The sequence below is a fragment of the Sciurus vulgaris genome (genome assembly GCF_902686455.1).
Source record: "Sciurus vulgaris genome assembly, chromosome: 2".
In the NCBI taxonomy this organism is placed as follows: Eukaryota; Metazoa; Chordata; class Mammalia; order Rodentia; family Sciuridae; genus Sciurus; species Sciurus vulgaris.
Genome location: NC_136462.1, coordinates 186,218,358 through 186,681,308, shown reverse-complemented (window position 1 = coordinate 186,681,308; position 462,951 = coordinate 186,218,358). Strand labels below are relative to the sequence as shown.

The 462,951-nt window shown below is 44.2% G+C and overlaps 5 protein-coding genes, 1 long non-coding RNA gene and 5 pseudogenes across 25 annotated transcripts; 4 read left to right on the top strand and 7 right to left on the bottom strand.

Annotated features, from left to right (window-relative positions):
* The first annotated feature begins 27,831 nt into the window (after positions 1-27,831).
* Positions 27,832-34,419, top strand: EMILIN3 (elastin microfibril interfacer 3). The gene is made up of 4 exons (XM_079128601.1): positions 27,832-28,029; positions 29,130-29,252; positions 30,363-30,586; positions 30,816-34,419. The coding sequence occupies exons 1-4, from the start codon at positions 27,863-27,865 to the stop codon at positions 32,600-32,602; spliced, it is 2,301 nt and encodes a 766-aa protein (XP_078984727.1). The 5' UTR covers positions 27,832-27,862; the 3' UTR covers positions 32,603-34,419.
* LPIN3 (lipin 3) lies at positions 34,420-49,603 on the bottom strand. 3 transcript variants are annotated; one of them, XM_079128600.1, is made up of 20 exons: positions 49,471-49,603; positions 45,606-46,024; positions 44,453-44,548; positions 43,256-43,523; positions 42,981-43,062; positions 42,111-42,231; positions 41,599-41,947; positions 40,798-40,897; positions 40,499-40,659; positions 40,049-40,142; positions 39,887-39,956; positions 38,230-38,322; positions 38,113-38,156; positions 37,330-37,468; positions 36,163-36,311; positions 35,877-35,963; positions 35,283-35,435; positions 34,987-35,101; positions 34,789-34,892; positions 34,420-34,625 (listed from the first exon to the last, which is right to left on the bottom strand). In XM_079128600.1, exons 2-20 carry the CDS (start codon positions 45,795-45,797, stop codon positions 34,481-34,483), a joined length of 2,562 nt encoding a protein of 853 aa, XP_078984726.1. In that variant the 5' UTR covers positions 45,798-46,024; positions 49,471-49,603; the 3' UTR covers positions 34,420-34,480. The 3 variants fall into 3 exon arrangements, 1 of the variants encoding a protein (XP_078984726.1); XR_013762042.1 differs by lacking the exon at positions 34,420-34,625 and having other exon boundaries at positions 34,858-34,892; positions 34,987-35,435; positions 36,198-36,311; XR_013762043.1 differs by lacking the exons at positions 34,420-34,625; positions 34,789-34,892 and having other exon boundaries at positions 36,198-36,311.
* Positions 34,578-39,608, top strand: LOC306654736. 3 transcript variants are annotated; one of them, XR_013762045.1, is made up of 4 exons: positions 34,622-34,861; positions 36,219-36,321; positions 38,533-38,731; positions 39,035-39,608. It is a non-coding gene; the product is annotated as an uncharacterized lncRNA (long non-coding RNA). The 3 variants fall into 3 exon arrangements; XR_013762044.1 differs by having other exon boundaries at positions 34,578-34,716; positions 38,533-39,608; XR_013762046.1 differs by having other exon boundaries at positions 38,533-39,608.
* A 16,332-nt stretch (positions 49,604-65,935) lies between the features above and the next one.
* On the top strand, positions 65,936-192,123 carry ZHX3 (zinc fingers and homeoboxes 3). 10 transcript variants are annotated; one of them, XM_079126903.1, is made up of 6 exons: positions 94,874-97,204; positions 102,904-103,017; positions 109,453-109,566; positions 175,768-175,827; positions 186,094-189,090; positions 192,008-192,123. In XM_079126903.1, exons 5-6 carry the CDS (start codon positions 186,231-186,233, stop codon positions 192,016-192,018), a joined length of 2,871 nt encoding a protein of 956 aa, XP_078983029.1. In that variant the 5' UTR covers positions 94,874-97,204; positions 102,904-103,017; positions 109,453-109,566; positions 175,768-175,827; positions 186,094-186,230; the 3' UTR covers positions 192,019-192,123. The 10 variants fall into 10 exon arrangements, with proteins under 10 accessions (XP_078983032.1, XP_078983034.1, XP_078983036.1 ...); XM_079126904.1 differs by lacking the exons at positions 94,874-97,204; positions 175,768-175,827 and adding an exon at positions 83,377-83,621; XM_079126902.1 differs by lacking the exon at positions 175,768-175,827.
* Positions 146,983-149,438, top strand: LOC306653838 (protein arginine N-methyltransferase 1-like; annotated as a pseudogene). The gene has a single exon. The product of its transcript is annotated as a protein arginine N-methyltransferase 1-like (transcript).
* Positions 161,269-162,671, bottom strand: LOC306655382 (peptidyl-prolyl cis-trans isomerase FKBP1A-like; annotated as a pseudogene). The gene has a single exon. The product of its transcript is annotated as a peptidyl-prolyl cis-trans isomerase FKBP1A-like (transcript).
* A 4,481-nt stretch (positions 192,124-196,604) lies between the features above and the next one.
* Positions 196,605-233,094, bottom strand: PLCG1 (phospholipase C gamma 1). The gene is made up of 33 exons (XM_079126900.1): positions 232,991-233,094; positions 232,213-232,523; positions 215,177-215,329; positions 214,970-215,063; positions 214,766-214,813; positions 212,695-212,779; positions 212,521-212,604; positions 212,271-212,305; positions 212,040-212,112; positions 211,845-211,946; positions 211,570-211,688; positions 211,399-211,484; positions 211,204-211,324; positions 210,088-210,256; positions 209,829-209,951; positions 209,619-209,720; positions 209,344-209,531; positions 208,844-209,044; positions 208,652-208,771; positions 208,375-208,555; positions 207,498-207,575; positions 206,923-207,026; positions 206,595-206,691; positions 206,345-206,414; positions 205,686-205,843; positions 204,120-204,216; positions 203,758-203,982; positions 203,532-203,680; positions 202,314-202,428; positions 202,048-202,209; positions 201,852-201,940; positions 201,578-201,762; positions 196,605-201,387 (listed from the first exon to the last, which is right to left on the bottom strand). Exons 2-33 carry the CDS (start codon positions 232,427-232,429, stop codon positions 201,345-201,347), a joined length of 3,873 nt encoding a protein of 1,290 aa, XP_078983026.1. The 5' UTR covers positions 232,430-232,523; positions 232,991-233,094; the 3' UTR covers positions 196,605-201,344.
* A 4,699-nt stretch (positions 233,095-237,793) lies between these two features.
* On the bottom strand, positions 237,794-321,041 carry TOP1 (DNA topoisomerase I). Of its 2 annotated transcripts, XM_079126912.1 has the most exons (21): positions 320,776-321,041; positions 320,445-320,469; positions 294,140-294,242; positions 282,193-282,316; positions 281,186-281,241; positions 278,647-278,742; positions 277,543-277,618; positions 274,434-274,540; positions 267,953-268,068; positions 263,799-263,920; positions 262,979-263,101; positions 258,458-258,645; positions 258,115-258,259; positions 252,108-252,251; positions 251,175-251,360; positions 250,278-250,346; positions 249,584-249,698; positions 248,069-248,196; positions 244,374-244,468; positions 243,868-244,017; positions 237,794-242,806 (listed from the first exon to the last, which is right to left on the bottom strand). In XM_079126912.1, exons 1-21 carry the CDS (start codon positions 320,806-320,808, stop codon positions 242,704-242,706), a joined length of 2,304 nt encoding a protein of 767 aa, XP_078983038.1. In that variant the 5' UTR covers positions 320,809-321,041; the 3' UTR covers positions 237,794-242,703. The 2 variants fall into 2 exon arrangements, with proteins under 2 accessions (XP_078983038.1, XP_078983039.1); XM_079126913.1 differs by lacking the exons at positions 267,953-268,068; positions 274,434-274,540; positions 277,543-277,618; ... (4 more) ...; positions 320,445-320,469; positions 320,776-321,041 and adding an exon at positions 264,122-264,413.
* Positions 258,655-261,641, bottom strand: LOC306653858 (poly(A) polymerase alpha-like; annotated as a pseudogene). The gene has a single exon. The product of its transcript is annotated as a poly(A) polymerase alpha-like (transcript).
* Positions 321,042-427,750: 106,709 nt separating the features above from the next.
* On the bottom strand, positions 427,751-431,720 carry LOC306653850 (eukaryotic translation initiation factor 3 subunit L-like; annotated as a pseudogene). The gene has a single exon. The product of its transcript is annotated as a eukaryotic translation initiation factor 3 subunit L-like (transcript).
* A 25,494-nt stretch (positions 431,721-457,214) lies between these two features.
* On the bottom strand, positions 457,215-458,653 carry LOC306651817 (B-cell receptor-associated protein 31-like; annotated as a pseudogene). Its single transcript has one exon. The product of its transcript is annotated as a B-cell receptor-associated protein 31-like (transcript).
* Positions 458,654-462,951: the final 4,298 nt, after the last annotated feature.

Genomic DNA, 462,951 nt, shown 5'->3' with positions numbered 1-462,951 from the left:
AGATTTACTTCTTAGGTCAGACTGGAACTCACCCAGCCCAGTGATAGGATTATGGTTCTCGCTCTGTCTTCACTGCTCCTGTAACCCAGTCCCTAAGCTCCAGGAACTCATGCTGCAGTGGCCACCATGTTCACAAGGTACCTGTGGGATGAGATGGGAAATGAGGGAAGGGTCAGTTGGGCACTGGCTCCTACCAAGATATTCCATGATGTCAGTATGGAAATGGAATCAGGATGGCTTGACAGGTTGGTACTGCTCAAAGAGCCTCCACGGGTTAAGTTCTGGCTCAGCCCTACCCCAAGCCCAGGAGGGCAAAGAGAAGCTAGGATGAGGAGAAGGAAGGGGGAGCAGAGGCTGCGCAGAGACAGCTGCCCAGGAGAAGAGGGAACAATACCCCTACCTCCTTCCAAGCTTGTTTCCTAAATGGGGATCTTTATAATTGGCACCTAATGGGTTGTTGGTGGTGTCGATTGAAATGGTTAATGTCAAATGCTTAACACCGCCTGTTCTATTTCAAGTCTTTTTACTGCTGTTGAATGAGGGAGGAATACCGGCCCCACTGGATGGAAAGAGAGAAGGCTTTCTGGAACTCAAATGAAAACCAGGTATTTTGTATTCTCTATGGTGACTGTACATATTGACTAAGCACTTTCTGTGCATGGGTTTTGTTTAAAGGGCTTTATGGCTGTCTTCCCCATTCGCCCCCCACAATGACTCTTTCATGTTACTGCCATATGTATGGGAGAGCTGAGGCTCAGAGAGGCTAAACAACTTGCCCAGTCATCCACCTGGTCGGTGAGAGAGCTGGGCTCTGAGCACTTGGGACTGATTCCAGAGTCATTAACTGACCAATGGAAGCCAGAGTGGGGACAGGCTGCCCTCCACACTGTAGGAATAGAAAGTAGCTTTAAATTTATAGGTGGCATGTCCTCACCCATGCTGCCAGCCCCGAGGCAAGAGGACACCAACTAACTGGGCAAAAGTGCTTCTTGCCCATCCCTGCTGTGCTGCCCTTGTGAAGCCTCTTGGTTAGCCTGGGCACATTTTGAAAAGGGATGTGCCCTATCTCACCCTTCCATACCCGAAGGGGACCCTGTCCCACCACGGGCAACTGAGCCACATACACACTACAGGTTGCCAGAACCCTACCTGGTTGGTGCCTACTCTGCAGGTCACTCAGGCCTCCACTAACATGAGCTCATCCCAACAGATTCCCCAGATAAGGACCCAGCTCAAGTAGGTGGCCACCTGCCTTCGGTGGCACAGTAGTGAGTAGAAAGGCAAGAATCCAGAGACAGTTTTAATCACAAGGCGTAGTGTCCTTGTTCTGACCTTGGTTTTGTACACAATACCAGAGACCCTGCACACTAGAGTAGAACCAGCAGACTGGGACCCACAAGCTAAGAATGGACTTCACATTTATAAATTAGGGGAAAATCAAAAGAAGAGTATTTTATGAACAGGAAAAGGATAGCAAGTATAAATTTCAGTGACCAGAAACCTTTATTGGCACACAGCCACATTCATTCCTCTGTGGATCATCTGTGGCTTTTGTGCTACAACAGCAGTTATCACAGAGGCCTGTGACCTGCAAAGCCTAAAATATTTACCACCTGGCCCCTCACAGGGAGTTTGCTGACCTCTGTCCCACAGCATGGATTTTATTCATAGATTCAGCAAAAACTAAATCATCTAAAATAATTTTACATTAACTCAAACATGGTTTTGTAGAAACATGAAGTTATACAGAGGAAAGTAAGATTCACATCTACTTTGAAGACAAAACAGACTTTAAAAAGCATTGCTGGACCTAGGCAGGTTTCTTGAAGGCCTGCCCGCAGGGCACCCTTGCACTTTGGAGGGAAAATTGGAGCAGGAATGACCTGCCGTGCCCTCTCCACCTCAGTCCTGTTTGTGAGCCACAAGAAGGGAGCCATAGGACAGATCTGAAGATGCTGGCAAGAGAAAGGAAGTTTAGAGGAAAGTCAGGAGGACACAGGGAGGAGACCAGCAGGCAAATTCCCTCATGACTTGGGAAGGAGGACCAGAGAGAGTCCTCAGAGTGGATGTAGGCTGGAGCACCTGCAGTGTAGGCCACGGGGAGACCCTGCAGGAAGACAGGCCTGGTGGATGAACCTGATGTTGGCCATATTGCCAGCTGGAGCTCAGGCAGCAGGAAGGCCAGACGAGGGAACCAAGTCCAAGAAAGCAGTGGACCCAAGCCCACATCAGGTGCCCTGGCTCAGGCTGACTGGAAGCCACATCCAAAGCAGCAGAGCTCAGAGAAACCCGGAGAGCACAAGTGAGAGTCTGTGCAGAGGTAAGAGTGGGCCCATCTCACCCCTCCCACCCCTGTGGCCAAGGACAGCGAGCTCTAAGAGCAGCGAAGAGAGCAGCTCTTGGTATTTTTCATAGTGAGGGACAAAATGAAGAGTTATGGGCATTTTTCCCTGCCTGGATGGCTGCACCCAAAGGCAGATAAGAAACTGATCTGTGACCATCTGGGGAGACCTCCGTGACTCAGGGCCCTTGTCTTAAGACAGAGCAGAGTTTTTAAATGCAAATGACTACTGGAAGAGACAGGTAACACACTTGGGTGACATGGTCCAGATTTAAGGCAGTAGAAGGTAGCAGGGACTAAAAACTCGACTCCCCTTGCCCTGACTACAAAGAATAGCTGCAAGAGTGTCTGGGTTGCCTTATGTTTCATTCAGGGGAGGATGGAAATTCAGAAAGTTATGCAAAACCCATCATTTTTAAATGTGTGCCATAAAGTTTTTCTTTAAAGCCCATTAGGCAGACACATACCCGTTCCACAGACGGGTCCAGGGCTCAGAACACATATGCGCTACTTGAACAGTTGCGGAGTCACGGGCTCCTGATAGAGCTAGCAGGTGATGTGGGAATACAGAAGCAGGTGCATTTAGGAGGAGGTGGGCTCTCCTGTCCCTCACTGGGATGCCAACTGGGTCTCAAAAGCAGGCTCTGGGAAGGGTTCAGGAGTCCAGGCCGTGCAGCACAGAGCCAGACTCAAGCAGCCTTGTAATGTACCCTTGATCTAATGCATCATGAGGCCCCACAGCTCAGTGGTCCATGCTGGGATGCATGGCCGGGGCACCACCCTCTCAGGATGACCACTGGGCTCTCATCCTCCTCTGTCCCCAGCACATTTGGGCTCCAGAATCCTCAGGGACTTCCAAAGACTGAGGGACCTCACTACAGTTCCTCTACAGGTCTGAGGACAAAGAAGACGGGCCCTGGGAGGGGTCCAGGCTACGCCCCAGCACTACTGAGGTGTTAAGCCTCTTTCCTGGCTCTGACCAAGAGAGGCCAGCCCAGGACAATTCCAGCTGCCTAGACTTAGCTCCCACCCACCCCATCCCCCATCCTCACTGACTCTGACCCAGGCTTTTTCATTTGCAGATCCCAGACTTTCCAGGCTACCCAGCCAAAGGCTAAGGCCAGGGGAGAGCCTTGAGCAGAAGGGGAGGAGAAAGGAAGTGATTGGTAGGGGTAAGTGGGGATCCGACCAAAGGAACCTGCGTCTTTGAAAGCACCCTGTCCATTTCCAGCATCCAGGAACCTCCTGTCCCAAGTCCAGGCTGCAGTCTTCTGAGCTCCTCTTTGTGGGCTACCCCATGAGCCTCTCTTCCTTCATGTCTGCAGTGCCTCCTCCAAGTGCAGCCCACGTGCCTCCTGGGGCCAGGCCAGTGAGAAGTGCTGCCACTCAGGATTAGTTCTTATCCCACTGGACAGTCTGCCTCTCAATACCAAGGGTACCCAAAAGACCTCTGTGCCAACAGACAGGGGAGCCCCAGATAGCAGTGGAGGGAGCAGTGGGGAAAGCCCTTCCCCTGTGCCTCAGTGAGGCTGCAAGAAGTGAGCCAGAGACTCCCTACATCCAAGTCAGGACCCACTCTGCTCAAACACAGACTTTTTTCAGTTTGGAGTTGGAGACCTTGGGCTCCCTGCAGGTCAAGGGAAGGCAGCCAGGCCTCAGCGCCCACCACCGTAAGGCCATGGGAGACTGGCAGAAGTACCCACCTGCCTACAGGTGTGGCAGGCCCTGGGTTTTTCTGGAAGCTCACCAGGCCAAGGCCTACAGCTTGCCAAGGTGGGGCCTGACTCCTGCGTGGTCTGGGGCGTCTCTCTGGGCCTCTCTGCCCGTCTGCTCAGTGGAGGTTGAGCTGCCTGAGCCCTGAGTCCATCTCAGCTCTGCTGTCCAGAGCATGAAACCCTGAGTTGCTTAGGAATGGAAGGTCCTAAGACTAAGCTTGGCCTCAGACTACCGGGCCCCTTCTATGGCTGAGGCTTAGCAGTGTTCCTATTCAATCTTGTAACTTGAAGCGGGGGTCCTAAGCCTCCCAGGCAGGGTCCCACCTTCCTGTTAGACTGTTCCCCATGAGCTTTCATAAAGAGTTTGACTGGGATCCAGGGAACTTTTGGAAAGTGTATGGGCCAAGCCAAGCTGTACAAACCTGCCTTCCTCCCTGAGCTGAAAAAGTCCAGGTTGTTCCCAAATGCAGAAGTGGGAGCAGGAGAGGGAAGGAGGAAGGGAGCTATTTTAGGAGGGCTTGCACTCTGCAGAGCCCCAGCAGCAGCTCAGGGTGGGGGAAGATAGGCAGGTACTGCTGTACCTGGTACCAGGTGTGCCCTGTAGACACACATGAAGCATTCACACACCCCAGGAGCACATGACTGCACAGTTCCCAGAGCATGTAAGTATGTGCAAACACATGTTGATTTGTACAGAAGGACGCACACATACCTATACCTCAGCAGTCACCCTAGCTGCAGAGACATGCGCAAACACGCCCACACATACAGACACAGACACAGGTACACATGCATAGACAACTTTGATGTGCACAAAGATGCACACTGCAGATTGAATAATGCCAAGCCAGCCAGGTGCAGTGGCGTGTGCCTATAATCCCAGCAGCATAGGAGGCTGAGACAGGAGGATTGCAAGTTCAAAGTCAGCCTCAGCAACTTAGCAAGGCCCTAAGCAACTTAATGAGACCCTGTCTCTAAAAAATATATTAAAAAGAACTGGGGATGTGGCTCCATGGTTAAGCACCCCTGGGTTCAATTCCCAGTACCAAAAGGAAAAAAAAGAAAAATGCCGAGTCAAACCCAGGAGACGGGGAAAGGGCTTGAACTCCCTGTTGACCCTGCTCTCTTGTGTGTTTCTCTCTCTCTCTCTCTCTCTCTCTCTCTCTCTCTCTCTCTCTCTCTCTCTCTCTCTCTCTCTCTCTTTCTCTTCTCTTCTCTTCTCTTCTCTTCTCTCTCTTCCTCTCTCTCTCTCTCTCTCTCTCTCTCTCTCTCTCTCCCCCCCCCCCCCGCACCCCCTTTTCTCTCTCGGAAGGGAACTGCTTCCTTCATGGGAGCTTTTGGATCCAGGGCTACATGCAATTGAGATCTTGTGCCAGGAAAGAAAGCGCCTTTGTCTGCTGGGACCAGGGCCATGGGAGCAGCTGCAGCCTCCTCCAGGATAAGGGCCAGGCCAGTTCCTTGCCCCAGGGAGGAAGGTCAGGTCAGGCCTGGGATGGGGCAGCGGGTGGGCAGAGAGCTGGCAGCTCTGACAGGCCCTGACACCAATCCCAGGACACAGTATCTGGCTGATGGCATGAAGTCTAGAAAGCCAGTAGTCCCAGCCCTGGTTGCTCTGAACTCTGGCCCTGATCTAACCATGGTCCCAGAACAACAGTGGTGCTGACCCCAGCCCTGATTCTACACTGACCTGATGGGCCTGCCCTGGCCTGGTCACCATACCTGCCATGAGACTGGCGTCACTATTTTTAGCAGTGTGAAAAAGTTCAGTCTCTGTAATTAGATATGAAATTGAGTCCTGGTTTTGTTGCTCTGTAGCTGGGTGAGAACACACCTAGCACTTTTGAGCCCTAAATTTGAGCTTCTGTTACTTTGCCTAATACATGGTCAGTGCTCAAAATATGGAGATAAGTCCTCTATATTCACCCAAGATTGCTTGCCGGCCTTCTCTCGGGCCTGGGAAGCTGGCCTAGCCCTTTTAGCCCAACACCCTCAGGGACCCTGCGGTCTTTCCTGCTTCCCCACCCCATCTCCAGGCTGCCAACTCTGAAGCTCCCCTCTTCCCTTTTGACCTTTCCCACCCCCGGGGCCTACCATGGAGCTGTAGGGTGCTCTGTACCCCATCATGTTCTGAAGGCACCTTCCCTGCCCCAGACCTAGCCTGACGTCTGGTCCCTTGAAGCTGAGTACCCCAAAGGCTAAAACTTCATTGAGAACAACCCCATTTTTCTAACTTGAGAAAAGTGCTATGGTTTGGAAGGGGTTCAGTCCCTTGAAAACCAACATTGGAATCTGGTTCCCAAGGTAACTATGTTGAGAAGTGTTGGGGGGCTGGGGAGATAGCTCAGCTGGTAGAGTGCTTGCCTCGCAAGCACAAGGCCCTGAGTTTGATTCCCGGTACCGCAAAAAAAAAAAGAGAGAGAGGTGTTGGGGTCATGGAATACCTGTCCTCATGGACAGATTGACACTGTTCTCAGCCCACAGGACTGGGTCCTTGCAAGAGTGGGCTGTCATAGAATAGAGTGACCCCTATGTTTTCTCTCTTTGACTCGTACTTTCCCCTCTGCTTTTCCACATCCTGAGACACAGTATACGGCCCTCACCAGATGCTGCTGCCCAGTCTTGGACTTTCAGTTTCTAGAACTATGAACTAAAAAAAATTATCTTTATAAGTTATCCAACCTCAGGTGTTCTATTACAGCAACAGAAAATGAACTAAGACAGAAAATGTTTTAGACCTTCCTGGGGTAACAAATATCATCTCCAGACATGGTTCTAGAACTCAGTCTACTCATTTATACAACAAGGGCCTACTATGCTATTCTAGATGCTGAAATTCAGCAGTGAACAAATAGGCAAAATGTCTGTCCTTATGGGATTACATTCTGGTCCCCAACACCAGTGTGCATGAGACTTCAGCATCTGCTCATGAGCTGTAATCCCTTTGCAAGCACAGACCACACTTCTTTCTTTGTGATGCCACCAAACTTTGGAATGTCACCATCATAGCTAGCATCTCCATGTAGACTGTGGGCATCTGGAGGTTAGGGACAAGCCTGGCCCACAGCCTGCTGTGAATCTCTTGTTGTCTGAATTGGCAATGGCTTTCAATAATACAAGTGTGTTCAGGTACCGATAACCCTTGATGTGTTTCTTTCTATGGATCTTATTGGAAGTTGGCACCTTTTTTTAACCACTATGAAGTCTTGATAAATAATTTAATCATAGTTAAATAACTTGTGTCTTTCTTTTTAGCGAAATCATACTGTTTCAGAAAATGGACTGACCCCGAAACTCAGCCAGTCGTGCATGAGAAGAGTCAGTCAATCACTCTGCTCTGTCACCCTGGGTATGATTAATTTGTTCACATAATATTGACTCCACACATGTCCAGTGCCAGACCTGGAGAGGGGCGGAGAGTTCATGGAAACCCTTGTCTAGACCCATGTCTAGCAGAAGGACCTGCCCTGTGTCTTTTCTGTTGCTATAACTGAGCAGAGATTGGGTGATTTATCAAGAATAAAGATTTATTTAGCTCATGGTTCTGGAGGGCTGACACGCCCAAGGGCAAAGCACTGACATCTGGGGAGGGTCTTTTTGCTGCATCAAAACATGGCAGAGGGATCATGTGGTGAGACAGAGCAAGAGGGTACCGGCTCCGTCTCCTCATGGGGACCCCGCTCTGATGACTTTATCTAGTCCTAATCAGCTCCCAAAGGCTCCACCTCTAAATATCATCAGCGTATGAATTTGAAGGTGTAAGTTTCAACATCAGTTTCGGGGGGACATTCAATCCATGGCAGGGACCCAAGCAGGTGAGCAGAGAATGACAAACCAGTGTGGCAAGTGCCAGCTAGAATAAGGGCCGATGCTGCAGGAATCCAAAGGGAGCTTGAATCCAAGGGGGGTTGCAAGACAGGGTGGATCAAAGAGGGTTTTGCAGTGCAGAGGATATTTGAGCCTTGAAGTCACCACTGGATTTTTTTTTCCCCCCAGGCAGGGATAAGAGAGAGAGAGAGAGCTAGGCAGAGGGACCCGCATTTACAAAAGTCATGGAAGCAGGGACCTGAGGACTGGGAAGGAATGGAGACGTGTTAGGTGTCCTGGGCAGAGTGGGAGGAGCGCTAAGGCTGAGCCCGGCAGGCAGCTGGCGCCAGATGGGAAGCGACTGCCAGGGAGGCCGGGGAAGCCCTGCCACATGGAAGGCACCCAGCCCCGGCCCTGGCACTGCCCTCTGACCGTCTGCCTCCCTTCTGCCTGGCTCACCCTCCAAACCTGCTTCCGGGGGAACTGGCTTCATTGTAGTCAAACCCCCTTAGGAAAAAAATGTGTGAGGCAGGAATTCTTAGGAGAGCTCCCTACACATTAAAAGTCTTGATCCTCTGATAAGTTTTGTCTTTTGTTTTTCAATCTGACTTTTTTTTTTTTTTTTAATGGAAAGAAGCCCCATGTTGTTATGTGGTAAAATGTATCAATCTGTACATATGTCCTTTGTCCTGAAATTATGTATTTAGTTCTTTTAGGGTTTAGTGTCTAACTTTTTTTCCCCCTAACATTTTAAACCTTTAAGCCATCTGTGGTTTATTTTGGTGTAAGGTAGGAATCTAACTTTATTTTTTTCCAAATTGTTAGCCAGTTATCCCGTCCCACTTCTGAGTAATCCATCATTTCTGCACCAGTTTGTTTATATTTTTTCCAATTTTCATTCCCCCTTCTCCTTGGTTTTTAAAAGTATACTTCTACCTAGAAACAAGAAGAAGAATGGGGAGGAGGAGGAGAAAAAGAAATATGGAGATGCCATGGAAACCTATGACTTAGAAAGCAAAAGCACCCCCCTCTCTGGCAGTGTTGGGAATTGAACTCAGGGTCTCACAGACATTAGGCAAGCACTTTCTACCACTGAGCTACATTTCCAGCCCCAAACCCTCCCTTCCCACCACCCCAAGATGACACCCATTGACAGTTGGTTGTATTATATTTTTATTATTATGTTATAATATTCATCAGGTTTCTCTTTAATACAGAACTACATGGAAGAGAAAATTCAAAAGGGATCATCATCTCTAGATAACATATATTGACTTAAAATATGTTGGTTTTTCAAAAGAGCAACACATATGATTGTTGAAAACACTGAACAATCTGAAAGGTACAAAATGAAAACTAAATGCTTCTTTCTCATTCAGTATTGTCCCATACCAAGACCCTCTCTCCAAAGGTAATCATGGTTAAAATTTCCTATTTACACAGGGCACCATGGCCCATGCCAGTAATCTCAGCAACTCAGGAGGTTAAGGCAGGAGGATTGCAATTTTGAGGCCAGCCTCAACAACTTAGGAAGACTCTCAGCAACTTAGCAAGACCCTGTCTTATAATAAAAAATTACAAGAGCTGGGTATGTAGCTCAGTGGTAAAGCACTCCTGAGTTCAATCCTCAGTACCAAAAAAAAAAAAAAAGCCCCTATTTGTTTTAGTTAGAAGTGCACTTCTCTGCAATGATTCACATTTTTGCCCATAGACCAGCTATTCCTGGACTCTCGTTTTCTGTGCCACTTCTCTCTCTGTTCTTCTGGTGCTAGTAACATACTGTTTTAATAATTTGAGTTTTACCATATGTTCTGGCAGCTGGAAGGGCAAGTCCTGCCTTCCTGTTCTTCATCTGCACAAGCACAGTGACTGGTCCACAGTGACTGTCCTCATCCACTTCATATTGCCCAGTCTGTGCGACTGGCACTTGGATGGACTTACATTGTTTTTATAGATTCGTTAGGAGAGGACTGTTTTCCTTAGGCAGTGAGTGTCCCCCTTTGATATCTCTTTCCTGTGACTGCATTCTGATTTTGTGACTTTTCTTATTTGGGATCTTGAACAACCTTCCTTAGCGAACCTTAATCTTAGTCTGTGTGATAGATATTACAGCCACAGCCAACCCGGAGGAACAAGATGGGAGACCTGGTATCTGTCTTCCTGCGCCCAAGGAGGAGACTGCTCAGCAAACTCCAGAGAGCAAAACCGGACCGGCCGAGGGTCACCCAGAGGCCACCTTTGGCTCAGCAAATGGAAGAATGTTCTATCTGTTGGAGCTGCCGGGCCGTGGGACAAGCGGCTGGGGAAGGAAGGCGGTGTGCTCTCCGCCACTGGCTCTTCTCCAGCATTCCAGGGAAAATGTAGCCTGTGCTACCCAAGAGCTTCCTAGATGCTGACAGGCATGGGGGGCAGGGTGCTGTCGAGAAAGGCCCCTGTTCTTCCCACCGGGCCCCAGGGGAAAGGCCTGTCCAGCCACACTCTGCGGAGCACCTCGGTTCCCTCTCTGCCATGATCCCACCAGGTAGGGTACCAATGAGTCCTGGCAAGCTGGGTGACTTAGCCAAGGTCACCCAGCTAGCCCTGGCACACCGTCCACAGGCTGCCCTTCTGTGATTGTCTCCTAGGAGACCCTGCCCAGAGCCAGAGCAGACAGAGAGGAAGCTGGAACACCCTCCCTGCCTTTCAGTCCAGGGAGCCCCTGGGCAGGTGAGTGGCCCAGCCGGCAGTGACAGGGCACCTCTGACTGTCTCCCATTCCTGGTTCTGCACGTATGGCTGTGTCTCTGCCCTGGGCAGTTCTCAGCTTGGCTCACAATGTCCTCAAGGGACCAATGGGCTTCTTGATTCCAGGCTGCACATCTGGAAGTTGACGCTATTAAAATAAACCCCATTATATAACAAACGGACATCTGGAACCCGTTAGCACTGAGTTTTTAGAAAAAGAAATTGTTTTGGATGTGCTCTTTCCTAAGAATGTGGCAAAGCGCCCTCCCTCTGGCTGTCCAGGAACCCAGGGACCAGCATCCTCTTTTGGGCTCACTTCTTGAAGTATCTCGGGCCAGGCCAGAGGTGGACTGTGTAGCTGCCAGGACAGAGACCCCCCTCTCCTGCCCCCAACAAGCAGCTTCATTGTCTCCTGCTGGCTGTATCTCTACAACCCTCCTTTCCAATTTCATTTAAATAGTTATTCACCAAACACTTACATGCCTAGTATGTGCTGCAAACTCCATACCATTCACACGCCCACCCCGGATACCCACACTGAACCTCCATTACTACTTAAGAAAAAAGAACGCAGCCAGGTGTGTGGCATGTCCCAGCTGCACTGGAGGCTGAGGAGGGAGGATCACTGGAGCCCACACGTTTGAAATCAGCCAGGCCGGGAGACCTCATCTCAAAGAAGAAAGGAAGGGAGAGATTGAGGGAGGGGCAAAAGGCCATGGACTGTCCTGGATCCTAAACAGCAGAGTTTCTGGACCTGTTTCCTCAGGCGCCAGGCCTGAACGCCAGTCTGGTCCCTAGAACCTCCTCAGGCCCCTCCTACACTTTCTCCCTGGACACAGGTATACTGGGGCCAAAACCTCGGTGGAGCCACCGAGACACAAACGAATGGGGCATGCAGTGGTTCTCTCTGAGTGGGCTTCAACTTGGTAACGAAGAGGCTCTAGGAGAAATGTCTGGCTCACATTCTCAAATGGAAATTTTATTTTTTAAAACAATGTCCCCCCAACAGTTTATAATGAAAATGTTCACATGGAGAGAAGTGAAAAGAATCATACAATGAGCACCCACACACACCCAGCACCTGGGTGGCGCAGCTGGAGATATGGTGCTGAATTTGCAATTTTGCCTATTTATCCCACCCATCAACTCAAAGCAAGTTGCAGCCATCAGTAATGCTTTGCTGCTTAGCACTCGGCGCGCATGTCATCAACTAGAGTTTAGTATTTGTTTCTGGTGTTTTTTGAGGAAGATTGATAATGAAATGCACGAGTCTTAAGATGTCAGGGAGTTTGGCAAATGGAGACGCCTGCACACCCGGAACCCCTATCGGCCCACACAGTTCATCACCAACCCCAGCAACCTCCCGTGCCCCGCCCTAGCACATCACCAGCTCCCACGCGTCCCATAAGTGGTCACTGTTCAGATGAGGGATGATGGGCTTTGAACTGAGATCTCCCAAAACTGGTATGTTGAAGTCCAGAACCTCAGAAATGGGACCGTTTGAAGACAGGGTCTTTAAAGAGGTGCTCAAGTTAAAATGAGGTCATTGGGGTGGGTCTGCATCTAATATGACTGGTGTCCTTATAGAAAGAGGAAATTGGGACATAGATATATTCAGAGAGAAGACCATGCAAAGACACAGGGAGATGATGACCATTTATAAACCAGAGGCCTCAGGAGCTGCCAACCCTGCCACCAGCTTGATGGCCCACTTCCAGCCTCCAGAATTGAGAACACTCGTTTCTGTTGTTTAAAGCACCTGGTCTGTGATACTTGGTTTTGGTAGACCTCGCAAACTAATATACTAGGTTTGCCTTTTATTGAATTTCATACAAATAAAATCAAATATTAAGTACTCTTTCTCGTCTGGCTTTGTTTTGCTATTGAGATTCAGCCATGTTCCATGTGAACCAGAACTTTGCTACTTTCCATTGCTGAGTAGTATTCCGTTATATGAATATTCAAGTTTGTTTTTTTAAGGTCAGGGCTGTTTATTTTCTAATAACTGAAGAATTGTTTGATAACAGTTCACTTGAAAGTATGTCCTTATAGCAACCCAACAATAGAGTGGATACTTTATTCTGTAGAGAGCTTCAGAACTGTACACAAATGTTTGTTCATCCTGATAAAACACATCATGCTTCCTGAGATGAGACATTCTTAGAGATGAGATTCAATTGGTAGCACAACCTTTTACACTGTGCAAATGCAGACAAATCCATGATGTCACAGGGGCCTCAGAACATTATCTCCTCAGTTACAAATAACAGTGATTACAATCAGGCAGTTATGGATTTGAATCTTACTTGCTTTGTGACCTCAAGCAAGTCACTTCACTTCTCTGAGCCTCACATTCCTTCCCTGAGAAAGAAGGCTAATAATTCCTTCCTCTAAGGTATCTGAAGATTGAATGAACTAACCAGCTCCGGGTGGAAAAGGCAATGTTGAGATCTGTCTCACTTAGCAACCCTCTGGGCTAGAACCTCTCATTGCAGAGGGCAGCAAAAGTGGATTTCAGGACTGCTAAGAGTAGAAAATGAGCTTTCCGCACTGTCACATATAATAACTGGAGACCAAGGAGAAGGGTGGTAAAGACTGTGTCACGTCACCAAGCTGCCAAGATCAGTTGAGCTACTGCATTCATACAGAAGTGGTCTTTTCAGAGTTTCATAAAACACATTCTCAGTTCCAGTGTGCCCCAGGTCTGCACACGTTTGACTATTTCTGTGTATTCTTTTGTCCAGTCTGAATGGGGAGGTTCAGAATTTTTCTTTTTCGGTACTTGGGATTGAACCCAGGGGGGCGTGCTTTACCACTGAGCTATGTGCCCAGCCCTTTTTAATTTTTAAGACAGACTCTTGCTGAATTGCAGAGACTGGCCTGGAACTTGCAAACCTCCTGTCTCAGCCTCCCAAGTCTCTGGGATTCCAGGCAAGCACTAGGGTGATCAGCCAGAAATTTGTTTCACTTTGTCACGACCATTCCTAGCAAAGTGTAAATTTAGATTTGATAATCTATGAACCCATCCTTTATAATCCATATTCATTCAGTGCTTTTCTTCTGACCAAGTAGGAGAAATGCATAATGTGAATTGCCATCATTTGTTTTATCTCAGAAATTCTTTTCTTCTACAAGAAAGGTTTTTCAACTTTGAAGTCCTTAGGAATTGCCTTTTGGCATAATTTATCCACGCTGTCCCAAGTGGCCTTGAAAAGCTCATAATTTCTCTCCGATGCTGATCTTTTTTGGCTTTCAAAGACAAAATGTCTATAGTTTCACTTTGAAGCTCATTAGGAAAAAAAAATTTTTTTTTTCTGGGACACTTATCATGGGGCTAAAAAATTTAAAACAAAAGATAAATTCAGATTTGGAAACAGTGACAGCAATTGGATACTCCGGTCACCTGCAGGATGTGAAGTCATTTGCTACAACTTCCTGTGGTCTAGTGGCATCTGAAGTTGTTCATTCGCAGCTGAATGTGCCCCAAGAGGCCCCAGTCCGATGTGCTGGAAAGAATTCACCCTGGCTCCTCACACTTCATCTTCACCCGCTTCCAAAGGTTTGGAAAAGTGTTTTGGTAGGTGCGGCATGTGCCAAGAACAGAACTGAGAGCATTTAAGGTTCTTTCCTTTCCCTCCCCAAACGTCATCACCACCAGGACCAAAGTGCAGGATTTCCCTCAAACCTCCTTCCACACCCTCAATCCTCTCTGCGTGCTAGGTGCGCTGTCGTGGGCCTGGCAGAGGGATTTGTTCAAATCAAATCAATTCCACATTGCCGTGGTTCTTTCCTTGTTGCTGGGATGGACCCCGGGGCCTCTCACATGCGAAGCACGGGCTCAGCGGCTGCGTTGTGCGCCCAGCCACTGTCCTTTCAGATCCCCATGCTAGACGACTATCTCCCCAACATCCATGCAAACCGAGAACCTCTCCTCGGTTAAACCTCTCCGAAGATGGCATCTGACAGTCCCACTGCCCTCCTTTCCTAATGTGCTGCTGCAAAAGAGCTCTAGAATGGGCCAGCAGCCAGGCCCGGGAGGGCTGGACAGCGACTCTGGGCTGAGACGGCTGGCTCCCGACTGGGTCTCCCTCTGGGCCAGACCCAGACAGTAGGGACCGGCAGCAGAGGAAGTCTTGGGTGAGAATCAGATCTCCAGGGTTGCAGGAGAGAGCTTGGCGCAGGGATCCACCCAAAGACAGGCAGAGCCAGCACCCTGGGTGGTCCCGAGAGGACCCGCGGCATCCTCCCCGGCTGGGCAGGGAGAGGGAGAAGAAGAGCGCCCCCTCGTGGAGCACAGCGAGGCGCAGCCGGTCGTCAGCTAGATGGGTCTCAGCGCTGATGAGAGCGGTGAGAAGACGACCGGAAGACGGCACCAGAGGGAATCCAGCAGCCAGGGAGGGTCTGCTGGGCTCAGAGCTGCAGAAGACCAACCAACCACAACCCACAACAGGAAAAGGAGAACAGAAGAGCGCTTTGAAAAATCAGATGCGACAAAAAAAATCACTAAACTAGGAAGTACGGTTGTAAATTTAAAATGAATTGGAGGAGGGATAAAAATCTGGGGAAACCAAGTGAAAGCGACAGTGCAACACCCAAAACAAAAATGTAAAAGAAATGGTGTAGAGAAGAGCAAGCCTGGTAGGATAGGGATCCCGGAGACGTCATTCGTGGGTAAAAAAAATAAGTATGAAAATCCTAGAAGGAAAAAAAGAACAGATGGAAGAGAAGCAATCATTTTTTAAAATGAGAAGGGAAATTTTCCGTGGTTTGAAGAATGCCTTGGGTTTGCAGATTGGAAGGCTCCTTGAGGTCCAGGCAGGAATGATGGAAAAAGATGCACAACCAGGCAGAGCCTGGGAAGATTCCGAAATTCCATGATTAAAGGGAAAGCTCACACAAGCTTCCGCAAGGAAAGAACAAGTTGCATAGAACTAAGAATCAGACTGAAATCGAACTTCTCATCTGCAGTGCTAGAAACCAGTATCCATCAGCTCCAGCCCACTGACAGAAAGTCATTTGGGCTGGCCACACTGCCACTCCCCCAACCAGAAAGGAATAAATGCAAGATCCAGAGCATTTCCCCACTGGAGGAAAATAAGGAAAAAAAAAAAATCTAATCAGGCAGTCATAAATCAGATTGGAGATGAGGGAGACGAAGAAAAGAGGAAGCCATGGTGAGCCAGGAACCCACTGATCCCTGTATGCTTAGCTCCAAATAGATAAGGAGGAGATGGTGCATGGCTTGAGTGCCGCTCAAGAAGTCAGGTTGAAATTTAATTGACACTGTGACAATATTAAGAGGTGATTAGGTTGTGAATGGATTAAGGCCCTTATCACAGGAGTGGATGGGTTATTCTCTCTCTCTCTCTCTCTTGCTCTCTGTAATACCTTCTGCTATATTAGAAGGCCCTCATCTGAATGCAGCCCTTTAAATCTTGAACTTCCTGGCCTCCAGAACTGTGATCTAAATATACTTCTATATTTATAATTTATCCAGCCTGGAGCATTCTCTTACGGCAGCAGAAAGTGGACTTAGATGGGATTTGTGATGTAAGCGCTTAATAAGTACTTTTTTAAACACAGAGATGCGATACGAAGTATGGCTAGCCTACATCTAAACATGCTGGATGATCTTGCAGAATGCAGGAGCCGGGGAGGAGAGAGGGGGCCAGCAAAAGTGTTTTTAAATATGACTGAGGAGGAAGAATAGGGAAGAGAGCCCCTTGGTGGGAGGAATTAATCGGTGCCTAGTTGCCATGGAAGTTCCTTCATTATGAAAACCAGAAAAAGCAAGGTGAGCCCTGGAGGGAAACAGCACATAGTAGCACTTTCAAAATAAGAGGCAAAAAGAGGACACCGGTGGGGTGGTGTTTTGTCAGTTGTTCCATCTCCTCCCCATTTTTTTTATTATAAAAACCTCATATATGAAACCTTCTAAATATATGCCACACAGAGGAAATAGCACGATGAACCTCCACACACCCAGCACTAGGGTCCAAAGACTGGTTTTTTAAAAGCTGGGGACACACTGATCATCACAAAACCCTGTAACATTTCAAGTTTCATCTTTTTCTGTCTGTATTTTATTTTGGTTGGCTGACTGGTTTTCTTGTTTGTTTTTTGCAGTACTGGGTTGAACCTGGGGCGCTCTATCACTAAGCTACATCTCCAACCCTTTTTATTGCTTGAGACAGGGTCTCACTATGTGCTAAGGCTGGCCTCAAACTTGAACTTGGGATCCTCTTGCCTCAGCCTCCTGAGTTGCTGGGATTACAGGTGTGAGCCATTGAACCTGGCTCTCAGTATTTTTCCTAGCAATTTCATTTGGAATTTGCGAAAATCAGCCTTATCATTGATCAAAATATTTCTTTTTCTTTAGTTTTTATTCCAGTCTCCAACAACTCCAAATGTTTGCCCTCATAAAAAAAAAAAAAAAAAAAAAAAAAAAAAAATCTTGTAAGCCTGTTCTTTGTGTGGTAAACATTATTTTAGCTTTTCTGTGGCTCTTTGATGGATTGATTTATTTTTTTCCAGTACTGGGAATCGAATGCTAGGGCTTCAGGCATGCCAGGCAAGCACTCTACCACTAAGCTATAGCCCCAGCAAACACGGATGATTTTTTTAATGGCAGACAACTGACAGAAGTCACAAAATGCTAAATCCTGATTACAAAGACTCTTATAAATCCTATCATTGGCACAGAAACTTTTTGTGCTTTTTAATGGGCAAGATCAACCAGTGTTTATATAACACTCAGTAAGGGACACCTGGCTTGGAATGGTATCATTCACTCTCTGCCTTTATCTTGGTGCCAGGCATTGATGATTCTGGAAAACTATACCATCACTTGACTCCCCATGAGTTCCTGGGGGAAAATGACAACAGACTGTTCTTAACTAAGCACTATTTCTAATAAAGAAATCATAGCCAACCTTGGCCAAGACATCAAAAAGTGAAAAAGAATAGGAAATAACTTGTAAGCACAGGGATAAACAAGCCAGGCTGGTGGGCAAGCGAACCCCAACCACAGAGAGAAGGCACACAAGGATGCCAGCATTAGCCAAGTTGTTCCCAAACATTCATATGTTCCTTTAGCATTTTCTTCTTTCTCAGTGAAAATTTGTGACTTTTTGGGGCTGGGGAGGTAGCTCAGTCAGTAGAGTGCTTGCTTTGTAAGCACAAGGCCCTGGATTCAATCCCCAGCACTCCCCGCCCCCCCCCCCCCAAAAAAAAAGAAAGAAAGAAAAGAAAATTTGTGACTTTTTTCTATTGCCATTCTCTTGGTCTGGTTTCTGATGCTATAACAGAGTACCTGAGACTGGATCACTTACAAAGTAGAGGTTTATTTTGGTTCACAATTATGCTCTTAAGTCCAAGAGCATGGTGCTGGCATCTGCTTCTGGCAAGAGCCATGTGCTTCATGCATGGTGGAAAAGAAGAGGGGACAAAGGAAAACTCTTTTTCATTCCCAAGAGAAAAAAATCCAGCCTTGAAAGAAGGCATTAACTCCTCTTCAAGGCCCAATCTCCAGAGGCTGGGGATGTAGCTTAGTGGCAGAGTGCTTGTCTCGCATGTGTGAGGTACTGGGTTTGAGCCCTGCACTGAAAGAAAAAGAGTGGGGGCACCTCCAGCACCATTATATTGGCAACCAAATTTGAACATGAGTTTTGGTGAAGGTACCAACATCCAAACCTCAGCAGCCACAAGGCAAAGAGGTGAGTCATGTTTTATAATTTGCATACCTGGTTTTAGGCATTTTTGGAAGGCCCTGTCATGTTTTTGCTGATTCTAAGTTGATCTCCCCCTGGAAACCTGCTCAGGAGAGACCCTTACTCCTGCCAGGCTCGCCCCTCCCCCCGCAGATCTGCCCTTACAGCCCTGGAGATAGGGTGTCAGCCCTTTTTGGTCTCCACCCTCGAGCTGCAGAGGGCAGTGGGCAGTCACTGGGACAGTTTGCAGCCACTGCAAACTGTCACTTCTCCGGGGCCCCATCTCCTCCATCCTGGGGTCCCCAAACCCCAGGAGAAAACCTCACTTCCCACTGAACACAAGGCAGAGGCCATTTCCACTTCCTGCCTCTCCCTCAGCCCCAAGGGCACCTGCACCTCCTCCACCCTCCTCCTCCTCCAGGCTCCTTCCTGGAGCCTGGTCTGTCCCTTTTAAGGTCTTGCCTGACCCTCTCGGGCTCCTTCCCGCGCCCAGCTCAGCTCTTCTGCCTCAGCCTCCCCACACTCCTCTGGCCCTGCTCGTTCCCATTCACCTGCATTTGATTTGGCTCATCCTCCGTCCCCTCCAAACCACTGGCTCCCCTCCTTGACCCCTGCACCCTCCTTCACCCTGACTCAGCCCACATCTGTCTCCCTCCCTTGCTCTCATGCTCCCTGCCCCTCTCTGTCATCCTTCTTCTTTTCAAGATACTAGGGATTGAACCAGGGCACAACACCCTCAGCCCTTTTTTCTTTTTATTTTGAGATCGGTTCTCACTAAGTTGCTGAGGCTGGGCTCAAATTTGTGATCCTCCTGCCTCAGCCTCCCAAGTCACTGGGGTTACAGGTGTACGCCACTGTGCCTGGTCCCAGCTTTCTTCTCATACCACACAAACTCTGGTGATCTCTTGGTTCCCCTGGTCTTGACTTTTGCCAATAAGTTAACTCCTTTCAGAAAGGAGATGGGCAGGTTTTAAACACTGGTTTCTGTTATGAAAAAAAAATTTTTTTTTTGTCTCTGCCTTCCACTGCATTAGAAGTCACAGAGCCCAATCTTCTGAGGAGGAAGACCCTCCCCACGGTAAAACAGAGGCCTCTCCCTCTCTGCCCCGAAATGCCAGCCTGAAAGACCCTTGAGGGGCTAAAGTCAGATTCCTCTGGTGGGTAAAACAGTTTCTCTGTTGCTCACAACTGGGCACCAAAAATAACGGGCAAAGTTGTTTCTGATTTTGGAAGAAGGAAAATGAGGTTTGGGGAGGAGACCAGAGAGAGTCAGGAGAGAGACTGGGCGGAAGGGAGAGGTAGAGGGACACCCCAGGGACCCAGGGTGTGCTGGCAGGTTGCTACCTGGGAGGGGCCCGGCCGGTGGAGCAGGGAGACAGTCTCAGGGGCACCAACCCGTTGCCTATGCCCAGCAGACACTTCCTACCCTCTGACCAGCTGTCTGGGAGGAGGGAGCTCACCAGGACCACCAGCTACACATGTCTCTGTGGTTCAAATAGGAGCCCTGGGCACCAGTGGGGTGGTACGTGGGGTGGTCCTCCTGACTTTGGAGTGCCATGCCAAGCACCCCCAACGTCCCCAACGTCCCCAAGCTGGGAAGAGACAAAGGGGACCCCTGACTATGGATGCCCTAGACATCCTTCCCCTTCAAGAGACCCGTAGGCACTACTCACTCAACCTGGCTTCCCTCCAGACTCGGGCCACCTCTCTTTCCTTGTTTCAGCAAAAGGGTCCCCCAGGCCAGAATCGTGGAATGCCTCCCACGTCGCCAGCCTCTGTGCTGCTCCATCTTTCTGGGTGCTTCTGCTCCCTCCATTCTCTCGGACATGCCCACATTCCAGCCTGGGCACCTGCCCCTTGGGCCCCAGCATGGCCTCCTGGCCAACACGGCTGCTGATTTCCTCGTTCCTTTCGCTGCAGACACTGCTGGATCCCATGGTGGGCAGCTAGGGTGGCTATGGAGCCCCATGTGAAAGCAGAGACTATGGAGGAGGAAGAAGAGAAGGGACGGGAAGAGTGACTGGAGGGGCAGTGGGGCCATGTGGGCAGGAATGAGACCCAGTCAGGGAGGGAGACGCCTGAATCCAGCGTGGCCCCCGGGGTGGGGGAGGGAAGGGAAGGACAGTTCCACTCATAAGAGCCTCCTGTCCACTCTTTCCCAAAGAAACTGGCCGCTGGCCAATGCCAGCAAGGTTAGGAATGTGGGGACCCTCTTGCACTCAACTTGCGGAAGGCTCAGGGTCACATGAAGGTGGAAAGAGCAGGTGGGTGGGAACTGGGCAAAAGGAGAGAGTCAGGCTGGAGTGGGGACCGAGCGGGGCCAGGGGGTGGAGTGGTCAGCTCCTGGCAGGGAACCCTTTTGAACAGATGCCAAATGCATCACCTAAGCATGACACAGAGGCCGGCCCCACCAGGATGGCGGCCAGTGACTCTGACCCATCTCCAGGCAGATCACAGAAGCCTGCCAGTCTCCCTCCAGAATAGCTGCCCTCTGTCTCCAGCATTTCTTTCCTGAAATGCAGGACCAGCCTGCCTAGTGTCCCCACCTCATGGCTCCAGAAGGACCCATCTAAAACTCACAGTCCCTGGGTGCAGGGGCGGTAGGTGTAACCCCAGCTGCTCTGGAGGCTGATGGCAAGCGTAAGGTCAGCTGGGGAAACGGAGCGAGACCCTGTAGCAGAATGAAAGAAAAGCGGCTGGGAGGCCGCTGGGTGGCAGAGCACCTTGGCCTTCTATCCCTGGTATAAATAAATAATAAACAAGTAAATGAAAATCAAACCCACTCTTCATTCATCCCGCAATTATGGGCAGGAGATGGCCCCCCATCCAGGACAGACCGGGAGGGAGCTCGAGGTGTGGCAGAGGGGACAGAGGGGTGTAGGAAGCCGTCTCAGGTGGATTCACAGGGGCTGGAGACCAAGCGGCCTCTGCACCCTCCCAGCCTCCCCAGTGGCAGCCTGTGTAGCCTCCAGCAGCGCTTCCTCTGACTGACAGCACCCGCTCCACGCCCAGCCCCCACCCCAGCCGGGCCCCTTCCGATCCACACCCCCCCCCCAGACTTCTCCCAACTCTCATCCACCTCTGTCCCTCCCAGTCGTGGGTGCCTTGAGCACAGAGCCTGGGGCCAGCCTGTCTGCTTCCTGTACCAAGCGGATGCCCAGCAAATGTCCCAAAGAATTAAGGAGTCACATCAGAGCAGGTCTGCGATAAGGACAGTGTCTGGGTGAAGGTCAGTTTCTGCCTATCCAAGCATGAGTTTTCCATGGCAATGACTCGCCCTCCCCTCCCATTAGAAGCAAGCCCCCTCCCCCACTGCTGTCGCCTCTCTGCAGCCGCCATCAAATGCCCACTGCCTCTGTCACCAGGGGTAATCCTGTGTGGTTTTTACTCCAGTGCCTGTGAATAGAAGAGTCAGAGGAGAGCAGGCGGGGAGTCCTTCCCAGGGACTTGCACCCCCGCCTCAGTGCCTGGCGGCTCTGCTCCCCTCCAGCTTCCCCCATGCCTGTCCTAGACAGTCCCAGACGCTGGCCCCTCTGGCGGGGAGCAGCTCCAGCCCCCTCTGGAATCCCGCCAGCTGTGCCACACACACTCGCCAGCAGCTGCCTTCCCAAGGCCTGCGGCTCAAGGCCCAGCCTGGTTCTGGGGTAGTGGGCACAGAAAGCACAGACCCCAGCCCCTGCCCCTGCACTTGAAAGCAGGGGCCACATGACCCCGTTTCTGACTCCTTGCCGCACCCACAGCCCCACTTCAGCCACCAAGGCCAGGAGCTCTTTGCCCTGAACGCCTCTGGAATCCAGCCCTGCTCTCCCCCTAGCTCCCTGTAGGAGGGGTGGCTCCCCTGTTGGTGCCTCAGCTCCTGCACCTGCTCCACGCAGTGGCAGTCACAGGACACTTCCCAGGACAGTCCTGTAGGCATCATTCCCAGCTGCAAGCCCAGACTCTTCACTGGGGTGGTCAAGTCCCCTGCTGTCTGGCCCCTGCCAACCTCTCTTGGTCCCTGGGCCACCCAGAGCTCTGCAGGGCCCCCAAACACACCAGGCTCCCTCCTGCCTTCAGGCCACATGCCATGCCCAGTGCCAGGGCCACTTTCCACTAGCGTGAACTCCAGTGTGCTTGTCTTATGGGACACCTTCTCTTTCCCCAGGCACCCAGCCACTTCACCCTCTGTGGTCCCTGACTACACTGCGTCTTATGTCCTCAGACCCCTTTGCTTGAAGAGCTGTCTCCCGAGGTTGGGTTTCCCATGGGCAGGGCCTGAGGAGCGATCTAGGATCAGGTGATATAAGGGTGTGGGGTGAGGGGGCAGGTTCTCAGGATAAACGCTGGAGGAAGGGAAGCAGGAGAGGAAAGGGACTTGGAAACAGGTAATCATGTAGAGTTCAGGCTGGGCTTGATCCAGGGGCTTTCCAGCTGTCCCCTTATGACCAGGAGGCTGTGTGTCCCTGGAGCAGCCAGTCATTGGTTTTGGGGTGGGAGGTCCACCTCCCAGGGGAGGTGGCTCTCACCAGCCAGGGAGCATCAGCCGCCATCACATCTAGAGCAGGGACCCTTGGAGGCACATAGCAGGGCTGGCCCAGGTACCCGCGGCGCCCCATGGATTCGGACCTCGGCAGATTTCTGAATGAGTGAGAGGTATCTGGGTTCCTGTCTCTCCCAACGCGAGCATTCCCAGCTCACAACTTGGAAGAAATTCCTGCCCATAGCTCCAGGGACACAATCACCACCGCAGGGACTGGAAATGAGCCCAGGCATCCAATCCCCAGGGAAGGACTCTATTGTGAGCCCTGTCCCCCTCACTGAGTCTGTCCCCCTCGCTGAGTCTGTCCCACTCACTACATGCACACAGGAGCTTCAGCCCAAGTTCTCATCTCTTCCTCATAATACCATTTTACAGATGGGAAAACAGAGGCTCTGAGGAATGACAGGACTCCAGGGAGGTCATGCAACTGACGAATGGAATGGAAGAGCTGGGATTCAGACACAGGTCTGAGCGGCTCCCTGCCTGGTTCCTTCCTGCAGTGTGGTAGATGACCTGGGAGTGCAGGCCTTCCTACCCACCATAAGAAGCTGGCGAGCTAGGATTATCGCTCTGCTCCACAAGAGGGCTCAACTAAATTCAGAGTCCCCAAGGGTCACATCTGGCATTTGTAATAGTCAGGAGGCCCACACATGTATTTTGCATATAATTTGCATAATGGTTGCATCTGGTTTGCATGTGTCTGTGTTGAGAAGCCATCAGCACTGCACAATTTTAAAGTTGCTTCTAAGTCACCCTCAATGGAGGCCCATCTGGGCTTTAGGGAGTCCAGTTTCTTTGGTTTCTGGAGTCTCAGCCCTCACCTCCGGCTACACATTTATCTACCTACTCCACGGTTATGGACAAACCATGCTTTTGCCCTACTGGAAACGCTCACTGCAACATGAGCCCCGGAAACTCATGTGCGTTTGACATTCACCTTTTTGATGAGGTAGGGGTCACTGAAATGCTGACTGGGCTTTGATCATGCTCATGCTGATGTCAAGGAGAGAATGAGGCTAGACAGGGGCTGGCTACCCGAACTTCCAAAGGTGGCCCCATTCCCTGGGGAGCACAGCTGTGCATTCTCAGAAAAAGGAGAGTGGGCAGGGCCGGTGGGGTGGGACAAAGGGCTGGGCAGAGTCCAGAGCCTGTACCTTACTTGCAGGTGCTATGGCTGGGGTAGAACAGGGGCGGTGCTGCTCTGAGAAGCCCAGCTCATCTGCAGCAGGAAGGGCTCCTTCTAGAAAGCTGGCAGATTCTGAGCTTTCTATTTCTGTCCTTTTAGGAGAGCTACATTCCACAGAACTTTGTGTGGCTTTCAGTGAGCTTATGTGATGAGCCCTGGATGAAAGAGAGACACAGGGCTGAGGATGTAGCTGAGTGGGAGATTGCTTGCCTAGCATGCTGAAGGCCCTGGGCTCCTCCCCGGTACTACTAAGAAGAAAACAAGAAAAGAATAAAGGAAAGAATACAAGGAGGGTCACCTTCCTGGAGCAGAAGGAGCTTGGAAAGAGTTGGGCACGGAGGCAGGGAAGGTGTATGCCAAGCACGAGGGACTCCACACACTAGGACACCGTGCTCACTCACCATCTGATGAGTTTATGTCTCTGCACCTGAATCTCTGCACCTGTCATTCCTGAATCTTCTCTGCACCTAGGAGCCAATTCTTTCCTTCAGCCCCAAGAGGTCCACAGAGGAAAGAGGGAAGCTCAAGTGTCCAGTAGAGGTTCCCACTCATGTCCTCCCACTGGGTCAGTGATGGACCAATGATGGATTCTAAAATCAAGACTTTATTCTTGTGCCTGTCCAGGATGATCTTGTCCTCCAAGGGTATCTATCCTCCAGTCTTCCTGAGGAGGGAGTGCTGCATCTGTTGCCAGGAGCTGTGAAGGTAGGGTGTGTGTGGTGTATGTGTGTGTGTGTGTATACATGAGTGACAGTGGAGTTGGGGGTGGGCCAAGTGTGTCTGGCTGCAGTAGTCATGGTCCTGCATATGGCCCTAGCCTGTCTCCATCCAGGTGGAGAAGCTCTGGTCTGAATCAGGGAGAACATGACCGTGTGCCTCCCTCCCCTGCCTCTGGCCTCCCTAGGTTTCCTGTCTGGCAGACACAAGTGGTCTCATCATCTATAGGGAGACCCCAGCCTCTGGCTGCATCCAGCCAAGACCCTGAGCATCTCCCTGTGCTGACGTCCTCTGCCTCAACTGGGAAGGAACCCAGGCTGTTGCAACCCAAACCAGTCCAATTAAAGGCAAGCATGGTTTTTGATGTCAGCCACCTGGGAAATGGGGATGTGGGGTCCAGCTGTCTTTCCAGCCCCCTGTTATGTGGACATTTCCAAGTTCAAACAAGGTCTAGCCTCCTTCCTGTGAGTTGTGGGCCCCACATCTGGGACTGGGGAAGGGAGTGAAAGGAAGGGGTGGGACCCCTTGGAAAAAGATCACAGCTTTTGGGGTGGGGGAGTCTTCTCCCAGAGCCAGCTGGGCGGCGCTGCCAAGCACTCAGAGCCCAGCCTCTGGTGAGGAGCTGAGCTCTGGTCCTTCTCCCTCAGATGTCTCTCGCTTTCTGAAAAGCGGGAAGTCAGTGGTCCCAAGATCAAGAGCATGTAATGGATACTATGTACTTGCCCCCAGGAAAATGGCTTAAGATCTTTCTGTTAAAGTTAGAGAATAGAATGTTCGAGGCATTTCTGGGGCGAATGCAAGGCTGTCTTAGGTATCATGTAGTTCCCTAACTCATTTCAGTGAGCTCAGACGCTGGTTACTGGAAGCAGACAGGGGACGCCATGGCTCATCACCAAATAGCTAGTCCCCATATTTCTCCATGAATACCACAGCCCCTGGCCTTTGCCCTACTCTCCCCTGCCAGCCTTCCTCCTGTTGCCTGAAACTCCTGTAGAGCTATGGCTACAGCATGATAGTGTGTCCTCTTACCACCCCTCAAAGGAACCTCAGTAGGCTGAATAGAGCCCTCTGCCTAAAATGCATGTCCACTGGAACCCCAGTGTTTGGAAGGAGGGCCTCCATGATATAATTACTTAAGATGAAGTATCCCAAGCACATGGGACTCCACACACCAGGTGATGTTGGGCCCTAAATTCTTAAGAGGAGAGGACTCAAGACAGAGGACTAGGGTACTTGAAGATAAGAGAGAAAACCACATGAAGACAAAAGCAGAGACTGAAGGGATGCAACTATAAACCAAACAATGCCAAGGACTGTCAAGAGCCACCAGAAGTTGGAAGAGGCCAGAAAGGACTCTTCTCAGTGCTGGGGGCATTGGTGCAAGCAACTCAGGAGGCTGAGGCAGGAGGATCTCAAGTTTGAGACCAGCCTCAGCAATTTAGTGAGGTCCTAAGCAACTTAGCAAAACTCTGTATCGAAATAAAAAATAATTTTTAAAAAGGGCTGAGGATGAGGCTCAGTAGTTAAGAAATTTAAAAAAAAAATTGTTCTTTTTTTTCCTCTAGACCCTTCAGAGAAAATATACCTTGATACTGATACCTTGATTCTGGACTTTGAGCCTTCAGAAGTGAAGAAAATTTATATATTTTTTTGTACTGGGGATTGAACCCACGGGCATTTTTACCAGTGAGCTATATCCCAGCCCTTTTTATTTTTTATTTTGAGACAGGACATGTTCTCCCTAAATTACTTAGGGCCTCCCATACTTGCTGAATCTGACCATGACTTTGTGATCCTTCTGCCTCAGCCTCCTTTGTTTTACCATGGCCCCAGGAAAAGTTTCTGTTGTCTTAAGGCATTGAGTTTGAGGTTATTTGTTACAGCAAGAAGCTAACTGGCCAATCCCTGAAGCTGGATGCCCTTCAGCCCCTGTTTTTCAATTCCAAGGCCCAGAAGAAAGAATAATCAAGTCAAAGAGGTCTCTCCAGGCAGGCCCTGGAGTCTGTGTCTTCACCACACCTAACAGAAGACACAGGTGGCTGTAGTCCCCTGAATGGATAAGATGAAGACAGAAAAAAAGTGCAGCTACGTTGGGTGATAGAATCAGGATTTAAAGAATCTTTGTAGGTTAGAAAGTTAATAAAACCATGATGTGAATGAGGACGTCTGTAAAGGCCGACATGTGTGGGTTCCAAGAATCCATTTCACAAGCAAACTATGGAGGAAGCCTGGCTTAACTCAGCCCCTTGTGAGAAAGACCCAAAGGTTTTCTTTGACCAGATTGTAATAACTACCCAGAGCACAAGCTCACAAAGAATCACAGCATTCTCGTCTGTGCTGGAGAGGTGACAGGCATTGGGGGCTCAGAGCAGCCCATACCTAAGAGAGACACAGACAACACTGACCAGAGCAGAGAACCAGAGAAGCATCCTGGCCCTCAAACTGGGTTGCATAGGTTAGTGGGGAGAGGAGTCCCCATAGTTATAGATCTTCCTGACACTGATGAGTTTGGAGGCACGGCTAGCCGACAGGGACAGTCTGGGGCCTATTCCACAAAAATGGCTGGGAGGTAGTGTCGATGCGCCCCAAAACACCACCATCTCCGCTCCAGATCCCTGGACCGCGGTCCCGGTGCACACGGGCTTTTAAGAGCAGCGCGTCTCCTGCGGATGCGGCTCCTGGAGAGCCCCGCGCCCGGGCCAGCCACAGGGGTCGGCCTTTCTGCTTCTCGCCGCGTGCCCCGAGCGACGGTAGTAGCTGGGAGTGTTTAGAGGGGCTCCCAGGGCGCGGCGGCCTGCCCCGCCACCCGGGAGCTGCTCCCTTTTGAACCTCCTGCTAGCAGTGGCCCCTCGGGCGTCAGCTCGGAGCTGGGGCGGGGGGCCGGCGGCGGAGGAGGGGGCTGGCGGAGCCAAGTTTATGCTAATCCGCGCAGAGCCCGCCCCCCGCCTCCCCTCCGCGGCCCCAGCCACGAGCAGCGCCGGTCACTCCGCGGGACGCAGCCGCCGCTAAGCGCCAGGCGGCCAAGGGAGAGGGCTGCGGGGGCCGCGAGTGGCGGAGGGACCCGGGCGGCCGGAGCAGGGGCGGCGCGGCGGGCGGGCACAACCCGCGGCGGGCAGCGCGCGGGACCAGGTGGAGACACGGGGCCGCGATGGGCCGCCGTCGCCTGCCGGTCTGGCTGTGCGCCGTCGCGGCGCTGCTCTCGGGGACGCAGGCCAAGGGCACCCCGCTCCTCGCACGGCCCGCGCCGCCCGGTGCCCCCCGCTACAGCCTCTACACGACGGGATGGCGCCCGCGGCTGCGCCCGGGGCCGCACAAGTAAGCGCGGGCGAGCGGCGGCGGGAACCGGGAGGGATGGGCCCGCGCAGCGCGCCGCCGCTCCCACCTGCCCCGACCCGCGCGGGGGCGTCGAGGCCCGGGCACCCGAGGCCGCCGCGCGAAGCGGGCGGCGCCCCCGGCCAAAGCCTTGCGGGGAGGGCGCTCCACGCTCCGGGAGGCTGCCGGGCTGGCGAAGAAAAGTAAGCCGAGGGGGCCTGGCGAGGCGACTGGGATCCTGGCAGTGCCCGCGGAAACCTTTCCAGCGAAGTAACATTTTCCAGCTGCGCTGTGTGCAAACTCCTGGGCGCAGCGGACCAGGTGGAAGGAGCTGAGGAAGGGCGGTCCGCGCAGGGAGCGCCGGGTTTTCCCCTCGCGTGGCCTCCCATGTCTCCCCTGCCGGCGCTGCTCCCTCTCCTGCAGTCAGCTCCCAGGAACCCCTTGGGAGCCTCGACGTGACGGGCCACAGAGGTGCTGGGGACTCCGGGGTTCGTGTTCTGCTAGAGGGGAGCGTCCACAATGGTCAGCTCATGTCTGAATCTGAACGCTAGTTAAATTTGAGAGAATCTTATACGAGAGTGGCCAGGCCATAGCCAACACTCAGTGGGCCTGGGCACATCAGAGCAGGCTTCCTGGAGGAGATGGCACAAGACCTGGTCTGAGCGAGGAAATGAGCAAAGGCAGGGGCTGGAGAGCTGCGCCAGGGGAGGAAGGAGAAACCTGGGTCCCAAAGGAGCCACAAAATTGGGATCGCCAAGCCTCCGAGGAGATAAACAGTTTGAAGGAGTTGGAGGGTGGGAGATGTGGCAAGGCACTTGAAGAATATGGGCTACGTCTGTCCTCGGGTCAGAGAGGGCGGCCACACCAAGTTCCTGGTTCTGTATAGTGCTTAGCCAGTGGCCAGCCATCCAGGACATAGGTACCAGAGAGACCAGTGGGACTGGGACCAACCCAGAATATCTTGGCTCCCAGGCAAGGGGCAGGGAGAATAGACAAGGTTTCGGGGTCTGGTCTTTTGCTGAGACCGAAAGGTAGGAGTAAGAGGGAAGGTCTTTTGGCCTGGTTCTGGCCAGATATTCTAGGGAGGGCATTTTCCCCCGTAGGGCCCTCTGTGCCTACGTGGTGCGCAGAAACGTGACCTGCGTCCTACAGGAAGGAGTGGAGAGCTACGTGAAGGCGGAGTACCGACAGTGTGGATGGGGTCCCAAGTGTCCTGGGACAGTAATGTGAGTTCACCCTGGCCCACCCTCTCCAGAGCTCTGGGTACCAGCCTCAGTTCTGCCTTCAGCTGAGAGCAGAGCTGCCTCCACAAGGGGCTGCAGCTCTTTAGACTCAAGAGAGCCCACCTGAGTTCCCACACAGGTTAGAGTGGTCGGGTACCAGAGGAGGGGTCAGGGAGGACCCAAAGATTTTGAACCTGTGGCAGGATATCACCCATGGAGACTGGAGCAGGGTAGAGCCCTGAAACCACAGAGGAACAGGGGAAGGGTGCCCAGGAGAGAAGCAATGGGAGGCTAGAAGGAAGTGACAGAGGCAGAGGGTGAGGGGAGGAAGAGAACAGGGTCATTCAGGTAACGGATGATGCCACAAGGGGCCTGGGCCACCATGGGAAGGCAGGCCAGAGACGAGGGTGGAAGCCTTCAGGCTCGGCTTAGGCCCGACAGGCTTCGGGGGAGGGCCCACGATGGTGCAGCTGTGATGCACAGGTCTCCTCTTGGAGTTCAGGGGTGCACCTGGAAACACCTGTGCGCCAGTGTGTCAGAGGGTGAACAGGAGGAGGGGCCCCATATCCTTCAGCCTTCCCCTCCTTGCCCAGAAGGTACCCTCCCACCAGCCTCTGTGACCAGAGCTGAGTTCATGGAGTGGGCTGGGGAGGAGTGGAAAGAACCAGTAAGAGCTGGTGGGAGCCAGGAGTGGCCCCAGGGCAGTGAGAGGGGCTGCTGGCCCGAAATCCAAGGCACACACCTCCAGGGAGGGCTGGGGTTTTGTCAGAGTTCTCTGAGAGACCTTCGAAGACTGAGAGGGCTTTCTGTGGCAGCATGAGCCAGAGGGTCCACATGGTCTTGGGGAGGCTGGGGCTAAGTCCTTGCTAGGTTTCTTCCCACGCAAATGGGAGCAGAGGCTTCTATCTGTATTCTCCACTCAAGGAGCTCAGAGCTGCCCCTCCATGCCAGCTTTGGGGTTACCTTAAGTACCAAAAAGGGAAAACCCTCAGGGTGGCATGGAGGTAAGGAGAGATCCAAACTATGCAAGTGTCCAAGGGTGGCCCTAAATGCCAACTCGGGGCAGGAATCTCAGCTCACAGGTACAGGACCCTCTTACTCTCCCTGGCCCAGGTATCGCACAGTGCTCAGACCCAGATACAAGGTTGGCTACAAGACGGTGACAGACCTTGCCTGGCGTTGCTGTCCTGGCCTCACTGGAGAAGGCTGTCCTGAGCATCTCACGGACCATGGGGCTCATCCACCACATCTGGATTCTGAAACCCAGATTCCCTCGGGGCAGCTGGGCCCAGGCCCCAGGCCCCCTTCTTACAGCAGAGCAGCCCCCAGCCCTAATGGTGAGTCTGCCTCTGGACATCTTCCAAGGTGATCAGGTTTACTGGGCACGGTGGCAGGGCAGGCTTGCTGAGCTCTGGCAGGCCTGGGGAGGGTACATCTCATATTTGACGTGAAAATGAGCCCTCCAGCCCCACCCCTAACCCCTACCTCAGAAGTGACGCCTGGCCTGAAAGCTTCTTGGGTGACCAGGTCAGTGATGCCCCTGGGGTCTCTCCTCCTCTTTCCCAGGAAGAAAAGGCCCAGGGCTGTTTGGTGAGAGGCTGGAACGCCTGGAGGGTGATGTCCAGCGCCTGGCACAAGCGTACGGTACTCTCAGTGGCCTGGTGGCTAGCCATGAGGACCCTCACAGGATGACTGGTGGCCCCAGGGCTCCTGCTGCCCCCATAGGCTTTGGGGTCATCCCCGAGGGGCTTGTGGACTCAGGAGACAGACCTGGAGGATCGCTCACTCCTCCCCTGAGCGAGGTCCTGAGCAAGGTGACAGAGGTGAGCAACACACTGCAGACCAAGCTGCAACTGCTGGACGAGGTGCGTGGGCTGGCCCTCGGCCACGAGGCCCACCTGCAGCGGCTGCGGGAAGCCCCACCAAGCCCACTGACCTCACTGGCACTCCTGGAGGAATACGTGGACCAGCGGCTACAGCAACTCTGGGGTGGTCTGCTGGATGGCTTCGAGCAGAAGCTGCAAGGCGTCCAGAGTGAGTGTGACCTGCGTGTGCAGGAGGTCCGGCGGCAGTGTGAGGAGGGCCAGGCAGCCAGCCAGCGGCTGCACCAAAGCCTTGACGGCCGGGAGCTGGCCCTGCGCCGGGAGCTCTCACAGCTGGGCACTAGGCTGCAGGGCCTGAACACAGCTGGCATGGGCAGCTGCTGTGGCCAGTTGGCCTTGATCAGTGCCCGTGTGGACAGCCTCGAGAGTAACCTGCAGGCAGTCACCAAGGCCCAAACGGGCCCTGGCACCCCTGCCGGGGATGAGCTTGCACACCTCTCTGCCGCCATGCTTGAGGGAGGTGTGGATGGGCTGCTTGAGGGTCTGGAGACCCTCAATGGGACAGAGAACGGAATGAAGGGCTGCTGTCTGAGGATGGAGGCTGGGGGCTGGGGCGTGAGTGGCTTCGGGTCCATGCTAGAAGAGCGCGTGCAGAGCCTAGAGGAGCGCCTGGCCACACTGACCGGAGAGCTCGGCCGTGATAACACCCCGCCAGGCAGGTCGGCACGGCCCCTGGTACAGACAGAGCTGGCGGTGCTGGAACAGCGGCTGGTCTCACTGGAGACCTCATGTACCCCCAGTACCACCTCAGCCATCCTGGACAACCTCATGGCAGAGGTGAAGGCCTGGCAGAGCCGGAGTGAGGCCCTCCTACGCCAGGTGGCCAGCCATACAGCTTTGCTCCAGCAGCTCAATGGCACTGTGGCTGAAGTCCAGGGACAGCTGGCAGAAGGGACTGGCAGCTCACTCCAAGGTGAGATCACTCTGCTGAAGGTCAACCTGAACTCAGTGAGCAAATCACTCACAGGCCTCAGTGACTCGGTCAACCAGTACTCTGATGCCTTCTTGGCTGCCAACACATCCCTGGATGAGCGGGAACGCAAGGTGGAAGCTGAAGTCCATGCCATCCAGGAACAGGTCAGCAGCCAGGGCTCAAGACTTCAGGCTGGTCACAGGCAGGTCCTGAACCTGCGAGGAGAACTGGAGCAACTCAAGGCTGGTGTGGCTACAGTGGCTGGGGGCCTGAGCCGCTGCCAGGACACAGCCCAGGAACTCCAGCATGCCGTGGGTCACTTTGACCAGCGGGTAGCACAGGTGGAGGGTGCGTGTGGGAGGCTGGGCCTGCTGGCTTCTAGCCTGGACAGCTTGCCCACTGAGCTGCTTAGGTCCAGGGAGGGCCTGTGGGGCCACGTAGACCAGCTGAATCGCACGCTGGCCCAGCACACCCAAGACATCGCTCGCCTCCGGGATGACCTGTTGGACTGCCGGGCCCAGCTGGCTGAGCAGGTGAGGCCAGGGCCAGCCAATTAGGCAGGCTGGACAGGATCTAAGCCCAGATCTCACCAACTCTGGGAATACCATCCCAGAACCCTGCCTTACCCAGCAGCACCTCCCAGCCTCCATGCCACTTGAGGGGCCACTGAATGAATGGTCTTGGTTCAGCTCTGCACAGCTGTCCCAGCCATTAAAAGCCAGTGCTGCACAAACTGGACAGTTCAGGATAGTGGTCAAGGCAAGGCCATCAGGCCTCACAGCCAGGCTCACAGCACACATTCCACAGTCTGCAGCTTGTTCTTCTGCAGAGTTAGCAACTGTGCGACATTGGGCCCATTCTCAGACAGGGCCTGTCCACAGTTCCCTCTGCCTGCCAGGGGCAGTTGCAGCTCTTGGGGGCTTCTGTCACTAGTTGTCTTCCTCGGGAAGGCGATGCCCATTGGAACCGTGTCACAGCTGGTAGATTCACAGCAGCTGTTTCTGAACCAAGGACTGGAGGCTATCAGGAATTTCCAACTCCCCACGTCCTTCAGGAAAGAACAGCCACACAGAGATGTGACCTAGCGTTTTCTTTATTACTTTTGCTTCTTCCTTAAGGTGAGGCACAGGCAGCTGTAGACTCCCAGAGGGAAGAATTGGATCCAGGAAATCTCTTTGGAGACCATATCCCAATTTATCCTTTCCTTCCCCCAAAGAAGCTTCTAGAGCACTATGGTGCCCATAGGGTCCTCTTCCTTCCAGCTGGTGGAAAAATTTTCCCCCAGGTCAGTACCTCTCAGCCTAGAGTGGCCTTCATATATGTCAGGGCCTGAGGGAAGCCAGACCCTGAGAGGCAGGCCATAGCTGGAGGACAAGGGGTCCAGGCCAGCCCCCCATCCTGCCAAATGTTCTGAAGTGGTGAGAAATTCAAAGGACAATTGGAAAAAGCAAGTGGCCCTTGGGCCTGTATACTTCCCAGAGACTCTGGTGCCTGTCTGTTGAGGTGCCTGGACTCAGTTTCCCCCACAGTAGCATGGGCCTGTGCTGTTTGCAGGTCCCCACAGCCCTGCCTTCTGGTTTCTGGACATTCAGTGTTATGCCCTCCTCTCTGGCACTGCTGGAAGAGGGCAGATTCTGAATTAAAGCTTTTAGCCAGTGTAAGGTGCTTTCTTCCAAGACTGTGAGCCTCGCATCCCACAGCACATCAGGCAAGGGCTCACTCAGCAGCTGTGCTCTGAACTGACCCAGGGAGGCCAGGGCATGGTGGTCAGCAAACTCCATCTCCCATGGCCTCAGGAAAATGGCTAAGAGGATCAGGGCCATGCAGGAGGTGGGCGTGGGGCAAGCAGGAGCCATGCTCCCTCGGCCCTTCCGTAGCCCCTGAATCCCCTTTCCCTGACTTCAGAGGCACCGGGGAGCATCCGGGCCTGGGACTGAGATACCGGGTACCAGTGAGGGGAAGCACTGATACCTGGCTCAAGAGCTGTGGGCAGGAGCAGCGTCGTGTAAAAGTCTGGGTTTGGAGGGTCCAGTCTAGGCCCCTGGAAGGGGCTGGAGGAGCCCTGTGCTCTTTCCAGATGCCACTCAGCCACCCCCTGCTACTGCTGACCCCCCCCCCCTTCCATGTGCATACAGGCCTCAAGTCTCATTGGGGCCTCTTCTCTCTGTCCTATCAGGAGTTGAGGCAAGGTCTAAGGGTAGCAGGAAGAGGCACATCAAGGGCACAGAGAAGACAGGAAAGGCCTAGGTGAGAAACATCTGACTGCCCCAGGTCAGGGCCGTGCTGAAGGCTGAGCAGCTGCCCCACCCCCTGCAGCTCAGAGAGGAGGCAGGGCCTCTGGTTGCCAGTCCACGTGCAGCCCTCTTCTCCCCCACACCCCCAGATACCCTGTCAGTCCTGGGCCGGGCCAGGGAGGTGGGGCCTCCAGAGCAGGTTCAGGCCAGGGTGTCAAGGTCCACGGCAGGCAGAGGCTCCCGCCAGTAGCAGAAGCTGCTGTACTCAGGTTTGGCCAGGTCTGCGCGGTCACCGCGAGCCACGGGCGGGAAGAGGAGCTCCACCACCTCGCTGAGCCGCTCATACCTGTGGGCAGGACAGGGTGGGCGTTGTGCTGAGCTGGGCGGGCCTCAGCAGTGGGGCTCAGCGTCCCGCCCAGGGTCCCACTGGGGAGGAGGTAAAATTGGGGCCAAGGGAGAGGCCAAGGCCCCGAAGGTGGCAGGAGAGGGGCGTGTTAGCGGGGGCTCACGTGGACTTGTGGTTCTTCATGAGCTCCTGGATGAGCTCTCCCCGCGGGTTGACTGTGAAGATGCGGGAATCAGGTAGGCCCACCTGCCGGTAGGCAAAAACGTCCTGTGGAAGACGAGGAGGACGAGGAGGACGAGGGCAGTGGAGCTGAGGCCCCTGGGGCTCGGGGTGGGGCTCGCCCTGGGAGGGACACACTCACATTGGGCCTGTTCCCAAAGGCAGCATAGAAGGGTTGTCCGTGGGGCAGAAACAGCTGCTGGACGTCACTCAGGCAGGCGACCTTGAACACCTCTGGCTTCTTCTCGATTACCTCCCTGGGACAGCCATGTCCACAGGCAGGGAAGGAGGCCCAGGAGGGGCAGACACCGGAGGGGCAGGAGCAGGTGATGTGGGGTCTGACCCAGCCCCAGCCAACACCCATGACTAAATGCTGGCCCGGGTTGCACCTTCCCCTCCCCGAAAGGCTGTGGGCTTGCTTTGGGTCGGGGTGGTTACCTGTGGAGGGCCGAGAAGAGGCTGCTGGGAGATAGCAGGATGGGGCCCCGAGGGAGGCCACGGCCGCCCTCGCTCACCCACTGCAGGTAGCCCTTGGTAAGGTCAGCCATGCCGATGGCCCGTGCTGAGCAATACAGGAATTTGTACCCATTTCTGGGGGGTGGAGGACAAGGTAGCACAGAGCCATCAGAAACTAGCCACTCCTATCAGTCCTATTGGCCTCAGCCAGTCCAGCCCAGCCCGACCCTGGGGCTCAGGCCTGCACACCCAGAGACCTCTGGCAGAGGCTGGTGGGAGGACTTAGGGAGAATGGCTACTAGGCCAGGGCTGAGAGAAGTGGCCTCAGCAGCTGTCCTAGCTAGAAAGGACATGGACATAGTCCTCAGGCCCAGTGGAACAGGATGGAGGGCTTACCTCCAGCCTGAGGCCAGCAAGTAGACAGCTCACCCAGAGGAAGTTCTCAGTGCTCCATAGACCTGCCAATCTGCCTCCCTTGTGGGCCCCGTTGATCCCCACACCTGGCTTCCCGGGGCAGAGGTCAGGATGGCCTAGGACATCCTTTCACTCCTGCCTTAGCCCCAACCCGGCACTCACAGGTGGATTTTGTGGTAGAGACTGGTGATGCCCTGATGTGTCCAGTCTTTCCCCAGCTGGGGCAGAATGTGGCCCAGAGCATCTGACCTACAGCCAGAGAAGAAGGGTCACTGAGGCTGTCCCACATGGCCCTCCTCTTCCAGGGATATAACCCAGTGGGCCCAGCCCCCAGCCTCAGGATGGCCTACCAGGAAAAGAGGGCCTCCCACACTGTCCCCACCCACTGCACAGACCCCGCTGAGTCCCCACGCCCTCCCTCCCCACCCCCTGGCCAGCTGGGCCTCACTTGGTGATGGTGCCATCAATGTCAGATATGACCACCTTGTCGTCCCATTTCCACAGGTAGATGGTGGCCTTGCAGCGGCAAGTGCCCTGGTACTGGGTGGTCACGCTGAAGACCACATCATTGGCACCTTCGTGAAGGTTCAGGCGCCGCTAGGGTCAGGTAAAGGGGGTACATTGTGATCCAACACAGCCAGGCACTGTCCACCCCTCTCCCCATGGGCTGCTCATTCTCCTCTTCCTCCCAGCTCAGAGACCCTTCCTGAAGACCACCACACACAGACATATGCACACGGGCAGGGGATGCTCATGCTGGCGAGGGCCCTGCCCCGTGCTGACCTCCCTTTACTCTCCGAGATGAATTTCAGACAAGTCATCCCCAGGTCAAGGGTCAGCCCAAGTTGGGACTGCTTTTGGCAGGGAGAAACCCCAATCCATAGATGGGGTCCTGTGGGGATCTTCACAGGAAGCCTAATGTACCTAACTCAAGATTCCCCTAAAGAGAGATGCAGGCCAGCCAGGCACACTCCTGTAATCCCAGCCACCCTGGAGGCTGAGTCAGGAGGACCACAAGGTCAAAGCCAGCCTCAGCAACTTAGCGAGGCCCTAAGCAACTTAGTGAGGCCCTGTCTCCAAATAAAAAAAAAAAAGCCCCAGGCCTATATGTGATCCTCTGAGAAAAATGGAGGCAGCTGTTCACCAAAGCCAGTTGGCTGACCCTGAGAGCCTGTGAGCCCACACAAGGCTGGTCAGATGCTCCTAGATACCTCCTGACCATGGAGCCACACACACAGAAAAACATGTCCCTGCTACTGGAGCCACCACTTACGAGCTCAGGGACCATGTGACTTGAAGGACTGGTGTTGCCAGAATCCCAAGGGCTTTTATCAGCATCTGATTCCATTAATGTGGCTTCCAAAGGCAAACCCAGAACCAGCCAGGTCACTGCAGGTAGATAGCTCAGGAGGACACAGGACTTTTCCAATCAGAGCATCCCATAGAAAAATGGGCTGGCATGGAAGAAGTGAGTTCCTGCCTCTGGCCTTTAGGAAGGCTGCCCAGCAGGTGGATTCTGGCCTTCGGTGACCAGTCTCAGCTCAGCTGTGAGACTCCGGGACAGAATTAGCTCAGCCCTGCTCCTGCTAAGAACACAGGACGTGCACCTACTTACCAGCTGATCGGAAGAGAGGCGGAGGGATTTCTTGTAGGTGAGCATGCAGGCTGGAGTGGAGGGTGGTGGAGAGGGCACCTCGAGGATCACAGGGCTGTCTGGGGCATCGTCCTCACTGCTCAGGACTCCAGTCTTCTCCCTGCAGGCAGCGCGGGCACTCAGGCCACCTCCCTCATGCAGAGGTGCTTCCCTAAGTAGGTGCTCACTCTTGGCCCAGGCCACGAGCAGCCTGGAACCTGTCCCTGTCACTCCTGAGGCTGCACCTCCTCTAGGTGTCACCTGTGTGGGGTGGTGACAGACACCTGGGTGATGACTGGCAGTGTCCACCCTAGCCGGGGAGCAGAGCTGGGCCCAGCCTCAGTGCGTCTCCCCTGCCAGGATGCAGGGCCTGTTCTGGAGAAGCTTACATGCACCTAGTGTGTCTTGGGCTTATTCCGAGGCCCCCTTCTTTGGCTTCAGCCAGCCCAACCTCAGGGGGCTGAGTCCCATCAGAGGTGAAAAAAGGAGGCCAGACCAGCCAGCCCCTGTGGGCTAGGGGAGAGAGGGGCTTCACCCCTCTTTAATATCACAGTCCCTTGTCTGAGCCCTGTTCCAGTCCTCCCACTTCCTGGCTGAGGGATATTTGATGTGTCTCAAGGTCCCAGTTTTCCCATCTGTGAAGTGGGAGCATGTCTCAGGAAAAAGAAGTGCTTGGGGAGGGACAACCACAGCCAGGGAGGGGCACTGCCCCCACCCCCGCAGGCCCCAGCCCCAGCTGCACAGCCACCAGCAGGTCCAACTCACCCCTGCTGCTCCCTGGCTGTGGTTTTCTCCCTCTGGGCACTGCGCTGTGGGAAGAGCATCCATCAGTGAAGCCTCCTGCCCTGTGCTGGCCCCGCCTCCTGAACCATGACCACCTACCTCCTCCGCTGGGAAGTCCCTGCGGCGCCAGGAAAACCACCACCGCCCACCCTTCCGGGGCATCTTCTCCTTCTCCAGCTTGTCCACTGTACTCTGTGGGCAGATAAAAACCATGGCAGTTCTTCCTGTACCCCACAAACCTTCCTTACATTGCCCTTGGGATCCCCGCGAGCCCAGAGCCTGGGCCACCTCTTAAGCAAGGTGCTGTCAACATCTGGAGGCCGAAGAACCGTGTTCTCCCTCTGGAGAAGCCATGACTCACGGAGCTATGTGTAGGAAACTAAGGGCCATTTCTATCCCCAGCCTGGATCCAGCCCAACCTCGGCCTGTCCTCCAAATCTTGTGAGTCAGTCCCCTTAGGAGAGTATCAGAAGGGAGAGCTGCTTTGGGAGCTTCTCAAAACTGGCACTTCACAGATGATGCTACCAAGTGGCAGCAGGAAGGGCAGTCTATAGCCGGGACACCCTTCCACTTCCAAGATGGTCACAGGTGACCTCCTGAGGTCAGTGGTCCTATCCCATGAATATCCTCCTTATCTCTCTCTTCCCATCACTGTCTAATTGGGAGAAAAATGACCTGGCTAGATCTGTGCTAGGTCTGTGGGCCCAGACCTAGGCCCACCAGACACATTAGCATCTCACAGATGCAGAACAGGGAACCCAATGAGGAGGACATGTTGGACCAACTACAGTACCCCTTCCACTGGGAACAGGCTCATGGTGGCAGTGGTGGGGTATTTCAGGGGCATCTGTCTGGGTAAGGCAAAGAGAACCAATTTAGGGAGTGACTCTCTTCCTTCTCATAGACTCTGGGTGCTAGCTCAGCCCCGGAGCCAGCCCAAGGATGGAGCTGAGTGTCACCAAAGGGAAGTATCAGCTATCGACATCTGGTTGGAAATGCTCTTTGGATGAGCCTAACTGAACCAAGAACAATCCCAGACGGGCAGAGGTACAGGTGCTCGCTGGACTGCTCAGGAGGGAATGTCCTCTGACAGCAAGGGCAGGTGGCCCAGGAGGCTGGAGGTTCTGGGAAGGAATGAAGAGGCTGGGTCCCTTCTGAACTCCAGGCATCTGTACCTGCTGTTCCCTCCCCAACCTGCCTGAGCCCCACTCATCCTCCAGTCTGCCCGGGTGTGCCTGCTCAGCAGCCCTGCGTTGGAGTACCCTGGGCCTCTCCTTTCCAGCACTCAGTTGAATTTTATATCCATCTGGTGATTGTTTTATGCACTCCATCTTCCTAGAGGATGGGGACAGTTCCTACTTGATTCATGATGATGCCCAGTCCAGGCCTGGTCCCCCTAGGTACTCAACACATGTGCTAATCCAGTCCAGCTTGGAGGGGAAGATGAAAAGGGGGATCCCCATCACCCAAACCTCATCTTTCAGATTCCAAGTCCTCCTGTCCAAGGCAAGTCCCAGTTGAGGTATCCTCTGGTTTGCCCTGAGCGCCTCTGAAGTAACGTCCAAACCCAGTGGGATCCAGCCTTGCTCAGGAACTGGGAAGGTGGGGCAAGGCCTGGGGGACCTCTGTCTCCTCTCTCAGAGGGGGTCTTGCAGTCAGTAGCCACAGGCTCCCAGGTCCATCCCTGCTCACCCTCCACTTCCTTGCCAGGGCTTCCTGTCCCCAAGCTATGGTTCCACTGTGTCCTAACCATTACCTCAGGCAAGTTCTTCTGAAAGGCTTGCAGGGAAAGGATCATGGGGGCAGCCACGGCCCAATTATAGTGCCTGGAGAGACAGAATGGGTGTTGAGGCTGCAGCAGTCTCGGGGTCATGGAAAGTGGAGCCTCGGGCCACCAGAAGCATCCCCTGCCACTTACTTCCCATTGATTTTCACCACTAGGTTCGGGTCATCCAGGAGTCCGGGATTTTTAGTGAGGTCCTGGTAGGAGACCACATGCTGGTTGAACTTCTCTGGGCACAGAGGTGGAGAGTGAGGGGTGAGGCTGGCACATGCCATGTGCCCCGCTGCCCACATGACTCCCCGTGCCCTACCGCATACCTCCCACCAGTCGGCTCTGACCTGTAGGGCTCCTCCCCACCTACGGGGTTTCCCGCACCTGACCCCACCCCGGGAATCAAGAGAGAAGTCAGGGCTCGGCGTCCAGCCTCTGCCTCACAGGCCTTGGGAGCACCCAGCCCCTGCTGGTCAGGGCACAGCCTGACCCAGTCTCACACGTCTGCTGCCCCACCCAAGGGCTCTTCTGCCCTCTCCTGTCCTCTGGGATCTGTGCTAATCCGCAGGAGGGTCAGGTTGTGGGTGAACATACCCAGGGGGATATCCCGACTATCAGCGAGTCCACCACAGAGGGACAGCGTCACTGCGTCCACGGAGTCCAGAGTGGATTCTGGCACATGTTTGGGGTTAGAGTTCCCCAGGAGCTTCTGGTTGCTGGGTTCACTCCACCTCCTGGCTCCCAGCCCACAGTCACTGGGGGTGAAGGGTCAGTAGTGACATAAATACAAGGAAGGGTGACGTGGGTTCCCATACCTCCCGGGCTATTGACAGTAGATCTGTGGCCCCACAGGTCCCAGTCCCAAGACACCCTGGCACCCAGCTCCCAGGCACCTATGGGGGAAGTATAGGGCTGCATTCTCAGAGTTCAGGGAGGGCAAGTCTTCCAGGTAGATGTCACTGGGGCCCAGATGCTGGCTTCTCTTCAGGGAGCCTGAGGGCGCAGAGGAGGGACCCTGAACATGGCTCAGTAATGAGTAGCGTGCGCCCCTTGCCTGTGACCGGCCTAAGAACTTTCCGTGATGGCAGAACTGTCCCACATTTGTACTGTCCAATATGGTGGCCCCTAGCCAGGCACATGTGGCTGCTGAGTACACTTTAAGATGGGGCTAGCGTGACAGACAAACAGAAGTTTAGATTTTGTTTAATTTTAATTTAAAGTAAAAAAGCCATTTATAAGCCAGTGGCTACTGATTTGGACAGTGCAGGCTGAGTGTCCTCCTGCCACTCCCGGTAAGTCCCAGCTTGGGAGCAGAGACTGGTCGGGCTCTTCTTGTCCCCTAGCCCACCCTCTCCCCCAGCTTGCTCAAAGCTCCAGCTGTCCTTGCTCCCAACGCGAAACCTCTCTCCTGCCTCAGCCCCAGATCCAGCCTGTTCCTCTGTCTAGAACTCTCCTCCCCTGCTCCTCACGTGGGTGGGGCTTGATCTCCAGCGGCTCCAGAGTCACCAGCTCAGAGAGGTCCTCCGTGCCCTGGTTCCCACCAGTGCCCTGCTGGGTAGCCCACTCACCCTTCCTTCTGTGTGTGCATCCACCTCCCCCACTGCACAGTAAGCCCCGGGACAGAAAGTCCCTGCGGTCCCAGAGCCCACCTGGGGTAACATGGGGCCAGTGCTAGGGGTCCCGCCAGCACCCACCTTTCCCTCCGGAGGCCTCTGGCTGCCCCGTGGGAACAGAACCCTCCAGGGTGGCCCAGCTCCAGGATCTGGAGGCAGGAGGGAGGCCTGCTTCCCTGGAGCTCTGGGTCTTGGGATCCTCGCTCTCTGGGGTGGGGAGAGAGGGAGCCACCGGAGCCCCTGTCCACGGGGACTCCACATCAGGCTGAAGCAGGCCAGCCCCGGCCCCCGTTTGCAGGATTGGGGATGCAGAAGGGTCCACGGCAGCCACGGAAGGGCAGGAGGTGCTGGGTACTTCCTGAAGAGGAGGGGTTGCCGCAGCACCACCTGGAGGGACCACTGAGGACTCGGGCCACCCAGCTTTGGCCACCTTGAGGCAAACAAACATGGGAAGATATGGGCTGGTGCAGGGCCTGCCTTTCATGCCCCAGAAAGCCTGGGGGACGTGGCCCGAATCTGTCATCCCAATCCCACTCCACAGGGCCAAGGAGCCCCTGAAAGGCAGGGAGTGGGGGCGACATGGAAGAACTTACCTTAGGCAACCGCCCCCAGGCCCACTGCATGTGGGACTCAGCCCTCAGGGGACTAGGCTCTGGGGCCCGCAGCTCCAGCTCAGAGTCACTCTTGGGGGACGCTGACCCATCTGGTAAGAGGCTGCAGGAAACAAGCACTCAGAGACCCGCGCCCCCATCAGTCTGCCACCCTGTCACCCAGTCTAGCCCCAAGAAAAGTATCCGCAACACACTTGTGCCTCTGTTGAATCCAGAAGATATGAAGAAATGTCAAGTCTAAGTCATCCCAATCCTACACGTAGATAAAGAACTCCTACAAATCAATCAGAAGGAATTTCAGTTTTTGTTCTTGTGGTGCTGGGGACTGAACCCAGGGCGTGCTAGGCAGGCACTCCCTCGCCGAGCTCCAGCCTCAGCCCTGTTTTCTTACATTTGATTTTGCTAAGTTGCCCTGCTGGGCCTCAAACTCACAGTCTTTCTGCCTCAGAGTAGCTGGGATTTCAGGCACGTGCCACTGCACCTGGCTAGAAACCCAATTTTAAAAAAAAGCAAAATACCAGAAGGGCAAGATGTGAGTGTTTACTGGGTACTGGGTTTCCTGTCGTGGTGATAAAAAGTTCTAGAACTAGGCAGTAGTGACAATCGTGCAGCATTGCAGATGGACTTACTGCACTGAGCTGTGTACTCTGGATTGATGAAAATGGTAAATTTTATGTTATTGTATTTTACCATGATTTTTTAAGCTGGCGAAAGACTTGGACAATTTGACAGAGAAATACAAATGCCCATTAAACACACGAAATGGATTCTGTGTCTTTAGTCATCATAAAAGGTATAAATTGAAACCTCTGGGCCTAGAATCCCAACCTGCAGCCCAGTCAAGACACTTACTTAGCCTGTGGGGAGAACTCGCCATCAGAGTAGGGGTAGAAGTCTTTGGGTTGTGGTGAGGACTCCCCTTCCAACTGAACGCTGCGGAGGGACAACAGAGAAATGTTGCCTGAGAGAGTAGGACACCCCAGGCAGGGCATGAAAGCCTGGACTTCAGGGTGCCCAGAGAGGTCAAGGAACTTAGCCAGAGTCACACAGCATCAGCAGAGGTAAAAAGCATTTGAACCCCAGGTTGGTGTCCCCACACCCACAGCTTGCCCTGGTCCCTACCACCCCTGGGGGCTCTGGCCTTGGCTTTTCCAGCAGGGACAGCTCACTCTCAGTGCCTGCCTCTAGTTCCTCAGAACTAGAATCTGCTGCCACTGCATCCTCCTTCCGCCTGGGTTTCCTCCTGCGACGCCTCTTCTTCCGCCCGGCAGAGGCTGTGCTCACAATGACAAGGTCCTTGGGCTCATTCGCTGTGCCATGCAGGGGGTTGGAGGGTAAACCCGACAGGCCCCCCCAAGGGATGGGTGAGGTACACAGGCGGGGAGGCACGTCTTCCTGTGGAGCAGAGCAGGGGCAGAGCTGAGGGGGCTTGAGCTAGGTGGGAGTGTCCTCACCACCCCTCATCCGGAGCCCTGCCTGGGGCCCTGGCCCTGCAGGTGGAGATGGCAGCAGCCACGGCTGACCACAAAGTTTGGTGGTAGAGGTAGAGCGGCCCCAATCCCAGCAGACCAGGAAGAGAGCTGGGTCTTAGCCTCTCACCTGTGCCAAGTCTGTTACAGTGGACACCTACTGCTCCTTTAGGACTCGGCCGGAAACCATCTCCTCCAGGAAGCCTGCCTTGACTACCCTCAACCCCAGTTCCAACCCCCTTCACTGGAGTGACCACACAGCCCCAGCATTGCTTTATGTGTCTCCCACACTAGTCTGGAACTTTCTTTCAGGGCAGGGGTCATCCCTTGTCTGAGTCTGCTGCACAGTGACTGGTATACAGTAGGAGCTCAACTAAAGTTTGTCCAGTTCTCACAGTTTAGCCTCCTCCCTGGGCTGTGCTGGGCCCCACCCCCTCATGCAAATGCCCCTCTTGTTTCCTCCACCCAGTCTCCTGTGTCCAGCTGCCCAGCGCCAGCACCAGACCCAGAACAAGCGGGACCTGTGCTTTCTGGGCCCCCAGCTGTTCTCCAGTGCCCTCCTCTCCTGCTGGCCAGAGGAGGCCTTGTCTGCGTCCCTCAGGAGCCCAGCTCAGAGGACCCTCTCCTGAGACCTTCTCCAACTTCCTGGGAATGAGAGTCAGCCCAGCTGGCCCCTCTCTCTGGGCTCTGACAGCGTATCACCAGGGCCCCAGGCCAGCCTCAGGGGATGCCCCTGCATCAGACCTCAGCCAATGGGGAGCTCCCAAGGGCGGGGTCAGTGATGGGTCCCAGGGCTCCACACAGAGGGGCACCACCAAGGTACAAGGCAGGAACCAGGAGAAAGGGGGCTCTCACCTCATCACTGTCCAGCTCCTGGACAAAGAAGGCCTCCCCGCTGTCCCCCAGCTTCATGTGCAAGTCCACTGGCTCCCCGTTGATCTCGATGTCCACCTGTAATGGGGTGTGATGGGCCAGGGATGCCCGGTCCACACTGTAGGCCCTTGTGCCCACACTCTGGTCCACAGGGGACGTGACTCCTTGCTGCCCGAGCTCTGCACAGGCAGGAGCTCTCCCCACCCCCTGACCTTGGTATGCCTAGATGCTGTTTATCACTTGGTTTTCATGTTCCTCTCTCTCCCACACCCCGCAAGTACAGGGTGGCAGTGTCCCAGCCCCCAGGTTGTTGACTGCACAAACAATGATGAGAATTCCCACCCGCTGGGCCTTCCCATGGTGTTTTGTGAAGATCTCACTAATTGTCACAACAAACCCTGGCAGGAGCTCCTATCATTACCTCCACTTTATGGATGAGGAAACTGAGGCTTAGGGGTTTAAGTAATTTGTGAGGAAGTGGCCTCCCAGCCAGTGAGTCTAGAAACCCAAATACTCTGCGTCCACAACCCGGCTTCTGAACCTCTGAGGTGCACTGTCCCCCACGGGTCACAATTCCTGGTCAACATTCTATAAAGTTCATGGCTGGCACATCAAGAAGGGGATTTGGGTCCTCTGGGTGCTAACTCAACTTTCTACCAAGTTCTCCTGAGCCCTGTGAAGAACGTGGGTTTACTCAGGTGCAGGAACTAACCTCTGAGAGTAGCCATATACCTGGCCCCGAGAAAGCATTTTCACTTCCTGTTTACTCTCCCAAGCCATCACCAGGCAGATAAGATCATGTACATGTGTACTGGCGAGAGACGGGGCTGGGAGACAGAGATGATTTAGCAAGAACACAAGTGAGTTCTTTGCAAGCTAGAGGCAGGCCTGATGGTGGGCTGCAAGATCACGGTCTGCCTCGCTGAGCTTCTTCCATAAGAAAAATCATCCCAGACCAAAATCCCCCAAGCCAACCCCAAAAGCTTCGATGAAAACACAGAGAAGGGAAGTCTGTCCAGAGGCTGGATCCCCACCTAAGGGATGCCTGGGTCCTCTCCTGGGCCTGCAGTGGCTGCCCCATCTTAAAACCACCCTCCCTACCACAGCGGCCACCTTGGTGGCACAGAGCGCTCACCACCTTCTCCCGGGACCGCAGGACACCCAGCTTGCCAAATCGCACGTGGAAGGGTGAGCACCGCAAGGAGCCGTCCAGCTGCTTCACCACCAGCACGTCGATGCTCCCGCTCAGCGTGGCGGGATTCAGGCCGCGATAGAGCTCCTTCATTGTCCCAAACACCGTCCCGGCCACCTGCCCCACGTAGTTCATGGCTGGTGCTGGCAGAGAGGCAGTGCTGTGGACAAAGGGCCCCTCGGTGGGGAAGCTCCTGCAGCTGACCGCCCAGATGCCCAGGCCTAGTGGTGTCCTGCCTGAGAGCCGGCACACCTCTGCACAGACACGACAGTGGGCGATGGGAGACGCTCCTTGGCGGGTCCAGCAACCTGCTGTGGGATCCCTGGACAGCTGGCTCCTCTCTCAACTGCCGAGCTCCGCATCTGTTAAAAACAAGGGCACGGGGTAAGACAATACGGGGTGCCAGGGCCTCTAAATGCCGTGACTCATGATAATGGCCACGCGGCTCAATAGGCATGGCTCATTTAGTCTTCATGACAACCCTGAGTGGCTGGCAGAGCGGGTGTTATTATTCCTGTTTATGGATGAGCCACACGAGGATCAGAGAGGTGGAGTGACCTGTCCAGGGTCTCACACCTATTAAGGAAAGGACCTGGGTTTGAGCCTTGTCATGAACCACAGGGATGGTCCAACCATGAAAACAGGGCAGGGTGGGAACGGGGCCTCAGAGTAAATCAGGACCAGGCCCTACTGGGTGATGACAACTGTCTCAAAGCAAGTGGGAAGGAGGGGGTCTCTCTTTATCTGTCTGAGAAATGGGTTCATCTGTCTTGCTGCCTTCTCATCCTAGGCGTTGGAAGGGGCATTTTTTGGCCATTGTGACTGCCTTATGGGGGACCAGGGGTAGGAACACTTCAGGTTCCTGAGACTCTTCTTAGCCTTATTTCTGGAGCCAGGTACCCAAGGCAGGGTTTCCCCTATAGCTGAGGCCTTAAGGCTATAAATTTCAAATTCCTTCCCACTTCCCTGGTGGGATGCCCATCCATAGTCCACCCTGCAGTTCGGGCCCAAGCCTGACCCCAGAGTGTCCAGATCGTAGTTCTCGGCCCCCAGCTCCAAACCAGGACTTGGCTAGATAGGCCCTCAGATCTAAGGCTCTGGGCCAAAGCTGCTCCTTCTCCCAGCCAGACTGGTCCCTCCAGCTCTCCCACATCAGGCTGGGCTGGGTGAAGCAGGAGCAGGAGGCTGTAGCAACAGTGGAGAAAAGCCAGGGCTATAATGAGAGCCATCTCCAGGCTGGCATGCTGTCCACCCTAGCAGTGTCAGCTGAGCAGCCCTGCCTTGCTGCTCAGGCCAGTGACCTGCTGCCCACCTCTGGATGTCAGGACCCAGACTGTCTCACCTCCACAGGCACCTGCCTCTCTTAGACCCTGCACCAGAACCTCAGCCACACAAGACCACCCCTCAAAAAAGCTAAGTGACTGGTCTTAGCTCTATTAAGCCAATAGGGCATAAATTGTGTGTGTGTGTGTGTGTGTGTGTGTGTGTGTGTGTGTGTGGTGTGAGAGTGATGACTCATATCCAGATCTAACTCCATACCATGGGCTCCTTTCCAGTCCTTGGTCCCAACACGACACTGTAGTTGTCTGGGGAGGTGACCCAGCCCATGGCTACCTTTGCATAGTCTGTAATGCCCTGTACTCAAAATGTGGTCCACGGACCAGCAGCCTCAGCATCACCTGGGCATGTTAGAAATGTAAAAACCTGGACCAGCTCATCCCTCCTAAGTTCCCGTTTGCATTTTAACAAGATCCCCAGGCAGTGCCTGTACCCTTTAGTGTTGGAGAACTACTTAGTACCCACGGTCCACGGCCTACTCTTGGAAGAGCCTGAACGACAGGACCCTGCCTGACAGCATGGCTCGGGTAACGCTGCTGTCCTGCCTGTCCTGGGTTGGCAGACCAAGCTGTGGATTCCCTCAGTCTATGTCAGAGCTTCGCAAACATGAGGCCCAGTTGGAACTGCTTAAGCCGAAATGGGGTAAAAATGAAACTCTCTGGATCCCTAACATGTCATTTAAATTCAATAACTATTTTATCTGCAAGGCACCTGCCCTGTGGTAGGTGAAAAGTTCCACACTGATTTCTTCCTAACACTAAACTCTGTGACTCTAGGTCTGGGGAGAGAGACAGATTGACGAGGACAGATATCTATCTGATGACAGGGCTCTAGACCAATGAGCCCCGGAAGTCCTAACAGGGAAGACTCAGAAGCTTGCAGAAGTAAAGAGAAAGCATGGAAGGGCCAGGGCAGGGTTGGGGACAAAGGTCTGGCCAGCTGGAGGCCCATGCCTGAGCTATCCTTGTCCTGCGGAAGACAAAAGAGCTGGAATGGGAAAGGAGGTGGCAGTTCAGCTTATTCTAGAAGTTTCTCAACTTCAGCAAGACTGCCATTTGGGGCCAGGAATTCTTTGTTGCAGGGAATTCCTGTGCATTGTAGGATATTGAGCAGCATCCCCAGCCTCTACCTGTTAGATACTAGTATCATCTCCTCTCCCCAGCTCCAGGTGTGACAACCAAATTCTCTCCAGAAGAGAATCTGGGGTTCAGGCCCAATTGTTCGATGTCTCCTGGGAGAGAAAAATCACCCCACGGAGAAGAACTGATATAGTAGAAAAGAGCTGAAAGGCATAAATGGACCCCGGGAGACACCTGGATACTCCTTGGATCCGCTCATGGAGTATTCTCAGGCAATTACTTGCTGGCCTCAGTTTCCCTTCTGTGAAATAGGCCTCAATTCAGATCCCTCTCAGTTTGAATGTCATGGGTATCTAGAATTCTCTCCACTGTTTTCCCCCATCCCACCAGAGGATACTCCCCACATCTGCCTGTTTGGTATCTTGGGGGCCTCCTGTGAGCCAAGCCCTTGTTCCTCCTTTCTGCCTATATTCATCATGAAGGTACCTTCTTTCCATAGGGCCCAGCTCTGCCTCCACGGTCTTCTCCAGACAAGGAGCTCTGCTTGGCTCCCCTATTAACTAACATGTCTAAAATCAACCGCCTCATCCTCGTTCCCTGGAAGCCTGGTCGGCTGAGTGCCTTTCAGGGCTCATTGATACTCCTCTGGTCCAAGTCCTCTGAATCCTATCCCCAGGAGGTCCTGTTCATCCAGTCCCCCTTCCTTCTCCTGCTGTCCTAGGCCAAGGCTTTATTACCAGACGTCCTGATCATGGACATTATGGTGAGGGACCCTACTGCCTGGGTTCTAATCTCCATTCTGGCACTCATTAGCTGTGGCTTTGGGCAAGTCACTTCGTTTTCTGAGTCTCAGTTTCGGCCTTTGAAATGCGGATAACATCAGGTATATGTGAGTACTTGATAGGTAATTTGTGTAAAGCTCTGTTGCACAATAAATGCCCACACATGTCACCTAGCAGAAGCAGAAGCATCTTTTTTTGGCATCATGACAGTCCCACTCACCCAGGCTAGTCCTGGGGGCACTGTAGGAGGTCAGTCTCTGATGCACTGCTTGCAGTGAAAAGCTGTGATATATTAACTTGTTATTCAAGACCCCACTATTTGTAAAAGGAGCAGGTGGGCCCAAAGCAGGCCTCACAGGGTGACTTAACCAAGCCTAAGGTCCCACTCTGGGCATATCAACAGGCCTTGCCGGCTGTTCTAGTTATTTAAGGAGCCCTTCCAGCGGGAGGGAAGAAGTGAGGCCTGATCCTCCACCCCTGCGCTCCCATCCAGGGACTAGAAGTGGACTACAGGTCGCAAACATAAAGGAAGAAGGTCGGATGGCAGAGGAGAAGGACAGTGTGGGAGGGGAGAGGGACATCTCTTTCCCGGCCCAGATTGGGCCCTACCTGGGAAGCTGCTCACTAGACCTGCTGGACCCGGAGCCGTCGCCTCTACCTGTGTGCACAGGTTCAACAGGTAAGTGTCCTCTGTCGGTATTCAATTGGCGCTTCCGCCTCCTCCAGGACAGGAGATCCCGGCTCCACCCCTTCCACCAACCGGGTGCGGCCTTGCCCAGGCTCCGCCCCGTCTCCCCGCCCCAGGGCGCCCTTTCTCCAGAAGAGGCTGGGGCGGGGCCAGACGTCGGGATCCGCGCCACTCGGACTGCGCCGCGCGGCCCCGCCCCACGCCCTGGAGTTACTGGCTGGAGAGTCCCTGGGGTCAGCCACTTGCACAACCGCCGGGAGCGGCGCAAAAGCGGGAACTTTGGAATCGAGCTGACCTAGGTAGTTCTGGCTTTTCTTTCAGCTCGCTCTGTGACCTTAGGCAAATTCTTTCCCCAGTCTGAGCCCGTTTCCTGCTTTGTCGAAGCGAAAAGTCACCTTGCAGGATTTTCGAGATTACAAGAAATGACTTTGTGAGATGCCTGGCTGCCTGGAGCTCAAATTTCCCGTGCTGGGGCAGCTTCCCCTGACTGCTCCCCACCCCCCACACCCTCAGTTTAGACAGGGCCCTACTGTCATATGCTTATATAGGCCACAATTGTAAAATTTCATATTGGCTTGAATGACTATTTGATTAATGTCAGGTGTGTATATGTGTGTGTGTGTGTGTGTGTGTGTGTGTGTGCGCGCGCGCGCGTGTGTGTGTGCACAGCGCGCGGTGCTGGGGCTTGCTCTCTAGGCCAGCGCTCTGTCACTAATCTTCACTCTCAGCCTCGAATGTCTGCCTCTCTATTTAAATCTGAAATTCATGAGAGCTTGCCACGTTCATACTTACACCCCAACAATCAGTACAGTTCCTGATATACAGGCAATGCCTGCTGCTGCTTTTCCATTCATTCCGTACACCCGTCCAAGGGCAGTGGGCTCAATACCGCCACTGGCCAGCAGAGGGCAGACGGCGATCGGCCTTCTCAGCAGCCGAACTCGCTTTCCCCTTGCAGGCGCCGCTTGAGGTAGACAGGTGAGCCCAGATGAGAGCCCACCTGGGCTCAGGTCCAGATGATCTGCCGGTTCTTGCCCCACCCGCGAAGTCCGGGACAGGGAACCGCTTAATCCTTCCACACCTGTGTTTCGTGGGCTTGCCTGAATCAAAGACCTCTAGGACAACTTGTGAATATGTATGACCCTTGCAAAGAAAATGCCCTGAAAAATGTCAGGTGGCGAAGGACTTTAAAGAGCAAGAGCACTGAGGAAAAACTTAGAGGGGTGGGACCTAGATGGCAAAAAGGCAGGTGTAGAAAAGTACTGCGCGGTGAGAAGTGCAAGGCTGAAGCCACTATTCTGTGACCTAAGGTGACAACTTATTTGAAAGTTGACTTCATTTTATTTAATATCAGCCCTGAACCCAGGCAGTGTCTGGCTACTATCTCAGAAGAGCCCTTTCGGGAGCAGAGCAACCTCAAGGTGGCCAGAGAGACATGTCACGCCTTAAAGATGTCCCTGGCAGCATTATACATAATCATTGTATATGACAGAAAAACCTTGGTCACATCAGGAATTTCTCAAAGGAATCTGAGAAAGAAAAAGGAAGGAAAGTTTACAGTTTGGGGCTACAGATGCTAATCTACCTTTCTTTGCTAATCCACTTTTTTTGAGCCTCCATTTCATCTCCAAATCGTATAAAACTTACCTTGCGGAAAATTTTAAAATATCTTTTTAGATGTTGATAGATCTTTATTTTACTCATTTATTTATATGTGGTTCCAAGAATCAGACCCAGTGCCTCACACATGCTAGGCAAGTGCTCTACCACTGAGCCACAACCCCAGCTCCGCCTTGCAAAATGTTCTTGTGAGAATTTACAGGGTACACGAAATCAGTGGTTCTTGATCTTGACTGTACTTTGGAATCACTGTGCCCTTGTAAAAGAAGGATGCACAGGCTCCTGGGATTTTAAAAACTCACAGGTGGTTGTATGTACAGCCAAGACAACCACTGAACTAACTAAAGTGCTGAACATAGTACAGGGCACACAGTACCCTGTACTATGTAGTATGTGTATCATGTTTGAAAAAAAATCTTTCAGAGGCAAGGTTTCATTGAGTTGCCCAGTCTGGCCTAGGCTCAGGTAGGCCACATTGCCACTATAGGTTTGATTTGTTTTTGTTTTCCTTTTTCATGACTGGAATTTGAACTCAGGAATTCTCTACCACTGAGCTATACCCCCAGCCCTTTTAACATTTTATTTTGAGACAGGGTCTTGCCAAATTGCTCAGGCTGACCTTGAACTTGCCATTCTTTTGTCTCAGCCTTCCCAGTAGCTGGGAGTACAGGCATGCACCGTCACACCTGGCTGCTCACATTTTTAAAGATGGAGCAAAATTTTCATTGTTCTTTGTTGGAGAAAAAAAAAAAAGTTGCTATAAAAGTTGTTGCAGAAATTGGATTTCCGACAGGCTTGTTTTCGGAACTGTGAATCATCTGGGATTTGGTAATTATGAAGGGAGGGTGAGGGGTACAGAGAGGCAGCCTCTGGTAGTATGACTTGTCCTAACGCCCAGCTGAACTGAAGGAGGTAGTGACTGTCCTGTTCTAGCTTGCAGTTTATATCACCGTCTCTGAGCGTGTGTCATGGGTGCTGTGTTTGCTCATTTCTGGGGTTAAGGGTAGAGAACATTCCACCCCCTCCCTGGGTACACATACTAGGTCAGCCTGTACCACCAGTAGTTTCTAGTTTCTTATTAATCCTAGAGCAGAGTGGCACATCCTTCTTTATGGAATTTGGTAGCCTGTGTTCATTCATGGATCAGGGATTATTTACTGTGCCCTGCTACTTTTTTTCTGGGTGACCCCGGCACGAGGTGAGTGGACCCACTCACCCAGGCCTGCAGCTGTAAGACTGGCTGCAGGGGAGCTCCTCAGCACCTCCTGGTGGCCTCATTAAAGGTAGGAATAGACACAATGGAACATGGGTTGGTTCTCCCTAGCAAGGAGGCTTGGGCGCTAGGGGATAGTCAACTGGCACTGGGCCAGGATAGTCAGATTTAGCAAATAAAAACAAAGGATACCAGTTAACTTTGAATTTCAGATACATGACAAATATTTTTCAGTATAAGTATGTCCCATGTAGTATCTGGGACATACTGATACTAACTGATTAGGTTATTCATCTGAAATTCAACTGGATAACTGACATTTAACTGGATATTTTTTATTTTTTATTTGTTAAAATGGGCAACCCTATGTCTGGTCAAACAGCCAACTCTCCAGCACATGGAACTTGCTGCTGGGAATGGCTTCTTGCCCACTGTCACCACATTTGGTTTCCATCTGTCACTGCCCAGCTCCAGAACTATACATGGCTCCCAGCTGCTTCCACAGTACAGCTGGGACTCTGTGGCTGCTTGCTGGGCCTCAGCCCAGCTGACCTGCTTGGACCCTTTCCCCCTCTTCTCCTTGTGCGTGTTTTCCCTACCTGGCATGTCTCCTGTCCACTCCCAGGAGCAATGGCTAATGCTAACTGAGCACCTATTGGGTGCAGGCACCACGCCGAGTTCGTCATCTGCCTTGTCTCATTGAATTCTCACCACAGAGGAGGTAGTAATTAGCTCGTTCTACCAATGAAAAGACAGATACTCTAAAAGAAGTGATTTATTTTATTTTTTGCAGTGCTGGGGATCAAACGCAGGCCTCACGAATGATAGGTGAGTGCTCTATCACTGAGCTGCATTCCTAACCTTGATAGTGTGGTCCCTGGACCAGCAGCAGAGCACCTAGGACCTAGTTAGGAATGCAAATTCTCAGGCCCCACCTCCCACCTCGGGGCATCAGAAACCCTGGAGGCAGGGCCAGCAGTCTGTATTTTCATAAGCCCCCTCCAGTCCTTCCCCAGCACCCTCAGGTGATTCTGAGGCTCACTCTGGTTTGAGAACTGCTGCTCTAAGAGATGAAGGGACTTTGAGTCTCCCACTGGAACAGAGGTAAAGAGCACAGCAGAGGCAGTCAGGTAGGTGGTTTATGGTTTTACCGATTCTACGTCCGCGCCAGGCACTGGACAGGCTGGACGTGCCCAAGGGACCCCACACTCTTGGTAACTGGGAAGAAGGAGAAAAACAGATGCCAATCAGACAGTTGTGATGCAAGACGATGAGGACTGAGGTGGAGTCAAATCCAGGAGCCCACAGGTTTTCCCAAGTAGAGATCTAAGCCTGAAATTTTTTAGTTGGAACAAAGACAGGTGGGGACAGTGCTGCAGGTGTAGGGACCAGTTTGTGGGAAGGAAGTGCCAAGCCATCTGGAAGTAGTTCAGTAATGGAGAGGGCAGTGAAGACAGGTGGGGGAAGGTTAAGTTCCCTGACCTCAGAGCAAAGGAAGAAGCCTAGTGGGTACTGGAGAAAAAGCCCTCTGGCTTCCAGATGAAGCAAGTCCTTGGGGAGATAGAGGGTGGGGGGTGAGGAAAGACCCACAGGGTGCCAGGCCTTCCTTCTCCCTAAAATCAGAAGAGCATCGGCCCTCAGGCATCTGCAGAGAATCGACCCCACTTGCACCCGTGTGCAGCTGAGCGTGTTCTGAGGCTGGAACCGCAGGGTGGAAACGGGCACCTCCCCGCTAGAGGAGCGTTGGAGCTGCAGCAGCAGTCTGGTCCTGGGTCCCCTGTTCAAAAGTCCGGCCCTGGGCTTCTGGCCTGTTTGCTTTTGCTATAGCAGTCCTCTTCTCCCACAGTGACCTGCCCTCCAGTCAGGCGATGTGCTTTTAGGGACTGGCCCTGATGTGATCAGGGATCTCCTGGCTGGAGGGCGGGAGACTTCTGTTGCCATCCCCCATTCCAACAAAGCCTTTGGTGCTGGGAGAGCTCTAACTCACCCTGGTCAGGTTGCCTGGCAGTGTGGGCTTGGACTGGGCAGTTCCAGACTCCAAAAGACCCTTCCATCCTTCTCAGAAAGACATCAGATTGCTGAGTCTTTTGGGAACTTGTTTGTGCCTTCTAGTCTAGAAAGGAATACTGAAAGATCATTAACCACCGTATAAAGAGCATTCTGTGTCCTGAAGATTCCTTCGGGACTTACCACATGCCCCATGGATTGTCCCTCAGCAAGGGGACTTCCTATTATTATTCCCCATGTGTGGACCATGTTTCATTATGCTTTACAACTCAACGAGGGCCTAGCATGGTGTCCTCCACTTGCATAGATGTGCAAAAATGTTGTTAGGGAAGATCCATTTATGCTGGGCTGTGTACTATTGTAGCCAGGGTTTGCACAGGAGGGAGACAGGCAGGGCCGGTGGGTAGAAGTGGTCAGTGAAGGCATGGTGCTGGGGAGAGAAAATGAATGCAAAGAGAGAGATCTCTCTGGCCTTGAATGTGGGGCACAGCCTTGGCCACTGGGAAAAAACACAGACAGGAATCAATGCTTTGGGAGCAGAGTATAAATCGCATGATCGCATGGCATCATATCCTTCATGCTGCCTTGCATTTTTTGAAAGGCACAACTATCTTTCCCAAAATACTTCTGGGCTCCTTTGATTTTTCCCAAAGTCTTCTCTTAACTCTTATTTAAATTGTTCTGAAACTCCTGCCCTGTCACCGTCCTTTTCCAGCCTCATATTGCCAGATCTCATCTGTCAATGCTTTGTGCAATTCTAGCTGTTCTCCAATGTCACTTTCATTGGCTTCATAAAATTCTACCTCTCTGGCAAGATTTGCAGTTTTATTTTACACTCTACTTGCATTGTATAGTTAGAGGTCAAAGCCATCTGACAGCAGGATGCTATTAAAACCCAAGTCAGTTCCCATTATGTCTCTGCTCAAGACCCTCCAGTGGCTCCCAGGTGCCCCTCTCACAGCCCCCACTTCCCATCCTTCTCTCCAGCTGGGCCCCCTCATGTGCTCTGCAGCCAGGCTCACCTGCCTCCTCTGTACTGGTGATCCTCCCCCAGGACGGCCTTTCCCCAGACACCCTGGTGGCTGGCTCCTGGCCCACCTTCTCCGTGCAGTCTACCCTGCCTACTCCTGGCCACCTTGCCCTGCTCTGGTCTTTTCCAGCAGCACTTGACACTTCCTCACTTGCTGTCTGATTTACTTCTTGATGATGTCTGGTGTGTGTCTGTCTCCCCCACCAGAATGCAGGCCCATGAGGAGTAGGTGCTTGATCTGTCCTCACTGACCTATCCCAAGACCCGTGTCTGGCGCACAATAAGTCTCCAGTAAAGATTAGTCAATGGATAGTCACATCTTGGATGACCTGGCCTCCACCTTGAAGTCTCTGTCCCTTGCTGCTGCCACTGGCCTCTTTCCCCAGGACTCTAGACCCTACTCTAGGGGGGTAGGATTTGTTGCCCCCGTGTCTGCCTGACTCAGGAGGGCCTTCCTAGGATGCCAGTGTTGTGGCCTTGTTGTGTCCTTACTAAGTCACCAGCATTCTGTGTATGAAATACTGAATTCTAGACTTTTTCTTTTTTTAAGGCAAGAGTTAAAGAGGAAGGAGTCAGAATAAGGGAGATGATGAGAGAAGCAATGGTCAGGGTGGACGAGTGGAGAGAAAATAGAGTCACAGCTTTTCCTGGGGTCCCCACCCTGTCAGCTTTCTAAGCCACTCTGAGCAGCAGCCAGCAGCGAGCCAGGGCTGTGTGCCACACATCCTGAGCCACAAGCCACGTGGCAGAAACAGACCCGTTGAGTCATGGGGCGCCCAGCAACACGGCTTTGTAGAGTTTGGTGTGTAGAGAGTATTTTTGTTTTTTACAGTCCAGCTGTCTGTGTAATGACTTCCTTCCCATGGCCTTGTTCACCGAGGTGTCCCTGAGTGACCAGCTGAGTCACCGCATTCCATGCTGCTTAAGACACTGGCCCAAGCACCAAGGACCAGTTCCTTCATTAGGTGGGACCCTAGAAGGCTGCCAAAGCGTGCCCAGGAAGACTGAAGGCAGCGCTCCCACCTCCAACCTGCACCCCCTCCCCAAAAACACAATTTTAAAGAACAAGCAAATATAGACACGAAATTCCATCTGTTAAGTCACTAGGCAACGGCCACAGCCTGAAGAATTATTTGTCAGCAACCATGAGGTCAATACCAAATTAAAATGAGGGAAGAACACCAGGAACCAAGGGCCATCTTTCTGTCTTTTTGCAGAGTGAATTTGTTTTTCAGAAACCCAATGAAAAGACTGGGAACTCTCAGCCCAGGTGGTGAGAATATCAACTTGCTGCTCTTGTGTAAAATAAGCAGGTAGTTCTTAGTAAAACAGTGTGCACAGGGCTCAGTGAGTGTCACACTCCTGAGAAAGTTTGCTCGGATGCCTAAAAGGATAAGCAGGAGGTTATTTATTATAGTGTTGTCTTGTGTGTAGGGGAGCTGGAGGCTAAGGAGACCTGGGGAATGAGTTAGTAAAACATTGTGGACGTTATTCTTGGAATCTTCGTAGTAGTGAGAAGCCATGATTTAGATGTACTTACAACATTCTAGTGTTAAGTGGGGAAAATAGTAAGAGAGATTAAAAATAATTTTCCAGCTTTATTGAGGTATAGTTGATATAAATAAACAACACACATTTTTCCATATTTTTCTAGGCGCATTACAGTTATACACAATAGTGGGATTTGTTGTTATATATTCATACATGCACACAACACAATGATATAATTTGGCTTATATCATTTCTCCGTATTTTTCCTTTCCCTCCTTTCCTCCCACCCCCTGGTCCCTTTCCTCTCAACTGATCTCGCTCTAATTTTCATTAAATCTCCCACTACCTGTCTTTTTTTTTTCCTCTCTAACTTTCACATATGAGAGAAAACATATGACACTTGACTTTCAGAGTTTGGCTTATTTCACTTAACATAATGTTCTCAATTTCCATCCATTTTCCTGACATAATATTATTCCTTTCTGTGACTGATTAAAACTCCATTGGGTATATATGCCACATTTTTTATCCGTTCATCTGTTGATGGACACCAATGCTGGTTCCATAGTTTAGTTATTGTGAATCGTGCTGCTGTAAATGTGGTAAGCCACACATGTTTAAAGTACATACACATATCAAAACTTACCATCTGAGTTTTGATATGTGTATGTACCTGCGAAACAAGCACCATAAGATAATGAATATATCTATCATCTCCCAAAGTATGAAGTACATCTACATGTATTAAAATGGACAGATGTTTAACACCTGTTAAAAATTTCAGTGGCATGCATACTATAATCCCACATGTACACAAATAAATAAGGTTTAGATACTCTGAAAAAATCTTGAGAAATATATACAAAACTTAATTATGAGCTGGATGTGGTGGCACACACCTGTAATCCCAGTGACTTGGGAGGCTGAGGCAGAAGGATTGAAGGTTCAAAACTAGCTTCAGCAACTTAAGAGCTGAGCAACTTAGTGAGACCCCCCAATACCAAAAAAACAAAAACAAAAACAACCCACAAACTTAATTATGTTCATTATTGGGAATCTTTCCAAAACTGCCTGGTTTGTATGTGTCTCCTATCTGGGCATGAATTTTGCTAATGTCCCTTGTACCTAAGAACTTGCGTGTGCCTACTGTCCCATGTGCCTGACTCTATTGTTCTCTGCCTTTGCAACAGAGAGCTATGTTGATAACTTCCTTGAGTTCGTTCATCTCCAGAACCAATTTCTGCCTTTATCTTTCCAACTAGGAGATATTTCAGTATGGGGTGGTTTTCTGCGAATGGATACAGAATGGTGATTCCCCAACTTGTTATTATGAGATCTTTTATTACCACTCTTCCTGTGTTCATAAGTAAAGGGGTGGTGGAGGATTGTGGGGACGGGGGTATGTTTAATTTTGTCTGGTCATAAAGTATGTATTCTTTCATGTCTAGCTTCTTTGGCTTCACAATCTTTATAAGATTCTCCCATGTTGTTGTGTGCAGCTGAAATTCACTCACTCTTGCTGTATAAGAGCTTTCCCTTGAGTGAATATACCACAATTTAGTTATTCTTTTTCTGAGCATTTGGGTTGTTTCCAAGTTGGGGCTATTATAAATAATGCTGTTATGAACATTCTTGTATATGTCTATACAAGTGCATCTGGCCACGCATTTCTCATGGGTGTATATTTCAGAGTAGAATTTCTGGATTATGAGATATGCCTATGCTTAATGATACAAAATACAACAAGCTATTTCCCAAAATGATTACACAAGTACACTCCGCTCAGCAATGTATAAGAGCTTCCTTTATACATTCACCAATAGTTCTCACCAATACATGGTACTGTCAGGCTTGGACGGTCTGGTAGGTCTGTAGTAGTTGCTCACTGTAGTTCACTTTCTTGACTAATGAGGCTAAGCTATTTATAATTGTGGCTGTTTGGATTTGTGTGTGTGTCAAGAGCTTCTTCTTGCCCATTTTTTTTTATTGGTTCATCTTTTAATTTTTATATGCAGATTATTTATAGTCCTTTTAAAAATGTATTCTGGATGCCAACCCTTTGTTGTATTGCAAATATTTCTCCTCTGTGGCTTACCTTGGCACTGTCTTTTTTTTAAACATTTTTTTTTGATTGACAATGGACCTTTATTTCTTTCATTCATTCATTCATTCATTTATATGTGGTACTGAGGAGCAAACCCAGGATCTCACACATGCCAGGCAAACACTCTATCACTGACCCACAACCCCAGCCCCTCGTCACTGTCTTAATGATGTCTCCTAATGGACAGAAGCTCTTAATTGTGAAAATGTCCAATTTATAAACCTTTCCTATGGTTAGTGCTTTTTCTGTCTTAAGGGAACTTTTCCAACCTGGAGATCATGATCATGTTATCTTCTAAAGTTTTACTATATACTTTTCATGTTTAAGTCCAACAGAAATTGGTTTTGTTGTTCACAGATCAATGAAGTTAAATTGAAACAAGATATCCTATGTGTACACTTACTCATTCAAGAAATAGTATCTTTTTTGTGTCAGACTGTGTATATAAAGCTTCACTTTGAGTATTTAGGTTCATAGTTCAACAAAAGTTTCTTTTTGAGTATGATTTGAGATAGGGTTCCAATGTCATTTTTCCCATGTGGATATTCAATTGACTCAATGCTGTTTATTCAAAAAAGAATTTCTGTGCACTGTTCTGCAAAGCTATTTTTGTCATTAATGCTTGGGGGTTCTGCCTTTTGTTCACTGCTTTTTGCCTGATCTTGTACCAATATACTGTCTTAATAATTAGAACTTTGTTATAAATCTTATTAGTTAATAGAGAAAGCCTTCACACTTTGTACTTACCCAAGAGTACTTCGACTGTTCTCTGTCTTCTAAAGTTTCATACAGATATTATAGTGGAATCACCTTGGCAAGTTCCATATGAACATCAACTAGGGTTGTTTTGATTGGAGAGAATGATAGCTTTAAAATATTGAGTCTTTCAATCTATTAATGTAGTGTTTGGCTCCATTATTTATTCTTTAATATCTATGAAAATGTTCCTGGCTTCCTCCATAGAGGTCTTTCTTGTCTTTGTCAGATCCATTCATTGTTACCTGGCTTTTTGTTGATGTTAGTTTTTGCTATTTCAAAAAGCATCCTTTAAAAATTATTTTGTGACTTTACTGGAATACAGAAATAAGGTTGATTTCGATGTATTTTGTATCAAGTAATCTTTAACATTCCAATTTTTACCTAGGTTCATTTATATGTAGGGAAAACTACATATAAATTAATGTCTACAAATGGCCGTTGTTATTTTCCAATCCATTTTGTTGTTTTATTTATTTTTCTTCTTTTATTGTACCAATCCAGAGCTCCTGTACAATGTGGCATAGAAGGTGAGGATAATGGATATTTTTGTCTCATTTTCAATTTTGAGGGATAACTTTAATATTTCACCACTGATTATGGTGTTTCTCATTATTTTGGAGTGTTTACTCTTTTTAGTCTAAGAAGTTCCTTTTTCATTAATGGAAGTTGTATTTGGTCAAATGTTATATTTGTGTGATCATATGATTTTTTTTTTTTTCTAATTAGCTAATGTAGTGAATTACTTTTTGGGTAATCAGTGTTTGCTTTTCTGGAATAAATGCAACGCTGGACTTGGTTTATTCTCATTTTTTTGCATATATATGCATGAATGGCACAGGTCTTAAATTGTTCTACTTCATCTTGTTCTTGTCAGCTGTTTCACAAACTTGCTAACACTTATTAGTTTTTTTCGGCAGTGCTGGGGATTGAACCCAGGGCCTTGTGCTTGTGAGGTAGCACTCTACCAACTGAGGTATAATCCCAGCCCTTGTTATTAGTTTTTAACAAATTTTCAGAGCAGTTGATTTTTTTAAATGTTAAGCCAACTTGTATTCTTGGGATAAGCCATACTTGCTTGTGTTTTGTTATTTATTTTATTTATTGCTGAATTTGATTTGTTAACTTTTTGTTTAGGATTGTTACTTATATGGTCATAAGATAACTTGATCTGTGATATTTTTTTCTTACCATTTCTTGACAGGATACAGAATCCAGATTGCACTGAATTATAAATGAGTTGGGAATTATTTCCTCTTTATGTTTTGAGAGAATTTGTATAGGATAGGTATCATTTTTAAGTATTAGTTAGAATGTTTCCATTTTACCTTTTTAACCTTTTGAAGTGTGTCCCTTATAAACATCAAATAGTTGAGTCTTGGGTTTTTTCCTTTGTTTAAATTCAGCATGTCTTTTTATTGAACTATTTAGTCCATTCAAATTTACTGTTGTTACAGATATGAGTCCAATTTATTAGTTTTTTTAAAGCATCTCACTTTTTTAAAAAAAATTTTTTTAGATGTTGATGGACCTTCGTTTTATTCATTTATTTATATGCAGTGCTGAGGATCAAACCCAGTGCCTCACACGTACTAGGCAAGCGCTCTACCGCTGAGCCACAAACCCAGCCCCATATGAGTCCCATTTATGTTCATAATCTATTTATTATCTATTGGTTCTACCTGTTTCTCCCAGTTTTTCTTTTTCTTTCCTCTTTTAGATCAGCTATTTTTCACTATTCCATTTAATCTTCTCCATTGGATTGTTTTTCAGTAAAATACGTGTAAAAAAATTTATTATATTTCTTTTTTTTAAGCAATAGGGATTGAACCCAGGAGTGAGGTACCACTGAGCTACATCCCAACCCTTTTTCATTGTTTGAGACAAGGTCCTGCTAAGTTCCTGAGACTGGCCTCAAACTTGCAATCCTCCTGCCTCAGCCTCCCAAGCCACTGAGATTACAGATGTGCACCACCATGCCCTGCTCATACTCACCATTTTTTAGTGTACTATTCACGAGTGTTAAGTATCATATTGTTGTGCAACCAATCTCCAGAATGCTTTTCATCTTACAGAACTGAAACTCAATACCCATTAAACAACAAATTCCCATCTTCCTTCCCCCAAGTTTGGGGGAACTATCACTCATTTTCTGACTCTGTGAAGTGGTCTATTCTAGGTACTTTATATAAATGGAATCATACAGTATTTGCTTTTTTTCGGTACCAGGGATTGAATTCAAAGGGGAGTTAACCACTGAGCAACATTCCCAGCCCTTTTTTGTATTTTATTTAGAGACAGGGTCTCGCTGAGTTGCTTAAGGGCCTCGCTGAGTCTAGTTTTGAACTTGAGATCCTCCTGCCTCAGCCACCTGAGCCATTGGGATAACAGTTGTTATTTGCTTTTTTTTTTTTTTTTTCCCTGTTTATTTAGCTTAGCATAATGCCCTCAAAGTCCATCTATGTTGTAGCATGTCAAAATTTCATTCCTTTTCAAGACCACTGTTTAAGTGAGCTTTTTTGCTGCCATGAGTAAAGAATTTGACCAGAACAATTTTAGGAAAGAAAAAATTATTTGAGGGATCACAGTTTCAGAGGTCTTAGCCCACAGAAGGTTGGTTCCATTTCTTGGGGCTTGAGGTGAGGCAGAACATCATGGTGGAAGACTGGCAGAGGAACAGCTCATGTGGTGATCAGGAAGCAGAGAGAGAGAGATTCCACCTGCCAGATACAAATATGTACTCCAAAGTCATGCTTCAATTCCCACCTCCTCCAGCCATAACCTATCACTTCAGTTACCACTCAGTTAATCCCAATCAGGGGATAATTCACTAATTAAGTTAAGGATATAACCCAATAATTTCTCCTCCAAAACTTCTGGCATTGTTTCACGAGTTTTTGGGGGATACCTCACATCTAAACCACAACAGCTACCCAATATTGTGGTAGGTATACACCTTTCCACTCATCTGTCAGTGGACATTTGGGCTGTTTCCACCTTTTGGCTATAGTGAACAATACTGCTATGAACACGGCTATGCAAGTGTCTCACTGAGATCCCGCTTTGGGTCTGGGAGTGATGTACTTCTATTCACACTCCACTGGACAAAGCATGTCACACAGTCCCTTCTACTTCCAAACTGTAAGGGAGTAAAAATTCTATCATGTGCCTACAATGGCATATGGCAACCACCCCCACTTTTTGCCCACTTTTGTTTGGAAAAAAGACAACTTCCTATATTATTGTAACTTAAAAAAGGGCTTCCTTTTGCATAAATTAGGAACTCAATAATAATGCCCTGTGTCACTATCAAATGTCTTCCAGAAATGTTGCCACTAAGTGGAACCAATGGTTTTGTGAAGGACTTCTATTAAGATACTTCCTCAACCAGAAACAATTTCCCTTTTTTCTGATGATTGTCCACTCCTCGATCCAGAGAGATGGGTTCCAGTAAACTTTGTGAACTGCAAACCGGCCATGATGGTTCTAGGGGGAGGGCATCCAACTCAAGTTGGATCAATTAGACTCTCTTTTCTGGAACTTTGGGATGGAGTGGTTGGGAAGTTTTAGACTCTCCCCATGTAGCTGGAGTTGTACCATATAGTTGGGTGTAGACACATTTCCATTATGTTACCTGGAAGCAGAAAAAACAGGCTTGGAGGGAGAGTCCCAGTATCTCTTCTTGCTCTGCTTCCAACCCATACAGAAGCCCAGCTGGGTTTTTACCCTGGGCCTCTGAGAGACACCCACCCCCGCAAACAAAACAAAACAAAACAAACCCTAAAGTCTCCTTTAATTTTTCTTAAATTCACCTGGTAGATTACTATATCTTTCAGCCAGCATGCTCCTAACAAATGTGTGTTCTTTGCCTTTGGACCCTGACGCAAGAAGTTTATAGGTATAGCCCATTCCAGTAAAATAAAAGTCAGGTTGTGATTATATTGCATCAACTATACTTCTGGCAGTTTCTTCCCTGCTTGAGAAAGCTGATCAGAATGTGAGTGTAAGTGACATTATTATAGGGATCATCTGGAATTTGCTTAGTTTTTTAAAGAAAAATTTGCCAACTAGGGTAAACAATATTTAGGAAATCCATCCACTCCAACACTGGTCTTAAATGCATGCTATTCCCTCTGTCTGAAGCTCCCTTTCTCATCGACTCTTCCGATTCAGCTCCAATGTCACCTCCTTTGGGAAATGTTTCCACACTCCTGTAAACTATTAGGTTTGCCCTCCATTCTACCTCCACAGCTAACTAGTGTGAAATACTCTTTCCAGAAGTATTTCCTTACATGTCTATGTCCCCTGTAATACTGAGTTTCTCAGGGTTTGGGAGAGTGCCTGGTTTATCTCTATATCCCCCAGTGTGCCTGCATGGAAACAGGTGCTTGGGAAATTTTGTTAAATAAATGAAGATAAATTAAAGAAACATATTGTATATATGGTCTCATTTGTTCAAAAAATATTTATTGAGTACCTGATCATACCCTGTTCTAGATGTCAGAGAAGAGCAAAACAACACTTTTATCCTCAGGGACATCATATTTATGTCATACGGTGGTAGGAGGAAAAGTAAAGCAGGGTGAAAGGACAGAGTGATGGGGGATGGGACTTGGCATTTTAGTGGTCTAGGAAAGTCTGGGGAAGTGACTTTTGAGTAGAACTTTGGAGTGAGTCTTCTGAAATCTGCAAGTAGAAATAACAAGAGCAAAGGTCCTGAGGTAGTAGTGAGCCTCCATGTTCTGAAAGGAGAAGAAAGGAGGCTGAGGAATGGAGAGTAGAATGGAAGGAGATGCAGGGAAAGGAGTGAGAAGGGTTAAGTGGGAAAAGCAGATCACACAGAATCTTGGAGGTCCTGGAATAAAGGATTTTGGCTTTTTCTCTTAGTGATATGGGGAATCACTAGTTTCTTTGGTGGGTTGTCGGGGGAGAAACATGTTTTAACCTAGGTTTTAACAAGATCCCTCAGGCTGCCGTGTTGAGAGCAAGGTGGAATCAGGGAGAACAGGTAGGAGGCTATTGCAACACCTCATGGAAGAGAAGAAAAGAGAATTCTACTGGTAGAGCTGACATCTGTGCTAATGGATTATGTGTGGATGATAGAGAGAAGTCAAGGATGACCACAATGAGTCACTACAAGGCTGGAGTTGACTTAACTGAGGTAGGGAAGACTGTATAAGGAGCAAGTTTGAGCATTTGACTCTGGACATGTTAAAGTCTGACACATTGCTGTTTCGAGTAGATTTGCTGGTTTTCTGGATCTGACGTTCTAATGCAATCTCAATTTAAAATCAGATGTATTTATTGAACACTAGGGTACTGTGTGGAAAGCTTTATATATGCTGTCATTTAATCTTTTCATTCATCCTATCTTTTAGTTACTAATATTGTCCTTTTATGGATGAGAGATTAACATGTCCAAAGTCACTCAGCCAATTATTAACCAGCCAGATTAATGCAGAGCCGGGATTCCGAGTGGAATCCCATGTCACACTGAAGGGTTCTGCTATTAACCACAGGCTTCTAAAGGTGGGGACTAACCTTTTGAGCAAATTTTGCTCAAACTTGGGTTCCATAACAAACAACGTGCTGGCACATGTGTCAAGAGTTCAGAGAAGGGCCCACCGTCATCCCAGACTACCAGGCACTCAGAAGCTGGGAAGGAAGGGCAGCACTGGAGCCCACGAAGCTGACGCTTGGAAGCTCAAGTATCTGAAGATTTAATAATGTTAAGGAAGCGGTGATCTGGGTTTGTCTTGGCTAGTACTACTTTTAAGAAAAAGAAGATATTAAAAACTGCAGTGAAGCCTTGGTGGGGTAAAAGGAAGACCAACTCCCAGGAGACGTTTGTTGGGAAACACTGCACTGGAAAACGCCAGGGCGGACGTGGTCTGGGGCCCCTGCCCAGTCCACATCCTTTTTTGAAAGCCTAGCCTCGCTTGGCCTTCCTTAGGTGGTCCTCTAGAAAGACCAGGATATGGAGCACAAAAGCCGGGAACCTCTGAGTCCCGGGCATCCGCCCCCGCCCCCTCCTCCCGCGTCTCCCGCCTCCCGGGCCTCCACGCGGCCAAAAGCCGGGCGGGCGTCCGCGCATGCGCCCGGGGTAAGGTCCGCTTCCCGCGACGTCAGGGGGCTCGCGCCCGCTCGAAAGCCCCACCCACTTGACGCCTGAGGCGACCTGGGCGGGGGGCACCGGGCCACGCCCCCAGCCGAGTCGAGCGGGGCCGAGCGGAGCCGAGCGCCTCCGAGGGCCGCCGAGCCGAGCCGAGCCGAGAGGCCCGGAGTCGGTTGGTGCAGCTGCGTCCCCGCCGCTCAGCAGTCCGCGGCTCCGGCGTCGCCGCCGCCGCCTCCGCGGGGCCTGCGGCGGCCGCCCGCCCGCCTGCCGGGAGGGAGGGAGGCCCGCAGCGCCGGGAGTGCGGCCCGGCCGCTGCCGCCGCCGCCGCCGCTGCCAGGTGAGCGTCCGCCGTGGCCCGCCGACCCCGTGTGCCCCCGCGACTGTCAGTCCCCAGTGTCTGTGTGTCTCTCTGCCTGTCAGCCTCTGTGTCCGCTCGAGCTCCTTCCCGCCGGGCCCGGCCCCAGCCCGGCCCGAGGCTCGGTCAGCCCCCTCCGCCCGCTGCCCCCGGTCTTTCTGTCAGCCGCCAGCACCCCCATGCGGGGAGGCTCCGCCCCTTCCCCCCGAAGCCCCGCCCTCGCCCATCTGTCATCACCCCCAGCTTCAGGCTCGGCGCCCTGGGGTCCCCGGGGTCAGTGTGGTCCCAAGGGCCACACAGTTGCGAAAGGAGCAGAAGCGGGTGGTGGCGGGTAAGGTGGGGTGTCCGCGGAGGCGCGCCCGGCGGTGTGAGTGCGCGTCTGAGCACCGCTGGCTTCCACTCGGCGGGTCGCGCCCGCTGCTGGGCTGGGCAGCCCATGCCTCTGGTGTAAAGAGCATCAGCTCCGCCAAGGAAGGCAGCTGAGCCGGGACACGAACCACGCGGGGTACGGTAGAATCCTGAATCCTGAATCCTGGAGTCGTTGTTTCTCATGTGAAAACACTACACGTGGATCCCAGGTTCCCGGATGGCTTGACTGGCATGTGAGCAGAGTTTGGGACTTGTTAAGTCTATTGAGTTTGGGATTTTCATTCAGAGAAACCTGTTGGAAGTGATTGAGGAGTGGGTGGGATGTGGGGCTCAGGTGGAAAGTGAGCGCGTAAGTCATTTTGAGTTGCATGGTTTGCATTTCTGAGCAGTGACTGCCCAAGGGCTTGTGCCTTGCAAAAAACTGTTATGGACTGGGCGGCGGGGCGGGGTTGGGGGGGAATACTCCTTTCTGTTTTTATTTATGTCATGTGAACGCGTAGTATATATTTGTAAATGTTTATTCATGAGCCTTACACACATTTTCAATTTAAAAATGGATTATGGCAGTTTCCATTTATATACGTGTTCGTGTATGTTGTTATCTTGATGTTCTTTATTTGTGGTAACTTAGTATTGCAGTATTTCAAAACTAAGAGAAAATGCGTCCCAAAACAATTGGTATTTTGCCGGATATTCTCAGCTACGAAGAAAGAGCCAAAAGCGCACTTCATTAGCTGGAACAACTTATTTGGGCTAAATTTGTTTCTAAGAGACATACAGTGGAAAAATCCAGAAACAGCAAAATAGTATCAAAGCGACTTAGAAAATGAATGAAAAGGGCCCTTTTGTTGCTGTCTTGGAAAGATGATATCAAAGTTGTTTTAGGGGACAGAGCTACTATGTAAAGATAAACATTAACCAACTTGGTTTTGTGACCTTGATACATTGAGCTACTCTTGATTTGTGCAGTGGTTCATGACTGGCAAACATTGCATGGGAAGTGTGGTAATTTTTGGAAAAAAATGTTCCCTGTGTTGTTTTTGGTTTTGTTTTTTATATATTGAAGTAAGATTTCAGACAGTCTCATGGTGGAGTAGGTTGTTTGTAATTTTTTCTGTTATCTTTTTTAAAAAAGTAATTTATATTTAAGACAGAAAACTTGAAAAGCAAAAATGTAAGAAAAACCCCTGAACCTCACAAACCGCAATATTTATCTTTTTTGTATTTATCTTTTTAGTTTTGTTCCCATGTGTACGTATTCTTTTCTTGCAAAAAATGCTATCAGTCTGTAAGACTTTTATTGTATGTTTTCCTCCCTTTCACTTATAAATAGATTATGAGAGTTGGGTCTTGGTTTTATGAGTAGGAACTTGTGTTCCCTTTTAAAAAGTAAGTCAGGTTGTGCCAGTTCTCTGCTTAGAGCCCTCTAACAGCTTATCATCTTAAAATCTGAAGTCCTTTCTATTGCCTACCAGCCTCCTCAACTCTAGGTCCTGACTTCCAGCCTTGCTAGACTGATCTTTCTGCCATTCCTTAAACACTTCAAGCCTGTCCCAGAGTCTTTGCATTTGCCTTTGCATTTGCTTTTCCTTTTGCTGAGGACTTTGGTCCCTGGATATTATCATGATTGGCTCCCTTACTTCTTCAGGTCTTTGCTCAAATGTAATCTTGTCTAGTCTTTTCCTGTTCTATAAAATATCTCTCACCGCCCCCCGACCCGCCCCATCCTCTTGCCTACTTTACCTACCACCACTTGTTTGTTGGTTTATTGTAGTTCCCCCTCATCAACCCAGAAAAGTGAGATTTTTTTTTTTCACTGATCTATTTTCAGGGCCCAGTCCTATACTTGGCCTTTTGTAGGTACTTAATATTTGCTGAATGAATGAATGGTCATTATCCATCCATTCACATGACCTTGCTGCAAGTCTAGATAGCTATATCATTAGGTAAAACAACAGTCTCTTAAAAGTCACAACATTTCCCTCTTTTCCATATTTGAGAATTATCTTACAAAGTGAGGCTTATGATCTTAAAAAGAGTTATAGTCTTGGTTTAACTTAAACAGTTAAGGGAAGGAACATTTTTGGCAAATGTGACTGGGCTTCTTTCTTATGCATTATCCTTATGTCACATTTGGAATCTTTGGAAAGTATAAAGTGTCCCAGTTATGTTTACAGCTGTGATTTCAATTTGGTAGTTCTAAGTAATAGTATAAACCTCAAAAGCTGAGTGGGCTTTTTGCGTCAGCAGATGCCCAGAGATATCATTATAGCTTTAATGTGTTTTCATTGGGGAATAGCTGTTATATTTACTATTTTATTGGCAGTTCTATCCTTTTCATCTCCCTGCTTATCAGTTTTTGGATGGCCTAGCAGGTACACTTACTTTTTTTTTTATTTAACTTTTAAAAATAAATCCTTGACCTTTTGAGCATTTTACATCTCATGTGACTTTTGAACTGTCTGAAAGTACCATTTCATATTCCAGGATGAAACAACATCTGTAGTAAAACATACAATTGAATTTTTAATTATAAGGGTGGGGAAAATTGCATCTTGGGGCAGAATTTTTACAGAGAAGATATAATGTGAGTATAAGCTTTTTCGGGGTGAGGGAGGTAGAATCCTAAGTGAAATTTTCTTCTTTTTAAAGGCCTAAAGGGACTGTGCTAAGAACTTTTCTCTTGTTCCGTAGGCATTTGCTGAGCCTGTTTGGGGGCAGTTCTGTATGCTGTGTGGCTTGCTTGCTGGTATTCAGTTTAGACCGCCAGCCTGCTTCTTTACCTCTTTTCTCAGTCCCTTCACTTCTCCCGTCACAGTCACTCAGATCTCATCGGTCCCCTGGATGCAGATGGCTCCCTCTGCTTTGCCTCCTGCCCTTTCTCTGGTTCCAGACTTGCATTTTCAGCTGCCAGGCCTTCTTGCTGTCTGCTTGCTGCCTCACAGTGATCTCAAACGTCATGTGCTCAATATTGATCTCTTAATCTCTCTCTCAAACTTCCAAGTTTGTATTCATCATTCCCGATCACTCATTTCTGTCCACCCACCGGCCTTCCCTGTCTCACTGTCATTTCTGTCTATTCCTTGTTAAGGTCAGGTACCTGAAAGTTGTCCTTACTTCTTTTTTTCCCCTATTTTTCCATGTTTTTTATTGGTACATTATAGTTGTACGTGATGGTGGGATTTGTTCTATATTTGTACATGCACACAATATAAAAACATAATCTGGCTATTCCTCTCTCTTTCCGATTTTCCTTCTCTCCTCCATCCTACTGGTCCCTTTCCTCTACTCTACTGATCTCCCTTCGATTTTCATGAGATCCCTCCATCCCACCTTTCTCCTCATTTTTTTCTCTTTGGCTTCAACAGATGAGAGAAAACATATGATCCTTGACTTTCCGAGTTTGGCGTATTTCATTTAACATAATGTTCCCAAGTTTCATCCATTTTCCTGAAAATGACTCAATTTCATTTTTAAAAAATATTTTTTAGTTATCAATGGACTTTAGTTTTTTATATGTGGTGCTGAGAATTGAGCCCAGTGCCTCACACGTTAGGCAAGTGCTCTACCACCGAGCCATAATTTCATTTTTTATGGTTGAATAAAACTCCATTGTGTTTATATAGTACGTATGTCATACATTGATGTAGTTGTCATTCTTTCTTCCTCTTTTCCTCACCCCATGTCCAGTCCAGCAGCATGACCCAGCAGCCTAGCCTCCAGAATACTTCAGATCCTTCATTCCTCTACTTACTAATCTAGCCACCCTCTTCTTTTAGCTGGATAAGGCCATCACCTCCTAGTTGGTTTCCCAGCTTCACTTTTGCCTTCTTTCTAGCACATTCTCCCCACAGCAGCCAGAGTAATCCTACTAAAAAGTAAGATCATGCCACTTCCCTGCATAGTGGCTTCTTACTTCCCTTAGAGTCATATCCACACTTACTCTGAGGCACCACACCCTGCCTCCCTCTCTAATCCCTGCTCACTGTCACCATGCTTGTCAGGTTGAGTACTGTCCATTTGTCAAATGTGGCAAATTCTCTTCCTTTTTTGTGTAGATCCTTCCCTCTGCCTGGCACTCTTCTCTCATCCTTCTCATAGAAAGACCCTTTTCAAACCTCCATTCAGCTAAAGTGTCTAACTCCTCAGAGTAGCCTTCCCTGATTATCCCTTCTGTAGTAGCTTTCTCCCCATTATCCATTAGTACATGTGCAATTCCTGCTTGGAAGTTCATAAAAATTCCAAATATTTCATTCATATGTTTGTTGCTTTCCTTAAGGTTAACTCTCCCCAGACTTCGAGATCTGTAAGTGCAGGGACCTCCTTACCTTTGTTATGGCACAGGCCTGGCACCCACTGCTGTGCCTAGAATCCAGTAGGTGCAGGTGCTCAGACTTTTTGAATAATAATTGTTATAAGAGCTAACCATTTTTTTGAGACTTACTATGTGCCAGATCCACTACTAAATGCATTCACATATTATGTCTAAACCTTTGGGAGAACTCAGAAGGTAGTGATGATAATTACATTACCATTTCTATTTTTGAGTTGAGAAAATGGAGTTTAGAGTAGTTAAGACATTTTTAAAGTTGCATAACTAAGAATGTAGTAGAGTTAGGATTTTAATCCACAAGACCTGAGTTTTGGCCTATCCGTCTTATCCATCACTGCCTTCTGATATGAATATAGCATGAATGAATGAGATATGCTATGATATTAAGGGGTTCTCATGTTTGTTTCTAAGTATATATGGGGGCTTTTGAAAAACAAGAATGCTTGCATTAGAGAGTTATGTACTTATGGGAAGTTTTTCTTTTTTCTTTTCTTTTTTTTTCTTTTTTTGGTGCTGGGGATTGAACCCAGGGCCTTGTGCATGTGAGGCAAGCACTATACCAACTGAGCTATTTCCCCAGCCCGGAAGTTTTTCTTAATAACCACTATGTCAAAGCACATAGATTAGTTTGCTTTCAGGTTTGTTTTAATTTTACTTGCCACTTTCTGTTAGTTCTTGGGAAAAATTTGTCTGTTTTTTTTTCAACTGTAAATTGAAAAAAAAGTTTTTATCAAGGTCATTGTAAGGAGCAGAATTATACACAAAAATTATAAGGAATTATAAAAAAGGAAACTTCAGAAAATATTTATAGCATCATCAATTCATTAGGGTTTGGTTGAGTGCATGACAGTATTTTGTATTTTTGCACTGACCCTGGTTTTGAATATATAAAATTTGCCAGGGAATTGAGTGTTTGGTTTGGGATGTATGATTATTCTATTGATATATGGCAACTTTATGTTTGGATTTAAACTTTTGACATGTTGACAAGGAAAATAGCTTTCTTCTTTTCTTCCTTTAAAATCGCCATCTTTTGGATTCCCAGGGTAGAGAGATCTTTCAAGAGACTGGACATACTATTTTATTTTTCTTCCACTAGAAAGATACCACCATCATACTGTTCACTTCAGGAATGCTTACCACCAGGGAGCTTACGAAAGATAACCATGTGAACAGGGACCCAGTTCAGACATGACAGACTTGGCAGTCCTCGTGATAGAATATCAGCACAGTTGAATTTTCTGGTGGGATGGGTTATGAGCAAGTGCCAGTCTGGTGGCTTCTGTCATCTCTGTGAAATAGAGGGTGAGATTGTCTGCTAAAAATAAGTGGCAAGAGGTCAGAGGAAAAATGAGAAATTTTGATGAACCATTGAGGTCAGGAAGAGGGAGACAGTGTCCCTAATCTCCGGGCAATATACAGGACTCTATTGGGAGATCATGGACTGAGTGGAACACCTGGTTTTAGGAGCAAAAAAGGCATATATTTGGATTGAACCAAGTTGGGGATGCTAAGGATGAGTGGCAAAAGGACAGTGGATCAGGAAATCAGTATTTTTCAGGGAGCGATTAACATGATAGATGTTAATCTAGACTAGTTAGTTAACAATCTAGACTGTTAGTCTAGACTGGATGAGAAGAGGACCAGAGGTGTTGCTGAAGTCAAGAAATGGGTATATTGGAGTGATGGAGTAATAGGAGGGTATGGTTAGAGAGGGATATGTGAGTGGAAGATTTCAGAATTGGAGCAGGTAATTACTGGACATGGAAGACTCCTATGTTTCACCACTGAAGTGAAATGAACTCAGTGAAGATGACTAAATTGATGAAGTCAAGTAACTGAGTGACTTGAGTGGTGTTTGGGTCATCTTTGTGGTCAGAAAAGCCATCAGAAGGATGGCAAGATGTTTGGGGTAAAGAAAAAGAAGGTGGGCTAGTTCTTTGGTGAATTAGGCAGGGTCAGAGGTCCCAGCAATGGAAAGAGGTATTACAACCAGTCTCTAAGATTCTCAAAGGATTGGGGATTTTGCCTGAAGGAAATGGAAAAGCATGACCTGTAAGATTTATGGTTGCCAGATCTGTCTGGAAGAAGTTGACCTTGGCCCAGTTTCATTAAGCTTCTGAAGGAATCCCAATTCAAGTGGGCAGTATTGGTGGCAAGGAAAACTGTTTCTAAACTGTGATGAAAGTCATCTGAGGATGTGTTAAAAATAAAGATTCCAGGCGCTATCTCAGGCCCACTGAACTAGAATCTAAGAGAGGAGTCTGAGAATATATATTTAACACCCTCCTCCACATGCACTCATTTGGTACTTCTTTTATAATTATGCAAGTTTGGGGAGTGTGTCTGGAGTGATTAAGAACATAGGATCTGGAAGTCAACTGCCTGGGTTTGAAGGAGGTGAGATTGGTAGGAGTAGACCTTTGCTCATCACTCTTAGTAGCTTGGCTCTCCAGGTCCATCTGGTATCAGAAGGAATGACTTGTTCTTTAGTGTTTAACAGTGAGGATACGTTCTGAGAAATGAGTTGTTAGGTGATTTGTCATTGTATGAACATGTGTGCTTACATAAATCTAGATGGTACAACCTACTACACACATAGTCTATTGCTTGCAGGCTACAAACCTGTCTCACATATTACTGTACTGAATATTGTAGGCACTTATAAAACAGTGATAAATATTTGGTTCATAAATATCTAAACATAAAAAAGTACAGTAAAAATACTAGGTGAGAAGAATTTTTCAGTTCCATTATAATCTTATAGGACTGTCATCATATAATGTGATCCATTTTTTGATTAAAACATCAGTATTCAGTATGTGACTGTACAGTGATGTGGTAAACAGAAAACCAGAATGATAATGGAATGTATGTAGTCTGGAGATGAGGTCTCAAAATTGAGGGAATATGGGGTTCCAAGAGATGTGAGGCTTTCATGGGAAAGCAGTAGTCTGCCAAGTTAGTAGGCCTATTGAATACTCAACCATCTCATTGCTGAGCACCTTTGTCAGGGATGTTGGTGATATGGGCACGAGAGCTCTTTGGATAAAGTAAAGGACACAAGCTGCTGCTTAGTCTCTCTTGCCCTAGGATGGCTAAGCACAGAGAAATTTTCAGAAAGCCTATGAAGCCATGCTCAGAGTAGCTCTTCCTGCTCCAGGCCTCTGTGTGCCTGGTTCCTGAGCATGCCCTGCTGCTTCAAAGCTGTATCTTCTTCCACAGAGTGAATTCTTTCTCACTGATATATTCTTCTGGGTAAGTCCTCATGCTCTTGGCCGGCCCATTTCTTGCCATTGTAGGTTACCAATAACTAGACCATTAACCTTGCAAACGGTCATCATTAAGCCTGAGACTTTGCATTCAGCTTTTCCTTTCCCGTGATAAGACTCTGTTTTCACTTTCACCTACCCATTCAATTCTTCAATTTTTCCAGGAAGCTGAAAACACACTACATGTTGCTTTTTGTGCTGATATGGGGCCTGGCCCATATTTCTGATTTCCTTGAAAATCAATATAAATGGTTTAGAAAAAATGACATTTCATTTATTCCTGATAATATCAACATTCATTTGAAAAACCAAGATATTTGGTAATGTTACATATCCCATTTTACCATACCAGGGACTAAAGCCCCTCCAAGAGAATGAATTCAATAATTCACCAAATGCTATGCTTCTTGTGTGCCTACTGTGTATCAGGGATTATGCTAAATATCAATAGAAAGCAAATCAGATGTGGTCCTTCTCTGGCCTGATGGCACAGTCTGTTGACCCATAGCTAGGGAGCCATGGTAGTTTTATTGAGTGACTGTAGGTCTGGGGGCAGAAAGCCTTGGTGTCTCTGCATACTTTTGCCTTTTTTCAATTATATGAACTTAGACATTTGCCTCTCTTTCCTGTCACCTGAAATGAGAAGGATTTTTCCTGATTTATAACATTTTTATGATACTTAGATGAGACTGCATACAAAAGAACTTTGAAAAGGTCAAGTTCTTATATATGCAAATATAGTTGAGGATCGTCAACCTTACCTTCTTTTGCAGGAATGGCTAATGGAGAGTTTCCACTACTGTGTAGCTAATACCATAGTGTCTTCATGTACAATATTTGGACTAAATACTATTAATATTTTACTACTTCTAATGCTTATTGATACTAAATAAGAAAACCAGATAGTTTTGGGGTGCCTAGCGGTACTTAGTCATTGCTAAAGAATTGTAAATATGACACATAACTGTTCGTATTTAACAAAACAATGCTTCTGAATACATAGAATATAACCAGAAATTTATTACAAAAGTTGATATATTCTAATAATCTAACACATGCTTTTATATTATAGTACGAATACTAATGTGGACAATAATAGTAGTAAAAGAAAATGTATTCTTTGTAAATAGAAGGTGAATATTTTTTACAGTTTTTGAACTATAAGATTCTTTCTGTTTTTGACCTTTTGTTGTTTTTTACGGTTCCTCTTTCCTGCCTGTCATTGAAGAACTAAGGTATTTCATTGTAGGTGTTTTCTGTAGCAATCAAGACAAGAACCTTAATCCTTTTGAATCTCAGTTAACTTGTAAAATATGAGCTTTTCTTTGCCATGTCAACTTCACAGGGTTGTTGAGACATTCAAAGAAAGTATTGGAACAGATGTGCTTCTATTTGTGTGGTGGTCCTCTGTTATAGGTATAGTGGTCATGTAAATCTGGCAAGGGTGTTTCTTGATTTATAACATAATTCTTGGTCAAGTCCTAATTCTTCCCTATCATGATTTAGTGCCTTGTCCATCCTATTATCCCATATTTCATTTGAGAGCATCTCATTTTATACCATGATGGCCATAAACCAATACTGATTGAGCATCTGTGGTATATCATGCCTTATCTGTGCAAGATGCTGGGGCTCTAGAGGTCAGAGGGTGAGACCCTGTCTCCAAGGGTGTCTGTTCAGGTAGGAGATGAGTCCAAGACTATAACCTCAATTCTTGCCTGAATTTACAGCTACTGACCTGCCCTATAAATTTCAGATTTGTCAGCCCCTACATTTCATGAGTCATTTCCTTAACATAAACTTCTTTGTGTGTATATATATGTGTGTGTATGTATTTGTTCACACACACAATGACAAACACACATACACATATTGGTGTGTTTCATATTGGTTTTGTTTCTCTGGAGAATGCTGACTGAAACAGTACTCAGTCAGTGTTTTTATTATCACTGTATAAAGGATAGTGAATAAACTGCTCATTGTGGTTTTGGCCATGATGAACTTGAGGTACCCATGGAATCCAGGTTGAAATACCAGCAGGGAAATATTACCAGGATATGGAGGGCTTACATGAGTGGTCTGGACTGGAGATACATCACTGAGTTGCCAGTGTGTAGCTGCCAGTTGAAGCTATGTTTGTGCATATTTCAAACAGAGACTGAGTATATAAGGTAAGAGGAGATACAAGAATGAAATCTCAGGATACACCAGTATGTAGTGGGGAGGTGGAAGAAGCAGTCTTTAAAGGAAACCCAGAAGGCGTAGAAACAGGAGGAAGGTCAGGAGAGTGGGGCATGGAAATCAAGGCAGAGGAGTATTTCTAGGAGGAGGGGGTACCAGCAGTGTCAGGTGCCATAAAAAGTGAGATAAATGTTCAAAATTATCCAGTAAATTTAGTTCCTAGGAGGTGTTGTTGGAGGTGACTCTTTCGGTGTCCACATGATAGTATGGAAGAGAACTGTGGTGAAGTATAACTGCTGCTGCTGCTTGAAGGAGCTCAGCCAGGAAGTGTGAGGATAAGAAGGGGCTGTGGGCTTCCCGAGGAAGAGATGAGAGGCGTTATGACCTGTTTAGAGACCAAGAAAAGGAAGGTCCAAAATAAAGGAAAGCACATTTTTTTTCCCCTAGCACTGGAAAAAAAAAAAAAAGTGGCAGAGATTCAAGGACAAATGATTGAGCAGAGTCTCTGCCATGGCTGAGGTGACGTGCATAGGGGATGGCCAAGCATTGCCAGAGGAGGTATGTCTTTTCCCTTTGATGGGGTGGGAAGAGGGAAGGCTACCTGGGGACATAGAACTCTATAGAAGATAGGGAGTTGGAAGCTTTGCCCTCCAAAAAACTTCTGTTTTCTTTGTGAAGTGGACCTTTGGCACCAACTGATAGCTGGTGGAGTGGTATATCACGGTCTTTGAAGACAGTGGAAAAGGTATCAATTACTGCTGTGGAGCTAGGAAATGGGAGTCAATTATTGCTCCCCATTATCTACTGAATGAAAATTATATTCCACAGTCTGGTGTTGATAAAGACCTCCACAGTCTTTTTATCAGCTCTCCCAAACTACCTATCCTTCTAGTTTCATTCTAGCACTTTGTACTTCAGGCAAGAGTATCTCTGATGTAGCACTGGAATGTGATTTTGAGAGACCAGATGCTGTAGCAAAAATACCACAGACTAAGTCAGGAGTCCTGTGGCCCAGTCTTGGCTTCTCCATTTAGTAGCAGCTTATATCTCTAAGTCTGTTTCTTCATTTGTAAATCATTTATAGTAATAACCATCAGTAAGTGGTGATGAAGAGTGTTAAATGAGAAAACATATTTTAGTATTCTTTGAAGAGGATAAGTAATATATAAACAGAGGTGTTGTAAGCCATGCCTAGTCCTAGCTCCAGGCATGTGTGTGTGTGTGTGTGTGTGTGTGTGTGTGTTTGGTACTGGGGATTGAACCCTGAGGCACTTTGCCATGGAGCTACATCCCTAGTCCTGAGTCTGGCATCAAACTTGTGATTCTTCTGCCTCAGCCTCCTGAGTTACTGGGATTATAGGCTTGTGCCACTGTGCCCAGCATTTCCTACCTCTTCTCTTCTGCTATCTAAATTCAGCCTGAATTGCGTAGAGAAACACTAGCTACTATAATAGACAAACCCTGCTGAAATCTAAGAGGCCTAAAATAGCAGATACTTCTGTGCTCATTTATAATCAAATCAGCTGGGGTAGAGGAGACAGTCTGATGGATCTCTGCTGTCTGCAAACTATGGTTTCTAAGGTTGCTCTGAGTATCAGTGGTTGGCAGTAAGATGAGGTAAGAGATTGAGACTGGATGGTTGTCTGGGAGTCTTTTATACACCAGACCTAGAAAGGGAGCTAGTGAGCTAGTGAATAAGGCCACAGGATAGATGGTTAAGAGGCATTTACTGGATGGGAGATGGATTTGGGTACGTGTGGGTATTTGCACAGAGCAGTGGAATTGGATCTAGGAAGCATGAAGCAGGACCTGTGCAGCTTCAGGATGAACTGGAGAGGCCACTCCTTCTGCCTTGAGGAACAGGGATTGGGAAGGGCCTAGGACTGGTGAAGGCAAGTGATGCCTGAGGTGGAAGAGAGGTCCCAGGTCAGGGGAGATGTGGATGAGAAGTGGGGTCTTCACCTCCCTTCTGAGGTGAGCTTCCTAACAGATGTGGAGGTAGACACTGTTTACCTATTTTAAGACAAGAAAACTGATGAGGTGGTGCCTTGACAAAGGCCATATAACTAACAGGCAGTAAAAAAATGATCTAGGGCCTAGGTGTTTGGACCTCAAAGTCCCTTATCTGGAGGACTGGAAAACCTGGACTCTGAAGGAGTTGGTGGGAAGTGAACCCTTGGGCATCAGGTGAAAGAGGACCTTTGTGGTGACCTGCTTCTTTGTAGGAAATTATCCTTTGGCTGCTTGAATGGGACAGCAAGAAAGGAGCATTTCTAGGCAGAGGGAGCAGCCTGAGCAAGGATCCTAAGGCAGAAATATGCTTAGAGGGTTTGAGGATTGAAAGAAGGCCAAGTTGGTACATGATAAGCAGCAGGGAGAGGCGATGAGAAGATGCAAAAGAGTGAAGCAGGACCTAGATCATCCAAGAACTTAGAGACCATGGCAGGGCTTGAGATTTTATCCTGAGGGCAGCAGGAAGCTATTGTGCATTTTGGGTGGGAGGTAAAATGGTCTGATTTAAAATTTTAAAAGGAGGACCTGTTGTATAAAGAGTGGGTGGAGGCTGGAGTGTAAATTGAATGTAGTGGGTGAGGCAAAAGGAAGAATTCAAGAGGATATGAGAGTCTGGAGCTCAGAGCAGAGGTTCAGACTGGAAAATAAAATTCGATCCTGTGTTTCCTGTTAGCTCACTCCCTGTTCTAAGCCAAGCTTTCTGTGAGTAGCCTTATCCATAGTTTCTACTTCCTCACCTCTTGCAGTTCAACCTTCTGTGCTTTGGCCTCTGTCATTGCCACTTCCCTGAAATGTCTTGGGCAGAGGGCATCCAAGGTCCTTTGCGGTTAGCTAAGACTAGGCCTTTCACTCTTGCCTGACTTGACTTGCATCCATTCACCCTGTGAGCCATTCCAGCCTTGAAATACTTTACTCCTTAGCTCTTCTGTCCCTTTGGCCCCTTATCCTGTGGCTCTTTTCTGGTCTTCAAGTCCTCAGGCCAGCCCTGAAATGACAACATTCTCCAGGATTCTTACCTTAGTCCTCCCGAGTTTCCTCTGTATCTCTCTGCAAATGAATCCTCTGTGTTCATTAAGCCAACACCCACTTGCTTTTCCAGTGTCATCGCAGGTGCCCCCTCCTCCAGAAAGCCCCCTGACCCCTCAGACTGTGAGAGATGCCACTTCTCCTCCTTTTCCCCTTCTCCTGAAGCATAAATGGACACCTCTGTGATAGCACTTAACACCCTGTTTACGTATTTGTCTCCCTAGCTAATGGTTTGCTCCCTAGCTTGAAGGATAGAGTTACAACAAAACATTTGGTAACGTAGGACAAAGAGTGCTTTCTGCAGTTTAGGTGAAAGCCACACTTTATCTCGAAAGCATCTATACCTGATTGTATGTCTCTTAACAGAGCATTCATTTCTCACAGGTCTGAAGGCTGGAATTCAGGTATAATGTCTTCTGTGAACAGAAGTTAATTTAACTCAAAATAATCAGTAATCGTCTTCATCTTCTGAAAGGAAATAAAATGGTTTTAAGCATCTGAATCACTTCACAAGACCTTCTAAAGGCCTGCCTTTCTCATCTGGTAATTTGGGTCTCTGCTCCCTCGCTCCCATTCCAAAGCCTGTAACATGTGTCTCATATTTAGTGATTTCACAATTCTGGGTTTAACTTTACAATTGTCTCCATGGTGAAGAGCACTGAAGTTCTGTGCTGCATTGTGGAGGGCAGTGCAGAGGCTGAAGGAAAGATGAGCTTCTGCTTTTATCTCCTTCCCTCCTGCTGACCAGCTCACAGTGGTGAAGGAAAAGGAAGAGAAGGGTAGAGACGGTGCAGTGTACACTTAGGGACACGAGTTACACATTTGAAATTTCAGCAAGGTTTGAGATGGTTAATACCACTAAACTCTCATGCTTGTCTTTCAGCTCTTTTTGTACTCTTTTGAATTCTTTCTTTCAGTCTTTCAGTTCCAAACCTAGTCTATCTTTTTTGGCAGGTGGAACCAAGAAAATAAAATGTTGAATCATGTTCTTCTCAGTGGCTACGATATTTAGAATTTTTTTTTAATGTTTAGTTTTCTGAGCTTGACAGTAAAAAGTAATGACACCTTTGACAAAATGAAACTCTAAGCATCATTACTCAGTGTTACAGATTGTGCTTGTGCACTTTTAATTCAGTATTGGGCTGATTATTTTTAAGAAAAAATTGTTGATTATTTGTAACTAGAATACCTCTCAATGGAATAAGAAGGTCTGTGTATATGTAATAGTGGACTAAATTTGAGCCTTCCTATTACTCTTGGAGGGTTTACTGCTATCACATGAGGAATACTGTGAGCCTGATTCTGTTGATTCCCCCTTATGTTTATTTCTGGTGTCCAAACAAGACATTAGGATTGCAGATACTCAACTAGGAAATGAGCACAAACTTTCCAGTGTGCCCACTGGTGGATGCCACTACTCTCATATGGAGGACTTTTTTATAAGATCAAGAACATTTTTTCTCAAAGGAAACTACAATCTTTAGCTTCAGAGTTTTTTTCTGGTGGCTCAGTCCCTTGTTGAATTTACTCTTGATTGAAACCCATCCTCATTGAACTCCCCTTAGTAGATTTTCAAATGTCTATTTAATAGAATATTTTTATCAGAATTTTTCTAGTCTAGTGATCCTGTTATGTTTTGTTGCATTTGGTAATACTGTAATATACTTCCAAACAAAGGTTTTTAAGCCCCGGGGGTGCCAAAAATGGCAGTAAAGCCCTAAAATTTGATTTCCTGCTAGAGTAGACTTAGCCAGCTTCAGTTGGATCTGATGACAAGAGCAATCATTCTCACAGCAAGCCAGATACTGGGCCAAGGATGGTTACACACGTCATTTAGTGTCATACAACCACCCTGTGTTATAATAATAATTAATGGTAGTATAATTGGCTCCAATTTAATGGGGAAGAAATGGAGACTTAGAATGGTTCAGACTTATTCTCATTTTGTACAGCATGAGCTCTTCATATTGCTGCTTCACTGCTTTTTTCTTATATCTGTCTTCTGGGTAAAACTGTACAACTCCCTTCTCTTGTGATATACTCTCTGGCTTTCTTAATTAAAACATAAATTTAAAAAAATCAAATTGGGTGATTCTTTTTAATTTACCAGGACACCTAGAAGAGCACTCTGTACATGGTGGTTAGTGACAGAGCTGAGGTCTTTAGCTCTCCCTCTTTAGCAAAAAAAAAAAAAAAAAAAAAAAAAAAAAAAAAAAAAAAGGCTTAAGTCTGTTGGGTTCTTTGGTTCTGGGACACCCCAGACCTTGTAAGTCCATCTTACACCAGAAGAAGTCTGCAACATCTTGGTGGGGGAGATTAAACTGGGAAGAATGTTCCCTTTAACTTGGTTTTTGGAAACTTTGAGCTCAAAATGGGAGAGTATGGCTGTTGTAGTTCAAGTTGAATTGACAGCCAGAGGCCTGTATTCAGTTCCAGCTCTTCTACATTTGTTCTCTGTGGGCCTCAGTTTCCTCACTTCCTCTGGGAGTTGGGAGGAAGGGCAAGATATGGGGGTTGGTTACTCTGCATTCTTTTGCACTCTGTCAGAGGTTAAAAAAGAGAGTCTTGTGCCATTTCCCAACACCTCACTTCAAACAGTTGGCATGGTTGGATGATGGGGCATTTGGGAGGCTTCTAAGTTTCCCTTTCCCAATTCCTAAGAAGTTGTGCATTGAGCACCATTTTAACTTGAGAGAAAGCTGGGTCTTGTTGACTGAAACTGGACTAAGATTTAAAATATGGGGATGGCCCTGAGAGTTTAGAAAAAGGTGGGGAATTCATCTGGAAAATATTAGACATAAGAGCCTTGCAGTTTCATAAGGGCAGAGCGTGTGTGTGTGTGTGTGTGTGTGTGTGTGTGTGTAGATTATTTTCATATTATGGATGTGGAGAACTCGAACCCAGAGCTTTTGGTCCTGAGTCAACTCAGTCCCAGGGATCTTGCTGGTAGCAGAGAGTAGTTAGATATTACTTAATCTTTCACTGTAACCCATTGCCAGAAAGCTACATTTCATAGGATTGTTGGGAGAACAGGGGAGGACTGTAACAGAGCTGCAGTATATTTTTTTTCTTCACATCTATGAACTTGTGAAGAAGGAAAAAGTAGAGGGAAAAAAACTCAACTTGGCATGAGTGATGTGAAGTGAGATCAAATAAGGTGAAAAGCAAAATAGAATCCAGAAATTTAGTTTTCCTTTTCCCCAAAGTTCATGGGCGGCTGCTATACAAAGTCCTTTTTAGTTTCCACAAATGTTAAGTACTTTTTATAACATGAATCTTATTATCTTTACTTTTGGTTGTTTGTGAACTTAAAGAGCTTTATAAAAGACAAAGAACCAGTTGAAAATAAAATCAAACTCTGTCACCTTTGCCATTTCATTTCATTTTAGTGCTTAAAATGAGTTGTAATTATTTTGGTTCCTGATACATTCATTATAAAAGTATTTATTGAATAGTCAATAGCAAAATAGAAATTTTAAATAAAAATGAATCCTAGTATACTAGAAAAAAAACTTTAAATTTTTCTTTTTTTTCATAATTTATGTTTACATGCATGATTTTTGTTTTTATTTTATTTCTTTCTTGTGGTGCTGGGATGGAACCCAGGACCTCATACATGCAAGGCATGCATCTGCCACTAAGCTACATTCCCAACTCTTGTTTTGTTTTGCTTTGTTTTTTGGAGACAGTGTCTCGTTAAGTTGCCTAGGCTGGTCCTGAACTTGAAATCCTGCCTCAGCATCCTGAATAGCTGGGTTCACAGGTGTGCATCACCATGCCTGACTCACATGCATGGTTTTTACATGTTTGTACAGGTTTGTGAGTTTTTTTTAACTTGTCATTTTAAGTATTTTTCCTTGTTGCTGTATAACCTGAATAATTATTTATAATAGCTTATCAGTTGACATTAAACATTCTTCTACTTATTGGATATTATTTTTTATTATTACTCTTCTGCCTCATTCCATAAAAAGGATTGATTGTTTTGTTGAACATCATGGTTTTTATACCATGTGTCTTTATAAATATTGTTTATTTGCATATTCAGACATCTAGTTCCCCTACCCTTTTCTTTCATGTTCTTTCTGGATGTTGGAAGGGAATTGTTATTTTTTTTTTTTTTTTAGGGATGATGAACAACTCTGAAGCTACATCAAGGAACTTGAAAATAGTAGCTTTAAGAGGGGGTAAGTGTACAAGTGAAATGAGTCATTTGGCAGAGTTGCTTAAAATGTTAATATGGATTTTTATTCAATCTTAGGTTTTAAAAACTGTTACTAAAAGGGAAATTAGACGTCATTTACATTTGTATACAAAATGTAGCGGATACTCTTTAAGTTGTGGTTCAGTTTAAAAAATGTTTTCTAAGCTAAATTAAATGTAGTATAATTCTAAATAAATCATCTATTAATGATGTTGGTCCTAATTGTTCTCTAACTCTGGAGAATTAGCATTAGCCTGCTAGTCCCCTGGGCTAGTCTCCTGGGATACTCCCCTCTCTTAACCCATCCTTTCTAGCCCAGGGAGCTTTGTGTCCTTAGCTCCTGGCATAGTGCTTGGCACATAGCAGATGCTCAGAAACACATTTGTAGAATGAAATGTCTTGAAAGAGTCCTTCAGATGTGTGAACACTATCATAATGTTCCCCACTTAATTTCTACTTCTTCTGGTTTAATGTCCTCCAGTTCAGCTCTTCCCAGTGATAGAATCTCCTGATCCCTTTCCCTCCCTGTCTCTCCCCATTGCTTGTGGCCACAGTTTGCTGTGTTTCTTTTAGAACATATATCTAGATATATAGTCATTTCTTCAGAAGTTGTCTAATTTGCAGTAATATATTCAAGTCTGCATTACTTTTTCTTTAGTAAATCCCTAGTTGCTTGTATTTTTTTACATGACCTTTTGTCAAGCTAAGTCCCTTCCAAGAGGTGTTTGTGCAGTTGTTTCCTTCTAGATTAGTGTAACTTGGGATTTGATGATGGCTTTTAAATATACTCATGTGAATTGAGTGTTAAAAATGAGGAACAGGAGAGTCCCAAGGAGAAGCACTGTAGAAACCTTCCAATTTGACAGTCTTTTCCTAATTCATGCTTTTCAAATGGTGATGTGCCTACAGATTACCTGGGAATTTGGTTATTAAGACAGATTCTGATCCAGTAAGTCTGGATGCCACCTGAGATTCTACTCTTTTGACAAGTTCTCTCTAAAGTTATGTTAATGATGTGGGTCTCCTGAATCGTCTTTTAAGTAACAATGCAGAGTTTGAGAGTAAAGGTGTTCCTTCAGTGCGTTAATACCTATGCTGGACTCATCAGAGCTCTCAGCCCATAGCCTCTGATGCAGGTCCTTGCTCATATTCCAGCATTCATCTCCCACCTCACTACTGAAATGGAAACAAGAGCGGTGCTGTTTTACTAGCTTTTAAGTGGTCATGCACCTCTCTGCGCATGGTCAGTTGGACCTTTGATTCTAGCCAGACTAGCTGTTACTCAATGTATTTGTTATCTTTTCAGGTTGCTTGTCATTTGGACATTGGGTCAAGTGCTCATTCAAGTTATTAATCTGGTTTACTTTCATATACCAGAAAGTTATCCAAAGAGACACTAATTGCATATTTTTTTAAACATTGGTTATAAAGTATATTGTTACCAATAAAATTCTTTTAAAAGAACTGTAATGGAGTATCCAGATATTTTTAATCTATTGGAATTTGGATAAAATGGATGCATTGTTAAAATTACATTCTTGAACTGATAGTCATGCAGCTGGCAACCTTTGACTAGATTAGTGAATGAGTTCTGTAGAACACAGGATAAGGGCAGAAGCACCTGATGCCCCCTTTCTGTAGGCTTTTAATCTTTTAGCTTGGGGAAGAAGTGTTTTTCTTTTGCTCTTTTATACAGGCAGATAACACTGTAACCAAGACTTTTTTGGATCATTTCAAAGAATAATTGTTGTCAAGATTCAGATAAAGCAATTATACTTGCTTATTTTGTAGAGCTCATTGTGACTTGATTAATCGGGCATCTTTCTACATTAAAGATTCCTTACTTTGTGAGATGACGTCTTATTTCCTCAAAGCCTTAGGATGAGTAGGAAGTATTGGAAGAGAAGTTTTGCTTTGAGTCATTTTCTAGCCTTAGGGGCAGGGCCTTCTGAGTTTAAAGTCTGTATTTAGAAGTTGACTAGCATTGCTTCTTCCCAAACTGGACCTTTGGGGTGCAGTGTTCTTGGGGAAGGGTGGGGTGGATTTAGTCACTCTCAAAATACACCCTTCTTAATGTCCTTGTTTGGCAATTTATAGCTGGATTGTTGCAATTATGACACATACACAGTCACATAAATTTTACCTGTGTAGGCCACCTTTTCTTTTTGTGTTGGATGTAATAGCTGTGGCCACCACCCTGGAAGCTCTTCTGGTCACTGAATGTTAAAAAAGCCTTACTCCCTGTCCCCTCATAGTCCATAAGCCCTGAATTCCTTATTTGAAGATAGGGACAGGTAAGGAATGACATTACTGCTGTAGTTTGCTCATTCATTTCCTCCCTTTCCATAATGATTGTTTTTCATGGTCACCTACATATCTGTCTCTCTGTTTTTTAGGCTGTTCACATGCACGATCAGCTGCAGCAGCAATCATGCTATCCCTTTAATAGCTTCTTTATTATAGTAATTTTCAGATATGAATTATGAACCTCCATGAACTCACCATGTAACTTCAGCAATCTCAATATCTAACTTAGCTTGTTTCATTTACTCCCTACTCGGCTTTTTTCCTTTTCCTCAACTGCTATCATGCATGCCTGCCCTCTCACCCTGTCTCCTGGAGTCTTTTGAAGCAAAATCTCCGATAGTCCATCATTTCATCCACAATACTTCATTAAGTAAGGTAACAGAAAATATTTTAAAATTATTTTGCATTGAAGTACAATAAATAAAAATGAACATAAGCATAGAACCTGATGAATTTTCATAATTCAAGTGAACTGATATAAGCAACACCCAGATCAAGAAGCAGGACAGGGACTTGGGTTGTGACTCAGGGGTAGAGCACTTGCCTAGCTAGCATGTGTGAGGCACTGGGTTCAATTCTCAGCACCGCATATAAATAAATAAAATAAAGGTCCATTGACAACAACAACAACAACAACAACAAAAAAGCAGGACAGTCTAAGAGTACTAAGTGGAGCTGGGGATGGGGATGTAGCTCAGTGGTAGAGCACTTGCCTAGCATGTATAAGGCCCCTGGTTCAATTCCCAGCACTGCCAAAAAAAAAAAAAAAAAAAAATGGAAAAGACTGGTACTAAGTCTATACTTAGTCTATACTCTAGATGAATTCAATGTTAATCTCCCTGTACTAAATATTTTAAATCTCTGATGAATTATTGAAACTTTTACATTACATTTACAATTTAATTAGACAAACATAAGTAAATTTTTATTTCAGATTTATAAAATAGCTTTACTGTAACCCTGTTTAAAATAAATTCTCAACAAATTCCAAAATATTAGTTTCATTGAGTTGATTATTTCACTGCTGTTGATTAATATGTTCATATAATTCTAACTCCTAAATCCTAGATAGTGTCTTTCAAAACATATCACAAAAGTTGAATCCTATAACTAGACCTTAGGAAATCCCAGGGTAGAAAGACAGCAACCACAGAAACAAAGCCTCAACACTAATAATAATGTGGCTGCTCTATTTACAGTGAAAAATAAGCAGTGATGCCCACAATCCAAGTTGAAAATGAATGACTTTAATGTATTGAAAATGATTGAATTACAGAACTTTTAAAAGCCAACTATAGTGAAATAGCAGTTGTTCTTTGACAGTATCTAATGCTCAGTCTACATTAATTTTCTCCATTGCTCATTTTTTAGATGCATGCCTTACTTTTTTCTTTTGTGGTACTGGGGATTGAACCCAGGGGCTTGTTACTACTGAGCTACATCCTGAGCCGTTTTTAATTTTTTATTCTGATATAGAGTCTCACTTGTGATCCTCCTGCCTCAGCCTTCTGAGTAGCTAGATAACAGGCGTGTGCCACCACTCCTGACGTTATGCTTTACTTTTAATTGATAACCTATATAAAAATTATTGTTGGATTTAGAAGATTTGTTTCAAATCCATCAGTACTCTTAACATTTTTATGTTACCAATGCTTTCACATGATACTTATCCTCTGTACTTGCTAAGTTATTAACAAAGAAAACTACATATCATTTCTATCATAATTATTGCATCTTTGATAGAAGAAGGTATTTGAAAAAGTAATTCAATCACCCTTTCTAAACCTGTACTAACTTGGCTTAATTCAATCCCTACTCAGACACTATTGTAATCCTACTTCTGAAAGTCATTCGTATCATTCTGGATTTGCCATTCTCTGGCAGACTTCTATTTATTTCCACATATTCTTAAAATTTGATTTGGCTTCTGTTCTATGATCTTTCCTATCTTTGTAGATTACTGACTTTGAGGTTATGTGACTCTTCTTTCAGAAGTGATAGGAGCACTCAGGGATGCAAGGTTGGTTCAACATCAGGAAATCAATAAACGTAATTGGCACCATATTAATAGACTTAAAGTCAAGAATCACATGATTATTTCAATAGATGCAGAAAAAGCATTTGATAAAATACAGCACCCCTTCATGCTCAAAACACTAGAAAAAATAGGGATAGTGGGAACATTCCTTAACATTGTAAAGGCCATTTATGCTAAGCCCATGGCTAATATCATTCTAAATGGTGAAAAACTGAAAGCATTCCCCCTAAAAACTGGAACAAGGCAGGGATGCCCTCTTTCACCACTTCTATTCAACATTGTTCTTGAGACTCTGGCCAGAGCAATTAGACAAACCAAAGAAATTAAAGGGATACGAATTGGAAAAGAAGAACTCAAACTATCCCTGTTCGCTGATGACATGATTATATATTTAGAGGAACCTGGAAATTCCACCAGAAAACTCTTAGAACTCATAAGTGAATTCAGTAAAGTAGCAGGTTACAAGATCAATGCCCATAAATCCAACGCATTTTTATACATAAGTGATGAATCTTCAGAAAGAGAAATTAGGAAAACTACCCCATTCACAATAGCCTCGAAAAAAATATAATACTTGGGAATCAATCTCACAAAAGAGGTGAAAGACCTCTACAATGAGAACTATACAACACTAAAGAAAGAAATTAAAGAACACCTTAGAAGATGGAAAGATCTTCCATGTTCTTGGATAGGAAGAATTAATATTGTCAAAATGGCCATACTACCTAAAGTGCTATACAAATTCAATGCAATTTCAATTAAAATCCCAATGACGTACCTTACAGAAATAGAGCAAGCAATTATGAAATTCATCTGGAAGAATAAGAAACCCAGAATAGCTAAAGCAATCCTTAGCAGGAAGAGTGAAACAGGGGGTATTGCAATACCAGATCTTCAACTCTACTACAAAGCAATAGTAACAAAAACGGCATGGTATTGGTACCAAAATAGAAAGGTAGATCAATGGTACAGAATAGAGGACACGGACACAAACCCAAATAAATACAATTTTCTCATACTAGACAAAGGGGCCAAAAATATGCAATGGAGAAAAGATAGCCTCTTCAACAAATGGTGCTGGGAGAATTGGAAATCCATATGCAACAGAATGAAACTAAATCCATATCTCTCACCATGCACGAAACTAAACTCAAAATGGATTAAGGACCTCGGAATCAGACCAGAGACCCTGCAGATTATAGAAGAAAAAGTAGGTCCAAATCTTCACCTTGTTGGTCTAGGATCAGACTTCCTTAACAGGACTCCCATAGCACAAGAAATAAAAGCTAGAATCAACCACTGGGATAGATTCAAACTAAAAAGCTTTCTCTCAGCAAAGGAAACTATCAGCAATGCGAAGAAAGAGCCTACAGAATGGGAGAATATCTTTGCCAATCATACTTCAGATAGAGCACTAATCTCCAGAATCTATAAAGAACTCAAAAAACTCTACTCCAAGAATTCAAATAATCCAGTTGACAAATGGGCTAAGGAAATGAATAGACACTTCACAGAAGAAGATCTACAAGCAATCAACAAACATATGGAAAAATGTTCAACATCTCTAGTAATAAGAGAAATGCAAATCAAAACCACCCTAAGATTCCATCTCACCCCAATTAGAATGGCGATTATCAAGAATACGAGCAACAACAGGTGTTGGCGAGGATGTGGGGAGAAAGGTACACTCATACACTGCTGGTGGGGCTGCAAATTAGTGCAGCCACTCTGGAAAGCAGTGTGGAGATTCCTTAGAAAACTTGGAATGGACCCGCCATTTGACCCAGCTATCCCACTCCTTGGCCTATACCCAAAGGACTTAAAATCAGCATACTACAGAGATGCAGCCACATCAATGTTCATAGCTGCTCAATTCACAATAGCCAGACTGTGGAACCAACCTAGATGCCCTTCAATTGATGAGTGGATAAAGAAACTGTGGTATATATATACAATGGAATATTACTCAGCCATAAAGAATGATAAAATTATGGCATTTGCAGGCAAATGGATGAAATTGGAGAATATCATGCTAAGTGAGATAAGCCAGTCTCAAAAAGCCAAAGGACGAATGATATCGCTAATAAGTGGAGGATGACACATAATGGGGGGGGGGAGGGAAGGGTTAGTGTTAGGGTTAGAGTTAGGGTTAGGGAGGGGGGCAAGTATAGAGGAAGGAAGTACTGTATAGAGGGTAAAGAGGGGTGGGAGGGGTGGGGGGAAGGGAAAAAATAACAGAATGAATCAAACAACATTACTCTATGTAAATTTATGATTACACAAATGGTATGCCTTTACGCCATGTACAAACAGAGAAACAACATGTATCCCATTTGTTTACAATAAAAAAAAAATAGAGAAAAAAAAAAAAAAGAAGTGATAGGAGCACTATATGGAAAAAATAGTCTGGGTTTAAATCTCCACTTCACCATTGATAGCTGTACAACCAGAGACAGTATATTTAATTTCTCTAGTTACTTTGTAATTGATAAACATGTTTTATTTTTTTAGTAGCCTGCAGCAAATACTACCACAGATGGTTTAAAATATACTAAAGCTCCCCAAACTTACAAGTTGGGAGGAAACAAATTATTGAGTCATTGCTTACCATCCCCAACTACAACTTAGCATTGCCTAAGGAGCCAGGATGGGAGACCTCCGGGTAAAAAATCAGGGGGGAAGAGACACAAGAAGGGAGATAACTAATATTTGCTGAGTGCCTTTCTAATGTCCCACATGTTCTCTTGGATCTCCTAGCTGCCCTGAAGATTTTATGATTGGAGAAACTCACTCTGCCTGTGTAGCCAAGTGGTTAAGAGCAATACCCTGCATTGAAATCCCTGCCCTCCCACTGCATACTAATAGCTGCGTGACCACCGCTCTGTGTCTGTTTCTTCATCAGACTCAGAGGTACAAGCATCTGCTTCTTAGCGTGTTTGTGAGGATTAGATGAAATAAGTATGTGAAACGTCAAGCACAGTATCTGACACATAATCACCATTCAGTACAGCAAACTGTTATTCATTCTTTAGTTCTTTAGTTTTTTATGGTCAGTTAGTACCCCTACCCCCCCCCCTTTTCTTTTTTTTTGAGACAGCATCTTCCTGTGTTGCCTAGATTGATCTTGAACTCCTAAACTTGAGGGACCCACGTCAGCCTTTGGAGTGCTGGGTCTACAAGTACATGCCACCCCTCCTAGCTGTAGACTTAGTTTGTTTGTTTGTTTGTTTTTTACAACTAGGCTATGGAGTTTTTGTAGACTTTATTAACATTCACAAGTTGTGATTATAGATGAAGCAGGTGTATTATTTTTTATTATTTATTTATTTTGGGTACTAGGAATTTAATCCAGAGGCACCTACCACTGTTCTCCAGCCCTTTTTATTTTTAATTTTGAGACAGGGTCTCACTAAGTTGCTGAGACCAACCTCAAACCTTCAATTCTCCTGCCTCAGCCTCCAGAGTCACAAGGATTACAGGCACATGTCACTGTACCCAGCTAAAGCAAGTTTTTCAATGGCCATAGTAGACTTTTGTCAAACATTTGCATGCTTTCCTTTCATATTGGTCATCTTGAAAAACCTCATACTTATTCTGTGTTGTACCAGTTGCTCAAAATATGTATGGCCTTGTGATTATTTTTACAATCTGTAGATATTTTTGTTAAAACTGGAACTAGTATAGAGGTGAATACCTATATAATTAAAATTAATTATAAACATTTATTAAACACATTTTCATTGACCACTTATTACTTACTAGGCGCATTGCTAGGCACTTAGAATATAGCAGTGAACAAGTAAGACAGGGTCATTTCTCCATGGTATTTGTAATCTAGGGGGCAAAAAGTTCTCATCAGCCCCTTAGACTGTTTAAATAATGTGGTCCTAACTAAATACTGGTAAAACTGCGAAAGGAAAAAGGCAAATTTTGGAGTATTTGGTAGACATATCCAAACCTTCTATTGGTTCAATAAGATTACATTCTTGGCATGTTACCCAAAAGGAAAACAGGTGCTTTATTTATGAATAAAAAAGAGATTCTACTGAGGGAGATACCTACTCTGTACCTAGTGTGATGGCAAAACCAGCCCTTTTTTAAAAAAAAAAAATATTTTTAATTTTTTTTGGTACTTTTTGAACCCAGGGGCACTTGACTACTGAGCCACATCCTCAGCCCTATTCAGGGTCTTACTGAGTTGCTTAGTTCTTCACTTTTTTTTTTTTTTAATTTTTACAGACTGCATTTTGATTCATTGTACACAAATGGGGTACAACTTTTCATTTCTATGGTTGTATACAATAGTGCCTTACTTTTGCTGAGGCTGGCTCTGAACTCTTGATCCTCCTGTCTCAGCCTCCAAGTCACTGGGATTATAGGTCTGCGCCACTGCAACCAGCCAGCCCTTTTTTTTTTAATTTTTATTTTTGTATAGTTACAAGTTTTATTACTGTATGTATTATAATTATGAAACTGACAAAATATATATTGAGCTTAAGTCATTTAAATATTTAGCTGCCAGAAGTAATGTATAAATATATTTCTGAAGAGGCACTGAAAATTTTTCATAAGATTTTCTAATAATCTTTTTATCCTTATAAAACCAGCTCTTTAAATTTGAATTTGAATTAAAACAGAATTTCCTTTATTTTCTCTGTATGACTGTGACTTTGGAGCCTCTCATTCATGAGCTTGAAATTAGAGGCAGAGTTACATTAAACAACACAATTGAAAATGAGAAATTATTGAAAATGGTTATACATTAAAAATATTTGTTAGGGTTCATGTCTATAAAGTGTACTGATTTCTTCTAAAAAGTTTTGAAATATATGTATCTGTTCAATTTAACCTCTTAGTGTTAAATAATTGAAAATACATACAATTAAATAAATGAAATTATAGAGCCCTGAAATTCAAAAGAGCTTTAAAAATAATTTAGGATAGTCACCCTTCCAAAGTGAAAATGCCCTCAGCTGATCTTCTGACACTTCTGGTGATGGAGAATGTCTAACTGAAGACCAAGGGCCACAGGAATATAATATAAATGCAGAAATTTGTCATAAGATAGGAATGGTTGTACCTATGGCAAATTGTACTCAATATAAATTGTTTTCCCTAAATATCACTCTGACCAGCTAAAACTTTTCTTCTTCAAGCCAGTTTCTGCCTATGAATCTCTGGGGTTCCCCTTCCTATAAATTTTGGCACTGGATAGAGAAATATCCTTAGGTCTTTTAGTTTTCCAAATTTGTAATCAGTATGACAGCATATATTTTTAACTGTATTTATTTAGGAAGTATATATCAAGTGACTATTGTGTGCCAGTTACTTTACGAGGTTAAAGGAATGATAGCATTGAACAAAAGTCATTACCATCATGGAGACTTCAAGGTCATGAAGGAGCGTCTCAAGATACCACAGTCAAACATCAGGAAGAAGAGTAAAATTATGGCATTTGCTGGTAAATGTATGGAGTTGGAGATCATGCTCAGTGAAATAAGCAACGCCCTAAAAACCAAAGGCTGAACGTTTTCTGTGATAAGTGGATGATAATACATAACGGGATGAGGTGGTCGGGGTGGGGGGCAAGAGAAGAATGGAGGAACTTTGGATGGTGTAGAGGAAAATGGGGTGGGAGGGTTTGGGGGAAGGAAAGATAGTAGACTGAGACAGAGTTTTACCCTATGTACATGTATGATTACATGAATGGTGTGAATCTCCATTGTGTACAACCATAGAAATGAAAAGTTGTACCCCATTTGTGTACAATGAATCAAAATGCAGTCTGTAAAACTAAAAATTAAAAAAAAGTCCTTGCTTTTTTAAAATTTGAATTTAAAGGGCCATATACATCATCATAGTGGTTACAGAGTAGGTGTCTCCTTACATTGCATGATATTTTGTGCTTTATTTTACACATGAAGATTCTAAATTATCTAGTTCTGCATAATAAATTATCCTGGAAGTCAGCATCTTAAAACAGCAAACACTTAGTATCTAACAAAAACGGGCTAGGAATCTAGGCGGGGCCTCACAGGTCTCTCATGAGATAGCAGTCTAGCTATAGGCTGGGGATGCAGTCTGGTCCTGAAGTATTGACTTGGGAGAGGGAGGAACTGCCTCCAAGCTCACTCATGTGGTTGCTACCAGGCCTTCATCCTTTACTACTGTGCTCATCTTCAAGGTTAATGTTGGCTTCTCCTAGGAGAAGAAGTAGAGAAAGTACCCAAGATGGAAGCTGTGACTCTATGTAGCCTAATCTTGGGAGTGACGTTCTGTCACATCTGCCGTATTTTATTTGTTAGAAATGAGTCAGTAAGCTCAGCCCACATTCCAGGAGAGGAGGTTACACGAGGGTATGAATGCCAGGAAGCAGAGATCATTGAGGACTGTCTTAGAGGCTGTCTAACATGGAAGGTGAAGACACAACATAAATAAAAATAACATGTCAGATGGCAGTAAGTTCTGTGAAGAAATTGCCAACTGAGCCATCATTCAAGAACATGGGTGAAGTATTTTTTTTTTTTTTCAAATACTGAGAAGTTTATCATCCACTGCTCACTGCTAAAGAATCCCTAAGGAAGTAGGAAAATGAGTGCAGAAGGAAGGAGTGGGATGCAAGAAACAAGTCACAATCTGTAAATTCAAAATAGCTGTCTTTCTAAATGTTTTTTAATGTTTTCAGTTATAAGTGATGAATTTTGGGCAATGGAAATGATTGTTTTCTATTTTTTTATACTTTTTTGCATTTTTAATTTAAAGAGAATTTATAAGTATGCAAAGAAAGTACATTCTCTGATGCTCTTATAAATTTTTCTGGTCTTTGTCCATGCAAGAACTCTATTAATAGTTTAAAGTTGTAACAATAGTTAGCATCGATTTTTTACTCTGCTAAGCATTTTACATGTGTTATTTAATCCTCAGTAATTCTGTGAGAATTTATTAGTTCTATTTTGCAAATGAAAAAAATTAATGCTATGAAAGCTGAATAACTCTTTGATTATAACACTATTAAGTCGCACAACCAGGATAACATCAGTCATTGAGCAGCACAGTCAAAATAAAAACCCAGGGAGGGTTCTGAGAGGAGAGCTCAGCTTTTAATTGCTACACTGTTCTTCCTCTTCCTGTACCTAGTTTTGATTATTTTATTTTTGTAAAATTATTAAAGTGCTAGGGTTTCTCTTGAAAATAATTTGATGACGGTGTCTTACTGAATTTAGTATTTATAGAATTTTAGAAATGGAAGGGGTGTTAAAGAGCTAGTTCAGCTCTTTCATTTTATAAGGAAATGAAGACCCAGACAGTTTAACTGACGTGTCCAAGGTTATGTAGGTGATGACGGCAACATCCAGAAAACGAGTGGTCTGACTCCAATGTTAGTATTATTTCCTCTAGAATCTTACTGTTTATCCTCAGAAAACGTCGAGTTCTATTTGGAATGGCTTAAGAAAATTGTGTTTTGTCCAGAGATATTTATTCTGTAAACTGGCACTTAAATAACCATTATTTCTGATGTAAATACCTTCCATGGAAAAGAACAGCAGATATGAAGTCATTTGTAATATAATGTGGATGCAGAAGAGTGAAAGGAAATTATAATTCACCATGTTAGGTTCTATGAGAGGGGTGGAAACAGAATGATCAGCAGGACAGCCCACTTAGTATTTGGAAGAGGAGAAGTAGGGGTCATTAGAGGAAGTATCTTGGAGAAAGAAGTGTCTAAGTGAAGCCCAAATGACATTGAGACGGGTGGCATTGGAGTTGGATCAAGTCTGAGGAAAAGGATAATTCTGGTTTGGGGCATGTGGAGTTTGGGAAGTTGTGGGTCATCCAAGAGCAGATGTTCAGTGGGTGGCTGGCCCTGTGGCAAGAAAGCTGGCTGTGGGGATAGTTGGTATGTGAGGCGGGGCTTGAAGCAAATGAAACAGAGATCAGCACAGGACAGTGACTAGTCTGAGAGTTGGAGGGTTTAGGATAGCATGCAGCTTGGTGCCTTATAAATACTAAATGTGTATAAGTTCATTTATTTGATCAGCAACTATATTTCTTTCAAAATAATTGCATAATAAGCATTCCTTATTTGGTGATCAAAACATTATGAAGCAAGTACAGTTTTTTCATTATTCTGGGAGGCTTTTCTATTAAAAAGATTGGGAAGTGGAAGTGTTTGTATAATAGTCTTTCCTTTTTTTGTTCCTTTAAAAAGTTGTGTAAGTAACACACACACTTGTCATATCCAAAAATATGAAAGCATAGAGGATGCTTTTTTACTTTTCTCCTTACTCTCTTTCCACCACAGACCTTTGTAAAATGTCTTTCTATTTGGTGTTCCTAAGAGAAGCAGAGTTCTAAACAGTCTGATTCCTCGTGTTTGTCTTCGGCTCACAGTGGTTAATGTTGAGTGACTGCTCCCCGGGAGACGTACTTGCCTTAGTATGTCAACCTTAGTGGTGGGCAACCTTGATTTTATAGGAAGTTATTCAGCTTCCTATGTAATGAAAAGCTGAAGTCCTCCATTATGAACTTCAGATGCAGGAAAGGGTTGTCATTTTTAGGGTGTAGGAAATCACTGGCATGTGAATGCCTGTGTGTGTGTGTGTGTGTGTGTGTGTGTGTGCACGTGCGTGCACATGTACCCATGCACACACACATACAATGTAATGTCTCTGAAATGTCTTTGGTGATGCACTGACTTTTTAAGTCTGCAGCTTCTCACAATAATTAATCTTCAGGGAATGTTAGTGAGAAGAAGTCCTGTATCATTGCCTATTTTATTAGATTGATTATTTGCCCAGTTTTACTGCATACTATGAACTTAGGTTTCTAGAGTTGATATTTGGTCATAATTTAGAGGCAGACCTCATTAGAAGTATCAAAAGCCTAATTGTGTCTAATGGGCCTCTGAGGCATTTACCCATGTTAAATATGGGTAAAAATATGTACTTGAGGAAGATTGCTACTTGGTAGAGAGGATGAAAAGAAAAATCACATAATTGCTTTTTGTTTTGTTTTGTTTTTAGTTGCAGATGGACACAATATCTTTATTTTATTTATTTATGTGGTGCTGAGATTCAAACCCAGTGCCTCACGCATGCCAGGCAAGTGCTGTACCATAGAGCTACGACCCCAGCCCAACATGATTGCTTTTGATGTTTACAGCATACCACAGAATCTAGAGTTTCAATGAAAAATTAGACCAGAGCAAAATCACTGCAAAGGTATTTAGTGTTTCTTTGATTCTGATCTCATCCATCTTGGTAAAATGATAACCTTCATGGAATTAGTTGTAGAGTCAGAAACCTGGGAATCATCTTTAATTCTGTCCCTCATGTGCAATTCACCAGAGGGCCTGCTGATTTTACTTCCAACATGTACAGAAAACTCATCTCCACTGCTAACATCCTAATGCAGGACTAATGCAGGACTAATGCAGGACTTCTGTAGTAGCTTGCTGCTTTCTTTCTGCTACTACTCTTGCTTCACTCCCATCCATTCTACACTTTGAGTGTTCTTTCTGGAAACGTAAGTCAACTATGTTAGTTCCCTGCTTAAAACTCTTAAATGGCTTCCTACTACACTGAGCTTAAGTGTTTAAATCTTCTAAATCTGTTTTCAAGGCTATGTGCGGCATGGCCTTGCACTCATTAATCTCATCCTGTGCCCTCTCACTTCTGTTAAGTATCATCCATCTACTGCCTAGAGATCATAATTTTGTGGAGTATGTGTGTGTATTACTGGGCTTTGAACCCAGAGTCTTGCACATGGTAGGCAGATGGTCTACCACTGAGCTATATCTCCATTCCTCTTACATTATTTTGAGATGGAATCTGGCTAAATTGCCCAGGCTGGCCTAGAACTTGTGATCCTTCCACCTCAGCCTCTTGAATAGCTGAGATAACTGGTGTGTGCCAATATGCCTGGCTCATCTCTTCATTTGAACTAACTTTCTCTGTAGGCGTCCAAACTTAGACAGCTTCTGTATGTCCTCTCTGAACAAGTCTACATCTGCTTCTTTTTTTCCTATTCCTTTGGTTCCCAGATTTCTTTTGAAGTTTGATTTTTTTCTACATTATCTCTTGTTTATGGAATTCTTATTAGCAGTTAAATTTCACCTCACATCTATTTTATCGATAATGGCGGATTTTAGTTTTATTTCTTTGTTTAGCACTGCTCCTTGTATCCCAAGTCATCTTTTATTTCATGGCGTTTAATTTAACTTGGTATGGTACGACTTGTAGTCTCTCCCTCCTACCCCAGAATTCATGGTGGTAAAAATTCATGGAGCTCTTGCATACTCCCCAAATAAATTTATTTCGCCTTACTATGTCATAGTTTTAGGGGGATTTGGGATCCTACCTTTAAACTTATTTTTCCTTTTAAACTCAGGAGAAATTGCTTCAAAAAATTTGTGTTTTTGAATCTGATAGTGTAGTGAGAAATTTGTTGTAAATCTAATTTTCCATTTGTTATAGTTAGGACTCCTCTTCCTCCAACCTTAGACTGCAGAATTTTAATTCTTTATTTTTGATTTAAAAATTTCATCAGGTTGTATTTAGATGTTTCCTTTTCAGTATTGTTATAAGTCACGTGGCAGACATTCAACCTAACACCCTTAATGTGAGTGGTCCCTACAGCTGATCCCACATTTTATTATAGAGAACTCTTTTTCACAGCTTTGTGTTTCTGAGAACATTGGAAGATGCAGCTGTTCCCCTAGAACTTTATTTTCCTGACAATCACTGGCTCACTTTATTTAAAAATATTTTTTTAGTTGTAGATGACAAAATACCTTTATTTTATTTATTTTTACGTGGTGCTGAGGATCAAACCCAGTGCCTCATGCATGCAAATGCTCTACCTCTGAACTACAACTCCAGCCCCTCACTGGCTCACTTTTACTTCCACATCTAACTTCTACTATCTGTGAATTTAGGTTTGTTTCCTCCTGGGGTTCTGTGGGCACACTCACAATTTTAGAGGTCTTCCCAACTTTTTTGTTTTTGTACCAGGGATTGACCCCAAGGGCGCTTAACCACTGAGTCACATCCCCAGCCCTTTTTATTTTTTATTTTGAGGTGGGGTCTCACTAAGTTGCTTAGGGCCTCGATAAGTTGCTGAGGCTGGCTCAAATTTGTGATCCTCCCTCCTTAGCTTCCCGAATTGCTGGAATCACAGGCACATATCACCACACCTGGCTGTGGAGATCCCTTCTTCTGCATGGTTCAAATTGGAGCTTCTTTACAACAATCAGCATTGCCAACAATCAGTCCTAATGGCTTTTTTTTTTTGATAGACGTTGTCATGCTGTTCTTCTGATGGCATCTTTTCTGTTTATCCTGTGCTTCTGTGAACTTTTATATGTTTATGATATATATTCTTATGTTTATAATAAATTGCCTTTTATATTGGTCTTTTTTTTTGGGTGCTGGGGATTGAATCCAGGGCCTTTTCTTTCCGAGGCAAGCCCTCTATCAACTGAGTTATATCCCCAGCCCTATATTGGTCATTTTAAGAGACGAGAGAGGTACATTCTAATGTTCCATTATTTATGATGAACAGAAATCCCCAAATGCTTTTTAGTTACCTCTGAAAAGTATCAGACATCCAAGGAATTTAACAAACTATTCACAGAAGAGGAACTATAGGAGGCTTAACCAAATGGAAAAAACTTCTTCATTCTATGAAATTAGCAAATGTGTGTGTGTATGTGTGTGTATGTGTAAAGGGGGTTATGATCAGGAGTATATGGGGAGAGTATGTGAGAGAGAAAGAGAATTGAATGTTAGCAAGGTGTAGAAGTACACTTTTGTGGAATGCAGAGTGGCATAACCCTCAGTGCAGTTTGGCAATATAGGCCTTTAAAATGTCCATATTCTTTGATCCTTTATCCCAAGGAAATAATTAAGGATGAAGACAATTTTTATATAAAAAATGATATAAAGTGAATAAAAATATGTTCAGATACCTGATAGTAGGTTAATTTTTAAATTATGACAACTCTATGCAATTAACAAAATTCAGCAAATGAAATAAAACTAACAAAAATGAATGTTTAAAAAGATGTTAATGGCAGGGAAATTGTTCATGTAACAATACTAAGTGAGAAAACTTGCTCTAAAAACAGATTTATCTTTTTTAAATATTTTTAGAATACTATTTTATTTATAAGACTTCTATTTACATAGAAGTATAAAAATATTTTTTAATTCATTTTTATTGTAAACAAATAGGATACGTCTTGTTTCTCTGTACATGAAGTAAAGGCATACCATTTGTGTAATCATTACCTTTACCTAGGGTAATAGTTTTTGATTCATTCTGTTATTTTTTTTCTTCCCCCTTCCACCCCTCTTATCCTTCTATACAGTCCCTCCTTCCTCCATTCTTGCCCCCCTCCCACCCCCCATTATGTGTCATCATCCGCTTATCAGCGAGATCATTCGTCTTTTGGTTTTTTCAGATTGGCTTATCTCACTTAGCATGATAGTCTCCAGTTTCATCCATTTGCCTGCAAATGCCATAATTTTATCATTTTTTATGGCTGAGTAATATTCCATCATGTGTAAAGAAACTGTATCACAGTTTCTTTATCCATTCATCAATTGAAGGGCATCGAGGTTGGTTCCACAGTCTGGCTATTGTGAATTGAGCGGCTATGAACATTGTTGTGGCTGTATCTCTGTAGTATGCTGATGTTAAGTCCTTTGGGTATAGGCTGAGGAGTGGGATAGCTGGGTCAAATGGTGGTTCCATACCAAGTTTTCTAAGGAATCTCCACACTGCTTTCCAGAGTGGCTGCACTAATTTGCAGCTCCACCAGCAATGTATGAGTGTACCTTTTTCTCCACGTCCTCGCCAACACCTATTGTTGCTTGTATTCTTGATAATCACCATTCTAATTGGGGTGAGATGGAATCTTAGCATAGTTTTGATTTGCATTTCTCTTATTACTAAAGATTTGAGCATTTTTTCATATATCTGTGGATTGCTTATACATCTTCTGTGAAGTGTCTGTTCATTTCCTTAGCCCATTTGTTGATTGGGTTATTTGTATTCTTGGTGTAGAGTTTTTTGAGTTCTTAATATATTCTGGAAATTAGTGCTCTATCTGAAGTATGAGTGGCAAAGATTTTCTCCCACTCTGTAGGTTCTCTTTTCACATTGCTGATAGTTTCCTTTGCTGAGAGAAAGCTATTTAGTTTGAATCTATCCCAGTTATTGATTCTTGCTTTTATTTCTTGTGCTATGGGAGTCCTGTTAAGGAAGTCTGATCCTAAGCCAACATGTTGAAGATTTGGACCTACTTTTTCTTCTATAAGATGCAGGATCTCTGGTCTGATTCCAACGTCCTTGATCCATTTTGAGTTGATTTTTGTGCAGGGTGAGATATAGGGGTTTAGTTTCATTCTGTTGCATATGGATTTCCAGTTTTCCCAGCACCATTTGTTGAGGAGGCTATCTTTTCTCCATTGCATATTTTTGGCACCTTTGTCTAGTATGAGAAAATTGTATTTATTTGGGTTTGTGTCCGTGTCCTCTATTCTGTACCATTGATCTACCTGTCTATTTTGGTGCCAAAAAAACAGATTTATCCAGATTATAATTTAAAAAATATTTTTTTGTAGATGGGACATAATATCTTTATTTTTTTAATGTGGTGCGGAGGATTGAACCCAGTGCCTCACACGTGCAAGGCAAGCACTCTACCACTGAGCCACAACCCTAGTTCATATTCACATTATAATTTCTCTAAGAAAACATGCAAATAAAAATAAAAATTAGCAGTTACAATTGTTACGATTTGAATTCTGTAATTTTTTGTCCTATAGTCATATACTCGTCTGTATTTTTTACTTTTCTATACAAAATATAATCAGGAGTGAAAAATCAGCAGTATTTTTAAAATTGCCAATCTGCCCTATAGAGAAATGTGAATGACCAATAATCATATGAAAATGTTTAATTGCAGTAGTATAATAAATAAAAGAATGAGCCAGATGCATACCTGTAATCCCAGCTACTCAAGAGACTGAGGCAGGAATGTTGCCAGTTCAAGGCCAGCCTGGGCAATTTAGTGAAACCCTGTCTCCTAATAACAAAAAGAACTGGGGATGTGTAAAGTATCCCTGAGTTCAATCTTCAGTACTGAAAACAAATAAATAAAAATGAAAAGAATACACAATAGCATGAGAAGTATTTGTTACATATATTTAAGTGAAAAATAGTACCAATATATTCAGTATGATCCCATTTGGGTTAAACTTATTTGTATAAAAAAATGTTGACAGTGCTTATTCTGGATAGTGGATGTTTTGGAGGTCACTTTAAATTTTCTTCTTTATGTTTATTTTGATTGTATGAATCCCCTTCTCCTACAGTCTTATGTACACTTCTGTATTTTCTAATTTCCCTATATTGAATGTATATAATTCTTATAATTGAGGACTTTTTCCCACAAATTAAAAAACAAATTAATCTTTCTGTCCTCTACCATGTATTTTCATCTTTTAAAACATACTTAACATATTTAACATGGACGTTAGATTAAGAGAACTTTAAAGTGATTTATTTCTCTTTTGTTTAAAGTGGTAGACTGGAATGTATCAAAGATCTCTCTTTTGTAGAATGTTGATCACATAATTGCAAAGTGATGGAAAACTGCCTTTGTGTCATTTAAAAAAAAAGATTTTTGAACTTTTCATTTTAAAAAGTTGAGATATATATATATGTATATATATATAAATATACATATTTTAAATATATAGTTCAATCAGTTTTGACAAATGTTTATAATGATATAAACACCATCCCAAGCATATGTAGAACATTTTTGTCACCCTGGCAAAGTTCCTTCATGTACCTGTTAGTCAGTCTTCATCATTCTGATTTTTACTACAATAAATTTTCTCTTTTCTAGAACTCCATAAAGCAGAATCATATAATTGTTCTTTGTGTCTATCTTCATTTGCTCAACATGATTTTGAGAACTATCTATGATATGTGTATTAGATAAATATTTTTCTTTTTATTGGTAAGTAGTATTCCACTCTATGAATACCACAATTTGTTTATCCATTCTTATGTTGACAGACATGTGTCCAGATTTTGGTTCTTTTAAAATTGAGTCTGGTTAGTTTGCAGCTGTGTCATAAACTTAAGCATTCCATCTGCTTCCCTTTTCCTGTCTAGCAGAGCTTGCAAACCAGGCTTTTGCCCTGCAATTAAGGCTGGTTTCCAAGAGCTTGTAGCTAGGACCACCAGAGAGAGAGCAGAGAACAAAGCTGAAGCAGGCCTGTCAGGTCCCAGACAGATGCCTCAGTATTTCAGCTTTGGGACATAGAATGGCATCCTGAAAACTCAAGGGAACTGAGTGCAACTAGAACTGAGGAAATGTGGAGGGAGAAGTACAGTCATTCAGTTAGCTTATTGAAAACACTTGAAGGGTGGGGAATTGTAAGGGCCCTGAAGACAGGACCTCCTTAGGCAGTAAGCAGGACCAAAGAAACAGCCCTTTCTACCTGCCATGTTAGAAGAGCTTTCTGGTTATGGAAGGATTTATGGCAAAACTCATGGCATGAGAGTGAGTCTACCATGGATGGTATGTGGACCTGTGCTAAAGGAATCTTCTGGCTGTTTGGTGTTGGACTTGGTCAGCAAGCAGTCCATTCCACGTACATCATAACGCAGCTCTTCCCCTCCTGGGACTATTGTCCAGCTCTTGCCTCACTGTGTCAGGTTCTTACCTGATTATTCTGGCCCCTCTTTTTCCTTTTCAACTTCAAGTTTCTGGTAAAGACAAAACAAAACAAAAACTCAATAATGACTCAGAACTTCTAACTTTACATTGGCTAGCATTTCCTGCCAAAACACTGACCCTAAGAACCTGCCAGAAGATATTTTTATTACCTTTAGTTTCATTATAGATGACAAAATAGATGGAATTGAATATCTGTTTCCCAGAATGTGGTTGATAGCTGTTTATTTCAACACCAGATAGTATTTTCTGATTAAAGTTATTTATAGGGCAATTTGATTCTTAAAGCCCTTTCTGATTTTGCTGGATCACCTCAGACCATGAATCTCACACGGTTTGTGTATTGAGAGGCGGTGAAAACCGAAACTTGGAAAAGTTGGTGCCAGACACAGACTCTGAAGCAGTCACGGTCCCTCAGACTCAATCCACAGTCTCTGTGACGTTTACTTTTGTAGAATATGCGATTGTCACGAAATGGCTAGTCTCACAGAGCCCCATAGATTTTTTTCCTACATTACTAGGTTGTCTTCAATTCTAATTTTGATGTGAGAGCATAGAATAGATTGTGTCTTGCCAAAGGAATATTTATAATATCAAGTAATTATTCTCTCAGTTGATCAAGTGACAAATTTTAGCCAAAAATTTTTAAAGATTTTTTTTCAACGTCTTTCTCTTTAACCTCCCACCAAATTACAGTTGACACCTTAACTTCTGACTAACCAAGCTTCTTTTCAGAAGACTCATTGGCAAAGTAGCTAGTGTTTCATAACAAATTGGGGAAGGGGGAATTTGACCTATATTCTGCAAAGTCTTTTTTAAACAACTTAAGAATCAGCAAACATATAGAGTTCTTGTATATCAACTCCTTTACTAGGAACTGATGATGATGAAAATTAATTACAATTCAAAGAAATGAAAACCCTTGAGTTTGAACCTTTCTTATAGACAGAGCAAACAATTAGACCTTGAACAATTGACCCATTCTCTGGAACATGAGTATTGTATTCTCCATGGCAAATGTAAACTTCATATTTGTGAATTAATTCAGGTGTTAGAAAATTACCACAGAGATACAGACAATTAGAGGAAGTTAGTGTACTACTTTATCAAAGATGTTTTCAGATAACATCAAAATTATATCATCAAATGAAAAGGGTTGGAGTCTTAATATTATAAAGATGGCGATACTAACCAAAGCAATCTAAAGATGCAATGAGTCTCTACCAAAATCTTAGTGACATTTTTTGCAGAAATGGAAAAAGTGATCCTCAAATTCATATGGGATTGCAACAGACCCTGAATAGTCAAAATAATCCTGAAAAAAATTGAAGTTTGAAGACTCAGATGTCTCAATTTCAAATTTTTCTACAAAGCTATAATAACCAAAACAGTGTGGTACTATCAATATGAAGACATATAGATCAGTAGAATAAAATTGAGAGTCTGGAAGTAAACCCATCTCTGTGGTCATTTTGTGGGGGGAGGGGAACTGGGGGTTGAATCCCAGGGGTGTTTTGAACTTTATTCCCAGCCCTTTTTATTTTTAATTTTGAGACTGGGTCTTGCTAAATTGCTTAGGGCCTCGCTAAGTTGCTGAGACTGTCCTTGAACCTGTGATCTTCTTCCCTCAGCCTCCTAAATTGCTGGAATTACAGGCACGCGCCACCATCCCTGGCATGGTCAATTGCTTTTTGAGAAGAATGTGAAGACCATTTGATAGGGAAAGAACAATCTTTTCAACAAATGGTATAGGGACAATTGGATGTTCATATGCAATAGAATGAAGTTGGACCCCAACTTCATACCATATACTAAAGTTAATTCAAAATGTGTTAAAGATTGAATTTTAAGGCCCCAAACTACAAATTCTTAGAAGAAAACATATGGGTAAATGTTCATGACCTTGGATTTGATCATGGATTCTTACTGATGACTCAAAAGCACAAGCAATGAAGTCGGGCATAGTTGCACTTATCTGTAATCCAAGTTACTTCAGAGGCCCAGGCAGGAGGATTTTTTTTTTTTTTTTTTTCTTTTTTGTGGTGCTAGAGATTGAGCCCAGGGCCTTGTCCTTACGAGGCAAGCCCTCTACCAACTGAGCTATATCCCCAGCCCAAGGCAGGAGGATTTTAAGTTTAAGCCAGCCCTAACAATTTAGCAAGGCCCTGTCACAGACTTGAAAAATAAATAATTAAAAAGACTGGCAATGTAACTCAGTGGTAAAGGGTTCCTGGGTTCAATCCCCAGTACCACAAATCAAACAAACAAAAATCCCCACTGTGTAATGAAAGAAAAAAGTAGATTTGGCTACTTCAGAATTTAATTGTTCATCAAAGGACACCATCCTGTAAGTTGAAAGAAAACTTACAGACGAAGGGGGAAATCATTTGCAAATCTGAAAAGGGACTGGTATCCATCATCTTACAACTCAACGACAAAGAGACAAACCAATTAAAATATGGGCAAAGGGCTTAAATAGACATTTCTCCAAAGGAGATGTACATGAAAAAATACTCCATCCCTTTAGTCATTAAAGAAATGCCAGTCAAAACCATAATGAGATAACTCTTGATAACTACTAAGATGACTATAATTTTAAAACAAAACACCAGGAAATTACAAACATTGGTGAGGATGTGGAGAAATTAGAATTCTTGAACTTTGCTGGTGGGACTGTAAACTAATGCAACTACTAGTGCTTATGGGTCTGAAAACAGTTTGGCACTTTCTCAAAAAGTTGAATATAAAGTCACAATATTATCTAGCAATTGCTCTTTTAAGTATATGTCCAAAATAATTGAAAACATGTATTCAAGCAAATATTTGTTCACTTATGTTCATAGCAGCACTATTAATAGTAGCCAAAAGGTGGAAATAACCCAAATGTCCATCAGTGACTGACTCAGTGGGCAAAATGTGATATATTTGATAATGGAATACTTTCAAGCCATAAAAATGATTCAAGTAGGGACACATACTACAATATAGGTGAAACCTGAAACATTGTGCCAAATGCAAGAAGGTCAACACAAAGAATTACTATATGATTGCATTTGGATGAGATACCCAAAAGAATCAAATTTGTGGAAACATAAAGGATAATAGTGGTGTCAGGGGCTAGAAGAGGTGGAATGGAGGTGGCTGCTTAATGATTACTGAGTTTCATTTTGAATTGAAAATATTTGGGGACTAGGTAGAGGTAATGCTTGACAGCATTGTGAATGTTCTGAATGCCACTAGATTGTACATTTTAAAATGGTTTATCATATGTGAATTTTGCCTCAGTGTAAAAAATTACATCATATGGTTTCTGTGATCTCACAAGTATCTGTGACTTTGCTGTCATAGTTACCTTGTGACTGTTGGAACCTTATACTTTGTAGCATTAGTAATTAGGAAGTTCTTTCCAGCTGTGGGCAGGAAATCTTGAAGACAGACAATCCCAAATGGGTTTCTCCTATAATAACAATTAAGGAATGTAGTTTTGCTCTTTCATTTTTATTTGTTGAATCTGGAAAAACTTCTACCTTGAATGGGTCATTGGTTATTTTAAAATCTAAACTGATATTGGTTGGTTTCTTCATTTAATTTGAAAAACAGGTTTAAAATAACTTCATATTATTTAGAAATGAAGTCGTTTTGGGTCTTATGAAAATATATAGTAATTTTTAAAAAATCTTAGAAATATTTATGGATTTACGGTTATATATTTCTGGAGGTTTTCTATGTTGCACTACTAGGAATTTTTGTGACACTTTCTAAAACCTTTGCAAATGCTTTTTCTTGTCAGAATTGATGTCAGGAAAAGGAAAATTCTGTTTTCAGATCAGTCAAGCAGAGTTTGTATAAAACTAAAAACATTTTTAAAAACCTTATGTCACTCTTGATTTTTTGAAATAGGAGCCTTAAATTATATTCTGGCAAAAGATCTGAGCTTGAGGAGAGCTTTCTATTCAGAAAAACAGGAGTGCTTTGCTATTGATCTAGAAACTTTTCTTTATGAATGAGGCTGATGATGTTTGTTCCATAGTCAGTGCTGTGTTTTACTGCCACTTGTTTCTCTGGAAAATGTATTCAAGGATAGTTTTGTTGCACACACTAACCTGATTACTGGCATGATAAGCTATTGTTTAGCTGTGAACTAAACAATGTTAAGTGTCTATAGTAGATTGAACCCACAGCTTTTGACATTATTAGCATCATGTTCTAATAGATTATGGAGTAGAAGAATTGCCTTGCTTGAGGAAGGGCTTTAAGATTTTAAAGTTGGAAGGGATCTGGTAAGCCCAGCAAAATATCTGAAATAAATGTAATTAGCTGAAGTAGCGTGTATATATGAGTAGTCAGCTTTAAAAAATTATTACTTTTGATTTCCTCCAAATTAAAAAGATTTCTTTTTTTCTGATATTCATAGGATAATTTCTTAAATGAGAAAAGGCCAGCTTTTAAATTGTAGAGAATTAGAAGTTAGGTTTTTCAATAAATTATGAATCAGGAAAAATTTTCAACAAGAGCTAATTTAACTAGAAATGAAGCTACTTTAATTAGACATACCAGGAAAGCAGTAAAAGAAAGTGAAATAGGTGGATGAGACTTTATCTTACTGTGAAATTATATTTATTCAGAGACTCCTGCCTACAAAAAGCAGGATAGCACATAGTGCATTTCCTTGAGTAATTAATGTAACTAACCTTTCTATGCCTCATTTTCCTTATCTGGGTGATTAGAATAATAGAATCTACCTGCTAGGGTCATTATAAGGATTGAATCAGTTAATGAGGTTAAAGCTTTTTAGTTCAGTGCTTGATGCATAATGTAAAAGATAAGTGTGTTTTAAAGATCTAAGAAGGCTGGTGATAACTGTTAACACTTTGGTGGGTATGCTTTTTTGAAGGGCAAAGCTGTTTGTGTTCACAGATGCTCGTAGTCCAGACCCTCTGTAATGTACCAAGGTCTGGATATCTGTCTGGAGTTCTGACACCTTCCAATATACTCACACTGGGGATGTTTTACTACTGAAGGGGTATTTTAACCAAAGAGAATGCTTTGGGAAAAAAAGAAAGAACTCAAGAGCAATGGTTTTTTTAAGTGTTTCCCAAGTAATTTTAAGATTCCATGAAGCATCTCTGGTGGTTTGTTGGAAATCCATTTATTGTTTCATTCATTCACCAAGGATTATTGTGTGCAGAATGGGACAACATAGGGATAAGGGTCAGAGACAAAAATAGAGAGAACAGAGTATATTAGCCTGGAATTCACAGTATGAGCCAATTTTGTGACTTATACCAGGAAGCCCCCAGGACTTTGAATATAAAAACATGAGAAAGTAGTAGTACATCCTTAAAGGTGTGCATCCTTAAAGTTTAAGGCCACATCTCAGTTAATATTAATATTTCTGCCAAGCCACCTCAAACTTAGCTCGGAAAGAGGGATGAAAACTCACTGATGGGAAAAACGTAAAAATTACAGGTTTTAATGGATCATCTTATTCTGATTTGTTTTCAGACAGAATCGAGTTTACCTTACTTCCATTTATGTTCTAGTTTCTATTAGCATTTTAATAGTTTTAAATTACTAGTTTGTATTTTGATAACTTTTAAAATTCTATTTGTATATAGTTATGAAAATGAATTAGGAAGTGAAATTGGATAACTCAGATTCCTAGAATGTGCCTTATCTCCTTGTGAAGTGATGATGGTCATTCTTTTATAGAACTGAATTGTACCTGCCAAAGCAACAAGTGACCCTTTAAAGATGCATATGGGACTGCATAAAGTGAAGGGACTGGAAAAAAACAATGAAGTAAGGGAAAAGTATGCTTTTCAGGTAAGTTATGTGCTTCTGAATTTTAACTAAATTCTTGCTATATCAATTACTGTAACTTTGTAATACCTACGTTATTACAACCATATTTAGTCTTTGAATTGCTATTAAACATTCTTTATTTTGTCTTCCCTCAGTTTTTATCCCTGAACTCTTTGATCAAATTATTACTTTTGGGATTAATCTAAAAATCTGAATTGAAAGTATAACTAGGCGATTTCTTTTTTTTTTTTTTTTTTTGGGTACTGGGGATCGAACCCAGGGCCTTGTGCTTGCAAGGCAAGCACTCTACTGACTGAGCTATCTTCCCAGCCCCGCAATTTCTTAGATTGCTTGTTATATTGTAGGTTTATCATTGAATATCATAAAAGTAGAGTTGTGTGTTGTATCTCTGTGATATGCAGGTTTAGGCCAAGTGTCAACTTTTAGTCTGAATGCAAAACTTATGCTTTGAAAACAAGTTTGAATACCAATTATTCAAGCCATATTCTCTAACTATGATATGTGTGGCACTCTGAATAGGAAACATTTTTAATAATTTAATATAGAAGATAAAGACAATCAGGCATGATGGTGTACACCTGTAATCCCAGCAACTCAGAAAACTGAGACAGTAGGATCACAAGTTCAAAGCCAGTCTGAGCAACTTAGCGAGACCCTAAGCAACTTAGTGAGACCCTGTCTATAATGAAAAATGGGCTGGAGATGTGACTAAGTGGTTAAATATTCCTGTGTTCAGTCCCTGGAAACAAAAACAAAAACAAGACTAACAGTATAAATAGATATAGACTATATATGATGAAACAGATATACCTTAGTACAACTTTTTAAATAAAAGGAAATTTTTTACATTGTTTTCCTTTATGAAGTTTTGATGGTATAGGATGCTGGGAGCTATATACTACAGCATCCTTAACACAACTCCGTGGCAACATCATTCCTCCACAAACCTGTGGTAATTTCCCCATAGTTGTAACCTCTGGAATTTTCTTCCTCATGATGGTAGGGGTGGGGAGTTGTCTTCCCTGTGCTTCAGTAATGAATTGCAGCAGGGCTTCTCTTGGATATATAATATCTTCCAGCCTGATCATTCTTTAACTCTGAGGTTTTTTTTTTTTTTTTCCCACATAAAAGAGTTTATTAAGCAAACAGAATGTCTCCCTGCAGGGTAAGAGAGAAAATGAGAGGACGAGAGAGAGTGAGTGCGCATGCAAGAGAGAGTGAAATGGAGGAGAGAGAAAGTGAGGAGGAGAGAGAGAGTTTAACTCTGAGTTTTAAAAATGAGTAAAACTCTTTCATGGCATTGTTTATAGACCCTCTAACCTGATATAGGACAAGTTTCTTGTACACACATTTTCTAATGCTTACCCTCACCCTGACTCTGCCCCGTTTGTGTTTCAGTTAGTCCAGAAATGCTCCTGCTTCCAGACCATTGTACTTGTTTCTCTGCCTGGAATCCTCGCCTGTCTTCTTCGGGTTTCTGCCCCATTACCTTATCAGTGATGCCTTCCATGACACCATCAATTGAAAAAGACACATTACCACACCCTGGAATCACTCTATCCATTTTAATTTTCTCCACGTCATTTACCAACATTTGACTGTTTGATGGGCTGTCTCCCTTCCCTCCCTCCACACCCATACATTTTGACTGCCTGAGCTCCCCAAGGGCAAGAACTTTATCTCCAGGATCTAAAACAGTGCTGGAGAATAGATGCTTAGTAGGTATTTATTTAGTGAATGAATGAAGTGTTAGGAAGAAGAAGTAAACATGGAGATCGTGTGATTGAATTGAAAATGATGAACAGAAAAACATCATGGAGGAAGCATCTTAAATTACATATTTAAAGTCTAATAAACAAGAGGGCTTAAATGCCATTATCAAAAATAGCTCTTTGATATAGAAAGTAATTTCTATTCCACTTCAGGAGTATAAGTGGCAGATCAGGTATTTATACCAGAAACAGACATGGAATATTATTTAAACAGAAATGACTAGGAAAGCTTTCGATAGTAAAAAATAGAGAGTTAAGAAAAAAGAGAGTGGTCCCAGTGGGAGGGAACTTGAAAGAATTCAGTGGTCAGGACAAAGGATATCAGATAGGCCATAGCAATGCCTGTTGGGTTAGGGGTCTGGTAGGATGGTGACATTGGGTATGATTACCAGAGTTTGACATAGGGGGATGTAGGTGACAAGAGTAAAGTCATGTTGGAATCACCAGAAATTTTGTTTGATATCCATCTCTGTACCTACTGCCTGGTAACACTGAGCCATTTTGCCTAACATCAGCTTACTAGGTCTCTCCCACACCACTCCTACCTTTATGGCCAATTAATTTCCCCCTCTTTTTGCTTAACATGTTCCTGGTAGGCAAAGAGGTCCTAGAAGATGGATATTCCTACCTATTATATCTAAAACTTTTAACAGCATTTCTAAGTCCCATGATCAAATCTCCCAAAGTCCACAATCCAATGTCTTTGTCCGATTACAAGCAAGTCTCTATTAAAGTCCAAATTCTTTCTACATTTTCAATTGTGCTCCTCAGAGTGTTAGCTGAAATACAACCCGCATGCAGTTCCCTGCCTAGTTTTTCCCAAGAATTAAGTGATTCTTTTTCAGAAAACCATGGACAGACTTCTTGAATCGCCTCTAAGAATTGAGCAAGATGAGCTCGTTTTACAGATTTTCCTGTTTTTCGATAGTTTTCAAGATAGCTAAGTAAATTTCCCTCTCTGTAGAGAGCAAATTCCACATGCTTAACATCACACCATGAAAGATTCCTCTCTCTTCCTCTCAATAAGCTATTCACATGCTCGTGTTTTCCACGAGAGAGGGCCGTTACCCACCTGTAATCTGCCTCTTCTGTATTCCTCTTGAACAGTCTGTTCTAGGTGCCAGTTATCTCTGTACATCCCTCGTGGGCGAGGAAAAGGGTTCCTTTCAGAGGGATGGGCTGGCTGTAAACTAATTGCTAAGAAATATATCATCAAGAAAAATGGAGACAATTATCTTTAGAATGGGACATGACGAATTGAGCCATTTATAAGGGTCTGGATCTAACAGATATTTTGATATTGTACACATCATGCTTTTTCTATGTCATATTTAAGATCTTTTAAAATAAATCTCTCACTTTTAAAGGTGAATACCATTTGACTCAGTAATTGCATTTGTAGGAATCTATCTTGCATATAGCCTCATACAGGTATGCAGGTAATCATAGATCACCTCAGCCTCTGTCAAACTCTCATGCATGCTTCCCATTTCAACAGCACTTGGACAGAGACTAATGACCTCTCATTTCCATCAGTCTGTTGAGGCCATGGGTCATGTCTCCCTCCACTGACTTGGTATTAACTCCCTATTTCTGTGTCTAAACTGCAGTGGGCTGGAGACATTTGCATAGAAGCTAACTATATTTCTGGTCAGGTTTCCTCTTCTGAACTCCAGCAACTTTTTTCTTCCCATTTGCAAATATGAATGGTTACACATTTGGCATTGCCTTTTGAAGCTCTTTCAATAATTGAATATACAGTTGTAGGTATCTCCATTTGGCTGCACATTAAAATCACCTCAGAAGCCTTATACAATATTAATGTCTGGTCCCACCCCTAGAGATTCTGAGGCAGTTTGTCTGGGGTGAGTCAGAGTATTGACAATTTTTAAAAGCTTCCTGAGTGATTTTCACTTGTATTCAAGTTTGAAAATCAGGAATATTAATGATTTTTTCTATGTTGGTGATGACTCTGATCACTTTAAACTCATCACAACCATTTAAATGATTTCTTTAGGTTTTATAATTATACAATGGTGTTGAATGTAAAAGTATTTTTGTCTTTGCCTTTATTCATAGCTCTCATTCATTTTTATCTTGCTTTGTATTGTACTATATATAGTCTCAGAAGTTCCAACTCTATTTATTCTTTTTAAGGTATTGGGTATCAAACCCTAGACCTTGTGCATGCTAGGCAAGAGCTCTACCACTATGCTGTGTTTCAGCCCCTAATACTATATTAATTAACAGTGATATGATAGAATGCTTCTTTATTTTTGTGCCTATATTTTATGACTGCATAGCTTGTTTTTTTCCTTAAATTATAATATCGACATTTGGTTTTAAATAGGTACTTCAAACAGGGTAAAAAAATATACCTTTATTTTTAGTTTTAGAATCCTTACATTAAAAATAGCTGTTGAATGTTTTGTTTTCTTGTTTTTATTTGTTTTGGTACCAGGGATTGAACCCAGAGGTGCTTAACCACTGAGCCACATCCCCAGCCCTTTTTTGTATTTTATTTAGAGAGGGGGTCTCAGTGAGTTGCTTATGGCCTCGCTAAATTGCTGAGGCTGGCTTTGAACTCACAGTCCTGCCTTGGCCTCCCAAGCTGCTGGGATTATAGGTGTGCATCACCAGGTCTGCCTCTTTTTCCATTTTCTTTAGCCAGTTTTAGGATCAGGTTAGTAGACTAGACTAGATAACCTATATTTTGACCTATTTTAGGCATGATTTCTACAACATGAATTATTTCTGAAGAGTTTGAAAAGATTCACTAATAAGGTATCAGAGACTAGCTTCTTTGAGAGAATATACTTGTCTGAATTTATTAAAAAGATGTTGGGTATTTTGTTTTTGTCAGTATTAGAATTATACGTTTTTATTAGAAAATCTGTCCAGTTTTATCCAAATGTATCAGCACATATATATTATTATTTTATTGTTTTGTTGCTTTTTGTGTCCTGTTTTTCTGATTTTGTATTCTGTAATTACATTTGCCGGTAGCATTTTCACTTTTCATATATTCACAGGAATTTTTAGTTGAAATATAAGACTTTAAAAGATACAAAAGGATGTAGTAAAAAGGCAGTTTCCCATTCATTCCTATTCCTTAGGCAAACAGTTCCCTCTTAGGCAGCAACTCTTGCCAATTTGTTAATGAATCCTTCCAAAGCATTTTGTTTTTGGCTTCAAAATAACTCATTTCAAAATAACTCATTTCTTTCTTTTAGAAAATTGCTCTGGATTCTTTTTTTCTCTCCCCTAAAGATTTTTAGCAGTTTATTTAGTTTTTATTCTTGTTTTTGTATAATACTCGTTTTAACAATATTTCTTAATTTTCATAATTCTTAATTATCTTTTTTTCATTATCCCTTCTATTATGGAATATTCTTTGCTTCCTTTTAGCTTTTAAACAAATTTCCAAGGTGAACAATCTTTGAATTTCCCTAGTGTTAAAAAAAAAAAAATGTTTCCATATTTACTTACTATCATCAAAGTAGAAACAGGAACTTTCTTTCATATTAGGAAATTCAGTTTCTTCCTTTTTTGGAATTCTCTCTTCCTATTCCTTATCTGACCTTCTGCCCACCAGTTATTTTTCCTTTCACCTTTTCCACTTATTCTATGATATATGGTCTACTGAATTTCCGCCTTCTACTCATTAGTATTTTGCTCTTTTTGATTCATTCAGTTAGCTAATAACCACTGAGGCCTCAGTTGGAGCTGATAGACACTGAGCTAGGGGCAGTATACACAAAGATAAGGGCAGATCTGTCCCTGTCTTCAAGGTCTGTTTTTTGGTTGAGGAAGTGGCATGTCAGGGGCAAAAGATGTGATATATCAGGTATATTGACAACACAGAGGAAGGAGGGAGTCACAGTTGATTAGTGGGCAAAGGCATCCGGGAGCTGATAATTATTTTTTGTACCAGCATGGCTTTGTGAGAGAGGATAAAGTGAGAGGGCGGGGCCTGAGGGTCCACCAGTGCATCCATCCCTTCCTGGGACCGAGTGGCTGGAGAAGAGACTGTTCAGAGGGATGTTGGAGCCAAATAGACACACCTTGAATGCCTGACCAACAGGTTTCCATTTGTAAACTATGGGCTGACAAAGGTTTTAAAGCATGGAAGACCATGCGTAAGTTCATTCTTCGAAAGCTAACTTTGCACAATGAAGCACAGATTTAAAGGAGGAAAGGCAATTAAGCAGTTTTGGTGGTCATCCAGGTGAGAGTTGACTACATCTCAAAAAAGGAATAACAGTGAGGATGGAGAAGAGAAGATGAGGTGTTTTGAGGCAGAATCCAAAACGCTGGTGCCTGATATGAGATTGAGAATTAGGGGGTGCCTCCAAGAGGTTTCTGTTAGTTTTAGGGAAGGTGTTGATAGAAGATGGAACTATTGACCAATTTAAGCAATAGGGTCAAAGTTGTATGTATGGGGAGTACAGAGACTAATTTGAAGAGAGGCAGAGGAGAATTTATTTTAGGACTTGTTGAATTTAAGAAGTCTTCAAGATGTCTAGAAAAACATCTAGAAGTAGATAGAAATATAGGTCAGAAGGAGTTGGAGATAAGATGTGAAACTCATATCTTATATTGCCTTGCCTCTGGACTTCTGGACTTTTTTTTTTTTTTTACTGGGGGGAGTAACTGCTCAATTCCCTTTCCTGTAATCTACTGGTTGAACTTGTTTACTGGTGTTCTTTTTTCTGTTTTCCTTCTACACATTGTTTTTAGATGAGTCCAGGCTGTAGAAACCCTGTAGTGCCTCTCTCTGATTGTTAATTATGTTTGAGACCCTGGGAACTCCTTCTGGTTTCTTCTCTCAGATCTTTCCATTCTGAAAATGGTTTTCTTGTCATTTAAATTTTTCGTTCAAGTCAGTTTCCTCCAAAACTCACAGGTTGTCTCTCTCCTCCAAATGTCACTTTGCTCAGCATTCTCTGACAGTAAGGAGGATGTGGTGCGAAGAGCCTGGACTCCTGAACAAGGCTGCCTGGGTTCAAATTCTGTTTCTGCCTGTGGCTAGCTGATTGATCTTGGGCAAGTTATTAGCTTGTGTCTCAGTTTCCTCATCCATAAACTGGAGGCAACAGTAGTATCTACCACTAAGGGTTGTGGTGATGGAATGAGCATATGAAGTGTTTAAAATGAATGGTGTCCATTGTGTGTCATGTTGGTAGCTACTTTTGTTGTTATTATTATCCCAGGGGGAAACAGTATGAGAGATGGCCTCTTTCTGATTGTCATTTGGTTCATGCAAATAAGTGATAAACTTAGACTATTGGAATATTATTTGATGAACTATGTGTAGGTAAATCCGGGAAGCAGGTCATATGCCTTCAAGTTTTTAAGAAGTTTAGCAAAAATGAATTTTGACCTTAGTCCAGATGTGGCATCTGGAGTTGCAGATGTCCACTGTGTGACCTCACTCTCCCCATAGCAGTGTTCAACTGATATTTCTTAAAAACAAGGCCATAAAATTTTAATTTCCACCTTACAGAAGAGCTCTTCCAAAATTTTTAAAATGTTTGCTGTCATAACTGTTCAGTCATCTCATCTGTAAGCAACACTTTTCATTTTTAATGCAGTCTTTGTGCTTGTCTTACTTTAGCTGTCTTTACCACATTAGTCAGAACTTCAAAAAATATTCAAGGTGACCATGCTAGAGGATATCCCCTTTTTTGACATTTGGCTTCGAAGAGTGAAGTATATTTTCTCGTCTTATCTGTGTGCTCGTTGTTCTCTTTTGCTATTAGTGTTTCTGTAGAAATGAATGTTATTAAATGATTGTTTAATATCCATTGAAAGATTCTTTAGGTCTTTCTCATTTAAATTTTTGATTTTGTGTCATATTTATCTTGAATTGTCATTCCATTCTGGGCTAAATCCTTATCAGTTTGGTTGTTCTTAATTCACTTAATTATTTTTGTCAGTTGCTAAAAATGTTTAAATCTATATTCATTAAGAGTTAGTATCTGTGACAGGATTCGCTTGATTTTATTGGGATTATTTAAGTAACATGTCCTTGTAAAAAATTCAAATGATGCAATATTTATAGATTAAAGAATAAAAGTCATCTGATAATCATCTTCACAGAGTAATTAATGGATTTATGATGAAATTTCCAGATTTCTCTCCCCTCTCTCTGTCTTTGAAAACACACACACACACACAGTTTTCCCTCTCATTCTCTCTCTTTTCCCTCTCTCCTGCCTTCTTCCTCCATATCTAACTTGCTCTCTTTCTTACCAAAAATGGAACCATACAAAGTCCTAAAACTTTTTCATTTAATAGTATATCATGGGCATCTTGTTATGTCTGTGCACATACATCTGTTTCATTCTATGTACTTAATACTTTGTAACATCAGTAGGGTATCCATAGTGTGGAGTGATTCTAATGTATTTAGCTAGTCCCATGGATGGATGTTTACCTTATTTCTAATTTTTTGCTAACACTGCATGAAACATCTTGATACATGTTTATATATATATATTCTCTATATATTCTCTATATATATTCTATATATAGTCTCTATATATTCTATATATATATTATTATATTATATATATATTCTATACTATATAGTATAGAATAGATTACTAAAAATGGAATTGTGGATCCAAGATGATAAATAGAATTAAGGTCCTTAGTCTGTAAGTCCATATAGTTGTTTGCAAAATGTGATGTGTATGATATACTATACATATTCCTAAAGTAAGAATCTATAGGTCAAATTCACAAAAAAGTAACTGGCCTTAAAAAAAAAAAAAAAATGGAAAAACTTCCCACCACACAAAAGTAACTTGCACAAACTCCATGGTAGGATGAGATTTAAGTGCATAGTATCTGATTCCAGTGGTATTTTTTTAAAACTTTTTTTAGTTGTTGATGGACCTTTATTTTATGTGGTGCTGAGGATCAAACCCAGTGCCTCACACATGCTAGGCCAGCACTCCACCACTGAGCCACAACCCCAACCCTCTAGTGGTATTGAACAAGGAAAAAAAAAAGGTTCAGATGGAACATACATCAAACCTTCCTAGTGCCAACCTCTAAAGAGGGATTATGAAAGGTCCATAACATTGTTGTTTTTTTTTTTTATACAGTGACATGTGTATTTTTATAAATAGAAGAAAAGTAAAATGAAACAAATAAAATAATAACTTTATATGACAGAAATGATAAGGGGAAATCTTATAAACCATTCTCCTTAAGGAGAGTGAACAGGTTGTGGATGATAGAGCCAGTAGTTCTTTAAGAAATCTTTGATGGGGCTAGCACAGTGGTGCACACCTGTAATCCCAGCAGCTCAGGAGACTGAGGTAGCAGGATCACAAGTTCAAAGCCAGCCTCAACAACTTAGTGAGTCCCTAACCAACTCAGTCTCTAAACAAAATATTAAAAAGGGTTGAGGATGTGGCTCAGTGGTTCAATTCCCCATACAAAAAAAAAAAAAAAAAATCTTAGAAATCTTTGGAGCTGGGCACTGTAGTGTACACCTGAGATCCCAGTGGCTTGGGAGGCTGAGGCAGGAGCCTCAGCAACTTAGTGAGACCCAGTCTCGAAATAAAAAATAAAAAGGGTGGGGATGTAGCTCAGAATTTTCATAGTCTCAAATAAACTACTTCAACATATTTGTTTACTATAAAGGAAAAGGTGGTAACTCTTGGTGGAAAAACCACCTTAACCAAAAGATCAAGAGCAATATCACCAGCAAATAAAACATATCAACATATTGAACCCTGTGCTGCTAAGAAGAATATAGCATCATTTCTGTGGTATTTTTACTAAAAATACATAACCTCAGTGTAATCAGAAGAAAACATCAGGAAACTCCAATCAAGGAACAGTAAACAAAACACCAATTAATACTCTTAAAATATGTCAAGGACACAACTCATAAGGAAATACTGAGGAATTGCAGCACACTAAGGAGAATGACAACTAAATATACCAATGATCCTGGGTAGGAGTCTGCAACAGAAAAGTGACATTGGCGAAAACACTGGTGTAATTTTTTTTTTTTTTTTTTTTTGTGGTGCTGGGGATTGAACCCAGGGCCCTGTGCTTGTAAGTCAAGCACTTTACCAACTGAGCTATCTCCCCAGCCCCACTGGTGTAATTTGAATAATGTTTTGGTTTAGTTAATAGCATTTATCTGTGTTCATGTCCTGGTTTTCTTAAATACACTATGGTTATGTAAGATGCTAACTAACATCAGGGGAAGCTGAATCAGGGATATATGGAAATTTTCTGGACTATTTTTGTAACTTTTCTAAAAGTCTAAAATTAGCTTAAAAAAAAAAAAACTCAACAAGATTCCTTATAAAATTTGCCCATTCTCTCTAATTTTTCTTTCAAATAAAAAGCCATTGTGGGGTTAGAGAAACTATTGGTTCTTGGTAGAAACTGGCTCAAGAATATAAAAGAAAGCTTAAGTTAAATCCTCTTCTCTGATTGGTAAACGCTAGCAATGACCTTCCACAGTGTTGTCTCTAGGCTCATTTTCTAATTAATTGTCTAGACTTTTTAAAAAGATACAGTATTGAAAATCCATGCTGATGGGAGATTTTCCTAAAAATTTTGTGAGGTCAATGAGTAGAAAATTAGTTAATACAGCACTTAAGGAAAAACATTGTAAACGAATCTTAGATGTGGGTCCTAAGATAACATTTAGTACCATGGAGTTCGAAGACATTGCCTCAGTGTTTGCTGCTGAGGTGAAAATCACCTGAAAATTGGTGCATATCCACGTAGGTGACCAGTCCCAAACTGTCTCTGAAGGCATGTATAGATGAAGGTCTCTCCATTGTCATTGGGAAATGCCAAACTAAAGCACTGTAGGCAGAAAAATCTTAAAAGCTAGGAGTTATAACATACTTAGATGATGAATGGTGCACAGAGATAATAGACTGGGAGTCTGCATGGAATCTAGGGGATTTGAAGGGTGAGGCTCTGTCAGAGAACATCTGGCTCTCTACAGGAGGGGAGATGCCACATTGTCCTCGCACAGATATTCTGGTTTCTGCACAGCTGGGCATGCTAGATATGTAAGTTGAAGACCTCCTAAGGAGCTCTAAATTTGTTCCTCAGGCAGCAGTCAGATTAGGGGTTCTGTTTCTCAGATGCTCTGATATTAGGAAGACAGCTCTGGATGAATGACAAGAACAGCAAGGCTCCTGGAAAGTTATACTCCTTCTAAAAATGAGAGGGAAATCTAGTTTGTCTTCATTGAGTGTGTTTGGTATCTGGTCAGTTTTACCTGACTCAATTAAGGACTGAATAATCTCTTAGTGAACTATGAAGGTCAGGTTTATGAATTTACAATGCTGGGAACTAGACTTATTCCATCAGCAAGTATTTTGTGAGAAACCATTACATGCCAGACACTGGATTAGGCCCTGAGAATACAGCAACGAGCAACACAGTCATGGCCCTTGCCCTCATGGAGCTCAGAGACCAGGAGTTGTTACTCTTAGCCTGAATCAGCCAGCTCACCTGCCTCACTCAAAGATGCCTCCACTAAAAAGCTTGATTTATGTAAAAAAGTGCCTTTAATTTGTTATTAAATTTTAATTTAGTTTTATTGGTGCATTATAATTACATATAATATAGTGGGATTCATTTTGCCATATTTGTACATGCACATAACATACTTTGATCAGTGTCATTCCCTAGTTCCTTCCCTTTCTCTTCCCTCCTCCCTCCCTGATCCACTTGCTCAACTCTACTGATTTCTATTATTTTTATTATTTTAATTAGTATGTTATAACCATATATTATAACCATATATACATATACATGATTCATTTTGGCATATTCATACATGGACATAGCATAATTTGGTAGATTGCATTCCCCAGTACTTCCCCATGCTCTTTTCTCCCTCCCTTTCCATCCCCTTCCTCTATTCTATCACTGTTCCTTCTTAAAATACAATTTTAAAAATAAATTATTATTACTACTTCAGTTTCCTTCCAGTAGTGTTGAAATGTTTTCAAGTGTATTTCATATGTTTAATTTACATAATTTTCAAGCAGCACTTTATGCCTGTAGTCATAAAACCTGTCCCTGGCCTGATTGCTCATCTCAGGCTGCGATGTGGAGACACTGTAGTAAGGCTTAGTGGGTTTGCTCAGTGTGATGGCAATCAGAAATGTGTTTACCAAGGTAGTGTGACCAGCTGGCAGCATCCACAGGGAACCAACTTTTCTTTGCTGCTGCATGGACATTTCTCCCTTCCTGAATTTAATCTCTTGGGTCAGATTCCAAGTTGTAGCCTCAAAGCAGTGAACCAACTAAAGTATTGTTAACTAACCCAATTTCATAACACTTAGTAACCCCTTTCCTAGCCTTCTTTCAGAGACTCTGTGCCTTTTTATTATTAGAGATACATCCTCATGCCTTAAGCAGATGAAATGGCTTTGAATTCCTAGTTTTCTATGTATACAGTACAATAGATAAATAACAATATTACTAGAAGAATCAAGAATAAGTTATTAGCTGACATAATTAACTTACAAGATCAGCTCTACAAATCCATGGAATATATGAATAGGAATCAATTTTTCAGCCTCCCAAGCCACTGGGATTACAGGCATGCACCACCACGCCCAGCTTGCCTTTTCTTAAATTTTAATAGGCTATACTTTGTCCTTCCACATTACTAAGGTTATTTCCCCTTTTCTGCTCCAAATCCCAATTTATCAAATGCCACTCTCCCCTTGAAAAGCTGCCTTTTGCCTTCTTCAGTCAAGTATCCCAAGTCCATTGTCCTGCCTCCTTTAGCATATATCACAGTTTGCCTTGTGCTGGCTGCCTTCCCGCTCCTGAATTATGAACTCCTCGAAAAGGACTTCCACATTCATCTTTATGTCCTCTGAGAACCCAGCACAGTTTGTTAACTTTGAATGCTTACACTATTCCAGTCATTCTCTAAGCACGTTATATACATATATATATGTATACGTGTATATATACACACATATGTATATAATCATTACACTTTATATTAATATATTTTATTACATTTACTTGCCACAATAACCCCATAAAAATGATACTTATCCCTGCTTTACAGATGAGGAAACTGAAGCACAGAAAGTTTAAAGATTTTACCCAAAGCTACACTGGTAATAACTGGTGGAGCTGGAGTTTGAAGCCAGGCAGTCAGTCAGTAGTCAGGGCTTCCAACCACTACTAACACTGGAATCATATACTATAATGCACGTGCTCTTACTGTATGTTAAACTGACGCATCAGCAGCTAACATTTATTGAACACCAGCTGTGGGGCAGGTACTGAGCTAGGTCTTAGGTATTATCTCATTCCTCACAAAATCTCAAGGTGCATGCAGTTGTTATTCCACAGAGGAAAAAAATAAGATACAGAGGGGTTGGGGTTAAGCAACTTATACTAGGGAATACTATAATATGGGCCTAGTAAGTATTATAGGAAATACATTAGTAACTATAGGAGAGGAGGGTTCAAGAAGAGAAGTAATGTGAAAATTTCAAACTCTACAAAGTTTAAAGAATATTATAGCAAGGTACCATACACCCACTGCCTGGTTTCAGCCATTAGTAGTTTACTGTATGTACATCTCATCCCTCTGTCCAACCATCTACTCATTGTGTTTTTGAGGAGTTGTCCCCTCCATATTTCAGCATGCATATCACTAGACAGAGGTTGCTATTTGTTTAAAGATTTATCTTTTTGAGGTAAGATTTGTGTGTTTTGTTGCTAAATTTTAACTGTATATTTGCCTGATTTTGATGAATGTGTACTCATGTGTAATCCAGATTCCTACCAAATATTATCATTATCCAGAAAGGTACCTCCCTGGTCAGTGCCCCACCCCTACTTCCAGAGAAGTATCCTGTATTTTTATGTTATATACAGTTAAATTCTGTCATGTTCTAAAAGAATTTGAGATGACTCACTCAGGTGTAAAAAATAAAGCAAGAAAACAAATGAGAAGGAAGTAGAATAAAAGAAACTAAGGAGGAATACTAAATGGTATCAGGAGAGTACCTATAATATTCCAGGAATTTTGCAAGTAATATATTACTCATCCTCATAAGAGGTATGCATAATTATTTGTTTTATAGGTAGAAAGTCTAGCTAATAGGTAATAAGGACATGTTGACTCCAGAGTCTGTATTTTTCCCACCTTAGCCTCTAGGCTATATGAGGCTGGCTTTGAACTTGTGATCTTCCTGCTTCAGCCTCCTGAGTCACTGGCATTACAGGTGTGTGTCACTGTGCCTGGCTGCTGAAATCTTATTTTGAATGTTAAAATGGTTCCAAATATATGTGCTCAAATATTTGTAAAATTGTGTTACCTCATTTTGTTGGTAGTTTGGCCATGGGAGATGGCTAGGGTGGTGGCACTAAGATAGTCCTATAGTCCTTGCAGAGTACCTTAAAGTTAAGGTTGATTTTGAGTTATCCTATGTGACTCGACATAAGGGATTACATGTTCTCAGCTGGAGAAAAAGGCAAGTTTTCTAGGACTGGTGATTAGGAGAGGTCTTGATGTGGTTCTAGTGACTGTTAAATCACTGGTAACATCAACAAGGAAACATATGGGAAAAAATCTTGGTCAAACTTTTACTTTGGGGGCTGGAGTTATGGCTCAGTGGTGGAGCGCTTGCCTATAATGTGTGAGGCACTGGGTTTGCTTCTCAGCACTGCATATAAATAAATGAATAAAAATAAAGGTTCACCAACAACTAAAAAAAATATATATATAAATAATTTAAAATAAAATAAATAATATAAATATTGTGTAGAAAAACTTTCATTTTTTACTTTAATAGTATTTTTTAATTGTGTTAAGAAAGTGAAAGAATTATAAATTTCTAAGGGGGAACTTAGAAATCAGCTATCTTCTGCATTCAGTGTTGCATCTCCTTTATAATCATAGATTGGATATATAAAGAGAGAATGCTGAAGAATTGAGGATTACTTTATGGTTTCTCAAGTTTCTTACTTGAAGTGCCAGAAAAAGGTTTGGACCTGTTATAAATTAGAAAGGTGGTCACAGGGCCCTTGGATAAAGTTAAGGAGAAACTGAAAAAGAAAGGAAGATGAACATGTTAAATTGATAATTATGCAGCAATATAAAACTGAAGAATTTCTCCTGGACTGAGGCTCTCAGTGTGGTAGGATGATACCTGTGTTTGACTCTGTTAGGCTGGGGTCACCAAGACATACTAGTGTGGTCTTGGATAATGGAGTGAGGAAACATGAGAACTAACGCAGGGGCCAGATCTGTGGAGACCTAGAGCAGTGACTCTGGAGATCACTAGAAACGAGACAAGTGTCCATCAGACTGACTCTACTGCCTGTACTCTCTCCCCACTCCCATCTTTGTGCTTCTCCATTCCACTTGCCACTCCCTCTCCCCTAACTCCTGGATCCCATACTTAAAGCTTGCAAAAAGGATATTTCTCTTCCGCCTGTGTGTCTAGTCCTCGTAGGGCAGGGGATGAGTAGACAGTCAACTCACCAGAAGATCCATGTCAGTGATGCTACCAGTTCTTTCCTGCTAGGCAGCAGCACAATTGTCATTAACAGACTGCCTTAATTAAAGAAAAAACTTTATAATAACATTATTTTCTGACAATGAAAGCCATTATTTTTTATGATAGATAATCTGAAAAGCATAGGAAATCATAATGAAGATAATTGAGGTTCTTTTAGTAATAACTTGATAGTATTTCTTTTGGCCATTTATTTAGAATTCCTTAGATGAAGTGGGAAGCCATGCTCTATATATTTTGTATCTTGCCTTTAGAGTGTTTACTGATTTATCATTTCTTATTAAATATAATATTCTAAATTTCCTATATCATTAAAAATATTCATAAGCATCATTTAAAATATACATTGATAGACTGTTGTATGTAGCTTACCTATTTTGTTGAATTTGAAGTGGGTTTCTTGTGAACAGCATGTATAATTGGGTTGTATTTTTATCCACTTTGACAGTCTCTGCCTTTTGATTAGAGTATTTAGGCCATTTACATTTAACGTGCTTATTCTTGTATTAGAGCTTTAATTTTTCATCTTATAATTTGTTTTGTTTCCTGTTTTTCATTCTTCTGTTTCTCTTTTATTGTCTTTCTCTGGGTTACTTGAACTTTTTTTAGGATTTTATTTTGACTTTTTACAGTGTTTCTTGGTATCTCTGTCTCATTTTCTTAGTGCTTGCTCTGCATATTGTAGTATACATATGTAACTTATTGTAGAACACTGCTATCAACATTTTACCACTTTGAGTAAAACATGAAAACTTCACTTTCATCTTGGTTCCTTTACCTTTCTTCTTTTAAGTATAACTAACTGTCTTGGCTACCTGATTATGTTATTATTTTGGGTTTAGTCAACAAATCTGATTTATAAAACTCATGAGAATGATAGTCTATTGTCCGTACCCATAGTTTTGCTTTTTCTTTTGTTCTTTATTCCTTCCTGATGCTCCAGTGTTTCTTCCTTTTTTTATGTTTTGTTTGAACAATTTTCTTTAACCATTATTTTAAGATAGGTTTTCTAATGGCACTTTGGTTTTAGTGCCTTTCCTTTTCTTTTCCCTCCAATATTGAAGTATAGTTCCACTATATTTGGAATTCATGGTTCATAATTCTTTCAGCACTTCCTTCTGGCCTCCATGATGTCAGATAGGAAAACCTGTTGTCATTTGAATTGTATTCCCTTATAAGTAACATTGTATTTATTTGCTTTCAAAAGTTTTTGTTTTTAATTTTCAGAAATTTTATTATGAGGCTGGGGTAGTGGCTTAACGATAGAGTGTTTGCCTAGCATGTGTGAGGCCCTGGGTTTGATCCTCAGCACCACATTAAAAAAAATAATAAAGTTATTTAAAAAAAAAAAGAAGGAAAGAAAGAAAGAAATTTCATTATGATGTGTCCTAGTATAAATTTGTTTGACTTTATCCTATTTGGGGTTTGTTCACCTTCTTGAAATAGTAGGTTTATATCAAATAGGGGAAATTTTAGTCATTTTTCCTTTTTGAATACTCTTTCCATCCTTTTTTTCTCCCTCAGGACTCAGATGATATGAATATTGGATCTTTTGTATTACCTCACAAGTACCCAAGGCTCTGTTCATTTGTTTTTGGCCTCTTTTCTCTCTTTTGTTTGAATTAGGTAAATTCTGTTGATCCATCCTCAAGTTCACTGATTCTGTTCTCTCTGCTGTATTGTTGAACCTGTCTAGTAAGTTTTGTTTACATTTCTGTTATTATATCTTTCTGTTCTATAAATTACATTTGGTTCTTTTTTATAACTTCTGTTTCTTTGATGAGATTTAATTTTTTTTTCATTCACTTCAGGAGAACTTACAATTGCTTTTTGAAGCATTTAAAAATCCTCGTAAGTTGATTTCAACATCAGATTCATTTTGGTGTTGGCATCAGTTGTCTTTTCTAATTTAAGGGCTGATTTTCCTGGTTCTTGGTATGACCATTGATTTTTAATTCTACTTTAGATAATTTGCCTATTAGGAGACTCCAGTTTCTATTTAAATTTTCTACTTTATCAGCCAGTTACTCTGCTTTGGTTTAATCCTTGGGTTAGTATCTACTTTTGTGGTTCCAATGACAATGTACTTTTCAGAGCCTTCATAATAGTCTTTTGGTCTACTTGGTTATCTGGTGCTCCCACTGGCCCCTTAGTGCTGTCTGAGGTGAGTAAGGAGCTTCCCCATGTCATACTGCCTGATGCCTCTAGGTGTGGGAGGGACTCATCTTGCTGGGATGAAGAATACTTCCTGGGGTCCCTGCAGGGAAGGGGAGAGAATTCCCCAGACCACTCTATTGCCAGTGGGGTTGCTGGCAGCTGGTCTGGTATTGTCCATGGAACTTCCATTTAGTCCCAGGCTCTCTTCTATGGCTAAGTTATGGGGTTGGGAAGTATTGAGCCTACACCTTTGGTTGAGCCGAGAAAGGGAATCACAAGATGTCTTGCTATTGTGTTATTCTTCCAGTCCTGGGGTCCCTAACTAGTTCATCTTCCTTTTACCATTTTTCAGACTTCTATTTCTTTTTGCATCTTACAGGATAGTTGGGGGAGAAATGAGCTTATGTCAGATTGTCTGGACCCTGACAGTGTCTATTTAACCATTCATCTTTTGGATAATACGATTGTTTTGAATGGTGAATACTTTAAATATCATGAAGTGAAAGGGGTAGAGGTTGGAGGAGGACTCCTCTCAAAACCTTGAAATCGAAAAGGCTCACTCACTGCACAGACCCATGGGCCTTGGCCTGGTTAGCCGCCCAGTACAGGCTGTTACTCATCTGTCTTCTACTTGCTTGGCTGGTGATGTCAGTTCTTCATGTTTGCTTTAAAGGCAGGCTTTTCTTCTTTTTCTTATGCTTGTTGAATAATGCAGTAGTTTGCCATACTTCTAGCACTTTTAAAATATACTGTCACCTTTGTAGGGCCTTTTCTTAGCTTTTATTTTTGGTCATTATTGTCTCCCTTTTGGTAAAGATTTCATTTTCAATTCATCTATATAAGCTGTATTTGTGACTTAACTAAGGCATTTAATTTTTAAAAGTTTTTTATTGGTGCATCATATATAATGGTAGACTCATAATTAAATATTTGTATGTAAACTCAACATAATTTGGAAGATATTTGATTTTTTGTGAATTTTTATTTCAGGACTGCAAAGTAATGACCAACTTTTTTCCCCATAAATTAGTGTGAAAAAAGTTTTGACATTTTCATTTGACTTGTGAGTGAGGAATTTGAGGTCATCTCAGTTCTTCCACAGTAAATGTCCCTTTAAAAAAAAAAATGTGAAATCCTTTATGTTGAAAGGCATGGGTCATTTTGTATAGTTTGCAATAGTAGTTCTGTACAAATAATTTCAGGTTAAAATTGCATACTGTTTATTCCCACCCATTTCCTTTATTGGCTGTGACACACAGGAATTACGCCCATTGCTTGACTAACCTTTTTGACCTTTTGTTACTTGGCTATAAATTGACTTGGGTCTTTTGCAAAAACACTGTCGGGGGAGGGGGGAATCTTTTTGTTAGAACTCAGCCAATTTCTACTTCAGTGCAGAACAGTTTGTTCTCCTGAAGAAATGAGCCAGTTCAGTGAACAGAAAAACATAGCCATAAACTGGCATCGCCAAAAACTGCAGAAACCATTGCCCAGGTTCATTCCACAGAGCAGGGAACTTGTAATAGAATGAGGCTTTTTGAAGAGAAATAGTTTTGAACTCCATCAGATTTAGGTACATGTAATCAGCTCTTTAGAGTGAGTTGGAACCACATAAAAGGCGTTTCTTTTCCTGAGCTCTGGCAGTCACCAACATTTTTAACATTTTAAGTGGGAACAAAGTAGAATTCTCCTTCTGCCTGCATCCACAGTCCTCTCTGGCCATATTGAAGTTCGTATGCCCTGTGTTTTATCTTATCTACCCACTAGGCTGGAAGCAGCTTCCGTTCAACAATACAAATACTTCCCAAGTGGCCTCTCTGTGCAAGGCTGAATGTTGGTCCATCCTCCAAAGAAGACATTTATAGTGGTCAGTTAATTATAAGAAAACATGAAAAAGCATTCCATGGTAGCAGGGCAAATGCATAATAGAAAGACACAGTGTTTAACAGACTAGATCACAGAGTGAGTCATTTGAGTGAGGTTTGGAGACTGGCTAGGAGTTTGCCAATTGAATGAGAAAAGAGTATTCTGGACAAAGAGCAGATATAAGTTGGGGAGTGATGAAGTAGCATGGAGTTTCAGGTACTAGAAGTAGAATGATACTTGGATATAGTGTAAGAGGAGGGAAGAGAGTGAAACTGGAGAGGGTCGGGGCTAGACACCATGCATCTCAAATGTCCAGTGAAATAGCTTGGAATTTCTCCTGTAGGCCATAAGAGCTATGGAAATCTCGAAGCTGGAGAATGAGTAACCCAGAAAGGGTCGAGGTGTGAAGATATGGGTTTTCAAAGAGCCTTGAGCTCAGAAAGGACAGGTGGCACCAGACTAAGAAAGGGTTATGAGGAGCTGGGGTTGTAGCTCAGCAGTAGAGCACTTGCCTAACATGAATGAGGCACTGGGTTCCATCCTCAGCACCACATACAAAATAAATAAGTAAATAAATAAATAAATACACCTGTTGTGTCCATCTACAACTTTAAAAAAATTAAAAAAAGAAAGGATTATGACACTAGCCTGAGTAGGTTCCTGCAGGAAGTCACTGAAGACAGTGATCTGTGTTCTAGCAAATATGATTGTGTTTTTAGGACTATGTGGGAATGGCAGGGTACAGGAAAGTTAGGTTACTACAGCAGTCCAAGGGCAGGAGGAAAGGGACAGTGCTCGGGGCCACCATGGCTTTGGGTAGTAGAAGCAGAAAGGAGGGAGGCAAGAAGCTCAGAACCTTTACTGAACTCTGAACATGTCTCTCAAAGGCACTTTCACATACACTGCCTCGTTTAATTTTCATAGTGAACCCTGTCCTCTTTGCACTCAAATGAGAAATGAAGTTTGGGAGTTTCAGTACTTCATCCAAGACCCAACTGACTGCACTAGGAAGTAGCCAAGTCAGGGTTGGATCCCAGGTTTATCCAAACAGTGTTGTGCCACCATGGAATAGTACCTGCTATAACTGAGTCACCCAGTGTTAAGCAAGCTTCAAAATGTAAACACTCTTTGAGTTCACAAATATAAATAATTTCACCACTAATACTTAGGTATTAGTCAATGCTAATATAATAAATATGTCAAAAGCCTATTTTTCTTCTTAACCAGTTATCCTATAAAAACCTCAGATATGTGATTTCATTTCTTAAAATCTCACCAATGTGGAAGAATTGGTTTAGAGGAAGACCCAACCAAATTGGTCAAAAGTGTAGATGAGTACATATGCTTAAATGTTCAAGGGTGTATGTGTAACAGTTTATGTTAGAAATAAGCTATGGCTTTTAGAACTAACATGAATTGATGTAATTTTTAGTAAATGTGTGCTTTAAAAGGTTTCAGAAAACATTTTCAAGTAACTATATCCAAAGAAGGGCTTTACTCAGCAAAAATCACCATTAGTCAAGCCCCAGGACAAATGAATGGTTGTCTCTGTGCAGCATTCATTCTTCAGTCGTGAGGTCATGGATTCCAGGACAGGTCCCAGGAGATAGACAGGAAAGGCCAAAACTAAACCTAGTCTACTCTGTACTGATCACTAGATGTCCCTCTCTTGAGTTGCAAGCACTAAGGGCTGGGATAATGGAATGCTGCCAGCTGTCTCTTCAGCAGCCATTTTTGCCCTTCACTTGTTTCTCAAAGTAGAACCAGAAATAATAATGAATGTTTTTGAGATAGAAAAATGCAGAAATGTGGGGAAAGTATCTAAATCTTAAGTATCTTAATCTTAAATCTATATTGTTTTACAGCATCACTGGTAAAAAAAAAAATTGCTAGGTTTTTAGGGAAAAAAAATCAATATCTAACATGACAGAGCTGCAAAGCTGTAGCATGTTCCCCTGCCCAAACGTAGTCAGTATTATATAAAGCTCAGGAATAGAAAGCTAGCTAGCTGTGCTTTCCTCTAGTGGCTGTGGAGCAGAGTGGGAGAAGTGGTTATGTAACTGAGTGTGCTCATTAGTTCTGCTGTAAATTCACACAGCTGGGCCTCCACCGTCCTTTGTTCACCTCGGTGTTAACTCTTGCTTCCTTGGTAGCTTTGGGCCCTGTGCCTGGCACATAAGAAAATGCGAGAGACATGAAACTCAAAACACAGAGCCTGGCAGTCCACTGGAGCAGACAGACCAGTAGGCAAGTGGCAGCATCTCCCTGTGCAGCAAGAGGCTGTGGGTTGTGGGAGCTGTGAGGAGACACAGCATAGAGGAACCCACAAACTAAACCTGGGGCTCTGGTCACACTGGTAAGCCCCTTAGTCTGTGAACTTACCTCCTTACCTCACTTCTCTCCTCTATGAAAAGATTGTATGCCCGCTCCATACCTAGGTGTTATGTGAGGTTGGAAACACGAACGTGGTAACTCATGCAGTGCACCTTGCCCCAAATCGGCACTCAGTGAGCATTTTGGAAATTATCATTTCTTTGCTGCTTTCCTTTCTACAATTCCCCTGCCCTACCTCTATCATGTTTTTTTTTTTTTTATACTGTGAAACACAGTCCTTTTTATGAACTCTCTCAGCAGATCTCTTGAACCTCAAAATTCTCTCATCTTCACTTTCCCCTTCTCTGTTTCCTTCCTTCCTCCCAGGAATATGCAGCCCAAGGTAGAGAGGTGAGGGGATGGGAGATGGCCTGAGAAGATAAGGATGGCGTTGTTGTCACAGACACATCACAGCATGGCATTTCTCCTAATCCAGGTCCCCTCAAATCTTCCAGATAGGTTTGAGTATTCCCGGCAATTGACTGCCCTGCATCTTCCTCCCTTGCTTCAACTTACCAAAAGGAGGAGAGAGGGTTTGGATTTTCCAAGTTGCCTCAGTCTAGAATCCGTTCTCTTCTCCTATTGACATTCTACAGCTGGGAATTCTTCAGAGAGCCCCCATCGTTGGTTCTCTTTGGGCTCCATTTGTCTTGCTTAATGTAGTCAGAGTTCACATCTGAGGAGGTTGATAAGCAGTCACTCAGAGCCTGCTCCTCCTCCTCTTCCTTCTTGGGTTCATGGTCTCCACTTCTTACTTTGCTCCTCCCCCAGTCAGTCATTCCCATTTCTGACATCTTTATCTAATGTGGTGGTTCTCAGCCAGGGACAGTTATGCCCCCCAGGGGATGTTTGGCAAAGTCTCAAGACTTTTCTCGTTTGTCACAACCTTCAGGCAGTGGTGGTGGGTATATGCTACTGATGTCTGGTGAGTAAAGGTAAGGGATGTTGCTAAATATCCTACAATGCACAGGACAGCATCCAGAACATAGAAGTCTCTGTGAACAAGGCTGAGAAGCTCTGATCTAAGGGTTTCTTGGGTAAACACTCTTCTGTGTGTGCCTGCCTCTGTCTGTGCCATGGAACTTTTGCTGAACTCAGAAACTCCTCCCTTTTGTGGCTTTCCCGTAAGTCTTCCTCCATCCCTCACACCAGTCAGAGCTGATCCTCTCCCTCGGGTTCTTAACCTGCCCTGATGGTTCATTGCAGCTCTTACCACCCTTTGCCCTTTAAAGTAACTTGTTTTTTTCTCCTAAGAAAGCAGAATACAAGCGTGATTTTAATGAGGAGAGCCATCAAAATCTCATATATTATTATCATCTAAGAATATTCCATGGGCCAAACTTTGACTCTAGGAGTCAGAGGCACATAGTAGAGCAGGCAAGGACTTGGTGTCTGGAGATTCGATCTGGTGCCCAACTATGATTTTCTAGTTCTATGGCAATAGATAGCTTTCCTGAGCTTCAGGTTCCATCTAGATAAGATAGGTATAATGTCCATTTACTGAGATCGTTTGAGTCTATGAAGAGATGTTAACATGGAACCTGGTATATGAATCTGGAAAATGAAACCAAGGTTCAAGATGTGATCCTGATATTGAATTGATAAGAATAAATACTACACTTGGTCTTAGCCAAGTGAGACTTTTTCCTAACTCCATGGAAACAGATGGAAACCTCATACACTTATGACTTCTAGCTGTTTTGTGGAGGATGTATTTCCCTCTCTCTTGAACACTGGGACCCTAGAAGACATACACTGAAAGTTGGGAGGTCTGCTCTGACCTGAGGTAGCCACAGTCAGCTACTTTGTAAAGAGACTGCTGAGGCATGAGGAGGACATTTTATTCATTTACTCCCACAAATTTCTGGTACATGGAGACCAGCACAGAGGAAGTGGTATTACATTATGTTCAGACATTTATAATACATTTACTGTTTCCCACAGCGCAAGGAGGATAGTGACAATTGATCTCATGACCATTTTCATATATGCTTAGGGTAAGGGTTATAACAGTCATATAAATCTTCAAATACTGTCTATTATTTGTTCAGAGAATTTCACACTCTCCTTAGGCCTGGCCTGGCTCTAGAACAGAGAGGAAGTCTGCACATTAGAGAAAGTAATTGATTCCATCCATAAACAGAGCATGGAAAGGCTGTAAGCATACAGAAATGTATTTCTGTCATAGGCTAAAGAATGAAGACATAATACTTGAGTAGGACGTGGGTCAGAAGTCAGAGACAGAGGTGTCTCATCAGTTAGGTGTCAGCGTGGACAGGACTCATGTAGCTACCAGCAGCATGTGTGGCACCTCTTAACACTGTTTGCCTTCTTTGACTTCTCCTAAGAATCCTAAGGTACTTTGTTCTACATCTCAGAACTTAGCTCTTCACTCAGATATACTCTCCTATGCTATTCACTCTTATAGCTTGTGTTTGTTTTCTTGCTGGCCAGAAGTGCTGTGGGTTAAAAATCAGGAATTGCCTGGCTTTGAGTCGAGCTGATGCCTATAGCTTACAGACCTGAGTCTAGTTACTTAGGTATTTAAGCCTTGGTTTCTCAATATGGAAAATCAGGTTGGTATTTGACTCATGGTGTTCTGCGGATCAAATTAAGTGAGAAAATACATGTAAAGTAATTGTAAAATACACATAAAGTCTGACATATGGTCATTTTATTCAGTTGTTGGTGATGGTTGTACTGCTTGAGAACAGATACTCTATAAGCACTCAAATTTTTTTATTTGAAGTAACAGATACACACATGTACATACAAATGCACACTCAGAGGATAATCTGAAAATTTGAAATACTCCAGAGGTCAGAGATTTTTAAAAAGTGTTTGAGCCCATTTTCAGAAATTTGAATATAAGAAGGAGTCTTAGCTACTCCAGTCTCTACTCTTTGCAGTAAGTTGGATCATTTGAAGGGGAGGTACCTATACCATACCATTTTAGCCCTGCGCTGAAAGAACTCTCCAGACTTTTTATCAGATCCCCTGCCTTCTGGAGGGTCCATGTAAGAATGGATATGCTTCATTGTACCTTTCCAAATTGAGCCTGTAGGCCTCACCTTTACCTTTTCTCCTTACAGTTCCAAGAAATGGTTCCCTATGAATTTCCCTCCAAAGTAATTTGTCCCTTTCTAAGCATAAATGTTCTTTTTCTTTAATTGATAAAAATAGTATCACTCAAAATACATTTCCCTTGATACTGGAACTCTCAGGGTCAAGTTCAGTGCTAGGAGAGGATGAAGGATATTCTAATTATCTCCCCCACTCTCCCTATCCACCACCTCCCCAATCCCTTCCACAGCAAATAGACAATGTTTATTTTTGTTTTCTGATAGAGATGAGATTGGTCCTACCCCAGCTCCAGGGGTGGGTCTTGATTCTTTAACCCAATCAGGAAGCCCCACATGTGTTGCCACAGTGACAAAGTGGTAGTCAGTGCCAAGGGAGTTAGTTAGTTCAGGGGTGGGTATGTGACACATTTCAGACCATCAAAATGTTTGCTGAGGACTTTGGGTAAAAGGCTTCCCAGTCTTCTGACAGGCTTCCTCAAAGCCAGATTTGTTTCTGTCCTGGATGTTGTAGGGACATGAAGCATGGGATGCCATGACTAGGGAAACTACTCTAAGGATGTGGCTAAAATAGTAGAAAGAAAATAGACCCTTGTTTTTGTCATAGTCACTTAACATCTGAACTTTGCACTTGCGTGTGCCAGTAAACTATTACGCAAGCCATTTTGAATTGGGTTTCTTACTTACACCTTAGAATCCAAATGGCACTTGGTATGTATATTTCCTTCTATTTTTTTGTATATTAGTGATTCCAAACTTTGGCCCAAGATCTGTGAAGAAAGGGGAACAAGGCATTATTTGTGTATGTGAACACATTTCTGCAAATTAATGTCTTGCCTATATATGCACTAAATATTTTCAAATTTATCTTGCTGTTTTGATTAATGAAATAAAGATTTTAGGTTAATACTGAACTTGTAGGTTTTATCATATATATGAACAGAGATGTTAAAAGCATCATGTAAATTTCTACCAGAACTTGTTCATTCTGAAACGTGTGACAAAACCCTACAAGTTCAGTAGTTTTACCTAAATTTGTACTTCATTAAATCTTTTTGGCAGAAATTTTTGACATAAGAAACAATTGTTTAGATAGAAGTTTCCGCCTTCTCTTTCTCTGAAACCTTTATCATTCTGCTTGCTTCTGTTTAGTCTTAGAGTTACCCAGACTGTTAGAGATAGTTGAGATATTAATTCTAATTAATTTTATTTAGATGGCTACATTAAGGTTCAGCTGAACTTTTCAGGCCCTGCATCTGAGTTCTACATATATGCAAACAAACATTGAAATACTTTAATATCAAGGGACCTAAACTGAAGACCAGTCCCTGTACAACAAATTGGATGTTGGATGGGAACATTTGTACTTATTGACCACCATTTTTGCCAGTAAGCAAGGAACTGCAGGTTAACTCCTGTAGTTGATACATTTAATGTGTGTTTACTATGTGCACTTCACCATTGGTGTAATCGAGTGGTCTGGTCCTGAGCCCTTTTCTTGAGATCTTACAGTTTATTGCAGAGAAGAGATATGAACACCAGGGCTGTTTTGGAAGGGAATACATCAGTTTATCATTCTGGAACTTCTTTCTTAGATTTACTCTGCCAGAAGAGCACTCTGATACCTTTTGCATGATAAATGTTGATCACTGCTATTATGAAATAGACTTGTTAATAAAATATAATACTCTCAAATGCCCTTCTCTTTACCTTTATTATTCTACCACTATTCACAATCAGCAATTCTCAGTCTTTTTTTTTTTTTTTTTTTTTTTTTTTTTTTTTTGAGCAATACATAGCAGGTTTTGGCTACAGATCCTAAATTTTTATATCCCCAGCTGGGTACACACATGCCTGCATGTACACATACACAAGCACACATTAATTTGCTGCAAGTAGACCATTACAGTAATTCAAAATTATAACTTTCTCATGGAACAGAGGCTGCCTGCTGGTTCTGCATGGTTATAAGTAAGTTAGTTGAACTCTATTCACTTCTCTTCTACTATAAACTATAGCTGAAGCAAGTGAGAGAGACTTATAGGACAGCCTTGAACTGTCTCCCAGTTTGTTCAAAACAAAACAAAAAACCTGGTTTTTCACATCAGAGATGACAAAGGCTCACTGAACTCTTCAGTAGAGTGCTGGCCCTGTGTTCTGCTTCTAGAATGCCAGCTGGAAGGCCAGGCCAGCTGGCCTTGGGGCCCTTATTCTAAGATTGTGCTGCCACTTTCTTGTGACACTGGCGTCAGAAGCAGAAGGGGCTTGCTGCCCAAAAGGCTGTATTCAAGCAGTGACCTATTTTTACACTGTAATCAGATTGGGTTTCTCTTTTTCCCTCGCGAGGCAGTAATCTCACATTCTTTTCAGTGCTTGAGAAGCCAGTACCCTGTTACCTCTTGAGCTTGGTTGCTTTTCAGTTTGACATAGGTCACTCTTACCTGAGGACAGTGATGTTTGTTCCTTTTCTTCACTTGGAGGGTGGAAATTGACTTATATTTGTCATTTTTTCCCACTTGGAGGTTGGGGATTGAGTATAAAATAGAGCTAAAGGAGAGCATGTGCCAAATGAGGGTAGAGGGCTTCTAAGGAAGAGCAAAACCAGGTGAATGGATAGAAAGAAGGTGTTGGGAATTTTAAGTCCTGGGTTCTTTTTTTTAAAATTCTCATCATGCACAACAGCTAATGACTTAGCTTAGTCATCAAATTTTGCTTGAGCACGGTATGTGCTAGGTGATAGAAGTGTAATAAAAAGGTGTAGCTCTTGCCCAGCTGAGTCTTGTAGGGGAAGAAGCTTGTACACAAACACAGTGCAGCATCAGCAGTGATAAAGGAGGTGGGCCTGAAGCCACTGCTGGGGAGGGGGCACTGAGAAGGGTGTCCAGAGTTCCTTTTGTGCTTCCCAGCCAGACTCCTTGCTGCCCACTGCTTCCTGCTCCTGCCTGTCCCACCTCAACTGTGTTGTGTCTTTTTTCTTATTGTTTGTTCTATTTAGTTATACATGATGGAAGAATACATTTTGATTCATTGTACACATGGTTTGCTTATACATTGTCAATTGTTTGTTTGTTGTCATTTAGATAGGTACTTTGTGTTACATGCAGAGGTCAGGTGCATTTCTTGTGTCTCTTCAAGGAGGAAAGTATTCCACATCATTCCATTCTTCTAAGGTGACATATCTGGGGCTGTGCTTTTTCAGGCCTTGGGGCCCTTACACTTACTACTTTCTCCTCTACCTGTGAAACTTCTCATCCTTTAAGACTCACTTTTAGTGTAAGACCTGTTCTCACAGACTGACCTGAAGGACACCCAGTAGTTTCTATTGCCTTTTCCTTTCACTTGGAACCTTGAGCTTCTTACACCTGCATCTGTCTGTCTACCCCTCTGGACTAAATCGCAGTCATAGGGCCTGTTTTGTATTCATCGAGAACACACCAAATGCCTTGTATGGTGAGTCACATGAAGCAAGTATTTGTGTGTGTCACATAAATTAAATTCCTGTCCAGCACCAAAATGACTAAAAATATGGAGAGTACTGCAAAAGATTCTTGTCAGGCTTTTTGAGCTGGTAGAACGTCTTTTGTACTTAAAAATGAAAGGACATGGGAAAAGCTTTGGAGTATGTAGCGTAGGAGGATGTGACAAGTAGCCTGTAGGCACTCAGGAGAGATAGTAAGGAAGGGCTGTATATACCTCAACAGAGCAGCAAACATGTCAAACATATCATTCAGAGCTTCCCTAACTTTCGTACATAATAAACTCCTGAAGGTGGGACAAATTTATATCAGCTGATAGCATCATATCTCGGCATAGAATTTCATTTGCCAACTGATGTATCAAAACCTGCATTCAGCATTCAAAAGGTGATTGGGCTGGGTGTGGTGTTGCATGCCTGTAATCCCAGCAGTGGGAGGTTGAGGCAGGAGGATTGCGAGTTCAAAGCCCGCCTCAGCAAAAGTGAGGCACTAAGCAACTCAGTGAGACCCTGTCTCTAAATAAAATACAAAATAGGGCTGGGGACATGGCTTAGTGGTTGAGTGCCCTGAGTTCAATCCCTGGTAAAAAAGAGAAGAAAAAAAAAAAAAGGTGATTGGGAGGTATCCACGTTTGCTAATAATGGAAGTTGAAGTTGCCTTCCTGGTGCTTGCTGGTACCAAAGGAAGAAGTGCATAGTAGGTGCTTGATAGAAATGGATGTAGTGATTAAATGAACACTAAGGTCAGCCTTGTATATGTTTCAGTTTTATCATGGTTTGGACCTTATATTTTAAGAAATACCATTGATCGATCAATCTGTCAACTAAGAATCTTCCTTGATTGAAAGACAGTTATGTACACCAGAGGGGGCTATGTTTCAATTTTCACATCTTTATTTCTTTTTTGTTCTTATGGTTGTATGCTATGTGATTCATTTGAGGACCATCCAGTTGAGAATTTGCCCTCAACAAAGGATTGTTGAAAACACACCCTACTCTTTGCTGCTTTCCAGCATAATAAAAGAGTTCAGAAATGGCTACACCACATACTTCCTGGGTCTGCTTTGCTGTATACTATTAACTGTTGAGTTCTTTGTTAAAACTAGACAACTTTTTTATGCTGCAGCTTAAGAACATTTTCAATATTCTTTCTTCGGTGGAAATGGAGACCATCTGGTCACTGTCATCTGTGTAATAACAATGATTGAAAATGGTTATTAAGTCACCCTTCGGCCTTTTCTCTTGTCTAGGCAAAATTGTCTCTGTTCCTGTGGCCATTCCCCATAAATATCGTTTTCCAAACCTTTAATCATCTTGGTGGCTTTCCTTGGAAACTACATCAAAGGCTGTTTCAGTGCCTCTATTCTGGTGGGGTCTGGGCCGTCAACATTTAATGAATATGGAATGTGGTTGTTTTAACCATCTGGTTTCCATAGCTAGTCCCCACATTTCCAAATCAGTCCCAATCCACTGACCATTGGGAGCAGTTTTACCATTTGTTCATTATGGCACACTTTATAAATATTTTTGATTAAAGTGTTGATTTGACTAAAATACAAATTATAGTTTGTGAATAATTCTAGCTGTTGATTGATAGAATTTTGCAGCCTGGTCTGTTGTTTGAGGCCCTTTTCTTTACAATTGTAAGTGGATATGTTATCTGTTTTCAGAGGATAATCCAAATTTTCCTGTCTTATTCATTTTTGACTTAATTTCTGCAAGTAGCCACTGTGTGTTGGACTCAGTGCTAGGGATTAAAGACCCAAATATGAACAAAACATGGGACCTAGCTTCAAGAAACTCATAATGTGGAGGGGAAGTCAGACATATACTCAAAACAATGATCACTTAATGTAGTATGTGCTGAAAAAGATGTTTTAAGTGTAGCAGAAGATTATAAAGCCTTCATCAAATATGTCATGCTTGAATTGGGTCTGAGCATGAATTAATCTTCAGGTTAAAAAAGACTCTAGTGCAGGTGACGGCAAGGAGGCTGGCATGTTCAGGGTGCAATGAATAAGGTGTGGCAGAGAGGCAGGCAGATGCCAGACTGCAAAAATGTCCATGGCAAACCAAGAAGAATCCAACAGAAACATAATATCAGCTGCATGTCATCTAAAATGCTTGAGTAGCCACATTTTAAGAAGTAAAAATAAACAAGTTACAAAATGAGCTGTGAAGCCATGAGAAGACAAGGAGGGATGTTGAATGAAGCCAATCCAAAAAGCCTGCATACTACATGATTCCCATGACATTCTAGAAAAGACAAAACTGGCCACAGTGAGAAAAGCAGATTGTGGGGGGCGGGGGAGGAGGAAGGAACAGGCAGAGCACAAAAGATTTTTAGGGCAGTGAAACCATTCTGTATTATACTATAACAGTGGATACATGTCAGTTTGTCCAAACCTATAGAGTGTACAACACCAAGAACAAAAGCTAATGTGAACTGTGGACTCTGGCTGATGATACGTTAATGTGGGTTCATCATTTATAACAAAAGTATCGTTCTGGTGGCAGATGATGATGGCGGAGGCTATGCATGTGTTGTCAGGGGCTATATGGGGTAATTCTTCTAATTATGTTATGAGCCTAAAACTTCTCTAAAAATAAAGCCTAAAGTAAGTCAAATTAATGTTAATAGCATATATTTATTTAATCTGTTAAGATAATAATTTCAAATGTAATTGATATAAGAGTTATCAGTGAGATTATTTTACTTTTTGTAGTAAGTCTTTGGAATCTGGGCTATATTTTATACTTATAGTACATATCTCAATTCACACAAGCCCCATTTCAAGTACCCATTAGGCACCTGAGTACCTGAGGCTAGCGGCTGTGTTGGACAGAGCAGGTCTTAAAACCTGGGCTTGCCCAACACAAGCCTTGATTCTCAACCATCCTGTTCTTCTGCTTCCTTAAATACTAAAATGATAAACACAAGAGGGAAGGATCATCTGTTGCTTGGCACACTACCTAGTGGCTACAATTTGGAGCAGTGCTGTCCAATAGAAATAAAATGGGAGCCATTTGTATGATTTTAAATGTGTCTAGTAACTACACTGATAAAGTAAAAAGAAATAGGCAAACTTAATTTTAAGAATGTAGGTAACCTAATATGCCCCGAATTTTATTTCAACATGTATTCAATGGTAAAATTTATTAATGAAGATGTTTATACCAATGGAATAGAATAGAGAGTCCTCACGCGTATGGTCAAATGATTTTTAACAAATGTGCTGAGTCTTTTCAATGGAAAAGGGATAGTCTTTCCAACAAATGGTTCTGGGAAAACTAGATATCCACATCAAAAGAATAAGGCTGGACCTTTACCTTATACCATCTATAAAAATGAACTCAACATGGATCAAAGACCTAAAGAAAGGAGCTAAGACTATAAAATGCTTAGAAGAAATCACATGAGAAAATCTGCATGACACTGGATTAGGTAATGATTTCTTAAGTGTGACACCAAAAGCACAGGAAAAAAAATAAATTGGACAGCATTGAAATTTTGATCTTCTGTGCATCAAAGGACGTATTCAGCAGTGAAAAGGCAGCCATGGAAAGAAAATGTCTACGACTCATTTATCTAGTATGGTGTAATAAGAGGTGACAGACGTTGCTTCAGAGAAGATATATAAGTGGCTAATAAGCACATCTGAAAAAAACAAAAAGCTCATTCTTGTTATCGTTAGGGAAATAGAAATCAAAACCATCATGTTTTGCAACATGAAAAGAGTTCTGGAGATGGATGATGGTGATGTTTGCCCAATAACGTAAATATACTTAATGCCACTGAACTGTTCACTTAAAAATGATTAAGATGGTTCATGTATAATGCACCCACTAAATAAATAAATAAGAGGATGACCAATAGAATAGAGGAAGGGAACCAGGGAGAGGAGGAGGGAAGGGGAAGGGAAGGGAAGGTACTGGGGCATGAAATGAAGCAAGTTATGTGCATACTTGAGTATGTCACAATGAGCCCAACTAGTATGTGTAATCATGATGTACTAAAAATAATAAAAATCATTACAGTGGTAAAAATCTTCAATTAATGAGACCATTAATATTTGAAATCATAAAAGAGAAAAAATGGAAATGTGAATAAAAGGGGCTAGGAGAAATAAGAAAATACAAAAATATATAAGCATATTGATTCAAAAAGGTAATGTAAAGATAGTTTAAAAAGCACTAGATGATGGGACTGAGTCATAGCTCACTGGTAGAGTGCTTGCCTGGCATGTGTGAGGCACTGGGTTCGAGCCTCAGTACCACATAGATAAATAAAAGCATTGTGTCCATCTACAACTAGAAATATTAAACAAAAAACACTAAATGAGCATTTATCTGTCTCTGCTTTAACTAATGAACTGTATTCTATAAAGAAACTATTGAGCTAGTTTACATTCCTTTTCATATTAAGTCTTCAGATCCAGTGTGTATTTTACCCTTATATCACATCTCAATTTGGACAAACAATTGTGGCTGGTAGTCACAGAATTGGACAATGTAGGTGTAGAATATTCTAATTAGTAGTAAGAAGCCAGCAGAAATTCCTTAAACCAAGAAGTGACATGAAGAGATTGGAAATTTTGGGATGTTAACTTGGTGGCAAAATGAGAAGTAGAATGAAGCGGAGAAAGAAGTGAGGAGCTGGGGGCTTAGAAAGTTGTGTGGAGTCCCAAGCCAACAGAGAAGGGACTGGATTTTGGGGAAGGGCACAAGGATGATGCCACTGGCCATCCTTTGTGGTGCACTTGCTGTGTGTGGGACACAGTGTTGAGCCACTGGTGCCCCATCTTAATTCTTGCAGCACTCCTGAGGTCGAGGCTGCTATTTCCATTTGTGATTTAGAAGGCACAAGCACTTTGCCCAGGATTCCAGAGCTCTTAGGCAGCAGAATTAGAACATTAACCAAGCCAGTTCTAGCTCTAGAGCTAAAATCTTTAATGATTGATGGACTGCTACTCACAAGGATAGAGACAGAAGATAGATTTGAAAGACTATTCTTATGTTTATAGAGTTTGATGGCAGGCAGATAAGGGAAAGGAGGGGAGAGGACTGTGTAAATGATGCCAAAATGATCTGATCTCGAGATCCCTACTAGAAATCTGGATGGATGGTACTATAGTCTGAGTGTTTGTATCCCCCTAAGTTCATACATTGAAATCCTGATCCCCAGAGTGTCAGGATTGGGAGGCAATTAGATCCTGGGGACAGAGTTCTAGTGAATGGGATCAGTGCCCAATAAAAGGCCCCAGAGCCGCCGCCTCCTCTTCAGCCACTGTAAGGACAGGGTGGGAATACAGTTGACTGTGAGAAAGCAGGCCCTCCTCGCTGTCTGCCTGCAACTTGATCTTGAACTTCCTAGTTTCCAAAACTGTGAGAAATAAAATTCTATTGTTTATAAGCCACCTAGTATATGGTATTTTTTGTTAACAGCTTCCCAGACCAACCGAAACAGGTGGTGAGCAGTGAGATGAAGGTCTAGGACTTAGAACATGGTGGCTGGAGTTTTTAAAAATTTACTTGTTTTGTTTGGTTTTTTGGAGGGTTGAGTGCCAAGGTCACAGGCAGAAACTGTGTGTAAGCTTGTTAAAGCCTGCGGAGATCAATGGCAGTTGTAACTGATGGATTTGGAGCTTGGCAGATAGGTCAAGATTGGCAAAAATGTTTTGGAAGTTGCTTGGGTACAGGAGATTGCAAAGTCCTGGGCATGAGTGAGCTTATTCTTTTGTGGAGAGGTTGTAGAAGAATAGGTCTACAAAGCTCCACTCTCCTTGGGTCCTGAGGGTCCTCCTCAATGGCCTTGAGACTCAGACCAAAGCTGCCAAGGAGGAGTTGTTGGAAAGAGCCACTTGACTGGTGACCTTGGGGCAAGTATTTTGAGCAGAATGTGAGGAGGGAATGGAGCCTGCGTTGCGCCAAGACTGACTAAGGAGTTGAGTAAGTGGGACTGCGCCTGCTGGTTGGCTGGTCTCTAGGAGTGGGGAGGACGGGAGAAGGCAAATTAAGGGGATAGTTTTTATTTTTTATGAGAGCTAAGTGGTATTTTAAGTAAAGTCAATGAATTTTTATTGTCCAGGGTTATCGTAGAAACAACAAACCAACACATAATATTAAAGTAATCCTTTTGTTTTAAAATAGATAAATACAACTTTTACCAAATTTATGATGGCAGGAATGTCACATTAGTTTTCAAAATATGGCATCAAAAGACATTCTTAGAAACATTTGAATTAGGCTCCTAAAATCTCATGGAAGGGAAATTAAAATGTCCTGTTCTGCTGTGGAAGTTAACTTACCCCAAACACTCTTGTGTCTCACTGGTAAGTTTGTGTGTGTTCATGTACATGTAGGAAGAGAGTTGAGATGGGGATAGAGAGGTTTGTTTACTTCACTCCTGATTTGCAGATGATTGTGAATAGTTGGAATTTTATCTTGTGTACCATCACAATCTTACATTTGTGATCTGTGAATGACTTTACTGCATTATAGCCTAGAAGAGACTCAGGTGCTGAGGCCTATTTCTCCTCCTTCCCCTGGGACATCTGAGCGCTATAAGGTTCCTCAAAGACACAAACAAACGCCCCCAGAAACCTCCCTAAGTGCTTTCAACTGTCAGCACCTTGGTCTGCATGACCCTCCCCCAGCAATGTGAAATTGACTGTGATCCCGAAAAGTTCTGGGAAAATATGAAACTGTTGATCACATCCAGTTTTTCCAATTAGTTGGGCATTATAATATTGGAAGTATATTTGTGTAGAAATAGCTTGGTTCTTAAGTCATAAAACTGATCAGCCAAATCAGCAGTACTTAATCTCAGCTATCAATAGAAACGGGTGACTTCCTGATGAAATAGTAACAGCATTTAAAATATTGCCATAAAGTGAACTTTATTAGAACTGCCAACTGAGGCAGAGCCACAGCCCTTGCTGCTCCAGGTGACTGGGCCTTGGGCTTCTGCTCTGCTCTGCTCAGGCCTGTGGCAGTGCTCTCCTCTGAATGAAGGACCTCTAGCTTTTCCAACTTTTTGAAAGTGAAATAAATTTAAAATTTGACCTGTTGAGTTCCCTGAAAAATAGTGAAATCCAGAGGGCATCAGAAAGGACTAAGAAGCAAGCTTGAGAGGGAGATAATTTAGTGACAAGAGTGAAAAGGTGAAGGCAAACTGAAGACTGCTATAGCTGTGTTGCTCTGCCAGCATCATAGAACTATGGAGTCCAAGGAAGAAAAGAGGTGTGTAACCCAAAGAAGTGACAGTAAGATCTTGAAGAGATATTTGAACTCCCAGGTTTATAGCAGCATCGGTCTAAATGTCTATTGAGAGATAAATGGATAAAGAAAATGTGACATATACATACAGCAGAATATTATTTGGCCTTAAAAAGGAATAAACTTCTGACACATGCTGAAACAGATGAACCTTGAGGGTATGCATGATCCTAAGTGAAATATGCCAGGCAAAAACACAACTGCTTTTTGTGCTGGATAGATATCTGGTAGTATTGGCAGTGAGAGCAGGATAATGAAACACAGCTTCCACTTCATTCTCTTCTAGCTAGGATGCGTCTTGAATATGATTTCACATGTATGAGATATCTTAGCTAGCCAGACTCTTAAAAAGTAGGATGGTGGCTGCCCCTGGCTGCAGGAGGTAGTAGGGAGGCAGGAGTGTTACTCAGTGGAGAAAGAGTTTTACTTTGCAAGATGAAAAATTTCCAGAGGTCTCTTGACAACAATATACATGTTATTAATACTACTAAACTTTATACTTAAAAATGTCTGAGATGGTAAGTTTCATGTCAGGATTTTTATCACAGTTTTTAAAATAGAGGGGGGAAATGGGCCAGATGAAACAGCTAATATACCTTTAGCTAAAACAGTTCAATGTCATCCTCCAGCACCAGCTTTTGAGTGAGAGGTAGTGGTAATTGGAACAACTACACAGTACAGTAGCTACAGTAATTATGATTTATTGAGTATTTACTGTGTGCTAGGTAGCATGATAAAGCCTTTCGTATACTTCTTATCAATTCATTTAATATCATGTCAGCTCTGTGAGGTAGGTATTACTATCTCCTCATTTTACCAATGAGGAAACAGATTATGAGGAATTAAGTCATTTGCCCAGGAACACACAATTCATAATGGCAGGGGCCTGGGACACAGACTAACTCTGATGTTAGAGTTTTTAACTCCATTCTCAGATCCCATTTATTCATGTATTCATTAACTGAAAATCATCATTATGTGCTAGATGCTGAGGATCCAATAGATACAGGCCTTGATCTTACAGAACTTAGGGCTTAGCCAAGGTGAGAGACAGTGAGCAGGAAAAGAAGTGAGTAAAGATCCAATGACAAATTTTGATAAATTTTATTAAGGAAGCAATTAGGATGCTGTGATCAAGAACAATTCAGTATGGAGTTGGGGGACTACTTAGACATTTAGGTAGGGTGTTCAGAGAACTTCACATTCATTATTGAGATGAGAAAGTAGAATGAAGAGGCAAAGGTAAAGAAAGTCCAGAAGTTCTGTATCAGAATTGTAATTCTGATACAGCACCTTGGAAGGCTGAGGCAGGAGTATCACAAGTTCAAGGTCAGCCTGGGTTACTTTGTGAGACCTTATCTCAAAATAAGAAATAAATATGGTTCGGGGTATAGCTTAGTCATAGAGCACCTCTGGGTTTGATCCCCAGTACCATGAAAAAGAAAAAGCAAACACTGCTTCCATTTAAATCTCTTCTGGGGCTGGCTCTATAGCCCGTCTCGGAGAGTGCCTGAATCTCATGCTGGAGGCCCGGGTTCGAGTCCCCAGCAATCTGGGACTTTGGAAAGAACAAACAAACGAACCCAACTCTTCATCGTAAATCTCTTCTGCTGGACTACATCTTTTTTTTTTTTTTTTTGGTGGTACTGGGAATCAAATTCAAGGCCTTGTGCTTGTGAGGCAAGCACTCTACCAGCTGAGCTATCTCCCCAGTCCTGGGCTACGTTTTGACTACTTCATTTACTCCTATTCACCACATTTTTGAGAGGGACAGGGACAAATTAGAAAGTTCAAAGAACTGGTCCCTAGAGAAAATATGGAATTAATTTAGGATGCTTATACTGTAGAGGTGACTACAATCCAATATGTAGAAAAGAGAGTTGACTCACCACATAATACAAAGAGTTGAACTATTTTGTGCCCAAAAAGCAGATCTAAAACTTGGGAACCAGGATCAACTAAGAAAAATAATTTTGTAATAAACTGTTATAGTAAAAATTAACTCTTAGGCCTTGGTGATACTCAGAGACTGGATAACAGGTTTCTGTAGGATGTTTTTATTGGGGAACAGAGTGGAATGCATATGATGTCCCATTCCTCCATCTTGGAAGTTTCCAAGTTGTTTTAGAACCATGGCTTTAAGCTGGAGGCAAATGGGTGTATTTCTTTTCAGCTATTATATTTAGTTGTAGGTGAAGCCCATTTGCAGCATAACAGAAGTTAAACCAAAAGCTCATTTGTAGCTCTTACAAGTTTAAAATATAAAGGAGGAAGAGGAGGAGTTGTGCTGAAGATGGTGGCAGCCAAAACTGTAAACTGCATCATGGAGGTTTCCTGTGGTTGGGCAGAAAGCAGTGAGAAGCCCAATGCTGAGGACATGACATTCAAAGACTACTACTTTGACTCCTAAGCCCATTTTGGCATCCACGAGGAGATGCTGAAGGATGAGGTGTGCACCCTCATATATCACAACTCCATGTTCACAACTGGCACCTCTTCAAGGACAAGGTAGTCCTGGATGTGGGCTCGGGCACAGGAATCCTCTGAATGTTTGCTGCCAAACCTGGGGCCTGAAAGGTCATTGGGATTGAGTGTTCCAGTATCTCTGATTATGCTGTGAAGATTGTCAAAGCCAACAAGTTAGACCATCATCAAGGGGAAGGTGGAGGAGGTGGAGCTGCCCATGGAGAAGGTGGACATCATCATCAGCCAGTGGATGGGCTACTGCCTCTTCTACGAGCTCAACACTGTGCTCTATGCCTGTGGCAAGTGGCTGGTGCCGGATGGCCTCATCTTCCCAGACCGGACCACATTGTATGTGACGGCCATCGAGGACCGGCAGTATAAAGACTATAAGATCCACTGGTGGAGAACATGTATGGCTTTGACATGTCCTGCATCAAAGTATGGCCATCAAGGAGCCCGTAGTGGACGTAGTGGACCCTAAGCAGCTGGTCACCAATGCCTGTCTCATAAAGGAGATGGACATCTACCCTGTGAAGGTGGAGGACCTGGCCTTCACCTTCCCCTTCTGTCTGTAAGTGAAGCGGAACGTCTGTGCACACACCCTGGTGGCCTGCTTCAACATCGAGTTTACCCACTGCCACAAGAGGACTGGTTTCTCCACCAGCCCCGAGTCCCGATGCATGCACTGGAAGTAGACTGTTCTACATGGAGGACTACCTGATGGTGAAGACGGGGGAGGAGATCTTTGGCACCATTGGCATGCAGCCCAATGCCAAGAACAACCATGACCTGGACTTCACCATTGACCTGGACTTTAAGGGCCAGCTGTGTGAACTGTCCTGCTCCACCCACTACTGGATGTGCTGAGGTGACACTGGCCTTCTCCTGCCCTTGCTGGGCCAGCCCTGCACAGGCCCAAGGGCTGCGGCATTCTTAGACAATTTTGGGGTCCTCCTTCCTCTCCCTTCCTCTTGCAGAAGAGGGTTTTAGGGGCCTGGACTTGGGGGATGGGGAGGGCACATTGTGACTGTGTTTTTTCATAACAAGTTTTTATATGGTTGCGTTTATGCCAATAAATCTACAGCTGGGAAAAAAAATATAAAGGAGCTCTGCCTGGTTTTGACCCTCAGCACCCCATATTCTGTAAGGATCTCTACACCACTTTCTTACTTGGTATTTGTAACAAACAACCTATACACTTTGGGAAATGTGCAACATTTTCCATTTTTGTATTTATTCAAATTTTAATTTTTTATTTTGAATACATAGCACATTCATATTGTTTAGAATTTAGAAGGGTTCACAGGGGAAAGTTTCCCTTGACTCCATCTCCCTCTCCTCCTACCCAAGAAAAAAACACCATAACTAGTGTTTTCTTGTATACTTTTCTAAGGGTATTTTAATATATCTTACACAAATACATATTTTTCCTGCATTTTGCTTTAAAAAATGCATATCAAGATAAAAGGTATGTATTTTCCATGGTATAGATGTAACATAATTTATTTGACAGTCTCTTGTTGGTGAGAACTTAAATAATTTCCAGTCATTTGCTATTGCAATGCTAATAGTGGATTACCTTATATTACTACATACGGACACACACACACACACACACACACACACATCTGCAGTCTACATTCTTAAATGCAGAATTACTGAATGAAAGGATCAAAGGCAAAGAACATTTACAATTTTTTAGATACTGTTTAAACAATTTTCAGTGGAGGTTTTACCAGTTTTCATTCCTGCAAGTATTGGGTAGGAGGTGCCTGTTTCTGCAAACCCTTGCTGACTCAGCATTTTATCAATGTTTCAAGCTTTTCCCAAGTAAGTGAAAGAAAGCAAATCAGACCAGTTTTTAAAAATATATATATTTATTTTTACACACTGGGATACAACTTTTCTATGGTTGTATATGATGTAGATTCACACCATTTGTGTAATCATTCATGTACATAGGATAATGATATTGTCTCATTCCACTATCTTTAAGAGTAGTTTTAATTTGTATCTTCCTTGCTGTGGATGCAAATCGGGCATCTTGTGTTTTAAGATCTTGCTGGATTTTTGTAGTGGGATCTTTGAAGGAATTCATCGATGTAGACTAAGCCTGGAGGGAGGAGGAAGAACATCATATCCTCAGGGTGAGCCAGAGAGTTTTTTTTGTGTGTGTGTGTGTGTAATCTTGAGAAGTTCCAGTAAGCTCACCAGCCTGCAAGCTATTTAGCCTGTAAACTCTCTGGCCCACACTGGAAGAATTCAATTAAAACAAAACAAATGTAATTTCAGAGGGGAAACCACATAGAGAACAAACCATTCATGTTGCTTTTTAAATTTTTCAGTTTTAAATTTAATAAAGTAATTTACTTTTGTACTTGGAACAAAATGTAAGATGCAAAGGCATTTTAAAATAACACATTTAACTTTGAAAGGCACTGTCTCACACCTCCAAGGGTACAGTTTCTGACCCCTGGCATCTTACTGTATCCTAGGTTGCTCCCAGCTACCCTACACCTCACCCTTCTCCCTCTTTCCCTCCGCTTTCTATAGTTTCTCTGTGAGTTTGAGCAGGTTTTGGCAAAAGCCAGGGTCTTTTCATTGGGAACATTGGCATTACACAGCTTCCCTTCTCATTAGCAGTCTGACCCATTAATTCCCTGAAACACTGTGACCAAACCAGCTAAATCTAGTTTTTCCCCTAGAAAGGGACTTTCCATTCTTAGCAGTACAGATTTGCTTTTGCTTTTCACATGAAGCTTACTAGGTTTAAACCTGACTTGGCTAATGGCAACACCATCCTCCCAATTGCTTAGGTTAAAAATCTTTAAGAGTCATCCTAGACTCCCATGGATACAGCGTTCACATCCTCCATCCAGCCCTTTAGGAAGTCTCATCTGCTCTACTTTGAAAATGTATCCAGAATCCAGCCACTTAGTATTACTCCATCTCTAGTGTTCTGATCCAAGTAACTGTCTTTCCTGCCTGGATTGCTGCCACAACCTCCTGATGGATTTCCTTTTGTCTCCACTGGCTTTTCCTACAGTCTGTTCTCAACACAGCCAGCAGAACCACATTGTAAGACATGAGTTGGATCATGTCAACCCTCTGCTCAACGTCCTCCCTTGGCGCTGCCTGTCTCAGAGAAACTTAAACCATTGAAGTAGCCCTGCATGGATACCCACCCCCACCTCTTTGACCATATCTCACTGCCTTTTCTCAAGTGTTGCCACCAGCCCTATTGAACATACTAGGCACATTTCCATCTCAAGATCCTAGCACCAACTGGTGCCTCTGCCTAGAATGTGCTTTCCCAGTGTATCTCTGTGGCTCACTCTGTACTTCCAAGTCTCTGCTCTGTGGTGCATTCTCAGCAAGGCCTCTTCTGATCACCATATCTAAAATTACAATCTCGCCCTTTCCCCACCCACCACACTCCTCTGTCCTTCCCTGCTTTGTTTTTCTCCACTGCACTTACCACTACCTAAGATATGATTTCATTTACTGATTTATTTGTGTATTGTCTCTCTCCCTTCAAAGTAGGCTAGAAACTCTGGGAAAATGGAAATTTTTGTCTTTCTTTTTTGTCTTTCCTATATTTTAGCAGCTGGAGTGGTGCCTGGCACAGGTTAGCTACCTAGTAAACATTTGTTAAAATTAATCAACTTTTTCTTCACTGCACTTATTCCTCAAATTCTGCCAAACCTAAGCTGAAACAAACAGGTGTGTTATGATACTAGTGATAAGCGCTGATCCATATTTTTCTGGGGAATCTCATAAGTAATGTGGCATCATTTGGGTAGTAATGTTTATGAAAAATTAAATATGGTAAAAGAAACTCCAAAAAGGAGTTAATAACACTTAGCACCAACTTGTGATCTTTCTGCCTGAGCCTCCTGAGTCATTGGGATTACAGGCATGTCGTTACACTCAGACTACATCTGGGGAATGAGATTTAGATTTGGGTGTCACTCTGGTGAGGATGATGGACAAATGAAATGATATCCAAGGAGAGCAGTGGAACTGGTACAGTCATCCAATCCTGGATGATTGACTTGGGGGAAAAGAGACTCTTTCAAATATTGAAAAAGCTGTCATGTAGAAAGCCAAATATTTTCTCAGTATATCTAGAATCATCTCATTTCTCTCCACCTAATTGAAAGCAGATTCAGCTTTTATGGAACTTGATTATTTGAATGGAAGGGCCTTCTAAGAAAAAGATATAAATATGCATAATACAAGCAGAAAATTATGAAACAAAGATAGGCTGTGTAGATGTAGATAGATAGATACATACATATATACATACATAGATATCAATACAGGCTTTGAAAGATACCTGTGCAACTCGGAGGCCCTGATGCTTCATCTGCACAATAAAAGCACTTTATTCAGACAACATATGCCTTGTAGCTCTTCAGACACATTTTCTTCTTCCCACTGGCTTGACACAAAGTATCCCTTTGCCTAAAACACCGTTTTCCCAACTTACCTACTTGGCAGTTTCTACTCATTCTTTGAGTTTGAATTCAAAGGTTGCCACCTCAGTGAAGTCTTACCCAAGTTTCTCAGAAGACTTAAGGGGTAATGGCACGGCTTTTTCTGTGCCCCTACTGACCTGGGCATGCTTTTGCTGTAACACGTGGCTTGCTGTTTGATTTTCTTTTTTCCCCCCGCCAGTACTGGGGATCAAGCCCAGGGGCATTTTATCACTGAATTACATCCTCAGTTCTTTTTATTTATTTATTTATTTTGAGACAGGGCCTCAGTGAGTTGCTTAGGGCCTTGCCAAGTTGCTGAGGCTGGCCTCAAACTTATGATCTTCCTGACTCAGTGCTTCTCATATGCTAGGTAAGGGCTGTGCTACTGAGCTACATCCCGCTCCTTGTTTTCCCCTTAGGTAAAGAGAGTAGCTACCACCTGGGGCAGTGCTAATTGCCAGGCTGGAGAAGAAATAATGAGACGGAGCACATACTTCCTCCTGAACCTTTCCCCTTGCTGTTAACACATTTGCTGCATTTCATACAGTGCACTTAATATCAGGCAGTTAGGAGAACCCAAGGTGCTCTGACAAGGAGCAAGCCCCAGAGAGTACTTTTCAAAGTACTGGTGAATAGCTTAATAACCACAATAGTCTGTTAGCTCCTTAAGTCCAGAGATGGCATAAATTTGGAAAATAAAACCAACAGGAAGGTAATTTTGCATGTGCACTTACTGCCAGTCACCATTTTTCAAACATCTTTTCTGTGTCAGTGGATATTGAGCTTACTGTCTCTGGAGGTGTCCTAACCACCTGGTAGTGATTCTTTCATGGAAATTCATGCAAAGGCGAGTAGTTGAAATATATAGTCTTAATTCTGAGACCTCTTTATTTATGTCATAATAACTTTTCTGAACTTGAAAAAATAAATTATTGTTCATTTTAGAGAAATATTATCATTGATGAGAGCAGGCTACTTTGTTGGTGACTTGACAAATAAGAATTGTTGGAGTGGGGGGACACAAGGCAAAGCTGTAGCCCTGAGCCCTCAAGCTGAATGGTAATTATTAAGTGTAGAAAGGATTGTGACCCTTAAGTATCCACAGGGCAAAACTAGACCAGCTGTAGGCTTGACATTGCTTTAACACTTGAGGATCTGGGATTGGGAAAAGACGTTAATTCTTGGTAGCTCCTTCCTTTGTTTTCACCAGAAATCTGACTGTTCTAACCAGCAGATCTCCACTGTACTGCCAAGGTCCTGCCCACACACATTCCTGAAGAGGGACGGTTTTCTCTGTGTTCTTTTTAAAAATTTTTTCAGTTGTCAGTGGACCTTTATTATATTATATGCAGTGCTGAAAAGTGAATCCAGTGCTTCACACGTGCTAGGCAAGTGCTCTTCCACTAAGGCGCAAACCCAGCCCCCTATGTGTTCTTTTCCTTGTGAACTCCTACTGACAAACCTTGATCTAATCACTCAGCTTCATTGTAGCAGATTCTCTATTCAGACAGAAGAGTAAATAATACAGCCCCTTTTCTGACAGTGTAAAAATATTAAAAATATTAAGGATCATAATAGCTCTGACATACCTTTTTAATTAAAAGATGATAAAGAAAAAGAAAAAAGGAAAAAAAACAACACTGGAATAATTCATCTTGTAAAATCTTCAAGACCTCTGTAAGAAAGACATGTAAAAATAAAGGGAAAGGATTTATTATTCAGTAGATATTCAGGGTGAATGCAGTCTGAAAGAAAACATAGGATTTAGAGTCAATATCTGGCTGTGTCATAGATCTGCTGTATGGCCTTCATATAGCCTCCCCCCCCCCTTTTTTTTTTTTTTTTGTGCTGGAGATTGAACCCAGGGCCTTGTGCTTGCAAGAACAAGCACTCTACCAACTGAGCTATATCCCCAGGTCTCATTTCACCTCCCCTTTCTTGCTCAATAGCCCATGAAAGCTAAATGGGGGGAGGGGCAATAAGAAACAACTTGGGAGATATGGGAATGGATGAGAGGGATGTGAAGTGCTTTGCAGGCTCTGATACACTTTGAGGAATGGAATTGAAGTGAATTTAGTTTTCTGGTTGGTTAGGGAAATATCTCAGAAAGCCAGCCAATTTATTTAGGGTTGGTTTGGGCAACCTTGGGTGACTGAATCTGGTTGTCCTGGTCAAAGTGCTTTCCAAAGAAGGAAAGAGAAACATTTAAAATAAAACACGTTTTAGAAATATAAATTTAAGCTTCATTTACAGTGCAAGCTTTCATTTTTATATAAGCCTGAGATATTTTTATTCTTTTTTTTATAATGAAAATGTGAACTACATACATAGACTTAAAGAGAATGAACCATCGTATCCTGATCTGGTCAATTTCGTTTCATCTATTCCCACTCAAACCTCCCCCACTTATGGGTTGCTTTTTGTTTCTCTCCAGTAAATCCGATGTGACAAATTATGTTACCCATAAATACTTCCGTGTATTTCACCAACCAGTTAGGACTTTTGTAACATAACTGAAACACCATTATCACACATAGCAATATTAACAGTAATTTTTTTTTTTTATACTTGAGATTGAACTCAGGGACATTTGACCACTGAGACACATCCCCAACCCTATTTTGTATTTTATTTAGGGACAGGGTCTCACTGAGTTGCTTAGCACCTCACTTTTGCTGAGGCGGGCTTTGAACTCACGATCCTCCTACCTCAGCTTCCCAAGCCTCTGGGATTAAAGATGTGCGCCACTGTGCCTGGCAGCAGTAATTCTTTAATGTCATTTAATACCTAGTTGTAGCAGATGGGCTCCAAAATGACCATGATCAATTCTGTTACTCCTTGTGTGGGCATCTAGCTTCTCCATGAGAAGAGAGAGTCTGTTTTCCCTCCACTTTAATCAGAACTGATCTTGTAGCTTGTTTTGACCAGTTGATAAAAAGTCAAAAGTGGCACTGCTAATTCCTGGCCTAGCTTTTAAGATGACAGGTAGTTTCTGCTTCTCTTGGAACTTATTCATCATGTAAGAAGTTGGTTTACTCTTAACAACCATGCTGTGAGAAAACCCAAGTTGCCATGTAGAGAGAATCCTGAACAGACCCCACCTGACCTAGCCATCCCAGCCCAGGTGTCAGACGTGTGAATGAAGAAGCCATCTTAGACATTCCAGCTCCAGCAGGTACCACAAAAAGCAGAAGAATCTCGCAGCTGACCTCCACTCAGAATCAGGAGATATACACTACTCTTCTATAAACCATGAAGTTCTGAGTGTTTTTTTTAAACACGGGAGAAATAAACTAAAATATCAGCATGTGTTCATGTTTCCCTGGTTGTCTAAAAAATGACTTTTTGCTTTTGGTTTGTTAGAATTAGAATCTGAACAAGGCATGACTCATGTTTGCAAGTGAAATTTTTATTTATATTGAACATAGCACTTACTCTTAACATCCTGAGCAGGATTTTGTACCCCTGTTAGATTTCTCTTGTTTTCCTTTTTTTTTTTTTTTTTTTTTTAATTGGTACCAGGAATTGAACCCAGGGTGCTTAACCACTGAACTGGATTCCCAGCCCTTTTTTATATGTTTTATTTAGAGACAGGGTCTTGCTGAGTTGCTGAGGGCCTCACTAAGTTGCTGAGACTGGCTTTTAACTCATGATTCTCCTACCTCAGCCTCTGGAGTCACTGGGTTTAAAGGTGGGCACCACTGTGTCCAGCATTTTTTGCCATTTTTAATCTACCATATTTAACAAAATCAACTTGATCTCAATTTCAGAAATTTAAAAATTTTAAATTCTGTTGGTCAACTGAATGTGCTAATAAAAATTTAACAATGACCTTTATTGAATTCTTGACTTTTGTTTTCATACTAATATGATAAATCTTGTCTGTTCCCAATATTATTAACTGAAAGACCAGTGACTGGATAAAAAACTGATGTGGAGCCTTGGAATTGTGATTAGAGTTAGTGCTGGATAAGCTAATGTTGCTAAGAGTGGAAGCTGCTTTCTCTCTTCTAGGCTGTCATTGAGGTTCATAAAGGCAAAGACTCTCTTACACTGTTATTTGCCAACATATGGAGACTCAATTTACAAAGTTAATAAAAGTAGAATGAAATACACCAGAACCAAAGATACATAAAATCAGCGAAGCATGGATTTTCATGTCTGGTCCTGAAATATGAATATATGGTCCTTTCAGAGATTCTTGAACTTTACCCTTTTGTTTTCACATTCTGGTCTCATCCTCTTTGAACAAGGTCACTAAAACAAATTTGTTCACTAACTTAAAATATAACTATCAAAGGAATTTAAATCTACAATTGTAAAATTTCATGGTAATAAAGATAAGAACAATTACATACTTAACAGATTTTTGCCATAGCTTTTATTAAATATTGTTCAAAATACAAGCTACAGTTGTTTATCATTACTTTCATTTCAATTAGGTCTGATCTTTGATATGTAAAAGTAATGGAAATTCTTCTGTTATCTCAAATGTCAGCAGAATCTCCAGCCTCTCATTTTCTAGTTGAAAGAACTATGATTAAGCACATTAGAAATTCTTAAGCTTCCATTGTTTTAAAGGCCATTTGAATTTTGATTATTGACTCATATTTCAGTCAGCCACTGTTTTATCACATCTTTGTCATTAGAGAATCCAGGGCTAAATTAATAAATTCATTATCCGTTGTCACTGATAGATTTTTGTTTGTGAGAGTTTTGACTTGTTAGCATCCCTACATAAAGAGGTACAAATGTCACATCATTGCAGTTGAGATGGTTGCTCATTTCTTCCTTTTCTTGAATAGTAGTTGTTTTCCTAAGAAGAAATTAATTTCATTTTTCAATGTGCTTTGTATGAATTGGAATGTTTTCTTATAAAAGCACATAACGTCTCTTTGGATATTACTGTGTTCATCTTTGATCTTTGAATAGATACATTGAATTTATTTTAGGTGTTAAAATGAATATGTTAAGTACAGTAGAGAAAGAATACTGTGTTTTTGTTTTTTTTAAAATTTTTATTAGTTGTACTGTACACAATACCTTTATTTATTTATTTTTATTTAGTGCCGAGGATCAAACCCAGTGCCTCAAGGCAAGCATACTGCCACTGAGTTACAACCCCAACCCTAAATGCTGTATTTTTGAGGACCTAATTTCAATTGTTTGGTTGAGAAGGAAGCATCTTAACATGAGCACAAGGGCCCTTAGCTCTAAGAAAAAGAAAAACTGAATGCTTGGAAACAATGTCTACAGAAGAAGGTACAAGGAACAGTGATTTAGAGTAGGTTCTCACATGTTTACAGCTCACACAAATACCCAGAGCTGATATTCTTCCGTTCTAAAGGCAGGCAAAGTCAGGAACATGACAATTCAGCAGGCAATGAGGGATCATGATTTGAGGTTCATGAACAATTGAACTTGCCTTTCTAGTGTAGCTATAGCACCGTCAATGCAAATTGATCCACTCGTGTGTAATGTTATCTTATGCCTCAGAAGACACTTGAGATGAACTTCACTGATTTTGTTGGGAGTTTATAGCATTGGTTATCGTATCAGCCATGGACACCATTGGGATCCCTTGACTCATGCCAAATAACCATTTTCAGAGGTTCTCTTTCATTTTATAACTTGTAGCCCAGGCTGAATTCTAGAACAGCTGACATGATTTCAGGGGAGAATCAACAGATTCTCACCCCTCCCCACACGTATCTGGCCTCAATATGACTTTTAACATTCCAGTACATGGGGTTTATTCTTTTTTTTAATTAAATAATGTAATTTCATAAATAAGCAGTTTTTAGAATGATTGTAACTAGAGCTATTTTATTAAAGTGTAAAAATGGCACATTTCATGGGGATTCTGCTTCAATCAATTGTGCCTTTATGAATTTCAGGGTGTCAAGGGCCTTTGACTATGGAATGGTTAAATTCATTTATTGTTTTGGAATTGATATTTGAGAACAATGAGTGTCCAGATTCCATTCACTTCCCTAGTATGGGTAAGTTCATGGCATTTATGGTTAATTTTTCCATTTAGTACTTCAACAAGGTGAGGTTGCCAAGAAGGGCTCCAATCTGACAAAGCCTTGGCATCTGTGGTGGCTCTCAGGACCCCTGCTCATACAATCACTGTTCCTGTTACACTGAAACTGCTCAACACTGAAGGAACAGGTACTCATGCCACTCCACTGCTGGCCACCTTGTTTGTAGGGTATACTAATGGACAGTCCCCTCTTCTGCAAACAGTGATGTGGATTCTCTGCCTCTCTCCCCCCCTTCCCTCCCTTTCTCTCTCTTTCTCTCCCTCCCTCCCCCTTCCCTCTCTCTCTTTCTCAGTTCTAGGGATGGAACCCAGATTCTCACACATTCTAGGGACACACTCTACTACTGAGCCACACCTCCAGCCTTTTTTATTTGAAACAGGGTCTCACTGAGTTACCCAAGCTGACCTCAAATTTACAATCCTCCTGCTATGGTCTCCCAAGTAGTGGGATAACAGGGTATGCACCACTGTGCCTAGATGTCCCATTTTTAAAAAAATATTTTTTTGGACTTTTATTTTACTTATTTTTGTGTGGTGCTGAGAATTGAACCCAGTGCCTCACACAAGATAGGCAAACGCTCTACCACTAAGCTACAACCCCAGCCCTGTCCCATTATTTTTTAGTGAACATTTCTCATGTTTCTTTTTTTAATCAACTATTCCACTGTCTCATATTCTCACTACAGTGTTGACTAGTGATTGTAGAAATTCTGTCTTGTTACTCAAATGTTTTATTATTAGGTCTAATGTTTGCTGTGGTTTTTGATAGGAAATTTTTATCAAAGGACATTTTCTTCCCGTTTTTTTTGTGATGCTGGGACTACAGCTTACGAGGCAAGCACTCTGCCAACTGAGCTATATCCCCAGCCCCAAAGGACATTTTCTTTATTTGCTGAATCATCTCAAGAACAAGATATTAGACTTTAATAACAGTAGATTAATAACAGTAGATTATATGACCTACAGACATATACAAAACACTGTACAGCAGACAACAGCAGAATACATATTCTAAGTCCATGTGGAACATTCTTCAGGACAGATCACATGCTAGCCCATAGAACAAGTCACAAAAAAATTTAAAAAGAATGAAATCATATCAAGTATCTTTTTTTGATCACGGTATTGAAACTAGAAATTAATAGTAAAAGGAAAACTGGAAAATTCACATATGCAAAAATTAACATACTTTTAAACAACCAGTGAGTCAAAGAATAAATTATAAGTAAATTAGAAAACATCTTAAGACAAATGAAGACCAAACCACAAACTTATAGGATACAGAAAAAACAGAACTGAGAGGGAATTTTATAGCTATAAATGTGTACATTAAAAAAAAATTAAGGGGCTGGAGTTTTGGCTCAGTGGGTAGAGTTCTTGCCTAGCATGTGTGAGACAACAAGTTTGATCCTCAGCACCACATATAAATAAATAAAGATCCTTGCACAACTAAAAAATAAATTTAAAAAATTAAGATGCAAATCAAAACCTAACTTTAGTGAGGTGCAGTGGCACACGCCTGTAATCCCAGTGGCTCGAGTTCAAAGCCAGCCTCAACAAAAGTAAGGTGCTAAGCAACTCAGTGAGACCCTGTCTCTAAATAAAATGGAAAATGGGGCTGGGGATGTGGTGGGATGTGGCTTAGTGGTTGAGTGCCCCTGGGTTCAATCCCCAGTACCAAACAAAATAAAGCAAAACAACAAAACCTAACTTCTCACTTTACAGACCTAAAAAAAGAACAACAAACTAAACCCAAAATTAAAAATCAGAATAGGAATAAACAAATTAGAGAACAGAAAAAAATTAGTGGAACTAGGGTTTTAGAAAAGATTTTTTGAGCTGAGTTTTACATTTTGTTTTATCATCATTACCACCATCATCATCATCATTTTGCAGCACTGGGGAGTGAACCCAGGGGTGCTCTACCACCACTGAGCTACATCCCAAGCTCCCCCCTTTTTTCATTTTTTAAATTGGTGCATTACAGTTGTAATGATGATGGGATTTGTTGTTACATGTTTGTACATCGACACAATATAACAATATAATTTGGCCAGTGTCACTCCCCAGCATTTCCCCTTCCCCTCTCCTGGTCTCTCCCCCTGGTCCCTTTCTTCTATTCAGCTGATTTCCCTTCTATTGTCATGAGATCCCCCTGCCACCCTGCTTCCTTTTCCTTTTTCTGCTCCAGGTTCCACATAGGAGAGAAAACATGACCCTTGACTTTCTGTGTTTGGCTTATTTTGCTTAAGATAATGGTCTCAAGTTCCATCCATTTTCCTACAAATAACATAATTTCATTGTTCTTTATGACTGAATAAAACTCCATTGTGTATATATGCCACATTTTATTTATTCGCTCATTCGTTGACAAGTTAGTTCTGTGGTTTGTTTTTATAAACTATGATGTGGTAAGCGTGGGTTTGTGCATATGGCTACAGTATGCTGACTTTCATTCTTTAGAATAAATATTGAGGAGGGGTATAGCTGGGTGTGTATGGTGGTTCCATGCCTACTCTTTTGAGGAACCAATATATTGTTTTCCATAATGATTGTAATAGTCTACAATCCCATTAACAGTGTAAAAGTGATCCTTTTTCTTTATATCCTCTCTGGCATTTATTATTGTTTGTATTTTTGTTTTTTTTTTTTTTTTTTTTTTTTGGTGGCGCTTGGGATTGAACCCAAGGCTTTATGCATGCAAGACACACTGAGATATATCCTTGGCCCTCTTGTTTGTATTCTTTTTTTTTTTTTTAAATACTTTTTAGATGTGATACACCTTTATTTTATTCATTTATTTTGATGTGGTGCAGAGAATTGAACCCAGTAGCTCACACGTCCTAGGCAAGCGCCCTACCATTGAGCCACAAACCCAGCCCTATCTGTATTCTTTTTTTTTTTTTTTTTTTTTTTTTTGAGAAAAGCTAGCATAAAGCACTTTTATTGCAGTAGTAAAACTTGAAACTCATATGTGGTGCGGGGGAAGCAGGGAACAAAGAAATAATTTCTCTCACCAAATCACTACATAGGACAGCGAAGGGTAAGAAGGGGCTGAGGGACAAAAAGCCAGGAAACTTTGAGATCAGCAGAGAGCCAAGCATCAAAACACAGGCGATGCCGAAGCTGCGATGGCCAGCAGCATTTTCTGAGAGAACACTCAAGGATGTGTCATGGTGGCCCGGCTTTCATTGGGTGTTGAAGTCTACAAACAGCACCTTCAATTTAAACTTTCAACTAAAGTTCTTAAAATTTACGAAGTGGAACTTGGATAGCTTTGATGTTACAAAAGTTCTGAAAATCCATTAGAAAAACCACAAGATGGAGGAAAGAAAGGAAATTAAGGAAAACAAAACAAAACCAAAATCAGCCAGGTCACAAAGAAGGCTTCAGAGGTCCCTGCTGGCCCAGGGACAGATACCTGTAGTGTCCAACATCGCAGTGAAAGTGATCTGCTTTCAAAAGGCAGAGGGATTCAGGGGGGGTAGGCGGGGCTGGCAGAGGCAAAGGCTCTTCCCGACCCCACTTCAGTTTTGGGTTGGGCTTTTAATTTAACCCAAGGACATTTCTCACATTGGAGAATAATTCAGCCCTCAACAGCGTCTCAAATCTGCTATGGCTTTGCAGCACAGCAGCAAGAATGTTCAATATATAATAGATAAAAATTTTATCCAAAAAAATAAAGATTCTTGCAAACCCCACCCCCCAACACCAATTCCTATTCTAAAGTTAACCCATCACTTGTGCTGTTAATACCTGTCAAGATTCTTAAATGGAAACCTAGATCCAAAAGACTGAAACTGAATCTTCACCCCAAAATGAAAACAAAACGACTAACTTGAGGTTTATGGCATATAGTTTAGGTAAACACACATACAGAGAGAAGGGGGAAGAGGAAATGGAGGTGTCAGAAGCAAAGCTGAGTGACAGAACACATTCAGTCAGGGTAGATGTTTATACAGAGTGTGGTGGACGCCAGGAAAAGCTCCGCGTGGACTCATGTGCACGCGTCTGGAGGCACCGGATCCCTCCATGGCAGATCCAAGAACAGGGAGCTGAGGGAGGAGCCACTCCTCTTGTCATTCCAGTTTTAGAAGCTCCACATGGAAGACGAGAGTGGCGTGTGGTGGGATGATGCCCGGGTGCCCAGTGGCACCATAGGCATCGTCGGGGATAGTCAGTTTGGCTCTCTGGCCCACGCTCACCTGGGCCACCCCTTCTTCCCAGCCTCGGATCACCTCCTGCTTACCTAGCATAAACTTAAAGGGCTTGTTTCTGTCCCGGGAAGAATCAAATTTCCATCTTCAAGCCTCCCGGTGTAGTGCACCACGCAGGTCTGGCCGCGCTTCGGGAAGGTCCGCCCGTCCCCTGGGGAGATGGTCTCCACCTGCACTCCCAGGGCGGCGGCGGACGCTGGGCGGGCGGCGCCACGGGCGGCGTGGACGGTGAGCCGACCTGGCGGCGGTTCCGCGGCTCTGCCTCGTCCCTCCGCGCCCCCGCACCCTATTTGTATTCTTGATGGCTGCCTTTCTAACTGGAGTGAGATGATTTGCATTTTCTAATTGTTAGTGATGTTGAACATTTTTTCATATGTTTGTTGGCCATTTGTATTTCTTCTTTTGAGAGGTATCTGCTTAGTTTATTTGCCCATTTATTAATTTGGTTTGCTTTTCTTTTAATGTTGTTTTTTGAGTTCTTTATATATTCTACATGTTACTCTTCTGTCAGAGAGTAGCTAGGAAAGATCTTTCTCCATTCGGTAGATTCTCTCTTCACATTCCTACTTGTTTCCTTTCCTGTGCAGAAGCTTTTAATTTTGATGCTATCCCATACTGTCACCGCAGTGCCACCCAGAAAGCTTATCATTACTACACAGTCACAACAGAGCGCAAGGAAGTTCATTTACCCATACCCCAAATTGGATTTGCCAATACTGTAACCTAAACAAATTTCACAGAAAAGATAACACTGAATTTTTTTTGTTTGTTTGAATTTCGTTGACTATAAACCTTGGTCCAAAGCCAGTAACACACAGATTTACAATTCAAGTGGCAGAGGATGCACAGGGAAAGCAAACTCAATAGAGATAACACAACAAACGTTTTCTTAAAACAAACTGGACTGAGATGAAGCAGACAAGGCAAACAGCAGGATGCCCGTGCCCATCTTCAAGTGGCGCCAAGTCGCACCCTTCAGTTGACTTTTGTACAGGGTAAAATATAAGGATCTACTCTCTTGCTTCTACATATGGATAACCAGTTTTCCCATCACCATTTGTTAGAGACGGTCTTTTCTCCAATGTATGCTATGGGCACCTTTGTCAAGGATCAGATGCCTGTAGATGTGTGGGTATGTCTCTGTGTCTTCTACTCTGTACCACTGATCTATGTGTCTGTTTTTGTGCCAGTACCAGGCAGTTTTTGTTGCTTTAGCTCATTAATATAATTTGAAGTCAGGTATCTTGATACCTCTACCACTACTTTTTAGCTTAGAATTGCTTTGCTATTCTGGATCTTTTATTCTTACAAATGAATTTTAGGACTTTATTTTTTTCCCCTGGTTCTGTGAAGAATAGCATTGGTATTTTGATGGGGATTGTACTGAATCTGTATATTGCTTTTAGTATTATGGTCATTTAAAAAAATATTGATTCTGCCTATCCATGAACATGGGTGATCTTTCTATGTTTTTGTTTTCAGTTTCTTTCTTCAGTATTCTATAGTTTTCATTGCAGAGGTCTTTTTGCCTCCTGGTTAGCTTTATTCCTAGAATTTTTTTTTTGTAACCTGCTACTTTGTTCATTTATTTATTAGCTCGCAGTCTTCTGGTGAAGTTTTATTGAATATTTTAATTACAGAATTATGTCATCTATGAATAGTGATAATTCAACTTCTTACGTTTTTTAAAAAAAATTATTCTTTTCAAGGCTTTTTTAAAAATTTCTTTTTATTGTAAACAAATGGGATACATGTTGTTTGTGTTTGTACATGAAATAAAGGCATACCATTTGTGTAATCGTACATTTACATAGGGTAATGGTGTTTGATTCATTGTTATTTTTTCCTCCCCCCCACCACTCCCACCCCTCTTTTCCCTCTATACAGTCCCTCCTTCCTCCATTCTTGCCCCGCTCCAACGCCCCATTATGTGTCATCATCTGCTTATCAGTGAGATCATTTGTCCTTTGGTTTTTTGAGATTGGCTTATCTCACTTAGCATGATATTCTCCAATTTCATCCATTTGCCTGCAAATGCCATAATTTTACTATTCTTTATAGCTGGGTAATATTCCATTGTATATATATACCACAGTTTCTTTATCCACTCATCAATTGAAGGACATCTAGGTTGGTTCCACAATCTGGATATTGTGAATTGAGAAGCTATGAACATTGATGTGGCTGTATCTCTGTAGTATGCTGATGTTAAGTCCTTTGGGTATTGGCCGAGGAGTGGGATAGCTGGGTCAAATGATGGTTCCATTCCAAGCTTTCTAAGGAATCTCCACACTGCTTTCAGAGTGGCTGCACTGATTTGCAACCCCACCAGCAATGTATGAGTGTACCTTTTACCCACATCCTCACCAACACCTATTGCTGCTTGTATTCTTGATAATTGCCATTCTAATTGGGGTGAGAATGGAATCTTAGTGTAGTTTTGATTTGCATTTCTCTTATTACTAGAGATGTTGAACATTTTTTCATATATCTGTTGATTGCTTGTAGGTCTTCTTCTGTGAAGTGTCTGTTCATTTCCTTAGTCCATTTGTTGATTGGGTTATTTGTATTCTTGGTGTAGAGTTTTTTGAGTTCTTTGTATATTCTGGAAATTAGTGTTTTATCTGAAGTATGAGTGGCAAAGATTTTCTCCCACTCTGTAGGTTCTCTTTTCATATTGCTGATAGTTTCCTTTGCTGAGAGAAAGCTTTTCAGTTTGAATTTATCCCAGTTATTGATTCTTGCTTTTATTTCTTGTGCTATGGGAGTCTTGTTAAGGAAGTCTGATCCTAAGCTGACATGTTGAAGATTTGGACCTACTTTTTCTTCTATAAGATGCAGGGTCTCTGGTCTGATTCTGAGGTCCTTGATCCATTTTGAGTTAAGTTTTGTGGAGGGTAAGAGATGGGGGTTTAGTTTCATTCTGTTGCATATGAATTTCTAGTTTTCCCAGCACCATTTGTTGAAGAAGCTATCTTTTCTCCATTGCATATTTTTGGCACCTTTGTCTGGTATTAGAAAATTGTATTTATTTGGGTTTGTGTCCATGTCCTCTATTCTGTACCATTGATCTACCTGTCTGTTTTGGTACCAATACCATGCCGTTTTTGTTACTATTGCTTTGTAGTATAGTTGAATTTCTGGTATTGTGATACCCCCTGTTTCATTCTTCCTGCTAAGGATTGCTTTAGCTATTCTGGGTTTCTTATTCTTCCAGATGAATTTCATGATTGCTTGCTCTATTTCTGTAAGGTATATCATTGGGATTTTAATTGGAATTGCATTGAATCTGTATAGCACTTTTGGTAGTATGGCCATTTTGACAATATTAATTCTGCCTATCCAAGAACATGAGAGATCTTTCCATCTTCTAAGATCTTCCTCAATTTCTTTCTTCAATGTTTTGTAGTTTTCATTGTAGAGATCTTTTACGTGCTTGGTTAGATTGATTCCCAAGTATTTTTTTTTCTTTGAGGCTATTGCAAATGGAATTGTTTTCCTCATCTTCCTTTCAGATGTTTCATCACTTGTGTATAAAAATGCTTTAGATTTATGCATGTTGATTTTATAGCCTGCTATTTTGCTGAATTCATTGATGAGGTTGAGAAGTTTTCTGGAGGAGTTTTTTGGATCCTCTAAATGTAGAATCATGTCATCAGCAAATAGGGATAGTTTGAGTTCCTCTTGTCCTATTCATATCCCTTTAATTTCTTTAGTCTGTCTAATTGCTCTGGACAGAGTTTTGAGGACAATTTTGAATAGAAGTGGTGAAAGAGGACATCCCTGTCTTGTTCCTGTTTTTAAAGGGAATGCTTTCAGTTTTTCCCCATTAAGAATGATGTTGGCCATGGGCTTAGCATAAATAGCCTTTACAATGTTCAGGTATATTCCTACTATGCCTATTTTTTCTAGTGTTTTGAGCATGAAGGGGTGCTGTATTTTGTCGAACGCTTTTTCTGCGTCAATTGAAATAACCATATGATTCTTATCCTTAAGTCTATTGACATGATGGATTACATTTATTGATTTACGGATGTTAAACCATCCTTGCATTCCAGGGATGAACCCCACTTGATCGTGGTGCACGATTTTCTTAATATGTTTTTGGATACAGTTTGCCAATATTTTGTTAAGGATCTTAGCATCTATATTCATCAAGGATATTGGTCTAAAATTTTCTTTCCTTGATGTGTCTTTGCCTGGTTTGGGTATGAGGGTGATATTAGCTTCATAGAATGAGTTTGGTAGGGTACCCTCCTTTTCTATTTCCTGGAATACTTTGAGAAGTATTGGAATGAGTTCTTCTTTGAAGGTCTTGTAGAACTCGGCTGAGGATCCGTCTGGCCCTGGGCTTTTCTTGGATGGTAGGTTTTTTTTTTTTTTTTTTTTTTTTTTTTTTTTGCAGTGCTGGGGATTAAACCCAGGGCCAAGCACTCTACCAACTGAGCTATATCCCCAGCCCCGGTTGGTAGGTTTTTAATGGCTTCTTCTATTTCATTGCTTGATATTGATCTGTTTAAATTGTGTATGTCCTCCTGGTTCAGATTGGGAGGAGCATATGTCTCTAGAAATTTGTCAATATCTTCAGTAGTTTCTATTTTGTTGGAATACAGATTTTTTCAAAGTAGTTTCTCATTATGTTATGTATCTCAGTGGTGTCTGTCTTGATGTTTCCTTTTTCATCACAAAGTTTAGTAATTTGAGTTTTTCCTTCTCTTTGTTAGTGTGGCTAAGGGTTTGTCTATTTTGTTTACTTTTCAAAGAACCAACTTTTTGTTTTGTCAATTTTTTGAATTGTTTCTTTTGTTTCAATTTCATTGATTTCAGCCCCGATTTTAATTATTTCCTATCTTCTACTACTTTTGCTGTTTTTCTGTTCTTCTTTTTCTAGGGCTTTGAGCTGTAATGTTAGGTCATTTAGTTGTTGACTTTTCGTTCTTTTCTGGAATGCACTCCATGCAGTGAATTTTCTTTCCTCTTAGTACTGCTTTCATAGTGTCCCAGAGATTTTGGTATGTTGTATCGTCGTTCTCATTGACCTCTAAGAATTTTTTTATCTCCTCCCTGATGTTTTCTGTTATCCATGTTTCATTCAATAACATATTATTTAGTCTCCAGGTGTTGGGGTAATTTCTGTTTTTTATTTTGTCATTGATTTCTACTCTCAGTCCATTATGATCTGATAGAACACAAGGCAGTATCTCTATTTTTTGCATTTCCTAAGGGCTGCTTTATGACATAACATGTGGTCTATTTTCGAGAAGGTTCCGTGTGCTGCTGAGAAGAAAGTGAAACCGCTTGTTGATGGCTGGAATATTCTATATATATCTATTAAGTCTAGGTTATTGATTGTGTTATTGAGTTCTATGGTTTCTTTGGTTGGTTTTTGTTTGGAAGATCCATCTAGTGGTGACAGCGGTATGTTAAAGTCACCCAGAATTATTGTGTTGTGGTCTCTATGATTCCTGAAATTGAGAAGGATTTGTTTGATGTACAGGGATGCACATTTTTTGGGGCATAAATATTTACTATCATTATGTCTTCCTGATTTATGGTTCCCTTAAGCAGTATGAAATGTCCTTCTTTATCCCTTCTGACTAACTTTGGCTTGAAGTCCACTTTATCTGATATAAGGATGGAAACCCCCGCTTTTTTACTGAGTCCATGTGCATGGTAGGTTTTTCCCATCCTTTCACTTTTAGTCTGTGGATGTCTTTTTCTATGAGATGAGTCTCTTGCAGGCAGCATATTGTTGGGTCTTTCTTTTTAATCCATTCTGCCAGTCTATGTCTTTTGATTGATGAGTTTAGGCCATTAACGTTCAGGGTTATTATTGAGATATGATTTGTATTCCCAGTCATTTGGCTTATTTTTTGTTTTTAAGTTGGCGTGGTTTCTCCTTTGAGTGGTTTTTCTCTAAGGTAGTTCCTCCCTTTGCTGACCTCCATTGTTGTTTTTCATTTCCTCCTCATGGAATATTTTGTTGAGAACATTCTGTAGCTCAGGCTTTCTATTTGTAAATTCTTTTAACTTTTGTTTATCATGGAAGGATTTTATTTCATCTTCAAATCTGAAGGTTAGTTTTGCTGGGTATAGGATTCTTGGTTGGCAACCATGTTCTTTCAGAGCTTGAAATATGTTGTTCCAGGCCCTTCTAGCTTTTAGAGTCTGGGTTGAGAAGTCTGCTGCTATCCATATTGGTTTCCCCCTATATGTAATCTGATGCTTTTCTCTTGCGGCCTTCAAAATCCTATCTTTATTTTGAATGTTAGGCATTTTCATTGCGTTGGTGTGGATCTGCTGTGATTTTGTGCATTTGGTGTTCTGTAAGCCTCTTGTATTTGATTTTCCATTTTATTCTTCAGGTTTGGGAAATTTTCTGATATTATCTCATTGAATAGGTTGTTCATTCCTTTGGTTTGTATCTCTGTGCCTTCCTCAATCCTGATAATTTTTGAATTTGATCTTTCCATGATGTCCCATAATTCTTGGAGGTTCTGCTTATGATTTCTTACCATCTTCTCTGTTTGGGCAACTTTATTTTCAAGATTAAATATTTTGTGTTCATTGTCTGAGGTTCTGTCTTCCAAGTGGTCTAGTCTTTTGGTGATGCTTTCCATTGAGTTTTTTATTTGGTTTATTGTTTCCTTTATTTCAAGGATTTCTGTTTGTTTTTTGTTTTTTGTTTTTTTTTTTTTTTTTTGGAGAATCTCTATCTCTTTGTTGAAATGAACTTTTGCTTCCTGCAGTTGCTCTTTCAGCTTATTGGTATTATCATTCATTGCCTGCATTTGCTCTCTTATCTCATCCTTTGCTTCACAAATCATCTTAATCATGTATAATCTGAAGTCCTCTTCTGACATTTCTTCTAACATACTGTCATTGGATTCTATTACTATAGAATCTAGATTTGTTTGGATCATTTTCTTCCCTTGTTTTTTCATGTTGTTCATGTATCTTCCCCTCTAGCAGTGCAGATCTCTGGGGTATTGCAGATTTCCCCCTATAGGCTTATAGTGGCCGTATAGGTTTCCAAAACCTTTTCTTTAAGGAGAGATCAATATTAGCAGTGCCCAATTCAGACAGTATGCAATCCTAGACCAAATAGCTCCTATGAGGACAATAATAAAATTGTCATAATAAACAGAATGAGTTCAAATATTATCTTCAGTAAAACAAACAGATTTGCATTAAGGTGTGCGGTTTCCAATGGAGGACAAAGAGGATGCAGAGGGATGTAGAATGTAGCTGTTAATGGGATAAGAAAAGAAAGAAGATCTAGATAATAGAATGGGTGAGAGTGTAATCAAAAGAAATTGGATGTTAGCATGCAAAAAGGGAGAAAGAGACTCTGAGGGAACAGGTAAACAAAAGGAAAAGAGAGCAAGAAAAGTAAAGAAATAAAAACTTAAAATTCTTCAATAAGGAGAAAAAACAAAATCTACAGTATAACAGTCATATAGTAATGAAACCTCCCAGTCTTCAGTAGCCTGATGCATGAGAGGTACCTGACAATGAGCTTCAAGCCTCCAGCAGGCATCTCAGGATGGGATTTGCCCCCCCTAAAGTTTGGAGCTATGGCTTCCAGGATTATCTAAGATGGCCACTCTGGCTTCCAAATGTATTGGCAAATGGGGTGCTACAGCTCAGGGTATGGACGTGGTCAGCTGGAGGTCCTGGAGGCGGGGTGTGGTTGGTCAGGCAGGGGTCCTGGAGGTCCGGCGTGTTTGGTGTGGTTGTGGGATCCTGGAGGCCGGGTGCAATCAGTCGGTCTGGGGTCCCGGTGATAGGGCGCAGTCACTTGGTCTGGGGGTCCTGGCGGCAGGGAGCAGTCAGTTGATGTGAGGGCCACAGAGGCAGGGAGTGATCGGTCGGGCTGAGGGATAATGGAGATGGGGCTCAGTCAGTCCGGCCAGGGGTCCTATGGGGCCTGGCTGTTGTTTCAAAATGGCAGCAGCCACGTGTAATCAAACCTGCAGGTACTGTAACAGTGAACTTCCAGGTGACAGCAGGCAGCTGGTGCTCCACTGGCGGTTGGTGATCAGTTTGCTGACTGTTGTCGGACGATTGGGAGGTGAACCTCATGCGGTGGGTGATGGATAGGTGTAAGGCAGGCGATGGACAGGCGAGAGGCAGGCAAATGGCTGATGATAGGCGCCTGACAGTGAGCAATCTGCACTCAAAAAAGGTGTCAATATGCTGGCAGACTGCAGGTGATCACAGCAGACAAATGGGGTAAACAGCAGGGAATTGATAAGCAGCAGAAACTACCTCACCAAGAAACAGATATCCTCTGCTTGAAACCGACAAGGAAAGCAGCCTCCCTCTAGTCTGCCCCCTTTTTTTTTTTTTTTTTTTTTTTGAGCTTCATGGTTCCTTTCCTTTTATTCCTTCTCTTGCTTAATTGCTCTGGCTAGAATTTCCAGCACTGTATTGAATAGGAATGATGAGAGTGGACATCCTTGTCTTTCTTGGGATTTTGAAGGAAATGCTCTCACTTTTTCCCCATTCACTGTGATGTTGGCTTTGGGTTTGTGGTATCTAACCTTTGTGATGACGAGGTAGGTTCCTTCTATCCCTAATTTCTTCAGTGTTTTTATCATGAATGGATACTAAATTTCACTAGGGCTTTCTCTGCATCTATTGAGAGGATTAAATGTTTTTGGTCCTTAATTCTACTTCTGTGATGAATTACATTAATTGATTTGCATTATGTTAAACAATCCTTGCATTGCTGGAATAAAACCAACTTGGTTGTAATGCTTAATAATCTTAATGTGTTGTTAAATAGAACTTGCTAAAATTTTATTAGGAATTTTTGCATCTAAGTTTATCAAGGATATTGATCTTTAGTTTTCTTTGCTTGACCTGTTATCTGGTTTTGGTTTGCGTGCAATACTGTCTTCATAAAATGAATTTGGAAGTGTTCTGTCCTTTTCTGTTTCATGGAATAATTTGAGGAGTATTGGCATTAGTTCTTCTTTAAAGGTCTGGCAGAGTTTGGCTGAGAATCTATCTGGTCCTGAACTTTTCTTTATTGGGAGCCTTTTTTAAAAAGGGTATACAGAAAATTTAATAGAGCACCAAAAAATAAATGAAGAAAAATCAGTAGAATTCAGCTTACAAACAACAAACCAAACTTGGAATATTTGTAAAAAAAAAAAAAAATATGCAAGACCTCTATGAAGGAAGCTTTAAAACATATCTGGGGATATGAAAAGTACATGAACAAATGGAGAGTTACTACATTACTGGAGAGGAAGACATCTATTTTTCACTTCAAAGCATGTACATTTTTTGCAATTCAAGTAAAAATAACAACAGCTTTTGTAAGAATTGGAAGGAGTCAATTGATCTTGAAGTTCCACAATAAGAAAGAAATTGAATAGCCAGAAAAACCTTGGAAAAGAAGTGCAATGAGGGTAGAATAGTGGCCCTAGAACCTAAAACATTCCAAATGAATATCAGTTTTAATGTTAACATTTAAAACCAAAGTATTCCTTCATAATCCTGGAGTGACACAGCCTTTCTAAGTATGACTTAAACTCTGGAAGCCCCAAAAAAAGAAAAGCTGAGTATACCCAGCTCCATTAAAACACTTTTCTGCACGGCAAAAGGTTCAAAAGCATTCAAAACGGAGAAAATTGTATTTCCATCTCTTACCACAAAGGGCTAACTTCTTTAGTGATTGATATACAAATAGTTTTGCAAGGCAGTGAGAAATGAGTAAAGGATATGGACCTGCAATTCACAGAGAAGCAAAACATTCTACACATTGAAACCATACATCTGCCCTCACCACTAAAGAAATGCAAATTTATATGACAGCGAGAAATGATTTTTCACTGTCAGATTCTCCCAGAATCAGATCTGATTGGCCAGGCTGTGGAAAAATAGGCACAGAAATCACTCGCTGAAGGGAAGTCAAACTGGTAGAGCCCCAAGGAGGGCACTCTGATAATACCTATTGAAAATACAAATGCATATGCCCCTTAATCAAGAGCTTCATTTATACAAGTGTACTCTATGGGAAATCAGTATAACACAGAAAATAATAAAACATTTTGAAAACAATCAAGATGTCCAAAAGATGACTAGTTCATTATATCAAAATACAGCCTTATATTGTTAAAAAAAAAAAAACAAAACTAATGTATCTCCAAAAAAAGTGTAAAAAATAAAAAACTAAGATGATGAGAGAAGCATATAATATGCTGGCTTGTCATATGCTACCTTGATTTTTAAAAGGGAAAAAAAATCAGAATGTCTAGTTGATATCAGGAAGGCATACAGTTAAAAAATAAAAAAGGACAAAACCCCAAAAAGCAAAACCAAAAAACTCACACCACTAACAGTGATACCTGTTAAGAATAATTTTCAATTTAGCAGATTAACTTCTCACAACAAATCCGTTTAAACATTAACAACAACAAAAAATCTATTCCTACACCAACCCCAATTTTGCATGATTTTTCAAATATGTGCATCTCATATTACATGTTTATTTCATATTTGAATATTTATTCATCTATAGTACTTCAGAAGATACAAAAATTAATCTTACTCTAAGATCTATAGACTGAAATTTCCAAGTTCTTTCAATAGCTTTCCAATCCTAATGACTAAAGATTTCTAACTATATCTGTTTAATTTCTTTTGTCATCGTGGTTAATTTCTGTGGGTTCTATAATTGGCATTTTTTCTTAAGACTTTATGTATGCAAAACCATCCTTTATGCTGAAAATTCTTGAGATTCCACAAATGTAAAACTAGATCACTCAGTAGTTGCAAAGTGATAAGTCAGAAGCATCCCAGGACCTCCTTGGAAGCAAGTTCCAACAGTCTCAAGTGCCATTCTATTTCTTTTTCTCAGTGTGCTTCCCATTCCTTGTGCATGGTTGTATTCTGGTTATATTCTCTTCTGATTTGCATTCCTTCCTAATGACTTAACTACACAGGGCACAGGCCTCTGTCTTTCTTTGATCCAGAGAGTCACCTGATTTCCTTACCATTGTTCTTGTCACAGTTGATTCAGTTGGCCAGAGGATTGACAGCTTCAGAGGCAACCAGGGCTAGAGTAAAAGCTATAGCATCAGAATCTAGCTGAGTGGGATTCTCATCAAAAGCTGCTTCCCTCATCTCATGGCCTTCCACAAACAGCCCCCCGGTGTTCCTCAGTATCTTAGTGTACTATGATTGGGATCGTGGGGGAATTGTCTAGGTATTGGTAGAAGAACCATTGCTGATTATTTCCTATAAGGCCAAGCTGCCCTTGAAGGTTTGGCACTATATCAGCCTTGGATGAGTCTGGCGTCGGCCTGTGAGCAGGCTTCACACCTGTGCCATGGGTTGGGCAGCTTGAGCCTTGAAGGAAATAAGACCCTTCCTGGGTCTCCTGAGCCCAGCTCCTGCTGCCTATTCCCACTGTGGGAAGTCGCTGAGGCCCCTGCAGCTCAGACATCTTAGACCACTGAGTCCTCTGTTGGAAGGCTTATTATTGCTTCTGTCTCTTTGCCAGTTATTAGTCTGTTTAGGTTTTGTATGCCCTCTTGATTCAGTTTTGGTGTGGTGTACATATCTAGAAATGTATCCAGTTGTTCTAGATTTTCACATTTATTGGAGTTTAAGTTTTCAAAGTAGTTCCTAATGATCCTCTTGATTTCTATGACATCTGTGGTGATTTTTCATCTTTTTCATCTCTTATTAATTTGGGTCTTCTTTTTATTTTGGTTAGGTTGGCTTAGGGCTTATCAATCTTAATTATCTTTTCAAAGAAACAACTCTTTGTTTCATTGAGCCTTTGCATTATTTTTTATCCTCAATTTCATTGATTTTGACTATACTCAATTATTTCCTTCTTCTGGTTTTGAAATTGGTTCGTGTTTTTCAAGGACCTTGAGAAGTATCATTGGATTGTTTATTTGGAATATTATTTTCTTATGTAGGCACTCACAGATGTAAACTTCTCTCTTACAAACACCTTCACAGTGTCCCGTAGGTTCTGGTGTATTGTGTCACTGTTCTTATTTGATTTATAAGAATTTTTAAATCTCTCCCCTGATTTCATCTGTCACCCATTCATCATGCAAAAATGTATTGTCCAATCTCAGCTTGTTTATGTAGTTTCTGTAGGGCTTTTTGTTGTTGATTTCTACTTTCATTCCATTTTTGGGGATTTTTTTGCTTTTTTTTTTCCAGGGCCAAGGACCGAACTCAGGGCCTTGCACGTGCTAGGCAAGCGCTCTGCCACTGAGCTAAATTCATTTTCATTCCATTTTGATACAATAAGATGCAATAATTTTATCAATTTTTTTTTGTATTTTCTCAGAGTTTCTAAAATATGGTCTGTTTTTGAGAAAGTTCCATGAACCACTGAGAATACAGTATATTTAGCTGTTGTTGGATGAAATATTCTATAAATGTCTGTTAAGTTTATTTGATTTATAACATTTTTCAGGTCCAATCTTAACTGAGTTTATAACTGGATACCTGTGTGTTGGTAATAGAGGTATGTTGAAATCACCCAGTGTTATTGTATTGGAGTCTATATGGGACTTCATGTTGAGTAATGTTTTTGTTTTGTTTTTTTGGTACTAGGGATTGAACCCAGAGGGACCATGGAGATATATACCCAGCCATTTAAAATTTTTTTAAATTTATTTTTTGAATATTTTTTAGTTGTAAATGGACAAAATACCTTTATTTAATTAATTTATTTATTGAACCCAGTGCCTCACACATGCTAGGCAAGCGCATTACCAGTGAACCACAACCCCAGCCCCTAATTTTTTTTTTTTTATTTGAGACAGGGTCTTGCTAAGTTGCTTAGGACCTCTTTTAGTTGCTGAGGGTGGTCTTGAATTTGCAATCCTCCTGCCTCAGCCTTCTGAGCTTCTGGGATTATAAGTGTGTGCCACTGTGCTGGACTAAGGTTTATTTTTTTATTTCACCTCTGTGAAATATTGAAGTTTTTTTCTTTTTCTTTCTTTCTTTTTTTTTTTTTTTTAGTACTGGGGATTGAACTCAGGGGCACTAACTCTGAGCCTCATCCCCAGCCCTATTTTGTATTTTATTTAGAAACAGGGTCTCACTGAGTTTGTTAGTACCTTGCCATTGCTGAGGCTGGCTTTGGACTCATAATCCTCCTATCTCAGACTCCCAAGCCGCTAGGATTATGCCTATTTACGTATTTTCTGTACTGCCACCTTCAGAATCATGAATTATTTTAATTTCTTCTTATCTTGAAAGGTTTTTATTTCTCCTGATTCTGAAGGGTAGCTTTGCTGGATATGGTGATCCTTTTTTTTTTTTTTTTTTTTTGCGGTGCTGGGGATCGAACTCAGGGCCTTGTACTTGCAAGGCAAGCACTCTACTGATGGAGCTATCTCCCCAGCCCAGATATAGTGATCTTGATTGACAGTTATTTTCCTGCAGGACTTGGAACACATTGCTCCAGCATGTCCTCCTGGATTTTGGAGTTTGTGCTGAGAAAGTGTAAGTTTATTCTTGTTGACTTGCCTCTAACTGTGACCTGATATTTTTCTTTCGAGGCTTTTAAAATTCTAACCTTGTTCTGTTTGTTAAGGATTTTAACTATAATGTGTTGTGGAGAAGTTCTTTTTTGATCTTGTCTATTTGGAATTCTGAATGTGTCCTGTATCTGAATGTCCATTTCATTTTTGAGGTTTGGAAGTTTTTCTGTTATTATTTCCCTGAAGTGGTTATCCATTCTGTTAGTCTGCATCTCACAACCCTTTTAAATTCCAGCAATTCTTAAATTTGGTCTCTTAAGGTTGTTTTAGAGTTCTTTTATATTCTGGTCATGGTTACTTGTTTTCTTTTCTTTAGCACTGTCTGAATGTGCAAGTTTGGCCACTTGATTTCCAGCTCTGAGATTCTGCTTTTATCATGGTTTACTCTATTAGAGAGACTTTCAGCTGAACATTTTATTTGATATATTGTGTCTTTCTAAGGTTCTTGTTTGTTTCTTTTCAACATCTCTTTGTTCTTAATGAATTTCACATCCTGTGCTGACTTTCTTAATTTATTCAGTTGGTTTTTTTTTTTTAATATGTGTGTGTATACTCTTGAAATTTACTGATGATTTTTATGTTCATTCTTTTGAATTCTTTAAAAAAGTTTTTTTTGGTTGTAGATGGAAACATTATTTTTTTTAAATGTGTTACTGAGAATTGAACCCAGTGCCTCACATGTGCTAGGCAAGCACTGTACCACTGAGCCCCAACCCCAGCAGCCGCCTCTTTTGAATTTTTTATTTGATATTTCATCCACTTCAATGTCAGTTGCTGGTGAATTATAAAATTTAGGAGGCATCTCGTTATCTTGTTTTTTCATGTTTCTTGTATTCCCTTCTTGAGTTTTATGCATATGTTGGGATGGATTTATCTTCCATTGTTATGTGAGGGCCTTTTAGGGCACACCCATCACTTGCCAAAGTATCCTGGTATGATCTAGATTGAGACCCTTCATAGGTGTGGCATTCACAGCCTTTGTGTTAATTTTCTGTTTTTGCTGTAGAAGTTGATATCCATAAGTGGGACCTGAGAACCTCTATGCCCAGTCATTTCTTTGTGGGCCCTGGTCATTAGTTTGGGGTGTTTATCTCTTCTAGTCTTTGTATTAAAGTATAGCTAAAGTTTGTGGTTAATTTGCATGTGGAGCGAGGTACACTGTCTTTTGGCTGGATTTAGTTCAGCAGCAGAACTTATGTCCCTGTAGATTCCCAGCACCTCACAGGAAAGGGGGAAACAGATAATAATGCCACTGAAGCAAACAATAAACAGCATTAAAATACCTACTGCCTGCTATGACAGCTACAGCACTACCTACCACAAGAGCAGGAGACGTGGGGTTAGCAGTTGCCAACAACAAAAACAAATGAACAAATAACCATGAACTAGAGCTGGCATTAAACAGCAGATGTAGTTGTGTCATCCCCAGTGCTAATAACTGCCACAATACCAATGTGGGGGCAGAAGTTATATAAACCAACTATTCCCTCAAATGGTAAAAATAAGAGAAATGAAAATGTGATAGGAAGGTAGGAGAAAGTGCAGTATATTCAAAATGTGGACAGAGAATGTTGAAGAGAGATAGCAAGTGATGGTTATAAAGAAGGAGAAAAAACAGAGAACAAGAGAAACAAGAGAAGGAGAGGAAAAGAGATGAGAGAAATAGACAAAAACAAATCAAAAGCCCTAAACCTCAACAGACAAAGAGAAATAACTGTCATTGAAAAAGCTAAAAATAAGGAAAAAAGAAATGATGTGAATATATATTCATGAAACAATCAGTACCAAAAAGGGGGCGGGGGTGAAGTTTCTCAATGAAAAATGAAAGAATCCCTACCACTGAGGGTAGATGAGGATGGATGGTCACTGCCTGTGCCTAGCTGCCCTTTCCATTTCTTCTTGGGCTGTGTACTGGGTGAGAGAGAGCGAAGGCTGGGAGTTATTAACCCCTTCCTCTTTGTGTGGCTCACTGAGCTCCTAACTGGTGTAGCCTAAAACCGAAGCTTGTTGAAATAGCTCTCAGCCTCCCTTCTCGTCAGTGTAAGGTAGAATGGAATGGAAAGTACTCTTGACTGGAGTTTTGTCCAGACGGACCAAACTCTGATGCCCTTCCCAGGTGGGGGTGCTGTAAAATTCTGAGGGGAGTTCTGGTGACTGGGCCTTAGGCCTAATGAGGCCTTAGGGGTCTTGTTGGGTAACCTCTGGAGATTAGATCAACACATCCCTAGGGCCAGGCAGATGCCATCTCTGATAAAAGTCTTATCTAAGGAACCTCCCAAGAATTACTCTCTCTGGGCAGGGGAACCAACCCTCCACACACTGCTGCTCACAGATACGGCCTTCCCAGCCTTAGTCCCTGAGTGCATTCCTGACCCTCTTCAGCTGTCACATGAGCCACCAGACTCCAAGGAAAACTTTGCTGCAGTTCCCTTTGTTTTTCTGATTTGAATTACCGTGGGTACAATCTCTGTGCCTGTTTTACTCGTTTTCTCCTAGGCCACATGGTAGAAGCTTGCTGGGAAAGTATGGCAATGTTTGCTATGATTCTCAGGCTTCTGCGGCAGCAAGCTGCAAATGGTCTCCTCAAGATGGCTCATGCCTCAGTTCTTTGCTCACCAGTTGAGAAACACAGAGCACTTTTCAAACACTACTTCACCATGTAGCCTCTGGTTCCACTAAGTTCAAGGCTGCTTTTTGGACTGACAGGTTTTTCTATGCCAAATTTCCCCTCAGCATTTTTCTCTGTCCCTCCTCTCTGTTTAACCTGCACTGCTACTGCAACCAGCTTGGATCCAGTGTACTCCTTCTTGTTCTTTGTCAGTGCACCCAAATTTCTGAGACTCTAAGAGATTTTAGCTGTCTGATATTGAATTCTAATTAATTCCCTCTTCCACCTACCTCACCAAGGAGCTGTACTCCCACTGTATCCCAAACCATGGAGCAACTGGAAATGCAGCCTTCCTCTAATTTGCCATCTCGAATTGCTGACATTTTTTTTTCAACCAACAACATTAGTAAATACTTAGCTAGACTAAGAAAAAAAGAGAAAAGACTCAAGTAATAAAAATCAGAAACAAAAGAGATATCACAGTTGATGCCATAGAAATAAAGAATCATAAGAGACTACTGTGAAAAATAATTAGCCATCAAATTGGATAACCTAGAAGAAAATTTCCTGGAAACATTCATCCTATTAAGACTGAACCATGAAGAAATAAAGATTCAAAAATACCTTTAACTGTGACAATAATTGAATCAGTAATAAAAACCTCCTTCAAAAAGAGATAGCAGGACCAGATGGCTTCCCTGAAGAATCCTACCAAACATTTAAAGAAATAACACCAATTCTTGCACTCTTTCCAAAATATTGAAAAGGAGGGAACACTTCCAAACTCAGTATTACCCTGCTACCCATATCCTTGCTAAGTATTGACATTAGAATCTCAGCAAAATGCTAGCAAACTGCAAATCAATAGCACAATAAAAGGATTATACACCATGACCAAGAGGAATGCAAAGATGGCTCAACACATTATAATCGATCAGTGTGTTATACCACATTAACAGAATGAAGGACAAAAACAACATGGTCATCTCAAGTAATGTAGAAAGAGCATTTGACAGAACTCAAAACTGTTTCATAATAAAAACATTCATCAAACTAAGACTAATGGGAAAATACTCCAAAGTAATAAAGGTCATGTGTGAAAAGCCTACAGTTAATGTCATATTCAGCAGTAAAAAACTGCAAGCTTCTTTTCTAAGATCAGGATCATAACAAGGATGTCCATTCTTGCCACATTTACTTAATGTTGTACTAGAAGTCTTACCCAGAGCAATTAGGCAAGAAAAAGAAATAAAAGTCACCCAAGTTGGAAGAGAAGTAAAATTCTCCCTTTTTACAGAAGACATAATCTTATTTGTAGAAAACCCTGAAAATTATACACACAAAAACTGTTAGAATTAATAAATGAATCCAGTGAAATTGCAGGGTACAAAATCAACACACAAATATTAGTTGTGTTTTTATATGCTAATAGTGAAATCTAAAAATTAAGAAAACAACCCCATTTATAACAACATTTTTAAAAATAAGAAAATACTTAAAAACGGACTTAACCAAGGAGGCAAAGGACTTTTACACTGAAAAACTACAAAGCATTGCTGAACAAAATTAAAGAAGTCACAAGCAAATTGAAAGGCATCATATATATATATATATATATATATATATATATATATATATGTTTAATTTCCTCAATTTAAGTTAGTTCCAGGAACACAGCACTCATTTTTAACCAGTTGTAAATGGACACAATACCTTTATTTTATTTATTTATTTTTTATGTGGTGCTAAGGATCAAACCCAGTGCCTCACAGCTGCTAGGCAAGCTCTCTACCATTGAGCTACAACCTCAACCCAAAAAGCATCCTTTTATTAATGGAGTGAAGAGTTCATATTGTTCAAAAGATATATAAAAATTCAGTGCAAATCTATAAAAATCTCAATGACATTTTTTGCAAAAACAGAAAAAATCCTAAAATTCCTATAGAATCTCAAAGGACTTTGAATGGCCAGAAGTCTTGAGAAACAAAAACAAAGACGGTGGCTTCATGCTTCCTTATTCAGAATATATTACAAACAATATGATACGACATAAAGAGAGATATATAGACCACTGGGACAGAATACATGGCCCTTAATCGTGGGAGGATAGTCCCTTCAATGAAGAGTGTTGGGAAAACTGAATATCCACTTGCAAAAGAAGCAAACTGGACTCAGACCATGTACAAAAAATGATTCAAATGGATTAAAGACTTAAATGTGATACTTGGAACTACAAAATTCCAAGGACAAACTGTAGAAGAAAAGCATTTATGGCCAAGTGTTTTCTTGGATATGGTCTGAAAAGTATAAATAACAATAGCAAAAATAATATGACCTTTTCCCCTAAATCTCTTTTGCCGTACAAAATCTTTACATTTGTATCAGCTCACCTTACTTGGGCCTGTCCTAGGAAACACCAGGGTTCCACACATGACGCCTCATTTGTCAGACATGCTCCGTAAGTGTCTTCAGGATGAATGGTTTCCTAGATAATTGGATCTTTGCTCTTTAAATACTACTTTTAATAGATCCCCTTTTAAAAAAAAGTATGACAAATAAGCCTAAAATTACCTCAATTGGATAATGCTGCTCAAAATAGCCACTGGTAAGCATCCAGATGGTGGTGACATGGGTGTTCACTGTAAAATTATTTCCAATTTCTTGTATGCTTGGAATTTTCCTAATAAATGCTAGAGAAAAAACATCACATCAAGAGGCCATGAAACTCCTTTTTAAACAATCAGTGGTTACTCAAAGGGCTCAGTGTGTGGATGGTTGAGGTTGCCAGACTGCCTAGGTTCTTATCTGGTCTCTGCTACCTCCTAGCTGTGTGACCTTCTGGCAGTTTATGCGCTTCTCTGAGCCGTGTCTTTCTTGACCATGAAATGGGATTCTTGGGTCTGTTGTGAGAGTAAATTGAAAGAATGTGTACAAAAGCACGCTGTACACGATTAGACTCTTGGTACATGTTGATTGTTGTGATCACTGCCTCCACTGCTACTCCTTTGTCATTGCCTGTATTCAGTGATTGACCCCCTGAGAGAGTGGCTAGCAGTGTTACCCTTATTGGTCTTTTATTGGAATGATAATTTGGGCCTAATTAGAGACTTAATTTAAAAAAAAAAAAAAAACTCTTCTTAGTTGTAGATGGACACAATATCTTTATTTTGTTTGTTTAGTTTTTTTACGTGGTGCTGGGGATCGAACCCAGTGACTCACGTACGCTAGGCAAGTGCTCTACCACTGAGCCACAACCCAGCCCTGGAGACTTAATTTTGAATCACATTGGGACTATTTCCAAAAATCAAATTCATCTTCTTGTCACCCACTTTCAGACTTAGTAAGTAAAACACTGGAGATATAATTTACCTACGTCTTCCTCGGTGAAACCCACGCCCCACTGCAGACGGCAGTTGTGGCTGCGTGCCTTGGTGCCTGCACCTGCCTGCTCCTCGTCCTGCTGGCCTCCTGGGCGCTCTCTTCCCTGTGCTCTGCATCTCCCGTCCCTCTCCCCTGCCAGCCCTGGTGTTTGCAGCCAGTGACATTCACCTGTACTCAGGGTGGCAGTCAGTATCACCAAGGTAGGTCAGAAGTATAACTAATGACACTTAGAAATGCAACAATGACCCTCTTCTACAGACCTGCCTGCTGTGCTTTTCGCCCTCTACCTCTCTCGGGTTCAGTGTTCTTTTAGTGGTTTTTAATATATTCACAGTTATGCAAGCATCTCCATTGTCTAATTTTAGAACATTTTCATCACCACAAGAAAAGACCTTAGACCCGTTAGAAATCACTTCCCTTCCTCCCCTCTCTTCAGCCCTTGGTAGCCCCAGTCTACCTTCTGCCTCTATGGATTTGCCACTTCTGACCATTTAATGTAGGTGGAATCATAGTGTGTGGCATTTGTGTCTGCCTTCTTTCATTTAGCACAGTTTTCAGGTTTACCCATGTTGCAGTGTGTATCAAAATGTCTTTCCTTTTTGTGGCTGAATAATATTCCATTGTATGGCCATATCACATTTTATCTGTCCATCAATTGATAGGCTTTGGTTTGCTTCCATTTTTTCCTATTACTGTAAATAATGCTATCATAAGCAAGTTTTTGTGTGGGCATGTTTTCACTTCTCTTTTTTATTTACTTAGGAGTGCAATTGCTAGGTGTTAGGCAACTCTGTATTTAAGTTTTTGAGAAATTGCTCACTATTTCCTAGCATGACTGCACCGATTTCCATCCCGATCTGCAGGGCCTGAGGACTCAGTTCCCCACATCCTCCATCCACTTGTCGTCCTGCTGGAGCCTCCTGGTGGGTGTGAAGAGGTTTCTCCTTGTGATTTTTTTTTTTTCTTTTTTTTTTTTTTTTATTGATCTTTTTTTTTTTTAATGTAAACAAATGGGATACATGTTGTTTCTCTGTTTGTACATGGCGTAAAGGCATACCATTTGTGTAATCATAAATTTACATACAGTAATATTGATTGATTCATTCTGTTATTTTTTCCCTTCCCCCCACCCCTCCCACCCCTCTTTACCCTCTATACAGTACTTTCTTCCTCCATACTTGCCCCCCTCCCTAACCCTAACTCTAACCCTAACATTAACCCTTCCCTCCCCCCCATTATGTGTCATCCTCCACTTATTAGCGATATCATTCGTTTTTTGGCTTTTTGAGATTGGCTTATCTCACTTAGCATGATATTCTCCAATTTCATCCATTTGCCTGCAAATGCCATAATTTTGTCATTCTTTATGGCTGAGTAATATTCCATTGTATATATATACCACAGTTTCTTTATCCACTCATCAATTGAAGGGCATCTAGGTTGGTTCCATAGTCTGGCTACAGTGAATTGAGCAGCTATGAACATTGATGTGGCTGTATCTCTGTAGTATGCTGATTTTAAGTCCTTTGGGTATAGGCCAAGGAGTGGGATAGCTGGGTCAAATGGCGGGTCCATTCCAAGTTTTCTAAGGAATCTCCACACTGCTTTCCAGAGTGGCTGCACTAGTTTGCAGCCCCACCAGCAATGTATGAGTGTACCTTTCTCCCCACATCCTCGCCAACACCTGTTGCTTGTATTTTTGATAATCGCCATTCTAATTGGGGTGAGATGGAATCTTATGGTGGTTTTGATTTGCATTTCTCTTATTACTAGAGATGTTGAACATTTTTTCATATGTTTATTGATTTCTTGTACATCTTCTTCTGTGAAGTGTCTGTTCATTTCCTTAGCCCATTTGTCAATTGGATTATTTGTATTGTTGGTGTAGAGTTTTTTGAGTTCTTTATAGATTCTGGAGATTAGTGCTCTATCTGAAGTATGATTGGCAAAGATATTCTCCCACTCTGTAGGCTCTTTCTTCACATTACTGATAGTTTCCTTTGCTGAGAGAAAGCTTTTTAGTTTGAATCTATCCCAGTTATTGATTCTTGCTTTTATTTCTTGTGCTATGGGAGTCCTGTTGAGGAAGTCTGGTCCTAGGCCGACATGTTGAAGATCGGGACCTACTTTTTCTTCTGTAATCTGCAGAGTCTCTGGTCTGATTCCAAGGTCCTTGATCCATTTTGAGTTGAGTTTTGTGCAGGGTGAGAGATATGCGTTTAGTTTCATTTTGTTGCATATGGATCTCCTTGTGATTTTGATCTGCATTTCACTGACCACTAGTGGTGTTGGACATTTGTAACATGCTTACTGACTGTTTACAGATCTTCTTTGGAAAAATGTCTGTTCCAATCCTTTACTCATTTTTAAATGGGGTCATTACCTTTTGGTTAAGTTGTAAGAAGTCTTTATATATTCTAGATCCATCTCATCAGATATGATCTCCAAAGCTTTTCACTGTCTTGATGGTGACCATTGAACCACAAGCTTTTTTAATTTTGGTAAAATCCAATTTGTCTTTTATCTTTTGTCACTTATGCTTTCAAATATTCTATTGGATGTCTTCCATGATTTGTCTGAAAATGTGATTTGCTCACTAGGAACCTAACTGTATTATTCTTCATTTCTCTGACTTGGGATTGTAAAGCATTTAATTTAAAATGTTTGCCTATACACAAAGGAACTTAGAAATGATATACTTTGAGCTCATAAGCCCATGTTTGCACACTTTATCTGAGGAAATAATTTGATAGAAGAAAAATACCCTGTATGTCCAGAGTTGTTCATTTCACTCTGACCCATGAAATTGGGGCGATGGGAATCTTGGCAGGAGTCAGTTAAGTCCATGTGGCGCATCATCAGGCACTTACCAGTCACTGTGACCATGAATAGAATGAGATGAAGATGTCATGATGATCATGTTCAGTGAGGGAAAGAAAACTCAAGTGTGCTCCTTCTGGTTAAAGCTGTATATAAAATATTTGGGCTGATGAAAGGGTCTATATAATTATGGGTAGTTTTATGTTCTTTGTTTAATGTTGATATTTTATATTTACCATTAATATTAAGTAAAAAAATGTGCATATTTTAAAGTGGCTGAAATGATGACTAATGGTTAAATTTGGGTAAATACTTCTTTCTTTCTCACCACAACTTTTTAAAATAATAATTATTTTTACCATCCTGGTCATCAGGGTTACATTTAGAAACAATATAAAAATAGTTTGCTGTGTTTGCTTGCTAAGAATTTGAATGGAGATATTTTAAATTTTTTCTGCATTTTATGTTGAATACAAACTTTGATTTGATTTTGATATCATAATTACTATTATCTTTGTCATTAGAGCATTATATTTGCTAAAAAGAAGGTAAAGATGATTATGGTGATATGTTAATAGGGATCACAGAAGTACTTATGATAGCTCATGACATGATTATTATTACAGTAATTTTGTATATAAGTAAACCAATCCATCAGCTTTTGAAATTGATTTCAAACAGACCGAAGACTTTTTTAAGGAGCAGTAAAGACATTGGAAGAAAATAAAATAAATAAAAAAGTCAGCCCAATGCAAGTCATTACAGTAGGCACGCCCCTATGGGAACCACTGTGAGCTGCGTCCTTGGATGCCCTGATCCTCTGGCCTTTGGCTTCACCTGGTGGCAGTGTCTGGGTCCAGTCCATAACTGTGAGGTGATCCTGTTCCTGCAGCTGACACAAGGGTGGCAGGCGGCAGCCCATCTTCCTGCCCAGCCCTGCCCTGAGTTCACACTCTGCAGCCAGCCTGGACTCTGTGCCTGGCCTGGAGGAGACTAGGCGTGTACTCACACGTGGGAAGGCTGTGAAAAGAAAAACCCTTGTTGGCCCAAACATTTAGACAAGAATCACAGTGGATCTTTTGTTCTCACTCTGACATGGTCAGAATTAATTTGGAGGTCCAAAAGAGGGTGTTTTTGTTTTTGTTTTTAAAACTGAGTTACTTCATGCAAGGATATGGGAGAAAAAAGAAACTAAGAAACATGGCTGTAGTCTATAAAGAGTATTGGAACACTCCCAGATTATTTTTCAGGGCTCTATACTGTTAGCAGCCAGGGTGCTCCTGCCTCAGTCTTCACATCTGAGCTGTTGGCGAGCTTCTTGTGAAAAGACCCAGATGCTACAGGGAGGCAGTGAAGTGCGTCTGGTGGTCTGAGAAATAGTTTAAGGTACTTAATCATGTTTTTTCTCTTCCTCCTCAGGTTTAATAGGGGAAACCTACTTTCTGCAAGTAACCGAAAAGGCTGCCCTTAGAAGGTGTTTCTTGGGCCCTCATGGAGTAGCTGGAACTTTTACTGTCACGTACTTGGCCTCTTGATCACCCAGAGTGATTGTAGCCATGGCCAGCAAGAGGAAATCCACCACCCCATGCATGATCCCAGTGAAGACTGTGGTGCTGCAGGAGGCCAGTGTGGAGGCCCAGCCAGCAGAGGCCTTGCCTGAAGTACCCCAGCAGGATCTGCCCCCAGAAGCACTTGCTACCAGCAGTGAGGCATCCCAGAACTCCAGCAGTACTGATGGCTCTTCACTGGCCAATGGGCACCGGAACACTTTGGATGGCTATTTATATTCCTGTAAAGACTGTGATTTCAGATCCCAGGACATGACCCAATTTGTGGGACATATGAACTCAGAGCACACAGACTTTAATAAAGATCCAACTTTTATATGCCCTGGGTGCAGTTTCCTGGCAAAAACCCCTGAGGGGCTTTCCCTGCACAATGCAAAGTGTCATTCAGGGGAAGCCAACTTTGTGTGGAATGTGGCCAAGCCAGACAATCATGTAGTCGTGGAGCAGAGTATCCCCGAGAGCAGCAGCACTCCTGACCCAGCAGGGGAGCCCAGCGCCGAGGGGACTGACGGACAGGCTGAAATCATCATTACCAAGACTCCAATCATGAAGATAATGAAAGGCAAAGCTGAAGCCAAAAAAATCCATACGCTCAAGGAGAATGTCCCCAGCCAGCCTGTGGGTGAGGCCTTGCCAAAGCCATCAGCCGGGGAGGCAGAGGTGAAAGAGGGGGACCACGCCTTTGTTAATGGGACAGCTCCAGTCAGCCAGGCATCTGCCAGCTCTACAAAGCCCCCCCATGCCACCAATGGGCCTCTGATAGGAACGGTGCCAGTTCTGCCAGCTGGCATAGCACAGTTTCTGTCCCTCCAGCAGCAGGCCCCAGTGCATACCCAGCACCACGCCCACCAGCCCCTGCCCACATCCAAGGCCCTTCCCAAAGTGATGATCCCCCTGAGCAGTATCCCAACGTACAATGCAGCTATGGACTCCAACAGCTTCCTGAAAAACTCCTTTCACAAGTTCCCCTACCCAACCAAGGCCGAGCTCTGCTATCTGACTGTGGTGACCAAGTATCCAGAAGAACAGCTCAAGATCTGGTTCACAGCCCAGAGGCTGAAGCAAGGCATCAGCTGGTCCCCTGAGGAGATTGAGGATGCCCGTAAAAAGATGTTCAATACAGTCATCCAGTCTGTGCCTCAGCCCACCATCACAGTTCTGAACACCCCCCTGGTCGCCAGTGCGGGCAATGTCCAGCATCTCATCCAGGCTGCTCTCCCAGGCCATGTCGTAGGACAGCCAGAGGGCACAGCAGGAGGACTCCTGGTCACTCAGCCACTGATGGCCAATGGGTTGCAAGCACCAACCTCGTCTCTCCCCCTGGCTGTCACATCTGTTCCCAAGCAGCCAACAGCGGCACCCATTAACACTGTGTGTTCAAATACAACATCGGCGGTAAAGGTGGTCAACGCAGCCCAGTCGCTCCTCACAGCTTGCCCCAGCATAACTTCCCAAGCCTTCCTTGACGCTAGCATCTACAAAAATAAGAAGTCCCACGAACAGCTGTCAGCTCTGAAAGGGAGCTTCTGTCGGAACCAGTTCCCAGGGCAAAGCGAAGTCGAGCATCTGACCAAAGTCACCGGCCTCAGCACTAGGGAGGTGCGGAAGTGGTTCAGTGATCGGAGGTACCATTGCCGGAACCTGAAGGGCTCCAGAGCCATGATGCCTGGGGAACACAGCTCCATTCTCATGGACTCTGTGCCCGAGGTGCCCTTCTCCCCATCATCCAAGGCCCCTGAGGTAACCTGCATCCCGACAGCGGCCTCATTAGCAAGCCACCCTGCCGCCAAACGGCAATCCTGGCACCAGACTCCTGACTTCACACCCACCAAATACAAGGAGAGAGCCCCAGAGCAGCTCCGAGCCCTGGAGAGCAGCTTCGCACAAAACCCGCTCCCTCTCGATGAGGAACTGGACCGCCTGAGGGGTGAGACCAAGATGACCCGGAGAGAGATCGATAGCTGGTTTTCAGAGAGACGGAAAAAAGTGAATGCTGAGGAGACCAAGAAAGCTGATGGGATGGCCTATCTGGAGGAAGAGGAGGCTGCCGAGGAAGAGGGTGGAGACGGGGAGGCAGCCAGCGAACTGAGACTTGCTGGTGAAAATGGCTCCCCAGAAATGCCCACAGGCCAGCTATCAGCAGAGCGCAAAGTCAGCCCCATCAAAATCAACCTCAAGAACCTGAGGGTCACTGAAGCCAGTGGCAAGAGTGAGCTTCCAGGGCTCCTTGCCTGTGAGCAGGAGGAGGATGGTTTGAGCAAGCTGGCAGAGCAACCCCCTGGCAAGGTGAGCTACAAAAAGACAGCTCAGCAGCGGCACTTGCTGCGGCAGCTCTTTGTCCAGACACAGTGGCCAAGCAACCAGGACTATGACTCCATCATGGCCCAGACGGGGTTGCCACGGCCAGAGGTGGTGCGCTGGTTTGGAGACAGCAGGTATGCACTCAAGAACGGCCAGCTTAAGTGGTACGAGGACTATAAGCGGGGCAACTTCCCACCGGGGCTGCTGGTCATCACCCCTGGAAACCGGGAGCTGCTGCAGGACTATTACCTGACACACAAGATGCTGTATGAGGAGGACCTGCAGAACCTCTGTGACAAGACCCAGATGAGCTCCCAGCAGGTCAAGCAGTGGTTTGCTGAGAAAATGGGTGAGGAGACACGGGCCGTGGCAGATACAGGTGGTGAAGACCAGGGACCTGGCACTGGTGAGCCTGCATCTATTCACAAAGGGCTGGGCGACTCCTACTCGGAGGCGTCTGAGAACAGTGAGTCGTGGGAGCCCAGTGCACCTGAGGCCAGCTCAGAGCCCTTTGGCACATCGAGTCCCCAGGCTGGACTTCAGCTAGGTAAGGGGTCTGCAGGAAGCATGGCCTTCCTTTGTGGGCGAGGGGAGGATGCAATCAAAGTTGGACGTTGAATTTATTGCACAGGAGGCTTCTGCTGTCTTTAAGGTTGACTGGCAGCAGAAGCCATGGGAGCCTTACATGGATAAAGGGTTGAGAGTTGGGCTTTGGTTTTGGTTCAGTTATTTTTAAGCCTGTGCAGGGAAAAGAACATGGTAAACCTAAAAGGACCCAAGCTTTTTTGAGCCATTTCTTAGCAATAGAAGAACAGATCAAAACATCATCTAAGGCAGATCCCAATCACTGGGTAGAAGAGAGTATTAGCACATCAGAGGAAATTCAACTCAAATTGTTAAACAAAAGGGAAGAGAGCCTTCGTCTTTAGATACATGAAGCAGTCCCAGGCACGGTGGTACATGCCTCTAATCCCAGTAGCTCAGGAGGCTGAGGCAGGAGAATCACAAGTTCAAAGCCAACCTCAGCAACTTAGGGAGGCCCTAAGCAACTCAGTGAGACCCTGTCTCTAAATAAAATATAAGAAAAAGGGCTGGGGATGTGGCTCAGTGGTTAAGTGCCCCTGGGTCCAATCCCTGGTACAAAAAAAAAAAACACCCAACCATGAGGTGTGGTGCTTTTATCTAAAGTGACAATGTTTTATGTTTTTGTTCTTCCTGGGGTAGAAGTAATGTTTATTATAATGGAAAATCACCTTCCCTCTTGGATATGTATGGAACTCAAAGTGTGAATTGTGTTCCTCGGTTTCTCTGAATTATGGTATTTTAGTACTCAAAAGCAAAATTCAGAAGATTATTTTAAGACACACTTGTGAAGCCACAGATAAGTCACATTATTAGTTTTTAAAATTTTCTAGGTTCTACGTGCCTGAGTTCCCAGCCTCTCCCTTCCTTCCCTCCCTAGTATTTGATTCCTCATTCAAGGCCCCATCACTAGGTAGCCAGAAGCTCAGGTGGGAGCTAAGAGGGAAGTGCCACAGAAGGGATTGGGCACATCAAAATGGTGGCCCTGCCAGCAGGGTTGGCTGTGGTGGAGGCTGCAGAAGACACCCAGACAGTGCCTGTGGAGTTGGGCAATGCGGAGGTTGGTCCTGGAGGCTGCACTTCATCCCTGGGCCGTGCCCCCCACCCCAGGGTGGGGCTTAGAGGCATATGAGTGTGACTATTCTAAGCCTTACACAGCAGCGCCTCTCCCTCAGCCCTGAAGTAGGCATCTGTGGTGACTGTGGTCCCGCTTCCTGCTGTGGCTTGTCATTGCCAGGGTGGGCATTAAGGACTTGGTCCTCTAAAAGTCAGTTTTGTGTTTTGATTGCTGATCACTGCATTTGATTACTGAGGGGTCAACATAGAGACTGGTCGTTTTTCTAATCCCTGTGGACTGAAGCAGCTTTGTAGACACAAGGGATTTAAAGAGATAGTACCCTTTAAAAAAAATCCCCCCCTTTGGTGAGTCAGACATTTAAGGAAATCTTAGGTTGCCACAGAGACAGTAGAACAGAAACTTCAGTGATGCCGTACCACAAAGAATACCATTTTGCAAAAATAGTTTGGAAAAGTCACAGATGACTCTAGTCCTCAACAAGCAAAAATTAACAGTGCTGGAGACAGAGAGAATTAGATTTGAGTTACCACAGTCTTCAGAAATTCTAGTTCTCAACAAAAAAATTGCAAAACATACAAAGAAATCAGAAAGCATGGCCTATTCACCGCAGACAGACCCAAACCTTGAGTAAGTCCAGAAATCGGAATTATTAGTCAAAGATGTTACATCAGCTATCTTACAGAAGTTCATTAAACTAAAGGAAGTCATGGACAAAGAACTGAAGTCAATCAGGAAAACTGTACATGAATGAAACAAGACTATCAATAAAGATAGTAATAATAAAAGGGAATGAAACTAACTCTAGAACTGAAAAGTACAGACACTGAAATGGACAGTTTACAAGAGACATTCAACAGATTTGAGTGGTGGATATAAAGATAAGATGATTGAAGTTATCCAAAGGATCAGATTAAAGTAAGAATGAAGGGAAATGGACAGAACCTAAGGGAACTGGGAGACATCCTTATACGAATCCCAGGAGAAAGGGGAAGAAAGAGTATTTAAAGAAACCATGGCAGTTGGGTGGTGGTGCACACCTGTAATCCCAGGGATTCAGGAGACTGAGGCAGGAGGATTGCAAGTTTGAAGCCAGCCTCAGCAATTTAGCAAGGCCCTAAGCAACTTAGAGAGACCCTGTTTCAAAAACAAAGGGCTGGGGATGTGGCTCAGTGGTAGAGCGCTCTTGGGTTCAATCCCCAGTACAAAAACAAAAACAAAAATCTTAGCTAGGGATGGGATTTGAGTCCAAGTGTTGACTCCCTCAGCTCCCAACTCCGCCTGGCGAGCGTTGCTATCGTCGGCCATGCCACAGTGGCAGCATTGTCCTCCAAGTCTGTTCACTTATACCTGGTTTCTCCTGTTTCTCAGCCAGCTCCAACACAAGGCCCTATCTGTGTGCATCATGGACGCTGAACCCAGCTGCTGAGATCTAGGCAGCATGTTCCAGGGGTGGCAAGGGAGAAGGTAGCATGAGGTGTAGGAGACAGGCGCTGGGGTGAGGCAAGGAGGGTTCGTGGATGTGGAGAGGCCACACAGCTGCTCCAGCTGCGAGGCCAGGGATTTGGCAGTTGTTCCACAAAGAGTCTGGAGGCCTTGGCAGATCAGCCTCATCCTTAATCTACTTGCTCTTTTTCACCTTTCCCCAGGCTGGAGATGGGGGAGTGGCTGGCAGGAAGGCATTGCTCATGAGTTAAGAAGTCCCCAAAGCCAGTGATGCCACCCTGGCATAGTGAGGACCAGGCTGCCCTGGGGGCTGTGCAGATTGCAGCAGCTGTGGAGTGACAGGCCTGTGTTTTCTCCTCAGAAACAGACTGAATTTGATCCGATTATTCTGAAGGACGGGCTCGTCTGGGATGCTGCCTGCCACGTAGAACAGCCGAACCTGCCTCTGCTGCCGCATGTCATTCCCATGGCCAGCCGTGGGCACCCAAGAGAGCCTGCGAGGCCTTGCAGATAGCCCAGAGCCCGCCGTCACCAAGCAAGTGTCAAGGAAGGCTTCTGCCAGTCCTTCTCCCACAGCGCAGGACCTTCCCTTGGCCTCCCGGGGATGAAGCAGTTCAGACTTGATATTCGTAGACAGAATCAAGTCCTAACAAACACTGCCTCTCTACAGTTAATAAAGTACCAGATTCCAACACTTCCACCATATAGACGCTTCAGTGGGCCAAGCGGGCCAGGGTTCCCATCATCTCTGAACGTGCCGGTTGTCTGTTCTCTGGGAACACTGGAGCCGCAGGTGCCCTCACCCTCCATGGCAGGCAGGGGTCGGAGATGCTCAGGACTGTGTCCCAGCCCCGCCGTCTGCTTTCCTCGTGGAAGTGGTCCCACTGCAGGGAGCTCCCCTCGTGGAGCCAGGCTTGCTCTGAGGGCCGATTGGTGCAGAGCCCGCTGTCACCCTCAGTTCACGATACCGCCCGGCTCTGAGAGCCACGTTGGACCTTGCCACTCTCTTCAGTTGTTACCTTAATTTGGCTTTTTTTCTTTTTTTTTTTGGTGGGAGTTTGAATCAAGGACCATAACTTTTCAGTTATCAGATCAACTAAAGAAACATTTGTTGTTAAGCCTAACATACAGACCGATGCATTCGCCTTTTTTCCCCCCTTTCTTTAATGTAGAAATGTAGAAGCCTTAAAAGTGAGGAAAATGAGAAAAGGAAATGGGGGGAGGGTGGGTGAAGAAAGGTATGGCTACAGCCTGCAGCTCTGGCCACTGCAGTGTCCAGAGCCCTGTCCCCCTACTCACTTCAGAGCCTCCTGCTGGGGAGAGGGCACACCGTCCCAGTAGAGGAAGAGGGAGGGAGCGTGGACGGGCTTGGGACTGCAGGGGATTATCAGAGCTGGAGTGGACTTGAGCACCAAGACCTGCGGGCGGAGTTCCTGGCAGAACATCTGGAATGCCACAACCACACACTGAGGGCCTGGCCAGCATGCTGGGCAGATACCCCAGAGGTGCTGGACGTCACTGGACAGGTCCTTGTGAGGGAGTCTCTGAAGTTCTACATTTATGTCCCCAAACTTGGAAATAAGAATACTTACATACTTTAGTCTAACCCTCATGTCCTCTTTTGAATTGAGAAAATCACAGGTAAAGATGCCTTTGAAACAATAGAAAACTTATAGAGCTGTACTAAGTGGTAAAGCCCTGATTTCCTCAAGACTGGCCACTCTAACAAAGGAGGTGGGCGAGGTGTCCCCTGTGGCCTTGCTCACCTCTTAGAAGTGAACCAAAGAAATGGGTTCCTGAAGTGCCAGGCCCTGCCCAGGCTGCGGAGGTGCGCTCCTGCTGCGCTTGACTGCGTGGAGCTCCAGGAGACCCAGGGCGGGATGATCTTTGGGCAGGAAGCACTGGTTACCTTCTAGACACCCAGGGAAGGGGAGCAGGCAGGCCACTTGCTGGCTGGCCTGTGGGGATGAGCATGGTGCCAGCACCTTCTGCTTTCCAGGAGAGGGCTTTCCTGGGAAGCCCAAAGCCCTTGAACCATTGTTCTTTACATAGTGTTTTCTTTAGCCCTCCCTGGCCCAATAGGGACCACCTCTTTTTTGTCTCAAACTGGGGACTTGTGAATACTTGGCAAGTTTTGCAGCCTATTTTTGTATCCTTTCCTTTTGGGGAGTGAAGCTATTAGTCTCAAAAGCCTTTGAGGAATTGCCAAGAATGGCAAGTGATTGCCTTCCTTCAGAGAACAGACACTTGGAATCTTTCCTTTAGTATTTATGTACATTCAGATTAATTTATATATCCACATATACAGTACAAATATTCACTTGATATCTTGTAAAATGAACATGTGATGTGTACACTTAAGTTTCACGGCACGTGGGTGTTGGGAAGCAGCTTGTGTGTGGGCGGAGACTGCTGTGCACTGGTGGCAGGGGCAGCCCAGCACGAAGCCATCTCCAAGTGTCTGAGAAATCACTCTGTGCCTCAGCCCGTGCTTGCTGGCCTCACCTCTAGAGCCCATGTGCACCAGCTGAACGTGGTGTCTGCAGAGAGAATCCTCTTGGTTATTTATATTGACACTACAACCCAAACAGCAAAACAAAAAAAGCGTTACATGCTGGACAAGTTTGTGCAGGACACAGCACCCCAGCCTCAGGCACCAGCCCATCTTTTAGGTGGAGCAGTAACCGTGAAGCCAGCCCTGGCATGTTTGTCTCACAGATGTTGGCCCTTCCCAGCAGCCAGGGCCACACCACAAACGGCAAGACTGACCACATGAGGAGCTCCATCCACAGCGGGACAGACCCTGCTTCTTCCTGTGCTCTTGGATGGAGTGAGAATGGGATCTGGACCTTCTGTCTTGAAAGAGTATGATGATCAAACATGACACTGAGAGGTGGTCATCAAGCAGGTGCTTTAAAGGGGCACCATTCTAGGGACCCAGGGCTTTGGGTGCCTAGCTTGAATACAGTGTGCCAAGCACAGACACATCCAGAGTCCAGAGTCACACTGACGATGGCAGTGGGTTTGTAGGGTGGTGGTAGCCAGGCTGTCAGCTGGTTCTGCACACTGCTGAAGAGTGGAATTCTTTGCTGTCCCTGTCAGAAGACTGACTGTGGACTGCAGAGGTAAGAGGGGGACAGGGCCGTTCACCTCTCCTGAAGAAAAGCCGATGTTACTAGGTGACGAGTTCCCCGCCTCCTCTCAGCACTTGGGCTTGTCAGAAGTGTGAGTTGTCTTTCGGTATTTCTCTTGCTGGTGTCTTATGTCTGTTTGGTTTATTGTTTTTCACTTGAGGTTGTAAATTTGGTTCTACCAGGTGAAACCAGATCACAGTTCTGATAAAGAAAATTTGAATTTGATAATATGCTTTACATCTTTTGATTACCTGTTTTAATTTTTGATCATAGAAGAGCTTTTTGATTTGGGGAGGGGAAGTATTTTCAGGATGCTTGGGTTCCTGAAAAAGAAGGCCCTAGCCAAATGGCTCAGTGACTGAGTTAGAGCTCCTTCCTCCTGACTGAATGACAGGTGGTTGGTCAGCTGGACCAAAGCACCTGGGCGCAAGGCCCTGCACTCTGCTCTCTGGAAGCAGGAGTGGGGCAGAGTGTCAGTGGTGCCTAAAGGGCTTCTACCTGCAATCCAACACGTGTCCTCAGTGGCCTTAGGAGGCTGACCCACCAGGAAGCTCCAGTGAGTTCTACAGGTTGCCATATGGCTCTTGTGGGTTTTTATCCTGTTTCCTCTTACTCTCCCTTCTGGCTGTGTCACATCTGTCCCACAGCTGCCTTCTGTGGAGGGTCAGAGGCAGCCTCTCTGGTTGGACATGGTGTCTTTGTGCATGTCCTTCCTCAGAAGTTGCCTGCTTACGCTGTTCCGGTCTTGGGCCCTGTTGCCTCTCATCTTAACCTCTGTGTGGACCAGAATCCTCAGATTAGAGTAGCTTTTCAGTTCAAACATCACAGCCCGTGTTTAAAGGCACTTGGTGTAGGGGAGAACCAGCAGGAGGAAAATCTAAAAACGAGACTTGGAGCTTTTCTGAGAGCACCCCCCTGCCCCCAGTTTACCTAGCAAAGCTTATTGCTTTGATTCACCTTTGCAGGAGATGTGCTTTTGTACTGTTTCAACGTTCATGCATCACATTCATTTGCAAAGCATAGTGTGTGCTGGAGAAGGAAAGCCCTCTGGATGTGCGCAGGTCTGCACAGCCAACTTGTCCTGATGACATCCAGCCAGTGGGACCTGGATCTCCTCACTCTAGTCCTGCAGCCCCTCTTCAAGTTCTCTCAGCTCAGTTTCTCTCTCTTCCCTGACAGCAAACATGGGTTCCCAGGAGCCCCTGGTCTCTGAGGAGCTCAGTGCCTATGGAGCTCCAGACTTGCTCTGAGCACAGGTCCCCTCCCCAGGCCAGGCTTCAACCCAGTGTGCTCACTGTGCTCTTTGCTCTCTTCTGTTAAATGGGCAGGGACATGGCCAAGCCATGCAACCCAGGGCTAATGAGATCGTCGGGGATGTCATCAACAACATGACCATTTTGGTGTTGGCAGAATCACTAGATGAAAGGAGCGATCACAGTGCTGCCTGGCTTCTACCCAGCCCAGCCCAAAGTCCCAATGGAACCTGCAGGCCTCGGATAGAATTTGTTCTTGCCAGAGTCCATGTGTCTCAGTGCCAGGTCACACTGGGGAGCTGGGATGAAGAAAACCCAAGTGCTCCCAGACGCCCTAGCGTCTGTGAGCTAAAGAAAAGGAGTCTGTGGCTGTGAAGTAAAAGGAGCTTATACAGATGTGTGGCCCTCGAGGGTGGAGAGCCTGCTTTGGGGGCTTATGTCCTGGACTTGCTTGTCAACACCAGCCAGCCATCCTGTCCTGCCCATAAATCTGAACTCTGTGAAAGGGGGATTGGTCCTTCACCACCCTGCAGAAATTACAGGCTTTTATTTTCAGTTTAAGGACCAGCAGGAACTACCCATTCATAACTAACTGCCCTGGGGTATGGGAATGAGACCAGGCAGACCCTGGTTGTCACATGGACAAGGACAGGAGCCTGTATCTGCTTCCTTGGTTCTTGGGTCTGCAGGACCGTGAGGATTTGCGGAGTTACTGATTGCTGCCTGCCTTTCCCAAGGTGCTGGCAGGAGCTAGGCAGAGTGAAAAGAGGGCAGCTGTGCTCGCTGCCTGGCATCTTCCTGCTGTCCAGGCAGGTGGCAAGCCAGGATCCCCGTGGGAGGCCTGTTCTCGCCTGCCATTAGTGCCTCTTCCTTCTAGAGACTGGCGTGGGTGTAGGCATGTATACATGTGCCAGTTGTGCACACAGATGGGCAGCTACGTGTTAAGGTATAGCTGTTTTCCACGTGCCCTTCCGAAGAGCAGGTGACTCTGAATTAATGTGACTGGAGTGAAAGGTGAAAAGTCTGGGATAGAGGATGCAAGTGCTCAGTCCTTCCCAAGCACCAACCTCCAGAGCACAGACATGGTTAAGAGGGACAAACTATCACGTGGTACCACTGACCGTGTATTTCATGTTTAAAGAGCTATATTCTTGCCCCTGGTTCCTGCCCACATATTCTTGCAGCAAGACTGCTGGCTGGAGTGAGCTAGCACCCCCTCCCAAGCAGGTCTCCAGTGAGACAATTGGGTCACTCCTCGTAAAACTGGGTGAGAGCCAAGGGAGCAAAGTTCACTCCAGGGTCGCGAGTTCCTGCCAACTTCTGAGCAGCTGCTTTGTTAGCTGTGGCAGAAGGGTCAGACTGTGCCATAATTGTTGTTAAAAACAAAACACGACCACCTTCCCCTCTGCCCTGCTGGCTGTTGTTCGTCGAGTTTTATCGACGCAGTCTTTGGGGATACCTGGGAGGTTGCCAAAGGCCCGCAGATTCCTTCCTCACAAAGTCCTGACTCCTGGTCCTCCAGCACCCATTTATGCTCTGGTCTTCAGTGCACCCCTTTGTTCCCTGGGCCAGACTACTGAGAAGCAACGCGAGCGACATGAGCAGTTTGCCTCTGGAGTGCTTCCCGTCTTCTTGGGACAACTGCAGAAGTGATCGTCCTAGTGCCAAGTGAAGGGCAGCTGTCCTGTTTGTCCAGAGGCACACAGAACCTAGTCAAACTGTTTGAGGATCCCACCTCCTATTGTGACCAAGCCTGAAATCAAACTGAGAAAAAGCCACACTGCGTCACATGGGCTGAGTGGGAGGGGACTCTCTGCACGAAGGAACATTCTAACAAAGACAGAGCTTGCCTTTGGTGTGGACTGTTGGTGCTGAGGCGGGAGGCATGGGGTTGCCCTCTGTGGGCTGGGTCTCCAGGCCTCACAAGGTCCCCTGTGGGGATGCTGCTATTTCTAAGATGCAAATTGCACATTTCCTAGATTTTGTACCTGGATTTGAATAAGGGAGGAGAACAGGGATAAATTACTTGTAGTACAGTTTGAGATGGGCCTCAATGGTACGTCAAACCTTTTGATCGTTCCTAAATAAAAATGTACATATTATTTTCCATCTGTTGACTTCTTTTGTGGGAGAGTCAGGAAAACAAAAACCAAACACTGCTTATACATCCTGTGGGCTGAACTGACCACAAACTTTGGTGGACAAGTGGAGAAGGTCCCCTCACTCTCTCCATTCTAGTTCACTGGCTTCCTACATTGCTGTGCTCACTGTCACGACTTCCTTGAGAATGCTGTAGGATTTCAGAAGTTGCACTAATAGGGGAAGGCAAACTGCATCAGACCTGGAGCCATCAGGTATCTAGTGAGAGGTGACTGGCAAGGTGGCCTTTTTCCTATGAGCAGAGCTTGTCCATTGCTATGGGCTGGCAATGTACAGTAGGACCTGGGCTAAAACCATCTTGCTTTGAATTTTGCAACTGAATTTTGTTGGGGGTAGCCCCAAGGACCTGTGGCACCAGGAAAAAGGGACCCCTGACAAAATCACCTGGGGCAGACATACAGTCATGATTGTGGTTGCAGCTATACACCAGGGCCTATCCTTGGACCTTGCAGAGGCCACCCTGGCCCTAGGGAAATAGCTGGGTTGACTCAGATGACCAAAGTGGTGTGAAACCCCGAAGCCCATCAGGTGAGCCATGGTGGCTCACTCGGGTAACTGGCAGTAGTGGCATGCGTGGGTTGCTGTGGCTTCCAGGTAGGGAACGGAATGCTCAGATTAGCCCCTGGGGGACCCAGGGAGGAGAGTACTCAGGCTGAGGGCTTGACCCACTTAAGATGTGAAGGAGGCATGGCCTTGCTCACTTTGCTAGTGGAGGGACATCCTGATACTGTTCTTTTCCCTCAACAGACTCACTGTGGTGAGATGGCAGGTAAGTTAGAAGACTTTCCAGCCCCAGCTTTATCCCTCAAGTGAAGTCCAGGATGTGCCTGGTAGGAGGGCGCCTCTTGCCTTTTCTGCTCAATAATTACTAATGGCTTTTCTCAACTGAGATCGCCAACTACTCCTGCGGTCTTCCTGGAGAGCAGCCTTCTGTCTTGCAGCAGGAAGCTGAAGGCCCCGACCTTGCTGGCAGTGCTCTCCATGTGTGTCCACTGGGCAAAAGCTGTTGAAAGCTAGTCTGCTCCTTTGACCCTTTCCACTTGTCCCTGGTCTGCCAGCCAGCTGGGAGGAGGGCCACTTCTCTTTGCCTGCATTCCTGGTACCCTTCACTTCCCCTTCCAACCCTCTTTTGGTTTCCTTTGCCAAAGTCTGTGCTTCTCAACCCGATCACTCAGCCTCATCACCCAGGGAACTCGCTAACACCACCCAAGAGAGATTTCCAAGGGCCAGTGCTTTTCAGAGGCTCCATGGGGGTACCAGGTGCTACCAGAGCTGAGACGTCCAGTGGGTGGAAGGCAGTGCCACCAACTGTCCCAGGTGCACAGCCTGCATGCAGGTGAAGCAACTGACCACGAGTGCCAAGGCATTCAGTCCAACAAAGATGGTCCCCACGCGTCAGTCAACAATGGTCAGGTCTGGCTGGAGGAATATGAAATGAAACTCATCTGTATGTTCGCTTGACTGTGAATATTTTCCCCTAGAAAGGATTCAAAACAGCAGTAGAGGCTAAGGCAATGTGGCCAAGAGCCCACAACAGCCTGTCTTGAAAGCTAAGGGAAGGCAGAGCTGGCCTGCCTCGGGCCACTATCCAGAAGGACACTTGTTCAGTCAATGAAGGCGTGTACTGATAAAAATTACAGTGGTCAGCACCAGCAAGCGCTCATCACACGGCGACATAGATGGGCCCTATCTGCAATGCCGGCAGACCTCTCCCTGCTCCTGGGAAAAAAGAACCTGGAGCAGGAAAACAGGGATTCCTACCAACCACCTCTTTGTGTGAAAGAACCAACTCCTCTCTCCACAAGATGGTAGAACTGTAGGATAAGGCAGAGGTGGCCTCATAGCTCCCGTTAGTCCAGAAGGAGTATCTGCTTGACCTGAGGTTTCCAGAAACATCACACCCAGCTTCTATTGCCAAAGCAATCACCAGGCAACTGGCTTTCCTGAGCCCCCCCAAAAGCATACAAGTTAAAAGGACATGAGGATGATTTATTTGGCAGTCAGATCTCAAGAGGGCAGCAGAACTAGCAAATGGCCAACCCTGAGCCCACATGGGCAGTGGGTTTGCGTGTGCTGAATGCTGGCTATGCTATGAGGCACCTTTGCGCCCACGGGCCTGGACCCCAGCCTCTGTCCTCAGAAGTGGGGGCTGCCTTCCTGAACTTTCCATCTCCGTCCTTGCATGTTTTTACCAGCTAGACAGAAGTTGAGCTGACCATGGGATGCCAGCAGCTTGGGTCAGCACCTGACTGCCTGACTCCCCTACCTGCGAGGCAGTAGCTCCTTAACCCCCTTCCTGTTTCTAAGGGAGAGCATATTGAGTCTTCATTGCCTTAAAAAAAAAAAAAAAAAAAAAAAAAAAAAAAGGCTCACCAGGATAGGCTTGGCGGTTTCTTCTCCCACACCACACTGAGCCTCACCCCACACAGCTGGCTGCCGCTCTCAAAGGCTCTGCTCTGAGATGGCCCCCTGAGGGTGAGGACAGAGGAGTGGGTAACTCAGGTGCTACCACTGAGAAGAAAAATAATACTGCTATTTTTATCATGATCCCCTGTATCTTCCAGGCTGGGTAGTATTCCCGGCCGTGGGCAACATGCCCTTGTGCTGTGTCCTCCTCCTCTGGCAGGGCAGAGCCCCTCTCCTCACAGGCCCTGCATTCCTCCACCCTGGCTCCAGGGCTAAACTGCGGGGGCATCACCCCTCACCCTGCCCAGCTGTGGTTTTAAAGCTACAGGACAATGTAAACTTTGTTTCCCTGGCCCACCAAGGCGGCTCCTCCTCCTCCGCTCAGGAATGCCAGCAGCTCCTTGAAGCCTCCTGTGCGGCTAGCTGTGGCAGCCTCTCTCCAAGGGGCATCGGCCCTGCTTCTGGCCCTACAAGAGGGAAGAACCCATCTCCAGAAGTCAGGGCCAGATGTGTGTGCTTAGTGCGAGACACAGTACAGTTTTTGCCTTCACCCAGGGTTGGGCATGGAGGCCCAAAACAGTACATCTCATTAATGGCTTGGTTTTGTCGAGCATTCCCGGCTGGAATCCAGGCTCCAGGCTGCAAGACCAGGAAGGCTGCCACAGCAGGCAGCTTCCACGAAACCCAGTCCAAGGCATCCCACGAGGCGCGCAGCACCTGCCACTCTAACCAAGCAGGGATGCAACTAGAGGCGGTTGTCTCCATTGACCCGAGTCCTCCTTGGGGCCCTGCACAGAAAGGAAGAATGTCCTTACTGGCAGTAGGACCCGACCCAATGGGGCAGCCCAAAGCAACACAAAGCTTTGCTATCCAGGAAAGACACTGGAGAGCAGGCCCCAGCCTCTCGGAGCTGGTCTTCCTGGATCCAGCACCCCTCTTCCAAGCTGCACGTTGACCACCTTCCCCTACCTCCCTCACCTTCGCTCCCGACTGTCGAAGTGGTCTGGGAGATGCTCCTGGGAGATGCGCAAGTCCTCAAATGGCTGCTGGTAGCGTGCCTCGAAGGAGCCTTCCCGGGTCCGGCCATGAAACAGCTGGCTGGAGGCATCTGAGCTCCGCTCTCGCAGGGATGCACCACCGAAGGGACTGAGGTCACCATTCTCCTGCTCAAAGAGGCAAGCCAAGGGCTCCTCCGGACTTCGGGAGGCTCTCCGCGTCTCCCAGGCTAGCCCACCCACCCTGCTACAGTTACCTTGGCAGGGAAGATGTCGATCTTAATGAGCAGGGAGGCCAACTCCAGGTCTTCGCTGTAGTTGTTCTTCAAAGGCACCGCTCTGTACCCTAACAAGAGGAAAGCCTGCCCTCAGCCCACAAGGGGACCAAGCAAGAGGTCCAGCCTCACCCTGGCAGCAAGGCCACAGGATGTTATGTTGAGGACAGGTCCTCACCTATCTTCAGGCCTTTCACCGGGAAAGTAGCCTGAGCCAAGAAGTTCTGGTCACTAAACATATCTTCCTCATATACCACAAAGCGAAGGAAGGCAAATTCAGGATTACTGATCTGGAACTGGAAAGGCTTGGCCGGCCACACAGGGTTCAGTCCATTATCCACTGTGAAAGTAGGGGCAAAGGTTTCAGGACACTACCAAGAGGATGTGGGGAGAGGACCTCAGTGCCCCCGGAGGGTGAGGCGGTGACGGGGAGGGCAGACTGACCCACAAACTCTGTCTTCTGTTTGGTGCTGTCATACTCCGCTCCAGCCACCTCAATCTCCACAAAAGGACACACGATGCCTCGGCCATTCTTCGGCAAGTGCCGGGCCCCCAGCACCTGCGAGGCAGGCAAAGGTGAGGAGGGACTGTCTTCCTGCTCCAGCAGTCTCCACTGCAGGAGACCTAGGCGGTGAATGTGCAGGGACCGTGCGCCCTCTGCTGGGCCTCAAGGATACTGCCCATTAAGTCAGGGTCCTAAGGGGGTCCGAGCAACTACTGCCTATACCAGTTCATTTACACTTGAGCCAACATTGTTATTTGAGTTTTGCAGTCCACTTTATGTTAAATCCATTTCAACATGGAAGTCTTTGAAATTACTTCCCTTTAGGACAAAAAAAGGTCTCTCTGTGGCTGTGCACTGTCCTCCACGTGCCCGTGGCCCCTCACTCCTCCAAGGCTCTGCTAGGGTCTCTCCCACCCCGAACTCACAGTACTGGGCTGGTTCTCTCGCAGCTTTTCGGGGGGCACGTGCTGGGGAGCTCGGGGAGCCTGGGGTGCACAAAGGCTGCTGCTCTTCCCCGCTCCTGCAGACTGGTTCCTGGCTCATCAGCGGCCCTAGCTCCAGCCTCAGCCTTTCTGACCTGCCTACTCTTGCCAGGCAGTGGCTTCCTACAGCTTGGCCTTACTGGAGCCTGACTCCTGGGTGCCAAGTCAGGGTCACAGTCAGCCCAGCCCCACAGCAGGGACCCATACCTGACTTTCTACCTCAGACAGCTATGTCCTCAAGGGCAACAGCAGGCCAGCTGCCATGCCCCTGAGACCCAGAAAATGCTGCTCTCCCTGGTTCTGTACTCTTGCCCCACGCACACCAGCAGCCTCCAGCTCTGATGCCTGAAACAATCTCTACTCTCAGACAGCTCAGTGTCAACATTTCTTAGCCAGCCGGGCACAGTATAATCCCAGCTGCTCGGGAGGCTGAGGCAGGAGGATCGCCAAGTTCAAAGCCAGTCTCAGCAACTTAGCAAGGCCCTAAGTAACTCAGCAAGACCCTGTCTCCAAATGAAATATAAAAAAGGGCTGGGGATGTGGCTTGGAGGTTAAGTGCCCCTGGGATCAGTCCCCAGTACCAAAAAAGAAAAAAAAAAAAGAAAAAAAAAAAAAAATTCCTTAACCAAGAGCATCCCTTACCCACCCTGAAGCCCACAGGTAAGTACTACCCACCTCGATGCAGATGGCACAGGGCTCAAGTCCACGGAGGCTACTCTTGTCAAAGGGGTCAAAGGCCTCGTCTCGCATGGTGCTTGGCTGTAGCACGTAACCACAGTGTCCACCAGCCATGAAGAGGGCCTGGTTCATCTGCATGGGCTTGTCTGTAAGAGCCAGTTACCATGCATCCCAGTCCAACTGCCCCAGGTCTCCCCTTGCTGCCCAAGGGGGACTGCCTTACCTGGGGTTTGGAAGTTGAGGGCCACAAGTTGACTGCCACAGATCCACATGGGCAAAGGATCATAATTGGAAGAGTCCAGCCGCTGGCCCTTGGGGTAGATGCGGGAGAGCTGCAGCCGATTATACTGGAGAAACTTCTTGCCTTTGGCCTTGTTCACATATTTCTCAGCCTTGGTTTCCGGGAAAGACGACATGTCCCGGTAGCAGGCACGTTCTGTGCCAATCTCTGGGCCAAACAGGGAGACTCAGTCTGTCCCCAGGCACTGGTGGGAGGACACTAAACACTCCTCTTGCACCAGCTATGGAGAATGCAGGCACCACCAGGCCCCAGGCCCACACACCCGCCTGCGCCCCCAGCCTTACTCTCTTCATCGAAGGGAACAGGCCGGCAGTAGACGACAAGCTCAGAGAGCTCGAGGGCGATCTTCTTCCTCCGTTCCATCATCTTCCCCTCAGTGAGCTGGTGACACACACAAGGCCCTGTAGCCCCAGGCTAGAGCCCTGCCCAGGAGAAGGAAGCCCCTGCCACCTTGGGCACGCCTACACTGCAGGTGCTCTGGGGCCCTCTCTCCATCCCCTGTATCTTCCAGACTCCACAAGACAAAAAATAAGGTCACAGTCCTCAGCCCAGAATCATCATTATTCTGTCCCTAAGGACAAACTTGTCCTCATACTTGTCCTCCAAGTCTCTTGAGAGGGTAGAATTCGCATCACCAGCCATGTCCTAAATGACCTCTCAGGGACCCCAAGGTTAGCCAGGTTCCTCAGTGTTGCTTTCTAATAATTCCTTACCCAGTCTCATCCCAGGGCAAAAACTCCTTACCAGAGATCATTCTGGGGACTCATGCCCCTGGCTGTCTGTCTGTACCTAAGGAAGCTTCTCACCACCTCAGCTACAGCACAGCTCCCTCCTCTCCATGCCTAACCTCAGCCGTAGAAACCCAGTCTCAAATGCCCTTCCACCCCGTCTCCCCTGGAACTCCAGTTGTCCCCATGTTTCTTCTATTGGCGGCTCTTCTATTCAGATTCTTCCTTCCCTTTTCAGCCTAGACCCAGGATCCAGCCCTTCAGCCTCCCAGTCTTTCGGCACCTCATCTTCCCGAGCATACCCCTGGCAGGCCTGAGCACCCCAGGCCTCCCTTGCGGTGCCTGTTTTTCTAAGCAGCTACAGATCTGCCCATCAAGCCCTGGGCAGCAGCCTCCTAGCAGGAGCTCCCTTACCCTCGAGAAGGCCTGTTTCCAGGCTTAGTGGAAGGGTTTCACCCAGGATGGTCCTTCTAACCCAGCTTTGGCTTCCCACCACCCACCCAGCCCCAGCTTCCACCTCGCCCTCACGGCCGGCTGTTCAGACCCCCTCCCCTCCTGCCATCCCACCGGCTGTGCTGCTTCCATGCTTCAGCTGTGTCACCAGGACCACCTGCTGCTGCTCCATTGGGTGGAGACCTCCAGGTTCTTATATCACTTGGCTGCACCTCTGCAGCTATAACACCAGAGCCCGACCTCCCCAGCAGCCTCCAGTCTCTGCCGGTGCTTCCGGGGCTCAGAGCTTCACGGGAGATCCTTCAGGAGTCCACCCCAGGCCCTCTTCCTACCCTACACCACCGCATCCCACCTAGGCCTCGAGTACCCATTCCTGCTTCCAGCCCTGGACTTCTCTTGGCTCTCCTTGCCTTGTGCATCAACCTGGTCACTAAGAAGACTCAGATGACGCGGTGTCTCAAACTTAGCATTTCCTAAGCACTCCATACTGTTCTTCTGTTTGCTTCTTCTGGGTCCCAACCTAAGGCAGGGGCTGTGGCACGGTGAGCAGTCAGCTACGTGCTATACTGAAAGGATGGCGCGGGGAGTTGGAGGCCATGGCTCCCTGACGGACGCCCACGCTGCCCACCCAGCGCCCACCAGCACCCTTCAGGTTCCTGAGGCTCTCACCCTGGCATCTGCGGTCTGGGCCACTTCTCGGATCTTCTTCACCCAGTCCTGCAGCTCCTCCTGGGAGTCAGCTGCAACATCCAGGGACCAGTGGGCCACTGACGTCAGGCTGATGGAGAAGACGAAGAGCCGGTTGTTCTTGCCCTCAGGGCGGATGGCTGGGGGGTGAGAAAAACAGCCGTGTCCCCTTCCACACCCCTGGCACTGGCTCGAGTGGAATCTATCTCATCCCGTTTCTGCCTCACCACACCTTTAGGTGGGTTAGACCACTGCACAGACATTTTTACAAACATTTCAACTCAGACACAAGCCTGGTGGAACCAGTGTTCCACACCCAGCTCTGCCCAACCCAGGCCACACCTCAGGTCGGGTCTCCCACCCCATCCAACACTCTGTGGCACACCCCATCAGAACTACGGGTGGCAGCCAGCCACAGAAGTTTTGCTCTCTGATGATCCTGCCTGACTCCACAGTGCCTGGCACAGAGTGAGCACTCAGGGGCCACAGAGAGCCTAGGGAGTTGGGGGTGTCCAGAATGTGGGGGAGGGGATGTGGAGTGAGGGCGGCCTTTGAGGGTTCAGTCATTTTGGCTTCCTCCTCAGAAGAGCCTGACCCCCAAGGAACAATGTGCAAGCCTAGAGGGAAGGATGGGGGCTCACCAATCTGACAGGTAGGCACATCCAAGACCCCCCGCAGCAAGTCCCCCAGAGGGCTGTTCTCGTCCAAGTGCTGTGGAAGCAAAGCCCACAGGATGGTCAGCATGGCCACTGCTCCACCTGTGTGAAGCTGCACATGAGTGACAGGCGTTTGTGCACACACAAGCAGGCTTGGGACCATGTGCGAGGGACGTGTGCAGAGGAGGACCTGGGGTCAGGGAAATCCCAGGCCACCGTGTGGCTCTGGACTCACCTCCCTCTCAGGCTCCAGGGCTGCTGGGCTGACCATCTCTTCCACATAGTTTGACGGGAACCACAGCTGCTTCTTCCCACCATAGTCCCCTCGCCACCTGTGGAAACCAGGTGCTGACCCTCAGCAATCATCCCAAACTCCCACAAGGACAACAGCCTTAGCTGGGGACTCCCACATCTAAGGTAGGCCAGGGCAGGCATTGCTGGTGCACACAGGGGACACACACTCCACAGAGCTCACGGCCGAAGCCCTCTCAGGGCCAGCACCTCTGGGGCCCTGGACTCCTGGCCCACCGCATCAGATTATCTGGCTCCAGGAGCAGGCTCACCAGCCTCCATCTTGTTTCTCTACGTTCTGGATGATGGCACTCTTGGTGAAGGTCAGCTCGTCCTCTCTCTGGGCCTTGTAGTCAAAGAGGGCTTTGACTGCACACTGCAGGGTGAGACGCACGGGTTAACGCATCCCCACCGCTCCTGAAATGGCTGGGACCCTATCATTCCTCATCTCTGAAGAGCCCCTGGCTACTGAGGAGAGTGGGTAAGAAATAGGGCAGCGTCTCCATACCTCAGAGTAAAGAGCAAAAAGAGGAAAATCCTGTATGACAGATCTCCACAAGAGAGCAACTGGCCAGTGTGCCTCCCACCCCTGTTGCTACTCACGGAAGAAATGGGGTCACCCCTCAGGAACAATCTGAAAGGGTCAGTGCTAACTCAAAAGACAGGTCAGCCCTGGGAGAGCTGCAGTCATTTGCAAACCACAGATCTTTCACAACCTCTTAGGCCTTAGAAAACCACAACCACTTCTCCACACAGACCACAGATGGACCCAGAACCCAAAAATGCAAGGCCCAAGCAGCTGGGGATCCCCCCTGCCTTAGCTTCCTGTTCGAGGGCTAATCTGTACCTTGAAAGTCGGCATAGGGTTTGCCTCCACATAGAAGCCAGGGTTGCGGCCTTCGTACAGGGCCCCATAGTCAGGCTCCTGGAAACAGGACACATTGAGATCTATGAATGCCGCAAAGCAGGTGCTTGTACTCATGGGCCCCCTTTTCCCAGCACAGCTGGCCTTCACCTGGCCCCCCTCAACAAGTCCCTTCACTGACACATGGTCCACTGGGAGCCCACAACTGGTTGGTGCACAGGGGCCTCTCCTTTCTGCACATTCGATCTCGAGGTACACGTGATTCTAAAATCTCTACTTTGGCTCCTGAGAGGCTTGTAGCTAGGTCCCCACAGGCAGCAGGGACCGTGACTTTGTTGGTAGCTGAACCCAATGTCTAGAAGAGCCCCCAGCATGCTCCTGCCTGTCCAGGGCTGCCTATGTCCCCTCATGACAAGTTTCTCTCAGCTCTCCTGTTCGAGACACCCTCCTACTCAAGGCCATGGCCTGGGTCGAGTTGTGGTCATCCACTGCTCTGTGAGTCCTGCCTTCTTCCTTTGCTAGCGTCCAACCTGGCCCCCAGGAGGGCATCTGCACAACCACACCGTGTGGCCTGTTCTCCTCCAGGCGGACAGTCCCGGCTAGGCCTGCAAGGGAGTTCCTGGCGTCTGTGTACTTCTCCCTCTGTGAGCTCACCCCACACCTCGGCTCGCTGGTTTCCTGACTGAATGCCCAGCCCCATCCGTGCAGATGCAGTTCAGACGTCACTCCCTCCAGGACACCTTCCTGGTGCCCAGTCTATGACTCCCTCCTTGGGAGCTTCGACAACACACCCTAGGACTCGGGTCAAGCACATGCAGTGACCAGTAGGCTTTAGGTCGCTTCCCCACAATCCCCTTACGGCTGTGCCTATCTTCTCCAGCGCCTCCTCATTGATGGGGTAGCGCAGCTTCATCTTGCGGTACAGCGGGTGCTTCTCATAGTAGCTGATGAGGTCGACGAGGCTGTCGAACTCTGAGTTTCCCAGCATCACAGTTTGGCCCTCCTGTTGGACACGGCAGTGCTTGATCTTGCCTTCGGCCCTTCACAAGGACAGGATGGTCACATGGGAGTCAGGACAGCGCAGACTCAGGTGAGGCCCCATATCCGCCCACAGCTTCCCTGGCCTGACCCCTCACCGGAAGGAGATGGCATATGAGTTGGGCTCGCTCCGTTTCCGCACCAGGAAGGCCCCGTCCCGGGGCACACGCATCAGCATGTGCTCGGCCTGTGCTCTGGTCAGGCTTGCGTGGTACCACCTGAGGACAGATAGAGTCAGCTACAGCCAGCCACCCAAGTTCCTGCCCACCAGGGCCTGTCCTCTCCCTTACTCTTTGCTCTCGTGGGCGTTGGTCTGTGGGACAGGCTCTGAAAGGCGCATCTCAAACTCATTGCAGCGCAGGGGCACCTGCTGATAGTGTGTGATGAGGTCGTAGAGAGAGTCAAAGACGAGGTTGTCCGTCAAGAAGAACTTGGGGGTTCCAGCATCCTGCCGGGAGTGGATTCGGCAGTGCTGGACTTTCCCGTTCCGCCTGAGGGAAGGAGAGGATGGAGGGAGGCATGAGACACAGGTCAGGGCTCCAAAGACCAAGTTTCACCCCCAAGTGAGGCATCAGCTCTCAAAGAGGAAGGCCAGCCTCCAGAGGAGCTCAGGGAAGGGGCAGGAGGCCTTCGAAGGGGCTGAAAATGTGCAGTCACAACACACGTGGAAGAAACCACGTTCCACACAGAAGCCTGGAACAAGGGCTCCAGGGGTCAATGTGGCCGTTTCTGGAGGTTATGGCTACATATGTGCTGACTGAGCACGTGCGACACACTGGGAGTGGGTTACCAGAAAGACAGCGTGTAGTCACCCACGAAGGTCTCACTCTCGCGCACTAAGAAGGAGCCATCGGGAGCCCCAGTCTCGATGCAGTACTCAGTGAGCAGGCGCTCTGCAATGTGCCGCCCGTCCCGCCCCGCGCCGAGCTTCCCGTGGAACCACTTCTCATTGGAGTGCAGCTCTGTGCTTCCACTGGCCTGTGCAGGCGAGGGCACCAGCAAAGATTCGGTGACTCTGACCCCAGCCCCGACCCGGCCCGGCCCAACCCCAGGCCAACTCCTCACCTCCTTGGGCTCCTCCTCATCCTCGTTGCCTTGGTCACTGCTGGTTTCCTCAGAGTAGTAGATCTTGCTGCTGGTCAGAACGAAGTAGTGGGGATACCACTCCTGGAACAGACCAAAGGGACTTGTGAGTCAGGGCCCTCATCACCCTGCCGCACCACACATGCCCAGCCCAGCCAGCCCAGCCCAGCCGGGCCCCGCCCGGGACCTCACGTGGTTTACGGGATCCTCCAGGTAGAGGATGCCATTCTTGATGGAGTTGCTGATGTCGTTCTCAGAGTACATCACCGAGGTGGGCACCTCCTCATAGGCACTGCCCTCAGCCAGCTTCTTGTGCTGCACGGAGCGGGCCAGGTCACTCGGTGCCTGCTCTAGTCCTAGTTACTCCTCCTGCGGGAGGGCTAGGTCCAAAGCAAACCCGGGCCGGGAGACACTGCAAGTGTGGGGCTCCTCCCTCCAGCCCTCGCCCTACCTTGATAAGGATCTTCCTCTTGAGCTGGTTGGGTGATGGGAGCCCATCAGCAGCAATGTCCACAGGCTTGGTGAGGAGTGTGTCCCCAAGCACCTTCTTGAAGTGCTGAGCCATGTTCCTCTGCTGGGCAATGCTGCAGTGGTCCTCAATGGACAGAATGACAGGGTACCTGTGGGGCATGAGTGCAGTGATACAAACCCTACAATTCTGTGGGGCAAGGCTCAGTCCAAATGGCCCCCACCCACAGCCCTAGTGCTGGGAGCCACCGGCCTGGGCGCATCCTATATCCAGGAGCTCTCTCAGAAAAGAGGTGGCCGTGGCCACAGCCGCTGGTGAGACGGAGGGGCAGCTACAAAACACCGGGAACCAGGCGGGGCAGGTACTGCGGAGGGAAGCCCCAGAGGTGGTCCATTTACGGAGGCTGCCCAGCAGTGCAGACAAAGACACCACACTACAGAGAGGTCAGGGGAGTTGGAGCAGCTCTCAGCACAGCTGCCAGAGGACCACTGGGCCGCCAGTGCCTTCAGCCAGGTGCAGGGGACTAGTGAACACAGGCTAGGCAATGAACAGGAACTAAGGAACAGGTCACAGATGCTTTTCTGGACTGTGAGGGAAAAGGAACTGGTGGGACACTAGCCTGACGAGATCCTGGGTGATGCCAGATGTGGCAACACATGCCTATGATCCAGCAATTTGGGAGGCTCAGGAAGGAGGATTTCACATTTGAGGCCTGCCTTAGCAACTTAGCGAGGCCCTAAGCAACTTAGTGAGACCCTGTCTCAAAGTAAAAATAAAAAGCACTGAGGATGCAGCTCCCCAGTGAAGTGTCTCTGGGTTCAAGCCCCAGTACCAGAACAACAAAACAAAAGCCAGGGAGATCAAGGTTAAGGGTGTGTGTTTTGAGGGCGAGATGAGCTTGAAGGTGTTCCACAGGCCGTAAGAACCTATAAAAAAGGTGGGTCGCGAATGCAGGAAACAAGGAGGAACTTGGGAAACGAGAGCTCAAGAAGCAGGAGAGGAGAGGCCGAGAGGAAACAAAGATGGAGGCAGGGAGTCGGGGCAGAGCGCGTGGAGGGTCCCCAGGAGTGAGAGCGGGACCTCCCCATGCCCACTCACTCTGAGGCCACGAAGGCATGATCCTTGATGGTGTGCAGGACATCGGAGAACTTGATCTTGGTGGTCAGGGTGTGTCCGTGGTAAATGACTGGCATCCCGTCGGGGCCGTCCCAGCAGTCCACTGAGGAGCAACACCGCCACGGTCAAGTGAGCAGGACTCCCACCTTCCCTCCCCAGCCCCTGGTCCCCACGCACACTCGATGCAGCGACAGCCCATCCGCAAGCAGCGAGCATAGGCTTCCAGGGAGGACTCGCTGGAGAACTGGTCCCCAGTCAGGTACCTGGACAGTCAAAGAGAGGCAGGTGTGGTCTAGGGCGGTCCTCCCTCCCTAGAGGGGCTGGGCGGGGCACAGGAGCCACGCTCACGTGTTGTGCGAGGAGGAGATCCAGTAGTGGGAGAGCGGGTTGTTCATGGCATCTGGGCACACGGCGTCCAGCTGGGAGTTCCACACGCTATTTTCTTTGGAGAACAGGAAGGTGACAAACTGTCCAGGAACAAATGCGGAAGGAATGAGAAAGTGAGCACCAGCTGCCACCCAGGATGGGAGGTGTGAGCAGAAGAGGGTGCTCGGTCTCAATTGGGCTGGGCAAGGTAGACAGCAGGTAGGCACCAAGTGGCATCCCTAGGGAGAGGGGCTCACCTCATCCAGGAAGAAGTATGGCTCCTCAATCTCTCGCAAGGGGTCTCGGAGAAAGCTGAGCATGAACTCCTGCACCTGGAGCCGGTCCACAGCCCAGAGCTCCTGAGCAGCGGGGAGGACAGGAATGAGACAAGCCTCTAGTCAGGGACGAACCTCCCCCACCTCCACCAGCCTGATGCCCTGGCCCAACCGTACCCCCTGGTACTCAAGGAGGAACTGCTGGAACTCAGGAAGAGACACTCGGCAGAGCTCCGGTCGTTCCCCAGTCCTGCAGAGAAAAGGCGAGTGCCTACGGTCCGCAGAGAGCAGGACCCTTCACCGGGCAGAGCCCACCTCCCAGCCAGCATGGCTCACCCCTCCCATCACTATCCCACCTGCATCAGAATCACCCAGGGGAGCGCCCCACCTCCCATCTCCAAACCAAACCTCAAGGTGCTGGCTTCCAAGAAGGGGAGGTCCATCTGCAGGAAACAGAACCTGGTCAGGGACAGAGCCCTGGGAGACCACACAGGCCAGGGGCTCTCAGGAAGAGAGGCTGGGACAACAGATGGGGGCAGGCCTCAAGGAGCAGTGGCACCCCAAAGCCCCCAAGCAGGGCACCAAGGCTGAAGCAAGCAGGGCTGGGGTGGGACAGAGAAGCAGAACGAGGGCAGGGGAGGACAGGTGGCTCATGCACCGTCTTCTGGGCGTTGTACATGAGGCTGCGGTACAGCTGAGCAAACTGTCCATAGGTGATGTCCCCGCTGCGCTGCTCCAGGTCCTGCATGGTACAGAGCAGGACTGTTGGTCAGGGCACAGCTGAGGGGCTTCTGGCCTCCCTGCCCTGCCAGCAGTCCCCAGAGGCCCTTACCGTCAGCCGCTCTCGGAGGAAGCGCATGTTGGGGACCCGGTAATTGACCTGAGACAGCATGTTCTTCAGGTCCTTGGCTGATATACTGAAAAGCAGACATCCCCAAGGGTCTCATTCGGTTTCCTAAGGCCCCCAACCTGTGGCTGAGCTCACCTGGGGCTGGCTGAGTAAACAGCTCTACTTGGGGAATTTGGTAACCTTAGGACAAGACTGGATCAGAACCTAACAGTGAGACAAGTACCTTTCTTTCTCCGGGCCTAGGTTTCCTCATCTAAGCAAAGAAGAGCTCATGACCGTGGCAAGAAGGGATAAGGTTCCGTCAAGCAGAGCAGGCATGGGAGGGAAGGAGAGCCACCTCCAGCCCACTTCTCGCCTGCACTGCTCTAGCCTGCGTCTCCCGCCGTCCACCTGGCTTGGGTCTGGGTTCCCCTCTGATGCCCAACTGGAAACCTCAGAACTCCAGCCCCACCACAGTGAAAGGGGCCAGGGAGGAAGTGGGTGGACGTTTTCGGTCAAATACAACTGCTGGTGACTGGCACTCTTGGGGGACAGGCAGGGTGAAGAATTCAGAGAGCATGTGTGCCTGCCCTCCAGGATTGTGGGTGCCCAGGAAATGGGGCCAGTTTGCAGACTGGCGACAGGATGGACAAGGTGGAAAAAGGAGACCGTCTCCTGGACAGTGGTGCTGGGAGGGAGGGGGCGCTTCTTCTCTGGCCCGACAGCCTGGCAAGAAGCACCAGAACCCTGAGGAGGCTCAGTTCTGCCCCAGTCAACTGGGGTTGAGCAAGCACTCGGTGTGCACAGGTGCTGGCACACCTGACCCTCATTCACCCAGGAGGCTGATATGCAAGGTCCCCATTTTCCAGGAAGGAAATGGCTATTCTCTTCTGATTACCACTGTCCCTCGTTCCCATTAGTATGTGAACAGGCTGCTGTTCTGTCATTCTGCCTAGCTCTCTGTTCCCCTCTGTGGCAAAACTCCTGGGACACACTCCCTCTGTGTCCTTGAACCTCTCCTACCACCTGGCTGGCGATGGTCTGCCCCCCACATCGTTAAACACACAGAGTACCTGCAGTTGTCACCACGCCCTCCTCCCCATGGCTTCCTCTCATCCTCATTACTGCCACTTGGCCCCAGTGCCTAATGTGGGAGTGGTCTGGGATCAGCCACTGGCCCTCTTCCCTTTTCTTGCTATACCTGCCCCCGGGTGACCTCTTGCCCCAAGAGTTGCCCTAGCACCCACATACTCCCAAGTCAGTATCTCTAGCCCCGACTCCTCTCCTGAACTCATTCTACCCACCTGCCGACTCCACACCTCTACCTAGGTGGCTAACTCACATCCTAACTCACACCCTGCACAGAACCCCTGAACGCCCCACACTGTGTCCCTCCCAAGGTCCTCCTGCTCCATCAATGGCAATCCCATTGTTCCAGTTGCTCAAGTCAAAAAGTCTGCTGATCCTTAACTCTTTCTCCCACACTCCAAAAATTAATGTGGTAGGAAATTCTTTCTTGGCTGTCTTTTAAAATACAATACAGCCTGAAACCAACCACATGCTACCATTTACCACCCAGATCCGAGTCCTGCCAGCTATCACGTGGAGGGTGAAGCGGCTCTGAAAAGCCCTCCACACTGCAGTCAGTATGATGCTAAGCAAATGAAGATGGAGCCTGTCACTGCCCTTCAGAACCTCCATGGTCTCCCACCTCTTGGGATGATCCGAGGGCCTGACTACGGTATAGCACCCACACTATCCCAACTCTCTGTGGCCCACGTGGCTGCCGTACCAGACTTTCAGCATGAATTTCAAGGGATCCCCCTCACGTACTACCAGTCACCCTGACCCTCTGGGTGACCTGCAGGACACCCCGAGTTAGGTCTGCAAGTCCATTCTCTGCCCAGGGGCAGAGCACTTGACCACCGAGGGCGTTCTGCAGAAAGATACTTGTGCCAGAATCCCCCACCCCACTTAAGGCAGGATGGGCCCCTCTGACTCCTCAGGCAGCTGTTCAGAGGCATGGCGACTGTCATTCCCGGCTACCAGGTACGAGTCACAGCGCAGCACCCACCGATCCTCGCGATTCCGATCCACTGAGTAGAACTGCTTTCGGAGCCACCTGTAGAGAGAGACCCGAGATGAGGGTAGCTTCTCCAGCCAGGGCAAGCCCTGGGCGGAGAGGGAACAGATGGTGTCTGGGCACACAGAGTCCCTGCCCCTGCTCCCCTTGTCCCCAAAGCCCCCTGTCCTAACTACTCCAGGCATGGTTTCTTACCTCTCGATCTGCAGGGGTGTGGCTGCCTGTAATGTGTCCTCCATCAGCCAAGTTAAGCCCTTGATCCACATGTTCACCTCATCCTCCGATGTGGCTGTGAGCAAGGGGAACAGCTGAGCTTATTAAGGCACATACCTCCCATGGGGGCAGGGGCCGAAGGCATTCCCCTTACCTACCCCTACCTCCTTCCAAGCCCTTGACTCCCACCTTGTAGGCTCAGGGTTTTTAGGCGGAATTCCATTCCATAGAGGATGACAAAGCAGTGTGACTGGTCTGGCCGGAAAGCAGGGTCCTCTTGATAGCGATCAAAGTCCCGTGAGGTCTTCCCTGGGCGAATCTCCTTGATTTCACGAATATCAACTAGGAAGGTAGTGAAGGGGCCAAGGTCAATCTGGGGCCAACCAGAACTGGCACCAAAAGGAGGGCAGCCTGGTTTCCTCACTCAATCCCACTCTCCCTTAGGGAGGGGCCACAAAGAAAGATACTCCCACTCTTTCTCAGGGGCAGAGCCAAAACAATTCACAGGCAATTTAGGTAATAAAAGAGAACTAGGTTGATCTTAGGATAGACCTTTGCTAAGGGCTGAGAGGCCAAACAGAGCTAGCAGGACAGGGAGCGAGCTCTGTGGCTCCCTCCCCCTTCTCTGCTCCCTTGCAGAGAATACAGCCTTGGCCTCCTGGACCTGGAAAAGAGCTGCACATCAGGAGGAGCAACGGGGATCATGGCTGTTCCAGAACAAAGACACACACGACCAATCATGAAGTCCCAGGGGTAGGGCTGAACATGTCCAGATGGGTCCAGGCCCATAAAACTGGTATGTGCCTGAAATGCTCCACACGCTAAAGACATCCCCAAAGAACTTCCAGCAAGAGGCCAAGTCTCCCCTAAGGCAGCAGCTGTCCAAGTGCTACAGCCATCCTGGGCCCAGCCCACCATTTGGCCTGACATCTCTTCCTTATCAAAGGGCCCTCACACACCACAGGTCGGGAAGTACACAGGCCTGAAGGGCAAGTGACCTGCCTTGGCCACTAACCTGAGTGAGGATGCAGAGCAACTGAGCCAAGTGACTCATTTAACTTCTCAATTTTACCATCTATAAGGCAAAGGGCTTGAACTGAGTCTCTAGAAGGCAGGGTGGCAGAGAAAACATGCACAGGCACGGGGCAAGGCTGCCTGAACTAGAATCCTAGCTCCACCTCACATCAGCTGTGTGATCTCGGCAGAGGGTCAACCACTGTCTCCACTGCTGCACCTAAAGAGGTAACAAACAAGAGCATCAGGAGGTTACTGTAAGGCCAAAAGCTGCTGCAGTTCAAAGTGCCAACTTCGTGCTCTCACACAGAGGGAACTCTGTTCCCCAACCAGCCAGAGCTTGCTCAGGTGCGAGGCTCTGATCTGGGGCCTGGAAGGGCCCCGACACGCTCCAGCACAGGATGGCTGCCCCTCGCAACATATCTACGCTAGGCCCTGGGGCCAGCTGGAAGCCTGGACAGAGGGCAGATTTAGGGAAGACCAGGTCAAGCAGAAGCAGCTTTGCTAAGCCAACCTCTAGAGATGAGCGAGCTTCCCCTCGGCTTAGGCGCCTCTAAAAATGCTCTGACCCTAGACTCACCTAAAGGTGTGGAGCTCTGCCCGCCAGCCCTAACACCAAAGCCCTGCCAGCCCAAAGTGCACACCGGCCTGGATGGAACCGACACCCAGGCTCTCTCCCTGTCCTGTCCCTCCCTCACAGCAGCCCCACCTACCCCACTGGGAGCAGTGGCATCACTGCTGACCCTAGCCCCAGGTCCCTGCCACAACAGTACCGGTTCTACCTGGGCCCAACTCTGTCCTCTCAGCAGAGCCCCCTGGCCTGTCCTCTAGTTGAGGGCCCTCACTTTCCTGATGGGGGCCTACCCCTAGTTCCTACCAACTGGCTATCTGTTCTGACTCTTCTGAATCTTCATGAAACATTGTTCTGGGGGCTGGCTTGTAGCTCATCAGTGGAGCGCTTGCCTAGCACGTGTGAGGCACTGGGTTTGATCCTCAGCACCACATAAAAATAGATCAAACAAAGGTATCAGCCAGGCAGTGGCACACGCCTATAATCCCAGCAGCTCAGGAGGCTGAGACAGGAGGATCTCAAGTTCAAAGCCAGCCTGAGCAAAAAGGAAGGCGCTAATTAAACATCTCAGTGAGGTCCTGTCTAAATAAAATACAAAATAGGGCTGGGAAGTAGCTCAGTGGTCGAGTGCCCCTGTGTTCGATCCCCAGTACCAAAAATAAAGGAATTGTGCCCATCTACAACTAAAAATATGTATCTGTAAAAACAACACTGCTCTGACCCTGAAGGTTCCACTTGTTCCCACCCCCCAGACCTCTCCTGCCAGCCTAATGACCTGCTCTCATATGGTCTTCAAAGCTTTTCATAATGGGAGCTCAGAAATTACCTGAATTTTTTGTCTTCCATGTCTTCTCTGTTCCATTCAAACTACATTAGACCTATGGCAAGAACAGCCAGGGCTTCCTCTCCCCATTTCATCCTGGCTGGGCTCCTCTCTCTTCCACCAAGACCCAGCTGAGAAGCTCCACCCTGCACGGTCACCTCGCCATGGCCATGTGGTGGTGCACAGACCTACGCTTCTCATCCCCCCAGGCCAGGCAGCACCTGCTGAATGACTGAAGGACGAATGGAAGAAGCAGACACACAGGTCGGAAGTGGGCAGTGAAGCAAGGATGGCGTGGAAACACGAGGCACTACACTCAGGTGGACACGGAGGGGAGGACGGGCTACACAGACCCAGCTGGAGAACACAGAGTGAACACCCCCGATAGAAGGAGGCGCTTCCCCCAGGGGAAATGCCCACATCAGAAAATGCACCACAGCCACAAACTCTGCCCTTTCAAACAGAAACCAGTATGTTCTTCCGGTGCAGAGATGTCAGCCCCTTACAAAGGTAGGTGTGGGTGGGCACACGCACATGCACACGCACTTAGGGCCAGGGCCTCGTGGTCCACAGCAGGGTCTTTCCTCTCTGCTGCCCACTGGGCATCAAAGCTAATCCACGATGATGCAGCTACTATTTGGCAGGTAACTGCAGGGCCAGCCGCAGCCACCCCGCACCCTCTGGTCGCATGTGCATGTGCACGCACACAGGTGCGCTCCAGCCCTGTGCCCTGTGTTCCTGAGCACACTGCCACAGAGACCAGGCCGAACACAAAACAGGAGCCTGCTGACACAGGGACTAGGCAGGCAGAGCAGCTTGAGGCTGGCATCTGACTCCCCAAGCTCCCCCAGGCCATACCTGGTCCCCTGAACGGCCTCCCACGAGGAGACACCAACCTAGCTCTGGTACCCTTACGGCCACCAGCAACTGAGAACCTGGAGCGGCGGGATGCTCCGCAGGTTCCTGAAAGCACGTCCTGTGCTACTGTACCCCACCCCGTCCTCCCAGGACAATACAGCAGGGTCTTCTTTCCTGAGAGCCAGGCTGGTCCTCCAAGAGCTGCCATCACAGGGAGACTCACGTCAGACATGGCTCTGCCCTACCTGCAGGACAGGAGTGGGAGGCTCAACTGGTCCGGCATGATCAAGGCCAGACGGGAGGAAGAGAGAGCTTCCCAGAACCTGGAAGCTTGGGGGGGGTGGGGGGGCGGTGCAGGAGAGCCACGTCCTGTACCTGGAGGCCCACGGCCAGCCTCCTCCCCCACGTAGAACTGTGGGAGAAGAACATTCAGGGGAAAGAAAGAGCCAGGTTACTGAGGCCCTCACTGTGCAGGGGATGGGGGAGAGAGGAGGAACTCTCTGAGGACAAGGACAGGAACCCACAACCAGGAGGCCTCTAGCTGGATCCCCAGGTTCGCCCCGGAGGGCACAGCCTGCCCAGAACTTCTGAACACTCATTCCTCCTAGGTGAAGGCCACGCAGGCTCCAGGAACACCTGGGTGTGCCACTGAAAACGGGCCGTGGTAGGCGAGGCAGTGAGGGGACACCAGCCTGACACTCAGTTCCCACACTCCAATAATGAAACGAAGACACTGCCTTTCTTGAGAGGCCCTGGGGTAGTGAGGGACACTCCCTGCAGCGCCACCCCATGCCAAGGACTGTCACCACAGGCAAGCTCTGGGGGCTGACAGCCTCTCACAAGCCAGGCTGCCAGCGCCCTCGGTGGAATCCTGGGGCTCGGCTCTGCCTCCTACCCCGAGTGGAGATCTCCTCCTCTGTTCCTCCAAGAAACCTTGGCTGCTGTCTGCTTCCTAAAGCTGCCAGGCCCAGCAAGGAGAACCACATAGGTCTGAAATGACAGCCAGGAGGCCTGGAAATCCTTCACTCTTTCACCTTAGTATTCCCGTCAAGAAACTGGGACTTCCCCTTACCTCGAAAGGTTGCTCTGAGGGCCCTGATGGGAACCCACCCACCTGCTCACGTGCCCACTGCTGCCACACTGGGGCCTGTGAAAGCTGGCAAGGGAGACACACACGTGGCTGTCTGCAGAGCTCTGCTGGGGGCAGACACAAGCCTGAGAGAGAAAGCTGGGCCACAAGGGCAAGAATCCAAGCAGCCATTTCCCCAGCTCAAAATGGGGCCTTGCAGGAGGGGCCTGTAGGGAGAAGTGGGTCTCCATTCAGATCAGCACCCATGTTTCAAGTCAGGTGCTGCTTCCTGGGCCTGCTGCACCCCACCTGCATGCTCCCATTCAGTCCGAGACGTGTAGCCCGGCCACTCTGCACACAGGAGGGTAGAGGAAAGAGAGGCCAACGGATCTGAAGGACCCAGCAGGAGATCCTCTCTGGCTCAGATGGATACAATGAGCCATTCAGGACTGGGGATAGGGCTCAGTTGGTAGAGTGCTTGCCTCACACACACAAGGCCCTGGGTTCGATCCTCAGCACCACACACAACAAAATGGCTTTACTGAGGGTACACTAGCCAAAGACCTTCACTTGCAGACACACGACTACACAGACCCCCACATGGGAGCAGTAGCCTTGGCCCACCCTACCACACCAACCTCAGAGGGTTTGTGTTGTGGTTTTTCAACAGAAGGAAATGTGCCTGCTGCCTGACACTTGGGGACAGCATTAAGCACTGAAGCAGAATGCCACAAGGCTGAATTTGTAAAACCAACGTTTGCACAACCAGGCCAAGGACAATGGAAAGAGCAATGTACCCTTTCCACCTTTTCTCTTCTCCTTTCCCATCTTCCCTTTCATGGCCAGGACAGATTCCTGACCTGAAACCACAGAGACTAGAGACCAGTACTTAGAGCAGAGCATCCGAGCCATGCAGCTTAGTATCAACTGCCTTTTGGATGAGACCGTAATGGCAGTGGCTGCCCCTTTAAGAGCCTGTTTCCTCGTCTGAGCCATAGAAAGAATCTCAAGCACTCTGAGAGCTGAAAAGGAAGATAACTCTCGGGACTGGCTAAGAACCTGCTTCTGCAGGAGAGTAGGACCCAATCCCTGGGATGGCACCCAAATTACTGGGTAGGCAGAGATGCTCTGAAGGGGACAACCTCAATGATGGGCAGCTAGTATCCTGGGGAAAGGGAAGAGGACAGTCCCCTGTGAGGACCCATCTGAATGCTCCCTGTCTTGTGACTCCTGCTGCCCACCCAGACATCAGGCCAAGCCACAGCCTGCCACCAACTCTCCCCGGCCTAGTGTGGTGGGACAGCCACTGTGTGGCCACTGCAGAGATATGCACAGGAGCAGTTCTAGGACTGTGGGGACGTTAGGGAAGAGAAAAGGGGAAGCGAGGGTGGCGCACTAAGCCTTTTGCAGGGCTCCTAAGGGGACAGTCCAGGGAGCCAGCCAGTCCCTCCCCGGGGTGGAAGTGGCAGGCCGTGGAAGGGGAGAAGAGGGGGCACGACCACCAAGCCCAAGACCTTGAATTAGACCCATGCTTCTTGGCTAGAACCTACGTCCAGTGTTCCCTGCCCTCAACACCGCCATCTTCCAAACGGTCCTATAGACAGCTTCCCAACATGGCAAAGGGAAGATGATGCCGAGGCCGCTTTCCTTTCTATTACTGGGCGTAGCTGCCACCACACCAGACCAGCAGCAAGGGGGACGCAGCACCCCCTTCCCAGGACACACAGAAGTCCTAGCCAAACCACGGAATCCAGGTGACACTCACAATGGGCTCTCCCAAACACGTGACCAAGAAGAGCAGCCAAGCCTGACTCAGCATCCGGCCCCTGTCCCACCTTGGTAAACAGGAAGAGTCCATTCAGAGAGCTAGATGGAGGTCCGTGGCGTCCCCCGCACAGGACCCTGCACTGCCACAAACTAAATGCTAAGGCGCAGCTGCTGCACAGGATCCTCGCCAACATACAAGTTACCTAGAGGCTAGATACTAAAAGAATCTCCTCTTCAGAGAAATAGAGAAATGAAGAAATGAAGGGTCTGCAGGGTCTGGTCACGGTCACATGGTGGTTCATGGCAAACCGGGGCCCTCTGTGGCATCCCCGCAGCAGCCACTCGTCCTGACACTGGGTAAAGGCAGCAGAGCGAGTTTTTTTATTGCCCAGGCAGACAGCCCTCTCCCCTAGGATGCTAGCTCATTCTCACCCATTACAGAGGGGGCCACAACATACCCAGGCCCTAAAAGGAGAGGGAAGGAGGCCCCACCCAGAGAACTTGAAGCTGGAAAAGAGCACAGCAGCCCTATTAGTCTATTCATCCATTCCATCCAATCAAACATCAACTAGGCGTCTACCTATTCCACCTCAGGCCCCAGGTTGGTTCTGGGGAAACAGATCAGTAAGGCATTTGAGTTCCCATCCTTGAGAAAACCCCTTCCTGGTGGAGGAAGCAGATGGGAAGCAGATAACCATAAGGTCATGCAAACAGTGCTGAGAGCCTACAGGGTCTGGAGAGCGCTGGGGGGCAGGTCTGAGGGTGACCTGCACATGCTGGGCAGAGGGTCATGGGAGCCAAGGCCCTGACACAGGAGTCTGGTGTGTTCTGGAAACAGTGGGTTCAGAGTTCAGGGAGAGAAGGTGGACCTACACTGGCCCTGATGGCCACAGTAGGGGAAGGGAGCCGTAGGAAAGGCGACATTCCCCAAGCCCAGATGACTCCCAGGCAGCCCTGGGTTTATCTTCTGGGTCAGGAGTCCTGTGTGCTCTGCTACCTGCCACCCTGCAGGCTGATGCTGCCATTGTTCTTTAAATGGCCTGTGTCTGCTGGCCTCCCCAGTAGAGAGGAGAGGGTGAGTCCACTAGGGCCAAGTCCCAAGGCTGTCCAGGGCCCTCAAACGAGTCCCCTACGGCCCATTCAGGTCACATGCAGAATCAGAGTCCTGGGCATAAATCATTTTCCTATCATTCTCTTTCTTGACCACAACATTCCCCTACTTAAAGCTCTGTCAATTATTTCCACACAACCTCACGGGGTTTTCCTGGTTTTTTTTTTTTTTTTTGGTATTCCCATTAAACAATGGCCTTAATCAAGGCTCAGGCCAAGGTCCTCTCTTCTGGTGCTGTCTGGTTCCTAGTGAACGTCAGCCATGTTCACAGGTTTAATCACCTCCTATGCACAGACAATTCACAAAGCATCTCTGGCCTCCAAGCTTTAGATCCTTCAACTTTACTGCCTACCTCCTATTTCTGACCTGTCCATCTCAAAAACACCCTAAGTGCAACTCCCAAACAAATACTGTCTTCTATCATCAAAATCCAGGCCTCTGGTCATGCCCCCTGGGTCAGCTAACAGCATTGCCAAATGGGCACACAAATTTCAGAATCATTGTTGGTCCCCTTTCCTCTCGCCAGCCCTCAATCCAATCTTTCAAGTCCTCTGCCTTTCTTATGCATAATAACCACGTTCGCTGAGTGACCTCAAAGGCCATCATGCTAGGTACTAAGAACACAGGTCACCTCAGGAGTTTGAATGTGGAAGGAAGAATTAGATTCACATACTATGCTAGACAGACGAAGTTTTAAACAGAGCCACAGACAAATGTTCTCAGAAGCTGTGAAGCAGGGAGCACAAGGTAGCTGCCTCTGATGGGTGGGAAGCGAGCAGGAGCAACAGTGGCACCTGGCACCCCGTCTCTCATTTCTTGCATAGTTCCTCTGTGGACCACTGCGCACAGCTCTGGCTAAGACTGTCAATTCATCCTGACAAACAACACATGAAGCAGGTGTCGGCGTTCCCATTTCCCAAGGGAGAAAACCAAGCAGAGGTTGGTCAACGGACTTACCCAAGCTGGAAGCCTGTGACAGAGTCAACAATATTTCAAAGCCAAGATTGTCTGTGCCCTAGGCTTGTGTCCTGTACTGTCCCAGGATCCCTGTGGGAAAAGGCCAGGTGGGGCCAAGAGAGACAGAGGGGAGGATGGAAGGACTCCACACACTGCTGCTTCATGGCCTTTGTAGAGTGGTGACCACATGGCATGTTAAGGCTATCTGACTATTTTCTCCATTGCAGTGTAAACTTGCAGGCAAGGATGGTGCCTATCATCCTCACTGCCCCACGGCCAGCAACAACTTATTAACAAGTATTTGTGGAAAGAGAAAATTTTAACAAGTCACTGCTGCCCAACCTGCTTCTGCTCTTGAGGTGAGGCCCTTCTTCCCACAGCCCAGGACACCTGCAGGCATCTATCTGCCATCCCATCTCTGAAGATCCTGACACAGAGCAGAGGAAATGAGTTGGGAGGAGAAAGAATCCGGGTCTCCCTCCCACGATGAAACAATAGGAGCCCAGAACTGAAGTGGGGAGCTGAACAGAGACGGGAGAGCAGAGGCCTTCACCTCATGGAACCCCTGCGTCCTGTCTCACCAGGTAGTCACGGCACTCCACTCCACCACCTCCTGCTGGTGGAGGCAAAGTCAGTCTCAAGCCCCAAACAGGAAACCTTGACTAGGGATTGGAGAGGTTCTCAAAGATGACAGTTATCAAGTTGGAGGCCTGTTCCCTCAGGCACCCTGCCTCTGCAGACACTCCTGCGGGCTCTCCTGTCCTAGAGTCGCATGAACCAGCTCCTTCACAGCAGCAGGCCACACTCCCTTTGGGCCATGCCACCCCAAGTCATTCCTGTCCCTTGTGCTTCCTGGTGAAGCAGGGCCCCAGTGAGTGACCTAGTTTCTGATCTCACCCCAGTGTGACAGAATTCACTCACTGCCTCCCCAGGAAGCACAGCTTAGATGCTTTGAAATTCTGAGTCAGCTACCTTGCAATCTCCCCCTCAATTTTAATCCCCCAGTTCTACTCTGGTAGGACGTACCCTTGCTCCCAGCTTCATGCTTCCACGGTGGGCCAGTTCTCAGGCAGGAACTAGGATAGTCTCTTGGGAGCAGTCTGGTACCACGCATTCTGCTACCAGCTCTGGCCTCAAGAGGCCCTCTGTAAAATTCCTGACAAAGTGACATATGCTACCTTTTCTACACTCCTTGGGAGATATGCCAAGAGCTCCCAAGGAAGACCATAATCCCAGCTGGGACCGACTAGCTAACTCAGGCACATTATACTGAAGTGCTACTGTGGGTAGAGGAAGTGATCAGGAGGGGAAGAGCTGCTCCAAACATTTGGAACATCAGGTAGTACAGTGAGACCATCAGGTATGTCTGCAGGACCTCAAAGGACCACTACCCCCACTTCTGTTGATGCCCGACCTGTCAACTGAGTAAACTGAGCTGTGCCACCTGTCCCTTTGTACCACCTGTCCCCTCACACAATTGAGAAAACTGTGGAACCGGCAGCAGCAATCCTCATTCCCTTTCCCAGGGTCAGTCACCCTGTGAACTCAAGCCCACACTTTCTGGGCCTGAGGTTTACCAGTCACTCAATCCCACAGGGTTAGAATTCCCCCGCCAAACACCACCCCCACAGAACCCAGTGCGGTCGACGGCCTCCTCTCACCATGGCCATGTGTGCCCTCAATAATCACTGCAGCCATACACCCAGGTATCCAAGAAGTCAACCCCAAAGTGAACTCCCACCTGGGCCAAGAGAGACTCTTACTGAACACAAACGAGCGGTTACAGTTGCTGTGGGCCAACCCTCACCAGTCTAGCCAGCTGTTCATTGCCAGGGCCTGGACCTTCAGCCAGGCCGCCCACTCTTCATGGTGCCCATGCCTTGCTGCCAGGCACCTCAGGAACCTTTGTGCCCATCTTCTAACCAACACTGTGTGCCAGCTAGTGGGAGGGGTCCATGGAGTAGGATGGGCCGCCACCTGGGCACTCAGGCTCAGTCTATACCACTTGGAAGGCACCAGTATCTTCTGCTGTCATGGTTTTCCACATGTTCGGACTGCTAGCTTCCCAGGATCAAGGACCGGTCACCTCCTTTTCTTGCTCCCTGACTCCTTTGTGCCAGGCCTGTAAAGGAGATGCCAGTCTTCTGCAGGAGAAAGCCTTACCCAGTTTATTCTGCATCCTGAGCCTAGCTGAAGCCAGGGCCACCGGCCAACACCAGGAAGGGCCAGGGCCGGAAGGAAGCAGCAGAGCCTATACACAAAGCCTACATGTGGGCTATAAAAAGGAGCCCCTCCCTACTTCCCCCAGGATGGGCCTGGTTCCTAGGAGGTGAGGTGTGGGGAGAGAGCTAGCACTCGTGCCTGGGCACACAGCCACTGCAGCCTTCAAAGGCTAGCCCAGCACCACTTCAAAAGAAATTTGTTTTGCAAGGAGGGGCGTGAGAGCAGTGAGGGTTGGTTTGAGTGGACAGTCTCTGAGCCCCATCTCTCAGGACCACAGCCTCTCCTAAAGCAACCAATTCCACTGTCCCCACTGCCTCTTCTCCCAACTCCACCAAATTCAAGGACGCCCCTCTACACTTCTTTCTCTGCTCTCTGGTGGACTAAGCACACTCCCTAGAGGCCTCCCAGCACCCAGATTCTCACTTGGAGGTTCTGGCACACCCAGCAAAGAAGCTCTAGGGAGCAGCCATGATGAGAGGGAAGAAGAGGCTCTAATTCTGGGGTGATGACAGGAAGCTGTGGCCAGAACAGACCAGGCTCAGAGGAGAGCTCAAGTAGGGGCATGTGTGTTGGGGCTCAGGCAGGGAGATTACAATTAGGTCAAGGCCTCAACATCTGAACACAATAATATGCCAATTTCAAAGATGCCAGCTAAAGGCAGTCTCTTGACTCCCTGGGGCAGTCTGCTCTAACCCAGCAGCAGAGCCATCTTATTGTCATTTTCCCCAGAGTGGGAGAATAAATTGAATATTGTAGCAGGAATCAGAAATCCTATGCCCTATGAACTTGCTATGTGACCTCACCCTTGGGACCCTAATTTCTTCCTTTCTGCCCTCCCTGGACTCATGGAGCTGCTGCAAAGATCAAATAACACAACAGATGAGAAAAAGCTCCTTGCACTCCCTATACGCGAGTCAAACATCAGAATCTTGATGCCCCACACCCCTGTGTGCAGACTCAAGGAGGAAACAAAACAAGCAGCCAACAGACCCCTAACCGAGTTGCAAAGAGCGGCCACGCTTGGCAGGAAGAACTGGAGCTTTGCGGTTCTACTCAGCACACAGTGAGAGAGTGAAGAGACAAACACCTCCGTGCCCTCAAGTGCCAAAGGCTACGCTGGGTCCTTCACAAAAGACCGCACACATGCAGCCTCATTTGATTAGCACTCATGGACTACTGTGTAGGAAAAGATCATCTTCACAGATGTGTCAGTTTGAAAGGTTAAAGTAACAAACCCAGGATTACAGGAAGAGCTGAGACTCAACCCAAACGTCAATGGCTCTAAACACAAATCTCCAGTCCTATAGCTCAACTATCAACAGGGTGGGGCTATCTGGTCACTCCTGGTCCCCGGGGCATCTCACCACTTATTACCACTGCTCTCGGGAACTCCCCCAGGACAACTCTAGCACCTCCCAATACAGAACTCACAAGGAGTTCCAGAACACTCCCTTCCTCCCACCCCACAACAGGTCTCCGAGGACTCTCCTTAAAGTTCGCACCAACTTCTCTATTTCTAAAATAGGGAGTGAACGGGGGAAATTCAGGCCTTTGTGACCTTCGGCCTCACTTCTTCACTCCAACGTACCCATCAGTGGCCTCCTCAAAGCTACATCCCACAGGTAAGGGCAGAGAGTGAGAAGAGACGCTGAGTTAAGGGAGACGGATGCGGACAGGGCAGCAGAGAACTTCTGGAGACGGGGTCTCCCCACCACACTCAGACAGCAAGGCACTTAGAATTAGGCCAGTGTGATGTCTTTGCCCCACAGGAAGGGTTAGTACCCAAGCAGCCGCTTCCAGCTACCTCCCTGCAAAGGCCAGGGGTAGAAGAAAGCACGAAGGCGCTCCTGAGGGCTGCGGGAGAGTGGGCAGCCTCCTCGCCCTGACTCCAATGGCCCGGAGGCCAGGAACCAGCCCCACAACGCAACAGGTCATCAAGCCCCCTTCCCCGAGGCCCTCCTGTCAGAGATCCACACATTAAGCACATACACCACGCCACAGTTGACGCCTGGCACTTCACAGATTCTCACTGAATCCTCACAAAAACCCTGAAATAAATTCTATTTATTACTATCCCCTTTTATAGATGAGGATCTCAGAGAGGGAAGAACATGCTCAAGGTCACAGAGCAATTAAGCTGCTTGACAGGATTCTGACCCTGGCAGTCTGAGCTCACAGCCACTTAACTCCTTAACTCTGCTGCCTCACCCCTCAAGATCTGGCCCTTCTCCCTCTGCCACCACGGCATCCTGGTTCTTCCTCAGTAAGCAGGTCTCACGTGGGTCCTCACAGGTGCTCCACTGCAAACTGCAGCAGCTCACTGCCCGTCGCCCACCTGGTGGACCACTACTGCAGGGGCACCTCAGGTGGACGAGGGAAGTCAGTGCCGCTGCAGCCTGTGCTGGCTCCAGTGCTAATGGGATGGAATGGGACCCCCTCAATAGCACACTGAGCACACACGGGGAACCCTCCGCACAGTGCCCCATCGCTACCATGCCACACATTCCTAGTCCCTTCGGATCAACCAGGCAAACTCCTCAAGCATTCAAGGGCCAGCTCAAAGGTCACCTCTCCCATGACACGCTTCCTGGCTCTCTCCTCCGCACTGAGAGCTCTGTGCCTACCTAATACACAGGGTTATAGCTGCATGCTCCCAAGTCTGTCCCATCTTAGAGGTCCCCAGCAGCAGACCGTGTCTCATTCATCCTTTAAACCCTCAGTGCCTAGCGCTGGGCAAATAAGAGGCATACGAATAATATTTATTGAGTAAATGTCCCTCATCAAAGGTCCACCTGAAGCAAAGCCAGTAGCCAAGATCTCTAAACTCCGACGCAACCTGTGCATCTGTGCAGACACGCACAGAATTCTGGCAGAAGCTGGCAGTGCTCAGTTTCTCTCGTCATCTGTGAAGCAGGCCCTCTTCTTAGATTCACAGGAAAGAGCCCCAGCTGCAGAAGGGGCCTGGAAACCCACACATGGGGGCAAGCTTGGGGTGCTGAGGAAACACTAAGTGGTCTAACTTCCCCTGGAAAAACGACAGTCAGACAGGAAACACACAGGCAGGGATGGCTAGCTGCTGATCAGGACACGTGCTCTTGCTCTTCTCCCACCAAGAGTAACCAGCTAGCACAAAGGAAGCCTTCTGACACCCGCTGCACTGTGGGGCTGGCCCTCAGAGCAGTTCCCGGTGTGCTCCTCTCCTCCCCTCACCAGGTGGACACCCACTGCCACGGGGCTCACCCCAGCCAGCTGGCCCTCATACCATCTCCCTCTTAAGCCCACGTGCCCCATCTAGGGACTCAGCTGTTTTCTTTTGTCAACACTCTCCTTCATCAAAGGTACCACCTCGGATTTTCTTGAGTGTTTTAGGCTTCCCTGAAAGCAAGGGCCCATTTTCATTCACCATCCCAAGAGTATTTACTGACCATTCAGGCAAAGATGGAAGCCTGGAGTTCTAAAACTCTCCACAGATGTCCTGGGCCCACACTCAGAGAGCACCTCCATGGAGTCTCCACCTGGGACTCCTGTGCCCCAAATAACCCTCAACTAGGCAACCTCACGAAATGCAGGTCTAAATCATCACACAAGGCACCAGATGGAAAAGCGGGGCCATAGCCTAGAGAGGCTGAGGCTGTCTTGGGAAGCAGAAGCTGAGGACAACTAATGTGCCACCTAAGAATGAAGGTTTCTCCTCAGAGGGGCAAAGCAAACCACAGGGAAAGCAGGGGCCTGAGACCCACTGGCAGCATAACCCAAGAGCAGTCACCCTGGGGTGTCAGTCAGACCTGACTGAGGGCTGGGCCCAGCTGAGGTGCTGGCACACACTGACACTAATCACTCCCTGTATTTTTACTTTCTCGTCTATAAAATGGGTGGTACTCCTGACCACCCTGCAGGGTGGGGATTAGACAAGAAAACAGGGCAAAACATCTCTTTAGCACTCAAGAGGAAGGCTACAATTGCTTTTTATTCACTTAAAGTCTGCCAAAAAAAAAAAAAAAAAAAGCCAAAGCCAGATACCAATCTGATTCCTGTCACATCGCCACACAACCAAATGGCACCAAAGCACTTTCCCACCCTTCTTTCTATTCAAACTCCAGCTCTAGAAATCAGTAGGTGCCAGCCTCACTTCACAAGTGACCAAGTGAGAGGGCACAGAGTCAGGACAGAATGAGGTCTCACACATGAGAGCTGCGTGCTTTCATTGGACCACACCATCCTTTGGGCACACAGACGCCCTGAGGGTAGCAGAGCATTCCTCTTTGGCCAGGATTCAGATACTGTATGGTACACTGGCAAGGCTAGCAGGAAAAGGCCAGACACCTGAGGCACCTGGGCAAGAGGCCAGACGGCAGGAGATCCAGCTGGCAACTGAACTCTGCTCGGAGTCTGCAGAAGGAGGCTGCAGGGATCAGAACCCACCAAGGCAGTGAGCCATGAATGGGCAGAAATGGGGCAGGGCTGCCGGCAGAGGTTCTTCCCACAAGGTCTAAATTCTACACGTGGATCTATGAGCCTCTCACTCAGGTTCTTTCAATCCAGGTCCCTAAAATCAAAGAGCTATACGCATTCTGCCTGCCCTTGGTGCCTCTCAGTTAACCATTCAGAGTACTGAATTTGCACACCTCTGGCTGATTCACCCTGGAGGGCTGGGGAAATGCATTTCTGTCTCCATTCTCCAAAGATCTGAGTGAGACACAATGGACTAGCTGGTCCCCTCCCCACACCCCTTCCCAACTTAAGTTCAGGCCCCAACTTATAAACAAGAAAGCCACACCCAGGAGGCAAATATACAGAACTCCAAACACTTTCTCTACAGAAACACTGTTCTACATGATGGGAAGGTGAGTGGGTAGATGGGCTGGGGCAAAACAAAACCGTTTCCTCCCTGAACAGCAAAGCTGAGTGAAATGCGACCTTGGTCTCTGTTCTCCTTCCTGCACTTACCTTCTCTGTTAAGGCAGCCATATGAGACCTCCCTCAACATTCCCAGTCCAGGGTCTAGGAGGGGAGGCATAGTCTGTCATTATGCCTATTTATTAAACACATGCAATGTGACAGGAACTACAATGTCAGTCAGTTCACATTTATTAAATATTTGCAGTGCCTGGCACTGCAAACTATCTATCTCACTTAAACACCAGAGCAACCATATATGGTAGATATACCATTACCCCCATTTTACAGATGAGGAAACCAAGGCTCAGAGACTGGCCAAGTAATGCACAACTAGTATATGGGCTTCAAATACTGTGCGACGCTTATTGCCTGCTCATCACATGCATGGCTTAAAATGCAGCTGTTACCCAGGAGATCTCTATCTGTGAACTTCCAGTCAGGGACACCACCTCAGCATAGGGAGTACCACAAAAACAGGAAGGAGGCCATGCCCAGAGTCTGATGTCTGGGTGATGTTTCCAAGGCTGTCTCATCTCTTTGCGGTATCTGTCCTTCTTTCACATTGAAAATGATAGGCTTTTAAGTCACTAAATGTTCTCCCAAGGACCAAAGGGGGCACTGAGAAAGGAGGTGCCATTTCTGAGTTCAGTAGCTGTGTCAGATCTGGATTTTGCAGTGGAGGTTGGCTGCCTCACCACAAAACTTTCCTCCCTCCCCATCTTCTTACCCATCTACAAGCATGTACACCATACCTAAGAAGGTCTGTGAGATCTTCTTGTGGCCTATCACTTCCTGACGCCCCTCCTCCACTAGGACCTGGGACACTTGACACCAGTCTCTGGAGGGTCCTTGCAGGACGCAACCCACAGCCTGGGGTGCACACACATCATTTCTGAGGGCAGAGCTGAGTGACCACTGGGCCACAAACAGGCACATGGTAAGTGGAATATCGCTGGAAAAGATCTGGGGTTTCTCAAAATCCCCCAACTCCCTCCTCCCACCAGACTTGTGCAAAAGCTGCCAAGATCAGGCCTGGGAAGGCAAAGAGGCAGGAAACCAAGAGGAGCCGCTCCCGGCTCCCTGGGGCCACCGGACACAGGACACAAAGGGCTGGACCCCAAACTGGCTGCACACTCCTAAGAGGAGTACCTGACTCCAAGATACTGGGGCTGGATTTCTGGGGTCAAGCTCTTGGTTACATGCTTGTAGGGGCAAGTGGAGACTTCACCAAGAGCCCCAGCTCTGGCTTTGAGTGTCTACCCACCCACACAGGCCTCCAAAACTCAGCTTCGGGACAAAAGAAGCTTGAGGGTGTGTGTGTGGGCGGGGGGGGGGGGGGGGGGGGGATAGCCAATGTCTTCTCTCAGGCTTTTCCAACCCAAACAGGACCACCTTCCTCCCTGTCCCCAAGAGGGAGATGAGTAGGCCCGGCTCTGCTCCAAAACCAGCCTTACCCCAACATCTGCCTAAGTTCTACTTAGGGAAATCGAAGGTCCCTTTGCAAATAAGACCCTGGCCTGGGGGCCCAGAGCTGTTTCACAGACTGTGCTTTCTGGAGAAGGGCGGTGGGCGGGGAACATCTAGCCTGGCCCCAGGTTCTGGGGCTGGGTGAGGGCCGCTGTCTTGGCTCCCATCCCCGCTGCCACCACTCTCGGGGGACAGGGGGCCCGATGCCCGCCACGAGGGCGTCCAGCCCGCAAGGATTTTCAGGCCTCAGGGAGAAGCGCCTTGGAACATTCTCCCTTGCTGGGGGAAGGGGTGTCCTGTCAGGTGACCGAGGACGGCTGCCCCCCGCCCCCGGAGATAAGCGGGGGCGGGGCCCAAGAGGGGGGAGAGAGAAGGGTTCCAAAGTTTGCCCAAGTGCGGAGCGGCCGGCGGGAGCCCGCGGTCCCCGCGCGCCCAGCGGGGCCGAGCGGGGAGGGGGCGCACTTACTGGCCCCCTCGATCTTGTCGGCGCCGCGGCTCCACGTGATCTGGCGCGTCTCCAGCTTGACCTGGAAGGTCTTCCGCTCGGGCCGCTGCGACTTCTTGGAGTAGAACAAAGTCATGACGGTGCCCACCTCGAGGCTGCGGCAGAGGTGCAGCACCTCGGCGTCCGAGGGCGCGCCGGGCCCGCAGCCATTGGCGCATGGGGACGCGGCACCCGCCATGGCTCCGACGCGGGGGAGGCTGCAGCGCAGGCCGGCCGGACCCAGGGGCAGGAGGCTGCTGGGGCGGCCGGCGAGCGGGACCCGGCGGCGGCTCCTGCGGGCGGACACGGGGCGGAGCTGAGCGCGGGGCGGGGCTTCCCGAGGCCCCGCCCCACCCCGGGAACAAAGGCGCCCGCGGGGAGGATCCCCCCGCCCTTTGCCGCCGCTGCGCCTGCGCCCCGCGACCCCCGGACAGGCCTTAGGCGGGGCGCGGGCGCAATGGCGGCGGGGGCGCGCGCCACTCCCGCCAGCCCGTTGGCGCCTTCGTCCCGCAGAGCTTCCTCGCGCAGCCCCCACACGACGCGGGACCACAGCCAGCCCCGTCACGCACGGCAGCTCCGCCCACAGGCTGCGGCCCACGGCCGCCCGTCAATCGAACGCGCGCGCACCGGCGGCTGCCCGCCACTGTCCTGCACAGGCCCCGCCGCAGCTTCCGCACCTTGCGCGCCGCCTGCGCGGAGGCCGGGAGTGGGTGCAAGGGTGCAGTGAGGCCCCTGGACCCGACAGGCCAAACCCGGTTACCTGGGCGGGCTGCCCGGCGGAGGGAGCCAGGCAGGGCCGGGCCGCGCCGCCTCACACCCGCGGTGGCGGCGGCGGCGGGGGCGGGCCCTCAGCGCGCCCTCTCCGAGGAGGGACGGGGGCGGGGCCTCCCGCGGATTGGCGGGTGGGTCGTGATAGACAGCAGGGTTGCCCCGCCCCCTCATTTGGACCGGCTGGGGTGGCTCGCAGGCGGTTCTTGCGACGGCCAGATCAGGGTCAGTCTTGCCCAGTGGCCTTCAAGGATCTCCTCACGCGGAGAAGTCTCCAAGGAAGAACATCTCCTTGCAGGCCCTTTAGTCCCTCGGCCTCGATCTCTGGAGGCCTGACCTGCAGCCCTCGGTGGCCTTCGTCTCCCCTTGCACCTCTGCTCTCTCCACCTCACTCTTCCCAGGCTTCAAGATTCAGGCCCTCCTTTCCCTCACCCCTCCTGTAAATTTGCCCTGTTCTCCAGGCCTTGTTTTCCACCTCCTTCTTTGGCCAGTCCCTCTTGACCTCAGAAGCTTCCTTTCCTCTGGACTCAGTGCTGGGTCTGTTCCGAAGTCATCTTTATCTTTGTCATGGCTTTGCCCTCCACACAGACACAGGAGACTCTTAAACCTTGATCTCCCCTATGCTCAGGCCCTGGCACCCAACCAGCTGCTCCACATCTCCACTTAACATAACCATCTCACCTGTCCTCCACAAACCACTCCTTGCAGTCTCTGCTTTCTCAGAACATTGCTTTAAACTCCTTTATGTTCGTAGGAGGCCCAGATCTTTGAAGATAACCTTGCTTCCTTTCTCTGCCTCATCCCCAATCAATCCATGGAGACCTGTCCTCAGATCTCTCCACTCTACCCATGAGCCCAAGGCTCCATATTTTCTCACCCATATTATTTACCTCCTTGGTCTTGCCTGCATGTGTGCTTCAGGTTTTACTCTCTAAAATGAAATTAAATCATGACCTTTGTGCATGAATTCCTGTTGCAAATCTGCACTCCTTTCCTGGCCCAGGTGGGGGGCCCCCTGCCTATCTCTCCTTCATTTCTCACCACTGACACTTCTCTCTCCATTCTCCAAGGAAAAGACCATTTTGTGGATCTTGAATAATTCATATTGTCTTCCCGAAGCCATTCCCTGAACAGCACTGCCAAAACTGAGGATTCCTATGGTTACGTGGAGCCTGCCTGACCCACGTCGTGCCAAGCAGTTGGGTGACTGTCGGGACAACTTCCTGCATTTCAGAGGTGAGAAGCAAAGAGCATCCAGCTGATCCCAGAGAAAGGTTCAGGATTCTTGGGATTTGAGGGACTAGAATTTGTGAAAATGTAAGAGTGTGTGTTCAGGCAAACCATCTGGTAAGACAGTGGTTAGTACAGTGTGGGTAGCACTCCCAACTTTCTCTTGCTGCAGCGGTACCTGGTGTACACATTTTGATTCCCTCCAGTGTGGCTCTCAAGCTCAGAAGTGTCCTCAAGGCACTTTGTCCTAAGGGAAGGAGGGGTAGCTGACATGGACTGCCACCTAATGACAGGCCCTCAAAGTGGGAGGAAGGAAACTATGGTGCACACCTGAATCTCTAATTACCCTCTAATCAGGAGTGATGGTCCCCAATTTACTGAGGATGAAACAGAGATTCAGAGTTCTGTGACTTACCCCAAGAACCACATAACCAACAAATGGAAATTTGAACCCAAATCTGACTTCATCCATTTCTGTGTCACAGCAGAGTCCCGGCTTTTAGGTGAGTCCTGGTGGTCAGTAGTCAGCATGGAAGCTAGGTGGCCAATCAGTAGGGGTGAAGGGAGGCATGCCCACGGCTGATCCTCAGCACAGGGAACCTGGCATAACACCAGTCTCACGGAGCGTGCCTTGGACTGGTTTAACGTGGTGCCGCCCCTGTCTGCAGCCTGTCATGTAAAGACAGCTGTGATAAGGGCTGCAGAGGAAAAAAACAGGAGTGCACGATAAAGCATACTAGGAGACTGATTTCAGATGGAGTATACCCAGAAGACTTCTTTGGGGCTTTAGAATTCAGCAGAGGCCTTAAGGATGTGAATAGATAGTCAGGTGAATTACTAAAGGTGGGCTGAAGGAAAGGACTTTCCAGGCAGGAGTAATAGCATGTACAAAGGTCCTGAGGCCAGAAAGAGGTTGAGGCCTAGAAAAGGCTGGAGCTTACCCAGTGATGGGAAGCCTCTGCGGGGAGGGGTGATTGGACTGAACTTTCTCTGCCAGCACATGCATCCTGCAGGCTTCATTGCACTTTTAGATTGTTTCTCTATTTTCTGGGAATTTCCCATCATGCAGCCTAAAGTTCCTTGCTTTTACTCTTGCCTCTGGGGCTAGATCCCCAGGGGCTCCAGAAATCTCTCCCACTAGGAGTTTGATCAGTCTGTTGCCAAACCTATAGTCAGCAACAGGACCCCATTTTCCCTTGGGACTTCTGGGCTAGTATCCCAGGCCTCAGGTACCTCCTTCCACAAAAGGAGGTTCAGGAAAAGCAGGGCACACAGAGGGTGTGGCTGGTGTGGGCTTCCCCCAGCTCAGCATATATATGGGTGTGTAGGTGTTACTGGCAACATGTGCAGCTGCGCTGTCTGGAAGGAACAGCCGGGTACCCGCACAAAGCACATGCCCGTGACATCACCTAGACCAGCCCTGCTTGGGCCTATTTCTGAACACTCTCGTGTTTCGGCATGCCCTGGCCTACGCCATGCTTGTGCCTGGAGTGTTGGGGACGGGGAAAGATCCAGCCCAGCGACCCTCACTCTGGCCTGTGAGCTTGACCTCACAGCTGTTTATTTTGTGACCACTTAGAACCATGGTTGGCATATGGTGAACACTTTGTAACTGATTCATCCACATTGGCTCATTTCTTCCTCTTACAGCTCTGTGAGGAAAGTTTTCTTATCCCCATTTTACAGAAGAAAACCCGAGGCCCAGAGAGATTAAAACACATGTCACACATCTAACAGGTGACAGAGCTGAGGAAACCAGGCATTCTGGCTCCAGAGGCAGTGCTATGTCACCTCCCATGTACAAACACTGTCACCCCTGTCCAGAGCACCTGTACCTGGTGCATTTTCTGTTTTTAGTTATTTTGTTCAGTGTTGTCAAGGTTGGGCTCTTCGAGAAGTAGCTCTGTGACAGGTGAGCGGGCGGAGTGTTGATTGAGGAATGCCCCTGGGATCAGCACTGTGGAGGGGACAGGAAGGAAACAGGAGTAGGCACAGGGGGAATTAAGCTGCGATGCAGGCTTGATGGCAGCCTCGGCCATCCCCCAGGGAGCTCTGTTATCGGCACTGAAATGGATCTGGGTTGTCTGGGAAGAGTGCATCTTTGGCCACATAGCTCTGTGCCGCTGGTGCTCACAGGGGACTGGCAGCTGAGGTTTCCTGCCACCAGCTCTCCCAGCAGTTGAGGCAACAAGGCCTTCCCAGAAAGGGGATCTCCTTGGTGGCACATCACTATGCTCACCATAAATGTATTTCTTTCCAGCCTCTTAAAAAAAAATAGAATACTTAAAGAACAAAAATATTCCATAAAAATGGGATATGAGATTCTAAAAGGGGGACTGTAACATGGCTAATATGGGTTGATGCAGCTGCTGTTACAGCATCGAAAAAGCAGAGTTAAATGAAGCCTGTTCCACAAAGGAGGCATATTTATTGATTTGCAGCATCCGGTATAATTCATGCATAAAACTGTGTTCCTTTACTTTAAATTGTTCTTTTTTTTTTTTTTTTTCTGTTTGCTTGTTAGGTGTGCTATCAGCACATGGCCAGTACTTCCTAAGTATTCATCTTGATGTGCCTTGAGCTTCATATCCAACCTAACCTGCAATCTATGCTCTTGACCTTTGCCCCCAAATCTACCTATGGTTCCCACTTAATCATTGGACCTCACATTTTTTTTTTTTTAAATGCAGTATTGGGAATCAAACCCAGAGCCTCACTCATGCCACCAAGTGCTCTCTCTACTAGAGTCACATGCCCAGCCTGTGCATCACACTTCTGAGGTTACGGCTTCCTGCTTTCCTCCTCACCTCCTTCTCAGGCCCTCAAGATTCCCGTTTTCTCACTCCAGTCAAAATCATACCAGCCCAGTTGCTCCCAGGGTTCCTGCTCTTTCCAGTCTTTGCTACCTCCTTGCCTACTGACCCCATTGAGGCTGTGTGCCTAGAGAAGGCTACTATGATGGCTTCACCCAGGTCAAGTAATGTCACGAAGAATGAGAAGGGGAAATCGAGTCCAGGGCAGAGCTGTTCTCTCTCCCTCTCTCCTCGTCTTCCACAAACATCCCTGATGCCACTCTCCACTCGAGACTGCTAAGACAGCAGGGCTGGATCACCACGTTCCCACTGCTGGTAGACATGCCAGCAGCCCACACTGATTCAGTGTGATAAGGGCCTGGGAGCATAAGAATGGACACCTAGGCCTGTGGGTGGCTATGGGGATAGAGCAGAGTGACACTGTAAATGCCTAAAGGTACGTGCCCTTCAAACAGAGAGCCAACACTTATTTTCAAAATAAATTTAAGGTGTTTTGTGGTTTTCTTCAATTAAAATACATTTTGAGGTGCACGGTTAAAATGTCCAGATATGTCTATTCAGTGACACATACCTTAGATCATTTTATTTAAAACACTTTATTCATTTGTGCATATCAATTTCTCACACTTCCAGTAATCAACTCTTTCATCGATCTTTGATTTCCTTGTATTTTTTACCAAGAGCCACTTTTTGAGTCATCTAATATATTTTTGCAAAACACACCACCTTCACTGCCTTTTAAGTGGTTTGAGTACTTTGAAAAATCAACTTTATTGAGGAATAACTTACATGCAAAAATGTACCCATTTAAGTGTAAAGTTTAATTAGGTTTGACAAATATATCTCCTCTCCTGAGCTCCACCCAAATAGAATGCATGACTTTGCCTCACCCCAGATTTCCTCCTGTCTTTTCAGTATCTTCCCCTTGCCCCCCACTCTCCTGAGGCAACCACTGGTTTACTTCCTGTCACTGGGAGTGAGTTCTGCCTAGTCCAGAATTTCACATAAACAGAATCGCAGAGTGATTCATCCATGTTGTTGCAAAGGTGCTGTGATGCTCTCCCTGGAAGTTTTAATCTAAGCATTGTTACCTTTTGGTATAACACTAAAAGTTTTCTCCCCCTCCATTTCTCCTGTAGATATAAATGGTCTTCATGATGATCACTGTATCGTTTTTAAACATTTCATGTAGAATCTTACATGTGTATAGTGTAAACAGGAAAGTACGCAGGGTGTGCGTCCATCATCCAGCTTTAGCATTTATGTTGTTATTTTCTCTGGTGCTGGGGATGGAACCCAGGGTCTCACACATGCTAGACAAGGGCTCTACCACTGAGCTATACCCCAGCCCCAGGGAACCAGTAGCCACTCTGTTTCGTGCCCAACTAAACCCATCCCATGTTATTTTGACACAAATATCAACTCTATTATGTTATCCATAAATATTTATATTTATAAAAGATTGTTTTAAAAAATATATAAATAAGTACAAGGTGATTACCAAGCCTAAAAAAGTCAAGTCTTGCTATTTAGTGATTTTCAAAAGGCTTGTTTACGTGGAATATTTGGGATTGTGAGGAATAATTACTAAATCTGTGTTAAACTTCCTTACCTCCTTGTTTATTGATTTTGTCAGGGGTCTACTAATAAGCATCCAAAACTAGTTTGACCGAGATCATTTTAGGGTAGCGTTTCTTCCAAAAAGTGCTTTTCAGTTCAAAACAAGAGTGTCTCATTATGAGGGAATTTTAAGGACTGAAATATAAGTCAACTTGTTATTTTCCCAGAAGAAAATTAAACACTCCCTTCCCCATCCCATGGTGGAAATGAATATATACAGTGTGGCATTTAGGAAGTCATGTTCAAAATTACTGGATGTGGGAATGAGAGAAAGGAAGGCGCGAAGAATGGGGCTACCTGCTTTCCAGGTCAGTGCCTTTCACTGAGGTAGGAATTCCAGGCCTGACAGTAGTTTCAGAGGTGCTGAGTTCAGGTGCCCCTGCATGTCCCCTGCAGAGTTCAGTGTCTGGAGCTCAGGAGAAAGGCTAGAGATAGTCAGAGGAGCCGTCACCCTTAGGTGTGACTGGTATCAAGACCAAGTGAGATAGCAGCCATAGCCCAGATATTAGAGGTGACTCAGGAACATCTGATAGGAACAGGAATGAAACCTGGTGATATGGAGAAAGGCATTTTTAGAAGTGAGCAGTCATTTCCTTTCATGTGAAATGTCCAAAAAGACAGATTTATATAGGGATAGATTAGTGGAGGCTGGATATGGGAATGCAGATAACTATACATGGACATGAGGGATCTTAGTGGCGGGGATGGGAATTTCTACAACTGATTTATGGAAATGGATGCACCAGTCAGTAGTTACTAAAAAGTTCTTGGAAACTTGATAATGCTGAATTTTTAATATGTAAAATGTATTTCAGGAGGAATGTATAATATTAAAGGATCAGCAGCACCCAGTGCCACAAAGAACCTAAGATGCAGAACGAAGAGCCCATTTATTGGTTGGTTACTTAGTCACTGGTGATTGTGGTCAGACTGCAGGGAGGGGATTGGAGCAGACAGGACAGGATAGAAGCTAGTTGCAGTGGGTGGGGAATGCCTGACTGTAGCAGATGACTCATGGCAGGTGCTTGTTTGTGAAATGAAGGACAGAAAGGTGGTGGCTAGGAAGGGTTGTGAAGTTTCCTTTTTTGTTGTCAGCCTGAGAAAGACCTGACGGCTTTTGGCAGGGAGTCTGGACAAGACTTGCTGACCAGATGTGAAGGGGAAGAAAGAGAGGAGCAGTCTTCTCCCAGATGTACAGCACACGGAAGCCCACAGTTAATCTCAGGCCCCACAGAAGGGCCCAAGAGTTCTTCAGACTGTCCATCTGGCCTCTGCTCTTGAACATGACTGAAGTGAGATTTGCTGCACGGTTAGGCAAATGGGCATGTTTACTTCGGGCTCCTCTGTCAGGGCCCTTTACATCTGACCTCCACCTCTACCTATCTAGCCACTTCTCATTCTGTGACCAGGCCAGCTGCCACTGCCTGGGATAGCTTTCACAGTTGTCTTGAGCAATGTCTAGTTGCCCTGTGTCTGACCTCAAAAGACTTGCAAGGGCCTTTTCAAAGAGGTAGGCACTACTTCCTGCTCAAGGTCTTTGCCTGCAAGGCCCTTTGTATATGATTTCTAGTTGTTGACAACTGTTTGTCCCTAAATTAAGTCCTGCTCAAGTCCCAAATTTTAAGGTCCACTTTCTCCTCACACAGCCACCAGCCACGGTATGGGTACCATAGTTGTATACCTGAAAAGCCTGTTGGTATTCCTTATACTCTTTTTGGTCCAGCTGTCTTAACACTGCAGAATTTAGAAATACTTGACTACAGTCTCTTGTTCCAAAGCAATTGTAGCAATTTAGCCCCCCTTATTCCCTGGGGTGAATGATGCTTTCCTCACTGGCCAGTGAAATGCAGGCTGCCAAGGTTTCTCTACTGCGGGTCCAGCACCAGTTCTATCTCCTAGTCCCACAGAGAACCAACACCATCAAGAAATGATTCTCTTCTCTGAATATGCTTGCTCACGCCAGCAAGCAAGAGGGCCCAGGGCCCTTTCACCAAGTGACCAGTTCTTAGCCCTCTGGCCTTCCTCCCACCTTTGACCTGGACACCTCACCTTTCATGTTTTTAAGATATATATATATATATATATATCTATATATATATATATATTTTTTTTTAGTTGTAGGTGGACATGATACTTTTTATTTTTATGTGGTGCTGAGGATTGAACCCAGGGAGGGCCTCACATGTGCTAGGCGAGCACACAACCTTAGTCCTCACCTTTCGTTCTTAATTCCAGACTTAACCATAACCTAGGATAATGAAAGACACAAGTTGTATAGGGACTAGCATACTCAGAGCTCTTCGAAGAGTTCAGACTACTTCCTCTTTCAACCAATCAATGCAGGGAGAAATCTTCATTCCACCTGGGAAGGACTTACAGGATTTGGTGCTCAGCCTGGCTCACTACCTTTAATTATTTTCATCCTATTAGCTTAGCCACATAAACAAAACCAAAACCAGCTACCTCCTCCTCCTGGACAGTACACTTGGAAAGCACTCAAAAATCTGCCTCCCAAATACTTAGCTCTGTCTTGCTCAACAACATGACCTGTATTAGGCTTCAGATAGTTTTTGTATGCCACCTGTTTTTGTGGATTTCCTGTACTTTCCCTTACTTTATGGGACTATCTTTATTTAAGCATATGGACTTTGGATGCCTTCTGCTTCACTCCACACCCTTTAACAGTAGGACAGATGCACCCCCTTCTAGGTTAGGCCCAGCCCCATTAGCTGCTGGGGAGGAGACCCACCCTTGCTGATCTCAGCAGTTAGACCACATCTCACACTAAGTCCCAGCCAGCCTCAGAGCCCCATGTCTGGCCTGGGGTCCTCAGTAACAAAGAGGCAGACACTAAATTTCCGTTAAGTTGTAGGAATTTATTTTAAATAACCTACAGTTGATTAAAAGGGAATTCATGATAAAAATAGAAGATACTTGAGGAAAGATGTGGGAAATGGACTCTGCACACACACTAAACTAACAATGCCTCTAAAACTAATGATTATAGCAAAAAATGTCTTCACATTAAAATTCTGCTTTTTATGTTTTTTTCCCCATTTTTTACACAATTACAAAAGAAAAAATAAAAGCCCTAAAATCTTGATTATTTTTCCTTTTTGGACCAAATACTCATTTTCCTCTAAATTTACTGACCTGTGGAACATTTTATACAATAAAATCTTTCAAGTGAAAGACCTGGGTTTAAAAAGAAAGATGGATATCTTAAAGGGTACAGAGAATGCTCAGAACAAAGGATGATGGGAAAATGGTTTCAGTCACTGATTATTTCATTATCCTTAGACTCACTCACCCTTCATCCCTCCCCAACCCCAATCTACACGATCTTTAAGATCAAGAAAAAGGTTTAAATATTTTAAAATAATTAAAAAGAAATAAAAATTCACATTTAAAAAGGAACACTCAAGTCAGGAAATATTTTCCCATCATGCTTTTCTGTGAACAGGTGTCTGAACCAAAACACTGCCAATGTCAGGACTGCTTCAAGTTTAATGAAGACTGATTCCCATGACAATAGAGTGAAGACTCTAACAGGTGCGCTGGGTTTTTGTTCTACTTAATTTTAAATTCCTGAAATGGGGGAAAAGGGAGGGAGTTTAGGAATTTGTTTCTATTAAAATATAGAAGTTATTGCAAAACCCTAACTGTAAAAACGCACCAATATAATCGGACTTCGCATACAGTAGCTAAGAGAATCCAAACGCCTCAGTGAAATGGTGAATTTGCTTGGCATAATTCCAACAAATTCCCATGCACTTTCCCTCTTGAAAATAAAAACAAAATTCAAAACAAATCATACAGCTAGAATTTTGATATCTGAAATATTTTTAAATAAGTTGTCCATAGGACAACTGGCTCAGCTCTCCCTTATAATATCTCCAGGTTTATCTTTTCGCAAAGATGTTGGTTTGTTAAGACTTGCTGCCTTTCTCCCTCAGGTGCGAGGATAAGCGAGGCTCACAGTTTATCCATCTTCCTCAAACCATACTGTTCCTTTTCACAGAACCCTGCCCTTTGAGACCAGCTAAAACTCGTAGTCCTCATTGGCCATATCAATGGCCCAGGCAAACTTCTCCCGCTGGGTTTTGTTGTAAATTTTCTCAATTGGGACACCCCACTTCTTGCACCTGCAGACAAGGGAGACAAAAAGGACTTTAGTGAGGCAAGAGAGCAATAGCCCAGACCAGGGGCCTGGGCTTGGATATGCTGCCTTTCTCTCATATCTCCTTGGTGAGACTGTGCATTAATGGTGCACCAGGCATGTTCTAACGGTTTTATGTCATCAATTAATTTAATCTTGACAGTGATCTCTAACCTAGGCATTACCACAGATGTACAGAGGGAAAAAACAGGCAGAGTTAAGTGATTTTGTCCTCAAGCAGCTAATAAACGGTGGAGCTGAAATTTTGGCCCAGGAGGTTTGGCTCCAGAGCCCATCAGTATAACCAGTGTATCACACTGCCCCTCAACAACTTCCTCAGCCTCTACCACCAAAGGGTACAAAAGCTGGGTAAAGCCAGAGGATCAGGTGCCATTGCGTGATAATCACTACATGTACCCAAAAAATTCAACAACTCGAGCTTATTAAACATCTTCAAAAATAAGCCACTTTGTTTTGGATTTTATATGACACAGAGATGGGGTTGGAGGAGGCCACATATAACACAGAATTTATCTGTCTTTGTTGAAAGGTTCCCTTCTACCTCTGTGTAGGCTGCTCATATCTATATTCTCACTTTTGCTTTTGTCTTGGTCCATCTTCATTTGCAAAAATTTCTGACCAGTTCTGTTAAGGTATAAATGGACTATTTTTTCCTTCATTAAGGGGTATGGATTTGTATTCTTGTACTAAAATTACATTAAGGATAGATAGGGACTGTGCCCACATTTTAAAAACAAAACATAAACTCAAAGATAATACAACAGAATTGGCTTCTTAGGGCAAGCCAGATTTCCCCAGAGGACTAGAAGCGTGCTTAGGAATGGCGTGTGGAGGGCAACAATGATCTTAGAACCTTTCCAACTTTCTCAAGTCAAGAACCATAGGACAGGCCCAATGCCCGGCTGGGGTTGTGGCTCAGTGGTAGAGTGCTTACCTAGCATGTGTGAGGCACTGGGTTCATTCTCAGCACCATATAAGTAACTAAATAAACATCCAACAACAACAACAAAAAGGCTCAATGCTTACCAAGCCACTGTGATCCTAGGGTCCAGATAATTGAGTTTAGAGGTTCCCAAAGCAATTTGTTTATTCTCTTCTCGGTCTGTGGCCTGAACTTCCAACTTCATCAACTGTTCCTCCAGTCTCTGCACAGCCTTCTTCTTTGACTCTACTACCCTGAAAGAAAGAGTCATCAAGAACCAAGCCAGGCGTCTGGACAAGAGCATACTGCCACTTAAGAGGCAACAGAGGCAGAAAAAGGCCCACATACAGAGGCTAAGGCAGGAGGATCACAAGTTCAAAGCCAGCCTTAGCAACTTGGTGAGGGAGGCCCTGAACAACTTAGTGAGACTCTGCCTCAAAATAAAAAGTTAAAAAGGGCTGGAGATGTGGTTCAATGCCTCTGGATTCAATCTCAGTACAAACAAATCAAAACAAAACCCCCTAGAATAGCTCGGGTACCAGGGCCTTAGAGGGATGCTACGTATTTTTCTCTCAACCAACCCACACTTGGCACAATACTGGGTACATACTTCTTGGTCTTTGCATCCTTCATAACTTTGGCATCAGCCTTAGCGCTTTTCAGGTGTCTCCGGGCATCTGCTAGCTGATCCTTCTTGGCATCAATCTAGGTGGGAAAGAATAACAGCAAAGTTAGGAGCACAATGAGCCAGAGAGGAGAAAAAAGGGTTCACTGGAGAAGGTGAAATCTAAGTTCCTCCACAAGGGGGGCTATCTTTCAGTGGATTACTGAGTAAAAACACTAAACAGTGGTCTCATGAAGACACAGAGGAGATGCAGTGACTGCTGAATTCAACTGCCATTTTTTTCATTTACATTCTTCATTGACTCTAAGAAATGAAGATTCTGGAAAGGCAGTAACCTGGGAATCTGGATGCCTATCTTTCAATCAGAGACCCTTAAGGCTTTAGGAGTATGAAGGCCGAGAGGAGGGTCCAAAGGGGTCAAACGAGGCCTGTGCCAGGTTTTAGTTTTCATCTCAGAATACTGTAGGAGAGACTACTTAGGATTCTGGGGCTGAACACTTGTATCTGCTGAGCAAGAGGCCAGCATATTCCTGACGTTCTGCCAGCACTCTGAAGGAGCTGCCAGCTTCTGAAGAAAAATGATGCACTGAAGAGAATATCCAAGAAACTATGAAACGGCAATTAAAAGGTACCCAGGAAGCTGTCCCAAATCAATATAAGACATGTCTTTGTTATTCTGTTTCAGAAAGAAGTCTGAGCTAAGAAGGAAATAAGTGTCAAGCTTGGTGGAGCATGCCTGTAATCCCAGCCTACTTGGGAGGCTGAGGTAAGATCACAAGTTTGAGGCCAGCCTCAGCAACTTAGCAAAACCCTATCTCAAAATAATTACAGGCGGGCTGGGGATATAGCTCAGTTGGTAGAGTGCTTGCCTTGCAAGCATAAGGCCGTGGGTTCAATCCCCAGTACCACAAAAAAAAAAAAAAAAAAAAAAAAAAAAAATTACAGCTAGGGGGCTGGGGCTGTATCTCAGTGGTAAAGCACTTCCCTAACATGTGTGAGGCACTGGATTTGATTCTCAGCACCATATGTAAATAAATAAAATGAAGGTCTTTTTGACTAAAAAGGTCTGGGGATGTAATTCAGTGTCAGAGCCCCTGGTTCAATCTCCAGTACCCCCATGACCCCACTCAAAACCAGAGATGTGGAAACATTTTTATTTTTAGCTGTGAAGTCTTTTCCCCAAAGAAAATCTTGGGGAATCCATATCTACAAAGGAAGAGGCAGGAGAACCCTGTTTCAACCATTCTTGCTTGTTATAAGCCTTGTAACACTTCTGGAAAATGTTTCTCTTAGGGTGCTGCTTAGAGATGGCAGCAGGTGACACCATGTAGCTAGAGTTCAAACCAGTGAGCTTGTACTAGTGGTATAGGAGAAAGAGAACCTTATCCCTATGATCACCTGGCTAACCTAGGAGATCAAGAGAACCTCACAGAGTAAATACATACTTGACTAACACACATTGGGTTACTGCTCACTAAGCCTAGAATACACACACACACACACACACACACACACACACACACACACACGGCCCAAGACTGGGAACAGAGGCCACCACTGTGAGAGAAAAATTAAGTACGTTTTACTATACATGGCTTACTTCCAACATCTATGTTGTCCAAAGCCAAGAAGAAGAAACCAATTCTGTATACAAGAGCATCACAGACACCACTAGCCAGATTCTTCTTGGGCTAAAAATGCACGAAACCACAATCTTTTAACCATTTCTGAGAATGTTAAATTGGCAGGCTATGTCAAATTCTTTCAAAGAATCAAAGACTCCATTGATTCACTCAGCAAATGGGTGTATGTTTACTTTGTGGGCATATAGGAGAGGGTTTCTGGGCTTGGAGGTCTCGTCTAGCAGGCAGTGTGGGCTGCCCAAACATTGGTTCCAGAGTCAGAGCAACAAAAGGCCTCCTCATGCTTCAGGGAGGGTCTCCTGAATTAGGTAAACAGCAATTGAATATTCATACTTTTATTTCTAGTGTGGAATGATAACATGAGAAAAGTAAACAATACTAGATGACCTCTATTTAGCACAGGGGAAGCAAAGGGGAACTGTTTGGGTGGGTCGTCTGTAGGGTTCTTTGCTTGCCAACCATATGCTTCCAGTATTCAAGAGGTCTATGGATGGATATTCACTCACTGTGGCCGTGTACATTCCTTCAGGATAACCAGATGGCATCTATAGTATGAACTACAGATTGTGTGTGCCTTGGGACCCAGATGTATATCTTGAAGTAATCTCAACTGAGGAAAACACTCTGAAGCCTGAAATGTTGTCTCGTTCCAGAGCATTTAAAAGCTCTAGTAGCCCAAGTATAGAATCTCATAAACTTGGCTGGAAAAAAGTACCTGTAATTTTTGTTAATCTTTAGCTGACAATGAGTATATCTTTTCTTTTTCTTTTTTTTTTGCAGTGCTGGGGATTGAACCCAGGGCCTTGTGCTTGCAAGGCAAGCAAGCACTCTACCAACTGAGCTATATTCCCAGCCCACAATGAGTATTTCTTTAATTATGAATATGGGCAACAAACCATAGTAATATTAGTAGGACCTGTAACTATCATCAAAAGATGTTACATTTATTTTCCTATCATATTAGAATTGGTGCAATAATCTTGAAATGCCATTTACATTCATTACTACCTTAAAATTTACATTATTAGAACCACCAAGATTTTTTATTGGTTTCCTTTGTAAGCCCTGTGTGTCTGCCATATAGTGAATTATCTGCACTTTCACTGTGGGTTAGGAAATTAGGATGGATTAGTTACACAGCCACAGCTAAGAAATACTCATCACAGGCCAGGTGCAGTGGCACATGCCTCTATGCCTGTCATGCCAGTGGCTGAGTGAAACAGGAGGACGGTAAGTTTGAGGTCAGCCTAGGCAACTTGGTGAGACCCTGTATCAAAATAAGGAGGGAAGGCACTGAATTGTTTGTACATTTACACACCAGTGTTTCTTCAGAGCACAACTGTGGCATATAGTCAATATTCAGCAGATGTCTGATGATGAACTACATTATGATTCATGTAGAGTATGTAAATAAATACTTGTACCAAGATTAGGAGAACTCAAATATAATTATTTCATCATCTTTTTATTTTTTGAGATGGGGTCTTGCTACATTACCCAGGCTGGGCTCAAACTTGCTATCCTCCAGCCTCTGCTTCTGGAGTAGCTGGGATTATAGGCATGTGCTACAGTACTTAATTTGAAACAATCTAAGGTGAAAAGAGCTGTTTTTCTTTTTTATTCTTGTGGTGCTGGGGATTAAACCTAGAGTCTCACACAGGCTAAGGCAAACCTTCTATCACTAAACTACACCCCAGCCCTAGAGCTATATTTCTGGGCCACAGTGACAAAGCTTTGTATCTATTTTCTCATGTACAGTAGCAAAGGCCCATCAAAGTAAGCCTTCAAAATAGGTAGTGGTCAATATAGAACTTCGGTCCACAGCACAAAGACTTCCTGAACTATTAGGATTACCCTGATAATCCTAACTACTATCATACCATCTCCATTTATTTATTCTTAGTATGAATAGACCACTGGCCTACAGATATTCTGGCTCAAAAGGTTGGATTACAAAAGCCTCCTCTTTTCAGTTATCTGTCCACAATAGACAAGTTTCCCTTCATTTTGCTACCCCACCATCCAGACCCAAGATACCTTAGACTGCAAGTTCATCATAGACTTCTCAAATGTTTTTGGTGGTGCCCTCTGATGGTTACAAAGAATCGCAACAGCTCGATTGGCACGATTATAGGAAAGAATCTTTGCTGGAATATTTTCATCCGCTATAAAAAAATAGATGATAAGAGTTAGTTTTTATGCCAGCAGTGGATATACAAAGTATCTTCCTCAGTGCTTTATGTCCATGATTTTGCTGGTCCTTATCTCACTCAAATGATCAAGTTTCTCCCAAGGCACAAGGTCAAAATTCGAGAGTTAATGGTTATAAGAAAATGACAATAGGAAATGTCTATGTAAGACTACCCTGGATGAATTCCCATCACAAGAGGAATTTGGGGTCTCAGTCTTTTTCTTCTTCTTCTTTTTTTAAGTTGTTGATGGACCTTTATTTTATTTATATGTGGTGCTGAGGATTAAACCCAGTACCTCACACATGCTAGGTGTTTTACCACTGAGCTACAGCCCGAGCCCCGCCCCTGCCCCTTTTTTAAAGGGTCTCATTATGTTGACCAGGCTGGCCCTCAACTCCTAAGCTCAGGTAATCATCCTGCCTCAGCCTTCTAAGTAGCTGGGACTACAGGTATGCCAACACACCTGGTTTGTTTCTGTAATATAGTGAATTCTGCACCTCTCTTTTTGTCCAAGGAGTCAGGCCACAGACTCTTCTGATGCCTCATTCCTGCCTCCTACCTACAGGCCTAAGGGATCCTAAAGAAATGTAGAACTGGGAGAAGATGAGATAAAGGAATCTTAAGTTTCACATTAAGCCACAAGGCAGTATCTTGTTTAAAAAGGAAGACTAAATGTCCTTCAAAGAAATATTTTACTTTACTGTGTGGTATTCTTTATCCCACCCTAAAATATTGACCCTCAACATACCCATCTCTGACTTTTCTGGCTCATATTCTAAGATCATTTGACATGTTTACAAAGAATACTGAAAATTTAATAGTGACTGGTCCCCCACTGGGAGGGTGGGGAGCCCATGGATCTTGGATCTTCTGTAGCTAGTTTTTAAAATATTACTTAAGGGGTGAAGGTGCGGAGAGTGACAGGAACCTTTGGGAAAGGATTTGCTCCTACATTTTTCTGGTAATCATGACAACTTTACTCTCTCCAAGTTAACAGAACATCACAGCATTATGTCTTCCTTCACCCTGTAAGCTTTTAAATAAAATATATACAAAACATAAAACCCCAGCATTTTCTGAGCAAAAGGAAAGGTCCTGTCAGCATTCCATGAAATTAACCTAGATGCTGGGGTAGGAGTAGGAGAAACAGCACTGATTCTATTCATACAACTAAACTTTAGTGCCTTAAAAAAAAAAAAAAAAAAAAAAGGCTGTAGCCCTTGAATGGAGGCCTGGAGGGAAAAAGTTTCCAGTCACAATGGTGAGGAGAAAAAGTGGAACTGATCTAGGATTTAGCTAATAAGCAAGGACATTGGTACCATCAGCAGGATGTGGCCCTGTGTGGTCAAGCAACACTTACGGGCTGTGAGTTCTTTGAGCTGTTGCTGTAGTGTGATGGAGGCATTGTAAGTACGAAACACCTTGGCTGTCAAGCCCTCCATGAGATCCTGAAGGTGTTTGTTTAGAATACCAGTCTGGAGAAGACAAGGCAAGAAGAGAGCGGACATTGGAACTGAGGTAAAAGCCACACCACCCTATCCCTTCTGGCAAGCCCTAGGAGTCATTTATGCCAGTGCAGTTGTAGACTTGTCAAGTTTACTGCCTTCAAGTGGAAAGTTAGTTAAGAGAGGGAAAATCATTTCAGCCTACAGGATTGCATGATGCCTCCTTATGAAGTACTTTGAACTTAAGCAAGCCAATAAAGCAAATTTGTCCTTCCCTTATTAAGATTTTCTCTGGCAAGATTTTAGGGGCAAATCTTGGGTTTCCAGAAGTTGCTGGGCATCCAGCTAACGTAAGTCTCTTGTAGTAAACAGAAAAGAACAAAAGGCAGGGCTCATCTACCCGCACCTCAGCACTTTGGCAGCTGTTGTGCAGTAGAGGTGTCTGCTTCTGGCCACAGATTCACTGTCTGCCCTGAAGGAGGAAGAGGACTCATGGGAAAGGACTGGCTGAAGGAAGAACCTGAACCACCCTGCTAGCAGCCCTCTGCCTGAGGAGCGTGTAAGGCCCTCTTAGGACTCCCTTCAGCCCAGGGCACTTTGTCCACTCACATTTAGTCTATCGAAAAGATCATCCTCAGGCTGCTTGTTCTCCATAAATAGTTGTAAGTTCTTAAAAACCTAAAAGAAATAAGTGAAGTCTAATTATTATTCATTTAAAAAAATATTTACTTTAGAGCTAATTTCAAACTTAAAAAAACAAGGACACCCATATACTCTACCCGGATTTGCTGTGTGTTTATGTATGTATATACATGATCTGTTCTGAGCCTCTTGTGGGTATTTAACACAGCCCTTTAGGCCCTAAATATTCCAGTGTGTATTTCCAAAGAACAGAACAGAAGTACTCCCTTGTGTTGACACAATATTATTAGTTGCATAAATTTACATCGATACATACTATTATCTAATGGGTTAGGCTACTGGGGTCTTACAGGTCTTTTGTTCAAGCCCAATACATTGAGAATGATTAGGCTGGGAATACAGAGCTGCACCTCTGCTCTGCAGTGATGGGCTCAAGAGCTCTGGAGACTAAAAAGTTAATTAACTCTTACTTATTTGGGGTGTGGATGAGTAAAGATGCAAGGTGACAGATGTGTAACATGACTAAAGGATTTTGTGATGTGGTTAAATCATTAAACAGCATGGCTGGGTTTAATCTTACATTGAGTTTGTTGTGAGAACCAACTCTACAGAAGGCTGTGTTGAACACTGCTTTAAAAAAAAAAAAAAAAAAAAAAAAAAGAAGCCCTCTTATTCCCAGGAAGATGGCAGGTTGGGGGACAGGAAATATACAGCACACCAAGTAGTACCTTTCCCCTCTCTTCAGATCATTTTTGCTATTGCCCAGCAAAGTGCAGAGCATATGAAAAGTCCTCAATAAATGCTTACTGAATGAACAAATGAATTGAAAAAACATGGCAGGAAACACACGCCACATTAACTTACTCGTTTCTCAACTGGGACCTTGTTATAATATCTGATTGAGTCCTTCCCAAGGAAGTCAAACTCTACCACATATTCTTGACCATCCAATTCTGGGTGCAGATTGATGTGCTCCACACGAAGTGAACAGCAACCCACAGTGTCTGCCGTTTCTCCTTCCTCCTTCTCATTGCCTGCTCTTAGAGCAAGCTGCCCAGGGAAGACAGATAAGAAAAAGATGAGTATGAATGAAAAGATGTGAACCTTGTAGCATCTCTAGGAAACCCAAAACAAAAATAAAAGTCTCCCAGTTCTCCCTGGGGACACAGCATCAGTCTGCAGAGTCTGGAAACTCTGGATTCTGCAGTATTACTATTTTTTCTATGAAAGCCACAGGGACACTAAACATAAAGATCCAAGCTTCTCTTTTTCCATTATTAGAAATAGAGATGGAGAAAAAAAAGAAAAAAGAAATTTAAAAACAAGGCAACACGAGGATAACATTTCTACTCTGGGCAATCAGACTCAAAACATTAGTGTCTTAATTTTGCGACAATTCAGAATTTTGTGCTGAAATATAGGCAGTGCAAAATCTGGTTCTTTTTCTCAAGTTTTAAAAGTTGCACTGGTTTGTGCAACTTTTGATTCAGTTACACAAATATATTTCAATGTGTTGGGTTGTGATCTAAATTTTTTTATTGTGGGTCATGGTTAAGAGGAGTTTGAAAACGTCACAGTATTCCCAGCATGTTCTGATTCATGCAAATCCTGTTAGGCAGACCATACTCAGATGGACTGTGGATGCCTGACTCCAAGTCTGGAGTAAGTCCTACTGGGCCACTTGATGCAAGCAGGATGGTGGGTGTCAGGGTGTCACTGCTACTACACCCCACTCCCCAGAACTTGGCATAGGTTTTGGCAGAGCAATGGTCAATGGTGACAGGCAGCTTTTCCCACCTTGTCAATAAAGTATAGTGCTACAGCTCTCTGCCGGACTTTCATCTCTTTGGACTTCCAGTCTTCCCGATACTGGTTTCGGATCTTATCCACACATTTCTTCAGCCGCCGAGCAGTCTCGTATTTCTGCCAGTCTTTCTCACCCTGTAGAGACCCAACCCCAAATGTGGTTTGATTAGCAAATGAGGAGTAAGACAGACTTTGAATATCCAAGTTCACAGCTCTGAACCAAAGAACAGGACCTTGAGCTTAAGCAAGGTTGAAAAAGCACAGAGTGAAGAAGAGAAAGAAAGTCTGAGGCATTTAACCAGGTAAGAACACATGCTTGACCCATTTTCACTGTCAACCACAACTGGCTCTTGTGTAACTGCTAAGAAAGCTTTTGGGTTTTTCCTCTGTAAAATGCTCATATGCTTGGGAAAAGACCACATGCCATGACCCCAAACTGGATTCTGTCAACCCAAAGAGTATAAACATTCCTCTTTCTTCATCAGTATCACAGCTTTACTGCTAAATCTGTGACCCAATAGCAGTTTTTTATTGCCACGGAATTCCATTAAATTTAAGACAACCATTCAGTTTGACGGAGCTATCAAAGCTGCAGAACCAAAAACTGCAACATGTAATCACCAAGGTACAAAATGTCTTCCAGGAACATGTATAATCATTCACCATTTTCTAACTTTTGCAGTTAAAGTATTCTTGATTAGACTGAAGGAAACAATGTTTCTGGAAGACTTATTTTTTGCAGTTAAAATTTTTGGTGTAATGTTTAAAATTGGATTCTAAACTCAATGAAGGATGATTAAAACATGAAAAAAAACTAAACAATAGAGAAGAGCAATTTCTGCTGCCATGATGAATATAAATAGACTCATAACCAAGGACCAATAATATTATTGTGTGAGAAGGATAAGGAAGGGGAAAGAAATCAAAGAAATCCCAGAGAAGCAGGGAGTATCAAGACACAAAACTGACTACATGACATGAACACAGGGAAGGAAGGAGCTTAAGAACCTAATAATTCTGCTCTTACTTCTCTAACCTCACCAACAAAGGAAAGGGGTAGTGACTTCTACCCACTATGACTGGTTCCCATCTTTGCCGCGAACATACAGTACTTGAGAAACTAAGAGTTGTGGTCAAGGAAACCAGCCTCTGTACATGCAGGAGCATGGGATACAGAGCAAGAAATGACCACAACTTTTAGATCCTATGTTCAGAAATTAAAGCTTCTGTAGGTGGGCTAAGGAGTCAGCATTCTCTCATGATCATGTGTGTGTACTATTTGTGTGGACATATTTGGCTGAACAAAAAGGTTCAGTTGTGGGTGGGTGATTTAGAAAAACCCAACAAGTCAGTCAGTCACACAAGATACCAGTAGACCAACTCTCCTGAACAAGGATCCAAGATTCTCTCAGATAAGGACACTGGGATGGGGGTGGGAGCAGAAGTCATCTTGTCTAGCAGGAGAGGGCTAGCCTCTAAGAAGTATGCTTTGTCCCTGTTGCCTTCAGATCACACTGTTTCTAATAACAAGACTAAAAAAAAAAAAAAGCCTAAATGTCTCCTAACAAGTGAATAGGTAAGTTTTTATATACTAGAACACCATGTAGTAAATAAAATGGATAAATTAAAAGTTAATGTGAAGACAATATGATATCAAAACCAAAGCCGAGTAGACAAGATGTACAGTGATCCTAATAACGAACCTAATTTAAACTTAAAACTTATAAAATACTGTGTGATCACATAAATGCTTTAAAAATACAAAAAAAAAAAAAAAAAAAAAAACCATGAGAATGAAAATGAGTCCATCATAACGGCAATCTACAAAGAAGGTAGGGAATGGTACAAGGGGCTTCAGCTATGCTTATCAGAATGTTTTATGCTATGACATAATCAAATATAAGACAATGTTAAGAGCTGATAAAGCTAAACGAGTGTGATGGCACACACCTATAATCTTGGCAATTCTGGAGGCTGAGGTAGGAGGGTTGCCAGTTAAAGGCCAGCCCAGGCAACTTACCAGGACCTTGCCTATAAATGAATGAATGAATGAATGAATGAATGAATGAATGAATGAATGAATGCTTGGTGGTGCCCCTGGGTTCAATCTCTGGTACTGTAAACATATATACATACATACATAAAAATTTGTAAAAGGTTGGATAAAGCTAGATGGTGCCAGGCACATAAGCATTTACTATATTATTCCCTATTCTTATATATTTCAACTATTTCATTTAAGGTAAAACCCCTAAAATGCTTATACTGTTCTGTGCTTGCATTGCTTCTCTGGGTGGCAATGAGAAGTTAAAAACCATTCAAACTCCAATCTCGGCAGACTAACGTTCTCTTGAGTGGAAGACAACCTAAGAAAGGACTAAGAGCAAGCTTAAGAAGTTGACCCCCCCTTACCCTGCCAAGAACACCACTCTTCTAGGCCTATAATGACTCTTCTTGGAATCCCATTCCCAGATGATCAGAGTTGGGCATTCTATTCTGGGTACAGGGTTCTAGACAGGGCCTATTTCTGGGTGATTTCAAGGTTTACTACCATAATCATAACCAAGAAATTGCATAAATGCTTACTGTGTGGAGGAGTCATTTGGATAATGTCTGGAATAAGACTGGCTGGCTTTCTGCTTTTGAGGTGTTCCTCCTGGCCCACCTAACAAGGCTCTCTATCTTCAGAAAGGGTGTTATAATCAACCCTAATCCTCACTTCTAGTAGTATATAGCTAACACATATTTGGAATCTGTTCATCCTCTCTTCATCCCCACTGCCATCTTCTGTCTAGGTCATTATGATTTCTTGCATGGAATGTAACAGTCTCCTGCTGGAATCCCAACTTCCTGTATGTATCCAATCCAGTCTCCACAAAGCAGCAATCAGTCAGAATGACAAGTTAGTTATGTTAGAAGTTTCCAAAATACAAGTCTGATATTATTATTACTGCTGGACTTTTAAAACAGGTCAGTGGCATACATTTGGACTGAGATGATAATATTAAAAAAATTTAAAAGAGGATTAGAAAATCTGAAGAGAGAGAACCTGCTTCCCTCTATAGCCTACTCTCATGCTTTTCTATTTTTGGGGAAAGGAAGGGGTACCGGGGATTGAACCCAGGGGTGCTTAACCACTGAGCCACATCTCCAGCCCCACCCCCCCTTTCCCCTTTTTATCTTTTGAGATAGGATCTCACTTAGTTGCTTAGGCTGGCTTTGTACTTGCGATCCTCCTGCCTTAGCCTCCAGAGCTGCTGGGATTACAGGTGTGCACCACTGTGCTTGGCTTCATGCTTCTTTCTTACACTGTGTAAAGCATGTATACCAAGCCTTCTTTCTGACCTCAAAACTACCAAGCTGTTTCTCCCCTCAAGGATTTCAAAAGGATAGTTTCTCTGATGGAACACCCATTACTGTATTTGTTCCAGGGATAAAATCCTATTCATCCCATAAATCTTACCTTAAATGTTAACTCCTTAGAAAGGAGGTCATTCTTCCCTGAATCCCAGAGGCCAGATGAAGTCTCTGGTACTCTCTCCAATGATACTTCTGTTCTGCAGCATTTCTAACAATCTATATTGGTGTAATAATATGCCCATGCTATAAAATCTTGCTTAAGCTAGGCTATCTATATTCAAGACACTCCTCCATTCAAAGTCCTTCAATAGTCCTTCACCGAGAGGAGAGAAAATGTTCTTCTCAACATGTCATTTAAGGGTGGCTATAATCTGGCATTGGGATGTCACAAGAAAGTCAAAGATGATGGAAGATCTAAGTTAGACTCTAAGAAGAATGAAGTCAAAGAGTTACCAGATCGGATGAAGTTATCGGACCTTGGACAAGCTTTTTGGCTCCCACAGACTAAATTTACTCTAAGGGAGGCATAAGTATGTCTATGATACTGTTATAGATGTTAAGAGACTCAAATGTCAACCTAAGTGTAAATGCTTTTTAATAACAACACAATATCCATTATTTTGATAATCACATTCTGTGCCTACCCTTCTCTGTTCATTCAACTCTTGTTGTTTGGAAGCTCTCTGAAGACCTAGTGTTAGCCTATTTCCTTTATAAAGTTGTTCTTGATCTCTAAACGCTGATAATTAACTGTTTTCTATTTATCTAAAGCTCTTACTTTTTTATCTTTCTTCCAACACCGTTGAATTTTTACCAGAATAGCCCATTGGCCTACAAATTCTTTGAGGGCTAAAAGCATTGTTTATCCACTTTTGTAGCCCTAGAGGTTTGTGTTATTTCAGAAGAAATAATATTTCTTTAAATGACTTGTTTAGGCATTCTCTGTAATTCTGCTTATTCTAAACTAGGTTAAGTAATTTTTCAAATGATTGGGAGAAAATATAGTGATGAGTATTTTTCACTAGAAAAGTGGTTGAAATATAGAACACAAGGGAATAAGCTAGTAAATGTTCAGTTTAGAGGATGATGACTTATTAGCCTTTTGATGTGGCTTTCACATCTTAAACAGATGTTAAATCCCTATAAACCAACATTAAGATTTTTAGTCTCGGTCTTCTAAATGAAAAAGTCACAGTCTATGGAGAACTAATTTCCTGATTGCTTTCAGGTTGCTGTTCACATTTTCATGTATGTCAGCAGAGCCAGGTATATGGCTAGCTGGCTAACAAGATTCTAAGACAGTTTCTCCTTTGAGTAACTATCAATAAAAACCAAAACACAGTATATAACATAGTTTATGGTGTGCTTTTACAGGCATCATCCCATCTGGTCCTGGGGGAACTTACCCAGGTAAGAACTTAGGAAGCTAGAAAAGGTATATAAGACTTTATACTACCACTTTGTTCATTGAATTCTGTCCACCAGACAGTAAAGAGGATTATGAGGGTAGGGACTACATCTGTCCTGTTTAGTCAATGTTTAATTCCTTGTACTATGCATATGCTATGCTTGGCACACATTGGGATTTCAATAAATATTTGTGCATTCATAAACGAATAAGAATTATTCACACAATGTGTGAATTACAATGGGATATTTTAGGAAGATTACTAGAGAATGTTAACCATAAAAGTACTTGTCTTTTTTTAGTGGAAAGGTTTGTTGTCTACTCATCTAGATGGAGAGAACAGTCAACAAAGACAGATTATTAAGAAATGTAAATGAAAACGATACTGAGATTTCATTTCATCTCAACCAACCAGAATGGCAATTATCTCAAGAATACAAGTAACAGTAAATGTTGGCAAGGATGTAGGCAAAAGGGTAAACTCACTCGTATATTCTTGCATATTAGTGAACAACTCTGGAAAGCAGTATGGAGATTCCTCAAAAAAACTAGGAATGGAACCACCATTTTACCCAGTTAGACCACTCCTCAGTACATATTCAAAAGAGTTAAACTCAACATTCTACAGTAACGCAGTCACATCAATGTTTATAGTAGCACAATTCATAATAGCTAAGCTATGGAACCAACCTAGATGTTCATCAACAGATGAATGGATAAGGAGTGTGTGTGTGTGTGTGTGTGTGTGTACACACACACACACACACACACACACACACACAATGGAATACTACTTAGCTATAAAGAATGACTTTATGACATCTGCCAATAATTGGATGGATCTGGAAACTATCATGCTAAGTGAAATAAGCAAATCCCAGAACACCAAAGTTCAAGTGTTTTCTCTGATAGTGGATGCTAATCCACAATAAGTAGAGGATGGGGGAATAGAAGTTCTGTGGATTAGATGAAAGGGAATAAAGGGAAGCGATGGGGAATAGGAATAGGAAAGACAATGGAATGAATGTGACATAACCTTCCTATGTACACATATGAATACACCACAGTGAATCTCACCATCATGTACATCCACAAGACTGGGATTCTAAACAGAGTAAGATATATTCTGTGCTTGTATATCAAAATGGATTCTGTCATAACTTAAAAAAAAAAATTAAAAAAAAGATTATTAACCCCACTAAGGGGATCAGTCCTTAGTCAGTCACTTACCTTGATTCGTGAACTGGGATTTAGCATGATGTATTTAATGGAACCTTGGATATTCTCTGTCCAAGAGACCAGCCAAGTAACTTTGTTATCATGCCGGACCTCTTTCCACTTATGTCCTGGAGGAGGAGAAGGAACCTTGGCATCTCTGTGGAAATAACAAAGCAAGAAAGCAGGGAAATGAGAAGTGAGAAACAATTTCACCTTACATATCTAATGGGCATGTACTTCCAAATTTTCTCCTCGTAAGTCAACCTAAAATACACTCTAGAGAATATTGAATATATTGGCAATAAAGGAAACCCTCCACCTCATTTCTGGCCCAGAATTTAACTGTTGTACTTACTTGCTACAGTTGATGATTATGTCCTCAGGCATGATCCTTCTTTTCAGCATGCCTGTCTTGGGGTGGTTGCCACGGCCCCGGAAGAGCCCAGGAGGCTCTATCTTGAAGTTGGCAATCCTCTCTCTATGGTTATCCATAATACAGAAGCCATATTCTTTCAGTAATTTTTCATTTTCCTCTTTGATTTTCTGGAATACAGAAAAGATGTACTCAAAATGGATTCAAATTGCTGTTTTCTGCTCACCTATTTTTATCTCTTATGGTAGAACAGGTCATGGTAAAGTCTACCTAAGAAGTAAAATAAAGGAAAAACATCTGGTGGATTTTTCATACAGATAATAAAATCCTCCCCCCAAAATCTACTTAGAACAAATAACCACAAATACAGATTCAAAACAGATTTCTCAGCACTGGGGATACAGTTCAGTGCTGGAGAGCTGTCAAACAGGCATGCTCCAGGTCCTGGGTGTGATTCCCAGCCCTGGTGCAGGGCGGGGGTGAGGGGGGAAAGAATCTGACTACACAAAAAAATCTGATTCTGTCTTAATATATGTTTATAAATGTTATCTGGGTATTTTTAAAATGTAACTTTTAAAAGTGCTTCACAAAAGCCAAAGCCATTGGTTGAAAGTATTTCATAAAGGTTTTTTTTTTTTTTTTTTAATTTAAAAACAGAATGGATTTAAGCAAATTATAGTCATACAAAGAAATATTAAGGAGGCACTAAAAAGTAACCTGGATGGATGGTCATAATATAGTAAGCTCAAAACAAGGGAGATCATAAAATGGTAAATTTCATCCAAAAACAAAAAACAAACTTTGAAAAATACACATTACACAGGATAACATGTGTAATGAATAGTATCTTTGGAAATAAAATTGTTAAGAGCAATTAATACAAGATAAATTGTAGTTCATTTGTAAATAAAATAATTTCCTGATGATTAAAAATTTTCTTTATGTTAAACAGATTTATCTAGAGAAATACTACCTAACAAACACAATAAAAATAAAATGTAAAATTCACTTAAACTATATACCAGTTATTCCAAATATCAATACTGTCATCATTTAACAGTAAGTTTAAAAATAGTATGAATCTAGGATTCTGGACAATCTAATTACCCCTATTATAAATAAACAATAAAACAAATGGCTATTTATACTCACTTCTGAAAACAAAGTGTATATTTTCAAACACACTAAATTTACATTTAAGTACAATTTAATTCATTAATTATATAACACCAGAGCTGGGTAGAGCACCTGCTATATACATGAGGCCCTGGGTTTGATCCCCAGCACTATAAAAGAAAAAAAAAATAATACAATGTCAAAGAACAATTAGAAGACAAATATTCATCCTGACAATATAAAAATAAAATTGCTTAGCAGTAATTATGTTAGCATGTATATTCTAAAACAAATAGCATATTTTGTCACTTTCCAAATTAGGTAATTCTTGGGACAAATAGGTTAAGACAAGAATGTTTGCAATGCTGGGGAGAGAAAAGCAGTTTTCCAAAGTAACATCAAAGGCTGGGAGTATAGTTCAGTCACAGCGTGCATGTGTGGTACGCATAGGACCTTCGGTTGATCCCTTTTTCTTTTTCTGAAGCACACGATTAGGTAGTAGCTGATGGAGTTGCTTTCTTTTTACATGCATTGCAGCAATTTTCATATCCACCTCAAACCTCTTGCTGTTTACTGCTTGTCTATAAACTGTATCTGTGAAAGACTGAATGTCATAGGTAAGATCAACACTGAGATTTTCAGAGTTTTCTGTTTTTTTAAACACTAACCCAATCACCCACATTGTGTGAAATTCTTCCTTGTCAGGATTTTCATTGGGTGCTGGAAATGACTGGGGATTCACATGAGCCAGTGTAATAAATTCATTCTTCTCCAAACTTCCAACCAAGATTCAAATATTTGATTCCACCAAGCCCACCCATTCTAGGCGCTGTTTTTCCGTTGGTACACTTGCTAGAAGAATAATATAATGCTTGTACTTTTGAAAGAAGTTTGGAGCTTCAAAAAGTTTGGACCATTCTGCCTTACTCAGCAAAATTTCATCAGTGATAGCAAGACCTTGTTTAAACTCCTCAACCATGACCATCCGTGTTGAAACGGACACATTGTACATGGAGTTCTGCTGTGGGTATGCTGGTGTAATTATAGGCATAAGATGGTACCTATCACTGGAGTTTACCCTTGGGTCCCATACAGGCAAATTAAGATTGCATTCTTCAGGCTGTTTCAATAGCACTGGATTTGGCCATTCCCATTTAGAAAATACAAGAAAAATTTATGCACAAGAGTTGATGCTATTCCATTTGGATAAAGCTGGCAAGTTCTTGCTACTAGCATAGCCCAGGAAACACCACTAAGGAAACCTAATATATTGGAATAGATGTTGTGGCGTTTGGCCCAGAGTTTGATAGCTCTCAGAGTTAACCTGAAGTTGTCAATGTTTGATACTGGATGTAAAATTTCATCCGTTACCCTACAACCATTAAGACTTCTTATGCATCTTGTATCTAAATTTTTAAGCAGACTGTCATCTCGTAGGTCCAAATCTTCTGGAATAGTCTGCAGTGCTAATCTTACAAACAAAATATCAATCTCTATCCCATCAAAACTGAGTTTGATAACTGGTACAAATGCCTCTTCAACAGCTCTTAAATCTTTAACAACTTCTTGTAATTTCAATTTATCATAAAACGAGGTGAAGAAGTTACTTCGATCAACGTCTTGGTGCAACACAAAATGCATCAGTATCAGCACCTTTTGTACGTACTCCTAATCTGTAAGATCCAAATGTAGAAATTTTTCCTCCAACATTTTCAATTACAGATTGTGGAAGATTCTTACTGTCACTGATTTCTCGTATCCACTCTTTCACCAAGTTATTTAATTTTCCCAGAATTAAAATCCCGCGCTGCAGCTCCTCTTCCTCTTCAAAAACCCCAAAGGGCTTCAGAGTCTCAATTAGTTTCTGTGTAAGTATGCAGTCAGTCTCCTTGGGGGCTGCTAAGCTGATAGGAGAAGGAATGCCACGGTGCTTCTGTGGCGGCTGTGTTTGTTGTGATCCCTGTGTTGTAACTGGAAGCAGTATCATCTCCTGCGCTGGCACCGCCCAGTCACTGCCCCCCACCCCCCAAACGCTGCCGCCCTGGGCATGATCCACTGAGGGGGGAGGGCGGGGGGGGGGCTGCCTCAGCCCTGGGTCCAACCCCACTCCCGCACCCGCAGCTTTAAGCACTTCTCCTCCTTCCCCTTCGTCCTAATATGGTGCCCGCTCATAAGAGTTTTTAAGCCCAGACAAACCTATTCATGGATTCTTTCTTAGGTATATGAGTATATATACTTTATACTTTCTTTTGTTAATGTATATTTTTAGATGTTGACAGGACTGTATTTTTATCCATTTATTTTTATGTGGTGCTGAGAATCAAACCCAGTGCCTCATACATGGCTAGGCAAGTGCTCTACCACTAAGCCACAACCCCAGCTCCTACTTTATAGTTTGTGATACTTGCTCCTCCTGTGGGAAGGGGGATTTCCAACCTCCTTATCTTCTGTCAACTGTTCACCATCTTATAAATAGTAATTTAATAACCAAGTTCTGCTGCCTTGTGGGAAACAGAATTTGCTGGTTGTATATTTGGCAAGGGCTAAGAAAGTAATGTTTATAAAAATTTTCTATATGTGAATCACCAGTTCAAGAACAAAGCTCCAAAGTCATCTTTAAGTTAAAACAAACCAAACTAAGACCGAAAATAAATGTAAATTGAATGACCTAAATTATACAAACATTGTCAGGTCCTTTAAAATCTGAAACTACAGGGCTTGAAGTACAAAGAATCCCTTAATATCCTTAACTTAATAAAAGTCTAGCCTGAATTCCTACAGATTAGGTGTTAACAACTTTTTCTAAAAAATAGTTTAGGTTTGAGGGCTACATAGTCTCTGTTGCAACTACTAATCTCTGCTATTGAATAAAAGCAACCACAGAGAATATGTAAATAAATAGAAGTGTCTGTGTTTCAATTAAACTTTTTTACAAAAATAGGCAGCCTGTAGAAGAAAACATATGTGCTAGATACTAGAAAGATCCTTCATCAATGAGCATGGCCAAGAGTAGAAGTGGATGAGTATGACCAGATTCCAGAGAAAAACAGATCAAAGAATAGGGAGGTACACGGTTGATATTATTTGCTCTGTCTTAAATCCTTAACATCTAGTAGCCACTATGGGACAGGTTTTCCCATCCTTAAATACTGTTTTTAAGGGCAATGAAACAACACCAGGTTTCTTATACTGAGCTAATGAACAAAATTCTTATTCACAATTTTTACTCTAAGTAAAACCCTTAGGAAAATTTTACTAGTTCAGAATCAATCTTTAGCATAGAAGAGTGAGAAATACTAAAGTCAATGATATGTCCCAAAGAACTAAGAAGAAATTAATTAATCACTACCCCAAAATTCTCTAGAAGTTTAATAAATCCTGTAATACCAATTTCTCTTCCTTGCTCATCTGTTTCCGAGCTTCCGACTGAGCTTTGAAATACTGGCTCATATGGGTAAAATCACATTTGCTTAGATTGGTGATTGTATTCTTCTCTTCATTAGTCATTTCCTAGTCAAAAGAAAGGGGGGAGATAAAAGATTACTCTTATGTGGTTTCTTGGGCTCTTGGCAAATTGCCACAAATCTCAGGCATATGAATTAAACTTTGAGACATGGATATACAGCAATTATTTTAGTGATGGGAGAAACAGTTCCATACTCATTCTCTCTTAGAGACGTTACCCGTGCTCTACTCACTCACTGAATCTGATTTTCAGAGCTAGTTCAGAGACAAACTTTAGTTCTGCCTTAGTCACAAACTGAGAATAATGAAGAGTTTTTAAAACCGCCTAGAGAGATATATGTGGTTTTAAGAGCAGAAAGTAGGTTAAGCAAAATGAGCAAGAATCAAGACATAACGGGATGTCAGATTACCATCTCTCTGCAACAGCAGAGGGAAGTCCTATCGAGTCAAACTTTCCTTTGTTCAACTGGAGTGAGGTTTTCCTGTTTGGCTTAATCTGATTAAACCCCCTCCTGTAGTCATATGACAGCTGAGAGGGAAAAAATGTAAGATTTCTTATTGGATAGAAATCACCCATAATACATTAAGTAAACAGACAAAAAAGTATACAACTTTTAATACAAGAAGATTCATAAAACTGAGATTTTACATCAGGGAATTTTTTAAAATTATAATTTATACTACAAGTATTTGACTTAACATTTTTGAAAGCTACTAGGATATAATACATGGGCTACAGTACCTTTCTCCAGTCTTTAAAGAAATTTTTTCTAAATATTTCCTTAGTAGTATATTCATGGTCGAGCATTTTTGCAAAGAATGTAGCTACTTCTTCTGCTTTGGGGCTCAGCTTCATGACTTTACCTAAAAGAAAAAGTGGTTCCAAGAACTAAGGTATAATATTGATATTCCAAGTTTAAATACTGAGTGCTAGAGACTTCTTTAATAACCAGTTTACCATCCCATGAAACACAAAGGTCTGGCAACAGTTACAACAAGAACAAAGACAACATACTGATTTACATCTACTTGTTTAAATTCTCCTCCTCTTTTGCAGATATTTACCTGGCTCATTCTCTGGAGACTATGCCAGTTAACTGTTCCCAGGTGCCTGCTCAGGACAGGGATGACCTGGGGAAGGCCCAGTCACTCTTCCTTTTCCTTTCAGCAAGCAGGGTCCTTTACACCTCTTCAATGGTTTTTAAAAATCAAATCCTCAGAGGGACTCCTGCCACTGCTAAGCTAAGCAGCCTCTGTTCAAGAAGGGGAGGAAGGGATAGGGCAAGGAGCGGAAGAAAGGAATTGCAGGGAAAAGAAATAGGCATCTTTCTTCTTCAAAGTTAGGTGGGTGGAATATGAATTAAAAAATATATATATGTATATATATGTATCCATAGCAGGCAAGCCCAGATTTCCCATAAATCTAAAGACCTTCTTGGAGAACATTGCTACTCAAGGTATGTGGTACAAAGACCAAAAAATCATCAGCATCATGAGGAAGTTTGTCAGAAATATATAAGTCTGGGCCCCCAACCCAAGACCTACTGAATTGGAAACTGCATTTGAATGAGAATCATATTCATAAGAGTTTGCAATGCACTGCACTGGTACTATGAGGCTGCCTTTTACAAAAACCAGGATTCATCCATAGCAAAAAGTGATGGTTAGGGGTTCCTCGTAGCATGCAGTGTTTATATAAAAGTTGCTCTAAAGAAGCCCTGATGTTTCACAAAGCTGCTTACAGGTAAAGAAAATGTGGATAGAGCCCAGGCGTTTTGCATATCTTAATTAGATAAAAAGCAATAAAAGAGTTTAATCTACTTTTCAGAGTACTTTGAATAGTTTTCTTAAAGTCAGTTTCTATTTTTTCCTTGAATATCCAACTTTATGAACCAGTATATGCTATAATAATAGCATCTGACTATATTTTAAATAAGGTTAAATAAAATTCTACTGCCTCACTAATACACAGGTATTAACAATTCAACTAAAGAAGTTCACATTTAATATAGAAACCTAAAAATTACCCAGAAATCCATTCATTGTAAAACTCAGAAGGCATCTCAACTCATGGTTGAAAAGTACCATTCCCCCTTATGGAAATGTGGGGAATTGTAGCACAAAATTCAAATTCAAGGTAGAAAGAATCTGTTTGGCCATAATTTAAAAGACCCGTTGAGGTGGCGCACCTTCCCCCTCTCAATCCCCTCAAGCTTCTCCTTTGGAAGGAAGATCTGGAGAGGATAAGCTAGATTTAGAGACTTCCAGCTCTTCATTGAACTCCCCTATTCAGGCCTGAACCAGAGGTAACAGCAGAACTGATATGCTTCCAATGTAAATGAAGATATAAGCCAAAAGAATAAAATAAATGGTAATAAAAATATGAGTTATTCTCTGATATGCTTGGTATATACCAAATATTAATAGTACTCTGGGGGAAAAAAGGACACAGACAGATACTCAGGGTTATCTTACTGAATTCTGTCCCAATAGAGGAAGCAATTGTGACTTGTCTTGTTTCAAATAAGTTGTCAAAAGATGAATTAACAACTCCCTGCTGCAGGGTAGTGGGAGGATGACTTGAAAAATCCCTGGCAATGGTAACAATTTGTGGAAAAGGCTGAGCTCCAAGAAAAGGAAATTGCTGAGTCAGAGTTGAAAACTGAAGGTCCTTTGCAGAGGCAGCAATTCCCTGCTTCAGCCAGCTAATGCCCCCACCTTCCCTGGCAGGTTCTAAAGGAACATGAGAATTCTCTTCCCCAGAGGGTAGGCAGAACTGACATTATCAGTTTGAGCTAACAAATCAATACTCTTGACTTACTGCAGAGTGGGAGTTTACACAATCAAAGGAAGAAATCCCAGAGGGAAATCCAACTGAGAAAATGTTAAAGCTTCATGGAACTGAAGCTTCTATAATGGAGAACTAGGCAAGAATGGGGGAAAGGATGGGCTGGGGTTGTAGCTCAGTGGAAGAGCGCTTGCCTAGCAGCATGAGGCACCGGGTTCGATCCTTAGCACCACATAAAAAATAAATGAAATAAAGGTTAAAAAGAAAAAATGGGGGAAAGGAATCATGGCAATAGCTAATCCACACCTTGGCTTCCCATTCTGAAAAGAGAAATCCCAAGACTAGGAAATCTAGCTTTCCCTTTAATCTCTTTGAACCTCAAAGTGAGGTTTTTGCAGTTGAGTTTTCTAAAGGTCTTGGTGAGCTCAAACTAGGGCTACGGAATTCTTGTATTATTATTAATTTTTTTTTTTTTTTTTTTACACCAAATCCAGAATACGTGACCTTATGACAGTTTTCCTCAAGGTGCAGGCTCTTTATCAAAAGTGTTGACTTTAAGTCATATTTGAGAATCTCCAAGAATGACCCAGTGCCCAGCTGAGAGGACTGAAAGAACTCCGTCCTATGCTCTCTGACTAATGAGGGTCAAACTATTTGTCTGATATTAGTAAGCCTTTGCTATTGGGATTGTGGGATCTTGTCAGGCTGCAAACTCCCAAAGATCGGGGGTTAGTCCATAGTACTATCTGCTGCTGAGTCTTAGTATTTGAACATAGGAGATATATTATTTAAAAAAAAAAAAAAAAAAAAGGAATTCTGGCTTCCCATATTTGTCCCTTTCCTCACTTACAGACCCAGCCCTTCAGTATAACTTAAAATACAACTGAGCATCCCTTATCCAAAATGCTTATAATCTCAGTGTTTAGGATTGCAGTTTTTTCTTTTTATATTTTGTACTATTTGCATTAATCGTGTGAGAAATCTTAAGAATGGGTCCCAACCAAGTCTAAACACAAAATTCATTTATGTTTCATATGTACATTATAGTCAAAGCCTGAAGTAAAGTTCATGCAATATTTTTAATATTCTCAGACATAAAACACAGTTTAATTTCCTGGTATGTCAGGTTGGTGCTCAAAAATTTTCAGATTTTGGAGTATCCAGATTTCAAACCTGGGATGTTCAACCTATACTACCTAGACCCATAAGCATCTGTGGCACTGAGGCCACTGTCGGTGGGCAAAAAGATGTACCAGAGCTCTCAAAAGTTTTGTCACCAATGCTTTTCAGCAGTTTTTTGTCCAGTGTTTCTCAAAGTTTCGTCAGTAGCCACACCTATTCAACAGATGTTACCCAGACCTCCTCTGGCAAGGACATAAACACTCTAGCCATTACTGCATAGAGCTCTTGGAATGAGGGGAATCAACCGAACATTACCATCTACACATTACATATTACACTGACAATAGAAGGTTACTTTCAAATATGTCAACCCAAATACAGAAAAATGGGTGATGGCTAATAGACAATTCTGAAGGTTCTAAGAGACCTAGGTGGGCATTGTTAAAGGCAGCTCATCAGACTTGACTGCACATATACCAAAGGCATAATGTTATATTAGGAAGAGCGAATAATAGAATCAAACAGTCCTACTCAGAGGATGACAGCAGACTAATCAATCCTCCACCAAATACTAATACTATTTTCAGTGATAAGCAGCTTATTGGCCTGGCATTATCATCACTAAAACAAAATATTACCATTCAAATGAGACTTTCCTAACTACTCCATTGCACTGAGTTGGTCCATGGAAATCAAGTTCAGATAAAAACCTTCAGCTTGTGTGCTATGGGCTATGAGCCACGTAACTGGACCTTTTCTGGATTATGTTGGTTAAGACATTAACAGTTCCTTTCCTGTGGTACTTTTTCAGTAGCAAATGGGTCTTTAAGAGTTAAATAAACACCTGATGCCCCTTTCTTGAAACCACATAACAACAAAAACAAAATGAAACAAATAGAAAATAGGATCCCTCCTCATCTTCTATCCCTAAATAGAAGCTGAACACTTTTTCTTGGTCAAGAATCTGACAATTTGGAACAACTCACCATCATAGTAAAACTTGACACTTTCTGGAAGAGGCTCATATGGTGGAGCAAACACAGGGCCTTTATGTTCTAAGAATTTCCACTTGATGCCTTCAGGATAGCGTTCTTCTTCCCACCTTTCAAAGACAAGGCACAACTTCATTTAGTGATCATCTTGGCTAATATAGAAATCACCAACTATTAAATGCCAAAATAACTATATGCTCAATTGGCTGACACTCATTCAAGGACTGGATCAAAATACTCAGTGTCTTTCACTTTAAAAAGGTCAGCAGTCCCAAGGAAGATGGAATTTTCAGGTGAATGGGTGAAAATACAGTTCAACAGTTCAATTCAAAGATTCTGAATATTAAAGATCATCACTCAAGGAACTCAGTCAACAAATGGAGGCTATGAAATGGAAACAGGTGTTTATCACAAGGCTATAACAAGTGTATCATGTGGTATATGTGACAGAGGTTATTATTTATGCTGTTGGAAAAAGCTTCCTAAAAGCAGAGGTGCCAAATGAAGGTGCAGGGAAAACCAACCCTCTAAGATACATAATGTAACAAAAAGACGAGGAAATAATAGTTCAGGTGGTGCATATTGAGTTTAAGGTATTTATGGGCTATACAGATCTAACTAGAAGACACCAACAGATGAATCTAAAAATCAGAGGAAACAACGTTTTGAAAACCTTTTTATTTAAAAAGGGATCAAACATAAACAATGATTAATACAATGAACATACCACCTATACACAAACCACTAACATTCTGCTAAATTTCCTTTTTGTTGAACCATTTCAAAGTTAATTGTAGACCTGATATTTCACCACTATTTCAGCAAGTATCTTTAAAAAATGATATACTCACAGAACTATAAAAATTATATCAAAATAATTTTCTATTATCATTCTAATATTCAGTCTGATTAATAACTTCCCAATGATATCCAAAATATATTTTATAGAAGAAGGAGCTAATTAAGGATCATATATTGCAGTTGGTAGATATGTTTACAAAGTGTCCTCTTCTTTGGCACAGACAGACCTTCTTATCACCCTCACATTAAAAAAGAAAAAAAAGGAAAAAAAAAAAAAAGTAAGCCAGATAGATTATGTCTCATATACAGAATATCTAAAAATTTTATAGATTTTAATCCTATTTCTATATTAAAATGAAAAGGACCTACAATTCTATTGAACTATTATTTAATAATTGGATTCTATCTGAAGGTGAATTATGCATATCCTATTGTTTCTATTAAGTTCTTCCAAGTCCAATATTTTACAGAAAGTTTTTTATTTTTCTTTGTGGTGCTGAGGCTTGAACCCAGGACTCTGGGCTTGCCAGATAAGTGCTCTACCACTGCGTGGTTATCTCCAACCCCCAAATTCAATATATTAAAAGTTCCAGAAACAGCAAATGAAAATTACATGTAGCAAACTGTGCTGTAATTATAGTATTACTTCAAAACCAAAGTCAACCTATCTGGTCAAATGATTTTCAACAAGAGTGCTTATGGTCATTCAGGGGAAAAGGACAGTCTTTTCAACAATGAAGTGTGCAAAATGATGACACTGGGTGCTTACCTTATAGTATATATAAAACTTAACTTTAAAAAACAATGGGCCAAAGACCTAACTATAAGTGCTAAAACTATAAAAACTATTTTAGAAGAAAATACAAGGAAAAAATTTCACAACTTTGGATTTGGCAATGAAAAACGAGAGTAACAAAAAGAAAAATAAGTTGGACTACATGAGAATTAAAAGTGTCCACTCACCAATGGACATATTCAATAAATAGAATAGACATATTCACAGAATAGAATAAACATCTGAAAATCACACATGTGATTAGCCTAATATCCAGAATATACGAAGAACTCCTCGCCCGGCACAGTAGAATATGCTTTTAGTCCCAGATACTTAGAAACTGAAAGATCACTTGAGCACAGGAGTTTAAGGACAGCCTGAGTAACATAGGGAATGCATGGTTTCTTAAACGCAAATCAAACCACAATGAGATACCACTCAAACCCATAAGGATGGCAACAAAACTTTAAAAAACGACAAGTTAGGTAGGGATGTGGATAAAGTGGAACCCTTGGGCATTCTGGTCCAGTCATTTGTAAAATAGTAGGGCAGTTCCTCAAAAAACTAAACAATTACCAAATGACCTAAGTAATTTTATCCCTAGGAATACCACCCTCCACTCCCCAAAAAACAAAAACAAAAACTAAAACCAGGAATTCGATCAAATACTTGCAGCACTATGTGTTATAGTCAAAAGGTGAAAACAACCCAAGTATCCTTGAACAGATGAATGGATCAACAAAATGTGGTATATACATACAATGGAGTATTATTCAGCCAAAAAAGGGAAGGAAATTCTGAAGCATGATACAACATGGATGAACTTTCAGGACAATTTGTTAGGTAAAATAAGTCAGTCACAAATATAAATACTATATAATCCACTTATATGAAGTACCCAGAATGGTCAAATTCATAGACACAGAAAGCAGAAAGGTAGCTGCAGGGGGCTGGGGCATAGGGGGAAATGAAAATTAGGTACAATGGGTTCAAAAGTTCAAAGTTTCAGATTTGCAAGATAAAAGGAGTTCTGGAGATGGGTGGTGGTGATCATGGTGTACAAGAATATAAATGTACTAATGCTACGGAACTGTATATTTAGAAATAATTATGATAGTAAATTTTATGTTGGTGCATTTTAAATACACATTTAAATCATTGAAAATAAAGATTCAAAATTTTTTAAAAGATTTAATAAAATCTTAAAGATCTACCACTTTACCAATACAGGTAGGAAACTGGCACGATCTTCCTACTAGTTGTTGACAAAGAAAGGCCTGGATGCAGGAACTCACCCAACCCCAGAGTTTATTACTCTTCAAATCAGAGAGAATATAAATTCATGTATAAATGTATGTGAAAGCATTTGCAAGGAACTTATCTGTTGGAGTAGTCCCACAATAACTGTGAGGGAACTCAGAATGCCATGTTTTCCCTAATGCAGTCAGGACTTGGCTCCATTCTTCTCCTCAAACCCACTGTTTCTAAATTAAGACTTCATAATGTTTTTACAATTCTTCCAACTTCATCAAGGTTTTTCTTGAGGACCTACGATAACTTTTTTATCATTTAAGCAAATAAAGATTCAATGAATCATTGAATATTAAACTTCAAATTAAACTTAAAGAACATATGCTCCAATAAGCTGATGTATTGAACTGACAGCTATTACTATTCAAATAAAATAATACAATGTTGACCTTTTGAACCTCTCATCCGTACTTGGGCCCTCTACCCCATTGAGAAAACTATGTACTTAGACATCAAAATGCCTTCTCTGTGGTGGCTCGACTTATAAACCACAAGTTAGGTAGCAAAAGTTTATAATAAAATTTGCTTTAAAAGGGAAAGGTGAGAAAATGCTAGAAATGTGTATAAGATAGGGAAGTAAACTCCACAAGCTTCTTGAAATTAAGTTCCTTTGGGGTTAATAAGCATTTCGAAGTGCACTGTAAAATTAGTATAATTTTTTTTTAAAATCAGAAAAAAGACAATACAGCTGTCTGGAAGCTAACCTCTGGAATTAAGGGCAATTTATCTGATAAAAGGATATCAATAATCGTATTCCTTAAGTTTCTTACCATCATGTAATTTAGGTATTCATGAGTCCTGATCTTTCAAGAACTAATTCCTTACATTATACTTCTAATTTCTTACATTATTCCTTTGCTAAGAGACTTGAAATTCCACTTAAAGTCACACCTAATATCTGCAATAAACTCCCCAGTTTTTAAAATCTCTTTGTGAAGCATAAACTGTTTAGAATTACCTTGAGACTTAGTTTCAACAGGTCATCCCTGATAACAAAGTGTGCTTTAACACAGAGCTGACACCCTATATAACTATAGTGGGTAACAGTCAAAAACAGGTTCAACTGGGTCACATAGATTTTCATGGATGGGTCAGTGCCACCATTTGTAACACTGGTTTTATTGGGAAGATATGACAAAGCAGAGGAACTCAGAGGGGCCTGGACCATTTTCTCACCCCCATAACTACCAAACATAGGGAGATAAGGATCAGAATAAGCCACGCCACCCCTTTTTGGTCAAGAACAACGTATCTGAAAACGCTGGAGGAAGGCAAACAGATCTATGCATTTGTCAAGCTGGTGAAGTGTGTGATTCTTTTGGTGGGATAGCAAGAGGAAGAGCAAAAATGAGAATATTTGCCGTTTTCAGTTCCCCAACTTGGTCAATTTTGGTTTGGAAGTCCATGAGAACATTAGAGTTCAATGGGCAATTGGTCAGAAAGTCATTAATCCATAAAAATAGAGGGTCTGTACATACAAACTTACAGTGTGCCATCAGGCACTTTGCTTGAAAAGAATGTGCAAAGTAGAACGATCCAACTTGAGAAAACTAGCAAATAACTGCTCATTCCCAAACCAACCACCTTTATTTAGTTCAAGACTAGCCAACTCCTCCACTTCAAGCCAAAACAAGAATAAAAACCAGAGTCAAGGTCTCTCAGAAGTAATGTGTGGCAACACTGATGAGGATTTCAATGGCAAAGGCAAAATAAGGTTATTAGACCCTTCAAGGGCACCTAATTCTACACACATGGGCTGGACTAATATAAGAGTTCATTGTCTTGAGCTCAAGCTCCAAGAGAAGAGACACATCAAGGAGCTCCTAATGACAAGTACATCCAACAATCACTTATTAAATACATACAACAGAACCCTGGAGAGATGCAACAGACTAATTCACCATTCTCATGACTCCCAATAATACCCCTGATTTACACAATCATTTGTTTATTTTTAAAAAATTGTTTTTTATTAAAGGTCATAAAAACCTTTCACTATTCTATGAACAAACTCTGGGGAAGACCACTAAAAACCTTTGATTAGTTCCAAAGAGAAAATGAAATAAAAACAAGGAAAATAAAACCACGTTCCTTTGCCTTCTACTCTTTTGACTTCTGGAAAGGCTGAGGTATCCTATTGCTGTTATCCTTTTCTACACTTCACTTTTAACCAAAATGTCCCACCAACAGGCCAATCACACAGTTGTCACTGTGTGGAAACATTTCTGTGCTGCTGCTCCCAGGAATCTGCATAGGTATTACTCTTTCTACTTCCTCAGAGGTGCTGAGGACATCACTATTCTAATGATAAAAGTCACAGCAAGCATGTACAATGGGCTGTAAACCACACAGCAAACTGGGATTATAAAGATACTCCAAGATGGAAAGGAAAGTAGGAATAGAGAAAAGAAACAAAGGTTCATGTTCTAATCCATAAGCCTCAGGATCACCTGAATTTTTTTCAATATAAATATCAATCACGTATTATTGATATAATAAACAGAATTTTAAGAAAAATAAGCATTAAAAATGTGTCTATTTTAAAATTCTGAAAGTATCATACATCTCAAAAGTAAACTATTTTTGCTAACCTGCCTTCCATGAATACATTTGAACCTTCACTCCTACAGAGAAGAATGCCTGTTTCTCATGTTCACAACCTTAGATACTTTTACTTATTAATCTTTCCAATCTGAGGGGCACTGAACAAAAAGATGTCTCATTTTTATTCATCTTTGAGTTCTTTAAGTTATGATGTTTATTAACATTTATTTTCTTTAATAAACTGGTTTTTCTCTTTATATTTCTCTTAAAAGAGATTTTCTTTTTTCATATTGAAATACTATACCTTTGTATTACAAATATATTCCTTGAAGGTTTTTTTTTTAATGTCATGAAGCTGTTTGCCACATGAAAAATTTCAATTTTAATGTATCAAATTTATAAATCATTTCTTTATAGTTCTGGTTATGTTCTACTTCAAAAGATCTTCACTATTCTACAATTACACAATTATTCTTCCAGGTTTTCTTGTGGAAGTTTCATTGTTATTTTAACAAAGGCAGTTTTCCCAACATGATTTGTAGAATAACTTTCCCTATCATTTTAAGAGAATTTATAATACCAATAATGAACTGTAAAGTTCAAAAGCTAGAAAAAAAATACTGAAATTTCTTACCATAAGGAAACGATATTTTAGGTTTGTTTAATCTGATTTAAACATCATTCAATGTATACATGTATCAAAGATTCATGTTATCTAGTAACATGTAAATTTTTTTGTTTTTATGCATCAGTGAAAAAGTAAATTTAATTTCAAAGAAATAAATAAATGCATGTGCACTGTGTTCATAACCTAAGTTCCCATTCTGTTCAATGAGTGGAATCTAGTTTTGAAATCCAACAATTTTAGAACTAGTTAATGATTTCACTAGAACCTGGAAAACTTATTTCAGATTATTATTCTGGAGATTATTTTAAGTATCTTCCCCCAAATGTCAGAATGTTACCTTTAATAACTCAACACTCTTACTTAATTAGGTTGTGCAATAAAAGCCCTGACATTTTAACCCAGTGCTGAGAGGTTACCATTTCCACTTCTGCTCCTCTTCTTTCTTCGGCTTCTTTTTCTTGTTATCTGGCTCAGGAACTTTTTTATCTTTATCTTTATTCTTGGGTTTTTTCAATTTACCATCCTACAAAGAAATATGGTGAGAAAGCACTTAAATAAGAACTGATCACACTTCCAGAAGCAGTTTTTGGGAGCCATTAGGAAGAAAAACTATAATCATAGAATATCAGAACTGGAGAGGATCCGATTTCCAATACTCTCTCGACAGATGAAGAAAATTTACTGGTACTCCACAAATGAGCAGTTACTTCCCAAAACTCCTTGACAAACACAGGAAAGTAGTTGAAAACACTCATTCTGCAGGGGAAGAGCCTGGGAAACTGTATTTTTAAACCTCAGGGGAGTTTGGAAAAGCACTACTGCAGAAAGTAATCCCAGTGTACTTTCCAAATTTGTTTCCTCACTTATCTTTAAAATCTACTTAACTTACAATCTTTTCAAATATAATCAAGTAACATGTATAGGAGGTCATGCATTAGATATTTAGTATTCAATTTGAAAGGAAATTCCAATTCATTGGGGAATACTTTCTATCCCTACTGCTTGTATACACAAATATTTTGGAGGTCTAAAAATGAGTACTGCTTCTTATGGTGCTATTTCTTTATGCCTCTTCTTTCAATTATAAACATATGAGCTGATCATGGTAGTATAATAAAAAAGCATCAAACATAGGTTTGAGTGCAACTCACCAATACAGGAAGACAAATCTCAAAACACACACCCAAACAAAAATGTGATACTCAACAGGTGGTGGTCCCACTCAACAGGACTTGAACTCTTTAGAAGAATCTTTTCCTTTGTCCTACCTATATGACACAATTTAACTTTTGACTCAACAAATTTTATATAGCAATGGAAAGTGGTTTTGAACAATCTTAAAATCAATTATGGAATGGCAGAACTGGAAAGAATTGTCTAGACAATTTGGTTTGACTTCTGACTATAACCAACTTTGAAACAGAGGTTATGCCACTTGATCAAGGTCATACAGCTATGACTGACCACAATGAGAGCCCAAGTTTATGAGAAAAATAACAGAATGTGATTCATGGTAATGACCGGAATAAATATTCCAGGACTATAGGACAGGATGGCAATCAGGACAGGGATAAACTCCAGGTCTATAAGCAAATGCCTTTAGGGTAAAGGGAAGGGGAAAGCTATAGTATTACACATATTTAAAGTACGAATGGGAAATATAAATGGGTAAATATGTGTGGGAGGAGAAGGTACTAAAGGATCACTTTAATCAGATAATGTTTACTCTTTAGGCTGAAACATACCACAGGAAAGGGAAATGTTTTCCAGTTAAGACATTCTCTTAACAGCTTCTAAATAAGCATGCAGATGGTCCTATCAGGAAACAACTGGCTACATTGTATATTTTCTTATCACAAGCAGTCACTGGGAGACTTCAGAACAATTCCCAGAAACACAACAACAAAACCCCCACAGCCAGCATGTAAGGTTTAATGACAGATTTTGTCATCTGGGTCCCCGCCACATTAAGACTAGGCATTAATTAATACAATCTTATAGCCTGCATTTTTTTTTCTTATAAGGCTACTAAACAAGTTGTTAACTGTTCCTTTTTCCAAGTAGTTTAAAAATTCAGAGAAAAGTTATTATTTTGCATAAATGCAATGTAAACATAAAAGTAAGACAATGCATGAAGAGTTCAAGCTTTACATTTCTTTTTACTGGTTTCTACTGATTATTTACATGAAAGTGGAGTAACTGACTACCATAATCATTACTCATCATTTTACTCTCAATTCCCTGAACTGGTTCTCATTAACTTGAACTTCTGCCCAGAACAGACTAATAAACAGAAAAACTACAATTTCCTTAATTCAGAACCTGATTTCCTCTAACTTAAGCTAACTTTGTCAATATTTTAAAATATGATTCCATTAAAGACCTATCTTCTTTCCCCTTATGGAGTTAAAAGGATCAGCAGTCCCACACAGCAGCTAGCGTGCTGGCTCTGGAATCAGCAGGGGACCAAATCCTGCCTTTACCACTTAGTAGCTATGTGAACTCTGACAAATGATTTCAACCTCTCTATTCCTCAGTTTCTACATCTGCTGAATGACGATAACAGTAGGGGCTTTGCATCTCTTAACAGTTGCTGTAAGAATGAAATGAAACAATACACATACAAAGCATGCAAAATAGTATCTGGCACATAGTAAGCATCTATTTCATTAATTATTTTTACGAAGATGATAAACTGCTCTTAAGACTTGCTGCCCTTTACCTTCACTGCTAGTGCTTCAAACTGTCCACCTCATGCTTGTGAACCCTTTTGCCCAACAGCAGCTAATCTCAAATGCAGCTAAAGAGCTAAGAATTTACACAACCCCTTTTCTTGGGAGAACACACATTTAAAACACCTGTGCATTTGTTCTTTAATTATTTCCTAATAAATTTTTAATGTAAGAAATCAGAAGTGTCAGGAGGAGGAAACAACTTATTATATTTTGTATCTACCATAAGCATCAAATAGACTCCTTGGAAAAGTACTTGAACTGAACTGAGATTTTAAGGAAGGTTATAAGCCAGAAGAAACAAGGGAGGAGAACATGTGTGCTCCAGACAGAAGGAACAGCAAGTGCTACATAAAGCTCTGAAGCACAGAAGAATTTGGTAACAAAAGAAACAAAGGCCAGTGTAGCTAGAAGGAGGTGAGCTCAAGAATAAGATGAAACCAGGCACAAGATGCAAGGGCCAGGTTGAGGGAAGTTGTGGTTGAGAGATTGGATTTTATCCTACATCCAAGGAGGAACCTATTAAAGGACTTTAAATGCTGCATACCTATAGGTGGATACTCAGGAAGACAAATCCAGAATCTGCAGATTCTGGTTAAGATACTTTGGGGGCTTAGAGAGGTCAACCCAAACAATGCCACAGCCACCACTTGCGTGTGAAATTTTTTCCTAATGTCACCACTACTACAAACCAATAAATTCCTACGACTCATTTACCTTCAGAAGTTGTTTTATGGAAAATTCCCACTTCCAAAATCAATCCCCAAAAGGTATAAATAGACTCCTTACTAACCTCTTCTTCCTCTAGTTTTCGTTTCTTCTCCTTCTTGATATCTTCTGTTTTGATTTTCTTAGGTTTATAATCAGCGCTAGAAAGGAGAACAAGAATATGCAGTTATGACTCAGGAGTTCCCACCCACAGGATTAGGACCTCCAAACTCTTGGAAGCCTCCATGGCAGGTGACTGCTTTTATTCTTGACTGGTCATTCTACAGGAGTGGAGAGAGTAAAGAAGGCCAGACCAAGGATCAATAATTACAGAACAAAAGAAACAACTTATACCACACACAGGCCTTGGAATGAAACAAGGTGGTAGAATACATATTATGAAACAGACCCCACTATCACAAGGAAGTCTGGGAACCAAATGAATAGCACAATGGCTGTCACTCAGGAATAACTTGCTGGAAAGAAATTCTGTATCAAATGAATTTGTTAAGTATCTTTCTTCTCCCATTTCATCCACTTTCTATCACACATCCTTCCTAGATTCTTAGAGATAGTAAACTATGTAATATTGAAACTAATGAACAGAATTTAATTTGAATGAACTTTTAAATACAGGTATATAAGCCTTAAATAACTATTTTAAGAGACAGCAGTTTTATTAAACCTCTATACACTGAAACTTCACTTAGAATTTACTGAAAGGTTTAAACCCTAGGAGAAATTTCGTTATCTGTGGTAGGAAAGTGATGATAAAGTAACTTAAATAATTTAAATATCCCTTATTGATTCTGTATTATTTGAATTTTCTACAATAAATATGCACTGCCTTTTTAATAAAAAAAAATTTATATTCCATGTGAAACCTTAGGTATACCACGTATTTGCTTAGCAAACCCCACCTCTCATAATTTCAAGAGAAATCAATTACCCAGTCTATTGCCTGCAAATTCCAAATGAGTACAAGCCACCTCTCATAATTTCAAGAGAATCAATTACCCAGTCTATTGCCTGCAAATTCCAAATGAGTACAAGCCAATTAATACAGTTTCTCTGTACATTATACACATGTCACATTCACTCTTTAAACACTTTTTCGTTTTCAGAAACAAAGTTCATTTCATTTAACATTCCCCCTGCTCCCCAAGTCAAAGTATGGAGAAATACTCACTCATCCTCATCTCGAGGTCTCTTTAATGGCTTTATGTCCTCTTTAGGAGAAGCAAAATAGCCATCATCCTCAGGTTCGTCTTTAATTCGTGGTGGGCTAATGGGGGGAGGGGAACTAGTTATTGAGAGCTAGAATACTTACAGTACATTAAATACAAAGCAGTATTAACAAAAAACAAAAACCCCAAAGTAGACATACATCATCTCACTGAAAAGGAGCTAATATAACAATGTACATAAGAAAAATTATTTTTCATGAGCACCTTTTCTCATTTAATTCTCACTATAATCTTGTGTAGTGGGTAGGCTTGTTCTCACTTTACAGACAAACAGGTAGTATTCAAATTCAGGATCAGGACTCCTTATTCCAAGTCAATATTTTTTCCCACTATATCTTAGGTACCTTTGCCAACAGGTTCAAAACCACCACTGGAATAAATCTTAACTTTTTTTTTTTTTTTTTTTAATTTAAATAAGGGATTCACTATATATCTGATAACCTGAACTGATGACTGTATGTAGCACATCAAAGCTAAAATATAGCTTTAATACCAGGAAAGGAATAAAAATTGGTTTTCTGAGCTTAGCATCTTAAAGTTCCAAAAATCTGCAGTAATAATGTATGTATATTAAGTTACATGGAAACATAACATGGCTGATAAAGTTACAACAAAAGCAGGGTGAGTTCTATAAATGAGAAGCCCCAAACCAAACTGAAGCCATTCTCAATTAAATCTATTCACACCTCAACCTGCTTAGGTTTACTTTATACAAAGAAAATGCCTCACCAGTTTTTGTTAAGATTTCACCTTCTGAATATAAAGATGATCCTGTTAGACGATTATCTCCAGCCAAAAATATGAAGGAACAAGTTTTTCAAAATTTAAACACAAAAAGAAAACCTCAAAAGGACCAAAACCCAGTGTCTTGGAAACGTGTCTTGTCCCTGATCAGGCACATCCTTCAGAATCTTGCTGTCTTTAATTCAGCAAATGGCCTTTCTAAAAAGTCATCATATATAAAAGGATGGGGCTAAGGGATGAGCATCCAGACTCAGCTATAAAGCATATTCATAGATTTTTAAGACAATGTACCCCCCCACCCGCCAAAAGTATAATGGATCCCTTTGCTTGTGACAGAATTTGAATGTTTAAAGAGATTAGCTCTCTTTATTTTAGCACACTCCTTACTTTACAGCTATTCCCCCTCCCACCCCAATCACTGACAAAAGTTCCAAGGGTCTAGAAGGTAAGAAACACTGCCATTACCTAACTAGTTAATTACCTAGTTAAATAAATGCCAGATTCTAGGATGGTCGAGGGTAAAGTTAAAAACGTGTGAGAAGGGTTTCTAGGCCTGAATCATAAAACTAACCAGAAAACTGCAGTCTAATGAAGCATCTGGATTCTCTACAGACACACAGACAACCCAGAAAGCAATCCAACTAAGTGAATACAGAGACCAAAGCCTAGAAGGGTGTGTTTTAATCTCCTAATCTTAAAAGTCTGAAAATGAACCTATGACTATATACTATCCAGAGATTCTATTCATATTCTGTTCAGTAAAAGTCCTGGGCAGTCTCTTGGCAGAGATAAGCCACTCTGAAACACACTAACTTTATCTAAGAAGTCAGAGTTCCTAGGGGAGTCTACAGCTCAGATGTTTCCTGACTTTTACTGTTTTGAATTCCTAGAACAGTTACAAAACATGCCTGCAGAGGGCACCCACTTCTCCTTGTCTACTAAGGGCCTAGAGTACATGGCAAAAACTTTATTAAAGAAAACTGAAAGTTCAGTCCCAAGAAAGCAATTTTTTTTGTCCTAGTCAACAATATAAAAACATTTCCAACAATATCTAACAAATCCACTCTGTTATTCAGTGGAGAGAATGAGAATACATGATGATCCTAGAAGGAATATTTCATTTTGTTTTTAAAACTAGAAGGATTTTTTGGGCTTATTTTAGGGAGTTGATGAATAAAACAGAATAAGGGCAAAAATATACAAAAAGAGATCTCTAGATTGTGCATACTTTCTCTTCCTTCTAGCAAATGATATATTTTTTACCAAATCTATGTCTATCACTAAAAAAATAGGTCAAGTAAGGTTTAATATATAAGCCTTATAATATTCCTATGGAGGAATTCAAGGAAGTTAATTTTTCAGGAAACCCCATAGTTACTACTAAGGAGATTCTTTTTAGAGTGATGAAAATATTCTGGAATCAAGTAATGAAGCTGCCTTGTAAACACACTAAAAATCAATATGCATATTATTTATATATTTTTAAAAAAATCTCTCCAGGTCAAACCTTCTCTACTCAAAATAACCTTATGGGAAATACGCTGGTCGTCTCACTAACTGGCATTCTTAGAAATGCTCAACTTGGCTTAGATCAAGTCCTCTCACGCTAACTTCCTGAGAACCATCAAGGTTGCCAGGTTGGTATCTTTGGGGCAAGCTCAGACAACATTACCACATGGACAGGTGGTCTGCTGGGCACCTGGGAAAAGCAAAGCCAATATGGCAGAGGAGTCTTACCTAGAGAAGCCATTTTCCTTCTCTTTCTTTATTTTTGCATCTCCAGAGGCTCTAATCTGAAAGGTAAAACAACAGACTAGTGCTTTGAAAAGATTAACTCTGAAAAAACTCTCTTGAGAATACTTAGCATCAACTCTTGGGGTACCCTTGATCCCAGGTTTATTCTTCTTGTTAACAAAACTGAATAAGTGAATTAAAGGTCCTGACATTTTCCCAAGACTTGTTTTTCATAATTCTTCTGGGTGAAATTGTCCAATAGATTAAGAAAGGTTTCTCTTCAAAATGGCAACTTTTTATCTTTAAATAATGGCAGAGCCCTTTTCCCCAATAAACATATTCCACTGCTGAAGGATTTGCCGGTGATAGTATAGAGAGAAAACTAAATCCAAATCAAACAGAAGAGTCTATTTCCTGCTTTCTTACTTTCCCCTTCAACTTTCTACTTTTTAGATTTATCGAAGATCTTTCAAAAATCTTCAGACATACACAAAGGGACACATATACACACTTTTTTCTCTGAAGGAAAAAAAAACAACCAGTATAGCAGATGCCTCTGGGAACAGGAAAATTGCATGAAAAGGAAGATGTGTTCTATGTTCCCTATTTTTCAGTATCTGAATTTACCAAGTACAGACATTTAACATTGTTGGTTTTTTAAAATTTTTATATGGGGGAGCAGGGGAGCAAACAGAGGATTGAACCCACGGGCGTTTAACCACTGAGCCACATCCCCAGTCCCTTTTTTACTTTTATTTTGAGACAGGGTCTCACTAAGTTACTAAGGCTGATTTTGAGGAGTTGCTGGGATAATAGGCGTGTGATGCCATGCCCGGATTGACATTTTACACTTTTTACAAAGAAGTTTTCATAGTTTAATACAGGTTGGCTCTACAGTCTCTTGACAGGTACACCTTTTCACTCTAAAGCCAAGGAATCTTACTATGCAATGAAGGTATCATTAAAGTATAGCCCACGTCCCCTTTACACCCCACTGCAAAGTTCTGTACCTTTTCCTCCTTTCGTTTTTCCTTGTCTCTGTCTTTGTGTTTATCCTTATGCTTTTCTGAGCTTCCATCTTTGTGTTTGGTTTTCTCCTTCTCTTTGTGTTTCTTTTCAGAATCTTTATGTTCACTGTGAAAAATAAGACACAAAGGGTTAGACCAGAGTAAGGACCACAGGGTTCATTTCACAAGATCAACTCACAAGATCTCCTAAGATAACATGAACCATGGAAACTTTCAATGCTGTAAAAGAAATAAGCCTGACAAAAGGTTCAAATAGGGGCTCTTAGCTATATCAGCTTTTCTTTTGAATTTTTTATTTCTGTAATGGGGCAAAGGAAGCAAAGAGAAACACAATCACCTTAGGCATACCAAGGAATTTTTAAAGAGTTAAGAATATATAGCAAGCTCCATGCTATTTCTACAACATTGTACTAGCAAAAAACTATAATGAATGCTCCAACTAGAGCATTCATATTTGATGTGATGGGGTTCAAAGCAACCTACCAAAAATGCATTTGATGGTTCTGTGCCAGGGTTTAGATATATCATATAAATGGCCAAGTCAGGGTTTTGTGCAATGAGCAGCCTAACATAGCGATGTTTCTTTTTAGCTTTTACTAGGAAAAGTAAGTCACTTCTAAATGTGGCTTATAAATCTGCTTTGTTCTTTCCTCATAATCAGAAAAGATGCCACCTGAAAACAAGGATGAGTTTTATTTTAAATGTTTAAAAAAGCCTTGCTTTAAAAGGGATGTGTGGTCTTACACCCCTTAGCACTATAAAAAGGAATTGTTCCTTTGGAAAGCAAAATATGACATTATAAGGCAAAAGCCATTAAAATGATCAGAACTTTTTACACCAGGATCTAGCTTCTGGAAATTTCTCTTAGGGAAATAATGTCACATAAAAATGTTTGTTTTGGTGTTTCCCATAACAACAAAAGAAAAACAAAAAATAAATCCCGAGAAATTGGACACAACCTAATAATAAAAAAGGGGCAACTGATATCAAATTATGTAACTAATATACTATAATTTGTGATTACATATGCATGGAAGGTATGACACAGATGGAAGAAAGAGTATATAAAATGACTGCATCTATATAAAAACATGCATGTGGATAAAGACTAAAGAGACAAGAAGAAAAAAACCACAAGTCATAGTTTAAGGTGAAAGAACACTGTGGATGACTGCTTTCTTCAGTGCACTGGGCTAATAGTAAATAAGTCTTGCTCAATATACTCCTGTATTTCACAAATCAAGGGAGCTCAAATTCAAGTTCTCTCAAGTGTGTGTGTGGGGGGGGTGGCTGACAGCAACCCCAACTGACAGGAATAGTCAAGTCAATGGGGAGCATCAGTTCTTGCCTTTCCTATTTGTCATACTTAGCAACTCAGCACAGGAAAAACAGACTTTACTGGCAATAAGTTCTATGAGACTATGTTCATCCCATAAAGTCTACTCAAAAGGGATTTGTTTTAAATGAATACTTGTCTATGCAGAAGACTAAAACAAGAGAAATGAATGATGGTATCCAGTTAGCTACAACCCAAAACAGGAGAGTATCTGCTGTCACACACATCTCTGCACACAAGCAGCAACTCAAGATAAGCATTCAGGTTATATACATGAAGAAACTTCTAAGAAATCTAGCCAAGAGAGCAGGGGGACTAACAAAAACAGGACCATAGGTTTAGGAAAGGTCCAGATACTGGCATGGATTCAAAAAAACCTAAGTCTACTCTCCCTTGTTTACATATTCCTCCTGCTATGTTACTCTCACTAGGCTGTTATTTATATGTGCCACACACATTTTTTTTTTAAACAGGAGCACACTTTTCTTTTTAACTCATGAGGGTAAAGAATTCTGGAGGCACAGTGACCAAGGTCCCCACTATAATGCTTTTTCTTTGCATTAGTATGATGTCACTCTACTCAATGCGTTCTCAAAATGTTTCTACCAAAACCCAATGTTTTAATCAAACAATTTTTTATTTATTTGGAAAAATGGCTTATATTAACATTAATATTCTTGTTTATCTGTAATTAATTTCACCAGTTTTAGAATGAATAGTGAAACAGCAAGGCTTAGAAATGATTCTTCAAGAATTAACACATATGTGATCATAGGTACACAGCTGAGATTACCAGAAAACGTTTGAGTTTACTATTCTGTTGCAAAAGCACTATAGCTTTTTTGTTTTTAAAAGCATCAACTATAAGAACATCTCATACTCATTTATGAAAGTTTTAACCTACAAGGAATAATATGGAAGCTACATTCATCATGATAAATGACTGTCTCCACCCATCCAAAGTATAGGGGCAGGGGGATCCTATTCTCTAAGCAAGCATTATACTTGGTATTTTCACAGCCACTATTTCATTCAATTCTTTACAATATTTCTGTGAGGTAGTTTTATTATTCCCTGATACTAACAGAGGAGACCAAAAGGTTTATTCAAAGTTGAAATTTAACATTAGTATTTTCAAGTTCAGAGTACCTTCCACTACATTGATACCATTACATTTCCACCAAATTGGTACCTATCACTTAAGGTAGAATCACCAGTGTCAGAAATGCATGGTGATCGAAGATTTGATATATTCAGGTCATTATCTTTATTTCATCATGAACTTCCTAGAAAAAGTATCTTGGATACTTGGAAGTATTAATTCCTTGTGATTGCCTCCCATGAAAATATAAACAGCTGATTCAGGGATATATATTTAAGAATGCTCCAGGCTCCATCTTCCTTTACAAATTCTACCCCACCCCTTGTTCTTTTTTAGTCTATTTGACAAAAAAACTGGAATTTCGGCAATCACAGACAGCATGCACACCTCGAATTATACACATATTCCTCCAGTTTTCAGTTTTGCTACTCATTATCATACCAAAACAGAGACCAGAGAAAAGGAATCCACAAATGACAAGGCAACAAGACGGTACTCAGGCCACTCCAGGAAGTCAAAAGAAGTCAACTGATACTTCCTCTGCTTGTTAAACACAGGGAAATCTATACAGAAAATTCTAGCTTCCTGCTAGAGTAGTACACCCCCTTTGCAGGTTATAATTAATCACAAAGATCAGAATATCAGAAAGTGATGGAGCTATCAATTTGATTTTCCAAGGGAACCAATTCTCCTCTATTCTCAACTATTTTATCAAAAAAAAAAAAAGCAGATTTGGAATTTTACACTAGCTGAGCTCAGATGATTCAAGGTTAAGAACAGTTCATGGTATAAAGCATTTTCCACTAGGAATTGTTAGAAATTTGCGTTTATGGAGCTCCACCAGGTCTCTGAATACAATGTTATTATCTGAACTTATCAGGTGTTGCTCCTGTCCCCATTCCAGAAACAAAGCAAAGCACCCAAGAGCCCCTAACCCCTTATATATAACCCCACACTGGCAGGAATGCTGGCAAATAGCAAGTTCCCCGCCCATCTTTCCTAGGTACATACCTGAAAAAAGTAGTAAAGGCACTAGGGAACAAAGTATTATGATTCAGAATCATGTCTTAGGTTATGAAAGCCAGAAGCAGGATTTGGCTAATAGCAGAAAATAAAGACAACATGGGGTCAGCTGGGCTGACTCATTATTTGAGATTTTCCAACACTATCTTTTCCCAAAAGGCTTAAGACTAGTTTGACTTTCACGGTGGCTTAAAGGACGGCACCTTTCTACTGATAATGAGATCATGGGAATTCTGACCAGTGCAGAAGAAAAGTTCATGTGTTGACTGTCTTTTTAAGGGTTGTTAATCTTACACTGATTCCACTCCTTTTCCATATACAACAGACACCATACAGCGAGGTCACAAAATTGGCTTTTAACACAACTGAAGGTTACAATATTGGCCAGTTCGGAGACTACAGAATGGATAACTAAATATGGAAGAAACTGATGTGGTTAAATAAGAAAAAGTAGCAGAAAGGCTTAATATCAACCACAGGAAGGAACTCAAAGATGGGATGAGCAAACACATTTTAAGAAGTTTCATCTTGGACATGTTGAAGATCAAAATACAGAACCACTCCTAGAACCTCTGTAATAGTCATACTTTCGGATAAAATAGGAATTTACCACACAGACATGAGGTACTCACAAAGGCTGACTGCTTGGTTCAGGGCTTTTGTCTGTCTGGGAATAAGATTCCACCACACCAGCAGAGACTGGACAAGCAAAAGTCAAAGTTAAAGAGAACAAATGAAGGGCTGGGGGTGTAGCTCAGTTGTAGAGTGCCTACTGAGCATGCACAAGGCCCTGGGTTGGATCCCCAGCACTGCAAAAGATAATAACAATAATCATAATAAAATAATAAAGAGAACAATTTGAGAAGATTCAAAGTCGCCTTTCCAGAGTGTTTATGCTTCAATCAGCTAAATCCCACTTAATAGTAGTAGTAGTAGCAGTAGTAGTGGTGGTGGTATTAACAATGTGGGGGGAAAGTAACATACTAATTTTAAAATGACAATGGTGAGCCCTTTGGTTTGTGACTCTGATTCCAGCTAAGCAGACAACAGAAAATCAACCAGTGTTTTTCTAAGGTATATAGGCAGAAGGGTGGGAGAAAGGGGAAGCAGGGGGATGGTGGTAGAAAGACAGGAAGGAAAAGTATTTCCTCTCTGTTCTGGGAAAGCATTTGTTGTTTCTTCAGGAAAAAATAAAGACCCCCCTGATATTCTGGGAAGCTAGAAAGCTGGCTATGGGAAGCCATCTAAATCTGTCCACTATCTTCAACACAAGTATTTAGGAGATAGATAAATAGCACCAAGTGCTAGAATAACAAATCACCTAAGAATATCAAATCACCATAATAAAACTCAGATACTTTCTGGCACTTATAAATAATAATTTGCTATAGATGTCAGTGTATGTAATTTCCCCCCCCTTTCTTTATTTTTCACATTTTACTTTAAGGAAGCACTTTATGACTTCTCTTTGGCTTAGCCTAATTGCCAACATTAGTACTTTTACACTTTGGGGTACTATTAAGTAAAATAAGGGTAATATGAGCACAAGCACTGAGATATGGTGACACCAGATCTGAGAATAAGCAAGACAACTACTAAGTGACTAACAGGTAGGTAGTTTATATAAGTGGGTATGTCAGACAAAGGGATGAATCAAATCTCAGGGTTGAATTTCACCAGAGGTACTCAGAATGGTACACAATTTGAAAGTTACCAATTGTTTATTTGTGAACTTTCTATTTAATATATTTGGACTTCACGTGACTGAGGAAAAGTGAAATTATAGAAAGTGAAATTCTGGAAGGGAGTACTACCACATACACGGAATTATTAAAAGTTCAAGTTGAACAGAATTTTGGAAATTATTTAATCCCTTGTTTGAAGACCAGAGAGGACAAAAGGATGTCACGAAAAATTTTAAAACCAAGCTTTTTCTGAACTCCTTTACCTAAGTTCTTGATATTTATAAATAAGAGTAAAGAGCCATCCAATTATCCAAAATAGGAACCTTTTTCTGCATCCATAATATCCTCCTTTCTCAACTATTCCCTATGGCTTCTTGCTCCCTTCAGAATCAAGTCCCAACTTGTTTAAAAAGCTTTTAGTAATTTTACCTCAAGCCACTTTTGTGGTCCTCATTTCTACCATCCCACCGTGTATCATCTAGGCATCCAGCCAAAGTACACACTATGATGCTTCCATGTTTTGTTTATCCTTTTGTCCTTATGATGTTGGGGACAGAACCATGTCTTTGAACATGCTAGGCAAGTGCTCTAAGCTACACACCTAGCCCCATTTATGCTTTTATCACCCTGTGGAAAGCACCCCTTTCCAGCCATTACTTTCCCTTGTCAAGATCCTGGCCATCTTTCAATGGCTATCTCAAATTAGGCTGTCTCTACCATGAAATCTTAGTAACAATGATTATAGTTCATTATAAGGCAGCTAAAAATAATTGAAAATATCATGTCTACAAATTAGATGCTATCAATAATTAACTACTGAATTAGAGCCAACAACCAAAATCAACAGCTCAAATTTATCTACATGATATTCGATCAGGTTTTATAGTAGTCATATTCATTGCCATCATTATCCTAATTATTTAGTTGTTAGTTTCCAATGAGCTATCATGTACACAAGTCCTGAAAGCTTGACAAAGCATGTATTGTGATCAACACTTGACCAAAATGGAAAATGAAACACTGAAGTTAAGCAGCTTTGATTAGAACATAAAGTTTATAAATGACAAAACCTGTAATTCTGATTTCAATTTTATATTACTTTGACCTCCCATGTGAATGGTAGTGGTTCTCAAGTTCCTCATTTTTAAACTACCCAACCTTCTCCACCTACCCACCTACCTGGTTAACTGTTCTCTTCCCCAGACAAGCTGATATAGAAATGCACAGATAAAGAAAGGACTTCAGCAAAAAGCTCACAAAGAAAAGTAAAGAGAACTGGAAATGGTGGTGCATGCCTATAATCCCTTCTCCTCTTCAGAAGGCTGAGGCAGAAGGATCCCAACTTGAGGTCAGCCTCATCAACTTACCAACACCCTGTCTCAAAATAAAAAATAAAAAAAGGGCTGCGGATGTAGTTCAATGGTAAAAGCTCTCAGTAACCAAAAAGAAAAGAAACACATCTTTTACATGTGATTGTTTTAAAAACCAAAAACCCTTCAAATCTGAGAAATGAATGCTTGATTGAAGCACATTTTTCTGAAGTCCTACATTTTCTCCATGCTAATTCAGGTAGGAGTTAGAACTGAACAGAACGCAGGAGCCAAATGCTTTTCTTACTCTCAGATGTTTTTCACACTGACATTATGGATTAGCACTGCCAATATGGCTGGAAAAGTACTTCCCTTGCTACTTCACAGCAGTAGTTTTCTGTCTTCCTTGGCTTTCCACAAATTTGTCACTCCAGTCCAAGTGCCAAATTTAAAACTGGCAAGAAATGAAGAGTTACAAACTAGAAGGAGGAATTTCATTTCTCATGATAGTCTCTTATTTTCTAAAAATCAAGACCCCTTACCCAATTTGCTCTTAATAGTGTTTTGTTAATGTAAGTTTTAGGGGTTGGGGATCCAAACACAAAGTTAGTGCCTAAGATGTAATATTTTAAAATCTAAGCTGCCTATGACACACAGATAAGACAGTAGTGCTTGTATTCGAACAGTTTGCTTTCACAAGGGAGGGAGTTTTTTGTTTGGCTTCCCCCCGCCCCCTGAAAGTAACAATGTAGTGGGAACACAGGACCTCTCTCTGAGCTCTCCTCATTCTGTTACTACATTGCTGTGTGAGTTTGCACACATCCTCAGATTCCTGTTCACACGAAGAGATAAGATGAAATGACCTTTAATTTCTGTTCCCTTATTTTGTACCCTGAGTGAAGACAGTAAAAAGAAAACCAAATGAACAAGGTAGGCTCTCCTGGGGGGGTGGGTTGAGAGTACCACGAGGTAGAAGGCTGCTTGCAGACACTCCAACAAAGTCTATATAATAAAGTAGCATGTCTCTTGGACTTGGATCCTGAGTATAGTTGAGATGACAAATGATTGGTATTACCATCTAGCAAAGAAGGATGGGACACAAAGACACATTAGAAACACCTGTTTCCTCATGTTAATAACTGATCATAGATAACAGCCACAAAATTAGCCATCTTGATCAGCAAAGATTCAGAATAAATAATAACATGTTGGAATAGGATATGCTAAATCATAATTATTTTGCATTTCAGAAGTGATGGAACAATCCTTGAGGTTTCTTTAATCTGCTGCAGAAAATAGAAGAAATGGAAAACTATTAAGAAAGATTTTTAAAAATCACTTAAAAATGAACCTGTACCCAGTGTATATGACTTTACTGGAATATAATCAATACATTTGCTTTGTTGCCAAGAAATACTGTGTCAGAAGAGGCCAGAACAAGAAATACTTCAAAGTTTACTTACAACCCATCATCTGGTTAAACTGCCTTAAACTTAATCACACCTGAATTAAAGATATAGTCAGATATAAAAAGAAACTTAGGCCAGTTTTTCCCAATGCCTCTTGGCAAACAGTTCATTATTTTCTTTACTATTTTAATTAGAAATGAAATATCAAAAGGTACAAAAAATAGTACATATAAAAATTCCCATTCACCTCTGCTATAATCTTGGAAAAGTATGTTTTTGACAGATGTACAATAGTATCTCCTCACATTTGTAGAGTAGTTCACAAAGACCTTTTATATTTACTGATTTCTATGGTTTCTCTTTGAACCATGTATTAATATAAAGATGAAGAAGCTGAGTTGAAGATTAGGTAACCTAGTTTACATGAGATTTAAGGGATGAGGAAGGATGAGGATTTCTTGTAGACAGAAGCTATTAAGTTACTGTGGACTTTTCAAGACAAACTGACATCAAAATCACTTTTTTTTTTGTACTAAGGATTGAACCCAGGGGTGCTTAACTACTGAGCCACATCCTCAGCCATTTTTATATTTTATTTAGAGACAGGGTCTCACTGAGTTGCTTAGGGCTTCACTAAATTGCTGAGGCTGGCTTTGAACTTGGAATCCTCCTGCCTCAGTCTCCCAAGTCACTGGGATACAGGCATGCACCACCATGTCTGACCACGTCCTTTATTTTTAAAAAGAGAAGGTTCTGGTAAAATAGGAGGGCCAAACTTTTGTCCCTAAAGCCGTATGTGCCACTTTATCTTGCCTCCTACCACAACCATAAATTATTGGTGAAATAGCATACAACAGAAGACTTAAAAAGCTAATGTTTTAAGTATTAACATCTTTCTTTCTTTTTTGTGGACTGAACCCAGGGCCTTGTACATGCTAGGCAAGTACTCCATCTCTGAGCCACATCCCCAGTCCAACCTCTTACTTTTTACAGTCTTATGGATGGATTTCTAGTAATATTAAAATCAGCATTTCTTTGTCTGACCTATAAAAAGATGTCTCATCTTCTCAGATGAAGTCCTTTAAGGTCAAAGATAACTTAAACTATTTGTTCTCATTTCACACCAACTAGCACAGTGTAGACATGGCCAGTAGGATAAAAATTGTTTTGACATGTTTTGACAATTCTACTCCTAGATACATACCCCCCCAAAACTGAAAGCAGGGACTCAAACAGATACTTATGCACCAAAGTTCACAGCAGCATTATTCACAACAGCCAGAAGGTGGAAACAACCCAACTACACACAAAAGATGGATTTTTTTTTTCAATATTACATAGATGTAAAATGGAATGTTATTCAGTCAAAAAAAGAATAAAATTCTGCTATGCTACGACACAGACGAACCTTTAAGACATTATGATAAAGGAAATAAGTCAGATACCAAAAGGGCAAATAAATATCATGATTTCATTTATATGAGGTACCTAGAAAAGGCAAATTCATGGAGTCATAAAGTAGAATAAAAACTGCAATGGGGTAGAGAGAACAGTACTTACTCTCTAGGAGCATGACTGAGAGATGAGGATGAGGAAAAAGTTAGAGATGGGTGGCGGTGGATGTGTACTTCTGTGAATGTACTTAATGCCACACAAAACGGCAAAATTTTATGTTAGTATATTTTACCACGAACACAAAAAAGTTGTTCAAAAACAAATGGGACAGTCAAAGGGAACTAAGAACGCTCCTACAGAAGACTGAGAATAAGAAGATGAGATCTGGTATATTCAACAGTCATCCATCCACTCACTGATTTAACAAATACACAGTAGTAAATCCCACTCATGTACAAGGTATCATCCTAAGCAGTAAGGATATAAAATGAATACAGAATATCCCTACTCTCTGCACCTTTCATTTCGTTTTCTCACTAGTTGTAGATGGACAACACGCCTTTATTTATCTGTATGCAGTGCTAAGGATTGAACCCAGTGCCTCACATGTACTAGGCAAGCACTCTGCCACTGAGCTACAGCCCCAGTTCAACTCTCAGCATCTTTTGAGGCCAGCAGGACATACAGAAAAGTAAATAGACAATTATAACACCAACACAACTTTGCAGTTACTATGAAATGGATCAAATTGTATATTATTCAACTCTTCCATATCATTAATGATTTTCTGTCTACTTGTACTGATGATTACTGAGAAATGTAGTAAAATCTTTGTGATTTATGAATTTCTATTTCTCTTCACAGTTCAATTAGACTTTGCTTTGTGTACTTTGTATATTTATATGTATTAGTAAACATTTATAATTGTTACATTCTCTAGATTAACTGGTCCCTATTTATCACTATACAATGAATTTGTTTATCCACAGCAATATTATTTGCTCTCAAATCTATTTTGGTAGATATTAATATGAGCAGGACAATAGTAAACTGGAGAAAAAAAGATACATATGAACTGCCCAAATTCAAACTTTTTTTTTTTTTTTGCTACTGGGGATTGAACCCAAGGAGGTTTAACCACTGAGCTGCATCACCAGCACTCTATTTCTTTCTTTTTTTTTTTTTTTTGGAAAGTGGGTTTTGCTAAATTGCTGAGGATGGTTTTGAACTTGTGATCCTCCTGCCTCAGTCTCTCAAGTTGCTGTGATTACAAGTGTGTGCCACCAAACCCAGCTGGATTCAACTTTTGATATCAAATTAATAAAGCAAAGAAAATGGAAACTAGGTGACCAAGTATAAAGAAATGAGTGAGTGGTGAAGAAGTGGGGGTGACGGATGATTTGTCAATTTATTCAAATGTTCCCACTAGAGAAAATTTATCTGGTTATTGTAATGGCTCATAAATAACTTGTTTTTCATTAACAAGAAGACAACAACCTTTACTTTAACTTGTCCACAGATAACTGGACAAGCTAACAAAGTAGTTCTAAGACTCCAGAATGGAGACACTTGTTCCAATGAATGATGGCTCTTTTTTTACATTTCATCCTAACAAAGGCAATGCTACTAAGGGACTACCATAATATGGCTTTCTCATACCAATGACTGCATTTAAATCAAAATGAAAGTATATGTCTCATTTTCTTTTTTTTTTTTATTTAAACATTTTTAGTTGTAGGTGGATACAATAATAATTTATTTACATGTGGTGCTGAGGATAGAACCCAGTGCCTCACACCTGCTAGGAAAAACGCTCTACCACTGAGCCACAAACCCAGCCTATAAGTCTCATTTTCAATGACTGAACTTAACCACTTTCCTCCTACACCAAGAAATGGAAGAAAAACATCTTTTGGGGGCTTGGATCCAAAAAGCAGCATCAATGAATCTCACTCATATGAACAGTCATCAGCTTTTATAGGAGCTGAACCTGTGATAACCCAATGAAAGCCAAGAAAGTTCTCAAGGAAAATCTCATATATTCAATCTTTTACACACAATTTCAGGGACTCAAAGACCACAGAAGCCCTAGTTAAGAATTTATTTTCATTTTCGTTTTTGTTTTTTGGGGTACTGGGGATTGAACCCACTGAGATACATCCCTAGCCCATTTTTAATTTTGAGACAGAGTCTCACTAAGTTCCTGAGGCTGGCTTTGAACTAGCAATCATCCTGCCTCAGCCTCCCAAGTTGCTGGGATTACAGGTGTATGCCACTGAGCCTGGCTAGTTAAGGATTTTTCATATATACCCTTTGAAACTACAGAAAGAAGGGGAGAAAAAAAAAAAAAGCTCTTTAATCCAGTTATTTTTTATCAAGGCAAGCCTCTGCAAACCTGATTAGAAGCCATTATATGTTACAATGACTCTATACCCTGGTTAAAAACTAAGTTTTTAATGAAGTACATGTTGAAAATTCACATTTACTTTATACACCTTTGTTTGATCTGAGCAAAGGCATCCTAAGTGACGCCTGATTTATCAAAGCTATCCTATTAGCAATTCTAGGATCAAATAACTGTCTTTGGTCTTTATGCTATTAACCTTCACTCACAAGTTAATGTCAAATGCACTGCTAAGTGATGAGGGACTTACTGATTTAACCCTTACCTGTTGCTATGCTTGGATTTTTCCCGGTCCTTCTCCTTGTCCTTCTTGTGCTCTTTATGTCGGTGTTCTCGATCTTTGTGTTTATCTTTGTGTTTATGAGAATCTGCAACCGCAAGAGATCAGTCAGTTAAGAGGAGTCATAAGCTATCTCCTGGTCACCTACCTTACAAGCTGGTCAAAAAACAGGATTCAAATGGCATGGTAGGCCCAAAGCACATTCCACCAAAGGCAAAGATTTCACAAGGAAGCCCAGACAAGGCACCTCAATACTGTCTACAAAAGCAAGACCTGTGGCGGAAGGAGGGAAGGAGAGCCAATTCTACTGTGAAAGAAACAACAGTTTGGCACTCTTCTTCCTAAATCCAAGCCTGAATGATAAATGATGCAAAGGAATAAACTGTGAACGATGACTCTAAACCTCATAAATTTTCTTCATACCCTCCACTTCCCAGTCAGTCCCCATCTATCAGTCCAGAGCAAGCACTAATCTGATAGCACTATGGATTAGACTTGTCTAGATTTCTAGTTTCATGAGAATGAAATCACATAGAATTTATTGGTATCTGGATTTTTTCATTCAGCATGTTTTTGACATTTATCAATGCTGTTGGATGACTTTAGTTGTTTTGTTTTTTTCCTTTTTTTCTCCTGTACGTGTGTGGGGGCATATACATGCTGGGAATGGAACCCAGGGTCTCGCACATACAAGGCAGGCACTTTACCACTAAGCTACCTCCTTGTTCTATTTTATTGCAGGGTACTATTCCACTGTATGGATATACTGTGATTTATCCATTCACCTATTGCTGGACATATGTTTCCAGGCACTGGTTCCTGTGAATAAATCTGCCAAGAACATTCATGATAGCTTTCCTATAAATATATTTTCATTTCTCTTGGTATATACGTTTAAGTAAAATTGCTGGGTCATGTAAAGTTTACGTTTAACCTTATAGAAAAGTGCCAAACTGTTCCAAAGTGGATGTTTCATTATACATCCCCACCAACAGTTCTAACTCCTATAAATTCTTACCAAAATCTGTTATTACCTTTAATATGAGTTATTCTATTAGGTACTAGTGGACTTCTTTTATAATAAAAAATATTTTTTAAACATTAATTTTATTGGTGTACTGTAATTATAAATAGTGACATTCATTATGCCATATTCATACATATACATATTGATCCATCTTATTCCAAGTACCTTTCTTTTCCCCCTCCTCACTCTCCCTGATCTACTATTTCTACTCAACAGATCTCCCTTCTATTATTTTAATTAGTGTTATAATTCTATACACACACACACGATTCATTGTGGCATATTCGTACATGGATGTAGCATGATTTGGTAAATTTTATTACTAAATGCGCTGTGACAGACACCAAAAATTACGTCAATTTCTTAAAATATCTCAATGGCTATTGTTATTTTGTGTGTGTGCTTGTGTGTATGTGTGTGTGTGTGTGTGTGTGTGTTGGGGGGGGGGGGGGGGGCGCGGTACTTGGGATTGAACCCAGGGGCCCTTAACCACTAAGCCACCTCCCTAGCCCTTTTTTATATTCTATTTGGAGACAGGGTCTCACTGACTTGCTAAAGGTCTTGCTAAGTTGCTGAGGCTGGTTTTAAACTCACAGAGTCGCTGGGATTATAGGCGTGTGCCACTGCACCCAGTGGCTACGGTATTATAAATTCACTCAATATAGTTTCACACGGATGGGATGGATTTCTGAGTAGTAGTAGGGAAGCAGATTTGGGTCAGTACATAAGTAGACCTGACCACAAACAGTATGATGCCTTCTGAATGTCAAAAGTCAAAAAGTGGAAAGTAAAGCCAGTAAGGGCACATTGACCTATACTGCTCATGGTAAAAATATTTGTCTGTGGAGAACAAACTACTGGCCTTGAAGATAAAGGAAGCTCATTATACTACACTCTGTAATTATGTTCTTGTATGTATCCTTGGAACTTTTCAAAATAAATAGTTCACATGATCTCTGTATTTCTTCCTTCATTTATTGTTATTATATAAGGGCACAGCAAGCAAACTAGCCTAGTTCCAATAAAGGATTTGTGTCAGAGTGGTAAGAGATAAAGTTTAATAGACAAAATTAACCCAGAGTCAGGGTGTTCCACTCTCAATGACAGGGAGCCACTTCAAGCAGAAATGAAACAAAAATAAAAACCATATTCGAGGAATACTGGTTGAAGGGCAGTGTATATAGAAGGGTAAAAGTGAAACATATAGCTAGAAGTTTTTAAAGCAGGCTGGAGAATAATGATAGCAAAAGAACTAAAAAAGAAAGAAAAAAATGTACCACAGGGTTCAGAAAAATAGAAATAGGACCCAGTTCCAGGAAGTCACTGCTCTGTGTAATGAACTGCAGGGGAAGAGTCAAAGAAAACTTTAAGTCTCAGGGTGCCAGTGAATGGGAGAACAAGAAGCCTTGAAAAAAAGCAGGAAAGCTGCACAGAATAAAGATGAGGGAAGGAAAAAGAATGAAGAAACTATGTGCCTAATTCAAGACATACTGTACTTAAGGTAACAATGGGACATCTAATTGAAGAATGGTCAGAGAAGAGTCAATAAGTGAAAAAGTAAAGCCAATAAGGGCACAATGATCTCTCTGCACAACTTGGGGTAAAAATATTTGCTTACAGAGAGCATACTAGTGGCTTTTAAGATAAAAGTACATATCCTTTTCCCTTAACTGAAATGTACGTAAGTATAACTGTTAAAATATTTTGGAGAAAGGATGTCATCACTTCAAGAATTTGGTAAATCCAAAAGTTGAACCTGACAGATGGGAAATTAAAGATGTAAACCATGCATATTAAATCACCAGAAAACCTCATTCACTGAAATGAGGTAGCCTAATGTTTTTTTCTTTTTAAGTATTTTTAAGTTGTAGATGGACACAATACCTTTATTCTTTATTTATTTATATGTGGTGCTGAGGATCAAATCCTGTGCCTCATACCTGCTAGGCAAGCACTCTAACACTGAGTTACAATCCCAGCCCCGTAACAGCTCTTATTAACAACTCTCTCAATTTGTAGTATCTAAAAACTTTAATTGAAGACAAAGGAGTAATACCCCCCCAAATAAGGCAGTTCTAACAAAACAAGACTTGTAACAATTAACTTCTTTCACTATAACTCAACTGAATTTAAGTCATAAGGACAGGTAAGTAAATAAAAAGAAAGAAAAGAAAACAACAGCTTTTGTCGTTGTCATCTGGTGTTAGTGCTGAGGTTAAAAAGAGCTTTTAAGTTAAAAAAAAAAAAAAAAACTTCCAAAGGACTAAAGGAAAGTGTCTTCCTCTTTTCCATTTCTTAGACTACTTGCTGGTTAGCATTACATAAGGACTTGATGGTTAATGTGCAAAAGAAAAGGAATCCTTTTACAATTGGATCCAGGATTGCATTGAGGGTTAATCAACTTACAACCACCAAATATATTCTTTAAGTCCAGAAACACCCTACTAAAGACTTAATCAGACAAGGACTCTGCCCTCAAGGAGTTTAAAATCCAATAAGGTAATTAAGGTATTAACATAACAGTCATTGCCCAAGGCTCCCAAGGGAAAAGGGCACCAATACAGGTGCTAGCACTGGTCTGCAATGTCTCAATTTACTTACCACTCTTATAAAATGTAAATATCCCTATTTCACCAAAGAAAACAGCTACTAAATATGTGTTCTGCACAAAGAAGTTAGTAGTACACATATCACCCCAAACTTTCACTACTCTATGGAGTGTCCATTTCATCAAACCTAAGACACATTTCCCATTTAACATCTCTGAAAATATAGTACATCTAGTAGGTATAACACCTATGGAGGGGGAATTTTGCAATATCTAACAAAACTCACATGCTCTCTCCCTTTTGACCTAGTAGTTCCACATCTGGGAATTTAGCCTACAGATATACCACCAAGGTGTACATACGGGGAAAGAGTAAGCACTTCCAAAGAAAAAGTGATAGGGAAGGAAAGGAGTAAGAAAACAGATTGACAGAGTAAAGGAACAGCAAAAGGGTTAAGGAAAAATGTTTTTAGATAAGTGAAAAAAAAATTTTTTTTTTTTTTTGCGGTGCTGGGAATTGAACTCAAGGCCTTGTGCTTGCAAGGCAAGTACTCTACCAACTGAGCTATATCCCCAGCCCAAGTGAAAATATTCTGAAGGATTCTAACACAATTTGTTTATTCTCAACGTTCAGAGATTAATTGTACTAATGATACTGTTTAAATGTTTTCAAAAATATTTTTACAATAAAAGGTAGAAATTTTATGCTAGTTTCTATATATATGAAGGCAAAGAAAACTAGGGAAGAATACTTTCAAAAATTTTAAACTTGCTGAAATAGGTTAAAAATCCTTTCCTACCCATAAAATCTCAAAATGATTGACATTATTTTTTTATTTCATCATAATATTCCTAATTCAGAAACTATGTAACCTTTTATAAAGATAATGGACATCTTCCCAAATGTCTACATGTGAAGTGTGTGTTTGCCATTACCTCTGTTATCTTAGAAAATAGCAAAATTTTCTATTTTTCTGTCCTGCTATATTTTAGTAAGTACAGTAAGACAGTAGGATTATTTAATTTATGAGCATTTTGTAAAGAAAATCTTAAGAGTAAAATATTGAACAAGGTTAACTACCTCCTTTACTTCCAAGTAAAGGATAACATAATGAAATGAAACAGACTGGTTCTACCAAAGAACAAGATGAAATAAAGAACCTGGATCCAGGAACAGGAAAGACAGTAGAATGAATTGGACATAAATCGGACATAGGGAAACCAGACACACACGAAAATTTTACAAAAAAAAAGGGACAAGTCCATAAAATACTGTTAATTAAACATGTTCAAGAATGATGAAAAAAGCCAGCAGCAGAGACACATGCCTTTAAGTCCCAGTTACTTGAGAGGTTGAGGCAAGACCATCACTTGAGCCTCAGGAGCTCAAGGTCAGCCTGGTTAACCTAGTGAGACTCTTTTGGGAAGGGAAGGGGGAACAGGAGTGAGGAAGAAAGGATTACGAGCACAAAAGACTGGGTTCAAACCCTAATGTGATTAGAGACATCACAGAATGGAAGAAACCTGAAAGAAAAGGAAGCAGACCGGTTCCACAGTGGAAAAGATCTGATTCAAATCCTCATTCTGTCATTAGTATGTGACCTTGGATAAAAGCCACTGTTAGATCTATAAGAAGGCAGCATTGATCAGGTGTTGAAAGTTTCAAATCTCTGTTCATCAACAGAGATTGGTATCTATGACCTTGGTAAATTCACCTGTCTTACAAGTGAAGAAACTGGGACTCAGAAAATTTAGGTGGTCTTAATTTTTTTTATTTTGAAAGTCAACTAATCTCTATATAGTTTTAACAGAATTCTTGGTTAATCTCCAGGAAATCACAAACATTAACAACTGTCAGTGAGATACAATCATTACTTAACCTTCTTCAAGATTAATTTACACAGATCTGAACTGGAGTTCAGGCTCTATCTGTGCATTTGAGGCAGCAACCATTTCCCATTCTCCCTGCCCACCAAAGCAACAAAGGATAAAGGCTGTTTTCTTTCCTGTACTCAGATCCAGGAAAGAAAAGCACTTATGAAGAAGTAAAACTTTGGCATACTCAACAATCCTGTACTTGGGAGCCTAAAGAACTTATAGGTTTGAAGGCTGCACCAATAACAGTTTTAACATCCCCAATTCAGAAGTGCATTTGCATTACTTTAGATGTAGTCAGTAGGTGGCTAATAGTGTTGCCAATTCTATTCTACCCAGGGTCTCTAAATTCTCTAACAGTCAAAACTCAATTCAAGGACATACATTTACACTCTCTTAAAAGAGAAAGGGGATTGTAATGGAGTAAACTAAAATCCACTCATGTATGACTTTGCCAAAGTGAACCCAACTATTACATATAGCTATAATGTTCTAATTAAAGAACTTATTATTAAAGAAAAGGAGCCAGGTGCAGTAGTGCACACTTGTAATCCCAGCAGCTAGGGAGGATGAGGCAGGAGGATCAAAGTTCAAAGTCAGCCTTAGGCAACTTAGTAAGGCCCTAAGCAATTAGCAAGACCCTATCTCAAAGTATAAAAAAGGGTTAAAGGATTAGGGATGTGGCTGGGTGGTTAAGTGCCCCTGGATTCAATCCCTAATACCAAAAAAAAAAAAAAGTCTGGAAGGGGTTGTAGCTTGATGGTGAAGCACTGATGTGCGAGACACCTGGGTTTAATCTGAAGGAAGGGAGGAGGAAGGGAGATAGGGAAGGGGAGAGGAAAGGGAGAAGAGAAGAGGGTAAGGAGGAAAGGTAGGGGGAGAGGGAAAACAGCAAGTATGATCTTAAAGTTTTTCCAGTGAACAGATCAAGGCTGTCCTCTGCTTCCTTAAAAACAAAGGCAGATAGCTTTCTGATACAAAGAAGGGGTCTCTGCCATGTTTTGAGCCACAGTCCTTTACATGGACTTTCAATGGTAGGTATGAGACTTTACTAAATCTGCCTTTCCTAAGAAAGCACACACAGTACAACTTTTGTCAAAGATAATCTCTGCTCCTTTCTGGCATACAAATATACAACTAGTTGATTAAGAAAGTGTACACTGGGACCATCTGAGTGAACACAGTAAGTGAAGAAATTTTTTAAAGATGATATTTAGCATCTCATTATTAAAACTTTTCTACTGAGATAAACCCTTACATTTTGTTCTTCCTCCTTAATCTTCAATCTCATGGATACCCTATCCCCCTGGAACAGAAGCCTAAACAAAATCAACATTTCTACTTAACACTCGACACCCAGTACAGTCAAACACTGTTTTTGTCTGGTATAGATAAAAAGTTGGTCTCAGGTAATAATGACTGGCATCAGGTGTATGGTCAGTATGAGGGCAGGGGTAGGGTGCATCTCCTTGGGAACTTAATGCCAAACTAACAACTGTCAGAAAGTTTGAATGCTTATCATTAAAAGTGGAAGTGTGAAAAAATTCCACCATTTCCTCTTCCCAAACACAACTGTCTAAATTTACTTTTCACCTGGCGTTGCTCCAGTTTTAATCTAGGAAACCCTGAATGTGAGCATCTTAACAGTGCTTGATTTCAACTGAGTCCACTGAAGAGTTATTATCACTATGCTACAGTGATTCTCAGTAAAAAACATTTCCAAAATTCCAGGACACAGTTAACAGACTTTCAAAGTAAGGAAGATTGAGGCTGTTTAAAATAGAAATTTTCTTTGGCTAAAAGCTCAAAGAGGTCTGGAATTTAAAAGGATAGAAAAATGTTGGAAAGATTTAGATCTAAATAAAATCCTTAAAAATCTCAAGAATGAGGGGAAGATACCAGGAACATTTCTAATTTCTAAAGTCCAAATTATCATTTGTTCTCCTCAAATGTGTCCCACATATAAGAGCTTTTGTCATGAACACACTTATTCATTCAAATGTTAGTACTAAGTGCCAATTCTATGTCAGGCATTGTTCTAGGCATGGAAATACACGAAGAAACAAAACTGAGTCCCTGTCTTCATGAAATTTCATAATAAGCATAATATCTACCCTTCCCAATAGTGGCAGCTATTAAATGAATAACTTTGAAAAGAGGGCTATAAAAAGGTTCCATAACTGCCCAAGTTTCCCTGGACTTGCCCCTATGAAGTTTCAGAATCAGATTTTAATGCTGTGGCTGGAAAAGACCTTCATGGTTAAGAAGCCAAGTTTAAAAAAAAAAAAAAAAAAAAAAAACTTTTAAGTTACCAAATTTTTTGCAAAGCGTTAAAATCTTTCTTCTTAACATCCAATACTTGGGAATATCTCTTCACCAGAAACTCAGGAGTACTCTGCATTTAAAAACTCAAGAGTAAATCCAGCATTTTCAATTAATTTTAATTAGCTCTGAAATACAACTTCAAATTTTTAAAACCTGCCACTATAATTTCCAAAGTACCTACATGGTCAGAAGAAAAGTCATAAACTGAATTTAAAAACACCAAGAATCTACTTGGGCTTTAAACATAATAAACTGTGTCACATATTATCCTAAGGGCCTTGCCACAGAAAAGGCACAGACAGACCACTGGGCTACAGTAAGCCTCAAATTCACACACAAAACAAGGGTTAAGAGGACAGATGTTTCTTTTCCAGTTCACTTCCACATTTAAATTTGATCCCCTTTTATGTTTTTACAACAGTTCAATTACCTTAATCTGTCTCTTTGTAGGTTTTTCCTATGTACTCATTTTAACTTCTTTTACAACCTTTTCTCTCATCCTACTCCTTCCATTATGCCCCTTAAATTCAAGTTCATATTCTTTTCTTTCTCTGGTTTTCATCTCCAGGGATCAATCAATCATATTAAAAAAAAAAAAAAAATCAGATTTAAGTGATGGAACCAGCAAACAGTATGTCACCTTGTTAACTATAAGAGGGTTTTCTAAGCTGGAGATTCTAGATACAATCTGAACCAGAAAAGACTGTTCACTATTATATTATTATGACAACAACCACATGACAATTTTTTTTTAGTTGTCAATGGGCCTTATTTTTAAAAATTTGTATGGGGTGCTGAGAATTGAACCCAGTGCCCTCTACCACTGAGTTAGAACCCCAGCCCCCACATGACAGATTTTTAAAGTTAACTCTACTTTTTTTTTATACTGGGAATTGAACCCAGGGATGCTTACACTGAAGCACATTCCCAGCCTTTTCATATATTTTTTTTTTATTTTGAGACAGAGTCTCACTAAATTGCTTAGAGTTTCACTAAGTTGCTTAGGTTGGCTTTGAACTTATGATCCTCCTGCCTCAGGCTCCAGAACCACTAGGATTACAGGCTGGGCTAATTCTACTTTCTAACAGTAAGAAGACATTTTTAGAGCAGTTCAGTGTTTTCATGCAACATTCTGATGTGTCTTAGGCAACATTTCTTGGCTTTGGGTCTCAGTTTTCTAATCTGTAAAAATGACCTTTATTGATCCCTTAAACTTATGATCACAAAAACGAAAACTTTAAAAACTGTTTGATCCAAATGGATGTAGGTTTAAGAAAAAAAAAAAAAAAAAAAGTAAATATTTAAATGCTAACTTTTTATGAGGTTCTGGGACTTTTTGAGCCCCCTAAAGGATGACACAGCTACCCCAACTTAGATAAGGAGAGGGCTTTTTAAAATGTAAATTTTCTTGATTGCCTGGACATCAGTGGACAAAGCCAAGCTTAGAGAAAGATAGTTAACTGAGTCATGCTAGTGGGACTCTGTTGAGAAAATGCAATGCCTAGAAAAAAGATGAATTAAAACTTAATGAAGCTACAAACTCACAGTTAAGTCTTGAGACTTGGCTTACAGAAATCAACTTACATGACAAAAGTCCTATGAGCTTCATGTGATACATATAAGCTGTCATTCTATAAATGACCAGGCAGTAAATAGTTGAAGCCTTCCAGTCTGTTCAATTTCTAGACATGGGTGCAAAAGCAGCAACGTTATGTGTACATAAACAAACATGGCCACATTCCAGTAAAACTGTTTATGAACAATGGACTTTGAATTTAATATAATTTGTTATTGAAATATCTCTTTTCCTCCAACTGTTAAAAAAATGTAAAAAAAACAGTCTCAGTTCACAGGCCATATGAAAGCAGGTCTCATTTGCAGAACACCCTACTAATAATGTCTAGAAATGACACCTGCCTCCCAAAGAAAGGAGCCTTTCAAGCTCAGTGTGTAAAGAATACCAGCCCCCCCAACTTTACCTATAACTCTCAAACTCATAAACTTTCTCCTAAATGATATCCATGATAAGCCTCTTTCCTAATTCTTTCCCTGAAACAGTCTATGAATAGCCATAGTCTATGAATAGCCATTCATCAACTTGATTTGAATATGGTTAAAATCTATCCCATTCTACAAAAACAAGATGTCACATAAATGGAACTTAGAAGGAAGACCAAAGTTAGGCATCTTAAGCAGCAAGCTAGTAAAATCTGTTACTTATTCTCATCAAAGTGGAAACACCATACTTGTTCACATAATGCTAAACACTTCAGATGAAATTCCTTAGTGAATAGGATGACTTCAGAGGTCCTAATAAAATAACGGCGTTTCTAATTAATCCTCAGTTAACAAAAAGATCCTTTTTCTTGAATACTCAGATAAGTAGGTTTTACTGATTTCGGGAATGACTGGCTCCAAGCAGAAGCTGAACTGCTAAAATAAACTATCCAGGGGCTGGAGATATAGTTCAGTTCATAGAGTGCTTACCTGTTAAGCACAAGGCCCTGGGTTCAATCCCCAGCACTGCAATAAAAAATAAACTATCCAGGGGTCTTTACTGCATGGGCAGGCAAGCTACCCTTCACTTGGAAAGAATTACACTTTAAGATACAGCAGAGTCCAATATTAGCCAAAGGTTCATCAGAAATGAGAGCCCTAAGACTAATAGGTAATTCCACTACAACCCAGAATTCCTAGGTGTCACTCAGGCTCCCCATTATTTGTTCTGTCTCACACTTAAGAACTCAGGCTGCAGCATCAGACAGGCCTAAACTTACTTCCCTGCTCTGCAATTTAGTTACCAACTACATAAGTCTTGAACCAGTTGGTTATTTAACTTCTGTGCCTAAATTTCTTAGGTAGTGTTAACTACCTAAGAATCAAGATGGAAATGCCCAATACTTCAGACATTGCCCAAGACATAGCAAAAGTCTAAATATCAGCTATTTTACTCTTATCATTTCCTTCTTCCACTCCCCACAAAAAACTGAGCATAATTTGAGGAAATTATGGAGGAAAGTGGATCTCTTCCCAGTCTTTAAGCAATTTACTCAAGTTGCTATTGGAGACCTTGTTATGTTCACTCTGTATCAGTGGTCCTCAGAATGGTCAAGGCTACAATACTACTTTGTTCCATCAGACTAAAATATGTCTAGCTGTGAACTCTATATTCACCATGAGCACACAAGTGCAAAGTGACTCCTGCAGGGATGTAGAAACAGAGATTCTGATCTGCTTTTACTATAAGCAACACTTTGGGTGAATTAATTCTCTTGGATACTGCTTGGTAATCTCTACAGTCTTCCATCTACATAGAAATTTACTTATTACTAATTACATTTAATAAATCTGAGTTAACTTGTTATAGCTAGAAACCATTTCCAATGAGGTTATGGGTTAATCCCAACCATTGTAAAGGACACTGATCCATAAAGGTATCTATCAATGTAAGTCAACTTCTTTTGTCAACTACTACATAGGGGTGCTGAGATAAAAATGAACTCATTCCATCCAAAGGATCTTAAGCTTTCACCTTTGTTTAGCATTTAAAAAGGTCAAATAAAACAGAGAACTGCTCTAACTTTCAACTGTTTGGGTAAACACAACTCTACTTACAAGTTCTCTTAGTATGTCACCCAGGGTAAGATAATGTAGAGCCACATTTCTTGGGTTCAGAAGTCTCATGGCTAACAGCTACCATTACTAGACAGCACAGATACAGAACATTTCCATCATGATGGAAAATTCTATTGGACAGTGATCTAGATGCCTAGATCAGGATCTTTTACTAGTAGGGAGCCTAAGGCACCTCTTGTGACCTCTGGATAATGACAACAAGGTCAGGATGAAGAATTCCTTTGTCCTGACTCCCTGCCTAGCACTCTCTGATCCAGCTGCTGGGGCCTTTTCCCTACATGGCACTGCACTATGCTGTACAATCCATTGAAGTCAGACAGAAGTTTGTCTGGCTAAGATGGCCACCTCAAAAGTAGGCTGCTGGGCCAGGGAGATAGCTCAGTTGGTAGAGTGCCTGCCTTGCAAGAACAAGACCTCGGGTTCAAGCCCCAGCACCGCTAAAAAAAAAAAAAAAAAAGAAAAGAAAAGAAAAGAAAAGTAGGCTGCTTCTGCAGGGACCCTGGACAATCAAAGCCTCAATGAGCATCTTCACAGAACACTTGGACTGAAGTCTTAGTCTACTTCAGGAGCAAGACAAATTCCATTTTTACTAACTCATCTTTGCTCTCTAAATACAAGACTTAAAGCTGGAATTTTTTACTCTTGCCTCTGTATACTTCTCTGTAGAAAGTCACATTTTCACAAGGACATCCCTGTACTGATGAATGGTTTTCTCCTTCCTCAGGAGGTAGAACTTAAAAAGGAGAAAGGACTTGTCTAACCTGAAAATGTACCTTCTCAGGCCAGCTCAATTAGGGCAGGCCCATTCCTGCAGGTTTGTTCTTCTTTACTTCTATTAAGTGAGTCCTTAATGCTTGGGAAATAAAAGTGACTACAAACTTCCTATCTATGCTACACAGGAACCCACAGCTCAGCTTTAACTGCTTTTGTTTCCAATGGACACAGGCCTTAAAATGCTCCCAAGTCTGTACTATGTCTGGCTATAAAGGTGTTGAGAATGTTGACACACTGCTTCAAGTATCCTATTACTAACTCAACCAAAGGGCCTTCTTTGTCTAGAGTACTACTATTGACTGTGCTCAAAATGCTCAGGTCATTGTCTGAGTCACTAACTGTGTAAAGAGTAAGTCTGAACACACCTCCCCTACCAATTAACATATTTTCTTTAGGAATACAAGAAGCCTTTCTAGTATTAATCATGTAACTGGCTCCTTAAAAGATTTTTATGCTCCAGAGAACCCTCCCCGAGTTATGACTAACTTCACATCATAGCCATAAAGCAGCATAAGAACTGCATAAGGAACAAGGCCCATCCATTGGCCTGGTGAAAAAAAAACAAGAAATCTTGCTTAAGAGGTTGAATTACCGTCAGGCATGGTGGCACAAGCCTATAATTCCAACAACTTGGAGGCTGAGGCAGGAGGATCCAATCTGTGAGGTTAGATTAAATTAGTTGGGATCACAGATTGGATCTTCAGTATTCCACTCAATTATGCTGATACCTTTGAAAGCCCTACCTTAACCATCCCAGAAATAATGGTATAAAAACAATGTCTCACTTTTTGAGTTAGACCTTAAGCTATCCCACCTAAAAAGGTAACACCAGGATTAAATGGCTTGTTAAACACGGAAGTAGGAGAAAGGATTGGAATTCTGATGAGGCAAAGAAAAAACAAATGCAAAAGAAAAATGTGGAGTTGGGGTTGTAGCTTAGCAATAGAGCACTTGCCTTGCATATGTGAGGCACTGGGTTCGATCCTCAGTAACACATAAAAATAAATAAAATAAAGGTATTGTGCCCATCTACAACTAAAAAAATTAAAAAAAAAAAAACAAAAAAACTTTACACCAAACAATCAAATACCCAACTAATAAATGGACAATGAATTAAACAGACACTTCTCAAAAGAAGAAATACAAAGGGCCAACAAATATAGAACATTTTTATTCAACATAATTAGCAATTAGGGAAAAGCAAATCAAAACTACACTGAGATTTTACTAGTGAAATGGCAGTCATCAGTCAGGCATGGTGGCACACTCCTGTAATCCCAGCAGCTCAGGAGGCTGAGGCAGGATCCTGGGTTCAAAACCAGCCTCCGCAATAGCGAGGCACTAAGCAACTTAGTGAGACCCTGACTAAAAATAAAATACAAAATAGGGCTGGGGATGTGGCTTGGTAGTTGAATGCCACTGAGTTCAAACCCCAGGACAGACAGACAGACAAGAAAGAAAGACAAAAGAAAGAGAGAGAGAGAAAGAGAGAGAGAGAGAGAGAGGGGTGGAGAGGAGAGGAAGGAATGGCAGTCATTAAGAATACAAATAATAAGCAGGGCACAGTGGTACAAACCTGTAACCCCAGTACCTCAGGTGGCTGAGGCAGGAAGAATCCAAGTTCAAAGTCGGTCTCAGTAACTTATCAGGGTCCAAAGTAACTCTGCAAGACCCTATCTCTAAACAAAATATAAAAAAAGGGCTGGGGATATTGCTCAGTGGTTAATAAGCGCTGCTGGGTTCAATCCCTGGTACCGAGAGGAAAAAAAAAAAAACCAATAATAATTATAATAAATGATGGAAAGAATGTGGAGAAAAAAAGGAACATTTTTACCCTTTGGTGGGAGTGTAAATTAGAACAACTACTATGGAAATCAGTATGGAGATTCTTCAAAAGACTAGGCATGCAACTACCATGTCTCCTCAGTATTTCTGCTAAATAAAGTCATCATACTACAGTGACACATGCATCTCTACGTTCACAGCACCACAATTCACAACAGTCAAACTTTGGAATCAGCCTAGGTGTCCATCAACAGATGAATGGATAAAGAAAATGTGATTTTTATACACACACACACACATACACATATACACAATGGAGTTTTATTCAGTCATCTGCAGGAAAATGGATGAAACTGGAGACTTATGTTAAGCAAAATAAGTCAAACTCTGAAGATAAAGGAACATGTTTTCTCTCATGTGAGGAAGCTAGAAAGGAAAAAGGAAAAGAAAGGTGGGTCAGGTCTCATGAAAATCAAAGGGAGGTCAGTACAGTAAAGGGACTAAGGGGTGGGAGTTGGGAAGTACTGGGGAGTGATATTGACCCAATTATATTGTGACAGGTAACAATAAATCCCATCACTATGCACAACTACAATGTACCAAGTAAAAAACAGTGAAAAAAAAAAATGTAACTACTGAAAAAAGAAATCAACTTTTATAAGCATACATTAAGAAACAATGTTCTGGTCCTTTTAAAAAATTCTGTAAGCTTTACAGCTTGACCAATGTAGTGTCTTAATCAACTGACACTAAATATACATCTCAGTCAAATAAGAGAGTAAAGTTCAAACAGAGTGATCAGTTTCTTCAAAGATGGTTTATGTGTCGCTAGCATTAATCAGAATCATTGGATATTTTTGGAGATTTTAAATGCAGATTTTCAGTACCTTCTACTGTACAATCGACTTCTAGGAGTAGTAATAGGAATATGTAATTTTACCAAGCACTCCCAGGTGATTCTTATGCATATTAACTTGAAAACAACAATTAAAACATTTAAAGCTCTCAACATTTCTCATTTGACCATTAACTAGCTAGTGAGTATGGAAAGGGAGGTGTTCCCATCATGCAATGTACACTTTCCTTGAGCCGGACATAGTGTCACACCTATAATACCAGCTACTCGAATAAAAAAAAAAGGGCTGGGGATGTAGCTCAGTGGCAGAGGTGTCCCTGGGTTCAATCCCAAAGTAGCATGAAAACAAAAACAACAAACATTCTTTGAAAGCTTCTGTACTGACCATATAGGATGAGACAGTGCTCTTGCCCATTTCTTTGAAGTAGGCAAAAACATAAATTTCTAAAGACTAGAATGAAAAATTGGAAGAAAATAACAAAAGTCCAGTCAAAGCCAGGAAAAAAAGTGGTTATTGGGGGAGTGGGTTTGATTGTAGACTTCCCTAAAACGGAAACGGAGTATCTTTAACTCCTCCCTCAATACTGAAACAGGCTAAAATGTTTCTAACCTTCAAAGTGTTCACAATACTTAGTGTCACTGGGAGTAGTATAAAGAAGCATTGGGCATATCTATCTAAACCTTACCAAATTATAAAGACCACAGACATTCCAGGTAAAAGAATACATGAACAAGACCTAACATGATCTTTAGAGTTGAAGAAGAGTAGGAAGCTAGGGCAAAAGGACTTTAAGTTCACAATCAGCCTGGGAAACTTAGTAAGAATCTGTATTTAAAAAAAAAAAAAAAAAAAAAAAAGTGTATGTTCGGTGCAAGGACTGTGGATGTAACTCAGTGCTCGCCTAGATTGTGTGAGGCCCTGGGTCTAATCCCCAACAGTCCCCAACCAGGGGGAAAAAAAAAAAACAAAAAACCAACACATTTTCAGTAAATGTACTTTTCAGGTAGCTTTCAGTTTGAAAATAAAGCATAACAAGCCTGCAATTACAAAGACTAGTCAATCTCTCCCCTTTGGTTTCCTTTCCTGATTAAATGAAAACACAAAAAATTAAGAAACGAATCTTGAGATCTGATCAATTCCCTGAGAGGTTCTTATTTCATTTGTTTGCGGGGGGGGGGGGGGGGGGGGTAATGGGGAATTGAACTCAGGGGCTCTTGATCACTGAGCCACATCCCCAGCACTTTTTTGTATTTCATTTAGAGATAGGGTCTCACTGAGTTGCTTAGTGCCTCACTTTTGCTCAGGTTGGCTTTAAACTTGCAATCTCCTGCCTCAGCCTCCCAAGGTGCTGCGTTATTTCTTCATTTCTGACGCTGCATCCAAAAATAAGGCACAGCAAGTTTAATAACTACTCTTACTACTTTTCAAGTACTCAAATCATTTTTCAGGAATCCCTTCTTAGCCACAAAGGTTTGTTCCAAGACATTCCTTGAATGCCTAAAACAGAACCAAATATACACTTCCAATGTATACTGTTTTTTACTATTCGTATGTGCCTATTATAAAAGCTTAATGTATAAATTAGGTACAGTGATTAACAATAACTGATAACAGAACAATTATGAAAAGATATTGTAATAAAAGATAGTTAAAACAAATTGCTCGTTTCTGGAATTTTTCATTTAATATTTTCAGAACACAGTTGACTATGGTTAACACAAAACTAAAAAAGTCAATTGCAAAAAGGGGGACTATAGTCAAATCACTATGTACTCCGCATCTTCTGAGGAATTTTGCAGCTTTTGTGTACTGCCCATATTAAGACATTTCATGGATTAGGAAGTGGCAATAATAGCTATATATATAAACTGCTTCATAAAATTAATTTCTTAGAACTTTAAGTACTGAGCCTAATTACTAAGATTTTAGTTTTTTTGTTTTGTTTTGTTTTTTTGGGGGTGCTGGGGATCGAACCCAGGGCCTTGTGCTTACAAGGCAAGCACTCTACCGACCGAGCTATCTCCCCGGTCCCTTAGTTTTTTTAAATTTGTGAAAGTGGTGATTTCAAAAATCTTTATTTCAGGCAATTTAGTTCAAGGATTTCAACTTTTTAAAATACCTGAATTAGCTATAGTCACATGGATCTCTCAAACAGAAAAGGAACATTTATAGTCACTCTGATGCTCTACCCACTTGCTCAGGGAAACTAGAAAACTTTTTCTAAAACTTATGCGACACAGTTGTCTGATATAAAAAGGTAATGCAAAGTAAATACACTGAACTTAAATGTCTCTATTTCAAATGAAAAAGTTTAATAAGCACATAAGTATAATAAAAAAATTCTGGAACAGGAATAAGAGTTTGGACATCTTTGGAAATGTAAGTTCCTAGGTTTCCAATTTCTCTTATTCTGATAGTCAAACATTAACTACTACAAAGTACCTCAAGTTCCCATTCACCTTAGTATGACAGGAGCCTTTGTACTGGGGCCCAAAGAAAAATCCCAACAGAGGAAGTGAGTGTACATACCTATGACTTAGTAACTTCCAAGTGTTCACTCTAAGAGGCATAAGAATTTTTCTTCCCCATCCATCTGTATCTACTAGTTAGATATTTATTTTTGAATATTTGCATGAAAATGACAATTTCAATTTTCCTTTTACAATTAAACATAAAATGTTGAGTTTTCTAAGTAGATTTTTAAATATTACACCATCTCAAGTACAAAGGGGTGAACATTACTCAATGCCAGAGATTCCTAACCTGTAATTGAAATAGGTTGTACACAGCAGGTACTTGTCACTAGGCGACTAAAGATGCCCCAAAGTCTAGACAGTCAGTACCATCCTGAACTACCCTGCCTAAAATTAACAGTAACAGTACCAAATGCAAGGCTCCATAAAGACCCCTCCTGCTTGGGGTAAACAACAGATACACAGCCAAGTTTAAAGAAATTAAAGGTGTTCCCTTTTTTACAAAAGACTAATGAAGTAACCTCTGAATAAAGGTGTTTGTTTTGGGGGTTTTTTGTTTTGTTTTGTTTTTTTAAAGAATTAACAAGGAAATACAAATTTTGTTCTTAGCTTTACCTTAAATAATCCTCACATGTTCTAATCTTCAATCTTGTAAGGCCAAGTATTATACCTACTTTACAGGTGACTAACTAAGGCTCTGGTACTAATTGGTTCAAAGATGGAGCAACCAAGCAGAAGCTCAAGAATCCAAATTTCAATTCCCTAGACTCAAAGCCTCTGCTATTTGCGTGTATATGCATAGTGGGTGAGGGGAGAGACTACTCACATTCTGACATTCTGTAACCGAGGAAAACAATGTAAGATTCAAAGCTAGCCTCAGAACTGGCAAGGCATTAAGCAACTCAGTGAGACCCTGTCTCCAAATAAAATACAAAATAGGGCTGGGGATATGGCTCAGTGGTTGAGCGCCCCTGAGTTTAATACCCAGTACATACAGGCCTTTAAATCCAACCCTATTGTAGACATTCTTCTTAAATACTGAGGGCAATGCAGTTTAACAGTATTAATATTCTCCTCAGTTTTTCCCCTCATATATTTTAAGAACCATATTTCCCTGAGATGTTTATTTTTGAAGATTTACTCTTTGAAGAATCTTTACAATTAGGCACCATTCTGTAATTTCTATAACATTCAATTATCTTCTCTAACATACCTTTAATTGATTAATTTTAAAGTCTGCTCCTGTGATAATTTTCATGATCAATGGCATAAAATCTCTTACTAAGATCCATTAGGCTTAATCTAATGGACATTAGTGAACACATCCCAAAATGACTTTATTTCCTTTAAGTAGCACTTCTAAAACAACAAATTCAAGACAACTCAATATTCAGCATCAGCTAGATTTATAAACTATTACTAAAATTTCTGCTGACAACACAAATTTAAATTTTTTTTTTCATGAAACTTCCTAAATGCCTCTCTACTCATGCACAATTCATACATAGAATTTGTTACTGAATTCTTACATGTAAGCTTTATTATTTAAGGTATTCATGTTCCCAAGAATTACTATTTTGTAGGAAGTTGAGTTGTTCACTTTAAGTCACCATTTAAATAAACGAAAATTTAAGATAATTCAGGAGTTTTGCAGTTTAAAAACATGGGGGGGGGGCGGTGTAAAATAGTGGCTTTTGAAGAAACATGCTGAAAAGACATGTTGATTTTTGTGGTTTAAATGCACACACAAATAGTGACTTTGGCATTCACTTATTAAATGTATCTAAACTTAGCCCAAACCTACACATGGAGGCAGATTTTATTTTACAGTGATTGCTTTACAATTGGAAAAGATCAAAGTAGATGATGCAGTTCAGTTAGGTAAAGACTCAACCAACTCTAGTTATATGCTACAATTCACTGTGTAAATGTCAGGAAGATTTAAAATGTTAACAGAAAATACCAATGAAGGATAAACTCACCGACATCCCTATCCATACCTAAAATTCAAACTAAAGATTCATTTTGGAATAGAAGCTGTCTGACCAAAGCTTAATTTCACAATGTGAAGAATCACCTTTATAGACCTATTTAATTCTCATTAGCTTACGAACCAGAAACACCCTTGTTTATAGATGAGAAAGGCTCAGGAGCCAGGCCATGTGTCACAGTAAGAATAAGGACTTTACATTTTTCTTATTACTACTCCAATTTCTTTTCTACCACAACTGCTCAAGAAGAGTATATCTCCCCACGTCCTCCCTCTTCACCACCTTACCCTTCAATTATCAATCTGGTTCCAGTTTTAAGAACAAAGCATCTCTTAGAAACAACATTCCTGGCACCAGGGGTCCAGGCTATCTTTACCCACAGATAATTAACGGCAAGCTATGATGCCTGTAGTACAAGTTTATCAATTACAACCTGGGTTTCTGGAGTCTGCACCAAGGTATTATGCCATCAAACAGGGAGGTGAGAAGCGGGAGAAAAAATAAGGAAAATTTTCCTCTCCTGGTCTCTGGTTTTCCTAAGAACCTAAGCAATCTCTGCTACTCCCATTCAATTCAAATATAATAAACACACGGTGTCTAGTAAGCCATCAAAATTAGTTTTCCTCTTCCCACTTCCTGTTCTGCTGCTGAGCAAGAGCTCAGATAGCTGACTACAAAGAAATGAAGAGTCTATCATAACTGAGTTGGGAAAATTAAGGATCTTAGGCAACGAGATCCCAAAATGACACAAGCTTCTGAAACCTGCTAGATGGGTCTCCTGCTCAATCAGTAATATTCTTATGAAGCTTTATAAATCTGAGCATTCAGATACGGTAGCAAGGTTAAAATGTAGACTTTCACTACATTATTTTATCATACAACTTATCTTCAAAGAATGTCTCCCCAAGAAAAGGTGGTCATATGCTTGTATCTTTGCTAGGTTGTGCCAAGAGAAATGATACAAAGGATATTAGCAGGAAGGGTTGGGCTGGGGAATTTTTGATCTTAAAATATAAAAAAATGTCAGAATACCCAGGGATCTGTTAAATTTGTTCTCAACTACATCATTCATCTGCATAACAAAGGCAGGTGACTGAAGTCCCTAATAATGCTGATTGCTTTAACATCTTTTCTTGGAGCTTGTCTAGGTGGATCTCAGGAATGCAAACGAACTAAATTATTTGGTTCCTTAAATCCACTGATACAAAAGTTAATTTAAAAGCTTCAGAGGGGAATTACAGACCCCACAGAGATGCATCCCCCATCCCAAATCTCAGGATAGATACGAGATATAAATATAAATGTTTACTATTATGTTTCAGAAAAATTCTCACAGTAAAGGTGAAAACAGCAGGGAAATGACTGGGCCTAAAAACTTAAAGATAAATTAAAAATGGGCTAGGCATGGTGGCACATGCCTATAATCCCAGCAGCTCAGGAGGCTGAGGCAGGAGGATCACAAATTCTAAAACTCAGTTTCAGCAACTTAGCAAGACCCTTAACAACTCAGTGAGACCCTGTCTCTAAATAAAATACAAAAAAGGGCTGGGAATGTGGCTCACTGGTTAATGGCCCCTGAGTTCAATCCCCAATAGCCCCCACCCCAAAAAAAACCTATCAAAAAAATTAAATTGCCTATCGCCCTTGGAGTTTCTTTCTTTACTAAAAATTTAGAGACATAAGTGACAGATACAGATACAGACAATATAAACCCTGATATGAATAGTCTAGGTCTACAAACAGAATAAAAATCATGTGCAGACAGGCATGATGGTGCAAGCCTGTGATCCCAGTTACCTGGAAGGCTGAAGAAATAGGATGGAGAGTCCCAGGCCAGCCTGGGCAACCTAGTGAGACACTGCCTCAAAATAAACAAAAAAACACAAAACAAACACCCGTGTTCAACAGTACCATTTGCTGTTCAATCATTTCAACAAAATATTGGTCATTTCCTCTACTACCAAAATTGTCCCCATCACATCAAGCCTTGGCCACAGCGCCATCCTCTGCCCTTCATCCCCCTTTAAAGCACCCAGGCTCCATACTATCAACACAGTGCACATTGCCTGCACCTAGATAGGCAGCAGGCAGGGAGAGTGGGGGGTTGACAAAATGATAATTATTTCGAATTGATGGCCTGTATTTTAGATTTCCTACTTGAGTCTGGAGCTATGGGAATGGAAAGCTGCTTCTTCTGATTTAAAAGGCATGAAAATAGGGAGGAAGACTTGTTTTCAGATACTACTGAAGAAAAACACAATTTGAAAGCTTCTTTTAAACTCCGTACTTTATTTACTTCTTAAGGGGCAGTTTGAAACTTCTCCCATTCTAAACTCTTTACCTTAAGAAGCTAAATTCTTGACTGTTTGCCCAAAAGCCCTTATTATGCAAAATTAGTGGTTTCAAAATAATTAAGACAGCAGATAATCTAAACCACAGGATACAAAATTTACTCAACTGACTCTTCACTTCTAAATGCAATGAATTTACTATATTTTACTATTCTTTCAAGAGGGTTTAAAAAAAAAAAAAAACCCTCAGGGTCCTACATCAAATACTTACTTCAAACATTTCCATAGCTTCATTCAAAGCAATTATATTTGAATCAATTTTTTCCAAGTCAATCTAGAAATTTATTTGAGTTCAACACAGTTTCATATGGAAAGCATGCAATCCCTCACAAAAGACACTTCTGTGGAAATGACTGTGAGTTAGAGGAAAATCAGTTTTATTTGAAACTATAAAAGTACAGCAAAAGATCTCAAAGACCTATAGTGTACACATACATTCATTACCAACTAATATGAAATAACACAATGTCAGTAAAACCTGTGGTCTCCTAAAATGGTATACATCCAGAAAAAAACAACAAAATCATGTCTCATACCATTAACTGTGGAGGACAACTGTTACTATAATATACAGGTGAGTTTTTTCTAACATATTTACAGACTCAAAAGGCAGGCATTTTTTGCACCTCACCACCACACATATGCACTGAAAACAAAAAAATCTTAAAAGTCTAATTTTGGAATGTAAATTTTATGACATATTAGTTAAGAATACCTGGTACTCATAAATATTAATTCACCAGGACCAGAACAAATTAATGAATTTATTTCACACTCTCACTATTCCCCATTTTTATGCTGACAGTAAGAAAGAAAAGTCGGACTCAATTCTTTTGAATCAATGAGATTTGCGGACCGAGTTTCTACTTTCCATTTTATTCCTATCTACTTATCAAAGAAGAGTAGAAGTTAGCAACAGTTAGAATTATTATCTAATTTTTACATTTTGAACCATAAATTCTTTCTGATTCCTTTATTTACATTTACTCCTAGATTTTCTTGTTTCACCAGGAATACCAGTCTAAAATTTGTGAGATCTGACAGAATGAGATTCTAGCAGCTTACTAATTCTAAAAAGGTGCCTCAAGGGGTCTGGCTGCAGTGGAAGTAAAGCCAACACTAGAAACTAATGCTTTTAAGTAGATCTGATTTGAGTCTGAAGATGTTCCAAAATTCATTTGCAGGTGCCATCAGTTTCAGTCTTAAAATTGTAAAGAGAATTTTTTAGAGTCACAATAGTGTCCCCAACACACGCCCAATAGCAGAGGAGTACAACTATCTGTTAGCATCAGAAACAATTCATACTTAATCCATTCTCATTCAATTTGAATCAATTAAGCTAACCAGAATCAACACATGATCAAATCATGACAAGACAGAGTCAAGTATTCTACCATACTAAAGAGGTACGTGTGGAGAAGAACCCAAGAACTCCAGAGTAGATAAGCAAAACTTCGTGTTCTTGAAATAGGAGGAGGGGAAAAATCAATAACGCCCTAAACTGATGCTATCATTATCAACTTTACAGACAGCTAGGCAGCATGTACAGTACTGTAATAATGACTCAGTCCCACTATAGTTAGCATTACCAACACTTACAAAGAAGTCTTTTCACTTAGGTAAAAGAGTAGTTATGATTTCTGCTCCTGAGATTCCTAACTCATGGTGGATATTTTAAATATGACTACATTTCACAAATAACATTTTCTGAGCAGTGGAGTATGGACTAGAATGTTCTAAGTTCCATACAAACAGCTACAATTTTACATAATATGAAGAATGAGTACACCAAAGAGGGAAAAAAATCTTCTACATCTTAGGGGATGATGGCAAGAAAAATGAGATATGTGATTTTAATATGCAAACTTGCACAGTTAATCTGTAAGATGGGTCAGTCCTGCTTAAAATCATGCTTAAGCAAGTTCTTAATACAAAGATCAATAATGACTTGTCTGAGTATGTTATTTTTACTTTTTAAAAATTATTTTATAGTCACATAAATCAATCACTGGTAAACAATATATTACTTGATTGAGTGAGCACACAATTACTAATACCACATTTTCTAGATTAATATTTGCAAAGATAATTACTCCAGACACGTATGGTTGTTGGAAGACAATTAAAAGTGCTGTCTTGAAGTTCAACATATTAGATAAAAAGCAAACTATCAACCCCTTCCCTCTCTCCTCCTTCAGCTCTTATAATAAAGTAGAGATATGTGCAGCTTCAGATTTCTCCATACTAGTATCATTCTTATAGCACAATGCTAGGCTCATGGGCTTTGGAGTATATCACTTACTGACCTTGGGCAAGCTAGTAAATAAACCAAGGCCTCAGTTTTCTCATCTATAAAATAGAGATAACAGAACTTAACTCATAAGGGTCTTACCAAGGATTAAATTAGGAAACCCAATTAGGAAAGCACTGAGATTCTTACCTGGTAGACAGTAAGCATCCAAAAAGTATTAGCTATTATTGCCAGAAAACATGAACAAACACATCCGAAAAGTCAACATAGGCAGTTTATTTTGGTCTCTATAAAACTGGTAGTGGATCAACAGCCTACCAAGTCCATAATCATTCATATATTCAACAATTTCTTTGTATAATTTAGATGAGATCTATGGAAGTTATGTTTCTTATGAGAAAGGGCTAAACACTGTTTCATCACTAAATATATTATATACTCATCCCAGACAAACATTAAAAACCTTTTTCTACATTAAGATTCCACCTTCCTTCAGAGAAATCAAAAGGACTAGATCCTCACCTGCCACATCCTTTCTTTGTCTGCATGTCCCAAAGAAACACATCCATACTCTTGCTAGTTCTTAACAGCAGGGGCCACATCTCCCCCTTTTAAAAGACGCACAGGTTGGCTCAATGTACTTAAGAAACAGTCCAAGCCCTAACAATTCTCAGCACCTAGTCTTGCACAATACCCTGCTCAGAGTCACCTCAGAGAAATTTCCCCACCCCCAAATAAGTCCCCTATGCTCCCAAAGCGCTTTGGATACACATATGCCCCAATACCTACCTTATAATTAACTAATTATGTCTCCCCCAGTAAAATGAATTGAGAGCAAGAGCAGCAATGTGGTCCTAGGTTTAGCTCTAGCACTAAGTACAGTGGTTGGCTCCTACTAGGTGCTCAAGGAATGCTACCATTTAATCAGATTCTTTCCTGGCTCAGTACCATCTCTTGCTGGATGTCCACTTCAAAAATCTAAACATAAGGCTGCTCCCAATGGAGCAGGCTAACATGATGGACTGCTGATTACAACAGCAGAAAACCTACTCATCAGCTTCTCCCATTGGAGAGGTTCCCGGAACCCAAACTCAATTGAGCACGATTATGTACCATCAGAATGAGTGGGAATCCCCAGCACACAACAGAGGTACCCTCTCTGTCAACTGGATTAGTGGGAAGCCTGCAAAGGTGAGTTTTGTTTGTTTTCTTTTCTTGTTTTTTTTTTTTTTTTTCCCTTGGGGGGGGACTCTTTCCTGGTAACTGAAGTGAAAATACTTGAGGAATAAATGTCTTGGTTTGGCTGACAAGGGTTCAAAAACAAAGATGTGAGGAAATCAATCCAACTCTTGACTCCTGAAAAACAGCCACTTCTACAAAGAATGTACAGGAAACTCTGGTGGGTGCTGGTCACTCTTTGTTTCAATAATTAATATCAACACCCCAACCCCAGCCCAAAAGAAAAGGCAAACACATCAGGTCCAGAAGAGATGCTCAAAAACCTTTCCTCTCAACAAGTACACTAAACTGTTTCTCAAAAAAAAAAAAAAAAAACCACCGTCTTGGGAACCACAGCCATAATGAAAAGTTCTAGTCCCTAATACTTTAATTAAAAAAAAAAAAAAAAAAAATCAATATGCCCAAGTCCAACATTCATAGTAGATGACAGAAAGAGAACTTGCAAACTTTCTGAAGGGAGGTATCTCTGCAAAGAACAACTTGGGGGGGACCTCAAAATACGAATTACTCCACAAAGAAGGGTGGCTGTAGTTCTAGAGTCATAATTCCTACCATCAACATCTTACCGCCCCCCCCCTCCCCCAAATCAACAGTTGCCTAAGGGAATCTTTCATTCTGGAAGCAGAAAAGGAAGCGAACATGAAGCAGAAAGCAAATAACCTCCAAAATAAAGTTCTATTTGGAAAAAAATGATAATCAGTCTCCCATCCTTCCCTTTCGGGTGAGATCTGTGATTTATATGGCTTTGCTCTGCAGAAAGCTCTTTCTGGGCAGCTCAAGAAAGGAGGCGAGGGAGAGAAAGACACAGGCACCAGAAAGGAGAGGAGAGAGAAAAAGAAAATGGCGCAGAGACTAAGTCCCGACCGTCGACAAGGCGACTTTCCCGGGAGGAATCCCGGCCGGGAAAGGCCGCCCGCAGCCCGGCGGCGGGCGGCACGGGGTCTCCGTTGCCCCCTCTTGGGAGAGCCGCGACCTGGGGGAGCTGGGGCCTCCGGAAAGGGGGTCCAGAGGCGGCCCGATGGGAACAATGGGGCCGGTGAGCGAGGAGCCGGGACTTAGTCTCTGGGACGCCATGTCTGTCCTCTGCCCGGCTCGGGCCGGGCGCGGGGGAGGCGGCGGCGTCTGGGGGCCCGGGGCGGGGCGGGGGGCACACTCACCATTCAATCGGAAATCCGCTTCGATCTGGAGAGAGAAAAGGAGGGAAGATGAAACAACAGGCACGTGAAGCCCGCGGGCGGCGGGCGGGCGAGCGCGGCCGGGGGCCGGGCCCACCCAGCGCCCCGGGGCCGAGAGGGACGCGGGGGCCCGGGGTCAGCCTCCCCGGGCAGCCATCCCCCCGAACTCTAACTTGGCGGCTCCGCCCGGGGCCTGGCGAGCCGACCTCCCTCGGCGCGCGGCGCCTGGCCGGGGACGCGGGCCTGTCAACGCGGCCGGGCCGGGCCGGGGTCGTGGGAGGGCCGGGCGGGGGGCCGGGGCCGCGGGCCGTACCTGGGAATCGTTGTGGAGGTGGTCCCCACTCATGTCGGCCGGAGCGGCGAGCGCGGCGGGCGGCGGGGCGGCGCGGGGGAGACGTGGACGGTCGGGCCGGCCTGTGCGGGCGGGCGGACGGGACCCCGGGAGGCTCGCGGAGGCGCGGGTAAGCGGCGGCGGCGGCGGCGGCGGCGGCGGGCCTGAGATTCCCGGAACCGCTGAGGCGGCGACAGCGGAGGCGACGCTGACAGACTGCCGGGCGGGCGACGAGAACAGACCCCAGCAGTTGTGTAACAGCCTAAGTTCGCATTTCGGGTGACTGCGCCTGCGCGGCCGCTTTTAAATGGGACGTCGGCGACGTCAGCGCTCGCGGAAAGGGGACGAGGGTTGCGGTCCGCCTCCTTGCGATTCGAAAGACAGACCGGGCTTGGCATCGCAAGCTCCGCCCCCGGCCCGCGCGCGCCGCTGCGATTTGCATAAAGAGCTGACTCCTCCCCCGAAGGCCCACCCCGAGCCCCTTCGGTTCCTCTCCCGGCGCCCTTTCTCGGAACCCCGAACCCCCGTGCGAGGCAGTGCGCAGGCGCTGTCCGGACGCCGCCTCCGGACCAGAGCCAGCGGCGCGGCCACGTGGTGGGCCTTTAAAGGCCGCGGCGGGACCCCGCCGGGCCGGGTGGAGCAGATAGCCAGCTTCCTCATCTCTTCAGAGCTGGGGAAACTGGAAGCTACAAAAACCTCGGCGACCACGACGTCACGGCTCTCACCAGCGACTCTCAGATGCTAACGTGGCCCTGAAGCCGTTTGGAGGAGTCACCTCCCCAGCCTTTGTCCAGGTCCCCCAATTTCTGAATTATTTCACAGCCACTTATTTTAAAATACCCTTAATATTTCGGTCAACCAAGAATCCAGTTTAGCTCCAGTTTCCACCCGCGTGCAAATAACCGTGGGTCACCAGGGGGCTGATTTCATTCGTTCCTTGTACAAACCTTGCTAAGCATCTACAATGAGCCAAGAATTATGCTGATAAAAGAAAGGGACCAAAGGGAACCGTACCAGTTAAACAACGACCCGGCTTTATTCACCGCTGTATCCCTAACATGTTTTGGGGGGAGAGATGAGTAGGGATAAAAAAGAACCGCCGAAGGAGTACCTACTGGATGCCCTATCTTGAATCCTCACAATTCAATTCTGTGAGGTCTCCTATTTTACAAAAGTCAGACTGTCTCAGAGATGGGTAACCTACAACCTCCTACACACTTAGATGCCTCACAAAACCCTCCAGGGCTCAACCCCTCTCCACCTATTGAGAAAATCCCTGCTGTAGCATCGTCCCATTTTACTCTAGTCCAGCTGATTGCATCTCTCATGCCAGACGTCTGCATTACCTCTTGCTTGGAATAAATACAATAGGGTAACAGAGTCCCTGCTTCCATTCTGGCAATCTCCCAAACTTCTCCAGCAGTTCCCCAGGTGATATTGTCAAAATGCAAATCTATCCGTTGTCTGCTTTGTAAACTTTGCTACATCTATTACCACTTCCACTATTATTATTTAATATTTTAATGTATCCCCTTTTTTTTTGCTTCATCCTAAGTATTAACTATGAACTAATAATGTCTATGAAATCAATTAAAAATAATTAGGAAGAAATGTTCATCATTGAATCATAAAGTCATCTCCACCACATCTAGGGGTAAACACTTTGGGATTAGTTATAAATGATTCAAAGCTCAACATAAATATCACTCTCTCTAAAATGGCCCTGCCACTCCCCCTCCCCATCCTCACACTAGCTGATGAGCCATTCACATGCATATAAAGTGCCACTCATAGTGTCTTTTTCCTTTTTAATAATCACAATTCTTAAGTTACTAATAGGGTAATTGGTGACTTAATCTCCCCTGCAGAATGCAGAGTCTATAATAGTGAGTGAGGACTTGACCATCTTGCTTAGCACTCAATCCCCAGCACCCAACAACAGGTCTTCCTACAGAAGTAGTAATCAATTAGTGAATGAAAGCAGAGTTAGTTAGCAGTTTCTAACTGCTAACTAGAAACACATGCTTGAAAGTCAAACTAACCCACGTTTGAATTCTGCTCTCTATTAGCTCTGTGACCTCAGACAGGTTATTTAACTTCACTTAACTTCCAGTTTCCTCATCTGGACAATGGTGGTAATTGTGACTATCTAATAGACATCAAAAAGAAATAGTTGTTTAAGGGCATACAACTAGTAGGTGGCAAGTCTTGTATTCAAACTTAGGTTGGCCTGCCTCCAAAACCATGTTCTTTCTCTGAAGCAACCTGCCAGAACCAATTTCACCTTGCTCTTGGTGTCTCTTCTCAGAGTCTTTCCATCTCGGAATGAATGCCAGCCCAGCCGGTAAGGTATCTGGCTTCCACACACTTGCTTCAGTTAGGCCAAGATAATTCAGGCTTCAAGAATAAGGGTGCCACCTATCACCTCTTTACCTCCAAACCTGAGTGCCTAGGAATAATCTACATTTGCTTCCCAGGTCCCTCCCCAGAAGGTCGGGTAGGTATGAAAACAGAGCAGACTTGTGAATGGCCTGGCAAGAGTGGCCCTTCTGCTCAGACACACAGCTTCCTAGGCATCTCATCGCAGGCTGACTTTCTCTGGCTTACCCAAACCCACATCACCACTCTCTGGCTCTTGACACTTCAAACCAGTGACCCCATACTACATCCAGTACTTGAGAAGATTATTGGTTATGCACGGATGAACTTTGTAATTTTAACAGTTTTGTATCTATTTCAATATGTTCTAGAATAAATTTAACCACCATATCAAATCCATGGTTATAACTGTTTAGGATGAGGCTAAAAAAAAAAATAGTTGAAGGATTGATTTAAATAAAAATATCCAGGAATAGCACAGAGGCAGAATAGAATACAAACTCCAGGAATGTCAAAGGCAAATAAATGAGATTTGGGAAACGCTAGTTTAAGTCAAGATTGTTCATTCATGGGCCAACCCAGCCCCCATTAAAAAAAAAAAAAAAACTAGCGGATGAAAGCTGACAGTGTAGGTCTATCTCTAAAGCATACATTATGAAACATGGATGATTTATAGACATTCCTCCAAAAGGAGAACTTCACACACAAATCTATACATCATTATGTTTAAAGTTAAACAGGTCTTTTACCAGAGGACTTCTCCAAGTCTTCAATATGCTGATACCTATGTGACTTAAAAGAAGGACCTAGTGGCTGAATGCCTGTAAACCCAACTACATGGTAGCATGAGGCAGGAGGACTACAAGTTCAAGGCCAGACTCCGCAGCTTAGTGAGACCCTGTCTCAAAATAAAAAATAAAAAGGGCTGGGAATGTAGCTCAGTGGTAAAGTACCCCTGAATTCAATCCCTAACACGAAAAATAAACAAATAAATAAATAAGAGGGACATGATATGCAGTGTCTCCATACATTATATAAGCCCAAAGACACTTTTCTCCAGTCTACCCTCTTGAGATGGGCTCTTTGGAATCACTGGATACAAAATGCTGGATCTAGGTGATTGCACAAGATTCAGTCTCATCCATTTGCTTCTGACTCTTTTGAGCTTGTTTTTATCAACCAGGCCCACGCTTATCTTCCAGAATTAAACACCTATGAAGTTTCCTGGACAACTCTAGCTTTTCAGGGACCTTTCCCCAGACTCACAAGGTTATCAAGGAACAATATACACGAATACACAAATGCACTGTTGTTCCTCCGCTACTGGTGTTTAGACCAGGATGGGAACTTCACCTAAAATGAGGCACTCAGATTAAAATCCTTGAAGCTTTAGAATTATACCAAGAGGAGAGTAGTTTGGTCTCTCCTCCTGTTAATAGATCTATATTATGTAAATTAGGGGGAGTAGAGTTGCCCCAGGCAGTGCTTTCTACCAGGAAGTCCTGAGAAAACTGGGAGACAGGAGTGGCATTGGGAGGAGAGAGGAGAGAGAAGAGGTAGAGAAGGCCCTGATGACGTTCAAGGCCTTGGTTCTACTTTCTTCTGAAGCCAGGTTGCTTTCCTGTTCTGGTACCTTTAAATAAATTCCCCCATTTGCTTAATCAAGCTGTGTTGGGTCACGCAAGACCAAGAGCTCTACATGATGCTTGACCGTCCTTGATTCCTAAACACCTTCAAGGCCTTTGCTATCCTTTTGGCCTCCACTCTGGGACCCTCATGCTCTGCCACCTAAATGCCCTCCTGACATCTTGCCCCTGGGGTGCTAATATTTCCTTGACCTTGCCAGTGTCTTCTAGAAGTTCCTTGCCTGTGGTGCATTGCTTAAAAACCATCCACCCCCTTTTCAAAATTTGGACACTCTCAGAAAAGAACCTTCTTGGAGCTCCACAAAGGAGATTCAGGCCAGTGGGCCCAGTAACAACCAGAAATATCCCTTTGCCTGCTGGGAATCAAACTGCTCAGCAAAGGTAGAAAATTATGGAATTAAAAGGATAAATTCAACAGGAAAGCTAGCAACCCTTGAATTCTGAAATGAGAGGAGGTCAGGCAACAAGAATTTAGAAGCAGGCCTTGTGGCTTAGGGCAGAGAGGGGAATCCACTTTGTGTACGTCCATTGTCTTGCTGCCCAAAGACACCGTGGCTGTGATGAGGACATTAATTCATTCAACCAATATTCCCTGAGGAATAAGGGTATAATAGGTACTATGATATAGATCGGATCTATGCTAAACCTGTGAATATACTAATAAGACCTAATTCTAATTACAGAAGAATTCCTAGTCTAATAATGAGACAGACATATTACCCTTAGGTACAAAGAAAAACAGAAAAGAAGTGGCCAGCCACCAACTTCTGTGGAATCTCTGTGATGAGGGAGGTAATCCAACCCACTGTGGTGGTGGCAGGGAGAACAATATGAGGAAAGGCTTCCAGTTGGATACTGTTCTTGAAAAATGAGGGGAAGGTCTGCGGAATAAAAGGGAAGCTGTTGCAAGAAGAAGACAACACATGCGAAGGCAGAGGATCATGGGTGTGAATCGCTTTGGTCAGGATGCAACAGAAGGTAAATGTGAAGATACACCGACGTCCGAGTGCCGTGGGGTGAGCTTCGACAGGAGTTTGAACAGGTACAAGAACAACCATGGGCAGCAGAGTAGGAACAGTTCTGTGGAGCTGACACTGGAGACAGGCAGATGAGCGAGGAGGCAAGTGTTTCACAAGCATCGTTAAGCACACAGGTCATTTGGAAGACTATGAAGATGCAAAGGGGGCAGCAGGATTTTGGCTTGCGTCCAGGTACAGCCCAAGGAGAAGTGATGACAGCCACTCTCTCTGCCTCTCCCTCTCCTCCTGCTGCTGCTTAGGTTCAGCTGCCTGGAGCTGGAGGAACAGCAGGTAGTGAGAGGCAGAAACCAGGGCTCCAGAAAACACTGAAAAATTCTGGGAGTCAGAGAAACCCCTGCCTACTCAGCATGCCTTCCCTGCCAATGGAACAGAAGTAGCAGCCTCACTCAATAACTAGCAAGTGACAGCTTGACCAAGGTCAGGCCTTGAAAAGATCTACCTCCCCATCTCCCTGCAACAAGCCCTCCAAATCCTCTGCGTCTTCCCTGCCCCTCCCCAGAGCCTGGCTTACTCCATTATCATCTCTCCCTTCTGCCTGGTGACCTCTCCTCTCCACTTGCTTCCCTCTTTCACTTGCCCTCCTTGACCTTGTTAAAAATAATGTCTCACATTTAATTGATTACTTGCCACATGCTCTGCCCTGTGCAAAGTACTTCACACATGTTGTCTCATTTAATCCTTGTAATAACCATAGGAAAGGGATACTACTAGTTACATCATTTTACAGACAAGGAAACAGCTTAGAAACATTAACTTGCCCAAATAGTTGGACTCTGAAGTTCTTTTTCTGAATTCCTTGGAAAGGACCATCAACACTTGCCGAGTGTTCTACTTTATTTCTCATCCCTTAAGCACTGCTGATCTAGTTTCTGTCCTACTCAGGGACTCACTAGTTTCTAAATGCAGCAGGTTTATCCTCCTCTACCTTTCTGCAGACTCAGTGATGTAGATGAACACATTCTTTGAAGACTTTGCAATTGGCTCCAATGACCATTAATTCTCCTGGTTTTCCCTCTACCTCTCCAAATGCTATTTCTCTGCCTCCTCTTCCAGCACAATTTAAGTATTCTCAATTTCCATCATCAGCCTTCTCTTCTCTCTATATACCCTGCTCTTGATAGTTTTATGGATCCTATATTGACTTCAGTAGGCAGCTCTCAAATGCATGTCTCCAGCCTTGACTTCCTTTTGGAGCTCTAGAAATATTTACTCTTAGGGCTGTTGCATGCGTCATTTGATGATTCCACAGTCCTCAGGTCCTGAGTTCATCTTTCTCCCTGAACCTGCCCTTCCCTTCTGTGGTCTCTGCTCAGTAAATAGCTGTACCTCTTAGTCACTCAGGCTTGAAATCTTGGCTCCTCTTAACTCTTGATCCTGTCCTCCATATAGCTCTATGGAATCTACCCAAGACCTTCTATCTGTCCCTCATTTTCTGGATTTTCATTGCATTCTGCCCCTTCACTGATTGCATTTCTCTCATCTCTCTCTCTCTCTCTCTCTCTCACACACACACACACACACACACACACACACCAAGACCCAGATACCATATCTGGTTCTAACAATTAGGCTTTGAAGACAAGGTCCCTGCTCTCAAGTTCAGGCCTGTTTGGTGAGATAGACAAGGGAACAAGTAATTGTCCATATGTGGTCCCTTAACCTTGGATCTCTAGAACTGTGAGCCAAAATAAGTCTCTCTCTTCTTTATAAGATTACACTCAGTCTGTGATATTCAGTTATCAGCAACAGAGAAAGAGACTAACACAAGGTTACAGAGGTAAGCAAGACCCTACTCAAAAAGATCTCTTGAATTGTGTTAAGGAGTTTACTATCTATCCTCAGAACAATGGGAAGTCACTGTGAGTTTTTGGTAATGGAGGAATATAATCAAGATGCATTTTAGAAAATATTACCTATGCTGTACAAAGTAGACTTGAAGAACTGTTAGACCACTATTAAGAAGGCTGTCTTCATGTAGGCAGAAACAAAGACAACAATGGCCCAATACCAAAAAAAAAGCCAGGAGGATGGAGAGAAGCACGTGTGTGTGTGTGTGTGTGTGTGTGTGTGTAGCAGGTTGCAATGTTATGGCACAGGGTTAATGTATCAGTGATTTATTTTATATGTCAGAGAAAGGGATGGGGGAAAAGTCAAGGTTGTGAATGGGGATGCCAATCACAAGGATAGGGAATACAGGGGGATGACCTGGTTTGGGAGAAAAATTATGTATTCAGCTCTACACATATTGAGTTTGAAGTGTCTGTGGGTTAGTTGGGTCAGGATGTCTAGTAGGCAGTTGGACACATTTCTTTAGGATTCAGGAGAAGGACTGGAAGTTGTCAATATTAAGGTGATTCTTGAAGTGATTAGACTAGATGATGTCATTTGGGAGGGCCTAGAATGACAGCCTTATTGTACAGCTGGGTCTGGGCTAGGAAGTGAAGAGAAGGTAAAGAAGTGGAGATAGCAAGGTTTTTTGTTTGTTTTTGGTATTGCAGATTGAACCTACGGGCACTTTACCTCTGAGCAACATCCCCAGTCTTTATTTTTTTTCTGAGACAAGGTCTTGCTATGTTGTTGAGGCTGGCCTCAAACTCATGATCTTCCTGCCTCAGCCTCCCAAGAGCTGGGATTACAGGCATACGCCACCAAACCTGGAGGAGACAGCAAGTTTAGACAAGTTGTTCAAGAAGTTTAGCTATAAACAGGAAAAGGAATGTGATGCAGTAACTGAAATAGCCTGGGGTTAAGAGAGGGTTTATGTTTGTTTTATGATGGACAGGATGCAACTCACATGCCCAGTAAAAGGGTCGGCTGACTCCTAATTCAAGGCTTTCAGATTATCCCAACCCCCTTGAAAAACAATGCTAAGCACAGTCGATATGCTGAGAATTCTGGGTTACATAAAGAGATAGGACCCTCTGAAAAACCCTTTGCCTCTAAGAGAACACAAGCTGCTTTCAACTTCCCCTCCAGGGTTCTGGGCCCTTTCCCACAAAACCACTTGAGGATTGACTCAAGAGAACTAGTTTTTCAGGATGGCTTATCCGGGACCTTGAGGCTACTCTCCTACCAAAGGACAGAGTCCAGGCCTGCAGGGGAGGTCTGTACTTTTCCAGGACTCAGCTGTGGGTACCATCAATGGGCTCTGGCAGAATAGCTTTGATGATGGAGCTGGAGATAGAGGCTGAGAGCCCAGGAAGATGGATGTTCCTCATCAGCTACACAAAGCAGTTAAGTTCCACTAACATTTCCTGATGCCTCTTTGGTGCCGTAATGTGAGGAGTTCAACATGATCTCCCATGTTGAACAGTGTTCCCAGTAGAGCAGATAGATAAATAATCCATCAACAATAATACAGTGTTCTGAGACATTGTGGGAGAGCTGTCAGGAGATGGAAACCAGGAAGACTCTTCCATGAGAGCCCAGCCCCAAAATTTTGATGGGAGAAAAGCAATGCCAAAACTCCAAATCCTCTCACTGACCCAGAACTTGACTTTTCTGCTAATTTTGGGGGAGATGGCAACTAGATCTATTTTAAATTGATTTTTTTCTTCTGCAGGCTTTTCCCTTCCTGGTGAACTAGGAGACAGAACATTGGGAAAATATTTGCATGGATCTTTGCAGCATGTCTGAGTCTAGCCTTCGAACCCCCAAATTAAAAGCAGATGAGGTTACCTTGCTAGATGTTGGAGAGTCCCTGGGCTTGATCCTCAAACTTCTTCATTCTCTTTATTTACTATCTAATCTGCTCTTGTGGGTTTTTTTTTTTTTTGTTTTGTTTTGTTTTTTGTTTTTTTTTAGATGTTGATAGACATTTATTTATTTATTTATTTATATGTGGTGCTGAGAGTCGAACCCAGTGCCTCACACATACTAGGCAAGCGCTCTACCACTCATCTACAACCCCAGACCCTGCTCTTGTGACTTTAAGTACCAATTTTACATTGAGAAATTCATAATCTATATTAAGGACCTTGCCCCTCAGTTTCAGATTTGTGTATCTGACCACTTATCCAGCATCTCTGTGTGGATTTCCAGTGGGCTCCTTAAACATAATATTCCCCAAATTCAGACTTCTATCTTTCTGCCAGAACCCATTATTCCCTTGGTCTTCTGCATCCTAGTTAATGGCTCAGGCCAAAACCTCAAGTCATCCTTTGGTCTTTCTTTTGCCCACGCACCCCTCATATACAATCTGTCAGCAAATCCTGCTGACACCACCTTCAAATATCCAGTTACTAAACATTTTCACCACTTGCTTTGTTTCCACATCAGCCTGAACCTCTATGGTCTCCACCTGGTCCAATGCAGGAGCCCACTAGCTGGTATTTTGTGCTTCTATGCTTATGGTCCATGACACACACTCAGAACAAGCAATCCTTTTACACTGAGCGACCCACTGGGTATGGTGGCCCATGCCTGTAATCCCAGTGGCTCAGGAGGCTAAGGCAGGAAGATCTCGAGTGTGAAGCCAGTCTTAGCAACAGTGAGGCACTAAGCAACTCAGTGAGACCCTGTCTCTAAATAAAATACAAAATAGGCCTGGGGATGTGACTCAGTGGTCGAGCACCCCTCAGTTTAATCCCCAGTACCCCCCCAAAACAAACAAACAAAAAAAACAAGTGAGCAATCCTTTTAGAATATGAGATCCCATCACTGTTCTGCTCAAAACTTTCCAATGGCTCTCATCTCACTTAAGATAAAGTCATAGTCCTTACAGTGGCCCCCAAGACCTAACCCACAGGCTCCTCTGCAAGGCCTCCTTTGACCTCATCTGCTGATGCTGTCCACTTGACCATCTCATCCCAGCCACCCTCGCCTCTGTATGATGCTTGTCACTTGCATTCATCCTCCAGCCACAGACTTTTAGCATTTGTGGTCTTTCTACTGGAAGCCATCTTCCCCCAGATATCTCCATGGCCTCGTCCCTCTCTCTTTTTTTTTTTTTTTTTCTCTTTTTTCCCAGTGCTGGGGATTGAATCCAGGGCCTTATGCTTGCAAGGCAAGCACTCTACCCACTGAGCTATATCCCCAGCCCTTGTCCTGCTCTTCTTTAAGATCCTGCTAACATCTCCTTTTCAATGAGACTTCTCTACTTAAGATTACCACCCTCTCCCCTCAAGTCTTTCCATCTCTCATCGCTGTTATATTTCTCTCCAAGGCACTTGTCACCATTTAGCTGACTAAATATTTTACTTATGTTTGTTGTTTGTTTCCCTTACTAGAATGTAATTTTGATGAAGACAGGGATTTTTATATGGATATTTTAATGTTAAACTTCTACCACCCACATGTAGGTTGCTCAGTTAACATTGGTTGAATAAATAAATTATGGGCAGCAATCAGTTCCTAACATGTGTCAAGCAGGGCATGGAATGTGCCAGGAAACTTCTTTTGGCAACTGTCCTGATTCCCATTTCGTAGAAGAAGAGACTGAGTCCTGGAGAAGTGCTAGCATCTATCACACTGCATGAGCATCACCTTTACCCAACTAGATGTAAAGTTTTTGAGATCAGGCACCATCTCTTATTTATTATTGCATCCCTGGCACCCAGTAGTAATCTGGACACATAGTAGATGCTTAAACATTTATTGCATGCATGAATGAATAAATGAATGGGTGAAATGGTCAGATCAGGATACAAGCCCACAACTGCCAAATGGCGAACTCTCTGTCCACCCCACTGCACAGCAGGGTGTCCCTAAGACAGCCATAGAGCTAACAGTTGAGTCCCTCCCGCTGGCAGAATGCCTTTTGCAAATACCCACAGAGTCAGAAGTATTTCAGATGGGAAAAACTATTCACTGACTGATCATTCTTTCCCGTTACACCAGGCAAATGGAAACGATTTCTCCTCGAAACCCCTCCACGGCTCCCAGACACGCAATCAAGGTCCCTTTTATTCCCTCCCTCCAGATCTCCCCAGTTTCCCCAGTCCTCAGCTGCTCGGGCAGGCTGCCTGCCCATCCATTCACTCACCCAGCCTTCGGCCAACAGCCACTGTGAGCCTGGGTCACATGAAAGCTGAACTTACTCCCATTCCATTCCTCTGGGAGTTGGCTTGGTTCTCTAAGCCTCTTCCAATGAATTCCTTCTCCTTTGCCTCTTCTCTTTTTACTCTCTAACATTCCCAGCCCCGTATCCTAGGTTTATAGAAATGGCTTACTCTCTCCTTGGATGATTGTGGGCTTCTTGTCTCATCTGTTTCCTTCTTTTGTTTATTTGTTTCTCTAGATCAGAACTTTTTTTTTTTTTTTTTGGCCAGGGATTGAAGCCAGAGGTGCTTTACCGCTGAGCCACATCCCCCATCCTTTTTATTTTTTACTTTGAAACAGGGTCTTGCTAGATTGCTTAGGGCCTCACTAAATTGCTGAGACTGGCTTTGAACTTGTGGTCCTCCTGCCTCAGCCTCCCAGGTCGCTGGGATTACAGGTATGTGCTGCCATGCCTGGCTTAGATCAGTACTTTTTAAATTATGGGGCGAGGAGGGCTGTGCCACCAACTCCTCTAAGGAACTGATGTAGCTATGGGCCATCTCCTCCCTCCAAAAATATGTATATATTTAAACACAGAATTTGCTTAGAAGTTCAAGTGTTCCTCTGTGAAGAGCCCCTTCTCTGGGTGCTCTCTTCTCTCCTTTGTAGATTTTTGGTTGTTGTTGGCTCTCAAGTCAGATTACTTCCTTTTGGAAGTAGAAGTTTGCCCTACTGTATTATCAATACCATTATTATTGACGGAAACTGTACGAGTTTTATATTTTTTATGCATGGATTGATTTTGTCCTCTCAGCAACCCCAAGAGGAAGGAACTATTATAGTCCCATTTTCACAGTCGAGAGAACGACTTGGCTGCATGTTTTGCCAATGTCACATAGTCCTATGTCTAAGGTTTGTCGTGTGTGTGTGTGTGTGTGTGTTTTTCTTTGCACAATGGTGTGTTGCTTATTAGCTGCTCTTTTCTTTGACCTCCTGCATCTCCACCACCTGAGACCTCCCTCCCCGCGACCCACCCTTACCCTCTGATGGATTGCCTGTTATTCCTAACTGCTGTTTTTCCTGACCTCCCCCATCTTCACCACCTGAAATTCACCTTCTTTGCCACCCTCCACCTCTCCCCTCCTTCTATAAAGTTCCCTCCTTCTCCCCCCCCTCCACTCTTCAATTGACCACATGTGGCTTCTTTGTAGCTGCTTGAACAGATGTGAGCTATGCAAGGGTTTCGTTTCCCCCTTCCATTCTCAACCCAGCTGTGTTAGCTTCTGTGCTCCTTGCTGGCCCCTAATAGGGCAAACAGTCCCTTCTCACAGCAGGTCTGGAACCACAACCCCTGAAATCCAGGTAAGAAGAGGGAAGAAGACACCTATTTTTGTGTCAGGTCGCATGGTAGGCATAGGGACCCAGAGCCAATCTTTTTTTTTATTTAAACATTTTTTTCATACATGTAGGTAGGGTGATAATGTCTGTCTCGTTCTACCATCCTGCCCATCCCCACCACCCCACCTCTACTCCCCTCTGCATAATCCAAAGTTCCTTCATTTTTCCCTACCCAACCCCCACTATGGATCAGCATTCGCTTATCAAAGAAAACATTCGACCTTTGTTTTTTGGGGATTGGCTTATTTCATTTAGCATGATATTCTCAAGTTCCATCCATTTACCTGCAAATGCCATGACTCCATTCTTCTTTAAGGCTGAGTAATATTCCATTATGTAGTACATATTCCATATGTACTACATTTTCTTTATCCATTCATCTGTTGAAAGGCATCTAGGTTGGTTCCATAGTTTAGTTATTGTGAATTGAGCTGCTATAAACATTGATGTGGCTGAGTCACTGTAGTATGCTGATTTTAAGTCCTTTGGGTATAAACCGAGGAGTGGGATAACCGGGTCAAATGGTGGTTCCATTTCAAGTTTTCTTAGGAATCTCCATACTGCTTTCCAACGTGGTCTCACCAATCTGCAGTCCCACCAACAATGTATGAGTGTGCTTTTTCCCCCACCTCCTTGCCAACACTTATTGTTGATTGTATTCTTGATAATTGCCATTCTGACTGGTGTGAGATGAAATCTTAGAGTAGTTTTGATTTTCATTTCTCTAATTGCAGGAGATGATGAACATTTTTTCATATGTTTGTTGATAGATTGCATTTCTGTCTGTTCAGTTCCTTAGCCCGTTTATTGATTGGGTTTGTGTGTGTGTGTGTGTGTGTGTGTGTGTGTGTGTGTGTTAAATTTTTTGAGTTCTTTATATATCCTGGAGATGAGTGCTTTATCTGAGGTGTGTGTGATAAAGATTTTTCCCATTCTGTAGGCAGAGCCCAATCTTCAAAGACCTTCACTTCTGGGTACTTTTAGGTCCCCTACTGATAGGCACCTGGAGGTTCTAAGATGACTGGTCTGATTTCATCTGCTCTCTGGATTTGGATGGTTAGGGGTTTCTCTGCAGCCTGACTAACCTTTAACTGCCCTCTTAACTAGCAAAAATGCTGCTCAGACCTTGTAGCTCAAATCTTCTTCCCTAGCTCAAATCTCAAACCAGCCTGAGAATTTTAATCGGGTTCATCAGAATTCCACTATTTTTTTCTTAGTGAATAAAGTAGTGCATCATCACAAAAACAATTTCGAAAACTTTTTATCAAAGTGTATCATACATACCCAAAAGTGTAGAGTTTGATGAATTTTTACAAATGGAATGCATCTATGTAATGTGCACCTAATCAAGAAGCAGAAAACTTGATCGGCACCCTGAAAAACTCTGTGCTTTCTTCCTGCCATCACCCCCAAGGGTAATCACTGTCCCGATGATTTCCAATAGCATAAGTTGGTCTTGCCTAGTTTTATCCCATAAAAGCCATTTAAAAAGAAACATTCCAACCTCTAGTGTACCACCAAGACACACGTTCTGATGGACGACTGATTTACCCAATTAGTCAATGATCAGAAGTTGACTGTGTCTAATGGATTAAGAATCCTCTGAACTGAACCAAGAACCTGTAGTCTCAAAGGGACTCTGGCTATAAATTGGTCCTCCACCAGAGTTCCAGAATCTCAAACTGTGTTGTTAATAAAGGCCCCAGAACATGTCTGATCACTTCCTCTGACACTGAAGTTTTCTGCCCACTACTGCTTTTTTTTTTTTTTTTTTAAGTTTTAAAAAAAAAGGGGGAAATTAGAAACTCTGGGGAGGAGCCTCTTGCCCCACACAGAAATCCAGATTTGATCACTCTTAGTGATAGAGAATCTCATAAGGCCACTTACTGCATTTTCTAGACCCTTCTAGTAACTTAGTTTCAAATGATTTAAACACACCCTTGAACCTTTTTGCTTAAACTAAAACAATGCTGCACTTTTTTGTCACTGATTTTCGTCCTGTCCTCTGTGACTTCTGAGAATTAGTCAACTCAGTAATCAGGTTGTGGGTACAGAGAAACTTGAGGTGGGCTCCCTGAACCCCAGGTTCTTCCTGTGTGAATCCTGGGATCTGCTGAGTCAAAGATGTGACCTAAACAACACTTGCCAAAGAACATTCTTCTGGACACTAATCCCCGGAAATGCTTTATGAAAATAGAGTTCTGAGCTCAGATAAATTGGGGAAATGCTGTATGTTCTCTGGTCTGTTTCTAGTATCACATTGTAGATTAGTTAGCACAGAGAGGACTCTGGAAAGTGCTAAAGCATAAAAATCCTGTTTCACTTTGTCAGTGTTTTCAAGATGGATTTGACTTAGAATCCTTTTTTTTTTTTTCTACAGAATACCTGTGAATATTTCTCAGAATTAGTTTCCCCCAGAAGAGGAAACAGGCCAGTTAGCTTTAAGCATCCTCCCAAACTGTGCCATCCAATCTGATAGCTGCAAGCACATGGGGTTCTTGAGTACTTGAAAGGTGACTAGTTCAAATCAACATGGACTGAAATTTTAAAATAAAATGCTAATGATTTTTATATTGATTATATGTTAAAATGTCATTTTTGAAATATTGAACTAAGCTGTTATTAGAATTAATTTTATTTATTTCCTTTTACTTTCTAAAATGTGACTCCTAGAAAAAGTATGTGTGTGTGTGTGTGTGTGTGTGTGTGGCATGCATTGTATTTCCTTTGGAGAGTGCTGCTCCAAGGATCTGTGAGTGGGATCGGCTTTGTCGGTCTGTAGAGGGGCTTGTGAGAGGGAGGGGCAGGAACCAGCGGAGGAAGTAGGGGGGACTGTGGAATTCTTTGGAGGTGCAGCTCACGGAGTTTGAGGGTGGGGGGATGGGGGGTGGAGGATGGTGGTGGTCAGGAAGTGGTGACTAAGCTGAGGCCTGAAAGATGAGAAGGAGTTAGCCAGGCAAAGGCAGAGAAAATAGCATGTGCCAAGGTCTTGAAGTTAAAGAGAAACTGCAAGCATTCTGGGTGACCAGGCTTGAGGACAAAAGGCAGGGAGTGACCCAACATGAGACCAGAGAAGGCAGCAAGGGCCAGGACTTTTGGAACTTGATGAACCCTTGTAAAGGGTTTCTCCTGTGGGTGTTGAGAAGCCACTGAAAGGTTTTCAGTTGGGTGAGGCTAGGCAGATATGCATTTTAGAGAAATTACCCCCACCCCTTTTTTTCCTGACAGGAGATTGAACCCAGGGTCTTGCACATGCTAGGTAAGTGCTCTACCTGAGCTATATCCCCAGCCCATTTTATTTTGAAATGGAGTCTTGCTGAGTTGCCCAGGTTGGCCTTGAAATTGTAATCTTTCTTTTTCAGCCTCCTCAGAAGCTGGGAATTACAGACATATGCCACCACACCAGCACTACCCTAACATTTGGTTGGTAGCATTGATGGGTGTAAATAAATTTGGAGGCACAATGGTGACAATGTTTGAGTCATCTAAGAGCAAGATGATGAACTCTGGACTTTGCTATAAACCTTGTCATTGAGGAAAGTTAGTGTCTGAGAAATAGAATCAGAGGTGAAATCAGGCTATTCCTTGGAGATGGGAAGGGGCAAGAGTAGATGAAGGTTGATGATATTCTGGTTTGAGTAGTAAAGCTTTAATGGGAAACTAGAAGTCTGTGGGAGGGAAAGCTAATGAGTTCAGGATCATTCAAGTTGAGTTTGAGAAGCACATAGATGCCTAAGACTAAGTGGATAGCCCGGCCCAGAGCTCAGAAGAGAGTTATGGACTGGAGGTCGAGTTGAGAAGGAAGCATCCCCCATGAACCCCAGGTTGCTCATCTGCAAAATGCGGATGCAGTCTATTTCCCAGAGTTAGTGTGAGGAGTTGCTGATGTGAAGTGTTGAATGTGCCAGCCACCCCCATAGACACGTAGTAGGTGCTCAGGAAACATTGGCTCCTTCCTTCAGATGGTCTGTCTCCTCATTTCCCACAGGGCCAGACTAAGGTGTTTGCAGCTACTACTTCCTCCTCTAGCATCCACAGGACCCATAGCTGTGCTTCTGAAGTCTCTGGTGCAATAAAGGGAGATGGTGCTGCAGCAGTTGAGGGAACAGGTGGGGGGGGGGGGTCCTGGAGTAAGAAGGGGGTGAGCAGTGGCATTTGCAGTGGACAGGACTCTGCCCTGGAGCCAGTAATACAGTCTCCTGGTCCCAACTCTGCCACCAGCATTATCAGTAAACCTTGCTTTGTTCTGAACCTCAGTTTCTCCACTGGCTCATGGAGTCTGCTGGCTAGACCCTTCTCTGATTCTGTTTTTGCCTTCTTTTCTCTCTCAGAGTTTCTTGCCTTTTCTCTCCTCTCTCTCTCTCTCTCTCAGTACTAGTACTAGGCCTCTCATAAGCTAGGTAAGATCTCTAACACTGACAAATACACATTTCCAGCCCTTTATTTCTTTTGCCCAGGCTGGCCTTGAACTTGTGGTCCTCCTGCTTCAGCCTCCCTAATGGCCAGGATTACGAACATGTGCCACTATTCCTGGCTTCTCTTCTTGACCCACAAAAAAACACCACTTCCTTGAAGACTTGGCTAACTTTGAGGCTCCTGGTGGCTCCTTCCTGGGCAGAGGGCCAAACTCTGACAAGATTAAGAAGAAGGTTTGGGACGGGGCCAGGCTGGGAAAACAGGAAAGATGACGAACCAAACTCCCCTCCTTCCAGTTTCCCTCAAATGAGTTTTGTAAGTACATGGGAACCTTTGACTTTTCACCCAGTGCCTAGCCTCTGGCCCTCTCCTGCCCCCCAGCACGTAGAGAGTGCACCCTCAGTCATAGAGCTCATTGGATACACTTGCTCCTGTGTCTACTTGGCCAATTGCACCAAACTCCTGGAAAGCAAGAACACTGGCAGATCTCTAGTGAGTGCCTACCAAGCCCATGGAGGAGCTGTCTTCTCAAAGAAGCCTCTCTTCAGCTCCTTTGGGTAAGCAGTGTTCTTCCCACTTTGCAGTTGTGACAGCAGGCTCAGGAAGGCTACCCAAGGTCACCCAACGCGTTTGTGCAGCATCTGGTAGTGGGGAGGCTCGGAAGCGCGAAGGATGGCTTACCAGTTCAGAGCATATTCTTGGGAGGCTGGTGAACCACTCTTGGTTTGAATTCCGACTCTGTCACTTACTGGTCATGGAATTTGGACAAGTTCCTAGTGGGAGGCAGTGTGGGGTAGCAGTTAAGCTCACAGGCTCTGGAATCAAATGTCAATTCCACCATCTGCTAGTTATGTGACCTTGGGCAAGTTCCTTTGCCTCTCTGCACTTCAGTTTCCGCAGCTGTGAAACAGCATAATAATAACTCCTACCTCATCAGCTTGTTGTGCGGATCAAATGTGATAATCCAGGGGGAGCACTTAGCACGGTGTCTGGCCCATGGTCCAGCCCCATCCTTGTCAGTTATGGGATGAACATGGGCCTTGCTGACTCTGGCTACCACCTGTTTCCCGGCCTGTCACCTGTCACCATGGTGGCTCACTCAGCTCTTGGCTTGTGGTAGGTGTTCACTGGCTTGCCGACGGAGGGAGTGGTTGGGAATTGACTCAGTGTTTCTGAAAACAGCTTTCTGACAATGTGTGGGAGTAGGATTCTGGAAGGAGATGATTTTCAGGAGTTTCCCAACCAACCAGCCAGGAATTGCTTTTTGCATGGCTAGTATGAACTTTAAAATATTTCCAGGTCAGTTTTTTCCTTAATGATGGCAGCCTTTGCAATCAGAAGTCTACCTGTAGTCCCATCTGTAGAAGCAAAATATACTCATTATCAACGGTTCAAAGGTTACATGAAGTCCCAAAACGGAGAGTTAAAGTCCTAAGCCACCCTGCCTCAAAAGAATCACTCACTGTTTTTCTGAGGCATGTCCTTCCAGACTTTACCTATGCTTGTTTTTCATTTTTTAGCCCCCCTGTGTGTCCCATTCTGTTCCACCCTGAGGGTCCCTGAAAAGGCAGAGGTGACTGCTTGTAGGTTAGGGGCAGGCACAATTGGGACAGGACACAGAATTCACAAAACTCTTAGTCAGCAGTTAAAACTACCAAGGTAACAATGACTCACCTATTCAGTGCACATTTACCACCTGGGACGTGGAGATTTGGAAATGATGAATCAAGGCCCTACCTGACTTCAGAGTGAAACCTGAGATTAAATTGGCGAGGAGATGTGCTGGTGGACTTGTCCCCTGATTATATGTCTGTCCATCAAGTCTCAGTGAGAAGACAAAATGGGTGGTATAGCCTTGCCACCCAGAAAGCAGCATTTTGCTGCCTCATTTCCCACATGGGGGAACTAAGCTGTAGGCACCAGACAAGCCTCAGGTGGTTTCTATGACTTTTGGCAAGTCACTTCCTTTCTCTGAGCCTCTAGTTCCTCATTTGAAGAGTGGAGAGAAGCTGGGTACGATGGCCCGCTCCTGTAATCCTAGTGTCTCAGGAGGCTGAGGCAGGAGGACCATAAGTTTAAGGCCAGACTCAGCAATTGAGTAGAACACAATCTCCAAGGAAAAATAAATTAATGGGGCTGGGGATGTAGCTCAGTGGTACAGTGCCCCTGAGTTCAATCCCGAGTAATACACACACACACACACACACACACACACACACACACACACACACACACACACAGGCTCTTCCTGCCTCTAAAGGCACATTCTCCATGCACTCATTCATTTATAAAAGATTTTACATTGTAAGAGTGGGGTATTACTCAACAAACATGGCCATATAGGAAAAATAGAGTCGGGTCATTTGCTAGATTGTATTATTGTTTGGCAAATATTTACTTCCCCCAGACCTCCCCACTGTGGGAGGAATATACTTCCTCACCCTGTTGATATTGAACTTAGCCATGTGACTTGTTTTGGCCAAGAGAATATGTGTGGAAATGACAGGGGCCAGCTCCAAGGTACTGAGTGTTTCCATTCCCACTTCTTGAGCAACTGTCCTTGGCCATGAAAACTCCAGACAGTGTGTGTGGGGGGGTCCTTCAGCCTGGTCTCAGGATGAGAAGACGCGTGAGGCAGCCATGCATGATCCACAGCCTGGAGCCCAGCCCAGCCCAGCCCTGCTGAGTCCAGCTAACCTACAGACCCCTGGGTGAGAAATGAATGTTTATAGTTCAGTTTAAGAACTGAGTTTCTGGAAATAAAAAAAAAAATTCATATTTAATTGACACATGATAATTGCACATATCTCTGGGTAGAGTGTGCTATTTTGATACATGTGTATATTGCGCAACAATCAAATCAGAGTAGTTAGCCTATCCATTGCCGGCATGACAAGAACATTCGAAATTCTTTCTTTAGCTATGTTGAAATACACAATGAATTGTTATTAACTATGGTCACCCTACAGTGCTATGACTCTAGACTCTAGAACTTAATCCTTTTTTATTTTATTTTATTTTATTTTTTGACATGGATCTCACTAGTTGCTCAGATTGGTCTTGAACTTGTGGACCCAAGTGATCTTCCCACCTCAGCCTCCCTGGGACTACCACTTGTGCACAGTGCCCAGCTTGTTCCTTCTTCCTAGCAGTGATTTTGTTACCTGTTAACCAGCCTTTTCTTATCTCCCTTTCCTCCTTACCCCTGGAGGTTGTTTTTTCTCCCCCCCACCACCCCCGCATCACTGTCACAGCATGATCTGACCAGGGTGGATCCCTAGGCTCTCCTGTCACTGACTTTAGCTGGGTCTTGGGAAGCATTCTCTGAGTAGGCCATGTTTGATGTGAGATCTGCATGTTTAGAAGGGGCTGGACACGTGACCATCTGGGGGCAGAAGGATTCCAGGCAAAGGGAACAGCAATGCCCATGGTCCCTGGGATGGAGGGAACTCGGCCAGTTGAGGAACAGAAGTAAGGCAAGGAGAATGGCTTGCTTGGTGAGTGAGGGGGGAAGAGATCTGTGCTCTAGACCCTCAAGCCCCTAGGGCACATTGCACCCCCATTTGGACGTCTCTCAGGCACTTTAAGCTCAAAACTTCAGATCTAAAGCTGAATTCATGGTCTTCTCCAGACCCGTTTCCCCATCTCAGTCAATGGCACCAGCATCTATTACCTGGTCACCCAGACAGAAAGCCATACCTCAGCTCTAACTTCTCACCCTCCCTCAACTCCACCAACTCTCTCTCGCCAAGTCTTGCCGGTGCAACCCTGCTCATTCCTTCTATTTGTTCACTTCTCTTCACTGAGTCCACCCCTGCTGAAGTCTCTGTCTTCTCTTGCCTGGACAGTAGCAGTGGCTACCACCTGGGCTTTCCTACCTTCGTTCTTAACCCTCTTCCAGTTGGTTGTCCACCTGGCAGCTGGTGGTCTGATTTTAAAACAAACCTTCCATCAGTTGGCAGATGGATGAACAAACCATGGTACATTCATACAGTAGAATTTATCCAGCAATAGAAAGGAATCAACTACGTTCTGGGGATGGATGGTGGTGATGTTTGCACAACTACATGAATTCCACTGAACCGTTACACTTAAAAATGGTTAAAATGGCAGCCTGGCACGGTGGCATGTGCCTGTAATCCCAGCACTAGGGAGGAGGATCACTTGATGAGCATGAGACCCCTGTCTCAAAAAAATAAATAAAAATAGGTCAGGCACGGTGGTGCACCCCTGTGATCCCAGCGGCTCAAGAGGCTGAGGCAGGAGGATCATGAATTCAGAGCCAGCCTCAGTAAGAGCAAGGCGCTAAGCAACTCAGTGAGACCCTGTCTTTAAATAAAATACAAAATAGGGCTGGGGATGTGGCTCAGTGGTTGAGTGCCCCTGAGTTCAATCCCTGGTACCAATAAATAAATAGTAAATAAATAAAAATTTAAAAAATACACAAAAATAAAAATAAATAAATGGTTGAAATAACAACCTATGTTACATATATTCTACCATCATCATCACACACACGTGCACATACACACTCACAAGGAATGTACAAGGAATGAGTTGTCCAGCCATAAAAAGACAAGGAGGAACCCTAAATGCGTATTGCCAAGTGGAAAAAAAGCAGTCTGAAGAGGTTACATATTTTGTGGTTTCAACTACATGGCATCCTAGAAAAGGTGAAAACTACAGAGGATAGTAGCACGATCAGTAGTTGCCAACATCTGGGGAGCGGGTGGTGGACGGGGAGGGATGAATAGGCGAAGCACAGGGTATTTTTTAGCACCACAGAACCGTGCTGTATGATGCTTGTCACTGATGAATTCATGTCATTATGTATTTGTCAAAACCCAGTGAATTCTAAAACAGAAAGAGTGAACCCTAATGTAAACCATGAACTTTGGCTAGTAAAACAAAACCACAAACAAACCAAATGGAGTTTCCCGACTCCTCTGTCCATACCTTCCATCCCCCATTTCCCCCATCTGGCTGGCGACGCTTGTCAACCTTCTCTTTCCTGACTTAATGCCTGCCATTCCCTAGGGTTCAGCTTAGATGTCACTTCTTCAGAGAAAGAAGCCTTCCCCAAATTAGCTCAGGCCCCTCATTTGTCCTTCCATGGATTTTGTTCTTCAGCTCCGCAGCATTTGACATTTGTAGTCAGCTGGTTAATCATGTGTCTTTAGTTGGATAATGCCTCTCTAGAAAGCCCCATGAGGACAGAGACCAGGTCTGTTTGCTTCGCCACCCTACCTCTAGCATTTAGCTGGTGTCTGGTACGTGATAAAGCTCAATGGCTGTGTGGTTGGAAATAGTTTGAAGCATAAGGTCACCCATTGGATGCTTCCATTTAGAGGAAATATCCAGACTTAGTAAATTAGTAGAAACAAAGCTGATAGGTGGTTGGCAGGTCTGGGAATGGATGGGATGAGTGATTGCTTAATGGGCACTGGTTTCCTTTCTTGGTGATGAATGCTTCAGAACTTTAGAGGTGGCAGTTACACATTGTGAATATATCAAGTACCACCGAACGCTATACTTTTAGTTCATTTCATGTTATGTGAATTTCACCTTGCTTCAAAAAAGTACTTTGAAGTGTTAACTTTTTTTTTTTTGGACAATGCCTTTTCATCTGTTGTCTTTCTCTAGTTCAAATGAGTACGTTCGCTGTTGGTGATTTTTTTTTTTAATAGCGAAAGTTTAGAAAGGATGAAAATAAGTCAATGTTAATTTTTTTCCCCTCGATACTGTTTATTATAGAAAATTTCAAGTACATATAAAATTAAAGGGAATAAAATAGCAACCCCATGTAGCCCTTCCTCTATTGGATTATTATGATGCAAATGTCAAACATCCTATTGCTTCCTCTGTCCACATTTCTGTATGTCTCTCTAAAAGATAAGAACTTTAAATGGGGGATGGGGATTAGCTCAGTGGTAGAGTGCTTTCCCAGCCTGCCTGAGGCCCTGGGTTCCATCCCCAGTACCAGTACAAGGCTTGGGAGGTGGTGGCATTGTGGTGGGGGACTTTATAGGATATATAACCATAATGCTATTATTGTTCCTTAAAGTCAACAAAAATGGGCTGGATTTGTGGCTAAGTGGTAGATCGCTTGCCTGACATGTGTGAGGATGGTGTTCAATCCCCAGCACCACATAAAAATCAATAAATAAAATAAAGGTATTTTTAAAAAGATCAACAAACATTTCTTCATTTTATCAAATTTATAGTCGATTTTCAAACATACCCAATTGTTCCATGATTTAAAAACTATAATGTATTTGTTTGTATTAAGAGCCAAACAAGGTGCTGGGAATATAGCTCAGTTGGTAGAGTGCTTACCTTGCTTGCACAAGGCCCGGGGTTCAATCCCCAGCACCACACACACATACAAAAATGATCCAAATACGTGCTACATGTTGCACTGGTTGATATGTTTACCCTGTAGATTCTTCTTTTGCCCCTGTCTTTTTATTTTTTGGAAAGTGTGGGAGGTAGAATAGGCAGGCTTTGGAGAGGTCTTCTCTTTTTCTGTGTTCAATTTATTTATTGAAGAAATAAGGTATTTGTCTCGTAGAGTTTCCTACATTCTGGAATTTGGTCATGGCATTCCTGTGGTGTTATTTAACATATTCCTCTGACTTTAATTTCATGTGACGAGAGTCACATTGAATGTTTTTAGCAAGGATGTCACAGGCAATGTTGAGTTTTTCCACCAGGAGGTACATTCCTCATGCTTGTCTGTCATTCTGTGCAATTCCTGACCCAGATCCAAGGTTTTATTAAAGGCTATAAAATATAATATGCAAAATTCCAATTTTTTTTTTTTTTTTACGGTACTGAGGATCTAACCCAGGGGTGCTTTACCACTCAGCTAACATCCCTAGCCCTTTTTATTTTTTACTTGGAGATTGGGTCTCACCAAATTGCTGAGGCTGGCCTCAAACTTATGATTCTCCTGCCTCAGCCTCCTGAGTTGCTGGGATTACAGGTGTGCATCACTAAACCCAATATTTAACCCAATATTTAAAATTTTATCTCATTTATTAGTTGAAATACCTCTTTAAAGAGCACTTCCTCCTACCCATTATTTTGTTACAGTGAGACACAGTTCATTACAGGAAGTCAGAAAAATGCTTGATTCTTTCCTTCATTTACGAATTTTCAAAATAATGAGTTGGTTCCCTAACATGCCCAAAGGGAATCCAAGGAGAGTTTTTCTTTCCCATTCTCCTTCCTTTCTTTCTCTCCCCTTCTTTCTTCTTCCTTCCTCCCTCCCTCTCTTTCTTTCCTTGAGTAACATTATTAGGGATTTTTAAATGTTTAAATTGAGTAAATTATTTAGGAATTTTGAATATTTGATTTTAAACTTACCGATGCTCCAAATGTCTCATCTTTAGCCAGCAACAGCCTCTTCAAATTAACTTCTGAGTCCTTTTGACATGACCCTGTAGCGTCATCGTCTTTTGGAATGACGAGCTCTTTCAGGTTTATCTTGTGCATTTTTTACTCCAGACCTTTAATCAGCCACTTCTCCAGTGAGCTCTGGTTCTTTGATGGGAAGTGGCATTTAGTTCTTTTGCAATCTTTTCTCTAGGGGTGCCCATAGCTACTGTATTGGTAATTGTTTCTAGGCCTTTTTATTGGGTAAAGAGACAAAAAAAAATTTTTTTAAAGAGTTCTTGAGTTCATACTGATATTTTAAATGTCGATTTAGATTATAGTGTTTTTACTTCTTTGATTTTGTATTTGCAATTCTTTTTTTCTTGTGACAAGAATCTTGGTTTTTAATGGCAAACAGCTTTAGATTGATTTGCTCTATCCTTTAATATATACAAAATAACAATTTTTGTTAATAATATGATCATGGAAAACACTTTAAGATTAAAAACATTTTCTTTTTGTAGCTGTTCTTGTCCTTTGGGTGTTCTCTGATGGGAATGCATAATCAAATTATTGTGTTTAAATTCTTTTGAAATAAATCTTCTCCAAGCAGCTACACTTATCAATTCAATCCATAATTTGATACCTTTGTTTAATTTTGCTTTCAAGTTCAGGGATTACTTAATTTAAAATCAACTTTGTTTTAATAATTATATGGAACATTTATATTATTCCATATCCAAATCTTCAAAATAAACTATCTCCAGGTAAGTCTAATTTCTATTCTGCTCAATACTAGCATAACCCTTCTTGATAGGTAACCATTAACATTTTTTCCATTAAAAAATATGAGCATAGGTCTAGGGATATAAATGAGTTGGTAGAGCACCTGTCTAACATGTATGAGGACCTGAGTTCAATCCCAGCACATCAAAAGAAAAAAAAAAATATACGTATACATAGTCACATCCCCTTTCCTATATAAATGGCAACATACCATATGTACTTTTCTTCTTTCATTTGACAATATTTTCTGAAGATCACTATATTACATTATGTGGAGATGATGCACTTTCCTTTTTATAGCTGCATAGTATTCCATTATGTAAATGTACCATGATTTATTTGCTCAGTTCTCTGTGGTTAGATATTTGGGTAGTTTCTAGTCATTTTTTATTATAGAGCACTGCAACAAACAGCTTTATGTCAGGCTCTTGCCAGTATCTTTTTTGGGATTGATTTCTATAAGTGGCATATGTAATATTGGTTTTGAGGTTCTGCCTAAGAATACTTTCTGCATGAGCCTTTTCAAAATACTTCTCTGTGGGCTGGGTCTGTAGTTCAGTGACAGAGTAGTTAGTTGCCTAGCATGCGTGAGGCACTGGGTTCTATCCTTAACACCACATAAAAATAAACAAATAAAATAAAGACATTCTGTCTATCTACAACTACAAAAAAATTAAAGAAAAAAAAGCTTCTCTGTGTCTCAATTTCCTAAATGCAAAATGGAAATAATAGCAGTATTTGCCTCAGGGTTGTTAGAAATACTAAATGTACTAGTGGTTTTTGTTTTGTTTTGGGGATTCAACCCAGAGCACTTTACCACAGAAACATATCCCCAGGCCATTTTATTTATTATTTATTATTATTATTATTATTATATTTTTTGTGGTGCTGGGGATTGAACCCAGGGCCTTGTGCATGTGAGGCAAGCACTCTACCGACTGAGCTCTATCCCCAGCCCCTTACTTTTTATTTTGAAACAAGTTATTTCTAAGTTGCTGAGGCTGGCCTCAAACCTGTGATCCTCTTGCCTCAGCCTCCCAAGTAACTGGGATGACAAATGTGGTCCACTGTGCCCGGCTGGGCTAGTGGTTCTAAAGTGCTTAGAATACATCTGGTACATAGCAGCTGTTCAGGGAGTATTAGTTTCTTTTATTGTAATTAAAAAAGGGAATAGAAGTATGGGAATGTGTGGGGAGGTGGAATCAGCAGAGTTAGTTGCTGGTGTGGGTCTCTGAGAAGAGATTCTGCACCTGCTTCTCCTGCCCCTGCAGGGGTGATAGGAATCATGGAACCCAGAGATGAAGTTTGGAGATGAAAGATGAGATTAAATGAATAGGACTCAGATTAACAGCTGAATGGCAGCACAGACAGTGACCTCTGAGGTCCTGGATGTCCTCGTTCCCAGTGCTTTTTGAGTGTTGGGTTCACACCTAATCTGCCCAAGACCTAGAGGCATTCTGGGGGAAGAGGGGGGGAAGCTCTCACTTGACTGAATTTTTAACCTGAGTTTATTTAGAGTTACAATCTACTACTAAGCCGGGTGGGCACTTGAGATAGAAATGAATTTCAATTACAGAAAAATGAGGTATTTTATATATTTACATGTAATATATATATTCTATTCTTTTTTTTTTTTTTTTTTTTTTTGCGGTCCTGGGGATCGAACCCAGGGCCTTGTGCTTGCAAGGCAAGCACTTTACCGACTGAGCCATCTCCCCAGCCCTTATTCTATTCATTTTACATGATTTTATGACTTAGGAAAGTCAAGCCCATTATTTTATATATATATATAAAATATATAATATATATATAAACTAATATATATAATATATATAAACACATATATAAATATATATATATTAGTTGTCAATTGACTTTTATTACATTTATTTTATTTATTTATTTACATGTGGTATTGGGAATCAAACCCAGTGCCTCACACATGACAGGCAAGCCCTCTACCACTGAGCCACAACCCCAGCACAACATAGTTTTTTGCTGAGGGGTAGACTGCATTCCTTACATCCGGGTCTATAACGATACTGTCCAGTTTGGTAGCCCTGAGCTATGTGTGGTTCTTGGCTACCATATTGGAACACATGGTGATAGAAATTTCCATCATTGTAGAAAGTTCTATTGGATGTGCTGGTCTAGACCCCAAAGAAACAGTGCACATGGGCATGTCGATTGGACATGAATGGGGTGATAGAATGTAGACCTTGGTGCTGGAGGCCTGTCCTCGTCCCTCCTGTCTCTGGTGTCAAATGAATGGACTCAAACTAGTCCTCTGACGGTCCTGGACAGCAGCCCTCATCCATGTAACCATCTGAGACTGTGTCTCAGGTTCTTACTCCCTTCTCCCTCCTGTCTGCAGGTCTAGCTCCTCATTCCCTTTCCCTGGCGTTATGCCCTGCCTCATTCCCCAGGTCTCTTTCCCAGGATCCAAGCAGGCTCCAGCCCAGGGGGTCTGTTTGTCCTCCACCATCTGCCTAGGCTGCCTGGAGGTGCAGGCAGGCAGGGCACCCAAGTTAGTTTCTGCCAAGTCTCTGCCGGCTTGTATTTCCTGTTATCAGTAGCCAGGTCTCTCGGCCTATCAAAGGGTGGTGTGGATGCCTGCCTCCTCCCTCCCCCAGTGTATTTACTTTTGAAAAGGGGGAAGTGGAACTGCCCAGGGTCCGTTAGCTGGGCTGGCAGCTCTTATGCCCTGCAGTGCTTCTGACCTTGAAATCTCTAGCTCTCCGTCCCTCTGAGGCCCCCGTGCCACCCCATCAAATCTTCATCCAGAATTTGAAGGTCTGGGGAGCCGGCACCCCAGACAAGTCCCCCTGCTGTGTTGTTTGGTCTGCAGGGAGGATGTGACCACCTCATTGCTATCCAAGTTCCATTCAGCAGGTTTTGGTCATTTACTCTGGGCCAGACCTTGAGCACACCCAGCTTTAAGAGACACATGAGTTTCCTGCTCCTTGGACTTCTATCCTAGTGGGAGAAACAGACAACAAACAAGAAAAGGGGATCCTGGGTTGAAAGGGGATCTCTGGGTTGGAAGGAGTTATGAGTGCTGGGCAGAGAGAGGCTGGACAAGAGAGAGGAGGTAAAATCCTAACTGAGCTCGGTGAAGACAGGGACTGTGTCCGTTCACCCTCTCCTGATCCTCAGCGCCTGGCCCAGGGCAGGGGCTCTTTACACACCGACCGACTGACTGACCGATGCTGCCTGTGAGGGAGCAAAGTGAGGGAGTCTGGGCTGGGTTTGCCTCTGGGGTCCTCATGGCTGCCTCCTGTTATGCTGGGCCTGGACTCTGGCCTAGATAGCCCAGATTCTTCCTCTGGCGTTTCCCTGAGCTCAGGGCTAACATGGGTCCCAGTAGCTCTCTCTAGCCTGGTCTCCTTGTTTAGCAGTTTGTCGAGTAGAGACATCAAGTGGTCAGACCCTGGAATGGCAGTGGTCAAGCTGAGGCCCTGGAGCAAAGGGGGCAGTTACAGCCTGAGCCCTGATCCAGTCACAGTTGAGTGTTGGCCCTGGATCTGCACTGAACCTCGTCCTGGCTGAGCCCTGAACCAGCCACAGAAATTCTAACCTTGGTCCCAGACTGAGCCTGCCTCCTCTCGCCACAGCTACCATTTAAAATCCGTACTACATGACCTGGTACCCCTTAAAAAGCCCTTCATGAGGTGGGACGTGTTCAGAAGGGCACATCACTGCAAAGTAGAAGTGGGCTTGTGGAGTTCTGGCCCTGCTATCTTATTACTGACCTTGCGCAGGGCTCAGGCCTGACACTTTCAAACCTAGTCAAAAGAACTTAGTTCCTTTGATAAAAATGTATAAATCTTCCCATCCCATACACTTGTAAAGAACCCCTTCCACCACTTTCCTGCTTCTTAGTATCCTTATCTGAATAGGCACGAAACCTTGCAGGATCTACCAGGGGTTCTCTACCACCACACTCGGACCTTTATCAAGGAGAGCTATAAGAAACAGTCCCAGGAAAGGGCCACTGCATGTACTGTCAGGATTTTGACGAGGACAGTGTTTATTCATTCTGCCACTGTGGCCTTTCTTTAAGCATCCTAGAAGAAATTTCTTCCACGTCTGAACAATAGGAATAGGCATTTTCCTTGAAAAGAATGGTTTTGGTTTTAGCCATAGGCCTTATGAATCCTATGATGGGTCATGTTTCCCTTTTCATAATGGCTTCTAGGAAGCTCAGAGTCAGATCTGTGACCTATGGTTTTTGAGTCCTTAAGACTCTGTAAAATATCCTGTTTGTATGAATCTTACCCTGGGTTGCTCTTAGTTCTCCTTTTCCCATTTCTCCTTTGTTCCTATTTCTTCACCTTTTTATTCCTTTTACGTTTTTACTCTTAAATCGTCAGTTCTTGAGGTGGCCACCTCAGGAACATGGAAGAGTATTAAGGTTGCCTTTGAGAGTAAAATGCCCTGTCCAGAGCAGAGAAATGCTATGTCTGGGCAGAGACAGGATGGCTGAGTTTGCTGTGGTCCCTAGCAGGGTTTCCATTCCTGGCATGGCCTCCTGTCCACACTCCAGCCCAGTGATGAATGGACCAGCTTCTGATCTTAGTATCTGACTGACTTTTCCTTTTAGACTATGACAGTTGACTTCTTCCTATGTATGTGTCTTCTGAAAGCAAAGGCCACAATCTGTCATTTAAACAAGAGGAGATTTATGACTTTTTGCTAAAAGAACTGCTTTTACAAGAGTGATTCTTGATGGGTTCCCAGATGGAGCAGCTTCACAGACTCACAGCCAGAGGGACTCTTGTGCATTCCTGCTTTGTCCTTCCCGTGCTGTCTCTGTGGTCAGGAATCCGGACCCACAATTAGCAAATCAAGTGAAGCAGAAATTGGGGGACTGGGCCCTTGGGCATGCTGATGCTTTTTTTGCTTGAATTCTTTTCTTTTCTCTTTTATCTTCTCTTCTCTTCTCTTCTCTTCTCTTCTCTTCTCTTCTCTTCTCTTCTTTTCTGGTACTAGAGAGTGAATCCAGGGGCACTTAACCACTGAGTCACATCCCCAGCCCGTTTTTTAAATTTTATTTAGAGACAGGGTCTCACTGAGTTGCTTAGAGCCTTGCTGAGTTGCTGAGGCTGGCTTTGAATTCATGATCCTCCTGCCTCAGCCTCCATGGGATTACAGGTGTCGCCACCATGCCCGGCTCATTTTATATTTTCTGCACAATTGGAAGGCAGTCCCTTAAAAAGGTTCCTGGCCCAACATTTCTTTGGTTCATCTCAAAAAGGTAAAACAGTGTTTTTTTCTAATCACAAGAAAATGTGGCAAAGTCTGTTGCGACCTGGCTGTTCCCTGCTGCTAAAACTTGATACTACTGACCTTTACCCTTGACCTTTGGCTAGTACTGCAGGTGAACCTTGGGACTACAGAGAGGTGAGCATAGACCTTTTCCAAACACTGGAATGATTATCCAAAGGGATAATTCACATCTTTTCTTTATCTTCTGATGAGACATTTTGCCAAAAAGTTTTGGATAGAAAAATGAGATCATTTTCTTGATTTCAAAGTCTTCTTCCTCTTGGTAGAGTAGAGTACCTGGGCTTCACAGCATACTGGGAGTTTATAATGTTAGGGTCCTGGGGTAGGCAGAATAAGGGTCCCTCAAAGATGTTCTGGGTCCTGTGAATATTTTACCTTGACATAGCCAAAGAGACTTTGCAGATGTGATCAAGTGAAGGATCTTGAGATGGGGAGATTATCTGACTTGGTCTGATGTAATCAGAGGGTCCTTAGAAGAGGGAGGCAGGATCAAAGTCAGAGAGGGAGAAATGAGGTTGGAGTTGGAGGTCAGGGTGATAGCACTGCTGGCTTGAAGAGCTGAGGGCCATGAGCTATGCCAGATGGGTGGACCTTAGAAGCTGAAAGAGGTGAGGAATGGTCTCCACCCCAGAGTTTCTCAAAGGAATGCAGCTCTGTGGACACCTCTATTTTAGCCTAGTTCTGACTTACAGACCTATGACATTAGGTATTACTTAAGGGGTTAGGTTGTTACAACAGCAATGAGAAATTAATACAGCCCTCAATACACACACACACACACACACACACACACACACACACACACACTCACACACTCAGCATTTGAAAAATGCCTTGTGTGGACTTTTCCCTATCTGGTCAGATACCTACAAACCATATACAGAAAAAAGGTGTCCTGGGGGCTGGGGTTTGGTCAGTTGGAACCCAGAACTGGCAGACCCCATCCAGGCACGGATCCAGAAGAGTCAGGGCCATCAGATTTGCAGTATTCCTAGAGCTGCTGGTCAGGGGTGCCCTCACGGGATAGATTTGGCCATCCAAGCTTGAGGCCATTGAACAGGCACCTCTGGCTCTGACTCTAGGGTCCCTCATGGGGAGAGGATGCCCTGGGTCAATGAGAAAATGCTGGTCTCCACTGCTCACTGCACATTCAAGAATGCCTCTGGTCCATGTTGGTCCTGTGCACTGATGATAACAGCAAGCATTTACTGAGAACATGACATGGGTCCGTCCCTCGAGGTCTCCCCAGAACTCTGTGAGGCCGGCCCTGCTCAGCCATGGCTGCTAGCCTGGTCTTCAGAGCAACTGCAGAGACCCGGTTGACCAGCTGTCTCTCTGTGCTGAGAGGGACTCTGGGCACCAGCATGAGTGCCCTTGGCCAGCTTCATTCCCACGTCCTTCTCAGTTAGTTCGGTCTGCTGAAACAATGCCCTCACTGGGTGGCTGGAACAACAGAAATTTATTTCTCATGGTCTGGAGGCTGGAAGTCCACAAGCAAGGTGCCAGCAGATCCTGTCTGGTGGGGACACTCTTCTAGGATTGCAGACTGTTTCATTGTATCCTCTGAGAGAGAGGGAGTGTGGGAGGGAGTGAGGAAGGGAGGGGAGAGAGAGAAAGAGAAAGGGAAAGAGAATGAGAGCGTGTACTTTCTTATAAGGATACAAATTCTATTTAGGAGGACTCCACTTTCACAAGCTACCCACAAAAGCTCCACGTCTCCCCCTCTTGGCACCATCACTGGGGATTAGGCTTCAACTATGACTTTTTTTGTGGGGGGGAACATAAACATTTAGTCCACTGCATCTTCCATCTTTCTCTTTCTTGACTTCTATGATTGTTATTGCTAAAAGCTGCCTTGAGTCCTTCTGGAACAATGTAGGCATAAATAAACAAATATAAGGCTAATTAAAAAACATGACTGACTGACCACAAGCTGGCCCTCTCCTCCTAGCCTGATGCTAAGCTTTAGCTCTGTCCTTCCTCTGACCCTGGCCCCATACTGACCCCTAAAGTCACACTGAGTAGTGCCTAACCTTGGACAACTCCCGGTTTACAAGAATAACTTATTGAGGACTTAGTGTCAAGCACAGATCTCTATTTTTACATTCACTAACAATTTAGAGTGAAAGATAATAGTGTATGTGTATGTGCACATACATATGTATATGTATATCATCTTTCTCTAAAATGGGAGTTACATTTTTTTCCTCCCTGGCAGTACTGGGAATTGAACCCAGGGACTTGAACATGTTAGGCATGTGCTCTACCATTGAGCTACACCCCAAACCTGAAAGATGATGTATTTTAAAAGCATTCATTGACCTTTGGACAATGTGTGAAATGGATCAAGATGATAGATTGATTTCATTGATTCATTCACTCACTCACTCACTCATTCAACAAGCGTGCTCTGTGTTCCTGTTTTCTGCAAGGCCGAAGATCAAGCGCTGGGGCATCAGGAGATAAGGCAGATACAGGAGGGGGCTCCAGCCTGAGGGGAGGATGGTGCCCTTTCATTTCCTCCGCATCTGCCCAGCTCATTGGTGCCCGCTGCCCAGGCAGGGTACTGTGAGTCTTCTTAGTTTCAGGCAAAGTCCTTTCCCAGACTCTCCCTCCTCTTGGGGAGGTGTTGAGAAGCAAGTGTCGCTCCATGAGATGGTTTGGTGAATTCCAAAGCACTTTCATCTCCAGAACTGGGTAAGAGGACGTGGGCTTGGCAGCTGCTTCTGAGAGCATCACTTGGGCCCCACACAGGGGACAGACCAGGGGCAAACTGTGGCCATGCCTAACTGCGTACCAGGACCAGAGAGTGTCCTTTTTGTCAACCCCCCGGAAAACAGAGCAGGTGGCTGGGAAGCTAGGCTGTTTTAACAGCTGCTTGCCTAACAATAAACTCATCCAGTATCAGCAACTGTTTGTTGAATGAGCAGATGAAACTGACTTGGGTTGCAAGCCCAGTGGGCAGCTTAGCTGCTGTGTGACCCTGGGTAAACTGCTGTCCTCTCTGTTTTCTCTTTGTCATCTATCAGAAGAGAATCCTGAGACTTACTAGGGTTGTTCATTCATTCCGCCATTTCAGTCTTATCTTTAAAATTCTTTATTATAAAATAAAGAAATGAATGGTGTAACAAATCATCGTAAGCCAAACATCTCTGAAATCACTAGCAAGAAACAGAACTTGGTAAGCACCCCTACTCCCCTTCCCCGTTTTAGCCCACTCATCTTCCCTCACAATGAATAAGTAGCCTGCATTTTAGAGCAGTCACTTTCTTGCAATACTTTGTTTCATCGCCTGACTGTGTGCATCCTTAGATAGAATTATTTAGACTTCCCTACTTAAAAAAAGAGAGAAATGCATCTTTAACGCCTCTTAATCTATGGGTCTCTCTCCACACCTGCTTTTCCTTTCCAGTTACCTGTTTGGCCTGGAGAGTTGCCTGCAGCCTTGACTTCGCTGCCTGCATCTTCCCCGTGCCAATTGACCTGCTCCCCTGTTTGCTGTGCTTCTTGCAGATGGGTGGCTGATGCAGCGGCTGTTCAGATGTGGATTCCACCCATGGTCAGACTCGAGGTTGGCGGGCTCGTGTGAAAGGCATGGCGGTATGGCGGTCCTTCTTTCTGTGTTGGGGGCTGTTGATGCTTATTATCAGTGACTTTGTTAATTGTTGGAGGTTGCAAAGGGGCAGCATTCCAGTGCTATCTGTTCTTTGTCCTTTGTCGGTTGGACTCTTACAAGAGACACTTTCCCTCGTTTCTCCTTGTTACTTAGTAGTATAGTTCTTGTAAGAAAGACAGGCTAAATACCCCCCCCCCCCATCAATTTTCAAGAGAAGTAATTGATTATTTACTGTTCTCTAAAGGAATCCAATTGGTTTCTTCTCAATATCATATCTGATGGGTTGCAACCAGCGTCAAGAATGGTTCTTTCTGAAGCTTTAATTGTCCCATTTTTGGGCAGTGAGACCCTTTTGGCTTTTCTGTCCTCTGCCCCCCACCCTTTTTTTGTACTGGGAATTGAACCTGGGGGGCATTTTACCGCTGAGCTACATCCCTGGTTCTTTTTATTTTTAAATTTTAAAACAGGATCCCTCTATGTTGCTGAGGCTGGCCTTGAACTTGTGCTTCTGTTGCCTCAGCCTCCCCAGTCACTGGGATTATGGATGTGTTCCACTGTATTTAGCTTTTCAGGGATTCAGTTTTTATATGTTGGATTTTTTTTTACCATTATTTTAATATTTGCCACTTTCCTTAGAATATTTAATTATTTTTCTCTAGAATATTTTAGAACATCTTTTTATTTCCTGTAGACTTATAATATTTCTGTCTTCATCTTTTTCTCTTAAAGCATTATCTTAGGATTGGATTGATTTTCTTCTGTGTTCTTTCTGGGTAGTTTTCATTTCTAAAACGATTTTTCTTACACTTCTATTTCTTTCCTGGGTTCTGTCACTTCATCTTTATACTTTGATTCTGGTTCACGTTGTTCGTTCACATCTTGCATAATTTAAAAATGTCTTTTTAAGTCCTTTTGAAATAGAAGTTTCCAGTTTGGGTCAATTCTGAGGGTGTTTTGTGGGAATGCCTATACTCTTTGTAGGGATGCTATTTTGCTTCATATTCTTTTTGCTTAAATTAACTTCGTGTGTTATTTGGCCTCGACCTTTCTATTGTTTGTTGAAATTCATTTTCTAAAACTTGGAGCTGTTCTGGATGGCATTCCTAACTTCCAGGATTCTCTTTTGTGGGGTTTACACGTGGTGTACAGAAACTCTGTGGCCTGCCGGCGAGGTTCCCTGGCTGTTTCCGTCCCCTGCTTTTATTGAGATCTTTTCCTTCCGTCTCTTGGATTGTCCAGGTCCTGCTCCATCTTGATCCTCCTTCCGGTACTAGGAGCCCCGTTCTGGAAGGAGCCCACGTGTCAAAGCATGCAGGTCTTCAGTCATCACTGGCTCCGGTGCTGCTGCTGAGTGACTGGGCAAGACCCCTCCCCTTTCAGATGCTTTTCTGGTATTGTTCCTCTGCACTTTCTAGGGACACCTACTGGCTCTTTTGGGATTCTCCAGTTCTCAGGCCCATCAGATGTCCCCTTGTTTCCTTTTGCTGGCTCATGGGTGGGACACCGAGGGCCAGAAGCCAAGCCAAGGACAACACTGCAGGGGAAATCCTAGTGGGCATCTGATACCATGCAGATGGTGACTGGGTTTGTGCTTCCCTGCTGTTCTGATGTTGGTGGGAATGCCCTATGGACTAACTTAGAAGCACAATGTCTGTAGGTTTTGCTTTTGCTAATTCGACCTGTTCATCTTTATGTGGGGACTGGAGAGATTAGAAAATGATGGCTAACAGCGTTTTTTTTTTTTTTTTTTACGTCGGGCTGTGTACTGGGGCACAGGCAAGATGAGATGTAATGATAAATGTTTGTAAAAGTGTACAGCATCCTGTAAACTAGCTGCTCCTGTCTTCTGCTGCTTTGCAACCCAGCCTGGACCTCTCAACCTCTGGTCCTTGTGCCTAGTTCAGGGAATGGGTACAAAGTAGTGCAGGGCCTATACCTGGCTGTCCCAAGGCTAAGGAAACCCCCTGTCCTTTATGCCCTTGCTCCTACCTGCTGGGGCCTCTCTGAATATTTCCTCCCAAAGCAGGTTTGGGAGAAGGGGAAGATGGGCCACCCCTGCTGCCCATAAAATGGATGGTCCAGGGATGGACTGCCTGCTGTGGGCCTGTCCTGCCATCTGCTGGCCATTTGTTTGATTGCAGAGAGGAGAGGCATTAGGTCTTACTGGGGCGGGTCATGTTCTTACCCCCAGGCCATGAGGTGTTAATCCTTTCTTTTCCTACCTGAAAAAGATATGCTTCCAGTCCTTTTTGTTTTTTTATTTTGTGACAGGGTCTTACTAGGGCATTGCCACGTTGCTGAGGCTGGCCTTGAACTTGTGATCCTCCTGTCTCAGCCTCCCGAGCAACTGGTAATACAGGCTTGCGCCACAGCAGTGAACTCTTTTTAAAAACATGAATAAAAGTATGCGCTTACTCTGAGACTAGGCCTGTGTGTCTTCCTTCTGGCTTCTGAAAAGGGGTCCCCCCTTGGCAACAAAAGGAAAGGATTCAGATTCTGTAACTTGAAAGACTTGGCTTTGAATTTTACTTCACCTGTCACCAGCAGGGTGATGTGGGCCTGTTAATTCACTTTTCTGTCTCCAAATCTGTGTGTGCTGGACTGGATAAGGAAGTCCACATTCTAATTCCTGGGACGCGTGATTATGTTCCCTTACGTGGAAAAAGGGGCTCTCCATGAGATTAAGGTTACAGACCTTGAGATGAGGAACTGGTCCTGGAGGATCTGGGTGGCTCCAATGTGATCACATGAGCCCTTCTCACGTGAGCAGAGATCTTCTCACGGTTTCAGAGAGATGTGACTTGTGGCTTGGAAGCGGGAGGAAGATAGCCATGAGCCAAGGAATCTGGGCGGCCTCTAAAAGCTGAAAAAAAAAGAAAGAAAGAAAGAAAAAGAAATGGATTCTTCCAGGAGAAGTTCTGCTACCACCTTGGTTTTATCCCAAGGGACTAAAACCTCCCATGATTGCTACCCTCCAGAAAGTTAAGGTGATAACCTTGTGTTGTTTAACTGGCCAAGTCAGGGGTCATTTGTTAACAGCAGAGATAAGAAATGAATACACTGTAACAAGATGGGTGATAATTAACCGATGGGGAAAATGAATTGCCATCGCTGTGGGGGCTGCTCTGTACATAGTAAGACACGTTACAGGTGTGGTAAGGTCTCCCCTAGGAAGAGATCAGTTTATTCTTCTATTTCTTCCACAGTTGTTTCCTGAGCACCTACTATGTGGCAGGGATGTGCTCAATGCAGTGATTACAGGCGTGAGCGTGATCCCTTCTCTCACTGGGCTTCCAGGTTGGGAGGGTAGCAGGAAGTGGCTCATTAACTGGTTGCACAAGCACACTCATCATGGAATTTTAAGTGTGACAGGTGCAGAGAAGGGATTTTGCAGCCAGTTGTAAGATGTGGAGCTGGGGACCAGCCAGGCCTCAGGCTTCAGGCAGGCTCTCCAGGGCCTGACTTGTCCTACTCACCTTCCCACACAGGCTGACCTGCCCTGCTCAAGGGGTAGGGTATCAGAGACCAGAACCCATGCCAAAGCCCCTGGATAGATCAGTGCTGGCCCACAGATCTAGGGCCTTCCAGGGTGTCCTTGTGCTGATGCACTGGGATATATAGCAGTGTGGGGCCCACGTTTGAGGCTAGTGAGGTCCAGGCTGCCTGAATGGTGGGCACGAAAGACAGGCCTTGGTCTTTGGCCCCAAGCCACTGACCCTCATGCCTCCTTTCAGGAGCAATTCTAGAAAAAGGGTTTCCAGGCTGGCCCAACATTATGGTTTCAGAGACTGGGGATGAGCCTGGGTTTAGGATCTTGTGATCATAGATGAGGGAACAGAAATCAGGAATGCAAACTACAATCCTGTCTATGAAACCAGTGGTTTTCTAAAAGAACATCATTCAAAACTTGTTATTTATCTCCTACGAATTTGTCTATCTGTTATGGTTTGGATGTAAGGTGGCCCCCAAAAGCTCATGTGAGAGACAGTGTAAGAGTTCAGAGAAGAAATGATTGAATCATAGCCTTAACCTGATCAGTGGATTAATCCCTGATGGGATTAACTGAATGGTAACTGGAGGCAGGTGGGGCGTGGCTGGAGGAAGCCATTCATTGGGGGCTTATATTTTGTATCTGGCAACTGGAGATCTTTCTCTCTGCTTTCTGATCACCATGTGATCTGCTTCCCTCTAACACATTCTTCCGCCATGATGGTCTGCCTCACCTTGAGCCCCGAGGAATAGGAGTCGGCTGTCCATGGACTTAGACCTCTGAAATCCTGAGCCCTCAAATAAACTTTTCCTCCTTTTTTTTTTTTTCATGGTGCTGGGGATCGAACCCAGGGCCTTGTGCTTGCGAGGCGAGCACTCTACCAACTGAGCCATCTCCCCAGCCCTACTTTTCCTCCTTTATAATTATTCTGGTTGTGTTCTTTAAGTTGCAGCAGTGAAAAAGCTGACTCAAACACTATCTTAGAAAAATTATAAAAGAAACAGGAAAAAAGAACAAGGTCCACAGAAGAAATATTTTGGCAAAAAAAAAATTTTTTTTCAGAACTTTAACTTGACTTTAGCCAGAACAAATATGAATTTGTTTTCATATAATTATTTTCCTCCTCATCCCCATCAAAATGATGTTGACAAGTATTTAAGAGTATATAAGCAGGTGCCACAGGGGAACTCTTGTTGACATGCACTTTGAGAGATGTGAACTTGTAGGATGTGGGTTGTAGCACTGTTTGTAGAAATGAAAATTTGGAAGCAACCCAAGGGTCATCAGTGGGACTACAGATAAGTAAGTCCAGGTGTAGACCTCAGTACTGTGACAGCCTCCTTAGATAAAGTGAGTGATCTGTATGCATCGACATGCAAAGACCTGCCAAACAGTGTGGTATTAGGAAGCAAGTTGCAAAAGCATATATTCAGCGTATTATGTGTGGGTTTATAGCTGTGTAACAGAAAATGAAAATGTGGATGGGAGACACTGCTTTCGTTCGTCAATGAACCGATCGATGCCTCTTGGCCTGGGTAAGTCCTAGTCATGCTCAGATCTCAGCACCATTTTTCAAGGAAGGTTCCCCGACCCCTGGGCCATGGAGGCACCTTGATGTCGGGTCTCAGAACGGTACCTTTTCTCCCTATCTTTTGTCACTGTTGTGTATTTAGTTGTGTGATTAATTACAGATATCTGTATTCCCCATAAGCTTCACTTGGGCAGGAACCCTGGACACTTCCTTCACCAAGGCCTCCCTAGCAGCTGGCCCAGGGCCCGACGCAGTTGGATGCCATGTGAATGAATTTCTGAGCTGTTTGTCCCCTAAATTCAGATGTAAACTCCACAAGGCCAGGAGGAGTGTCCATTTCCTTTCCTCACTGAATCTCCCCAGGCCTAGCAATCCGAAGGTCAGGAGGTAGACTCAGAAGCCTGAGCTCAGATCCCCACTCTGCTACTTGGCTTTTGACAAGTAGCTGTGTCTCTGAGCTCTGTGTTCTCAACTGTAAGAAGGATGCTTCTTTCTTTACAGTGTCGTTGGGATTAAATAATATGATGCATGAAAACAGCTGATCCAAGTGCTTGGCTTTAGGACCTCAGTTCATTTGTGGAGTTTCTAAATGGTTGAGAAGCACCTGGTTGGATGCTGTGTTCAGCCTCTTGGGGCAGACTGGGCCATCTCCCATATCACCACCAGGTGGCGCTGTGGTCATTCACATGGGTGCGGCTCACACAAAGCTTCAAAGTGGTTTCCAGCCTCCTTCCCGGCTGGGCAGGTTCCTGTGTGGTCATTCCATCTCTGCTCCAGCCTCTCATTGATGGGGGCTTCCGGTTCCCAGGCTGGAGACCCTATTCTCTGGGTCGGGTAAATGGACTTCAGAGGACTGGGAGCCCCAGAATGAGGAGTAGTAGGTGAACCAGGGTCTGGAGAGAGGCGAGCAAGGGGCTCAGGGTATAGGATTTAAGGAGGTTCTCACTTTGGAGCTTGTGCAGGTGTGGGGAGTGGCCTCTGCTGGGGGCCTCATCAGGCCATCTGTGGGTCAGCGCAAAGTTTTAGTACTTCCTGTCCTGTGGTCACCCACAGGGTGCCCACCCTGTGCCAGGCCATATGTGAACTTGTTTGTTCTTCTAAGAACCCTGGCCAGGAAGAACTATTATCCTCACGTTTCACATCAGAAAACGGACACAGAGGAATTAAAAGCTTATGGGTGCAAAGGGGTCAGGTTGAGACTTGAGCCCATTGTTTGGTTCTGAAAATCCTCTCTTTAGCATTCTCTGCTGCTGTGCTGGTGGATATCTCAAAGATTCCTTCCCTCCCTGTGGAGCCAGCACACACTAAGCTGTGACTTGTCCCAAGCCCCTGCCTGGGGGACCCAGTTGGGAGCAAAATCGACACCACCCGGCCTTCCAGGCTTCCAGGGAGTCCACAGTCCCTCAGGCTGGGTCCTGGCTCTCCCATGACCTTATTCTGTGACCCTGAACAATTCCTTCAACTTTGCTGTGCCTCAGTGGTGTCTTCCTTATGACATGGGTACGGCAGCCCTGGCTGTGTGGAGTTTTGGGGAGGATGAAGCTGCTCAAACTGGCAGAGTTGCTGCCTGGCTTGGGGGAAGAGCCTGGGAAGTAGTGTCAGCTGTGATTGCCACTGTGTCGTCGTTGAGAAGGCTCCTTCCAACCCAGAAGGGCTCCCAGGGCCAGGCGCTGAGCTGCCACGTGGAAGAGGAGAAGGAGTCAGAATTGGAGCTGTTGCCCTGGTGCATGCCTGTAGCCTCAGCTACTTGGAGGCTCAGGCAGGAGGATCTCCGGAGTACACGAGTTGGAGGCCAGCCTGGGCAACTTAATGAAACTGCTTCTCAAAAGAAAAAAAAAACAATCTGTTGCTCCTGTGCTTGAATCTTGGTTTTGGCTTTGGCATGGTGACTGCCCAGGACATGTGAGCTTGGACAAGTCTCTTCATCTCTCTTAAGTTTTTCCCTTCAAAACAGGAAAGACGCATGCCAACCTCAGGGTTATAGGAAGGAGCAAGGGCCTTGGCACAGAATAGCTGCCTTTGTAAAATGACACTTCTTGTCCTCAGGGGCAGTCTGAGGCCCACATGAACCCAGGGTTGGCACGTTTGGAGTTCCTGGCCTCTCTTCTCCTCCTAAGGCCTGGACCTGGTGTGACAGGCTGCAGGTTTTGATTTCTTTCTTAACTTCTTTTCCTTGCTCTTGCTTGGGTTTTGTTCCTTGGGGAATGGAGGTGCATTTCTCAGAGGCCCACGTGTGGCACTCCATGTTGGGTATCCTGGTGCCCAACAGAGGGCTCTGTCTTGGCCTCTTGCCACCCAGGAAAAGAGGTTCCCAGAGCGTCAGTTGTGGGTGAGGGGCATTGAGGCCTGCAAAGGGGAAGGCCTGGGGGCTGACCTCCTCCAAGGTCTCGAGTCCTGGCTCCCTCCCCACCGTGTCCTGATGTTTCTGCCTCCTTACCAGAAGTGGGAGCCCAGAGTGTGGGATGGGGTGAGTGGCAGTGTGTGTTACCAGGAACCTGAGCAAGAAAAGCTGGGCAGGGAGGCGTGCCGCCGAGGGGCCTGGCGCAGTGGGGTGCCCGCACCGCCACCTTCCCCAGGGGCCAGGCTGCTGTGCGCCCCACCCTCCCCGTTCCTTCTGCTGGGAGCTTCCACACTCAGCATCACCGACATCACGGCCACCCCATTCTTCCTTGCAGAGATGAGGAAACAGCCTTCAAACAGGACCAGACATGACTGAGCCAAAGTCCTACGGCAAGAAAGTGTCAGAGTCCAGCAGGGATTCACTCCAGCTCTGTCCCCACTTCTATTCCCTCCCACCTCGACCCCAGCACCCTCTCCTCCAGCACCGAGTTTTAACGGCCCTTTGATTGCATGGCTCTTCTGGAGGAGAGACTAATCATTTTGAATGACTTTGGGCTGCTTTGGTGGAAATGAGCCAATGGGTCCAGCGCAGGGGTTGTTGGACCTGTAATGAGCAGGCAGTGGACACCCAGGAGCCAGAGAGCCCTGGGGACACCTCTCCCTGGCACTTATTTTTCTTCTAAGTTAAACCAGTCACTCGACTTGGGAGGGCAGGAGTGGGGGTGGCACACTGCACAGCAAGAGGGACCAGAGGGACGGCCTGGGCTCCGCCTTGCCCCGTCCCACAGCCCCCAGCATGGTGGGTGGGGATCAGGGCGGCTGTTGCTGGGGCCTGCCTCTAACCCTGGCACCCGGCTGCTTCTTGGCAGCAAGACTCCACGAAAGCTCACATGACTGTTTTTAGATTTGTTTTCCAAAATGGAAAAGGGAGATAAAATCCTGGTGGGGAAACAAAACAAGCAACAAACAAACAAACAAACAAAACCAAACAACACTTCTCTTCTGAGCCTTCTCCTGGCTCTGGGTATGCTTCCTGGCATAGGCCACTTCTGCCACGGGCCCAGATTGTGGCAGACAGCCGGACTTGGCCTCCCATTCATTCCCATGGGACCTTGAGGCAGTCCCCAGCCCGTTGAGCCTCAGTTTCCCCAGCCGTTGATGGGGGTTTGGCTAGCCACACGGAAGGAGCCGGGGTTAGGGATGCATCGTGTAAATGAGGCCTTCTGATGATAATTTTTATCATAGGCAGGAGACAGACACACTCACACGCCCCCAGATCTCTAATGGGGCTCCCTCTGAAGGTGCTCCTTGCTTCTTGAGACGGCGTGATTACTCAGTAGGTTCTGTGTAATTATTTAATCAAGCCCCAACCAAGTCCTCAGCGTGGAGCTGGGCGGCTGACCAGACCCCAACCTCCTCCTCCCCCAGAAGCATAATCAGAGCTGTGGGGGGGGGGGGGGGGAGAAGCCCCATGCCCTCCTTTTCTTTGTGTAACACTGTGCTGGGTGGGAGGGAGAGCAGAGGGAGGGGGGCCAGGTCACCTTGGGGCTCCCTCTGAGGACAGGGCAGGAGGGGGTCCTTGGAGACCTGTTTGTGCAGCGCCCCCATACTTCACTTTGAGGGCCCTGAAGACCCGAGAGGAAAGGTCCACAGGCTGCAACCCATAGCTCTCTGCACCAACCAGCTTCGGAGATTCTTTCCCTCCCTCCCTCCTTCCTTCTTTCCTGCCCCCTCCCCCCATTCTCCTTTTTCCCTCATATACTGGACAAATGCATGCATTCTCATTTGTCAAACATGCTGATAAAACACGCTGTGATACCCCCTGCCCCTAATCCTGCTCCCCTCCCTGGAGACAACCCCCAGCTCCCAGACTGGGGACTCTTCTGGAATATTCTCTGTGCATTCACACATTTGCCTAACTGCCTACAGAAGTACTCGTTTAGTGTTTGGTCATATAAATATCCTAAATTCTCTCTAGACCAGTGTTTCTCACTTGGAGTGTGACCTTACCCTGCAAGGGACATTAAGCAATGTCTGGAGACATTTTTAATTTCTCTGACTGGGGAGGGGGATGCCCGGCCTCTACTGGGTAGAGGCCAGGGAGGACGCTAAACATCCTCCCTTGCACAGGACAACTTGAACAACAAAGACTTATCCTGCCCAAAATATCCATAGTGCTGAGGCTGAGAAATCTTGGTCTAGAATGTTCTCAACTTGCTTTTTTTCTAATAATAATAATATATCTTGGAAGTCTTGGCAGGTCTTGCAAATATCTTTCCTTCTTCTTATTACTTCTGCATCTTCTTCTGACTATATCACAGTCCATTTATCTAATTCTCTTTTGATAGATCTCAGGTTGTTTTTGATTTGTGGGGGGATTAGTGGAAACACCCTGGTTCTCCTCTGGTTGGGATGCTTGGGGGCGGGGTGGCTGTGCAGGGAGGTGGTGACTGCCTGATTGATTTCCTAGGCCCTCATATAGCGCTTCTATTTTAAGCATGGCACACACACATTTTCAATTTTAATAGATATTGCATTGTGCTCCTCCACACAGGCCAACTTACCTTCTGACTTTAAGGTTTTAGGGAGGAAAATAAATGCTTTTCTTTCTCTCTCACTCTTTTAAAATTTGTAGCTATTTTGTTTTCAAGAGGACTAAAGGGACCGTGGTCTGCATAGGGTGGGTGGAGACCCAGCCCTGCCAGCCCTGCCAGCCCTGCCAGCCCTCGCCATGGGCTCCCTGGGGATAGTTGGTAAGGGGTGGACTCAGGCACTCCCACCATCCCCATGTGGAATGCAGGGGAAGGACTGGGACAGGGTGCGTGCCCTCATTTTCCAGATAAGACTCAGCGGGGTTACGTGACTTGTTCTCCAGCTCTGAAAAGTCACATTCTCCCAGAGCCCCCTCTCAGAAGCCCTAAGTTCGCAGGTGGAGACCAAGCGTTCAGAGCGAGGCGGGGCTGTGGTGATAGGTCCTGGGAGTCCTCGTAGTTTGAGCACACCCCCAGATCCCTGTGGCCCTGGGCTAGGTTCTCAGAATGTACAGGACATCCATGCAACATCCGGAGCCTTCTTGCACTAAAAGATTATTCATGGATTATCTGAAATTCAAATGCAATGGGGCACCTGTGCTTTCCCTGACAACCTGGCCTGTTTCACCACGCATCCTTTTTCTCCATGGACGAGGAGGAAGGAGGAAATGGCGGGGATCAGACAGCCCTTCCCTCTCTCACCCCTCCCTTCTGCCCTCCCTCCTGCTTCATACAGAGCCCTGAACCCACATTCAAGAGCTTGTTCTTGCTTGCGTGTGTGGCAAGACTGGAGCAGAAGGCAGTGGACATGGCCAGGGCAGCACTGATGGCCATACTGACCCCATCTCCCCCAACCCGTCATCCACACGGAGAGCCAGCAGCCACTGCAAGTGTAATTAGTTAATAAATCATCCCGAGTGATAAATAGAATGATAGATGCAGGTTTCACTTGATCACTTTTTTATTAAGGAGAAATAAATCAACAGCACATTGTTGCTATAAACCTTTCAAACTGGTCAGATCCTGGCTGGTAGAAGCTGATTAACATGGCCACATGTAGGGACCGTTTGTAGCTGATCATTGAGATCAATCAATCCCTGTCGTTTTCCTCCTGGGGGAGGTGGCAGAAGCCAGGTGCTGTTCCACCATCCAATACTGCCCCTGGCTTCTCATTGCTCGGGTGGTGAGGTCGGAGGACACGTGTGCCTTGGTGCCAGGTGGCCCGTGCTTGAATTCTAGCTGTGCCACTAACCAGCTGTGTGAGCTCCAGGAACTGTTGACCCTCTCTGAGCTTCAGCTTCCTCTTCCCTAATGTGAGGTAGACAATGGTATCTTCCTTAGGAATTCTGAGCATTGTGGTGTGAAGTATCTTCAACCCCTGTATATGCCTAAACATTATTGAAGACCCCCCAAAACATTTTCCTTAACGTAAGCTGTACCTACCAATGTTTACTATACCTACCAATATTTTTTTTACATAATTTTGCATAATTACAGCTTACGTAAAAAAATTGAAACAGACATTATTACCCTATGTACATGTATGATTACATGAATGGTATGAATCTACATCATGCACGACCATAGAAACGAAATGACGTACCCCATGTGTGTACAATGAATCAAAATGCAGTCTGTAAAAAATAAAAAAAACTAATAAATAAAAAAGAAATTCAAAAAATATATTTATTTATTTAACAAATAACAATCACAAGCCCATTTCATGTCAATATTAATAATCTTTTCAATGAAAAAAATCTCTTTTCCAAATCAAAAAGAATGTGAGAAAAGTGACTTCATATTATACTTTTGCAAATCTTTTAAATGGCCAACTTAATAGGATACTGCTAGATTTTTATACTTGCTTCTATATTCATTCTGAAACTTTGGTGATAAGTTATTTGGTTCAAGAGAATAAAGAAGATAATCTGGTCTCCTCAAATATGTAGCTGGAAAAGGTAGGGGTCTTCTATTTTATTTTGGAGCCAGTTTTCAGTATGTTGTCCAGGACTCAAGTGATCCTCTTGCCTCAGCCTTCCAAGTAGCTGGGACTACAGGTGTGCAACCTCATGCCTGGCAGGGCAGAGGTATCCGGTACCTTTTCAGGCCCTGTGACTTTGCCTCTGGAAAACTTCCCCACATGCTCCTGAGAATAAAAAGGCAGTGACAGCTTAGTATGATTATGAAACAACTTTTTTTTTTTTTGTGGTGCTGGGGATTGAACTCAGGGCCTTGTGCATGGAGGCAAGCACTCTATCAACTGAGCTATATCCCCAGTCTGTGAAACAATTTTGACCTTGCGGACTTTCCTAAAAGGTCCCCCACCCTGAAACCTGCTGAGATAAAGACCGTATGCTGGACTGTGTCCATCTCCTCCACCTGCTGACCCATAGCACAGCAGCGTGAACTCCCTGGCCTTCCAACTTCTAGATGGGTGCAACCAAGGGGACTGTGTTAGTCACTTTTATGTTGCTGTGAGTAAAATACCTGACCAGAACAACACAGAGGAGGAATAGTTTACTTGGGGCTCACAGTTTCAGAGGTTCAGTCCATGGTGGGCCGACTCCATTGCTCTCGGCCTGCGATGAGGTAGAACATCATGGTGGAGGGTGTGGTGGAGGAAAGCTGCTCTCCTCTTGATAGCCAGGAAGCAGAGAGAAATCGACAAACCAGGGACAAAATATATAATTCCCAAGGCACACCCCCAGTGACCCACTTCCTCCAACCACACCCCACCTGCCAACAGTTACCACCCAGTAATCCATTCAAATTATTAATCCATCAAGTAGCTCAACCTACTGATTAGGTTATGGGTCTCCTAAGACATCTAATCATTTCACCTCCTGCATAATCAAAGGAGCTTTTGGGGGACATCCCATGTTCAGACTATAGTAGGGACATTCTGGCTGGAGACTGGAGGGTGGGAAAAGAGTGAGGTTTGGGGCATTTATTTCTTTGACTCCTGCCCTACCAGGTTGGTGACAGGTAGCTATTAATTGCCTCTTCTTTCTGTAGGTTCCAGGGACTGCTCCCCTTCTTGTCCCTTCAGGCTGTGGCATGGTAGGTGAACCCTGCTGCTGTTCTTCCTGAGTTATAGCACTGTCCTGGTTGGTTTCCTCATATCCTGCTCATTTATTTATTTATTTTTTCAATTAAATACTTCTCAATTGCCACCTGTTTCCTGTGGGTTTCTGAATAATGCACACTTTTCTGGGAAAACTCCCTTTCTTAGATAGACCTGGAGGAATTCACAAAATTAGGAATGTCTAAGTGCATGGTACATTTGCAAAATGCCTTCCCAGCCTTATTTTGTGAGCTCTTTAGTAGAACCTCTGAGAAGCCAGGCTCAGAGAGGTCAGACCTGCCTAAGGCCACACAATGGTAAAAATGGTCTTGAATTGCAGTTGGTCCTGGACACCTTTGTGACTTCCATTACTTCTAGGGCTTGTGTGGGTCTAACAGAAAAACTTGCTTCCTCTTTGGTCCCTCAGACCTGACTGTATTTATCCTTTCTTCTTTTTATTCCTGTTCCTTCTTTCCCTCCCTCCCTCCCTTCCTTCCTTCCTTCCTTCCTTCCTTCCTTCCTTCCTTCCTTCCTTCCTTCCTTCCTTCCTTCCTTCCTTCCTCTCTCTCTCTCTCTCTCTCTCTCTTTCTTTCTTTCTTCCTTTTTCTTTCTTTCCTTTCCTCTCCTTTTCTTTCCTTTCTAATTTCCCACTATGTCCCCCTTCCTGGTGTGTGTTATCAGTTAGCTACTGCTGTGTAACAAACCATTTCAAAACTTAATGGATTAAAAACAATATCCATTTAGCTAACTCAGTTCTGTGGGTTGGTTGGATGGTTCTGCTGATGCTGGCTGGACTTGGCTGAGTGGTTTTACCACTCTCTGTTGGGGCTTCCTCACATGCCAACATGTTGGCTGATCTCAGTTGACCTTGGCTCATTTCTGGTCTCTGTGGTCTCTCATCATCTGGCAGGCTAGGCCAAACTTGTTTTATGGTGGCTGAGCAGGGTTCTAGTTGAACGAGCCAAAGTATGCAAGGCTGCCTGAGGCTCAGGCTCAGAACTGGTATAGTGCTACTTCTAGCACATTCAGTTGGGCAAAGCAGGTCACAAGGCCAGCCCAGATTCAAGGGATGGGGAAATAGATCCTGTATCTTGATGAAAGAGCTGCAAAATCACATTACAAGGGATGTTGGTACAGGAACAGGAAAAATCTGGGACATCTTTGCAATAAATTTATCACAACTGAGGCAATCTGAGAGATGAGTGCTTCGAAGACTAATGGTCTTGGCCAATTTTTATTGTTCAAACTCTCGACCATAACTGACAAGGCCCTACCTAGAATGAGCCTGCCAACATCCTCATCCTTAGCTACACCAGGACCAGCCACATTAGTCTCTTTTCCCCAGGGCCCTGACCTTAAAATGCTTCCTCCTGCCATGGGGTCTTTGCACATACTGCTTTCTCTGCTAGGGCCACTCTTCTTTAGTGTTTCCCTTAGTTAATATGTCCCTTTCCTTTGCATTTTAGCTCAGACCTTCCTGACTTCCTCGGCGAGGTTGAATCTCTATTATGGGCTCTCAGAATACTACATACACTGCTTTTTATAGTTGCAATTTTATGTTTGCATTGATTTAACATACACAGGGAGCTTAGCATGTACCAGGCACTTTGTGCCAAGTGTGTCATAAATGTGAAATTATCTAATTCTCATCACCACCATGAGACAAGTACTGTCATCCACATTTTGCAGGTGAGGAAGCTGAGGCCCCATGAGGTTGAGTGACTTGGGCAAGGTCACACTGGTATGAAGTGATGGAGCAGGGATTCAAACTCTGCCCTTACTGTCCTTCCTGTCTCTCTCCGTCTACCATGATTTTTCGATTCAAATCTGTTTTCCCAACCAGAGTGCGAACCTTAGTTTGCTCACTGCTTTGCATCCCTAGAGTCTAACACAGTGTCCGGCAAACATTATTGGCTCGACAAATATTTGTGGAGTGAGTGAATTGGTGATGTCAACCCCAGACAAAGGCCCTTTCTGCAGCCCCTTTGGATTGCAGGGTGCCAAGGCTCTCTGCAGCCTGCTTCCTTCTTGAGGGGTGCAACTCCTGCCCTGGGACCCTCCTGCAGGTCTCCAGCTCCACTCCGCAGATGCCTTGAGCTGCAGGAACGTCCCCTTCCATCCATGTCGCTGGCAGCTGCTTTGCCTGCAATGGCCCCGAGGAAGTTTCAACAATGCCAATTCCCCCTCACTTTGCAGCCACCCCTGAGTGAGTGACCCTGCTAAGAGTGCAGTTTTCTCTCCCTCTCGCTCTAACTTTGATTTGATCAGGCCAAATCTGAAATGATGTGTGAAAGTAATGATATTTTGTAATTAAATCTCTGGTGACGGCCACCGCAATTTGTGCTCCATGCATTGTTCATAAGGAAAAAACGCATCAATTCATTTTCTGACTGGCTACTCCAGGGACTGGCAATTAGGAGCAGCTCATCTCTCGTTGCCTCGCATATTAAAGAGCTACTGAAACGCAAAGAGAATTTGGGAGGGCTCCCCCCCTTCTAATAATGTTAGCTTAATTAGGGAGGCTCAGTGATAAAGGGAAAGTTTGGGATGATTTGAGCATTTTGTGGTGGAAGAAAAAGAAAGAGCAAATAAAGGGAAATGAAGGCGTCAGGCCAAGAGGTGGGGGTGGTTTGAAGTCCAAGGAGGCTTGATTGCTGCCAGGCTGGGTTGTGGCTAAGGATGGGGGACCCCAGGCGTGCAGGGTACCATTGACCCAAGCTAGGTGCAGCTTCTTCCCAGGTTGGTGGGACTTTTCTTTTACATCTCTCTCTCTCTTTTTTAAAAAATTAAATCCCTTCTCCTTCTTATTCTTCCTTTACTTCTCCTCCTCCTCCTCCTCCTTTTTTTTTAATGATTGAGCTTTGGAACATGTCATCTTCCTCCTCCCCTGCCCTAAAAAAGAATCAATTTAATAATTACTGGGAATGGAAATTGATGCAACTTAGACAATTGGGCAATACCTCAAACATTAAAACTCTATATCCCTGGGTCCAGGCAATTCTACCTCTAGAAATTTGTCCCTCAAATTTACTCACCTTATGTGGGCAAAGATAATGTGTATAAGGCTATTCACCACAGAATTAATTGCGACGGCAAAATGTGAGGATCATGTTGATCGGAATCTATCAGTAGGATGATGGTTAAGTAAGTTTTGTTTTATCCAGGCAAGTAAAAATCGATGGGATGTGTCTTCTTTATTTGTTCCCCGAATGATGTTTTTTTTCCCTCTAATCTGGTTACTTCTGTTGGCATCTGCTCCAGAAAAAGGTATTGAAAAACACTTCTCAAAAAAAAAAAAAAAAAAAAAAAAGAAAAAGAAAAAAAAAAAGACTGTTTTTAGAGTTTTTTATGTTCACAGCAAATTTGAGCAGAAAATACAGAGTTCCATGTTTCCCCCTCTCCCATCTGTACCCAGAGCTGCCCTCATTACCAACACCCCTCACCAGAGTGGTGCCAATGCTACAAATGGCAAGCCGGCATCCCCACACCCACCCCAGAGCCCATAGTTCACATGAAGTTTCACTTCTTTTTGGTCCTGGGAATTGAACCCAGGGACACTCAACCACTGAGCCACACTCTCAGTCTTTTTAATATTTTATTTAGAGACAGGGTCTGGCTGAGTTATTTAGGGCCTCATTAAGTTGCTGAGGCTGGCTTTCAACTCATAATCCTCCCGCCTCAGCCTCCCGAGTTGCTGGGATTACAGCGTGCCTCGCCATGCCCCGCTGAAGTTTCATGCTTCATGTTATAGACAGGTATTCATCATGGTCATATCGTGTAGGATAGTTTCACTGCCCTGGGGTCCTCTGTCCTCTGCCTATCCCCATCTCCCCTGGCCCTTGGGAACCACTGATTTTTTTCACCGTCTCCGTACCTTTGCTATCCTAGAGTGTGAAGCCGTTGGAATCAACCAGTATGGAGCCTTTTCACGTTGGCTTCCTTCACTCAGTCACATGACTTCAAGGCCCTCCCTTTGCCAGACCCTCCTCTCAGAGCCCCGGAAAGCCATCCTCCCTAGTTCCCACCCCTCACCTGTCTCAGCAAGGCCTCAAGTCTGCAGGCCAAATGCTTGAAGGTGTGGGCAGACTTGGTGGATGTGCGAGAGAGAGAAAGGGATCACAAAGGGTGGACTGGGCAGGGGTGCAGCCGGGGCCCACACAGAAAAATAGGAATGCCCGGGACCCACGGATCTAAGAAGGGCAAAACCAAATGCTGAGGTGGATTCAGTCAGCGTTATTTGTGCCTCAGGATAGTCCAGATAAGATGCTGGTCTAGTGCTCTCGTGGAGCTTTGAATTTGGCTCTTGAGATAACCCCGTTGCCTAAGACGAGATGATCAGACTGCTTATTTTATAGGAGGAGAAACTGAGGCTTGGGCAGGTTAGGTACCCTGCCAATGTAATCCCAGCATCTGGGGTGGTGGAGGCAGGAGGATCGCCAAGTTTAGAACTAGCTTCAGCAACTTAGCAAAAAAAAAAAAAAGGCTGGGCATGTGGCTCAGTGGCTAAATGCTCCTGGCATCAATCCCTGGTCCCCTGCCCTGCACAAAAATTAAAAAAAAGGACGGTGCCCATCTGACATCTGGGTCTGTCTGGCATAGGGCAGAATAGAACTTCCTATGATGAAGCAAGTGTTCTGCCCAGTGTATCAGCCACTGGCCACATGTGGCTACCAAACACTGGAAGTGTGGCTAGTGGGACTGAGGAACTGCATTTTTACTTGTGTTTAATTTCCTTCCTTCTTTGCAATGCTCGGGATTGAATTCAGGGTCTCCCATACATTAGGCAAGCACCGCACCACTGAGCTACACCCCCCGTCCAGTATTTTTAATTAATTAATTAATTAATTTAATGGTGCTGGGAACTAAACCCAGAGTCTCCTACATGCTAGGCAAACATTCTACCCCCCAGTTACATTTCCAGCCAACCCTGTATTTAACTTTAATTAATGTAAACTTATTTAATATTTTGAAACAGGGTCTCACTATGTTGCCCAGGCTAGTTTCAAACCCCTGAACTTGAGCAATCTTCCTGCCTCAGCCTCCCGGTAGCTGGAACTACAGGGGTGTACCATCGTGCCTGACCTCTGATGTACCTTTACATGGGCACATGTGGTTAGTGGCTACCCTGTTGGACAGCCAGCTCTAGATCCTTGCAGATCTTGATGCAGCCCCCAGCTGTCCTCAACTGTGACTGAATTGTTTTCTCATATCTTGCCTCCCTGGAAGCTGCAGGAAGGGGGTCTGGCCTCATCCTGTGCAGGTCCCATAATAACAGGTTCAGTGTCCATGATGGAGTAAGTCTCCCACTCATACTTGTTGAATAAACACCTCTTGTTCACAGGCTTAACCTGCAGGATTCAATGCATCTTCTCAATCTCCTGTACAGTGGTTCTCGTTATTATTCCCATTTTACAGTAGAGGAAAGAGAGAGAGGCTCAGTGAGGCTAATGGACATCTCCTACGTCACACAGCTGGTAGATCCAGACCAGATTTGGAACTAGGCATCTCTCCTTTAAAAACCTAGACTCTTTCCTGTGTACCAGGGTTGGAGTGGGTGTCCATTGTAACTGCTGACTCAGTGGCCCCAAAGGTATTATTCTTACCTTCCATCTTAGGCGACATGGATTCAAATGCAAGTCATTTATTTGGGAGGTAAAGGCAGTTCAGACAAGGAGTGAGGAAGTGAGATAGGAGGAGAAGGTTGTCAATAAAGGAGGGCCTCATCTCATTAGTTCCCATGGGGTGACTGAGGCTTCATAGTGCTGGGAATTTTGGGGTCTGCACAGAACATGCACCAGGGCTATGCCACCCCAGGGGCAGGGGAGTCGTGGTATGTATCCATCAACTCTCACCTCACTGGTTCTGGGAGTGTGTGTGTGTGTGAGACAGAGACTTCTGGCCTGTCATAGAGGGGGACAAGATCCACTCCATGGACAGAGGAAACCCTCAGGCAAAGAAATGTCAGTTGGCAACAAAAGCCTCAGAACACTGTGGAAATCTCATACACCTGGCGGAGCCCCTGGGGTCTCTGGAAGCTGTTTCCTCAGAAGGTAGTGGCGCCCTTCTTCTGGTTCCAAATTTCTCCATCGCCCTTAAGAGACCCCGGCTGTCTCTTCCGGGGTCTAGCCATCACAAAGCAGATGGTGCTTTGCTGATGATCTCTGGAAATTGGACTCTATTTGCAATTCAGAAAGGCGGGGGAAGTTGGGGGGCTGGGGAATCTGTGCTATGTATAAAAAAGGTTTTTCCTAAGAATCTTAATGATGTTTAGACACATGTTTAAATTTACCGAGGGGCATGAACTTTTTGTGGAACATTCCTAAGGTTTTTTAGGAGCGTCCCTCAGCATATAAACAGCTCATGGATTATCAATTATTTTTTATTTTGTTAAAGCAAGCCCCCTAATCACTGATCACAGGCAACTCTTTCCCTAATTCGAATAACTGTAAGCACTTGAAAAAAAGTGTTTTTGTTTTGTTTTGTTTTTAGTCGGGAGTGTATATTCAGTAATTCCGGTTTGCTTCTTAAGCCAGCATGACCTTCCTGTTCTGAAACCAGGTTGGAACGTGAGCCTTTTGGCCAGGTTGTCTTCATGGTTAAATGGTTCAGATCTAGTTTTCTTCTCACCTGCTGCCAGGTTTTAAAGAAGTCAGAAGCTGTAGATAAGCAATAGGCATCTCACCCTGCTCTCTGCTGTCCTCCACTTGGAAGTTAACTACTAAACACTGGCTCTATGCCTCTTCATCCATTTTGTCCTAAATGCGACCTTGAAAAGGGGGCATTTGCCCTCTGATTTTGCTTCAAGGTCAAATCTCCCCAAGGGAACCAACTGATGGGCAGGAAGAGCTCAGCAAATATTCACAGGTGAAGTGTGTCAGATGCTTGGGGATTCTCAACTGGGACCACACAGTAGAGTCACCTGGACAGCTTTTATTTTATTTATTTTATTTTTTGGTACTGGGGGACTGAACCTAGGGGAAATTAACCACTGAGCCTCCCCAGCCCTTTTTTATTTTTTGCTTTGAGACAGGGTCTCACTAAGTTGTGCAGGGCCTCACTGAAGTTGCTAAAGCTGGCTTTGAGCTTGCCATTCTCCTGCCTCAGTCTCTAGAGCCACTGGGATTACAGATGTGCATCACTACGCCTGGCAGGATAGCTTTTAAAAAGTACTGATGTCCTGGATGCCCCAGGCCAGTGAAGTAAGTCTTTGGGAGTAGAGACTGGTCTGGGTTTTTAAAGCTGCCCAGGTTAGGCTCAGGGCAGGCAGGACTGGGTGCTACAGTGTTAGAAAGCAGATGGCCTCTTTCCCCATGTTGAGTCCTAATGCCCGGGCAGTGGACAGCAGAGCCAGGAGGGCTTGGGTTAGAATCTTGGTTCTGCTACATATTATCTGTGATCTTGGGCAAGGTATCTTGTCAATGGGATCTGCTTTTTGAACTCACTGTGATAACATAATTAATAATGATTATTAAGACTTGACTTGCAGGATTGTTCTAAGATTCATTGGGGGTACTTAGGTACTCAGGAAGTGGCATGTCCTTTGCTGAAGGCCACGGTACTCACCTCTTCCAGTCTCGTCAGAGGTGGGCTGGTTCTCACTGTCTGGAAGCCTGCAGCTGACCTCGAGTCCCGACGCTGGCCACTTCTGGGGAAGCCACCCGCTTTGCTGATGCCCGCGAAGTGCTCAACCGTGCCCATCTTCTCCCGAGGAGGATGGTATCGACATTTCAAAACAGTTTAATTATTCTGCGGCTGCCTGGCTATTAGCTGCGACAAGAGAGCTCAGGGCTATTTTTCAGCATTAATTTTCCATTTGAAATGAATTCCTTTTGGTTACACTTTTTAAATGTTTCTTTTAATTAGACGCAATTACTTCAGAAGAATTGCTTTTATTCCTCAGCCTGAGATCCCAGTGATAAAGTCGCTATCTGGCCCCACCGAACGGCCGGGACGGCTCATTTAGTCGCTGCACTAAAGTATATTGAACTAGGAAATTATACAGCGAATCAACTATTAATTCCTTTTATGATCGCTCACTCTAACATCTTGAATGAGATCTTCAGGGGGAAATTTAGTCACAATAGGGATCATTGTTCTCCACCTCCAGCCAGGAGGGGGGCTGGCAGCGGGGCAGCCCTGGCCATGGGCCTGGTACAGGGACAGGATGCCACTGAGCTCCTGTCCTGGGGTTTGGGGCAGTGGACAGTGGGGGTATGCAATGCAGCCAAAGCAACTTGGCTAGGCTAGAGGGGTCCAGTGAAGGGGGAGGTGGCCGTGTCTATGTGGAGGGACATTGCAGACAATTGCTCACTTTGAAGGCTGAGCATCGAGTCCTTTGGTGGTTAGTGTTCTGGAGGGAACCAGTAGGTGGCTCTCTTCCCTCTGCATTGGCAGCTCAGCCTGGGCCCGCAGAAAAGCCTTTGCAGCTGGCGTTAGAAGGATCCTTTCCTTAAAGTCTTTTGCCCAATCCGCACTTAACAGATGGGGGAAACGGAGGCACAGAGGGGTGGGCATTCACATGCAGGCAAAGGTTGAATGAAGTCTCTTGGTCCCTGGTCAAGTCTCTGAACATGGCTCCTTGCGTGGGATTTTCTTTGAAGTAGGAGGCGTCTTCAATCCTGGCTTTCTGAGAGCTTCTCTGGGATGGCATGCTGGTGAGGAAAGTCACAGCTCTATCCCCCTGGGCTACTCTGCTCCCTGTGCACCCCAGAGGATTCTGTGGGGCAAGGAAGGGGTGGGCAGGACCACAGGGCTTCCCTGGGCACTTGGAAACCACAGGTCTGCAAGGGCTTGGGGGCGGGAGGGGGCCGAAGAGGGCCCTGCTGCTGTCTGTGACCTTGGGGGAGGTACAGGCAGGCTGGACAGCTGTTCTTAGCTAAGCACTGGCGTGTTGGTGGGGGGATGAGGATGGAGAATATCTGTCCCGGAGAGACCTTCACGCAAGGTCCTGATGCCATGGGTGTGTGGGGTTTCTCTTAGAAGAGCTGGGCTGGAAGGGTGGCCAGGAGCTTTCGGGGGAAGGAGCTTCTGGAGTAGAGGGCACTGCAAGTGTGAGGGTGTGGAAGTGTGAAAGTGTGACCACCCCCAGGGCCCTGTGTGCCAGGCGAGGAGTTTGTCCTGAGGACAACTGGGAGCCATCGAAGGTTCTGTGATGTTGACAGATGGCGCTGGCGACTGGTGGAGGGCAGAGTCCATTTGAGAGAACAGGTCACAGACCAGGGGCGAGGCTCTTGCCACTGTCCAGGTGATAGGTGAGTGTGGCCCGAAGCGGGACAGGGACGGTAGGGGTGATAAGGCAGACGAAGGTGGCTTTTCCTGAGCAGCCTGGGTGATGACCTTGGTGGGCCCTGCATTACCACCTTCATGGGTTCCTACAAGGATGGATTTTTGTGGGTTCTAAAACAACTCGTTTCTGATAAAAAAAAAAAGTGAAACATTTTTGTCTACCTTAAGAGTTCATTTGCCCCTGATTTTGAAGGACATGAAGACGTTTTTGTGGGTCTGTAATATATAGGTGACCCCAGCCCTGCTACTGTGCCTGGTGGAAAGGTTGTAGCTGAGGAAAGAACAGAGGATTTGGAGCTCAGGTGTACCCTTTGTGGCTGAGGGAGGAAGCCAGGAACTGAGCCTCAGAATTCAGTTGTCCCTGTCCTCTCTTGCTGTTCCTCCCCTCCCCTGAATCCAAGGGCAGACCTGGGCTTTCCATGTGAGGAAGAGGTGGGTGTCTGGGGGTGTGGTTCCTGCTCCAGAATCATCAGTAGTTTCTCTGGGTGAGGGGAGGGCAGTCAGCAGGAGACTGGTCACTGCTCAGGCTAGTTTCTCTTCTGTCCCCAAGTACCCTGCTGTGGATGGAACCTTTGGGTCTCCACCTCCCCCAAAGTCATCTGTTGAGTCCTAACCCCAAAGTGATGGTATTTGGGGATGGAACCTTTGGGCAGTAATTGGGTCATGGGGGTGGGGCCCTTGTGAATGGGGTTCATCCCTCTTATGGGGGATGAAAAGACCAGATCTCCTTCCACCATGTTAGGGTACAGCCTGAGAAGATGGCCCCGGTAAAGAACCTGGCCCCCTGATGTCAGACTTCCGGCCTCCAGGACTGTGAGGAATAAATGTTAGCTGTTGAAGCCGTTTAGTCTGTTGTATTCTGTTACTGCAGCCCGAAGACATACTCCTTTTGCAAGGCAGCTGTTTGACACTGATCCTGGCCAGGGTGTCCTGCCCCCTGGGAGCCACAGACCATCTCTCAGAGTCCTGGAATTGGGCCATGGCTGACTGCAAGCCAAGCATGGTGCCATTAGTGTGCAAACTGCTTCCTGGGATGTCAGACGTTCAGTCCCCAAATCGGTACCGTCCTGGGTGAACTGGGTATGTCAGTCACTTCAGGTTGTCTGTGTGTGACTGTAACACAGAGCAGTCGAACATTCCTCCTGCTGAAGATACCAGCTAGTTATCACCTTGTGTTTGAGTGACGACTAACTCAGGGCATGTTTCCAGAGGAGCCGACTGGACCAGCTCAGCTGCTTGGGAGGGATGGGCTGATTGGCTGATGAAAACACCTTTGGATGTGAGTCATAGGTTTCCCAATGTATTGGAGAATTGCTGTTTGAACTTGAAGTCACATTCTTTTCAGTTGGCGTTCCACTCTTTTAAGCACTATGGACCTGAAGCTAATTGTACCTGTGAAGTTTCACTTTCCGTCTAAATTTCTTTCCTGTGAGGAAACTTGTGTGTCTGTTTTTTACATTTTGAAGTTCAGCTGAGTTTCATAATCTTCATAAAAGAAAAGTGCACAATGTCTGTTAGGGTGGTTAGTAGAAGATTTAAAGTAGTTCAAAATCTGATTTAAAAAATGAACACTAGTTTTGAAAAGCAGACTTCTGGGTGGGAATAACGGAGTGAGGTGTTAGGAAAATCTCATAATGGAAGGAAAGCAATATCACGGAGATATCAACTAAAGCCACACTCTGTGGATGGGTGCACAGAGTATTGTTTGGAAAAGGCAGACCCAGGTGGAGCAGAGGTGGCTGTTTTCCTGGGTTTGCCACTTAACAGGTGGACAAAAATCCTCAACCTCTCCAAGTCCCGGTTTCTTTAATCTGTAAAATAGATACAATGAGTGTTGGATTCCAAGGATTAAACAAGATCTTTAAGGTAATATACTTAGCATAGTCTCTGCAATATAAGAAAGCTTGATGAATAGAAGCTAATTATTATTATTTTTATGAAAAAAAATACAAGTAATCAGAATGGGAACCTGAAGCATTCAAAGGGTAGGTTACCCATTTTCTCTAAGCTGCTGATTCTCAAATTTGAAAACTCATTAGAATCACCTGGATGGCTCAGTAGTCCACAGAATGTTGGACTCCAGCCCCGGGTTTCTGATTCAGTGGGCCTGGGGCTTTGCATGTCCATCTAGGTCCCGGGTGATGCTGATAGAACTGGCTGTCGTACAAAGGTGGCCCTTCAAGGAGGAAGAGAGGCTGCCGGCTCCAAAGCAGGGGGCTGGGAGAGGACCTGAGGGTGAAGAGGAGCATGCGTGAGCGAGAGGTCTGATCTACACCTTTTACCCCTCCTAAGCAGGAGCAAAGGCTGTTTTCTGTGTCAGCCTGGGAGATAGCAGCAGAGCTAAACAGCTTGTGAACAGAGAAGTTTAATGATGGGTATGTTAATTAGCTCAATGGCGGTGATCATCAAAATGTATACATATAACAGAGAACATCAAGTTGTATAACTTACATGTATACAGTTTTTATTTGTCAATTATATGTCAATACAGCTGAAAAAAATGGGAGCAAATGGAGACTATTGTGGGGCGGGTGTTCTAGAGGGTACTGGTGAGACGGCTGGAGCCTGTTGGTCCGACTGGACCCTCGCTGATGGGAGCGGGTCTTCCTTGGTGGGGGGACAGCACACATGTGTCATGGGGGCTGCAGCAGGCAAGGCAACTCAGAAAAATCATCCTGCCTAGGCTGAGACTCATGGGTCAAGAGAGCAAGGACCTCCTGAGACAGCTGAGTCCCTCTTTGCAGGCTGATCTCTCCTTGGTCATCCAACCCAAGGATCCTGTGTTGAAAGGGGCTTTGAATGCTGAGTGAAGGTGTTTGGACTTCTGCTGCTGGTTAGTTCTTCTGGGGATCATTGCTTTGGTCTTCGCACCTCTTCCTTCTTGCAGATCGGCTTCAGGGTGCAGAAGGTGTAGGGGCCATTATCTCCTGTTGATGCCTATGCTGTCCCTGTTCAAGCCAGGGGCAGAGGAAACCCAAGCTCCAGCTGGACTCCCAAGAACATATGGGGCTTGGGAGTCATAATAAGAGGAAGCCATCTTCTTCATTAATTGATTAATGTAATTAAAGAAAGATAAGTATGTCGATGCCGACCACATTAGAGTTAATTTGTACAGGCAATTAGCTGCGCCTCCTCCTTCATGCTAACTGTCTCAGATGTGCTGTGTACAGCCACCCTGGGGGTCATTAGTGGGCTCTTGGTTCCAACCTGGCCCCCGTGAACCTTACTCTGGGCCCCTCGTTGCCTAGGAACAGCACTTGAGGCAGTAGATATGGACTACAGACAAGCTCCCTGACCGTGGGAGAAGTTCCTAGCCTCTCTGATTCTTCTTTTCTTGTCTCCTGAGTAGGAATAGTTACACCCTCTCCAATGTTGTTGGAGCACCCAATGAGGAGGTGTGTGCACCAGGGCCGGGTGAGGAGCAGCACATACCTGTGTCCTGTGTCCTTCTGAGTGTGGCTTTCTACTCAACCTTGGAGACCAGCCCCGGGTACACCCTGCAAGATTTCCAAGGGCTTGGCACTTCTCTGCCCTGACCCTGTCTCCATCCTCACTTGCTTTGCTGGGGCTGTCTCTGAGGTCTTCTGCTGGTCTCCCTTACACACACACACACACACACACACACACACACACACACACACACTCCTCCTGGCCCAAGGAACCCCCAGGACAGCTGAGTCCCTCTTTGCAAGCTGCTCTCTCCTTGTTCATCCAACCCAAGGATCCAGCTGCCTGTGCCATGCCTACACCAGGGTATAGCCGCTCAAATAGGTCCCTTTTGTAGGGCTCCCAACTTGCCCTGCCTGGTGAACAAGGCAAGGTGCCTTCTCTCAGCTCACTACCCTCTTGCCCTCCAGGTGGAATTCCTCCTTAAGGTGGCGTCATGGGTGTCATGGTCCCCCCCCCCCCCCCCGCCCCCACGGACAACCCACCCCTGCCTCTGCCTCCGAGGCCTTCCTCCTCCCATGCCGGCTCCAAGGACTCCTGTTCCCCACCAGGCCCTCCTCCACTCTGCCTGGCTGTCCCCGTTCCCCGCCCAGGTGCCCGCCCCCTGCTCTGGAACCTCTCTCTTCTCAAGGACAGACTCGGATGCACAGCTGTCCCCTCCACATTTCCACTAGCACACCCGATTTAACGTGCCGAGGGCTCAGCTCCTGACCTCCCTCCCACCTGCTCCCAGTCGCTCACATCTTTTTTCTCTGTCTCTCTCCTGTTCCCAGGAAGTGGCATTGCCCTTCACTAGTGGCTCAAGTCGGAAACTTGGGGGTCTCTCCTGACATTTCTCTCCCCCTCCTCTGTCACATCCAACCCATAGTAAATCCTATTCACTTTTTACAATTTACTGAGCAATAACTAACATATAATAAACTGCACTTATTTAGAATGTATAATTTGATGTCTTCACATGTGTGTATGCCTGAGAGACCATCACCATACTGAAGATAATATCTCCATCACTGTCCAAAGTTCCCTCACCATGCTTTGTAATCCTCCCTTCTTGCCCCTGCCTCTCTGGTCCATCTCATCCTCAGACAGGCACTGATTCACTTTCTGCCACTCTAGAGTAATTTTATTTTTACACAATATTATATTAATGCAGCTATATACTATGTATGATTTTTTTTGCCTCACTTTTTTCACATATAATTATTTTGAGATTCATCCATGTTATGGCATATATTCCTTTTTAATTGCTGAATAGTATTCCATTGTATGGATATACCATTATTTGTTTATTCACACCCCTATTAATGGACATTTGGGTTGTTTCCAGTTTGGGGCTATTACAACTAATGCTGCTATGGAAATCCTGTACAAGTTTTTGTGTGAACATATATGTTATTTCTCCTAGGAGTAGAATGGCTGAATCACATGTGGTATATGTTTAACTTTTAAAGAAACTGTCCAATTTTTTCCTAAGTGGAAAAAATTTTCTGCTCTTCCCAGTATCATATGAAAGTTGTAGTTGCAACACATCCTTGCCAATATGTTGCATTGTGTATTAAACCTGAGACATTCTGATAGCAGTACAAGGCATCTAATTGTGATTTTCATTTGCATTCTCCTAATGACTAATGATGTTGAGTATTTTTTATGTGCTTATTTGCCAGCTGTGTATCTTCTTTGTTGAAGTGTTTGTTCATGATTTTTGTCTATTTTTAAAAATCAGGCTATTTGTTTATTGTTGAGCTTTGATAGTTATTATATATTTGGAATACAAATCCTCTATCAAATATGCCATCTGAAATTTTTTTTCTCAGTTTGTGACTTGCCATTTCATTCTCTTAGTGTCTTTTTTTTTTTTTTTTTTGGTACCACTGAGCCACATCCCCAGCTCAAAAAAAATTTTTTTTTTTTAAATTTTACACCATCATTTTTAATTTGAGATAGAGTCTCTCTAAGTTGCCCAGGCTGACTTCAAACTTGTAATCCTCCTGCTTCAGCCTCCCCGGTAGCTGGGATTACAAGTGATCTCTACCACACCTGGATTTTTCTTAGTGTTTTAAAGTTCTTAATTTTCCTGGGATTGAAATAGTTGTTTTTCTTATGTGAATCATGCTTTTAATATCACATTTGCAAAATATTTGCCTTGCCCAAAGTTACAAAAACCTTCCCCTGTATTTTCTTTTGAAGTTTTATAGTTTTAGGTTTTACATTTAATATTTTTTTGTTGTTAAAAACTTGATTGAGATGAAATTCACACACTGCACAATTTATTCATTTAAAGTGAACAGTGTAGGTGGCTTTAGGTCCTGAGTTGTGTACTCCTCATGACTTGCTAATTCCAGAACATTTCTATCACCCTCATCCCAATTCCATACCCAATAGCAATAATTTCTTACCTCTCTCTTCCCCTGGCCCTGGAAACTACTAACCTACTTTGTGTCTCTCTGGATTTGCCCATCCGAATACTTACTACTAGCAGAGTCAGAGGACTTGCGGTCTTTTGTGATGGACTCCTTTCATTTCTTCAAGGTTCATCCATGTAGTAGTATATATCAGTACTCCATTTCTTTTTTTGCAGAGTAACATTCCAGGGTGTGGAAAGACCACATTTTGTTAATCTATTCATCAGCTGGTGGACATTTGGACTTTTTCCAGATTTTTGACTCTTAGGAGTCATGCTGCTACAAACATTTGCCTGAAAGTTTTATGTGAGGACTTGTTTCTTCTATATACATATTTATACCAAGGAGTATGTGTGTTTGATCACATGGTAACTCTACTTTTAATTTTTGTTTTTCTCGGTCGTGCTAGGGATTGAACCCAGGGCATTGTGCTTATGAGGCCAGCGCTCTACCAACTGAGCTATCTCCCCATTCTGACTTTTAATTTTTTGAGGATTGGCCAAACTATTGTCCAAAGCAGCTTCCCAAGTGCTGTGTGAGGGTTCTGAATTCTGCACATTCTCATCAACACTTGTTGTTGTTTGCCTTCTTGATTACAGTTATTTCTTTTTTCTGTTTGTTCGTTTGTTCTTGGTGCTGGGCCTAGAACCCAGATCTTTGTGCAGGCTAGGCAAGCATTCTACCACTGAGCTACATCTCCAACCTTTTTTATTTTTTATTTAGAGACAGGGTCTCACTGAGTTGCTTAGGGCCTGGCTACATTCCTGAGGCTGACCTGGAACTTTCCATCCTCCTGTTTCAGCCTCCCAAGTTGCTAGGATTACAGGTGTGTCACACAGTGCCAGGCTATGTTAATTTTTGATCCTGGTATGAATTTCTTGTTTTTCTTTTTTTTTAAACTGTTTTTCTCCATTGAATTGCCTTGTCCCTTTTGCTGCCAATCAAATAATATGTACGTATGGGCCTATTTTAAAACAAATCCTATTTACCTTCAAAATACCTCTCCAATGTGTTCCCTTTTCTCTCCATGGTCACCTCCCCAGTGTAGGCCACCACTTGCCCCTGGGTGACTCCTTTCTGGTTCCCTCTCCCTATTCCTGTGCCTCTCTTCACTCTCCACTTGGTAGCTGGAAGGTCGCCCAATACCTTTCAATAGCTCCTTCCCACCCGTGACAGACGAGGTTTATTTTTTTTGCTGTGGGCACATGTCTGCCTGATTTTTTCCCTCACTTTCTTCTCCACCCTCTTCCTTCCGCCATCCCCTTCTTGCTCTTTGGCCTTTTTCGAGTTCTGGGAATGCACTTTGCTCTCCTCACCTCCTGTACTCTTGCCTCTTCCGGTGAAGCTCTTCTCTCTACTTTTGCCCCCTCATGTGCCAAGGAGCCACTCAGCCTTGTTTCACTCTTACTTTTCCAGAGGAGTTGACTCTTCTTCCCTCCTCCATCTAAAGCCCGTCTTTACTGCTTTCTACCTCCCCATCTCACATTGTGCTCTGTATTGGTCAGCTATTGCTGTGTAACGACAATCATAAGCACAGAATCTCAGTGACAGTCAATGGTAAATATATCATTCATGAGCCGGTGACTCAGCTCTTATCCACTTTTTAAAAAATTATTCATTTAAAAATTTTTTACAGACTGCATTTTGACTCATTGCACACAAATTCGTTTCTGGGGTTGTACACAATGTAGATTCACACCATTTGTGTAATCATACATGTACACAGGGTAGTGATGTCTGTCTCATTCCACCATCTTTCCTTCTCCCACCCCCTCCCCTCCCCTCATTTCCCTCTACACAATCCGAAGTTCCTCCATTTTTCCCTTACCCCACCTCCCCTCCTCCATAGTATGTATCATTATTCACTCATCAGAGAAGACATTCGGCCTTTGGTTTTTTGGGATTGGCTTATTTCATTTAGCATGATATTCTCCAACTCCATCCGTTTATCTGCAAGTGCCATAATTTTATTCTTCTTTATGACTGAATTCATCCACTTTTCATCTGTACCTTTCTAGTCGCCTGGGATCGGCAGGCTAGCAAGGGTATGATATGGTCCATGCTATGGCTCAAGTATAGGAGGACAAGCTCACTGTGCAAGCACATTTCAGATTCCTGCTTACATTGTGACTATTCACATCCCATTGGCTACAGCAATGCTGATCTGGCCCAAGTCCATGAGTGGGAGGGACTGCAATGTTTTATGGCAAAGACTGGACAGGGAGGGCTGGGGAATTGAGCCAGTCATTCAGTCTCCCCTCCATATTTGTCCTGACCATGTTGAGTTCATAACAATATATTTCTTCATTTGTTAATTTTTTTCCCCTCTCAATTTACATCTTTATTCCTCCATGCTTAGTACTGGGTGGGATACATTGTAGTGATCAATATTGAGATAATTACTTGAATGACTGAATCACTCAAGGAGAGACTCATTTTCATTTTTCTCAGCCTTTCTTCTTCTCTGCAGAATGGAGATCATACTGTTTGGATTACCGGGCGGTTGGGAGGGTTTTGTTCAACTCAGGCTTTGGCATCTGGGAAGCCCACAGGATTTGGTACTTCAAGGTCCAGCTCAAGCTGAGGATCCTATTCTAACCCAGGGGACTGCTAAGCCCAGCCCATCCCCCCTCACCAGGGAGAGCACTGTGCTCCTCCGTAGGTCAGTGAATTGCATCCGGGCTCTTGGAAGTCAGTATCCCCAGGCTGAGTGCTCTTTGGTCCCCCTGCAAAGCTGACAGCTTGACCCCCCAGGAGTGTCTGCGCTCGAAGCCAAATCCCACGTCTCAGTGGGGTCTGCTCGGCTCCCTCGGTAAGTTCAGGTGGTGGGCATGCTTGCAGGAGCATCAAGAGCATCCTTGGCAGTGTCCTCTGAGTCTGAGTGGAGGGCATATTTATAGGACAGGAAATGTCATACCCAGATGGATGTCTTTCAGTATTTCCCCTATTGAAAAGTATAACCTACCCGACTACACGACAAAACCCTTTGCAGTGGAGACAGGGTTTAGGCGGGAACCAGTCTGGGGATGGGAGCTTTGTTGCCAAGACCTTTCCCCTGCCTACGTTCACTTGGGAACACCCTTCCTGCTTGGTAAGGTCAAGGGTCTCTCTGACTCAACCGGTCCACTCTTGACCCCTCCTTCTGGGCTTGAGGGTCTCACCTTCTCTAGTTTTCACATTATTTAAAAAAAATTTTTTTAATGTGTCTTAAAAAATAATCAAAGCGAGCATTAATTGGGGGAGTATTGAGATTGAGTCTCTGTGCTGAGATCCATTTAAGAGTCTACAACAAACTCGGGAGGCATTATGATCCCCATTTTACAAACGAGGAAGCTGAGATGTAGGCAGGTTGTCCCTAGTTTGAGGTCATGTTGCTCTAGGTTCCTTCCTCTGGAGACTCATACACGTGGAGACTGGAAGTGTCACTCACCCCAGGGGCTGGGACCTCTGAGTCCTGGCTGTCCTGGGCTTGTTGCCCTCTATCCTGGGGGCTTGGGACACGATGCTCCTGGGGCAGAGTGCTCCAGAATTCCACCACTCCTCTTGCTCCTGGGAAGCCAAGGCAGCCCACCTCCGGGGACTTCCTAGCAGTGGCTCCAACTGATTCTCTTCGTATGTCACAGAGGCCAAGATCCCAGCAGGCTGACAGACTCTGGGTGGGCTCTGGATCTCTCAGTAACGCCCAGCCACCTCAGTTGCTATAAAACCTGAGCTTTAAGAGGATTTTAGAAAAATTTCATAATGTGAAAGAAAAAAAGCTATGTGATAAAAAGCCATCTGAGAGGCAGCCGCTACCATCTGCTGCTCGTGCAGCCGACTCCGGGTTGCAGAGCGTGCCCCTCCTCGATGAAGCCATGGGCGTTGGGAATCCAAGACTGGTTGGATGAGCACCTAACACTTCTGAGTAGGAAGCCCAGGCGCTCATGTCAGGTGCCTGGAGAGTCCCTGGCTTAAGCCACACCCACCTGTCAGTCATCTTTCCTAGAGCCACACCTGCATGCTCTTTAAAAAATGATTATTACTTTTTCGTTTTTCTTTTATTATTTGTTCTAATTAGTTGTACCTGATAGTAGAATGTATTTTGACATACATATTTGGAGTATAACTTCTCATTCTTGTGGTTGGACAGGATGTAGAATTATATTGGTTGTATAATCATATATGCACATAGGATAGTAATATCCGATTCATTCTACTATCTTTTCTATTTCCATTCCCACTCCCTTCCTTTCATTCTCCTTCGTCCAATCCAAAGTACTTCTATTCTTCCCTAACTACCCCCTCTTATTGTGAATTAGCATCCGTATATCAGAGAAAACATTTGGACTTCAGTTTTTTGGGATTGGCTTATTTCACTTAGTATGATATTCTCCAGCTTCATCAATTTACTGGCAAATGCTATAATTATATTCTTCTTTATGGCTGAGTAATACTCCATTGTGTATATATACCACATTTTCTTTATCCAGTCATCTGTTGATTTTTTTTTCATTTTAATTAACACATCATACTTGTATGTATTTATGGGGTACAGTATGATAATTCAAGGCATGTATACAATGCTTAATGATTAAATCAGGGCAATTAGCATCTCTAGCTCCCTAAACTTTTAAAAATTTCTTGGTGTTGGGTGTCCTTGGACTCTTCTCTTCTAGTTCTTTTTATTTTTTGGTACTGGGGACAGAACCGAGGGGTGCTTTACCACTGAACTACATCCTCAGACCTTTCAATTTTTTATTTTGAGACAGGGCCTTTCTAAGTTGCGGAGACTGGCTTTGAACTTGCAGTTCTCCTTCCTGTCTCCCAAGTTACTGGGATGACAGGTGTACTCCACCTCTCTTCTAGTTCTTTAGAAAATACATAATACATTGTTGTAAACTATAGTCTGCTTACTATGCACATTACGACCTGTTCCTCCTATCTGTTTTTTGGTACCTATTATCTAGCCTCCTTCTCTGACCTATCCTTCCTAGCTTCTAGTGACCACTATTTGACTGTCTTTCATAACATTGACTTTTGAAGCTTCCACATATTAGTAACACCGTGCAGGATTTATCTTTCTGTGGCTGGCTTATTTTACTTAGCATGCTATCTTTCTTCCATCTGTGTTGGTGCAAAGGATGGGATTTTATTCTTCTTGTATGACTGAATAATATCCCATGGTGTATGTATACCACATTTTCTTTATCCATTCGTCTGTCTATGGACACCTCAGTTGATTCCATATCTTGGCTATTATGAATAGTAACTGCTCACTCTTGACAGAATCAAGCCTTAGTTTCCCTATCTATAAAATGGGGTTTCATTTGTAGGTCTCATTGGACCAGAGAGCTCAGACACAGGGAGCAGTTCTTGCCTTTAAGCATAAAGTCAAACCTCCATCTGTCTTCAGGTCTTTGGACCCCGTGGGTCCGGCATTCATTCCACTAATGATAAGTTATAGAAAGAGAGGAGAAGCATTTCTATAATCACCATTTGTGGGCTTTCTGATGTAGGAAGAGGAAGCCACAGAGAATGAAGATGGTAATAACTTTCCCAACTGGACCTCCCCTGTCTACAGAGGTCCCTTGATGGGGAGCTCATTGGCTAAGATGAACTAGGGGCTTTGGAGAGACCCTGAATCCAGGCCTAGCCTGTCATCTGCTGGGTCTTGGTCTCCGTGACATATGATGAAAATGAGCTCAAGCTCCCTGCTGGGGGGGGTGTCTCTGCACTTTTCCCTGGGGGTCTGGGAGACAGGAACCACAACTACCTGTATGGCATAGATGAGAGAGCTAACGAACCATAGCAATGAGGATGTCTACAGAGGGCAGGAGTGGAACGGGATCTGACCATGGGGCAGAGGTCTGCTCAACTCACAGGGAGGATGGAAGATGGAATCACCTGATACTTGGAAAGTGCTCAGCACAATGATGGGGTCAGGGAAGTGCTTGATGAAACTTAGTTGTTGTTATTGTTACCCTTAGCACTGATTATTATTATTACTTCTATCATCATTGGTAGGGGTGGCAAGGTGAGATAGAGATGGCTAGCTAACCTCTAAAAGTTTATGCTCCCCCTTTATAGAATAGAGTTAGTGCTTAGGGGCAGCTGCAGGAAGTACGTTTCCCAGACTCCTTTGCATGAGGTGGCGGGGCAAGGGGCGGGCATATGATCATGCACCAGGAGCAGAAACACTCTGAGTCAATTTTAGGCCAGGGAAATTAAATGTGGGTCTACTTTTTCCATGCTTTCTTCACTCTTCCGTATACCTTCTATGTAGAAATGGAAGACTCTGAGGCCATAGGCTTGGAAGGAAATTTCCTCATATATATGAAAAGTACAGCTAAAATCATAATGGGCAAAAACTGAAAATCTTTCCTCTAAGATTGTGTGTAAGGCGACGATGCTCATCCTCACCAGTTTTATAGTACTAGGATTATTAGCAAGAGCAATCAGACATGAAAAAGAAATAAAATGCATCCCAATCAGAAATGCAGAAGCAAATTTTTTCCTGTTTGCAGATGACATGGTCCTATAGGAAGAAAACTCTAAAGACTTCACAAACAATCTATTAAAACTAACAAATGAATCTTAAAAAGCTGCAGGATGCACAATCAAAATGCAAAACCAGGGGCACTTCTGCAACTGCAGCTGAGTCTGGGAATTTTCTGCAGTTGGAGTTAAAAGCCACAATACAAGGCAGAGACTGTTCTCATGCAACAGGTGGGATGGGACCCTGCCAAGGAATACAGGTCCTGAGAACCGATGTTGCCAAACAAAAGTAGAGGTCCTGAGCCGGAGTGGGGACTTTTCACAACTACTAATCCCTTAGCAGGGAGCAACTGGGCTATTAAACCTGAAACACTGCATTTGTTAAAGCTGTAGGATTTAAAATCTAATTTAACTGGCTAACAGACTGGATGGAGGTCTCATCCAGGATGAGTCCTAACATTCCAAATTGCTTTACTGTTGATATAAAGCTCTGAATTTGAGAATCCTTCTGGGCATTGCTTATAGGCATCCTGATTTCATCTTCTACCCTCCATAATTGTGAAAATCCATTTCTGTGTTTATATGCCTCCCAGTCTATGATACTTTGTTCCATCATCTCAGGGTCTTTGATATGTGGACATGCATTGAGATCTCCATTTATGGGTCCATGGGATCATTTATTGCTGGACCATGCTGTGAGACTCTGCTCTCTTTCCCACAATTTGGGGAGGTGGGAAATTGTATACAATGGGTGAACCCTTGCTGGCAGGTGCTGGTGTCCAGTGGGGACAGACCAAATCTTTTGAAGGCAGGCAGAGGCAGGTTAATTCTTGTCCAGGTGCCATCTCAGGAAAGGAAGATGGAGACCTGCCCAGAGTGCCTTAGAAGCTTGGAGAAGGGGATATTCACTTTCTGGGAGAAGGTAAAGGAAGGCCAAACTATGGGGGGGGGGGGGCATGTCTGTTTTGGGCCTTGAAAGATGAGCAGGAATACACAAAGCCAGTGAGGGCTGGGAAGGGCATTTCAGAAATAGAAAATAGCAGGTGCAAAGGTCCTGAGATATGAAAAAACATTGTGCATTTGGAAGAGGGGAGAAATTCAGTTTGCTTGGAGAGAAGCATGACATGGGTGGCATGTTAGGACACACAGGGGAAATGGGAATAGGCTTTGAAGGGTCTTGGGTGTCAGGCCAAGGTCTGTTTGATTCCTGGGCAAAAGGAGCCAGCAGAGGGTTTAAACACACACACACACACACACACACACACACACACAAAAAAAAACCAAAAAAACCCAAAAAAACCAAAAAACTATTACTGATCAGTTAAAACGAGTGATATATGCACAGGTACCAAAAACCAAATGGCAAACAGGGTACACAATGCACAATGAACAACAAAGCTCCTTCCCTTTTTTTTCTCAGCTCTCAGAACTCTTTTCGCCTCTGCAGAATCAAATATCTGCTCTTCTTCCAGAGGGATCCTATGCATGTATAAGCATAGATGTATATGTGTATCTATCCTTAAAAAACTCTCGCAAATAGCAGCATCTAATCACACTGTTCAGCACTTTGGTTTTTTCACTTAACAATATATCTTAGAGATTGTTTCATATCTGCACATAAAGAGCTGCCTCATTCTTTTTTAACAGCCATAAAGATTTCCATCGTGAGGATGTATTGCAATTTATTTAAGCAGTCCCCCCTTGATGGACATTCAGGCTGTCTCCAATCTTCTGTTATTGTAAGCCGCGCTGCAGTGAATAGCCTTGTACATCCAACTTTGCATACATATATGCAAGTGTGTCTGTGGAATACATTCCAGAGAGGGGGAATTTATGGATCAATGGGTATGTGCGTCAAAAATTTTGATAGAGAGTGCTGAATTGCCATCCGTGGAAACTGTGCCAATTTACGCTCCCACTAACCTTTAGAGTGCTTTGTCAATCTGATAGGTTAAAAAAATAACATCTCATTGTGGGTTTAATGGACATTTCCTTTTTATTAAGATGGCAGTTGAGCATCTTTTTGTCTGTTTAGAGGCTCTTTATGTTTCCTGATCTGTGATCTTCTTGTTCATATCCTTTGCCCATTTTTTTATTGGGTTGTTGGCTTTTCCTCTTATTGAATTATTAGCACACCATGATGGTGACTGTAACTCATGCCTGCTGATAAATTTCCTTCAGCCCCCCACCGGCTCTGCGGGTGTCCATTCTAACACACAGGATGTAGGGATCCGGACACCCCTTCCCTGGGGGTAGGTGGCAGTGGCAGTGGCTGGAAAATAGCAGAAGTTAGGAGAACCGGGGATTCTGGTTAGCTCTCCCATGGAGACATGACCAATGGGATGGAACCCTTTCACTTCTTGGCAGCAGAGCAGACCCTCCCGGAAGCTTCTGAGTCGGGCAGCCCCCTCCCCAGCTCTCTTCCTTTCTCCTGGTTCAATCCCACCCTCCCTTCTGCACACCAGGGGTCCTCTCTGCTCAGTTTCCCCTTTCCTAATATTAGCACAGGCACAGCCCTGCCCCTGCGTCACAGGCAGTGATTATATAGCAAATTAACCACAAGCTGTTCGGTCCTCGTCCGGTGGCAGTTGGGGAGATGCTACCCTGAGTAATGACTTGTGTAGTCGATGCTCTCATCTGTAATTTGCGTGCGCAATAAATGCAGAAATAAAAACCCGATCCATAAGGAAAAAGGACCCAGTAGAAAGAGCCGGGGTGCAGAGGGAGGTGGGGGGAGAAATCATGAATTTTGTGGACTGCATCTTACAGCCTGGCTTCAATTTCCTCTTGAGTGATGCAGCCGTTGCTGACATTTGATTGATAGCTGTGTTTGGCTGAAGGTTGAAGGTGGACAGACAGAGAGACAGAGAGCAGAGCCCGAATTCTGACTCCTCAAAGACTGTCTCTGAGAACAGGACAGTTATTCTCTGAGCCTCTGTGTTCTTCATCTATAAAATGGGGATAATCATATTTATCTCCCCCCAAATATTAAAGAACTAGGACTCTGGGATGTGGTACACTCATAGTAAATGTTACTTTCCTTCTTACCCTGCCTCCTTCCTTCCCCTCCTCCCTCCTTCCTTCCCTCCTTCTCTGTCTTTCATATCAGGCAGAGTTTAAAAAAAAAAAAACCTTTTAATTTTAAGAAAATTATTGATTCATATGCAATTGTAAGAAAAAACGAGCGATTCTGTGTAGCCTGTACTCAAATTCCCCTGGGGGTGGGACTGGGGTTGTGTGGCTCAGTAGTAAAGCATTTGCCTAGCATGTGTGAGGCACTGGGTTCGATTCTCAGCACCACATATAAATAAATGAATAAAATAAATCCATCAACATCTAAAAAAATCTTAAAAAATTTCCCTGGGGGTAACATCTTGGAGGACCATAGCATGCTATCACAAGCAGGATATTGTCATTGATACAGTTCACAGATCTTGTTACTGTTTCTCTAGTATTACCTGTAATGGTGTATGTGAATTTAGTTACATACAATTTTATGTGTATAAACATACCCATAGGTCAAGCCCACAAACCTGTGTGTTTGTGTATTCACTACCACAATGCAGACACAAACACCAGTTCTCACACCACAAAGATCCCTCGTGGGGACCTTCATAACCTTATCCAGCTCCTTCTTGTTCCCCGGCTCCAGACTCTGGTCTTCAGCAACTGCTAAGCTCTTGTCCATTTCTAAACTTTTATCTTTTCAGAAACTCTGTATAAAAGGAATTATACAATTTTTGTCTTTTGGGATTGAACTTATTTACTCCGCATAATACCCTGGAGTTCATGGAAGGTGTGTCTATTAACAATTCATCTTTTTTATTGCTAAGTACTATTCTATGTATGGATCTACCAGAATTTACCCGTCCACTGAAAGACATCTGGGTTGTTTCAAGCTTGGGGTGTTTATTAATAAAGCTGCTATGAATATTCATACGTGAGTTTTCATACAGCTTCACTTATAGGCGAACACACATTTTCATTTCTATGGGACAGATACCCAAGTGTGCAATTGCTGGGTCATGTGATAATTGTATTTAGTATTTATAGCATACAGCCAGTTTTCTGGAATGGATGTGACATCTTTATATTCTTCCAGTAATATATGAGTGATCCCATTTCTCTGCCTTCTTTCCAGCACTTGGTATTGCCCTGCTTTTAAAGTTTAGTCACTCTTAATAGGTGAGACTTCATTGTCCTCTAACTCCACATTTTCCTAATGGCTAATGATATCGAACGTCTTTTCATGGGCTTATTTCCCATCATTGGTCATCATTGGTGAAAAGTCTCTTTACATCTTTTGTAAATTTTTCTAATTGGGTTATTTACTTATCCACTGTTGAATTTTTTAAAAAACATTTTTGTGTTGACATTGTTTTTCAGACAACAGCTTTATTGAGATACAATTCAAATACCATCAAGCTCTATTTTTTTTTGAGTGTTTTTTTAATTGTAAACAAATGGGATACATGTTGTTTCTCTGTTTGTACATGGAGTAAAGGCATACCATTTGTGTAATCATAAATTTACATAGGGTATTGTTGTTTGATTCATTCTGTTATTTTTTCCCTTCCCCCCACCCCTCTTTTCCCTCTATACAATCCTTCCTTCCTCTATTCTTGCCCCCCTCCCTAACCCTAACACTAACCCCTCCCTCCCCCCATTATGTGTCCTCATCCACTTATTAGTGATATCATTTGACCTTTGGTTTTTTGAGATTGGCTTATCTCACTTAGCATGATATTCTCCAATTTCATCCATTTGCCTGCAAATGCCATAATTTTATCATTCTTTATGGCTGAGTGATATTCCATGGTGTGTGTGTGTGTGTGTGTGTGTGTGTGTGTGTGTATATATCTATCTATATATATATATCACAGTTTCTTTATCCATTCATCAATTGAAGGACATCTAGGTTGGTTCCAAAATCTGGCTATTGTGAATTGAGCAGCTATGAACATTGATGTGGCTGTATCTCTGTAGTATGCTGATTTTAAGTCCTTTGGGTATAGGCCAAGCAGTGGGATAGCTGGGTCAAATGGAGGGTCCATTCCAAGTTTTCTAAGGAATCTCCATACTGCTTTCCAGAGTGGCTGCACTAATTTGCAGCAAGTTCTCTGTTTTAAAGTGTATGACTGAGTGGTTTCTAGTATAGTCACAGAACTGAACATCTATCAACACTCTCTAACTTCAGAACATCACCTCACTCCATATGAAACCAGAGTGGACATTTGTGCTATTTCCACTTTTTGGTTATTATGAATAATAATGCTATGAACATTTGAGTTGGATATTTTTTAACTTTCTTGTATATATACCTGGGAATGGAATTACTGGGTTTTATGGTATACCTCTATGCTTTGAAGAAATGCCAACCTGTTTTCCTGAGTGGCTACACCATTTTACATTTCTATCAGCAATGTACAAAGTTTCCAATTTCTCTACCCCTTTGATAATGTTTGCTATTATCCATATTTTTTGATTTTAATTATTCTAGTGAGCACAAAGTGGTCTATCATTGCAGATTTAATTTATGTTTGCTTATTGACTAATGATATTGAACATCTTTTCATGGGTTTATTGGTCATTTGTATATATTGGGGGAAATGTCTCTCCAAATTATTTGCCCATTTAAAAATTGGCTTGTTTTTTGGTTAAGTTGGAGGAGTCTTTATATATTCTAGATAGAAGTTCCTTATCAGATACATGATTTGCAAATATGTTCTTCTATCCTGTGGATTATCTTTACTTTCTTGATAGTATTCTTTGATGCACAAAAGTTTTAATTTTGATGAAATTCAGTTTATTTATTTTTTTCTTCTGTTGTTTGTGTATTTGGTGTTAGGCCTAAGAGACCATTGCCTAATCTAAGGATGTGAAAATGTATCCCTTATGTTTTCTCCTAAGACTCATGGATTTGGCTCTTCTGCTTAAGTCTCACTGACTGAGTCAATTTTCACGTGGTGTGAGGTAGGGACCCAGCTTCATTTGTTTGCATGTGGATGTCCAGGGGTCCCTAGCACCAATTTTGGTTCCCTACCTCACATAAATGTTCATAGCAGTTTTATTAATAAAGACTGTTCTTTCCCCGTTGAATTGTCTTGAAAATTAGTTGACCATAATGTAAGTGTTTTTTCTGGATTTTTGAATTCTATCCTATTTTTCTATGTTTATGCCATAAACACAGTGTCTTGATTATTGTAGCTGACTAGGAAGTCTTAAAAATGGGAAGTGTAAGCCCTCTAATTTTTGTCCTACCTTTGTAAGATTGTTTTGTTTATTCCATGTTTTGGTCTATTATTGCATTTCCAGGTACATTTTAAGAATCAGCTTTTTAACTTTTGCAAAAAGGTAATAGGGATTTGATAGTGCATCAATTCTATAGATCAATATGAAGAATATTGTCATTTTAACATGAAATCTTGCAAGACATGAATACCTGTTATCTTTCTGTTTCCTTGGGTCTTCTTTAACTTCTTTCAATGATGTTTTGTAGCCTCCAGTTCATGAGTCTTACACTTCTTTTATTAAATTTTCTCTTAAGTATTTTATTCTTTGTGATACTATTGTAAATGGAATTGCTTTTTTAAATTTCTTTTTTTGAATTATTCATTATGGATGTATAAGTAGATATCCTTATTTCTGGTCCTAGGAGGAAAGCATTCACTGTTTTACCATTAATTATGACATTAGCTGTGCATATTTTCTTTTAATAGGTGGCTTTTATTAGGTTGAAAAACTTATGCTTCTAAAGTATTAAATTAAAAAAGTGATAAAATGGCATTATATTTTGCTTTTCCTGTGTTTATTGAGATAATCATGAGCTTTTTGTCTTTTTTGTTATTAATATGATGCATTACTTTGTTTCATCTTTCCATATTAAGCCAATTTTGCATTAGTGGAGTAAATACCACCTGGTTACCTGTTATAGAATTTGGTTTACTAGTACTTGGTTGGGGATTTTGTGTTTTACCTTTGAATTTTGAGATTTCTTTGTATATTCTATATAGTGGAACATTCTTTGGTTGTAAGCTAAATTGAGCAAACTGTAGCTAAAATAAGCAAAACCAGTAATTTTTTTGGAGCATGTCAGGTCAGTAGGTTTGGCTCTGGGGATAGAATTCGGTTAATCAGGAAGTAATGACCGGTAGGTCAAGGGGTCTGTGTCCTTTCTGTTCTTGTATCACCCATTCGAAACTCACTGTCCTGGGAATCAGCCTGATTGGCTGAGGTGGAGTCATGTGACCAGGACAAGTGGGACACCTTGAATGACAGTTCCAAGGCTACTGCATGCGGTGAGGGCTGAGGGAATTTAACATACATCTTAGGATAGGGTTAGTTGGAATTTATTTCTTTTTCATATAATATTTAATGCTTTTAAATTATAAAATTAATATTGGGAATATATAGAATATATACAAAATATATAGAAAAGGATAAAAAGGAGACTATAAATAACTTGTTAATATACCATCCATGGAACACAGCTGCTAACATTTGGGGAATATCATTCTATCCCATCAAAATTTCTCTCTGTAAATATATATGTATTTGAAAAAAATCAGGATTATATTGTACATGCTATTTTGTACCTGATTTTTTCCCCTTAATTGTTTTCTCTTGCCCTAAGTCATTCTTTACAAATGTGATTTTTTAGTGATTGCCAAATAGTATACTGTATGGATAAACCATAATCCATTGAAGTCAATCTTCTATTTTTGGACATGAAAAGTAGTTTCCAATTTTTCATTATTAGAGAAATATTGTAATAAATATTTTAGAGCATAATTTTTAATACCTATTCATGGTTAAGTATGTAAGGTATATTTTTTTTAAGTAAAATTGGGCATTTTTAAATTAAAAATTGTTGTTTATATTACCACTGATAGTGGACAAGGGAACTAATTTCTCTACTACCTTGCCAAAACTTGTTATTTTTAAAATTTTTTTTAATATTAACCATCCTAACAGATGCTAAGTGATATCTCATTGTGGTTTTGGTTTGCATTTTTCTGATGATTAGTGATGTTGTGTACTTTTTTAATATACCTGTTGATTTTGTGTGTCTTCATAAGAGAAATGACTGTTCAAATTCTTTGCCCACTTTCTAATCAGACTATTTTGTTTACCTCTTATTATTAGTATTGTTTTTGCTGTTGAGTTGTAGGAGTTCTTTATATATGTTGGATATTGACCCCTTACCAAATATATGGTTTGAAAATATATTCTTCCATTCTGTAGGTTGGCTCTTCACTCTGTTGATTGTTTTCTTTGCTGCGCAGAAAATTTAGTTCAGTGTTGTTCCACTTGTTTTTGTTGCCTGTGCTTTTGGTGTCATGTCCTTAAAATCATTGCCCAGATCAGTGTTATGAAGCTTTTCAAACCCTTTTGCTTTCTTCCAGGAGTTTTACAATTTCAAGTTTTACATGTAAGTCTTATCCACTTTGAGTTGATTTTTGTTGATTCTGTAAAATAGAAGTCCAGTTTCATTCTTTTGCACATGGATATCCAGTTTACCCAAACAACTTAAAGAGATTATCTTCTTTCCATTGTGTATCTTTGTGTTTTTTTGGTGGATAGTGGGGATATAACCCACAGCCTCATGCATGCTGGGCAAGTGCTCTACTACTGAGCAACGCCCCTCATCCCCAATTGTATATTCCTGATGCCCTTGTCAAAGATCAGTTGGTTTCATGCTGCAAAGCTAATACGTACACATGGTTAAAAAACCCAAATGACTTAGAGTGATGGCTCATACCCAAGTCCCAGCTACTAAAATAAATAAAATAAAATAAAATAGGCTGAGGTAGCATGAGTGAGACTCTGGGTTTAATTGCTAGTACTTCAACAAGACAAAACAAAACAAAAGAACAACAAACAAATCCAAATAGTTCACAAGTGTATTCATTAAAAAGTAAACCTTGTTTTCATCCTTCATACTGTTCCTTATGTTCACTGCCCAGAGCAATCAGTATGGTCAGTTTCCTGTACGTCACTCCACAAGCATGTAGCTAAGAACATGGAAAGTGTATTTGTACGTCATATCCTATTTTCTTACTGTCCTCTATGTGCCCCCAGTCCCCGCTTCTTTTTTTTCACTGAACAATATACCTTAGAGATCATTCTTCATTACTATGTGTTCTATAGTCATTCTATATTTAAATTGCTACATAGCATTTCTTTGCATGGATGTCGTATGATTTATTTGTGAAGTTTTGTACTGGTGGACATTAAGTTTGTTGACAAACTTTTGCTAAATACTTTGATGATTAACTTTGTACAGACATCTTTGCACCCAGTAATGAGTAGATCTGTGGAATAAATCTCCAAAGTGGGCTTGCACATTTAGAATTTGAAAGCATATTGCCAAAGTGCCTTCCAAGGAGAGAACTATCGCATAGACTTCCAATGCTGTTGGAGTCTGCTCCTGCCACTCTAACCCATAACATGTTATTAAACATTTTGATCTTTACCTGTGATTGATAAAAAGAGGTTTTAAATTGTGATCGTAATTTGTAGCAATGTGAGGTTGACTTCTTCATGTGTTTGAAAGCATTGGGCTTCATTTTCTGGGAACTCTCTGTTAATGTCTCCATCCCTGGCCCCTGCCCGACTGGTTTTCTATTTTGGACCTTTATTGATTCGTAAATTCATCTTTATGTAATGGAGAAGTCAGTCCTCTATATTACACTGCTGGTATTTTCCAGACAAGTTTGTCACTCTTTTATTTTTCTGTTTGCCATGTGGAGACTTAACATTTTTAAATGTAGTTAAATCCTTCAAATTTTTAAAACTCAATTGCCTCTGGATCTTGAGTCCCAGAAGATGACGCACAAAACCTTTCTCATCCTGAAATTCCAAAAAGTTATTACATATTTCCTCTAGTACTACTAGGATTTCATTTTTATTCTTAACATTTTTGATATATTTGGGATTTATTTTAGTATGAAGAGTGAGGAAGGGATCCAACCCCTATTTTCCCAAATGCCTAGTTAGTTTTTACAACTGAGTAACCCCTAGAATAGGTTTTTCTTCTTTTAAAATTATATTAAAATTTTTATTAACACACTAATACAATGTGGTATTTTGATACAGGTATAACCTGTGGAATGCTCAAATTAGGCTAATGAGCAGATCTATCACCTCAAATACTTAGAATTTACTTGTGGTAAAAAAATAAAGTCCCCTCTTTTAGTTATTTTGAGAGAATTGATAATTTTAAAGATATTTTTAATATTTATTTTTTAGTTGTCAATGGACACAATATCTTTATTTTATTTATTTTGATGTGGTGCTGAGGATCAAACCCAGGGTCACACATGTGTAGACAAGTGCTCTGCCACTGAGCCACAACCCCAGTCCGGAGTGGATCATTTTTAAGATGGCTTGAGACTTCTCCATGGCCCCAGAGGCTGTAGGAAGCTAGCATGGGGGGCCATCAGGCAGGGGGGCTAGCATCCCATTGTCTTTTTGTAGAGGAATTCTGGGCAGTTAACTTGGGGCAGGTTGAAGCACAGTGACTGAGTTTTAACCCTAGATCAACAGGACTGCTGGAAAGCAGTGCGGAAGGATGATACTGTTCAGAACTCTGCAGAATTGCTCTTCCCAAGTTACACTGTAGGGTTACGCCCTCTGTTCCTTCTATGGAGCTACAAAAAGAGCCTATGGAATCATTTGGCTGGCTGTATCACCTGAAGAACTACTTAAAGGGCGTTGTTTAACTCAGTAGTTCTTAAAGTCTTGAAAATAAATGTCTCATTTATTTTCAAAGTATATCACAATCAAATTTTACAGCTAAGGTACCAAACAGAAGACAAGCTATTGGTCATTTATGAATTAGAAGGAGCACAGCAGAAAAAAAAAAATGTTTGCATCATTATAACACATTAAAAAATACGGCCCGGGGAGTGGGGAGTGGGTTCTTTGCAATGCATCATGTTTGAAAGAGTCCCGTCAGAGGATGTCGCCAATCAGATGGGATTACTGATACGATGCAGGATGGCCAGTTGAATTTGAATTTCAGATGAAAAAGAATACCGTTTCAGCATAAGTAGGTCATATAATAAATATTGTATGGGGCATATTTATACTAAAGTGTTATTCATTTTATAAATCTGAAATTCAAATTCAACTGGGTATCCAGAATTTTTGTTTGTGAATGCTAGCAACTCCACCTCTGGGAACGTTTGGCAGAGTCCGGAGACAATTTTGTCTGTCACAACTTGAGAAGGGTTTGCTGTTGCCTTCTAGTGGGTAGAGACCACCAACAAACTATACTAAGGTTCATAGGACAGCCCCCAAATAAGAAATTATGTATCTCGAGATGTCAATAGTGTTGAGGTTGAGACATCCTAGTTTAACATAATTCTTGAAGTCTCCAATTAAGAGACTTTGAGAAAGTATCTTGCACTCTCTGAGAAAGTCTCTCTTATACCCTGTAGAAATTTGAAGAAACCCTACAATTCCTGTAGGGGGCTTTTTTGGAAAATTTTTTCTTATTAATGATTTTGAGAATAAAACAAAGTAACTGATTTTTATTTCCCTCTTCACTTTGTCAGGAAACTCAGATACATTAAAGGCCCAAGCATAAAGTCTGTGTAGGATTTTACATGCTGTATATATATTTATTTTTTCCCTTTTGGTCTTGACATTCTAGTCTGATTTTCTTGTTCCTAATTATCCTTCTTTATTCATTTTTCATCATTTCCTGTACATCACTGCCCTACTCCTGTAGGGGAGACACATATACACACAGACAGATTCATGGAAGCATTTGAAGATGTATTTATCATACACTTGACCTGGCCTTACTGTGTCCTTGGGAGCCAGGTAGAAAAACAGGGGCCCACGGTCTCTTTCCAGACAACTTGCCGACCTCAGAAAATGGCCTTTGCCTTCAGGATTTCTTTTACTTTCAGGTCCAAGCCTGAGAGCCCTTCAGGTGGTTGACGCTTGTAAACCAGAGCGGCCATGAGGCTGGCCTTTGGGCACTGGGACAGTGGACATTAGCTTCCTTCAGTTTGATCTTGCGAGGCCACACAAGTGCTGCCTACTGCCCAGAAAGTGAGGGTCACTTGCACAGGCAGGACTGTGTGGAGCACTGTGGCAGCCCACGCAGATGCACACAGGGAAGGAGCGAGATTGCATCTTCCCCCAGACCAGTGAGATTCTATAAACATAATCAAAATGTAATAGAAACTTTTTGGAAATGCTGTTATGAGGAGAAAGCATCAATCTTGATGGAACTCCGCTCAACAGGCTTTGCGGAGCTAATCAATCATGGTCAGGACTCGGCCTCCCCATCTGTCTGCGCCGGGGACCGAGCAGAGCTTGCTCACTCCCAGGCTGGGGCTGTGTCCCCTCACCAGGCAATCCATCATGCTGCAGGGGGATGGCGGGTGGGGAATAATAGCACGCTAATAAACTAGGGGCTTTTTTCATTCCCAACTAATTTTTAGTAAATGAGCCCAATCCAGACAGAGCAGGAAAAAGTGCCGGAGGAGATGGTGCTTCCGAGATGCGCCTCGCTGGCTGGGGACAATGGCTCCAGGCCCTAGGAAGCAGAGAGCCAGCCTGTGTTCCTCACGCACCCAGGGATGGTTCTCTCAGCGTTCAGTGGAGGGAGAGCTGGCCTGTGTAAGCACAGGGAAGAAGGAGTCCTGAGAAACTTCCGGAATGCTGGCATGACTTCCAGGTCTGGCTCTGAGTGCTGATGCCAAGCAATGGCATGATCCCTGCGTCTGATTTGGAACTTGGGGCGAATGTGGCTTATGAGGAAGCTAGAAGGCCAAGTTAGATCCGAGCAATGGACTGCGGGTCGGTAATAGGAAATGAACCCAGTGGTCAGAAGCCAAGGAGACGGATGAGACATAGAAGGCAGGAAGGCCTTGGGATAGAGACCGTGAATGATCCAAGTGGCACGGACCCATTTCCATCTGGAAGTATCTGCCATGGGGAGAACCTTCAGGTTATGGGGCAGGACGGGACCTGGAACAGGATATTCTTAGGGAGGCCTATAATTAGGGGGACTCCATCTGTTTTAACTCACCTTTCTTACCTCCAGCACTATGCTTAGTGCACAGTTCAGGCTAGGCACTCGTAAATATTTGTGAAATAAATACATGAATGAGAAAGGTCCCTGAAAATAGATTTCGAAGATCTGGTCTCATACATTTCTTAAGTTCTCCAAATTCAGGTTCCTGTCCTGAAATACATCACAGACTTAGGGTCAACCCAGGACCCGGTCTTGGACGCGAATAGAGAGGGACAGCTTTGGAGAAGGTGAACTGATTTGTAGTCTATTGCTGTGTGCAAATTACCCCCCAAACGGACTGGCTGGGAATGACAATAAATGTCTATTATTTCTCCTAGTTGATGTTCTCTGGGATTTCAGGAGCTGTTTTCTGCCGGTTCTCAGGCCTGGTGAGTCTTTCTGGAGCTGTGCTCATCTCCTTTACTCCAGGGCTTTAGAGATGGCTGAAACTTGGGTGACTCTGTTCGCATCAAGAGGAGGGGTCTATTTCCCCTCTCCTTGAATCTAGGCTGACCTGTGACTGTTTAACCAGTAGAACAGGAAGAAATGATGCCACGCTAATTCTGGGCCTAGTTTTTAAAAGGACTGGGAGCTCCTGAAGTCTGAGCAGCCATGTCAGAAGCCTGACCACACTGCTGGACACACCAGACAGGCCCAGTGTCCACATGAGGAGGGGGAGGAGTAGGTTTGCAGATCGCGCTGAGATCCACGAGTATGAGCAATGCCAGGATGGACCCTCCAGCCCTGCCCATCCCAGCTGCTGGCTGGATACCCAGTGAGCATAGTCAGTGCCACAGAGTAGAAAAAGCCCCAGGTGAACTCTGCCACAGAATCACGAGACCTAATAAAATGACTGCTGTTTCAAGTCACTAAGTATTGGGGTAGTTTGTTTTGCACCCAGTGTTAATTGGAACATCCAGACTCCAAGGCAAGATGGTAGATTTTATCTGGTCCAATGACATATTCTGCTGCTGGAATCATTTCCTTGATTGGTTTTTCCCCAAACATCATTCAGTCTTTTGCTTGTCTACATGCCTAAAGGGGCAGGGCAGTTATAACCTCTGGTAGTATTCCTTTTCCTACTGAGTTGATTGTGAGTCTCTGCTCTTCTTCCTCTCCCTCTATCCTCCCTTACCCTAGTAACTCTCTTTTCTTTCTTTCCTTCCTGAATACTGGGGAGAAATTCCAAGAATGGTTCCCAGAGGAGGTGATGCTGAGCTGGGTCTTGAGATTGTAGGATTTGAACAGGCCCCCAGGGAAGAACTCATTCTAGGTGGGGCGAGGGCACAGGCAGGGTTGGTGTTGAGCATATTGCAGGGAGGGTGGGATAGTGGGGCTTGAAGTGGTTGGAAAGGGAGTTGAGGACGTATCAAGACAGGCCTTGCTGCCAATCAGGAGTTCAGGCTTTACCGCCAGGCTGAGCTGAGAGCCATTTCCCTTTCCCTCTGAATGCTGTGGGGTGTTCAGTATGGCAGCAGCAGATCAGTTAAGAGGTTGATCCGTGAAAGACGGTTGCAGCTTATGTGGGGTGGAGGCGGTGGATTGGCAGGGCAGTGGGTGGAGTGGAAAGTGTAGTATGTGTTTGCCTTGTTGCCTAAGAATGTGTAATTCAGCTGTAAAGGACAAAAAAACCCCCAAAAGGGTGAATGAACCTCCTAGGAAGTATTTGGCATAGAAGTATTTGGCACATAAACTGGCAGCTTACCAGGCAGGCAAAACTTAGAGGATGTGTTACATATACACAGTAAGGAAGCTTGGGAGACACGGGCAGAATTCATGAGACTTGTTTCACATATAGATAGCAAGAATTTTAGCAACTTGCTAATCATAGATGGAATGGCTTACATGATGAAACAAGAGTGTTATAAACAAAAAGGTGTAGCAAGACCAAGTCATTTTGCATCAATTCTGGCCTGACAGCTAGGTCATCCCTAATGGGCCAACCACTGGTGTCACCAGCCCTGGGCTCAATCTGGTCCCATACATCTTCCATCTGAGAAATGCAGATACAGTGGCTATATGGCAGGCCAGTGGCCAAGCAACACCTGCAGCCAGGCGTGTATACTTGCTTGTGTCTCTCAACAGAGTGTGTGATGGGCCCAGGCCCCTCTCATCTGTTGGGTCCTATGTTGGCTTGTTTTCTTCCTTTCTTTTTTTTTAAATTTTATTTTTACAGACTGTATTTTGATTCATTGCACACAAATGGGGCACAACTTTTCATTTCTATGGTTGTACACAATGTAGATTCATGTAATCATACATATACATAGGGTAACACTGTCTGTCTCAGTCTACTATCTTTCCTTCCCCCACCCCATTTTCCTCTCCACCATCCAAAGTTCTTCTATTCTTCTCTTACCCACCCTGCCACCCACCCTACCCTGTTGTGTATCATCATCCACATATCAGAGAAAACATTCGGCCTTTGGTTTTTTTGGGCTTGGCCTATTTCACTCAGCATGATATTCTCCAACTTCATCCATTTACCTGCAAATGCTATAATTTCATTCTTCTTTATGGCTGAGTAATATTCCATTGTGTATATATGTCACAGTTTCTTCATCCATTCATTAATTGAAGGACATCTCAATTGGTTCCACAATCCAGCTATTGTGACTTGAGCAGCTATGAACATTGATGTGGCTGCATCACTGTAGTATGCTGATTTTATGTCCTTTGGGTATAAACCCAGGAGTGGGATGGCTGGGTCAAATGGTGGGTTCATTCTAAGTTTTTTATTTTATTTTATTTTATTTTATTTTGAGACAGTGTCTCGCTAAATTGCCCAGGCTTTCCTTGAACTTGGGATCCTCCAAGCTGGCAATAACAGGCACATGCCACCATACCAGATGAGCCTTCCTTTTTCTAATCTTTGTCTACCTCTTAGCCTAAGGATGGAGTTGTGGGGGGTGGTACACATTTTACTTGGTAATGGAATAGATGTCAGTTGCAGGACTTTAAAAAATAAAAAAAAAAAAAAGCAAAAAAAAAACAAACAACTGAAAATGTAATGGTTTATTTTGGGGGCCCTATCAAAATGTCTCTGACTCAAAATAGCTGCATAAAAATGTCACAGACTATGAACTATTCAAAAACATTAAGAAAAACTTCCCCCAAAAAAGTAAGTATATTTCTTTTGACTATGACTAATCAAAAGAGGATAATACAATACACACAAAGGAAATTTGTGCCCAAACAGATCTATCTACCTAATATTCTTAACTGTTCTTTTTGATTTGTAAGAAAATTCTGTAACACTATAAAGATGATACACCAGGGAAGCTTAGGCAGTCACCTAAAAGTATAAGAACCAGAAAGTAACCTGGCCTTTCAGCTTACGCTCACCGAATGACTTCAGATTTTAATCAGTGGGCTGGGCCAAGTGGTACATGTGCGTATACCTGTAACCTCAACTACTGGGTAGGTTGAAACAGGAAGATTACCAAGTTCAAAGCCAGCCTGGGCAACTTAGCTAGACTGTCTCAAAATAAAATAGAAGGGGTTGAGGATATAGCTGAGTGGTAGAATACCCTGGGGTTCAATGCTCAGTACCACAAAAAATTAATTAATTAATTAATTAATAATGTAATCAGTGGGATCTATGCACAAATATGAATCTTGAGTTCTCTTGTTTTGTGACTTTAATCATGAGGAAGCATGATAATGTAAGTTCTTACATTAGAAAGAAGAGAGTGGTATATAAACTATATATAAAATGCTTTTACCTAACAATTGCAGGTGATATACAGGGGCAGATTTGAAAAGAATGACATGTCAGCTAGAAGGGACAAGACAGCTGTCATTACCCTACTTCCGTCCGGCTGTGTTTTTCAGCTTTCTTACTGCAAGGTTAAAGGCAGCCTGGGGATGGTCCTGCTGTGAGGCTTGTCTGGTTATTCCATTTTTATTGACTGTCTAAACCAATGCATTTCTCTTTCTTCATCTTCCACCACACCAGCTCCTTTCAGGTATCTCTGCCCAACAATATGTTGAGCGCTGGGGTACCCAAGATGAGCATAAAAATGTGCCACATGGAAATGGAAACTCTGGGAATACAGCCAGATGTAAAGGAGGGAGATCATGGTTCCCATTGTGACCAGGAGCTCCCCTTTAGTCCACACGTCCAGAGAACGCGTCCTGCGCTGCCAGGGCTGGCTGGCTCCAGGCCCCAAGTTTTTTGAGGAATCTCCATGCTGCTTTCTAGAGTGACTGTACCAATTTGCAACTCCACCAGCAATGTATGGGTGTGCCTTTTTTTCCCACATCCACGCCAACACATATTATTGCTCGTGTTCTTGATAATATGTTGGCTTGTTTTCTGTTGCCAATAACTCAACACCACAAACTGAACAAGTTATAAAGAAAAGAGGTTTATTTAGCTCACTGACCGGAAACTTGAGGGCCTGTATCTGGTGGTGATCTTCTTGCTAACAGAGTCCCAATGTGACACGGAGCATCCCTTGACAAGGGACAGGAAGAGCACACGCGTGTCTCCTCTGGTCTCCCTCTCTTCCTATGAAACCACCACCCCGATGATCTTATCTAATCCTAATTGCCCCCAAAGATCCTGCTTCTAAACATCACAGTCCAATTAAGTGTCTGTCCTCTCAATACCTCACAGTGGGATTCAATTTCAACACGTGAACCCTTGGAGGACATCCTCAAACCACATCCAAACCATAGCTGCTCACCCTGTTGCTCAAACCTCAGCTGTGGTCCTCCTGACCACACATCAGCAGGGAGGGCTGATTGTGCCGGGGCAAGGGGGGAGGGAGAGATATGAACATTGCATAATGGCTTTCTCCAGGGTCCTAGGTATCTCAGGGCTATTTGGTTCTTTCACTCACTCACACCCCCATCCTAAATGTGCCAACCAACTTCAGTGGGGCTTTGATCAATGTCTGCCCTTTCCCAATCCCCCATTCTCCCTCTGCCTCTGGTAGCCACCTTTCTGCTCTCTGTTATCCTGAGATACACTTTTTAAGCTTCCATGTAAGTGAAATCATATGTTTGTCTTTCTGTGCCTGGTTTCTCTTCATTCAGTGACACAGATTTCCAGGCCTGGCACAGAGTAGATGCTCAACAAACAGTTAACTAAAGGAATGAGTGTGGGGCAGTGGGGAAAGTTAGGGAGGTGTGTCTAGAGTCAGAGTGCTGGTCCCCCAATTCCAGCCTCACTAGTCCCCAGCTTCGGCAAACTACTGAATCTTTCTTCTCTTTCTTCATTCTGTAAAAATGAAAGACAAAATAGCAACTCTTTCTTAGGGTTATAGTGAGTATTAATCTAATAGTGTACCCCACACACCTAGAATAATGACTGTACCTAACAATAACTCGGTAGGGCCAGCTTTTATTGTTTTATTTATTGTTTTTTTTTAATAACACTTATCTGTACCTTGCATTCTATTATATGTGTTTTATGTCCCATCTCCTTAATAACAAAGCCAGTTCCAGGTGGGCAGGGACTGTGTCTCCCGAGACACGGGAGGTATTTGAAAAAGAATGGAATTCTGCAGATTCTGTGCTGGGTCCCTGTGGCCCTCTCGACCTGCTGGGATGGGGAAGCAACCCTTGGGCAGGGACAAGGTGGGGTATCAAGGGTCTTCCTCTCTGCTTGGCAAGTACATATTTGAGGTGCTTGGGAGGGCACTTGGCAGGGGTGGGGTGTAAAGAAGGGATCCTCAGGGATCCCAATCCTAGCACGGTGGGCCCATGACATCCTGAAACAAGTCCTAGGTCAGTGCATGCTGGCCAGGCCCTCCCTAGCTTGAGTCTGCTTCACTCCTGCTTAGACCACCTTCGCAGCTTCCTGCCTGTAGCCTGCCCTCTGCAGTGCAACCTCTCCCCTCGAGGCTGGAACACAGATCCCAGCTAGGGGCTTAGAGGTGGAGGGGGGGTTCCTTGGAGACAGTTAACAGCATGAGATAGGAAGAGAGTAACATGCTTCATGTTATTTTTTGCCACCTAAAAACCAATTCCCAAATGTTTTATGCTCATGGGTCATTTAAGTACCCATTTACCTTGAGTGGGTTTAGTTGGGACAGGCTGGACTCCAGAATTCCAGTGGGGCTCCAATCTATTCTGTGTTTTCATTTGGGGCTCCAGGCTGAAGACTTGGCAGCTATGTGGGGCATAGTCTCCACTTGGTGCTTCACTGGAGCCGGAGAAGCCAGGCCCTGCCAGGCCAGCTCACTTCAGGCTTTTGTCCACATCGTGTCCTCACTGGTCAAAGCAAGTCACATGGCCAAGCCCAACATCAATGGGAGTATTATTTGGCCTTAATAAGGAAGGAGATTCTGACCCAGGTTACAAGAAGGATGAACCTTAAGGACTTTGTGTTGAGCGAAATAAGCCAGTCACAAGACACCACTTCTGTGAATTCCTGGAGCTGTTAAATTCATGGAGACTGATCATGGAATGGTGGTCTCCAGCGCTGCGGGAGGCGTGACCACTGAGTATAGGGTTTCTGTTCTGCAAGATGAGAAGAGTTCCTGAGATGCAGTATAAAATGGGAATGGACTTGATGCTACTGGAGGGTACACTTAAAAATGGGTAAGAGTAACATTTTTTCTTTTTGCTTAAAGAAACTTAAATGAAAAGAGAAAACTCCATTTAAACACCAAATGGTCTCAAGTAAGTGCAAAGATAAAGTCACATATTATCCAACATCCTAGCACACAGGATAAACACTGTTAATTCCTTCAAGACCCTGCCAGAAATTTCACTATAGATGAAAATCCAAATGAGACCAGGTGTCAGTTTTCTTTTCTTTCTTCTTTTTTTTTTTAAATTTTACCTTTACAGACTGCATTTTGATTCATTGTACACAAATTGGGTATGACTTTCCATTTCTATGGTTGTGCAAGATGTAGATTCACACCATTCGTGTAATCATACATGTACTAGGGTAATGATGTCTGTCTCATTCCACCATCTTTCCTTCCCCTTCCCCCTCCCCCCTTATTTCCCTCTACACAATCCAAAGTTCATCCATTCTTCTCTAATCCCCCTCGCCCCCTTTATTATCATCATCCACTTATCAGGGAAAACATTTGGCCTTTGTTTTTTTGGGATTGGCTTATTTCACTTAGCATGATATTCTCCAACTCCATCCCTTGTTAGCTTTCTTTAGCAGAAAGAATACCTGCTATACCTGCTGTTCTGTGACTGACATTTTCTTAAAAGCAAAATTGCCCTGGTGATGTGTTTTGGAGTCCCGTCCTTTTTAATGGCTAGATAGTGTTCCATGTTTTATGGATTCTAATTGTATCCGTTCTTAGTGCAGGTAACAAAGCACATCAAAACTCAGTGGCCTAGGAGGACAACCACTCATTCCTGCTTATGAGCATCATCCTGACAGTGTTTCCCTGGGGCCAGCTCTCAGGAGCAGGAGGTTAAGGAAGCAGCAGAAACAATTTAAGTAAAGATGTGATGTCGGCTTGGCTTGGTTCTGAGGAAAGCCCTGGAGCCAAAATTGTACCCCAGCATTTGTCTCCCCACAAAGCCCTTCATACACCCCTCCCCGGTTAATCCATCACTGGCTACAAGCCCACAAATCTGGTTAGCCAATGGCAATTCTCCAGAGAAGGCGATGCTATTAGCAAGTGGTATTACAGCAGTCTGGTGAAAGAGAAGATGGTAATTTTCTATTATGCGTGTTTTACCACAATTAAAAAAAATCAGTGGGGTGTGGAAGTCCACTCCCCGTGAAATGGGAGACCCTGAAAAGTTACAGGGCATAGGGTGTGGATGTCTAATCCTGATATGGTGGAGTCAGGAGTGGGACCCATAATCCAGTCTTGCTCACGTTGAGATTTGTGCAGTGGGAACTTTCTCCAGCAATCACAGTGTACAAATTGGTTCTCAGAGAAGAGGCAACAATCCAGGTGAGAGGAGCTGCCCTGCACCCGGCCAGGTGCGTGTGTGGAGGAGATGGGGTAAAAGGTGGAGTAACAGCTTTGACAGTTGAGGATTTGCTGTATCTGAAATACGGTGCCTGAGGCATTAATTTGTCATCCCCTTTAAGCTTTCAGCAACCTGGTGACATAGGTGTACCATGAACCCATTTTACAGATGAGGAAAGAGAGGTGTGAGAGAGGAGTTCCTCACTTAAGGTCATACAGCTGGTAAGGACCAGAACTGGCCTTCAGATCCCGTTCTGTCTGCCTCCAGGGCTCTCCCACCTTGGGTGAGGAAGGCAGACAGGAATCTGATCTGACCTCCGAGTTTAGGGACAACTGAGTCCTGCAATTTTGAGGTCAACAGGAGACAAGGATGTAGGAGAGAAAGGTGATAGAAGACTGTAAGAAAAAGAAAAACTCCCAGCTCTAAAACAGCAGTGTTCTCCTCCAGCCTTGCTTTTCTCCCTTGGTTTACCTGTAACTTCCTCCAACTTCTGCCGGGGACAGAGAGAAGGGGAGGATGGGAATCCTCCAGGGGCTGAGGCTGCTGTTCAGCTCACAGTGTAGCCTGACAAATCAAGTGGGTAAAACCCATTAATTAGCAGTTTTGGAAACAGTTGCAAAGTTAATTATTCCGTTTTCTGATGAAAGAAAGCTAATTTTTGGCATTTACTCTGACAGTGACATGAACTAACATTTTTCGAGTTGACATCGCTCAAGATAAATGACGCTCTGAGGCATTTGTGCAAACATCCTGACCCACAGCTTGCTGCTGAAGACTGTCTGCCATGGGTGCCTTCGCCACAGTGTTTTGCCTGGCGAGTTTTGGGGGTGGGTGAGCCAAGGAAGGGGCATCTGTGGGGGGAGGGTAACGAAGAAGAGAGAGCAGTTTGTATCCAGAGAAGACGCAATGCCAGAGCGAACACTTCATGTTCAAAAGATCTTGCCAAAACTGGGAGAGCAAGTGAGGAGATTGACACCCCTGTCTGTCTGTCTGTCTTGAGGTGAGGTGCATACACAGAGGGGGGACACAGTTTTCCCAAATAACTGCTTCCAAATTTAGATCCCAGACTTTCTATCCAACTGTCTCCCTGACACCTTGCAGGCATCTCAAACCTGCATGGTGTATTAGTCAGCTTTTTGTTGCTGTGACCAAAATATCTGACAAGAATAAGTTAGAGGATGAAAAGTTTATTTCAGAGGTTTTAGTTCACAGTTGGCGACTCCATTGCTCTGGGCCTGAGGTGAGGCAGAACGTCATGGTGGAAGGGTGTGGTGGAGGAAAGCTGCTCAGTTCATGGTGGCCAGAAAACAGAGAGAGCAAGGGGGAAGGGACTGTGGGGAAGATGCACCCTTCCAGGGCACACCCCCTGCGACCCACCTTCTCCAGCCATGTCCCACCTGCCTACAGTTACCACCCTCTTACTCCAGTAAAATAGGATGAACCAATTAGGGCACAGCTCTCATAATCTAATTATTTCACCTCTGAATATTCCCGCGTTAACACAGGAATTTGGGGGGACACCTTGTGTCCAAAACAGAACAGCTGGCATGACTCTAAGGATCCCAGTGGCCTGCCATTTTTTGCCTTCCCTGAGTGTCCCTATTCAAGAACACAACACCCTTGTCCATCCAAACGCTCAAGCCAGAACCACATTCATCATCTCGGAAACTTCCCTCCCTGTCACTCATTCCCAACACCCTGCGTGTGTTTCAGCAAGACCTGCCAAGGCTACCTCTGAAACACTTATTTGCAGTCTCCTTTTACTAGCTAATACCACTACCGTAGTCTTAACTGACCAGCATTTCTTCCAGCTCTGCTCTCCTGGGGAAGGACAGTGAGGGCTGGCACCAAAGTTTACGTTTTCTTGGGTCTACATTGAAAAAATAAAAGAGAACAAAAGTAGGTGACTTTAATGTTAAGTAATCTCTTTTATTTAACTCACTATATTCAAACTATTCTCATTTTAACATCATCAGTATAAACCAGTATTGAGATACCTTGTAATTTATTGATTTATTTTTTGTCTTCAGTCTATCAAAATCTCACATGTACTTTTACACTTACAGCAGAGTTCAGGGTGGGTGCTCAATTTTCATCACTGGGCCTGTATTTAGATTTTATATAATTGACAGTTGGAAAAGTAGATTCACATACCTAAGTTGTTCCAAACAGACAGACATAAACGTTTTTAAATAGCTGAAAAAAGTTGTATTTGATTTTAAATTTAAGTATTGTAAAGAAAATAAAATACTCAATTTCTAGTCACACTTCAAGGGCTTACCAGAGGCTAGCAGAAGCTGTTAGACAGTGCAGTTCACAGCCCTCTCCTAGTCTTGCCTCTGTTCAACCCATTCTCCATGAGCAGCCAGAGAGACACCTTTTTTTGCGGTGCTGAGGATTGAACCCAGGGCCTTGTGCCTGCGAGGCAAGCACTCTACCAGCTGAGCCCTATCCCCAGCCCTGAGATATCTTAAATGTGTAAATTGAACCATGTCACTTCCCACCAGACCTAGGGTAAACAGAGAAACTCCTTCCTACTGTCAGCTAGGCCTGATGGGGCTCCTGCCTACCTCAGTCACCCCCTCAGTCCCCTGTCCCCTCTTTTCAGTACATTGAGAGATGCTGGATTTTGAAAGTTCTTCAGAATATTACACCTGGCATTGCCGCAGTGAAAACTCTAAAGAAGGGAGTGGACCAGCTCTCCAGGAGCCTTGCAGGCCAGGAGCTCCTGAAGGCCAAGGGGCTCCAAGTGGGAGGGAGAGGGGGTGTGGGTTCCAGGTACGGGGAGGCGGGGCAGGGAAGCAGGCTCAGCTTAACCCTTTGTGGCTGCCTCTCTCCATGCCTGTAGAACTGAGCTGGAATCCTGTGCTCTGGCCAGCATCCTCCTAACACAGGCAAATTAATTGGAAACAGATGTCAAGCTGCGGGAGTTAAATACAGACATCTCACCAAATGTCAGCCCTTCCCCGGGGCCACGGTGGAGTCCTCGCTTCTCATCCTCACCAGGGCGTTGGGAACAAGGCTCTTCACATGCTGGTGACGTGTTGGGCCCCAGGAGGGTTTTGGCCCTTCACAAAAACTCAAGGCAAATTGCGACTCTGAAAGTCAGAAAGGACCAGGTGAATTTATTCTGTCAGATGCATGCAAACGGAAGGTGCCCCAGAGCAGCACCAACGCATAGTGACCATGGACTCACAGATTCTAAGAACTGGCAAGGATGGTCTCATTTGCCCACTTCAAAGAGGGTAAAACTGAGGCCCAGAACATGGAAGGGCCTCGTCCAATGCCATTCAGCCCAGAGTATGGAAGGGACTTGAGACCCAAAGTCAGAGGCTATTTTCCAAAGTATAAATCTGATCCTATTTCCCTTCAAGTCGCCCTACAGGCTGGAGAATAAACCCCAACTCTTAGGCAGGGCCGCGACGCGGTCCTTGACTCTCTCCCCTTTATCTCAGCCTCTTCCCCTGACTCTCCCACGTGAAAGCCTTCCTTGTATTCCTGAACATATCACTCTGATGCTTTTGCCTGTGATATTTCCTGTCTCCCCAACTGTCTGGTAAGCTCCTATTCATCCTTTACAACCCAACTCAGACCTCCTTTCAGAAGTTGCCTCCTTGATTCTCAGGCAAAGTTCTCTGTCCATCTTCTGGGATCCTATAGTGTTGAACATGATTACTGTGATTACTATTCCCAAACCCCTGTGTTTTATTTTTGCTTCTCTGAAGCTTGGCACTGAGTCTGGCCCACAGGAGGTCTGCTTCTCTGTAGCATCTGATGCCACTGAACTCTTTCTCCTTGACATATTCCTCTTAGTACCTATGGCTCCTTTCTGCCCGATTTTCTCTCCTACCTCTGACTATTCTGCCTCAATCTCTGTATTAGTCTGTTTTTCATCACTATCCTACTATTCCAGAGGCAGGCTAACTTTATGAAGTAAAAATGTTTTTTAAGCTCACAGTTCTGGAGAGTCACAGGTATGGTATCAGCACCAGTCAGCTCTGGTGAGGACTTGCAGGAGTATGTCGGGGGAGGCAATCACTTTTCAAAACAGGAAACCAGAGTAATTCAGAGCTAAGGGTTCTCATGAGATCTACTTTAATCTTTTCCAAGGACAGTTCCCCAAGTGATTTAAGGACCTCCCCTGAGGTCCCACCTCTTAAAGGTCCCACCATCTCTCAGCATTGCCACACTAGGACCAAGCTCCCCGTCCTTGCAGGACATTCTCAAACCATAGCAGTATCCTTTTTGAATGTCCGCTCTTCTGTCTTTCTCTTATAGGCTGTGGTCGTTCAGGAACGTGTCCTTTTATTGGAAATCCTTTCCTGTCTGGGTTGGGTGTCATGGGATTCAGGGCCTTTTGCCTATGCTGTTCCTTCTCTTGGGACACCCTTCCCTCCATTTCTGGCCCAAACAACTTCTTCTTAAGCTTTGGGTTTCAGCTCAAAGGCCGCCCTCTCAGAGTCCTTCCCACTCACCTGATACCCAGCCTAGGCCTGGGTGCTGGTGGCCGGCAGGAAGGATGGGTGAGTGGGAGAATGAAGGAGCAGCTGGGCTGGCAGAGCAGAGGACAGGGGCTGCTGTCTTCAGCACATGCTCACATCTCCATAGTCATTGGCTGGAGGTTCCATTTCTCAGTTCCAAGCTGGGCAGGCCCCAGATTTTTGGGTTATTAACTCCCTTCTGTAAACTTCCAACGAGTGTGATAAAACACTCAGCAGAATGCAGCCAGAGCTCATAAAAGCAGGATTTAGTGCCATTTTATAGATGTCAGGGCTGACTTCTGCACTGAAGCTGGGGTATATTTAAAATTCACGTGTGACTCATTGCCTTTGGGGAGAAGGTCTGAGGCCTGGGAGAAGGAGGTGGTGGGCCCCATGCTGGCCTCCCAGGTCTAGCACACCTGGAGGTGGGGCCATGGGGGCTGGGGTGGGAGGGCTGCCCGTGTGCCGGGTCGAGCTGGCCTCCTAAGCCCTGGCTGTATTATTTCCTGGCTTTGTAAACTGCGTCCCCTCCCTCCTTGATGCTCATTTTCCATAGCTGTCAAAAAGAACAATTCAACCTACCTTGTTAGTCAGGTCCATCAAGGCAAGCTGCTGGTCACAATCCCCACCTCTCCATGGCTGAACACAATACCAGTTATTCCTTGTAGTACAACGTGGGCTAGTGGCTCCTTCACAGCAGTGACGCGGGGGCTTCCGTCTGGTGGCTTTGCCTTCCCATCAGGCCTTCTCGTGGTTCATCTTCTGCTGGATGAACCTTCTGCTGGATCATCTGTATTAAGCCATCTGAGAGTGAAGATTTAGTGGTACTTTTTTGGGCAGGGGTTGGCAAACTGCACTCACCAGTGCTATTCAGTCATCAGTTGGTTTTTATAAATAAAGATTTATTGGTACACAAACACACCCATGCTTTCATATCAAAGGCCAAATGGCCTGCAAAGCTGGAGTGTTCACTTACTTGGATTTTTACAGGAAGTGTGTGCTGACCTCTATTTCAGGGGTTAGGTCTAGAAGTGGCATCCATTGCTTCCACTTTCAGTTCATTGGCTACAATTCAGTTGAATAACCCTAAAATATTTGCAAGGGATGCTGGGAAATGTGGAGAAGTATATGGGTTTTGGCTGCTCTGACTGCCTCTGCCATACCAACCTCTCAGGGTCATTATGAGGATGTAATATAATAAGGCATGAAAAGTGTTTCCTAGAGGATCTGGCACTGGGTAACTCTTCCTAATGATACCCACGGGTCTCCAGGTCTCAGGGGCACACTAAGTAGCTGGTATGGGAAGCTGTGTGGGAGACCCCTCCCCATCCTTGGGAAAAGGCTCTGGACATGAAGGAAAAGCTGGCTCGCTCAGGTTCCTTGGTGACAAGGATGTGAACTGAATGCCTGGTTCCATTGGATCTGAATTTGGGGCTCTGGCTCTTTCTGTGTGGTCAACTAGGTCTGGAAACAGGAAAAACTCAGGGATGCTTACTTGGGCCCCAAACCTCACATGTCCCAACCAGATTTTTTCTGCTGGCTGAGGAACTGCTGTGTGTGTGAACCAGGCTTGACCCCCAGGATACTGCCCACCTACTTTCCTAGTTGACATTAATAATCTGATACCTGCCTGCCCCACAGTTCCAGCCTTATTCCTGATTACCCTTTAAAACAAGCAAGTTTGGAAAATTTAAAAAAAAGCACTTTCTATTAATTATAGTACATGAAAGATATATAACATTGAACATATGTTATTAATGATATTTTTACTTTGGAAAGTAACTATAATAAAATTTATTTAAAAGCATAGGCTGGAGGTTAATTAGTAGTTAAGTTTGATATTTTAAAGTTAATTCACTAATGTGAAGGTGATTATTCACTACTAATAATGAGGCGCTTCTCATTTTAGGTCCAGGCTTACTAAGTTTCCCCTGCTTTTGCAATGATTTTCCTGAGTTGAGTTCTTCAGGGCATAGAAATGTGGTACTAAGAACATAGGGAATTGTGGACCATCTTCTTCTTCTTCTTTTTTTTTTTAAGATGCAAGGCTTGTTTTTGTAATGGAAATCTAGAACTGCTCATAAGGAGAGTTGTCTGAGTGTTTCATTTTAAGGCCATAGTCCAGAAATAGAAGTTGATTCTTATAAAATAAAATAGATAAAATAAAAATCAGCAACAACAGCACATCAGTTGTGTTCTTGGTTTCAGGGAATCTCTCAATGTTATAAAATCACCCATGATTGTGTGTCTTGGCATTGGATAGCCCTTTAAATCACCACTTTGTACCCACTCTGCCTCGTGGCTGATTGCTGGGCCCACCCTCTGACCCATTGCTCTCAACTCAGTTCACAGCAGTGTGGAGTTAGACTTCCTTAGGGCCCAGAAGAGTCAACAGCTTTGGGGGCTTGAAGGGTGTCCATTCATAGCAGCAGTGAGTGTCCATGTTGTTGGTTGGCATTAGTGGGGCAGTATGCTGTAGGTGGTAGGAATAGTGGCTTCAAAATGAAGCAGACTTGGGTTCCAGTGTTGACTGAGCAGACAAATAGCAGATGTCCCCTTGGGCAAAGTCCTTAAGCTCTTTGTTTCCTCAGTGTCAGAACATACCTGAAGTTCTCAACAACAGTAAGAGCTCAGCAATGCTTCTTCCCTTCTTGGTTCATACCTCTCTGGTTCAAACCTTCCTTAGAGATTCTGTTCAGAGACCAATTCTCTTGGTCCTCCCCACGAAGTTAGCTGATAGTCTCTTCTGATTTTTAGTGGAAAACTATATGGATACTTTGATGATGGCACTTGCCATCATGATCATGTGGCACATTGTGACAACTTTTAAAAAAATCTGTGTCTGAAAGAATGCCTTTGGCTGCAAGTAACAAAGAATCACATTCAAACTGGCTTATTCAATGGGGGAAATGAATTATGTCAGGGAACAGAAGCCTGAAGGAGCTAGACTCCTTCTCTACACTGAGTAACATCATCAAAGCGGGAGAGGAGATGGTGGCTTTAAAAATATGAATGACCGATAAAAAATGTGGAAAAAATACAAATGAACTTTCAGGTACTGATTGACTCAGGCTACCTAGCATCTCTTTCTGGAGCTTTCAGTGGGTGGAAACCTTGAGAGTTGATTGCTGTAGTGTCCCAGAGATGGGGCCAACCCAGCCCTCCCCTTGGGGATGGTCTCTAGCTCCCCTTGATTCTGATCACACATCTCCTCTGCTGTTTCTTTTGATCTAAGCAAGGGAGGCTGGTCTATTCAGAGCCGATCAGGAAGTAAAGTAAATCTGTACATGAAATAGGTCACAATCCAGGCAGAATTCCAGGCTCCCACAACCCTGGAGGAGGCTCAGAAGTCAAAACTGTTAATAGGGACAATTAAAATCAGAACTCTTTGCAGGGAAGATAAGGTAGCGTTCAGGCTCACCAGCTATGTTTTCATCCTCTTTCACTTTCCTTTTCTGATATGTAGCACATTCTACATCCGTTTTGTACTGTAGAGGTCACCCACTTGAGCGTTTGCCTTCCTTTCCTTGATTCTAATTTAGGATGGTGTCCTCACATGACTCAAGAATCAAATGGCCAGTGCTGGGCTGGTAGCTCAGTGGTAGAGCACTTGTCTAGCACATGTGAGGCACTGGGTTGGATCCTCAGCACCACATAAAAACAAATAAATAAAATAAAGGTATTGTGTCCATCTATAACTAAATATAAAGAATCAAATGGCCAGGTGACCAGCTTTGCAGTCAGATGAACTCCAGATCTGCTAGGTACTGGCTGTGAAAAGTTAGAGAATTTACTTGACCTTCTGGAGCCTCGCTGCTTCACCTGTCCAATGGGATAAGGCTTATACCTGCCTCCTGGGGTTGTTACCAGCAGCAGTGATATCACATGATATTACATAGGCTATGGGGCTTGGAAGAGGCAGTGTTTCTAGGAACATCGATAGTCACTCTGCACAAAAGGGGCTCAGCTGTCAAGTCAGGGTGGGAAACCCTGGGTTAATAAGATTTATTTACTGGAGAATCCCTTAAAACTCCGAATAAGCTCTGAACAATAATGTTCATTGTGACATTAGCAGGCTGTATTTCCTTAATATATTTGGTTATAGAACCCCTTTTTGGAGGGTATCTCATGGGACTAGGTCATTGTCTCAGCTCTGCATTTAGGAAGCCAGCTGTGGCCACCCATGTCCTGTATAGGCCCATACTTCATACTTCCTTAATCTTAGGGAGCTTTGCTATTTGAGGGAAGAGGGTAGAACTTGTGCACAGTGAGTGGATCCCCTTCTTTTCTCTTGTACTGAGTGAAATCTGGGAAACAGAAGACGGGGGCCATGGCTCCTGTACGCACTCACACATTTCCCACAATGCACAGCGGTTCATAAGAGGTGAATAGTCATAAGACAACTGCGGGGATTCGGGCCCCAGGCTGGGCCTGGAAACTTGGAAGGTAGTTCTGAGGAGCCCTGGCACACGGAAGGGTCACCACGGTCTTCTCACACCCAGTGTCTTCCAGTTCCATTCGCAACAAAAAAGGAAAGCCACTTGAAAGTTGTCTCTGTGACTAAATGAGCAGCAATTCCTGAATAAGAGACACCAGAGACCGCTTCCCTGGTGGGCCCTGCCCATGCAAAGCCATCTTTAGCTTCCCTAGCTACTAGACTAATAGATGTTAGGGTCAAAAAAGTGACCGATGAGGACAGGACTGTGCACGGCTATTCCCATGCTGGGGTTCCACTTCTCCTCCAAAGAAAATAGCAGTTTCCTGATCTCCAGCATGTGGCGCAATGTTCCTTTCTGTGGTGGATTTTGGGCCCCTCATCTTTGACTGTCCTGGTGTGGCTCTTCTATTGGCCAGTGAACCTGTTGGTGAGGGGAGAAAGCCACCTGGGCCAAGGCTTCAGGTGTGAGTGTGTGTGTGTGTGTGTGTGTGTGTGTGTGTGTGTGTGTGTGAGACAGAGAGTGTGTGTGAGTGTGTGTATGTGTGTGTGAATATGTGAGTGTGTGTGTGTGAGTGTGTGTGTGAGTGTGTGTGAGAGAGTGTGTGTGTGAGTGTGTGAGTGTGTGTGTGAGTGTGGGGCAGCACTGCCAACAACACCGCTTTGATCCCCGCGGTGTGGTTAACTTGGGATTCCGGTGCGGATGGGTGTTCCCCAGGCCACATGGTGAGCAGAGCAGCAAGTTTTGGTCTGTTTCAGGAGATCTGACGGAATCTCAGAGAAACCCCAAACAAAACACCTCTGGTGCTGGGTCCAAAACTCCTGTTTGAGGGCACTTGAATCTGCTCCTTCCCTTTGCTGTCAGGGGTCCCTGTCCAGTGTCACCTTCCTCCTCTTTAGGATGTCATGTGTGGCACCAGTGCCAATGCAACCCGGCATGAGCAGTGATGGGGAGACGTGGCCTGGGGGCGCGTGTGTGTGCACGCGCGCGTGTGTGTGACCAGGGTGGCGGTGGTGACAGTGTGGGTGATGGGGACAGGAGTATGAGCTTCCCTCATCCAGAAACTGGGATGGGGCAGATCAGGGCTGGTGGAGGAAGAGATGGGCAGGGAAGAGGAGAGAATTTGGGGAGGAGGAAGAAGAACATGGAGGAGAGAAGGAAGGAGCCCTGAGAGGAAGGGGGAGGGGTGGGGCAGGTGGGAGGAAAGGGGCAGAGGGAGCAGGGGGCCTGTGATTGGGGGTATTCAGATCGGCATGACACGTGAGTGACACCCAGGGACTTAAGAGAGAAGAAGTTGGCGGCCTGAAAGGGAGACGGAGAGCAGAGCTTTTCAATATGAGCATTCATGTCGCGGTGACAGCAGTCATTTATCATGCCCTGAATGGGAGCGCAGGGCCCAGCGCAGCCAAAGACCTCTGGTTAAAGTTTTACCTGGGTGTGAAAGGAGCTGGGGCCTGGCCCAACAGCGGCTCTTCCGAGGCTGCAGGGGCGGCCTGGGGGCCCATCTGGAGCAGAAGGCCTGGCATCAGGGGAGGGGGCCCTGGAACAGGACGTTTCCGGGTGTGGGGAGCCCTCCAGGCATTCCAGGCCAGCAGGGGTTGGGATCTGCCTCACATAGGGGTCTGGAGAGATCTGCCCTAGGCACTGGATTAGGAGCCAGGCCCCAAATCAATCTTGTGAGGCTGCCAGGGGTCTGGGGACAGGACACATGGGAGCACACGTTGTCATGTGAAGTCACTAGAGTCCAGCACCAATTTTACAATATACTATTTAGTCCTTCCCAAGTGTCAGGCATTGTGTGCCCCCTCCTGCCTGTCCCTCTGGCAGGTCCTAACTGTGCTGAGGGGCTGAACAGGGAGCCTGTCAGGGGTCTGTGTTTTGCCCTGCACAGGGGACATTAAGTGAACAGAGTCCCTCTCGGTTTTTCATGTCATTAATTGGTGATCTTCAGACTCTGAAATAGCATTTCCCCTCTCCCATCCCTTATTTCATTATCCTCAGTTCAATACACACCAGTGCAGCGCGAGGCAGCCTGCTTGGATATATTAGGAATTATTTAAATGAGATGGGGATGTATGGGTAGTTAAAAACGCAGCCTTCTATTCTGCCCTAATTATGTATCAAATTACGTTACAATTATTCCCAAATATAAACTTGCTGAGAACCTCAGAAGGGGAGGTTCTGGGAACGTCAGGAGAAAACTGAAATAGAGCATGGTGGGAAGGGTGGTCCTGAGCCCTAAATGTACTCAGAAGCCTGGGCAGTGTGCGCGCATGTGTGCATACGTGTGTGAGAGAGAGATTGTGTATGTGTGTGAGAGTGTGTGAATGTGTGCATATGTGCAAGAGTACCTGTGAATGCATGTGAATGTGTGGGAGTGTGTGTGTGTGTGAATGTGTGCATGTGAATGCGTGTGAATGTGTGCATATGTGTGTGTGTGTGTGTGTGTGTGTGTGTGTGCCCCTGCCTCTGTCTATCTCCCTCTTAGGGTCCATTGCAGGAGTCACTGGCTTGGGCCCTGACAGCTGGGAGTGATCAGAAGGAAGTCTTGTCCAGCCTCTGTGTCGAGTTGTAAACTCAGACTCTACCATTCCCCTGTGGTGTGGTCTAAGAGAAGTCGTATAACCTCTCTGAGCCTCGGTTTCCTCCTCTGTGAAGGGCAGGTGGCAGTCATCTCTGACAGTACCTGGACACAAGAGGCTCTTAGAAAAAGGGATGAGCTTTCACTGTGACTCCTGTCAGTTAAACATTGGGTCCAGTAGCGTCATCAGGTCCTCTAAGGGCTGGGAACCTGTGAGGCTGCCCTCCGCCTGGGCTCTCACTTCCTCTGGTGGGGCTGAGCCGAGCCTGGGTGCCAGGACTCGGGCTCATCTTTAGTCAGGGCCACCTCAGGCCTTTCCTGTAATTTTCCACAAGTACTCACAGAGCACCTATTCGGTGTGGGCACTTTGCCAATGCGATGCTGTCCCCATCCTGGGAGGAAGAGAAGGAACCGTCTGAGGTCTTCCAGCCCCAAAGTGGCGGAGTGGGACTTAACACCAGGTCTGCCTTGGAGCCTAGCTGGTTAAGAGGGAGCCCTTGGGCTCCAGTCTGCTGAGCAGCTTCTCTGAGTTTTCCATGCATTTGTTTTGTGTTATTAGTCAAACTCTTCTGCAGTTCCTGGGAAGGGTCCTGATTAATCTTTATTAATCACTTATTAATAATTATTAATCATTACGAAGCTACTGATGTTGCAGGGCTCTGAGTCTGGCTGTTCCCATTCCTCTTCTCACGTGCCTGCTGCCCACAGCCACTTACATTCCAGGCCAGGGGTAGTGGGTATGCTGTCAGACGGGTCCTTGCCCCACTGTCTGGTTATTAGGTAGGTGGGGTGGCCCAGGACGTCCAGAGCAGTTTCTGTCAAGATCCAAAACATGTTGGGACCTTATGGGTTGAGTGGTACCTCTCAAAAGGTGTTGTAGCCTTGTCTCCCAGTATCTAGGGGGTGACCTTATTTGGAAATAGGGTTTTTTTTTTTTTCCAGATAATCAAGTCAAAATGAAATCATTAGGTGGGCCCTAATCCAACCTCACTGGTGTCTTGTAGAAGTGGGGAATTTGCACACAGACATGGACAGAGGGAAGCCTGCGTGAGGAGACATGGGAAAATGCCCTGGAAGGCTGCAGGAAGGGAAGGCGTGACGGTCTACAAGCCAAGGAACAACAAACCTCTGCGGAAAACCACCGGAAATTAGGGGAGAGGCGTCCCCATCACAGTCCCTGGAAGAAACCGACCAGTCCGACATCTTGATCATGGATTTCCAGCCTCCAGAGCTGAAACAATAAATTTCTGTTGTTCAGTTTCACTCAGTTTGTGGCACTTTGTTAGAGCAGCCGTAGGAAACTCACGTAGACCTCAATGGCGGCTGGAGGAAGGAGGAAGGAGTGGAGGGCCGCTGGGTGGGAAGCAGGGTCCGGGTCTTTGGAGTGTCCAAGAGGTGGTGGCAGGCCTTCTTGTCAATGGGTGAATGGGGTCCCTGGCAGCCAGCCTCCCTAAGCAGCGGTGACGTGCCTTCCCAGGGGCTAGAGGACAGGAAACAGCCTCAGCCTCAGGGGGCGACTGGTAAGGCCCGGGTGCAATAATGGACTTGGGAGCAGAGATGTGTGGGTCCACAGTATTCATCCCTTCTGCTTTTACTCCTTTGGCAAGAACTTGTCACACGGTCTATCGAGACTCAGGAGCCATCGGCAGTATAGTCTAGCTTTGTCCTCTGTGTCTCTTGCATCTGTCTTGCTCTTGCTGCTGGAAAAGGAAGCTGGCCCTGGCTGGGTAAATGCCCTTTCTATGCATCCTCTCTTATTCTGTCTGCTGACTGAATGGAGGGGACTGCTGGTGGAGCCTGCACATCAAGGCACCTGGGCCCTGGGGTCCTTACTTGGGGGCAGATGCACTGGAGAGCTGCCTAGCCAGATATCCCCTGGGAGCCTGTTGCTGAGGGAGAAGTAATGGTTATTGTGTTAAGCCACTGACCTCTGGGGCTGTGTCAGCAACTTGAAGGAGTGGGGAAAGCTGGACTGTCCGCTAGCCTTCCCATCTCTGATGCTCTTAGGCGAACAAAGCAGTCTCACGGAGCTCAGCTGCCTCTTCTGAGGGCTGCGTGAGCCTCGTACAGGGGCCTCGCCCATGCGGTTGCTTGGCAGAGAGGGCATGCTTGCCCACTACTTATGCCTTTTCCTTCTGGGATCCAATCCCCAACCCCAGAGGTGAGACCACCTGGGGTGATACCTTCTTTCCTAAATAAACTCTTCCCGATGAGATCAGCCCTCCAATCACTGCCTGGACTTCCCAGGAGAAGCTGGAATCCCCAGGCCCAACCTTAGAGCATCTTTGATTTGCGATTTTGCTTATTTTCATTTTAGAGAAAGTGTTTCTAATTAAGGTAAAAAAAACCCATGTGCTATTTTTTGAATACAATTTCCTTTTCTTTTTTTTTTTTTGTTGTTGTTTGGTAAGACAATTTGTGTTAATTAGAGGTAAAAATCATCCCTGGGAAAATTATGTAATTGACATGCAATTTACAAAATAGATCTCAGATATTATTTGTGCTGCTGCTTTGCTGTGAAAGTTGTAAACAGCGAGAACACTGGACCTAGGTTAGCATGCTCAAAGGGAAGCAGGACTCTTTGGTGATTGCAGCTCTCCAAGTGATGCCCCAGGTCCCCAGAGCAGCCCAGCCAATGCCAGCTGACACCAGCCAGGCCCTTCTGGCTCTGACTGCAATTTCAGGATGATTGATGTATGGCTTTCTGCATGTCTCAGCTATGGTGTGATTCATGAGCACCCAGGTATGAGGAGGCTCCCTGGGGGTGATGCATTTGGGGAAAAGTAGGGAAGTCTTTGGAGATTCATGGAGTCTTCATCCTTAGTAGTGTTTCCATTAACAACTTGTGTGAGGTCTCTAGTATGGGTCGCTCACACCAGTAGGTGACAGAAACTGAAAAGTTTAGAAGCGTGCTGGAAGATGGAGTGAGGATCTGCGGCTCTCTTGACAGGCTGGTGTTGGTTCAATCCTAATAGGAGGAAACCTAAGTTCCACCTAGCAAATCATTCACAGGTACACAGTGGGGGAAGAGGTGACTCAGCAGCAGTGTGTCTGCCAGGGTCCAATTAGGAGACAGAAATCACACCAGGGCCAGGGGCCATATGCATGCCTGTAATCCCAGCAGCTCTGGAGGCTGAGGCAGGATGATGGTGAGATCAAAGCCAATGTCAGCAACTTGGTGAGGCCCTAAGCAACTCAGTGAGACCCTGTCTCAAAATAAAATATAAAGAGGGCTGAGGATGTGGCTCAGTGGTTAAGTGTCCCTGGCCCCTGGGTTCAATCCATGGTACCAAACAAACAAACAAAACACAAACCACATTGGTATTCTAACAGGAAGAAGTTTGCTAAGGACATTAGTCATGGGAAGACTGGGAAGGCAAAAAAGAGAACGTATGGGGTGAGGGGAGTTACTACAGGAAGCAACCATCTGCTGCTGAGAGGTTGGATGGTTGAAGTTGAAGCTGGAAAAAGGAGCCCCAGGGAGCCAGGACTCAGACGTTGGGGAGGAAATGCCAGCTGGCAAGGGCTGGTGTCTCCAAGATGATGTGACGAGACTGGTTCTGCTAGTGTTGGAAAAACTGGGAACTGGATTTACTTCTGTCCCTGGGACCAGATGCTCCTTCCAGGGTGAAGTTGTGTGCTGGGGTGATGCTACTAGGAACAAGAACTAACATGAGAACAGGAAGGAAACATGATGGAGCACGCCCCTTCTCCTTCCAGCTTCCCATGAAAGTTTCCTAGTGGCAAAGCCTGATGTGGAGCCTTCTGATTGGGAGAAATTTGGCCCCAGCTCCGGCATCAAAAAGCAGAGATAGCAGGGTGGGTTGAAGCTGGTAGACAACGGCTTAAAAACTGACACAATAGGACTCAACAAACATTTAATGTTCAAGGTCACATTATTAGAAGTATTGAAGCTAGCTGGATAGAGGTCACAGTTACCTCTTACCTTGAACTGGTCAGATCTGTTGCATTCAGGTGTGTGTACTATAATTTAAACAAGATCAAAGTCCCGTGGAGCCCATGGAGAGAAGGTAGCTTCACCTGGGGAGGAGATTCAGAATCATGACAATATCGGGGACACAAAATCAGAGTTAGAGCAGACAGAAGAATGGAATGCCATCTTTAAATTACCTAGGCTGCAGGTGAGAGATGGAGATGACTCGTTTCCGGAGGGGAACCGTGGGGGTGAGGGGACTCTAGAGAGGAGGATTCTGGTGTGAGATAGAGAAGGCTTTGTTTTCCTTAGGAAAGAAAAACAAAACTTTTCTTCCTTTTGATTGTAGAACAGTTCCTGCTTATTGTAGGGACCTTAGAACATGCAGGTTGATGCTATGTCAGCTGGGGTGAGGGAAAGAAACATCGCCTGTCTGGATTCCAGGTGCAATGAGCTCCCATGATGTGGAGGCCTTTCCCACTTGCCAGGAGACCATGCGTCCTTTGGTGGCTTTCATTTGCTGTCCCTTCCTGATTCTTAGCCCTGTACGGCTACCCAGGGAAGTCTGACTTGGCATCCGTTTCCCCCTGGGGCTGATCCTTCAAGGATCCTGCTTGTCTAGGTGTTTTTCCAAAGATGGACTTTTTTTTTTTTTTTCCTAAGAGGAAATTTTGGCACTAGCCCTTAAGATAATTACATTTTTTCCACCTTCTTGCCTACAGAAAAGTTTAAAGAAGCAAATAGAAATAATTTGTAATTATATCTCCCAAAGATGACCACAGTTAACATTTTGGCCTTTCTTTTCTGTACAAATATATTTATTTTTAAGATAATTGGGATCATGGTGGATATACAATTTTGTTTCTTGCTTTTCCTCTCCCAACTTAACAATGAGTATTTTTTCAAAGGCCAATATGTGTTTTTAAAAGTATGTTTTTATACCAGTGGCCTGGTATTCCATTCTTTGGCTATACCATAACTTGTGTGGGATATTTTGTTTACAATTAATTTTTTTATTTGCTTTTTGACCAGATTACTTGTTGATTTTTTTTTTTTTGATAATTTTCTCAGGATAGAATCTCAGAGTATGACTGGCTTAACCAATGTTTCAAAAACGCTTTTATTATTAAAAAAAATCCCCTTTGAATATACACAAAAGAGAATGGTACAATTGTCCCCTTATAATTACTAGCTTTAACAGTTCCCAGCATTCTGACAATGATGTTTTAGGTAGCCCTTCCCTCTGTTTTCGTTGGACTATCTTAAAACAAATCCCAGATGTTGTATTATTTCCCCTGTGAAAGTTGTTTTACTTCTCGAATGGGTAAAATAACTACTTAAAAACATAATCAGAACGCCATTAGCACACCTACAAAAAGAACAATAATTCCTTGGTATCATCTAATATTTGTCATGTTCAATTTTCTCCAATTATCTCAAAATGTCTTCTTAGGGGTAACTTCTTTGAAGAGGGATTCAAACAAAAGTTCATGGTTTTCATTTTGCTGATACATCTTGTAAATCTCTCTTCCTCATTTTAGAAACCAAGCTCATTGTGTGAAGAATCCATGATAAAGACTTTTACAGTTCTCAATACGTGATAGAAAACTGATTTTCAGGAGGATTGTAACAACTGGCACCTCTGCCAGCAATGTGAGAGAGCACATGTCTGGTCCCTCCTCAGTGCTGAATATCACTATGATTTTTAAAAGTCAGTTTGATAGGTGAATGATAACATCTTGTTGCCCTTTTATTTTCTATGACTATAAACATGATTGAACTTTTTTTTTAACATTCCCCCAAATGACTTATATTTAATTAATTTATTTTTATTAATTTTTTAACATGTTCTAATTAGTTGTACATGACAGTAGAATGCATTTATACATTTTGATAGATCATACATAAGTGGAGTGTAATCTCTCATTTTTCTGATGGTACATATTGTAGGATCATGTCAGTCATACATGTACATGAGGTAATAATGTCTGTTTGTATATCGTCCTTTGTAAATTATCTGCTTTGACTTCTACCACTTTTCTCTGAGGTGCTGGGGATTCGAACCCCGGCATGTGTACATGCTGGGCGAGCGGCCTCCAGGGTGAGCTATTCACACACCTTGACCTCTACCCCTTTTAAAGAGTGGTATTAATTATCTTGCCTGAGTCTATTTAAAATTTAAAACAGTTTATGTAATTGTATTTATTATCTTTTCCTTCATGATATTTTCTTTTTCTTTCTTTATTGAGACCTATTTACAGCATTTCCATTGTTAGTTTGAACAGAGGTCAACTCAGCTGATGACTGATCTGGGTAAAGGCTTCATGGTCACAAAACACACCTACAAAATCAAAACAGGCTGCAACGGACCTGAGCCCGAACGTCCTGAGGGTCTTTGTCCCATCTTCTCCAGGGTTCAACTAAGCTCTCCAAATTCGTGTATCCGATGGATGAAGAAGGCCCCATAGTGCCTGGTGACCTTGGTGTCTGCAGTGTGGATCATGTCCTCATGGATGTTGGAGTCAACCTCGGAGGCCGACTGGAATTCACCATCTAGAGTGGAGATGCCACTGGTCCACACTAGGTTCTTCATCTTGTGTTTGAAGACAAGAAGCTCGATGCAGAACTCCTGCCCTGTGAGGTCCAGGAAGCCGCCAGCTTGGCCACAGGCACGGTGGTGTAGAGCTCGAGGAAGCTGTGAATGGTGGAGAGCTGGGCCTGCAGCTGAACTTCATCAGAAAACACCTTCAGCTGCTGCAAGAAGGGCTCTTTGTGGTAATTGGAGTGCACGTTGTCATAGTTGGGCACTATAGGCGACAGGAACCTGGGGCAGGAAGAGCTGAAAAGTTCCCTGTAGACCTGCCGGTCACCTTTCTGCATGTGCAGCATCTTGCCCTGTACTTCTCTCGCAGCTGCAGGTGGATGCTCTTGCCAATCCGCATGGGTACACGGTGAGAGCAATGGCCAGCAAGACGAGCAGCTGCTCATTCTGCTTGTTAATCATCTCATAGTTGTACGTGGCCCTCTGGAACATGCTTGGTCCTCTGGATGTGAGGAGGATATTGGCAAAGACCTGGATGGCATCCTGGTAGAGGTGTATCATCATATATGCAAAACCAAGGTAATAGTATGTGGTGACCTGACACTCCAGCACCTGGGAATACATGCTCTTCTTGTTCAGTTCAGCACCTTGATGGCCTGGTAGTAATCCCCCAACAGGGAGTGTAGACGCAGAAGCCCCATCAGGCTGAAGTAGCCATTCATACTCCCCAGCCACACTCTGGGGGTCACCTCCGCTTGTGTACACCTCCAGCTGCTGGTTGATGTTAGATTTGTTTACCAGGGAATGAAGGACATTGAGGACGCTGTGAATCTGAATCCCAGATTTTGGGATTGGAACCAAGGAAGTCAATCTCCTCCTCTGACTTCTTGACAGGCTTGCAGCAGTAGACTGAATGACTGGAACTGGTAGATGAACTCATCCATGATATCCCAGGGCCATTGGTTGGGTAGTTCAAGGGGAGCAGACCCATCAGTATTAAGAATGTAGTTGAAGAGATTGCAGTAGTTGTAGGATTTGAACCTCTGCTTTAAGGAGGGTACCCCACTGACTTTGGCCTATATATGCCTGTAGTATAATTCTTTGTACAAAATCAGGAAAACAGCATCCTTGCCAGCCTGTGGAGCAATAGCTTCAGCCTCAGGCCAAGGTGCATTCTTGAAGAAGTTTTCAGTCAGCTTGGTCCAACTGGACATCTCATAGATGTCCTGTATCTCATAAACCTTCTGGCCAATGACATCGCTGGAAACATGACTGGCCTGAAGTTCGTATACCTTCTGGCCAATCAAATCCGAAACAGTTTTGTGGAAATGCTGGATGAAGTTTTTGATCACTTCAGGGATCACCTGATAGGTCTGATGTTCATAGTGACATTCATAAGCAAGGTCCTGCTTTGGATCCCTGTGTGCATATTGTAGTCTCTAGGGTAAGCATAGGGATCATGAGCAGCCTCAGACTCCTAGTCCTCAGCTGGGTAAGACATGACTGCGGGCCTGGCCAACATCATGGGAAAGGGCGAAAGGAGGATGATATTTTCCCATTGTTTTTATGCTTAAAAATTCTTACCCTACTCTCAAATGCCATTCACTTACATTTCCCCCCACCCCAGTTTTCTTCCTTGGTTTTTATGGAGTTTTAAAATCCACAGGGGATCCACTGATCTAGTATCATGGATTGAATAATTCTTCGTTTCCTCCTTAGTCTGTGGTATGTCTTTATCATGCTCTAATTTTATATGTGTATATGTGTGTGTGCGCCCATGTGCATGTACACGTACGTTGGCCTGCTCAAGAAGAACGTGTGGGCTGCCTGGTCTCCTGGGGTCCTCCTTGGGTGGTAGTAAGTAAGTGTCCTGTTGTTGGAGGTGAGCCAGCAGGGGGTGGAGCCTCAGATCAGGCTGGAATCTTTTGCCCCTGGCGTTCTGGGTGTTTCTGATTTTCCTGCCCTAGAAGGGCTCTGTGGCCTCTGTCAGCTCCTTTTCCTGCTCTTCCCGACGTCAGTAGGGTCGTTCAGGTGCTGTTTCTGTCAGGGTTGCTGCCAGGGATATGGCCTGGACCTCATCAGACAGACTGGGTCTGAAGGAGCCTGAGACCTCTTGGCTGGGTTACTTGCCCACACTGGGGACACACACGCACACAGGGTCCACTTCCCAAGATATTCTTTGTCCTCATAGCATTTCCCTCAGTTTATAACTATAACTAACTTTGTCATTTGCCAACTCACTAGACTGGAAGCCCTGAGGACAGAGGCCTTGTAGTCCCATGTCTGGCACATGGAGGGCATCTGGGAGTTGAAGAAAGAGTGGGTGACTGGTCCTTAGGCACTGATTGGTGATTGCTACTGTGGTCTCATAATCTGAGTGAAAACCAGAGATAATCATCCAAAGAGAAATCTGAAGAGAATAAAAAATTCTTCTGGGAACAAAGGGACATAACATCTGAAATGAAAGTCCATCCCAGAAAATCCAGAACAGCTGTTGGTCCTTGAGATAGCTGAGCCTCCTGAATCTCAGGTCCGTATGGAGCCATGAAAGTCACCCATTTGACCCTGAGCTGACATCTGACCTCTAGAGCTGATTATTCCTCCTCCGCACGAACATATTCCCGACAAAATGGGGTCGGGAGACATTTGCATCCAAACCACCAAGCTCTTTAAATGCTGGGGCCTGAAGGCCCGATGGGTTTATTAGATTATCATTGCGGAAGTTAATAAAGAATTAATTTCTCTTCATGTGACATCCAAAGGCAGTTATTTCAGGAGCCTGTCCATTTACACAAAGCCAAGTATTTGTCAAGTGTCAGAGGCAATTCCCAGGTCCCAGCCCCCCCTCAATAATTCTGGATTAGGGACAGCCTGAAATGACATTACACAAATTTTCTTTCAAGATGCATTGAGCTCTGGGGACCACTCAGGAATTTCAGGTTCCTGAAGGTTATACTGTCAGCAAAAGGGCTGGGCGGGGGTGGCTGGAGCGACTGCAGTATTCCAGCTGGGACAGCTCTGGAGGGGGTTCAGGGAGGGAGGGGAGGAAGCCATGGAAGCCATTAGTCTGTGGGGGCCCATTCGCCTCCCGAAAACAACTTACTGCCATTTGTATTGCAAACCTTATGCCCAGCTTGATGGTTTTTTCTTGTTCTTTGCTCAGGCCCAGGGAGGGGCGGTGGCCTGACTGGGACTGCAGGACTGGCCCATGTCACCTTGTGGCGATATATTAGGGAAGGTCAGGGCACCATCAATACCTGTCTTGGAGTTAAGTGCTGGGAAGTGGAGCCACTGCGGGGACAGGCTCACTCCTAGACCCTAAAAGCACGTGATGGAACAGCCAGGCGCCCTCAGAGCTGCAGGGCAGAAGTCTCGGTGCTGGGCTGTGGGGAGCCAGACTCCCTGGAGAGGCCTCAGGGGGCCAGTGGAACAGTCCAGTCCTCTTGCTCGAACGTCAGACACGGGCATCTGGCCACCTCCTAGCCACCTCCCCGTGAATGTCCAACAGACCCCTCAGCTCTGCACCTCCACATCATCCTGCCATATGCCTTGTGATGGAGCTGGGTGGAACTTCTTTTTCTCCAAGTGCGTTGGGCCTTTTCAGACGTCCGTGGTGTCCTCTTTCCTTACGACAGCTCTCCCTTCCTTCTTGTTTAAGTTCTGGCTCAGACATTGCCTCCTCTGGCATCCCTGATTTCCCTTGGAAGAGTCAAAGTCTCCTGCTAGGGGCACCGTTATCTGCGTAGCCCCTTTGTGCAAATTAGGAAAAGTCCCCTTTTCCAACCCGAGTGGTCATATCGTCTGGCAAATGGAAAGTGCCTGTGAGTACATTAGAAAACTGCCTTCTTTTTCCAGAAACTTCTCAGTCCTTATGCGGGCTTGTGGCTTGGCAAGTGGAATGTGGGCTAAATTTCAGCCTTCTTGGCTGGCTATTTGTGGGTGGTGTGCAACCTGGATGATCACACATGACATCCCTGTGCCTTTCTCTGAGATCCTACAGCTTCTTATGTTTAATTATGCAACCGTGTGTTAGTTTTTTATAATTGCTGTAATAAAGTATCACAAGCTAAGTGGCCTGAAACAGCACAGATTTAATAATTTACAGTTCTGGAGCTCAGAAGTGTGAAATGCACCCCACTGGATTGAAATCAAGGTGGTAGCAGAGATTTGGGAAGATCAAGGGGAAAATCTACCCCCCTGTTTTTTCCAGTTTCTGGAGGCTCCTAGTACATTCCTTGGCTCATGGCCCCTTCTTCCATCTCCAGAGCCAACAGTGTAGCGTCATTACCTCATGATTCTGATAACTACATCTGTCATCACATGGGAATCTGACCCTCTTGCCTCCTTTTACACTTAAAAGGACTCTTGTAATGTACTGGACCCACCCAGATAATCTAGCATAACCTTCCCCTCTCGAGATTCTTAATAGTCACATCTGCAAAGTGACTTCTGCCATGTGAGGCAACATATTCAAGGGTTCTGGAGATGAGGACATGGGCATCTTTGGGGGCCATTATCCTGCCTACTATAAATTTGCAAAATGGTCTTCTCCACCATCTGTAAAATCCCTGGGAACAGGATCACTGTTGTGTTAGGTGCTCACACACCCAACACAGGGCCCATCAGAAGGCTGGCGTTGAAGCCTTTGAAGAATGTGTGTTGATTAAATGCAGAGGGCGCGGGCACGCAGGCCCCCTCTGGGAGAAGAGGCAGTAGGAGACAATGCACACAGCTTTCCTGCAAGGTTTCCACAAGTAGTTCTTGACGGGGCCTGATTTTGTTCCCCCAGGGGAAAGACATTTGTCAACACCTGGAGAACTTTTGGGTTCCCAGGGATGCTGCTAAGCATCCAGTGCATGTGGACATAAAAAATGTACCTAACTGCGAGTGCCTGTGGTGTGGAGGTTGGGAAATGCTACTTTGTACCAGGACTGGGCGACTTGAAAGGCCAGGCAGCAGCTGTGGCTGGGACTCATGCTAAATACCTCCAAGGAGCACTTTCTTTTCTTTTCTCAGCAGGCTTTCTCCAGCTCCAAGAAACAGACCACTGGAGATGCAGTCACTTGCTCAGGTGTGCAGCTGGTCCCTGATGGGTTAGGCTTTGGAATTCCAGCTTTCCGATCCACTTGTGAGCAGAGGGGCGCTTCCCTACCGGCACGCCCAGCCTCTCTGGCTTTCCTCTGCCCTCTCCTCCTTCTTTGCTTTCCTGATTGTGCTGCCTCCCCTGAAGCTCTCTTACCTGTACTATAGTTGTCCTTGGATTCAGTGCCATTTCTTCCTTTCTTCCTGCTCTTCCTCGGTGACCTCCATTGCTCTGCCTGTGAGACAGCTCTGGAAACTTCCCTGTAGCTCACGGTTTTCCTGGAGCTCTGGTCTCACAGTTTGCACTGTCTTGTGGCTCTAATTGCTCTCCCTGTCAGCACAGCCCAGCTCTGGTGGCTCATGCCACCACTCAGATCCTTCAGTGGCACCCTGTGATGTTCACCAGGGCTCAGCATTGAGGCCCTGCAAGGCTGGGCCTTGGTCAAATCTAGATGCTCACCGTTCCTTCTCCAGACCCACTTTGTGTTTCCTCCTCCTTTTGTCTTTGCTGGAGTTGCTCCTTCCACCCTGAACACCACCCCTCTGGTTCTTCATCTTTACTCTCCTCTTACCCTCGGGAATGGCTCTGACTTGGATTATGCCTGTGGGCAATTTGTGGTTTTGGTAGAAGCAGGAGGTTGATTAAATAATCCGTTATTTTGTCTATTTATACAGCTCATGTTTACATAACACAACTATGTCACAGGCAGAGGGTGGGTTTTGGCATATCGAGGGGAATGAGAAAGTTGTCTTAGTTCTTATAAAGCTCACAGTCTCCGTGGGAGAAAGGCACAAAACAGTTCATTTTGTTACTCATTATTAATTTCAGTTGTGGCTGGGGTGCTGAGAGATGTTTGGGGGTAGGGGAACTGTGGGGGTCAGGTCAGCAAAGATTCCTGAGGAGGTGACACTGGGGCCCTGGGTGGCTGGACATTGTCTGGAGTCCTGGGAGTGGACTGAGTTGCAGCAGGAGCTGCAGGAGCCAGGAAGGCTGAGGGAGGAGTTGTCTGATGGGGGAGGGCAGTATGGCAAGGGGCCATATAAATCAAGGGGACCTCTGCCAGGCTCCGGGGCTCTGTAGAAAGGTTACCCCAAGCTCTGTTTCTTGGCCAGGTTGCTCAGATGCCATTAATTCAGCTTCCAGGAAAGGCATCAGGCTGGGAGGGGGCTGGGGGTATCAAGAGCCTAGAAGGTCAGGACAGGAGGGCTGAGGTGGGGGTGGGCTGAACAGCCCAAGGGGATCTGAGAACGATTATGTAATTGCTGTGGTCAGCCCCAGCCCTACCTCTTACCTCAAGAGGGACCTTGTTCTGCCTGTTTGTAGCTGATCATGCTTCTGCTTCAAATCAGCCACTGCAGCTTGGAACTGGGCTTTTGCTCCGGTGACTGATCAGCACCCACCTCCCATGTCACCTGTGCACTCATGGGGCAGGTGCCAGCTCATCCCTCCACCTGCACCTGGCACCTTGCACTGGGCCTGGTGGGGGCTGTATACACATTAAATCCAGCTTCCAGGGGCTTGCATCTCCAGAGGCCCAGTGTGGGAGTGTTATAGGCTGCATTGTGTCCCCTTCAAATTCACATGTTGAAGTCCTAACCCTCAGTACCTCCGGACGTGACTGTGGAAACAGGTAGAGATGTAAGTAGTCAAGATGAGGTCATTGAGGCCTAGGTTGAGCTACTCATCCAATGTCACCAGTGTCCTTATTAAAAGGGTCATTTTGGACGCAAACACATACACACACACACACATACACACAGAGCACACCATATGAAGATGGAGTCATGACACCCCAAGTCAAGGACCTATCAGTAGCCAGAGAGAGCGGCCTGGAGCGCCTCCTTCCCTCTGTGCTTTCAGAGGAAACAGACCCACCCCCACCCCACCCCACCCTGCCTCACACCGCCATCTCCAACTTCCAGCCTTAGAACTGTGAGAGGATAAATATCTGTTGTTGAAGTGACTTCGTGTGTGATGCTTCACCTCAGCATCCCCAGCAGACTGACACAACGCCCTCTGGGAATTCCGTGCCAGCTGTGGCTCCGCCCGGCTCAGGGAGGCACAGTTGTGTGTGTGGGCCCTTGTGCTCCTGTAGAAAGGAGGGGTTCTCATTCCCCTGGCTAAGCTACTGTGGGAAGGGAAGGCGCAGGGCAGGGATGTCATTTGCTTTCATTCCTAGTATCTGGATTTGCAAATCAAAGGACTATTCCAGGAGAGTTCCTGGGCCACAGGAAGTCCCTGCAGGTCTTGTGTGGATGAATTTCAGGGTTGATTTGGGGAGTTGGCAGGAAGAGAAGTTCTGTTAGCAGACAGGAGCCAGGTGCATCTGAAAGGGGCCTGCTTTGACCCTTCATTCTCTGCATGGTGTCTGTGGCCCCCACAGACAGACATCCTGGCCCAGGTTAACCTTTAACCAGACAACTCCAGTTCTCAGCTACCGGGCCTGGGGCTCCTGTAGACCTAAAGCAGACCTGCTTTTCTGTTCTTGTCTCAGGCAAACCAGAGTCTCTGATGAATTGCTCACACCCCCCGCCCTGAGCCCTGCCACCATGTTGAGTGCTGGTGTCCCCAGCAAAGATGAATGGGTCCCACTAATGAGCTGGAGGCGGCGGCACTATGACCCCTGACCCCACGCACTCGGAGCCAGCGGCCTGGGGAATGGCTGCCCCAAGCCTGCTTAATGTGTCGGGCTGGCCTCTGAAAGAAAAACACATTTATTGCTACTTAGAGAAAATTGATCTAATTGGGATGGAAACATTCTGCTGATGGAACATGGAATTTTTATTAGGAGGGTGACTCAAGTTCAGCCAAGGTATCGCAGCTGGACTGGGTTGAGAGAGTGTTTCTAGGATTTTACCCCGAATCGTCCTTCTAAGGGATCCTGAGTATCTGGAGGGTCTGGGTTTGCATTCACACAGTGCTGCTCATGAAGCCTTGATCCTGCAAACAGCAGTGTCTCTCAGGCCTGGTTCCTTAACTATAAAATGAAAAAAAAATTATCGTGTTCTGCAGGGCTGTTGTGAGAGGGAAATGATATTACGCATGCATCAGGGCTGCAGCACTGCCCTTGGTGTGAGACTGAGCCCAGTGGGACCTTCTCAAGCCAAGACTACACGTGGTTTCAGTCTGTTTGGCCAAATCCCCTGCAATTCAGTAACAAACCAGCCAAATCCTTGTTGGCTTGTAAGTAAGGTGACTCATTTGAGAACTATTTTTAGACAGAACTCTGGTCCCTGAAATGTGGGGGCCACACCCCCTTGATAGCCTCAGAATCTGGCTACTGCTTCTCCATCTCTCACTGCAACCAAGTTTGTTTAGGATCTCCTAAAATTTCCTAAACTTCCCTTGACCCCATCTCCACTGCTCTGGCTTTGATACAGGTTCTCATGGCCATTGATTGCTCCAGCCAAGGGGCTGTACTCACCTCCTTCCTGGCTTCTCATCTTGTTTTGCCCTGGTCCAGCTCCACAGCCATCCTCCAAACCAGTTCACTCCATACCAGCTCCTCCTGCACACTGTTGTGTTCTCTGCAAGTGGATCTTTTAAAACACAATTTGGATCAGGTCGTTCTGCACCTTATAACCTTCTCCCAGCTCCTATTGCCTCATCCAAGTGACTTCGCCTGCATACAGGGCTCATCAGTGGGGTAACTATTTAACTTATCATCAGCTAAACGGGGATGATTTTATCCAGCACAAATTGTAAATTGAACGGGATGCCCAGTCAGTAGGAATAAACTAGGCAAACTGAGTGGATGGTCACCCATGGTCTTGTTATAGAGCTGGGCAAAGACCTGCCCTTCGAGCTCAGATTCTTGCCATTAAGTCAGAAAGATTTCAGACATGTCACTCAGAGTAACAGGTAGGAGTTTATTGAAGGAATAGAAAAAAGGAAAGGGGACACTCTCAAGGGAGAGACTTAAGTTCTCTCAGAGAGGAGAGGGACTACATCCCTCTCCTGCCCTCTGGTTTTATTGGGGATCTTAGAGAAGTTTCCAGAAAGTCCCTCCCAGGTCCACCTCTTAACTTTTGACTGACAGTATGGCGACATCAGACTTTCGAGTACCCACTGCCATGACAGCTCTAGGTCACTTTGGTCCATGCTGACTGGTTCTAATTGAATTCTTAACCATACATTCTTACAGATTTTATGGTTAGGAGGAACTCTCCTTATCTTCCAGAGTTTCAGTATCTGGTTACAAAAGTCTCCCCCTTCAGGGTAACTTGGGTTCCTCTTATCAACATTATTTCGGGCCTGCATTTCTGCTGCAGTTAATAGGTAGTTTGCTGAGGAATGTGACATATCCTGTTCACTGAGGCCAGGCAGGGCTGCAGGTCAATTGCTTTTTGGAAAAGAAAGCGTGTGGGGGTCAGCATGGTGGCCCATTTTATAGAATTATTCTCTTACCCTCATGTTCCCACCATCCTTGTCTGTCTGTTCCCTGACATTTCAGTCTTTGTCCCATCATTGGCCACCTATCATGGTACCTCTGCTGCTTCCCACAGCAATCCAAAATGCTGGCTCATTGCAGTCACATGTGCCTTAGCATATATGGTTCTCTTTACCTGGGAAGAATGTCTTCTTTTCCCTTTTGACCATTGTTCTTTAAGTCCTTTTTAGTGGTCATTTATGCAGTTTTCTCTGACTCCTATTGACAGTGAAAGATGTCCTCTTGTGTACAATGAATACCTCAAAGCGTCGCAGTGTACCATATTATCTAACTATCCGGCTGTTCAGTATTTATCCAAAAGATCTAAAATCAGCATGCTACAGCCACTACAATGTTTATAGCCACACAATTCACAATAGCTAAATTATGGAATCAACCCAGATGCCCATCAGTAGTTGAATGGATCAAAAAATGTGGTACAGATACACAATGGAATCTTAGTCATAGAGAAGAGTGAAATAATAATATTTGCTGGTAAATAGATGGAAACGGAGAAAATCAAGCTGAGTGAAATACGTCAGACTTAGAAAATCAAGGGTCAAATGTTCTCATATGTGGATGCTAGAACAAAATAAGGGAAAGAAGTCTGTGGGGGAGGAGATAGGATATCATAGATTCAGGAAAGATCAGTGGAGTAAAAGTAGGAGAACAAGAGGGAGAGAGGAAGGAAGGAAATATTAAATCATGTTCCACACATACAAACATGTACAAAAGGGAATTTCACTTTTACATATATGTAGAAAGTACCAATCAAAAATAAAAAAAGGAATGAAAGGAAGATCAGAAGAGGAGGAGGAAAGGGGAGGGAGGAGGGGAAGAAAAGGTTGGTGGTGGGGTGGAAATCGAAATCAAATTCCTGGTATGTATAATTTTGTCAAAATGAACCAAAATACTATGTGTAATTAAAATGCTCTAATAAAAAATGTAGATATGTAAAACAATAAACACTTATTTAATAGTTTTTATGGGTCAGGAATTTGGGAGTAGTTAACTGGTGGAAGGCTCAGGATCTCTCAGAAGGCAGCAGTCAAGATGTTGGCTGGGGCTGTGTCATCTGAAGACTTGACTAGGGCTGGAGGTTCTGTTGTGGTGGGGGCAAGATGGCACTGGCCACTGGCAGGTGGTCTTGGTTCTTTTCTATGTGGGCTTCATTACAGGGGGCTTCTTGAGTGGCTTTGTGACATGGTAGCTTCTCCCAGATTGAGTGGTCTAAGAGAGATCGAGGAGGAAGCTGCAGCCCTCTGATGTCCTGGATGGTGCCTCTCGTATTTCCCTGATCAAAGGGTCCGCCCCTGTCCTGCCCCTTCCTCTCGGAAGTCATACATATCATACCATCGTTTCTGTGTGTCAGAAGAGTTCACTATGTCCAGTCCATTCTCAAGGGAAGGAAAAGTAGGCTCTGCCTTTCAGAGGGAGAAGTGTCTCAGCATTTGGGGGCACAGTTTAAAACCACCAACCTTGTTTGATCAGAGAGCGGATAGTCCACAGGAAACCTGCAGATTTCAGGTCTCACTGGCGGTTTGAGTCAGACTCTGAGGGTGATGGAGACTAGGGGGAGGTGAATGGGGCTGAGAGTCTGGGTTTTAGTACAAATTCCTCTAAGGTCTGGGAACCACTGCCTTCAGAGAATAGTCATTAGAAGCATGACATGGAATTCTCTGGGTTTGAATCCTAGCTCAGTATTATGATTTAGATGTGACATGCTCCCCAAAAACTCATGCGTGAAAGAATGCAAAAGGGTTTAGAGGTGAAACGATTGGGTTATGAGAACCTTAACCTAATCAGTATGTTAATCCCCTGATAGCAGTTAACTGAGTGGTGACTATAGGCAGGTAGGGTGTGACTGGAGGAGGTGGGTCATTGGGGATGTGACTTTGAGTATATATTTTGTAAGCTGAGCTCTGTCTCTTTCTGCTTCCTGGTGGCATGTCCTGAGCCACTTTCCTCTGCAATGCTGTTCTATCTCATCTCAGACCTCAAAGAATGGAGTCAGCCATCTATGGATTGAGACCTCTGAAACTGTGAGCCCCCAAATAAACTTTTTGTTCTTGTCAGGTCTTTTTGTCACAGTGGCAAAAAAAATTGGCTAAAACACTCAGTCACCTATTAGATGGGATTTTATACTAGTGGTTTCAGCTCTTTGTACCTCATTTTCTTTATCTCGGGAGTGGGGATACTATTACCTCACTGTTGTTCTCAGGTCTAAATGTGCTAAATTTGTGAAGTGCCTAGAACATTGATTGCCTCACAAGAGGTCAGTGGTAGATATGTTTGTTTAATTAAAATAGAAATAAAAACTAATAACTGAAAGATAACTCATCTCTTTACCTTCCTATTTCCCATATCGGGTAGAAGCATCTGGAAGGCATCTCTGTTTACCCAGTCCCTGGTCTTCAACCAGTGCTCCGTATGTGTCTGTGGATCAACTATGGGTGGTTCTCAGCTATGGCTATTTTTAAGAATCGTCTGGGGGACTTAGAAAATATTAAGGAATTTCCTGCACAATTAATTAACACAATTAGTCTCTTGGCATTGTTCTCTAGGGGATTCTCATGTGTGGACAGGATTAAGAATAACGAGAATGAGTGAATGAAATAGGGGCTTTCTAGGTGAACTTAAGATGAAGCTTTAGCTTGATGAGACTCTTCAGAACAAAATGATTGGGTGCGGGGCCACTGGGCAGAACAATGGGCACTAATGATTTTCCTAAATCCAAAGTGGGACTTGGTGGCCAACAAAGGATTTTTGCCCAAATTCCCAGAGTTAACTGGAAAGATGTCACCTGGAAGCTGGGATAGTGTCTTAAGGGTTTGGTGGAGATGATTATTGCAAGTGGATGCCATGCATAGGTGGGGAGGTCTGGGACCTGTAGTTATAATTATGTTTGGAAGACCTAGGATGGAGTCCTTGTTCTGCCACATGTGTTGAGGGTTATCACATTGATGCTGCAGAGTTGCAGAAGGAGTCTTGGTAACAACTGCAAAGGGACCACAGAGGCAAAGACTTCTATTGTTATTAGTGAAATGAAACTCATTGGTAATCAGCACTTAGGAAGTGCTGGATCTGGGTAGCACCAGCTCCTTCCCTTCAACATGTTGAGCGTGGAAGAGGTGGCGCGTTGTGGGTCTCTTCTTGGAGGCCTGGCATTGGGTCTTTACCTGAAGGGCCCTGGGACTCTGCACAGGTGTAGCTGCTGCTATTTCTTCTGCCAGCAGCGGAACCTGTATTTTTAGTTGACTGCCTGGGGTGGTGGGTGGGGAATGGATTGGGGGCAGCTGGTATGGAAGCAGGACTACATGCAAAGATGGAGGTCTGGCCTAGGACAGAAGTAGTGGAAACGGAGGCAGCAGATTCAAGATAGGCACTGGAGCAAGAGCAGACAGGACCTGCAGGTGGGAGGGGCGAATTTCGAGGAGAGAGAGGATTAAAGACAACTCCTTCATGTTGGGTACCTGCATATTGGGAGGGCAGAGTGGTGCCATTTACTGAATCGGGAGACAAGGAGATCAGGAATTTCCTCTGACCATGTTGCATTTGAGATGTCTGTTGGAAGTCTACACAGAGAAGTGGTCTTGTAATTTAAGGGAGACACTGGGGCTGGAGATTTAAAAAAAAAAAAAAAAAGGAAGTGTTCAGTATATAGTCACACTTGCCTAAGGACAGAGATCCATTCTGAGAAATGTACCAGGCGATTTTTTTGTTGTTGTTTTGTGAACATCATAGAGTGTACCTACACAAACCTAGATGGTGTGTTAATTACACACCTAGGCTATATGGTATGTGCTATTGTATCTCTGATCCACTTTGGTCCAAATGTCATTCTGAGGCGCATGACTGCACTGATGATATTTCAACTCTGGGAATGAATGAGATTATTTAGCAGGGGAGAGAGCAAGAGCTAGCCTGAGGTGAAGCCCTGGGGGCTCCAACTCTTAGGAAGTGCGAGGTGGAAGAGAGGGAGCTTCAAAGACAGAAGGAGTAGCCCGAGAGACAGAGAGGGCCAGGCAAGTGTGCTGTTGTGGAAAACAGAGAAAACAAGGTGCTGCCAGGCCAGGGGCCAGATGGGCTGTGTGCTGCTGGGAGGCAGGCATGGTATTAAGGAGAGAATAAATGAACCCCTGAGGCTCACCCTCCTGCATTTCCTGATAAGTCTCCACTGGACCAAGGCATTTATCTCTGTTTCCTGTGGAAACAGTCCCTGAGATGAGGATCTGAGTGCAGAAGGTTACTTGGAGGGTGACCCTGCCTGTACTTGTAGGAGAGCGGGTAGGGAGGACAGAGAAGGAAAGGAAGTCCATACAGGGTGTGTTGATGGGCAGGTTACTGCTGTGTGCAGGTGGAGCGCAGTCCTGCTGGGTGCCCTTGGGAAAGAGTGCAGGACACACCCTGGCAGCTTAGCCCACTCCAGGGGCAAGGAAGCCGGGGTTCCCACAGCGGCCTCACTATCATCATTCGAGGTTTGCCTCAAGGACATTTTCTCCCTGGAGCCTCTGGCTCACTGTATGCTATCAGAGCAGACTCCTGCTCAGAAGTAACTGTCTGGCAGGGGTGCAGGTGAAGAGAGAGACGCTCAAGTGGTATGGGAGTCAGAAGGGTGCTGTGGGCCTTCCAGGCAACCGCGGCCAATGATGAACGTGGTCCAACCGTTCTCAGGTCCCCAGCAGAGGATGGATGAGGGAGAGTTTGTTTGGGACTCAACTCCAAGTCTCCAGGGTAGGTCCTCATCACACAGACACAGGCTGTGTCTGGCCTCAAGCCCTAGAGAGAGAGGCACAGGAGGCAGGCGGGGAGGCACTAGGGTGCCAGCCTGGAGGCCTTTGGCTCTCCCCCAGACAGGAGCTGGCTTGAGTGCTGAGTGGGGATGAAAAACGAGCAGACTTGCATGCATTAAATATTTAATATTCTCTCCCTGGGAGGTGTCAGGGAAAGGACCCTATAATAAATACCACAGAGGACAATCCCATCACGGAGCTTGTCAGTTAATGGCCTCGTTTGCTCTGACAGAAGCATTACGGATGCTGGGTCTGGGGCACGTTTCAGAAGTGTGCCTCTTCCAAGTCTAGGGCCTGAGAGGGTAGGGAACAGGGTGCCCTGGTTTGCCAACTTTTATCCTGTGGCTTATAGAGTTAGTGGGATGAGATGATAGCTGTGCAGAAGAAAGATGCATAAAACAAACTCACAACACAGTACCTGTCAGGCCCTGTTGCAAGTGTCCCATGGATTTCAATGATACAGTCCTGATTATTAACACATTACAATGAGATTATGTCCACTTTACAGGTGGCAAAACTGAAACTCTAAAGAGCTCATCCTATTGTCAGTAAGGAGAAAAGGCCAGATGTGAAGACAGGCGGGCTGGTTCAGAGTCTGGGTTCTCAACCATCAGTCCTACTGTGGGGGCTCTGGAGCTGTGTAAGCCCCATTGCTTACCAGTTGTGTGACAGGTCGGTGTCTCAACCTCCTGAGCTTTAATTGCTGCATGTGCAACACTGGGATGCTGCTGCTCCTGTGTCATGGGAGTTATGAGAATTATGTGAGTAGTCGCCTATAAAGCTGGAATCCACATTGGTAGAAGTTCTCCACCTGTGTGACTGTGTGGCAAGCTACGTGGCTTCTCTGAGTCTCAGTTTCCTTATCTGCAAAAGGACTTAAAAGTCAGACCTCCCAGGATTCCAGGGGTGTGCTTTGATTTCTGGGCCTTGGGCTAAGCAATGTTCTGCTTGGTCCTGGGATGTCTCAGTGTGCTCCAGGGCCCTGTGCCGAGCACAGGGATTCCAGTGTGACTTAGCGGGCTGGGCCTGAGTCAGGAAGTCTCAGCATGCCCCAGGGAACTCAGGGTTCCTCTGAGGGCCAGTCCTGAACAGGTGTCCCAGTGTGCTTAAGTGGGCCTTCTGGAGTCAGGAGACAATTCATCTCTGAAAGACTCTCAGTCCTGTCCCTTTGTTGGTACTAAATGGCCCTAAGCTACCCGATGGGCAGTTACCTAGCAGCCCTTGAATTATAACTGAACAGAGCCAGCCTGACTTGGGCTCCTTGCAGCAAGAGAAATCACAATCCCATGTTCAAACAGACATGCTGGAGTCCTGGGTGGCCTGCCATCCCTAGCAATATTCTAGAAGCTCTGGGCTGCACTTGAATTTCAGGCTGTTAGGCATTGTTCTGGTTTGTGAGCCCAGTTCTGGGCACAGACATGCATGCCTGCTGCTTCCAGCCCAGGGCAAGAGAGTGCGATGGGAGAGGTGGGGGTCTGGCCCTCCGTTGAGCTCAGAGCAGCCCCCTGCTCCTCATAGCAGCGACTCTCTAGACAGCAATGTTTCAAAGGTCGTTCCAAAGGTCGCAGGTTCTGGGGGGGATGTGTGTGCCCCTTGTCCCAGCAGTCCCATTACCATCCTATTTTACACCCCTGGAGCCCAGAATGGGCGCAGGGGGCAGGGAGAGAGGGAAGGAGCAGGGAGGAGGGAGGAGTGCACGGTCAGCAGTGGCTTTATGGATGGTCTCGGGAATGTGAGGCGAAAGGAACCCCGTGCTCCTCCCCAGAAGCCCCCGCTCTGCCTGCCTGGAGCAACCAGGATGTGCTCAACTAATTTATATTAATTCAAGACCATTAATGATGAGCTATCGTCTCTCTGTTCTCTCACAGCGAGAGGACAATGCTCTGATTCAAGTGCTGAATTTTGTTGGTCCCCAATTCCTTGGGGAATAAGCTCAGGACAGGGGTCCCAATCAGACTGCTCCGAATTCCCACCCCATCCCTCCTTTTTGCCCCAACACATGAGTCCCCAGCATATTTTGTTTTGTTTTGTTTTTTTTCTTCTCCGAGTTCTATCAGCCCTCTTCCTAAGGAAGCAGAGAGTCCTGAATCGGTTGTGAAAAGTCCACCACTGAGTGGAGAGTTCAAGTTCTACCAAAACGGCTGCATTTGCCACAACCACACAGTGCGGCCTTCAAAATAGCTTCCTCCTTTCTTCCTGCTCAGGCCTGAAACTTCTGGAAGGGTGAGAATGCTTCCTGTGGTCCTGTTCTGAGGACTTCTTGTGGCCATGTTCTACTTTTATTCCTGACTTAGGGGGAATTTCATGGTGGTCTATGAAGTAGGGATAGGGCCCATAGAGTGGTTACCATCTTACAGAGGAAGCAAGTGAGGCCCAGAGAGAGACCAAATTGATCCTCAGACCTAGGACTCTGAATCCAGGCGTACTACCTCTTAAAGTCACATGGCGTGATGTTTGACTAATTAGGGGGAAGTAATCATTCAGTTTTCACAGCGTCCTGGAATAAGGCCAGCCCACAGGGATGCCTGTTGTTTTAGTCAGCTTTTTCGATGCTGTGACTAAATGACCCAACCAGCACAATTACAGGGGAGGAAAGGTTTATTTGAGGGCTCACAGTTTCAGAAGTCTAACTCTGCGGACAACTGACTCCATTCTTGGGGTTCGAGGTGAGGCAGGACATCAGAGTGGAAGAGTGTGGCAGAGGGAAGCAGCTCACATGGTGATCAGGAAGCAGAGAGAGAGAGAGTCCACTGGCCAGATACAAACATATACACAAAGCCATGCCCCAATTCCCAACTCCCCCAGCCGTACCTGACCACTCAGTAATCCAGGGAATAATTCACGGGTTGGGTTAAGGCTGTAGCCCAATCAATCATTTCTCCTCCAAACCCTCTTGCATCGTCTCACACAAGAGCTTTTGGGGGACCCCACATCTAAGCCATAACACCTGTCTACCGGGTTGGGTATGACAGACACCTTGTTTTTGGGGTGCCAGGAAGAGAGGTATACACTGCTACCCTGGTGCAATTTTCAGAGAGTCGAGCAGGTTTTTGTTTGTGCAGGGACTGTGGAAAGAAGCCATATGGAAGGGGACTGCAGTCAAGACGCAATGGCATTCCCTCCAGGCCTCAGTCTTCCCATCTGTATGCTGGGAACAACCTGGGAGATTCTGTGAGCAGAGTCTGGAGACCCCTCAGTGGGGCCTTTTGGGCCTGAAGGACTAGGAGCCCAGCTGTTGAGTCCCAGCCCACAGGCCCAGCTGTTGAAGTACCAGGGGAGGCCCTGGAGGCTGCAGAGCTGGCCTCAGCCTCCAGCTCCCTCAGGCCTCCGCAATAGTAACAGCTTAATTCCTGTTTCTGGCTTTTCTCCTGGTTGAAGATGTTAAATTTGGGGGCATCTGAAACACTCACACACAGACCCACACAAATGATTTCTCCCGACATTAACATATTTCCTTTTGAACCCCGGTGAGGCTTTTCTCCAAAGTAATGGATTTTTCCCCCCACCCCCAAATGTATTCAAATCTGGCCTCGCTTAAGTCAGAAGATTCCTATCGGCCCAGCAGGGCTTCCCTCCTGTTTCCTCGCAAATCAGCATCCTTTTTATTCTCCCCTCAGATCTCTGTGTAAAAGGGAGGCTTTCTTTGCCAAAGTTTCACTGGGACAGACAGACAGACGGACGCAATGTTGCTGGGGCCTTTGATAGCCAAGAACACAAGATCCGACTGCAGGGGGCTCAGAAACTTCATCAGCCGAGGAGAGGGATGGAGAGAACAGGAGCCGGCTGAAACAGCCCTTTGAAATCCCCCAAATGATGTTTGATGTGACTGTGCCTTTCAGCCTAAGCCATACCTTTGGCATCAAAAGCACCTTTTGAAAAAAAAAAAAATTAGCTATTTTTTAAAGCACAGAAGGAGTAAATTTAATATTAAGTCCTAATGGCAGAAGTCTTTGAAAAGATATTTCTGGGCTTGGGATCATTTAATATTTCCCCTAATCTAGCAGCACAAGTTCCCCTCCCTCCGCAACCCCCTTTAATCCTTAATCCTCCTCTTCCAAACCCTGGGCCTCTGTGATGGCAAGTCAGGGTCTGGTGTCCTGGAGGGGAGCAGTAACTTCCAGCAAATGGAGCAAGAGCGTCCCTCCTCTGACCACCCCGATCCCCCAGTTTTTAAAGCACCAGGGAGTCCCAGAGGTTTCCTTCTGGTTTTAAAGGGATAGTTCAGACCTGGAGAGGACATGCCACGTGCCAAAGGGATTGCTAGTGCTGGAGGCTGGATCTGCTGCCTGGTTCTCATGCCAGGGCGTAGACCACTCTAGGTGGCCTCTACCTGGGAGGGACTGGAGTGAGGTAGGGAGAGCTAGCTGCTGACGGAGATGGACGACCCCAGGGTCCAGGGACTCTCCCTGCTCAGCCCATCCTGGCTACCCCAGCTCTGACTGGCAAGTAAGCGTCTTGCCAAACCCCTGCTTTCAGAACCCCTGACCCTTCCAATGTGGGAGCAAGGCAGCCAGCACCACGGATAGCTCTGGGGGATGCCCATGTCTGTTTGTACTCGGGCCTCCCTAAGAGAGTAAGGGGAGCTTGCTGGACTAAAGTGAGGTTAATTTTGGGGGGTGGGATACCATGTTCCTCCACACAGGATCTAGCATTCTGAAAGGTTCCCAAGGGAATCCCAGGGGAATAGAAAAAGAAGTTGTGTGGAAGGACTCCTAGGTGTCCTGTCTCGGGGCCCGGGTACACCTGCTGGGAACAGGGAGGTTGGGGATGGGTATTTTGTGTGGGGAGAGGATGTTTGGGAGGATTCCTGGGGAAGCTGTGTGGTTAACCCACCTCAGCTACTCTCACAACTCACCCGACTGTTCCGAATACCCCTTCCCTCCCCCGGCTGACTGGATTGAACTTTCCTAAGTCAATGCAGGTCTCCTCACATCCATCCATTGCTTAAGACCTCCCATGGCTCCCCATGTCCTTTGGAATGAAGGACAGTCTCCTCAACCTGGCAAGTGAGGCCTTGGAAGATCTGGCTCAGTCGACCACCCTGCTCCATCCCCTGACTCTAGCTCAGGCAGACTGTGTTCTTCACACATGCCATTCTCTGTCACTGCCCTATGCCTCTGCATCGCCGGACCCCTCCTAGACTCCCTTCCCTTTGCTTCTCCACTTGGAAGCTGCCTACTCCTTTGTTAAGTCCTCTCTGATCCCTCGGGTGCTGTGTTTCTAGCACTGGGTTCGGACATCTCTAACAGCATCAGCTTCTTGCATGGTAGCTGTTTGCACCTGCCTCTCTCCAGTGCCTCTGAGGTCTTTAAAGATAAAGCCTGGGTCTTATTAACCTTTGCATTTTTCCACCCAGAAATCTAACCCAAACTCCGTCCCCCTCCCTTCGATAAATGCTAGTATTTGCATTTGCATGCTGATGAAGACACTAAAGAAGTTCAGAGAGCTTAAGCCATTTGCTAAAGATCACACCAGCTAGGAAGATGAATGTCCCGAGAAAAGGGAAGATCTATAGGAGAGAAGGGGGTTCCTGCAGCTAAAAGATCAGTTTTGAAGACAGAGCCTTCGCAGAGGTTATATGGCCAAGTGGAAGCCCTTCTTTCAAGCAAAACCTCTCACCCTTGGACATTTTCTGCAACAGAGCAGGCCGTACTGAATGCCCTGAGGGTGATCAGGGTTGCAAGCATCCCAGGTCTGGTCTGGTGGAGTTGGGGTCCCTGAAGGAAAGAAGACAACTTGCAGACTAAGCAGAAATGGGGAAGCATGCTCGGCATTTCCCGGATCCTGCTGATCCTGCCCATGCCCAGTTCTGAGAAGACACGGAAGGACCAAGCGCCTGTCCGTGGCTCCCACTGGTTCCCATCCGTTTCCCCGGCCACCCTGAGGCATTAGCCCTTTATGACTTCATATTAATCTGCAGGCACTTATTGCTCTGCAAGGCTGTTTTGACAAAAGTTCATTATCAAGACTGCTAAATGCTTTTAAAGCATTGATTGGGCGAATTATTACATCACTGGGGTAGACACTGTGTTTGAAGATGGATGGTGTTGCTCAGGCCATCTGAAATTTTCCTTCTTTTAATTGGATCGATCCCCAGAATAAACGAAGTTTAATTGAATTTTGAGGAAAATTGAGCAGTTGTTTGTGAGTCTCTGTCGATAGGCATTATTTCAATTACATGGTGATAAGTGAGCGGGGGCAGGGTGGTGGTGGTGGTGGGCCGGGTTGAGCTCCACAGCACACAGGCTGGATGGAAGTTTCCCCAAAGTGAATCCCACCTCTGGTCCTGCTCATTCAGTAAATATTTATTGCAAGTCAACTTTGTGCCCTGGTTCAGCATTGGACCAGAGGAATTCCTCTGTGGTGACCAAGTTCATTTGTTTTACCCTCTTGGGGACCAGGAATGCAGGCTCTGGTACCTCATGCATCTGGATCCAAATTCTGGCCCACCAGTGATTCCACTCAGTGCAAATCGTGTACATCTTTAAGCCTCAGTTTCCCCATTTTTTCCAATGGGAATATAAGGGCCCCAATCACTTGGGGTTGATAGACACTTGAGGTAAGATGCAACTGTTATCCCTCAGTTATATCTGGAAGGTGGTCCAGGCTCAATCACATGATTACTGGCAGATGCTGTGATTATTAAAGGTTTTTTTTTTTTTTTTTTTTTTGTGTGTGTGTCTTTTGTACCAGAGATTGAACCCAGGGGTACTCAACCTCTGAGCCATATCCCTGGCCTTTTTTATTTTTTAGTTTGAGACAGGGTCTTGCTAAGTTGCTTAGAGCCTCACTAAGTTGCTGAGGCTGGCTTTGAACTAGTGATCCACCTGCCTCATCCTCCTGAGCTGCTGGGATTACAGGCATGTGCCAATATACCCAGCACTGAGTTCTATTTTAATCTCCTGTTTTGTATTTATTGTGAAATTCTCTTTCTCTCTCTCTCTTTTTCTGTTGTCTGTTTTTTTTTTCCTTGAGCATATTCTTTTCTCCATTTCCCCCACATTTCCCTCAACCCTTCTCCCCTTAGTAGTTATGTAATTATCAGAAGTAGAGTGCTTTCCAGCATGCCTTGGGTACCTAATAATCCAGGCAGCCTTCTGTGAGGAGGTAACATTTAACCTAAGATCTGAAAAATGAGCAGAGTGAGTGAGCTATCACTCTGCATGGTGCTGGAGTGAGAGGTGACAGCATGCACAAAGGCCCTGAGGTTGAGCGTGAGATGTAGAGGAGCTACAGCAGACCATGGTTGGCAAAGTCTAGTAAAGAAGGGACTGTCCAGGTCAGCAAAGGACAGACCACAAATAAGAAGCTTGGGCTCCAAACCAGGTCCACAGAACTCCAAGTCCAGCTCCTTCACTACCCCATCCTGTCTGATCAGCTTTTCTTCAGTCTTTCCTGAAGTTCAGGCAGACCACAGCTGAGGCACTCTGTGCCCCTGGCCAGGTGGAGCTGTTACGGTAGGACGGCAGTGGGCTTTCTGAGGTGGGCTGAGGATCTTTAGGTTCTTCAGAATGGAGCTCTTCTAAGCTCTACAGACCTTTCTCAATGTGGTGGAGATTTGGGACTCATAACTGAAGCAGGTAGGGGGTCTTGATTGGGGGAAGATTTTTAATATGGGGACATTTGGCAGTGTTTGAAGGTATTTTTGATCATTAAAACAGGCAGATAGTGTTACTAACATCTATCCTTCAAATATCCTTCGATGCAACATATAGCACCCCAAAGAATCATCCAGTCCCAAACATTATCCTGCTGAGGTTAAGAGGCTGCAATCCTGGACACTCAGTTGGTGAATGAAGGGTTCTCTTTTTACAAGTCACAGGACATTCCTCCCCAAAGCTGCTCCTGCTTAGTGGTTGGCCTGGGTTCCCTTGACCCCCAGCTTGCCCTGTCTTTGGAGGGAATGCTCTGTTTTCTTCCCTGTTCCAGCAGCCAGCCCGTGTCTTGACCTTAAAGAATGCCCCTGCTCTGGCTAAGAGCTCAGAGGCTCTGTGCACTTTGGTGTCCTCTCTGGGGGTTCAAGTTCTTCGTGGCTGCATCCCACAACCCCCATCCTCTCATCAGAGTTAAGTACTTGGATAACGCGCACCCTGTGTGATGTAGAGTGATTTGGATATTTTCCTCACTTGTCACTAATTGCAAACAATAAAATAAAACATCATATTGCTACCAAGACTGCATTGCTGTTGAAATCAAGTCCATTTCCATTTAAACAAGTTTGTGAGACACACTCATTGGAAACAAATGTGTTCTCTGCACATGAATTCAGATGATGACGAATGACTCTTATTTCCCTGTGTGCGCCTTTCTCTTCACTTGGGAACTAGGAACTTCTTGGAAGTGCCTTTTTAACCTCTGGAGTCAGCTCCAAGCCTGATTCTTTTCTTTTTTTTCCGGGTCACCCTCCTGAAGATGGAATTCAGAAGAAGGCAGATTTCTCTAGGTGGCTGCAAACACCCTGGCAAGAGGGTCCAATAATATGAAACCATGGGCATGTCATGCTCCAAGCCATGACTGCAGACTACACAGCGAAGGCCAAGCTTCCCCTAATGGCATCTGAAGCTCCCGCCATGTGGCTCCTGTCTACCCTCCTGAGATTTTTGGTTTCTTCTTCACTCCAGTAGGGTTTCCTCGTTCCCTGAATATTCTGTCTTTGCAGATATTATTTCTTTGACCAGAAGTGCCCTTGCAGTTCATGCCTGGGAGGTGAGCACATCCCTTGTGCTCAAACTCCACCTGCATCTCTTCTGGAAAACCTTCTCTCTCCTGGGATGCCCCTTTTCTTATTCTCAAAGCACTGTGTCCAAATCTCTATGGCAGCATGTTTCACAGGATGGAGTAAATTCTTTTTTATTCATGCAACCCGTATAAAACCACCTGGTCCAGTCCTGGCACAGCATCACATTCAAAAATCACATATAGCTGTCAAAGGAATTTAACGTAATTTAAGTCATTTTTTGGGGATATCTCTCAATGTTACGATCCAAGTTATAGTTCACAGCCACGCTTCTTAAAAATTCTCTTTCCTCATTCCTCTGACTTTTAACTTCTCTCTCCTCAATATCTGCCCAGAGTCTTGTCTTTATTTTTTCCCCCTCTTTCTAATTAACTAAAATTCTCTCGAAGCCAAACCACTTATGGTCCTTGACTTCCTTGTACTCCTTCTTTCATATCCTTTTGTTCTCCTAAGTAGTTGTCTTTTCTTTCCTAAATGTAAGTTAAAAAAAAAATCTCAGGGCAATTACCAGTAGACTCAGAATTTCCCTATGAGGGAAAAGGAGAATGAGGATAGATGAGACCAAAGTTAAGTGTGTTTTAGGACTTGGGAAGCTGGGTTGACTGTAAACATTAATGATTCCATGTTTCTTTTCCCTATGGTACTTTCTCATCTCTGCTGATGGACCCCAGGGCTGGATCTGTGTTCCATTCATCTGGATCTTGTGCTCCATGTTTATTTCCATAACTCCTCTTACACAGAGAACCTGAAGCATCATGCTGGGTGGTTGGCAGGGCGCAGGCTTTGCCTAGACCCTCTGGAGTCCACACTTGGGCATGTGGGCACTGTGTGTGTTGTGAGACTAGTTTCAGTCACCTCTATTGGGTCTACATTCTGTTAAGAGTGGCTTTATTTTTCTCCCCTTGTGGCTCATACTTATTTGTGTTTGTTTTTCATCTGTGAATGAACAAATTACTTTTTACATGTTTTCTGCATTTTAAAACAGATTTTTAATTATACATTTGCACGTGTTTTAATGTGAACATATGAGCAGCTATCAAAAGTGCAGATAAATGCACCACACTTCCAATTGTTTGTCACAATATTTGCTTTTTACAAAACATTCTGGGGATATGGTCTCCCATATCCACATTTTATAGGCTGGGAATTTCTGCCAACAGCATGACCAGTGTTTGAAAGCTGAGAAAGAGAGGGGTTGGAGCTTGTTACAGGCATTGTTAGAGTGGTTGGGTTTTGGAACATGCTGCAATGTCCCTACCAAGCTGTGCATGCAGCAGGAAAGGAGGTGGGGTTCAGTTTAGGTGGAAACTTCCAATAGGCCACTGAACGATGTCCCGGGGTAGGCTGTGTATTCATTCACTCATTGTTTGGGGTAGGCTGTGTATTCATTCACTCATTGTTTCTTCATTTAAGAATTCTTGTATGGCTATTATGTGCTAAGAAGTCTGGCTCAGGTTTAGGATTTTAGGTGATGACTCTCCAAGTCTGGAAGCAAGCTTCCATCAGGGGCTTTGGGACATGGCAGCTGTGGGTCAGCACAGGAATTTGGTAATGTGTGGAAAGGTTGCTGTATACACGGAGTGGAGACCTGAGGCATAGAATTTTGTGCACAAAAGGGAGGTCCCTAGGCCTTCCTCTCTCACCCAACAAGAGTAATTCATTATCTCCAGAGTTTTAAGGTATGTGATGGTTTATACAGGGGTCAGGCAAATATTTTCTCCTCTCTGTTCTTTCCATGTCTGTGGTAAGAGTATACATATCTGCTCCACTGAATTAGACTTTGCTGCATACCTTGCTTTGGACTCACGAAAGGCAGAACATAGTCATTTACTCCTTGTCGTTGGGCTTTGCCAATGGAATGCCAGCAGAGCCCAGTCTCTGCCTTGGAGGCTGACCCAACCAACTGCAGCCCAGAGCAGCCAAACCCTGGATGATCTGCAGACCTATAAGTGAAAAAGAAATGAGTATTTTTGTATGCTATTCAGGTTTTGAGATTGTTATACAGCAAAGGCTGCCTGACATGAGGGTCTGGCAGATGCAGTAGCTGTGCCACAGTGTGTAACCCATGCTTACTTTCACCATACACCAATCTCACGCACCCCCACCTGGCTCGGAGGGGCTCTGTCACTTCTTCCCCATTGTCATCTGAGCATCTTCAGCAGCCAGGGTGTTTTCACCGTTTTACTTCTAGTAGTTTGTGCTATGAGAGGAGTAGGTGGGGACTTCAATTTCCAAGAGATCAAATGCATTAGGAGTTTGAGGATACTTTGAAAAGCTGAGCAAATCCCCTGACATGACCTCATCAAAAGCTGGCTGAGCCCAGGGACTGAGTTGGAGGGCAGCGTCACTCCCAGATGACCACAGCAGATGTTGATGGTTCAAGCTGGGGGTCTCTGCCAGCTCTCCGTTGGGGCCCTGCCTTCAGGGACAGGCCCTCAGCGCAAGACACAAGGTGACATTTATAGCATGATATTTGGAACCAAATAGAAGCTGAGCACCTAAGAGAAGACTCAAACAGCTCAAGGCCACACTTGACCATGCCACCTCCTGTTTGGGTCACCTGTGACTCGGGCCTTTTTTCCTTCCTAGGACTGCACCTGATGGCCATCAGCAGGCCTTCCATGTGTGTTGAGTTCCAGACACCCCAGAAGCTGGAGCATGGCCCCAGGTATCAGCAGAGTCCTTCCTGCCACAGCTCAAAAGTGTCCATGCTCTGGTGGTCCTAAAGGATCAGGTTTGCTTTTGAGACCCCCTTCCTTCAAGAAGCCTTTCCTGATGTCCTTGATGGGTGCTTTTCTCTCTTTCATACTACTTTCTCACCTCTGAATCTTAGCATTGAGTTAGGAGATTATTTAGAATAAATATGACATGATTACAATTATGAAATATGTTCCACTTCCCCTACTGCCTTCTGAGTTCCGCGAGGGCAGGGGCTAGGTCTCCTTCTTTGCTATTTTACTCGCAATACCTGACATGGTAGTTTGCATACAGAAGACAATTGATAAATACTTGATGAAGAAATAGAATTTTGCATTAGTTTATTAAATACGCCTTAGTTTATTAAATATTCATAACAGCTCCCATGAACTAGGTTCCATTATTATCCCCATTTTAGAGAAAAGGATACTGGGACTCAGAGTTCAGACAGTTAGCCAAAGTCACATAGTCAGGATGTGGTAAGGCCAGGCTGAGGACACTGGGGACACTGTATCAGGTTCTTGTGGCGGCTGTAACCCATTGCTTCAAACCACATGAGTTTAGTTTCTTAGAGTTCTGGAGGTGAGTTCTGCAATGAGTCTCACTGGATTAACAGCATAGCATCACAGGGCTGTGTTCCTTCTGCAGGCTCTGGGTGAGAATCTTTCCTTGGCCCTTTTTACCTTCTTACCAGCTTGTGTTCCTTGGCTCATGGTCTCTTTTTCCCCCCTCTTCAAAATCAACAGCATAATAGCCTCTCCTCCCTCCCTCCCTCCCTCTCTCTCTCTCTCTCTCTCTCTCTCTCTCTCTCTCTCTCTCTCTCTCCCTCCCTCTCTCTCTCTCCCTCTCCCTTCTTGCCTCCTCCTCCATTTTTTTTTAATAAGGATCTTTTGCTTGCATAATATCTCCATCTCAATATTCTTAGTCATATTTGCAAAGCCCCTTTGCCATGTCAAATTTTGTCATCTCTGTCGGGGGACAATATTCTGCCTACTGCAGACTCCTCTGCTTTGTTGCCTCCTTTTTGGATTCTTTTTGGAGGATCTTAGACAAATACCAAAAGGCTCTCCACCTCTTCCTGTCTGCATCCATAAAGTTTAAATCCCCAAGCAGAAACTTTCCAACTTACTGGTTGTATGGGTTGGAAGTTGCAGGGTCGGCCCCTACCCCTTCCTTGGGAGCAGGGAGGCAGGCATGGGACTGAAGGCAGTGAGTCCCTCCTCTGCACCAGCACGGCCCCGAGGCCCCAGCCCTAGAAACTAGGGTTCCCTTCTAGGCCAAACTGATCCTCGAGGTATCTTTGGATACTTACTGTCTGGCTTGCTGGGCTGTAAGTTTTCAAGTGTAATTTAGGACAATTCAAATGACGTGTTAGCAAGCAGCGTGTTTCCCTGTGATGATGAGTCTCCAGCATTGTGTGTGACTGAGCAGCTGGGTCCCTTGATCCATCAGGCGCGGCCGATGCCAGCCTTCGAGCTCACGGCCAATCTCCCACACAAAATGAATTAACATGGCAGATATAATTTCCCCGGGTCAGCATGCTTCACCCTGCAGATCCATCTCGGTTCAAACTCGGGGAAGGCTGACTGAAGCCACCTGCTTTCCTGGCCTCAGAGACCTTGTTGGGGCCTGCCTGCCCACACCTCATCCTGCCCAGCTTCTGCTTCTAGCTGAGCTTCCCCCTCTCCTGCCTAATCACCGGGGGAGGAGGGAGGCTCAATCAACTTGGGTGTAAAAATTCTAAAGTCCTTTGGAAAATGCAATTGGAACATAATCCTGCCTGTTAACATTTCCTAGTTAATTATCCTGGGCTGTATTTTTGGCATCGGGGCTGAGCACGCAGGCGGCGGTGGGGGGGGGGGCGGGTGGGATCTTCGTCACAATACCAGTTTTAGGAGTCGTTTATCTTGTCTTTTAGACTAATTATCCCAAACTCACCACTGGGCTGTCACACTTACATGCTCCAATAAATGTAGTTTTAAATCAGCCGCTGACTTTGCGGCTGGGGTGGCAGCGTCCCTGGTTCGTGTCTAACTAGGGCCATCCATCTGTGATATGGCACGAGGGGAGGCGGCTCTGTTCAGGTCTCCATGAATGATCATGCTTATTTATATGCAAATACATTTGACAAATCAATAATGTATGATTTAGCTGTTTGGTGTGTGTTAGTACATGGGTTGGCAATCCCAGGTGGGGCTTCCATGGAGGGTCTGCTTTGGCCTTAGCCCAGTTCCACTTATAGGTGCCCTTGCCTACTGCCTCTGCCTTTCAAGGTTTCCAAGTTCAAGGTTTTCCTTGTTCAGATCAAGGAATTTGCTCTGTGTGCCCTTCATTCCTGTGTTAGGCTCTGCCTCAGTGAGTACTTCATCCCTTTTATTAGTCCCAGCACACAAGTAATTCAGTAAGTATTTATCGAGCATCTATCATATCTCTTTATGTCCACATCTATCTGTACATAAAACAGACCCTCATAGAGCATGTACTGTGTTCTAGCCCTGTTCCTGAGTGCTGATTATTATAGATTTTACAGAGGAGAAAACTGAGTCCTGTACGAAGCTACACAGCTAGAGAGTATCTGTTCTGAGATTCAAACCTAGACAGGCTGACCCAGACTCTGCTTCTGCCTTCTGGGTTTTCTTATAAAGCACAGTGCTGTAGCAGGGGCTACAGGAGTAAAGAACACGGGACATTCATTCTGGAGAAAAGATGAAGAACAAGAACAAAATATACATTGAGACCAAACAGCAACAAAACCCTAGTACCCAACCAAAATGCAGGTTGTGATCATTGCTGTGAATGAAAACGACAGCAGAGTGGGGGGGAAAACCGTCACCAGGCCAAGCACTGTGCTGTCAGAGGATGGCCAGTCCAAAAGGGGGCATTAGTTTGGCTTTGTCCACTCCTGGGACTTCAAGTCTGGTGGGGGAAGCTGGTAGTAAGCACCCAGGAGCAGACTCTTGGGGAGCTTCTAAGGCCTGGGGAGAAGGCTGGTGGAGGGAAGGGGGCCTCTCTAGATCCCAGAGAGAAGAACTTAATACAGATGAGGGCCTCATGCAAGAATTTACTGAGTGCTAAGTACCTTATCTCAGTCAACACCCACAACAACTGTATAATGCAGATCCTACTATTTTTCTCCATTTACAGATGAGAAAATTGAGACCCTCTGAGGGTAAGTGACTTGTATAAGATCACATAACCAGCAAAGGAGTGGAGGAGGGGGATAGCATTGAGGCAGGTCTGCTTCCCGTAATGACCTCTCTTCAGTTCTCCAGTTTTTTTTTTTTTTTTTTTTTCATGATAATAACCTTTATTGCCCCAGGAGAACTCGATGGCCTGCTTCACAGAACTCCTGGAGGACTAGAGGACACATAAACGTGGCAAAACAAAAGAGGCTCAAACTCGAGCTGGTCATAAGTGCCTTCCACACTCCTAAGAGTGGAAACAGCCCAGCAGGGCAGGACAACAGCAAACTCAATCTGAATGAGCGACAATCAGGTCCCCTATGGGATGCTGGCAGGGTAAAAAGGGGCCTAGACAAGCTACTAGCTGTGGAAGGGAATGGGGCAGGCAGAGGGAAAGAATTGAAGTACCAAAGGAGAGGCCAGGCTCCCAGGAAGCAGCACACACAGGCCAGGTGGAAGCCAGCTGCAGGCAGAGAAGAAGGCAGGCCCTCACTCCTCCTTCTTGTCCGTGGGACCATCTACTGAGGCCTACAGCTTGGCATGCTCTTCCAGCAGGCCGTCATACTCCTTGGTAAGGCTCTCGGACTGCTTGCGCATGGCCAGAGTTCGTTTTCAGCTTTCTCTGGTCTTTGCTTGGTTCTGGCCAACTTGTCCTTTAGCTTCTTCAGGTCAGTCTTCAGGTTCTTGTTCTCTTCCTTTGGCCTTGCTCAGCATTCTCAAGATCCAACTTGCCTCCATCCACAGCAGCTCCCTTCTTGAGCTGGTCATTCTCCTCCATGTACTTCTTGGCTGCCTCACTAGCACTCTCTGCCTGTTTTTTAAAGGCTTCATTGGAGGCCAGCAGAGTGGCCTGCTGGGAGATGAAAGTCACCAAGCGCCTAAGCAGGAAGGACCAACGAAAAACCAGCAATGTAGAGATTCCTCCGGGCACGAAAAAGCTTCATGTGGAAGTGTTCCATGGCCCCAGGATTGTTCTGAAGGTTCACCTTTTCTGTCACATCGTCCTACTTCCGAATCTCATGCACAGCATCAATGACTAGCAGCACAAGGATGACGATGAGAACTACGAAAAAGGTGTTGCCATAGGTCACTACCAACTCCACCAAACGGGACTCGAAAATCCTCTGCCATCTTTTGGGAGAAATGAAGGGAATGAAGAGAAGCAACACAGCAAAGACCTCCGCATAGAGGAAGGTGTTAACTGCAGTCCACTGCAGACTCATCCTGTGGCTAGCAGGTTTCCAACAGGAGATGTGAGCGTGTTTCCGAGTTCCTCACAATCACCACACACACCCCGCTGCAACCACCAAACTCTCTCACCACAGTCCCGGCCCTGCCCCTTCCCCCAGTTCTCCAGTTTTAATCCAAACTTAATTTTAATCCTAACCTAACTGAACCTTCTGCAGAGTATGGCACATACCAGAGCCGACTTAGGGTTCTGGTTCCATCTGTCCACCCCACCCAGACCCACCCACCATTGCTGGGAGGTAGTAGATTTGAGGATCCCTATGCCCACAGAGCAGTCTTCTCCTTAACCCTGTAGAAGTTCTCCATGCCTCTCAGGGACATGTCTAGTATCCAAAGTCTTCTCGAAGCTCCAGAAAATTGATCTCTTTGCTTTGGTTGCCGGGCTTCCTTATGTATGGGCTGAGGGGTATGGCCCATGCTGTTCCTTCATTTTCTTTGTTGAGATAGCTCTATTTTTCAAGTCTCTAATCAGATGTCATTTCCTCTACAAAGGAACCAGACTAGCTTCCCTTCCTTGTGCTTCTGCTTGCCCTGTGTGGTAATGGTCCTCCAGGTAGCCTCCAGTGATCTCTGCTTCCTGGTGTTCCTGTCCTTGTAGCCTCCTCCCATGTTGTATCAGGAATTTTCCATGTGACTAACCTACTTCCATGAGTAGGTCACAAAAGACATCACTGCTTCCATCATCCTCTCTTGGTTCACTTGCTTCAGAAAAGCCAGCTGCCATGTTGTGAGGGAACCCAAGCAGCTCTGTGGGGAGGTCAGGGTGCTGAGGAACAGAGGTCTCCTCCTCACCCAGCACCACCTTTTCACACATAGGACGGAACTGCACAGGAGGTACACCCTCAGTCCTGGTCATCCTTCCTATGACTGCAGCCCTGTCTAGGACTTGACTTCTGTCTTATGAGGACTCCTGACCAGAACCCACCTGCCTAAACTGCTTCTAAATTCCTGACTCACAGGAACTGTTTTAGATAATAAATGTTTATTGTTTAAAGACACCAAGTTTTAGAGTAATTTGTTAAGCATGAATACACTGGACAGACACAATTTCCTAATTTCTTTTCTGTCTTTCCCACTCAGCTATGAGCTCCGTGAGGACGAGGGCTGTGTCTTCTTCACAGGTACTTGGCAGAGAATCAGAAGGTATGACTCAGTGACTGACCCAGGGGCAGGAGTCTCCCAGGCATTCTGGGAGGAGGGGCCGGGCTGGGACTACTGATGTGTCTTCTGGCATATCAGAAAGAGTGTGGTCCTCCCTCGGAGGCCCATGCCACTCTGCCTTCTGCCGGCTTCTGTTCCATCCACCTGCTTGAAAGTCATTTTGGGGCAGTTTGAATTGACTCCCTTCCCTGTGCAAGATCCAGAAGCTAGAGTCAGGAAGCAGCAGATATTTTGCTGACTTGAAAAAGCCGTGCCAGACTATGTCCACATGAGAGGGGGCTCATCGAATCCAGTGAGCAACTCCCCTCCGGGCTCGGGAGACTGCCCTTGCCCCATTTCCTGGACTATTAGTGCCCGTTCTCCCCAACACCTATGGCCAGACCCAGCTCTGGGCAGGGGACCTTTGCTTCCTGCGGGGTTCAGGGCCATGAAATATTCAGTGCCTGTGACTTCCTCTCTCATATTTCTTCATATTCAGAGTGGCCACTCAATTGATATGTAAATAAAGTGCACCAGCACTGAGCCTGTCCCACGCTGCATTATTTAAGCCGTAAAACGATGCGTCATCCGTCATGGGGCCCATTGGCGGGACCCTGCTGGGCGCCGGGCAATAAAGCCCGCAAGAGCCTCATCAGAAGCAGCGGGTGGCCTAGTGGAAGTTCATTTATGCATGAAATATTCAGCCAGCAACAGTGCCAGCCTTAAACATCAGTAATTGGGGGGTTTCTATTGCTCCTAACTAGTGCCTCTAAATTATTGCAAAAGGCTGGCCAATTTACAAATTACATATATTTGTCATGCTCTTGTACCTTTCCTGAACTAACCGAAATGGCCCATGTGTTGTGGCTGTTTGCACACTCGCAATGGTGAACGGGGCCCAGCAGAGCAGGCTCCTCTGCAGAGCAGGGCAGAGTGAAAGTGGCATCACGCAGGCGAGACTTGCTGCTGGTCCACCTTCTCCCCTGGCTGTTGGCAGTGCTGGCCCCGTTGGTGGAGCCCCCTGGATGCAGAGGTAGGGCTCCCGCAGGGCTTGCCCGAGCAGGGTCGGATTCCATATCAGCCGTCATGGGTTCTTGCCTAGCTCTGTGAGGTCAATCTCTCATTCAGCAAGCAGTTATAAAGCACTTCTCTATCCCAGACTTGGGCAAGAGGGTGGGGGTAGGACAACGAGCTGAAAGAGGTCGCCCCTGTCTTTAAGGACTCACAGTCACTGAGCGCTCTCTCATGTGGGATTCCCCCTCAGCAGGCTCTGAGGCAAGAATGTGGACTTAAATGGCTTATTTGGGGGTTGACCTCCCCAGGAAAGAGTGATGGGCCTGGGGACATGGGCCAGGGAAGGGAGGGAGCTTACTACAGGGAGCTTCAAGGGCAGGACAGTGGGGCTCAGCCCAAAGGGGTCTCAGGAGAGATAAAACTGCAGAGTTACTCCACCCGAGGTTGTGAGGGGCTGGGGTGTCTACCCAGTGACTTCTGCCAGCCCTTGGAGGGGCATTTCAGAGAGGCTGTCCCAGCTGCGGAGTGGGCAGGGTACCCACAAAGGCAGTTGCTTGGCACCCTCTCCGGTGTCATCCCTGGGAACTGGCAGCATCTTTCAACCTGCTGGAGAGAGCTTCTCATTTTTCTCTCTGAATTCTGGTGCAGCCCCTGGGTGCACAGGGCCTCGAGGCATCCTGAGATGGGGTGGGGGTGTTTCTGGGGGTCACTCAGCCAGCCCACCTGGAAGGCCACTCACCTTTCTGGAAAAGTGACTCTTGTGCCTCAGTTGAATGCCGCCTGCACTGGATTCAGGTGAGAGGGAAGAAGAGGAGAGAAAGAAGGGGCGCTCATAGTCTCCTGACACTTTATGGGAATGATCTCAAAGACGCCCTTTGACCCAGCTGGCACCTCTGAGCCTTCAGGTCTCAGTGAATGTCACCACCTCAGAGAAGCTTCCCCTACCAAGTAGATACCTTTACTCTTGTCGTGACCTGCCACTGCTTCTTCCACAATGCTTCAGTCTGCAAAGCCTCATTTGCTTACCTGCATGTGTTTGCTGCCTTCTCTCCCACAGGGTGGTCAGTTCCAGGCCTGAGTGACCATATCTGCCCAGTTCACTCCTCTACCCCAGTGATTCACCAGCATCTGCCTCACAGAGGGTTGTCAGTAAAGGCCACCTGGTGAGTGAATAAGTCAATGAAGGCAGTAACAGGTAATGATTTTCTCCTGTCACTGGGGAAAGAAGACAATGAGGCCAGGAGACTGTGGGGGAGTTGTCCAGGTGGTGGTATCAGGGCTGGAATCCAGGCCTTGACCTTAATACCCTCTAGCAATGACTCCCTCCTGTCTCTTTTCCAAACTCTGGCATTAGCAATGTTCAGCTTTCACATCCTCTTGAAATAGGGAATCCTGAGGCCAAGTTCAGTGTTGAGATATATAGGAGATGAGATTCCAAGAGCTGTATCCCCTGGTGGCCATGTCTGGTAGGCTCAGAGTGTCCTGCAGGGACAAGAGGAGGGGCAGATTCCTAAGAGTCACTTACCAAAGGAATTCAAGCTCCTGACAAAGAGAAAATACCCAGGAAACCCTTCAGGGCCAAGATCTTTTCCTGATAAGCTCCTTAGAGGCGTTTCTTGTGTTGGTAATAGTCAATATTGTTTTGGTCACTGCAATGGACTAAGATTTTTTTTTATTCCATTTTTGAAAAATGAGACAAATGAAACCCAGTGGGATTAGGTAATTAGAGAAAAACTTTAAAAAATTTGAAATCATTTATAGGAAAGTTACAAAAATAATTGAAAGAATTGCTGTAGACTGTTTATCCAGGTTCCCTCAAAGTTGACACTCTACCACATTCATCTTCGTGTGTGTGTATATTTGCATATATATACATATATATGTATATATATAAATAATTTTTTTTTTTCTGGGTGGTTTGACGGTACATTACAGACCTCTCTGCTAGTTCTATGCTCTCCAGGGCTCCTGTTATCAAACACACCTGTGTGTTCTGTGCTCCAGGTCTTTCCACATACTGGTCCCTCTGCCAAAAAAGTGCATCTACCCAGTGGGCTTGGAAAATTCCTATTTATCTTAACATTTCATTTTAAGAATTCCTGCTCCTGGAAATCATTGGCCATGTCCTCCCTTGCTTATTTCTAGCACAACATTCATTGCTCTGAGCTGAAACTGAGTTCCTCATTTTCCTAGATTGGATATCCTTGAGGGCAGTCCTGGGTCTCATTCACACTGTATTGCTCAAGCCCAGCTCAGTGGGTGGCTCAGATGAGCATCTGGGAGGGGTTTTGGGATGAATTAGAAGGACTGTCTATATGGTCTGGCTCAAAGATCCAGACTCCTCTTGTTCAGTCCGTGTGCTTAAGTTTTGTGCTTATTGGTCTGCTAAGAAGTCTAGGCACTGGGGTGGCGGGGGGAGGTGCTGTCAGG

What these genes read in the sequence shown, in the direction of transcription:
- EMILIN3 (XM_079128601.1), top strand. Translation starts at nt 27,863, where the DNA reads ATGGGCCGCCGTCGCCTGCCGGTCTGGCTGTGCGCCGTCGCGGCGCTG. An exon ending in CTGCGCCCGGGGCCGCACAA is followed by an intron (nt 28,030 to 29,129) that starts GTAAGCGCGGGC and finishes TTTCCCCCGTAG; the next exon opens with GGCCCTCTGTGCCTACGTGG. An exon ending in AGCAGCCCCCAGCCCTAATG is followed by an intron (nt 30,587 to 30,815) that starts GTGAGTCTGCCT and finishes CCTCTTTCCCAG; the next exon opens with GAAGAAAAGGCCCAGGGCTG.
- LPIN3 (XM_079128600.1), bottom strand. Translation starts at nt 45,797, where the DNA reads ATGAACTACGTGGGGCAGGTGGCCGGGACGGTGTTTGGGACAATGAAG. An exon ending in GAGTTCTCCCCACAGGCTAA is followed by an intron (nt 42,232 to 42,980) that starts GTAAGTGTCTTG and finishes TGTTTCCTGCAG; the next exon opens with CCTCTTACCAGATGGGTCAG. An exon ending in ATGAAGAACCACAAGTCCAC is followed by an intron (nt 34,626 to 34,788) that starts GTGAGCCCCCGC and finishes TCCTGCCCACAG; the next exon opens with GTATGAGCGGCTCAGCGAGG.
- ZHX3 (XM_079126906.1), top strand. Translation starts at nt 186,231, where the DNA reads ATGGCCAGCAAGAGGAAATCCACCACCCCATGCATGATCCCAGTGAAG.
- PLCG1 (XM_079126900.1), bottom strand. Translation starts at nt 232,429, where the DNA reads ATGGCGGGTGCCGCGTCCCCATGCGCCAATGGCTGCGGGCCCGGCGCG. An exon ending in CGACAAGATCGAGGGGGCCA is followed by an intron (nt 215,330 to 232,212) that starts GTAAGTGCGCCC and finishes CTACCTTCCTAG; the next exon opens with TTGATATTCGTGAAATCAAG. An exon ending in TCCTCCTTGAGTACCAGGGG is followed by an intron (nt 211,947 to 212,039) that starts GTACGGTTGGGC and finishes CCCGCTGCTCAG; the next exon opens with GAGCTCTGGGCTGTGGACCG.
- TOP1 (XM_079126912.1), bottom strand. Translation starts at nt 320,808, where the DNA reads ATGAGTGGGGACCACCTCCACAACGATTCCCAG. An exon ending in TCTTTAAAGACTGGAGAAAG is followed by an intron (nt 263,102 to 263,798) that starts GTACTGTAGCCC and finishes TCTTTTGACTAG; the next exon opens with GAAATGACTAATGAAGAGAA. An exon ending in AGGTCCCAGTTGAGAAACGA is followed by an intron (nt 250,347 to 251,174) that starts GTAAGTTAATGT and finishes TATTTCTTTTAG; the next exon opens with GTTTTTAAGAACTTACAACT.